This window comes from Tachyglossus aculeatus, chromosome 27 (genome assembly GCF_015852505.1).
Source record: "Tachyglossus aculeatus isolate mTacAcu1 chromosome 27, mTacAcu1.pri, whole genome shotgun sequence".
Classification (NCBI taxonomy): domain Eukaryota; kingdom Metazoa; phylum Chordata; class Mammalia; order Monotremata; family Tachyglossidae; genus Tachyglossus; species Tachyglossus aculeatus.
Window position 1 is genome coordinate 3,649,569 of NC_052092.1, and position 493,552 is coordinate 4,143,120.

The 493,552-nt window shown below is 51.9% G+C and overlaps 11 protein-coding genes across 20 annotated transcripts; 5 read left to right on the forward strand and 6 right to left on the reverse strand.

Annotated features, from left to right (window-relative positions):
- Positions 1 to 7,312: 7,312 nt before the first annotated feature.
- Positions 7,313 to 9,057, reverse strand: FBXL14 (F-box and leucine rich repeat protein 14). The gene has a single exon (XM_038767910.1). The coding sequence runs from the start codon at positions 9,030 to 9,032 to the stop codon at positions 7,827 to 7,829; it is 1,206 nt and encodes a 401-aa protein (XP_038623838.1). The 5' UTR covers positions 9,033 to 9,057; the 3' UTR covers positions 7,313 to 7,826.
- A 6,261-nt stretch (positions 9,058 to 15,318) lies between these two features.
- WNT5B (Wnt family member 5B) lies at positions 15,319 to 43,264 on the forward strand. Its single transcript, XM_038767958.1, has 5 exons — positions 15,319 to 15,424; positions 29,951 to 30,090; positions 30,955 to 31,202; positions 37,191 to 37,483; positions 42,751 to 43,264. Exons 2-5 carry the CDS (start codon positions 30,005 to 30,007, stop codon positions 43,207 to 43,209), a joined length of 1,086 nt encoding a protein of 361 aa, XP_038623886.1. The 5' UTR covers positions 15,319 to 15,424; positions 29,951 to 30,004; the 3' UTR covers positions 43,210 to 43,264.
- Positions 43,265 to 82,068: 38,804 nt separating this feature from the next.
- On the forward strand, positions 82,069 to 93,145 carry ADIPOR2 (adiponectin receptor 2). Its single transcript, XM_038767794.1, has 7 exons — positions 82,069 to 82,242; positions 87,592 to 87,711; positions 88,491 to 88,662; positions 89,033 to 89,219; positions 89,548 to 89,735; positions 90,830 to 91,023; positions 92,588 to 93,145. Exons 1-7 carry the CDS (start codon positions 82,069 to 82,071, stop codon positions 92,714 to 92,716), a joined length of 1,164 nt encoding a protein of 387 aa, XP_038623722.1. The 3' UTR covers positions 92,717 to 93,145.
- A 2,457-nt stretch (positions 93,146 to 95,602) lies between these two features.
- CACNA2D4 (calcium voltage-gated channel auxiliary subunit alpha2delta 4) lies at positions 95,603 to 145,209 on the reverse strand. Its single transcript, XM_038767737.1, has 40 exons — positions 145,199 to 145,209; positions 144,749 to 144,821; positions 142,241 to 142,314; positions 141,691 to 141,772; positions 139,417 to 139,533; positions 137,458 to 137,517; positions 136,935 to 137,097; positions 136,097 to 136,228; positions 135,797 to 135,857; positions 135,212 to 135,362; positions 134,573 to 134,647; positions 133,957 to 134,046; positions 131,158 to 131,271; positions 129,668 to 129,746; positions 128,181 to 128,314; positions 127,285 to 127,362; positions 126,577 to 126,657; positions 126,209 to 126,283; positions 125,495 to 125,581; positions 124,979 to 125,050; positions 124,832 to 124,893; positions 124,267 to 124,334; positions 122,828 to 122,873; positions 122,619 to 122,716; positions 119,981 to 120,074; positions 119,037 to 119,132; positions 117,433 to 117,554; positions 116,677 to 116,763; positions 101,789 to 101,850; positions 100,972 to 101,016; positions 100,473 to 100,535; positions 99,316 to 99,386; positions 99,146 to 99,221; positions 98,524 to 98,576; positions 98,237 to 98,289; positions 97,761 to 97,781; positions 96,911 to 97,028; positions 96,629 to 96,741; positions 96,428 to 96,510; positions 95,603 to 96,071 (listed from the first exon to the last, which is right to left on the reverse strand). Exons 1-40 carry the CDS (start codon positions 145,207 to 145,209, stop codon positions 95,985 to 95,987), a joined length of 3,327 nt encoding a protein of 1,108 aa, XP_038623665.1. The 3' UTR covers positions 95,603 to 95,984.
- LRTM2 (leucine rich repeats and transmembrane domains 2) lies at positions 105,240 to 113,478 on the forward strand. Its single transcript, XM_038767795.1, has 4 exons — positions 105,240 to 105,322; positions 108,142 to 108,220; positions 109,506 to 110,096; positions 112,436 to 113,478. Exons 2-4 carry the CDS (start codon positions 108,178 to 108,180, stop codon positions 112,903 to 112,905), a joined length of 1,104 nt encoding a protein of 367 aa, XP_038623723.1. The 5' UTR covers positions 105,240 to 105,322; positions 108,142 to 108,177; the 3' UTR covers positions 112,906 to 113,478.
- A 1,827-nt stretch (positions 145,210 to 147,036) lies between the features above and the next one.
- DCP1B (decapping mRNA 1B) lies at positions 147,037 to 174,414 on the reverse strand. The gene is given in 11 exon segments (XM_038767988.1): positions 147,037 to 147,274; positions 148,115 to 148,363; positions 150,403 to 151,050; positions 151,052 to 151,130; positions 151,132 to 151,232; positions 152,989 to 153,123; positions 154,161 to 154,299; positions 157,737 to 157,803; positions 166,943 to 167,070; positions 168,267 to 168,307; positions 174,258 to 174,414. Coding segments are annotated over 11 exon segments (1,773 nt in total). The 5' UTR covers positions 174,363 to 174,414; the 3' UTR covers positions 147,037 to 147,193.
- A 15,244-nt stretch (positions 174,415 to 189,658) lies between these two features.
- Positions 189,659 to 392,335, forward strand: CACNA1C (calcium voltage-gated channel subunit alpha1 C). Of its 9 annotated transcripts, XM_038767793.1 has the most exons (49): positions 189,659 to 189,718; positions 214,344 to 214,665; positions 219,730 to 219,835; positions 307,307 to 307,446; positions 308,550 to 308,689; positions 312,335 to 312,496; positions 312,825 to 313,021; positions 319,299 to 319,402; positions 323,266 to 323,438; positions 327,341 to 327,431; positions 329,240 to 329,266; positions 332,078 to 332,238; positions 333,946 to 334,171; positions 336,177 to 336,384; positions 338,805 to 338,925; positions 341,572 to 341,686; positions 341,997 to 342,117; positions 343,869 to 343,938; positions 346,380 to 346,518; positions 346,624 to 346,753; positions 348,412 to 348,471; positions 348,621 to 348,680; positions 352,156 to 352,262; positions 353,229 to 353,316; positions 353,848 to 353,955; positions 354,537 to 354,589; positions 354,790 to 354,936; positions 355,941 to 356,142; positions 358,100 to 358,258; positions 360,018 to 360,128; positions 365,583 to 365,666; positions 366,308 to 366,391; positions 369,653 to 369,688; positions 371,425 to 371,553; positions 372,663 to 372,728; positions 374,102 to 374,193; positions 374,352 to 374,550; positions 376,994 to 377,121; positions 377,435 to 377,531; positions 378,476 to 378,578; positions 379,707 to 379,808; positions 380,018 to 380,145; positions 380,572 to 380,706; positions 381,710 to 382,071; positions 384,268 to 384,369; positions 384,506 to 384,639; positions 385,768 to 385,883; positions 387,955 to 388,287; positions 390,963 to 392,335. In XM_038767793.1, the coding sequence occupies exons 1-49, from the start codon at positions 189,691 to 189,693 to the stop codon at positions 391,350 to 391,352; spliced, it is 6,696 nt and encodes a 2,231-aa protein (XP_038623721.1). In that variant the 5' UTR covers positions 189,659 to 189,690; the 3' UTR covers positions 391,353 to 392,335. The 9 variants fall into 9 exon arrangements, with proteins under 9 accessions (XP_038623721.1, XP_038623712.1, XP_038623715.1 ...); XM_038767784.1 differs by lacking the exons at positions 319,299 to 319,402; positions 348,412 to 348,471 and adding an exon at positions 318,949 to 319,052 and having other exon boundaries at positions 341,988 to 342,117; XM_038767787.1 differs by lacking the exons at positions 319,299 to 319,402; positions 348,621 to 348,680; positions 366,308 to 366,391 and adding an exon at positions 318,949 to 319,052 and having other exon boundaries at positions 341,988 to 342,117.
- An 8,467-nt stretch (positions 392,336 to 400,802) lies between these two features.
- Positions 400,803 to 403,355, reverse strand: LOC119946609. 2 transcript variants are annotated; one of them, XM_038768019.1, is made up of 2 exons: positions 403,298 to 403,355; positions 400,803 to 401,653 (listed from the first exon to the last, which is right to left on the reverse strand). In XM_038768019.1, the coding sequence occupies exon 2, from the start codon at positions 401,637 to 401,639 to the stop codon at positions 400,890 to 400,892; it is 750 nt and encodes a 249-aa protein (XP_038623947.1). In that variant the 5' UTR covers positions 401,640 to 401,653; positions 403,298 to 403,355; the 3' UTR covers positions 400,803 to 400,889. The 2 variants fall into 2 exon arrangements, with proteins under 2 accessions (XP_038623947.1, XP_038623948.1); XM_038768020.1 differs by having other exon boundaries at positions 400,803 to 401,650; positions 403,298 to 403,347.
- A 15,409-nt stretch (positions 403,356 to 418,764) lies between these two features.
- On the forward strand, positions 418,765 to 431,082 carry IL17RA (interleukin 17 receptor A). Its single transcript, XM_038767738.1, has 11 exons — positions 418,765 to 418,942; positions 420,854 to 420,978; positions 423,717 to 423,843; positions 426,186 to 426,233; positions 426,403 to 426,569; positions 427,118 to 427,195; positions 427,950 to 428,058; positions 428,260 to 428,274; positions 428,459 to 428,560; positions 429,179 to 429,220; positions 429,304 to 431,082. The coding sequence occupies exons 1-11, from the start codon at positions 418,765 to 418,767 to the stop codon at positions 430,686 to 430,688; spliced, it is 2,376 nt and encodes a 791-aa protein (XP_038623666.1). The 3' UTR covers positions 430,689 to 431,082.
- Positions 431,083 to 441,563: 10,481 nt separating this feature from the next.
- Positions 441,564 to 453,207, reverse strand: HDHD5 (haloacid dehalogenase like hydrolase domain containing 5). The gene is made up of 8 exons (XM_038767739.1): positions 453,082 to 453,207; positions 445,790 to 445,993; positions 445,563 to 445,675; positions 445,387 to 445,480; positions 443,793 to 443,826; positions 443,053 to 443,227; positions 442,288 to 442,476; positions 441,564 to 442,193 (listed from the first exon to the last, which is right to left on the reverse strand). Exons 1-8 carry the CDS (start codon positions 453,205 to 453,207, stop codon positions 441,917 to 441,919), a joined length of 1,212 nt encoding a protein of 403 aa, XP_038623667.1. The 3' UTR covers positions 441,564 to 441,916.
- Positions 453,208 to 458,606: 5,399 nt separating this feature from the next.
- ADA2 (adenosine deaminase 2) lies at positions 458,607 to 474,570 on the reverse strand. The gene is made up of 9 exons (XM_038767879.1): positions 474,488 to 474,570; positions 469,281 to 469,669; positions 467,017 to 467,239; positions 465,956 to 466,166; positions 462,174 to 462,301; positions 460,052 to 460,142; positions 459,515 to 459,614; positions 459,077 to 459,234; positions 458,607 to 458,813 (listed from the first exon to the last, which is right to left on the reverse strand). The coding sequence occupies exons 2-9, from the start codon at positions 469,606 to 469,608 to the stop codon at positions 458,607 to 458,609; spliced, it is 1,446 nt and encodes a 481-aa protein (XP_038623807.1). The 5' UTR covers positions 469,609 to 469,669; positions 474,488 to 474,570.
- Between the last annotated feature and the right edge of the window lie 18,982 nt (positions 474,571 to 493,552).

The following is a 493,552-nucleotide window of genomic DNA, read 5'->3' on the forward strand; positions in this document are numbered from 1 at the left end:
CTCACTGGGGGTGTTTGCTGTGGGGACTCTTGGGGGTGCTCAATGAGAGGGCTTTCTGGGCCTGCTCACTGGGGGTGGTCTCAGAGTGCTAGCTGGCCGGGGTAAAGAGCAGTGGGTGGCTGCTGTACAGGCTGGAAAGGAGGGGAAGAGGGGAGAGGAGAAGAAGGGAGAGGGGAGAGGGAGAGGGGAGAGGAGAAGAAGGGAGAGGGGAGAGGAGAAGAAGGGAGAGGGGAGAGGGAGAGGGAGAGGGGAGAGGAGAAGAAGGGAGAGGGGAGAGGGAGAGGGGAGAGGAGAAGAAGGGAGAGGGGAGAGGGAGAGGGGAGAGGAGAAGAAGGGAGAGGGGAGAGGGAGAGGGAGAGGGGAGAGGTGAGAGGAGGAGAAGAGGGGAGAGGAGAAGGGAGAGGAGGGGAAGGGGGAGAGGAGAAGGGAGAGGAGGGGAAGAGGGGAGAGGAGAAGAACGGAGAGGAGAGAGGAGGGGAAGAAGGGAGAGGAGAAGAAGGGAGAGGAGGAAAAGAGGGGAAAGGAGAAGATGGGAGAGGAGAGGGAAGGAGAAGAGGGGAGAGGAGAGGAGGGGAAGAGGGGAGAGGAGAAGACGGGAGAGGAGAGGGGAGAGGAGAAGAAGGGAGAGGAGGGGAAGAGGGGAGAGGAGAACAACGGAGAGGAGAGGAGGGGAAGAAGGGAGAGAAGAAGAAGGGAGAGGAGGAAAAGAGGGGGAAGGAGAAGAGGGGAAGGGAGAGGGAAGGAGAAGACGGGAGAGGAGAAGAAGGGAGAGGAGGGGAAGAGGGGAGAGGAGAAGAACGGAGAGGAGAGAGGAGGGGAAGAAGGGAGAGGAGAAGAAGGGAGAGGAGGAAAAGAGGGGAAAGGAGAAGAGGGGAGAGGAGAGGAGGGGAAGAGGGGAGAGGAGAAGACGGGAGAGGAGAGGGGAGGGGAAGAGGGGAGAGGAGAAGGGAGAGGAGAGGGAAGGAGAAGAGGGGAGAGGAGAGTAGTCCCCCTAGTCCAGGGAGGGAGGGAAGGAGCCCAACAGGCTCAACAGCTAGCCAACGCCGCCCCCTGCCGGCAAACCCGAGGGCCTGCACGGCCAGGGGACCAGGCCCAGCGCCTCCTCCCCTGAACCCCCCTTTCCTGCGTCGCCCCTCCACCTCCCCTCCTCTGAGAAGTTACCGAGCCTAGTGGCCTGGGAGCCGGGAGGACCTGCGTTCTAATCCCCACTCCGCCTCTTCTCTGCTGGGTGACCTTAGGCAAGTCATTTCACTTCTCCGGGCCTCAGTTCCCTCCTCTGGAAAATGGGGATTGAGACTGTGATGGGGGACAGGGACTGGGACCATCCGAATTACCTTGTCTAATAATTGCGGTATTTGTTGAGCGCTTACTATGGGCCAGGCACTGTACTAAGCGCTGGGATGGATACAGGCAAATTGGGTTGGACGTAATTTTTTTTGGACATGGGCTGTGCCCAACCGTGATTAGCTTCTATCTACCCCAGCGCTTAATATAGTGCCTGGCCCCTAGTAGGTACTTAAATACCAATTTTTTAAAAATCAACAAAGAAACCAGGGAGGAGCCCTTGGGTTTTATTTTGAAGGGAAAAGAGCTGAGGTTATTCATTTTGAGTGGAAGGAACAGGCAGGTCCACCTGCTGTTTGTTTTTTGGGAGGTGAAATGGACCGAGACCATGGGTTAGGTGTTTTCCGGAGAATATTGTTTCTGAAAAGATAGCTTCTGGCCAAAATATTTGTCGCGGGGTTCGTGGCGCTGGCTAGAGCAGGGCAAACTCACCCCGCCTCTTGGATAGCCCGGGATGCTTCTCTGATGGTGAACCTGTCAGGGTTTCCTGCTCCCCCACCCCGGGCTTGAGGGGGGACGCCCAATACAGCCCCCCACCCAGAGGCTGGTTTAGCAGTGGGGCAAAGGGGGTCACCATAGGGGTCCCTTCTTTCTCTTGGACCAGTGGCCGGTCTATTCATTCCCAAGTGCTTAGTACAGTGCTCTGCACACAGTAAGCTCTCAATAAATGATTGAATGAATGAATGCCCTGCCTGATTGTGATGTACCTCTCGTTGCTATAATTAATAATAATGGTGGTATTTAATAATAATAATGATAATTGTGGTATCAAGTGCTTACTATGTGCCAGGCACTGTGCTATGCGCTGGGATAGATACAGGCTAATCAGGTTGGACGCAGTCCCTGTCTCATACAGGGCTCTCAGTCTTAATCCCCATTTTACAGATGAGGGAACTGAGGCCCAGAGAAGTGAAGTGACTTGCCCAAGGTCCCACAGCAGACATGTGGCGGAGGCTGGATTAGAACCCATGACCCAGGCCTGCACACTATCCACTAGGCCGTGTTGGGCCTAAGTTCTCATGAGTCAAGCGCTTTGGTAGATACAATACAGTCAGATCAGAACACAGACCCTGTTCCACACAAGGCTCGCAGTCTAAGTGTGGGGACAACAGGTATCGAATCCCCATTGTACGGAGGAGGAAACTGAGGCACGGAGAAGTCCCCAGTCCCACAGCAAGCAAGTGGCGTGGATCAATCGATCGTATTTATTGAGCGCTTACGGTACGTGGTATGGTCATATGATGTTTATATTGTCTGGGTCCTCCTCTAAACTGTAAGCTCACGGTGGGTAGGGAATGTGTCTACCAATTGTGTGGAATTGGGGTCTCCCAAGTGCTTAGTACAGTGCTCTGCACACAGTAAGCACTCAATAAACACCACTGCTTGATGGATCGATTGATTGTCGAGCACTCTAAGTGCTTGGGAGAGTCCAGTATAGCAGAGGACTGTAAGCTCCTTACAGAGGAGAAGCTGTGAGAAACTTCTCTGCCCAGGCTGGCAGCTACAAACAAACCTGATTGATTTGTATAATAATAATAATAACTATGGTATTTGTTACTACGTGCCAAGCACTGTTCTAAGCGCTGGGGTAGATACAGGGTAATCAGGTTGACCCACGTGGGGCTCACGCTTTTAATCCCCATTTTCCAGATGAGGTCACTGAGGCACAGAGAAGTGAAGTGACTTGTCCAAGGTCACACAGCTGACAAGTGGCGGCGCCGGGATTAGAACCCACGTCCTCAGACGCCCAAGCCTAGGCTCTTTCCACTAAGCCACGCTGCTTCTTGCATCTTCCCCAGCGCTTAGAACAGGGCTTAATACATAGTAAGCGCTTAACAAATACCTTGAAAAATAGAGCAAAGCTCAATGATCGGGGGGGGGGGTGGGGGGGAGCAGGGGTTGGAATGGGGATTCGGTTTTTGGTGTCCCTGGGGTGGAGCCAAAGGGGGAATCCAGGATAATAATTGTGGGATGGGTTAGGCGCTTACACTGAGCGAAGCATTGGGGTGAGTCCAAGATTAATCAAATGCCGTCTCTCGCCGGGCTCACAGTCTAGGAGGGTGGGAGAATGGGTATTAAATCCCCCGTTTGACAGATAATAATAATAATGGCATTTATTAAGCGCTTACTATGTGCAAAGCACTGTTCTAAGCGCTGGGGGGATACAAGGTGATGAGGTTGTCCCACGTGGGGCTCACAGTCTTCATCCCCATTTTACAGATGAGGTAACTGAGGCACCGAGAAGTTAAGTGACTTGCCCCAAATCAGCCAGCTGACAAGTGGCGGAGCCGGGATTTGAACCCATGACCTCTGACTCCAAAGCCCGGGGTCTTTCCCACTGAGCCACGCTGCTTCTCGTGGACAGATGAGGAACCTGAGGCACGGATAGGTTAAGTAATCCTAGTGGTATTTGTTAAATGCTTCTTAGGTGCCAAGCACTGTGCTGAGCGCTGGGGTAGATACATGCTAATCGGATCGGGTAGAGCCCCACATGGGGCTCACAGTCTAAGGGGGAGGGAGAAAGCAGCATCAGAGAAACAGCCTGGCTCAGTGGAAAGAGCCCGGGCTTTGGAGTCAGAGGTCACGGGTTCAAATCCTGACTCCACCAATTGTCAGCTGTGTGACTTTGGGCGAGTCACTTCACTTCTCTGGGCCTCAGTTACCTCATCTGTCAAATGGGGATGAAGACTTTTGAGCCCCCTGTGGGACAGCCTGTTCACCTTGTTACCCCCCCAGCGCTTAGAACAGTGCTTTGCACATAGTAAGCGCTTAATAAATGCCGTTATTATTGTTAGAAAGAGTACTGAATCCCCATTTTACTGATGAGGAAACAAAGGCCCGGAGAGGGGTAAGTGATCATTGAGAAGCCGCGTGGCTCAGTGGCAAGAGCCTGGGTTTGGGAGTCAGAGGTCGTGGGTTCTAATCCCTGCTCCGCCACTTGTCTGCTGTGTGACCTTGGGCAAGTCACTTAACTTCTCTTTGCCTCAGTTCCCTCATCTGTAAAATGGGGACGAAGACTGTGAGCCCCCCATGGGACAACCATGATGACCTTGTATCCCCCCCAGCGCTTAGAACAGTGCTTGGCACATTGTAAGCGCTTAATAATAATACCAACATTATTATTAATCCCCCTTTTAGACTGTGAGCCCACTGTTGGGTAGGGACTGTCTCTATATGTTGCCAACTTGTACTTCCCAAGCGCTTAGTACATTGCTCTGCACACAGTAAGCGCTCAATAAATACGATTGATTGATTTTATTATTATAAGTAATAATTGCAGTGTTTGCTAAACGCTTCCTATGCGCTGAGTGTAGGTGCAAGATGATCAGATCAGATTGTAAGCTTCTCGTGGGCAGGGAATGTAATGAACTCTCCCAAGCATGTAGTACAGTGCTGCGCACACAGTAAGCGCTCAATAAATACGAGTGATTTATTGAATGATTGGCAGAAGCTTCTCGTGGGCAGGGAATGTAATGAACTCTCCCAAGCATGTAGTACAGTGCTGCGCACACAGTAAGCGCTCAATAAATACCAGTGATTTATTGAATGATTGGCAGAGGCCCCATTCCCTAAGGGGGGAGACAGAATGGGTATTTGACAGATGAGGAGACTGAGACCCAGAGGAGTGAAGTGACCGGGCCAAGGTCACACAACAGGCCAGCAGCGGAGCAGGGATGAGAATCAGAACCCAAGTGTCCTGATTCCCAGTAGTCCAGGCCCCGCCACACTGGCTCTCCGGCTTTGTCGGAGAGGCAGAACCAAACACGGAGGGCTCCGGACTGGGGCTCGCGTGCCCCGTGAGGAAAGGGGACCCCACCTCCCCCAAACCCGGGGAGAAATGGGGGGCCACGCCAGGCTCAATTGGGAAGGCTTCTCGGGAGAGAACGACGCCGTTTTTGTGATCTGCTCCCGAGAAGCCATCGAAGAAGCAAGCGTGGCCTAACGGGTAGAGCCCTGGCCTGGGGGTCAGAGGACCTGGGTCCTAATCCCAGGGTGACCCTGTGCAGGTCACTTCCCTTCTCGGGGCCTCAGTCACCTCATCCGGGAAACGTGAGCCCCATGTGGGATGTGGACTTTAGCCAACCGGTATCTACCCACAGCCGCCGTAGTACGGGACCTGGCCCATAGTAAGCACTTAAATACCGTTAATAGCAAAGATCGTCGCCCCGGATCCCTGGAGGAGAAGCGGCGTGGCCCGAGGCCGGGTGGGAGTCGGGTGATCCGGGCTCTGATGCGTCGCCTCGGGCGAATCACTTCACCGGGCCTCGGTTTCCCTCTTCTGTAAAATGGGGGTCCAGCGGGACGGGGACGGCGTTCCGATCCGGTCGTATCTTCCCCCGGCGACGTCGGGAACGTGGTAAGCGCTTAGAAATGATCATCATGGGTGTGAAAGGGCAGGGAACCTAGCCTGGCCGACCTCGGACACGGGGGCCATCCCTGGAGGGGCAGCGGGCTGGATTCCGGGCCCGCTCCGAACGCCTACGGCTCAGGAGCCCTGGCTACCTCCCCTCCAACGGGGGTGGGCGGCGTAAATCCAGCCGGGGCTGGACAGGAATGTTAAAGCCAGGGTCTTGGCGTCCCCTCGGGTCCCCCCACCCGACCCCCAGCTTGGGACCCCGGCCCTGGCAGATTCCGCACGCATGACTGGGCGGGCGGCTCGGACAGCTCCTCTTTGAACTTTCCAACAATGGCTCGGCTCCTCTCTCCAGTTCACAGACAACCCCCTCCCCTCGGCGACCCCCGAAGAGATGCGCCCCTCACCCTCAATCCCCCCCCCCCGACCCCTTCCTTTGACTTTCTTTCGTGCATCTATGTAGACACACCCCCATACACTCATCCCCCCTCCTCCGCCCTTAATAATTCACAGATACAGCCTGATTTTTTTTCAAAAACATACTTCATATTTCCTCTTTTATTATATAAATATCAGTTTAACCTTTTACTGTAAGAATATAAAATGTTTTAAGAGGATCTTTTTTTTTTTTATACAAATTCACAAACAGTACAATTAATCGGATCTGTGGGTTTGCTTGCACTCCGTGGGCGCGCTGGTGTGAAGGGAAGGGAAGGGGGCTTTAGAAACGGAACGGACCCAACAAACGCATCCTATTCGAAGTGGACAGTAATAATTAAGGAAAAAATAAACAAAAAAGAAAGAAGCCACAACCGTTCCCTCCGCCCCCACCTCCCCCGGCCCCTCCACACGATGCACACACAAAATTAGCCGTTCCTCTTGGGGAACAGACTTTTGCCGCCCCTTCCCACCCGCCCCCACCTCACCAGTTCCATTTTATTGACAGAATAAGAGATAAACACGTGAATTTGTCTCCTCCCACTCCAGCTGCCGAGGCTGAGACCCCCGCCCCCGCCCTCCGCCCCCTATTCCTCTCTCCGGGGCGACGGGGAAAAGCCACCCTGGTTGGAAGAAGGGGACAGGGGGGTGAGGGGGTGGGGGGAAAAGGGAGAGTTTGCATATATAATCAGCATTGTCAAGACACAACCTGCATCTCAAAAAGAAAATTACAAAAAAAAAAAAAACCAAAACCCCAAGCCGGCCCCGATTTTCGGTCCCCCCCCACCCGCCCCCAAATCCAAGCCCCCACCCCAACTCCCACCCCCCAAAGTGTTTGTGCTATAAATTAAGTCGAGATTCAGAAACACCGTCGGTTTCCCCGGATCCCACTGGTCACAAGGAGAGAGCAAGGAGAGGAAAATTAAAAGCCAGAATGAGGAAGCGACACATTTTGGGGAGGGGGGGGAGGGAGGGGCGGGAGGAGGGGGAGGGGTCCCGAGCCAACACAAACACAAGGCTGCCAAAATCCCTCGGGGGCTTCCCTTTCCAGTCTAGGCACAAAAATATTTCAGTTTCAAAATATCTTTCTTGCGATTATTCCAGGGCTTCGGCGGGGCGGGGGGGGGGGGGAGTAAATTAAAACGAGGTAGCCAGACGTATATATTTTATATATATATAATATATAGAATATATTCAGCAGAAAAAAAAAACCGATAAAAACTCCACAAGAACGGCGATCTTTTTCTTTTTTTGAATTGCTTCAAATCGGAATAAGGAAGAGAGCGGGGAGACCAGGCGGCTGTCAGAGAGGAGGAGGGAGGGTGGGCGAGGCTGGGGGGGGGGGGGGGGATGGCGTTGGCAGATCTTTCCGCGTGAGAGGCGGGTCACAGTATTCGCCCGAAAGCATCTCCGGAGGGCGGAAGGGGGAGCGGGTGCCTTCTCTCTCTCCTCTCGCCCTCTCCTCGAGGGTGGCGGGGAGGCCGGGCGGACGGGGTTCACACCTTGGGCCGGCCTTCACACCTTCGGCCCTCGCCACGTGCGCGCGTGCGCCCGCGTGGGCAGGCGTCGCCGGCCCGGAGGAAGGGCGCGACTGGGAGGGGCCGGCGGGTGGGTCGGAAGGCGGTCCCCGGGGGAGGAGGGGGGCGCCGGGGGAGGCGCGGCCCGGGCCCCCGTCCCCGGGGTCCCCCCCTCACCTGACCTTCTCGCTCTCGGTCATCTGCCAGAGTCCCAGGTTGAGCACCTTGAGGCAGGGGAGCTGGGTGATGCGCTCCAGGCCTCGCTTGGTGATGCGGGTGCAGCCGTAGAGGTCGATGCCCGTGAGCTGGGCGAGGTGGTCGGCGATGAGCTCCAGGCCCCGGTCGGTGACGCGGGCGCACTGGCCGATGTTGAGGGTGCGCAGCCGGTGCATCTGCCGCACCATGCGGTTGAGGCCGTCGTCGCTGATGCGGCAGGAGCAGAGCGAGAGGGACTCGAGCCCGTCGAGGCCCTGGGCGACGTAGGCCAGGCTCTGGTCGCCCACCTTGTCGCAGAAGGAGAGGTCCAGGCCGGAGAGGCGCAGGCCGCCGGTGGCCAGGTGCATGACGCCCGCGTCGCTGACGTTGTCGCAGGAGCGCAGGTTGAGGCCGCGCAGGCTGCCCATGCGGGCCAGGTGGAGCAGGCCCGCGTCGGAGATGCCCCCGCAGAAGCTGAGGTTGAGCTGGCGCAGGCCGGCCAGGCCGCGGGCGATGTGCTTGAGGGACAGGTCGGTGAGCTTCTGGCAGTCCTGCAGGGTGAGCCGCTCGAGGCCCAGGCAGCCCTCGGCGGCGCTGCGGGTCATGCCGGCCAGGTGCCCGATGCCCACGTCGGACAGGTGGCGGCAGCTGCGCAGGTTGAGGCTCTTGAGGCCCCGCAGGCCCCAGGCGATGAGCAGCAGGCCCGTGTTGGTGACGTTGCTGCAGCCGCCCAGCTCCAGCACCTGCAGCCCCTTGAGGTACTGGGCGATGCGGCCCAGGCTGCTGTCGGTGATCTGCTTGCACAGGCTCAGGTCCAGGGCCCGCAGCGAGCCCAGCTCCTGCACGAAGGCGTGGCCCAGCCCGTTGTCCGTCAGGTTGTAGCAGCCGCTCAGGTTGAGGCTCTCCAGCTCCGCCGCCATGCCCTGCACCACGTAGCTCAGGCTGCGGCGCAGGCTGAGGATCTGCACCCGCCGGATGCCCCGGGCCTGCAGGCTGGGGAACAGCGACGGGTTGGCCCGCCGCAGGTGCAGCTTGGCCTCCACGCCGCGCCACACCGAGCGGTGGTAGGCCGCGTCCCGCCACGCCGAGCACACCTGCGCCGCCCGGCCCTTGTCCCGCACCTCCAGGTAGCCGAAGATCATGGCCAGCAGCTCGGGGAACAGGCACGAGATGTGCGTCTCCATCTTGTCGTCGTCGTCGTCGCCGTCGCCGCCGCCGCCGCCGCCGCCGCCCCCTCCCCGGGGGGGGAGGGGGGGGGGAGGGAGGACCGGGACCGGCACCGGGGGCGACCGCGGCGGCGGCGGCGGCGGCGGCGGCGGGGAGGGAGGGGGGGCCGCCCCCCCCGCGCATGCGCCGCGCCAGCGCGCCTGCGCGGCGCCGCCTTTGTCCTCCACCCTCCCACCCCCCCCCCCACCCCCCGCGCGCACGCGCCACCGCGGCCGTTAGCCCGCCCCCCCCCGGCCGCCCGCGGTGGTACGAGCCGCGCACGCGCCGCCGCGGCCGTTAGTCAGCCCGCCCCCCCCGCCCGCCCGCGGTGGTACGACCCCGTTGCCGTGGAGACGGAGCCCAGCCCCCTCCGCCGTCCCGTCCGCTCGCCTTCGCTGAGCAGGATCACGACGGCGTTTGTTCATTCATTCATTCATTCACTCATTCATTCACTCAATCGTATTGATTGAGCGCTCACTGCGGGCAGAGCGCCGGACTGAGCGCTTGGGAAGTCCAAGTTGGCCACATAGAGAGACGGTCCCTACCCAACAGTGGGCTCACAGTCTAAAATCAATCAATCATCAATCGTATTTATTGAGCGCTTACTGTGGGCAGTGCACTGGACTGGGCGCTTGGGAAGTCCAAGTTGGCAACATAGATGGTCCCTATCAATCAATCGTATTGATTGAGCGCTTACTATGTGCAGAGCACTGGACTAAGCGCTTGGGAAGGACAAATTGGCAACGTATAGAGACGGTCCCTATCAATCGTATTGATTGAGCGCTTACTATGTGCAGTGCACTGGACTAAGCGCTTGGGAAGTCCAAGTTGGCAACGTATAGAGACGGTCCCCACCCAACAGTGGGCTCAATCAATCAATCAATTGTATTGATTGAGCGCTTACTGCGGGCGGAGCGCCGGACTGAGCGCTTGGGAAGTCCAAGTTGGCCACATAGAGGGACGGTCCCTACCCAACAGTGGGCTCACAGTCTAAAAAAATCATAATAACACACGGCGTTTGTTAATCAATCAATCAATCAAGAGGCAGTCCCTACCCAACAGTGGGCTCAATCAATCAATCAATCGTATTGATTGAGCGCTTACTGTGTGCAGAGCACCGGACTGAGCGCTTGGGAAGCCCAAGTTGGCAACATAGAGAGACGGTCCCTATCAATCAATCAATCAATCGTATTGATTGAGCGCTTACTGTGGGCAGAGCACCGGACTAAGCACTTGGGAAGTACAAGTTGGCAACGTATAGAGACAGTCCCTACCCAACAGTGGGCTCACAGTCTAAAATCAATCAATCAGTCAATCGTATTGATTGAGCGCTTACTGTGTGCAGAGCACTGGACTAAGCGCTTGGGAAGTCCAAGTTGGCAACATATAGAGACGGTCCCTACCCAACAGTGGGCTCAATCAATCAATCAATCATATTGATTGAGCACTTACTATGTGCTGAGCACTTACTATGTGCAGAGCACTGGACTAAGCGCTTGGGAAGTCCAAGTTGGCAACATAGAGAGACGGTCCCTACCCAACAGTGGGCTCACAGTCTAGAAGGGGGAGACGGACAACAAAACAAAACAGATTAACAAAATAAAATAAATAGAATAGATATGTACAAGTTAAATAAATAGAGTGATAAATACACGTACAAACATATGTCCATATATACAGGTGCTGTGGGGAAGGGAAGGAGGTAAGGAGAGGGGGACGAGGGGGAGGAGGAGGCCTTAACTCCTGAGGCGCCGGCCCCGGGGAAAAGCCTCCTCTCACCGCCCCCCCCTCTTCATTCATTCATTCCATCCTATTTATTCATTCACTCCATCCTATTTATTCATTCAGTCGTCTCCATCCCGGCCCTGCCACTTGTCTGCTGGGTGACCTTGGGCAAGTCACTTCATCCTTAACTCCTGAGGCGCCGGCCCCCTTTGCCTCTGACAGGGTAAAAGCCTCCTCCCACCACCCCCCTTTCCTTCATTCATGCATTCCATCCTATTTATTCATTCACTCCATCCTATATTTATTCATTCAGTCGTCTCCATCCCGGCCCCGCCACTTGTCTGCTGGGTGGCCTTGGGCAAGTCACTTCACTTCTCTGGGCCTCAGTTCCCTCATCTAGAAAATGGGGATGAAGACTGGGAGCCCCCAGTGGGACAACCTCATCACCTTGTAATAATAATAATAATGGTATTTGTTAAGCGCTTGCTATGTGCAAAGCACTGTTCTAAGCGCTGGGGAGGATACAAGATGATCAGGTTGTCCCACGTGGGGCTCCCAGTCTTCATCCCCATTCTACAGATGAGGTAACTGAGGCACAGAGAAGTTAAGGGGCTTGCCCAAGGTCACACCGCTGACAAGTGGCGGAGCCGGGATTCGAACCCATGACCTCTGACTCCCAAGCCCGTGCTCTTTCCACTGAGCAATGCTTGTATCCCCCCAAACGCTTAGAACAGTGCTTGGCATGTAGTATGCGATTAGTAAATGCCATCACTATTATTATTAGTGAGCCCTTACTGTGTGCTCAGCGCTGTACTAAGTGTATTATTTATTCAAATCAGTCATATTTATTGAGCCCTTAATGTGTGCACAGCGCTGTACTAAGCGTATTTATTCAATTCAGTCGTATTCATTCATTCAATTGTATTTATTGAGCGCTTACTGTGTGCAGAGCACTGTACTAAGCACTTGGGAAGTACAAGTTAGCAACATATAGAGACGGTCCCTACCCAACAGCGGGCTCACAGTCTAGAAGGGGGAGACAGACAACAAAACAAAACATATTAACAAAGTTAATTAAATAGAATAAATATGTACAAGTAAAATAAATAGAGTAATAAATATGCAAACGTATACATATATACATATATACAGGTGCTGGGGGGGGGAAGGAGGTAAGACACGGGGAGTGGGAGGAGGAGGCTCAGTCTGGGAAGGCCTTACTGTATGCACAGCGCTGTACTAAGCGTATTTATTCAATTCAATTGTATTTATTGAGCACTTACTGTGTGCACTGCGCTGTAGTAATAATAATAATGATGATGGTATTTGTTAAGCGTTAACTATGTACCACGCATTGTTCTAAGCACAGGGGGGATACAAGGTGATCAGGTTGTCCCACGTGGGGCTCACAGTCTTCACCCCCTTTTTCCCGATGAAGTAACTTGGGCACAGAAAAGTTAAGTGACTTACCCAAGGTCACATAGCAGACATGTGGTGGAGCCAAGATTAGAACCCACGACCTCTGACTCCCAAGCCCGGGCTGTTTCCACTGAGCCAGGCTGCTTCCATTGAGCCCTTACTGTGTGCGCAGCGCTGTACTAAGCGTATTTATTCAATTCAATTAAATTGTTATATTTATTGAGCACTTACTGTGTGCACTGCACTGTAATAATAATAATGATGATGGCATTTGCTAGGCACTTACTATGTACTACGCACTGTTCTAAGCGCTGGGGTAGATACAAGGTCATCGGGTTGTCTCACGTCGGGCTCCCAGTCTTCATCCCCATTTGACAGATGAGGTCACTGAGGCCCAGAGAAGTGAAGTGACTGGCCCCAAGTCACACAGCTGACAAGCGGCGGAGCCGGGATTAGAACCCATGACATCTGACTCCCGAGCCCGGACTCTTTCCGCTGAACCACGCTGCTTTTCTAGGTTGTACTGAGCGAATTTATTCAATTCAATTCAATCATATTTATTGAGCGCTTACTGTGTGCAGAGCACTGGACTAAGCGCTTGGGAAGTACAAGTCGGCCACATACAGAGACGGTCCCTACCCAACAGTGGACTCACAGTCTAGAAGGGGGAGACAGACAACAAAACAAAACAAGTAGACAGTTGTCAATACCATCAGAAAAAATAGAATTAGAGCTCTATGCGCATCATTAATAAAATAAATATAGTAAATACAAGTAAAATAAATAAATATGTACAAATATATACAAGTGCTGTGGGGAGGGCTAGGGGGTAAGGCAGAGGGAGGGAGGCGGAGAGGAAAAAGGGGGCTCACTCTGGGAAGGCCTCTTGGAGGAGGTGAGCTCTCAAAAATATGGAACGCTTCACAGTAATGATGGTACTTGTTAAGCGCTTACTGTGTCTCAGGCACTGTACTAAGCGCTGGGGTGGAGACAAGCAAAACGGATTGGACCCAGATGAAAAAACAGAGGCCTAGTAAAGTTTAAGAGAGTAACCTACCCTGATTTTTATTTTTATTTTTTTTTTGTATTTATTAAAGCACTTACTGTACGCCAGGGGCTGTATTAAGCCCTGGGGCTAATACAAGGTAATTGGGTCAGACAGAATCCATATCCCACCTAGGGCTCACAGCCTTAATCCCCAGTTCACAGATGAGGTAACTGAGGCACAGGGAAGTGAAGTGACTCACCCCAGACTACACAACCTATAAGTGTAGAGTCAGGATTAGAACTCAGAGCCGGCTAACTCCCAGGCCTGTGCTCTTTCCACTAGACTGTCACCTTACCTTCTAGACTGGGTGGGGAATGTGTCTATTTATTGTTGTATTGTACCCAGCCAAGCTCTTAGTACAGTGCTCTGCACACAGTAATAATAATAATAATAATGGCATTTATTAAGCGCTTACTATGTGCAAAGCACAGTTCTTACTGCTGGGGAGGTTACAAGGTGATCAGGTTGTCCCACGGGGGGCTCACAGTCTTTATCCCCATTTTACAGATGAGGTAACTGAGGCCCAGAAAATCAATCAATCAATCAGTCGTATTTATTGAGCACTTACTGTGTGCAGAGCACTGTACTAAGCGCTTGGGAAGTACAAGTTGGCAACATATAGAGACAGTCCCTACCCAACAGTGGGCTCACAGTCTAAAAGGGGGAGACAGAGAACAAAACCAAACATACTAACAAAATAAAATAAATAGAATAGATATGTACAGGTAAAATAAATAAATAAGTAAATAGAGTAATAAATATGTAAGTGAAGTGACTTGCCCAAAGTCACACAGCTGACAATTGGCGGAGCCGGGATTAAACCCATGACCTCTGACTCCCAAGCCCGGGCTATTTCCACTGAGCCACGCTGCTTCACATCCCTGATCGATTTTTTTTATGGCATTTATTTATATGTTGCCAACTTGTACTTCCCAAGCGCTTAGTACAGTGCTCTGCACACAGTAAGCGCTCAATAAATACGATTGAAGGAATGAATGACTTTATTAAGCGCAAAGTGTCAAGCCAGGTACTCAGCACTGGGGCAGATGCAAGTTAATCGGGTCGTCCTAATCGTATTTTGAACTTCTTTGCTGATCCGGACGGTCACGGGGCTGCCTAGGTAGCGGAATTCTTGGATGGCATTCCGCTTTCCTTTGGAGGGGACCCCCTTCCCCCTGGGTGTAGGGTCTCCTCAGGCCAGGCTGATGCTTAACCTTGATCTTTTTCTGAGTCTCTGCAAAGAGGTTCATTATCATTCTATCCTTCGCTAGTCTCCCTTTTGTGTCGGCTACCAAGGCCTTGCATCTGCATAAAGCATGCTGATTGAATGACCCCTCAAAGACTTTTGATGATGCTAATAGTGCTTTGAGTTGGAAAAATTTCCCAAGGACTCCTCTCCTCTTCCATAACCTGCACTTACGTCCAGATCTCTCTGCTCCGGTGCTTCCCAACTGTAATTTATTTTAGTGTCAGAGCCGTGACTTATTTATCATATCCAGAATTTATTTATCGAGTCTGCAATGTATGTATCATATCTGTAATTGATTTATTACCACCATAGTTTATTTATATTAATATCCGTCTCCCCCTCTAGACTGGAAATGCATTGTGGCACCCCCATAGTTTATTTATATTAATGTCCGTCTCCCCCTCTAGACTGTAAACGCATTGTGGGCAGGGAACGTGTCCCCCAAGTCTGAATTGATTTATCACCCCCATAGTTTATATTAATGTCCGTCTCCCCGTCTAGACTGTAAACTCATTGTGGGCAGGGAACGTGTCCCCCAAGTCCGTCGTATGGTACTCTTCCAAGTGCTCAGTGCAACGCTCTGCACATGGTAAGCACTCAATAAATGCGATTGATTGATCGATAACCTCTTTCCTCTTTTCCCTCCCTTCCCCGCCCGAATGTCAGCTCCTCGAGGGTTGGGATCGTGTTTCATGATAATAATAATAATGGTATCTAAAGGCTTACTATGTGCCAAGCACTGTTCTAAGCGCTGGGGTAGATAACAGGGTCATCAGGTTGTCCCACGTGGGGCTCACAGTCTTCATCCCCATTTTACAGATGAGGGAACTGAGGCCCAGAGAAGTGAAGTGACTACCCACGGTCACACAGCAGACAAGCGGCGGAGTCTACTCATTCTATCGCATTCTCCCACGTGCCCTCTGCACACGGTAGGTAATCCGTCAATCAATCCATCAGTGGTACTTATTGAGCGCTTACGGCGTGCAGAGTACTGAACTAAGCGCTTGGGGGAGTGCAGAACAGAGTTGGTGGAGAGGTTCAGTAAGGTTGATTGATTGAATAACTGAGGTGACTGCACAAAAGCAGCCAGAGGGAATTTTCAACTCTGACTCACCCCACCCCCAGCCCTGTAGCACTTAAACCCATCCCCTCCCTGTCATTTCATTTAATTCATTCATTCAGTCGTATTTATTGAGTGCTTACTGTGTGCAGAGCACTGGACTAAGCGCTTGGGAAGTACAAGTTGGCAACATATAGAGACGGTCCCTACCCAACAGTGGTCTCACAGTCTAGCGCTTACTGTGTTCCAAGCACTGTTCTAAGCACTGGGGGGATACAAGGTAATCAGGGTTGTCCCACATGGGGCTCACAGTCTTAATCCCCATTTTACAGATGAGGGAACTGAGGCCCAGAGAAGTGAAGTGACTTGCCCAAAGTCACACAGCTGACAAGTGGCGGAGTCGGGATTAGAACCCATGACCTCTGGCTCCCAAGCCCGGGCTCTTTGCAGTGAGCCATGCTGCTAAATCAAAATCACACAGCAGGTGAGCAGCAGAGCCGGGATTCGAACCCAGGTCCTCCGACTCCCAGGCCCGGTCTCTTTGAATCCCGCTGCTCCTCTGAATCCCGGAGAACTTTCTAGGGGAGCCAGGGGGCCAACGACCCGGGGAGGGATGGACGTCAAATCCGGGGCTCTGGCTTCTCTTTGCAGTAGGAGGGAGAAACAGTAAGAGCTGTTGGGAAGTGCCCTTTGGAGAAGCCGGCCTCGGTGGCCGTTTATAATAATAATGATAATAATGATGATGGCATTTATTAAGCACTTACTATGTGCAAAGCACTGTTCTAAGCGCTGGGAAGTTTACAAGGTGATCAGGTTGTCCCACGGTGGGGCTCACAGTCCTAATCCCCATTTTACAGATGAGGGAACCGAGGGATGGAGAAATGACGTGACATGCCCAGGGACTCATAGCAGGCCGGGGGCAGAGCTGGCGTGTTAGAACCCAAGTCTCTAATAATAATAATAATAATAATAATAATAATAATAATAATAATAATAATAATAATAATAATAGCATTTATTAAGCGCTTACTATGTGCAAAGCACTGTTCTAAGTGCTGGGAAGGTTACAAGGTGATCAGTTTGTCCCACGGTGGGGCTCACAGTCCTAATCCCCATTTTACAGATGAGGGAACCGAGGGATGGAGAAATGACATGACATGCCCAGGGACTCATAGCAGGCCAGGGGCAGAGCTTTCGTGTTAGAACCCAGGTCTCTAATAATAATAATAATAATAATAATAATAATAATGGCATTTATTAAGCGCTTACTATGTGCAAAGCACTGTTCTAAGCACTGGGGAGGTTACAAAGTGATCAGGTTGTCCCAAGGGGCTGACAGTCTTAATCCCCATTTTACAGATGAGGTAACTGAGGCCCAGAGAAGTGAAGTGACTTGCCCAAAGTCACACAGCTGACAAGTGGCGAAGCCAGGATTTGAACCCCTGCCCTACGACTCCAAAGCCCGGGCTCTTTCCACTGAGCCACGCTGCTTCTCCAATCCTATCTCCCAGGTCTGGAGCTGGAAGGATCTCTCTCTCTCTCTCTCTCTCTCTCTCTCTCTCTCTCTCTCTCTCTCTCTCTCTCTCTTTCTCTCTCTCTCTCTCTCTCTCTCTCTCTCTCTCTCTCTCTCTCTCTCTCCTGTATCCATCAGCTATGGAAAATCTTGGAGGGCTACGGGGCAGTTCTCTATGGTCCCCTAAAACCCCGATGCATCCAGAATTACTCTAGACCGGAAGGAGCGGCCTCACTCCAGCAAGGAGCCCCCAAACTGGAGGTGCTGCCCTTGGACACGCTGAGAGACCAGGATAGAAAACCAGTCTGAAAGAGTAGGGCAGAAATCAGGCTGAGAGAGCAGAGCAGAAACCATGCTGAAAGACCCAGACAGAAACCAGGCTGAGATCAGGATAGAAATCAGGTTGAGAAACCAAGTCAGAAGCCAGGCCAGAAAGCAGGCTGAGAGACTAGTACAGAAACCAGGCTGAGAGACCAGGACAGAAACCTGGTTGAGTGATAAAGGGCAGAAACCAGGCTGAGAGATCAGAGCAGAAACCAGGCTGAGAGACGAGAGCAGAAACCAGGCTGAGAGACGGAAACAAAAACCAGATTGAGAGACCAGGACAGAAACTAGGCTGAGAGATCAGGACAGAAACCAGGCTGAGGGGCCAGGACAGAAAGCAGGCTGAGGGTCCAGAAAAGAAAGCAGGCTGAGGGACCAGAACAGAAACCAGGCTGAGAGATCAAGACAGAAACCAGGTTGAGAGACCAGGACAGAAACCAGGGTGAGAGACAGGTCAGAAACCGGGCTTAAGAGACCAGGTCAGAAAACAGATTCGATCAAATCCTGAAGAATCTGTGGCTCAGGAACTCGATCCCCGCTGGAAAGTCGCCTGGCTCGGTCTCAGAACCACAGGGATATTTAAGATGCCTGACGTTAGCCAAACTGCATGTGGTCCAAAGGTTTTGAAATACCATGATTCTGAGCAGCTAATATTTTATTCTATGAAAACATAATTACAGGATGGGGAAAGACAGGCTGGGCACCAGGACAGCAGAAAAGGACCTGAGGGTCAGAGTCGACCACAAGCCAAATGCTAGTCAGCAACGCAGGGTTGGTTTTTACACAAAGCGTTCGGGCACTGGGCTGCATGAACCGGAGGCTGACGGACGGAGATCTGGAAACCACCCCCCAATCTCCCACACTCATCGGACTAATCACCCCCGTCAAAATAATAAGGATGATGGTATTTAATAAGCAGTTACTAGGAGCCAAGCACTGTGCTAAGCACTGGAGTAGACACAAGATCATCAGAACGGTTACAGTCGCAAATCCGCCAGACCTCAGCCCTCTCTATTTTCAAATTCCCCCTTCAACAAGGGCTAGTTGCCCTTGATGGCAATATGCATATGCAAACTCTAAGTTATGTAGACAGGAGAAACAGCGTTGGCCTAGTGGAAAGAGCCCGGGCCCGGGAGTCGGCGGGCCTGGGTTCTAATCACGGCTCTGTCAATTGCTTGCTGTGCGACCTGGAACAAGTCACTTAACCTCTCGGTGCCTCAATTACCTCATCTGTAAAATAGGGATTAAGACTGTGAGCCCCACGTGGGGCAAACTGATTACCTTGAATCTACCCCAGCGCTTAGAACAGTGCTTGGCACATAGTAAGTGCTTCACAAATACCATTATTATTATTATCCCTGTTGTCCCTCCTCCTTTGACTGTGACCCCCGTGTAGCACCAGAACTATGTGAATGTTTTAATCAGCCTGTATCTACCCCAGCGCTTAACACCTTTTAAGCATTTAATAAATATCATAATAAATACAACAGAGACAGAAGATACATTTCCTGTCCAGAAGGAGCATACGGTCTAATGTGAGATGATTTGGAGAGGTAGATAGGAGAGAGGGAGGGGCTGGGAGTGAGGAAGACTAGATTCGGTTAATCAATTAACGGTACTTATTGAGCGCTTACTGTGTACAGAGCACTGTACTATGTGCTTGAGAGAGTACAATACAACAGAGTCGGTAAGGATGTTCCCTGCCCAAAAGGAGCTTACAGTCTAGAGGGGGAGATAGACATGAAAATATATAAAGCGTCTGGACGTAAAAACTGTGAGAGTGAGGGTGTGTGTATTTCAAGTGCTTAAAGGGCACTGAACCGGATGCCTAGGCATTGCAGAAAGAAGACGGAGTAGGGGAAATGGGGGCTTACTTGGGGAAGGCCTCCTGGAAGAGATGTGATTTTAATAAGACTTTGAGGGTGGAGAGAGCCGTGGTCCGGTGTACGTGAAGGGCGTGGGCGAGGGGTCGGCAGTGAGACAGAGAAGATCAGGGGACGGTGAGTAGTTTGGCCTTAGAGGAGTGAAGTCTGCAGGCTGGGTTGTAGCAGGATATCAGAGAGGTAAGATAGGTCGGGGAGAACCGACAGAGCTTTAAATCAATCAATCAATCAATCAATCAATCAATCAATCATATTTATTGAGCACTTACTATGTGCAGAGCACTGTACTAAGCGCTTGGGAAGTACAAATTGGCAACATATAGAGACAGTCCCTACCCAACATTGGGCTCACAGTCTAAAAGGGGGATCCGACGGCCTGCCGTGTGACCCAGAATACGTCATCTAACCGCTCTGTGCCTCAATTTCCTCAACCGCAAAGTGGGGACAAGTAACTAGGCCCCTCTCTCGCAGGGCTGTCGGGAGGAGAACCCGAAGGAAACACCTTGGAGATGCCCGTCGTTTCTCTGCGAGAGACTCTTTGCTGCTTCTCCTTCCGGTTGTCCGGCCTACACGGGGGAGGAGGGGAACGTCCCGGCTACCAGGGAAACTGAGGTCACACCCTGCTGGCCCCGGAGGCTCTCCGGGGCCCCAGTTACCCTGGAGATCACCCCCCACCCCCCAGTTGGCCTCCGCCACACCGCCCAGGCTCTGTCCCGGGCTCGGCTCCCGCTAATGTTTCCCAGATTTGAACTCGGGAGGCTAGAAGCTGGGCGGGCTCCGCCGAAGGCTCTGGCGATTGGAATTTCCTGGCCGGCCCCCGTGTTAGGTAGCTGGCCCCTCGCTAACACGGATTCGTCGTGTGGCCGGAGCTCAGGGCGGGGGCGGTCGGAGGGGGCAGGGGGTGCTGAGGGGTACTTTCCCCCCCATTCCCAGAAACTTCAGGCACGGACCAGAGCGGGTCATCCCCGTGCTGGGTCACCTAGGTCCAGGAGGGTGATTTCAGGACAGTGCTGTGGCTTCAAAGCAGGCTTGGTTTGGAAAAGGAGATGGAGTGAGAGATGCCTTCTGATTCAACCCATCCGCTCCCAGGGTGACTTCAGTTCCTCTCCGGTTACGTTTTTTTGGCAAAAACAGGACTTTGAACTCCCATTTGGCCTGGGCACGGGCCCGGCGTGCTGGCCAGATGTGTGTGTGTGTGAGGGCTCTGTGCTGTGAAACCATCCAGACCCACTGCGCCATCAGGCCCAATCTTGGAAGTGGGGGGAGGGAGGGGTGGGATGGAGGTAGGGAGAGAAGGAGGAAGAGGAGAAAAAGGATGAGGAGGAGGGGGAGAGGAGGAGAAAAAGAGGAGAATGAGGAGGATGAGAGGGAGGAGAAAAAGAAGAGGAAAAGAGGAGGGGGAGAAGGAGAGAAAGGAAGAGGAGAAGAAGGAGGAGGAGAAAAAGAGGAGGAAGTGGGACAGGAGAAAAAGGAAAAGGGGGAGGCAGAGAGGAAGATAAAGAAGAGGAAGGGAGGAAGGTGAGGAGGAAGAGTACAAGGAGGAGGAGGAACCAGAGCACTTAGCCGGATTTCCAGGGCCCAGGGCTAGTATAACTCTTCTGACTTCTCAGAGAAGCATGTTTGTTGTGGTTGTCACAGAGACAGAATTCCTTTGGACACCCACAGTGCTGTGCTTTGGAGGACTTTTTATTCTAGTGAATTTAGTGCCAATGTTGGAAAGGAATGAGGTCTTGGACCTGGGGGCTGGACTCCACAGATGGCCTCTCCCCTGGTTGAACTGAGTCCACTTGGCCCTCGGCACCTCAGTTTTCCCATCTAATTGTGATATTTGTTAGGCACCTACTGTGTGCCAAGCACTGTACTGAGTGCTGGGGTAGATACAGTATATGCAGATTGGACACAGTCCCTGTCCCACGTGAGGCTCACAGTCTAAGCAGGAGGAAGAATCCCCATTTTATAGATGAGGAAACTGAGGCCCAGAGAAGTTAGGTGACTTATCCCAGGTCACCCAGAAGTTCCCTCATAATAACGATAATAATAATAATGATGGCATTTGTTAAGCACATACTATGTGCGAAGCCCTGTTCTAAGTGCTGGGGGGATACAAGGTGATCAGGTTGTCCCACGTGGGGCTCACAGTCTTAATCCCCATTTTACAGATGAGGGAACTGAGGCTCAGAGAAGTTAAGTGACTTGCCCAAAGTCACACAGCTGACAAGTGGCGGAGCCGGGATTAGAACCCATGACCTCTGACTCCCAAGCCCATGTTCCTTCCATGGAGCCATGCTGTTTTTCCTTGAGGAAAACCTTTAGTCTGTGAGCCCCATTTGGGGCAGATACTGTGACCAACGTGATTATCATCCGTCAAATGGGGATGAAGACTGTGAACCCCATGCGGGACATGGACTGTGTTCAACTTGATTAACCTGTTTCTACCCCAGCGCTTCGTACAGTGCCTGGCACATAGTAAGTGCTTAACAAATACCATAAAAAAAAAACCAACAAAAAACACTATGACTGCAGCGATTCCCAGTTGCCTCTCCAGAGCTTTGAGATGCACAAGAGGGGAGCTCAGGGAGCTTCCAGCTTTTTGGAGCTGACAAATCACTCCCGAGATCTTCACTGAAGCTCCCTGCCTGGGTGGCTGGGGGAGGGGGAGGAGAGGGGAGAAGGAACCAGCTGAGCGGAAGGAAATTCTTCTCCTGGCATGTTTTGGCTGTCAGAGTTGCCACTGCTTGTCTTCTACTGACCCACATTTCTGGAGCGAGCCTCAGAAGGCTGCTTCCGAGGCTTGGGTAAAGGCAGGTTCTAAACTTCCCTCCCTCCTGTATTCCTTCATTCTGGGTCCATCCGATCCCCCCTCCCTTTTTTTTAATGGCATTTGTTAAACACTTACTATGTGCCAGGCACTATACTAAGCACTGGGGTAGATACAAGCTAATCAGGTTGGACACAGTCCATGTCCCCCTTGGGGCTCCCAGTCTTCATCCCCATTTTCCAGATGAGGGAAATGAGGCCCGAAGAAGTGAAGTGACTTGCCCGGGGTCACACAGCAGACAAGGGGCCGAGCCGAGATTAGAACCCAGGTCCTTCTGACTCCCGGGCCCGTGCTCTATCCAGTAGGCCAGACTTCTTCTCCAGTGTCCTTTCCAGCTTCTGATGGTTCAAGGACCCTGAGAGCTTTGGATTGACAATGCTGTGTAAATAAAGCACAGGATTGTCATGATATTAATATAGCCTTGCGGATAAATACAGACAGCTACCAGCCCAACTCTTCCCTGAGGAAAACCTTTAGGCTCTGAGCCCCCTTTGGGGCAGATACTGTGACCAACCTGATTATCAAATGCTTAATTGAGCGCTTGGCACCGAGTAAGTATTCCCCCCCAGCACTTAGAACAGTGCTTGGCACATAGTAAGCACTTAACAAATGCCATTATTATTATTATTATTAAGCACTGGACAAATACCACAATTATTATTACTGTTATTACTATTGCAGTACTAGTATTATTATTGTTAGGGCAGTACCTAGAGGGTTAACTATGTAAAATAGAAGCATTCTTTACTATTTTCCTGGCACATATCTTAAGTAGCCCCCAGATAAAAAGGCAAGGGATTTCCCAGGCCTTTTCCCAGATCTATTTCATATCAATCAATCAGTAGTATTTTTTGAGCACTTACTGCATGCAGAGCACTCTACACAGCGCTTGGGAGAGTACGGTATAACAATATAACCGAGTTGGTAGACACGTTCCCTTCCCACAAAGAGCGTACAGTTTAGAGGGGGAGAAACATACAAATATAAATAAATAAATTGCAGATGTGGACATAAGTGCTATCCTTCACAGTTGCATAATTCCATTCTTCAACCCACACATGCAGTCTTTTTCAGTTTTATGTTTTTTTAAAAGCTAACTGAAAGCAAGTTCTTGGCACTGTCAAATCTGACTTAGTTTCCTCCTCTTTGAGATATTCTGTGTTGGGAGTTTTGCCAGCTTCCATCATCAGGGGCTCTTTTTGACTGGTTGTTAAGGTAAAGAACGGGATGAGGATTAGTGTGGCAATGAGAAATAGTATAGCCTAGTGGTTAGAGGATGGGCCTGGGAGATAGAAGGACCTGGGTTCTAATCCCTGCTCTGTCACTTGTCTGCTGGGTGACTTTGGGCAACTCACTTTACTTCTCTGGGCCTCAGTTCCCTCAACTGGAAAATGAGGATTAAGATGGTGAGCCCCAAGTGGGACATGGACTGTGTCCAACCGGGTTAGCTTATATTTACCCCAGAGCTTAGTACATTGCCTGGCATACTGTAAGTGCTTAATAAGGTCCATAAAAAAGATACATTTCAATAATAGTAAATGTGTTTGTTAAATGCTGTCCATATGCCAAGCACGGTTCCAAGTCCTGCGGTAGATACAGGTTAATTGGATCGGACACAGTTTAAGTAGGAGGGAGAACAGGTATCGAATCCCCATTTACAGATGAGGAAACTGAGGCCCAGAGAAGTTCAGCGACTTGCCCAAAGTCGCACAGCAAACAAATGGGAAGCAGCGTGATTTAGTGGAATGATGACAGGCCCGAGAGTCAGAGGACCTGGATTTTAATCTTGGCTCTGTCGTTACCTGCTGTAACTGGGCAAGTCACTTTGCTTTTTCAATCAATCAATCAATCAGTCAGTCATATCTATTGAGGGCTTACTCTGTGCGGAGCACCACGCTGAGCACTTGGGAGCCCTTCTCCGGACCTCAGTTTCCTCACCTATGAAGTGGAAATTAAATATCTGTTCTCCCGCTACTTAAATTGTGAGTCCTGTGTGGGACAGGGATGGTGTCTGATCTGATTATACCTACCTCAGCACTTTGCATGTAATAAGCAAATACCTGCTAACCGTAATTTGTTTTAATATCTGACCCCTGCTAAATTTTAAGCTCCTTGAGGGCAGGGATCACTCTACTAACTCTTTCGTATTCTCCCTGACTCCCAGTCAAGACTGGAAGCTCTCTGAAGGCAGGTATCACATCTACTATCTCTATTGGACTCTCCCAGGTGCTCAGTCCAGTGCTCTCGGGAAGTCCACCGTAGGAGAATTCTTGTCCAGAATACATGTTTGCAGGACACAGCGTCCAGAGAGCTGAGATTTCGAGGGCAGAATGTTTATCGGTGGAAATCTCTGAGCAATTTGCAAAGAATTTAAGAGAATTACAGTTCAGTTCCCAGCATAACTAAGCTCCCTCCCAGCCCCTGGGTGCGTGTTGAAAGTTGTTAGGAGACCCTTGCCTTGCCAGGATGTTCCTGACACTGAAATCCAGTTTTAAATTGCAGATTCTGTGACTGCCTGACAGGGTCACTGAGGGAGTTTGGTTGGGGGTGCAGGGATGGGGAGGGGGGTGTCTGGAAGGGCAGTAGTCTAAGATCATTATTATTTCTGGGTTGGTTTCTAGGTGTGACCGTGCCTATTGAGGAGGGGGAGGTGTGGGATCTGACACCATTCCCTGATTTTCAGCAGGTATGGGGTCTCAAGCCCCAGGCTGCTAGGGAACTCAAAGTTTTCCAAAGACTTGTGTTAGAGACTTGAACCGTTTTCCCCCAACCCCCCACCCCTTCCACCCCCTACTTGGTCCCGGGACTCCAGGTTTAGTGAAGGCAGCACTGAGGCCTGAAGGGGGAAGTGCCAATGGGAGAAAATCAGCTTCCTGGTTCCTTCTCTGTTCCTTCTGCTTTCTAAGGGTATCTCAGCCATCATCAAGGAAGTGCCAGGGAGGGAGAGAGCGCCTGGGGACAGTCAGACAGGCAGTCACTCATATTTATTGAGCGCTTGCTGTGTGCAGAACACTGTACTAAACGCTCGGGAGAATATAACCATAGAACAGATACATTCCCTGCCCACAACGAGCTTACAGTCTAGAGGGGGGAGACAGACATTAATATAAATAAATAGGAGGGGAGACACAGACTCCTCAGAGAAGGGAGAGGATTCCAATCGTGTATGTGGGCAAAGTGTTTTCCTTATTAATAGCAAGAATAATAATAAAAAATTGTGGTGTTTATTAAGAGCTTACTATGTGCCAGGCACTGTATTAAGCGCTGGGGTAGATACAAGATAATCGGTTGGACACAATCCCTGTCCCACATGGGGCTCACAGTCTTAATTGTAACTGAGGCACAGAGAAGTGACGTGACTTGCCCAAGGTCTCGCAAGCAGTCATATGGCAGAGGTGGGATTAGAACCCGGGCCCTTCTGAATACCCAGGCCATGCTGTATTCACTAGGCCACACGGCTTCAATTATTAGTCAGTGTTTTTATGGGGGGAGTGCCAACCTCAGAGGGAGTATCCCAGCATGCCAGCTGGGGAAGGTGGTTGTGGGAATCCAGAACTCTCCTCATTCCCGTTAGATGTTTCCAAAGCCCCTGGCTTCTCTCAGTGCCCAGAGAAGACACCAAGCATCAAGGTGCAAAACTCGCTAGAGTGCCAGGCTGTGCTTCCCTGCTGTCGGGCATGTTGGGTAATGCCATCTGGCCGGATGATTTCCAGGAATGAAAAGAACTTCCATCCATCCATCCATGGTATTTATTGAGCACTTACTGTGTGTACAGCACTGACTGAAGCGCTTGGGAGAGTACGGTACAACACAGTTGGTAGAAACTGTCCCTGTCCATAAGGAGCTTGCATTTTATTCAATCGTATTTATTGAGCGCTTACTGTGTGCAGAGCACTGGACTAAGCACTTGGGAAGTACAAGTTGGCAACATATAGAGACGGTCAGGTGGAAGGAGAATGTCAGATGTCTTATCTCCAACTGATGACTTCCTATCCCCCACAGGTTCCTGGATTCTTCCTAGGTAGGGCAACTGCCCTCAATCAATCAGTGGTATTTACTGAGCACTGTACTGAGCGCTTGGGAGAGTACAACAGAGCTGGTAGACACGTTCCCTGCCCACAAGGGGCCTACAGTCTAGAAGGGAAGTCAGGCATTAAAATAAATTATGGATATGGACGCATAAGGGCTATGGGGATGAGGGTGGGGTGAATATCATTTTTTTAAATTTAACCGTGTGCTTAAACGGGACAGATCCAAGTGTGTCATGAAGAAGGGAGAGGGAGTAGGGGAAATGAGGTCTCAACTGGGGACGGCCTCTTGGAAGAGATGTGAGTGTAGGAGTATTTTGATGGTGGGGAGAATAGTGCCCTGTCATTTATGAAGGGGGAGGGAGATTTGTGCCTCAGTTCCCTTATCTGTCAAATGGGGGTGAAATACCTGTTCTGCCTTCCCACTTAGACTGTGTGGAAGAGAGACTGTGTCTGAGCTGATTGTTCCTACCCCGGTGCTTACCACAGTGCTTGGTGCATTGAGAGGCAGCATGGTTTAGTGGAAAGATTGTCAGTCACAGGACCTGGATTCTAATCCCAGCTCTGCCACTCATATGCTGCGTGTCCTTGGGCCTGTCACTTACATTCTCCGTGCTTCAGTTCCTGCGTCTGCAAAATGGGGACTCAGTACCCGGCCTCCCTTATACTTAGACTGTAAGTCCCATGCAGGGCCTGATTACTGTCTGTATCTACCCCCAGTGCTTAGTGCAGTGCTTGACACATAGTAAACCCTTAACAAATACCACAGTCATTATTATAGTAAGCACATGACAAATATGGCAATTATTATTGTCCACACAGGAGAGGCCTGGGGTGGGGAGGGGGGCGTTCAGAGCAGAGAGTGAAGCCAGGAGTTCTGCTGGACAAGACAGTTAATAATCATGGTATTTGTTATGCATTTACTCTGTATTTACAGAGAAGCAGCGTGGCTCAGTGGAAAGAGCACGGGCTTGGGAGTCAGAGGTCATGGGTTCTAATCCCAGCTCCCCCACATGTCTGCTGTGTGACCTTGGGCAAGTCACTTAACTTCTCTGAGCCTCAGTTACTTCATCTGTAAAATGGGGATTAAGACTGTGAGCCCCACGTGGGACAACGTGATAACCTGGGACCTTCCCCAGCGCTTAGAACAGTGCTTCACACATAGGAAGCGCTTAACAAATGCCATTGTTATCATTATTATTATTATTACTAGCGCTTGGGTGGATTACAAGAGAATCAGGTTCAATCAGTCACATTTATTGAGCGCTTACTGTGTGCAGAGCACTAAACCTTAAGTGCTTGAGAGAGGACACTGTAACAATAAACACATTCCCTGCCCACAATGAGCTTACAGTCTAGAGGGGAAGGCAGACATTAATATAAATACATAAATTACAGGTATGGACATAAGTGTGTGGGGCTGGGAGGGGGAATAAATAAAGGCATGTCCCAACCTAGGTTCCTGCCTCAGGTTTTGAGCCTGAGGGTCCTAGGCTGAGCAAAGACCTCTAAAACTCAGACCCTCCTCCCCCAGGCCACCTGTGAGACCCCCTGGGGTTGGGTCTGAGGGTCCTGGATCAGGGATGACATGGGATCCGGGGTGGAGAGAGAGCAGGTTAAGCGCTTAGAACAGCGCTCTGCACACAGTAAGTGCTCAATAAATATGATTGAATGAATGAGGTTAGAGCTATCCGTGGAGGGAGAATATAACGGTAGCCCTGGGGGATCGGGGAGGGGTGGGGGGATTGGGTGGCCCCCAGGGTTGGAGAGGAATGGGAGACGGGGAGGAAGCAGATGGATCCCTGCTCTGTCACTTGTCTGCTGTGTGACCTTGGGCAAGCCACTTAACTTCTCTGTGCCTCAGTTCCCTCATCTGGAAAATGGGGAAGAAGACAGTGAGCCCCCCGTGGGACAACCCGATCACCTTGTAACCTCCCCAGTGCTTAGAACAGTGCTTGGCACATAGTAAGCGCTTAATAAATCTCATCATCATTATTATTACTATCTGGAAAATGGGGATTACGACCGTGAGCCCCGCTTGGGGCAACCTGCTGACTTTGTGTCTACCCCCAGCGCTTAGAACAGTGCTTGGCACATAGGGCTTAACAAATACCTCATTATCGTGTGACTTTGGGCAAGTCACTTCACTTCTCTGGGCCTCAGCGACCTCATCTGTAAAATGGGGATTAAGACCGTGAGCCCCAAGTAGGACAACCTGATGAACTTGTATCTACGCCAGTGCTTAGAACAGTGCATAGTAAGCGTTTAATGAATGCCATTATTATTATTATTATTATTATGGAACAGGAGAGAGGGCCAAGGGGTGGGTTTGGAGAGGCGGCTCAGCTCCTGGACGCCCCCCAACACTTTTCCCTCCCCTCCCCCCCAAGGGGCTCGGTGGGTGGGGTCGAGGATGTTTGGACAAGGAGACCCTTTGAAGCTTTTTGTGCCGTCCCTCTCCCCCCACTGGACCTGGTTCCCCTCCCATCCATAAAGCCATCAGAGTCTGGTGCCAGCGCTATCTCTTCCCCATCTCCAGCGGTTGCAGGGCGGGCCTTCTCGGGCGGGGGGGGGGGGGGGGGATTTATTGGGGCGGGGGAGTTGTTGGTCTGGCCACTTCCGAGGGGGCCCCTCTGCATGACAAAGATGAAGGGGGCTGGGCCCTTTGATCTGTCCCTCCGTCCCTCTTGCCGGCCCGGGGCTCGCAGGACCCCCGACACCTGCCTGGAGGCGCCCCCCACCCCCCAAGCCCAGACCCTCGGGAGGAACCCCCCAGCCCCGGGGGGAAGGGGACAAGGGGGGAAAAAGGGGAAGGGGCTGCCTGGGCCTCCACTCCGGCCACTCCTCCATCCCCAGGGCCCCCTTACCCCCCAAAGCTGGCCGGGCCTACCTCGAAGACCCCCACTAAACCTGCCTGCCCACCCGGGAGGTTAGGCCAAAGGGCATGTAGGAGGGGAGTGGACAGCAGCCGGGGGACCCCAGGGCAGAGCGGTAGTGGGCCGAGAGTGGAGAATGGACGTGGGATGAGAGGGGAGAATGGACGTGGGAGGTGTACAGAGAGGGACACCGGGTTGGGAGTGGAGAATGGACGTGGGAGGTGAATGGAGAGAGACAGTGGGTTGGGAGTGGAGAATGGACATGGGGTGGGAGGTGAATGGAGAGGGACAGTGGGATGGGAGCGGAGAGTGGACGTGGGAGGTGAACAGAGAAGGACAGTGGGATGGAAGGGCAGAATGGATGTTGAAGGTGAATAGAGAGGGACAGTGGGCCGGGAGCAGAGAATGGACATGGGGTGGGAGATGAGTGGGGACAGTGGGATGGGAGCAGAGACTGGACGTGGGAGCTGAATGGAGAAGGACAGTGGGATGGAAGGGGAGAATGGATGTGGAAGGTGAATAGAGAGGGACAGTGGGCCGGGAGTGGAGAGTGGACGAGAGTGGTAAACGGAGAAAGACAGTAGAATGAACGTGGGAGGGAAGGGGAGGATGGACGTGGGAGGTGAACAGAGAGCGACAGTGGTTGGGAGTGAAGAATGGACGTGGGTACCTGAGTGGAGAGCGACAGCGGGGTGGGAGCGGCCCAAGGGAGGGGAGGGGACGGTAAAGGTGGGCCTGATGGCCGGGGTTGGCCTGGAGCCGGGTGGGCTGGGCCTGGGGCTGGTCCTGGGCTTGGGGCTGGGGAGGGGGGACAGAGCCGGGGGGCTGCTTCTCCCCGACCCCCCCCCCCCCCCGCCCCTCCTCCTTGCCCCGGGGCCCTCCGGACTAGCCAAATTGCCGGTCGCCCATTGGACTGACCCTCACCTCCCTCCTCCCCCTGTCCCGCCGCCCAGGGAGCCCCTCCGTGGGGGTCGCCGGCCCCGGGACTCTGCTCTGCCAAGCCCACCATGCCCGGGATGCTGCTGCTGCTGCTGCTGACCACCGCCCTGCTCTCCAGCTGTGTCCAGCTCCTGGCCGGAGCCCACTCCTGGTGGTGAGAGACACCCCCCTGTAGCTGCTTCCCACGGGACCCCCTCGGATGGGTCTGGCTCTGGGGGTCTCTGTGCGTGTGTGCATGTGCATGTGTCTGTGTGAGCCTGTGTGTCTCTCTCTGGGTGTGGGTTTGTGGGACTGTGTGTGTGCCTTTAGTGTGGGCTGTCTGTAGGTTTCTGGGTGTGGGTTTGTGTGTCTGTGTGTAAGGGGGATCCTGGAGCTAAAGGATTCCAGGGAATGAGAGGATGCGACCCTCTCCCTCCCTCCAACCCCCACAAGTTCCCCTTCCCGCCTCCCAACTGGAGTAGGGAGTGATGGGGTCCAGCCCTACTGGGGGGACCCTGGTTTCTGCAGACCTTTCCCCTTTCCTTTCCCCCTCGTCCCCCTCTCCATCCCCCCATCTTACCTCCTTCCCTTCCCCACAGCACCTGTATATATGTATATATGTTTGTACATATTTATTACTCTATTTATTTATTTATTTATTTATTTTACTTGTACATATCTATCCTATTTATTTTATTTTGTTAGTATGTTTGCTTTTGTTCTGTCTCCCCCTTTTAGACTGTGAGCCCACTGTTGGGTAGGGACTGTCTCTATATGTTGCCAATTTGTACTTCCCAAGCGCTTAGTACAGTGCTCTGCACATAGTAAGCGCTCAATAAATACGATTGATGATGATGATGATGACCCCCCTGCCTCCCAAGGCCAGATGCTCTCCGACCCTACGCCAGCCCCAATTCCCACCTCACATGGAGCAAGCGGGGCGGTGGGGAGGCTGGGTGAGCTGAGGCCATGGGAAATCAGGGAAGGAGGCAGGGCACATCCTCCAGTTTCCCTCTCCCCCATGCTGGGCTCCCTCCAGGTCTCTGGCGATGAACCCCGTACAACGCCCCGAGCTGTTCATCATCGGTGCCCAGCCCGTGTGCAGCCAGCTCCCGGGGCTCTCCCCCGGCCAGAGGAAACTGTGCCAACTGTACCAGGAGCACATGGCCTACATCGGCGAGGGGGCCAAGATGGGCATCAAGGAATGCCAGTATCAGTTCCGGCAGCGGCGGTGGAACTGCAGCACTGTAGACAACGCCTCCGTCTTTGGGAGGGTCATGCAGATCGGTAAGTGGTGAGGGGGCCTGACCCTGGGGGCCACCGGACGAGCCAGTGGGGAGAAACTGACAGCTGGGGTTCTACTTTGTATCCTCATCTCTGGGACAAGGATTGTGTCTGCCAGCTTTATTGTTATTACGACTACTACTACTAATAATGATCATTGTATTTGTTAAGCACTTTCTATGTGCCAAGGACTGTTCTAAGCGCTGGGGTAGATACAAGTTTGTCAGGTTGTCCCACTTGGGGCTCACAGTCTTAATCCCCATTTTCCAGATGAGGTAACTGAGGCACAGAGAAGTGAAGTGACTTGCACAAAGTCACACAGCCGACAAGTGGCAGAGATGGCATTAGAACCCACGACCTCCGATTCCCAAGCCTGGGCTCTTTCCATTCTTTCATTCATTCAAACGTATTTATGAGCACTTACTGTGTGCAGAGAACTGTACTAAGCGCTTGGAAAGTACAAGTCGGCAACAAATAGAGACAGTCCCTACCCAACAACGGGCTCACAGTCTAGAAGGGAGAGAAAGACAACAAAACAAAACAAGTAGACAGGTGTCAAAACCATCAGAATAAATAGAATTATAGCTATGTGCACATCATTAATAAAATAGAGTAGTAAATATGTACAAGTAAAATAAAGTAATAAATCATCAATCGTATTTATTGAGCGCTTACTATGTGCAGAGCACTGTACTAAGTGCTTGGGAAGTACAAATTGGCAACATATAGAGACAGGCCCTACCCAACATTGGGCTCACAGTCTAAAAGGGGGAGACAGAGAACAAAACCAAACATACTAGCAAAATAAAATAAATAGAATAGATATGTAAATAAATATGTACAAATATATACAAGCGCTGCTTCCGTGGCTTACCTAAGTGCTCTGTCCAGAGCTCTGCACATACTAGACTGGAAGACAGTCAATCATATTTATTGAGCGCTTACTATGTATAGAGCACTGTACTAAGCACTGGGGAGAGGACAATACACTAATAAACAGACACATTCCCTGTCAGCTTCTTGAGGACAAGGGATCATGTCTACTTACTCAGTTGTCCTCCTCCAAGAGCTCAGTCTCCTGCTCTGCGCACAGTAAAATGAAAACTTATTGAGGAGAGGGATTGTGTCTGCTTAGTTTCAATAGTAAGTGCTCAATAGTAATAATAATAATCATGCTTTCTGTTAAGCGCTTACTATGTGCCAGGCATTGTACTAAGGCGCTGGGGTGGATACGAGCAAATCGGGTTGGACACAATCCCTGTCCCACGTGGGGATCACAGTCTTAATCCCCTTTTTACAGAGGAAGGAACTGAGGCCCAGAGAAGTAACCTGCCCAGGCCACGGAGCAGACAAGTGACACAGCTGGGATTAGAACCCAGGTCTGTAATAATAATAATAATGGCATTTATTAAGTGCTTACTATGTGCAAAGCACTATTCTAAGCACTGGGGAGGTTACAAGGTGATCAGGTTGTCCCATGGGGGCTCACAGTCTTAATCCCCATTTTACAGGTGAGGTAACTGAGGTAACAGCCTAAAGTCACACAGCTGACAATTGGTAGAGCCGGGATTTGAACCCATGACCTCTGACTCCAAAGCCCGGGCTCTTTTCCACTGAGCCATGCAGCTTCTCAGAGACTCAGACCGGGCTCTATTCACTAGGCCATTAATCATATTTATTGAGTGCTTACTGTATACAGAGTACTATAATAATAATAATGGTATTTGTTAAGCACTTACTATGTGTCAAGCACTCTTCTAAATGCAGGGGAAGGAACAAGATAATCAGGTCATCATCATCATCATCATCAATCGTATTTATTGAGCGCTTACTATGTGCAGAGCACTGTACTAAGCGCTTGGGAAGTACAAATTGGCAACATATAGAGACAGTCCCTACCCAACAGTGGGCTCACAGTCTAAATGGGGGAGACAGAGAACAAAACCAAACATACTAACAAAATAAAATAAATAGAATAGATATGTACAAGTAAAATAAATAAATAAATAAATAGAGTAATAAATACGTACAAACATATATACATATATACAGGTGCTGTGGGGTCAGACAGTCCCTGTCCCACATGGGGCTCACAATCTAAGTAGGGGGATGAACTGGCGTGGAATCCCCCATTTTCCAGGAGAGGTAACTGAGGCACAGAGTAGTTAAGTGACTTGCCCAAGGTCACACGCTTCGGAGAGTACAGTGTAAAAGAGATTGACGGAGTGATTGCGGGATGCAGTTTGGCTGGAGCTCACCTGCCCCATTCCCCTCCCCTTCAGCCCCCAACAAAGCACCCACATATACACACACATTTTCTGCTGGCAGGTAGGCCGAAAGGCTTGAGGGGAGAGTCAGGCTGGGAAGACCCTCTTATCCAATCAATCAATCAATCGTATTTATTGAGCGCTTACTATGTGCAGAGCACTGTACTAAGCGCTTGGGAAGTACAAACTGGCAACATATAGAGACAGTCCCTACCCAACAGTGGGCTCACAGTCTAAAAGGGGGAGACCAACCTCCTCCCCCATCCTCTCCAGACGCCAGCGCTGACCCCTCCCGCCCCTGGTTAGGGATGCTTTGACGAGGCCCTTGGCTGGAGGTGTGACTCAGAAACTGATTGTCCCGGGTCCTTTTGAAATGCAGCGGTCTCTCCCTGGCAAGAAACCGAGAAATCCGGCCTCATTCTGATGTGTGCAGCCCTCAGGACCATAAAGGGGAGGGGGAAGTGTTAAAGGGACTGCCCCCATCTTCCCCCCACTCCCCTCCACCCATCCCCCCAGGACTGTTAGCATCAACATAACCAGGGGCCACCCAGACTACAGGGGAATTTGGGGACTGTTAGTCGGGGAGGAGGGGCTAGTGGGGGTTGTTGACGGCTCATCTGTAAAACGGGGACTAAGTCTCTGAACCCCATGTGGGACATGGACGGTGTCCACGAGTTAGCACAAAGTAAGCGCTTAGCAAATACCACGATGATTATTATTATCCCAAAAGAGTGGATTTGGGAGCCGGTGACTTTCCTATTTGTAGAGATTTTGGGGGATCCTTTGTCATTCCTTACTCCCTCTAATCCCTCCCACCCTTCTACATTTATCCTTTGAGGCTTTCCCCTCTGTCCCCCCCGGCCTTGAGGGGCCTTGAGGTGTCTGTCCGTGGGGAGAGGGGAAGGTCAGGGGGAGTCCATTCCTTGAAGAGAAGAATTGGACCCTGGGAAGAACAGAGCAAACTCCTCTATCCCCGTTCTTCAGAGAGGAAGAGATATCACCCCCAAAATCCAAGGCCAGGAAGATTAGAGTGATCCCCTTGACCAACACTGGGAACGGTCTCCCCCTCTAAGCGGTGTGATCTTGGACAAGTCATTTCACTTCCCTGGACCTCGGTTTCCTCATCTGTAAAATGGAGATTAAATTTCTGTTCTCCCTCCTAGTTAGCGAGCCCCCTGTGAGGCAGGGACCGCGTCCAACTTAATTAACCTGTATCCATCCCAGTGCTTAGAACAGTGCTTTCCACATAGTAAGGTTTAACAAATACTGTTATTAAATGACAAGCAGCAGCGTGGCATAGTGGGACTGGGAGTCAGAGGATCTGGGTTCTTCTCCCAGCTCAGCCACCTCCCCGCTGGTTGACCATGGGCAAGTCACTTCACGTCTCTGTACCTCAGTTTCCTCATCTGTAAAACGGAGATTCAAAAACTCGTTCTCCCTCTTGTGTAGACTGGGAGTCCTAGGTGGGGCGGGGACTGCATCTGGCCTGATGATTAAGTAGTAGAAATAATAATAATAATAATAATAATAATAATGTTTGTTAAGTGCTTACTATGTACCAGATATTGTACTAAGTGCTGGGATAGATAGAAGATAATCAGGTTGGTCAGAGTTCCTGTCTCCCGTGGGGCTGACACTCAGTCCCCATTTTAAAGATGAGGAAACTGAGGCCCAGAGGAGTGGAGTTACTTGCCCAAGATCATACAGCAGATAAGGGACAGAGCCGGGATTAGAACCCAGGTTCTTCTGACGTGCTCTAACCACTAGGCTATGCTGCTTCTTTCCAGTAGGCTAGCTTCGCCCTAGGATGCTGTGGCAGGAAGCCACCAGGGAGCTGTGGGACCCCTCCCCATCATCCCTCCCCACATCCCTCTCCATCCCCTCCCCTCCCAGCTGGCTAGGAGACTCTGTCTTTTCCTTGGACTCTCCCATCCTCATCCTGACCAGAGTGTGGCCTCAGCGTGGCTTGGCCGAGTTTGTGGAAAATAACTAGAGGCCCTGATTTTTCATCCCCTCCTTAATCAAGTGGGAGGTCATTCTCTCTCTTTCCCTCTCCACTGAATCTTTGCTGCCCTCAAAGTCTCTTCCAGGGACAGATTTTAGAACCTTGAATGTGTGAGAGAAAACAGCGGGGCCTAGTGGAAAGAGCCCAGGCCAGTCAGAGGACCTGGGTTCTAATCCCGGCTCCGCCACTGGCCTGCTGTTTGACCTCATGTGAATCACTTAACCCCTCTGTGCCTCAGTTTCCTCATCTGTAAAATGAGTATTCAAAACTTTTTGTCCCTCCTACTTAGACTAGGAGCACTATGAGGGAGGGTGATTGTGTCCTACCTGACTTTCTTGATTTGATCTTAGTGCTGGCGAGGGAACCACTGGTAGATGCAGTAAGGAATTGCTTTGAGCATCTGGTGGGGAGAGACCAGGCTGCTGTCGCTCTCACTCATGCTCTCAGTCAGTCAAAGGTATTTATTGAGGACGAACTGTGTGCACAGCACTGTACTAGGCGCTTGGGAGAGGGCAACAGAACAATATAACAGACACATTCCCTGCCCACACAACGAGCTTACAGTCTAGAGGGAGAGACAGACATTAATAGAAATAAATAAATGACAGATATGGACAGAACTGTCCACATCCCTGCTCCGCCAATTGTCAGCTGTGTGACTTTGGGCAAGTCACTTAACTTCTCTGTGCCTCGGTTACCTCATCTGTAAAATGGGGATTAAGAGTGTGAGCCCCCCGTGGGACAACCTGATCACCTTGTAACCTCCCCAGTGCTTAGAACAGTGCTTTGCACATAGTAAGTGCTTAATAAATGCCATCATTAACTGTTGTGGGGCTGGGCGTGGGGGTTGAATAAAGGGAGCACGTCAGGGTGATGCAGAAGGGCGTGGGAGAGGAGGAAAGGGGGGCTTAGTCAGGGAAGGCCTCTTGGAGGAGATGTGACTTTAATAAGACTTTGAAGGCGAGAGTCATTGTCTGTTGGCTGTGAGGAGGGAGAGCATTCCAGGCCAGAGGCAGTGCTCGGGCGAGAGGTCGGCAGCGAGCTAGATGAGATCGAGGTATAGTGAGAAGATTGGCATTAGAGGAGTCGAGTGTATGGGCTGGGTTGCTCAAGCGCTTAGTCCAGTGCTGTGCACACAGCGCTCAATAAATATGATTGAATGAATGAATGAATGAATGAGTAGAAGAGTGGGGAAACGTGGCCAGAATGTTTTAGTAGAAAAAAGATCCGGGCAGCAGAGTGAAGTTAGAGAAGCAGCGTGGCTCAGTGGAAAGAGCCCGGGCTTTGGAGTCAGAGGTCATGGGTCCAAATCTCCGCTCCGCCAATTGTCAGCTGTGTGACTCTGGGCAAGTCACTTGACTTCTCTGGGCCTCTGTTACCTCATCTGTAAACTGGGGATTGACTGTGAGCCCCATGTGGGACAACCGGATCACCTTGTAACCTCCTCAGCACTTAGAACAGTGCTTTGTACATAGTAAGCGCTTAACAAATGCCATTATTATTATTATAAGTATGGACTGGAGCGGAGAGAGACAGGAGGCAGAGAGATCAGACCGCTGCCGTTCTTACTAACGCTCTCCACCACTCAGTCGGTCGTCTTGATCGAGCTTTTACCGTGTGCGGAGCCCTGTGCTAAGCGCTTGGGAGAGTCCAACAGGACAATAGTACAGGCGTATTTCCTGTCCACAACAAACTGACAGCTCTGGTTCTTCCCGCCAGGCAGCCGCGAGACGGCATTCACCTACGCCGTGAGCGCGGCCGGGGTGGTGAACGCCATCAGCCGGGCCTGCCGAGAGGGTGAGCTGTCCACCTGTGGGTGCAGCCGGACGGCCCGCCCCAAGGACCTGCCCCGTGACTGGCTGTGGGGCGGCTGCGGGGACAACGTGGACTACGGCTACCGCTTCGCCAAGGAGTTCGTGGACGCCCGGGAGCGGGAGAAGAATTTCGCCAAGGGGTCGGAGGAGCAGGGCCGGGTTCTCATGAACCTGCAGAACAATGAGGCCGGACGCAGGGTAAGATGGCCACCCCCGTCCTTCCCCCCACTCCTCTGCTCCTACCAGACCCCTGGGACCACCAAGTCCTGCAGATCGGACACGTTTTTTGTGTCTGTTTTTAATGGTATTAGTCATTCATTCAGTCACGAGAAGCAGCGTCGCTCAGTGGAAAGAGCACCGGCTTTGGAGTCAGAGGTCATGGGTTCTAATCCCGGCTCTGCCGCTTGTCAGCTGTGTGACTTTGAGCAAGTCACTTAACTTCTCTGGGCCTCAGTCACCTCATCTGTAAAAATGGGGATTAAGACCGTGAGCCCCACGTGGGACGACCTGATCACCTTGTATCCACCCCAGTGCTTAGAACATTGCTCGCACATAGTAAGCGCTTAACAAATGCCATTATTATCATTATTATTATTATTATTCAGTCGGTTGTATTTATTGAAGGCTTACTGTGTGCTGAACACTGTACTAACCTCTTGGGAGAGTACGATAAAACAATAAATAGACACATTCCCTGCCCACAATGAGCTCCCAGTCTAGAGTCAATCATATTTATTGAGGGCTTATGGTGTGCAGAGCACTGTACTAAGCGCTTGGGAGAGCACGGTAGAACAGTAAACACACATTCCGTGCCCACAGTGAGCTTGCAGTCTAGAGGGGGAGACAGACATTAATAGAAATAAATAAATTACAGATCTGGACATAAGTGCTGTGGGGCTGGGATGGGGGATGAATAAAGGGAACAAGTCAAGGTGACGCAGAACAGAGTGGGAGAAGTATTAGTTAAGCGCTGACTATATGCCGGGCACCGTACTAAGAGATACAAGGTAATCAAGTTGCACACAGTCACTGTCCCACATGGGGCTCACAGTCTTCATCCCCATTTTGCAGATGAGGGCCGGAAAAGTGAAGTAACTTACCCAAGGTATCCCAGCTGGCAAGTGGCACAGCCGGGATTAGAACCCAGGTCCTTCTAACTGCCAGGTCTGTGCTTTAGCCATTAAGCGACGCTACTTCTCATTGCTTGCCCCTCTCCCCAACTTTCCCACCCATCGGACTCACCTCCCTCACCCTGCTCTCCCCCTCTCCTCTGGGATGCTCAGAAAGACAGAGAGTCAGAGAAAGAGCGACTCATCGGAGACAGCCAGGAGGGAGGGTGGTGAATGCCTACCCTCTCTGCGTCTGGATGGGGCAGAAGAATGATGATGATGTAGATGAGGCAGAAGAATGATGATGTTGATGGTATTAAGCGCTTACTATGTGCCAAGCACTGTTCTAAGCGCCGGGGTAGATATAAGATGATCACGTTGTCCCGCATGGGGCTCACAGTCTTCATCCCCATTTTACAGATGAGGTCATTGAGGCACAGAGAAGTGAAGTGACTTTCCCAAGGTCACACGGCGGACAAGTGGCAGAGCCGGGATTAGAATTGGAACTTAATCTGGGACTTTCCTCGGGTGGAGTTTAATCATGGCAGTCCGTACCGCTCGAAGTAGCGTGGCCTAGTGGATAGAGCCCAGGCCTGGGAGTTAGAAGAACCTGGGTTCTAATAATAGTAATAATAATGGCATTTATTAAGCACTTACTATGTGCAAAGCACTGTTCTAAGCGCTGAAGCACTGTTCTAAGCGCTGAAGCACTGTTCTAAGCACTGAAGCACTGTTCCCCAGCTCTGTCACTTGTCTGCCGCGGGAGCTTGGGCAAGTCTCTCACTTCTCTGGGCCTCAATTCCCTCATCTGGAAAATGGAAATTAAGACTGGGAGCCCCATGTGGTATCTTGATTAGCTGGTATCTACCCCATTGCTTAATACAGTGCCTGGCACATAGTAAGTGCTTAACCAATACCATTTTTTTTTTTAAAAAAAGGCAATTTCTCAGCTGGGAGTGATCCCACTACAGTGATCAAGCACTTAGTACAGTGCTCTGCACACAGTAGGTGCTCAATAAATACCATTGAAGATGGTTGGGGAAGTACCTGAGGCAAACCAAATCACCAAATCAAGTCTCAAATGGAGATTCACCCTCCCAAATTCATTTTGGGAAAGCAGCGTGGCCTAATGAGAAGAGTCTGGGCCTGGGCATCCAAGGACCTGGATTCTGATCCCAGCTTTATCCCTTGCCTGCTGGGTGACCTTGGTCAATTCCCTTCCCTTCTCTGGGCCCCAGTTTTATCATCTGTAAAATGGTCTTCCGCTTCCTTGGACTGTGGTGTCCACGGGGAATTGGTGTGAGGCCCCGAGTGGGACAGGGACTGTGTCTGCTCAGATCGGATTGTGACTGCCCCAGTGCTTGGCACATGGTAACGCTCAAAAAATACTATTATTATTAATAATATCATCATCATTATTATTGTAGGGTCTTTGCCCTGGAAAGCCATAGGTGGGTTTTCTTTCTGCCTCCACTCCCTGTTGCAGCCAGACCTAGAAGGCTCTTTCCCAAGGCCCCCAACTCTCTCCTTCCTCTTGTCTGGACATGGCTAAGGCTGGGGAGGGGTGTGGGGAGGAATTGGCGGGGGAAGGGGAAATCTTTCCACCTAGGCTTGTCCTCCGGCCCCCCTTCCCTTTATTGCCCTAATTGTTTATTTGTTTGCAGGGCGTTGTTATCTCAGCAGGCCCTTCCCCTCAGTCCCCTGGCTCCCCTCCCACCCCCTCTCCCCTTATCTCTCCCTCCTTACCCCCCCCCCCCCCCCCAACTACTTCCCCCTCTGCCCCCATAAGAGAGGATGGGGGATTTTCCAGCCTGATTCTGACTTCAGGATCAGGTTATATAGCATGAGACTTCCGAAGTCCCCAAGGGTCAGCAAGATAATAATAATCATAATAATAATGGTATTTAAGTGCTTTCTAAGCACTGAGGTAGTGCTTAGAACAGTGCTTGGCCCCCAGTAAGCGCTTAATAAATACCATTATTATTATTATTACAAGATAATCAGGTTGGACACAGTCCCTGTCCCATTAAGGGGCTCACAGTCTAGGGAGTAGGATTTAATCTTCAGGCCTCTCAGGTCCTTGACTTTTCTTGTAAACCCCATCAACCCTCACCCCAGAGCTTGGAGAGAAAGTCTCAAGGACCCCCTTCCTGCCCCCCTGCCTTCGTTGGGAACATTTGGGAAAGGCGCTTTGCCTTGGAACCACGGTTAGAAGATGGAAATCGGATCCGGGTGTCTCCCTCCCAGAAGTGTCCGGGGGACCTGAAGGCCGGAAGATTTTTCCAATGAGAGGAGTTGGGTTCCCATAACCCACTGGCGCTTAATTGTTTTGGCGGAAACCAGGGAGAGCTGTGGGGGCTCCCAAATGCCCAAGCAATTGACCTTTGCCCCTCTCTCCTCCAGGAGAAGCCCATCCTCTCTGGTCACTCTGGAATCTCCCTTAACTGAATTTTGTCTCCCATCTTGCAACCCCCCTGTCTCCTCGAGGACATCTCCAAACCAAGCCTCCTTTCCTGGTGTTTACTCTCCTAAGGAGATGCTTATCCGCTTCCCTCCCTGGATCACTTTAGAGTCCAGGTCCGCAGCCTTTTGAGCCCTTTAATGCCTTCTTAGGGGCCACTAAGGGAAGACCATTTCAACTCAGAGAGGAATGCAGGGCTAGAGGCCTAGACAAAATGGATTTGTCCAGAACCGCAATTAGCGGGCCAGGGTGGAAAGTGTCAATTCCTTTATGTCTTGTGCCTGGAGCTCATGGGGAGATCTGGGGTTGGGGGTGGGGGGAGTCGAGACATTTTGGCTTCTGAAAGACTTTATATCCTCCCTGAAAAACAGCAGCTGTAGTCGTGACGACATTTATTGAACCCTCCCTGGCTGCAGGGCAGTGTACTCTAGTGTCTGAGGGAGTGCGGTAGAATAAGCAGACCTGATCCTTGTCCTCAAGCAGTTCACAGTCTCCTCAAGGAGTTCACAGTCTAGCTAGGGTGGGTGGGCCAGAGGGTGAGAAAGCCACAAAAACAAATTACAGGTAGAGCATGAAGGAATTTTTCTTTTAAACGGCATTTGTTAAGCACTTACAATGTGTCAGGCACCGACTATATACAAGTTAATCAGGCCGAATACACTCCCCATCCCACGTGGGACGCACAGTCTAAGTACGAGGGAGAACAGGTATTGAATTCCCATTTTGCAGTCAAGGAAACTGACGTGTTGAGGAGTAAAGTCACTTGTCCAAGGTCACATAGCATAAAGGAATGAATGTATATCTCTGTGGGCCTGAGGACTTCAGTGCTCAGGTAGGGGATTAGAAGCGGATCCAAAAAGGCCTTCTCTTAATAACATTAATTGTGGTGTTTATTAAGCCCTTACTCTATGCCAGGCGCTGGGGTATATATAATGCAGTCAGATTGGCCACAGTCCCTGTCCCATATGGGGCTCACAGTCTACAGGGGAAAGGAAAACCGGTATTTCACCCCCATTTTACAGATGAGGAAACCGAGGTCCAGAAAAACAAAGCATCTTGCCCAACGTCACACAGCAGGCAAGTGACGAAGCCGGGATTAGAACCCAGGTCTCTTGACTCCTGGCCTGTGCTCAACGGTGCTTGGCACATAGTAAGCGCTTAACAGATACCATCATTATTATTCCACTAGGCCACGCTGCTTCTCCTGGAGGAGGGGTGAACTCTGAGGGGCTTAGCTTTTGGGGTGACTACCTTTGGGGTCCCCAAAAGAGCCGGACACCCATCCTCCTAAGGGAGAGTTGGACGCTCCTGATAGCCTTCCCAACTGGAGGGAGTGGTCCCTGGAAGAAGAGGAATTCAGACAGGAAACTCTTTGTTGACCAGTCCCCCCCTCTCCTTCATCCAACTGCTTCTCTTTGCCCTCTGGAGCAGATAGGGACTCTCCCCGCCTTCAAAGCCTTATTGAAGTCCCATCTCCTCCAAGAGGCCTTCCCCGACGAAGCCCCCCTTTCCTCTTCTCCCACTCCCTTCTGCGTCGCCCTGACTCGCTCCCATCATTCATCTCCCCCACCCAGCTCCACAGCGCTCGTGTCCCTCTCTGTGATTTATTTATTTCTATTCAAGTTCATCTCCCCCTCTAGCCGGGCAGGGCAGGGAACGCATCTGTTATATTTTAGACTTTTTATTTCCCCCTTTTAGACTGTGAGCCCACTGCGGGGTAGGGACTGTCTCTATATGTTGCCAACTTGTACTTCCCAGTACTAGTACAGTGCTCTGCACACAGTAAGCGCTCAATAAATACGATTGATTGATTGATTGATATTGTTCCCTTGGATTCGCCCGGCGCCCCGCACCCGGTGAGCGCTGACTAAATGCGATTTTGCCCTCTCGCGCAGGCCGTGTACAAGATGGCAGACGTGGCCTGCAAGTGCCACGGCGTCTCGGGCTCCTGCAGCCTGAAGACCTGCTGGTTGCAGCTGGCCGAGTTCCGCAAGGTCGGGGACCAGCTGAAGGAGAAATACGACAGCGCGGCCGCCATGCGCATCTCCCGCCGGGGCCGGCTGGAGCTGGTCAACAGCCGCTTCAACCCGCCCACCCCCGAAGACCTGGTCTACGTGGAGCCCAGCCCCGATTACTGCCGCCGCAACGAAACCACCGGCTCGCTGGGCACCCAGGGCCGGCTGTGCAACAAGACGTCCGACGGCATGGACGGCTGCGAGCTCATGTGCTGCGGCCGGGGATACGACCAGTTCAAGAGCGTCCAGGTGGAACGCTGCCACTGCAAATTCCACTGGTGCTGCTTCGTCAAGTGCAAAAAGTGCACAGAGATCATCGATCAGTACGTCTGTAAATAACCCTCCCTCTTCCCCCCCCCCCCCGCCACCCTGGGTGCCCCCTTTCCCGCCTCCTTCCCCCAAAAGGCTTTATTATATAAATCTATAAATATATTTTATATTTGTATAAATAAATAGATGGATGATAACTAATTAAAAGAAGAAAACCGAAAGGGAAAACTTATTTAAGAGGGACTGGAGGGGGGTCCTGTGGGGGCGTACTGCCCGGGCCCCCGGAGCTGGGGAGACAGAAGACTGGGGGCGTCTCCTGTCAGTCCCCTCCTGCCACACACACACAAACACACAAACACACACTCTCTCTCTCTGACTCCCCAGGGTGAGGGGCAGGACCAGTTCCCAGCAAGCTCTAGGAACTGCATGGTCTCTGCCAAGAGGATGCCAACAGAACACAGGCCCCCAGGGCCTTCCTCTCGCCACCCCCCCGGACTGTCTCCAACTCTTCCCCCTTCACCAACACCTCCCTTCCTCGGGAAGAAGGGCCGGGAACTTTGTGGGCCAGGACACTGGGGAGCCAACCTCCCCACCACCTCCCTCCCCAGGCTGACTGAAGCCCAAGCTGTGGCTTGAGTGGCAGGCGGATGCGACGGAAGGGCCTGATTGGCTAGCCCTGCTTGGCTTCCCTTGCCCCTGTCCCAGATGTACAGTCTCTCTTTCCCATTAAATACCCCTCAGTGAGGTTTCTGTCCCTCCCCCTGGGCACTGTTCTCTTTTTGTCGACTTTAATTTGGGGCCTAGGCTGGGCCTCGGGGGGCAATGGGGGAGCTGGTGGCGCCCTCTACTGGCTCCTAGAGGGAGTGACGATCCCACGTTGGGGGGAGCTGATGGCGCCCTCTTCTGGCTCTAACGGGGAACGACAATCCCACGATAGGGGGAGCTGATGGCTCCCTCTACTGGCTCCAAGGGGGAACGACGATCCCACGATGGGGGGGGAGCTGATGGCGCCCTCTTCTGGCCCCTCGAGGGAACGACGAGCCCACAATGGAGGAGCTGGTGGCGCCCTCTTCTGGCCCCTAGAGGGAACAACAATTCCACAATGGAGGAGCTGGTGGCGCCCTCTACTGGCCCCTAAGGGAGACGGCGATCCCACAGTGGGGGCGCCCTCTAGTGGTCTAGAGTGGGAGCGACAGGATTGGGAGAAGTGAGTCGGCCGTGCATTTCAGTCTGGAATAATAATAACAATGATGGCATTTGTTCATTCATTCATTCATTCAATCGTATTTATTGAGCGCTCACTGTGTACAGAGCACTGTACTAAGCGCTTGGGAAGTACAAGTTGGCAACATAGAGACGGTCCCTACCCAGCAGTGGGCTCACAGTCTAGAAGGGGGAGACAGAGAACAAAAGAAAACATATTAACAAAATAAAATAAGTAGAATAAATATGTACAAGTAAAATAAATAAATAAATAGAGTAATAAATATGTACAGACATATATACATATATACAGGTGCTGTGGGGAAGGGAAGGAGGTAAGGCAGGAGTGATGGAGAGGGGGAGGAGGGGGAGAGGAAGGAGGGGGCTCAGTCTTATTTGTTAAGCGTTTACTATGTGCCACGCACTGTTCTAAGCACTGGGGGAGATACAAGGTAATCAGGTTGTCCCACGTGGGGCTCACAGTCTTCATCCCCATTTTACAGATGAGGGAACTGAGGCCCAGATAATAATAATAATAATGATGGCATTTCTCCCCCTTCTAGACTGTGAGCCCGCTGTTGGGTAGGAACCGTCTCTATATGTTGCCAACTTGTATTTTCCAAGCGCTTAGTACAGTGCTCTGCACACAGTAAGCGCTCAATAAATTCGATTGAATGAATGATTTTGTTAAGCACTTACTATGTGTCACGCACTGTTCTAAGCGCTGGGGGAGATACAAGGTGATCAGGTTGTCCCACGTGGAGCTCACAGTCTTCATCCCCATTTTACAGATGAGGTCACTGAGGCACAGAGACGTTAAGTGATTTGGTCCAAAGTCACACAGCTAAGTGGCGGAGCCGGGATTAGAACCCATGACCTCTGACTCCCAAGCCTGTGCTCTTTCCACTGTGCCACGCTGTTTCCTTATTGGAAGGAAGCCCTTTCATCTCATTGCTTCCGGTCTTCTTTTTTTTTTAAATCTTTGTTAAGCGCTTACTACATTCCAGATGCTGAACTAAGCGCTGGTTTTGTTTTTTTTGTTTTGTTTTGTTTTTTTGTCTGTCTCCCCCATCACCTCCTCCAGGAGGCCTTCCCAGACTGAGCCCCCTCCTTCCTCTCCCCCTCGTCCCCCTCTCCATCCCCCCATCTTACCTCCCTCCCTTCCCCACAGCACCTGTATATATGGATATATGTTTGTACATATTTTTTACTCTATTTATTTATTTAATTTATTTGTACATATCTATTCTATTTATTTTACTTTGTTAGTATGTTTGGTTTTGTTCTCTGTCTCCCCCTTTTAGACTGTGAGCCCACTGTTGGGTAGGGACTGTCTCTATATGTTGCCAATTTGTACTTCCCAAGTGCTTAGTACAGTGCTCTGCACATAGTAAGCACTCAATAAATACGATTGATTGATTGATTGATTGATCTAGACTGTGAGCCCGTTGTTGGGTAAAGACCGTCTCTATATGTTGCCGATTTGTACTTCCCAAGCGCTTAGTACAGTGCTCTGCACACAGTAAGCGCTCAATAAATATGATTGAATGAAAGAATGAATGAATGAATGGGGCAGATGCAAGTTACAGTCTGTGTCCCACGTGGGGTTCACAGACTTAATCCCTATTTTACGATGAGGTATCTGAAGCACAGAGAAGTGAAGTGACTAGCCCAAGGTCACACAGCAGGCAAGTGGTTTAGCCGGGACTAACACCCAATCCTTCTGTCTCCTAGGCCTGTGCTCTAACCACTAGACCACACCACTTGCCAGTAGTGACCACCCCTGCAACCAAAGTCAATCGAACAATCAGTGGTATTTACTGAGCGCTTACTGTGTGCAGACCACCGTACTAAGCACTTGGGAGAGTCCCCCTTCTAGACTGTGAGCCCACTGTTGGGTAGGGACTGTCTCTATATGTTGCCAACTTGTACTTCCCAAGCGCTTAGTACAGTGCTCTGCACACAGTAAGCGCTCAATAAATACGATTGACTGATTACAATATAACACTATAGCGTGGTTTAGTGGAAAGCACACGGGCTTGGGAGTCCGCGGTCATGGTTCTAATCCCAGCTTCGCCACTTATCAACTGTGTGACTTCGGGCAACTCACTTCACTTCTCTGGGCCTCAGTTCCCTCATCTGTAAAATGGGGATTAAGACGGCGAGCCCCTCGTGAGACAACCTAATGACCTTGTATCTACCCCAGGGCTTAGAACAGTGCTGGCGCACAGTAAGCACTTAACAAATGCCATTATTATTATTATTAATTATTCATTCAATCGTATTGAGCGCTCACTGTGTGCAGAGCACTGTACTAAGCGCTTGGGAAGCACAAGTTGGCAACATATACCAAGGGGAAGCAGCGTGGCTCAGTGGAAGGAGCCCGGGCTTTGGAGTCAGAGGTCAGGGGTTCAAATCCCGGCTCCGCCAATTGTCAGCTGTGTGACTTTGGGCAAGTCACTTCTCTGGGCCTCAGTTCCCTCATCTGTAAAATGGGGATGAAGACTGTGAGCCCCAAGTGGGCCAACCTGATCACCTTGTATCCCCCCCAGCGCTTAGAACAGTGTTTTTCACATAGTAAGCGCTTAACAAATGCCATCGTTATTTATTATTATTATATAGAGAGGGTCCCTACAATTCCCTGCCCACAACGAGCTTCACACTTCATCCCAAGGGATTTTGGAAGCATGTGTTTTTCCGGCGCGGGGTCTCCAACCACCGAGTGACCCTTCCCCCCTAAAACCACCCACCCACCCCCTCTCCAGTCAGCCAGCCTCAGTGTCCCCAACCGGTCCTCTTTGATCTGCTCCCTGAATGACCCCTGAGCATTCAAACCCCATTGTCTCCTCCCTGGGCTGATGGTTCTGACTCTTTCTTAGATGGTTTGGAGCCTTTAATAATAAAGGCGTCTCTTAAGCACTCCCTCTGGGTTAAACACTGGGAGAGATGCAAGATAATCAGATCCCAGTTTTTATGGTAGGTGTTAAGCACTTACTGTGGGCTAATAATAATAGTGATGGCATTTGTTAAGCGCTTACTATGTGCAAAGCACTGTTCTAAGTTCTCCCCCTTTTCGACTGTGAGCCCACTGTTGGGTAGGGACCATCTCTATATGTTGCCAACTTGTACTTCCCAAGCGCTTAGTCCAGTGCTCTGCACACAGTAAGCGCTCAATAAATACGATTGATTGATGATTCTAAGCGCTGGAATAATAATTATGGTATTTAAGCGCTTACTACGTGCCAAATACAAGCAAATCAAGTTGAACACAGTCCCCGTCCCACACGGGGCTCACAGTCTCAATCCCCATTTTACAGAATGAGGCAATTAAGGCCCAGAGAAGTGAAGGGACTTGCCCGAGGTCACACAGCAGACAAGTGGCGGAGCCGGGATTAGAACCCGTGACCTTCTGACTCCCAGGACCGGGCCCCACTGTAAAACGTGCTGCTATATAATTATGATAATTGTGGTACTTGTTAAGTGTTTGCTATGTGTGAAGCACTCTAAGGGCTGAGTATATAATTATATATATAATAGATAATGATAATTGTGGTATTTGTCAAGCGTTTACTATGTGTGAGGCATTCTACTAAGGGCTGAGTATATAATGATAATTGTGGTATCTGTTAAACGCTTAATAATAATGATGGCATTTATTTAGCGCTTACTATGTGCAAAGCACTGTTCTAAGCGCTGGGGGATACCTATATTATAATAATAACATTATATATTATATATAATATAATTTTATATATTAATAATATATTATAATACATTATTATAATATTATCATTATTAATAATAATGCTATTTGTTAAGTGCTTACTGTGTGCCATGCACTGTACTAAGCACCTGGAGGGGGTGGGGGGTGGGGAATACAAACAAATCGGGTTCGATATTCATTCATTCAATCGTATTTATTGAGCGCTTACTGTGTCCTGAGCACTGTACTAAGCGCTTGGGAAGTACAAGTTGGAAACATATAGAGACGGTCCCTCCCCAACAGTGGGCTCACAGTCTAGAACAGGCACTGTTATAAACGCCGGGGATAAATACAAGTTAATCAGGTTGGATTCAGTCCCGATACCACATGGGGCTCACAGTCTTAATCTTCATTTTATAGATGAGGTCACTCTGGCCAGAGAAGTGAATAATAATAATAATAATGGCAATTATTAAGCTCTCACTATGTGCAAAGCACTGTTCTAAGCGCTGGGGAGGTTACAAAGTGATCAGGTTGTCCCACGGGGGGCTCACAGCCTTAATCCCCATTTTCCAGATGAGGTAACTGAGGCCCAGAGAAGTGAAGTGACTTGCCCAAAGTCACACAGCTGACAAGGGGGGGGGAGACTGGATTTGAACCCACGACCTCTGACTCCAAAGCCCGGGCTCTTTCCACTGAGCCACGCTGCTTCTTGGGAAGTGAAGTGGTTTGCCCAAGTTCCCCCAGCAGACAAGTGGAGGAACAGGGATTAGAACTAGGGTCCTTCTGGTTTCCAATCAATCAATCAATCAATCAATCGTATTTATTGAACGCTTACTGTGTGCAGAGCACTGTACTAAGCGCTTGGGAAGTAGAAGTTGGCAACATATAGAGACAGTCCCTACCCAACAGTGGGCTCACAGTCTGGCCCGGGCTTTATGGGTTCGAATACCGGCTCCGCCACGTGTCTGCTGTGCGACCATTGGCAAATCACTTCATCATCATCATCATCAATCGTATTTATTGAGCGCTTACTATGTGCAGAGCACTGTACTAAGCGCTTGGGAAGTACAAATTGGCAACATATAGAGACAGTCCCTACCCAACAGTGGGCTCACAGTCTAAAAGGGGGGAGACAGAGAACAAAACCAAACATACTAACAAAATAAAATAAATAGAATAGATATGTACAAGTAAAATAAATAAATAAATAAATAGAGTAATAAATATGTACAAACATATATACATGTGTATATATATATACTTCAGTTCTCTGAGCCTCAGTTCCCTCATCTGGAAAATGGGGATTAAGACTGTGAGCCCCCCGTGGGACAACCTGATCACTTTGTATCCCCCCCAGCGCTTAGAACAGTGCTTGGCACATAGTAAGCGCTTAACAAATGCCATTATTATTATTCATCATCATCATCATCATCATCATCATCAATCGTATTTATTGAGCGCTTACTATGTGCAGAGCACTGTACTAAGCGCTTGGTAAGTACAAGTTGGCAACACATAGAGACAGTCCCTACCCAACAGTGGGCTCACAGTCTAGAAGGGGGAGACAGAAAACAAAACCAAACATACTAACAAAATAAAATAAATAGAATAGATATGTACAAGCAAAATAAATAAATAAATAGAGTAATAAATATGTACAAACATATAAACATGTGTATATATATATACTTCACTTCTCTGAGCCTCAGTTCCCTCATCTGGAAAATGGGGATTAAGACTGTGAGCCCCCCGTGGGACAACCTGATCACTTTGTATCCCCCCCAGTGCTTAGAACAGTGCTTGGCACATAGTAAGCGCTTAACAAATGCCATTATTATTATTCATCATCATCATCATCATCAATCGTATTTATTGAGCGCTTACTATGTGCAGAGCACTGTACTAAGCGCTTGGTAAGTACAAGTTGGCAACACATAGAGACAGTCCCTACCCAACAGTGGGCTCACAGTCTAGAAGGGGGAGACAGAAAACAAAACCAAACATACTAACAAAATAAAATAAATAGAATAGATATGTACAAGTTGGCAACATATGATCTTGTAGAACAGTGTTTGGCACATAATAAGCGCTTAACAAACACCATTATTATTATTATTATTATTATTATTATTATTATTACTGTCTTCTAGCAACTTCTCTGAGGAAATCATGCCACCCCCTCTGAAAAAAAACAACAACCCGAAACAACACATTCACCCTGCTCCTCCCAGCCTCAGGCATTTCTGTTATCCCAAATGCTGACAGTGTCTGGTCTGGGGTCTTTGTGCTGAGTTTCAGGGTCTTTAGCGGGCAGAGGTGAAACCTATTGGCATATTCATGTCTTCATTGTACTCGGAGACAAAGAAGAGTCTGCTTTCCCAACACAGATACACACACACGCACAGTTTACATCTCCCCCCCAACTCTTTTTTCAGGAACCACATTTCAGACCTAATCCAATCCCCAAAACAAGGAATCCGAGATCACAGCACCTTGAAGGAACCGGGTTTTAAAGGGAATCCCAGAGAAGCAGAGGATTTGGCTTTAGCAAGTCAGTCAGTTGTATTTATTGAGCGCTTAATATGTGCAGAGCACTGGACTAAGCGCTTGGGAGACGACAAAACAACAATATAACAGGCACATTCCCTGTCCAAGGAGAATGCAGAAGGCATTGGTCAGAGCAAGACCAAGCCGGAGAGCTAGTCTCCAGTTTGGGGGAATATTTATTTTTATTCATGTCTGTCTCCTCCCTAGAATGTAAGCTTGTTGTGGGCAAGGAACATGCCTGCTAACTCTTTGTACTGTATTCTCTGTACTCTGTAAAATGGGGATAAAGACCGTGAGCCCCATGTAGGACATCACCTATGTCCAACCTGATTCGCTTGTAATAATAATAATTATGGTATTTGTTAAGCACGTACTATGTGCCAAACAGTTCTAAGCACTGGGGCAGATACAAGATCATCATCATCAATCGTATTTATTGAGCGCTTACTATGTGCAGAGCACTGTACTAAGCGCTTGGGAAGTACAAATTGGCAACATATAGAGACAGTCCCTACCCAACAGTGGGCTCACAGTCTAAAAGGGGGAGACAGAGAACAAAACCAAACATACTAACAAAATAAAATAAATAGAATAGATATGTACAAATAAAATAAATAAATAAATAGAGTAATAAATATGTACAAACATACATACATATACATATACAAGATCAGCGTGTTGAACGCTGTCTCTGTCCCGTATAGGGCTCACAGATAATGATGGCATTTATTAAGCGTTTACTATGTGCAAAGCACTGTTCTAAGTGCTGGGGAAGTTACAGAGTGATCAGGTTGGCCCACGGGGGGCTCAGAGTCTTAATCCCCATTTTACAGATGAGGTAACTGAGGCCCGGATAAATTAAATGATTTGCCCAAAGTCACACAGCTGACAATTGGCGGAGCCAAGATTTGAACCCATGATCTCTGACTCCAAAGCCCGGGTCCTTTCCACTGAGCCACGTTGCTTCTCATGTCTCTGCTCCAGTGCTTAGTACAGTGCCTGACACTCTCCCAAGCGCTTAGTACGGTGCTCTGCACACAGTAAGTGCTCAATAAATACGATCGAATGAATAAATGAGTGAATGTTAAGAGTAGGCTCTTAACAAATACCAAAAAGAAAACCAAAAACCCCAATAGAAAAGCCACCAGGTTTTGAAATCTTTTTTAGAGAAGCAGTGTGGCCTAGTGGAAAGAACACAGGCCCGGGAATCAGCGGATTTGGGTTCTAATCTCCGCTCTGCCACATACGTGCTATGGGACTTTGGGCAAACCACTAAATTTCTCTGGGCCTTGGTTCCCTCATCTGCAAAATGGGGATTTGATACTTGTTATCTCTTCTACTTACATTGTGAGCCCCATGTGGGACCTGATTATCTTGCATCTACTCCAGCCCTTAGTACAGTGCTTGGCACCTAGTAAGGCAAACCACTAAATTTCTCTGGGCCTCAGTTCCCTCATCTGCAAAATGGGGATTTGATACTTGTTATGTCTTCTACTTAAGAAGACATAAGTAAGCAGCGTGGCTCGCTGGAAAGAGCCCGGGCTTTGGAGTCGGGGGTCATGGGTTCGAATCCCGGCTCTGCCAATTGTCAGCTGTGTGACTTTGGGCAAGTCACTTCACTTCTCTGGGCCTCAGTTCCCTCATCTGGAAAATGGGGATGAATACTGTGAGCCCCCTGTGGGACAACCTGATCTCCTTGTAACCTCCCCAGCGCTTAGAACAGTGCTTTGCATGTAGTAAGTGCTTAATAAATGCCATTGTTATTATTACTTACTTTGTGAGCCCCATGTGGGACCTGATTATCTTGCATCTACTCCAGCCCTTTGTACAGTGCTTGGCACCTAGTAAGGCAAACCACTAAATTTCTCTGGGCCTCAGTTCCCTCATCTGCAAAATGGGGATTTGATACTTGTTATCTCTTCTACTTACATTGTGAGGCCAATGTGGGACCTGATTATCTTGCATCTACTCCAGCCCTTTGTACAGTGCTTGGCACCTAGTAAGTGCTTAACAAATACCACAAGTATTATTACTCTCCCAAGCCCTTAGCACAGTGCTTGGCACCTACTAAGCACTTAACAAATACTGCAATTATTATTACTGTCCCAAGCGCTTAGTACAGTGCTCTGCACCATAGTAAGCACTCATTAAATTCCACCGATGATGATGATGATAGGTAGAATCGTTGCCGTCTGAATCCCGATTTTACAGGTGAAGGAACCGAGGCACAGAGAAGTTAAGTGACTCGCCCAAGGTCACACAGCAAAGTGGCAGAGCTGGGATGCCTTCTGACTCCCAGAACTCACGGCTTCTGGAAGAAGGGATGAAGAGAAACGGCAAGACTGCAAGATGGGACATCTGAAGATCTTCTTAACCCCTCTGCACATTCTCACTGAACCCAAAGCAGTTCTGTGAGCAAACAAACACCTTTTTTGGATCGCAAACAAGGGTGGGCCCTCCTCCTTCCTTTGAGACTCACCCAAACCACATAACTGGTGGGATGGGGTTCGTTCAACCGTTTCTAGGGAGATTACCAAATCGCCCCAATTGTTGGGACCACACCATGAAGGCTTGTTATTTCCTTCCCTGAACATCTCCAAAGAACAAGATCCACACCCATTTTCCCGGGAGCAGGGGGCTGGATTAGATGACCTGTGTGGTTTACGTGACCTGGACCTCTCTGGGCCTCAGTTTCCTTATCTGTAAAATGGGGATAAGATATTGGGAGGAGCCCTGCAATTTGGAGGGGGAAGACGGATTAGGTCTAATCCAATCAATTAATGGCATTCTTGAGCACTTACTGTGTGCAGAGCACTGAACTAAGCGCTTGGGAGAGTCCAATACAACAGAATCAGCAGAAACATTCCCTGCCACTAACAAGCCTACAGACTAGAGGGGGAGACAGACGTTAATAATAATGATGGCATTTATTAAGCGATTACTATGTGCCAAGCACTGGTCTAAGCACTAAAGCACTGTTCTTTATGAATAAATAATTTATAACACATAATTAGAAGATATGTACATAAGTACTGTGGGGTTGGGGGGGTGAATATCAAATTTCCAAAAGTCACAGATAATAATAATTACGGTATTTGTTGAGCGCTTACTATGTGCCAAGCACTGTTCGAAGCTCTGGGGTAGATACAAGGCGATCAGGTTGTCCCACGTGGGGCTCACAGTCTCAGTCCCCATTTTACAGATGAGGTCACTGAGGCACAGAGAAGTTAAGTGACTTGCCCAAGGTCACACAGCAAACACGAGGCGGAGGTGGACTTAGAACCCACGACCTCTGACTCCCAAGCCCGGGGTCTTTCATTCGTTCATTCAATCGTATTTATTGAGCACTTACTGTGTGCAGAGCACTGTACTAAGCGCTTGGAAAGTACAAGTTGGTAATATATAGAGACGGTCCCTTGCCTCTAGGCCATGCTCCTTCACAGATCCAACTGCATAGGTGATGCAGAAGGGAGAGACAATGATTGTCTCTCATCTGTGAGCCCCACATGGGATAACCTGATGACCTTGTATCTACCTCAGCTCTTAGAACAGTGCTTTGCACATAGTAAGCGCTTAATAAATGTCATTATTATTATAAGCGCTTAGTACAGTGCTCTGCACACAGTAAGCGCTCAATAAATAGATTGAATGAATTGCCCCCTTCAAAGCCTTACTGAAGGCCCATCTCCTCCAAGATGCCTTCCCTGACTGCACCCTCCTTTCCTCTTCTTCCACTCTCTTCTGCATCGCCCTGTCTCACTCCCTGCATTCATCCCCCCTCCCGGCCCCGCAACATTTATGTATCTATCTGTCATTGATTTATTTCTGTTCATGTCTGCCTCCCGCTCTAGACTGTACACGACCTGTGGGCAGGGAATGTGTCTGTTGAATTGTTTTTTGTACTTCCCAAGTGACTTCCCTAAGGTCACACAGCAGACCGGAGCAGGGATTAGAACCCAGGTCCTTCTAACTCAGGGCCTGAGTCTAATATCAATCAATCAATCAATCGTATTTATTGAGCGCTTACTATGTGCAGAGAACTGTACTAAATGCTTGGGAAGTACAAGTTGGCAACATAACAGAGTTGGTAACCCAGCGTGAAGCCAGATTGTCTGGTACAAAAATCAGATAAATGACCACCCAATCTACCCGAGAAGTTGGGGAGGGGCCAGTCTAACTTTTCACACCTGATAATGCTTTGCAGATTCACTTCATTAATCAATCAAACAACCAACAGCATTTATTGAGTCCCTTCTGGGTACCGAACATTGTACTAAGCGCTTGGGAGAGTACAATTGAATTAAGTGACATGAGCTCGGCCTTCAAAGGGCTTTATAACCTAGCAAAGGCGACAGACAATAAATTATATTATGGCTAGGAGGAAGTAATAAAATCAGCTATGTACCTAAGGTCTCCTAAATTCCTCCTGGAAATGTGATCTCAGAAGGATTGTGGAGATGGGGGGAGCTAGTAGAAAGAGCACAGGCCTGGGAGCCGGGACACCTGGGTTCTAATCCCGCCTCTGACACAGGTAATAATAATAATAATGGTATTTATTAAGTGCTTATTATGTGCCACGCACTGTTCTAAGTGCTGGGGTAGATACAAGTTAATCAGGTTGTCCCGCGTGGGGCTCACAGTCTTCTTCCTCATTTTTCAGATGAGGTCACTGAGGCACAGAGAAGGGAAGTGACTTGCCCAAGGTCACACTCCTGACGAGAGTCGGAGCCGGGATTAGAACCCATGCCTTCTGACTCCCAAGCCCGGGCACTACCCACTGAGCCACGCTGCTTCTCTGCGCTGTCCCGGCTGTGTAACCTTGGGTAAGTCACTTCCCTTCCCTGGGCCTCAGCTTCTTCATTGGTAAAAATGTGGATATATCTAGAATTCTATTTATCTATTTTTGATGCTATTGATGCCCGTCTCCTTGTTGTGTTTTGTTGCCTGTCTCCCGCTTCTGGACTGTGAGCCCGTTGTTGGGTAGGGATTGTCTCTGTTGCCGAATTGTACTTTCCAAGTGCTTAGTACAGTGCTCCGCGCACAGTAAGCGTTCAATAAATACGATTGAATCAATGAATGGATGAATAAAAATGGGGATAAGATGACTGTTCTCCCCCCCTTTCATTGGAGAAGCAGTGTGGCTTAATGGAAAGAGCATGGGCTTTGGAGTCAGAGGTCAGGGGTTCAAATCCCGGCTCTGCCACTTGTCAGCTGTGTGACTTTGGGCAAGTCACTTAACTTATCTGGGCCTCAGGGACCTCATCTATAAAATGGGGATTAAGACTGTGAGCCCCTTAGGACAACCTGATCACCTTGTAACCTCCCCAGCGCTTAGAACAGTGCTTTGCACATAGTAAGCGCTTAATAAATGCCATTATTTATTTTTTTATTTTTATTCATTCAATCGTATTTATTGAGCGCTTACTGTGTGCACAGCACTGTACTAAGCGCTTGGGAAGTACAAGCTGGCAACATCTAGAGACGGTCCCTACCCAACAGTGGGCTCACAGTCTAGGAGGGGGAGACAGAGAACAAAACAAAACATATTAACAAAATAAAATCAATAGAATAAACGTGCAAATAAGCTGTGAACCCCGGGTAGGGAAGGGGCTGTGTGCCTGGCGGGAAGGGAATGGGTCTGTCTTGTTTTAGTGCGCCCTTCCGAGCGTTTAGTACAGTGATTTGAATGTAGTAACGCTCAATAAAAACGATTGACTGTGAGCCCGCTGTTGGGTAGGGACTGTCTCTATGTGTTGCCGACTTGTACTTCCCAAGCGCTTAGTACAGTGCTCTGCACACAGTAAGCGCTCAATAAATACGATTGATTGATTGATTGAATGAATGAATGAATACCTACTCTAGCGTCTAGCATAGTCCTTTATTATGAACGGACGGGACAGGAGTGCGTTTCCTCCATTTGGCCACAAGGCGGCGCCCTTAATGATAATAATAATTCATTCAATCAATCAATCGTATTTATTGAGCGCTTACTGTGTGCAGAGCACTGTACTAAGCGCTTAATAATAATAATAATATTTGTTAAGCGCTTACTATGTGCCAAGGACTGTTCCAAGCGCTGGAGGGATACAAGGTGATCAGGTTGTCCCACATGGGGCTCACAGTCTGAATCCCCATTTTCCAGATGAGGGAACTGAGGGCACAGAGAATAATAATAATGATGGCATTTTTTTATGGTATTTATTAAGCGCTTACTATGTGCAAAGTTCTGTTCTAAGCGCTGGAGGGATACAAGGTAATCAGGTTGTCCCACGTGGGGCTCACAGTCTGAGTCCCCATTTTCCAGATGAGGGAACTGAGGGCACAGAGAATAATAATAATATGATGGCATTTTTATGGCATTTATTAAGCGCTTACTATGTGCAAAGCTCTGTTCTAAGCGCTGGGGAGGATACAAGGTGGTCAGGTTGTCTCATGTGGGGCTCACAGTCTGAGTCCCCATTTTCCAGATGAGGGAACTGAGGGCACAGAGAATAATAATAATGATGGACGGCATTTATTAATCAATCAGTCAATCATATCGAGTGCTTACTGTGTGCAGAGCACTGTACTAAGCGCTTGCGCTTACTATGCCCAAAGCTCTGTTCTAAGCACTGGGGAGGATACAAGGTGGTCAGGTTGTCTCATGTGGGGCTCACAGTCTGAGTCCCCATTTTCCAGATGAGGGAACTGAGAACACAGAGAATAATAATAATGATGACATTTTTTATGGCATTTATTAAGCACTTACTATGCGCAAAGCTCTGTTCTAAGCACTGGAGGGATACAAGGTAATCAGGTTGTCCCACGTGGGGCTCACAGTCTGAGTCCCCATTTTCCAGATGAGGGAACTGAGGGCACAGAGAATAATAATAATGATGGCATTTTTTATGGCATTTATTAAGCACTTACTATCTGCAAAGCTCTGTTCTAAGCGCTGGGGAGGATACAAGGTGGTCATTTTCCAGATGAGGTCACTGAGGCCCAGAGAAGTTAAGTGACTTGCCCAAAGTCACACGGCAGACATGTGGCCAAGCTGGATTTGAACCCATGACCTCTGACTCCCAAGCCCGGGCTCTTTCCACTGAGCCACGCTGTGGACTGAACGGTTTTTATCTCCCTAAATTATATATCAGAAATAATTTATTTATGTTAATGTCAGTCTCCCCCTCTAGACTGCAAGCTCGCTGTGGGCAGGGAATGTGTCTCGCACTCCCAAGCACTTAGTCCAGTGCTCTGCCCACAGTAAGTGCTCAATCAATAGCATTGATTGATTGATCGACTGTGGCCCCATCGATCAATCAATCAGATTGATTGATCTGAGAAGTAGCGTGGCTCAATGGAAAGAGCACGGGCTTTGGAGTCTGTGTTCATGGGTTCAAATCCCGGCTCCGCCAATTGTCAGCTGTGTGACGTGACTTTGGGCAAGTCACTTAACTTCTCTGCGCCTCTCCGTGGAAAGAGCCCGGGCTTTGGAGTCAGAGGTCATGGGTTCAAATCCCAGCTCCGCCAATTGTCAGCTGGGTGACTCTGGGCAAGTCACTTCACTTCTCTGGTCCTCAGTTCCCTCATCTGGAAAATGGGGATTAAGACTGTGAGCCCCCCGTGGGACAACCTGATCACCTTATAACCTCCCAGTGCTTAGAACGGTGCTTTGCACATAGTAAGTGCTTAATAAATGCCATCATTATTATTATTATCCGTAAAATGGGGATTGACTTGGAGCCACCGTGGGACAACCTGATCACCTTGTAACCTCCCCAGCGCTTAGGACAGTGCTTTGCACATAGTAAGTGCTTAAGAAATGCCATCATTATTATTATTATCTGTAAAATGGGGATTAAGACTATGAGCCCCCCGTGAGACAACCTGATCACCTTATAACCTCCCCAGTGCTTAGAACAGTGCTTTGCACATAGTAAGTGCTTAATAAATACCATTATTATTATTATTATTATTATCTGTAAAATGGGGATTGACTGGGAGCCACCGTGGGGCAACCTGATCACCTCATAACCTCCCCAGCGCTTAGGACAGTGCTTCGCACATAGTAATTTCTGTAAAATGGGGATTGACTGGGAGCCACCGGGGGACAACCTGATCACCTCGTAACCTCCCCAGCGCTTAGGACAGTGCTTTGCACATAGTAAGCGCATAATAAATGCCATTATTATTATCCACCTTTCCCATTGTCCTCCAGCCATCGAGAGGCCTGTGTTAGGGGGCGGAGGGTGTAACCATGGAAACCAGACAACGCGCTCAACTGCTGCTCTTCCAAGTGCTTGGGAAGTGCAAGTCGGCAACAGAGAGAGACGGTTCCTACCACCTCTTCCTTTTCCTCTCCTCCCCCTTCCCACAGCACCTGTATATATGTATATATGTTTGTATATATTTATTACTCTATTTATTTATTTATTTTACTTGTACATATTTATTCTATTTATTTTATTTTGTTAATATTCATTCAATCGTATTTATTGAGCGCTTACTGTGTGCAGAGCACCGGACTAAGCGCTTGGGAAGTCCAAGTTGGCAACATCTAGAGACGGTCCCTACCCAACAGCGGGCTCACAGTCTAGAAGGGGGAGACGGAAAACAAAACAAAACATATTAACAAAATAAAATAAATATGCACAAATAAAATAGAGTAATAAATTCGTACAAACATGCTCTATTTATTTTATTTGTGCATATTTATTGGGTAGGGACCGTCTCTAGATGTTACCAACTTGTACTTCCCAAGCGCTTAGTCCAGTGCTCTGCACACAGTAAGCGCTCAATAAATACGATTGATTGAATGAATAAATGAATAAATACGATTGAATGAATGAATACATATATACAGGTGCCGTGGGGAGGGGAAGGAGGTAAGGTGGGGGGGGAAGCGGGGGGATGTTTTTTTGTCTGTCTCCCCCTTCTAGACTGTGAGCCCGCTGTTGGGTAGGGACCGTATCTAGATGTTGCCAACTTGGACTTCCCAAGCGCTTAGTACAGTGCTCCGCCCACGGTAAACGCTCAATCAATACGATTGAATGAATGAATGAATGAATGAATGAAAGGTCTTAGGAGGCCTTCCCAGACTGAGCCCCCTCCTCCCTCTCCCCATCCCCCCCGCCTTAGCTCCTTCTCCTCCCCACAGCACCTGGATCTATGGATATACGTTTGTATGTATTTATTACTCTATTTATTCATTTATTTGTACATATTTATTCTATTCACTTTATTTTGTTAACATGTTTTGTTTTGTTGTCTGTCTCCCCCTTCTAGACTGTGAGCCCACTGTTGGGTAGGGACTGTCTCTATGTGTTGCCAACGTGTACTTCCCAAGCGCTTAGTCCAGTGCTCTGCCCACGGTAAGCGCTCAATAAATACGATTGAATGAATGAATGAATGAAAGGTCTTAGGAGGCCTTCCCAGACTGAGCCCCCCCCCCCCGCCTTATCTCCTTCCCCTCCCCACAGCACCTGGATATATGGATATATGTTTGCCTGTATTTATTACTCTATTTATTCATTTATTTTATTTGTACATGTTTACTATTCTATTCATTTTATTTTGTTAATATGTTTTGTTTTGTTCTCTGTCTCCCCCTTCTAGACTGTGAGCCCACTGTTGGGTAGGGACCGTCTCTATGTGTTGCCAATTTGTACTTCCCAAGCGCTTAGTCCAGTGCTCTGCCCACAGTAAGCTTTCAATAAATACGATTGATGATGACTTCCCAAGCGCTTAGTGCTCTGCACAGAGCCCACTGTTGGGTAGGGACTGTCTCTATGTGATGCCAATTTGTACTTCCCAAGCGCTTAGTACAGTGCTCTGCACATAGTAAGCGCTCAATAAATACGATTGATTGATTGATTGATTGAATCAATACGATTGAAGGAATGAATGACCGGGAGGAAGTGCGCGTGCGCCGTGCGGCCCGGTCGTTCGAACTACAGTTCCCAGGATGCACCGGGGGAGGGCCGGGGCGGCCTCGGAGTGCGGCTGCGCGAGGGGCGCGTCCTGATTGGGCGGCGGGGCGTGCGTGGTGACGTAGGCGCGGGGGGGGCGTCGGCGGCCGGGGGCGCCGAGGCGGCGGTGGTGGCGGCGGCCGGAGCGGGTTCGTCCCCTTCCCCTCCCCCCATCCCACGAGGAGGAGGAGGAGGAGGAGGAGGAGGAGCAGCCGGGACCGAAGACAACTTCCGGGTGAGGGAATCCCCTCCATCCCCCTCAACAGCCCCGTGGGGAACCCAGGAGTCCGAGCCGTCTCCCCCCATCCCAGTCGGGATCGGATCCTGTCAGCGCCCCCCCCCCTCGGGAGCACTTCCGGTCCTTCCCGGGACCACTTCCGGTCCCCCCCTCGGGAGCACTTCCGGTCCCCCCCCAAGACCTGGCTGAGGGAAAATAATAACGGCATTTATTAAGCGCTTACTACGTGCAAAGCACTGTTCATCATCATCATCATCATCAGTCGTATTGATTGAGCGCTTACGGTGTGCAGAGCACTGCACTAAGCGCTTGGGAAGTCCAAGTTGGCAACATAGAGAGACGGGCCCTGCCCAGCAGTGGGCTCACAGTCTAAGCGCTGGGCAGGATACAAAGCCCTCTAGACTGTGAGCCCACTGTTGGGACCGGCTCTGGATGTTGCCAACTTGGGCTTCCCAAGCGCTTAGTACAGTGCTCTGCACACAGCGCTCAATAAATACGATTGAATGAATGAATGAATGAATGTGCAAAGCACTGTTCTAAGCGCTGGGGAGGTTACAAGGTCTTCTAGACTATGAGCCCACTGTTGGGACCGTCTCTCGATGTTGCCAACTTGGGCTTCCCAAGCGCTTAGTCCAGTGCTCTGCACACAGTAAGCTCTCAATAAATACGAATGAATGAATGTGCAAAGCACTGTTCTAAGCGCTGGGGAGGTTACAAGGTCTTCTAGACTATGAGCCCACTGTTGGGACCGTCTCTAGATGTTGCCAACTTGGACTTCCCAAGCGCCTAGTCCAGTGCTGTGCACACAGTAAGTGCTCAGTAAATACGATTGAATGAATGAATGAATGTGCAAAGCACTGTTCTAAGCGCTGGGGAGGTTACAAGGTCTTCTAGACTGTGAGCCCACTGTTGGGACCGTCTCTAGATGTTGCCAACTTGGACTTCCCAAGCGCCTAGTCCAGTGCTCTGCACACGGTAAGCGCTCAATGTTGCCAACTTGTACTTCCCAAGCTCTTAGTCCAGTGCTCTGCACGCAGTAAGCGCTCAATAAATACGATTGAATGAATGAATGAATGTGCAAAGCACTGTTCTAAGCGCTGGGGAGGTTACAAGGTCTTCTAAACTGTGAGCCCACTGTTGGGACCGTCTCTCGATGTTGCCAACTTGGGCTTCCCAAGCGCTTAGTACAGTGCTCTGCACACAGTAAGCGCTCAATAAATACGATTGAATGAATGAATGGGCAAAGCACTGTTCCAAGCGCTGGGGAGGTTACAAGGTCTTCTAGACTGTGAGCCCACTTGTTGGGACCGTCTCTGGATGTTGCCAACTTGGACTTCCCAAGCGCTTAGTCCAGTGCTCTGCACACAGTAAGCGCTCAATAAATACGATTGATGATGATGATGATGATGAGTAGGGACCGTCTCTCTATGTTGCCAACTTGGACTTCCCAAGCGCTTAGTCCAGTGCTCTGCACACAGTAAGCGCTCAATAAATACGATTGAATGAATGAATGGGCAAAGCACTGTTCTAAGCGCTGGGGAGGTTACAAGGTCTTCTAGACTGTGAGCCCACGGTTGGGCAAGGACCGTCTCTAGATGTTGCCACCTTGGACTTCCCAAGCGCTTAGTCCAGTGCTCTGCACACAGTAAGCGCTCAATAAATACGATTGAATGAATGTGCAAAGCACTGTTCTAAGCGCTGGGGAGGTTACAAGGTCTTCTAGACTGTGAGCCCACTGTTGGGACCGTCTCTAGATGTTGCCAACTTGGACTTCCCAAGCGTTTAGTCCAGTGCTCTGCACACAGTAAGCGCTCAATAAATAAGACAATGAATGAATGAATGTATCTCGGATCCCCCTTTTAGACTGTGAGCCCACTGTTGGGTAGGGACTGTCTCTATGTGATGCCAATTTGTACTTCCCAAGCGCTTAGTACAGTGCTCTGCACATAGTAAGCGCTCAATAAATACGATTGATTGATTGATTGATTGAATGTGCAAAGCACTGTTCTAAGCGCCAGGGAGGTTACAAGGTCTTCTAGACTGTGAGCCCACTGTTGGGACCGTCTCTAGGTGTTGCCAACTTGTACTTTCCAAGCGCATAGTACAGTGCTGTGCACACAGTAAGCGCTCAATAAATACGATTGAGTGAATGAATAATAATAATAATGAATGAATGAATGAATGAATGAATGAAAGGTCTTAGGAGGCCTTCCCAGACTGAGCCCCCTCCTTCCTCTCCCCACAGCACCTGGATATATGGATATATGTTTGTATGTATTTATTACTCTATTTTATTTGTACATATTTACTTTATTTTGTGAACCCGTTGTTGGGTAGGGACCGTCTCTAGATGTTGCCAACTTGTACTTCCCAAGCGCTTAGTACAGTGCTCTGCACACAGCGCTCAATAAATACGATTGAATGAATGAATGAAATTATTACTCTATTTTATTTGTACGGATTTATTCTATTTTATTTTGTTAATATGTTTTGTTTTGTTGTCTGGCTCCCCCTTCTAGACTGTGAGCCCGCTGTTGGGTAGGGACCGTCTTTCTATGTTGCCAACTTGTACTTCCCAAGCGCGTAGTCCAGTGGTCTGCACACAGTAAGCAATCAATAAGTACGATTGAATGAATGAATACAAGGTGATCAGGTTGTCCCACGGGGGGCTCACAGTCTTCATCCCCATTTTACAGATGAGGTAACCGAGGCCCAGAGAAGTGAAGTATTTGTACATATTTATTTTTATTTGTACATATTTATTCTATTTATTTTATTTTGTTAATATGTTTTGTTGTCTGTCTCCCTCTTCTAGACTGTGAGCCCACTGTTGGGTAGGGGCCGTCTCTATATGTTGCCAGCTTGTACTTCCCAAGCGCTTAGTACATTCATTCATTCAGTTGTATTTATTGAGTGCTTACTGTGTGCAGAGCACTGTACTAAGCGCTCGGGAAGTACAAGTTGGCAACATACAGAGACGGTCCCTACCCAACAGTGGGCTCACAATCTAGAACAGTGCTCTGCACACAGTAAGCGCTCAATAAATACGACTGAATGAATGAAATGAAGTGACTTACCCAAAGTCACCCAGCTGACAATCAGCAGAGCTGGGATTTGAACCCATGACCTCTGACTCCAAAGCCCATGCTCTTTCCACTGAGCCACGCTGCCTCTCTAGGATTGAAGTGTTCTCTCACAATAATAATAATAATGATGGTTTTTGTTAAGCACTTACTAATCATAAGTACTAACTTGGACTTCCTAAGCGCTTAGTACAGTGCTCTACACACAGCGCTCAGTAAATACAATTGAATGAATAATAATGATAATGATGATGCCAAGCGCTTAGTACGGTGCTCTGCACACAGTAAGCACTCAAATACGATTGAATGAATGGGTAATAGTAATAATGATGATGCCAAGCGCTTAGTACAGTGCGCTGCACACAGTAAGCGCTCAGTACATGTCATTGATTGAGGGGCCATGAGTTCATTGTGGGCAGGGAATGTGTCCACCAACTCTGCTCTATTTGCTTAGTACAGCAATCTGCAAGTAGTAAGCGCTCAATAAATACCAGTGTTTGGTTAAGTGCTTATTATGTGCCCAGCCTTATAGTAAACACTGGGGAAGATGCAAGGTAATCAACCTGGATCAAGTCAGAACAGATTCAGTCCCAGAGAGAGAGCAGGTATCAATCAATCAATGGTACTTAAGGAGTTCTGACTGTGCTCAAAGCACTGTACTAAGCGCTCAGGAGAGGACAGTATGTCAGAGTTGGTGGACATGTTCCCTGTCCACGATGAGCTTACAGTCTGGAGGGGGAGAGAGGCATGAATGTAGTCATCATATAGCAACAGTGGTGTTTGTTAGGTGCTTCCTTTGTGCCAAGCATTGGGCTAAGCGCTCGTCTCACCCAGTTCCCCCCTGGGAGCCCCAAACATCGACCCATTTTCTTGCAAGCCTCTGGTTCTCCCAGCTCTGTGTCCCCAAGTAATCACTGTGTTTTTTGCTCAGCATTTACTGAGTGTTGAGGGTAGCCTGAGTAATCAAAGTAATCAAACAAAGTAATCAAACAAGTAAACAAAGTAATCAGCTGGGTCTACCCTTGACCCGCTTGGGGCTGGCAGCTGAGGGGTCAGGCAAGCCACTTTGCCCCCCAGGCGCCCACTTTTTCTTCCTGGGATGATGGTATAATTCCAGCTAGCCATTTGCCAGCTCTGTGACCTGAGTTTCCTCACCTGGAAAACAGGGATTCAATGCCCCTTCTCCCTCCCTCTTAATGATAATAATAATGATGGCATTTATTAAGCACTTACTGTGTGCAAAGCACTGTTTTAAGCGCTGGGGAGGTTACAAGGCGATCAGGTTGTCCCACGGTGGGCTCACAGTCTTATTCCTGTCACAGTCTTGTTGCCAACTTGTACTTCCCAAGCGCTTAGTACAGTGCTCTGCACACAGTAAGCGCTCAATAAATACGATTGATGATGATGATTCCTCATTTTACAGACTACGTCAGTGAGGCACAGAGACGTTAAGTGATTTGTCCAACGTTACACAGCTGACAGTTGGCGGAGCCGAGATTTGAACCCATGAACTCTGACTCCAAAGCCCGTGCTCTTTCCACTAAGCCACGCTGCTTCTCTTAGACCGTTGAGTCCCGTGTGAGACAGGAATCTGATTTTCCTCTGTTCATTCAGTCATATTTATTGAGCGCTTACTGTGTGCAGAGCACTGAACTAAACACTTGTGCTCCTCACGGGCAGAGAACATGTCTACCAACTCTGTTCATTCGTTTAATCATTTATTGAGCGCTTACTGTGTGCCAAGCAGTGCAGTGAGTGCTTGGGAGCGTACAACATAACAATAAACAGACACATTCCCTGCCCTCCGTGAGCTTAGTCTAGAGGGGGACTCTCCCAAGCGCTTAGTAGAGTGTTCTGCACACAGTAAGTGCCAAAACGATTGATTCATTTATCAACCCCGGTCTTGGCCCATCACTCATCAAGTACCACAGTTGTTGTTGTTGTTGTTATCGGGTAGTTGCAATGGTGCTAACTTGTGCTGTGCTTCTGATGCAGTGACCCATTTCCCTGTTGGCATTTGATCCTGTTTATCCATGGCATGCTCCCGGACTGAGGCAGCTAAAACAAACAGTCTAATTAGGAGTCGTTGCCTCCTGACCTATTTTAGTCAGGGTCCACCCCTCCATGGGAGCAGAGCGGACAAAATGGTCTTTTGGGTGCCTGAGAGGCTGTTTCCAGCACCCCCCCAACCTTCCGTTATTGATTGGGTGCTCAGTTCTTTATTTTTTAATGGGGTTTGTTAAGCGCTTACTATGTGCCAGACACTGTCCTAAGCCACTGGGGAAGATAAAGGCTAATCGGGTTGGATACAGTCCCTGTCCCACAAGGGGCTCACAGTCTTAACCCCCGCATTTTACAGAGGAGGGAGTTGAGTCCCAGAGAAGTGCAGGGACTCGCCCAAGGTCACACAGCACAGACAAGTGGTGGAGCCAGGATCAGAACCCGGGTCCTCCGCTTCCCAGGCCCGGGTAGCGCATGGCAGGAGAAACGGTGAAGTCTAGTCTACTGTAGTCTACCATCCACACTCTCACTCAATGAGCGGTATTTATCGAGCGCTTACCATGCGCAGAGCACTGTACTAAGCTCTCGGGAGACTCGGATACAAGGGAACTAGCGGACGTGTTCCCTGCCCATAAGGAGCTTTCAGTCTAGGGTCTTGCCGTAGCGGGCTTTGAGGTGGTTTTTTTCTCATCACTTTTTTCTCATCTCAGGCGTCAGGGCCGGGCAGATAAAAATCGGTCTTGTGCTGACCTTTGGTAGACTCCCGGCCCTGGTTGTGATCACCTTCCTTCAATAGAGTGAGGAGGAGCTGAAGACATCCCAGGGAGGAGGGGGTTATTCTTCCTGGCAGGCAAACCGGACACACAGGAATCCGTCTGGGCAGTACTTGGGTGGGAAAAGCTAGAACTTGGGCGGGATCTAGTTACCCTGCTTCCAGCCCGGCAGACTTAGTACAACCCTTCTCTCTCTCCCCCTTTTTCAAAAAATGGTATTTATTAAGCGCTTACTATCGTGGCTTATAATCCCAGCTCCGCCACTTATCTGCTGGGTGACTTTGGGCACCTCAATTACCTCATCTGGAAAATGGGGATTGAGACCATAACCACGTGGGACAGGGACCGTGCCCAACCTGGTTTGCCCGTAACCACCCCAGCGCTTAGCACAGTGCCTGGCCCCTAGTAAGCACTTAAATACCATCATTATTTTGTGTCAAGCTCCGTTCTAAGGGCTGGGTTAGGTACAAGTGAATTAGATCAGAGACAGTCCTTGTCCTGCATTGAGACTCAAGGTCGAAGTAGGAGGCAGCCCCATTTTACAACTGGGAAAACTGAGGCACAGCAAAGGTAAACGATTTGCCCAAGGTTCCACAGCAAGCAGTTGGCAGAGCTGGATTAGAACCCAGATCTTCTGACTCCTAGGCCCTTGCTTTTCCCTCTGGTCCTCGCGTAAGAGAAGCAGCGTGGCGCAGTGGAAAGAGCTCGGGCTTTGGAGTCAGAGGTCATGGGTTCAAATCTCGGCTCCACCAATTGTCAGCTGTGTGACTTTGGGTGAGTCACTTCATTTCTCTGGGCCTCAGTTACCACATCTGTAAATTGGGTATTAAGACTGTGAGCCCCCCCATGGGACAGCCTGATCACCTTGTAACCTCCCCAGTGCTTAGTACAGTGCTTTGCACATAGTAAGCGTTTAATAAATGCCATCGTTATTCTCCTGGCCTCTAGATTGTCCTCTTCCATTCTCTTAGTACAATGCTCCGCACACAGTAAGTGCTCAGTTAATACCATTGATTGATTAATTCAGAGGTATCTTATGCGTTCTGTTAGCACAGTACTGTACCAAGCACCTTGGGGGACACAGTAGAGTCAACAGGCACCATCCCTGCTCTCTAAAAGCATCCAGTCTAGTGGAACTTATAGTATGGGGTGATTTTAAAGTGGAGAGTAAAATAATAATGGTATACGTTGAGCACTTACTATCTGCCAAACATTGTTCTAAGAGCTGGGATAGAAAACAGGCAATTTAAATCAACTCTGGATGCTTGTTTTAGTAAAAGCCATGCTTTCAGATTATTAAGACCACAACCTGGTTGAAATCCCACCCATAAGGTTGCAGGAAAACGGTGGTGGTGTGGGCAGGACACCGAATTTGGAAACCAGCCCACTGTCGGATAAATACGGTACACGGAGGAGAGCCAGAGAACTCCCAGGATTGATCGGGTTAAGTTCTGGTTAAAAGATGTCGGAGGAAAAATGTAGCAAAGAGTCAAAAACAACACATCTGCCACTCAGTCATCCCAGACCCTGAGAAGTAGTGGGGCCTAGCAGGTAGAGCCTGAGTCTGGGAGCCAGAAGGACCTGGGTTGTCATCCCGGCTCTGCCGCTTGCCTGCTCGGTGACCTAGGGCAAGCCACTTCACTTCTCTTTGCCTCAGTGGCCTCATCTGTAAAATGGGGGTGAAGACTGCGAGCCCCATGTGGGACATGGACTGTCACCCAACCCGATTAGCTTTGTATCGACCCCAGCTCTGAGAACAGAGCCTGGCACATGGTAAGCACTTAACGTATACTTAAAAAAAACAAATCTATCAGTCCCTGCAAAAGAGACTCAGAAACTCACAGTGAAATGTTCCAGAACCTGGCACGGCTTTTTCCCAGAGCCTTCTGGGCCTCTCATATGCCCTTTGCCATGGACTGTTTCATTTCATGCGGTTTCATTCCCAGATAAGACGCCAGCTAGTACAGGAGAAGGTCATGGGAGAAAAGTCCAGGGCAAAAGACTGGGCCGCCTCAAACCTGTTGCGCTCAGCTGACTTGACGTGTGACTCTTGGACCCCTTCAAGGCCTGCACAGAGGGAATCGGTCGTTGGGAAACGGAAACCCTGCTTTCCCCTCGTGGTTTTCACAAAGTGGCTTGCAGTTTCCAGAGCAACTTTTCTACACGGACGGTTCTCCCCTTCCTCCCGCCCCATGCAATTTGACTATTTTCTTAGTGGCTATTAAAGCCTTTAGTAGAGTTAACAGTAATAATAATGGTACTTGTTAAGCACTTACTACGTGTCAGGCACTGTTCTAAGCGCTGGGGAGATATAAAATAATCGAGTTGGACACAGTCCACGTCCTACATGGGGCTCACCGTCTAAATCCCCATTTTAGAAAACAAGTACTTTGGTTTTTTTTAATGGTATCTGTGAAGCACTTACTATGTGCCAGGCACTGGGGTAGATACAAGTTAATCAGGTTGGAAACAGTTCACATCCCACACGGGGCTCACAGTCTGAATCCCCATTTTTACAGATGAGGGAACTGAGGCGTAGAGTTAGTGAAGTGACCTGCCCAAGGTCACGCAGCAGACAAGTGGCAGAGCGGAGGTTAGAAACCAGGTCTTCTGATCCCCAGGCTTCCCTCTAGGCCATGCCTAGTACAGTGTCTGGCACGTAGTAAGCACTTGAATAACATAAAACAAAAACAAACAAAAAAACAGCCCCGATAATCATGAACTGTAAGCTCCTTGCTGAAAGAGCACCTGTCTACCAAATCTGTTGTGTTGGACTTTCCCAAACGCTTATTCCGGATCCTGGCACACAGTAGCACTCAGTAATTGCCGTCGATGGAGCGTAATGTCATCTTGGCAAGGTAATCAGCGTTACCTAAGATAAACTTGTGGATTTGCATTCCTTGGATAGGAAAAAAAATCCCATAAAACAACCCCCAAACCCTCACACACTTAGACTGCTTTTTTAGCCCATTCATGGGTGATTTGAGGGTATGGATGAAACGCTGCCAAAAACGCAGCTGGATCGGGTATGGTCTCCTGTGGAAATGCTTAGTCCCGCATTTCAGTGATGTGGAAGGGGTAGGGAGTGGGTGAAATCTGACAGTGGCCCAATACTGTTAAGCAATTGTGAGAAGCGTTAAACGGAGTGAAACACTCTCGGATTGAGCCATAAGGCAGCCGACGAAATGTAACTAGGAAAAAGGTAACACGGCAGAAAGGGGGTTTCTTGCTACATTAGTCTCTACTGGGCTTCAAGCTTCTTCCAGGAAGACTATACTAAGCCTTTTTTGGGGGATGATATTCGCTAAGCACTTGCTATGTGCCCGGCACTGTACTAAGCACTGAGGTAGATGCAAAGTAATCTGGTTGGACACTGTCCGTGTCCCACAGGGGGTTCGCAGTCTTCACCCCCATTTTAAAGATGAGGGAACGGAGGCCCAGAGAAGGAAAGGGACTTGCCCAAGGTCACCCAGCAGACAAGTGGTGGAGCCCGGTTGAGATCCTAAGTCTTTCCGCCTCTCAGGCCTCTGCTCTAACCATTAGGCCGCGGTGCTTCTCCAGCAGCAGTAAGAGACTGTAAGCTCATCGCGAGCAGGGACCGTGCCGCCAACTCTGTTGTATCAGCCCCTCCCAAGCAGTCAGTACAGTGCTCCGCACACAGTAAGCGCCCAGTAAATATCACGGATGGGTCGACCTAGCTTGGACCATCAGACCAGAGGCGGGTTTCATTCATGCATTCATTCATTCAGTCGTATTTATTGAGCGCTTACCGTGTGCTGTGCCCTATACTAAACACTTGGGAGAGTACAATAAAACAAATAGACACATTCCCTGCCCACAATGAATTTATAGTCTAGGGCCAAGTTTGATCCAAGTGAATGGAAATCTGGACCGTGTCCAGAGGGTTTTGGCACGTTGTGTTAAGCTTGCTGCGGGCAGGGAGTGTGTCTCTTGTTACATATTGTACTCTTCCAAGCGCTTAGTACAGTGCCCCGCACACAGCAAGTGCTCAGGAAATACAATTGACTGACTGACTGCCCGATGAAATTGATGGCAAAGTGGTTTGATTTTTTTTTTTTCCCCATTATCCATTTGCCGTTGGAAATGTAGGGACCATCCCACCTGAGGGAGAAATGAATCAGTCAGCGTTTAGTAACGGGCGGGAAAGCCAAGTTGGATAATTCCAAGTCCTCCAGGGAAACGAATTCATCACGCAAAATACCTCAGTGATCGGGGTCATTACTCTTACAAATAAGCAATTCACTTCTGAACTATGCTTCCCTCGTTCCCCAAATGGTGATGAGGCGTTGCTGGGGTAGAAACCTTCTTTCTCCATCACCCTCCACCCCTTAAATGCCCAAGAGGCAAGGGTCTCCCCTTCCTGGATAATAATAATAATAATGATGGCATTTGTTAAGCGCTTACTATGTTCAAAGCACTGTTCTAAGCGCTGGGGAGGAGACAAGGTGATCAGGTTGTCCCACATGGGGCTTACAGTCTTCATCCCCATTTTACAGATGAGGTAACTGAGGCACGGAGAAGTGAAGTGACTTGCCCAGTGTCGCACAGCTGGCAAGTGGCAGAGCTGGGATTTGAACCCATGACCTCTGACTCCAAACCCTGGGCTCTTTCCATTGAGCCACGCTGCCTCTCCCGGATGTCACCCCCTAAGACCCTCTAGATTTGTAACCTCATGGTAGGCACTAATTCTGTTTCATTGTACTCTCCCAAGCGCTTAGTGTAGTGCTTTGCACATAGCATGGGGAACAGTGTTGCCTAGTGGTTAGAGCATTCGCCTGGGAGTCAGAAGGTCCTGGGTTCTAGTCCCAGCTCTGCCATTTATCTGCCGGATGACCTGGGGAAAGTCACTTCTTTGTGTCTCAGTTACCTCAGATGTAAAGGGGGGGATTAAGGCCGTGTGGGACAGGAACTGTATCCAACTTGATTACCTTGTAGCTACCCCAGCGCTTAGCACAGTGCCTGGCACAGAGTCAGTGCGTAACGAACACCAGTTGAAAGAGAGAGAGAGAGAGAAAGAGGGGTGGCACTGTAGCAGATCTCCAGCAGCGGTGGCCCTGGCACTAGTCCGGCCGAGGGAGAGTCAGCAAATAAGTCAGTTTAAAAATAAACTCCATCCCCATCCCCCCCATCTTACCTCCTTCTCTTCCCCACAGCACCTGTATATATGTATATATGTTTGTACATATTTATTACTCTATTTTATTTGTACATATCTATTCTATTTATTTTATTTTGTTAGTATGTTTGGTTTTGTTCTCTGTCTCCCCCTTTTAGACTGTGAGCCCACCGTTGGGTAGGGACTGTCTCTAGATGTTGCCAATTTGTACTTCCCAAGCGCTTAGTACAGTACTCTGCACATAGTAAGCGCTCAATAAATACGATTGATGATGATGATAATGTGAGTCAACCCCGGGCAGCGGGTGAGGCCTCAGGGTTGGGTCCCCTAGACCCTCCCCAAATGGTTAGCCTCTCAGAGGCGACTTTGTCACTCAAATCCTCTCCTCTGAATGGTCCAAGATGCTGCTCTTTTTTTTTGTTCTTTTGACTCACCTGCAGCTGGTTTGGGTTGGGTCACCCTAACTAATCGGTCCAGTAAGTATGACAGTGGCGGAAGACCTTGGAGACTTTGGCTCGGCAGGTCGCCACCGTAAGGAAGTGGTACCCGGCGGCTTGTTCCAAATCAGTCCCTCCGTCAGTGGTATTTATTGAGCGCCGACCGGGTGCAGAGCACGGGACGAAGCACTCGTGAGAGGGCAGTTCAGCAGGGTCGGCAGAGACATCCCTGACGTAGAGGACGAGCTTACGGTCTAGAGGCCGCTACGGTAAAGTTGGTAGACGTGATCCCTCTCCTCAAGGAGCTGACAGTCTACCGTGGGCAGAGCACTGATTGAGCACTTGGGAGCGTCCAGTACAGTAGGGTTAGACACGATCCCTGCCCTCCGGTTCTCTTGAGTTGGGTGTCAGTTGCCCAACCTGGGTTAACGAATCCGGCGGTTAACGTGGTGTCGTGAATTGGTGGAGATTCTTGGGTACGAGGGTGTGTGTTAACAAATCTGGCGGCTAACGAAGTGTCGTAAATTGACGGAGGTTCTTGAGTAAGAGGCCATATGTAGACACACGCATACCCCGGGTTTGCATTTGGCTAATCCTTTTGGTTCTGATTTGGTAATTCTGAGGTGGGAAATGACCAGGTGGCTTCAGAGAAGCAGCGTGGCTCAGTGGAAAGAGTACGGGCTTTGGAGTCAGAGGTCATGGATTCAAATCCTGGCCCCGCCAATTGTCAGCTGTGTGACTCTGGGCAAGTCACTTAACTTCTCTGTGCCTCAGTTCCCTCATCTGTAAAATGGGGATTAAGACTGTGAGACAACCTGATAACCTTGTATCCCCCAGTGCTTAGAACAGTGCTTTGCACATAGTAAGCGCTTAACAAATACAACCATTATTATTATTATTCAGAACTGCGTGGCCTAGTGGAAAGAGCCCGGGGCTGGGCGACAGGAGGCCTGGGTTCTAATCTCGGCTCGGCCGTTTGCCTGCCGTGTGACCTTGGTCAAGGCACGTCACTTTTGCCTCAGTTTCCTCAACTGTAAAATGGGGGTACAATGCCCATCCTCCCTCCCCCATAGTCTGGGAGCTCCATGTAGGGCTGGGACTCTTTCAGATATGAATATATTTATTCAGTGCCTGGCACTTAAACACGTTACAAACACTACCCTGATAACGATAACAAAAAAGTCCCTCTAGACTATAAGCTCATTGTGGGCAGGGAACGTGTCTTTGTTGCACTGTACTCTCCCCAGCACTTAATACTGTGTTCGACACACAGTAAGCGCTCAATAAAGACGACTGGCTGATTGATCTGTAAGGAATGTGTAAGTTGAGTATATCTGTCCGACTCCGGATGGTTTTTAAGGAACTGAAGTGCCGAGGTGGGGCTCATAGTCTTTCTCATCCTGATTGCCTCTCACACCCTTCTATGTCATCATCGTCAGTGCTATTTACTGAGCGCCTACTCTGTGCAGAGGACAGAGTTGGCAGGCACGTTCCCGCCCACCCGAGCGTACAGTTTAGAGAGTCCAGCTATCAGGGAGTGCGTTGAGCGCTTACTATGTGCAGAGCACTGGACTGAGCGTTTTGGGAGAGTGCAGTTCAACGTGTTGGCAGGCACGTTCCCTGCCCCCAGTGAGCCTAAGGTCATCATCATCATCATCAGTCGTATTTATTGAGCGCTTACTGTGTGCAGAGCACTGTACTAAGCGCTTGGGAAGTACAAATTGGCAACATATAGAGACAGTCCCTACCCAACAGTGGGCTCACAGTCTAAAAGGGGGAGGCAAAACCAAACATACTAACAAAATAAAATAAATAGAATAGATATGTACAAGTAAAATAGAGTAATAAATATGTACAAACATATATCCATATATACAGGTGCTGTGGGGAAGGGAAGGAGGTAAGATGGGGGGATGGAGAGGGGGACGAGGGGGAGAGGAAGGAAGGGGCTCAGTGTGGGAAGGCCTCCTGGAGGAGGTGAGCTCTCAGTAGGGCCTTGAAGGGAGGAAGAGAGCTAGCTTGGTGGATGGGCAGAGGGATTGGGGGCATTCCAGGCCCGGGGGAAGACGTGGGCCGGGGGTCGATGGCGGGACAGGTGAGAGATTCCGTCTGTCAATGGAATGTATTGGGCGCCTACTCGAGAAGTTGCAGAACAGAGGACTCTGGGTGCAGTCCCTGTGGGAAACACAACTGGGTTATCAGTTATTGATCAAATACCAAGGTCCCCTGACTTGCTAATCAATTTTTCCTTAGCACCGCATGCAGCCACTGAGAAGTCTTTTATGGCTCATCATTCATTTAATCATATTTATTGAGCGCTTACTGTGTGCAGAGCACTGTACTGAGCGCTTGGGAAGTACAAGTTGGCAACATATAGAGACGGTCTCTACCCAACAACGGGATGACCAACATACCTTTAGTATTTAACAGACTTAGTATTTAATAATCGTCTAGACTGTGTGCCCACTGTTGGGTAGGGACTGTCTCTATATGTTGCCAGCTTGTACTTCCCAAGCACTTAGTACAGTGCTCTGCACACAGTAAGCGCTCAATAAATACGATTGATTGATTGATTGAATAGGCTTTTCCTCTGGTAGAAAGAGAAGCAGTTCAAAATTAATGAGAACAGTCTATTTCATTGTAAGTTCCTCTGATCTCCTCCCCCAGCCCCCCAGGGCTCGGGCTGTTTAGAAACATAATGAGAAAGCAAATTGAGGCCTGTTTCAGAGACTGACGTGTTCCCATCCCCCTGACAGCCCTACAAAGAAAATCATGGAGGAATGCTAAATTAATTTTGCGCTTAATGAATTTCAGGATGTTTTCTCAGTGGAGTCAGGTAGCTTCTTAGTGCACGCAGTTAAATGCAACTTAATTCCGCCTAGGATCCCATATTTTGCCCCAAGCTGCCTTCAGGAAGTCTCACACCCACATCAGCCAATCGATGGTATTTAATGAGCACTTACTGTGGGCAAAGCATTGTGCTAAGCGCCTGGGAGAGGTTACTACAACAGAGTTAGACCTGTTCCCTGCCCACATTAAGCTTACAGACCAGAGATGTTGATATAGAAAAGCAGCCTGGCTCAGTGGAAAGAGCCCGGGCTTTGGAGTCAGAGATCACGGGTTCAAATCCCGGCTCCGCCAGTTGTCAGCTGTGTGACTTTGGGCAAGTTACTTAACTTCTCTGGGCCTCAGTTCCCTCATCTGTAAAATGGGGATTAAGACTGTGAGCCCCTCGTGGGACAACCTGATCACCTTGTATCCCCCCAGTACTTAGAACAGTGCTTAGCACATAGTAAGCGCTTAACAAATACCATCATCATTATTATTATTATTATAAATAAGTACTTTATGAGATATAAAGATACCCAGGAAGATCTTCATGTCCCTCGATCTGCCGGGAACCTTGTCGCGACTTCCCCACTTTGCTAATAATTGTGATTTTTGTTAAGCGCTTACTGTGTGCCAACACTGTACTGAGCGCCGGGGTAGATAATAATAATAATGATAATGTTAGCATTTATTAAGCGCTTACTATGTGCAAAGCACTGTTCTAAGCGCTGGGGAGGTTAACAAGGTGATCAGGTTGTCCCACGGGGGGCTCACAGTCTTCATCCCCATTTTACAGATGAGGGAACTGAGGCACAGAGAAGTGAAGTGACGTGCCCAAAGTCACACAGCTGACAAGTGGTGGAGTCGGGATTTGAACCCATGACCTCTGACTCCAAAGCCCGGGCTGTTTCCACTGAGCCACGCCGTCTCCCCATCAGGAGATACAAATCAAATACAAATAGATACAAATCATCAGGTCCCAGTTGAGGCTCGCTGTCTGAGGAGGGGGGAGAACAGTTCTTGAATCTCCATTTTGCAGTTGGGATAACTGAGGCACAGAGAAGTGACCCGCCCAAGGTCACACAACAGACAGGTGGGGGAGCAGGGATTAGAACCCAGATCCTCTCACCACTGGGCCCTGCTGCTTTTCAGTTACAGAGCTGTCCCTGTTGAAGGCAGCGGAATTAGCAGACACATTCTTCTGGGCTGGCAGCTCGTTACCAGCAGGGAACGTGTCTGCTAATTTTGCCAGATTGTCCTCTCCCAAGCGTTTATTCCAGGGCTCGGCACATAGTAAGCACTCAATAAATGCATGGCGTAGTGGATAGAGCACAGGTCTGGGTAGCAGAAGGTCACGGGTTCTAATTCCAGCCCCGCTACTTGTCTGCTGCACAAGAAAAGTAACTTCACTTCTCTGGGCCTCAGTTCCCTCATCTGGAAAATGGGGATTGAGACCGTGAGCCCCACATGGGACGGGGACTGTGTCCAACCCGATCTGCTGGTATCCACCCCGGCACTTAGTACAGTGCCTGGCACATAGCAGGCACTTTATGCCCTTTATATCTGAGCGGTAAGAGGATCTGGGTTCTAATCCCTGCTCCCCCACCTGTCTGTTGTGTGACCTTGGGCGGGTCACTTCTCTGTGCCTCGGTTACCCCATCTGCAAAATGGGGATTCAAGAACTGTTCTCCCCCCTCACTCAGACAACGCGCCTCAAGTGGGACCTGATGATTTGTATCTACCCCGGCGCTCAGTACAGTGTTGGCACACAGTAAGCGCTTAAAAATCACAATTATTAGCAAGGTGGGGAAGTCGCGACAAGGTTCCTGGCAGACCGAGGGTCATGAAGATCTTCCCGGGTATCTTTATATCTCATAAAGTGCATATATATCTCTTCCTCCCTTCAAAGCCCTACTGAGAACTCACCTCCTCCAGGAGGCCTTCCCAGACTGAGTCCCCTCCTCCTCCCCCTTTACCTCCTTCCCCTCCCCACAGCACCTGTATATATGGTTGTACATATTTATTACTCTTATTTATTTTACTTGTACATATTTATTCTGTTTATTTTATTTTGTTAATATGTTTTGTTTTGTTGTCTGTCTCCCCCCCTTCTAGACTGTGAGCCCGCTGTTGGGTAGGGACCGTCTCTATGTGTTGCCAACTTGTACTTCCCAAGTGCTTAGTACAGTGCTCTGCACACAGTAAGCGCTCGATAAATACGATTGAATGAATGAATGAATGAATAGCAAGCGCGTAACAAACACCACAACTATTATCCAATACCATGGATAGACTGATTGATTCCCCAACCCAGAACGCCGCGTGCCGAGTTCCAATCCCTGCCCGCTTGCGTGCCGTGGGGTGGTTTTATGAGCGACGGGAGCAAGCTCCCCGGGAGAGTCGGCGGCTCCGGCAGGGCAATAGGCCTCGGGCCCGCGGGCGGCAGACGGGGCCGGTGACGCACGCTTGGGGAATCCGCCCCGGTGGAGGATGATTCGCCCGGAAACATCCGGACGGTCGGACAGCCGCCATCATCATCATCATCATCATCAATCGTATTTATTGAGCGCTTACTGTGTGCAGAGCACTGTACTAAGCGCTTGGGAAGTCCAAGTTGGCAACATCTAGAGACGGTCCCTACCCAACAGTGGGCTCACAGTCTAAAAGGGGGAGACAGAGAACAAAACCAAACATACCAACAAAATAAAATAAATAGAGTAGATATGTACAAGTAAAATAAATAGAGTAACAAATATGTACAAACATATATACAGGTGCTGTGGGGAAGGGAAGGGAGCTGAGACTCAGAACAACAGTTGGGGTATTAGCTAAGCGCCTACCTTACGCCAAGCACTGCACTCTGCGCTGGGGCAGACACCAGATCGTCAGGATGAACTCAGTCCCGGCCCGCTTGGGGCTCACTGGCTGAGAGGGAGTGCGGGCATTGGATCCCCCTTTTGCAGAGGGGGAAACGGAGGCCCAGAAGCGATTCACCAAGCGTTTAGTACAGTGCACATAGTAAGCGCTCAATAAGTACGATTGATGATGATTCACCCAAAGTCGCCCAGCTGGCGGGAGGGATGAGGACCCAGGTCTTCCGACTCCCAGCCCTTTGTCCTTCTACCAGGCCACTGAGTTACTCCAGGAGCAGAGCTTCCCGTCCTCAAAGTGTTCTGGACCTGTGCTTATTGGATGGGGCTTCTTATGGGGGCGATGTCCAGGGAAGCCCAGAAGGACGTGTGAGGGAGAGGGGAGCCCACCCAGCAGAGCCGGGGATACTAGCAATCAGTCATTCAGTCAGTGGTATTTATTGAGCACTTACTGTGGGCAGAGCACCGTACTTAGCCCTCGGGAGGGTCCAGTATAGCAGAGCCGACAGGCACAGTCCTTGCCCACAAGGATCTTCCTGTCTAGAGGAGGACAGCTGGACACCGGGTCAGCCTTCCCTGACTAAACCCACCTTTCCTCTTCTCCCACTCCCTTCTGCGTCGCCTTGACTCGCTCCCTTTATTCATCCCCCCTCCTAACCCCCCCCCCACTTATGTCCATATCTATGATCTGTTTCTGTTATTGTCCGTCTCCCCCTCTAGACAGTAAGCTCCCTGTGGGCAGGGAATGTGTCCATTTATTGTTCTATGGTCCCCTCCCCAGCACTCAGTCCAGTGCTCTGCACATAGTAAGCACTCGATAAATGTGTTGGAATGAATGGGCAGGAGGCCTTCAAAGCCTGGCCTGGAAATCGGAAGGGGCCAGGAGAGCCACGCCGCATATGTGATCCCTCCGCACACTGTAGTGGCACCACCAGTGTGTCCTGGGTCACCGGTTCCCCAGGGACTCGTCTGGCCAGCGGAGCCGGACCGTGCTCTGACTCAGAGGGCCACGCATGGCCTGCTTCTCCCAGGGCAAGACGGCTCTCCCCATCATCCCTCGGCTGACCGGGAGAGAAGGGAGGGCTGGCTTAGTTGAATGAGATTGACCCGTTTCCTTAACTGGGTAAGATGTGGGCCCCTCTTGGTCCCGTTGAACCCGGCCAGAGTATTTATCGCGTGCCTTCCGTACACAGAGCATTGGACTGAGCATTTGGGAGAGAACGGTAGAGGTCAAAGACACCACCCTTCCTCCTGTCACTCAAAGCTTTTCGATCCCCCCACCAGTCACCACCATCTAAATCCTCCAGCGAGGGGTGGCAGACCGATTGGCCAACGAGGTGATCTTCTTCAGACGGCCTGATTTTTAGTGATTATTATATATTTTTTAAAAAGCTTCCACTCCTTGCCCAGTCAACACGGGGGTGGGGAAAAAAAATTGAAAGGAAGCAAGGAGGGCCATTTGCACGTTGGCCCACAACCCTCCGCGACAGACTGGAGGAATCTTTAAGGAACCATTTCCCCAGTGGATGTCACCCTGACCTCCCAAGGTATTTCCCCTTCCCAACCCGGGCTCCAGCTCCCGCCCCTGGACTCCGCCCATAGGCCTCAAAATGAGTCACAGACCGGTGGAACTTAGCATTGCCTCATTTCTGCTGCGCGGGTTTTTTATGTTCATGCCATCTCCAGAGATCTTAAAGCACCGGCTCTCTTTGCCCGAGAGATCCCCTCTCCTCCTCCGCCAGAGCAAATTCTCCGATCTGGGAAACCCGAGAAGCCCTTGCAGCCAACTAAATATACACCTGGACCTTTCTCAGGGCCGGGGGAGCTGCGGGGCTGAGCGTCTGGAGGCACCGTGACTGGCAGGAGTTACGGTATGGTGGGGGGAACCGACCCAGCGCCCCATGGCACGGGCACTGTGCCCGTCCCACGGCGGTGGCCTCAGAGGGAGCTTGGGAAGGGGTGGACGACGATTATGATACTCTGGTCACACCGGGTGTCTGTTGTCAAAGTGCTCACCCCGGGCCAAGCACCGTGCTAAGCGCTGCGGCAGATCTGAGATGGTCGGGGCAGACGCCGTCAGGGCGGTTCACGCGGAGGGGGAGATTGTGGGGCAGAGGTGATTTAGGGGCTTCCTGAGGGACCCGGGATTGCTCCCGTTAGAGTGCTTTCTCTGTGCCGAGCATTGTTTTAAGGACTGGGGTGGATCCAAGATGATCGGGTCGGACGCAGTCAGGGCAGATTGCACCGAGGGGGATGGTGTGGGGCGCAGTGTACTTCTCAATCCACCCACGTCCCCCGAGGGCTCGGGGCTTGTAGTAGAGTTCCCCGGTTTGCTGTGGTGATTCACGGTTCTCTGATGTCTTGGGGGCCGCGGTGGATGGCCCAAGTTTAAACTATTTTGAAAATCAATCGGTGATATTGAGCGCCGATTGTAAGCACTTGGGAGAGTACAATACAACAGAGTTGGTAGGCACACTCCCCGGTAAGCCTCAGACGCACACGTACACCGCAACACGTACACAGACGGGCATCGAAGGTTCGGTTCTCCTGGGGTCATGCGTGTTCTGGGCGCGCTGCATACAGACCACTTCCTCGGCAGGCTCCCTCGGGATTTGGCCCGGACTGGACGGAGAAGCCAACCGTTCTCGAGAGCCACGGGAGCGGGCTCGGGGCGTCTCGACCGAGAAGGGCGCCTTTGGGGAAGTCAGCGAGGACAGGACCCAGGAGAGACACAGACCTCCCGGGTTGGGCACAGAGATGCAGATTAAATCGTGGCCAACGGAGCCCTCACTGGCCCAGCGGGGTTGGGAGGTCTCCAGGGTCAGGCCCCTTAGCACAAGAGGCGGCGGGAACCCCGTTCCTCGGGGTCCTTCTAAGCGGCTGCCAAAGAGGGAGCCCCCCACGATAGAACGAAGGTTGGCGGGATCGTATTGCTTAAACGCTTACGAGGTGCCAAGCGCTGTGCTAAACACCGGTGCAGATCAGACCTGATCATCATCCCAGAGGGACCTCACAGTCTAAGCGGGAGGGAGAACAGGTGTCGAATCCCCGTTTGAAGGATGAGGAAACCGAGGCCCAGAGAAAGTTACCCAGCGGGCTGGTGGCGGGGCTGGGACCGAAACCTTATTGTGCACAATGCACTGGACTGAACGTTTGGAAGTGTCCAGGAGAGTAGGTGGACACGATTCCTGCCCTCAAGGTGCTTACAGTGATCCTAACTGACCAGTGTACTCCAAAGATACAGATTTTTCCTCGGTATTTCCAGAGTGGAGCTCCTTTCCAGGCAGTGGTAGGGATCATGAGGACACCAGGAAAGTCCATGGGCTCTACGTTCTTTGGTTCTCAGTTTGATCACTTCCTCTCATCCAGTCCTCCAACCCCATTTCAAATCCCAGAGAGGCCCCCCCCGCCTCCTGTAGCATCGTCCCTCCGGAAACTCAGAATTGGATAGATTACCGTATCTGACCGACTCTCTTGTATTGTGCTCGCCCAAGTGCTCAGTACAGTGCTCTGCACACAGCAAGCGCTCAATAGATACCATTGATTGATTAGCCTGATATCTTGTTGCCCACCCGGGTCGCCTCTGTTCTGGTCGTGGGTCCCCGGAGAGCATGGAGAAAGCTAAACAACCTGGGAGTGCCACGAAGACCACTTCCCTGAAGCTCGATTTGTCACCGGGATTGTCCCGTGATGGATGCTTCTCTCTGGTTTCGGGTCTGTTCTGGACCCAGAGGGGTCAGGTGCAGTCATCGGCTAGCCATTTCCTCCAGAAGGTGGCCGTTTTCCACCAAGACCCACCGTACACGACTTAGAAGTAACCAGAGAAGGCTTCCTGGAGGAGGAGATTTTTTTGTGGGTTGGTTGGTCGGTTTGGTTTTCGATTCATTCGATTTGGGAACAGACCGGGGGAAGCCGTTCCAGAAGGCCGGGAGACCTCGGCAGCCCCCGGAACCACGTGACTTTCGGCGGCCCCTTTGAGTTTGCCCCCGTCTGGCCTGCTGGCTCGGTTTCCCCATCTCCCTAGTTCCCCCGTTCCCCTCCGAGCTGCCGTCACGGTGGCGTTTCAATTGAGCGGTCGACGTGGTTGTCTCCTCAGGTGGCCGAGAGGCGGGGCGATCGGGGGAGACACGTCCGCGGGAAGAAGGCCCCCGCCTCCCATGAACGAGCCAGTGGATCTCAGATCGGGGTGCACGAGGACTCCGGAGCCCGCGGCCGTGCGGCACCGAAAAGGGCACCGGCCGGATGCCGCCGAGGGCAAGCGGAGAGACGACGACCCAGCCACAGGCCCGGGGTCTCCGCCAGCGGACCCCCTCCCCTCTCCACACAGCACAGTGAGTACCCACCCGGCAGCGGTCAGCCCAGCTCGCGAGAAGACCGTTGGAATCAGTGGCGTATCCTGGTAGTCCCAAGACCCGAGTTCTAATCCCGGCTCTGCCGTCGGCCAGTGGGGTGACCTGGGCCAAGTCATTTCACTCTTCTGCCCCCCAGTTTCCTCACCTGCAAAACGGGGATCCGATACACATTCTCCCTCCCCCATGGCCGTGATCCCCACCTGGGCCAGGGATTTAGTCCGATCCGCTTCTGTTTTTTCAATCCCAGTAGGCAGCACAGTGCTGACTATATAGTAAGTGCTTAACAATTATTATTATTGTTGTTGTGGTGGTGGTTTGTTGATTTTATGAGGCAGGAGGCAGGAATTTGGTGGCAGATACACTGTGTGCCGGTTGTGCTGGTGGCTGTAGACTGTAAGCTTTTGGGCAGGGATATTTTTATTTTTTCATTTTTTATCTAAGTATGGTATTCATTAAGTGTTTACTGTATGCCGGGCCCTGTACTGAGCGGTAGATACAAGCTGATGAGTCAGGTCCAACACAGACTCTGTCCCACATGGAGCTCCCAGTCTTAATCCCCATTTTACAGAGGAGAGAATTGAGGCCCACAGAAGTGAAGTGACTTATTCAGGGTCACACAGTAGACAAGTGGCAGAGCCGGGATTAGAACCCAGATCTTTCCGGCTCCCAGGCCTATGCTCTCTCCACTACACCATGCTGCTTCTCACTCTGCGCCGCACACTGTGCTAAGCACTGAGCTGGATGCAGTAATGCAAATCAGGCACACTCCCTGTTCCCCGTGAGACTCAAAGATTAAAATGGAGGGAGAATTCATTCATTCATTCAATCGTATTTATTGAACGCTTACTGTGTGCAGAGCACTGTACTAAGCGCTTGGGAAGTAGAAGTTGGCAACATATAGAGACGGTCCCTACCCAACAGTGGGCTCACAGTCTAGAGAATGAGGTAAATGCAGCATGGCCTAGGGGGTAAAACCCAGGCCTAGGAGTTAGAAGGCCTGGCATCTAATCCCGGCTCTGCCGCTTATGTGCAGCGTGACCTTGGCCAAGTCACTTCACTTTTCTGCGCCTCAGTTCTCTCATCTGTAAAATGGAGATTAAGACCGTGAGCCCCATGTGGGGCAGGAACTATGTCCAACCTGATTAGTTTATACCTACCTCAGCACTTAGCATAGTGCCCGGCGCATAGTAAGCGCTTAACGAATGCCGGTAAAAACAAAAGGAAAGAAAACAGGACATTTTACACCCAGTTTACGGATGAGGAAATGGAGGCGCAGCGAAGTTGTGACTTGCATTGGGTCCCACAGCAGGCAAGTGTTTTTGTTTTTGTTTTTTATTTTTTTAGTTACTCAGCCATTTGTTTCCGGAAGGGAGTTGAGTCGCAACTACGAATGAGCGGGTCTAAACGGACGAGGCTATAAATATGTGTAACGAACAGCAGGGAATTATAAGGGAGAAGTTTTAACTTTAGCATCTCGGGTCTCTGCGTGCGTTCTCCCCGAGGCTGCTGGGTAATTAAGAGGAAACCATGTGGCCCGCCCAGGATTTTAGTCTGCCATGTCCCAAACTTTCGGTTCCAAAGCGCCTCCCCCCGCCCCCCACCACGACCTGATGTGAAGAATTGGTTTCTTATTGGCCTGCCTGGGCCGACCTGATGATCTTGTAATAATAATAATAATAATGATGGCATTTATTAAGCGCTTACTATGTGCAAAGCACTGTTCTAAGCGCTGGGGAGGTTACAAGGTGATCAGGTTGTCCCACGGGGGGCTCACAGTCTTAATCCCCATTTTCCAGATGAGGTAACTGAGGCCCAGAGAAGTTAAGTGACTTGCCCAAAGTCACACAGCTAAGTGGCGGAGCGGGGATTTGAACCTATGACCTCTGACTCCAGAGCCCGTACTCTTTCCACTGAGCCACGCTACAGTGTTTGGCATATAATAAGCACTTAACAAGCACCATAAAAGAAAAGGCTGGGGGACGGGGCTGGCCCTGGGGGATTTTTTTTGTCTTGCTGTCCTCCCATCCTTTTTTTTAGATAATATTTGTTAAGTGCTTACTATGTGCCAGGCACTGTACTAAGTCCTGGGGTAGACACAAGTTTATCAGGTTGGACACAGTCCCTTTCCTACATCGGGCTCTCAGTCTTCACCCCCATTTTATAGATGAGGTCATTAAGTATATAATACCTGTATATATGTATATATGTTTGTACATATTTATTACTCTATTTATTTATTTATTTTACTTGTACATATCTATTCTATTTATTTTATTTTGTTAGTATGTATAGTTTTGTTCTCTGTCTCCCCCTTGTAGACTGTGAGCCCACTGTCTCTATATGTTGCCAACTTGTACTTCCCAAGCGCTTAGTACAGTGCTTTGCACACAGTAAGTGCTCAATAAATACGATTGATTGATTGATTAAGGCCTCGAGAGGTGAAGTGTCTTTCCCGAGGTCACCCATTCATCCATTCATTCATTCATTCAATTGTATTTATTGAGCGCTTACTGTATGCAGAGCACTGTACTAAGCACTTGGGAAGTACAAGTTGGTACAGACAAGCGGTGGAGCCGGATTAGAACCCAGGTCCTTCGGACGCCCGGGCTCTATGCACTAGGCAACACTGCCCTTCCTCCAGTTGTCCGGGCAGAGGGTGCTCAACCCGAGGGCCCATCCCGCCCATCCCTCTCCCCCCCACCTCCCGAAACATGGGCCCCGGCGATGTCTCCTCCAGGAGCCGCGCCGATTGTACCTTTGTCCCGCTGATACGGGATGCGGGCCTGATGAAGGGGCCCTTTGTTCCCCAGTCAACTGAACCTTGGCCCTCGTCCCTCTCTGCTTAACCCCGTGAGCGACAGGCGGTGAAGGAACAGCAAACAGGGAAAAAAAGAGAAAAAACATCTCTCTTTGCGGTGGTTGCAGCAGTTGCAGCCTCCCGGCCGGGAGGAAAAAAAAAAAAAAACAGAGCGGACCGGACCCCAGGGCCTGGAGCAAATCGTATTTGTGCTCTAAGGCACAGGCGGGGCATTGCTGTGTCCCTCTCAACCCCGGGCCGGCATCCGATCATAAGTGCAGGCAAATCATCAGTTCTTGGCATAGTCATTGGCTGAGTGGCAGGACCAGGAAGAGCAAGGAAGTCCGGGAAGGCTCCCCGGGAGAGATGACTATTTCGGAAGCTTGAGCAGTGGCCTCACCCCCTCAAGGCGAGGTGGTGGTCTGAGGGGGTCAACCTAGCTGCAGAAGAGCCCTCCTGCCCTGCTGTGGACCACGGCACTCATTCAGTCGTATTTATCGAGCACTCACTGTGTTCAAACCACTGTACTAAGCTCTTGGGAGAGCACAATATAATAAACCAACGATCCCAGCATCTCCTGCCCCCAGGAGCCACGCAAGCCCAGCCAACAAGCGCACTGAACTTTGAAATTCAGTCCGAGTCAGCCGGACTCTGGCCCCGGCCTCCTACACGTAAGCGTCGGCCCAGATTAGGCCGCGGACCTTAGAGGGTGTCACAGCGTTCACACAAGAGCTGTGACCTCTTCCCGCCTCATGACGGGAGATGGGCCCGGAAAGCCTTAGTGAGATATGTTCCCCCTGCCTAGGCATCTCTGGCCAGGCATCTGGACCATCGCGGTGGCCCCTGCTATTTCACATTTCATGGGAGCAAAATTTTGTTTTGTTTGGTTTTGGTTTTTTTACCCTCCTTGATGTCGTCAGTGGCCTTGTGTCGCCTGTTCATTGGAAAATAGAGGAGGGAATAGCAGTGATAGTCATTGGGGAATTTGTTAAGCACCTGTGGGCCTAGCACTGTGCTAAGTGCTGGGGAAGATACACTACAATCTGATTCAGTCTTTAGACTATAAGCTCACTGAGGGCAGGGAATGTTTCTTCCGTCTCTTGTATCGGACTCCCCAAGCGGTGCTGAGTACATTGCTCTGCACACAGTAAGTGCTTAGTAAATGCCATTGGTTAATGGGGAGGGAGAGTATTTAATCACTGCATTTCTGATGAGGAAACTGAGGCCCAGAGAAGTGAAGAGACTTCCCCGAAGTCACCCAGCGGGCCGGTGTCAGGAACCCAGGCCTCCTGACACCCCCCAGGTCCATATTCTATGCACTAGGCCACCGTGCTATCCGTTAGGCAAGCCAGCCTGAGGTCAAAAAATATCAAAGCCCCCCTCTCCAAATCTGAGGGCTGACACCAGGAAAAAGAAAAGGCCGGGAGCAGGTCCAGGAAGAATATGCAGAGGGCTTCCCTGACCTCGGGGTCTTTTTCTATTTTAGAGGCGAGCAGTTTGGCTCATGACATAATTACCCATTTTTGTGTAATGAAGGAGGGTGGCCTGCGCTTTCAAAACACTGAGCTTACTCTGCCTGTTGCTTCACTCTAGACTCTAGGGGAAAGGCAGCCTGCTGTAAGAATGTCCCACAACTTTTAGCTCCAGAGGCGTTTATGGTCCTGAATAGGTCAAGGAGTAACCCACTTGGGTTAGGAAAGTGCTTAGTCCAGTGCCTGTCACAGCGCTTAGCAAATACCATCATTGTTATTATCGGCTCCTCCCCGAGCCACAGGTTTGATGGAGCCGTGACTCTGAAGGCGAACGATGGTAGCGGCCTTTGTTAAGCACTTGTCTCGTGCCAAGCACTGTGCTGAATGTCGAGGTGGATACAGCGCAGCCGGATCGTACCCAGTTCCCGTCCGACGCGAGGCTCACAGTCTTCAGGGGAGGGAGGATGAGGTGTTTTAATCCCTGTTTCACAGAGGAGGAATTCGAGCCCCACTGAGGTAGCAAAATCGCCCGGCAGGCAGATGGTGAAGCTGGGATTAGAACCCGGGTCTCTTGCCTCTGAACAATCAGCGGGCTTTTTGTGGCCACGCTTGTCGTCGATGCCCTTGGGAGGCCTCAGATCCCTGGGGATCGATGGATCGATTGATGGATTCGAAGGCGCTCCAGTCTAGTCCCCAAGTGGACCCCACAAGCCTTTGCCAACAGGAATTTGAGCCAGCCGCCCTAACCCACATCACCAGAGTCTAATAAACCTCAAGCAGCTAAATCGCGTACGTCCTCCCGCACTGTCTAGGGTAGCCTGAGGCCTGCTGTGGCCCTTTGGAGAACCGGATGAATTGAGCTTGTTGTGGGCAGGAAATGTGTCTACCAGTTCCATTTTATTGTACCTCCCAAGCGCTTAGTCCAGTGCCCTGCACCCCGAAAGCACTCCATAGGTACGGTCGCTTGACCTCTGCCACAGGGCACCGGGACTCCTCCCCTGCCGGCGGCCCCCGGGTCCGAGCGACAGAGTCTACGGCTCTCTTGTGTTTTCCCTGCAGAACCCAGAGGAGCACGAAAACAAGGATGAGGTGGCTCAGGAGGACGAGGGGTTCATGGGGATGTCCCCCCTCCTGCAGGCTCACCATGCCATGGAGCGGATGGAAGAGTTTGTGTGTAAGGTAAGATGGTGGCGGGAGAAGGGGGCTCCTCATGGAGCGTCAGCCGGAGACCTTGGGTTCTTCTGTTCCTCCTTGTCCCCAGTGAGGCTTCCTCACCGTCGGATGGCGGGGAAGCAGGGAGTCACTGATTTCTCCGTGTTTTATTCGCCCCAGTGGGTCAGGATGTGATCGTGCCCCCGGGATGATTGTTGTTTCTGGGCCTCAGTGTAACATCTGCCTGCTGCCAGTGAGATGAGTACAGGGCCTCTAGACCATAAGCTCATTACAGGCAGGGAATGTATCTGTTCATTGTTCTAGCATACTCTCCCAAACGCTTAGTACAGTTCTCTGCACGCAATAAGCGCTCAGTAAATCCAGTTGATTGAACTGAATGAATGAATGGGCCTGTGGCCACTCTAGGGGGCCTTGCAGGGCACCCAAACCCTCAGCGGGCTCTCCACCTTCTGGGTGACGCAGGCGTGCAGGGTGGCTCTGCCTCGTAGTCCCCAGAACGCCCCCACCCACCACAGTCGAGCGGCGAGTGCAGCTCCGGGACCCCCGAGAAGCTTCCCGTTCCAGAACTGGTCAGCGGGACCGCAGGGGGGCCGGCCTCCTCCGGGAGCCAGCTGGGCTCCGGGAAACATCTCGGGAGTTGACCCGGATTCGGCCCTCACACCAGAAGGGAGCCTCCAGACTTTCGGTTCCGACCGTTGGTTTTGGGGACGGAGCGGCCCCGTCTAGGGGCTTCAGCGGGGCCCGTTCCCCCGCCGGTCAGGTCTAACGGTGCGCATCCCCGGCAGGTGTGGGAAGGCCGGTGGCGAGTCATCCCTCACGACGTGCTGCCCGACTGGCTCAAGGACAACGACTTCCTCCTCCATGGGCACAGGCCCCCCATGCCTTCCTTCCGGGCCTGCTTCCGGAGCATCTTCCGGATACACACAGAGACCGGCAACATCTGGACACACCTCCTAGGTATTAGCGGAGCAGGGGATGTAGCTACCGACTCTGTTATTAATAATAATAATATTACTCTTTGTTAAAGCACTTACTGTGTGCCAGGCACTGTAGTAAGTGCCGGGGTAGATACAAGGTAATCGGGTTGGACACAATCCCTGTCCCACATGGTGCTCACAGTCTTCATCCTCATTTTACAGATGAGGAAACTGAGGCCCAGAGAAGTGAAGTGACCTATGCCAGGTTAAGTGGTAGAGCTGGGATTAGAACTCAGGTCCTTCTGAATCCCAGGCCCAGGCTGTAGCCACTAGGCCAAGCCGCATTGGTGTTAGCTTTCCGTCTGTTGCGTTGCCGGCCCCCCTGACCTCTGACCCTCTCTTCCCCCCAGGCTGCGTGTTCTTCCTATGTTTAGGGATCTTCTATATGTTCCGGCCCAACATCTCTTTCGTGGCCCCCGTGCAGGAGAAGGTGGTCTTTGGCATGTTCTTCCTAGGCGCCATTCTCTGCCTGTCCTTCTCGTGGCTCTTCCACACAGTCTACTGCCACTCGGAGTCCGTGTCCCGGCTCTTCTCCAAGTGAGTGTCCGCAGGCACCCCCCGCGGCGTGGATCGGGCTTGGGCTGGGGGTGCCCGCCCGCACCCCCTTCCCAGCCCAGGGAGGCTTGCAGGCTCAGCAACTCCAGCCTCGTCCGCTCCCTCCAGACGGGAAGCCCCTTGAGGATAGAGATCGGGCCTTCCGCTTTCTTGCATCGGGCTCTCCCAAGCGCTTAGTCCAGTGCTCTGCACACAGTAAGCGCTCAATAAATACCACTGATCGGTTGGTTGATGGGGCCTGGTGGGCGGTGGGGAAGAGAGAAGGGGCTGTTCTCGGTCTGACCCCTGGCATGTCGTCCTCCTGATCCAGGCTGGACTACTCGGGCATCGCCCTTCTGATCATGGGCAGCTTCGTTCCCTGGCTCTACTACTCCTTCTACTGCAACCCGCAGCCCTGCTTCATCTACCTGATCGTCATCTGCGTGCTGGGCATTGCCGCCATTATGGTCTCCCAGTGGGACATGTTCGCCACCCCGCAGTACCGGGGGGTGAGGGCAGGTAAGAGCACCCTTCCCCCCTGCCCTGCCTTCGCCGGGCCGCTCCCGGGTCCCCGGATCTTGTCGGAGGCTGCGGCGGAGGAGGATGAGTGTCTGTTTCGGAGGGATGGGGATCCAAGCGTGGAGGCCGGGAGCCTTTTTGTCGAGGGCAGCTCAAGACCCACTTTTAGATGCACCCGGAATCCCGGGCATGGGGAGAGCGCGGGCAGTGGCGGTTTTGCTGCCGGGAAGGGGAGAGGCCAGGAAACGCTCATCCCCACCCCACCTGGCCTTCATCCACTGCTTTGACCATCCGTACCCCGCCCTACCCCCTTTCCTCCAGCCCCGGAAGGCACGCTGGGTCCGAGGGGCCTCCCCACCGATTCCCCCAAGATGGATTCCCAGTCCCGGGGCGGGTGGGACTGGTGGGCCGGGAACGGAAGGCCCTTGAGCCCTGTGGTCTTGCAGACAGGGCCAAGCCCAAGGCTCTTCACCCGGGCCACAGAAACCAAATCTCCTTCTCCATCATCATCATCATCATCACTCGTATTTATTGAGCGCTTACTATGTGCAGAGCACTGTACTAAGCGCTTGGGAAGTACAAATTGGCAATATATAGATACAGTCCCTTCTCCACCTCTGGTCCCCTCTATAGGGGACCTGTCTGCCTCTGGGACTTGGCTCACTCCTTGGGAGGAGGGTCATCTCCAGTGCCAGACAGATCTCCCCGGCGGGCACTGAGGATGGGCAGTTGTGTTGGATTGGGGGGCTCACTTAGTCTAAAAAAGGGGGGAATTGTGGCCCACCCTTGGCGGCGGGGGGGGGGGGGGGGGCGCCTTTGGGAGTAGTGCCTCTCTCCTCTACCCAGCAAGGGGCTCAATTCTTTGGCAAACATCCGGTCTACTCCGCCCCAGGCCGGCGACCTCCTGGACCTTCCCAGCACCTTTTCCTTCCTCTGGGAGTTCCGTGAGGGCAGGGCCCTGGTGCTCAGTAAATCCCGCTGACAGAGTCTCCCCCTCCAGAACAAAGCTGCCCTAACATCCCCAGATCCCATCCAGCCCGGACCCTCCACTTCCCACCCCGACTCACCCCCACCCATTTCCTGTCATCCCCCAGGAGTGTTCCTCGGCCTGGGTCTGAGCGGGATCATCCCGGCGCTGCACTTTGTCATCTCGGAAGGGCTCCTGAAGGCGGCCACCATGGGCCAGATCGGCTGGCTGGTGCTCATGGCCTCCCTCTACATCACCGGGGCGGCCCTGTACGCCGCCCGGGTCCCCGAGCGCTTCTTCCCCGGAAAGTGCGACATCTGGGTGAGTAGCCCGCGCCCGGGGCGGTCAGCAGTCCAAAGGCCTCTCCGGCTTTTGGCTCGGGGCTGTCGGTGTGTCTGGACCAGTTACCCACGGGCCTTTCTTTATGATATTTAAGCTCTTGCTATGTGCCGAGCACTGTACTAAGTGCTGGGGGAGATACAAGTTAATCAGGTTGCATACAGTCCCTGCCCCACATAGGGCTGGCAGTGTTAATCCCCGTTTTACAGATGAGGGCACTGAGGCTCAGAGAAGCAAAGTGACTTGCTCGAGGCCACACAGCAAAGTGGCAGAGATGGGATTAGAGCCCAGGTCCTCTGATCCCCAGGTGCTGTATCCACTAGGTCACACGGCCTCTCTGAATGGGGTAAGACTCTCTGCCTAGCCTAGGTTGGTTTCCGACCGTAGAGATGCCACCCCTCCCTAATTCCCAGCTGCCCTTGGGTATCGAGGTTCTTATCATCTGCCCAAGCTCGCCCTGAAATTGGCCCCGGCCCGGCGGGGGCGGCCCTGTGGCTGGCCGGGACTTGTCCGCTCCATGCCCGCTGGCCCCTGCCCCCTCACCAGTGGGAACCGTAGGGCCTGGGCCGGCCTGGATCCCAAAGACTCACCCAGACCCTGAAGGCTGTCTGCGGGGATTGCGTGGGCCGAGTCAGAGGTTAGCTCCGGGAAAGGTCGCCGGGCGCCGTCCAGCGTCCCGGAGTGTGCCCCTTCAACCCCCAGGGCCGCTGGTCGTCTGGTCCGCCTAGTGACCGGATGGCAGGGAAAGCACCTTCACACCCCGCTGAGCCCCGGCCCGCGTTTAGGAACGAGCATGGCTGCGGTCCCGGAGACGGGAGCCTCTGCCAGGGTGGCCCGGGGCCAGGATGGCCAGTGGCCAGGCCTCAGTGCCAGCAGGGCAGACGGTTCTGAGTCTGGAGCTCTCAGCTGTTCCCCGCCTAATTCCAAGGGGGAAGGGGTGGGGGGTGCTGAGCAGCTGTTTGCCCTTCTCAGGCTTCACAAAGCTGCCTGCTGGAGGGGCCACCTGAGGCTATTGTTCCCTGTCTTCACCACCCCATAACCTGGGCCTTATTAACCAGGGGGCTTTAGAGGCCTCAGCCCAGGCTCTCAAGGTAAGGGTCCTCCCACCCCCAAATAAAATCATAATTATAGGCATGAAAAAGTATGATTTATGACTTAGGACTATATACGTGTATATATATGGCTATTCTAAGGTACAAATTGAATCAAAATTATATACTAGTCAGTCGTATTGAGCGCATACTGTGTGCAGAACACTATACTAAGTGGTTGAGAGCACAATACAGCAACAAACTACATGTTCTAAGACAGAAATGTAGCCACTGAATGACTTCATGTTAGCTCAGAGGCCAGTTTAGTGTGTAGCATTCAGCCTCGACGTGAGCATGGCGATGATTTGATTTTAAGATAGGAAAAAGGCTCGTGGGCATGGGGAGGCCCAAAACCGGTTAGCTCGGAGCCAAAGGATGGTCCGCCGGGCCCATCGACCCCATATCCCCCGGGTAGTAAGGGGCCCGTCGGCTCTTGTCCTCCGATCTGTCCGCAGTTTCACTCCCACCAGCTGTTCCATATCTTCGTGGTGGCGGGCGCCTTCGTGCACTTCCACGGCGTGTCCAACCTCCAGGAGTTCCGCTTCATGATCGGCGGGGGCTGCAGCGAGGAGGACACCCAGTGACGTGGTCGGCCCCTCCCCCGGGACACTACGCGCAGCCGGCGGCCCCCGCCCCCTCACCCGCCGACCCCCCGGGCTCGGGGCCCGACGGGGCTGAGGAGGGAAGGATCCCCGAGTCAATCATACCTCAGAGGAAGGAGCGCATCCGAAGGACGGAGCGTGATTCCCCAAGCCCGGGCCCCGTCCCGGGAGGCCCAGGGACGTGGCCGGCCCCGGGCAGGACTACAAGCTACCGGTCACTTATCCGTCCGAGGTGGGGTGGCCGCCCGGCCGTCGGTTATCCTTCCTCGCCTCTCTTTCCTTTCTTTGCCACAAGCCCGACGTACAGACCACCTGCCACCCAGTTTGGAGATTTCTAACTGGCGAAGGGGGCGGGGCGGGGGCGGGGGTTTAGATGCTCTTTGAGAGAACCGAGAAATCCGTGTAAATAAGATTTCTAACTTTCTGTCGAAATGAGAATTTATATAAACGTTTAAATCCGCGGGGGTGGGTGGGAAGGGCTAATTTTGTAGAGAACGAAACCTGCAGAAGCCCCACATGGTTTCCATCGTGCACAGAGGAACCCAACCCAGAGCATCCAGATGAATCCCGGAGGGGACGGCCGGGTTCGCCCCGAGGTCCTGGGACGCTTCCGGGGTCCCCGGGGATGGTGGGGCCGGGGGGGGAATGTGTCCTCGTGTGAATGGGGAGGGGGCAAGCTGATGGCCGCCTGCGTCTGGTGGCCGAGAGTGGTCAGGGATTCCACCTTTTTAATGCCCCTTCCCCACTCCCTCACCCAGGCCATGTCGCTGCCCTAGCCTGGCAACCAGCTATGTTCTCAGTTCTGGCCAGGCCTCCGCCCCCACCCTGGCTTTGGGATCCCTCATGTTCCTTTTCGGTAACTTTCTGCCCCCCGACCTGCTCCGAGCCTGGCCCAGCCACTCCCAGGCACAGCTTGCTGGTCTTCAGCCTGGAGCAGAGCCTGTGGGTGCCCCTCATCCCCTCACATCCTTCCCCTGAGGCCCCTCGATTTAGGGGAGGGGATGGGGGGTGGGCTGGAGAATGGGGTCCAGAAGAGGACTTAGAATGAGGCTGAGCTCCATGCCACCCTGAAGCGGTGGGAAAGAACGTCAGGCTTCGGATCCAGAAGCGTCCAACGTCTCACGATGCCGGGCGTTGGGGCCCGGCACGTGTGGACCAAGTTTATAGGCCGGCCCGCCCCACCCTGCCCTCGGGCTCTCGGGTGTTGGACCCTAGCCAGGCCTGATGGATAAGGTGGAGAAGGGGTCCCTGCTCCTGAGCTTTTCCCCGCCAACGATCTTCCCACACCTTTTGGGAAAAGGAGCCATACTCGAAGCCAGTGCCGGAGGCAGGATTCCACTGGGCAGGCCAAGGGAGAGAAGGAGAAGAGAGCACTGGACTGTGAGGTAAGGTTTCAGGGTTGGACAGGCCAAGGAGGAGAAGGAGCAGAGAGCGTTGAACAGTGGGTAAGGTTTCAGGGCAGGCAGAGGGGGAGAAGGAACGGAGAGTACTGGACTGTGGGCTGGACCAGGTTGAGGAGCAGAGAGCACTGGACTGCAGGCCGGGAGGGGATTGAGATAGGTGAGCAATGGCCTATGAGTAGGGTTTCAGGACCAGATAGACCAGCAGGAGCGGAAAACACTAGGTCGTGGGGAAGTTCTCGGGGCATAACAGGCCTGGTGGGGCCCGGAATGGAGAGGTTTGGACTGTGGGTAGTTTCTGGACTGAACAAGCGGGAAGAGCAGTGGACTATGGGTAAGTTTCCAGGACCAGACGGGTGAGCGCTGGACTGGGGGAAGGATTTCCAGACTGGACAGGCATGGGAACAGGAGTGGAGGGACTATGGGTAGGGTTTTCAGGACCGGTCAGGCCAGGGCTGAACTGTGGGGAAGTTTTCAGCACAAGTGGTAAGCTGCCGTTAGCAAAGGGTCAGGCTGTAAGCGGGCACAGGCCTGGCTCGGAGAGCCCAGCCCGGTCCACTTCACCCCGGGCATCACAGGGAGGGAAACGGCTACCTGTTCCACCGGAGCAGCCACACAAATCAGAAACCTGGGCCCGCTCTTCAGGTACGTGCTCAGGGATACCCCCGTTTTGCCCCACAAAAGCTGTCAACCTGGTCTTAGAATAGCACAACCTCTTGGGGGAAAGCCAGCCAGGTGAAAAATAAACATTCCACCTAATCTTAACGCAGTGAAGAGTCCCTCTGGTTGTGTATGTGTGGGTGTGCAGTGGGGGAGTGCGGTCCCTGCTTAGAACCTCACTGCCCCCCCTCCTCTTTTTGTTTCCTAGCACTCGGGGAGAAGTCGAGGCCGGTAGGAACCGGGGAGCCCTACTCTGCGGCCTCCATTCCCTCCCGTCCCCCATTAAACAGTGGTCTTTTGGGAGGATCCCCCTGGTTCCCCTTAGAAGCCACAAAGGTTGAAGGGGGTCGCGGAGGATGGCGGGGGGCCTCTGGGGGCTGGCTGTATTCCTGAATTCCGCTAATTATGAGGCAGAATGTGCACGTGGATTTTCTCCCCTTCTGCTCACAAGCCCTCTCTGGGTGAACTCCACACGAAGCCTTATCCTGGCCCAGCTCCTTGAGCAGAAGCCCCACGTGGGCAGGGACTTGCCTTGCTTCCACTGGACGTCCCGGCTGTTTAGTACAGAGCACATCTCCATCTGGAAACCCGGAAGGCAGCTGGCACAAGGGGTCAGCCACAGGGATGTCTGTTTATTGTTATATTGGACTCTCCTAAGCGCTTAGTTCAGTGCTTTGCACACAGCGCTCAATAAAAATGAATGTATGTACTCCTGGCTGGCCATTCTTCTATTGCCCAGGTGCCCGGCGGGAGCCCCGGATTGCTGAAGGAGTCCCACTCAGTCAATCGAGGGCATTTATTGAGTGCTTACTGTGTGCAGAACACTGGGGAGAGGACAATACAATAGCATGCGTAGACCAGATCCCTGCCTTTGATGATTTAGTGGTCCCAGCTTCCCTTTCCCCCACCCTGCCCCCAAGTCCTCCATGGGCTAGGGAGTGGGTGATGGTGGGGGCAGAGCTGGTGGGTCTCCTTGCCAAGGAGGGCCCGCAATCGTAGGGGTGGGTGTAGGTGGGGGCTAGTCTTGGGCTGAGTTTCTACCGGTGGTCACCCCGACTTTGGGTATGGGGGTCGGCTAGGAGAGGAAGATGGCAGACCACAGCGGGCCGCCTGGGGACAGAAGGGGGGTGCCATGCTGGGGGTCGCCAGTGGGGAGGGAGGGGGCGGCCTGCGGGGCGCACACCCCCCGATCAGGGTGGCAGAAGCAGCAGCGGCAGCAGGAGAAGAGGCAGTGTTAGGGCTGTGTACGCGCCTCCTCCGCAATCCTCTGCGTTCTCCTGATCGCCCCGTGGTCGGTCAGTCGGTGGATGGATCGATTGATGGATGAGTGGGTGGGTGGGTGGATGGAGAGAGAGACATCAGACCTCCAGGGGAGGAAGAAAGGGGCAGGGGTCCCTCGGGGGTCTGAGCACGGAGTGGGGGGACGACTCAGGGAGGAAGTCCCGGGGATGTGGGGAAGGAGTGCAGGAAGGGGAGGGGAAAAGAGGGGTTGTTTTGGGGGTGTGAGATACTATGACAGGGGCCCTGCATCCCGCCAGAACCCCACAGTAAATTTGGCGTTGGGACGAGCGCATCCTCATAGCAGGGTGGCCGCCCCCGGCCCGGGGGTCATGACCCCTCCCCTCCCTGTCACCTCCGGGTGAAAAGCGTGGCACGTGTCCGGCCTGCGGCGCAGCCTCTGGGTCCGCAGCCGCTCGCACTTGACTGACGCATTATGTGGGGTCCGTTAAAGTCCACAACCCCAACTTGGGGGGACCCTTCCACCCTCCTGCTCCTTCCCTTTCCCCCCCTTCCCCTACCCTCCCGCGCGCCCCCGGATCCGGGCGCAGGATATAGCGGACTTGGGTGGGCTCTTGCAGGACTGGTGGGAAGCGGCCGCAGCGGCAGGCGGCCTCGGTCACCAGCAGGAGGAGGTTACTGCCGGGCACCTGGCGGGCTACCAACTCCCTGCCGGACAGGCCGGGGTGGGCTGTGGGCCCGGGGTGGGCTGCAGGCCCAGGGGTCACCAGGGAGTGGGGACGGCCCAGCCCCTCCACGCCCCCCCAACCCCAGAGACGGGCCCGGCGTCGTCCAGGGGAGGGGTCCCAGGGTTAGGGGGCCAGGGGCTGGCTCTCACTTGCGGCAGCTCCCGCAGTCGAGGACGCCGTGGGCCTCGGTCACCGACGTCTCGTGCGCGAACACCGGGTATTCGGTGTCACAGGGCTGCAGCTGCTCCTGCTTCCGGGGCCGGTGGGCTAAGGTGGGGCAGAGGGGGCGAGGATGGGGATGGGGTGAGCTGAGCCCAGGAGATTCCCCCCCAGCCCCCCGCAACCATCAGGGGCTGGACCCCAGAGTTGGGGCTGCCCCCTCCCCACCCCACTCCCCATAGTCAGGGCCACCCCTCCCCTCCCACCACAACAAGCGAGAGCTGTACGCCCAACCTGGGCCTGGGCTTAGGAACAGGGAAGAGGCAGTGCCCGACCCTGATAGCTACCTAATCACCAGCGACTGAATAATAATAATAGTAGTAATAAGATTTGTTAAGCACTTACTGTGTGCCAAGCACAGTTCTAAGCGCTGGGGTAGATAGAAGTTAATCAGGTTGGACACAGACCTTGGCCCGATTGGGCCCACGGTCTTAATCCCCATTTTACAGATGAGGGAACGGAGGCCCAGAGAAGGGAAGTGACTTTCCCAAGGTCACACAGCAGACATGTGGCGGAGCTGGGAGTGGGCCTCAGTTTCTGCACCCCCCTGGAGATGCACTGTGCAGGCAGACCAGCCCACAGCCAGAGTGAGGAAATGGAGGCCGGAGTCTGTCTGTCTGGTAATTCATTCCTGCCCTGGAGACCCAGGCCAGAAGGTCACACCCCCACCTTGGGCCCAGAAATGGCGCCTGGGCTTGGGGTCTCTGAGCCAGACCCCCCCGCCCACTTCAACTCTCTTCTTCCTCCTCCTCCTCCCACCGCTCTCCCTCCCCTACTTACAGTGGTGGAACACGGCCTTGGCTGCCCGGTTCACGCGACCGGGGGACCATGGCCCCAGGATGGAATGATGTCACACGGGTGAGGATGCCGTGGGAGGACATGATGTCACAAACAGAGAGATGGTTTCATGCAGAGACCCACAGGTAATGTCACGGGGTTGTGGGGGAGGGGGGGGTGATGTCACAGAGGGAGGTGGTGTCCCAAAGCAGAGAAATGGGGTTGGACGGAGACGCACAGGTGATGTCACCCAGGGAGGTCACAAAGGGAGGTGATGTCACAAGCGGTGTGATGCCATAGGGGAGTGCGGAGACAGGGCAGGGGGAGCCCCGTGGTGGGCGTGGGGAGTTAACACAAAGCCCTCTGCCTTCCCACCAAGAGGCCTACCCCTAGGTGACCGTCTACACCAGCCGGGCCTTCATTCCCTCCCACCCACCCCCTCCCCGAAGGGATCCCCCGGTCCTTCAGCAGGGCCTCACCCTCGGCTCCTCCGTCCCGGGCCGGGCCCCAGGTGATCCACTCCACGAGGACCCTGTGTGACAGGTCCCCACCCAGACAACCGGAGCGCTCCTTCAACGCCAGCCACTTGACCCAAGACCAGACCGGGGATGGGGGGGGCACGCGTCGACGACACGACGCTCTGCTCCCCGTTCCGGGCCCTCGCCCCCAGAGAGGGGTGACAGCAGAGCCGCGATCTTACCTCCCCTGGGATTTATCCTGGACCCCCGATCCACCCACCCTGGCCCCGCCGAGACAAGGGACTCACAGGAAAAGTTCCGTCACCAGCCATCTCACAGTAGCTGCCGCAGCCAAAAGGGGCTGAGGGAAAACAAGGGGCAATGTGACCGCCAGCCCGCTCTGCCTGCCTTGCCCAGCCCCATCCTGACTCTTCCTGGCTCTTCTTCCAGTCTCTTTCTGCCACCGACTGTCTCTTCATCTCTCCCTTTACAGCTCCCTGACTCTCCCTCTGCCTCTATCTGTCTCTCCATCTCTCCTTCCGTCTTCCTCTGTGTCTATCCATCTCTTTCCCTCCTGTCTCTGCCCTTGTGCCTCTCTCCATCTCTCTTTCCAGCTTCCTGTCTCTCTGCGTCTGTCTCTCCATCTCTTCCTCTGTGCCCACCTCCGTCCATCTTCTGTGTCTATCTCTCCATCTCTTTCCCTCCTCCAGTCTCTGCCTCTGCGCACAGCAAGCTCTCAAATAAATGCGGGGCCTGGGTAGAGAGAGGGCGAGTGGGACCTGGGCAGACTTGAGGTGGGTAGGTCCTGGCGAGGATTGGTGGCCTCTCGGGCAGGGGCGGGGGGCAGATACCCAAGCGCCTAGTCCAGTGCTGTGCACACAGTAAGTGCTCAATAAATATGATTGAATGAATGAATGAATGAATACCCACACTGAGCAGGGCCTGGGCTCCGCTGTAGTGAGGCGATGCCATCTTGCACATGGCTTGGTAGTCGTACATGGTCACCCTGGAAGAAAGTGGGCAGTGGGGCAACAAGTGAGGAGGGTCCCGCTCAGCCCCCCCACCCCCCTATTTGCCCCTCCCTCCCCGGTGTCCCCTACCGGCGGAACATCCCCATGGAGACGAGCTGGCTCATGATGGAGCCGTCCACCTCCCCGAGAAACCTTCCGGTCTGCAAGGGCAAGAAAGGGTCCAAGTTGGGCTGGGGGTGGGGGTGGTGTCTGTGAGGCCGGAAGATTCCCGGGGTCTCTGGCAGAACTGCCAACTGCTCTCTCACTCAGCCCACCCGGTACCGAAAAGCTTCCTGTCTCTCTTTGCCTCTCTCCGTCTTTCCATCTCTTCATCTTCTGTATCACTCCCTCCATCTCGCTTTCCTTCTCTGTTTGTGTCTGTCTCCATTTCTCTCTTCGTCTTCCACGTATATCTCTCCATCTCTCCCTCTTCCCGTCTCTGCCTCTGTGTCTCTCCTCCAGGGTGCCCTCCCTGACTAATCCAGTGACTTTGGGCAAGTCACTTAACTTCTCTGGGCCTCAATTATCTGTAAAATGGGGATGAAGACTGTGAGGCCCCCCCGTGGGACAACCTGATCACTTTGTAACCTCCCCAGTGCTTAAAACAGTGCTTTACACATAGTAAGCACTTAATATATGCCATTATTATTATTAATCATCTCTCCCTAACTCCACTTTTGCTACTTCAGCATTGCTTTAGCACTCACCCCACAAAGGTACATATCTGTAAACCCCGTTTTTTCCCTCTACCTGCAATTTATTTCAGTGTCTGTCCTGCCCATTGGATTGTAAACTACATTCATTCCTTCGATTGTATTTATTGAGTGCTTACTATGTGCAGCGTACTGTACTAAGCAGTTGGGAGAGTATCCCCGTCTCCTTGTGGGTAGAGATCATGTCTATTTTATGGCACTATCCCAAGCGCTTATCCCAATGTTCTGCACGCAAGCACTCGGTAAATTCGATTGCCTGATTAATGGCTCTCTGTCTCTCCAGGTATCCTTCTCTGTCTCTTCCCTGTCTCTGTGGCCCCCCATGCTCCCCTCAAATTCAGGCCTTCCCATTCATGGTTGCTGGGCCTCTCCTCCCTCACCCCGCCGCCTCTCTGACTCCCTGGGCTTCCGGGCGGAAGACCGTTGTGGGGGTGGAGAAGTTGGTGGTCCTTGGAATGGATTGCCCGCCCCCCCCCCCCCCACCACCACCGGGCAGTGTCCGGCACCTCTGCCCACTCCCCCAGCCCATGGTACCTCGTGGGGCTCCTTGGAGATGATGATGAAGCCGTTGTTATCGATGATGTAGCAATTCAGGTCCTGCTGCATGGAGAGGAGAGGTGGGGCCTGTCACCCCTCCTCTGGCCCCAGAGCTCCTGGGTCAGAGGGTAATGGGGGTGGAAGCTGACCCCAGGTGGGAATTGAGCTCTGAGGTTGAAGTGCTTTCCCAAGGGCTCTGCATACAGGAGGTATTTAGTAACTCCTAGTGGTTGATTAATCCAGAAGGCACTCAATAAATACCACTGGTTGACTAATGAATCTAGTGCACTGTCCACAGGAGGAGCTCAGAAAACACCACTGGTTTTGTGGGGGCCTGGGACCCGGGGACGGGGGCAGGGACCTTAGTGCAGAGGTGGGAGTCGGGAGGTGGGAGGGCACAGGTGCCCCGAGTTGGGCAGAGTTTGGCACAGCTCAGATGCCCAGCTGGCACGAGGAGCGATGGTGGGGGCGGGGCACCCTGGGAGGAAGAGCTTACGCTGTCCTGGCAGCTCAAAGGGCAGCGTTCATCCGCACGGCTGCACTGTGGGGTGACAGAGAATCCGCAGGTTGGCGTGGCGCATAGACACCCCCGCCCGCCATGAGGGGGTTGGGGAGAGGCCTGGGCCCCCCAGAGGTGTACGAACACTGGCCGGATTTCAACTTAGACCAGGCTCCCCCCGTAGCGCAGGCCAGGGGGTGAGGGGAGACTCTTAGCGGCCCCCCACCAGCTGAGACTGGCTAGTTGAGGGTCACCAGAGAGAGTAGAGGTCGAGCTGGAGGCTGACAGGAGGTCGGGGGCACGTCCGGCTCTCAGCCTAGTTGAAGAGGCTGAAAGAAGCATGGAGAGGAGGAGGGGAAGGAGAGGGGAGGGGGATGGGGAAGGGGCAGAAGGGGGAGGTGCCCACCCCAGTACTCACATCTGTGTCACTGGGCTGGGGGCAGCCAAGGGCCGGGGACGGCAGGCAACCCAGGGAGGGCGGAGGAAGAGTGAGAGAGGACACGTCCCTTTAGACGCCCACCAAGTAGGCCCAACTTGTCTTCACCACCTTATCCCACCCCTTCCTTCTCCCCCACGTGGACATGGTGGCTGGGATCATCCCCGACCCGTCCACCCTGGCAAAATCCTGACCCAGTGACCACCACAGGCCGGGCAGAACCACGGGCATGGGGCAACTGGGCCTTGCCACTGAGAGAGGGCGGGTCTCTCACAGACTTCAGCGGGGAAATCCCCTTCCTCCCTCCACTGGCCTGGACACACACCCCCGGTCCCAGCCCACCCCTTGGCATGGCCCCCCGAGAAAGGTCAGATTTACCTGCTTCGTAGCAGCCCAGAATCTGCGTCTCAGGGACTCCAGTTTCATCTGCACCCCTAAGGCTAGCGGGAAGACAGGGCAGGAGATGGGGTGTGGAGGGGTGAGAAAGGGACAAAAAGCAGAGCGCGAGCTCTAATAATAATAATAATTAATTAATTATTCAAAGCTGTAGGGGCCGAGGGAGGGGTGAATAAATTAAGTGCTTATTAACTATATGCCAAGTATTAAGGGCTGGAGTAGATACCAGCAGATAGAGAAGCAGCGTGGCTCAGTGGGAAGAGCATGGGCTTTGGAGTCAGGTGACATGGGTTCAAATCCCGGCTCCGCAACTTGTCAGCTGTGTGACTTTGGGCAAGTCACTTAACTTCTCTGTGCCTCAGTTACCTCATCTGGAAAATGGGGATTAAGACTGTGAGCCCCCCGCGGGTCAACCTGATCACCTTGTAACCTCCCCAGCGCTTAGAACAGTGCTTTGCACGTAGTAAGCGCTTAATAAATGCCATTATAATTATTATTATTATTATACCAGATAATCAGTTCCTGCCTGATGTGATGCTCACAGTTTAAGAGGTAGGGAGAACAAATATTGAATCCCCCGGGTTCTAGTCCCAGCTCCAACCCTTGTCTGCTGTCTAACCTTGGGCAAGCCCCTTAACTTCTCTGGGCCTCAGTTCCCTCATCTGTAAAACAGGAATGAAGACTGTGCGCCCCATGTGGGACAGGGACTATGTCCAACCCGATGACCTTTTTTACTTGATTACCCGACACAGTGCCAGGCACACAGTAAACACTTAAAACGGCATGAACAAAAACAAACAAAAAGAACTCAGCTCTTTCAGGGTTAAATTTAGACAAACATGGATCAATCAATCAACCAATCGGTAATATTTATTGAGCACTTACTGCGTGCCCAGCACTGTACTGAGAGCCTGGGAGAGTACAATATAACAGAATCGGTAAGCTCATTCCCTTCCCGCAGGGAACTGGATGATAGGTTGGTGTGTTTGTGGAAACAGCCTAGGGCTGGGAGTCAGCCCCTCAACCCAGCCCCATAATAATAATAATTTGGTATTTGTTAAGCGCTTACTATGTGCCAAGCACTGCTCTAAGCTCTTGGGTAGATGCAGGGTCATCAGGTTGTCCCATGTGGGGCTCACAGACTTCATCCCCATTTTACAGATGAAGGAACTGAGCCCCAGAGAAGTGAAGTGACTTGCCCAAGGTCACACAGCTGACTAGTGGCGGAGCCGGGATTCGAACCCATGACCTCTGGCTCACCAGCCCGTGCTCTTTCCACTGAGGCAGAGCCCCCTTTCCCCCCCCCCCCCCCCCCGCTTACCCTTCAAAGCCTTATTAAGATCACATCTCCTCCAAGAGGTCTTTGCCAACTAAGCCCCCATTTCCCCTACAACCTCACCCTTCTGTGTTAATAATAATAATAATAATAATAATAATAATAATAGTATTTGTTAATCACTTAACTATGTGCCAGGCACCAGGGTGTATACAAGCGGATCGGGTTGGACACAGTCCCCGTCCCACGGGGGGCTCACAGTCTCCATCCCCATTTGACAGATGAGGGAACTGAGGCCCAGAGAAGTGAAGTGACCAGCCCAGGGTCACACAGCAGACAAGTGGCGGAGCCGGGATTAGAACCCACGACCTCCTGACTCCCAGACGCGGGCTGTAGCCACTACTCTGTGCTGCTTCCCCACTTGAGCTTGCACTTTTAGTCACTTGATATTCACGCCACCCTCAGCTCCGCGGCACTTTGGTCCATACCCAGAATTTGTATTCCTGTCTATCTCCCCCTTCTAGACTGTAAGATCTTTACAGGAAAGGAATGGGTCTACCATTTCTGTCGTATGATTCTCTCCCAAGCGCTTCGTACAGTGCTCTGCACACAGTAAGCGCTCTATAAATACCACTGATGGATTGATTATCCCCCATGGCCCCCAGCCCCCTCCCCACTCCCTAGGTGGCTCGCTGGGAGGATGGGGGGATGGGAGAATAGGGTGGTGATGGGGGAGAAGGGGGGAAATGGAGGTAAAGAGGGGGTGATGGGGGGTGGACGGGGATGGAGAGGGGGTGGGGTGGAAAAGGGGGGGTGATGGGAGGAGGATGGGGAATAGGAGGGAGATGGGGAGGATGGAAGGGGGATGGGGAAATAGGAGGGTGGAGGGGATGGGGGTGATGGGGGAATAGGAGGGGGAGATGAGGATGATGATGATGGTATTTGTTAAGCGCTTACTATGTGTGAAGCACGGTTCTAAGCCCTGGGGGGGGATACAAGGTGATCAGGTTGTCCCTCGTGAGGCTCACAGTCTTCATCCCCTTTTTACAGATGGGGTCACTGAGGCCCAGAGAAATGAAGTGACTCGCCCAAAGTCACACCACTGACAAGTGCCGGAGCCGGGATTAGAACCCACGACCTCTGACTCCCAAACTCGGGCTCTTTCCACTGAGCCGCACTGCTTCTCACTGCTTGGAAGGGGGATAGAGGACTAGGAGGATAGGGGGAGATGGAGGATGGGGGACTAGGAGGGGAGGGGGAGATGGAGATGGGGAGATGGGGGACTAGGCGGGGAGGGGGAGATGGAGATGGGGGAGATGGGGGACTAGGAGGGGAGGGGGAGATGGGGGACTAGGAGCGTAGGAGGAGGTGGAGATGGCGGACTACGAGGGTAGGGGGAGATGGAGATGGGGGAGATGGAGGAGATGGGGGACCAGGAGAGGAGGGGGAGATGGAGATGGGGGAGATGGGGGACCAGGAGGGGAGGGGGAGATGGAGATGGGGAGATGGGGGACTAGGCGGGGAGGGGGAGATGGAGATGGAGAGATAGGGGACTAGGCGGGGAGGGGGAGATGGAGATGGGGGAGATGGGGGACTATGTGGGGAGGGGGAGATGGAGATGGGGAGATGGGGGACTAGGAGGGGAGGGGGAGATGGAGATGGGGACATGGGGGACTAGGAGGGGAGAGGGAGTTGGGGGAGATGGGGGACTAGGGGGAGATGGGGGAGATGGAGATGGGGGACTAGGAGGTTGGGGGCCATGGAGATGGGGACTAGGAGTTTGGGAGGCATGGAGATGGGGGACTAAGAGGGGAGGGGGAGATGGAGATGGGGGAGATGGAGGAGATGGGGGACTGGGACGGGAAGGGGAGATGGAGATGGGGGAGATGGAGATGGGGGAGAAGGGGGTTACTGGGGGATGGGAATGGGGTGGGGGTGGGGGGGTGGTCCATGCCCCCCGATCTCCCGGATGGCAGCTCCTGCTCGGTCGGGCGCGCGTCGGGGCATTTGAAGGGCGCGGGCGGGTGGGAGGGCGGGGGCGCGCCTGGGGGGGGGGGCGCGCGCCGAGGAGGAGGAGGAGGCGGCGGCGGCGGCGGCGGCGCGCCCGGGGTCGGGGGCGCGCCCGGCGGCGGCGGCGGAGGAGGAGGAGGAGGAGGAGGCTCCGGCCCGCGTCCATGCGGCCCCCGTGCGCGCGCCCGCCCGGGGCCCAGGGCCAGGGGCTCCCACGGCAGGGGCCAACGGTGAGGAGGCCACCGGGGGGGCAGTACCGGCCGGGGGGTCGTCCTCTGTCTTGTCTCTGCCTGGGTTTCTAGACTGGGACCCCGTTGTTGGGGAGGGACCGGCGCTCTCCCTCTCTTGCCGGTTTGGACTTTCCCAAGCGCTTAGCACAGTGCTCCGCACGCGGGAAGCGCTCAATCCATACGATCGAATGAAGGAATGAATGTTGGGGGCCGGCGGGGGGTGTCATGGGTCTGGAGGAGGTGGGGTCGGGGTCATGGTGGGGCGTTGATGAGGGTGATGATGATGATGGTATCTGTTAAGCGCTTACTATGTGCCAAGCACTGTTCCGAGCGCTGGGTGCGTGTGGGGGGGAAACAAGGTCATCAGGTTGTGGGGCGTGTGTGTATGTGTGATGGCGTTAGGGGGGTGTCATGGGTTTGGAGGAGGTGGGGTCGGTGTGGAGAGTGGGGTCATGGTGGGGGGTCGTCCTCTGTGCGTGCCTCTGTGTGTGTGTGTGATGGCGTTAGGGGGCTGTCATGGGTTTGGAAGAGGTGGTCTCCGTGGGGGGTGATGTCCTGCGTGTGTATGTTTATGTGTGTGATGTGTGTGGCTGTGTTGGCGTTGGGGGGTTATCATAGGTTTGGGGAGGGGGTAAGGACGGTGTGTGTGTGTGTGATGGCGTTGTTGGTTCGCGGTTTGGGGGGAGGTGGGGTCACAGTGGGGAGTGGGAAGGGCTCTGTGTGTGTGTGTGTGTGTGTGTGTGTCTGTGGGGTGGACACACGGCCTCCGGGGGAGAGACCGCAGGCCGGTCCCCATGATTGGGGGGAGGGAAGGAGGGGGCAGCCCCTGGGCCGGGGGACGCCCCTTGTTGCCTGCCCCAAAGGGTACACCCCAAAGGCCAGACCACTTTGGGATGCGGGGTCCGGGGTGGGAGTGGGGGAGGGTCCCCCATCAGCCTGGAGGGGCGGGGGGCAGGATTCGGCCTCCGGCCCATCTCCCCACCCCGGGATTAGCTCAGGCAGAAAATGACAGTGGGCCTGGGGGGCAAGTGGTTTAGGAGCAGGGTCCGCCCCGGGAACCGGGGCCTGGCCTCATCCCCCTCATCCCCCTCCCCGCGCTAGTCCTGTCCGTCCAAAGGCCCCTGAGCCCCCCCGGGCCTCTCCCACCCGCCCCTCGGTCTACTCGGGGCCGGCCCCTCTGACCCCTGCCCAGGCCAGGCCCGGGGGTCGGGTGGCTTCGAGGACCAGGAGGGGGGGTCGGGCCGGCCTTGGCCGGACACGGGCCGGCCCTTCGTTTCTTCCAGCGGCCAGCTGGAGCCCGCTCCAGCCCCCCACCCTCTTATTTAGGTCACCCCTTTCTAAGGAGGCTGGAGGCTCCCTGGGGGCCGGCTCCTGCCCACGTGGGGGGAGCGGGAGGGGAGGGGAGGAGGGGAGGGTCTCCAGGACCCACCCGGGGGGCGGAGGGACCTCCTCCAGGAAACCCCGGGACTGCCCCGGGGCGGGCGGGCACTCGATTTGGGGCCCACCCAGCTCGGGCAGCCCGGGAGGGCATCATCAGACCATCAGGTCTCAGGCCGGGACCCCCCACCCCCGGGCCTCGGGAAGGACCCCCCGCCCCTCCTAACGTTTCTAAGCAAGGCCGGCATACGGAGGAGGGGCAGAAGGGGCTGCAGGAACTGGTCCCTTGGTGATGGTGGGGGGCGGCGGGGGGATGGGGAGGCATCCAGCCGACAGCCGGTGAGGGTTTCCCCGAACCATTCTGAGCGGGCGGGATTCTGCCGGTTTTCTCCGGAGCTGGACCGGAGCCGCCTTGGCCCATCTGCCCGCTGGAAGCAGCCGGTACCTCGGGACCCTCTCTCCCCTCCCTCTTTTTCTTGCCCCTCCTGTTTTCCGAAGGCAGGGCAGGCAGTGGGGATTAGTAAGTAGCCCTGAAGGGCGAAGAGAGGGCAGAGGAGGTGTGTGTATGTAGTGGGGGACCAGGCCCATGGGGACGGCCCGGCTGGGTCTGGGGGCTAGGCCGGCCTGGGCGGGAGGAGGCAGCTCAGACGTGCTGGGGAGGGGGGCAAATCAGGTTGGGGGAGAGGAGACAGGACAGTCCCCGGGAGGAAGATGTTAGGCCAGGCTTGGGAGGGCTGCTCAGATCTGTGGCCCATGGAGGCCGGCCGGACCTGTGGAGACTGGACAGGCCCTGGAGGCCGGCCGGACCTGTGGAGGCCGGTCACACCTGTGAAGGCTGGAAAGGCCCTTGGAGGCCGGTCACACCTGTGGAGGCCGGTCACACCTGTGAAGGCTGGATAGGCCCGTGGAGGCCGGTCACACCTGTGAAGGCTGGATAGGCCCGTGGAGGCCGGTCACACCTGTGAAGGCGGGATAGGCCCTTGGAGGCCGGTCACACCTGTGGAGGCCGTCCAGGCGGGGAACCGGACTCCTGGAGCCCAGTAGAATCAGCTGAACCACCTCCTCCAAGGGCCAGGCCCCCTCCCTGGGCCAGCGGGCCCCAGCTGGGGTCAGTTTGGCCAGCAGCCTCGGAGAGGTCAGAGAAGCCGGACAAGAAAGAGGGGTCACAGAGTCGGGAACCGGGGGACGAGGGAAAGGGGATGGAAGGGGGGAGAGGCAGATGCTTTTTCCCTGCTTTCCGGTTTAAAGCAGACACCCCTCTCCCCGCGTTTAGATCGCCTCTCCCCATCTCTAGCGTCCCTTGTCCACCTGATTGGTGGCCGGGGTCCTGCCCCCCCTCAAATCCCCGCCCTCCCCGGGCGGGGCCTGGGGGTGGTCAGGTAAATGACCCCCGGTGTCCTGCTCCCCCTGCTCTCTCTCCCTCCCGCTCGGCTCCCGCGCAGGACTGACAGAAGGACCGGCCCGAGCTGACCCCCACCATGCTGACCTTGGACAGAGGCCGGGCGGGGCTCCGGGGATCCTGTAAGTATCCCCTCGAGGGGTGCGGGGGTCCTGATCCCCCCCACCACCCTCGACCTCTGCGGTCCTAGAGCTCCTGAAACCTCCCCTTGTGGACTCAGTCTTCCTGCCTGCCCAATGGGGAGAAGCCCACGGCCCAAGAGTGACAACCCTCCACGCAGGCCGTGAGCAGGCAGCCGGGGAGGGGGGCGAGGATCGGGGCTACAGCAGGACGAGGGGCAGGTCCCCCTCCCCTCTTCCCGGCGCCCAGGGTCTTTGGGACTCCATTCTCCCCCCTCCGGGAGGGTCTGAATTATTCACCACCCAAGAGAGGCCGAGTTCGGGCCTCTCGGATCCACTTACAGTAGCCCCCGCCCGACCCCTTCACGCCCCACTGCTTCGCTTCAAGTTCCCCAGGAGGAGGCTGGGGCGGGCGGCGGGGATGGATCGGCAGGTGGGGGTTTCGGGGAGACGGAGGAGGTGGCGGGGTGCGATGGATCAGTCAGGAGGGGCTGGGGGGGTCCCAGCCTAGTGGCAAGATCCAGGCCTTGGGAGTCAGAGCCCGTGGGTTCTAATCCCGGCTCTGACACTTGTCTGCCGTGTGACCTTGGGCAAGTCACTTCACTTCTCCGTGCCTCAGTTACCCCATCTGTAACCTGGGGGTGAAGACTGTGAGCCCCACAAGGGACCACTGTGTATTTACCCCGGGGCTTACAATAGTAAGGGCTTAACAAATACCATTATTATTATTATTATTATTAGGGATGGATAGATCAGCCGGTGGGAGTCCCGGGGACATGGTGGTGGTGGGGTGGATCAGTCAGGAGGGGGGTCCTAGAGAGGGAGCTCTTGGTGGGGGGAAGGATGGATCAGTTAGGGGGAGCCCCGCCGGATCAGCCAGTCGGGGGAGGGAATTCGGGGGTGGTGGTCCGGGAGGAGCCAAGGGAAGTGTGGCTCAATGGAAAGAGCACGGGCTTTGGCGTCGGAGGTCATGGGTTCGAATCCCGACTCTGCCACGTGTCTGCTGTGTGACCTTGGGCAAGTCACTTAACTCTTCTGGGCCTCAGTTACCTCATCTGGAAAATGGGGATGAAGACTGTGAGCCCCACGTGGGACAACTTGATCACCTTGTATCCCCCCCAGCGCTTAGAACAGCGCTTTGCACATAGTAAGCGCTTAACGAATGCCATTATTATTATTATTATTATTATTATTATTATTATTAAGTCCGGGGGAATCCGTGGGGGGCGAGGAGGGGGGGATGGAACGGCTCGGCTAACCGGGTCCCTGCGTGTGTGCCTCGGCCCAGGGCTGGCCTGCTGGCTGTCCCTGTGCGCCGCCGAGAGCCTGTCCGCCTGCCCCGTCCCCTGCCAGTGCGACGGCCCCAGCCAGGCGGTGGACTGCAGCGGGCTGGGCCTGTCCGCCGTGCCCCCGGACCTCCCCGCTGGCACCCGCACCCTCCTGCTCCCCAACAACCGGCTGAGCATCCTGCCCGGCTGGGCCTTCGCCAACCTCTCGGGCCTGCGGCGGCTGGACCTGTCCAACAACTTCCTGGACCCGCTGCCCGCCGCCCTGTTCGCCGACCTGGTCAACCTGACGGAGCTGCAGCTGCGCAACAACAGCGTCAGAACCCTGGAAAGGACCCTGTTGGGGCGCACCCCCCTCCTGCGCCACCTGGACCTGTCCCTCAACGGGCTGGCCCAGCTGCCCGCCGGCCTCTTCGACGGCCTGCCCGCCCTGCGCTCTCTGTCCCTCCGCTCCAACCGCCTGCACAGCCTCGACCGGGCCACCTTTGAGCCCCTGGTCCACCTGCAGCTGCTCCAGGTGGGCGAGAACCCCTGGGAGTGTGACTGCAAACTGAGGGGCTTCAAACACTGGCTGGAGTGGTTCTCCTACCGAGGTGAGCGCCGGGGCCTGCCCCGCTTTGGCCGCGGGAAGGGGGAGCGGGGTCCCGGGGTCCCCGGGGGGTCGCGTCTGTCTCCCCTCGGTGTCCGTCATCCCCGGGTGGGGTGGGGAAGGTGGGCAGGGCTGCGGGTCACCCCAGATTAGGGCCCACCCTCCCGGAATCCAGAGGCTGCTGCCACTTCTGAAGCCAACAGGAGCAGAGGGGAAGCGGCCAGAGTGGGCAGACGGCCGTGTACACACAGACACGCACACGGAGCACGTCTATAGACACACAACTGGGACAGAGCACACCCACAGGCGGCTCACAGACAGATCACACGCACCGTGTGAACACCCCCACGCACATAGACCATACACACACACCCCTACAGACACACACACACCCCCACACACGCAGCATGCACACACAACAGAGACAGAGTGCACCCCCCCCGACACACACACACACCGACAGCGCCCACAGAGATGGCACACACAGCACATGTACACACACACACACTCACTCTGACACCCTCTGAAAGCCAGAAAGCGATTGAGAGAAGCAGAGCGAGAGTGATGAGCCAGCCAGTCTCCCTCTCTTTCCCTCTCTCTCCCTCATACTCTCTCTCTCTCTCTCACACACACACACACAATCAGTCATAGGGTTTCCCCACTCCAAAGATCGGATTTTGAAGGGTCACCTTAAAGCGATGGTTATCTTAATTACTACAGATACAGTCCTGGTCTTTCCTCCAGGAGAGGCTGTCAAGTCCCATTAATCAATCAATCGATCAATCAGGGCTAAGGAGCTGGCTGTCCGGGCCTGGCTAACCAAATGCCAGCTTCCCCTGGGAAACCCCTCTCCGAAGTGAATCTGGGCAGACATGCCCAGCTCTGCAATGTCTTGTCTCCCCATGGGGAATTGCTGGAATCTGTACTATGGAGGACCCCCTCTGCTCCTCCCTGCAATCCCAGCGAGGTCCACCCCGGATCTCTGACCCCGGATCTCTGCCCCCGCCCCTCTCTCCCGCTGCCCCCCGGCTCTTGAAAAAAGGCCTGTTCCACTGAGGGACCGGCACCTGGAGGTCCCCGAGGGGTCCCCCGGCCAGGATGCCCAGGTCCCTGGAGCCGGCAGGGTCTCCCGGCCGGGACACCAGGGGCCGGGGAGCAGGAAGAGTTCCTCTGCCGGGATACCTGGGTCCCCGGAGCTGTACGTCTGCCCCGGCTTGGATGCCCGGCTTCCTGGAACTGGGGCCAAATTTGGAGGGGAAGGGACAAAGTCCAGTGAGGAGGAGTCTCCTCCGTGGCAGGGGAAAGGCTCAGAGGAAGGGGTGTTGAAGGGGTGTCCAAGTAGCCCCCCGATTCCCACCAGGGCCTAATGAAACACAGCGTGGCCTAGCAGATGGAGCCGGCTCCTGGGAGTCAGAGGACCAGGGTTCTAATCCCGGCTCCACCCCTTCCCTCTTATAGGACCTTGGGCAAGTTATGTAGCTTTTCTGGGCCTCAGTTTCCTCCCCTGTAAAATGGGGATTAAATCCTACTCCCTCCTATTTAGGCTGCGAGCCCCATCGGGGGACAGAGACCGTGTCCAACTTGGTCATCTTGAATCTACCCGTACTCAGTACAGTGCTTGGCACTTAGTAAGCACTGAGCAAATATTATCACTACTGGGTTCTAATCCTGGCCCTGACCTTGAGCCAGTCACTTCACTTCTCTGTGCCTCGGTTGCCTCATCTGTAAAATGGAGATTAAGACCATGAACCCCATGTGGGATGTGGACCATGGCCAACCCGATTAGCTTGTCTCTACCCCAGTGCTTAGGACAGTCCCTGGCACATAGTATGCGCTTAACGAATACTATTAAAAAATTACTCTCTACTTCCCAGTGAATGTGGCTGTCCAGTCCTGTGGGCACCTCTTCCCTGGCCCCAGTCATCAGCCCCACTCTCCCTCAGGTGCCCTGGCAGTGTGGCTAGCAGTATCCCACTTGCCCAGTGGGTTCGGGAAGTGGCTTGTTCACTCCCGACCCTTCCAGCCCCATCCCTTGCTCCCCGCATAGACGGTGATCCTGGAGCCAGGTGGGGGCCGTGCCCTGGACCGAGCCTGGCACTTCCCGGCCCGGGCTGGAAGGATTAATGCCAACAAAGTTCACCTCCCGGCAGCTCCCAATGTTCGGAGCTCTCCGTGCCCCGTCATCCCCACAGCCCAAGGGTGAGTTAGGGAGATGTGGATAGCCCGGGCCCCTTAAAGCAGGCACCGATGGGAGCCCCCGCCCCCCAGGTGTGGAAGGGTGCGGAGCCGGAGAGGCTGAAGAGGGCCTGCTTTGTGCCCCCTTCCCATTTCTCTGCCATGCAGGAGGCCGCCTGGATCAACTGGCCTGCACCTTACCCAAGGAGCTGAGGGGAAAGGACATGAGAACGGTGCCCATGGAGATGTTCAACTACTGCTCCCAGCTGGAGGAGGGGGAGGAGGGTGGTGGCGGGGGCGGGCAGGAAGCCCCCACCCCACCCTGCACCAGGGCCGGCCCAGAGCCCGCCAGGCCCAAGCCCGGGGCCGAGCCGGACCCGGAGCCCAGCCCGGCCTGCCCGCAGAAGCAGCGATACCGTCCGGTCAGCGTGAGGAGGGCCGTGGGCACCGTCATCATCGCGGGGGTGGTCTGCGGAGTGGTCTGCGTCATGATGCTCGTGGCGGCCGCCTACGGCTGCATCTACGCCTCCCTCATGGCCAAGTACCACCGCGAGCTCAGGCGACGCCAGCCCCTCATGGGCGAGGCCGGACCCGGCGCTCAGCGCCACGGCCAGAAGCGCATCTCCTCCGTGGCCTGACCCCGGCCGGCTGGCTCTGCCCCCCCATCCGATGCCTGGGAAGACCCCTCCTCGCCCCCCACCCCAGGTCAACTCCCCTAACCACCCCCTCCAGCCACAGTAGCCTCTGGTTGAGGGGAGGTTCCCCCAAACCAGAGATGGATGTTGTGGGGTGGGGATTCGGAGCCCAAATCCCTGCCGGCCCCTTCCTCAAAGACACCTCCCTGCCCCTCCACGGTCCCAGAAGGGACAGAGTGGGGGGTCCTGATTACGGATTCCACCCCCCACTCCTCTCGGCCTCTCATCCAGCCCCCCCGCCCTGCTACCATCTGCCTCTGAACCACCCCTAGATGCCCCTCGGGCGGCTCATCTTCCCTAGACCCCAAAGGGCCCCCTCCCCACACGTCTCAGCCGAGAGTCTCAGAGGGCGGAAGACCCCCGCCCCCCGCCACCCCGACCTGGGCTCACACGGTTCCACCGAGTCCCAGACAGCTCCCCGCGGCCTTCACACCTCACAGGCAGCGGGTGGAAGAACCGTCTCCGGGGTGATGGCCTGTCACCATGGTAATCCAGCCCTCTGGGTACCACCCCCCCCCCCCCGCCCCAGGACAATCTCACAGGGGTGCCTGGTTCGGGGGCTCGCCCCCATGCCTCCCGGGGACACTCCCGAGGCACCGGATCTGGGGCCCAAGGGCTCGGGGGAGGTAGCCTTGGACTGTAGCCCAAAGCCGCCTGGGCCAAATGAGACATCTTTGAGGAAACTGAGGCACAGAGCCGGGCAGACTGAGATGTATTCTACGTGTGCCCTCCCCGCTGCAAATTTCTGCCCACTTCCGGGCTGGGGCACTGCTTCAAGACACGTGGGGAGTCCTTCTCCAACTTATCCCCCCTTCCTCCGCCTCACACTCCTCCTCCTCCTCCTCCTCCTCCTCCTCCACCAGCCCGGGTGAACAAACGTTTGGGCTCAAGGGGAAGTTCTGCAGTCCAACCCAGCTCTTTGTCCTTCCCTTCCCTCCCTGATCCAGAGCTGGAAGCCCCCGGGGACAGGCAGAGGGGCAACGGGGAACCCCGAGGAGGCCCAGGCCTTCTCCTTCCTCCCTCCTACCTCTACCTCCTTCCTCATCCTTCATTACTACCTCCTCCCTTTTCCTTTATCACTACCTTCTTCCTCTCTCCCTCCACCCCAACCCTTTCCCTCTTTGCCTCCACCACTACCTCCTCCGTCTCTCCTAGCTCCTCTCTCCCTCCACCTCCTCCCTTCCTCCCCCTCTACTTCCTCCATCCCAACCTCCTCCATCTCTTCTTTCCCCTTCATCCTTCCCTACCCTCTACCTCTTCCATCCCTCCATCCTTCCCTCTTTCATCCTTTCACCTCTACCTCCTCCATCTCTATGTCCGCCCCCTCTACCTCCTTAATCCCCCCCACCCCTGCCCCCTCCATCTCTTCCCTCTCTGCCGCCCACGTCTCTCCGGGCAGCGGGACCAACAGACAGTCATTTCCAGATGCCCTATACAGTGGCTGGCAGGGTGACCGGATCTGTGGATGGAATGTGTGGGGAATCAGGGTGGCAGCTGTGAAGACGGGGGTCCCCTGGGGAAATGGGGCCAAAGGCCTGGGGACTCCCAGCTGGCCCTGTCTCCCAGTGCGGGGAGGGAACTGCCTCTCTCTCCTGGGTCCAGGCGTCTGGAGATCGGTCGTTTCCTCGGGGTGGCCGCAAGGGCAGGAGTTTTTAAAGGTAAAATTCTATTTCTGGCTTGTCGTTTCAGAAGAACAATAAAGACTGTATTTTCCTACGTCCCTCCAGGCTCCTGTAGGCTTTTTTAGGTGGGGGTGGGGACTGTGAGCCCACTGTTGGGTAGGGATCGTCTCTATATGTTCCCAACTTGTACTTCCCAAGCGCTTAGTACAGTGCTCTGCACACAGTAAGCGCTCAATAAATACGATTGAATGAATGAATGGGCAGGGAGAGAGAGGAGGGGAGGGAACGGACCCCTGAGGCTGCAGATAGATCAACGATGATGAGGATGATGGTGGTATTTGTTAAGCGCTTACTATGTGTCAAGCACTGTTCTAAAAGCAAAGGTAGATACAAGCTCGTCGGGTTGGACACGGTCCCTGTCCCCCCCGGGGCTCACAGTCGTCATCCCCATTTTACAGATGAGGGAACCGAGGCCCAGAGAAGCGAAGTGACCGGCCCAAGGTCACACATCAGTCAAGTGAGAAGCAGCAGCAGAGAAGCAGCGTGGCTCAGTGGAGAGAGCCCGGGCTTTGGAGTCAGAGGTCATGGGTTCAAATCCCGGTTCCACCACTTAACAGCTGGGTGACTTTGGGCCAGTCACTTCACTTCTCTGGGCCTCAGTTCCCTCATCTGGAAAATGGGGATGAAGACTGTGAGCCCCCCGTGGGACAACCTGATCACCTTGTAACCTCTCCAGCGCTGAGAACAGTGCTTTGCACATAGTAAGCGCTTAATAAATGCCATCATTATTATTATTACTATCAAGTGGCGAAGCTGGGATGAGAACCCAGGTCCTTTTAACTCCCAGGCCTGTGGTCTCTCCACTAAGCCATGATGCTCCAGGGAAAGCCTCCACGGCTCCCCTGACCCAGCTACCCCCCCCGCCCCCCAACACGTATTATGTACCTCTTCCCAGCCCCCCACCCTCCACCCTCCTCAGGATCCCCAGCCACCACGCAGGGCCGAGCTCACGTGGACCACCATCCCTGCCCGGAGCCGAGCGACCGTGGAGGGCGACAGCCAGCGCTGCGCTGAATCAGACCAGAGGCCTGGAAACCCTGTCTCCATGGTAACCCCTCCCGGCTCTGCCTGGCTAATCGGGAAAAAGTGAACCCAGGCAGGGGAGAGCAGGGAAAAGAACCGGGCCTGGGAAGGTCAGATCCGGGCTGCGAAGGGGACAGGTATGCTCATTGCGGGTGGGGAATATGTCTGCCAATTCTGCTGTACTGTAGTCTCCCAAGTGTCTAGTACAGAGCTGTGTATCGGGAGAGCGTTCAGTAAATACCATCGATTGATTGAGGGACGGGAGGAGAAAGAGGAGAGGAAGAGGGGAAGGGGAGAAAGAGGAGAGGGGAAGGGAAGAAGTAGGTGGGCCCACTGTTGGGTAGGGAACGTCTCTATACATTGCCAACTTGTACTTCCCAAGCTCTTAGTATAGTGCTCTGCACACAGCTCTCAATAAATACGATTGAATGAATGAATGAATGAAAAGCAGGGAGAGAAGGCCAAGAGGTGAGAGGAAGGGAAGGAGAGGGAAGAAGGAGAGAGAAAGGGAGGAGAATCGATCAATGGATCAGTAGTATTTATTGAGAGCTCCCTGTGGGCAGAGCACTGTACTAAGGGCTGGGGAGAGTCCAATACCACAGGGCCGGAAGACGTGTTCCCTACCCACAAGGAGCTTACAGTCTAGAGGAAAGGGGTACGGGGAAAGGGAGAGGGACAGGGTATAGTGAGCTCACAGCCCACCTGGGACCTTAAACTGGGGGAGAATATGATTCCACATTTCCCTCTCAAGACGCCCTGGCCCTAGACCCGTAACCCGTGTCCTGGCCAGATGCCGTCTGCTGGATTCTGGGCCCTCAGCATTGGGAGAGTGATGACCCAAGGTCAGTTTATCCAGGCCCTTTGGCCCCGGGCCCAAACAGTCCAGGCCTCTTGGGTGGGCTCATGGAGACCAGTCTTATGAGGGATGGGAGCAGAGTGGACACGTCCTGGTGTCCCCTCCCCCGGGGAAGGAGACCGGACGGGGTCCTCTGTTGACCTCAGGTCCTACCTGCTGCTATGGCCGTCTTCCCATCCACTGTCACCGCCACTGCTGTGCTGACCGTCACCACTATAGGCTGGCCATCACCACCGCTCTCTGGGGGTGCAAAGGGGAAGGAGGCTGGTTACTGTCTGGGGGACAGGGGACAGGGCGAGGGTCTGTGGGGAGGACCCCCAGCCCCCTTTCCCAGGTGAATGGTCAGAGTCAGAGGTCACGCCCACCTTTTCTTCTCCAGACTCCTCCACCCTCTTCTCCTTGCCTCTCCCTGCCTCTCCCCCCACCCAGCCCTCTGAGGACTTTAGACATTGCCTTTCCCCTGGGCAGGGACAGGGCACGAGGGCTCTGCTGAACTCTTTAGGGGTCAGGGCAGGGTTGAACTTCAGCTCTGACAGGAAAGGTTGGTCTGCATGGGAGGGGCAGGGGCTCTGCCCAAGGGTTTTGCCAATAAAACAATTACGATCATTATTATTATATTGTCAAGTGCTTACTATGAGCCAGGCACAGGGGTTGGACACCGCTAATCGAGTTGGACAAACGTCCCTGCTCCACATAGGACTCCCAGTCTTAATCCCCATTTTCCAGATATGGTAACTGAAGCCCAGAGAAGTGAGGTGTCTTGCCCAAGGTCACGCGGCAGACAAGTGGCAGAGCTGAGATTAGAACCTAGGTCCTTCTGACTCCCGGATCATGCTCCATCTACTAGGCTACTATGCTTCTCATTATTCTTATTATCCCTTCCCAGGCTGCAGCCCATCTTCTGGTCACCTGGTGCGGTGGGAATGCTGAAGACAAATGTGCCGGCGGGATGTTGGGCAGCGCGGCGGTACCACAGTGGGAAGTGGTCCATGGTGAAGATGCTCGCCTTGTCCTGAAGCGTAAGGAACTTCCTGCAGGGGAAGACACAGGTGCCGGGACGGTCGCCCCCACGGCCCAGGGATTTCATTCAATTCATTCAATTGTTACTGTGTGCAGAGCACTGTACTACTACAACTACTACTACTACTACTAATAATAATGACAATGGCATTTATTAAGCGCTTACTATGTGCAAAGCACTGTTCTAAGCACTTGGGGAAGTTACAAGGTGATCAGGTTGTCCCACGTGGGGCTCCCAGTCTTCACCCCCATTTTGCAGATGAGGTCACTGAGGCCCAGAGAAGTGAAGTGACTTGCCCAAAGTCCCACAGCTGACAAGTGGTGGAGCCGGGATTTGAACCCATGACCTCGGACTCCCAAGCCCGGGCTCTTTCCACTGAGCCACGCTGCTTCTCTACTGCACTAAGTGCTTGGGAAAGTACAGTGCAACAATAAATAGTGACATTCCCTACCCACGACAGATGGAAAACTGTAAACCCGCTGTGGGCAGGGATTGTCTCCATTGCTGTACTGTGCCTTCCCAGCGCTTAGTACAGTGCTCTGCACACAGCGAGCACTCAATAAAAATCGATTGAATGAATGAACCACCAGCCGGGGACCTGCCCCCTCCCACCCTCTGCTGACCAGGGCTTTCCAGAGGACCCAGTGGGGCCGGAGGAGCCAGAAGGAGGAAGAAGGCTTAATAATTTCTATTCAAAGCCTCTCTCCTACCCGCAGCGGGGTTTCTTTCAGGGCCTGTCCGGTTTCTTTGAGGGTTTGGGTGTTGACATTAGACAGGGTGAGCGGTTTTCACAGTGAGTTGGCAGGCCTGCTAACCTCATAAGACTGTGAGCCCCATGTGGAACATGGACAGTATTCAATGCAATTTGCTTGTATTCCCCCCCGGTGCTTAGTACAGCGTCTGCCACATAGCAAGTGCTTAACAAATGTGACTATTAGTATTATTATTATTATTATTATTATCCTGGCTGGATGAGGGGCCCTGAGGAGGCCTGGGGATCCCTTGACTAAGCCCTTCTTTCCTCTTCTCCCACTCCCTTCTGCGTCGCCCTGACTTGCTCCCTTTATTTCATCCCCCCTCCCAGCCCTACAGCATTCATGTCCATATCTCTTTTTAGCCTGTGAGCCCACTGTTGGGTAGGGACTGTCTCTATATGTTGCCGATTTGTACTTCCCAAGCGCTTAGTACAGTGCTCTGCACACAGTAAGCGCTCAATAAATACGATTGATGATGATGATATCTCATTTATTTCTTTCTCTTCGTGTCTGTCCCCCCCTCTAGACTGTAACCTCACTGTAGGCAGGGAATGTGTCTGTTAACCCTACGGGTCCAGGAGAAACGGAGAGGGCACGTGACCGGGCCCAGGTCCCCAAGGATGACCCACGGGCATAGTTTGGAAGGGGGACCACCCCCCGGCCCGGCCCATCCTCCCTGGGAGAGCCTCCTCCTCCTGGCAGTCACCCCGAAAGGGCCCCCACCCCCGGGGACTGACCTGTCGGAGAGTTTCTCCGCCCCGACGAACAGGCTTCTCCTCATGAGGCCGGCCCGAGTGCCCAGGAACGCCATGTCCACCCCGTCCTGGGATGCTCTGCGGGCATTCATTCATTCAGTCCTATTTATTGAACACCTACTATCATCATCATCATCATCAATGGTATTTATTGAGCGCTTACTGTGTGCAGAGCACTGTACTCAGTGCTTGGGAAGTACAAATTGGCAACATATAGAGACAGTCCCTACCCAACAGTGGGCTCACAGTCTAAAAGATAATAATAATCATCATCATCAATCGTATTTATTGAGTGCTTACTATGTGCAGAGCACTGTACTAAGCACTTGGGAAGTACAAATCGGCAACATACAGAGACAGTCCCTACCCAACAGTGGGCTCACAGTCTCAGTCTAGTAATGATAATGAAGGCACTTATTAAGCACTTACTATGTGCAAAGCGCTATTCTAAGCCCTGGGGAGGTTACAAGGTGATCAGGTTGTCCCACGCGTGGGGCTCACAGTCTTAATCCCCATTTCACAGATGAGGTAACTGAGGCACAGAGAAGTTAGGCGACTTGCCCAAAGTCACACAGCTGACTGGGATTTGAACCCATGACCTCTGACTCCAAAGCCCGGGCTCTTTTCACTGAGCCACACTGCTTCTTGTCAATGCAGAGCACTGTACTGAGCCCTTGGGAGAGGACCATAGCGCAATAAACGGACACATTTCCTGCCCACAGAGAGCTCACAGTCTAGACATTAATAGAAATACACGGCTTCCCTCGGCCACCTCGCGTGAGGGCTGGTTTCCCTGGAAGGGGTCTCCTGCCCTGGGTGGGGGGGTCTTACGCTTCCGCCACCCTCCCCCCCCCCCCCCGTCCTTTCTTGCCCCCCAAGGTCACCAGGCGGTGCATCGCCGGAGGCCCCTTCTGGGCCGGACATACTCGGACAGGTTGAGGGCCAGCGCCGTCCAGTAGGCTTCCATGGGGGCGGTGACCACAGCGTCAAACAAGGCCTCCTGCACCAGCTCTTCGTCACCTAGGGCCGGGCCCCCATCCATAAGCCCGCAGTCAGTGGGTGCGGAATTCCCACCCCTCGTCCCCCACTTCCCCGGAATTCTGGGGTGGGGGGCAAAGGGAACACTCCTCCCCTCCCCCAGATCTCTAGCCCTCCGCCACCTGGTTCAGCTGCCCATCTGCCTCAGTCCCGGGTTATACCTGCCAACTTGTAATAATAATAATAATGATGAGGGCATTTATTAAGCGCTTACTATCTGCAAAGCACTGTTCTAAGCACTGGGGAAGTTACAAGGTGATCAGATTGTCCCACAGAGGGCTCACAGTCTTCATCTCCATTTTGCAGACGAGGTCACTGAGGCCCAGAGAAGTGAAGTGACTTGCCCAAAGTCACCCAGCTGACAAATGGCAGAGCCAGAATTTGAACCCATGACCTCTGACTTCAAAGCCCGTGCGCTTTCCACTGAGCCATGCTGCTTCTCTACTTGTACTTCCCAAGAGCTTAGTACAGTGCTCTACACACAGTAAGTGCTCAATAAATACAATTGAATGAATGAATCTACATCCCCCCAGCCTTACCTCCTTCTCCTCCCCACGGCACCTGTATATATGTTTGTATGTATTTATTACTCTATTTATTTATTTATTTTACTTGTACATATTCTATTTTATTCTGTTAATATGTTTGGTTTTGTTGTCTGTCTCCCCCTTCTAGACTGTGAGCCCACTGTTGGGTAGGGACCATCTCTATATGTTGCCAAATTGTACTTCCCAAGCGCTTAGTACAGTGCTCTGCACACAGTAAGTGCTCAATAAATACGATTGAATGAATGAATGAATCCCCCTTCCCAGAGAGGCAGCACAGCCTGGGGTGTGCCAGGGTCTTGTCCCAGCTCTGCCCCTGGCTCCACGGTGTGAAGGACCTGGGTTCTAATCCTAGCTTCTTCACTTGTCTATTTATTTATTGTTTATTATTTATTTATTTATTTATTTATTTAACTCTATTTTATTTGTACATATTTATTCTATTTATTTTGTTAATATGTTTTGTTTTGTTGTCTGTCTCCCCCTTCTAGCCTGTGAGCCCACTGTTGGGTAGGGACCACCTCTATATAATAATAATAATAATAATGACATTTATTAAGCGCTTACTATGTGCAAAGCACTGTTCTAAGCGCTGGGGAGGTTACAAGGTGATCAGGTTATCCCACGGCGGGGCTCACAGTCTTAACCCCCATTTTACAGATGAAGGAACTGAGGCACAGTGAAGTGACTTGCCCAAGGTCACACAGCAGGCAGTTGGCGGAGCCAGGATTTGAACCCGTGACCTCTGACTCCAAAGCCCGGGCTCTTTCCACTGAGCTTCTCTATATGTTCCCAACTTGTACTTCCCAAGCTCTTAGTCCAGTGCTCTGCACACAGTAAGCGCTCAATAAATACGATTGAATGGAAATGAATGAACTTGTCTGCTGTGTGACCTCAGGCAAGTCACTGGACCTCTCTGGGTCTCAGGTTCCTCACCTGTCAGATGGGGAGAAGAGCTATGCTTCCCCTCCCATTTACACTGTGAGATCCAGGTGACACCTGATCTGATCATCTCGTGTTTCCTCCGGTGCTTGGCACTTAGCAAGCACTTTAATTGAGGCCGGAATTTTTTTTATGGTTTTTGTTAAGTGCTTACTATGTGCCAGGCACTCTACTAAGCGCTGGGGTCGATACGAGCTAATCAGGCTGGAGAAGCAGCATGGCTCAGTGGAAAGAGCACGGGCTTTGGAGTCAGAGGTTGTGGGTTCAAATCCTGGCTCCACCAAGTGTCAGCTGGGTGCACACAGTAAGCGCTCAATAAATACGATTGAATAAATACGATTGAATGAATGACTAGGTTGTACTTCCCAAGCGCTTAGTCCAGTGCTCTGCACACAGATTGAATCATCATCATCAATCGTATTTATTGAGAGCTTACTGTGTGCAGAGCACTGTACTAAGCGCTTGGGAAGTACAAGTTGGCAACATATAGAGACCGTCCCTATGCAACAGTGGGCTCACAGTCTAAAAATGAATGAATGATTGAATGAATGAATGAATGAATGCCCCAACTCTGGAGAAGGGGCATGCTGGGGTATATAAAGCAGCGTGGCTCATCATCATCATCATCAATCATATTTATTGAGCGCTTACTATGTGCAGAGCACTGTACTAAGCGCTTGGGAAGTACAAATTGGCAACATATAGAGACGGTCCCTACCCAACAGTGGACTCACAGTCTAAAAGTGCTCAGTGGAAAGAGCACGGGCTTTGGAGTCAGAGGTCATGGGTTCGAATCCTGTCTCCACCACATGTCTGCTGTGTGACCTTGGGCAAGTCACTTAACTTCTCTGAGCCTCAGTTACCTCATCTGTAAAATGGGGATTAAGACTGTGAGCCCCACGTGGGACAACCTGATCACTTTGTACCCCCCCCCCCCAGCGCTTAGAACAGTGCTTGGCACATAGTAAGCGCTTAACAAATGCCAACGTTATTATTATTATTATAAAGGGTCAGTTAATTAGCCCTCACAGCAGCTCACATTGCAGGTCCGGCTCCTGTCCCGTTAGGAAGCGGATGACGGCCTCCAGCTGGCTGAGTTTCCGATGCCCCGGATCGATATCCGTGATGCAGTAGATCCTGGGAAGGTGGCAAGACTTGGCGCTCATCCTGCGGTAATTCCCCCCCCCCCCACCGCTCCGGCCACCCGTCCTCAGTTTCCTCTTCTGTAAAATGGGGATTAAGACTCACCATTCATTGGCCAAAGTTACATCCGGCTGCAGGAGGTCATGCAAACCTGCAACAGAACATGAGGCCTGCTTTCGTGAACTCAGCGCTTAGTGTAGTGTCTAGCAATCAATCACTCGTATTTATTGAGCGCTTACTGTGTGCAGAGCACTGTACTAAGTGCTTGGGAAGTACAAGTTATAAATATTTTATTTGTACATATTTACAATGTGCCCAAGGTCACACAGCAGACGTGTGGCAGAGTCGGGACTCGAACCCATGACCTCTGACTCCAAAGGTCTAGCTAGAGAGGCAGCATGGCTCAGTAGAAAGAGCCCGGGCTTTGGAGTCAGAGGTCGTGGGTTCAAATCCCGGCTCCGCCACTTAACAGCTGGGTGACTTTGGGCCAGTCACTTCACTTCTCTGGGCCTCAGTTCCCTCATCTGGAAAATGGGGATTAAGACTGTGAGCCCCCCGTGGGTCAACCTGATCACCTTGTAACCTTCCCAGCGCTTAGAATGGTGCTTTGCACATAGTAAGCGCTTAATAAATGCCATTATTATTAGCTCCTAGTTGGCACTTTCCTGAAGCAGTGTGGCTTAGTGGATAGAGCCCGGGCCTGGGAATCCGAAGGAGCTGGGTTCTAATCCTGGCTCCGCTGGTTGTCTGCTGTGTGACCTTGGGCAAGGCACTTCACTTCTCTGTGCCTCAGTTCCCTCCTCTGTAAAATGGGGATTAGGACTGTGAGCCCCACATGGAGCAACCTGATGACCTTGTATCTACCCCAGCGCCTAGAACAATGTTTGGCACATAGTAAGTGCTTAACAAATACTATCATTATTTCCTCTCCTCCTCCCCATCCCCCCCACCCTACCTCCTTCCCCTCCCCGCAGCACCTGTATATATGTTTGTACAGATTTATTACTCTATTTATTTTACTTGTACATATTTACTATTTTATTTATTTTGTTAATGATGTGCGCTTAGCTTTAATTCTATTTCTTCTGACGACTTGACACCCATCCACATGTTTTGTTTTGTCGTCCGCCTCCCCCTTCTAGACAGTGAGCCCGTTGTTGGGTAGGGACCGTCTCTATATGTTGCCGACTTGTGCTTCCCAAGTGCTTAGTACAGTGCCCTGCACACAGTAAGCACTCAATAAATACGATTGAATGAATGAATGAATTATTATTATTCTCTGTTCCTCAGTTTCCTCTTCTGTAAAATGGGGATTAAGACTGTGAGCCCCATGTGGGGACAGGTACTGTGTCTGACCTGATTAGCTTGTATTTACCTCACTGTTCTTGACACATAATAAGGGCTTAACAAATGTTATTATTATTATTATTATTATTATTATTATTATTATTATTATTATTCCCAGTCAGTGGGGTGGGAGAGAACAAAATGCTTGGTTCAGTGTTCTGCACAGAATGAGTGTTCAATAAATACCGTAGACCCACCTTCTTCCACTGAGGTGTTCCCCAGAAGAATGTATTCCCCGTGGCCACGGGTCAGGACCACCCCTAGGCTGCCAAAAGAAAGAGCTGTCTGTGTCTTCATTCATTCATCCAATTGTATTTATTGAACGCTTACTGTGTGTAGAGCACTGTACTAAGCGCTTGGGAGAGTACGATATAACAATAAACCCACACGTTCCCTGCCCACAAGGAGATTACGGTCTTGATGGGGAGACAGTGCTGTGTCTGTCCACTACACTTTCACCATTCTGTTCACTTCCCTCAACCCCCACTGACTCCGGGACCCTCAACTTCCCCCTTCTGCAGCCCCCGCCGACTCTGGGACCCCACTTCCCCCTAGCCCCCATTGGCTTCAGGACCACCTCTCCGGGACCCCTTCTGGGTGATCTTGGGCAAGCCCTGTAGGGGCATGTGGGGCCTCAGTTTCCTCATCTGTAAAATGGGGATAAGATCCCCTTCCTCTGAGATTGAGTCGCACTGCGGGGGCAAAAGAGGAGGGGGGACACGGCCTGGGTCCAATCTTATCAGCGGAGGAAAGGCCGCTGACCTGAACGGTGTCTTGCCGATGTCAGTGAAGAAGTAGTCGTTGGTCAGGAACAGAACTCGCTTCTGAAACGGTAGCCGGGGAGAGGGTGGGACCCCTGGGGCTTCTCCCCTCCCACCCCTCGAAGCCTGGCCTCGATGCTCTTCTCACCCCTTTGTCAATGGGGACTTTCACATCCATGGACAGGGAGCCGGTCTCGCCGTTAATCATGGCCGTCCTCAGCTGTGGGGAGAGGAGATGTGTCTGTTTATTGTTACATTGGACTCTCCCAAGTGCTTAGTAAATCGCTCTGCACACGGTCAGCGTTCAATAAATATGATTGAATGAATGGCGGACAGGAGTCGGGGAGGGACCCCAAGGGACCACCCCCAAGAGGAGGCTGGAATCCCAGCCCCCGGGCCCGCTTTCCCTGGACGGAGCAGAGGTGGAAATCCCTCCTTTCACCCCTAACCACTGCCAGCCCCCACAGGTTCTCATCCGCTCCTTCTCCACAACCACAAAAGGGGCTTCTCTCCTTGGTTTGGGGGTCCAGGGCAGTGAACGGATGTCAGAGCCCCCCAGGCCAGCCCAGGCTGGATCTCCCCCCCGGCCACCAATCCCTTTCTTCTAGTGGGGCCTCGGTTTTCCTTCTCTGTTGAATGGGCGCAGGGGGCGGCCCGCACTCACTGTCCCGTCTCTGTCTTCCCACTCCAGCTCGGAGAGGTCCACGCTGTTGTAATTAGGTTTGGGCTTCAACTTCTGGCCTTCCTGGTACTGGAGCGGTCGGGTGTTATAGACAGTGGGAGGGTACAGAGAGAGGCCTGAATCCAGCCCCCCCTCATTCCAGCGCCCCACCCATCTCCAGAAGGACCCCTGAGCCTCAGCTTCAGTGTGGGGAGAAGGTCCAAATCAGAATAATAACTAAAATAATAATATGAGTGGTATTTAAGTGCTTTACTATGTGACAGGGGCTGTACTAGAAGAGGGATAATCAGGGCACACATGGGACTCATAATGAAAGTAGGAGTGAGAACAGGAATTAAATCCTCGCTTTCAGATGAGGGAACCAGAGGCACAAAGAAGTTAAGTGATTTATCCAAAGTCCCAGAGATTTGAACACGGCTCCCCTGGCTCCTAGGCCTGTGCTCTCCCTACTAAGCTGCGCCACTTGATGCTCAGAACGTGGCCAGCGGATCTCTTCCCCCTTCCCAGCCAGGATGTAGAGTCCTGGAGGGCCGTGGGCGGGGGAGACAGAGGGGAAACTGAGTCAGGGATGGGTTTACATGATCCCCTCCTCACGCCCTCCCCAGACCCAGGATGCCACAGCTCTGCCACAGCTCTGCCCTTGGGGTGGGGGAGCAACTCAGCCCCTCTGGACGCTGGCAGGCTGGGGTCCCCTACCAGGGGCTGCAGGTCAGGGTGGGAGAGGATGTAGCCGTTGTTGGTGTTTAGGAAGGCGTAGCCGTGGACGCCCAGCTGCAAGGGGGGAGAGAGAAGGGGGCGTCCGCCCCAGTGCCTCCCCAACGCCCGGCCGACTCCCCTCGGCTCCCCAGCCCCAGGGCAGACAGGGCCTCAGCAGCCCCAGACAGAAGCGGCTGAGTGCCCTTACCTGCCGACCCCTGAGCCCGCTGTTGGGTAGGGACTGTCTGTATATGTTGCCAACCTGTACTTCCCAAGCGCTTAGTACAGTGCTCTGCACACAGTAAGCGCTCAATAAATACAACTGAATGAATGAATGAATGCCCCCCGCCTCCCCAGGCCGGGGGTACCTTGTAGCGGGGCGCCAGCTTCAACAGCTCCCTCAGGGGCACATCTGAGCCCACCACGCCCAAGAGGATGCCGTGAGACCTCTGAAACGGGTAGTGGCGGAGGCATCAGCGAGACCTGAGTTGGCTGAGCTCCCATTGCTCCCAGAGCACCTACGTCCGTATCTGGCATTTATTTATTTCTATTACCGTCTGTCTCCCCCTCTAGACTGTAAGGTGATGTGGGAAACGAGGAAATGAGGAACTGGTCAGGGAAGGCCTCTTGGAGGAGATGGGCCTTCAGTAAGGCCTTGAATGGGGGATAGAGATGCGGGCAGGGAATGTGACTGTTATATTCTGTTGTACTTTCCCAAGCGCTTAGTATAGCACTCTGCACACAGTAAGTGCTCAGTAAATATGACTGACTGGCTGACTACTGTCCAGGGGTCCCGTTTGTGGCAAAGCACTGGATTGAGTGTCTTTTGGTTCGGTGCTTGGGAACGTAATGTGGAAGTTAAAGTCCCTGCCCTGGAGGAGCTTACAATCAAATGGGGCAGCAGCCAAGCACTCGGAAGCATCCAATTCCAAACCACTTCCTGTTTCTGAACCTCCAGGAATGGAGACTTTTCCTGGACTGCCCGCAGTGCTTCCAGGAGCACGCGGGGGTCATCCCTTCAACTCACAGTGCTTTATACCCTAACTCCCTCCCCAGGAAGCGGGAGGGCCACCCACCGTCTCATTCTTCTTGCTGAAGACCGGCATGGCCACGGTGGTCATGAGGAGCAGGCTCTGGGCCTGAGAGGCGAAGAGCTGCCAGGGGGTGCAGAGTGGGGAGGGTCAGGCCACCGAAAGTGGGGCCTGTATCTGCCCCTGCCCCAGTGCCAGTCCCCGCCGGATCCCAGGGGAGCGATCGTCCGGTTCACTGCTCCGAGGCAGTGGCGGTGAGGCCGGAGGATACACCCCAGACACCACGCTCTGACCGCTTACTGAGCGCTTGGGAGTGTACTATACAACCCACTTGGTAGCCAAGTTCCCCTGCCCACCTCCAGCTGAGAGTCTAGGGTAGGGGAATTGTGGGATTGGGGACCACCAATGGGAAGGAGGGGCCGGGCGGGACCAGAAGGATTTGGAAGGGAGATTCGCTGGGAACACTCGGGACAACCGCGAAGAACGCATGGAACACACGCGTGACACACATGGAAACGCACAGGTGGTTACCTCCTCAGACTGTGGCAGCTAATGCGTGGTCAAAATGAGGGGGCAGGGGAGCACCCCGAGAGAAGAGCATGAGACACGGTGGTGATGGTGGTGGTGGTGGGGCGGGGTAGAGAGGATAGAACAGGGACACGAGAGGAGAGAGGAAAACCTGGGTCCCTCAGGAACCTTCCCAAATAGGGGTCCAAATGGGTGAAAAGCTTCATTCTCCCATTCTCCCCTCTTCCATCCCCCCAGTTCCCCTTCCTGGCACCCCCATCTTCCCATCGCCCTTTGCTCTCCCTTCTGACTTTCCAGCTCCCCCTTCCCACCGCCCTCGGCTCCCTCTCCCGAATTCCCACCACCCTCCGCTCCCCTCCCCACCCCCTCCTGCTGTGCCTTTCCAGCTCCCCCCGCCCTGCCGCCAGGCTCACTGTGCTGTCCATGTAGGCCTCGGTCCAGATAATGTCATGGTCATGGTTGATGACCATGGGGCGGCTGAGCACGTGCAGATACTCCATGACGTTCTCCTGGACGTCCGCCAGCGTGGAGATCTGCGTGTAGTAGCCTGGAAGAGGGAAAGGGGGGTAGCAGGGCAGGTGGGGCGGTCACCTCCTTGCCCAAAGAGAGGCCACAGGGCAACGGGATGGGGCGGGGGGCGGTGGCCAAGGCTCCAGGTGGACCAAGGACTTTCCCTCAAAGTCCCCCCCACCCAAAACTCCACCCACTCCGAAGCGGGCAGAGATTGCCAAAGGTGGCAGGGGGGAAGATATTACAGGAACTTGACCCCAAACAGGGACACCCGCATTCCCATCCTGACTCTCTCCTGGAACATCCTCCCTCTTCAGATCTGTCAGACATCTCTATTCCCCATTCAAGGCCTTACTGAAGGCCCATCTTCTCCAAGAGGCCTTCCCTGACCAATCCCTCATTTCCTCGTTTCCCACTCCCTTCTGCATTGCCCAGACTTGCTCCCCTTATTCACCCCCCCTTTCTGGCCCCACATCACTTACGTCCAAATCCGTCATTTATTTATTTCTGTTAATGTCTGTCTCCCCCTCTAGACTGTCAGCTCGCTGTGGGCTGGGAATATGTCTGTTATAGTGTTATTTTGTACTCTCCCAAGCGCTTAGTCCAGTGCTCTGCACACAGTAAGCGTTCAATGAATACGACTGATGGATTGATTGGTGGGTCCGAGAGCCCCCTGGGATCCCCGGAGGGAGAAATTCCCAGTAAGCGAAAGCTTCCCAGTGGGAGAGCCTGTCTTGTATTACCAGCCCGGCTCTTGGAAGGCAGCTGGAGGGAATTGATTAGAGAAGCAGCGTGGCTCATTGGAAAGAACACGGACTTTGGAGTCAGAGGTCATGGGTTCAAATCCCAACTCCGCCACTTGTCAGCTGTGTGACTGGGCAAGTCACTTAACTTCTCTGGGCCTCAGTTACCTCATCTGTAAAATGGGGATGAAGACTGAGCCCCACGTGGGACAACTTGATCACCTTGTATCCCTCCCCAGCACTTAGAACAGCGCTTTGCACATAGTAAGAGCTTAATAAATACTATTTTATTATTATTATTAATTGATGTGGATCTGGCTAGACCCGGGAGGCTGGTGGTTACATGGTCTCATTCATTCACTCATTCAGTCAGTCAGTCAGTCGTATTTATTGAGCGCTTTCTGTGTGCAGAGCACTGTGTTAAGCACTTGGGAAAGTACAACAATAAACAGTGACATTCCCTGCCTATAACAAGCTTAGAGTCTAGAGGGGGAAGACAGACATCAATACGAATAACTAAAATGAGAGATATCACGTCAGGTCCAGGCATGGGCCAGTAAGGTCCCTCTGGAAGTCGGAGGCCGTGGGAAGGGTGGGAAAGTCCGTCGGTCCACCGGGCCGAGCGCAGGGGAGGCGTCCGCCCTCACCTTTGTTGTTGCATGCGATCCACTTCACGTTGGCCGCGAAGCTGACCTCCCTCCCGATGAGATAAGTGAACACCCGGACCTGGTAGGAGAAGACACCGGGGCCGAGCCCCCGGGGGCCCATCAGGAGACCCCTGCTCCTCTCCCCGCACCCTGAGGACCCCCGAAGGGCAGGGACAGGTGAGCTTGAGGGGGGAGGTCCAGTCCCCAGGGCTGTAATCAGCTCCTCCGCAAAGAGACTCAGGTTGAGGCTCCTCCTCATCCTTGGCAATGAGAACTTAAAAAGAGCACTGATCTGCCACAGAGACAGCACTTCGGCCTGTGCCCAAGACAGTCCTCTCCCTGTTTCTCCTCAGGCAAATTCTTCCCCCACAACTGACGAAGCAGCGTGGCTTAGTGGAAAGAGAGAAATCATGGGTTCAAATCCCTCCTCTGCCACTTGTCAGCTGTGTGACTTTGGGCAAGTCACTTAACTTCTCTGTGCCTCAGTTCCCTCATCTGTAAAATGGGGATTCAGACTGTGAGCCCCACGTGGGACAACCTGATCACCTTGTATCCCCCCAGCGCTTAGAACAGTGCTTTGCACATAGTAAGCGCTTAACAAATACCATTATTGTTATTATTATTAATCCCAGCTCTGCCACTTGTCAGCTGTGTGACTTTGGGCAAGTCACTGCACTTCTCTGTGCCTCAGTTACCTCGTCTGTAAAATGGGGATTAGGACTGAGAGCCCCACCTGGGACAACCTGATTGCCTTGTATCTCCCCTAGCACTTGAAACAATGCTTGGCACATAGAAAGCGCTTAACAAATACCATCATCATTATTATTACTAAACGGGGTCCAGAGACGCTAACTGGTGTGCCCAAAGTCACACAACAACAACAATAATAATAATAATAATTGTGATTTTGTTAAGTGCTTACCACATGCCAGGCATTAAACTAAGCACTGCGGTGGACCCAGACAAATAATAATAATAATAATTGTGATTTTGTTAAGTGTTTACCACATGCCAGGCATTAAACTAAGCACTGCGGTGGACCCAGGAAAATAATAATGATAATAATTGTGATTTTGTTAAGTGCTTACCACATGCCAGGCATTAAACTAAGCACTGTGGTGGACCCAGGCAAACAATAATAATAATAATAATAATGGCATTTGTTAAGCGCTTACTATGTGCAAAGCACTGCTCTAAGCGCTGGGGAGGGGAAACAAGGTAATGAGGTTGTCCCACGTGGGGCTCACAGTCTTAATCCCCATTTTACAGATGAGGTAACTGAGGCCCAGAGAAGTGAAGTCACATGCCCACGGTTACACAGCAGACAAGTGGGGAAACCCGGATTAGAACTCAGATCCTTCTAACCGCCAGGCCTGTGCTCAATCCACTAGGCCCCGCTGCTGCTCTTAGAAGCTGAGGGAAGATTGGAACCCAGGTCCCCTCTGAGCCGGTTGGCCATTGAACCCAGAAGCAAGTTGCCGGTGACTGACTTTGCGTCCCGGCCAGTTGTATTTCTCGAAGACGGATTCGTAGCCGTCCACTGCCCCGTCCGTGATGAGCATGATGGCTTGATTGCAAAGGGCCCCCCGGCCCGCGTCCCGGACCTGCGTGGGGGAGGAACAGGGGAGGGGGTCTCAGACCCAGGGCCCCCACCACGTCCTACCAGACAGGTGAGCGGGTGGTGGTGATGGCCCTACTGAGAGCTCACCTCCTCCAGGAGGCCTTCCCAGACTGAGCCCCTTCCTTCCTCTCCCCCTCGTCTCCCTCTCCATCCCCCCCATCTTACCTCCTTCCCTTCCCCACAGCCCCTGTATATATGGATATATGTTTGTACATATTTATTACTCTATTTATTTATTTTACTTGTACATATCTATTCTATTTACTTTATTTTGTTAGTATGTTTGGTTTTGTTCTCTGTCTCCCCCTTTCAGAATGTGAGCCCACTGCTGGGTAGGGACTGTCTCTAGATGTTGCCAATTTGTACTTCCCAAGCGCTTAGTACAGTGCTCTGCACACAGTAAGCGCTTAATAAATACGATTGATGATGATGATGATGATGATGGGCTGGGGGACGGTTGAATGCCCTGCCTCCTACGGGAGCTGGGAAAGTATTCAGAGGCTGGGCTTCCGGGGGCGTGACCCCCCAGGGGGCATGGATTCTGGAAGCAGGGATCCCCGGGATCCCCAGGGATCACCCGAGTTGGCCTTGAGGGGAGGGGGAGACTTCCAGTCAGTCAGTCAGGCAGTCAATCGTATTTCTTGAGCACTTACTGAGTGCAGAGCACTATACTAAGAGCTGGGGACAGTACAATCAAACAATATAACAGACACATTCCCTGCCCACAGCTAGCTTACAGTCTAGAGTGGGAGGCAGACATTAATAGAAAGAAATAAATTACAGGGGCTGGGAAGGGGGACAAATAAAAGGGGCATGGCTTCTGGAAGCAGGGATCCCCCCCGGGGCGGGATCACCCGAGTTGGCTTGGAGGGGAGGGGGAGACTTCCAGTCAGTCAGTCAGGCAGTCAATCGTATTTCTTGAGTGCTTACTGAGTGCAGAGCACTATACTAAGCACTGGGAGAGTACAATCCAACAATGTAACAGATGCATTCCCTGCCCACAACGAGCTTACGGTCTAGAGTGGGAGGCAGACATTAATAGAAAGAAATAAATTACAGGGGCTGGGAAGGGGGGCAAATAAAAGGGGCATGACCCCCCAGGGGGCATGGCTTCTGGAAGCAGGGATCCCCCCCGGGGCGGGATCACCCGAGTTGGCTTGGAGGGGAGGGGGAGACTTCCAGTCGGGCAGTCAGTCAGTCAGGCAATCACATTTCTTGAGTGCTTATTGAGTGCAGAGCACTATACTAAGCACTGGGAGAGTACAATCCAACAATGTAACAGACGCATTCCCTGCCCACAACGAGCTTACGGTCTAGAGTGGGAGGCAGACATTAATAGAAAGAAATAAATTACAGGGGCTGGGAAGGGGGGCAAATAAAAGGGGCGTGACCCCCCCAGGGGGCATGGCTTCTGGAAGCAGGGATCCCCCCCGGGGCGGGATCACCCGAGTTGGCTTGGAGGGGAGGGGGAGACTTCCAGTCAGTCAGTCAGGCAGTCAATCGTATTTCTTGAGAGCTTGCTGAGTGCAGAGCACTATACTAAGCGCTGGGAAGAGTACAATCCAACATATGACAGACGCATTCCCTGCCCACAACGAGCTTACAGTCTAGAGTGGGAGGCAGACATTAATAGAAAGAAATAAATTACAGGGGCTGGGAAGGGGGGCAAATAAAAGGGGCATGACCCCCCAGGGGGCATGGCTTCTGGAAGCAGGGATCCCCCCTGGGGCGGGATCACCTGAGTTGGCTTGGAGGGGAGGGGGAGACTTCCAGTCAGTCAGTCAGGCAGTCAATCGTATTTCTTGAGCGCTTACTGAGTGCAGAGCACTATACTAAGCGCTGGGGAGAGTACAATCCAACAATATAACAGACGCATTCCCTGCCCACAACGAGCTTACAGTCTAGAGTGGGAGGCAGACATTAATAGAAAGAAAGAAATTACAGGGGCTGGGAAGGGGGACAAATGAAAGGAGCAATTCCAGTGGACTCTAGTGATATCAAACCCCTCCTAAAGAAGGAGCTGCCAGTATAGTCCCCTGCACGTAATAATAATATAACAATGATGGCATTTATTAAGTGCTTACTATGTGCAAAGCACTGTTCTAAGCGCTGGGGAGGTTACAAGGTGATCAGGTTGTCCCACGTGAGGCTCACAGTCTTCATCCCCATTTTACAGATGAAGTAACTGAGGCCCAGAGAAGTGAAGTGACTTGCCCAAAGCCACACAGCACTTCATATATGGTAGGCCCTCAGCACAGTAGGTGTCCAGCACACGGCGGACACCCAGCAAAGGGCTTTGCGCAGAGTCGGCACTCAGCACAGCACTGAGCCCAAGGCAGGGGCAGTCAGTCGTCAACTCTGGAAGGTCGGTGCGACAGAGGTCCCCGTCCCACGTGGGGCTCGCCGTCTCAATCCCCATTTTCCAGATGGGGGAACTGAGGCCCAGAGAAGTGGAGTCTCAGTCTCAATCCCCATTTTACAGATGAGGGAACTGAAGCACAGAGGAGTGACGTGGCTTGCCCAAGGTCACACAGCAGACAAGTGGGATTAGAACGCATGACCCTCGGACTCCTGGGCCCGTATGCTCTCACCACTATGGCGTGCTGCAGTGAGCTCACCCCAAATCCTGCTTTCCTGGTGCCCTCCCACCCCTGGGCCCCCGACCCACCTGCTGTAGGACTTTGAAGGCCTCCTGCAGGGCTTGGCTCACGGAGCCCACCCCCTTCGCCTGGAGCTCACCTACCAGCTGCTTGAAATGCTGGACATGGGGGAGCAGAGAGAGACCCCAGGTAGGTGAGATATTAACGATGGTATCCGTCAAGCGCTTACTACGTGCCGAGCACTGGACTGAGCACCGGGGTGGATACAAGCAAAGTGAGTCGGACACGGTCCCTGTCCCACGTGGGGCTCAGTCTCAATCCCCATTTTACAGATGAGGGAACTGAAGCACAGAGGAGTGAAGTGACTTGCCCAAGGTCACACAGCAGACAAGTGGCGGAGGCAGGATTAGAACCCAGGACCTTCCGACTCCCAGGCCCGTGAGATGGGGAGAGGGGCCACAGCGGCTCTGATCCAGCCGGCGGCTAGCCCGTGCCCAGATGGCTGCCCCCAACTGCCCCCCTGGTGACCCAACTATGTTGCCAACTTGTACTTCCCAAGCGCTAGTACAGTGCTCTGCCCACAGTAAGCGCTCAATAAATATGATGGAATGAATGAATGAATGACCCCGCAGCAGCTGGGACGATGGGCGGTCAGTCAGAGAAGGCTTCCCGGAGGAAGATTACCTCTCGGTTGTCTCGATCGGCCTGGACCAGGATCCCCCGAAAGCAGGGCTCGATGTAGTGGACGTAGTCATTGTACTGTAGTGAGGGGGAAGGACTCGGGGTCAAGGGGTTCCACCCTCCTCCCTGCCTGTGTAGCGACCCTGGGATCTCAAAGTACCCTCTGCCTGCCCCATTTCCCCAGCTTGTCCTCGGGACGGGGCTGCCCAGCCAAAGGGGGTCCAGGACTCACCCCCCTCTCGCAGCCTGCAGGAGCAGGGTCAGCTCAGGCATGGGAGGGGGCAGAGGTCAAAGGGCAAAGGAGAAAGGAGGGGAAGAGGGAGGGGAGAGCAGGAAGAGGCCGGGCCGGGAGTGTCAGCCAACGCTACTGTACTGGACTCTTCCAGGAGAAGAGCAAAAGAAGGAAGTGGAGAAGGAGAGGGAGAAAGAAGGGGATGAGAAAAAGGACAGACTGCTCTGGTTTCCTCCTCCTCTCTCTCTCCTGCCTCAGTGACTCCCAGCGGGAAGTCGCTCCCAGCCAAGGCCGTTGTGGAAGCCCGGACTAGGCCCATCAGTGGTGACGTTCCTGGCTGGAGTGGGCGCCTGGTCAGGGCCTATCTGGGCCCGTGGGAACGAGGGAGAGAGGGAGAGCAAGGCTCTCACCGCGATGATATTGACAAAGTCGTTCTCCCCGAGCGTGTCCAAGATAGTGGCGATGGTGTGCTTGGCGATGGTCATCTGTAGCCCTTTCATGCTCCCGCTGATGTCCACCACGATCACGATGTCCTTGGGAGAGGTGGCGGCCTGGATGTACCTGCAGTGGGTGGCGGGGGCCGAGAGACCCGGCCCCCAGAGGCTACCCAGGTGGCTCCCCTCCCCTTCCCCAGTGGACTGCCCACCTGGGCCTGGTTTGAGGGCTGCTCAGAGCTGGATGGGGCAGCGGCCAAAGGCCGGACGGGTTCTAGACTCTGGGTCTGGAACCAAGATGGGTCCCGGCTTGGGGAGATGGGAGCAGGGAGGACCAGTGGCGCTGGGGAACAGGGGCACGATAGGAGGCCTTGAGGTCCGGCCCGCCCTCACTCCTGAGATTTCTGCCACCCTCGGACACGGGCTCCATGCTGTTTCACGTGCTGAGTGGGGCTAGGTTGCTACCTCAGCGCTTAGCACAGTGCCTGGCATGTGGTTGGCAAGCACTGGCAAAATTCCAGATTTATTTACTCAGAAACCCTCTCCCCAGGACCTTCTCACCATCCGCGGTTCCGGCAGTCGAAGGAGATGACTCCCCGTTCGTCCGGCATCCACTTTATCCCTGGAGGGGACACAGCCGGGGACAGGGGAGTCCCGGGCACCAAGCCGGGGACTGCCCACCCACGGGTACTTCGGAAAGCGGCGCTCTGTGACGGGGCGCAACTTGGATCTTGCCCACTCTGCTCGACCTGGGACCTGTGCCCGTGGGGTGGTGAAGGAGTAGAGGGGGAAGGCGGGCCTGAGGAGGGATGGGGCCCGTCTTTGGGGTAGGAGCCACCCTCCACCCCGAAGGTCGCTTACCTGGATAAAGCCTGAAAAAGCCAGTGGAGCTGCCAAAGTACTGCCAGGTCAGCGTGGGGTCTCTCTGGAAGTTCTCCACAAAGACGGGGTTCAGGGCTTCGGACATGTAGACACCATTCAGGATGTTGGGGTCTGAGGAGAAGGCAGAGGGAGACGCAAGGCAGGTTTCAAATGGTAGGTGAGGAAAACCGTTGCCTCAGGGATAATCCAAGGACGGCCGCCACATAGTTGCTCTCGAAGCAACGATGAGAAGCAGCGTGGCTCAGTGAAAAAAGCACGGGCTTTGGAGTCAGAGGTCATGGGTTCAAAACCCGGCTTCGCCACTTGTCAGCTGTGTGACTTTGGGCAAGTCACTCAACTTCTCTGTGCCTCAGTTGCCTCATCTGTAAAATGGGGATTAAGACTGTGAGCCCCCCCGGGATAACCTAATCACCTTGTAACCTCCCCAGAGCTTAGAACGGTGCTTTGCGCATAGTAAGTCCTTAATAGATGTCATTATTATTATTAAAGATGGGCGCTTTGTGGTGCCTCTCATTGATGGCCATGACACGCTTTCTCTCAAAGATGGTTGTCGTCCAGCTGCTCTCAAAGAGGGTGTCCATGTGGTCTCTCTCAAAGAGGGCCACCCCGAGGTGTCTCTCAGAGAGAGTGTACACACCGGGAAATGAGAGGAGGCCTCGACCCTGGTAAACTCGGCCTCCCCGGAGCCCCTCTGCCCCGTTTCCCTGGGGACTTGGCCACCCCCAGACCCCTGCTCCCACTTCCAGCCAGTGGGCAGGGAGGACCCTCGGCCAGGCCAATCTCCAGAGGTGGGGCAGGGCCGGCCGTTCTCGTCCACCTTTGTTGTAGACATTGGTGGGCAGCTGCACGTTGCTGATGGACGTGTTGACCCAAAGGTCGCTGAAGTGCTCGTTGGCCTCCAGCACGAACTCGGCTCCGAGCTCCACGAACTCGTCCTTCTCGTCCTTCTCGTTGACGAGCACCGCGTTGTAGTAGTCGAACTGCGGAGGGCCAGGGAGAGGGGAGCCGAGCGGGGAGAGGGAGAAGCCAGCCGGGAAGAGAGGAGCGGTCCAGGGAGAGACTGGAGGCGGAGGGAAGCAAGGAGAGCCGCCCAGTCTCCCTCAGGGATGGACTCGGGGCGAGTCGGGGGCAGACGGGCCCTGGGGAACAGGGAGCCCTTGGGGTCTGGCCTGCCCTCACCCCTGAGATTCCTGGCACCCTCGGACACGGGCTCCGTGCTGTTTCAAGTGCTGGGAAGGGGCTTGGGAATTTGAGCCGGATGACCACCGCCCGGGCAGGACAGGATTCGGATGGGCAGGTGCCCGGCCGATGCGGGGGACTGGGGGAAGTCTAGCACTCACCACCAGGGAAGCGTTGAATTTGTGATTCAGATCAGCCTCCTCTGCAGCCTCCACCAGCCGCTGACAGACACACACCGGTGAGGGGGAGGGCGGGGAGAGAGATCTGGGAAGCTGGCCAGATCACCATTGGGGATCCCTCCTTCAGGGAGCCTTCCCTGATTCTCTGCCTCCCATTTTCCCTCTTCCACCAACCACCTCAGCACCTCCTACGAACTTCACGTCCATCAGTGACACTTCCGGACACATCATTACTTTTAGACTGTGAGCCCACTGTTGGGTAGGGACTGTCTCTATATGTTGCCAATTTGTACTTCCCAAGCGCTTAGTACAGTGCTCTGCACATAGTAAGCGCTCAATAAATACGATTGATGATGATCATTACACACGCCCTGTTGGGCCAGACTCATCAACACATACCATTTCCTTTCTTCCTCCTATCAGGAATGATTTTGGCATTCATTCATTTCATTCATTCATTCAGTCGTATTGATTGAGCGCTTACTGCGTGCAGAGCACTGTACTAAGCGCTTGGGAAGTACAAGTTGACAGTCCCTACCTGACAGCGGGCTCACAGTCTAGAAGGGGGAGACAGACAACAAAACAAAACATATCAACAAAATAAAATAAATGGAATAGTAAATATATGCTAACCCTATTGTCCTCTCCCAAGCGCTTAGTACAGTGCTCTGCACACAGTAAGCGCTCAATAAATACGATTGAATGAATGAATGAATGATCAAATGCATAGCTCTATTGGACCCTCCCAAGAGCTCAGTCCAGTGCCCTGCACTGAGCGGACTATAAACTCCTTGAAGGCAGGGAGGCACCTTAACGGCTTCAACCTTCCGCCCCAACGTCAATCAATCAATCGTATTGATTGAGCGCTTACTGTGTGCAGAGCACTGTACTAAGCGCTTGGGAAGTACAAGTTGACGGTCCCTACCCAACAGCGGGCTCACAGTCTAGAAGGGGGAAGACAGTCAACAACACAAAACATATTAACAAAAAATAAATGGAATAGTAAATATGTGCTAACCCTATCGTCCTCTCCCAAGCACTTAGTACAGTGCTCTGCACACAGTAAGCGCTCAATAAATACGACTGAATGAATGAATGAATGAATGATCAAATGAATAGCTCTATTGGACTCTCCCAAGAGCTCAGTCCAGTGCCCTGCACTGAGCAGACTATAAACTCCTTGAAGGCAGGGAGGCACCTTAACGGCTTCAACCTTCCACCCCAACATCAATCAATCAATCAATCGTATTGATTGAGCGCTTACTGTGTGCAGAGCGCTGGACTAAGCGCTTGGGAAGTACAAGTTGACGGTCCCTACCCAACAGCGGGCTCACAGTCTAGAAGGGGGAAGACAGTCAACAAGACAAAACATAACAAAATAAAATAAATGGAATAGTAAATATGTGCTAACCCTATCGTCCTCTCCCAATGCTTAGTACAGTGCTCTGCACACAGTAAGCGCTCAATAAATACGATCAAATGAATAGCTCTATTGGATTCTCCCAAGAGCTCAGTCCAGTGTCCTGCACTGAGTGGACTACAAGCTCCTTGAAGGCAGGGAGGCACCTTAACGGCTTCAACCTTCCGCCCCAACGTCAATCAATCAATCAATCAGTCGTATTGATTGAGCGCTTACTGTGTGCAGAGCACTGGACTAAGCGCTTGGGAAGTACACATTGACAGTCCCTACCCAACAGCAGGCTCACAGTCTAGAAGGGGGAGACAGACGACAAAAAAAAATGTATTAACAAAATAAAATAAATGGAATAGTAAATATGTGCTAACCCTATCGTCCTCTCCCAAGCGCTTAGTCCAGTGCTCTGCACACAGTAAGCGCTCAATAAATACGATCAAATGAATAGCTCTATTGGATTCTCCCAAGAGCTCAATCCAGTGTCCTGCACTGAGCGGACTACAAGCTCCTTGAAGGCAGGGAGGCACCTTAACGGCTTCGACCTTCCGCCCCAACATGCTCTCCATGTCCTCGGAGAACTGCCTGACCAGCTCCCGGCCGTCCACCTCCTTGATCTTCAGGGATGATTCCACGTCTCTGTACTTCTGCAGGAGGAAGCGGGCAGAGGCTCAGGCAGCCCGGCCTCCCCCTCCGACCTCCACGAGACCCCCTCGGTCCGGCCTGACGGTGAGCCTCCCCACCCAAGGGCGAAGGTCCAGCCGGGGAGCAGGCTCGGCTTCCGACGTCCGATCGCTTTTTCTGTAGGGGGACGCCTGGACACATACGTTGCCAATTGTATATGCTGCCAATTTGTACTTCCCAAGCGCTTAGTCCAGTGCTCTGCACATAGTAAGCGCTCAATAAATACGACTGATGATGATGATGATGACACGAGTGACCCTGTGGGCCCCATTTCAGACACGCAGGCCAGCGCGGTGACGTCAGACAGGACGTATAGCAGAAGCCTGCTCAAGTCCACCCACGCCGACGTTGAGAGTGGTATAATCAATCAATCAATCAATCAATCGTATTTATTGAGCGCTTACTATGTGCAGAGCACTGGACTAAGCGCTTGGGAAGTACAAATTGGCATCACATAGAGACAGTCCCTACCCAACAGTGGGCTCACAGTCTAAAAGGGGGAGACAGAGAACAGAACCAAACATACCAACAAAATAAAATAAGTAGGATAGAAATGTACAAGTAAAATAAATAAATAAATAGAGTAATAAATATGTACAAACATATATCCATATATACAGGTGCTGTGGGGAAGGGAAGGAGGTAAGACGGGGGGATGGAGAGGGGGACGAGGGGGAGAGGAAAGAAGGGGCTCAGTCTGGGAAGGCCTCCTGGAGGAGGTGAGCTCTCAGCAGGGCCTTGGAGGTATAAACCCAAGGGATATGGAAGGGAGGTGCCCGTCTCTATACGTTGCCAACTTGTACTTCCCAAGCGCTTAGTACAGTGCTCTGCACCCAGTAAGCGCTCAATAAATACGATTGAATGAATGAATGAGTGAATGAAGCAGAAGCATCATGGTTTAGGGGATAAAGCACAGGCCCAGACGGTCGTGGGTTTTAATCCCGGCTCCGCCACTTGCCTCCTGTGTGCCCTTGGGCAAGTCACTTAACTACTCTGGGCTTCAGTCACCTCATCTGTAAAATGGAGATTAAGACTGTGGGCCCCACGAGAAGCAGCGTGGCTCAGTGGGAAAAGCACGGGCTTGGGAGTCAGAGGTCGTGGGTTCAAATCCCGGCTCCGCCACGTGTCTGCTGTGTGACCTTGGGCAAGCCACTTAACTTCTCTGTGCCTCAGTTACCTCATCTGTAAAATGGGGATTACTACTGCGAGCCCCACGTGGGACAACCTGATTACCGTGTATCCTCCCCAGCGCTTAGAACAGTGCTTTGCACATAGTAAGCGCTTAACTAATGCCAATATTATTTATTTATGTGGGACAGGGACTGCGTCCAACTGATTTGCTTGCATCTACCCTACTGCTTAGTATGGTAAATGCTTAATAAATGCCACAATTAATATTTTTATTGGGTGCAGTGGGTGGGAGGGGAGCATGTCCGGGGGGAAGGTGGGGAGCCCGGGGGGCTGAAGCATCATGGAGTCACTGGAGGAGATTAGGGGGCCTGGAGAGGAAGGCTCCAGAGCAGGACCCAAGGGGTGAGGAGACAGAATGGCCATTCTGAAGGACCTGTGGCAGGGAATCAATCAATCAATCAATCGTATTTATTGAGCGCTTACTATGTGCAGAGCACTGTACTAAGCGCTTGGGAAGTACAAATTGGCATCACATAGAGACAGTCCCTACCCAACAGTGGGCTCACAGTCTAAAAGGGGGAGACAGAGAACAGAACCAAACATACCAACAAAATAAAATAAATAGGATAGAAATGTACAAGTAAAATAAATAAATAAATAAATAAATAGAGTAATAAATATGTACAACCATATATACATATATACAGGGAAGGAGAGGAGGGGTCCGGCAGACTCCCAGGGGCACCCCTCAGAGATTCCCAGCCCTGGGCAGGGTGGGGCAGGGGTGGGGGGTTCACATCAACCTGGAGGAAAGGAAGCTCTGGGGGAAACCGTATCCAGGAGCCCCCCATCCCTACGCCCCTGCAGAGGGGGTTCCGGGGCTACCCAGACAGCGAGCCCCACGGGAAGGCACACTTGCCCACCCAGCCAGCCTGCCCTTTTGGGGGAGGGAGGGGCAGGGGTAGTGGCGGGTGGCGGGGGGGACTCACTTTCAGCAGCAGAAGGGATCCAGAGTACTTGGTGAGCAGGGCCTGCAGCTCCCCACCAAAAGAGTCGGCCCACAGCTTCACCCTGGGTGACGACAGACCCCAGACCCTGAGAGCCCTGGGCGGGTGTTCTCCCGCCCTGGATTGTCGTGCCACCAGGCGAGAGGATCATTTTGGCCTGCTCCTGCCCCGGAATGGTCACCTAGCCTGGGACTGGCCTCCTAAGGAGAGCCAGTGGGGCCGGAGCCAGTGGCTGGCAGTGGGGCAGTCCACTCCTAGCTGGCTCCTGAACCCATCTTGAGAATGCTGAAGGCCTAGCTCCGGGGTAGGTGTGGGACAGGGAGGGGACGGAGCAGTGAAGGGGCCCGGGGCTTCGGGGATGAGGCCGGGACTCTGGAGGTCATCTCATCCCTCCCCCTGCCAATGGGAACCGCCTCTATCTCCAGCCCACTGAGAATTATGTTACCAGAGCAGCATTCGGGGAGCGAAGCTGGGCCCGGGGATTGGGGAAGGGGGCTGGGATAAGGTCGAGGGTCCAGGGAGCCATGCTCACGTGTCCAGGGGGATTCTGGGCTGGGCCTGGGCAGGCCGTGAGGAGGTGAGGAGCAGCAGTGGCAGCAGCAATGCCTCCGCCCGGGGCATGGTGCCCGGAGCCCGAAGGGGCACCCCCCTCCGCTCCCCGCTGCCACCCCGGGACCCTTCCCCGCAGCCTGCAGACCCTGGCATGGTCATCAGCTCCGCTCCTCCAGGAGTCCCCTGGGAAATGGCGGATGCAAGGGTGAGGTGACCCCCTAATCTCTCCCAACCCTGACAAATCCAGCCCCTTAATCCCCTGCCTGGCAGCTGGCGGGGAGGGATGACTGACTGACTGACTGAATGACTGACTGACTGAATGAATGAATGAATGAAGCAGAAGCATCATGCAACCTTTGGCCCAGAGCTGGCAGGAGGGGGAAGGTCCAACCCTGCGGGAGGACCCTCCCACCGAAACCCCGATCCCGGATTCCCCTGGGGTCCACCACATCCCGCGATTCCTATTTTTCAATCTCCTCGGCCATCAGTCCTCAAATGGACAAATTGAGAAGCAGCATGGCATAGTGGGAGTCAGGCGGTCATGGGCTCTAATCCTGGCTCTGCCACAGGCCTGCTGTGTGACCTTAGGCAAACACTTCCCTTCTCTGTGCCTCAGTTACCTCATCTGTAAAAGGGGGATTGAGACTGTGAGCCCCAAGTGGGGCAGGGACTGCGTGGAGCCTAATTGGCTTGTATCCACCCCAGTGCTTAGTACAATGCCTGCTAGTAAGTGCTTAACAAATATTATTATTATTATTATTATTAAATTCTGGCCTTCTGGGTCGCCTGCCCTCTCTGGGCTTGGCCTTTGTGGAGCGATGTGGTGAGGGGAAGACAGGTCAAAGCTACAGTTCAAATCCCGGCTCCGCCAATTGTCAGCTGTGTGATCTTGGGCAAGTCACTTCACTTCTCTGGGCCTCAGTTCCCTCATCTGGAAAATGGGGATTAAGACTGTGAGCCCCACGTGGGACAACCTGATCACCTTGTATCCCCCCAGCACTTAGAACAGTGCTTTGCACACAGTAAGCGCTCAATAAATATGATTGATTGATTGATTGATTATTGTTATTATTATCCCATCTGGAGAGCTCGGCTTGTACTATTTTACCATTCCCTCTCCCCGCAGCCTGATTTCTGTTTTTTTTTTTTTTTTTTTTGCCCAGGAGCTCCAACCGGCAAGGTCAGGCTCAGGAGGCAGGGTGGACTTCCCCGAAGAAGCTCTGCTGTAGAGCCCCGGCTTATTGGAAGCGGGGCATTTATTCGTTTGTTCATTCAATTGCATTTACTGAGCACTTACTGTGCGCAGAGCACTGTACTAAGCGCTTGGGAGAGCACAGGATGACAATAAACAGACACAGTCACCGCCCACAATGAGCTTACAGTCTAGAGCGGAGGAGAAAGGCCTCCATGGAAATAAATAAATCACGGGTATGTACATAACCGCGGTGGGGCTGAACAAAGGGAGCAAGTCAGGGCGACGCAGAAGGGAGTGGGAGAGGAGGAAAGGGGGGAGTAGTTAGGGAAGCCCTCTTGGAGGAGGTGTGCCCTCGATAAGGCTTTGAACAGGAGGAGAGTAATCGTCAGTCGGAAAGAACAGTGCTCTGCACGTAGTAAGCGCTTAATAAATGCCATTATATATATATTTGAGGAGGGTGGCATTCCAGGCCAGGGGCAGGACGTGGGCGAGGGGTTGGCGGTGAGATAGACGAGATTGAGACGCAGTGAGAAGGTTGGCATTGGAACAAGTGGCACCATGAAGGGATTCCCCCCACCCCCCACCACTGTGTTGCTTCTGGAGGCAAAACTCGCCCCACAACCAACTCCTAGATGCCATCTTTTCTCCCAGGTGTTGCTAAGGGGGATGAGCAGGCACTGCCCCTTTACGGCCCCAGAGGCAGCTGGGTCTTTCTCTGCCCTATATAAGGCTCCTGAGACCTCCTCACTCCATTTGGCCCCCAGAGAGGAGACAGAGCATGGCCCGTTCAGGGCTCTGGTGAGTAGGGGGCTCTGGCTGCTTCGGCTACTTCCCCCTCTTTTTTAGGGTGGGTCTGGGGGCTGCCGTTGCCCATGGTGATGATGATGATGATGATGAGAGTGGTGGGGGTAATCCGGGTTGGACCAGAGCCGGGGAAGGGGTTGATTATGGTTGTACATATTTATTACCCTATTTATTTATTTATTTTACTTGTACATTTCTATCCTATTTATTTTATTTTGTTGGTACGTTTGGTTCTGTTCTCTGTCTCCCCCTTTTAGACTGTGAGCCCACTGTTGGGTAGGGACTGTCTCTATGTGTTGCCAATTTGTACTTCCCAAGCGCTTAGTACAGTGCTCTGCACATAGTAAGCGCTCAATAAATACGATTGATTGATTGATTGATTTCAGGGTTTGCAGAAATGATTTAGGTGTTGGGGTTGTTGAACTAGGGGTGGGGGGCAAGGGAGGGGTGTTTAATAAGGAGAGGTCAAGACGCTGATGAGTTTAGCACACAGCTGCGCTCAATAAATGCCCCTTGATGTGAAACTGGGTTCACTACATGGCATAGTGGGTAGAGAAGGGGCCTGTGGGCCAGAAGGTTGTGGGTTCTAATTTTGGCTCCGCCACCTGTCTGCTGTGTGACCTCGGGTAAATCACATTTCTTTATGCTTCTGTCCCCCATTTGTAAAAACGGGATTGAGACTGGGAGCCCCACATGGGACAGGGACTGCATCTCATCCGACTTGCTTGTATCCACCCCGGTGCTTAGTACGGGGCCTGGCACACAAAAAGTGCTTAGCAAATACCATTATTATTTTGATTGTGCTCTGCACAGTAAATAGACAGGCGGTCAGTCCACAGCTTTTGCTTAAGAGTTTGGTCCTGTGGCTAGCAGGGAGGCCTCCCGGGATTTTTGCACACAGTGACGGCCCCTAAGGGTGGGGCCACCAGCACCACGGACCTGGCCGACATGGTGAGCCCCCCGAGGGCAGGGCCTCTGGGACTGTTGGATGGTGTGAGCTCCCCTTCATCCACCGAGGGCAGGGTTGATGATGACGATGGCATTTATTAAGCGCTTACTATGTGCAAAGCACTGTTCTAAGCGCTGGGGAGGTTACAAGGTGATCAGGTTGTCCCATGGGAGGGTTGTCACAGCTGCCATGGGGTTGTCTGATGTTGAGGCCCTAGGGGCAGGGTCGCCATATCTGTGTGTCACGGACAAAACCATAAATAATTGTTTATTTATGACAGAGAATTGCTCTCCCCCATTTCAAAGCCTTATTGAAGGCCCATCTCCTCCAAGAAGCCTTCCCTGACTAAGCCCTCCTCTCCTCTTCCCCCACTCCTTCTGCGTTGTCCTGACTTGCTCCCTTTATCATTCATCCTCCCTCTCAGCCCCACAGCATTATGTCCATATCTGTAATTTATTTATTTATGTATATTCACGTCGGCCTTCCCCTCTAGACTGTGGGCAGGGAATGTGTCTGTTATGTTGTTAAGTGGTGCTCTGCACACAGTAAGTGCTCATTTAGGCTTGACTGACTGATTATAGATGTGCAGCCTGTCTCTAATAATAATAATAATGGCATTTATTAAGTGCTTACTAGGTGCAAAGCACTGTTCTAAACGCTGGGGATGTTACAAGGTGATCAGGTTGTCCCACTTGGGGCTCACAGTCTTAATCCCCATTTTACAGGTGAGGTAACTGAGGCCCAGAGAAGTGACTTGCCCAAAGTCACACAGCTGACAATTGGTGGAGCGGGGATTTGAACCCATGACCTCTGACTCCAAAGCCCATGCTCTTTCCACTGAGCCACGCTGAGTGGAATCAGAGGTCATGGGGTCAAATCCTGGCTCCGCCAATTGTCAGCTGTGTGACTTTGGGCAAGTCACTTCACTTCTCTGGGCCTCAGTTACCTCATCTGTAAAATGGGGATTAAGACTGTGAGCCCCCCATGGGACAACATGATCACCTTGTAACCTCCCCAGCGCTTAGAACAGTGCTTTGTTTCTAGACTGTGAGCCCGCTGTTGGGTAGGGACTGTCTCTATGTGTTGCCGACTTGTACTTCCCAAGCGCTTAGTACAGTGCTCTGCACACAGTAAGCGCTCAAGAAATACGATTGATTGAGGACAGGGGCTCACGGGTCTTTTTTTGTTGGATTAGCAGTGTGGCCTCATGATGGACCACAGGCCTGGGAGTCAAAAGGCACTCGGGTCTAATTGTGATTCCACGTGTCTGCTGTGCGACCTTGGCCGGGTCACTTCACTTCTCTGTGCCTCAGTTCCCTCCTCTGTAGAAGGGGGATGAAGATTTTGAGCCCCATGTGGGACAGGGACTCAGTCCAACCTGATTTGCTAGTATACACGCTAGTGCTTAGTGCAGGTGCCAGGCACATAGTAAGCACTTAAATACCATTATTATTATTATTAATAATAATAATTATTATTAATAATAATATTCCCCACCTCCCACCAAAGCATCAGGCCTGCATCACCCTCTGGTGGTTCAGTGTGGCATAGCATGTATCTGGGGGCTCCGCTCGTCTTAATAATAATAATAATAATAATAATAATGACAGCATTTATTAAGCGCTTACTCTGTTTAAATCACTGTTCAACTGTTACATTGTACTCTCCCAAGCAGAGCTCTGCACACAGTAAGCGTTCAATAAATACGACGGACTGACAAATAAAAAGGGAACTCGGCCCCCTCCCCGCTCCCCCGAGTGACCCAAGCCAGAGGCCGCTCCCAATCTCTCCGGCCGGGGTCCTGATGAGGAGATGCAGGGGCGCTGGGTAAAAAGGTGGGGGTGTTTTATTGAATCACACATCCTTTCAGTAAAAAACCAAACAAACAACAACAACACAAAAAACAAAGGCGGAAAAGTTTCAACACTGAGCTGGTGCTGGACCGCTAAGTCGCTCGAAGGTTTCCCGTTCAAAACTTCGGGTCTTTAGAGAGTCTTTTTCCTGGCTGGCCGGGTCGCCCCATAGAGATACGCTTCGTAGATGATGGTGAGGAAGTTGTCGTCGTTCTGAAGGAGAGGGACCACAGGCCTCGGGTCGGACCCCGCCCAGGGCATCTGTCGGATGCCGCTCCCCAACTCTCCCTGCCCATCTTGCCCGGATGGCCCGGTCTGCGGAAGGTGAGCCATCCACGAGCTCCTGGTTGGCTAAATCTCGTGATCCCGTGCCCCTCGGTCTTGGGGGAGGGGGACATCTCAAGTCACTTCCTGCCTGTCTGGTAACCGTTCCCTCTTCACTGCCCGGGAAATGTGCTCTGGGCCCCCTTCCTACCATGCCCTGGGGTGGACTGGGTCTCCCCCTGCCCACTTTCCTGAGGAGGTCTTACAGTGGGCAATGGAGTCGCCCGACTCCACCAGTCCACTTGGCTCTCTGGGACTCCGTAAGAGAAGAAAAAGACGAGGTCCCCGTCCTTTGGGCGCTTATGGTCAGCCCGCGTGTGTGCAAACACACTCATTCACATGCAAACTACACACTAAGGGGAGAAGAGCTGGCTGAGGAAACAGGGAAGAGAGGGTGGAGAGGTAAGGCCACGGGGGAACCGAAGCACCAGTCAAGTGGTGAGGAGGCGGCTTAGTGTGGAGAAGCCAACTTTGGATTCGGGGTGGCCGTTGTGACAGCAGATCACAGGAAGGGAGGAAGGTGTTATCCGATGGGAAGAGAGGAGGAGGAGGAGTGGGAAGGGGGGAGAAAGAGAGGACAGAGGTAGAGGTGTCTATAGTCCCCACGGAGATGGCTGCAGCCCACCTAGCTGAAGGGCTAAAAGGGGCTAGGAGGGGCAAGAGAGGGTAGCGGCTTCAAGGGCCAGGACGGAAGCGTGAGGGGCAGGGGGCGGGGTGGGTCCCCCTTACCTGGAGGAGGTTGAGCAGGGTCTCCTGGAGCTGCAGTTTGGTCAAGGAGCTCCTACTCAGGGTGGCAGGGTCCGGGCGGGTCAGCGGCAGCAGGAGACCCGTGGTCGCGGCCTGGGGCTCCTGGGTGGGCAGGGGGAGCCGGACGCTCTCCGTGCCCTTGGCAGGGGCGGGGGACGGCTGGCTGAACACCATGGGTGACATCAGCAGGGACGGGGCCACGGTGGCGGGGATGCGCTGAGGGGAGATCACCTGTCGGGGAGGAGATACAAACCACTCAGCTGGGCTCGGGGCCTGCAGGAAATGGAGGGAGACCAGAAGGCGGCCCGCCCGGACTACCCCCGTGGCGGAGGGAGAGGGACAGGCTGGCTCACCTGGATTCCATAATAATAATAAGGATGGTATTTGTTAAGCGCTTACTATGTGCTAAGCACTGTTCTAAGTGCTGGGGAGGTTACAAGGTGATCAGGTTGTCCCACGGGGGGCTCACAGTTTTAATCCCCATTTTCCAGCTGAGGTAACTGAGGCCCAGAGAAGTGACTTGCCCAAAGCCAGACACAGCTGACAGTTGGCAGAGCAGGGATTTGAACCCATGACCTCTGACTCCAAAGCCCGAGCCATGTATGGAGCATAGTCCCTGCTCTGGAGGCTTTTATAATAATAACAATAATGGCGGTGATGGTATTTGTTAAGCACTTCCTATGGGCTAAGCCCAGTGCTGGGGTAAGCAGGTTAGCCCACCTGGGGCTCACGGTCTTAGAGAAGCAGCGTGGCTCAGTGGAAAGAGCGTGGGCTTTGGAGTCAGAGGTCACGGGTTCAAATCCCGGCTCAGCCAATTGTCAGCGCTGTGACTTTGGGCAAGTCATTTCACTTCTCTGGGCCTCAGTTACCTCATCTGGAAAATGGGGGTTTAAGACTGTGAGCCCCCCGTGGGACAACCTGATCACCTTGTACGCTCCCCAGCGCTTAGAACAGTGCTTTGCACATAGTAAGCGCTTAATGAACGCCGTCATTATTATCATTATCCCCATTTTCCATCCACCGCCACCAGCCGTGGAGGGAGACAGACGAGACGGACCTGATTTCCCCCAGCTCGCCCGGGCTACCTCCACCGCGGTGGGCCGCGGAGGGAGATGGACGGGCCGGCCTCGAGCCCCGCTGGCTCGCCTCGCTTAGGCCCACAGCTGCTGGCCGTGGGGGGGACACCAAAAAGCCAGCCTGCCTGGGCTACGTCCACTGCCACCGGCTGTGGAAGAAAACGGACAGCCCGGGGCCGAAGAGGAAGCGTTCGGGGAGGATGCGGGCCACGGTGAGCTCCGACTCGCCCCTTCCACGGCCCACAGCGGGTCATCTTCTGGCCGCCCACGGGGACGTGGGCTTGCCCCTCTGGCACCTTGTGGAAGAGCCCCAGGGCCGAGCCCCCCATGGGCTCTGACCGCCTTCCGCCTGCTCATCGCGGGCAGCGGGGAGGAAGGGGGGACAGGGTCTCAGTAGCGTCTCAGAGTCGGGCACTTGGGCAAAGGGGAGGCAGGAAGTCAACAGTCCATTTTACTAAGCTGCTGCAGTTATATAACCTACGAAAATTCATTTCCATCGCAGGAGCAGACAACTTACGTATTACCTTTTTAATATTCCAAGCCCCGAGGCGAGGCTGGCATGTAGCCCTGGGCCCGTGTCCAGCTCCCAGGACCCCACCCCTACGAAGCAGGCACGTCCAAATGAGGAGAGAGGATGGGCCGGGGAGGAGGCTTGTTTTGGCACCAGCAGTTGGCCACTGGGCCTTGAGGGGCTCTGGCCCAAGTGGCCAAAGCATCTCCGGGAGGGGGAGGTCCCATCGGGAAGCGCTGGGGCCTCCTGCTATTTCTGTCCCAGACTGAGGTTGTTCCCCCACAAGAACCCCCCCAAATCAAAGGCCCAGGACAAATTTGGTTTTCCTCAGAAGCAGTTGCTCAATTCCCACCTGAAAGGGGGGGAGAGAGGGGAAGAGGAAGGAGAGGGGGGATTGTGGGGCGATGGGAGACAAGAGTGGAGAATGGGAGGGGGGGAAGGGGGCAGGGAAAGTGGAAGGCATGGGAGAGGGAGCAAGGAGAATGGGGGGAAGAGGAGGTGGGGGTGAAGGACGGAAGAAGATGGGGAGGAGGTGTGACTGAAGGAGGAAAGGGGGAGCACAGAAGAGAGGAAAGGGAGGATGGAGAAGAGAGGAGGTGCTTCCGGGGAGCTCTGCTTCTCCGCCCTGCCTTGGGGCCGGACCCCTCCCTTCTCCCGACCCTGGACAACTCTGGCCCACTCACCTGGAGGAGCGGGGCCTGCCGGTCCGGCCTGGAGCTCTTCTCCGTCCAGGAGTCGAGGGGCTCGAGCGGCCGGGTGCTCTGCGTCACGAGCGGGAACTTGGCGGCCAGGGCGGGCCGGGCGGCGGCGGCGGCGGCGGCCCCGGGCAGCTGCTGGTCGTGCTGGACCATCTGCAGCTTCTTCAGCAGCTCCTGCGGGTAGGCCGCCCCACCGGGGTTGCCCGGGCTGCCCGAGAGGGGGGTGGCGGTGACGACGGGGGGAGGCGGGGGCGCTGCCCTGGGGAGTTTGGTCCGGTCCTTCCCCAGGTTAAAGTAGAGCAGGGGCGCCGGGGCCACGCCCTTGAGCGGGGCGGGGGGCGCGGTCCGGCCGAACAAGGGGGCCGGGGCGGGCTCCGGCTTGCTTCCCGTCACCAGCTGGGGAGCCTGGAGCTGGTCCAGCAGACTGGGCGGGCCGGGGGCGGCCGCGGCGGGGGGCAGCCCCGCGCCCTGGGGCGCCACCGGCTGGAACAGGCCCGGGAAGAGTCCGCCGGCCCGGCCCCCGCCAACCCCCGGGCCCGGCCGGCTCTCGGGCAGCTCGGGCACGGGCAGCAGGTCCGCGCTGCGCACCATGAGCTTCTGAATGGCCGGGCACAGCTGCTTCTCGGTGGGGGGGCGAGGGCCCGGCGGGCTCCTCGTAGGACAGCGAGCGCACCACCCCCTGCCTGCTGGGGAGCCGCTCCGGGGGCGGGGGGGTGGCCGTCCTCGGCGGGCTCCGAGCTGTCGCGGAAGGCCGCCCGCTCCTGCTTCCCGAAGAGGGCCGTCAGGGACAGGTGCTGAGGCTCCGGATCCGGGACCTGCGGAGGCGAGGCCGGGGGCAAGGGCGTGGTGGGGGGCTCTATCCGCTCGGCCCGGGGCGAGGAGGGGACCCAACCGGACCTTGGGACAGTCAGGGCTGAGAAGACCCAAAATGGTGGCTTGTCCGCTCAATCATAATAATGATGGCATTTATTAAGCGCTTACTATGTGCAAAGCACCGTTCTAAGCGCTGGGGAGGTTACAAGGTGATCAGGTTGTCCCACGGGGGGCTCGCAGTCTTCACCCCCATTTTACAGATTGAGGTAACTGAGGCCCAGAGAACTTAAGTGACTTGTCCAAGGTCACACAGCTGATAAGTGGCAGAGCAGGGATTTGAACCCATGACCTCTGACTCCAAAGCCTGGGCTTTTTCCACTGAGCCACGCTGCTTCTCAATGATGCCTGATCCCTCCCAGCCCTCCGCCCCAAACTCAGCCCCTCGCCCGCTTTTGGGCCCTGTGCTCTCAAAGGAAGCTGGGTAACGGGAGCCTCTGGACGGGGGGGTTGGGCTACCGGGGGTCCTCAGAATACCTGGAAGTCAGCGCTCAGTACAGTGCTCTGAACACAGTAAGCGCTCAATAAATACGACTGAATGACTGAATGAATGAATGAAGTCCGTCTCCCCCTACTAGACTGTGAGCCCGTTGTTGGGTAGGGACCGTCTCTATATGTTGCCGACTTGTACTTCCCAAGCGCTTAGTACAGTGCTCTGCACACAGTAAGCGCTCAATAACTACGATTGAATGAATGAATGGAAGCTTTTCTACTTCAAAAAAAAAAAGTCATCATTCCCATACTAAAATTCTCTCCCGCCTTCCCCAATCGATGGCATTTATTGAGCGCTTACTCCGGAGAGAGCGCTGTACTCTGTGCTTCGGAGAGGACAACGGAGTTAGTGAGTATGAAACCTGCCCTCAAAGAGTTTACGAGAGAAGCAGCGTGGCTCAGCGGAAACAGCCCGGGCTTTGGAGTCAGAGGTCTGGAGTTCAAATCCCGGCTCTGCCATTCATTCATTCGTATTTATTGAGTGCTTACTGTGTGCAGAGCACTGTACTAAGCGCTTGGGAAGTACAATCAATCAATCGTATTTATTGAGCGCTTACTGTGTGCAGAGCACTGTACTAAGCGCTTGGGAAGTCCAAGTTGGCAACATATAGAGACGGTCCCTACCCAACAGCGGGCTCACAGTCTAGAAGGGGGAGACAGACAACAAAACAAAACGTATTAACAAAATAAAATAAATAGAATAAATATGTACAAATAAAATAGAGTAATAAATACGTACAAACATATATACATATACAAAGCTGTGTGACTTTGGGCAAGTCACTTAACTTCTCCGGGCCTCAGTTACCCTCATCTGGAAAATGGGGATGAAGACTGTGAGCCCCCCGTGGGACAACCTGATCGCCTTGTGAGCTCCCCAGTGCTCTGCACATAGTAAGCGCTTAATAAATGCCATCATTATTATTACTATTACAATTTAGACTGTAAGCTCGTTGCGGACAGGGAATGTGATTATTGTTGCCTTGTACCCTCCCAAGTGCTCTGCACACAGTAAGCGCTCAATAAATACGCCCGGATGAATGAGGGGAAACCCCCAAATTTCCCCTCCGCACTGTGAGCTTGTTGTGGGAAGGGAGTGTGTTTGATGTCGCATTGTACTCTCCCAAGTGCTTAGCTTAATAAATAGGATTAATAACAATAATTATTGTTGTTATCCCACCACGACCCCCCGTGAATGACACCGCATACCTGGCCTTGCTTAGTAGTGAGCTGCTGTTGCTGCTGGTTTTCGCTGGGCTTGACGGGGATAGGCTTGATCAGGTTGGGGTTGTCGTAGATGGCGGAGGAGTTGGCAATCTGCTTGGGCTCCGAGCACTGCTTACACTGCAACAGAAACGCCGGCTGCTCGGGGCAAACTCGACGGGCGCGCTCGGTCCCCTCGGCCCCTCCGTCCCCCGATTCCACCCCACTCACCCGGGAATGACCATAAAATGACGGGAAGCCAGAGGAGGGTGCAAAGAGAGGTCGGTTTTTTTTTTCTGGACGACCCCTTCTCGTTTCCCCTCCCTCTGGCCTGGCTCTTTTTCCTCCGTCCCGCCTCCTCGTCCCCTTTTTTCATTCATTCATCCAATCGCATTTATTGAGCGCTTGCTGTGTGCAGAGCACTGTACTAGGCACTTGGGAAGTCCAAGGTGGGAACATGTAGAGACGGTCCCTACCCAACAGTGGGTTCACAGTCTAGAAGGGGGAGACAGACAACAAAACATATTAACAAAATAAAATTAATAGAATATTCATTCTATTCGGAATCCCTTCTATTTTCTCCTTCAGAAATGTCCGCTAATTCTAACCAAGGACTGAGAAATGGAGGTGTCGAAGTAGCCCGAGCTACGTGGGGGGTCGAGGGGGATGGTCCACTTGGTAGGCACGGAGCCTTAACTGCGGTCACCGTTTCCAACCCTCGGGCCGCGTCCGGCTCCGTTTTCCTAGGGATCCGGAAGGCCCCTCTGAGTTGCCATACGGGGAGCGGTCTATGGATGCCCGAGGGACGAGAGGGGTGGCCCCGGGAGAGGGGGATGAGTTATGGGGAGGGGGCTACCTGGAAGAGAGCCGGGGAGCAGGGAGATGTAGAAGAAAAGGGAAAGAGAGAAAAGGAGGGAGGAGAACAGCTGGTGGGGAGAGAAAAATAGGAACAAGGGACGGGATTATGGGTGGGGACTGTCAGGCGGAGGCAGAGAGGTTGACGGGCGATGAAAGGCGCAGAAAGCACAACAGAGACTTGGTGAGGAACCAAGGACTGGGGGGCCGTGGGGGATGGGGGAGAGGATAGGAGCACTGTGATTCTCTGCCTGGCAGCGGGCAGCCCCCCCATCGCCCGCCCCGGTGCTCCGGCCTGGGCGGCGGGAGGGGAAGGGGCGTACCTTGGTGTACTCGTCTTTGGCCTTGGTGAGCATCTGCAAGATGTCCACCTCTTTGGCGTCCCTGGCGCTGAGGCTCATGGGCGAGATGCCGGCGGCGCCGGTCCCCTGCCGGGCTCTCAGCTGCTCGTACTGCGTCAGGCTGGAAGGGCACAGCGGAGCGGGGAGGGGGGGAGGACCGGGACCGGGCAGAAACCAGCCCCCCCCCCCACAACCCAACAGATTCACAGGATTAGAAAACCAGCAATTCTCCCTTCACCCGCCACCCACGAATCCATTCTACTCTTTGGTGAGGAGGGATCCAGGGGGAGGGGACCCCCCCCCCGCCGCCCATCCCGCAAGCCTGCGGTCCCCGATCCCTCCGGGGGCCGGGTTGGGGGTCCCGCCGCTGGGAATCGCCGGCGTGGCGTGTTGGGTTTGATCAATCTCTCCTTCTCCAGCCCAGCCCGCACCCTCCGCTCCTCCACTGCTAATCTCCTCACCGTACCTCGTTCTCGCCTGTCCCGCCATCGACCCCCGGCCCACATCATCCCCCGGGCCTGGAATGCCCCCAACCCCTCTGCCCATCCGCCAAGCTAGCTCTCTTCCTCCCTTCAAGGCCCTACTGAGAGCTCACCTCCTCCAGGAGGCCTTCCCAGACTGAGCCCCTTCCTTCCTCTCCCCTTCGACCCCCTCTCCATCCCCCCATCTTACCTCCTTCCCTTCCCCACAGCACCTGTCTATACGTATATATGTTTGTACATATTCATTACTCTATTTATTTATTTATTTTACTTGTACATATCTACTCTATTTATTTTATTTTGTTAGTATGTTTGGTTTTGTCTCTCCCTTTTAGACTGTGAGCCCACTGTTGGGTAGGGACTGTCTCTATATGTTGCCAATTTGTACTTCCCAAGCGCTTAGTACAGTGCTCTGCACACAGTAAGCGCTCAATAAATACGATTGATGATGATGATGATCAATGGTATTAGTAGAGCGTGGGCCATGGGCTGAGCGCTCGGGAGCAGCCCACCAAGGCGGCAACCGTGTCGGCCTCAAGGGGCTTAATTCAAGTCAGTCAATGGTATTTATGGAGCGCTTACGGTGTGCAGAGCATTGTACTAAGCACTTGGGAGCGTATGATATCCCACCTGACCACCACCCAGTTTACAGTCAGGTAATAACAATAATTGTGGTATTTATTAAGCGCTTACTATGTGCAGAGCATTGTACTAAGCACTTGGGAGCGTACGATATCACAGACAGACACATTCCCTGACCACCACCAAGTTTACAGTCAGGTAATAACAATAATTGCGGTATTTATTAAGCGCTTACTATTGCAGAGCATTGTACTAAGCACTGGAGAGCACAGGATATCACAAACAGACACATTCCCTGACCACCACCAAGTTTACAGTCAGGTAATAACAGTAATTGTGGTATTTACTAAGCGCTTACAGTGTGCAGGGCATTGTACTAAGCACTTGGGAGCGTATGATATCCCAAACAGACACATTCCCTGACCACCACCAAGTTTACAGTCAGGTAATAACAATAATTGCGGTATTTATTAAGGGCTTACTGTGTGCAGAGCATTGGATGATATCCCAAACAGACACATTCCCTGACCACCACCAAGTTTACAGTCAGGTAATAATAATTGCGGCATTTATTAAGCGCTTACTGTGTGCAGAGCATTGGCTGATATCCCAAACAGACACATTCCCTGACCACCACCGAGTTTACAGTCAGGTAATAATAACTGCGGTATTAAGCGCTTACTGTGTGCAGAGCATCGTACTAAGCACTTAGGAGCGTACAATATCGCAACAAACAGACACGTTCCCTGACCACCAGTCAAGTAATAACCGTGGTATTTATTAAGCGCTTACTACGTGCCGAGCACTGCTCTACGTATTGGGATAGAAAAAAGGTAATCCGGTTGGACACAGTCCCTGTCCCACGCGGGGCTCCCGGTCTCGATCCCCCTTTTACGGATGAGGTCACTGAGGCCCAGAGCAGTGAAGCGGTTTGCCCACGGTCACACAGCAGACGCGCGAGGGGGCCGGGAATAAGAGCGACATCCTCGGACTCCGCGGTCCTCGCTCTGTTCACCAGGCCACGCGGCTTCTCCGTGGGGTGCCTAGATGTGGGGGGTCCCCCCGAGGCCCATTTTTCGGGGGGGAATTTAGGGTTCAATCTGAGCAGGGGACACGAGTCACCCCGGGGGCAGCTCCCTCCTCCCGCCCGCCCCAGCTGCTGGCAATTACCGCCACCCCCGCACGTGACCCCCGCAGTCTCTTGCTCTCCCGGCGGGCTGCTTGTTCGTCGGTATGAAATGCTGCTATTATAAACCCCGGCCCGCGAGAGCGGGGGTATTCTGAGAATGCGTCTTTATCGCGGCAAATAACCGGTTCCAGGGCGCTTAATCACCGCCAACTGCAACTTGAGCTCGCTGAGCTGAAGTAGCTGTCACGGAGCGCATCTGTGGGGGCCGGGGGGTTGTAAGGAAAAACCCATCCTCGGGGGTGGCGGGAGGGGAACCCATCTCCCTTCGTGTCACGGCGGCTTTTACGGAGCGCTTACTGTACCGCGTCCTGAGCGCCGGGATCGAGGCAAGGTTATCCGATAGGGCGATGAGAACCAGTGTGGCCTAGCGGAAAGATGGGCTTGGGAGTCGGACCTGGACGAGTCACTTCACTCCCTTGGGCCTCACTTACCTCACCTGTAAAATGGGATTCAATTTTCCAATTTAGACTGTGAGCCCCATGTGGGACAGGGACCGTGTCCAACCTGATTAAACTGTATCTGCCCCAGTGCTTAAAACAAAGCCTGGGGCATAGCGAGTGCTTAGCGAATACCATCTGAGAAGGAAAAAAGGACAAGGGAGATCGGACTGGATCCCTGACGAGTCCTTCCATGGAGAAGTGACTTGCCCCAGGTCACGGGGAGAAGCAGCGTGGCTCAGTGGGAAGAGCCCCGGCTTTGGAGTCAGAGGTCATGGGTTCAAATCCCACCTCTGCCAACTGTCAGCTGTGTGACTCTGGGCAAGTCACTTAACTTCTCTCGGCCTCCGTTCCCTCATCTGTCAAATGGGGATTAAAACTGTGATTTCCCCCCCCCGTGGGACAACCTGATTACCCTGTCACCTCCCCAGCGCTTAGAACGGTGCTTTGCACATAGTAAGCGCTTCAGAAATACCATCATTATTTTCAGTTTGTTTTGTTTCGTTCTCTGTCTCCCCCATCTAGACTGTGCGCCCGTTGTTGGGTAGGGACCGTCTCTATATGTTGCCAACTTGACTTCTCAAGCGCTTAGTACAGTGTCCTGCACACAGTAAGCACTCAATAAATACGATCGAATGAATGAATATTATTACGGCGGGCTCAGGGATGGGTCCTCTGATTTCCAGCCCCCTCCTCGCTAAGCCACGCTGCCTTCACCTACTGAAATCCTCCTCCAAGGGAGGAGAGGTGGGGGCAGCCTACGACCCCGGAAGGGGGAGGCAAAGATGGGGCGCACTGAGACTCGGGGGCCCCCCACCGCCCCCCCCCCCCAACCTCGGCCACATCGGGTCAACTCTTCCCCGCTTACTTTTTCATGAGCTCGGCGATTCTTTGGCACTCTTCCTTGTCGTAAAACCAAATTCCATAAATGGACACTGTAAAGGCACAAGCACAGTTGAGCGTTTCTCCCACAGCCCAGCCCGCCGGGTGGAAATGTTCCCCGAGCTGGGGCCCCCCCGCAACCGGTGGGCTAGCGGCGAGAGGCGACCCCTGGCAAGGCTGGCGGCTACTGGACCGGGGAGGGGGCCCCATGTCTTCAGCAGCAGGATGCCAACTCTTCCCATCACCCGGAGGCCCGTTTACCATGAGAACGTACGCTTATTTTTTTTAATGGTATCTGTAAAGCGTTTACTATGCGCCAGGCACTGTACTAAGTGCTGAGGTAGACACAAGCTGATCGAGTCGGATGTGGCCTAAGTCCCACGTGGGGCCTACGGTGTGAATCCCCATGTTTACAGATGAGGAGACTGAGGCACAGAGGAGGACGTGCCCAAGGTCAGAAGCTCCTAAACCATTCCCCCCCCACCTCCTTGGCTCCGTTGAAACCTAGAGACACCAGCCCCTAAAAGCCAAACCCAGACTCCGAATCCCCCCCGCGACCCCAGGCAGCCCGGTTTGCTGCCATTTTAAGGCAGGCTGCTCCCAACGCTCACCTGCCTGAAGGGGTGATGGGGGTTCCCTGTCATGAGCCGTAGAGAACGGAATATAATAATAATAATAATAATGGCATTTATTAAGCGCTTACTATGTGCAAAGCACTGTTCTAAGCGCTGGGGAGGTTACAAGGTGATCAGGTTGTCCCACGGGGGGCTCACAGTCTTAATCCCCATTTTACAGATGAGGTAACTGAGGCACAGAGAAGTTAAGTGACTTGCCCAAGGTCACACAGCTGACAATTGGCGGAGCTGGGATATGAACCCATGACCTCTGACTCCAAAGCCCAGGCTCTTTCCCCTGAGCCACGCTGCTTCTCCAAGAACATCCCCGCCTGGGACCACCATAACCCACCGGGAAGCGGTCCCCGCCCCCCGAAACTGGCCAAGGCGCCCCCCGCAATCTGGAGTCTGGGCTTGCCAGAAGATGGCACTACATGGGAGACATTTTGCCTTTGTGGAACCGTTTTTTTTCTTTAACTGGGAATTTTCAACCGACGCATGCGTGGGGGACACGTCTCTTCCCGGTCCAGATTCCCTCATGCCCGCCCCCGGGCTTGGAAATCCAGACACGCATTCCTCCCCGGCGAACTCATAATCCCTACTTCGGCTCACGCGCCCACCCTCCCGTGAGCCTCTGCTCGGGTAGTCCCCTTTCATCTCAAGGTCACGAAAGCGGTTAACTCGGGACTTGACATCCGTCGGGGCCGTGGGGACCGCTGCTGGCAGGTCCCCGGCTTGGGGGCGGGTAGGGGTGCCCACCTCGGCCCACACCCGACCTCGGAGGAGAACAACTCTGCCCCGGCCGGAGACCCGATTCCCGGACCGCGGGGGCTTTAATCTCCCGGAGGGGAGGGCCGGCCGGCCTTCTGGCTACAGGGAAAGTTCTCTTTCCCTGGAGAAGGAGTGGATTGGGACTCTCAAGGGAGAGAGAGGAGCTATAAAAGGAAGAGGCAGCCCCGGCCGGGGCACTGGGATCAAGGAACCCCTGAGGAACACGGGGAGGGGTGGGAGTGGCCCCCTTGTCTCATTCTGAAAATACACTCGTATTTGGGGCGGGCTTTTTGTTCTTTCCCCCCGATTCTAAGTTTGACGCGCCGTTCCGGGACGTCAACGGTGCCAAAAGCCTTCTGCAGATGCAATGCAGAGGGGAGATTTGCCGCTGTCCGGACCACCAGGGGAATGCAGGTGTGAGACAGTGACTGTTGGAAAAAAGGAAAAAAAAAACCCTCCCGGACGTTGGGAGACGAGGATTCAGGGACGGGGAGAGATCAGTTTCTGGATGGCTGTTGCCTGGGGCCTGCGTTGGGCCGATTCAAAACCCATCTTTTAATCTGGCTAACGGGGCCGTGGAAGATGAAGATCGAATGGCAGAGGGACTGAAAGGAGGGGGGTGACAGAACCTGTCTCTCCATCGCCAGGCACTGAGAATGCAGTTTCTCATGACACTAATGATGACCCTCGACTTCCTGGTTTATTTTTTTACCAAGCACTCGTATTTTTCCAAAGCCCTGAGCCCTTCTAGACTGTGAGCCCCCCTTCTAGATTGTGAGCCCACTGTTGGGTAGGGACCGTCTCTATATGTTGCCAACTTGTACTTCCCAAGTGCTTAGTACAGTGCTCTGCACACAGTAAGCGCTCAATAAATATGATTGATCGTGAAGAGGTTGGTCCACTCCTTTCCATTCCACAGAGGAGGAAACTGAGGCCCAGAATTGGCTCGCTCGAGGTCCCACGGCAGGCCGAGGGGCTTGGCTGGGACTAGAACTCAGTTCTCCCAACTCTCTCCCCTAGGTCCTGCGGGGACAGTGAGGGCTGAAACAGGAGTCGGAGTCACCCAGCTCTTTCCCAGAGCTCTGGCCTGCGAGTCAGCAGGCCCTGGGTGCTAATCCCGGCTCCACTACTTGTCTGCCGTGTGACCTTGGAAAAGCCACTGCACTTCTCTGGGCCTCAGTTACCTCATCTGTAAAATGGGGATTAAGACTGTGAGCCCTATGTGGCACAGACTATGCTGTCCCCCCTTCTAGACTGTGAGCGCACTGTTGGGTAGGGACCGTCCCTATATGTTGCCAACTTGTACTTCCCAAGCGCTTAGTACAGTGCTGTGCACACAGTAAGCGCTCAATAAATACGATTGATTACCTTGTATCTGAATCCCCCCGCCTTACCTCCTTCCCCTCTTCACAGCACCTGTATGTACGTATATGTTTGTACGTATTTATTACTCTATTTATTTTACTTGTACATATTTATTTTATTTTGTTAATATGTTTTGTTCTCTGTCTCCCCCTTCTAGACTGTGAGCCCGCTGTTGGGTAGGGACCGTCTCTATATGTTGCCAACTTGGACTTCCCAAGCGCTTAGTACAGTGCTCTGCACACAGTAAGCGCTCAATACGATTGAATGAATACCCCAGTACTTAACAGTGTCGGGCATATAATAAATGCTTAAGTACCATGAAAAAAAAACCCACTGTGGACACTTGAGCCAGAAAGCATGAATTGGTCTCGTGGAGAGCACTGGCCTTGGACTCAAAGGACCTGGGTTCTAATCCTGGCTCCACCACTGGCTTGCGGTAGAACTTTGGGCAAATGACTTCTCTGGGCCTCAGTTCCCTCACCTGTAAAACGGGAACTACGACTGTGAGCCCCGTGTGGGGCAGGGACTGTGTCTGACTTGATAGTCTGGTATTTCCTCCGGCGCTTAGTACAATGCTTGGCACCAAGTAAGCACTTAATACAGCTACTATTACTGTTACTATCGTCTAAAAGAGCCCATTCCAGGCAGACTTTTCTTGTCCCCACCCACCCAACGGGCTGTATCGGAGTAGCTGGCGATTCACGGAAGCCAGAGATGGCTGTGGCTCTCTCTCTCTCTTTCCCTCTCTCTCGGAGGTGATGAGCTGACAGGCAGGGTCGGGGGGCCCCCTCTCCCACCACCTCGATCCAAGTTTTCCCACAAGACTGCGGGGGAGGGGCCGGCCGGGGGAAAGCCGAAGTCCCGGAGGACTAGGCGGAGAGAGGCCGCGGCGGAAAGGGCAGACGCAGAGGGGACCCGGGAGAGGGGTATCCCTCCCTGCTCCGGAGCACGGGAAAAAGGGAAATTCCCAGGCAGAAGCCTGGAGCTTCCCGTGCCCGGAGAGGCCTACTACGCCGGCTCAGCTGAAGGGCCGCTCTGACCGGAGACTAGAACCGCCGAAAGGAAGGGCTCCGTTTGACGATGACCGGCTTTTTCAATCCCCCTCAAACGCCCCAAGGGCCGCCGCCGGCCCCATCGGCGGACTGAGCGCGATCCGCCTGGAAATTGAAGATGATTCCCGCCTTCTCTTCGCGGGCCGGTCCCCCCTACCGATCGCTCCCCAGTGTCCGGCCCGCCGACCCGGAGCCGCCCGGAGCCCGGCCCGCCCGCCTCTCCGTCCCGCCCAGAGGTAAGGCCCTCCGTCAGCGGGAAGGGACGCGTGGTCCGCCGTCGGCTACGAACGTCCGGTTCACGGTCCCGCCTCTCGGCCGGTGCCCTTCCGCCCTCGACTCCCTGCGCCTCGGCCTCAAAGACTTATGGCCGCTCTCGGGCGCCGGGAATTCTCGGCTCTCCGGTGCCAGGCGGGCCGGGGCCGACGGAATTCCGAATCCGGGGCTCCGCTCGTTTGGGGCCCCCTCTGTCCGGGGGGGGAAGAGGAGATGATGAGAATTCGACCGGTTGACTTGCAGTCCAATTCCGCAAGGCCGGGCACAGGCCGATTTATGCCTGGGTGGGGGAAGGATTTGGGGTTCGGGGGTGTTCCTTTTTGAGAGGCGGGATCGGAGGGAGGAGGGGAAAGAATTATGGGAGACCCTGCCGTCGTCTGCCCGGTGGGAGTTAGGATTTCAAGAGAGGAAAGGCCTCTAGGGAAGGGAGCTCTAGGTTGAAAGGTCAACAGGTCCGTGGGCCTGAATTCTCGACCAGTGACGCGTCCCCTCATGAGGAGGGGCCTCTGGGGCTTGGTAAAGGGAAGGGTGCCAGGCCGCAAACGGGGGGCGAATGCTGCCCCTCCCCATGATCTTGCCACCGAAACCCCGGAACCCATGGGGCAGTTTCTCCATACATCCGGGGCACAATTAAAACCACCTCGCGGTGCAGGGGTCGAGTGAAAGCGGGCCGGAGCCTGCGTTTTGTTTTTTTAAAATGATATTTGTTAAGTGCTTACTCTGTGCCAGGCACTGTGCCAAGCACTGGGGTAGATCGAGTGAATTAGGTTGGACACAGTACACCTCCCACACGGCTCACAGGCTTAACCCCCATTTTACAGATGAGGAAGCTGAGGCGCAGAAAAGCGAGGCGGCTTGTTCAAGGTCACGCAGCAGACAAGTGTCTCCCCCTTCTAGACCGTGAGTCTGTAGCTGGGTAGGGACCGTCTCTATATGTTGCCGATTTGTACTTTCCAAGCTCTTAGTACAGTGCTCTGCACACCCTAAGCGCTCATTAAACACGATCGAATTGAATCAATTGAAAAGTAGGAGAGCGGCGATTAGAGCCCAGGTCCTTCTGATTTCCGGGCCCGGGCTCTAGCCACTAATCCGCGCTGCTTCTCTGATTTTCACCGATCGATCACCTTGCTGATGTGACCTACTTCTGTCTCGAAGCTGGGGTGCATATGCACGTCCCCTCGAAACACCAGGGGAGGAGGGGTTAGGATGATGGTGGCCCCTTGTTTGGGGCGCCTATCTTATCTGGAAAGAGATGGGCTGGTCCCCCCAACACAAGCCCCCAAGCCCATAAATGGGAAACGGCGCGGGGCAGGATAACGCAAGATACGCTGTCCCCTCCTCGCATTCTCCCCTCCCCGCATTTCCACCCACTTCTAGCCCGTTAAAACAAGGGGGAATCTTCCGCGTAGGACTCTCTCCTTCCCCTTCAGCCGCGGGCCGGCTGACCACAGCCGGGCTCGGCCCGACGGGAGGGGTCCGGGAAGCGTTCCCGGCTGGGAAGGGCCCACATAGCACTGTTATCTCTGGCCTCTCCGCTCTGTTTCTTCTCACATGCCGTCCGGCCCCGGCAGCGGTCCCGTGATCCCCGGACGTCGGGTCACTCGGAGCGGCTGGGAGGCACCGCTCTCCTCGGGGTCGAGGCCGGGCCCGCCTCGCGCCGGGAATGAGGGAGGGAAGTTGGGATTCGCGCTGCGGGGTGAGCGAAGAGCCTCTCTCTGGAGGCACAAGCTCCAGATTGGGAAGCAGTGGGGCTTAGTGGGAAACTGCTTGGCTCAGTGGAGAGGGCCCGGGCTTACGAGTCACAGGTCATGGGTTCTAATCCCGGCTCCGCCACTTGTCAGCCGGGTGACTACGGGCAAGTCGCTTAACTTCTCTGTGCCTCAGTTACCTCATCTGTCAAATGGGGATTAAGACTGTGAGCCCCACGTGGGACAAATTTATGACCCTGTACCTACCTCCAGTGCTTTGAATGGGCTTGGCACATAGTAAGCACTTAACAAATCAATCAATCAATTGTATTTATTGAGCGCTTACTGTGTGCAGAGCACTGTACTAAGTGTTAAGTGAACAAATACCATTATTCTATTATTATAAAGGCCCCAGGCAACCCCAACAGGGACATTTTACGGACCTTCTCTAAACACCGCAGCTGCTAGTCTCCTGGGTGATCTTGGGCGAGTCACTGAATGCCCCTGTGCCTCAGTTTCCTCATCTGCAAAATGGTGATTCAATGCCTGTCATCCCGTCTACTTAGACTGTGAGCCCCTTGAGGGACAGATTTTATATCTTAATTAACTTATACCGACGCCAGCACTTTATACAATGCTTGGCAAACAGTAACTGCTTAATACCAGAATTTTAAAAAATGGTATTACCATTATTATTATCATCTACTCTAAGAGATAATAATACTGGGATTCATTAAGTATGGCCGCTGCGCTGAGCACTGGGACACAGAAGGGGAATCAGATCGAACCCACGCAGGACTGAGTCTAAGAGGGAAGGTTGGAACAGGTGCTTTCTCCCATTTCACAGGTGAGGAAACTGTGGCTCAGAGAGGTTAAATGTCTCCTCCGAGGGTCACACAGCAGGTCAGGAATCTGGGTCTCCTGTCTCCCAACATCCCGTGTGCTTTCCACTGGGCCGCGCTGCCCATTCTCAGCAGCAGAATAAAGAGAATGACTGGAATCTGGGTTTATCCTCAGAGTTGCAGTTTTGTTCTTAATAAATCAGAGCACTAACTGGGCCTTCTCCGGAACTGCAAACTCCAAGACCTCCTTGTGGGTAGGATCGGGGGAAAAGGAGTCAATCCTCTTATTCCCAGATTTGCCATTCCGTTCCCCATCCATATTCCGAACTGCTCTAAGCTCCACCTCCCACCTGTCAGCTCTTCCTCTCGACTGTAAGCTCGTCGTGGGCAGGGAATGTGTTATACTGTACTCACCCAAGCGTTTAGTACAGCGCCCTGCAGACAGGAAGCATTCAGTAAATACCACTGATTGGTTGACTGAGGGGTGGCGCCGGGACCCATCCAAATCTTGTCATTTTGATTCTTTTTTTGAGGTGGCAAATAATAATAATGGCATTTATTAAGCGCTTACTATGTGCAAAGCACCGTTCTAAGCGCTGGCAAATGGCGGTGCCGGTTCAGTCTCTGCCTCTTTCCCGCTAAAATTGGCAATTCTCCCCAGGTTTATGACTCGATCTGGTGATTAGCTACGTCTCTCCCTGATGCATCTCCTGAGCGGACGGAATTATTTTGGGGCGGGGGCTGGGGGGAGGACCCTGTCTAAATGTAAAGTCAGTGCCAAACGTAGCCTGAAAACTGAATGATCCCTTTGTCCTTTTCCCTGAATATTCCTTTGTCATCGGGAGGCGCCGCCCGGGGGGGATGGGGATGGGTTGTTGGGTGTCTTAGCCAATCAATGATTTCATAGTCTATTACCTCCAAGATGGAGCTTTTACCAAAGTAGTCTAGCCTCTTTCTCGTTACGAGCGGGAGAGCTCTGCCACATGTCTGCTGTGTGACCTTGGGCAAGTCACTTCACTTCTCTGAGCCTCAGTTCCCTCATCTGTCAAATGGGGATGAAGACTGTGAGCCCCACGTGGGACAACCTGATCACCTTGTAACCCCCACAGCACTTAGAACAGTGCTTTGCACATAGTCAGCGCTTAACAAATGCCATCGTTATCATTATTACTATCTTAAAGCTTCCTATTTTCTTGGTTGCGACAGAAACAACCCAGTGCCCATTTTCACCCAGGTGAGGTGCAGAGGTGGCTGCTCGCACCCAACGGGCACCCAACTGGCACGCCGCCTCGGGGTCAGTCAGTTGAATCTATTGAGGGCTTACTCGGTGCAGAGCACTGTACTAAGCGCTTGGAAGAGTACGCTGGGATAATCAACACATTCCCTGCCCACAACGAGCTTACAGTCTGGAGGGGCAGAAGTAAAGCGAGGCACCCCGAAGAGATTCACTCAGGAGTTAAAAGATCGTGGCTCCGGGGCACCTCCGCCACTGCCCCGTGGGTCCAGAATAAATAAGAATTGTGGTATTGGTGAAGTGCTTACTCTGTGCCAAGCACGGTGCCAAGAGCTGGGGGAGGAGGCAAGGATAGACTGAAGAAGGGGGTAAAGGGAGGGAAGATGGGGAGCACACTAGAGTGGTAAGGCCCAAAGGTGGAGGCTGAGAGTGGAAAGCGACAAAGAAGAGTTGGAGGACGGGGGCGGGGGGGGTCTCTGGGAGAAGTCTCGCTCCCAGAAAACAGAAAGCAACACCAGCAGAAAGCCCAGAATCTGGGGAAGTCTCCCACATGCCCGGTGACATCATAATAACAATAATTGCGATATTCGTTAAGTGCTGACTATGTGTCGGGCATTGTACTAAGCGCTGGGGTTTTACACAAGCAAATCAGGGTGGACACAGTCCCTGTCCCACGTGGGGCTCACAGCGTCGATCCCCATTTTACAGATGAGGTAACTGAGGCCCAGAAGTGAAGTGACTTGCTCCGGGGCACCCAGTAGACAAGCGGCAGAGCCGGGATTAGAATTAGGATACGCCAGTCCCAAGCCGTGGGGGATGAACTGTGTCCCTCGTAACCTGGCCTGGTGTGTCCTTGAGCTGGAAACCAAGGGCCCGGCCCGGGCCTGCCAGATCTGATAGTATCCCAGCCCAGAAGGACGTGGGATTTAAATACCTCTGCAAAAATAGTTGCATGCCCTCCTTGTGAGCTTTCTCAGGGACATAAGCTAGTTACTCCCGTGGCCTAGCGTCTAGAACCCGGGTCTGAGAGTCAGAAGGACCTGGGTTCTAATCCCGGCTCCGCCACTTGGCTGCTGGGTGACCTCGGGCACGTCGCTTCACTTCTTTGGGCCTCAGTTACCTCATCTGTGAATTGGGGGTGAAGACTGTGAGCCCCATGTGGGAGAGGGACAGTGCTTGGATCTACTTCAACGCTTAGGACAGTGCCTGGCAAACAGTAAGCGCATAAAAAGTACCATAAAAACACAAAACCCTCGCCTGTCGCCCATGCCCAACTCCGGCAAGAAGGGGCCTGGGGCAGTCAGTTTCTGAATCGAGGGCTCCCCGCGACCAAAGGGAAAGAAAGATTCTCACGTCGGGCGTTCCGGTAGAGCAGGAAAGGGTCCTGGAGCTGGAAGTCCAGGTCTTTAGTGATGGGCTCCGTGCGGTTTTCCATGCTCAGCCTGTTCATGATGGTGAATCCGTGCTTGGGGGACGCCGACCTGGAAAATCGGGGGGCAGGGGAGGAAGGGGGGGCCGCATGAGCTGGGGGAGGATGGAACCAGTCTCCCCCACAATGCGCCCCTCCGGTCCCAACTCGGGTGGCTCGAAAGTGCCATGGGGTGGGCCGGGTTGGGGGGATGTGGGTTGGAGAGTGACTGTGCCACGTTTGGCGTGAGGGGAGGGGGGGGTGGGATGTGCTGGATGGGTTCCTTTTAGTGACGAGATGAAATGGAGATGAGCAAACTAAACCCCGGGCACTGTTCCACTGAAACGCTATGTGTTGTCGGGCCAGGCCTCAACGAGAGCTTGAGATGAGACGCCGACGGTGGGGTGTGGGGGTGTTTTTCCCACCCCTCGTGGTCGTCTGGATTTAGTGTGGGCCTGGGGAAAAAAGACGGGAAGCGGCGTGGCTGAGTGGAAGGAGCCCGGCCCTGGGGGGACGGGGGGGTCAGAGGACCCGCATTTTAATCCCAGCTCTGCCGCTTGTCTGCTGCGGGACTTTGGGTAGGTCACTTCACTTGTCTGGGCTTCGGTTCCCTCACGTGTACAATGGGGATGAAATCCCCATTCTCCCTCCTCCTTAAACTGTGACCCCTGTGTGGGCCAGGGACCGTGTCCGACCCGATTAACTTGTATCTACCCCGGCGTTCAAAACGGTGCTTGACCCGAAGTAAGCGCTTAACAAACTTCACACACACACACACAAAAAAACCGGGGCTCTGGTGGTTTGATGTACACAGTAAGTGCTTAATAAATACGACTGATTGATTGATTGATTGATGCAAAGGGCATGATGCCCGGCTACCCATCCTCCTGACCCGCTCCGCTGCCCTACTTCCGGCTTCAGGGATGGAAAGGGGATGAGTCCAGGTGGCCGAGAGCAGATATTTAATATCCCGTGCTTGGGAGGGGGCGGGACTCTCTGATGTGGGGGTCGGGGGCATCCCTTCCAAAACCCGTGGCCTCCCGCTTCGTGAAACAGGGGCCGGTCCTGCTCGGTCCAGGGCTCTATGTACAGGAAGCACTCAATAAATAGCGGGGATCCATTTCACGCCAACCGAGCGCCGCAACAGGACCGTTTCCCACGTAGCCGGGGGTTCTTCCTTCTTGTCTGGAACTAATCGGGATGTGGCGGTGCCAGGGGCCCGAGTGAAGCCAGCCCTCAGAGCGGAGGCTGGAGGGGAAACATCCTCACCTCGTGTAGACGAACAGCGTCCCTTCCACATCCGTCTTCTCCTGCAACGCAACACGACACAACCGTGAACTGCACGTATGCACCGCCCTGCTGCCATGGCACAGACAGGTCAGCTCCTTGAGGGCAGGAAGCAGGTCGCTATTATGCTCTCCTAAACGCTCAGTCCAGGGGTCTGCATACAGTAGACTGGCAGCTTCTTGAGGGCAGACATCATGTGTACTAACTACTGAGAAGCAGCGTGGCTCAGTGGAATGAGCCCGGGCTTTGGAGTCGGAGGTCGTGGGTTCAAATCCCGGCTCCACAAACTGTCAGCTGTGTGACTCTGGGCAAGTCACTTCTCTGTGCCTCAGTTACCTCATCTGTAAAATGGGGATTAAGATTGTGAGCCCCCCGTGGGACAACTTGATCACCTTGAAACCTCCCCAGTGCTTAAAACAGTGCTTTGCACATAGTAAGCGCTTAACGAATACCATCATTATTATTATTGAACTCTCCCCACGGAGTGTGGTCTAGCAGATAGAGCCTGGGCCTGGGAATCAGAGGACCTGGGTTCTAATCCCGGCTCTGCCACTTGTCTGCTGGGTGACCCTGGGCAAGTGGCTTCACTTCTCAGTGCTTCTTACTTCATCTGTAAAATGGGGATGAAGATGGTGAGCCCCAACCTGACAACCTTGTATCTACCCCAGCGCTTAGTACAGTGCCTGGAAAATAATAAGCGCTAAATACCATTTAAAAAAAAAAACAACCACCAGTGAAGAGCAGTAGACTGAGCGCTCGAGTGAGTCCAATAAAGCTAGCAAACATGACCCCTGCCCTCGAGGAGCTGACGGTCTACTGAGTGTTGACTGAGAGCTTGGAAGAGGGCTTAGAAACAGCGTGGCTTAAGTGGTACAGCAAGGGCCCGGCAGTCAGAAGGTCATGGGTTCTAATCTCGGCTCCGCCACTTGTCAGCTGTGGGACCTTGAGCAAGTCACTTCACTTCTCTGGGCCTCAGTTCTCTCATCTATAAAATGGGGATTGAGACTGTGAGCCCCATGGGGGACAGGGACTGCGTCCAACCTGCTTTGTTTTTATCTCCCCAGCACTCAGTATAGTGCCTGGTCATAGTAAGTGCTGAACAAATACCATTATTATTATTAATAATAATAATAAGAGGTGAGCAGAGTTCGCAGAAACGATCCCTCCGAGGAGCTTCTAGAAGGCAGCCGCTGCCCTGTCGGTGCCCTCCTCTAGCCCCGAAGCCATCGTGGCTTGAGAAGCAGCGTGGCTCGGTGGAAAGAGCCCGGGCTTTGGAGTCAGAGGTCGTGGGTTCAAACCCCAGCTCCCCCAATTGTCAGCTGGGTGACTCTGGGCAAGTCACTTCACTTCTCTGGGCCTCAGTTCCCTCATCTGTAAAATGGGGAAACTGAGGCACAGAGAAGTGAAGTGACTTGCCCAAAGTCACCCAGCTGACAATTGGAAAGAGCCCGGGCTTTGGAGTCAGAGGTCGTGGGTTCAAGCCCCAGCTCCTCCAAATGTCAGCTGGGTGACTCTGGGCAAGTCACTTCACTTCTCTGGGCCTCAGTTCCCTCATCTGCAAAATGGGGATTAAGACTGTGAGCCCCATGTGGAACAACCTGATCACCTTGTATCCTCCCCAGCGCTTAGAACAGTGCTTTGCACATAGTAAGCGCTTAACAAATACCAACATTATTATTATCTCTGTTGGGCAGAGGTTCCTCGTCCCCGGGAGCCCTTCTTTCCAACTCGCTTGCTGAGGATACAGACCTCAGTGTTGCTCAGCCCAGTCTGGGTTCTTTGTGTTCCAAGAAAGCATCTGTTCTTTCCTTCCATCACCCGAGGAGACGGTCTCGCCCTCCCCCCTCCTGCTTTCTTTCTTTTTTTTTTTTTAAATGGTATTTGTTAAGCGCTTACTACCGATTCCATTTCAGGGCGAAATTTGGGAGCAAAGGCACGTCGCGTTGGCGGGTCCTTAGAAGCAGGAGATGCAGTAAAGTCTAGAGGGAAGGGCACGAGCTTGGCTTCTAATCCCTCCCCGCCCATTTTTTTTTTCTTTTTAATGGTACCGGTTAAAGCGCTTACTATGTGCCAGGCACTGGACTGAGCCCTGGGGTAGACACGAATTAATCGTATTTATTGAGCGCTTACTGTGTGCAGAGCACTGTACTAATAGGTTGGACACAGTCCCTGTCCCCCACAGGGCTCCCGGTCTTAATCCCCATTTGACAGATGAGGGAACCGAGGCCCCGAGAGGTAAAGTGACTGCCCAAGGTCACACAGCAGAGGCCGGATTAGAACCCAGGTCCTTCCGACTCCCGCCCGAAGCCAACGGCGGTTGGCGTAGGGGTCATGAGAAGCAGCCCGGCTCGGTGGAAAGAGCCCGGGCTTTGGAGTCGGAGGTCATGGGTTCAAATCTCAGCTCTGCCAATTGTCAGCTGTGTGACTTTGGGCAAGTCACTTCACTTCTCTGGGCCTCAGTCCCCTCATCGAGCCCAGTTGGGTAGGGACCGTCTCTATATGGTGCCAACTTGGACTTCCCAAGTGCTTAGTACAGTGCTCTGCATAAAGTACGCATTCAATAAATATGAATGAATGAATGAAAATGGGGATTAAGACTGTGAGCCCCCCCCCGTGGGACAATCTTGTAACCTCCCCAGCGCTTAGAACAGTGCTCTGCACATAGTAGGTGCTTAATAAATGCCATCATTATTATCTAATGCCCCCCTGACAGATAGGTATCCCCATTTTCCCTCTGCCACCCAGATTTCACCTAGGTGGCAAATGACACGTTCGCTTAACTGGAAGCCACAACATTACAACGCTGTGTCCGACCTGTTAACCGGTACTTACAACCCCCGGCGCTTAGCACAGCGTTTGATCCGTAGTGAGCGCTTAACAGATACCATTAAAAAGCAAAAAAAAGGAAGTTAGGCTGAGTTACTCTGATTGTCTCTGCCGAGTTGGCTGCAGGCCGTGTGGTTGTGCTGACGATTCCCTCCAGGCCGGGAGCACTGAGGTTTCTGCCCAGGGAGCATTTGGTACCGTGAACAGGCGCTTTTGCTAGCTGAGAGACTGTTGAGGGATGAAACCTTGGCAGGACACAACTCACCCTACTTTTTGGCTGGGGGCTGAAACTTGGGAGGACACAACTCATCCCATTTTTCGGTTGGGGGCTGAAACTTGGGAGGACACAACTCATCCCACTTTTCGGTTGGGGGCTGAAACTTGGGAGGACACAACTCATCCCATTTTTCGGTTGGGAGCTGAAACTTGTGAGGACACAACTCATTAAATTTTTCAGTTGGGGGCTGAAACTTGGGAGGACACAACTCATCCCATTTTTCGGTTGGGGGCTGAAACCTTGGGAGGACACAACTCACCCCACTTTTTGGTTGGGGGATGAAACTTTGGGAAGACACAACTTGCCCTATTTTTCAGTTAGGGGCTGAAACCTTGGGAGGACACAACTTGCCCTATTTTTCAGTTGGGGGCTGAAACCCTGGGAGGACACAACTTGCCCACTTTTTGGTTGGGGGCTGAAACTTGGGAGGACACAACTTGCCCACTTTTTGGTTGGGGGCTGAAACTTGGGAGGACACAACTTGCCCTATTTTTCCGTTGGGGGCTGAAACCTTGGGAGGACACAACTCATCCCATTTTTCGGTTGGGGGCTGAAACCTTGGGAGGATACAACTCGCCCTATTTTTGAGTTGGAGGCTGAAACCTCGGGAGGACACACACATCTTGCCCCATTTTGGGGGGTTGGGGCCTGATGTGAAGCCCCACTGGTCCCTGGTTGTCCCGTCTACACCCACTGCAGGCCCCGCTGGTCCTGCCTACACACTCCGCCGGCCCCGGTCGTGCCGTCTAAACCTCCTGCAGGCCCCGGTCATGCCGTCTACACTCACTGCAGGCCCCGGTTGTCCCGTCTACACCCCCTGCAGGCCCCAGTCATGCCGTCTACACCCCCTGTAGGCCCCGGTCGTGCCGTCTACACCCCCTGTAGGCCCCGGTCGTCCCGCCTACACCCCCTGCAGGCCCCAGTCATGCCGTCTACACCCCCTGCAGGCCCCAGTGGTCCCATCTACACCCCCTGCAGGCCCCAGTCGTGCCGTCTACACCCGTTGTAGGCCCCAATCGTGCCGTCTACACCCCCTGCAGGCTCCAATGGTCCCGTCTACACCCCCTGCAGGCCCCAGTGGTCCCGTCTACACCCCCTGCAGGCCCCAGTGGTCCCGTCTACACCCCCTGCAGGCCCTAGTCGTGCCATCTACACCATCATCATCATCAATCGTATTTATTAAGCGCTTACTATGTGCAGAGCACTGTACTAAGCGCTTGGGAAGAACAAATTGGCAACATCTAGAGACAGTCCCTACCCAACAGTGGGCTCACAGTCTAAAAGGAGGAGACAGAGAACAAAACCAAACATACTAACAAAATAAAATAAATAGGATAGGGACAAATAAATTAAATAGAGTAAAAAAATATGTGCAAACATACATACATATATACAGGTGCTGTGGGGAAGGGAGGGAGGTAAGATGGGGGGATGGAGGAGGGGGAGAGGAAGGAAGGGGCTGAGTGTGGGAAGGCCTCCTGGAGGAGGTGAGCTCTCAGCAGGGCCTTGAAGGGAGGAAGAGAGCCAGCTTGGCGGAGGGGCAGAGGGATTGGGGGCATTCCAGGCCCGGGGGTCTACACCCCCGTTTACAGCCCCTAGTGGTCCCGTCTACACCCCCTGCAGGCCCCGGTGGTCCCGTCTACACCCCCTGCAGGCCCCAGTCGTGCCGCCTACACCCCCTGCAGGCCCCAGTGGTCCCGTCTACAGCCCCTGCGGGCCCCAGTCGTGTCGTCTACACCCCCAGCATGCCCCGGTGGTCTCGTCTACACCCCCTGCAGGCCCCAGTCGTGCCGCCTACACCCCCTGCAGGCCCCAGTGGTCCCGTCTACACCCCTGTAGGCCCCAATCGTGCCGTCTACACCCCTGTAGGCCCCAGCAGTCCCGTCTACACCCCCTGCAGGCCCCAGCAGTCCCGTCTACACCCCCTGTAGGCCCCGGTGGTCTCGTCTACACCCGTTGTAGGCCCCAATCGTGCCGTCTACACCCCCTGCAGACCCCAGTCGTGCCGTCTACACCCCCTGTAGGCCCCAGTGGTCCCGCCTACACCCCCTGTAGGCCCCGGTCGTGCCGTCTACACCCCCTGCAGGCCCCAGCGGTCACATCTACACCCCCTGCAGGCCCCAGTGGTCCCGTCTACACCCCCTGCAGGCCCCAATGGTCCCGTCTACACCCCCTGCAGGCCCCAGTCGTCCCGTCTACACCCCCTGCAGGTCCCAGTCGTGCCGTCTACACCCCCTGTAGGCCCCAGTGGTCCCGTCTACACCCCCTGTAGGCCCCGGTGGTCTCGTCTACACCCGTTGTAGGCCCCAATCGTGCCGTCTACACCCCCTGCAGGCCCCAATCGTGCCGTCCACACCCCCTGTAGGCCCCAGTGGTCCCGTCTACACCCCCTGCAGGCCCCGGTCGTGCCGTCTACACCCCCTGCAGGCCCCAGCGGTCACATCTACACCCCCTGCAGGCCCCAGTGGTCCCGTCTACACCCCCTGCAGGCCCCAATGGTCCCGTCTACACCCCCTGCAGGCCCCAGTCGTCCCGTCTACACCCCCTGCAGGCCCCAGTCGTGCCGTCTACACCCCCTGTAGGCCCCAGTCGTGCCGTCTACACCCCCTGCAGGCCCCAGTGGTCCCGTCTACACCCCTGTGGGCCCCAATCGTGCCGCCTACACCCCCTGTAGGCCCCAGTGGTCCCGTCTACACCCCCTGCAGGCCCCGGTCGTCCCGTCTACACCCCCCGCAGGCCCCAGTGGTCCCGTCCACACCCCCCGCAGGCCCCGGCGGTCCCGTCCACACCCCCCGCAGGCCCCGGCGGTCCCGTCCACACCCCCCGCAGGCCCCGGCGGTCCCGTCTCCACCCCCCCGGCGGGGACGCACCCACTCGCTGGCCCGGTGCCCGAAGGTGTAGAGGGCCACCTGGCTGGCCACGTCCACGATGCGGTTGATGTAGGGGTCGTGTCGCTGCAGGGCGGCCAGGCTCATGTCCCGGACCTTGCCCGCGGAGTCGCCCTCGGCCGGGGCCGGTCCCGGGGCCGGGGCCGGGGCCGACGGCGGCCCGGCCTCCTCCTCCGCCTCAGCCACCGCCGCCATCTTCCCCCTCCTCCCTCCTCCTCCTTCCTCCCTCCCGGCAACGCGACGCACTGCGCAGGCGCCGCCAATCCACCGCCGAGCGCGCCACCCCCCTGTCTGCGCGCCTGCGCGGCCCCGACTTCAAAGGCGCCGCCGCAGACAGCGTCAGTCGATCGCCGAGCCGGCGTCCTCTCGTCCGCCCCCGCGCCGTTGCTAGGGGCAACGAGGAGGGCGGAGCAGCCCCGCCTCTATAAAATGGCGCCGTTTGGGCCTTCCCCTCAGTTAGTAATAATGATGATGCTGACATTTATTAAGCGCTTACTACGTGCAAATCACTGTTCTAAGCGCTGGGGAGGTTACAGGGTGATCAGGTTGTCCCACGGGGGGCTCACAGTCTTCATCCCTATCTTACAGATAATAATAATAATAATAATAGTGGCATTTATTAAGCGCTTACTATGTGCAAAGCACTGTTCTAAGCGCCCGGGGGGAATACAACATGATCAGGTTGCCCCACCTGGGGCTCACAGTCAATCCTCATTTTACAGATGAGGGAACTGAGGCTCAGAGAAGTGAAGTGACTTGCCCAAGGTCACACAGCAGACATGTGGTGGAGCTGGGATTCGAACCCATGACCTCTGACTCCAAAGCCCGGGCTCTTTCCACTGAGCCATGCTGCTTCTCTATGATGAGGGAACTGAGGCCCAGAGAATGATAATGAATAATAATAATAATGGCATTTTTTAAGCGCTTACTATGTGCAGAGCACTGTTCTAAGTGCTGGGGGGGTTACAAGGTGATCAAGTCGTCCCACGTGGGGCTCACAGTCTTCACCCCCATTTTACAGATGAGGGAACTGAGGCTCAGAGAAGTTGTGACTTGTCCAAGGTCACACAGCAGACACGCGGTGGAGTTGGGATTCGAACCCAGGACCTCTGACTCCAAAGCCCGTGCTCTTCCCACTAAGCCACGCTGCTCCTCCCATGATGATGATGATGGTATTTGTTAAGCGCTTACTATGTGCGAAGCACTGTTCTAAGCGCTGGGGAGGATAGGCGATCGCGTTGTCCCACGTAGGGCTCACAGTCAATCCCCATTTCACAGATGAGGTAACTGAGACACAGAGAAGTGAAGTGACTTGCCCAAAGTCACACAGCGGACAGTTGGCAGAGAAGGGATTTGAACCCATGACCTCAGACTCCAAAGCCCGGGCTCTTTCCACTGAGCCACGCTGCTCCTCCCATGATGATGATGATGGAATTTGTTAAGCGCTTACAATGTGCGAAGCACTGTTCTAAGCGCTGGGGAGGATACAAGGCGATCGCGTTGTCCCACGTAGGGCTCACAGTCTTAATCCCCATTTTACAGATGAGGTAACTGAGGCCCAGAGAAGTGAAGTGACTTGCCCAAAGTCACAAAGCCGACAGTTGGTGGAGATGGGATTTGAACCCATGACCTCAGACTCCAAAGCCCGGGCTCTTTCCACTGAGCCACGCTGCTTCTCTGAAGTGAAGTGACTTGCCCAAAGTCACACAGCTGACAATTGGCGGAGCTGGGATTCGAACCCATGACCCCTGACTCCAAAGCCCGGGCTGTTTCCACTGAGCCACACTGCTTCTCTTCTCCCCAGTTGTCTCTGGGGAGCGGAGAATAGTATTAATAATAGTATTATTATTGTTATGGTATTTGTTAAGCGCTTACTATGTGCCAAACACTGTTCTGAGCACTGGGATAGATACAAGGGTATCAGATTGTCCCAAGTGGGGCTCACACTTTTAAACCCCATATTATAGATGAGGTAACTAATAATAATGGTATTTGTTAAGCGCTTACTATGTGCCAGGCACTGTACTAAGCGCTGGGGTGGGGTCAAGCAAATCAAGTTGGACCCAGTCTCCCATGTGGGCCTCGCAGTCTCCATCCCCATTTTCCAGATGAGGTCACTGAGGCCTAGTGAAGTAATAATAATAATGGTATTTGTGAAGCGCTTACTATGTGCCAGGCGCTGTACTCAGCGCTGGGGTGGAGACAAGCAAATCAAGTTGGACCCAATCTCTCTCCCATGTGGGCCTCACAGTGTCCATCCCCATTTTCCAGATGAGGTCACTGAGGCCCAGTGAAGTAATAATAATGGTATTTGTGAAGCGCTTACTATGTGCCAGGCACTGTACTAAACGCTGGGGTGGGGACAAGCAAATCAAGTTGGACCCAGTCTCCTATGTGGGCCTCACAGTGTCCATCCCCATTTTCCAGATGAGGTCACTGAGGCCCAGTGAAGTAATAATAATAATGGTATTTGTGAAGCGCTTACTATGTGCCAGGCACTGTACTAAGCGCTGGGGTGGGGACAAGCAAATCAAGTTGGACCCAGTCTCCCATGTGGGCCTCACAGTGTCCATCCCCATTTTCCAGATGAGGTAATTGAGGCCCAGTGAAGGAATAGTAATAATGGTATTTGTGAAGCGCTTACTATGTGCCAGGCACTGTACTAAGCGCTGGGGTGGAGACAAGCAAATCAAGTTAGAGCCAATCTCTCTCCCATGTGGACCTCACAGTGTCCATCCCCATTTTCCAGATGAGGTAATTGAGGCCCAGTGAAGTAATAATAATAATGGCATTTGTTAAGCGCTTCCTGTATGCCAAGCACAGTTCTAAGCACGGGGGGATACAAGGTAATCAGGTTTTCCCCCGTGGGGCTCACAGTCTTCATCCCCATTTTACAGATGAGGGAATTGAGGTACAGAGAAGTGAAATGACTCACCCAAAGTCACACAGCTGACAGGTGGTGGAGCAGGGATTAGAACCCACGACCTCTGACTCCTAAACCCGGGCTCTTTCCATTGAGCCACACTGCTTCTCTTAAGCAGCTTTTCTTATGGGGGCCAGTGTGAGCAGGGATTGTCTCTGTTTATTTCTGAATTATACTTTCCAAGCTCTTAGTACAGTGCTTGGCACATAGTAAGTGCTCGATGATAAATAGGATTGAATGAATGAATATCAAAGGCTTGACAAACCCATAAATCAAGGGGTCCAGCCCCCTCCCTCCAAACAGGCCAATAAGTCGTTCAAACATTGGCAACATCGAGAAGCGGCGTCGCTCGGTGGAAAGAGCCCGGGCTTTGGAGTCAGAGGTCGAGGGTTCAAATCCTGGCTCCGCCACTTGTCAGCTGTGTGACTTTGGGCAAGTCGCTTCACTTCGCTGGGCCTCAGTTCCCTCATCTGGAAAATGGGGGTTGAGACCGTGAGCCCCACGTGGGACAACCTGATCACCATGAACAGGGATTATCTCTATATGTTTTCAACTTGTACTTCCCAAGCGCTTAGTACAGTGCTCTGCACACAGTAAGCGCTCAATAAATACAATTGAATGAATGAATGTAACCTTCCCAGCGCTTAGAACAGTGCTTTGCACATAGCAAGCACTTAATAAATGCCATTAAAAAAGCCCAGCAAATCGCCTGAGGCTGACACTTGCGTGGCCAAATTTATGCATGAGTGAGCTTGTTAAATTTGGGAGCCCCATGTGGGACAGAGACGGTGTCCAACCTGATTAGCTCGTGGCTACCCCAGCGCTTAGAACAGTGCCTGGCACGTAGTAAGTGCCTAATAAATATCATTAAAACAAAATATTCTACTCTTTACTCTGAGGGAGAGCCAGGTGGAGAAGGAGGGTGTGAATGAGAGGTCAGTGGTGAGAGAAATGAGAATAGGTGAGTAAGTCAGGTGGAAACTGTTAAGCTCCTCTCTCTCTAGACTGTGAGCTCGTTGTGAGCAGGGAATGCGTCTGTTTATTGTTATATTGTCCTGTCCCAAGCGCTTAGTACAATGCTCGGCACACAATAAGCTCTCCATAAGTATGATTGAATGAATGAATGAGAGGTAGCATGGTTTAGTGGAAAGAGCACGGGTTTGGGAGTCAGAGGTCATGAGTTCAAATCCCCACTCCACCACTTGTCAGCTGTGTGACTTTGGACAAGCCACTTAATGTCTCTGGGCCTCAGTTACCTCATCTGTAAAATGGGGATTAAGACTGTGAGCCCCCCGGGGGACAACCTCATCACCCTGTATCCTCCCCGGCGCTTAGAACAGTGCTTTGCACATAGTAAGCGCTTAACAAAGACCAAATTTATTTTTATTTATTTAAGAGTGCCAACTGGGGTGTAGAGGAAGAAGAGAGTGGGTGAAAGTCCTAGAATGTAACCCCGCCTTTCTGATGTTAAACTGCATTCGTTTTGCCCTGATCCACTTTGCACTGTCTTTTCTCAGAAGACTAGCTGGTGTAAACACTAGAATGCTTGTGTTGCCCTTCCCTGAGAATCAGAGGAGTCACTGCGGGTTTTATAAAATGAATAACTTTGACTTCAAGGATTAAACTATTTAAATGCAAAATCCACTCCTCAAAGTCTTTTCTGCCCCCCCCCCCGCCGATCAGAAGGCTTCTGGGCCAGGTGGGTTCAGAAATCGGCAGAAAGCCCCCAAATCCCTTAAGGGTCCTTTTTCATCTAAATCAATCAATCGATTGTATGTATTGAGGTTTTACTGTGTGCAGAACACTGTACTAAGCCCTTGGGAGATTACGATATAACAAAGTTAGTAGACACCTTCTCTGCCCACAGCAAATTTAAGCAACGTGGCCTAGTGGATTAGAGCAGGGGCCTGGGAATCAGAAGGACGCGGCTCTGTTTCTCGTCCGCTGTGTGACTTTGGGCAAGTCACTTTGCTTCTCTGGGCCTCAGTTCCCTCATCTGTAAAACGGGGATTGAGACTGTGAGCCCCATGTGGGACATGAACTGTGTCCAACCTGATTAGCTTGTGCCATCCCAGCTAGTATAATGCCTGGCACATAGTAAACACTTAACAAATACCATTAAAAAAAAAAAAAAAGAGTCTTTGGCTTTAAGATGAGACACAGAAAAGTCACCACTAGGTGAAAAAAGGCCCAATTTGCTCAACAAATCTGTTTCTCTGAGTGTTTCTGAGTTCTGTCTGGTGCTTCTCCAGATAAAAACATGTTTCTCCTGCTGTTTGCTCTGCCCACAGTTGGCAGAATGGCCAGGATTTTAGTCTTCCTTGGGCTTCGGTGACACTGTTTCAGAGAAGATCCAGCAGCTCCTCATTGCCGCTAATGAAGTATTAGAAGGCAAAAATAGAACAGCTGGATTTTCCCAGCTCAAGCTGGGATTCACGGGCCGGGAGAATGAGAAAGATCCTGGTGGGTCTTGGAATCTGACCAAAGCCCATTTTGTCCCAGTGAGTAAGTAACTCTGGACTGTAAGCTCGTTCTGGGCAGGGAATGTGTCTGCTAATTCTGTTGTATTGCATGCTTTCCAAGTGTTTAGTATAGTGCTCGGTACGTAGTAAGTGCTCAATATATATGATTTCATTCATTCAATCGTATTTATTGAGCGCTTACTGTGTGCAGAGCACTGGACTAAGCGCTTGGGAAGTACAAGTTGGCAACACATAGAGACGGTCCCTACCCAACAGCGGGCTCATGGTCTAGAAGGGGGACACAGACAACAAAACAAAACATATTAACAAAATAAAATATCATTGCTTGACATGCCCTAGGGCTTTGCCTTCGGGATTGAGCATAGACCTTGGTATTTATTTGAGTGCTTACTGTGTGCAGGGTGCTGTGCTAAGCGCTTGGGAGAGGATAATATCAGGATCGGTAGATATGTTCCCTGCCCGCAGCGAGCGGGGAGGATTGAGATGAGGAAAATCAGTTATCCATAGGACTGGGGAGGGGGGTAACCTCTGTGACCCCCATGTGGGACAGGGATTGGGTCCATCCTGATAAACTTATATCAATCAATCGTATTTATTGAGCGCTTACTGTGTGCAGAGCACTGTACTAAGCGCTTGGGAAGTACAAGTTGGCAACATGTGGAGACAGTCCCTACCCAACAGTGTCTGGCACATAGTAAGAGCTTAGTCTTCCCTGCCCCCTTAGACTGTGGGCAGGGAAGGTGTCTGCTAATTCTGTGTCGAACAGTGTTCTGCACACAGTAAGTGCTCAGTACAATAAGATGGATTGATTTTTACAGTTGAGGAAACAGAAGCACAGAGAAGTGAAGTGAGTTGCCCAAGGTCATACAGCAAGCAATTGGCAGAGTCAAAATTAGAACCCAGGTCCCCCAGTGCCCAGGCTCTTTCCACTAGGCTACGCTTCTTAATATAAAGGTATTAGCTTAGCGTATACTATGTGCCAAGCACCTAGAAGCAGCATGGCTCAGTGGAAAGAGCCCGGGCTTTGGAGTCAGAGGTCGTGGGTTCAAATTCCTGCTCTGCCACTTGTCAGCTGTGTGACTTTGGGCAAGTCACTTAACTTCTCTGGGCCTCAGTTACCTCAACTGTAAAATGGGGATTAAGACTGTGAGCACCCCCCCCCCCCCATGGGACAACCTGATCACCTTGCAATCCCCAGTGCTTAGAATAGTGCTTGGCACATAGTAAGCGTTTAATAAATGCCATTATTATTATTATTAGGTACAAGATAATCAGGACAGACACAGTCCCTGAACTATCTGGCCCCCAAAATCTAAGGGGGAGAGAGAACAGATATTGAATCCCCATTTTACAGATGAGGGAGCTGAGGTCCAGAGAAGCTATGTGACTTACCCTAGGTCACACAGCTGATGACTCGGTCTCACACCTGCCAATCCTCAGCATTGCTCTTCTTTTCGCTCTAGCAGGCCTCGGATCTTGACCATTTTTTACGGTATTTGTTAGGCGCTTACTGTGTACAATCAGGTTGGACACAGTCCATGTCCCACATGGGGCTCACAGTTTTAATTCCTAATTTCACACTGAGGTCCGAAGACTTACCCGAGGCTGTACAGCAGACAAGGTGTTTGTGAACTGATGATGACTTTGATGGCATCACTCAGTGATTTACGGATTAAGGCGGGGAACATGTCCCCTACCTCTGTTGTACTATACTGTCCCAAGGGTTTAGCACAATTCTCTGCCCAAAGTTAGCACCGAATAAATGCCACTGATTGAGAGGAGAGATTCTCATTTTGGGGTCCGTATTAATTTTAGCCACATAATTGTTTCCAAGTGAATTGTTCGTAGGGAGCTCAGCTTCCCTTTAGTTCTAGCTCTCTCTCATTCTCTCTCTAATTTTGTCTCATTCTCTCTCGTTCTATCTCAATCTCTTGTTCTCTCTCATTCTTTCTTCTTTTCTCTCTTCTCCTGTCTCTCTCCCTCGTTCTCCTCTTTCTTTCTCTCCATCTCTCTCATCCTCTCTCCCTCATTCTCTCTCCCCCTTATCCTGTCTCCCCACTTTCTCTCCCCTCTTCATTCTCTTTCACTCTTCATTCTCTCTCCCTCCTTCATTTTCTCTCTTCCTCTTCATTTTCTCTCTCCCTTATTCACCCCCCTCTCTTCATTCTCCCTCTCTCCCTTCATTCTTTCTCCCTTTCATTCTCTCTCTTCCTCTTCATTTTCTCTCCCCTTTATTCCCCCCTTCATTCTCCCTCTCCCCCTTCATTCTCTCTCTTCCTCTTTATTTTCTCTCCCCTTTATTCCCCCCCTTTATTCTCCCTCTCCCCCTTCATTCTTTCTCCCTTTCATTCTCTCTCTTCCTCTTCATTTTCTCTCCCCTTTATTCCCCCCCCTCTTCATTCTCCCTCTCCCCCTTCATTCTCTCTCTTCCTCTTCATTTTCTCTCCCCTTTATTCCCCCCTCTTTATTCTCCCTCTCCCCCTTCATTCTCTCTCCCCCTTCATTCCCCCCTCTTTATTCTCCCTCTCCCCCTTCATTCTCTCTCCCCCTTCATTCTCTCTCTCCATTCTCTCTCTCCCCCTTCATTCTCTCTCCCCATTCTCTCTCTCCCCTTCATTCTCTCTCTCCCCCCTTCATTCTCTCCCTCTCGTTCTCACTCATAGACTGTTCTTCTCCCCTGCTTCTTCTTTTTAAGGCTCCTATTAATGGAGTGCTTAGCCTTTCAATGGTCTACTTAGCCCCTTGGCTTGCTGATCCTGGGAATAAATTATCTTTATGTTATAGCTGCTTTTAATGTATTCAAGAGATATTGTCCCAGCCTCTGAGTTATGGGAAGCCTTCAGCCTTAGATGCTGGCTACAACTCTTTGCAACTCTGGTCAGCACTGCAGAAATCTGGAACTTGGAACCGGAGTTGAGGTGGGTATGGAGGGAGAGCGGGAATTGGGCGTTTTGAGGGAAAGTCAGGTGTTTTCCCGGGTTCTGCCTGTCAAACTTCCCTCCTAGTGGAAAGAGCGTGGGCCTGAGAGCTGGGTTCTAATCCTGGCTCTGCCACTTGCCTGCTGGGTGACCTTGGGCAAGCCCCTGAAGTTCTCAGTGTTTGTTTCCTCATCTGTAAAATGGGGATTCAGTACCGGGCCACCCCCTCCCAGGCTCCACGTAGGTTGGAAGCAATGAACTGTGGAATTGCGGGAGGGGCTTCCCCATAGCCCACTCCTTTTTTTGATGGCATTTATTAAGTGCTTACTATGTGCAAAGCACTGTTCTAAGTGCCGGGGAGGTTACAAGGTGATCAGGTTGTCCCACAGAGGGCTCACAGTCTTAATCCTCATTTTGCAGATGAGGGAACTGAGGCCCAGAGAAGTTAAGTGACTTGCCCAAGGTCACACAGCTGCCAATTGGTGGAGCTGGGATTTGAACCCATGACCTCTGACTCCAAAGCCCACGCTCATTCCACTGAGCCATGCTGCTTCAATTAGACCCCTTTAATCAATGAATCAATTAACGGTGTTTATTAAGCAGCATGTGCAGTGGCCAGGGCACAACCTGGGCGTCAGAAGGTCATGGGTTTTAATTGTGGCTCTACCACTAGTCTGCTGTGTGACTTTGGGCAAATCACTTCACTTCTCTGGGCCTCAGTTCCCTCATCTGAAAAACGGGTTGAGACTGTGGGCCCCACGAAGTATAGGGACTGCGTCCAACCCAATCTGCTTGTATCCACCCCAGCGCTTAGAACAATGCCTGGCACATAGTAAGCGCTTAACAAATTCCACAGTTATTATTATTAAGTGCTTACTATGTGCCAGGCACTGTACTAAGCACTTGGGAGAGTGCACTACAACAGAATTAAGGACAAGTTCCCAGCCCATAATGAGCTAGAGGGGGAGTCCCAGCCAATTATAACAGCACTTTGAGTTTATAGAGGGTGTCCACATCACTTAGCTCATTCTATCCTCCTGCCCCCATTTTAAAGATGAGGAAACCGAGGCCCAGAGAAGCCAAGTGACTTGTCCGAGGTCACACCTGCCTGAAGTCAGAGGGGACTAGGCCCCAGGCATCCTGTCTCCCAGGCCTGCTCGCTGTCCCCTAGGGTGAGTGGCTTTCTGACACCAGATGCCTGAATTTGTCTATGCAGCAGGAGGGAAGGGGGAGAGAGAGAGAGCTGGGGAGACTCATGATCTCCTTCTGGGGCTTCCTAATAACTGTGATATTTGTTAAGCGCTTACTATGTGCCAGGCACTGTACTAAGAGCTGGGGTTGTAGGTGGGGGGAGGGGGGGAGAAAGATACACGCAAATCAGATAAGCACAGTCCCTGTCCCACGTGAGGCTCAGAGTCTTAATTCCCATTTTCCAGATCAGGAAGCTGGGGCCCAGAGAAGTGAAGTGAGTTGCCCAAAGTCACACAGCAGACAAGTGACGGAGCCGGGATTACAACCCGGGTTCTTCTGGCCTGTGCTTTGTCCACTAAGCCACACTGCTTCCCTGGGGAGGGTGGTCCCTGCAGGGAAAGGGATTCTCGGGGTGCCAAGCGAAGGCCCAACTCTCCAAATAGACTCCCTGACTTGGGGGACTCTGGTCAGCCCACGATGAAGCGTCCTGGATCACGGGATTCTTGGAAGGATGGAGGGTCTTCATCTCAGACCAGGCCCCAATCCATCTTCCTCAGGCCTTGGATCCTGGCCCCGGGAGCCTCAGGCTCCCTTTCTCAGAATCAATTACAGACACTTTCCTCCCAGTTTACATCTGTTCCAGGAGTATTGTCCAGGGTCTGGTCTCACCCACGGAGGTTTCCAGGGTGGAAACGAAGGGGAAGTAGAGAGAGAGGAGGAGAAGGAAAATGGAGGAGGAGGAAAGTGAGGAGAGGAAGAAAACGAGAAAGAGGAGGAGGGGGATATAGTGAGGAAGAGGAGTAAACTGACTGGTCTCATTACTCCTTTCCTCCTCCCATTCTGGGCCTCCCTTAGTCCCACCTTGGTCTCAAGTGTCAGGACAAACTTTTGAAATCCAGACCACCCGCCTGCAGCAGGACACCTGGCTCCCTTTTCATTCATTCATTCAATTCATTCAATCGTATTTATTGAGCGCTTACTGTGTGCAGAGCACCGTACTAAACACTTGGGAAGTCCAAGTTGGCAACATCTAGAGACGGTCCCTACCCAACCGTGGGCTCGCAGTCTAGAAGGGGGAGACAGAGAACAAAACAAAACGTATTAACAAAATAAGATAAATAGAATATGTACAAGTAAAATAGAGTAATAAATACGTAAAAACATATATCCATATATACAGGTGCTGTGGGGAAGGGAAGGAGGCAAGGCGGGGGGGATGGAGAGGGGGAGGAGGGGGAGAGGAAGGAGGGGGCTCAGTCTCTTGTGCCAAAGGGAACAGGAAAAGGATCTGCCCCGGTTGTAGCCTGTCAGCATCCCCTCCCTGTGAGTTGGCAGCCCCAAAGAAGCTTACTAGGCACTGTACTGTTGGCACTATATGTTGCCAACTTGTACTTCCCAAGCGCTTAGTACAGTGCTCTGCACACAGTAAGCGCTCAATAAATATGATTGATGATGATGTACTACACGCTGGGGTAGATGCGAGGTAATCAGGTTGGACGCAGTCCCTGTCCCACATGGGGCTCACGGTCTTAATCCCCATTTTCCAGATTAGGGAACCGAGGCCCAGAGAAGTGAAGCAACTTGCCCGAGACGCCACAGCAGACGAGTGGCGGAGCCGGGATCAGCCCTTCTAACCCCCAGCTCTGCTCTCTAACCGTTAGGCCACACCGCTTCTCTGGGAGCAGGGGGAAAATCCGGCCTCGGCACCCTTGCCGGAAGGTGTTCCAAGATGGATTCACCGCCATCCATTCATCTTGTCTTCCTTTTCAACCCCTATCCGGGGCGGGGAGAGGAGGAGAGAATTGGCGGCTCGGGAAGCATGTGGAGAATTTTAATCTTCTGCACATGTGCATGTAGGATTGTCAAATTCCTCCCGGACTTAATTGGTGTGATTGTGTCCTTGGTGTTGGGCTCCGTTATCAAGCTATAACTAATCCTGGCCACATTCTGCCTGAGCAGAAGCTGGGTGGAGTGGGGTGGGATTGAGGGCTTTTAACACAGCTTCAATCAATCCATCAATCGCTGCTATCTATTGAGCGCTCACTATGTGCAGGGCACTGTACCAAGCCCTCGGGAGAGGACAGTACCACAGAATTAGTGGACAAATTCCTGCCCAAAATGAGTTTTTACAGCCTAGAGACACAAGCTAATCAGGTTGGACGCAGCCCAGGTCCCACATGGGGCTCACAGCTTTAATCCCCATTATGCAGATGAGGGAACTGAGGCAGAGAGAAGTGAAGTGACTTGCCCAAGGTTACTCGGTGGGAAAGTGGCAGAACTGGGATTAGAACTCAGGTCCTCTGATTCCCAGGCCCCGGGATCTAGCCACTAGGCCATGCTGCTATGGCTGGGGCATTCATTCAATTCATTGTCGCATTTATTGAGCACTTACTGTGTGCAAAGCGCTGTACTAAGCGCTTGGCAGGGTGATGATGATAGTAATAATGATGGCATTTTGTTAAGTGCTTACCATATGCCACGCACCGTTCTAACACACCTGTCTACGCGTTTTGTTTTGTTGTCCATCTCCCCCTTCTAGGCTGTGAGCCCGTTGTTGCGTAGGGACCGTCTCTCTATGTTGCCGACTTGGACTTTCCACGCTTAGTCCAGTGCTCTGCACACAGTAAGCGCTCAATAAATACGACTGACTTAATGAATGAAAGTTCTGGGGTAAATACGAGATAATCGGGTTGGACACCGTTCCTGTCCCATACGGGGCTCGCGGTATTAATCCCCATTTGACAGGTGAGGGAATTGAGGCTCAGAGAAGTGACTTGCCCAAGGTCACCCAGCCAGTATCAGAACGTCTCTATATGTTGCCAACTTGTACTTCCCAAGCGCTTAGTACAGTGCTCTGCACACAGTAGGCGCTCAATAAATACAATTGAATGGATGAATTAGAACCCAGGTCCTTGTGACTCCCGGGCCTGGGATCCATCCACTAGGTCACGTTGCTTCTCTATATCTGACTTGTGTTTGTGTGTGCGTGTCTTTCTGTGTCCACAGTCGCTTCACCTCTTTGGGCCTCAATTTCCTCATCTTTAATGATAATAATAATAATAATGGCATTTGTTAAGTGCTTACTATGTGTAAAGCACTGTTCTAAACACTGGGGGAGATATAAAGTATAGAGAAGCAGCGTGGCTCAGTGGAAAGAGCACGGGCTTTGGAGTCAGAGGTCATGGGTTAGAATCCCGACTCCACCACATGTCTGCTGTGTGATCTTGGGCAAATCACTTCACTTCTCTGGGCCTCGGTTCCCTCATCTGTAAAATGGGGATTAAGACTGTGAGCCCCACGGGGGACAACCTGATCACCCTGTATCCTCCCCAGCGCTTAGAACAGTGCTTTGCACATAGTAAGCGCTTAACAAATGCCAATTATTATTATTATTATTATTATTATAAGGTGATCAGGTTGTCCCACGAAGGGCTCACAGTCTTAATCCCCGTTTTCCAGATGAGGTAACTGAGGCCCAGAGAACTTAAGTGACTTGCCCAAAGTCACACAGCTGACAAACGGCGGAGGCAGGATTAGAACCCATGACCTCTGGCTCCCAAGCCGGTGCTTTTTCCATGAGCCACGCTGGGAGAGTAATGCTTGCCTCTTCCCACTCACAAGGGATGGCGTGAGGAGAGAGTGAGGTTGTCGGTAAGAGGGCCTTATAATAATGATGGCATTTATTAAGCGCTTACTATGTGCAAGGCACTGTTCTAAGCGCTGATGCATTTAAGGTATTATTCTTACCTTATCATCACTCCCTTCCCCAACTTCTTCAGTCCAAATTTCCACTTCTCGGGTGCTTCTAAGGGGACTAGTTCCTGTTCCATAAGAACGGCGATATTTTTCAGGAGCTTACTGCAATCCAAGCGCTGTGCTGAACCCCTGGGGAAGCTGCAAGAGAATCAGGGCGGACCCGATCCCCGTCCCACATGAGGCTCCCCGTCTAAATGAGATTGGATCTCCAAGCCTTGCTCTGTTGCCTCAGTCACCTCATCTGTAAAATGGGGATGAAGACTGTGAGCCCCACAACCTGACGACCTTCTGTCTACCCCAGAGCTTAGAACAGTGCTTGGCACATAGCAAGGGCTTAACAAATACCATTATTATTAGTAGTAACAGCAGTATTAGTACTAGCAATAGTAGCAGAAGCGGTTTTAGTAGCATTCTGCTATATATCCAAAGAAAATCTCAGAGATGGGATTTTTCAGGGGTGTAGGCCGGTGGTTTTAAGTGTGGAAGGAGCTGTTAGGCATGTCGGGTTTCAAATGTGTATATAGCTATAATTCTATTTATCTATTTTTGATGCTACTGATGCCCGTCTAATTGTTTTGTTCATTCATTCATTCAAGCGTATTTATTGAGCACTTACTGTGTGTAGAGCACTGTATTGAGCACTTGGAAAGTACAATTAGGCACCAGATACAGACAGTCCCGGGGGGGTGGGGGGGTGGGATTGGGGAATTGGTGGGGGCGTTTGGGGACGGGATTGGAGGACTTCAGGGGAAGTGATTGGGGGGCTTTGGGGCAAGGAATGGGGGGCTTTGGGGAATGAATTGGGGGGCTTTGGGGAATGGATTGGGGCTTTGGAGAATGGATTGGGGACTTTGGGGGAAGGGATTGGAACTTTGGGACAAGGGATGGGGTTTTTTTGGGGGAAGGGATTAGAACTTTGGGGCAAGGGATAGGGGTTTTTTGGGGGAAGGGATTGCAGGACTTTGGGGGAGGGGATTGGGGGGCTCTTGGGGGAAGGGATTGGGGTGCTCTGGGGAGAAGGGATTGGGGGACTCTGGGGGGAAGGGATTGGGGGCTTTGGGGGAAGTGATTGGGGGCTTTGGGGGAAGGGATTGGGGGCTTTGGAGGAAGGGATGGGGGGTTTGGGAGGTAAGGGATTGCACGACTTTGGGGGAAGGGATTGGGGGGCTCTTGGGGGAAGGGATTGGGGTGCTCTGGGGAGAAGGGATTGGGGGACTCTGGGGGGAAGGGATTCGGGGCTTTGGGGGAAGGGATTGGGGGAAGTGATTGGGGGCTTTGGGAAAAGAGATTGGGGGGCTTTGGGGGAAGGGATGGGGGTTTTGGGGGTAAGGGATTGCAGGACTTTGGGGGAAGGGATTGGGGACTCTCGGGGGAAGGGATGGGGGGCTTTGGGGGAAGGGATTGGGGGCTTTGGGGGAAGAGATTGGGGGGCTTTGGGAGAAGGGACTGGGGGCTTTGGGGGAAGAGATTGGGGGATATTGGGGGAAGGGATTGGGGCTCTTGGGGGAAGGGACTGGGGGGCTTTGGGGGAAGGGATTGAGGGGCTTTGGGGGGTTAGGGGAAGGGACCTGGGTGGGGGGTGAATGTCTCTGTCGCATTTGGCACATCTGGAAGCGCTCAGCGCGCCTCTGCCTCCGGAGGGACGGGAGGGGGATAGGGGAGGGGAGCGGAGGGGCAGGGGGATCCTCTGTCTCTCCGGGTCTCTCCGGGTCTCTCCGGGTCTCTGTGTGTCTCTCTCGTGTGTGTGTCCGTCCGTGGCTTTGCAGGGGCGGGCTGGGGCCCCCCGACGGGTCCCCGCCCCCCTCCCCCCCACCAGCCAGGACCGGCCCCGGAGGAGGAGGAGGAGGAGGGGAGAAGGCGGGTCCGGGGGTCGGTCGGGGGTCGGTCGGGGGTCGGCCAGGCCCGGGTGGGCCGAGGATGCGGTGCGGAGCCCCGGAGCCCGCCCCCGCCCCCGGAGGAGGAGGAGGAGGAGGACGAGGACGGGGAGGAGGAGGAGGAGGAGGAGGAGGAGGCCGGGGACGGGAGGGGCGGGGAGGCCGGGGCTTGGCTCGGGGCTGAAGGCGGCGGGGGTCTCCGCCCCGCTCCCGCTCCCGCTCCCGCTCCTGCTCCTCCCGCCGCTCCTCCCGCCGGGACTGGAAGCCAGGATGCCCACTCCCCAGGAGAATCACCAAGGTAAGGCGGGACCCCCCCCCCCGCCATCCCCCCCCGGCCATCCGGCTGGGGCTGGGGGCCTCCGGGCTTCCCAGGATGGGGCTGGGCTTTAGGGGGGTCGCCGCGCTCCGGGGTCCGGATGAAGGGGAGGGGGATTCCCCGACCCTTTCCCGATCCGGGCTGGGGTCCCAAAGGAGGGAGAAGGGGACAGAGGGGCGCCGCGCCGGACCCCCGCCCTGGACGTGGCCCCCTCGGATCTCCTCCGGTCTCCCCAAGACCCCCCCCCGGCCCCCCCAGGATCCTCCTCGGATCATTCCCGGCCCCCCCCCCAGGACCCACCCTGGCCCCATCAGGACCCTCCTCGGGTCATCCCCGGTCCCCCCAAGACCCTCCTCGGATGGCCCCCCGCCCCCCGGGCCCCTCCCTGGCTCCCCCCGGACCCCCTGGCCCAGGGGCCGGCGGGCATCTCGGTCTGGGTGGCCCCCGGCCAGCGGGCGATGGCTCCGGAGAACGGGGTGGCGAGGGACGGGATGCGGCTGTGTGGCCCCACAAACACACACGCATTCACACAAGCGCCCCCAGACACGCACACACTCGCCACACTCGCTCGTACACACACACTCGCCCAGACGCACTCACTCGCCCAGACACACTCACTGGTCCAGACATACTCACTCACCCAGGCACACACACTCACCCAGACACACACACTCGCCCAGACGATCACCGTCAGATGCTTTTTTACACACACACACACACACACACACACACACACACACACACCCTTCATCCCTTAGAACAGTGCTTGGCACATAGTAAACGCTTAACAAACCCCATCATCATCACTGAACCCTCGCACACGTATCCCCATCCACAGACACCCGCGCGCACACACGCATCTACGCGTACACACTCCCTTCATGCCACCCTAAGGGGGTGTCCTGGGGTGGGGGGGCTCCAGGGCCAAGCGGTAGGGCCCAGCCACCTCCCTCTCGCAGTGTTTGTTTGTAGTGTGAGCGGTCGGTGGAATGGTCTCTCCCATGTCCAGGCCGCTGTGGCCACCCTGGTCGCCCCCCACCCTCAACCTGGGAACTAGAGGGGTCAGCGGAGAACTCCTCTCTAGAGAAACTTTCTGCCCCATTCCCCCCCTCTCCAGCCCCCTGTATCCCCACCCAGCTCCAAAGCCCTGCCCCAGCCTCCCTGGATCGCGGTGGTTTTACTGGGAAGGTTTGGAAGTCTGGGGGGATTGGGCGGAGTACTTGTTACCCTTCACCATGCCTCCCCCCCTGAGGGTGCCTACATGTGTGTGGAGAGTGGGTGGGTGTTTGGGTCTGTGACTCCATCTTCTTGCTGGGGACAGATGGGGTCACTTGTGGTCAGTTCCTAGCCCTCCTCCTCCGGGCCGATTGAGGCCTCTCCCTTCTCCCCCTTAAATCCACCCTCCGCACTCACCCTTCCGCCTGCTTTCCTGTCCACCCACTCTCCGGGGGCGGCCGAAGCCGGTCGGTCAGCGGGAGCGACCAGACGGCCGCCTTGGTCCCCCGTCCCTCCTCACCCTCTCCTGTACCTCAGTGGAAAGAGGCCGGGCTCTGGAGTCAGAGGTCATAGGTTCAAACCCCGGCTCTGCCAATTGTCAGCTGTGTGACGCTGGGCAAGTCCCTTCACTTCTCTGGGCCTCAGTTCCCTCATCTGGAAAATGGGGATTAAGATGGTGAGCCCACTGTGGGACCACCTGATCACCTTGTAACCTCCCCAGCGACTTTGCACATAGTAAGTGCTTCTAGACTGTGAGCCCACTGTTGGGTAGGGACCATCTCTATGTGTTGCCACATAGTACAGTGCTCTGCACACAGTAAGCACTCAATAAATACGATTGATTGATTGATTAAATGCCATCATCATCCTCTTCCTCCCGCTCCCTGCTGAGCAGCAGGTGTCTGGGTGTGGGGGGAGGATGGGAAGGGGGTGACGACATGGCCCGGAGCCTGAATCTTCCTGTCTCACCCCGGTCCAGCGGGAAGGGAACGGAGGGACGCTCCAGAGGGAGACCACAGCAGCAACAGCTGGTGGTAGTAGTTGTAGTTGTAGTAGTAATGGTGGTGATGGTGGTAGTGATGGGGAGAGTTAATCACCACCAGAGGTTGCCCCTTGGGGTTCTCTCTCCTCTGGGATAACCACCCTCCCTCCCTCCCTCCACCTCAGATTGACCACCACCTGCCCCCCACCACCCCCCAACCCCATTCCCCACCATGGCCCACCTCCTCTCCCCGGAAGCGGAAACCCAGGCCGTGTGTGCGATTGAAGGTGTGCATGGGGGCTGTGCGTATGTGAGCCTATGTGTAGGATTGCCCAGGCGTGTGTGTGTGTGTGTGTGTGTGTCAGGGGGTACGTGTGCCCCCGTGCATGTATGCCATGCGTAGGTTTGTGGAGATGGGGGTTTGCGGGTGATAGAGAGATGGGGACCGGGCGACGGGTTGGGGGAAGAGACGGAGGGAGAGAGCGGGGGGCGGGAGAGTGACAGTGAACTGGGTTCCTTTTCAGCAATATGCCAACGCTATGGCAACCCTGAACCCAGCTCTTTTTCCGAGCAGCTGCAGTGATTATATAATTCCAGGGAGCTGTTTGCCATCCATCCCTGGGTGCAGATTCTGTGGGGGGAAAAAGGGCAACCCCCACTCCCGGGCCTGCCAGTCCTGCCCTTCCCCCAGCCCGGGCCCCAGGCCCTCCCCAGAGGCCTGGAAGGACGCAGGAGGCGGCACAGGAAAAGACGAGCTGTCGCTTAAGGACCCGGGTGGAACACGCAGGGAAGAGCGTCTGGGCATTGGAGGTCTCAGCCGGGGCGGGAGGCGTCCACTGAGTCCCGTCCGTTCAGGCCCCTGGGGTTGGGGGCCGGAGCCTTGCTTCGTCCAGAAGTCGCCTTGGAAGGGCCGGGCGGGGGGGAACAGACTGTGCCCCCTTTTAGACTGTGAGCCCACTGTTGGGTAGGGACTGTCTCTATATGTTGCCAACTTGCACTTCCCAAGCGCTTAGTACAGTGCTCTGCACACAGTAAGTGCTCAATAAATACAATTGATTGATTGCCATCTTTCTCAGGATGAGGAGAAGGGCCAGGTTGGTTCTGGGGGCTCAGATTTAGCCAAGGCCACGCCGACCCCTCTTGGCTTCCCTGTTCCAGTCAATCAATCAGTGGTATTTAATCAATCAATCGTGTTTCTTGAGCACTTACTGTGTGCAGAGCACTGTACTTAAGGGGGAGACAGAGAACAAAATCAAACATATTAACAAAATAAAATAAATAGAATAGATATGTACAAGTAAAATAAATAAATAAATGGAGTAATAAATCCGTACAAACATATATACAGGTGCTGTGGGGAAGGGAATGGAGAAGGGGAGAGGAAGGAGGGGGCTCAGCCTGGGAAGGCCTCCTGGAGGAGGTGAGCTCTCAGTAGGGCCTTGAATTTACTGAGCTGCGGGCAGGGAATGTGTCTGCTTCTTGTTGTACTCTCCCAAACGCTCAGTACAGTGCTCTGCACACAGTAAGCGCTCAATAAATAGGATCGAATGAATGCATAAATAGTGCTTATTGGGTGTAGAGCACCAGTCTAAGCGCTTGGGAGAATACGGTCAGTAGCATTTATTATGTGTTGACCACGTTCTAATTCTGGCTTCACCACTAGCCTGTCGCGGAGCCTTGGACAAAGTCATTCAGTTTCTCTGGGCCTCAGTCTCTTCACTTCCCTGTTCCAGTCAATCAATCAGTCGTATTTACTGAGTTGCGGGCAGGGAATGTGTCTGTTTCTTGTTGTACTCTCCCAAGCGCTCAGTACAGTGCTCTGCACACAGTAAGCGCTCAATAAATAGGGTCGAATGAATGAATAAATAGTGCTCATTTATTATATGTTGACCACGTTCTAATTCCGGCTTCACCACTAGCCTGTCGCGGAGCCTTGGACAAAGCCATTCAGTTTCTCTGGGCCTCAGTTTCCTCGTCTGTAAAATGGGAGTTCAGTACCTGTTCTTTCCTCCCTTTAGACTGTAAAACCCATGCGTGAATCTCAGGTGGGACAGGGGCTTTCTCTGCCCCGATTACCTTGTATCTATCCCAGTGCGGTAGCCCTGTAGGAGGTGCTTAAACAAATACTATTATCAAGCCATTGTATTTACTGAGCACTTACTGCCCGCAGAGCACCCTGCTGAGCACTTGGGTGAATACAAGATAATAGTAAGCAGAATTTGTCTGTTTCTTGTTGTACTCTCCCAAGCGCTCAGTACAGTGCTCTGCACACAGTAAGTGCTCAGTAAATAGGATCTAATAAATGAATAAATAGTGCTTATTGGGTGTAGAGCACCATACTAAGCGCTTGGGAGAATACGGTCAGTAGCATTTATTATGTGTTGACCACGTTCTAATTCTGGCTTCACCACTAGCCTGTCGCGGAGCCTTGGACAAAGCCATTCAGTTTCTCTGGGCCTCAGTTTCCTCATCTGTAAAATGGGAGTTCAGTACCTGTTCTTTCTCCCTTTAGACTGTGAAACCCGTGCGTGAATCTCAGGTGGGACAGGGGCTTTATCTGCCCCGATTACCTTGTGTCTATCCCAGTGCGTAGCCCTGTAGGAGGTGCTTAACAAATACTGTCATCAAGCCATTGTATTTACTGAGCACTTCCTGCCCGCAGAGCACCCTGCTGAGCACTTGGGTGAATACAAGATAACAGTAAGCAGAATGTGTCTGTTTCTTGTTGTACTCTCCCAAGCGCTCAGTACAGTGCTCTGCACACAGTAAGCGCTCAGTAAGTAGGATCGAATGAATGAATAAATAGTGCTGATTGGGTGCAGAGCACCGTACTAAGCGCTTGGGAGAATACGGTCAGTAGTATTTATTGTGTGTAGACCACGTTCTAATTCTGGCTTCATCACTAGCCTGTCGCGGAGCCTTGGACAAAGCCATTCAGTTTCTCTGGGCCTCAGTTTCCTCGTCTGTAAAATGGGAGTTCAGTACCTGTTTTCTCCCTTTAGACTGTGAAACCCGTGTGTGAATCTCAGGTGGGACGGGGGCTCTATCTGCCCCGATTACCTTGTGTCTATCCCAGTGTGTAGCCCTGTAGGAGGTGCTTAAACAAATACGATTATCAAGCCATTGTATTTACTGAGCACTTACTGCCCGCTGAGCACTTGGGTGAATACAAGATAACAGTAAGCAGAATGTGTCTGTTTCTTGTTGTACTCTCCCAAGCGCTCAGTACGGTGCTCTGCACACAGTAAGCGCTCAGTAAATAGGATCGAATGAATGAATAAATAGTGCTGATTGGGTGCAGAGCACCGTACTAAGGGCTTGGGAGAATACGGTCAGTAGTATTTATTGTGTGTAGACCACGTTCTAATTCTGGCTTCATCACTAGCCTGTCGCGGAGCCTTGGACAAAGCCATTCAGTTTCCCTGGGCCTCAGTTTCCTCGTCTGTAAAATGGGAGTTCAGTACCTGTTCTTTCCTCCCTTTAGACTGTAAAACCCGTGCGTGAATCTCAGGTGGGACAGGGGCTTTATCTGCCCCGATTACCTTGTATCTATCCCAGTTTGTAGCCCTGTAAGAGGTGCTTAAACAAATACGATTATCAAGCCATTGTATTTACTGAACACTTACTGCCCGCTGAGCACTTGGGTGAATACAAGATAATAGTAAGCAGAATTTGTCTGTTTCTTGTTGTACTCTCCCAAGCGCTCAGTACAGTGCTCTGCACACAGTAAGCGCTCAGTAAATAGGATCGAATAAATGAATAAATAGTGCTTATTGGGTGTAGAGCACCGTACTAAGAGCTTGGGAGAATACGGTCAGTAGTATTTATTGTGTGTAGACCACGTTCTAATTCTGGCTTCATCACTAGCCTGTCGCGGAGCCTTGGACAAAGCCATTCAGTTTCTCCGGGCCTCAGTTTCCTCGTCTGTAAAATGGGAGTTCAGTACCTGTTCTTTCCTCCCTTTAGACTGTAAAACCCGTGCGTGAATCTCAGGTGGGACAGGGGCTTTATCTGCCCCGATTACCTTGTATCTATCCCAGTGTGTAGCCCTGTAGGAGGTGCTTAAACAAATACGATTATCAAGCCATTGTATTTACTGAGCACTTACTGCCCGCAGAGCACCCTGCTGAGCACTTGGGTGAATACAAGATAACAGTAGTCAGAATGAGTAGTCAATAAATGAATTTCGGATGTGTACATAAGTGCTTGCGTGGCCGAGGAAGGCTGAATAAAAGGAGCAAATTATTATTATTATTCATTCAATTCATTCAATTGTATTTATTGAGCGCTTACTGTGTGCAGAGCCCTGTGCTAAGCACTTTATTATTATTACTATTATTATTACTACTAATATTAATAATTATGGTACTTGTGAAGCACTTGTACATATTTATTCTATTTATTTTATTCTGTTAACATGTTTTGTTTTGTTCTCTGTCTCCCCCTTCTAGACTGTGAGCCCGCTGTTGGGTAGGGACCGTCTCTATATGTTGCCAACTTGGACTTCCCAAGCGCTTAGTACAGTGCTCTGCACACAGCGCTCAATAAATACGATTGAATGAATGAACTTACTATGTGGCAAGCACCGTTCTAAGCGCTGGGGTCGATAGAAGGTAATCAGGGTTGTTCCACGTGGGGCTCACAGTCTTAATCCCCATTTTACAGATGAGGGAACTGAGGCCCAGAGAAGTTACACGGTCCCGCAGCAGCCAAGCGGCAAAGCCGGGACTGGAACCCACGTCCTCTGACTCCCAAGCCCGGGCTCTTTCCACTGAGCCACTCTGCTTCTCTAATTAATATTAATAATAATAATGATGATGATGATGGCATTTGTTAAGCGCTTACTATGTGCCAAGCACTGTTCTAAGCGCTGGGGAGGTTACAAGGTAATCAGGTTGTCCCACGGGGGGCTCACAGTCTTCATCCCCATTTTACAGATGAGGTAACTGAGGCACAGAGAAGTTAAGTGACTTGCCCAAAGTCACACAGCTGACAATTGGCGGAGCCGGGATTTGAACTCACGACCTCTGACTCCCAAGCCCGGGCTCTTTCCACTGAGCCACTCTGCTTCTCTAATTAATATTAGTCACTTAACCTCTCTGGGTCTCAGTTTTCTCCATGTTAAATGGGGAAGAAATGTCAGTTTGCCTCATGGGGATGTGGTGTGGGGGAAGAAGAGATAAGTGGTGTGAAAGTAGTTTGGAAAATCAAAATATCAGAGAAAAATAAAAGCAAAGATAAAAGATGACATGGGTGGCTATAAGATAGGATGATGAGGAAGGGGAGAGAATGGGGGAATGTTGGGAATGCCCGTTGGTGGATAGGGACCGTCTCTGTATGTTGCCAACTTGTACTTCCCAAGCGCTTAGTACAGTGCTCTGCACACAGTAAGTGCTCAATAAACACGATTGAATGAATGAATGAATGGTTGGGGATGAAGGTGATGAAGTTATTGGTGATGATCATGATCTCAATAATTAATGTCTTCCCTTCTCTGGGCCTCAGTTTCCTCATCTGTAAAATGGGGATTAAGTCTGTGAGCCCCAGGTGGGACAGGGGCTGTGTCCAACCTGATTACTTTGTATCCACCCCAGTGCTTAGAACAGTGTCTGGCACATAGTAAGCACTTAACAAATGCCATAAAAAAATAATTGGGAAGGAGTGTGGCCTAGTGGATAAAGTCCGGCTCTGGAAACCAGAGGACCCGAGTTTTAATCCCGACTCTGCCACTTGCCTGCTGTGTGACCTTAGGCAAGTCACTTCACTTCTGTGTGCCTCAGTTTCCTCAGCTGCAAAATGGGGATTCAATCCCTGTTCTCCCTCCTACTTAGACTGTGAGCGCCCCAACCTGATAAGCTTGTATTTATCCCAGCACTTAGAACGGTGCTTGACACATAGTAAGTGCTTAACAAATACCCCCAAAGAAAAAAATAATCAATCCGTAGTATTTATTGAGTGCTTAATGTGTGCAGAGCAGTGGACTGAGCGCTTGGGAGAGTTCAATAAAAGTTGGTAGTCATTTTTCCCTGCCCACAAGGGGATGTTATCTATTACTCTACCTCAGCGTTTAGAACAGTGACTGGCACATAGTAAGCACTTAACAAATACTATTATTATTATTATCATTATTATTATTATTATTATTAGATTGGAAGGTCTTTGATATCAGGTGGAGGGAAGGCTAGCTGTTTCCTTCTCCAGAACTTGCCTGAGTGGTTTGGAAGCAGCAGCAGATGAGGGAAATGGAAATGGGGGAAAAAGGGGGATTTCAACTGTGTGTGGTAACTTCAATCTGGAGAGTGGGGAAAGAGAGACAGAGATGGGGAGAAGAGGAGGGAATGGGAGCGTTTACTACAGAGCTCTGCACACGGTAAATACCATTGATGGAGAGAGGGAGACACAGGGAGATGGGGAGTTGGGGAGAGGAAGAGGGAGTTGAGTAGAGTGCTCTTCACATAGTTAAGCACTCAGTGCCACTGAGAGGGAGACAGAGAGAGATGGGGAGAGGAGAGAGCAGAGTACAGTGCTCTGTACACAGTAAATGCTCAAATCCTTTGAGAAAGGGAGACTGAGGGGGAGATGGGGAGAGGAGGAGAGAGCGTAGCATAGTGCTCTGCACACAGTAAATGCTCAATAAATGTCACTGATTGAGAGAGGGAGACAGAGAGAGAGGGAGGGATGAGAGAGTTTAGTACCATGCTCTGCACTCAGTTTAGCACTCAATATCATTGAGAGAAGGAGGAAGAGAGAGGGAGATGGGGAGAGAGCTTAGTACAGTGCTCTGCACACAGTAAGTGCTCAATACATTCTACTGATTGAGAGAAAGAGAGACAGAGGTGGGGAATGGGGAGAGGAGAGAGCTTAGTACAGTGTTCTGCACACATTAGGTGCTCAGTACCATTGAGATAGAGGAGGAGAGAACTTAGTACAGTGCTCTGCATACAGTAAGAACTCAAATACAGAGAAGCAGCGTGGCTCAGTGGAAAGAGCATGGGCTTTGGAGTCAGAGGTCATGGGTTCAAATCCCTGCTCCGCCAAATCATTCATTCATTCAGTCGTATTTATTGAGCACTTACTGTGTGCAGAGCACTGCACTAAGCGCTTGGGAAGTACAAGTCGGCAACATATAGAATTGTCAGCTGTGTGACTTTGGGCAAGTCACAACTTCTCTGTGCCTCAGTTACCTCATCTGTAAAATGGGGATTAAGACTGTGAGCCCCACGTGGGACAACCTGATCACCTTGTAACCTCTCCAGCGCTTAGAACAGTGCTTTGCACACAGTAAGCGCTTAAATAAATGCTATCATTATTATTATTATTAAATACGAGAGAGGAAGAAAGAAAGAGAACCTTAATTGAGCAGGTGTGGCCCGAAGGCTGAGCTGAGAGAGCTAACGGCAGGTGGAAGCTGTGATAGAAATCCTCAGAGCCAGAGAGAAAAGCAGAGAAGCAGCATGGTTTAGTGGAAAAGGGCCTGGGCTTTGGAGTCAGAGGTCATGGGTTCAAATCCCGGCTCCGCCACTTGTCAGCTGTGTGACATTGGGCAAGTCACTTAACTTCTCTGGGCCTCAGTGACCTCATCTGTAAAATGGGGATTAAGATTGTGAGGCCCCCCGTGGGACAACCTGATCACCTTGTAACCTCCCCAGCGCTTAGAACAGTTCTTTGCACATAGTAAGCGCTTAATAAATGCCATAAAAAAAAAAAAGACTGCAAGGAGCCGAAAACTCCACCAACTAGCCAGGGAAAAATACCCATCAGCGGCAGAAATACGAGGGATCCAGATGCATGGAAAAAGAGGGATAAAGAGGAAAGAAAGTCCAAAAGTTTCATCTTCCTGCATTTTCTCTGCAGGCTCCCCTGGTTTCTCTGAACCTTTTGCGTGCCCGCAGCCTGATTTTTAACAATGATAACCATAATAATAATCATAATCGTTAAGCGCTTACTATGTGTTAAGCACTGTTCTCGGCTCTGGGGCAGATTCGAGTTAACTGGGTTAGACCCAATCCCTGTCCCACGTGGAGCTCACAGTCTAAGTTAGGAGGGAGAACAGGAGAACTGAGGCACAGAGAAGTGAAGTGATTCGCCCAGGGTCACCCAGCAGACACGTGGCAGAGCCGGGATTTAGGACCCACTAGGCCGTGCCCCTTCTCTGATTTTGTTTAACTCTGGCCAGATTTCCTTTGAGCTATCTTAAGTACAGTGCTAAGCGCTTAGTATAGTGCTCTGCCCGCAGTAAGCGCTCAATAAATAACATCGATTGATGGAATTAAAGAAGGGGCCACAGCTAAGAGATCTTTTTCTGACCAGTGGCTGAGGACTGTGCTGGTCAGTGGAGGGTCTAAACACAGACCACTAGATCATCTAATGGGATTAAGACTTTGAGCCGCATTCATTCAATAGTATTTATTGAGCGCTTACCGTGTGCAGAGCACTGTACTAAGCTCTTGGAAAGTACAATTCAGCAATAAAGCCAAACAATCCCTGCTCACACCAGGCTTATAGCTACCCCAGTACTTAATACAGTCCCTGGCACAAAGTAAGTGCTTAACAAATGCCACAGTTATTATTATTATTATCAGCCTCCTTCTAGGTAGAAACTTCTCATACTGAGTGTCTGTCGGGTCATGGGCGGAAAGACAAGACTATTATTTATAATAGTATATATTAATAATAATAATAATAGTATCTGTTAAGCACTTACTATGTGCTAAGTGTTGTGGGAGGAACAAGAGAATCGGGTTAGATTCTCTTGAGAAGCAGAGAAGCAGCGTGGCTCAGTGGAAAGAGCACGGGCTTTGGAGTCGGAGGTAATGGGTTCGAATCCCGGCTCCACCACGTCTGTTGTGTGACCTTGGGCAAGTCACTTAACTTCTCTGAGCCTCAGTTACCTCATCTGTAAAATGGGGATTAAGACTGTGAGCCCCACGTGGGACGACTTAATCACCTTGTATCCCCCCAGTGCTTAGAACAGTGCTTTGCATATAGTAAGCACTTAACAAATGCCATTATCATTATTATTACTAGACCCCAACAGAGCTTTCCACTGTAAGGGGGAGGGAGAACAGATATTTAATCCCTATTTTACCGACAAGGAAATCAATCAGTGCTATTTACTGAGCGCTTACTGCGTATAGAGCACTATATGAAGCACTTGGGAGATGACGATATAACAGAGTTGGTAGACAGGTTCGCTTTAGTCCAGTGCTCTGCACACAGTAAGCGCTCAATAAATACGATTGAATGAATGAGCTTACTGTCTAGAGGAGGAGGGAGACATTAAGATAGAGAAATAAATTACAGATAAGGACATAAGTGCCGCGGTGCTGAGGAAACTGAGGCCAGACACGTCAAGTGAGGAGAAGGGTGAGCGAGATGGGGTCTGAGGGGTGAACAGATGGGAGAGTCCCAGTTTGGGGGTCTTGAAGCCCCTCAGAACCTCGGTTGGTGAGACGGGGTGGTTGAGCTGACGGAGGCAGCTCTCTTAGAGGAAATCTGGACTTTATCCGCCGGCTGGAACCAACAGGGGCCCCGTCATTCCCACCTGGGATTTGGGGGCGTTTAGTGAGTTATGCAATCCCAAGCACAATGGGGGCATTCCCCTGAGGTAGGGAAAACTCAGGAGACCGGCTGTTTATTTATTTTTTTTTGTATCTATGTGTTTAGTAAGGGTCAGGCTCTGTAGTAAGTGCTGCAGTAGATGAAAGCTAATCGGGTTGGACACAGTCCCTGTCCCATATGCGGCTCCCAGACTTAATCCCCATTTTCAGGTGAGGTAACTGAGGCATAGAAAAAGGCGACGTGCCTAAGGTGACAAAGCAGACAAATGGCAGAGCCGGGATTAGAACCCAGGTCCTCTGACTCCCAGACTTGTGCTCAATGCGCTATAATAATGATGATAGCATTTATTAAGTGCTTACTATGTGCAAAGCACTGTTCTAAGTGCTGGGGAGGTTACAAGGTGATCAGGTTGTCCCACGGGGGGGCTCGCAGTCCTCACAGATGAGGGAAGCGAGGCCCAGAGAAGTGAAATGACTCGCCCGAGGTCACTCGGCTGAAAAGCGGTGGAGTCGGGATAAGAACCCGGGTCCTTCTGATTCCCAGGCAAGTGGTCTATCCGCTAAGCTTCCCTGCAGTCTGTGGGTGTGTGTTTTGTGTGACTGGAGACTTTGGGGGAGCATGTATGTTTTATGTTTTATTTTATTTTGTTAATATGTTTTGTTCTCTGTCTCCCCCTTCTAGACTGTGAGCCCACTGTTGGGTAGGGACCGTCTCTATATGTTGCCAACTTGTACTTCCCAAGCGCCTAGTACAGTGCTCGGCACACAGTAAGCGCTCAATAAATACGATGGAATGAATGAATGAATGTGAGTCCACAGGGGAGTGTGTATGTTTGGTGTGAGTCCATTGGGGAGTAATTGTGTTTTCTGGGAGTCCATGTGTGAGTGTGTGTGTGTGTGTTTTCTGTGAGGATGTGCACATTTTGTGTGGATCCACGGGGAAGTGTGTGTGTGTGTCTGTGTGAAAATGTGTGTATTTGTGTGCATTTGAGGATGCATACATGGGCAGACGCATATGTGCGCCCTTGTATCTGTGTCGGGTTGAGGGAGCGCATGTGTGCGTATGTGTAAATGTGAACATGTGTATTGGCAGTGCGTGCATCTGTGCGTGCGTGCGCGGGGAAGGGCACGTTGGGTGAGCGAGCGTGGAGCCGGTAACAACGAGGGGGCTTAAACGGGCTTCGGGATAAACGGGCTTTTGGATTTTTAGCCAGGATCTGCAGGGAGAGTCTTAGGGCTAACCAGGGCCGGGCCGGGCTGGGCAACGGTAGCCGCTGCCACGGTGGCCCAGGTCTTCTATCAATCAGTCGATCAATCAGTGGTATTTATTAATTTTTTAAAATGGTATTTGTTAAGTGCTTACTATGTGCCAGGCACCGTTTGAAACCCTCGGGGGAGCTTTAATTCTATTTGTTCCGACAACTTGACACCTGTCCACATATTTTTTGTTGTCTGTCTCCCCCTCCTATTCGTTCATTCGGTCATATTTATTGAGCGCTTACTGTGTGCAGTAAGCACACAGTGCAGTGCTTTGCACATAGTAAGCGCTTAACAAATGCCATCACTATTATTATTATTTATTACATCATCATCATCATCATCAATCGTATTTATTGAGCACTTACTATGTGCAGAGCACTGTACTAAGCGCTTGGGAAGTACAAATTGGCAACATATAGAGACAGTCCCTACCCAACAGTGGGCTCACAGTCTAAAAGATAATAATGATATTTGTTAAGCACTTACTATGTGCAAAGCACTGTTCTAAGCACTGGGGGGATACAAGGTGATCAGGTTGTCCCACGGGGGGCTCACAGTCTTCATCCCCATTTTACAGATGAGGGAACTATGGCCCAGAGAAGTGAAGTGACTGGCCCAAAGTCACACAGCTGACAATTGGCAGAGCTGGGATTTGAACCTATGACCTCTGACTCCAAAGCCCGGGCTCTTTCCCCTGAGCCACGCTGCTTCTCGTGTATATATATATATATATATATATATATATACACACATATACAAGATACATATATCTTGTAGATATAATATACATATATATATGTATATATATATGTGTATATATATATATATATATATATATATATATATACAGGTTTATATATACCTGAATATGTTTGTACTGGACTAAGCTCTTGGGAAGTACAAGTTGCCAACATATAGAGACAGCCCCTACCCAACAACGGGCTCACCATCTAGAAGGGGGAGGCAGACAACGAAACAAAACATGTGGACAGGTGTCAAGTCGGCAGAACAAATAGAATTAAAGCTAGACGCACATCATTAACAAAATAAATAAATAAACTGTGAGCCCGTTGTTGGGTAGGGACCGTCTCTATATGTTGCCGACTTGGACTTCCCAAGCGCTTAGTACAGTGCTCTGCACACAGTAAGCACTCAATAAATACGATTGAATGAATGCATACGAGGTAATCAGGCTGAACCCAGTCCCTGTCCTCCGTGGGACTCACGGCCTCCATCCCCATTTTACAGATGAGGTAAATGAGGCCCAGTGAAGTGACTTACCCAAGGCCACACCTAGCAGACAAGTGGTGGAGGCAGGATTAGAACCGGATCTATGTTTGTATCTGTAATTTATTTATTTATGTATATTAATGTCCAACTCCCCCTCTAGACCGTGGCCTCGTTGAAGGCAGGGAATGTGTCTGTTTCATGCTGTATTGTACTCTCCCAAGCACTTAGTACAGCACTTGGCACATGGTAGGCGCTCAATAAATACGATTGAATGAATGAACCCGAGTCCTCTGACTCCCAGGCTCGTGCTCTAAGCGGCGTGGCTCAGTGGAAAGAGCCCGGGCTCCGGAGTCCGAGGTCATGGGTTCAAATCCTGGCTCCGCCACTTGTCAGCCGTGTGACTTTGGGCAAGTCACTTCACTTCTCTGGGCCTCAGTTCCCTCATCTGTAAAATGGGGATGAAGACTGTGAGCCCCACGTGGGACAACCTGATCACCTTGTAAACTCCCCGGTGCTTAGAACAGCGCTTTGCACATAATAAGCGCTTAATAAATGCCATCATTAGAGAGCTCACCTCCTCCAGGAGGCCTTCCCAGACTGAGCCCCCTCCTTCCTCTCCCCCACATCCCCCCTGCCTTACCTCCTTCCCCTCCCCACAGCACCTGTATATATGTATATACGTTTGTACGTACTTATTACTCTATTTTATTTGTACATATTTATTCTATTTATTTTATTTTGTTAATATGTTTTGTTCTCCGTCTCCCCCTTCTAGACTGTGAGCCCACTGTTGGGTAGGGACCGTCTCTATATGTTGCCAACTTGGACTTCCCAAGCGCTTAGTCCAGTGCTCTGCACACAGTAAGCGCTCAATAAATACGATTGAATGAATTTATTATTATTATTATCTATTATTCACTACTGTCCATTATTTATTTATGTTTCGGCACTTAGGTGCAGAGCACTGCTCTGAGCCCCTGGGAGAGTACAATCCAAGAGAATTAGCAGCCACGTTCCCTAACCATTCCGAGCTTCCCGAGCCGGGATCTCGGAGGGGAGGGCGGCGGGGGGTCTCCCACCCCTGCACCCCCAGCCCCGGGGCCGGAACGGCCACGTCTGTTTCCACTTTTCGTCTCCAGCCTCCCCAGTGCTTGTGTGCTTTGAACGCGTGCCAGTGGGAACCGATCAATCGGGCCCGGTGCACACGTGGCCTCTAGGCCCAGCTCCCGGGATGCAGGGAAGTCGTTCCCGGAGCCGGGAGAAACCGCCCTTTCCCGACTGGGCCTTCCGGGCCTGGGAGAGGGATCACCATATGGAGCGGCTCAGTCACAGAGGAAGAACCCACCCCTGGGCTGGGGAAAGGCGGGCAGTCGGGCCCAGCGGGGTAGTCTCTTGCCCTGCCCCTGATGCCAAGCTGTCAATCAATCAATCAATCGTATTTATTGAGCATTTACTGTGTGCAGAGCACTGTACTAAGCACCTGGGAAGTCCAAGTTGGCAACCTATAGAGACGGTCCCTACCCAACAGTGGGCTTATGGTCTAGAAGGGGGAGACAGAGAACAAAACCAAACATATTAACAAAATAAAATAAGTAGGATATGTACAAGTAAAATAGAGTAATAAATCTGTACAAACATATATACATATATACAGGTGCTGTGGGGAAGGGAAGGAGGTAAGGTGGGGGGGATGGAGAGGGGAACAAGGGGGAGAGGAAGGAGGGGGCTCAGTGTGGGAAGGCCTCCTGGAGGAGGTGGGCTCTCAGTAGGGCCTTGAAGGGAGGAAGAGAGCTAGCTTGGCGGATATTGGGAAGCAGCGTGGCTCAGTGGAAAGAGCCCGGGCTTTGGAGTCAGAGGCCATGGGTTCAAATCCCGACCCCGCCACTTGTCAGCTGTGTGACTTTGGGCAAGTCACTTCACTTCTCTAGACCTCAGTTCCCTCATCCGTAAAATGGGGATGAAGACTGTGAGCCCCTCGTGGGACAACCTGATTACCTTGTCTCTACCCCAGCGCTTAGAACAGTGCTTTGCACATAGTAAGCGCTTAACAAATACCAACATTATTATTATTATTGAGGAGGGTTGACTCTCCCTTTCTCCCCAGACCAAGCCCACCACAACCTCCACCCTGGTACCTGCAACCCGCGACAGTCTGAACCTGCATCGGCATTGGCAGGGTTGGATGACGTGGTTTTGTTTGTTTGGTTTTACGGTAATAATAGTGATAATAATGATGGTATTTGTTAAGCGCTTACTATGTGCAAAGCACTGTTCTAAGCGCTTAGGAGGTTATAAGGTGATCACGTTGTCCCACGGGGGGCTCACAGTTTTCATCCCCATTTGACAGATGAGGTAACCGAGGCCCAGAGAAGTGAAATGGCTTGCCCAAAGTCACCCAGCTGACAGTTGGTGGAGCCGGGATTTGAACCCATGACCTCTGACTCCAAATAATAATAATAATAATGGCATTTATTAAGCACTTACTATGTGCAAAGCTCTGTTCTAAGCACTGGGGAGGTTACAAGGTGATCAGGTTGTCCCACGTGAGGCTCAGTCTTCATTCTCATTTTACAGATGAGGTAACTGAGGCACAGAGAGGTTAAGTGACTTGCACAAAGTCACACAGCTGACAATTGGCAGATGTACATAATTATAACTCCCATTTATTTTTATTAGTGAGGTGCCTATATAATGATAATAATCATGGTATTTGTTAAGCACTTAACTACGTGCCAGGCGCTGTACTAAGCGCTGGGGTGGATACAAGCCGATCGGGTTGGGCAGCCTGTGCTCTTTCCACTGAACCACGCTGCTTCTCTACTTCGTTAAGCACTTATAATAATAATGGCATTTATTAAGCGCTTACTATGTGCAAAGCACTGTTTTAAGCGTTGGCACTGGTTTAAGCGCTTATGATGTGTCGAGCACTGTTCTAAGTGCCGAGAAGCATGGTGGAGTGGATAGAGCCCGGGCTTGGGAGTCGAAGGTCGCGGGTTCTTATCCTGCCTCCGCCTCTTGTCTGCTGTTTGACCTTGGGCGAGTCACTCCATTTCTCTAGGCCTCAGTTTCCTCACCTCTAAGATGGGGATTGAGACTGTGAGCCCCACGTGGGACAGGGACTGTGTCCAACCTGATTATCTTGCATTAGCTTGCTTGCATTAGCTTGTACAGTGCTCTGCACACGGTAAGCGCTCAATAAATACGATTGATGATGATTTCCTCCACTGCTTAGTGAAGTACTGGTATGTAGTGAGCGCTTAACAGATACTGTTAAAAATACAATCGGGTAGAGGAGGAGAAGGAATCACTCTTTGGAGACGTGTGTGCGTGTTTGTGCAAGTAAACATGCAGTCAGTGTACAAAGACTGTTTAGAGCAACAGGGAGTATTCATTCATTCATTCATTCAATCACTCGTATTTATTGAGCGCTTACTGTGTGCAGAGCACTGTACCAAGCGCTTGGGAAGTCCAAGTTGGCAACATATAGAGACGGTCCCTACCCAACAGCGGGCTCGCAGTCTAGAATGGGGAGACAGACAACAAAACAAAACATATTAACAAAATAAAATAAATAGGATAAATATGTACAAATAAAATAAATATTTGATATATATAGTACCCTGTACCCTTCCCACCAGGCCGCAAAGCCCCTCCCACTCCCAAACGCCCCCAGGCTGCATGGGTTAACACAGAGGAGGAGGAACACCACCCTGGCTCTTAGCAAATTTTCTTCAAAAACCTCTGGGGTTTAGTAATGCAAGACAGTTGTCTGGATTGTCCCTGTGTCCCTGTGATTTTTTTTTCCTCCCTTTCCTGCTCTGTCTCTTTTTTGACATGACTCTTTCTCTCTAGGTCTCTAGATCTCTGCCACCTCTGTTTCTATCCCTGTCTCTCTATCTCAATTTTTCTCTCTTTTTCGCTGTCTCATTCTGTCTCTGTTCCTCTCTAGCTGCCTCTTTCCCTCTCCCTCTATCTCAATTTTTCTCTCTTTTGTCTCTCTCTTTTTCGCTATGTCTCTGTTCCTCTCTCTGTTTATCTCTATCTCCCTCTTTCTGTCTCCCTTTCTCTCTATTCTTCTCCACTTCACTCTTTTCTCTCTTTCTGTCTCAATGACTCTGTCCCTGTCTCTCTCTTTTTCCCTTTTCTCTTTCCATGTCTCTCTGATTCAATCCCTTTCTCTTTGCCTTTCCCTCTCCCTTTATCTCACTCTGTTTTTCTCTTTCTCTTCCTCTCTATTTTTCTCTTTTTCCATGTCTCTCTGACTTTGTTCCTCTCTCCCTATCCCCCTCTTTTCTCTCTATTTCTCTTTCTATTTTTCTCTTTATGTCTCTCTCTTTTTCTCTTTGGCTCTATGACTCAGTCCTTGTCTCTGACCCTCTTCCTTCCTCTCTTTGTTTATTTGGGTTTCTCTGTCTCTTTCTGTCTCTGACTCTATCCCTGTCTCTCTCCCTTTTCCCCTTCCTTTCTCTCTCTCTTTTTTCCCTTTTTCTCTATGACTCTCTCACATACAATCTGTCTCTATGACTCTGACCCTGTCTCTATCTCTTCCTCTCCTTCCTCCATCTTTCTATGACTCTCATACACTCTCATACTCTCTCATATGGCTCTTGTACTCTGTCTCCCCCTTCTAGACTGTGAGCCCACTGTTGGGTAGGGACCATCTCTATGTGTTGCCAACTTGTACTTCCCAAGCGCTCTGCACACAGTAAGAGCTCAATAAATACGATTAAATGAATGAATACACACACTCAATCTGTCTCTGATTTTGTCCCTGTTTATCTGTCTTTCCCTCTCCTTTTTTCTCTCTTTCTCTAACTCTGGGCAGGGATTGTCTCTCTTTATTCATGAACTGTACTTTCCAAGTGCTTAGTACAGTGCTCTGCACACAGTAAATGCTCAATAAATATGATTGAATGAATAAAGTCTCACACACACATGCACACAATCCGTCTCTATGACTCTGTCCCTGCTTCTCTATCTCTCTTTCCCTCTCCCTTTCTCTGTGACTCTTTCTGACACACACATACACCCAATCTGTCTCTATGACTCTTTCCTTGTCTCTCTTTCTCACCCTTTTCTTCTCTTTATTTCCTCCTTTCTCTCTTTTTCTCTCTATGATTCTCTCACACACATATACACAATCATAAATATTTGCACAGGAGGCCCAGCAATCTTGGGTGTTTTACAGCTTCAGTGAGAGGTTACATTTTGATTGGGGAACTGAGCACAGGGACGTTTGAGTTTTTGTTTCTCTGAAGTTAGGATGGGTCTTTCAGTCAGACCCCGGACAAGTCGCTACAGTTCTCTTTGCCTCAGTTCCCTCGTCTGTAAAATGGGGATAAAGACCGGGAGCCCCATGTGGGACAGGGACCGTGTCCATCCCAATTAGTTTGTATATCTACCCCCAATGGTTAGTACAGTGCCTAACGCATAATAAGCACTTAATACCATCAAAAAAACATAGGCACGTGGCCCGCCCACAGTGAGCTTATAATGAGAATCGGTGTGGCCTAATGTATAGAGCGTGGGTCTGGGATTCAGGAGGATCTGGGTTCTGATCCTGGCACTGTCACATACCTGCTGTGTGACCTTGGGCAAGTCACTTCACTGCTCTGGGCCTCAGTTCCCTCATCTGTAAAAAATGGGGATTAAGACCGTGAGCCCCAAGTGGGACCAGGACGAGTCGACCTGATTAGCTTGTATGTACCCCGGCACTTAGTACAGTGCCTGGCACAGAGTAAGCGCTTAACAAATACCACACAGCTGGAGGGGGCCTCAATCTGGCAATTAGATGACGGCAGCCCCTCCCGCCAGTCCCCTTCAAGCCTCACTCTGGGGGAAATGATGCGTCTCCATCTGGGTGGGGAAGGGTGGAGAGGGCTCCCACACCCCGCCACCCAGCTCCCTCAGTCAGGCAGTCAGTCGTATTTATTGAGCGCTTACCGTGTGCAGACTACCGTGCCAAGTGTTTCGGAGCATTCGACAATAGAACAGACACATTCCCTGCCCACAACAAGCTTACAGTCTAGAGGGGAAGACAGACATTAATATTAATAAATAAATCACAGACATGTACGTCAGTGCTGTGGAGCTGAGACGGGGATGAATAAAGGGAGCAAGTCAGGGTGATATCGACGGGAGTGGGAGAAGAGGAAAGGAGGACTTAGGGAAGGCCTCTTGGAAGAGATAATAATAACTGTGGTATTTGTTAAGCGCTTCCTATGTGCCAGGCGCTGTACTTAACGTTGGGATGGGTACGAGCAAATTGAGTTGGACGCTCATTCATTCATTCAATCGTATTTGAGTGCTTACTGCGTGCAGAGCACTGTACTAAGCGCTTGGGAAATACAAGGCGGCAACATATAGAGACGGTCCCTACCCAACAACGGGCGCTCAGTCTAGAAGGGGGAAATTTTAAAAAACTTTTTCATAGCCACAAGCCAGAGGTGGGATTAGAACCCCCGACCTCTGGCTCTTGAGCCCAGCCTCTTCCCTCCTGCACCAGTCTGCCTTCTGGTCCCAGTCAATCAATCAATCAATCAATCGTATTTATTGAGCGCTTACTGTGTGCATAGCACTGTACTAAGCGCTTGGGAAGTACAAGTTGGCAACATATAGAGACAGTCCCTACCCAACAGTGGGCTCACAGTCTAGAAGGGGGAGACAGAGAACAAAACCAAACGTATTAACAAAATAAAATAAATAGAATAAATATGTACAAGTAAAATACATAAATAGAGTAATAAATACGTACAAGCATATATACAGGTGCTGTGGGGAAGGGAAGGAGGTAAGACGGGGGGATGGAGAGGGGAACGAGAAGGAGAGGAAGGAGTGGGCTCAGTCTGGGAAGGCCTCCTGGAGAAGGTGAGCTCTCACATGGGGCTCACAGTCTTAATCCCCGTTTTACGGATGAGGTAATGAGGCCCAGAGAAGTGGAGTGACTTGTCCAAGGCCACCCAGCAGACAAGTGGTGGAGCCGGAATCAGAACCCATGACCTTCAGATTCCCAGGCCCGGGCTCCATCCGCTAGGCCGTGCTGCTGTGTACCTTCAATGAGGCTTTAATGGTGGCGGGGAGAGTGATTGGGGGAAGCCCCCCGGCATCCCCGACTTCCAGTGGCTCCGGAGGACAGGATCGGGACGGACGGGACCGGGACCGGGCTGGGAATCGAGCAGCGGGGAGGCTGGGAGATGGGGCCGAACTCCATTTCTGTGGCAGCTTTTCAGCCAGCAGCTGGTTGTGGGCTTGGAATTGGCGTTTTAATTTGAAAATTGGGTTCCAAGCCCAGAGTGGTTATTTGCTGCTAAGAAAAGCCCATCAGCGACACCAAGCCTTGCTTTCCTGGGAGGTGGTCCTCGATTGTCTCCCCCTTTTAGACTGTGAGCCCATTGTTGGGTAGGGACCGTCTCTATATGTTATCAACTTGTACTTCCCAAGCGCTTAGTACAGTGCTCTGCACACAGTAAGTGCTCAATAAAAACGATTGAATGAATGAATGAATGAATGATTTGAGGGGTGGGCAGATGGGACTTAGCGGGCCTCTTCTCTGGCCAGGAGACCCTCCCACCTCACCCTGGAAGTGGTCACTCCTGGAGAGTCGTGTCAGATCCATTTGTCTGCTGTGGGACCTTGGGCAAATCACTTTACTTCTCTGTGTCTCAGTTCGCTCATCTGGAAAATGGGGATTAATCAATCAATCTTATTTGATTCGTATTTGAATCGTATTAAGAGTGTGAGCCCCATGTGGGACAGGGACTCTGTCCAACTTGATTAGATTGTATCCATCCCAGCGCTTAGAACAGTGCCCGTCACATAGTAAGCGCTGAACAAATGCTATTATTTGTAATAAATCCGGGGGACGCGACATGACAGGCTGGAAAGATCTATGACCTTTCAGCATTTGATAGCTGCCCCACCCCATCCCCTTTTTTAAATGGCATTTCTTAAGTGCTTACTATGTGCCGGGCACTCTGCTAAGCACTGTAGTAGATGCAGGTTATCTGGTTGGATGTATCTGTCATTTATTTCTTTATATTAATCTCTCTCTCCCCTTCTAGAGTATCAGCTCGTTGTGGGCAGGAAATGTGTCTATTTATTGTTCTGTTGTACTCTCCCAAGCACTTAGTACAGTACTTTCCACACCGTAAGTGTTCAATAAATATGATTGAATGAATGACACATTCAGTCCCACATGGGGCTCACAATCTTCATTCATTCGTTCAATTGTATTTATTGAGCGCTTACAGTAAGCGCTCAGTAAATGTGATTGAATGAATGAATGTGTGCAGAGCACTGCGCGAAGCACTTGGGAGAGTACAATATAACAATAAACAGGCACGTTCCCTGCCCACAGTGGCCTTACAGTCTAGAGAAGCGGCGTGGCTCAGAGAGAAGCAGCGTGGCTCAGTGGAAAGAGCCCGGGCTTGGGAGTCAGAGGTCATGGGTTTGAATCCCGGCTCTGCTGCATGTCTGCTGTGTGGCCTTGGGCAAGTCACTTAACTTCTCTGAGCTCCAGTTACCTCATCTGTAAAATGGGGATTAAGACTGTGAGCCCCACGGGGGACAACCTTGTAGCCCCCTCAGCACTCAGAACAGTGCTTTGCACCTAGTAAGCACTTAACAAATGCCATCATTATTATCATCATTAGGGGGGAGACAGATATTAATATAAATAAATAACTTGAGAGATATGTACATAAGTCTTCATCCCCATTTTACAGATCAGGTAACTGAGGCACAGAAAAGTGAAGTGATTTATCCAAGGTCACACAGCAGGCAATTCATTCATTCGGTCGTATTTATTGAGCGCTTATGTGTACAGAGCACTGTACTAAGCTCTTGGGAAGTACAAGTCGGCAACATATAGAGATGGTTCCTACCCAACAACAGGCTCACAGTCTAGAAGGGGGAGACAGACAACAAAACAAAACATGTAGCCAGGTGTCAAAATCAACAGAACAAATAGAATTAAAAGCTAGATGCACATCATTCACAAAATAAAAAGAATAGTAAATATGTACTAAACGTTTTCCAATGGCTGTTGACAGAGCTGGGATTATGTACCTATCTTTAAATTACATATCATAAATTACTTATTTATATTAATGTCTGTCTCCCCCTCTAGACCGTAAGCTCGTTATGGACAGGGAAAGTGTCCGCTAATTCTGTTGCGACTCACTCTTCAAGTGCTTAGTGCCGTGCTCCGCACATAGTAGACTGTGAGCCCACTGTTGGGTAGGGACCGTCTCTATATGTTGGCAACTTGTACTTCCCAAGCGCTTAGTACAGTGCTCTACACACAGCAAGAGCTCAATAAATATGATTGATTGATTGATTGATAGTAAGTGCTCAATAAATACCATTGATGGATTGAAGGTGCACCAAGGAGATGTGGGTGTGTGTGCTGTATGACCTTGAGCTAGTTACTTACTCTCTCTGGGACTCACTTTTCCCAATAGCTTTCCCTCCCTCTAGAATGTAAGGTCCCTGTGGGCCAGGAATTTTTCTACCGATTCTGTTGTATTGGACAGCAGTGTTCTGCGCACAATGCTCAATAAATAGGATTGACTGATTGCCAGGAAGCACATCTAATAATAATAATTTATGTACTTCCTATGCGCCAAGCACTGTCTAAATGCTGGGGTAGATGCAAGGCACTTAAGTCAGACCAGCCTCCGTCTGCCTTGTCTGTTTGTATGTCTTCCTCACTGACTTGTGTGTCTGACTGGCTATTTTGTGTGTTTGTGTGTCTGTCTTTTTTGTCTGTCAGTCTGTTTGCGTGTCTGACTGGCTGTCTGTCCGCTTTTGTGTCTGATTTTGTGTCCGACTGTTTCTGTCTTGTATCCGGCCGCCTGTCTTCCTGTCCGTTTGTCTGTCTGTCTCCCGGGCTGTTTAATCTGTCTACGTGCCCGCCTGGCTGGCCATCTGATTTGTGTGTCTGACTGTCAGGCTATTGGTGTGTGTGTCTGATTGGTTGTTTGTGCGCCTGGGTGGCTGTTTATCCATCTATGCGCCTACCCGGCTGGCTATCGGATTTGCGTGTCCGCGTGTCAGGCCATTTGTGTGTGTGTGTGTCCGACTGGTTGTTTGTCTCCCTGCCTGGTTGCCCGTTCATCTGTCTCCGTGTCTGCCCGGTTGGGTTTGTGTGTCCGACTGGTTTTGTGTCTGTTGGTGTGCCTGAGGATCGGACTGTTTAGGTGTCTGTGGGCTGCTGTTTGTCAGTGTGTCTGCCTGGCCCAGTGTGTGTGCGTGTCTAGCTGGCTTTTGGCCTGTGTGTCTTTCTGTCCGTGCGTCTGTGTCTGTCGCTAGAGTCTCCCTCCAGTCCGGGCCGCTGCTCATCCCCTAATGTCTCTGCCCACAAAGCTCTCAAGAAGCAGTGCGGCCTAGCAGGAAGAGCGGAGGCCGACCTTCGCCGCTCGCCTGCCGCGTGACCTTGGACGAGTCAGTTACCCCCTCCTCTGTAAAATGGGGATCCTCCCGTCGGTCACCCGGGCGGCTTTGCGTGTATCCCGGCCCGTTTCGGTCCCGGGGTCGCGGGGTGGTCTCTGACGGCTGCACCCTCTCTTGTCTCCCCCAGGGTCCGTCCACGGGAGCCCCCGCCCGGCTCACGCCAACATGAACGCCAACGCGGCCGCGGGCCTGGCGCCCGAGCATATCCCGACGCCCGGGGCGGCCCTGTCCTGGCAGGCGGCCATCGACGCGGCCCGGCAGGCCAAGCTGATGGGCAGCGCCGGGCACGCCACCATCTCCACCGTCAGCTCCACCCAACGGAAGCGCCAACAGTACGGGAAGCAGAAGAAGCAGGGGAGCGCCGCCACCACCCGCCACCCCCGGGCCCTGCTCTGCCTCACCCTCAAGAACCCCGTCCGCAGGGCCTGCATCAGCGTCGTCGAGTGGAAGTATCCTTCCTGCCTGCTGAGGGAGGGACGGGGGCCACCAGTGGGCCCTGCCTCCCCAGGGTCTCTCACGGGCCCCCTGCCCATCGCGGCGGGGGGACCGAGTGCCATCCCCGCCACTTTCGGTTAAGGGAAACACCGGTGGGCTTCTTATGAGATGAGATGATAGAGAGGTTCTCCGCTTCCCAAACCTCTGTTGACCTCCGAGGGTTAAATCCCTAGACTGTAAGCTCGTTAAATATGAAAGCATCCTTGTACTGTTTTGAAATTGGTCTTCCCTCAGGATCAAGGCATACGTGCATTGCTCCCTCTAGATTGTAAGCTTGTGTGGGCAGGGAATATGCCTTCTAACTCTTTTGTCTATTGGACTCTCCCAAGTGCTTAGTACAATGCTCCGCAGATAATAAGCACTCAATAAATACCATCGGTTGAATGAATGAATGATTGGTCAGCTCTCTGGAAGATACTTTGATAAGTAGTATTCTATTTATTTATTTATTTATTTTACTTGTACATATCTATTCTATTTATTTTATTTTGTTAGTATATTTGGTTTTGTTCTCTGTCTCCCCCTTTTAGACTGTGAGCCCATTGTTGGGTAGGGACTGTCTCTATATGTTGCCAACTTGTACTTCCCAAGCGCTTAGTACAGTGCTGTGCACACAGTAAGCGCTCAATAAATATGATTGATTGATAGAGTAGCAGCACGACTCAGTGGAAAAGAGCCCGGGCTTTGGAGTTCAAACCCCGGCTCCACCAACAGTCAGCTGTGTGACTTTGGGCAAGCCGCTTCACTTCTCTGGGCCTCAGTTCCCTCATCCGTCAAATGGGGATGGACTGTGAGCCCCCCGTGGGACAACCTCATCACCTTGTAACCTCCCCGGTGCTTAGAACGGTGCTTTGCACATAGTAAGCGCTTAATCAATGCCGTCGTTATTATTATATCCATCCATTCCATCGTATTTATTGAGCACTTACTGTGGGCAGAGCACTGGACTAAGCGCATGGGAGAGTGGCGTAGTGAATAGAGCATAAGCCTTGGAGTCAGAAGGTCGTGGGTTCTAATCCCGGCTCCGCCACTTGCCTCCTTTGTGATGTTGGGCAAGTCACTTCACTTCTCTGTGCCTCAGTTACCTCAGCTGTAAAATGGGGGTTGAGACTTGTGAACGCCTTGAGGGACAAGGACTCAAGCGCTTGTATCCACCTCAGCGCTTGGCACATAATAAGCGCTTAACAAATACCATAATTATGATTATTATCAGCACGCTGGAACTATAAGCAGACAAGTTCCCTGCCCACAACGACCTTCCAGTCTCGCTTACTCTGTGCCAGGCACTGTACTAAGCGCCGGGGTAGAGGCAAGCTAAATCGGGTTGGACACTTTCCCTGTCCCCCCGGGGGCTCAGGGTTTTAAGCAGCACGGCGTTGTGGATAGAGCATAGGCCTGGAAATCAGAAGGACCTGGGTTCTAATCCCAGCTCTGCCACTTGTCTGCTGGCCGGCCTCTGGCAAGTCACTTCGCTTCTTCGGGCCTCAGTTACCTCAATCTGGAAAATGGGTATTAAGCCCGGGAGCTTCAAGTGGAATAGGGACAGTGCCCAAACTTGATTATCTTATCCCCACCCCAGCACTTAGAACAGTGCCTGGCACATAGTAAGCGCTTAACAAATGCCGTAAAAAAATCTTATTAGTTATCAGTAATAATAATTATGGTATTAAGTGCTTACTATATGTCAAGCACTGTTCTAAGTGCTGGGTTGAGACAAGATAATCGGGGTGGACACGGTTCCTGTCCCATTTGGGGCTCACTCTCTAAGTGAGAAGGAGAAGAGGAATTGAGTCCCTATTTTACAGAGGAAGAAGCAGAGGCCCAAATGACATGTGCAGGCAAGTGACACAGACGTGTGAATGAACAGACACATTTCCTGCCCACAAGGAGCTTACAGTCTCGCTTACTATGTGCCAGGGACTGTACTGAGCATTGGAAGGGATACAAGCAAATCGGGTTGGACCCAATCCCTGTTCCGCCTGGGGCTCACAGTCTATTTTATTTTGTTAATATGTTTTGTTTTGTTCTCTGTCTCCCCCTTCTAGACTGTGAGCCCACTGTTGGGTAGGGACCGTCTCTATTTGTTGCCAGCTTGGACTTCCCAAGCGCTTAGTACAGTGCTCTGCACACAGTAAGCACTCAATAAATACAATTGAATGAATGAATGAATCCTCATTTTACAGATGGGGGAACTGAGGCCTGAGAAGTCCTCAGTTAGAGAAGCAGCATGGCTCCGTGGAGAGAGCCCGGGCTTGGGCGTCGGAGGTCATGGGTTCGAATCCCGGCTCTGCCACTTGTCAGCTGTGTGACCTTGGGCAAGCCACTTCTCTGTGCCTCAGTTCCCTCGTCTATAAAATGGGGATTTAAACTGTGAGCCCCACGTGGGACAATCTCATCACCCAGCGCTTAGAACAGTGCTTTGCACATAGTAAGCGCTTAACAAATACCATCATCATTATTATTATTATTAAGTCGAGTGACTTGCCTAAAGCCACACAGCAGACAAGTGGCAGAGCCGGGATTAGAACCCAGTTCCTTCTGACACCCAGGACCGGGCTCTTTCCCGGAACGTCACGCCGCTTCTCAGCCGAGCCCTGCCCCGTGAGTGAGGCACTTAGGAGAGAAGGGGGGCAGAGAGGAGGTTGGTTTGTCTCAGAGTCGCCCAGATCATCCCCAGAACCCCTGCAGTTGCTCAGTACAGGCTTCAGAGGAGCACAGGGGAGGAGGAGAGGGGTGTAGCTTGCGGGGAGGGTTGGGGGCAGAGAAGTGCTTTCCCCTTTGATTTCCAATCCCCTACTTTTTGAATCTACAAGGCCTTGAATGTTTGCTGGGGAGATGGGTAGTGGGGTTCGGGAGGTTGGAGAAGTGATTAGGGATGGCAAAGCTGCGAGGCTGGAGAGTTGGGAATGGTTGGTGAAGCTGGGCTGGGCCATTGTGGAGGTGGAAAGGCGGGCAGGCCTGGTGGACCCGAATCGGAGAAGACCCAGACCCGAAAGGTTTTCGCCCTGCAAGAGCCAGGCTGACCGAGGGCTCTCCGTTTTGGAAACGGGGGACGGAGCCCGCCCATTCATTCATTCAATCGTATTTATTGAGCGCTTACTGTGTGCAGAGCACTGGACTAAGCGCTTGGGAAGTCCAAGTTGGGAACATCTAGAGACGTCCCTACCCAACAGTGGGCTCACATTCTAGAAGGGGGAGACAGAGAACAAAACTTATTAACGAAATAAAATAAATAGAGAGGCGGGCAGGCCTGGTGGACCCGAATCGGAGAAGGCCCGGAGGGAGGAGACCCAGACCTGAAAGGTTTTCGCCCTGCAAGAGCCAGGCTGACCGAGGGCTCTCTGTTTTGGAAATGGGGGATGGAGTCTGCCCATTCATTCATTCAATCGTATTTATTGAGCACTTTCTGTGTGCAGAGCACTGTACTAAGCGCTTGGGAAGTACAAATTGGGAACTGTGAGCCCCTTCTAGACTGTGAGCCCACTGTTGGGTAGGGACCGCCTCTATATGTTGCCAACTTGGACTTCCCAAGCGCTTAGTACAGTGCTCTGCACACAGTAAGCACTCAATAAATATGATCGATTGTTATAGAGAACGGTCCCTACCCAACAACGGGCTCACAGTCTAGAAGGGGGAGACAGAGAACAAAACAAAACATTAACAAAATAAAATAAATAGTGTAGTAAATCTGTACAAGTAAAATAGAACAATAAATCTGTACAAACATATATACAGGTATATACAGGTCCCTACCCAACAGTGGGCTCACAGTCTAGAAGGGGGAGACAGAGAACAAAACAAAAGTTATTAACAAAATAAAATAAATAGAATAGTAAATCTGTACAAGTAAAATAGAGTAATAAATCTGTACAAACATATATCCCGGTGCTGTGGGGAGGGGAAGGAGGTAGGACGGGGGGGTTGGAGAGGGGGAGAGGAAGGAGGGGGCTTGCAACCAATACGACTGTTTAGAATTACATATATGACTCAGACGCACACGTATCACTTTGAAACCACGTTGCCTCTTAGAAACCAAAAGCAACCCTGTTACAAGCCAAAGGAGCAATCAATCAATCAATCAATTGTATTTATTGAGCGCTTACTGTGTGCAGAGCACTGTACTAAGCGCTTGGGAAGTACAAGCTGGCAACATATAGAGACAGTCCCTACCCAACAGTGAGCTCACAGTCTAGAAGACAACAAAACAAAACATGTACACCGGTGTCAAGTCATCAGAATAAATAGAAGTAAAGCTATAAATCATTCATTCATTCATTCAATCGTATTTATTGAGCGCTTACTGTGTGCAGAGCACTGTACTAAGCGCTTGGGAAGCAAGTTGGAAACATAGAGAGACGGTCCCTACCCAACAGTGGGCTCACAGTCAAAATATAAAGCGACCATTCTCGGTGCGGGGAGGGGAAATCCAAGGAGGGCGACTGACCCCCGGACACCTCCATGGGGAGGCCGAGGGAGCGGAGGAGAAAGAAAAAGACCGTCAGCTCTCTTCTCTGCCCTCTGAGCAAGTGGCGTGTACTAAATCCTTTATCCTCTCCCCACCGCACAGTGAGCGGCACTCAGTAAATACCACCAAGGGGTCAGCGGAGACAGAGGGATCAGGCCAGCGGTTAAGCAGAGAGGACGTTCGGCCTACGGGAAGGTTGACCCAGCCACCGAGGTTCCTAAAAGAGCCCCCCCTCAACTCCACAGGAGGGAAAGCAAAGTTGAAACAGAGCTAAATAAATAAAAGGAGCAAAAAACTTTTTAGCAATCTGTGTTTACTCTGGCACGCGACCGCCCTCCTCTACTTCTGACATATTAGGGAGGATTTTGGCTGGGACCTGTGAAAAACACTTAAAAAGGCATATGTTTCTTTTCAGGCTACAAGGGGCCCGGAATTCCTTCTCCAAACAGAATTCTTCTCCGTCTCTGATTCTCTTTAATATCCAGGTTTGAGCAGGCCGGGCGGGGGGAATCCCGCAGGCCCGGTCCACTTCCTTAACTCCGCCCCACCTCAGACCCTTCGAAATCATCATTTTACTGACCATCTTTGCCAACTGCGTGGCCTTAGCCATCTACATTCCCTTTCCAGAAGACGACTCCAACGTCACCAACTCCAACCTGGTAAGTGGCCCCGGCGGGAGAGGAGGTCCGACACGCGTGTTGGATTTGAACCCCAAGTGGGCCGTCGATGGACTCCTTCCATTCATCCGGTCGTATTTACTGAACGCTCGCAGCGTGGTATGTGTCCGTCTCTGGTCCCGGCTAGAGGCCGGTTGGGGGTGATTGTGTGGCGAAGGCGTCTGTTATTAATAATAATAATGATGATGATATTTGTTAAGCGCTTGCTATGTGCCACGCACTGTTCTAAGCGCCGGGGAGGTTACGAGGTGATCGGGTTGTCCCACAGGGGGCTCACAGTTTTCATCCCCATTTACAGAGGAGGTAACTGAGGCACAGAGAATAATAATAATAATGGTGGTATTTATTAAGCGCCTACTATGTGCAAAGCACTGTTCTAAGTGCTGGGGAGGTAACAAGGTGATCAGGTTGTCCCATGGGGGGCTCACAGTCTTAATCCCCATTTTACAGATGAGGTAACTGAGGCACAGAGAATAATAATAATAATAATGGTGGTATTTATTAAGTGCTTACTATGTGCAAAGCACTGTTCTGAAAGCTGGGGAGGCAACAAGGTGATCAGGTTGTCCCATGGGGGGCTCACACTCTTAATCCCCATTTTACAGATGAGGGAACTGAGGCACAGAGAAGTTAAGTGACTTGCCCAAAGTCACACAGCTAAGTGGCGGAGCCGGGATTTGAACCCATGACCTCCAACTCCAAAGCCCGGGCTCCGTCCACTGAGCCACGCTTGCCCAAAGTCACCCAGCTGACAGTTGGCAGAGCCGGGATTTGAACCCATGACCTCTGACTCCAAAGCCCGGGCTCTTTCCACTGAGCCGTGCTGCTTCTTGTATTATATTGTGTGCTCCCGAGCACTTAGTACAGTGCTCTGCGCACAGACTGAGAGCTCGTCGTGGGTAGGGGTTGTCACTGTTTATCGTTGTGTCGTTCTTTCCCAAGGGCTTAGTACAGTGCTGTGCGCCCAGTAAGCGCTTAATAAATATGATCGAATGAGTGCTCAGTAAACACGGTTGAATGAGTGAATGAGTTTGGGTAGGGACCGTCTCTATATGTTGCCAACTTGGACTTCCCAAGCGCTTAGTACAGTGCTCTGCACACAGTAAGCGCTCAATAAATACGATTGATTGATTGAGTGAGGCTGCAAGAGAGGGTGTGTGGTTGGGTGCGAATGTGTGTGTGAGTGTGAGTGTGCGAATTGGGAGAGAGGGAATTTGGGTGGGAACGTGTGCAAGTGACTGTGTGAATGAGCGAATGTGCATTTGTGGATTGGGTGAATGTGTGTGTGAATAAGAATAATAATAATAATAATAATAATAATAATAATGACATTTGTTAAGCGCTTACTATGTGCAAAGCACTCTTCTAAGCGCTGGGGGGGATACAAGGTGATCAGGTTGTCCCACGTGGGGCTCACAGTCTTCATCCCCATTTGACAGATGAGGGAACTGAGGCCCAGAGAAGTTAAGTGACTTCCCAAGGTCACAAAGCAGACATTCAATCGAATTTATCAAGTGCTTACTGTGTGTAGAGCACTGTACTAAGCGCTTGGGAAGTCCAAGTTGGCAACATATAGAGACGGTCCCTACCCAACAGTGGGCTCACAGACATGTGGCGGAGCCGGGATTCGAACCCATGACCTCTGACTCCAAAGCCCGGGCTCTTTCCACTGAGCCACGCTGCTTCTCAGTGAGTGAATGTGTGAGGTTGTGAATGTGAGTGTATACGTGTGTGTGTGGGGGTAGTTGGTGTGAACGTGAGTGAATGTGTCTGTGTGAGTCATGAGTTCAAACCTCGGCTCTGCCGACTGTCAGCTGTGTGACTTTGGGCAAGTCACTTCACTTCTCTGGGCCTCAGTTCCCTCATCTGGAAAATGGGGATAATACTACTACTACTAGTAGTAATAATAATGGTATTTGTTAAGCGCTTACTATGTGCAAAGCACTGTTCTAAGCACTGGGGGGATACAAGGTGATCAGGTTGTCCCACGGGGGGCTCACAGTCTTAATCCCCATTTTACAGATGAGGGAACTGAGGCACAGAGAAGTGAAGTGACTTGCCCAAAGTCACACAGCTGACAATTGGCGGAGCCGGGATTTGAACCCATGACCTCTGACTCCAAAGCCCGGGCTCTTTCCACTGAGCCACGCTGCTTCTCTATGAAGACTGCGAGCCCCCCGTGGGACAACCTGATCACCTTGTAACCTCCCCGGTGCTTAGAACAGTGCTTTGCACATAGTAAGCGCTTAATAAATGCTAAAAAAAATGTTAGTGGGTGCGTGTGAATTTGAGTGTGTTGTGTGAATGTGTGAATATGAGTGTGTGTGGATTTGAACGAGTATGTGTGAATGTGAGTGAGTGCAGGTGTGTGAATGTGCGTGTGGGTGTGAAGGTGAGTGTCTGTATGTTGCCGACTTGTACTTCGCAAGCGCTTAGCACAGCGCTCTTCACACAGTAAGTGCTCAATAAATACGATCCATAATAATAATAATAATACAGAGAAGCAGCGTGGCTCAGTGGAAAGAGCCCGGGCTTTGGAGTCAGAGGTCATGGGTTCGAATTCCAGCTCCACCACATGTCTGCTGTGTGACCTTGGACAAGTCACTTAACTTCTCTGTAACTCTATTTATTTTACTTGTACATATCTATTCCATTTATTTTATTTCGTTAGTATGTTTGGTTTTGTTCTCTGTCTCCCACTTTTAGACTGTGAGCCCACTGTTGGGTAGGGACTGGCTCTATATGTTGCCAACTTGTACTTCCCAAGTGCTCAGTACAGTGCTCTGCACACAGTAAGCGCTCAATAAATACGATTGATTGATTCTCTGAGCCTCAGTTCCCTCATCTGTCAAATGGGGATGAAGGCTGTGAGCCCCACATGGGACAACCTGGTCACCCTGTATCCCCCCAGTGCTTACAGCAGTGCTTTGCACATAGTAAGTGCTTAGTAAATGCCATTATTGTTATTGATCCAGTGAATGATCAATTTTGTTTTATTTTGTTAGTATGTTTGGTTTTGTTCTCTGTCTCCCCCTTTTAGACTGTGAGCCCACTGTTGGGTAGGGACTGTCTCTATATGTTGCCAACTTGTACTTCCCAAGCGCTCAGTACAGTGCTCTGCACACAGTAAGCGCTCAATAAATACGATTGATTGATTCTCTGAGCCTCAGTTCCCTCATCTGTCAAATGGGGATGAAGGCTGTGAGCCCCACGTGGGACAACCTGGTCACCCTGTATCCTCCCAGCGCTTAGAGCAGTGCTTTGCACATAGTAAGCACCTAATAAATGCCTTTATTGTTATTGATCCAGTGAATGATCAATTTTATTTTATTTTGTTAGTATGTTTGGTTTTGTTCTCTGTCTCCCCCTTTTAGACTGTGAGCCCACTGTTGAGTAGGGACCGTCTCTATATGTTGCCAATTTGTACTTCCCAAGCGCTTAGTCCAGTGCTCTGCACATAGTAAGCGCTCAATAAATACGATTGATGATGATGATGATGATGAATGAGTGAATGTGTTGAGTGTGTGGACCAGCCCCCCAGGGGAGCCCACTGCCACAGTGGGTCTGGACAGAGTTCATCCTTGGCATCACAATTGTTTGTTTGTGTGAGTGTTGGTGTGTGCGGCAGGGTTGGCAGGGGATGGGGGCATCTCCTCTCCCCCCGAGGAGCCAAGCTGCCCACTGAGGCGGTGGGCCCAGGAGGGGTCAATTTTAATAGCGATTGTTGTGAGGTTTGTTCACCACTACTATATAATAATGGTACTTGTTAAGCACTTACTATGCGCCAAGCACTGTTCTAAGCGCTGGGGAGGTTACAAGGTGATGAGGTTGTCCCACGGGGGGCTCGCAGTCTTCATCCCCATTTTCCAGATGAGGCCCAGAGAAGTGAAGTGATTTGCCCAAAGTCACCCAGCTGACATTGGCAGAGCTGGGATTTGAACCCATGACCTCTGACTCCAAAGCCCGGGCTCTTCCCACTGAGCCACGCTGCTATATGCCAAGCACCGTGCCAATCGGGCCGCGTACTTTCCCTGTCCCATGTGGGGCCCTAGGTCTATAGGGGAGGTAGAATAGGGATGGAATCCCCATTTTACAGAGGAGAAAACTGAGGTTCAGAGAAGTTTGGGACCTTGGGGAAGTCGCTTCATTCATTCATTCAATCGCATTCATTGAGCACTTACTGTGTACTGAGCGCTTGGGAAGTACAAGTTGGTAACGTAGAGAGACGGTCCCTACCCAACAGCGGGCTCACAGTCTAGAAGACTTCACTTCTCCTCCCCTCAGTTACCTCATCCGGAAAATGGGGATTGAGACTGTGAGCCTCATTCATTCAATCATTCATTCAATCGTATTTATTGAGTGCTTACTGTGTGCAGAGCACTGTAGTAAGCGCTTGGGAAATACAAGTTGGCAACATCTAGAGACAGTCCTTGCCCAACAGTGGGCTCACAGTCTAGAAGACTTCACTTCTCCGCCCCTCAGTTACCTCATCTGGAAAATGGGGATTGAGACTGTGAGCCTCATTCATTCCATCATTCATTCAATTGCATTTATTGAGCGCTTACTGTGTGCAGAGCACTGTACTAAGCGCTTGGGAAGTCCAAGTTGGCAACATCTAGAGACGGTCCCTACCCAACAGCGGGCTCACAGTCTAGAAGACTTCACTTCTCCACCCCTCTGTTACCTCACCCGGAAAATGGGGATTGAGACTGTGAGCCTCATTCATTCAATCGTATTTATTGAGCGCTTACTGTGTGCAGAGCACTGTACTAAGCGCTTGGGAAGTACAAATTGGCAACATAGAGAGACGGTCCCTACCCAAAAGTGGGCTCACAGTCTAGCCTCATGTGGGACAGGGACCGTGTACAACCTGATTACTTGTACATATTTATTCTATTTATTTTATTCTGTTAATATGTTTTGTTCTCTGTCTCCCCCTTCTAGACTGTGAGCCCACAGTTGGGTAGGGACCGTCTCTATATGTTTCCAACTTGTACTTCCCAAGCGCTTAGTACAGTGCTCTGCGCACAGTAAGTGCTCAATAAATACGATTGAATGAATGATTAGCTTGTATCTACCCCAGTGCTCAATAAATACGATTGAATGAATGAATGATTAGCTTGTATCTACCCCAGCGCTTAAGCTCGCTGTTGGATAGGGACTGTCTCTATATATGTTGCCACCTTGTACTTCCCAAGCGCTTAGTCCAGTGCTCTGCACACAGTAAGCGCTCAATAAATACGATTGATTGATTGATTGATTAGTACAGTGACTGGCATAGTGTAAGCGCTTAGTGGAGGGGCCGGGATTAGAACCCGGGTCCTCCGCTGCTTCTCACTGCTTCTGCTGTTTTCTGAGAGATTTCACTCCTCAAAGGCTTCTTCCATCTGGGATGGGATGGGGAGGGTTGATGGCTCGGTTTCCAAGAGGATCGATCGACTGATCGATCGGTGGTATTCTACGAGGACTTCCTGTGTCCCGAATTGCCTGTTTCTCCTCCGCCCGGTTTCCTGTAGCCAAGGTCAGTGTGGCTCCTTGCCCGTTCTGATGACCACAGGCGAGAGCCCCCTCAGACAACCCCAAGTTATGTTGCCAACTTGTACTTCTCAAGCGCTTAGTACAGTGCTCTGCGCACAGTAAGCGCTCAATAAATACGATTGATTGATTGAGTGACCCCTTCCGCCATCTTTCTCTTCCCTTCCTCCTCCCCCACCCCAAGTCCCGCCATTTCCCTGGAATCTCGGTTGGCGGCTGGAGTTACAGCCAGATTGATTTTTCTCTTGGAAACTCGGAAGTCTCGGATCGGGGACCCTGGCGTCAGCCGATGTGGCCGGGCGGGAATCGATGGGCGATTCCTAGACTGTGAGCCCACTGTTGGGTAGGGACCGTCTATATGTGTTGCCAACTTGGACTTCCCAAGCGCTTAGTCCAGTGCTCTGCACATAGTAAGCGCTCAATAAATACGATTGATTGATTGATGGGAGGTGGTTGGAGGCCGAGAGGCGGGGGGAACTCCGAAGCGAGTCCGGGGCCTCGGCAGTGACTGGCTGGGGGTGCGAGCGGGGTTCAGATCCTCTCCGATAAACACCGCCTCGCTTTGCGTAGGATGTGACTAGACTGTGAGCCCGCTCCATGTTGCCAACTTGTACCTCCCAAGCGCTCTGCACACAGTAAGCGCTCAGTAAATACGATTGAACGAACGTGAGAGGGGTAGGTCCTGAAAGGCGACTGAGCTGGGGTTGGAAAGGAATCGGGGGAAACTCGCCCACGCGGGCAGGAGACTAGAGGACCATGTTGCCAACTTGTACTTCCCAAGCGCTTAGTCCAGTGCTCTGCACACAGTAAGCGCTCAATAAATACGATTGATTGATTGATGGATTGACCATGGGATGGATGGGTTATACTCTGGGGCCAACCGGGACACAGCCCAGGAGCCTCAGGTGTCGCAGGACTCGGTCTTCCCCCAAGAAATGGGGCCACATCTTGACCCTACCAACCGCGCACAGTAAGCGCTCAATAAATACGATTGAATGAATGAATAATAATAATAATAACGATTGAATGAATGAATGAAAGGTCTTAGGAGGCCTTCCCAGACTGAGTCTCCTCCTTCCTCTCCCATCCCTCCGCCTTTCCTCCTTCCCCTCCCCACAGCACCTGGATCTATGGATATATGTTTGTATGTCTTTATCACTCTATTTTATTTGTACATATGTATTTTATTTTGTTAATATGTTTTGTTTGGTTGTCTGTCTCCCCCTTCTAGACTGTGAGCCCGCTGTTGGGTAGGGACCGTCTCTAGATGTTGCCAACTTGGACTTCCCAAGCACTTAGTACAGTGCTCTGCACAAAGTAAGCGCTCAATAAATATGATTGATTGATTGATGGCACCTGAAATAATAGACCGCCCCAAAATGTCCACCACAGTGTCACAGAAGCCCCGGTATCGGCCTGCAGGCCCGCCGTCCACCCTGCCCTCTCCGCTTCCTGTGACATTGTGCCTGAGCGGCGGCCTTTTCTCATTTCCGCGCTCTGTCGAGGAGTTGGCAAGGAAGAGAGCAAGAAGTGGGATTGGATTCCCATTTCATCCCTCCAGCTTCCAAGCTGAGCCTAGCCACGAGGCTGTAAGCTCGCTGTGGGCAGGGAGTGTGCCTACCAACTCTTTATGGCATCGTTTTGGCCTCTCCTAAGCACTTAGTCCAGTGCTCTGCACACAGTAAGCGCTCAATAAATACGAATGAATGAATGAATGAAAGAAGGCGCTCAATAAATACACTTGGTTGATTGATCGCTAAGCCGCTCGCTGCCTGACCTCCACTGGGCAGCGAATGAAGATTTGTGCCAAGCTTTCCGTAAAGAACAATCGCGATTCTCCGTCCCCGTCCAACCCGGCACATTGAAGCAGCGTGGCTCAGTGGAAAGAGCCCGGGCTTTGGAGTCAGAGGTCACGGGTTCAAATCCCGGCTCTGCCACTTGTCGGCTGGGTGGCTTTGGGCAAGTCACTTCGCTTCTCTGGGCCTCAGTGACCTCATCTGTCAAATGGGGATGGAGACTGTGAGCCCACCGTGGGACAACCTGATCACCTTGTAACCTCCCTAGCGCTTAGAACAGTGCATTGCGCATAGTAAGCGCTTAATAAGTGCCGTCATTATCTTCTAGCACCCACAGCACATGTATATATGTTTGTACATATTTATTACTCTATTTTTTCATTTATTTTACTTGTACATATCTATTCTATTTATTTTATTTTGTTAGTGTGTTCGGTTTTGTTGTCTGTCTCCCCCTTTTAGACTGTGAGCCCACAGTTGGGTAGGGACTGTCTCTATATGTTGTCAACTTGTACTTCCCAAGCGCTTAGTCCAGTGCTCCGCACACAGTAAGCGCTCAATAAATACAATTGATTGATTGATTGATTCTAGACTGTGAGCCCACTGTTGGGTCTCTATATGTCGCCAACTTCCCAAGCGCTTAGTCCAGTGCTCTGCACACAGTAAGCGCTCAATAAATACGATTGAATGAATGAATGCGTGGAGAATGAACCCCAGCAGGATACCCAAAAAGCGTGTTTATACCCTGAGCCGAAGTGGGGGAAAGCGGAAGCCTCAAAGAAGCAGGAGAACAAAGCCTCCGCTTTTCAGCTGGGAGACAGGTGTAGTGGACGGACCAGCGTGGTGCCTTCGAAGCCGAAGTTCCAAGAGGACTGTGGGATGAGAAAGAGAAGCAGTGCGGCCTAGTGGAAAGAACACGGGCCTGGGTTCTAATCCTGGCTCCGCTCCTTGCCCTCCGTGTGACCCTGTGTGAATCACTTAACAATAATAATAATAATGATGGCATTTATTAAGCGCTTACTATGTGCCAAGCACTGGGGAGGATACAAGGTGATCAGGTTGTCCCACGGGGGGCTCACAGTCTTCACCCCCGTTTTACAGATGAGGTAACTGAGGCTCAGAGAAGTCAAGTGACTTGCCCAAAGTCACACAGCTGACAAGTGGCGGAGCCGGGATTTGAACCCACGACCTCTGACTCCAAAGCTCGTGCTCTTTCCACTGAGCCACGCTGCTTCTCACTTCCCTCCTCTGGGCCTCAGTTTCCTCATCTGTAAAAGGGGGATTCAGCCCCCGTCTTCCCTTCTACTGAGAGTGGGAGCCCCTTGTGGGTGAGGGATCCTAGTGTCTTGTACATAGGCCAGTGCTCAGCATAAAGTAAGTGTTTAATAAATACCATAGCTGGTTTCTGTGCTATTTGTTAAGCGCTTACTACATGCCCAGCCCTGTTCCAAGTGCTGGGAGAGATACAAATCAATGAGGTTGGACACAGTCCGTGTCCCACGTGGAGTTTGCAGTCTTCACCCCCATTTTACAGATGAGGTAACTGAGGCACCAAGAAGTAAGCGACTTGAGCAAGACCACACAGCAGATGTGGTGGAGTCAGGATTAGAACCCAGGTCCTTCTGATTCTCAGGCCCGTGTTCGAACCACCAAGCCATGCTGCTTCTCAAGACAATATTCCCTTAGCGTTTAGTACAGTGCCTGACACGTAGCAAGCACTTAAAAATCATAAAAAATTAAATGTTATCTTCATTATTATTGTTCATTCATTCATTCAATCATATTTATTGAGCGCTTACTGTGTGCAGAGCACTGGACTAAGCGCTTGTTATGTTGCCAATTTGTACTTCCCAAGCGCTTAGTCCAGTGCTCTGCACACAGTAAGCGCTCAATAAATACGATTGATGATGATGATGATGATGATTGGGAAGTCCAAGTTGGCAACATGTAGAGACGGTCCCTACCCAACAGCGGGCTCACAGTCTAGAAGGGGGAGATGGACAACAAAACAAAACATATTAACAAAAGAAAATAGAATAAATATGAATAAATAGAATAAATATGTACAAGTAAAATACATAAATAAATAGATCATTATTATTATTCAGTTTCACTGACACTGCATCCTCTGCACAAACTCTGCATAGTACAAGTGATGCAAGAGGGGCATAACATAAATACTTCGGTTAGGGACTTTTGTTAGTAAAGCAATAATGAACACCGGGAGAAGCTAGTGTGAGATTGTGTATGTGAAGGTGTGAATACTGTAATGTGAGTGTGTGATTGTGAGTCTGTGAGCCCACTCTTGGGAAGGGACTGTATGTGTTGCCAACTTGTACTTTCCAAGCGCTTAGTACAGTGCTCTGCGCACAGTAAGCGCTCAATAAATGCAATTGATTGATTGATTGATTGTGAGTCTGTGAATGTGCATGCTTGTAGGTGTGAATACTGTTTATGAGTGGAGGATTGCGAGGCCATGAATGTGTGTGCGAATGCTGTACATGAGTGTGTTATTGTGAGACTGGGAGCGTGTGAAGGCGGGGATACTATGAGTGAGTGTGACTGTGAGACTGAATGTGTAGATGTGTAGGTGCGAATACTGCACGTGTGTGTGAGTCTGCGTTTGTGTAAATACTTTATGTGAGAGTGTGATGGTGAGAACGTGAGTGGGAGCGAAGGGGAAAGGGAAAAAAGGATCAATTGATGAAAGTGGAATTGAATTGCAAACTATGCGCAAAAAGCAGATTATTCTGTTAGAGTGTGTGTGTGTATATGCGTGTGTGTGTGTCTTGCTAACTGGAAGATTATCTGGTACCTAATTGAGTGGGTGATGTCTGAACAGCAAAAAATGACGTGTCCCATCTTTCTGTTTCTCTACAAGACGGATAAAACGCGGGCAGGGAGGGGTAGCGAGGGGGAAGAACAGGGTTGGGTGGTGGTGGGGGGACTGGATTTTTTTTCTTGGCATTTATTAATAATAATAATAATGGCATTTATTAAGCGCTTACTATGTGCAAAGCACTGTTCTAAGCGCTGAGGGGATACAAGGTCATGAGGTTGTCCCACGTGGGGCTCACAGTCTTCATCCCCATTTTACAGATGAGGGAACTGAGGCCCAGAGAAGTGAAGTGACTTGCCCGAAGTCACACAGCTGACAAGTGGCGGAGCCGGGATTTGAACCCATGACCTCTGACTCCAAAGCCCGGGCTCTTTTCCACTGAGCCACGCTGCTTCTCCATTTATTAAACGCTTACTATGTGCCAAGCACTGTTCTAAGCGCTGGGGAGGTTACAAGGTGATCAGGTTGTCCCACGGGGGGCTCACAGAATTCAGGCCCACACAGTAAGCGCTCAATAAATACGATTGAATGAATGTTAATATGTTTTGTTTTGTTGTCTAGACTGTGAGCCCGCTGTTGGGTAGGGACCGTCCCTAGATGTTGCCAACTTGTACTTCCCAAGCGCTTAGTCTGCAAACAGTAAGCGCTCAATAAATACGATTGAATGAATGAAGGAAGTGACTTGCCCAAGGCCACACAGCTGGCGGAGCCGGGATTTGAACCCATGGCCGCTGACTCCAAAGCCCGGGCTCTTCCCCCTGAGCCACGCTGCTTCTCTAAAATAAAATAAATGGAATAAATACGTACAAGTGAAATAAATAAGTAAATAAATGGAGTAATAAATATGTACAAACATACAGACATATTCATTCATTCAGTCGTATTGAGCGCTTACAGGTGAGATAAATAAGTAAATGAATAGAGTAATAAATATGTACAAACATATAGACATAGTCATTCATTCAGTCGTATTTATTGAGTGCTTACAGGTGAGATAAATAAGTAAATGAATAGAGTCATAAATATGTACAAACATATAGACATAGTCATTCATTCAGTAGTATTTATTGAGTGCTTTCTGTGTGCAGAGCACTGGACTAAGAGCTTGGGAAGTACAAGTTGGCAACATATATACATATATAAATATTTACATATATACATATGTAAATATGATATGATATATAAATATATATAATATAATATAAATATATAGACAACATGTATACATATATAAATATAATGTGATGTATAAATATATAATATAATATATTAATGTATATAGACAACATATATACATATATAAATATAATATGATGTATGAATATATAATATAATATATAAATATATAGACAACATATATACACGTATAAATATAATGTGATGTATAAATATATAATATAATATATAAATATACAGACAAAATATATAAATATAATATGATATATAAATATATATAATATACACATATATATAAATATGATATATATATATATATATATATATATATATATATATATATATATATATATATATATATATAGTAGCGGAGGGGAGGGGGCAGCTTGGGGAGGCTCCGGTTGTTTCCCGGGCATCAGCTGGCTTACACAACCTTGCCGTGCGGGGAGTTGTGTGCCAGGGAATCAGAAACAGGAGCCGCCTCGTGTGACTGTTTGAACGCCCACGGCCCCTCTGCCCTGACAGCATGCTTGCTCACACACGCACTCACACACAGTCACACACACTGAGGAATGCACACGTACACATGTGCACACACACAATAATAATAACTCATAATCATAATTGTGGTATTTAAGTGCTTACTGTGTGCCAGGCACTGAACTAAGCGCCGGGATGGATTCAAGCGAATTGGGTTGGACGCAGTCCCTGGCCCAGTCTCAATCCCCACTTTCCAGAGAAGGTCGCTGAGGCCCAGAGAATAATAATGATGGTAATAATAATAATAATAATAATAATAATAATAATAATAATAATGGCATTTATTAAGCGCTTACTATGTGCAGGGCACTGTTCTAAGCGCTGGGAGGATGCAGGGTGATCAAGTTGTGAAGCGCTTACTACTACTACTACTACTACTAATGGTATTTGTTAAGCGCTTACTACGTGTGAAGCACTGTTCTAAGCGCCGGGGGGATACAGGGGGATCAGGTTGGCCCACGGTGGGGCTCACGGTCTCTATCCCCGTTTGACAGATGAGGAAACTGAGGCTCAGAGAATAATAATAATGATAATGGTATTTGTTAAGCGCTTATTATGTGCGAAGCAGTGTTCTAAGCGCCCTGGGGGGGATACAGGGGGATGAGGTTGGCCCACGGTGGGGCTCACAGTCTCCATCCCCGTTTGACAGATGAGGGAACTGAGGCTCAGAGAATAATAATAATGATGATAATAATAATAATGATGGCATTTGTTAAGCGCTTACTATGTGCAAAGCATTCATTCATTCGTATTTATTGAGCGTGTACGGTGTGCAGAGCACTGTACTAAGCGCTTGGGAAGTACAAGTTGGCAACATATAGAAACGGTACCTACCCAACAATGGGCAAAGCACTGTTCTAAGCCCTGGGGAGGATACAAGGTGATCAAGTTGTCCCACTTGGGGCTCACAGTCTTAATCCCCATTTTGCAGATGAGGGAACTGAGGCCCAGAGAAGTGAAGTGACTTGCCCAGAGTCACACAGCTGACAATTGGCGGAGCCGGGATTTGAACCCATGACCTCGGACTCCAAAGCCCGGGCTCTTTTCCAGTGAGCCACGCTGCTTCTCTAATGGTATCTAATGATAATGGTGTTTGTTAAGCGCTTATTATGTGCGAAGCACTGTTCTAAGCGCCCGGGGGCGGGGGATTCAGGGGGATCAGGTTGTCATTATCATCAATCGTATTGATTGAGCGCTTACTGTGTGCAGAGCACTGTACTAAGCGCTTGGGAAGTACAAGTTGGCAACATATAACAGGTTGTCCCACGGTGGGGCTCACAGTCGCAATCCCCGTTTGACAAATAAGGGAACTGAGGCTCAGAGGATAATAATAATGATAATGGTATTTGTTAATCAATCAATCAATCGTATTTATTGAGCGCTTACTGTGTGCAGAGCACTGTACTAAACGCCTGGGAAGTACAAGTTGGCAACATATAGAGACAGTCCCTACCCAACAGTGGGCATTTGTTAAGCGCTTATTATGTGCGAAGCACTGTTATAAGCGCCCGGGGAAGATACAGGAGGATCAGGTTGGCCCACGGGGGGCTCACAGTCTTTATCCCCGTTTGACAGATGAGGAAACTGAGGCTCAGAGAATAATAATAATGATAATGGTATTTGTTAAGCGCTTATTATGTGCGAATGTGTTAGTATGTTTGGGTTTTTTTTTTTCTCTGTCTCCCCCTTTTAGACTGTGAGCCCAATGTTGGGTAGGGACTGTCTCTATATGTTGCCAATTTGTACTTCCCAAGTGCTTAGTACAGTGTTCTGCACATAGTAAGCGCTCAATAAATATGATTGATCGATTGATTGATTGCGAAGCACTGTTCTAAGCGCCCGGGGCAGATACAGGGGGATCAGGTTGGCCCACGGGGGGCTCACAGTCTCCATCCCCGTTTGAGAAATGAGGGAACTGAGGCTCAGAGAATAATAATAATGATAATGGTATTTGTTAAGCGCTTATTATGTGCGAAGCACTGTTCTAAGCGCCCTGGGGGGGATACAGGGGGATCAGGTTGTCCCACGGTGGGGCTCACGGTCTCAATCCCCGTTTGACAGATGAGGGAACTGAGGCTCAGAGAATAATAATAATGATAATGGTATTTGTTAAGCGCTTATTATGTGCGAAGCACTGTTCTAAGCGCCTGGGGGATACGGGGGGGATCAGACTGTCCCACGGGGGGTTCACAGTCTCAATCCCCATTGCAAAGCACTGGTCTAAGCACTGAAGCACTGTTCTAAGCACTAAGAGAAGGGAAGTGACTCGCCTAAGGTCACACAGCAGACCGGTGGTGGAGCCGGAACTGGAACCCACGATCTTCTGACTCTCAGACTCTATTTTATTTGGACATATTTATTCTATTTATTTTATTTTGTTAATATGTTTTGTTTTGTTGTCTGTCTCCCCCTTCTAGACTGTGAGCCCACTGTTGGGTAGGGACCGTCTCTAGATGTTGCCAACTTGTACTTCCCAAGCGCTTAGTATAGTGCTCTGCACATAGTAAGCGCTCAATAAATGTGATTGAATGAATGAATGAATGTTAATATGTTTTATTTTGTTCTCTGTCTCCCCCTTCTAGACTGTGAGCCCACTGTTGGGTAGGGACTGTCTCTAGATGTTGCCAACTTGGACTTCCCAAGCGCTTAGTACAGTGCTCTGCACACAGTAAGCGCTCAATAAATACGATTGAATGAATGAATGATGAATGAATGAATGAATGTTAATATGTTTTATTTTGTTCTCTGTCTCCCCCTTCTAGACTGTGAGCCCACTGTTGGGCAGGGGCCGTCTCTAGATGTTGCCAACTTGGACTTCCCAAGCGCTTAGTACAGTGCCCTGCACACAGTAAGCGCTCAATAAATACGATTGATTGAATGAATGAATGATGAATGAATGAATGAATGTTAATATGTTTTATTTTGTTCTCTGTCTCCCCCTTCTAGACTGTGAGCCCACTGTTGGGCAGGGGCCGTGTCTAGATGTTGCCAACTTGGACTTCCCAAGCGCTTAGTACAGTGCCCTGCACACAGTAAGCGCTCAGTAAATACGATTGAATGAATGAATGACTGCCCTGCACACAGTATGATCGCACGGAGGAATGATTGACTATGTGTCAGGTTATCTCCGGGGAAGGAAACGGAGAGCTGCACAGCTGTGTGTGTGTGTGTGTGTGTGTGTGTGTGTGTGTGTGTGTGATTTCATAAGCGGGGGTGGCGGGAGGGCCTGTGCGTGTATTCGTGACTGTGGGTCTGCGTGTAGGGGTGCGTACTTGCGTGTGGGTGGGATTTGTGTGCACACAAGAGCAAGTGTGCCGGCGGGTGGGAGGGTGTGTATGTTGGAGCTTGGGTTGTGCAGGTGGTTATGTGAGCGTCGGTGTGTTTCTGAGGATGTGTGTGCATGTATACGTTGCCAACTTGTACTTCCCGAGCGCTTAGTACAGTGCTCTGCACACGGTAAGCGCAGCGTGGCTCAGTGGAAAGAGCCCGGGCTTTGGAGTCAGGGGTCATGGGTTCGAATCCCGCCCCCGCCAACTGTCAGCTGGGTGACTTTGGGCAAGTCACTTCACTTCTCTGGGCCTCAGTTCCCTCATCTGGAAAATGGGGATTAAGACTGCGAGCCCCCACCTGATCTCCTTGTAATCTCCCCAGCGCTTGGTACAGTGCTTTGCACATGGTAAACGCTTAATAAATAATAATAATAATGGCATTTGTTAAGCGCTTACTATGTGCCATCATCATCAATAAATACGAATGAATGAATGTAGGTGAGCCTGTTGGGGGGCGGGGGGGGCGGTGCTGTGTGCAAGTGTGTATATGCAGAAGCTTGTGTGTGTGTGAGAGAGAGAGAAAGAAAGAGAGAGAAAGTCAGAAGGATCTGGGTTCTATTCCCGGCTCTGCCACATGACTGCTGTGGGACCTTGGGCAAGTCACTTCACTTCTCTGTGCCTCAGTTCCCTCATCTGTCAAATGGGGATTAAGATTGTGAGCCCACTTTGTCCAACCTAACTAGCTTGTGTCTACCTCAGCGCTTAGGACCATGCCTGGCTGTGGTTTAGACTGTGAACCCACTGTTGGGTAGGTACTGTCCCTATATGTTGCCAACTTATACTTCCCAAGCGCTTCGTACAGTGCTCTGCACACAGTAAGCGCTCAATAAATACGATTGATGATGACGATGGCACATAGTCAGCGCCTATCAAATACCCTAACATAAAAGAAGAAGAGCATCATGTCTTTCAAGTGGCCGTGAGGAGCTTGGCTGCCCTTCCTGAGGTTGCCAACCGGCCCTTCCCAAGCACGGAACCCCACTCTGGATCGCTTGGCCGAGGCTAAAGAATCCCTGAATTTATTTCAGAAACACAGTCCAGGGAGCCGAAATCCGAAGTCACCGTCTTGAGCTTGAGAAAACACATCTCTGGAAACGGTCCACGGAAGGATATTTGTGGCCCTTCCCCGACACACACACACACACATCCCCGGGGAGAGGCCGGGGGCAGAAAGCGAATCCGATTTGCCGACGTCGGTGGCTCCTCTAAAGGTTATCCTCGGATTCCCAAGGGCCGTAATGGCTGTTTTTCTCCGGAGCCCAGAGCCAGCCCCCGAATCAGATCCTCGGCCCTCAAAATCCAGTTACGCTTGCTGGTTTCCAACGCGGGGTGCTGGGGGAGACGGCCGTGCAGACACAGGAGCGGGAGACGGAGCGGTCCGGCGATGGAGGAGGACCAAAGCCGGACCCTCCGGCCGGGGCCTAGACAGTCCTTTTCTAAAAATGGCAGATGGGAAGCCGGAGACCGTGTTTATCTGCTGAGGGAAGAGGGCGACGGGGGGTGAGACTTATTTTTATCCGGTGCTTTTCTCAGAACCTTAGTGGGTACCCTTCCAGAAGCATCTCTGCGGCGGTCGCTTTCATTCATTCGTTCCCTACTGAGAGCTCACCTCCTCCAAGAGGCCTTCCCGGACTGAGCCCCCATTATCCTCTCCTCCTCCCCATCGTGGCTCAGTGGAAAAGAGCACAGGCTTTCAAATCCCGGCTCTGCCAATTGTCAGCTGTGTGATTTTGGGCAAGTCACTTCTCTGGGCCTCAGTTCCCTCATCTGTAAAATGGGGATTAAGATTGTGAGCCCCCCGTGGGACAACCTGATCTCCTAGTAACCTCCCCAGCGCTTCAAACGGTGCTTTGCACATAGTAAGCGCTTAATAAATGCCTTTATATTATTACTTCACTTTCTAGACTGTGAGCCCACTGTTGGGTAGGGACTGTCTCTACATGTTGCCAACTTGTACTTCCCAAGCGCTTAGTACAGTGCTCTGCACACAGTAAGTGCTCAATAAATACGATTGATTGATTGATTCTCTGAGCCTCAGTGACCTCATCTGTCAAATGGGGATGAAGACTGTGAGCCCCCCGTGGGACAACCTGATCACCTTGTAACCTCCCCAGCGCTTAGAACAGTGCTTTGCACATAGTAAGTGCTTAATATTATTATTATTATTATTATTATTACCTCCTTCCCCTCCCCACAGCACCCGTATATATGTTTGGACAGATTTATCACTCTATTTATTTTACTTGTACATATTTACCATTCTATTTATTTTGTCAATGATGTGCGTTTAGCTTTAATTCTATTTGTTCTGACGACCTGAAACCTGTCCACATGTTTGGTTTTGTTGGCTGTCTCCCCCTTCTAGACCGTGAGCCCATTTGTTGGGTAGGGGCCGTCTCTATATGTTGCCAACTTGTACTTCCCAAGCGCTTAGTACAGTGCTCTGCACACAGTAATACTAATAATAATGATGGTATTTGTTAAGCGCTTACTATGTGCAAAGCACTGTTCTGAGCGCTGAGGGTTTACAAGGTGATTGGGTTGTCCCACAGAGGGCTCACAGTCTTAATCCCCATTTTACAGATGAGGGAACTGAGGCCCAGAGAAGTGAAGTGACTTGCCCAAAGTCACCCATCTGACAGTTGGCGGAGCTGGGATTTGAACCCATGACCTCTGACTCCAATGCCCGGGCTCTTTCCACTGAGCCACACTGCTTCTCCATAAGTAAGCGCTCAATAAATATGATCGAATGAATGATTACTTAAGCGCTTACTTAAGCGCTTGGGAGAGTACAATGTAGCAATAAACAGACACATTCCTTGCCCGCAGCGAGCTTACAGTCTAGAGCGGGAGACAGACATTAATAGAAATAAATAAATGACAGATATGGATGTAAATGCTGGGGGGCTGGGAAGGGGGATGGATAAAGGGAGCAAGTCAGGGCGATGCAGAAGGGAGTGGGAAAAGAGGAAAGTGGAGTTTTGGGGGTTTTGATGGCATTTATTAAGCGCTTACTATGTGCAAAGCACTGTTCTAAGCACTGGGGAAGGCCTCTTGGAGGAGATGGGCCCTCAAGAAGGCCTTGAAATCGGGGGAGACTTATGGACGTAAGTACCGTGGGGCTGAGGGTGGAGTGAATATCCAATTTGCAGCACATAGTACAGTGTCTGGCACGTAGTGAGTGCTTAACAAATAACACGATTATTTGTCGTCATTGTTTTTACCGAGTGCTTAAAGGTGGCAGATCCAGTAGCTTCGAGTGTAAGGTAGACAGACACATGCTGCTAAAATTCATTCACTCAATCGTATTTCTTGAGCACTTACTGTGTGCAGAGCACTGTACTGAGCGCTTGGGAAGTACAAGTTAAAATCATAGCTAGTGGACGTCAGTGTTAAAGGCAAGTGGAAAAAGAATGAATGTGATGTCAAAACTGGGCCCCATCGGCCACTCGCGATCTCTTCCCGGGCTCTTGTCCCACACAGGGATCCCAGGCTTAACCCTCATGTTACAGATGAGGTAACTGAGGCCCAGAGAAGTGAAGTGACTTGCCTGAGGTCACACAGCAGACACACAGCAGAGCCGGGATTAGAACCCAGGTCCTCCCGATCCCTAGGCCCGGCGCTCGGCAGCCGAAAGCGCAGCGGTGCGACTCTCCCCTCTCCATCCTCGATTCTCCTCCGGTGACTCAACACGGACCGTCCAACACCCCCGACTCTCCCCGCTTCATCCCTCATTCTCCCTCCATGACCTTACATGGACACTTCTCCCGATTTCTTTCCAACCCCCGGCCGGGACGTGCCGTGTTTCCGGCTTCCCAGCCACCTGTGGGAGCGATTCCATGTGCTGGCCTTTTATGGGCGGGAACTGTGGAGAAGGAGAGCGATCCGAACCCCAAGAGTTGTAGGGTCCCCGGGGGAAGGGCAGGATGAAGAGGAGAGGGAAGATTTCCTATCACACGTGGACATCGATACGGGGGAAGGAGAACCATCGCTGCGACTTTTATTTTTAGGCTTTGCTAATTCTCACTCCTCTCCTAGTTCCCCGCTACCTGGCAACAGCCCGTTGTCACGGCAACATCCATGTTAATGAGTGAAGCGCTCAGTATGTCTGGTTCATCTGGCTCTTGGTGACAGACGCACGGCTCGGCCTGGTCTTCACTGCCCTCAGAGCCTGCCTGGGCCCTTCCCGAAAGAAACGGATCAGAAAGGAGTCGGGAAGAGTGGGAATGACGGTTTGACCGAGGGTCGCCCAAGTTTTCCTCTCTGGGAAGAGGGGGCTGTTTAAGGGTGAGGGGGCTTCCCAACCTCCCGACACGTTTATCCGTCCTAGCGTCGTGGAGCCAAAGTCAGCTCTTCCGCAGAGCGAGGGCCTCAAAATTCAGAGAGCGGAGCGCTCCCCCATTGGAGTGGAAGCTTCTTGAGGTCAGGGGAACGTGAGGTTTTTGTGGTATTTGTTCGGCGCGAAGCGCTGGGACGGACGCACGAGAATGGATCGGACGCGGTCCCTGCCCTTAGAGGGAGGGGAGGACAGGTATATCATCCCTGTTCTACAGATGGGGAAACTGAGGCCCAGCAGTGAGGGGACTGGGATGTAAATCCAGGTCTATTGACATTCAGGCCCGTGCTCTTTTTTTTTAATGATAATAATAATAATTGTGGTATTTGTTACTATGTGCCAGGCACTGTGCTAAGCTCTGGGTTAGATACAAGGTGATTGGGTCGGACACGGTCCCTGTCCCACGTGGGGCTCGCAGTCTTAATCCCCATTTTACAGATGAAGTAACTGAGGCACAGAAGTGAAGCGACTTCACACAGCGTACGAGCGGCGATTTGTTAAATACTTACTATGTGTCCAACACAGTTCTAAGCCCTGGGGTAGGCAAAAATTAATTAGGTTGGACATAGTCCCTGTCCCACGTGGGGCTCACAATTTAAGTAGGAAGGAGAATAGGCATCCCCGTTTTACAGTTGAGGAAACTGAGGCATAGGGAAACCAAGGTCACACAGCAAGCAATTGGCAGGTCTGGGATTAGAATCCAAGTCCTTAATAATAATAGTAACAATAATAATGAAAGGCGTATGATTTGTTTAGCATTTGCTATGTGCCAAGCACTGATCTCCTTCTAGACTGTGAGCCCGTTGTGGGGTAGGGACCGTCTCTGTATGTTGCCGATTTGTACTTCCCAAGCGCTTAGTACAGTGCTTTCCACACAGTAAGCGCTTGACAACTTGACACCCATCCACGTGTTTTGTTTTGTTGTCTGTCTCCCCCCTCTAGACTGTGAGCCTGTTCTTGGGTCGGGTCCGTCTCCATATGTCGCCGACTTGTACTTCCCAAGCGCTTAGTACAGTGCTCTGCACACAGTAAGCGCTCAATAAGTACGATTGATTGATTGATTGATTGAATAAATACGATTGAATGAATGATCTAAACACTGGAGTAGATCCAAGGTAATCAGGTTGGACACAGTCCCTGTCCCCCGTGGGGCTCACGGTCTTAATCCCCATTTTACAGGTAAGAGAACTGAGGCCCTGAGGAGGGAAATGACTTGCTCAAGGTCACACAGACATGGGATAGAGGGAGAAGTAGAACTCAGGTCCCTTTGACTCCGAGGCCCGTAGTCTATCCAGTAGGCCAGGCTCAACGCTGTGAAGGTTCCCCCCTTCTAGACTGTGAGCCCACTGTTGGGTAGGGACTGTCTCTATATTCATTCATTCATTCATTCAATCGTATTTATTGAGCGCTTACTGTGTGCAGAGCACTGTACTAAGCGTTTGGGAAGTACAAGTTGCCAACTTGTACTTCCCAAGCGTTTAGTACAGTGCTCTGCACACGGTAAGCGCTCAGCATGGCTCAGTGGAAAGAGCCCGGACTTTGGAGTCAGAGGTCATGAGTTCAAATCCCGGCTCTGCCAATTGTCAGCTGTGTGACTTTGGGCAAGTCACTTCACTTCTCTGTGCCTCAGTTACCTCATCTGTAAAATGGGGATTAAGACTGTGAGCCTCCTGAGGGACAACCTGGTCGCCTTGTAACTTCCCCAGAGCTTAGAACAGTGCTTTGCACGTAGTAAGCGCTTGATAAATGCCATCAAAAAAAATATGATTGATTGATTGAAGGTTGCAGGATGGAAGAGTTGGGGTACCAGTGGCTCCTCAGGGGACCCCCCCGCCCCCCGAAATCTCCCGAATCCCTCAGAATCTCTCAGCTCCCAAATAGACGGGGTCTGCGTTCTGGTGCTGGGAAGGGAAATTGAGTTAGGCGGGCTTATTCCAAATAAAGCGAGGTATTTAATTTGACTCGGGGAAGCATTTGACGGCCAGTCCCAGGCAATAAGGGGAGCGTGTTGAAGAAGATCTATTCTGCTGGAACCACATGAAGGGCGATGAAATGACAGCCAGAAATCCCGTCGTTAACCGTTTTCGCCGTCTGCCCGGACCTCCTGGGGAATCTGGCCCCCTCCCACGGCTGCTGCTGCAGTGAGAGAGACAAAGAGAACAGCGTGGCCCAGTGGGAAGGGCCTGGGGCCGGGAGTCAGGAGACCTGGGTTCTAATCCCGCCACTGACCTGCTGAGAGACTGTGGGCAAGTCGCTTCACTTCTCTGGGCCTCGGTTTCCACATCTTAAAAATGGAGAAAAGATACCGGTTCCCTCTCCGCCTTATTCTGTGGCTCGCGGGGCCGGTGGGGGGCATCCCCTCCGCCGGGGCGGCTGCCCCTCTCTATTTATTTTACTTGTACATATCTATTCTATTTATTTTATTTTGTTAATATGTTTTGTTTTGTTGTCTGTCTCGCCCTTCTAGACTGTGAGCCCGCTGTTGGGTAGGGACCGTCTCTATATGTTGCCAACTTGGACTTCCCAAGTGCTCTGCACACAGTAAGCGCTCAATAAATACGATTGAATGAATGAATGAACGAATGAACAGGGACTGTGTCCAATCTGATGATCCGCTAGGAGCTGGAGTAATAATAATAATAATAATAATAATGACGATGGTATTAAGCGCTTACTATGTGCAAAGCACTGCTCTAAGCGCTGGAGTAGAGACAAGGTAATTGGGTCATCCCACGTGGGACTCACAGTCTTAATCCCTATTTTACAGATGAGGGAACTGAGGCACAGAGAAATTAAGTGACTTGTCCAAAGTCACACAGCTGATAAGTGGTGGAGCTGGGATTAGAACCCATGACCTCTGACTCCCAAGCCCGGGCTCTTTCATTCATTCATTCATTCAATCATATTTATTGAGCGCTTACTGTGTGCAGAGCACTGTACTAAGCTCTTGGACTTGAGAAGTCCAAGTTAGCAACATGTAGAGACAGTCCCTACCCAACAGCGGGCTCACAGTCTAGAAGTGGGAGACAGAGAAGAAAACAAAGCATATTAACAAAATAAAATAAATAGAATATGTACAAATAAAATATTAAGCCACTTCTCAGTGAAGAATGAATGATCTAAACACTGGAATAGACACAAGGTAATCAGGTTGGACACAGTCCCTGTCCCACGTGGGGCTCACAGTCTTAATCCCCATTTTACAGGTAAGAGAACTGAGGCCCTGAGAAGGGAAGTGACTTGCCCAAGAAAGCTGCTTCTCTGTATCAGGCTGGATACCAGCCTAGTCTCACACGGGGCTCTATTATGTCAATTTGTTAAGCGCTTACTATGTGCCGGACACTGTACTAAGCACTGGGTTCGATTCAAGCAACTCGGGTTAGACACGGTCCCTATCCCTTGTGGGGCTCACACCCTCAGTCCCCAGTTTACAGATGAGCTAACTGAGGCACAGGGAAGTGAAGTAACTGTGATGGTGATGATATTTATTAAGTGCTTTCCATGTGCCAAGCAAAGTGCTAAATTCTGGAGTGGATAGAAGATAATTTGATTAGCTGTAGCTATTAGCTCTACTGCTGGGTAGGGACTGTCTCTATATGTTGCCAGCTTGTACTTCCCAAGCGCTTAGTACAGTGCTCTGCACACAGTAAGCGCTCAATAAATACGATTGATTGATTAATAATTGTGGTACTTGTTAAGCGCTTATCACGTGCCAGGCAGTGTATGAAGCGCTGGGGTCATTACAAGAAAATCGGGTTAGCCACAGTCTCTGTCCCACGCGGGGCTCACAGTCTCAATCCCCGTGTTATAGATGAGGTAACCGAGGCCCAGAGAAGTGAAGTGACTTACCCAAGGTCACACAGCAGACAGGCGGCAAAGACAGAATTAGAACCCATGACTTTCTGATTCCCAAGCTCTATCCATCGTAACATGCTGCTTCTCACTACTATTCCTAATAATAATAATAATAATAATAATAATAATAATGGCATTTGTTAAGGGCTTACTATGTGCAAAGCACTGTTCTAAGCACTGGGGGGATACAAGGTGATCAGGTTGTACCACGTGGGGCTTCCAGTCTTACTCCCCATTTTACAGATGAGGTAACTGAGGCTCAGAGAAGTGAAGTGACTTGCCCAAGGTCACACAGCAGACATGTGGCAGAGCGAGGACTCGAACCCATGACCTCGGACTCCAAAGCCCGGGCTCTTTCCACTGAGCCACGCTGCTTCTCCCAATCCCATTCTGTTACAATTACGACCATTACTACCACAATTATTATTATTATCATGTTCTTATTAATACAATTTGAAAATAGAGGACTTATATAAGTGCACTAGTCCTACTTAGACTGTGAGCCACATGTGGGACAGGGACCGTGTCCATCCTCATAAATTTGTATCTACCCAAACGTTAAGCAGCGTGGCTCAGTGGAAAGAGCCCGGGCTTTGGAGTCAGTGGTCATGGGTTCGAATGCCGGCTCCATCAGTTGTCCGCTGTGTGACTTTGGGCATGTCACTTAACTTCTCTGGGCCTCAGTTGCCTCATCTGTAAAATGGGGATGAAGACTGTGAGCCCCCCCGTGGGACAACCTGATCACCTTGTAACCTCCCCAGAGCTTAGAACAGTGCTTTGTTCATAGTAAGCACTTAATAAATGCCATTATTATTATTATTAAAACGGCACTGGACACACAGTAAGCTCTTCATAAATACCGTGAAAAAAAGCATTTAAAAAAATGACGTATTTAAAGTATCTTACCACCGGTCCATATTTGTGTTTCTACGTAGGTTTTTATGTTTTATATTGTGTTTCTGTCACTGAGTGTATCTATGTTGCTCCGGCTAGTCAAATTTTTGGATCTGGTGACCCATTAATGGCCTTTACGTGATTTCCTATGGGAAACTGGCCTTCGTTTAGCACTGCCTCCCTTAAATTCCATCTTCACGGAAGCAAGCAGGAGCACAAACTTGGGTCGAACTGTTGCGTGGCTACAAGTCACTAACTGGCAACTGGGAGTTCGGTGTCAACTCTCAGCCGCGTAACCGAGGCTGTCGATGCGGGCCAAAGCAGCCAACGTAGGAAAACCCTCCAATTACAAGGGTTGTGGTCTCGTTGGCAACCCCGCGCAGCCCACGTATATTTTCAAGTACGTTTTCCTTCGGAAAAAGCTCGCGCTCGTTTTTAAGCCTGAATCACCGCAGCAAACACTCGAGCCGTTCCAGAAAGCCAGGCTCGCCTGAAACGGGGAGAAAACCAGTGTTGTGTGTGTGTTTGTGTGTCTCTTTTGTACCGAGTTGTGGCTAGTAAGGTAAGCCCCGTCCAGCTCCTCTAGATTCCTAGGCTGGTGTGCGGTAAATATTGTTATGTCTGTCTCCGCCATCTGAGTGTAAGCCCCTTGTGGGTGGGAAAGTGCCGCTTTGTTTCATACTTCCCAAGCGCTTAGTACAGTGACTTGCCCCAGGTGAGCTCTCCCTGCCCGTAATGAGCTCATAACCTGGAGAGTTTGGAGGATTTGGAGGAGGAATGGGTTTAGGGAGAAAGGTGAGGTTATGGGTTCAAATCCCACCTCTGCCAACTGTCAGCTGTGTGACTTTGGGCAAGTCACTTCTCTGAGCCTCAGTGACCTCACCTGTAAAATGGGGATTAAGACTGTGAGCCCCCGCCGCCGTGGGACAACCTGATCACCTTGTAACCTCCCCAGCGCTTAGAACAGTGCATTGCACATAGTAAGCGCTTAATAAACGCCATCGTTATTATTATTATTATTATTACTGTTTTAAATATATCGAACTTGAGGTGCCAAAGGTGAGTCTCTCCCCCCTCCCTGGGGTGAGGGGACGGACCGAGCCCGGAGGGGGCACTGAGGCTAATTAGAGACCCCCCCTGCCCCCGCAGGGGTCAGGTCGAGAGGCTTGACATCTCTGATGGGTAAAAATTCAGCGAACACTTAGTACAGTGCTCTACACACAGTAAGCGCTCAATAAATACGATTGAATGAATCGCAACGAAGAGATCACTTCTCTTCCCAAGCGCTTAATCTAGTGTTCTTCATGCAGTAAGTGGTTCCTTGATAGATTCTCCCTTCCCAAAACATCACGGGGGTAGACCCAACTGTATTGGACTCTCCCAAGCGTTTAGTACAGTGCTCTGCACAGAGTAGACTGTAAGATCCACGAGGATAGGGATCGCGCCCATCAACCGTATTGTACTCTCCTAAGAATTTAGTACAGTGCTCTGACCGTAAGATCTATCAGTGGTACTTATTGAGCGCTAACCGAGTGCAGAGCACTGTACTAAGCACTTGGGAGAGTATTCATTCAATCGTATTTATTGAGCCCTTACTGTGTGCAGAGCACTGTACTAAGCGCTTGGGAAGTACAAGTTGGCAACATATAGAGACGGTCCCTACCCAACAGAGAGTACTATATAAAAGAGTCGGTAGACACAATTCCTGCCCACAACAAGCTCACAGTCTAGACATCTATATAAACGAATATATTCGTTCAGTCGTATTTATTGAGTGCTTACTGTGTGCAGGGCACTGTGCTTCAACAGAGACAGTCTCTGCCCACAGTGGGCTCACAGTCTAGAAATGATGGGTATGGGCATAAATTCTGTGGAGCTGAGGGAGTGGTGAATAAAGGGAGCAAGTCGGGGTGACTCGGAAGGGAGTGGGAGAAGAGGAAAGGAGGATTTAGTTGGGGAAGTCCTGTTGGAGGAAACGGGCCTTCAATAAGGCTTTGAAGTTGGGGAGAGTCTGTTGGATATGAAGGGAGAGGGCATAAACACGATGGTTTGAAAGGAGCGAGAGCTGTTTTGAGGGCTCTGGTCGGGGAATCCCTGTCTCGGGATCTGGGGAATCTGAAAATAAGAGCAATCTGTCGGTTCAGGAGAAAGCATGGGGCGAAGTGGGGGTGTTTCCTCGGTGAGCGGAGAAAACTCTTCAACAACCCGCGTTGCCGTTTTCCTCTATGGATCCCATCTGGCGGTGATTAATGGCACCCAACTCCTACGTCACGGATCCGCTCCAGATCTCCGGGTAGATCCCGGGAGGGCCCCACCCCGCCCGCTTCCGTGTCCGGAATTTGGGCCCAGAGGTCTCTCATCTCGGAGGAATCGGGCAGGACGGTCTCGGAGGCAGGGGGCTGGAGCAGATGACCTTCCCCCTTGGGGTCATCGTGTCCTTCCCCAGAAGGCCCCTTCTGCTTGTAAGGGAGGATTTAAAATTAGTCGACGGAGATAAAGGGACCATTCCAATCGGATGTGAAAGCAGGGAGCGGTAGGCCTGTGTCTAGGCCTGCCGGACCCCTTCTCGGGGAGGGGGTCCCGCTGGACCACCCAGGCCGGCCTGAAATCCGGGAGCAGGCCGGTTGTCGGCACCCCAGGGCGATCGCCCGGTCCCCGCTGTCTGTGTCCATCCCGAGCCGCTGACCCACTTCCCGAGATTGAAATCCACTGGCCCAAACTCAGCCCCTTCCCTAGGCTCAGACCGCTCTCCCCGCCCACCCCGGCCTGTCCCAAAAGTCACCCGGCCCCCCCCCAGGCCCCAGCTGGCCCTCCATCCCCCCCTTGGCTAGTGGACAGAGCACGGGCCAGGGCAGGCCCTGGCTTAGAGAAGCAGCGTGAACTCAGGAGGCAGAGGAGGTGGGTTCTAATCCCGGCTCAGCCACTTGTCTGCTGTGTGTGACCTTGGGCATGTCACTTCTCTGTGCTCAGTTTCCTCATCTGTAAAATGGGGATTAAGACTGTGAGCCCATATGGGACTGGGCCCAACCTGATGACCTTGTATCTATCATTCCTTCATTCAATCGTATTTATTGAGCGCTTACTGTGTGCAGAGCACTGTACTAAGCACTTGGGAAGTCCAAGTTGGCAACATGTAGAGATGGTCCCTACCCAACAGCGGGCTCACAGTCTAGAAGGGGGAGACAGACAACAAAACAAAACATATTAACAAAATAAAATAGAGTAAATTTGTACAAATGAGAGTAGTAAATATGTACAAACATATATACAGAGAAGTGAAGTGACTTGCCCAAAGTCACACAGCTGACAATTGGGGGTGCCGGGATTTGAACCCATGACCTCTGACTCCAAAGCCCGAGCTCTTTCCACTGAGCCACACTGCTTAGTACTGTGTAGTAGTACTGTGTAGTACTCTCCTATCCCAGTGCTTAGAACAGTGCTTGACATATAGTAAGCACTTAACAGATACCATGATTATTATTATTATTACATGGGACATGGACAATATCCAACTCAATTATCTTGTATCTACCCCAGCACTTAGTATGGTAGCTGGCACATAGTAAGCGCTTAACGAATACCACAAAAACAAAGAAAGCTTATCAAGTATCCAAATCGAAGCATGGCTTATTGGATAGAGCACAGGCCTGGGAATCAGAGTGACCGGGGTTCTAATCCTGACTCCATCACTTGCCTGCTGTGTGACTTTGGGCAAATCACTTCACCTCTCTGGTCCTCAATTCCCTCATCTGTGAAATGGGGATTAAGACTGTCAGCCCCGCATGGGACTGGGACTGGGCCCAACCTGATTATCTCGTATCCATCCCAGTGCTTAGAACAGTGCTTGGCACGTAGTAAGTGCTTAACAAATACTGTAATTATTAGTAGGAGTCCGGTCAATACTGCTGGACCACAGAGCTTCCCGCCCAGCTTTCTGGTTCACCCCAAACCTGATTAAGTCTCCGGGACAAGACCACCCCAGCCGGGCCGGAGGGTCTTCGACCTGCAAAACCCAGCGCTTAGAACAGTGCTTTGCACATCGGCGCTTAAACAAATACCATCGTTATTATTGCAACCCTGTCATTCATTCATTCAGTCATATTCATCGAACGCTTACTGTGTGCAGAGCACCGTGGAAAAGAGCATGGGCTTTGGAGTCAGAGGTCATGGGTTCAACTCCCGGCTCTGCCAGTTGTCAGCTGTGTGACTTTGGGCGAGTCACTTCACTTCTCTGGGCCTCAGTCTGTAAAATGGGAATGAAGACTGTGAGCCCCCCACCTTGGGATAACCTGATCACCTTGTAACCTCCCCAGCGCTTAGAACAGTGCTTTGCATACAGTAAGCGCTTAATAGATGCCATTATTATTATTATTATTACTAAGCGCTTGGGAGGGCACAATGCAACGATAAACAGGAGGGTCAGGCTCCCAAGGTCTCCCTGGCCACTTATAGGGTGATCCCTGACGTCACTCAGGATGTTCCCAGCGTGTTTCTCTCCAGCAGCTATTCTTAAATACCTCTAAGGCTGGGGCTCCTGTGTCTTCCCTAGGGGCCCGACCCCCTTGGCTGTGGGGGGAGCGATTTGGTTTCCCAAATGTCCAGTCCTTCCCATCTCAACTTCCAGACTCAGCCTCTCTGCCAGCGTGAGGATTCAGCCAATCTTGATCCAGAGTTTCTCATCGTATTTCTTCCAGAGGGGCCGGGCTCTCACCCTGCTGTTCCCAAATCACCCCATCTGCTCTGCTGGCTGACAGCCTAGGGCAGCTGTGGGGAGTAACGAAAGCTCAAACCACCAGGAAGGGAAGGGAGCCGAGGGGAAAGAGCCCGGGCCTGGTCCTAACCACCGGCCTCCTGTGTGACCTTGGGCAAATCACTTAACTCCTTTAAAAAAACCAAAAAACTGACACACTTAGTATGTGTCAGGCACTATACTAAGCAGTGAGGTAGGAACAACCTAGTCAGGCCTGTGGGCAGAGAGTGTGTCTGTTTATTGCTGTACTCTCCCAAGTGCTTATTACAGTGTTCTGCACACAGTAGGCACTCAGTAAATGCGATCGACTGACTGACACAGTCCATGTCCCACGAGGGGCTCAGTCTTAACACCTGTTTTTACAGATGAAGCCGCTGAGGCCCAGGGAGGTGAAGTGATTTGCCCAAGGTCACACAGCAGACAGTTGGTAGAGCCGGGATTAGAGACTGGACGCTCGTTATGGGCAGGGAATGTGTCTGTTTATTGTTGTAGTGTCCTCTCCCAAGCGCGGAGTGTAGCGTTCTGCAGACACTAAGTGCTCAATAAATATGACTGAGTGAACGAATGAATGAACCCAGGTCCTCGGACGCCGTGGCTCGTGTACTTTCTGGTAGACTACGCCCCTTTCCAGTAGCAGCCTCTCTCAATCCATCAATCAATCAATCAATCGTATTTATTGAGCGCTTACTGTGTGCAGAGCACACAGTATTCTCAGTGTTCTCTTCTGTAAAATGGGCCTGAGAGAACTGCCTTCCCTCCCTCTTAGAAGGCCTTTGAAGGACGTTGACTGTTTCCATCTGATTTCCTTGGATTCATTCATTCAGTCGTATTTATTGAGCACTTACTGTGTGCAAAGCACTGTACTAAGCGCTTGGGAAGTACAAGTTGGCAACATATAGAGACGGTCCCTACCCAGCAGCGGGCTCACAGTCTAGAAGGGGGATCTAACCCGGTCCTTGATGCCGAGCAAGCGCTTAGTAAATAGCGATAATTGCTATTACGCTGAATCGAGGGGAGAGTTGCGGGGGGTTCAGGATGGGGATAGAAGGAGCTGACCACCATCTTGGGGCAGCAATTTAGTCAGTCAGTCATATTTATTGAGCGCTTGCTGTGTGGAGAGCTCCGTATTAAGCTCTTGGGAGAGTACAAGGCGACAGACATGTTCCCTGCCCACGTTGAGCTTGCAGTTTAGAGGGGGAGACAGACATTAATATAAATAAATGATGGATGGGGGCATAAGTGGTTTGGGGCTGGGAAGGGGGATGCAGAAGGGAGTGGGAGAAGAGGAAAGGGGGGGATTAGTCAGGGAAGACCTCTTGGAAGAACTGGGCCTTCAATAGGGGACAGGTCCTCCCATTCCCCCACCGCCCCCAGGCCGAAGGGACCCCTCCTAGGAGGAGTGGAATCGGGAGGAAAAAGCAGGAAGAAAGAAAATAGCGATATCCGTAAGAGCGATCGGTGAATTATTAAACAAATTTCTTTCAAGCTGCTCCATTACTCACAGGAATTGTATCAATCAACAGTGAGAGCTAAATTACTGGATCAGTCAGAAAATATTGTTGCAGATGAAGAATCAATGCTAATTGAATCATTAGGGCATTATAACGTGAAGCACAAATAGCTTGGAACAATAAGTCAAATGTATCCAGCTGATGGGTCTGCTTCCCGACAGGATCTGGCCTCGGTTATTTGTGTTGTCTTCGGTCAAGGTGGGCGGTGGTTGTAGGTTTTTTTTTTTTTTGCTTCTCCGCTTTAATTTTTTAAAAACCCATTTTCTCCAAGCCAGTGGATTTAAACCACCTCCCCGATTAAGGCAGGACAGGTCCATCTGTTCCCACTTTGGAAATCCTCCTGGAGGTGGCGGGTGGGCGTGGGGGAAGCTGAGCCCCATGGCTAAGTATGAGCCGGTTGTTTGGATAATGATAATAATCGTGGTGTTTGTCGAGGACTGACTCTGTGCCAAACGCTCTGCTAAAGACCGGTGTAAGATACGAGTCGATCAGGGAGGTCCCCATGCTCATGGCCTTAGTAGGACGGAGCCTGAAGGCCCTGTCAAAGGTCCTGGGTTCTGAGTGCTTGCTGTGTGATGATGATGATGATGATGATGATGGCATTTGTTAAGTGCATACTATGTGCAAAGCACTGTTCTAAGCCCTGGGGAGGATACAAGGTGATCAGATTGTCCCACGTGGGGCTCACATCCCCATTTTACAGATGAAGACACGGAGAAGTTAAGTGACTGGCCCAAAGTCACACAGCGGACAATTGGCGGAGCAGGGATTTGAACCCGTGACCTCTGACTCCAAAGCCCGGGCTCTTTCCATTGAGCCATGCGGTGTGCAGAGCACTGTACTAACTGCTTGGGAAGTCCAAGTCGGCAACATATAGAGACGGTCCCTCCCCAACAGCGGGCTCGCAGTCTAGAAGGGGGAGACAGACAACAAAACATGTGGACAGTTGTCAAGTCATCAGAATAAATAGAAATAAAGCCAGACACACATCATTAACAAAATAAATAGAAGCCACTTGTCCGCTGTGTGGCCTTGGGCAGGTTGCTTTACATCTCTGGGCCTCAGTGACCTCATCTGTAAAAATGAAGATTAAGACTGTGAATCCCACGGGGGACATGGACTGTGCCTAACCTGACCCAGCTTGTATCTAGCTTGTATTTACCCCAGTGCTTAGTACAGTGTCTGGCACTTTAAGCACTTAACAAATACCATTTAAAAAAAAGGGAGGTAGCCATAGGCTCAGGAAAAGGCAGTGAACGCCAGAAGGGGAGCGGTCTTCTCGTGGTCTGCCCCTCTCTGCCTCCGGAACCCCCCACCACTCCCTGGTCCAGAGAAGTCTTCCTGCACTAATTCCCTCAGCACGGATTTAACTCCAAAGTTGGGCTCTCCTGATGCTGTTTACAGTGAGCATTCCCTCCGTGGCCTTCAGCCAGCAGCCGGGCTATCCGTGAGTGGGCCTCTCCGGCCTCCCTTCCCCCCTCGCCCTCCGTCCGTCCGTCTGTCCCTTCCCAGGCCCACCGAGGCCCGGGTGTCGGGTCTGGAATGAGGAAAATCTTTCTCATCTGCTTCCAGGGAACAGTTCCTTGCCACTGGGTCAAGGATCTGGAAACGTTCCGGGCTCTGAGGTTAGATGTGGAACCCACCGCTTCCCCCCCCACAAAACACACACAACGCACACTTGCCCTCGCCTGTGCCTCCAGGGATGCGGGCCCCCGTTGCCGTGGTAACTGGCAGGTGATGCGCGTTGCTAGGTGACGTCCCGGACCAGGAAGAGAAGGGAGAGGCGGTGGTTCGCGGAGACAAGGCAGTATGCTTTCCCGTCCCACCCGCCTCCCAACCTCACTCTGCCCCAGTCCGGCCACCCCTGAACCCGGCCGGTCATTGCAGGAGGTCTGAGAATGGGCAAGTGTGCCATCAGCTCTGAGTTTTTGGGCCCCTGGAGTTTTCTGAGGACGACCCACCCACCGAACAGAGTCCACTTGCTCTCATTTCTGGACACAAACTTGCCCTGGGGAGCTCGGGTGGGCCGTCCACATGCCGGGGCCAGGGGTCATTTCATCCATCCCCCTGTCTCCGGCCTGGGCCACAGCCCAGAGTCACCTCAGAGCCACTCCTGGCAGGCGAGGGCTTCTTCGGTGTTTAAAATCCTCTGTAGAAGAAATTACCACCCTTGGCCTCTCACTCTAGTAACCACATTAACAACCCAGGCAGAAGGTCTGAGGAAACCAGTGCTCTATGTGCCAAACCTCCCTTTATTCATTCACTCGTATTTATTGAGCGCTTACTCTGTGCGGAGCACTGTGCTAAGAGCTTGAGAAGTACAAGTTGGGAACATATAGAGACGGTCTCTACCCAACAATGGGCTCACGGTCTAGAAGGGGGAGACAGACAACAAAACAAAACGTGGTCATGTGTCAAGTTATCAGAATAAATAGAAGTAAAGCTAGATGCACATCATTGACAAAATAAATAGAATGGTAAATATGTGCAAGTAAAATAAATAGAGTAATAAATCTGTACGAACATATATACAGGTGCTTTGGGGAGGGGAAGGGTTATTCACGCCCCTCTCCCAGTCCCACAGCCCTTACGTCCATATCTGTAATTTATTTATCTCTACTGATGTCCGTCTCCCCCACTGGACCCTAAGCTCGGCGTGGGCAGGGACTGTATCTATTATATCGTACTCTTCCAAGCGCTTAGTACGGTGCTCTGCACACAGTAAGTGCTCAATAAGTACGACTGAATGACCGACTGACCTCTCCCCACGGCCAAATCCGGCCCTAGAATGCCGCTCGTTTGGTGCACTGTCTGATCGGAAGCCAAGCGCGCCAGCGTGTAAATATTCAAACCGGGGGAAGGAGAAAGCCCTAAAAAGGACTGCTCTGGGCAGAAGTCTATCAACGATGCCCGTTCGTGTCAGTCGTGGACATCAACCCCGCGGAAAGATAGGGGACCCACGTGGGCAGATCCAGGGGGCTGGGGGCCAGACCATTGAGCCTGGCAGGTGGGAGGGGAGGACGAGTCGGTCAATTGGTTGTATTTATTGAGTGCTTACTATGTGCAGAGCACTGGACCAGAAGCTCCCTCTAGGCCGTAAACTCATTGTGGTGGGCAGGGATGTGGCAACCGACTCTGCAATATTGTCTCCTCCTGAGCGCTTAGTCCGATGCTCCACACACAGTAAGCGCTCAGTAAATGCCACTGACTGATGGATTGGAGACTGTATCTCCTTCTAGACTTCAAGCTTGGTGTGGGCAGGGAACCTCCCCCCTCTAGACAGTAAGCCCACTGTTGGGTAGGGACTGCTTCTATATGTGCCAACTTGGACTTCCCAAGCGCTTAGTACAGTGCTCTGCACACAGTAAGCGCTCAATAAATATGATTGAATATGCCTAGCATCTCCGTATTATTGTTCTCTCCCAAGCGCTTAGTACAATGCTCTTCGTGCAGTAGGTGCTCAATAAATACCACTGATGGACTGATTGGGCCTGGCTGCACTGGACGCATCCGCCTTCCAGGAAAGCCCTCTGGCTGCTTCCCAGAGTTGGTCTAGCCGGGAGCATGGGATGAGCGGGATTGGGAATTCGATTCTTCCAGAGCCTTGCTGTGAGTGTTTCTGTAATAATAATAATGATATTTGTTGCGTGGCTCAGTGGAAAAGAGCACGGGCTTTGGAGTCAGAGGTCATGGGTTCAAATCCTGGCTCCTCCACTTGTCAGCTGTGTGACTTTGGGCAAGTCACTTAACTTCTCTGGGCCTCAGTTCCCTCATCTGGAAAATGGGGATTAAGACTGTGAGCCTCCCGTGGGGCAACCTCATCACCTTGTAACCTCCCCAGTGCTTAGAACAGTGCTTGGCACATAGTAAGCGCTTAATAAATGCTATTATTATTATTATATAGAGTAGTGAAGTGACTTTCCCCTGCTCACAATCAACTTGCAGTCTAGAGGACCTGGGTTCTAATTTCGGCTGTGCCACCTTTCTTCATTGTGAACTTGGGCAAGTCACTTCCCTTCTCTGGGCCTCAGTTCCCTCCTCTGGAAAATGGGGATTAAGACTGCGTGGGTAGGGGACTGTGTCCAGCCCAATGATCTTGTCTCTACTCCAGCGCTTAGAACAGTGCCTGGCACATAATGAGGGCTTAACGAGTAGCATTAAAAACAAATAAATCTTGTCTCTCGGAGCCAGGTCAGGCACGAAGGACGTTCTGTGCTGCCAACGGGGGCAGACAGACCTTTCGGGGAAAAGGGATGAGGAGGAAACAGCAGCCAGAAACGTGGGGAAGTTCTCAGAGCAGGCCGGTAGATGTGAGGAGATGTGAGAACAGTGCTTTGCACATAGTAAGCGCTCAGTAAATGCCATTATTATTATTATGTGAGGGTTTGCAGGAGCTTCGGGGCTGGGGAATGGAGAGTGGGCATCGGTCAGTTAGCCGACCGGGGTGCGGAGGGGCAGAGGGGTCACTGGCTGGACAAACCAAGCTCAGAGAGGTCCCAGACTCCCCCTGCCAGAAAATCAATCAGTCAGTGGTATTTATTGAGCGCTTACCGTGTGCGGAGCACTGTACCTGAGAGAGCACCGTGAGCTCGTTGTTGGGTAGGGACCGTCTCTGGATGTTACCAACTTTTACTTCCCAAGCGCTTCGTCCAGTGCTCCGCACACAGTAAGCACTTAATAAATACAATTGAGTGAATGAACAGAGTTGGTAATCAATCAGTCAAGCAGTCATATTTATTGAGCACAGTACTGTGTGCAGAGTACTACACACAACACTTGGGAAGTCCAAGTTGGCAACATCTAGAGACGGTCCCTACCCAACAGTGGGCTCCCAGTCTAGAAGGGGGAGACAGAGAACAAAACCAAACATATTAACGAAATAAAATAAATAGAATAGATATGTACAAGTAAAATCAATCAATAAATAGAGTAGTAAATCTGTACAAACATGTATACATATATACAGGTGCTGTGGGGAAGGGAAGGAGGTAGGGCGGGGGGGATGGAGAGGGGAAGGAGGGGGAGAGGAAAGAGGGGGCTCAGTGTGGGAAGGCCTCCTGGAGGAGGTGATTTCTCAGTAGGGCCTTGAAGGGAGGAAGAGAGCGAGCTTGGCGCATGTGGGGAGGGAGGGCATTCCAGGCCAGGGGGATAAATCAATCAGAAAATCAATCAGTAAGTGGTATTTATTGTGCGCTTACTGTGTGCGGAGCACCGTATCTGAGAGAGCACCGTGAGCTCATTGTTGGGCAGGGATTGTCTCTGGATGTTGCCAACTTGTACTTCCTAAGCGCTTAGTCCAGTGCTCCACACACAGTAAGCACTCAATAAATACGATTGAATGAATGAATGAATGAATGAACAGAGTTGGTAATCAATCAATCAATCAAGCAGTCGTATTTATTGAGCGCTTACTGTGTGCAGAGCACTGGACTAAGTACTTGAGACTTCTAGACTGTGAGCCCACTGATGGGTAGGGACCGTCTCTATATGTTGCCAACTTGGACTTCCCAAGCGCTTAGTACAGTGCTGTGCACACGGTAAGTGCTCAATAAATACGATTGATTGATTGAGAGAATACAATATAACAAAATTGGTCTACCTTTTTCCTGCCACAAGAGGCCTACAGTCTAGGGGGATACTTATGGTCTTTTTTTAAGCGTTTACTACGTGCCAAGCATTCATCTAAGTAGACTCATCTTCCACGTCTGGCATGTTGCCCCGTCCCAGGAAGACTTTTTTTCGTTGTTAACCGCTTACTGTGTGTCAAACACAGTTCTAAGTGCTGAGGAAGGTGCGCGTTAATTAGGTCGGACTTAGTCTCTGTCCCACGTGGAGCTCCCAGTCTAAGAGGAAGGAGAACCGGTATTTAATCCCCATTTTACAGTTGAGGGGTGTGAGGCCCAGAGAAGTGACTTGCCCAAGGTCACGCACCAAGCAGGTGGCAGAGCTGGGATAAGAACCCAGGTTTTCCAACTCCCAGGCCTGGGATCTTTCCACTAGGCCGCACTGGACTCGACTGTGAGCCCGCTGTTGGGCAGGGACCGTCTCTATATGTTGCCAACTCGGACTTCCCAAGGGCTTAGTCCAGTGCTCTGCACACAGTAAGCGCTCAATAAATACGATTGAATGGCTGAATGAATTGCTCCTCGGCACTATTTCCACTGCAGCCGAGCTCCCGGCCTTCCGAATCGGAGCGGCCATGTCTGTTTTCCAAGGCCCCTTCCCCCCATCCTCTCCCTCCCCGCCCGCCCTCCATCCAGGACCACGGGGCAATATCCGCACTTGGCCGACTATCTAATCTCCGTGGTGTCGGCGATTAGATAAGTGACTTGGGTCCCCGGTTAGGTCTCTCCGGGGACATGGAGGATGGGAAATTCTGGAGAGAAGGAACAGTTACTCCAAGCGGACGTTTTCGGGCTCACGACGGCGGGGCCGGGCCGGAGAGCAAGGAGACATCGTCGGTTCCCCCCCTCCGCCCCCCGATCCGTTTGGCACGATGTCATTCCGTCAGGAGGAGCGGCGTAGCCCAGTGGCTAGAGCCCAGGCCCGGGTGTCCGAAGCACCTGGGTTCTAATTCCGGCTCCGCCACCTGTCCACTGAGTTACCTTGGGCTAGTCACTTCACCTCGGTGCCTCGGTGATCTCAGGAGAAGCAGCGTGGCTCAGGGGAAAGAGCCCGGGCTTTGGAGTCAGAGGTCGTGGATTCAAATCCCGACTCTGCCACTTGTCCGCTGTGTGACTTTGGGCGAGTCACTTCACTTCTCTGGGCCTCAGTTCCCTCATCTGTAAAATGGGGATGAAGACTGTGAGCCCCCCGTGGGGCAACCTGATAGCCTTGTAACCTCCCCCACCCAGGGCTTAGAACAGTGCTTTGCACATAGTAAGCAGGGTAGCAGCATGGCTCAGTGGAAAGAGCATGGGCTTGGGAGTCAGAGGTCATGGGTTCTAATCCCGGCTATGCCACATGTCTGCTGTGTGACCTTGGGCAACTTCTCTGGGCCTCAGTTACCTCATCTGTAAAATGGGGATTAAGACTGAGCCCCACGTGGGACATGATCACCTTGTATCCCCCCCAAGCGCTTAGAACAGTGCTTTTTACATAGTAAGCGCTTAACAAATGCCATTATTATTATTATAGTAAGCGCTTAATAAGTGCCATCATCATTATTATTATTATCTGTCAAATGGGGATGAAGACTGTGAGCCCCACATGAGACAGGGACAGCGTCCAACCTGATTACCTTGTATCCACCGTGGGTCTTAATACAGAGTACAATACCTCAGCATTAGCAGACACATACCCTGCCTATACTATTGATCAAGCGCTTAGTACAGTGCTTTGCACGCTGCAAGCGCTCAGTTAATACGAATGAATGATGACGATAATCTACCGCAATTCTTGACACATAGTGCTTAACAAAGTAGCATTATCATTATCATTATTATCAGGGAGCAGGTTTACCAACTCCGTTGTTACTGGGCTCTCCCAAGCGCTTAGTCCAGTGCTCTGCACACTGTAAGTGCTCAAGAAATACCACTGATTAGGAACGTGGAGCAGAGGGTGGGTAACCAAAGCGCCACACAAATAACGCCAGACACACCGGCGAATCATTATGCCATCACGCGAAAGAGTTAGAGGCCATCTGTCCGGGTCTGCTGGCCCAAGGGGGTTAAAGGGGAAGGAGGCATCCGGGGGGAGCCTGGCGGCCCCCCTCCCACCCCGCTCCCGTCATCTCTCCAGAGACGCTTGGCTCCCAGCCGACCGGCGGGCTCATGGAGGAGCTGGGATGAATCATATCATCCCATTGCGGGATTTGAATCATTTTACATTTTTCTTCAAAATCAAGCTCTTTGTTAATTGGTCTCAGGGCATAAATGCAAAATAAATGAAAATACAAGGAATGTGCAATAAACATTAAAACCCTGGCAGCAGCGGGAAAACAACAAATGAAACCATTAAATAACCACTACCAGCCACATTGCCTTTCTCCTTTTCAGTGGTCCCCGCTTCCCCCTTCTTTTCCTTCCTCCTCTTTCTACCCCTCCTCCTCTTCTTCCTCCCCTTTCTCCTTCTCCACTCCTCTTCCTCCTCCTTCTCCTCCTCTCCTCTTTCTCTTTCTCCTCTTCCTCCTCCTCCTCTTCTTTCTCCTCTTCCTCCTCTTTCTGGAGCTGACTGAAGGGTTCTGGGAGATAAAAGGGGGAAGGGTTATTGGAGGGGATGGATTTTAGGAAGGATGGGAAAGTGGGGGCGAGCTGGGGTCTGAAAGGGAGGGTGTTCCCCTTCTCCTCCTCCTCTTTCTCCTTCCTCCTCCTCCTTCTGCTCTCCTCCTCAGCCTCCTCTTCCTTTTTCTGTTTTCCCCTCCTACTCCTCCTTTTCCTCTCCTTCTCCTCTGCCTCCTCCTTTTCTTCTTCTTTCTCTTCCTCTGCCTCCTCCCCCTCTTCCTCCCCTTCCTCCCCAAGAATGAATCAAGTAGCCCAGTCCCCGGGGATTAAAATCACTGTAGTGGATGATACAGATTCGGTCTAATAACACTTAATGACACCGTGTGTTTGCAGGGCGTATTCGTTTTTCCAAAGCTGTGGTCTCACGTGACCCATCTCATCCTGTCCTCCCAACGTCTCCGTGAAATGTTGGAGTCTCCCCTGGGAGCCTCGGTCCTGAGACTGAGACTCCAGGACGGAGAGGGCCTGAGGAGCTGATTATAGTACCGGTGGCTGGCACGGTACCACCCGTGCCCTCTCTGATCCTTGCCCACCCCATTCCCGCAATGGCCTGGAACATTCGCCGATAGCGAACGGTTCCGTGGACCGCACGCTCGCTATGGACGGGGAACGCGTCCACTAATTCTGCTGTGGCGTCCTCTCCCAAGTGCTCCGCACACAGTAAGCGCTCAATAAGTACCTCCGATTGATTGTCCCCGGTGAGAAGCATAATCGACCGAAGATTGAGGAAAGGAAAAGGGTGCGCATTACAGCAGGGGAGATTTCAGTCAGACTCAAGGAAGAACTTCCCGAACGTTAGGAGGACCGGGGGACCTCGTGGTGTTGTCTCCACCTCGGTGATTCTGGGTTCCTCCCGATTTCTCCAGCTCATGTTTTAGCCCGTGGAGGCCAGTGCTCCCTGGAGCTGCCCGGTGGACTCCGCTTTGGCTAGCAAGCAGCCAACCCCGTTGCCTCACCCATCCTGGCGGGGGAGGAGGAGCGGAGGGGGAACCCTAGGAGAGGCCTGTAATTACCTCTTTACACATTTCCACATTTCCCCTCCTGTCAGAACGGTCTTGTTTTGGGATTTATTTTGATCTTCTGGAAGATGAGTTACCCCGCCGCGCTTGGAAAGGGATATTTGTCCCGTTGCCTAGTAGTGGTTGGCTACGCATCAGTGCTGGCTGGGAAAATGGACGGGATAGCAGAGGGAGGGTGAGCCGGGAGAGCGAGCTGAGAGAGAGGGTCAGGAGGGTGGACTGGGAAAGCCAGCCGGGAGCGCGAGCCGGGAGAACTGGTTGAGAGACCGGGCCGGGAAAGCGGACGGGAGAGAAGGCCAGTTGGTTGGTAGGAGGGGGCAAGGTGATTGAGTGCTTTAAAGATGATGGTAACGAGTTTCCGGTTGATGCAGGGGTGGAAGGGCAACCATCGGAGGTTCTTTAGGATGGGGGAAAGATGGACACTTTTATAGAAAACTGATCCGGGCGGCAGAGTGAAGTATGGACTGGAGTGGGGAGAGACAGGAGGCAAGGAGGCTGAAACAGTAATCAAGGAGGGAGAGGATAATTGCTTGGATTAACGTGGTAGCAGTTTGGATGGAGAGGAAAGGGAAGATTTGAGCGATGTCATGAAGGTGGGATTTAGTGACAGATTAAGTATGTGGGTTGAATGAGAGAGATGAGTCAAGGATAATGCCAAGGTTACGGGCTTGTGAGACAAGAGAGATGCTGGCTCTGTCTACGGCGGCAGGAAAATCAGGCGGGAATGGGGTTTGGGTGGGAAGATAAGGAGTTCTGTTTTGGACCTGTTAAATTTGAGGCGTCGGTGGGACATCCAAGTAGAGATGCCTTGAAGGCAGAAGGAAATGAGAGACTGCAGAGAAGGAGAGAGATCAGGGCTGGAGATGGAGATTTGGGAGTCATCTGCAGAGGGGTGGGATTTGAAGCCATGGGAGCGAATGAGTTCTCCAAGGGAGTGGGTGTGGATGGTGAGTAGACGGGGACCCAGAGCCGAGCCTTGAGGGACTCCGCCAGAGAGAGGGAGGGAGATAGCAGAGGAGCCCGCGAAAGAGACTGAGAACGAGCAGGGAGAGTGACAGGAGGGAACCGGGCGAGGAGGGTGTCAGTGAAGCCGAGGTTGGATAAGGTTTCCAGGAAGAGGGGGTGTCGACGCAGTGTTGAAGGCAGCCGCCAGGTCGAGGAGGAGTGGGATGGAGTAGAGGTCGTTGGATTTGGCAAGAAGGAGATCACTGGTGACCTTTGAGAGGGCCCTTTCTGGGGAGTGAAGGGGACGGAAGCCAGATCGGAGGGGAGGCGGGGACAGGATTGGAGGAGAGGAACTCGAGGGTAGATAGCCTGTCTCCTAACTCTGTTGGACTCTCCTTTTTATTACTATGATGGCATTTATTAAGCGCTTACTGTGTGCACAGCACTGTTCTAAGCGCTGGGGAGGTTACAAGGAGATCAGGTTGTCCCACGGGGGGCTCACAGTCTTCATCCCCATTTTCCAGATGAGGGAACTGAGGCACAGAGAAGTGAAGCGACTTGCCCAAAGTCACACAGCTGACAAGTGGCAGGGCTGGGATTCGAACCCATGACCCCCGACTCCAAAGCCCGGGCTCTTTCCACTGAGCCACGCTGCTTCTCTAAGTGCTCAATCCAGTGACCTGCATCTTTCCACGCTGCTTCTCTAAGTGCTCAATCCAGTGACCTGCATCTAGAAAGCACTCAGTAAACTCCACTGACTCTGACTGAGCCCCCCACTTTTTAATGGTACTTCATTAAGCGCTTACTACGTGCCCAAGTGCTAAGGTAAATACAAGGTAATCAGGTTGGACGTAGTCCGTGGCCCACATAGGGTTCACAGTCTTAATCCCCCACAGTAAGCACTTAATAAATACCATAAAAAATAGAGATATGGAGAGACAGAGCAGAAACACATAGTGAAAGGCCCAGAGGCAGGGAGATGGCATTAGAGAAGCAGCGTGGCTCAATGGAAAGAGCCCGGACTTTGGAGTCAGAGGTCATGGGTTCAGTGGATAGAGCCCGGGCTTTGGAGTCAGAGATCATGGGTTCGAATCCCGGCCCCACCACATGTCTGCTGTGTGACCTTGGGCAAGTCACTTCACTTCTCTGAGCCTCAGTTCCCTCATCTGGAAAATGGGGATGAAGACTGTGAGCCCCACGTGGGACAACCTGATCACTTTGTATCCCCCCCAGTGCTTAGAACAGTGCTTTGCACATTGTAAGCGCTTAACAAATGCCAACATTATTATTATTATTAAATCCCGGCTCCGCCGCTTGCCAGCTGTGTGACTCTGGGCAAGTCACTTCACTTCTCTGGGCCTCAGTTCCCTCATCCGGAAAATGGGGATGAAGTCTGTGAGCCCCCCGTGGGACAACCTGATCACCTTGTAACCTCTCCAGAGCTTAGAACGGTGCTTTGCACAGAATAAGCACTTAATAAAAATGCCAGTAGATACAGAGTTAAAGGCACAGAGGCAGAGGCAGTGAGATACAGAGAGATAGAGCAGAAACACAGAGTGAAAGAGAGGCAGAGAGAGAAACAGAGAGAAACACAGAGCGAAAGGCCCAGACTCTGAGAGATAGACAGAGATACAGAGCGAAAGGCCCAAAGTTGGAGAGATAGACAGAGATACAGAGAGACTGAGCAGAAACACAGAGCGAAAGAGAGGCAGAGAGAGAAACAGAGAGAAACACAGAGCGAAAGTCCCAGACTCTGAGAGATAGACAGAGATACAGAGTGAAAAAGACCCAGAGGTGGAGAGATAGACAGAGATACAGAGAGACAGAGCAGAAACGCAGAGTGAAAGAGAGGCAGAGAGAGAAACAGAGAGAAACACAGAGCTAAAGGCCCAGGCTCTGAGAGATAGACAGAGATACAGAGCGAAAAGCCCAGAGGTGGAGAGATAGACAGAGATACAGAGAGACAGAGCAGAAACACTGAGTGAAAGGCAGAGAGAGAAACACAGAGCGAAAGGCCCAGACTCTGAGAGATAGACAGAGATACAGAGCGAAAGGCCCAGAGGCAGAGAGAGAGACAGAGTTACAGAGAGACAGAGCAGAAACACAGAGTGAAAGAGAGGCAGAGAGAGAAACAGAGAGAAACACAGAGCGAAAGGCCCAGACTCTGAGAGATAGACAGAGATACAGAGCGAAAGGCCCAGAGGTGGAGAGATAGACAGAGATACAGAGAGACAGAGCAGAAACACAGAGTGAAAGAGAGGCAGAGATGGCGAGATGGACAGAGGAGACTCTGAGAGATAGACAGAGATACAGAGCGAAAGGCCCAGAGGCGGAGAGATAGACAGAGATACAGAGAGACAGAGCAGAAACGTAGAGTGAAGGAGCCAGAGACGGCGAGCTAGACAGAGGTAGAGACGGGCCACTTGCCGACATCCTCAACCGTCCAGCCACAGGCCCTTCCGGCCCTGCCCTCCCAGTCTAGTGACCGTCCAGGAAACGCCAGGCCCCGAATGCCGGGCTGTGTGAGGACACGACCCGCCTAGGATGTTTGTGGTTTCACTGGCACCACCGGATCCCATCAGCCGGTGGGCCTCAGGCCGCAGCAGAGGCTGAAGTTTCTCTGTGAGCGATGAGCAAGTGCTCGGGGCGGGGAGAGGCCGCGGTCCCCCAGAGTCCAGGCTCTGGAGTCACTTCCAAGTAGCCGGAACAGAGTGACTGGAATTTCTGGGGAATTAAAAGGCAAACAAAGAGTTTCTTGCGGTTTCGGTTACACAAGAGGACCCGCTGCCGGGGCAGGGTGGATGGGGAGCCGGCGGAGGGGAAGGGGGGCCTGGCCAGCCCGTGCCTGGGGCGAGGCGGGGGGGGCCGCTCCTCGGCTCGGGGAGACCATTCATTCAGTCGTATTTATTGAGCGCTTACTGTGTGCAGAGCACTGTACTAAGCTCTTGGGAAGTCCAAATTCTAGACTTAGTGGCAGCCATAACTCCCCTCCTCCCCCTCCCCATCCCCCCCCGCCTTGCCTCCTTCCCCTCCCCACAGCACCTGTATATGTTTACACGTATTTATTACTCTATTTTATTTGTACATATTTCTTCTATTTATTTTCTTGTGTTAACATGTTTTGTTTTGTTCTCTGTCTCCCCCTTCTAAACTGTGAGCCCCCTGTTGGTTGGGGACCGTCTCTAGATGTTGCCAACTTGTACTTCCCAAGCGCTTAGTACAGTGCTCTGCACACCGTAAGCGCTCAATAAATACGATTGAATGAATGAATGAATGAATGTTGCCAACTTGTACTTCCCAAGTGCTCTGCACACAGTAAGCGCTCAATAAATACCATTGAATGAATGAATGAATGAACATATAGAGACGGTCCCTACCCAACAGTGGGCTCACAGTCTAGAAGACCAGATCCTACCCAGGCCCCTCGTGGGGATCAGTGGGCCGGGGCGAGGATGGTTGGGAACAGGATACCGCCCTCTCCACTAGTGTTTTTCCCATGTCCGGCCTCAGCCCCTTCTGGCTTCCCGTCAGGCCTCTACGCTGACTGAAATCCTGAGGGCCGGGTCCTATCCCCACCTCCCCGGTGGTAATAATAATAATAATGGCATTTATTAAGCGCTTACTATGTGCAAAGCTCTATTCTAAGCGCTGGGGAGATTACAAGGTGATCAGGTTGTCCCACGGGGGGCTCATAGTCTTAATCCCCATTTTACAGATGAGGTAACTGAGGCCCAGAGAAGTGAAGTGACTTGCCCAAAGTCACACACCTGACAAGTGGCGGAGCCGGGATTTGAACCCATGACCTCTGACTCCAAAGCCCGGGCTCTTTCCACTGAGCCACACTGTGGTAGTGAATCAGGGCCAATCTTGGGCCTTTCTCACCCAACCGAGATTTGGGGGCTCGGTCAGATATGGCGGGGAACGGGGTGGGGAGTCGGGGGGGTGCGGGAGAAGGGCTCAGTAAATACCACTGACGGGCAATCACCCATTCCTTAACAGTGGTTGTCTCTGGAGGGCCCATCTGGAGTCGTCTTCTCTCTTTTCATTCATAAATTCACTCATTCAGTCGTATTTACTAAGCGCTTACTGTGAGAAGCTGCGTGGCTTCGATTTATCTTTATTAGTGATGTGTATATATCTATAATTCTATATATTTATAATGATGCTACTGACGCCTGTTTGCTTGTTTGGATGTCTGTCGCCCCCCCTCTAGACTGTGAGCCCATTGTGGGCAGGGATTGTCTCTCTTTGTTGCTGAGTTGTACTTCCCAAGCGCTTAGTACGGTGCTCTGCACACAGTAAGCGCTCAGTAAATACGATTAAATAAATAAATACATTTTTCATTCATAAATTCATTCATTCAGTCGTATTTACTAAGCGCTTACTGTGAGAAGCTGCATGGCTTCGATTTATCTTTATTAGTGATGTGTATATATCTATAATTCTATATATTTATAATGATGCTACTGACGCCTGTTTACTTGTTTGGATGTCTGCCCCCCACTTCTAGACTGTGAGCCCATTGTGGGCAGGGATTGTCTGTCTTTGTTGCCGAGTTGTACTTCCCAACGTCTTAGTACGGTGCTCTGCACGCAGTAAGCGCTCAGTAAATACGATTAAATAAATAAATAAATTTTTCATTCATAAATTCATTCATTCAGTCGTATTTATTAAGCGCTTACTGTGAGAAGCTGAGTGGCTTCGATTTATCTTTATTAGTGATGTGCATATATCTATAATTCTATATATTTATAATGATGCTACTGACGCCTGTTTACTTGTTTGGATGTCTGCCCTCCACTTCTAGACTGTGAGCCCATTGTGGGCAGGGATTGTCTCTCTTTGTTGCTGACTTGTACTTCCCAAGCGCTTAGTACGGTGCTCTGCACGCAGTAAGCGCTCAGTAAATACGATTAAATAAATAAATAAATATTTCTTTCATAAATTCATTCATCTGGAAAATGGGACTGCGAGCCCTCTGTGGGACCACCTGATCACCTTGTAACCTCCCCAGTGCTTAGAGCAGAGCTTTGCACATAGTAGGTGCTTAATAAATGTCATTATTATTATTATTATTATCATCCACCCACCCCCTCCTCCCCTCCGTGGCCACCACTCTTCCCAGCAAGGCCATTAAGGGGCTTTCAGGCGGTTCCCGTGGGGAGAGGGGAGGAGGAGGAGGAGGCGGCGTGGGGTGGGAGAGGCGAGACCAAAGGAAACCCCAGCGGGCTGTGGTCCGGAGAGAGGCCGGAGCTTGTCTACACTCCCAAATCCATTGATTTGGACATCCCAAGTTTTTGTACAGCGCTCAGCACATGGTAAGCACTTGATAAACACCACTGGTGGATCGTCAGGGGCGTCAGGCTCGGCTCACGGGACTCGTGGGGAGCCCAGAGGGCAGTGGGAAGTCACCCCTTCATCATCATCATCAATCGTATTTATTGAGCGCTTACTGTGTGCAGAGCACGGTACTAAGCGCTTGGGAAGTACAAATTGGCAACATATAGAGACAGTGGGCTCACAGTCTAAAAACGGCCTGGGGGGCAACTCCCTTGTCCTCGGCTCCCAGTTGCCCAGTTTGGTCCCGGACAGGTGGTATTCGCCGTGGAGACTGTGAGATGCTTCTTGTGTGCCAGACACTGTGCTAAGCGCAGAGGGAGATGCAGAGTGATTCATTCGTTCAGTAGTATGGATTGAGCTCCAACTGTGTGCAGAGCAATGCACGAAGCCCTTGGGAAGCGTTCCTTCTAGACTGTGAGCCCGCTGTTGGGTAGGGACCATCTCTATATGTTGCCAACTTGGACTTCCCAAGCGCTTAGTACAGCGCTCTGCACACAGTAAGCGCTCAATAAATACGATTGAATGAATGGAAGCAGCATGGCCCGGTGGAAAGATCATGGGCTTTGGAGTCAGAGGTCATGGGTTCAAATCCCGACTCCGCCACTTGTCAGCTGCGTGACTTTGGGCAAGTCACTTCACTTCTCGGTGCCTCAGTTCCCTCATCTGTCAAATGGGGATTAAGACTGTGAACCCCCCGTGGGCCAACCCGATCACCTTGTAACCTCCTCAACGCTTAGAAAAGTGCTTTGTATATAGCAAACGCTTAATAATTGCCATCATTATTATTATCATTATTGATGGGAGAGTACAATACAATAAAAAGACACATTCCCTGCCCGCAAGGGGCTTACAGTTTAGGGTGGGGGACAGGATCAGGTCAGACGCAGCCCCTGTTTCTCAGAGAGATGCCCCCGTAGAGTCCCCCCATAATCCTAACCAAAAATCCTCCCCATTCCCACCTGCCACCCCCCGACCTCTCCGGTTTAACTGAAGCAGCGTGGCTCAGAGGAAAGAACACGGGTTTGGGAGTCAGAGGTCGGTGGTTTCTAATCCTAGCTCCATCACTTGCCTGCTGTGTGACTTTGGGCAAGTCACTTCACTTCTCTGGGCCTCAGTTCCCTCATCTGGAAAATGGGGGTGAAGAACTGTGAGCCCCACGTGGGACAACCTGATCACCTTGTCTCTCCCCCAGCGCTTAGAACAGTGCTTGGCACATTCATTCATTCATTCTCTGGGCCTCAGTTCCCTCATCTGGAAAATGGGGATGAAGAACCGTGAGCCCCACGTGGGACAACCTGATCACCTTGTCTCTCCCCCAGCGCTTAGAACAGTGCTTGGCACATTCGTTCATTCATTCTCTGGGCCTCAGTTCCCTCATCTGGAAAATGGGGATGAAGAACTGTGAGCCCCACGTGGGATAACCTGATCACCTTGTCTCTCCCCCAGCGCTTAGAACAGTGCTTGGCACATTCGTTCATTCATTCTCTGGGCCTCAGTTCCCTCATCTGGAAAATGGGGATGAAGAACTGTGAGCCCCACGTGGGACAACCTGATCACCTTGTCTCTCCCCCAGCGCTTAGAACAGTGTTGGCACATTCATTCATTCATTCTCTGGGCCTCAGTTCCCTCATCTGGAAAATGGGGGTGAAGACTGTAAGCCCCACGTGGGACAACCTGATTACCTTGTCTCTCCCCCAGCGCTTAGAACAGTGCTTGGCACGTAGTAAGCGCTGAACAAATACCATCACTAATATTATGGGAAGCAGCATGGCTCAGTGGCAAAAGCACGGGCTTGGGAGGCAGAGGACGTGGGTTCGAATCCCGGATCCACCATTTGGCTGCTGTGTGACCTTGGGCAAGCCGCTTCACTTCTCTGTGCCTCGGTTACCTCATCTGTAAAATGGGGATTAAAGCTGTGAGGCCCGCGTGGGACAACCTGATTGCCTTGAAGCTACCCCAGAGCTTAGAACAGTGCTAAGCACATAGTAAGCGCTTAACAAATACTATTATTATTATTATTATTATTATTTGCCCTGGACCAGAGGAGGCGGGTACTTCCGCCACCTACTGGCCGTCTCGGGGGCTGCGAGCATCTCTGGACCATTCTGCCTCTTGAGAGATGGAGAGAAAAGGTAACTAGAGATTTCTTTGTTAAGCACATAGTAAGAGCTTAACAAATACTATTATTATTATTATTAATAATAATAATAATAATAATAATTTGCCCTGGACCAGAGGAGGCGGGTACTTCCGCCACCTACTGGCCGACTCGGGGGCTGGGAGCATCTCTGGACCATTCTGCCTCTTGAGAGATGGAGAGAAAAGGTAACTAGAGCTTTCTCTGCCAACTGTTTTGATCGTTTCCCGTCGAGGTGTTTGTAAATACGACGCTGGAGGATGGGGGCCGGCGAGGGGTTTGTTTTGTCTGTGCACGGGATGAATAAGGTGATGCTAAAATTGTCCACGGGAGGATCCGCAGGTTTCCGGGCGATGGAGGATTGGAGAAAGCAGATGGGCCCAACCTATTTCTCGCGGCTTCCGAATGTTTCAGAAGCCCCGGCATCACTTAGTCCATCGAGGGTTTCTTCTGAGTGCGTACCGGATGCAGAGCACTGTACTGTCTTAGTGCCTGGCACATAGTAAGCGCCTAACAAATACCCTTATTATTATTATTACTATTAAACACTGAGGGAAAGGGAGAACAGGTATCAAATCCCCATTTTAATAATAATGGTCTTTATTAAGCATTGACTATGTGCAAAGCACTGTTCTAAGCGCTGGGGAGGTTACAAGGCGATCAGGTTGTCCCATGGGGGGCTCACAGTCTTAATCCCCATTTTACAAATGAGGTAACTAAGGCACAGAGAAGTGAAGTGACTTGCCCGAAGTCACACAGCTGACAGTTGGCAGAGCCGGGATTTGAACCCCTGACCTCTGACTCCAAAGCCCGTGCTCTTTCCACTGAGCCACGCTGCTTCCATATTAGGATTATTATTATTATTAGTAGTAACAGTACTACTAGTAGTATTACTAATACTAGTAATAGTAGTAGTATTAATACTAAAAAAGCAGCGTGGCTCAGTCGAAAGAGCCTGGGCTTTGGAGTCAGAGGTCATGGGTTCAAATCCCAGCTCCGCCACTTGTCAACTGTGTGACTCTGGTTAAGTCACTTCACTTCTCTGGGCCTCAGTTCCCTCATCTGGCAAATGGGGATTAAAACTGTGAGCCCCCCGTGGGACAACCTGATCACCTTGTAGCCTCCCCAGCGCTTAGAACAGTGCTTTGCACATAGTAAGTGCTTAACAAATACCATCATTATTATTATTACTACTACTACTACTACTACTACTACTACATAGTAGTAGTAGTAGTAGTAGTAGTAGTATTGTTATTATTATTATTGTAAATGAAAGGTGGTTAACCTACCCCCACTCCCCCCGCACTCCCATAGAACATTTGTTGGTTCTCACTTCTCCAAGACAACATCTAGGCAAACCTGTCCAATAAACACTTTAAATCTCTCCAAGGATTTTCTGTAGACAGGCCTCAAGGGTAAAATAGATAATAGCTAGGTTCCTTCCAAATCCCCACCCCACCCCGCAAAAAAGTCCCAGAACTATTAACTTCTAAGCCTGAGTTTTGCGTTGTCTGAGAGTCCAAGAAGTACGGTGGGCTGTAAAATGGGAATTCAATCCCCTTTTTGCTCCTTCTAGACCGTGAGCCCCATGTGGGACCTGGCGATCCCACCCCAGCGCTTAGTACGTTTCTTGGCACATAGTAATCGCTTAACAAATACCATCATTATTATTATTATTATTACTACTTAGTAGGTAGTAGTATCGTTACTATTATTATTGTAAATGAAAGGCGGTTAACCTCCTCCCCCACACACTCCCTTAGAACATTTCTTGGTTCTCACTTCTCCAAGACAACATCTAGGCAAACCTGTCCAATAAACACTTTAAATCTCTCCAAGGATTTTCTGTAAACAGGCCTCAAGGGTAAAATAGATAATAGCTAGGTTCCTTCCAAATCAATCCATCAATCAATCAATCGTATTTATTGAGCGCTTACTGTGTGCAGAGCACTGTACTAAGCGCTTGGGAAGTACAAGTTGGCAACATATAGAGACTGTCCCTACCCAACAGTGGGCTCACGGACTAAAAATCCCCACCCCACCCCGCAAAAAAGTCCCAGAACTTCTAAGCTTCCCAAGCGCTTAGTACAGTGCTCTGCACGCAGTAAGCGCTCAATAAATACGATTGAATGAATGAATAAGCCAGAGATTTACATTGTTTGAGAGTCCATGAAGTACGGTAGACTGTAAAATGGGGATTCAATACGCTTTTTCCCTCCTTTTAGATCGTGAGCCCCTGGCGATCCCACCCCAGCGCTTAGTACGTTGCTTGGCACATAGTAATCGCTTAACACAATCATTATTAGTAGTAGTAGTATTGTTATTGTTATTATTGTAAGTGAAAGGGGGTTAACATCCCCACTCCTGTGGTACAGCACTTGGTTCTCGCTTCTCCAAGCAAGCATCTTGGCAAACGTGTCTAATAAACACTTTAAGATTTCTCCAAGGGCTATTTGTAAACAGGCCTCGTGGGTAAGATGGATAAGAGCTGGGTTCCTTCCAAACTCCCCAGAAATGAATCCCAGAACCGTTAACTTCTAGGCCTGAGCCCAACTCTATTTATTTATTTATTTTATTTGCGCATATTTATTCTATTTATTTTATTTTGTTAACATGTTTTGTTTTGTTCTCTGTCTCCCCTTTCTAGACTGTGAGCCCACTGTTGGGTAGGGACCGTCTCTAGATGTTGCCAACTTGGACTTCCCAAGCGCTTAGTAACAGTGCTCTGCACGCAGTAAGCGCTCAATAAATACGATTGATTGATTGATTAGTACAGTGCTCTGCATGCAGTAAGCGCTCAATAAATATGATCGAAGGAATGAATGAATGAACTGAGGTCCCCAGAGAGCCGGCAGGAGCAATAGTGTATGCTAAGAATTTAAACACTGAGCTAAGCACTGGGTAGATGTTGCCAACTTGTACTTCCCAAGCGCTTAGTACAGTGCTCTGCACACAGTAAGTGCTTAATAAATACGATTGATTGATTGATTGATTGATTGAGATAATCACGGCGGGAGCAGTCCCCACAAGGCTCATGGTCTAACAGGAGGGAGCACGGGCATCGAATCCCCATTTTACGGATGAGGAAACTGAAGCCCGGAGAAGCTGAGTGAGTTATCCGACATCACCCAGCGGGCAAGTGGGATTTGAACCCACCTCTAGCGCTTAGTCCAGTGCTCTGCACACAGGAAGCGCTCGGTAAATACGATCGAATGAACGAACCCAGTAAAAAAAATCTTATTAGTTATCAGTAATAATAATTGTGGTATATATATATATATATGCACACATATATATATAATATATATATATATTAAGGTATATATATGTATATATGTTTGTACATATTTATTACTCTATTTATCTTGTACATATCTATTCTATTTATTTTATTTTGTTAGTATGTTTGGTTTTGTTCTCTGTCTCCCCCTTCTAGACTGTGAGCCCGCTGTTGGGTAGGGACTGTCTCTATGTGTTGCCGACTTGTACTTCCCAAGCGCTTAGTACAGTGCTCTGCACACAGTAAGTGCTCAATAAATATGATTGATTGATTGATTAAGGGCCTACTATGTGTCAAGCACTGTTCTAAGCGCTGGGTAGAGACAAGATAATCAGGGTGGACAAGCTCCCTTGGGGCTCACTCTCTAAGTGAGAAGGAGAAGAGGAATTGAGTCCCTGTTTTACAGAGGAAGAAGCAGAGGCCCAAGTGACACGTGAACGCAAGTGACACGGACATGTGAATGAACAGACACATTCCCTGTCCACAAGGAGCTTACAGTCTCACTTAATAATAATAATAATAATAATAGTATTTGTTAAGTGCTTACTATGTGCAAAGCACTGTTCAAAGTGCTGGGGGGATACAAGGTGATCAGGTTGTCCCATGTGAGGCTCACAGTCTTAATCCCCATTTTACAGATGAGGTAACAATGTGCCAGGGACTGTACTAAGCGTTGGAAGGGATACAAGCAAATCGGGTTGGACCCAATCCCTGTCCCGCGTGGAGCTCACAGTCTTAATCCTCATTTTGCAGATGGGGGAACTGAGGCCTGAGAAGGCCTCAGTTAGAGAAGCAGCTTGGCTCGGTGGAGAGAGCCCGGGCTTGGGCGTCGGAGGTCATGGGTTCGAATCCCGGCTCCGCCACTTGTCAGCTGTGTGACCTTGGGCAAGCCACTTCTCTGTGCCTCAGTTACCTCGTCTGTAAAATGAGGATTTAAACTGTGAGCCCTCCGTGGGACAATCTCATCACCTTGTATCCCCCAGTGCTTAGTAAGCGCTTAATAAATACCATCATCATCATTATTATTATTATTATTATTATTATTATCATTATTCTGACTCTCAGGCTGCGGCTCATTCATTCGTTCATTCATTCAACCATATTTATCGAGCACTTCCTGTGTGAAGATCACTGTACTAAGCGCTTGGGAAGTACAAGTCGGCAACAGATAGAGACAGTCCCTACCCAACAGCAGGCTCACAGGCTAGAAGTCTGTGGCAAGTCTGAGGCAAACCTCTTCAGAACTGCAGGGAGAAGATGTGTGCTTAGAACAGTGCTTGGCACATAGTAAGCGCTTAACAAATGCTATCATTATTATTATTATTAGTATGTGGAAACAGAGGGTTAGCTGATAACAGCCCCCTGACAAGAACTAAGGAGAAAAGTATCTTCATCCCAAGCAATAAAATTGATCAATCAATGCTATCGATTGAGTACTCGGTGTCCAATATAGTTTGTAGGCATAATCCCTGCCCTCAGAGAGTTTACCATCTATAATCTACAAGCGCTTAGTCCAGTGCTCTACACACAGTAAGCGCTCAATAAATACGATTGAATAAATGAATAATCAGAGGCCTTCCCAGAGTGAGCCCCCTTTTCTTCTCCTCCTCCCCACCCACCGACACCCTACCTCCTTCCCCTCCCCACAGCACTTGTATATATTTGTACAGATTTATTACTCTATTTATTTTACTTGTACATATTTACTATTCTATTTATTTTGTTAATGATGTGCATCTAGCTATAATTCTACTTGTTCTGACGATTTTGATACCTGTCTACACGTTTTGTTTTGTTGTCTGTCTCCCCCTTCTAGACTGTGAGCCCACTGTTGGGTAGGGACCGTCTCTATATGTTGCCGACTTGGACTTCCCAAGTGCTTAGTACAGTGCTCTGCACACAGTAAGCGCTCAATAAATACGATTGAAGGAATGAAAAGGTTGTGGGTTCTAATCCCGACCCCGCCACCTGTCTACTGAGTGACTCTGGGAGAGTCACTTTTATTCTGTTTATTTTATTTTGTTAATATGTTTTGTTTTGTTGTCTGTCTCCCCCTTCTAGACTGTGAGCCCACAGTTGGGTAGGCACCGTCTCTAGATGTTGCCGACTTGGACTTCCCAAGCGCTTAGTACAGTGCTCTGCACAGAGTAAGCGCTCAATAAATACGATTGAATGAATGAATGAATGAACTTCTCTGTGCCTCAGTTATCTGGGAAACAGGGAAATGCAGGGACTGCGTCCAACTCGATTTGCTTGTATCTCTGGGCAAGTCACTTCACTTCTCTCTCTCTCTCTATTCTCTATATATGTTGCCAACTTGTACTTCCTAAGCGCTTAGTACAGTGCTCTGCACACAGTAAGTGCTCAATAAATACGATTGATTGATTGATTGATTGATTTTCTGTGCCTCAGTTACATCATCTGGGAAACAGGGGTCGAAACTCTGAGCCCCACGGGGGCAGGGACTGTGTCCAACTCGATTTGCTTGTATCTACCCCAGCGCTTAGTACAGCGCCTGGCACGTAGTAAGCGCTGAACAAATACCATCATTATTATCACTGAATTGAGCACTTGGGAGAGTCCTATGGAGTCCAGTTGTTGGGTAGGGATTGTCTCTATTTGTTGCTGAATTGTGCTTAGGACAGTGCTCTGCACACAGTAAGCACTCAATAAATACGATTGAATGAATCATCATCAATCGTATTTATTGAGTGCTTACTATGCACAGAGCACTGTACTAAGCGCTTGGGAAGTACAAATTGGCAACACATGAATGAATGAATGAATGAATGAACGAATGAATGGATCCCTGCCCTCAAGGAGCTTACGGTAAGACGGCGGAGACGAGACACTGCAGGTAGGAGAAACAACTACCTATAAGGATATGAACATAAACTTGGTTCCTATTTAAATCTCCGGCTTTCAGGAGGGCTAAATACCCCTAGCATTTATTCATCTTAATGTATCCAGACCTATTTCTGGTACCGTGAACAAGTTGACTCTTACATAAGATTCGTTTAGTATATATAAATGCTTTGGTAAATATTCCCACACCAGCCGCCTGGTATTTTGGTCTGTTTTGTTTCCTTGCCCTTCGATGTCTAATCTGGGGAGCCTGTCTAAGGCCTCTCCGCTCGGCGCTGGTTGCTTGAAACTTGAAAGATAACTTGGGAAAAAAAAAAGGTATTTGTTAAGTGCTTTTTCTATGTGCCAGGCACTGTACTAAGTGCTGGGTAGGTTGATAAAAGCTATTCAGGTTGGATACCATCCATGTTCATTCATTCAATCAATCGTATTTATTGAGTGCTTAATAATAATAATAATAATGATGATGATCGTATTTATTAAGCGCTTACTATGTGCAAAGCACCGTTCTAAGCTCTGGGGAAGTTACAAGGTGATCAGGTTGTCCCTCTGGGGGCTCACAGTCTTCATCCCCATTTTACAGATGAGGCAACTGAGGCCCAGAGAAGTTAAGTGACTTGCCCAAGGTCACACAGCTGACAATTGGCGGAGCCAGGATTTGAACCCATGACCTCTGACTCCAAAGCCCGGGCTCTTTTCCACCGAGGCACGCGCTTACTGTGTGCAGAGAGTTGTACTAAGCGCCACATGGGGCTCACAGTCTGAATCCCCCTTTTTCAGACGAGGTAACTGAAGCACAGAGAAGCGAAGGGAATTTTTTTATAATGCTATTTGTTAGACATCTACTATGTGCCAGGTACGTAGTAAGCGCATAGTACAGTGGTTTGCACACATAGTAAGTGCTTAGTAAATGCCATTATTATTATTATTATTATTACAAGACAATCAGATTGGACACAGTCCCTTTCCCACACTGGGCTCAGTGTCTGAATCCCCATTTTACAGATGAGGTCACGGAGGCACAGAGAAGGGAAGGAACTTTTTTATGGGATTTGTTGAGCACCTACTATGTGCCAGGCACTATACTAAGCTCCAGGGTAGCTACAGGATCATCAGGTTGAATCACAGGCTGAATCCCCATTTTCCAGATGAGGTAACTGAAGCCCAGAGAAGTGAAGTGCCTTGCCCAAGGTGACCCGGCAGACAAGTTGCAGAGCCAGAATTAGAACCCAGGTCCTTCTGGCTCCCAAACATGCGCTCTAGCCACTAAGGGCATGCTGCTTCTGAACCTTCTCAGGATCAGCCCGGGGCCTGAGGGCCGGCCTCAACGGGCATTGGGGCGGATTTGTAAATGGGACACATGGAGCAAGCGGGCAATCGGGGAGGAGGCCAAGAAGCACATCCCTACGCTGAGGAAATGGCAACCTGCTTCCTTTTCCCTGCTTCCTGGGAACAAATGTCTGTTAACTCTGTGGGCCTTCCTCTCTTCCTCCCTCCTCCCCTCTCTCTCTCCCTCCCTTCCCCCGCCCCTGACTATGCCTCTCCCCCCTTCTTTCACCCCACTGTAACAATGATGGCATGTATTAAGCGCTTACTATGTGCAAAGCACTTTTCTAAGTGCTGGGGAGGTTACGCGGTGATCAGGTTGTCCCACGGGGGGCTCACACTCTTAATCCCCATTTTCCAGATGAGGGAACTGAGGCCCAGAGAAGTGAAGTGACTTGCCCGAGGTCACACAGCTGACAATTGTTGGAGCCGGGATTTGAACCCAGGACCTCTGACTCTAAAGCCCGGGCTCTTTCCACTGAGCCACGCTGCTTCTATCACCCTCAGCTTCTTACTCTCACTCTTTCTCTGCCCCCTTTTTCTCTCCCTCTCCTTATTTCTCTCCTCTTTTCTCCCCTCACTACCTCTCTTCTCTCTCCCTCCCCTTTCTCTCCCCTTTTTCTCCACCTCGCTCCATCTCTATCCTGCTCCCTCTTTCTCTGCTCCCTCTTTTCTCCCCCTCACTTCTTCTCTTTCCCTCTCCCTCTCTTTCCCCCCTCACTCCCTCTCCTCCCTTTTTCTCTCCCCTCCTCTTTTTCTCCCCCTCACTCCCTCTCTCTTCTCTCTCCTTCTTTCCCCCTTTTTTTCTTCCACTCATTCCGTTTCTTCTCTCTCCCTCTTTCCCTCCCTCTTTTCTCCTCTCACTCCATCTCTCTTTGGAGTCAGAGGTCATGGGTTCGAGTCCCGGCTCTGCCGTACGTCTGCCGTGTGACCTTGGGCAAGTCACTTAACTTCTCGGAGCCTCAGTTCCCTCATCTGTAAAATGGGGATTAAGACTGTGAGCCCCACGTGGGACAACGTGATCACCTTGTATCCCCCCAGCGCTTAGAACAGTGCTTTGCACATAGTGAGCACTTAACAAATGCCATCATTATCATTATCATTATTATCCATTTCCCCCTCTTTTCTCCCTCTCCCTCTCTCTCTTCTCTTTCCTTCTCTCCCTCCATTTTCCTTTTTCCTCTATCCCTTTTCTCTTCCCCCCCCCTCTCTTTTTCTCCTTCTCTCTCACTCTTCTGTCTCTCTCCTCTTCACCCCACTCCTACACCCTCCCCAGAGGGGAAAATCATCTCAAGGACCCCCATTTCCCCTCTCTCTTTTTCTCCTTCTCTCTCTCTTCTGTCTCTCTCCTCTTCACCCCCCTCCTACCCCCTCCCCAGAGGGGAAAATCATCTCAAGGACCCCCCCAGGGAGCATCTGGTTTCTGGCCCTAACAGATGGCAGTTTTTGACACAGGGGCTGGGCGGAAGGAAGTGAAAGGTCAGTGCCGTCTCCACAGGGAGGGTGGTGGGCCTTGCCTCTGAAGTTCTCCTGGCCTTGGGAAGGTCTTCCAGTTGGGAAAGTAAATAAACAATTCTTGGGTGACCTTGGTCGCTTATGTAACAGGTGATTCGTCAATGGATTGTTTGAAGCGACAAACGGACTGTTCCCAGATTGTCTCCTGAAAATGTTTTATGGGGGTCCCGGGGAGTTACAGCAAGAGAGCGTTCTCCTTCCGAACCCCCAGACGCCTCACCCTCTCCCATCCCAGATCAATGAGAGCAGGGCTTCCTTGGAGCCCCGGCGAGGAAACTGGAATGGGAAAGACCGTGCTTTGTGTGAGGTGTGGCGGGAAGAAACGGGACTTGCTCCTTGAGAAGAAGTGAAGCTCAGTGGCTAGAGCCCGGGCCTGGGAATCAGAAGGACCGGGGTTCTGATCTCAGCTCTGCTACCTGTGAGCCCCCTTCTAGACTGTGAGCCCACTGTTGGGTAGGGACCGTCTCTATATGTTGCCAACTTGGACTTCCCAAGCGCTTAGTACGTGCTTTGCACACAGTAAGCGCTCAATAAATACGATTGAATGAATGAATGAATGCTGTGTGACTTTGGGTAGGTCACTTCACTTCCCGGTGCCTCAGTTACCTCTTCTGGATGGGGATTAAGACTGCGAGCCCCAGGTGGGACAGGGACTGTGTATAACCCAATCATCTTGTATTAGAGAAGCAGCGTGGCTCAGTGGAAAGAGCCCGGGCTTTGGAGTCAGAGGTCATGGGTTCAAATCCCGGCTCTGCCAATTGTCAGCTGTGTGACTTTGGGCAAGTCACTTCAATCAATCAATCAATCAATCGTATTTATTGAGCGCTTACTGTGTGCAGAGCACTGTACTAAGCGCTTGGGAAGTACAAGTTGGCAACATAGAGAGACGGTCCCTACCCAACAGTGGGCTCACAGTCTAGTGCTGTACACACAGTGAGTGCTCGGTGCAGTGCTGTGCACACAGCAGGTACTCAGTACAGTGCTGTGCACACAGTGAGCGCTCAGCATAGTGCTGTTTTTAGACTGTGAGCCCACTGTTGGGTAGGGACTGTCTCTATATGTTGCCAACTTGTACTTCCCAAGCGCTTAGTACAGTGCTCTGCACACAGTAAGCGCTCAATAAATACGATTGATTGCTGTTCAACAGTGGGCACTCAGAACAGGGCTTTGCACAAAGTGGGAGCTCAGCACAGTGCCTTCCACAGTATGGGCACTCAGCACAGTGTCATACACGGAGCAGGAAGCTGCCACCACCACAGTGCTGTTCCCGCGTCCACACTCAGTGCGGTCTGCCCTTCTGCCAGGAAATGCCCTTAATAATGATGGCATTTGTTAAGCGCTTACTACGTGCAAAGCACTGTTCTAAGCCCTTCTCCGTGAGGGAGGAATGGACCGACGTAGAGGCGGTCTCCATGTTTTATTTTGTTTTCCGTCTCCCCCCTCTAGCCCGTGAGCCCGTAGTTGGGTTGGGACCGTCTCCATATGATGCCAACTTGGACTTCCCAAGCGCTTCGTCCAGTGCTCTGCACACAGTAAGCGCTCAGTAAATACGATTGAATGAATGAACCGGGCCCAGCCGGCGGGCCAGGACGGGGCAGAGGAAAGGCCTCTCAGGCCGGGAGGCGTTCCAGGGCGCGGGATGCGGGCCCGATTCCAGAGCTCCAACCCGGGGCCTGCCAGGGAGCTGTCATCGACCCCCTCCTTGGCCGGTGCCCGGCAGCTGAGCGGGCAGTGACTGCAGTCCAGTGCTCTGCACACAGTAAGCGCTCAATAAATACGATTGAATGAATGAATGAATGACTAAATATGATTGAGTGAACGAATGAATAAATCCCCCCACCTTACCTCCTTCACCTCCTCACAGCACCTGTAAATATGTATTTAAGTTTGTACAGATTTATTAATCAATCATATTTATCGAGCGCTTACTGTGTGCAGAGCACTGTACTAAGCGCTTGGGAAGTACAAGTTGGCAACATATAGAGACGGTCCCTACCCAACAGTGGGCTCACAGTCTAAAAGAGCTCTATTTATTTTACTCTATTTATTTTGCTTGTACATATCTATTCTATTTATTTTATTTTGTTAATATGTTTTGTTTTGTTGTCCGTCTCCCCCTTCTAGACTGTGAGCCCGCTGTTGGGTAGGGACCATCTCTATATGTTGCCAACTTGGATTTCCCAAGCGCTTAGTACAGTGCTGTGCACACAGTAAGCACTCAATAAATACAATTGAATGAATGAATGAATGAATCCCCCCTGCCTTACCTTCTTCCCCTCCTCACAGCACCTGTATATATGTATATATGTTTGTACATATTTATTACCCTATTTTACTTGTACATATTTATTCTATTTATTTTATTTTGTTAATATGTTTTGCTTTGTTGTCCGTCTCCCCCTTCTAGACTGTGAGCCCGCTGTTGGTTAGGGACCGTCTCTATACGTTTTCAACTTGTACTTCCCAAGCGCTTAGTACAGTGCTCTGCACACAGTAAGCGCTCAATAAATACAATTGAATGAATGAATGAATGAATTCCCCCTGCCTTACCTCCTTCCCCTCCTCACAGCACCTGTATATATGTATATATGTTTGTACATATTTATTACCCTATTTTACTTGTACATATTTATTCTATTTATTTTATTTTGTTAATATGTTTTGCTTTGTTGTCCATCTCCCGCTTCTAGACTGTGAGCCCGCTGCTGGGTAGGGACTGTCTCTAGATGTTGCCGACTTGTACTTCCCAAGCGCTTAGTACAGTGCTCTGCACACAGTAAGCGCTCAATAAATATGACTGAATGAATGACTGCGGTCGCCTCGGTTGGAACCTTCGGCCTAGTGGACAGAGCCCGGGTCTGTGACTCAGAAAGACCTGGGTTCTAATCCCGACTCCACCACGTGTCTGCTGTGTGACCTTGGGCAAGTCACTTAACTTCCCTGGGCCTGTTACCTCATCTGAAAAATGGGGATTAAGACTGTCGGGGGGACAGGGACTCTGTCCGACCTGATTCACTTTTATCTACCCCAGTACTTAGCCCGTCGTTGGGTAGGGACCGTCTCTATATGTTGCCAACCTGTACTTCCCAAGCGCTTCGTACAGTGCTCTGCACGCAGTAAGCGCTCAATAAATACCATTGAATGAATGCTCTGCACACAGTAAGCGCTTAATAAATACGATTGAATGAATGAATGCTTGGCACATAGTAAGTGTGTAGCAGCGTGGCTCAGTGGAAAGAGCCCAGGCTTTGGAGTCGGAGGTCATGGGTTCAAATCCCGGCTCCACAAACTGTCAGCTGTGTGACTCTGGGCAAGTCACTTAACTTCTCTGTGCCTCAGCTCCCTCATCTGGAAAATGGGGATGAAGACTGTGAGCCCCAAGTGGGACAACCCGATCACCTTGTAACCTCCCCAGTGCTTAGAACAATGCTTTGCACCTAGTAAGCGCTTAATAAATGCCATTATTATATTATTATTATTATAAGTGCTTGGCGCACAGTAAGTGCTCAATAAATACGATTGAATGAATGAATGCTTGGCACATAGTAGGCGTGTAGCAGCGTGGCACAGTGGAAAGAGCCCGGGCTTTGGTTCGTAGGTCATGGGTTCAAATCCCGGCTCCGCCACTTGTCCACTGTGTGACTTTGGGCATGTCACTTAACTTCTCTGTGCCTCAGCTCCCTCATCTGGAAAATGGGGATGAAGACTGTGAGCCCCAAGTGGGACAACCTGATCACCTTGTAACCTCCACAGCGCTTAGAACAGTGCTTTGCACATAGTAAGCGCTTAATAAATGCCAGTATTATATTATTATTATTATTTAAAGTACTTGGCGCACAGTAAGTGCTCAATAAATGCGATTGAATGAGTGAATGCTTGGCGCATAGTAAGCGCGTAACAAGTGCTTGGCACACAGTAAGCGCTCAGTAAATGCGATGGAATGAATGAGTGAAGTACTGTAATTATTATTATTACAAACCAAAACAGCTGTGGGTGGCAACTCTCTCTGGCAGCGGGAGGAAATCTGGTATAATCAATCAATCAGTCAACCACTCATTTATTTATGGAGCACCTCCTGAGGGGAAAGAACAAGTGAAGCGGACCACCCGTCCTTTCTCCGGGTCCCGTGGTGGAAAATAAATAGGCGGGGCAAAGGATTTTCGCTTAGGAGTCTACCAAGCTCGTCTGGGTTGTATAGTCTTTGCGGTTGTTAGTGTCTCTGGGGAATCAGAGAAGCAGCGTGGCTCAGTGGAAGGAACCCGGGCTTTGAAGTCAGAGGTCATGGGTTCAAATCCCACCTCCTCCAATTATTAGCTGGGTGACTTTGGGTAAGTCACTTCACTTCTCTGGGCCTCAGTTCCCTCATCTGGAAAATGGGGATGAAGACTGTGGGACAACCTGATCACCTTGTAACCTCCCCAGCGCTCAGAACAGTGCTTTGCATGTAGTAAGTGCTTAATAAATGTCATCTTTATTATTATCAATCAATCGTATTGAGCGCTTACTGTGTGCAGAGAACTGTACTAAGCGCTTGGGAAGTACAAGTTGGCAACATCTAGAGACGGTCCCTACCCAACAGTGGGCTCACAGTCTATTATTGTGGTTGTTAGTGTCTCTGGGGAATCAGAGAAGCAGCGTGGCTCAGTGGAAAGAGCCCGGGCTTTGGAGTCAGAGGTCATGGGTTCGAATCCCCGCTCTGCCACTTGTCAGCTGTGGGGACTTGGGTAAGCCACTTAACTTCTCTGTGCCTCAATTACCTCATCTGTAAAATGGGATTAAGACTGAGCCCCACGTGGGACAACCTGATCACCTTGTATCCCCCAGCGCTTAGAACAGTGCTTTGCACATAGTAAGCGCTTAATAAATGCTATTATTATTATTATTAATCCAGAAGTTTTGCACTAAACGATACTTTGTTAAGCGCTTACTCTGTGTCAAGCATTGGGATCGATACGAGATAATCAGGGTGAACCTGGTTCCTGTCCCACATGCGGCTGTTGATCCAATTGGGATGGAATACAGGATACTTTTGGATGAGAAAAGCCGAAGCACAGAGAATAGTGATGGCATTTATTAAGCGCTTACTATGTGAGCCCACTGTTGGGTAGGGACCGTCTCTATATGTTGCCAACTTGTACTCCCCAAGCGCTTAGTACAGTGCTCTGCACACAGTAAGCGCTCAATAAATGCGATTGAAGGAAGGTGATCAGGTTGTTCCACGGGGGGGCGTTCAAAGTCTTAATCCCCATTTTACAGATGAGGGAACTGAGGCCCAGAGGAGTCAAGTGACTTGCCCAAAGTCACACAGAAGGAAAGTGAGGCTTGTGATGGAGCTGGATTTGGTTCTCTGGCTCCCAGCCTGTGGTTTTCCCACGGGTTATCCTGCTTCTGATAATGCAGACATCATTAGAGAAGCAGCGTGGCTCAGTGGAAAGAGCCCGGGCTCGGGAGTCAGAGGTGGTGGGTTCAAATCCTTGCTCCGCCCCTTGTCAGCTGTGGGACTTCAGGCAAGCCACTTAAATTCTCTGTGCCTCAGTTCCCTCATCTGTAAAGTGGGGATTAAGACTGCGAGCCCCCCGTGGGACAACTTGATCCCCTTGTATCCCCCCAGCGCTTAGAACAGTGCTTTGCACATAGTAAGTGCTTAACAAATGCCACCATCATTATTATTATTATTATTATTATTATTATTATTATTATTATTATTATTATTATTGGGTATCAGCTGCTACCAATGAGATGGCAATCTTCTGGTTAGAGAGCCTTTCTTCTGAACCAAACCTAGGTGTGATGAAGACCCCCGTCCTTAAGCAGAGTGCCTTGTGGAGAAGAGCCAGAGGGTGGTAACTTATTAACCCCCTTCTAGACTGTGAGCCTACTGTTGGGTAGGGACCGTCTCTAGATGTTGCCAACTTGGACTTCCCAAGCGCTTAGTACATGCTCTGCACACAGTAAGCGCTCAATAAATACGATTGAATGAATTGCCCACTCCCCATTTACGGCACAGCCAAGGCAGATGAGGTAACTGAGACCCAGAGAAATAAAGCGACTTGCCCAAGGTCACACAGCGGACAGGTGGCAGAGCTGGGATTAGAACCCAGGACCTACGGACGCCTGGGCTCTATCCATTAGGCAACACTGTTTCTCCCGTGTGTCCCTGCAAATTTCAGCTCATTTACCCGGCCCGATTCTTCCTTCTCTTCTCTGAGTAAGTAATAATAATCAGACTTGTGGTGTTTAAGCATTTACTTTGTGCCAAATGCCGTTCTTAGTTCTGGGGGAGATAAAAGATAACGCAGATCAGAAATATTCCCCTTAAGACTGTAAACTCCTTATGGGCAGGGAGGAGTGCTGATCCTGTTGTACTCTCCCAAGCGCTTAGTACAGTGCTCTGCATGTAGTAAGTGCTCAATAAATCCCATCGATTGATTCTCTGTCCACAAGGGGGTCGTAATATTTCTTCTCTAGAGAAGCAGCGTGGCTCAGTGGGAAAGAGCCCGGACTTTGGAGTCAGAGGTCACGGGTTCAAATCCCGGTTCTGCCAATTCATTTATTCAGTCGTATTTACTGAGCGCTTACTTTGTGCAGAGCACTGTACTAAGCGCTTGGGAAGTACAAGTTGGCAACAATTGTCAGCTGTGTGGCTTTGGGCAAGTCACTTCACTTCTCTGGGCCTCAGTGGCCTCATCTGTAAAATGGGGATGAAGACTGGGAGCCCCCCCTCCCCGTGGGACAACCTGATCACCTTGTAACCTCCCCAGCACTTAGAACAGTGCTTTGCACATAGTAAGCACTTAACAAATACCATCATCATTATTATTATTATCATCTGTAAAATGGGGATGAAGACTGTGAGCCCCCCCGTGGGACAACCTGATCACCTTGTAACCTCCCCAGCGCTTAGAACAGTGCTTTGCACATAGTAAGCGCTTAACAAATACCATTATTATTATAATCTGTAAAATAGGGTTGAAGACTGTGAGCCCCCCCCCCGGCTCTTAGAACAGTGCTTAATAATGTAATAATTAATAATAATGTAATGCATATTATTATTATTATTACTCTGGAGAATCAATAGGCGTAAGACTCCCTTATTTGATGGTTCCCAAGTGGTAAAATTGGGTTGTCTCTTAGTCTCAGTGCAACTGACAGCAGCTGTTTCCCGCCATATTCTTGGGGTTCCTATTTGCATTGGGAAGATCCGCTCCCTAATTTACGGCTGAAGGTGGCCCCTCTGGGGACAGGGAGTGGAGGAAGTGTGTGTCCATGCCCCTTCTGTCTTCCAAGGAAATCCAGCTCCCAGGGAGGGAATCCGTTGAGTTGAGTGGGCCTTGTCATCAATGACATTTTCCTTCCACTTCTCCTTGTATTTCTTCCTAAAGAAAAGATTGTAACCTGAGTTGACCTAGGAAAAGTTTCCATTCTTGCCCCCCTGAGGGGAATGTTGGCCTCCCTGGTTGGTGGAGGGTCTGAGGGAGGGGGTGCTGAAGAAGGTTGGATGAGATGGGGGGTACTGAGAGGAGGAGGGGGGCTAAAATATAGGGGGTTGAAGAGCCGCAGCCCTGACCTCCCACTGCCACTGACCGCCCTCCCCCCCATTTCTTTGGCCACTTGGGCTGCTGGGCATGGCCTTGGAAAGGATCCTGGCTCTGCCACTTATAGTAATAATAATTTAATAATTTTGGTATTTGTTAAGCGCTTACTATGTGCAAAGAACTGTTCTAAGCCCTGGGGAGGATACAGGGTGATCAGCTTGTCCCATGTGGGACTCAAAATCTTAACCCCCACTTTACAGATGAGGTCACTGAAGTACAGAGAAGTCAAGTGACTTGCCCAAAGTCACACAGCTGACAAGCGGCGGAGCGGGGATTTGAACCCGTGACCTCTGACTCCCAAGCCCGTGCTCTTTCCACTGAGCCACGCTGCTTCTCTGTCTGCTTTGTAACCTTGGGCAAGCCACATCACTTGGTCGTGGGTTCAAATCCCGGCCCCGCCACTTGTCAGCTGTGTGACTGTGGGCAAGTCACTTCTCTGTGCCTCAGTTACCTCATCTGGAAAATGGGGATGAAGACTGTGAGCCCCACGTGGGACAACCTGATTACCTTGTATCTACCCCAGAGCTTAGTACAGGGCTTGGCACATTCATTCATTCATTCAATCGTATTTATTGAGCACTTACTGTGTGCAGAGCACCGTACTAAGCGCTTGGGAAGTCCAAGTTGGCAACATCTAGAGACGGTCCCTACCCAACAGTGGGCTCACAGTCTAGAAGGGGGAGACAGAGAACAAAACAAAACATATTAACAAAATAAAATAAATAGAATGAATATGTGCAAATAAAATAGAGTAATACATCCGTGCAAACATATATACATGTGCTGTGGGGAGGGGAAGGAGGTAAGGCGGGGAGGAGAGGAAGGAGGAGGCTCAGTCATAGTAAGTGCTTAATAAATGCCATTATTATTATCATTAGTAGTAGTAGTAAGTGCTTAACAAATACCATCATCATCATCATCACTCCTCTGTGCCTCAGTTACCTCATCTGTAAAAAAAAAAAATATGGGATTAGGACCATGAGCCCTATTTGGGACAGGGGCTGGGTCCCAACTGATTAGCTTGCATGTTCTGCAATGTTTAGTACCGTGCCTGGCATATAGTGAGCATTTAACAAATACCATTGCAAAAAACCCCACAAAAACATTGTGCCAGTGAGCAGAGGTGAGTGAAAGATGGACAGCCTGTACTCAAGGTCTGTCCCATATCCCATTATTATTATTATTATTATTATTATTCCCATTCGGTTTGTGAAGGTTTTCAGGAGCTCCGACGAGAATGTGTGTGTATTTATGTGTTTGCATGCCTCTCCCCCCTCTTTTGCTTTGATGAGGCACATTTTCTGGACTCCCACGGCCTCCCATTTGGTGGGCGAGCCCAGCGGCAGGCTGGCACTATTCACCCCTGGCTTTGGCCCTGGCCTTCTTCATTCCTGCAGGCCCAGACCTAAGCTTTTGTTCCAGAGAGAGATTCCAAGTCGGGCAGGGCTCCCTCAGACGACTTTCGGGACACCGTCCGTCTCTCAAAATCTGGGAGACCAAGCATCATTCCCAGCCCCTGGATCGATCGGCCACTGTGGCCGGCCCAGGGCGGTGAGGCGGGCACAGCCCCTTATGGGCATTCAATTGAGAACTTGTCATCACAGGGGAAATTCTCAGCCGGTTTAATCATAGACCGGGAGCCCCTGAGGGGACTCTGTGTCTAATTCCCACCTGTGACCTCTGTACAAATACAAAAAACAGTCTGATTTGTTGCAGAGCCCAGCGTTGAACACTTGGGAGAGTTCAGTGGCAGTCAGAGACACAATCCCTGCCCTCATGGAGCTTATTAGAGAAGCAGTGTGAGAAGCAGATGAGATCCCAGCCCCACCAACTGTCAGCTGTGTGACTTTGGGCAAGCCACTTCACTTCTCTGGGCCTCAGTTCCCTCATCTGTAAAATGGGGGTTAAAACTGTGAGCCCCCCGTGGGACAACCTGATCACCTTGTAACCTCCCCAGCGCTTAGAACAGCGCTTAACAAATATTAAAAAAAAAAAAGCAGCTTGGCTCAGTGGAAAGTGGCTTTGGAGGCTTCTAGACTGTGAGCCCACTCTTGGGTAGGGACTGTCTCTATATGTTGCCAACTTGTACTTCCCAAGCGCTTAGTACAGTGCTCTGCACACAGTAAACGCTCAATAAATACGATTGATTGATTGAATGGTCATGGGTTCAAATCCCGGCTCTGCCAATTGTCAGCTGTGTGACCTTGGCAAGTCACTTAACTTCTCTGGGCCTCAGTTACCTCATCTGGAAAATGGGGGTTGACTGTGAGCCCCCCGTGGGACAACCTGATCACCTTGTCTCCCCCCAGCGCTTAGAACAGTGCTTTGCACATAGCGCTTAATAAATGCCATCATTTATCTAGACTGTGAGCCCACTGTTGGGTAGGGACCGTCTCTATATGTTGCCAACTTGCACTTCCCAAGCGCTTAGTACAGTGCTCTGCACACAGTAAGTGCTCAATAAATACGATTGATTGATTGATCATTATTATTATTATTATATTAAAGAGCTCGGGTTTGGGAGTCAGAAGTCGTGGGTTCTAATCCCACCTCTGCCACTTGTCAGCTGTGTGACTGTGGGTCAGTCAGTTAACTTCTCTGTGCCTCAGTTACCTCATCTGTAAAATGGGGATTAAGACTGTGAGCCCCACGTGGGACAACCTGATTACCTTGTGTCTACCCCAGCACTTGGAACGGTGCTTTACACATAGTAAGCACTTAACAAATGCCATTATTATTATTATTCAGCGCTTCGAACAGTGCTTGGCACATTGTAAGGGCTTAACAAATGCCATCATTATTATTATTCAGCGCTTAGAACAGTGCTTGGCACATTGTAAGCGCTTAACAAATACTATCATTATTATTATCCGGGGAAGGCAGACACGAAGTAAAGTTCCGTTAAATGGGAAGGGAGAATGGAAAGATAGAAATTGAATCCATGGGGGAGTGTGTATACAACTGAAATTTCTGGCCAAACTCATCCCACTGTTCAGTAGGGGTGGCGGGGGTGGGGGGGGGGGGCTGGATCCCCATCCTGATTTCCAGGCCTGTGCTCTTTCCATTAGGCTATCGTGCTTCTCAAAGATGGGCATGTATTTCCTCCCTGGTGACTTTTCTTGCCCCCATCTCTCCTGCTCTGTTCCTCCCCAACCCACTTTTTCAGTCTTTCTTTAGTAGTATTTGTTGAGTGCTTACTATGTGCCAGGCCCTGTAATAATAATAATAATAATAGTAATAATAATAATGGCATTTATTAAGCGCTTACTACGTGCCAACCACTGTTCTAAGCACTGAGGTTACAAGGTGATCAGGCTGCCCCCCGGGGGGGGGGGGGGGATCACAGTCTTAATCCACATTTTCCAGATGAGGGAACTGAGGCCCAGAGAAGTGAAGTGACTTGCCCAAAGTCACACAGCTGACAACTGGCGGAGCCGGGGTTTGAACCCATGACCTCTGACTCCAGAGCCCGGGCTCTTTCCACTGAGCCACGCTGCTTCTGCTCTCCAGGGTGGTTTGGGCATTGTCCAAAAAACTCTGAGAGGGGTTCCTCCTGCTGATGCTGCTATCTCCAGGCTTACTAGAGAAACCTCCGCCCTCCCTCCCTTCTCCCTGTCTGCTGGTCATTGCACCCTGGTCCACCCCCTTCTCCTCCCTCCTCTCCTCCTGGTCCACCCCCTTGTCCTCTCTCCCCATCCCCTGGTCCAACCCCCTTCCCCGTCTTCCCTATTCTCTAGGCCACTTCCCTCCCTTCTCCTCCTCAGCTCCTGCTCTTCCCGCTCCCCCTTCTCCCCAGCCCCGGACACCCGACTTCCCCTTGCCTGCCGGGGCCCCCACATTTCTCCTCCGCTCTCCGATGGGAAATTAATGAACTCTGGGCCCGCTGGTATGAACTTTCCGCTTAAACAAACATCCAGAAAAGTTGGGGAGGGGGCGTTTCCAGGGAGACGGCGGGATGTTGACCGGCTTTGAGCTGGTGCAGCGTCCCGTCCCCTGGATGGATGGGTCTCTGCCACAGAAGCTCCCCCGTTCGTCCCAACAGCCAGCGAACGCTTTGGGAACACGGTTGTTTTTTCTTTTTCTTTTTTTTTCCTAAGTCCTCCCAGGGACAAACAGTTCAAGATGAGCCCTGCGATCAAAGAGAGCTTTGGGGAGTTGGAGACTGTTGAAAGGCAAGCAGGACACTGATTGAAGGGCTGGGAAGTACAAGCTATGAGCCAAAGGGGAAGGAATCTGGATTGTTTAGCTGGGGGAAGAGGACACTGAAAGGTTCTGGTCTCTCCCTGCTTCTCCCCTCTTCGATCCGTCCCACGAACTCCTACTTTAGCTGCTTAGAATAATAATAATTAGTATTATTACACTGAGGCCCAGAGAAGTTAAGTGACATGCCCAAGGTCACACAGCACACAAGGGGAGGAGCTAGGACTAGAATCCAGGTTCTTCCGACTCCCAGGCTCGTGCTCTATCCATTATGCCAGACAACTTCAGATCTGCTCGTGTAGATGGGTTTTTTTTTTTTTTTTGGTTATCTATGTGTTTAATTGCTCACTTTTGTCACCGTGCTTGGTATATAAATTTAGTCTTTTCCTCACTGTACATTCACAGTTGGTTTCTCAGAATAAATCGGAATGAGGCAAAATATCCCGCTAGATTGTAAACTTCTCGAGGGTAGGGATCGTGTCTGCTAACTCAACTGCACTCTCCCAAGTGTTTTTCACAGTGCCCTGTACACGTAAGATGGTGACCTCTTTGAAGGCGTGGATCGTATACGCTAACCATCCTACTCTCCCAAGTGTTCAGCCCCGTGGCCTGTGCGCAGTAAGCACTCAATCAATACGGTTGATCGATTGTCTGGTATACAATTATCCGCCTCGCTCATTATACAGTGAGAAGCAGCGTGGCTCAGTGGAAAGAGCCCGGGCTTTGGATCAGAGGTCATGGGTTCAAATCCCGGCTCCGCCAATTGTCAGCTGGGTGACTTTGGGCAAGTCACTTAAGTTCTCTGGGCCTCAGTTCCCTCCTCTGTAAAATGGGGATGAAGACTGTGAGCCCCACGTGGGATAACCTGATCACCTTGTATCCTCCCCAGCGCTTAGAACAGTGCTTTGCACGTAGTAAGTGCTTAACAAATGCCATTATTATTATTATTATTATCTGTAAAATGGGGATGAAGACTGTGAGCCCCCCATGGGACAACCTGATCACCTTGTAAACGCTCCAGCGCTTAGGACAGTGCTCTGCAGATAGTAAGCGCTTAATAAATGCCATTATTATTATGATTAACTTCCCTATGCCTCAGTTCTCTCCTCTGTAAATGGGGGTTAAGGATATCATCATCAATCGTATTTATTGAGCACTTACTGTGTGCAGAGCACTGTACTAAGCGCTTGGGAAGTACAAATTGGCAACATAAGACTGTGAGCCCCCCGTGGGACAACCTGATCACCTTGTAACCTCTCCAGCTCTTAGAACAGTGCTCTGCACATAGTAAGCGCTTAATAAATGCCATCATCATTATTATTACTATCCGCCAACAGCGTGCTGTGCCCTAATATTAAAACTTGGGGACCACACCAAAGAAGGAAGAGGCCCTGTCGTCGAGGAGGTAACCCCTAAGGGGGTTTTTGAGAGCCATCCCTACCCTCTCTCTCTCTCTGTGCCTCTCGGAAAGCTCCCAACCCAGGGCACCCAGCGATCCCCCGGCCCCAGGCCTGGGCATCTGGGGGTCCAAGGGGCCAACCTACCCCGCAGGGACTGAGAAGGACCCAATTTCGGGGCCTGGCAGAAGGGGGACCTGCCTTTTATTTCTCCATGGGGTAACGGAGCAGCAACGTCAGCAACCAGTGGGCTTTCCTTCCTGAGCAGAGCCACACGCTGTCCCGTAAATCTTCATTCTGGCACTGCCTCGATTTCATCAGGGAACATGTGGCCCAAGCTCTCCGAACATTTGTTCGCAGTACATGGATTTGGACTCGACCTTGTCCTCTTCCTCCTGGCCTTCTTTTTCCTCCTCCTCCCCCTCTCTGCTTCCTCCTCTCCCACCTCTTCTCTCATTCGTTCATTCAATCGTATTTATTGAGCGCTTACTGTGTGCAGAGCACTGTACTGAGCGCTTGGGAAGTACAAGTTGGTAATATATAGAGACGGTCCCTCTTGCCCTCATCTGGAAAATGGGGATTAAGACTGTGAGCCCCATGTGGGACAACCTGATTAATTTGTAACTACCCCAGAGCTTAGAACCGTGCTTGGCACATAGTAAGTGCTTAACAAATACCTTTATTATTATTATTGTTGTTGTTACTATTATAAGCACTGTGGCCTAATGGAAAACACACAGGTCTTGGAATCAGAGGACCTGGATTCTAATTGTGGTCCTGCCACTTCTCTGCCTTGTGACCTTGGGCAAGTCACTTAACCGTTCTGCGCCTCACTTACCTCATCTGTAAGATGGAAATTACATCCTCCCTCTGACTTTGACTCTCCCCCCTCCTCTTCTTCTTCTCTTCTCCCCTCCTCCTCTCCCCCTCCCTCCCCCTCCTCCTCTTGGCCTTCTGCTATCTCCTCCATTCTCCTCTTATTCTTCCTCTTCCTCCTCCTCCTCCTCCACCTCCACCTGCTCCTGTTCCTCCACCTGCTCGCCCCCCTCTTCGTCCCCCTCCTCCCCGCTCCTTATCTCTCACCCCTTATCAAGCAGCAGGTGGTGCCCAGAACACACTGGAGTCGGTTGCCATGGTAACGCGGAAGATTCGGGTCCCTATGGCAACGGGCGGCCGACCCGCGGCCCCTCGCATCGCCCGCAGACGGGCGTGGCGACTCGTTTGCACCGGCCGCTGGCCCCCCGGGCCGCAGACCCGGGGTGGGGGGCTTCCGGGCCCTGCCCCCCACCCCGCCCCCTCCTCTCTGGTCCTCTGCTTTCTTGGGCGGATTATCTCGTTGCCATGGAGACCTCGCTGCCTCCTTCTGCCCGGCTGGGCATGCTCAGAGCAGGCCTTTCATTCATTCATTCATTCAATGGTATTTATTGGGCGCTTACTGTGTGCAGAGCACTGTACTAAGCGCTTGGCAAGTCCAAGTTGGCAACATATAGAGACGGTCCCTACGCAACAGTGGGCTCACAGTCTAGAAGGGGGAGACAGAGAACCAAACCAAACATAGTAACAAAATAAAATAAATAGAATAAATATATACAAATAAAATAAATGAATAAATAGAGTAATACATACAAACTGTTTGTGGGTGCCGCTCGGCTTGGGGGTGGGGTCCCGCCTCGGGCCCGGAAAGTTTGGATGGGTGGGTTTCCCTGGCTGCAGTAACCCCCCCAACCCCCCCATTGGGCCTCTTGTACCCTCCCAAGAGCTTATTACAGTGCCCTGCCGACACTAAGAGCTCGATAAACGTCCCCCCTTTTAGACCGTGAGCTCGTTGTGGGCAGGGAATGTGTCTGATGTGCCAGTGTGTACTCTCCCAAGCGCTTAGTACAATGCTTTGCACACAGTAAGTGGCCAGTAAATATAATTGAATCAGTGAATAAACACGATCGAAGGAAGGATTGACAGGTTGTCCCTGGTTCAGGGCCCTGTCCAGTTCGGGCAAGAATAATACTAATAATAGTAATTACAATAATAATAATTGTGATATTTATTAAGCGCTTGCTATGTACCATGCACTGTACTAAGCGCTGGGGCAGATGCAAGCAAATCGGGCTGGACACAGTCCCTGTCCCACGTGGGGCTCACAGTCTCAATCCCCATTTTACAGATGAGGGAACTGAAGCGCGGAGAAGTGAAGTGACTTGTCCAGGGTCACACAGGAAGGAGGTGAATAGGGCCCGTGTGGCTCCAGCAGGACCGCTGGATGGGTAATTTCAGAAGTGAAGGACGTAGGAGACGCAGTACTGTGTAGGGCACTGTGCTGGGCACCTGCTGTGTGTGCAGAATTACTAGGCGCATATGGTGTGAAGAGAAGCAGCGTGGCTCAGTGGGAAAGAGCACAGGCTTTGGAGGCAGAGATCATGGGTTCAAATCCCGGCTCTGCCAATTGTCAGCTCTGTGACTTTGGGCAAGTCACTTAACTTCTCTGTGCCTCAGTGACCTCATCTGGAAAATGGGGATGAAGATTGTGAGCCCCCCACCGTGGGACAACCTGATCACCTTGTAACCTCCCCAGCACTTAGAACAGTGCTTTGCATATAGTAAGCGCTTAATAAATGTCATTATTATTATTATTATTATCTGTAAAATGGGGATGAAGACTGTGAGCCCCCCCCTCCCCCCCGTGGGACAACCTGATCACCTTGTAACCTCCCCAGCGCTTAGAACAGTGCTTTGCACATAGTAAGCGCTTAATAAATGCCATCAAAAAAAGAGAGCATGACGGGGGGCGTCTACTGTGTACAGGATGCCATCCAGCGCTTAGAACAGTGCTTTGCGCATAGTAAGCGCTTAACAAAAACCATCATTATTATACTATGCACCTGCTGTGTGTGGAACACTGTACTGAGCGCCTTTGACTCTCGGTGAGCGTGGCATTCTCCCTGAGGTTTCTGGAAGTGGTAGAAGTTGTCTCTGGGAGTGGTACCCCTTGGCTCGAGGGGCCTGGCCTTCGTCCTGAATCAATCAATCAATCAATCGTATTTATTGAGCGCTTACTATGTGCAGAGCACTGTACTAAGCGCTTGGGAAGTACAAATTGGCAACATATAGAGATAGTCCCTACCCAACAGTGGGCTCACAGTCTAAAAGGGGGAGACAGAGAATAAAAACCAAACATACTAACAAAATAAAATAAATAGGATAGATATGTACAAGTTAAATAAATAAATAAATAAATAGAGTAATAAATATGTACAAGCATATATACATATATACAGGTGCTGTGGGGAAGGGAAGGAGGTAAGATGGGGGATGGAGAGGGGGATGAGGGGGAGAGGAAGGAAGGGGCTCAGTCTGGGAAGGCCTCCTGGAGGAGGGGAGCTCTCAGCAGGGCCTTGAAGGGAGGAAGAGAAGCTCCTGAAGCTTCTGGGAGTGGTTTAAATTGGCGAGGTTGGGGTCTTGGCCCTTCTTAGGCAGAGATCTACTTAATAATGATGGTATTTGTTAAGCGCTTACTATGTGCCAGGCACTGAGAAGCAGCGTGGGCTCAGTGGAAAAGAGCCCGGGCTTTGGAGTCAGAGGTCATGGGTTCAAATCCCTTTATTAAGCACTTACTATGGGCAAAGCACTGTTCTAAGCGCTGAGGAGGTTACAATCAATCAATCGTACTTATTGAGCGCTTACTGTGTGCAAAGCACTGGACTAAGCGCTAGGGAAGTACAAGTTGGCAACATATAGAGACAGTCCCTACCCAACAGTGGGCTCACAGTCAGGTTGTCCCATCGGGGGGCTCACAGTCTTAATCCCCATTTTACAGATGCGGTAACTGAGGCCCAGAGAAGTGAAGTGACTTGCCCAAAGTCACCCAGCTGACAATTGGCGGAGCCGGGATTTGAACCCATGACCTCTGACTCCAAAGCCCGGGCTCTTTCCACTGAGCCACGCTACTTCTCTTAAACGATATTAAACGTCCCCGTAGATCCCTCGAGCGATAGGGGAAATGGACACTTGTGTATTAGTTTTTTAAATTTTCATCATTTTTCTTGTTCTTTATCGTGTTAGTCATTCTCCTCCCATTACGGAATTTTTTTAATTTTGATATTTTCCATGGCTTCATAAAACGACCCTTTAAACAGCTCACATGTTAGCTGAACGGGACACTGAAATGTTAGAGTTTATTTTATTTTTGCATCATTTTATTCATTCTCCTCTTGCCATAGAGTTTAACCTTCTCATGTTGATGTTTTGCGTCGAGTTTATAAATGTCCCAGTTTGGAAAATAAACTATACTATAAGTATCCCAGTCATATTAAAATTGGAAACTGTCTGGCAGGCTTAAAACTGCTGTAGTTACTATTTCCAGAGTTTTTTCCACGCTTTACTGTTGGCACAGTTAATAATCAATCAGTGGTATTTATTGAGCGAGAGTCAGAAGGTCATGGGTTCTAATCCCGGTTCCACCACTTGTCTGCTGCGTGACCCGGGGTAAGTCGCTTCACTTAGAAGCAGCGTGGCTCAGTGGAAAGAGCCCGGGCTTTGGAGTCAGAGGTCGTGGGTTCAAATCCCGGCTCCGCCAATTGTCAGCTGGGGGACTTTGGGCAAGTCACTTCACTTCTCTGGGCCTCAGTGACCTCATCTGTCAAATGGGGATGAAGACTGTGAGCCCCCCCGTGGGACAACCTGATCACCTTGTTAACTCCCCAGCGCTTAGAACAGTGCTTGGCACGTAGTAAGCGCTTAATAAATACCATTATTATTATTATTATTAGAATTAAACAGTTTGGTAGACCCGTTTCCTGCTCAAATCGAGCTCCCAGTCTAGAGCGGAGGAGGCAGATAATATAAATAAATTACGGCTATGGCCATAAGTGCTGTGGGGTGTATATCAAGTACCCAAGAGGGACATTTGTGAGTGCTTGGAGGACACAGAAGGGAAAGTTGATTACTTCAAACGGGACCAGAGAAGGCCCTTGTTAAGGCGATAATTGCTTTGATAACGCGATTGTGACTAAGCGAATTAACACCTGTCTCTTGGGTCTTTTAAGGAAAATTTAGTCCTTAATGACTGTGACACCTGTTAAGCGCAAACGAAGGGCTAAGTGCTAAAGATACGAGGTAATAATAATAACAATTATGATATTCCTTTAAGTGTTTGTTAGGGCAGCCTCCGTCCCACGTGGGGTTCACAGTCTCAATCCCCCTATTCATAATAATAATAATAATGATTCATTCAATCGTATTTATTGAGCGCTCACTGTGTGCAGAGCACTGTACTAAGCGCTTGGGAAGTCCAACGATGACATTTATTAAGCGCTTATTATGTGCAAAACGCTGTTCGAAGCACTGGGGAGGTTACAAGGTGACGAGGTTGTCCCACGGGGGGCTCACAGTCTTAGTCCCCATTTTACAGATGAGGGAACTGAGGCTCAGAGAAGTGAAGTGACTTGCCCAAAGTCACACAGCTGACAATTGGCGGAGTTGGGATTTGAACCCATGACCTCTGACTCCAAAGCCCGGGCTCTTTCCACTGAGCCACGCTGCTTGATACCTGAGGCACAGAGAATAATAACAATAATGATAATAGTATTTGGTAAGCGCTTACTATGTGCAAAGCACTGTTCTAAGCGCTGGAGGGATACAAGGTGATCAGGTTGTCCCACGTGGGGCTCCCAGGCTTAATCTCCATTTTCCAGATGAGGGAACTGAGGCCCAGAGAAGTGAAGTGACTCGCCCAAAGTCACACAGCCGATCGCCACTGAGCCACGCCAAGTGACTTGCCCGGGGCCACACAGCTGACAAGTGGAGGAGGTAGGATTGGAACCCATGACCTTCTGAGTTCCAGGCCCCTGGTCTATCCATTCATTCATTCAATCGTATTTATTGAGCGTTTACTGTGTGCAGACCACTGTCCTAAGCGCTTGGGAAGTCCAAGTTGGAGACATATAGAGACGGTCCCTACCCAACAGAGGGCTCACAGTCTAGAAGGGGGAGACGGACAACAAAACAAAACATATTAACAAAATAAAATAAATAGAATAAATATGTACAAATAAAATAGAACAATAAATAGAGTAATAAATCCGTACAAACATATATACATATATACAGGTGCTGTGGAGAGGGGAAGGAGGTAAAGCGAGGGGGAGGGGGAGGAATAACCACTAGATTATGTGTCAAGGACTAGGGTAGTTTACAATTTTGTTTTGTTGTCTGTCTCCCCCTTCTAGACTGTGAGCCCGCTGTTGGGTAGGGACCGTCTCTAGATGTTGCCAACTTGGACTTCCCGAGCGCTTAGTACAGTGCTCTGCACACAGTAAGCGCTCAATAAATACGATTGAATGAATGAATGAATTAAAGTGGGAATTAAGATTGTGAGCCCCACGTGGGACAACCTGATCACCTTGTATCCTCCCCAGCGCTTAGGAAAGTGCTTTGCACAAAGTAAGCGCTTAACAAATACCAAAATTATTATTATTATTATTATTATTATGGGAATTAAGATTGTGAGGCCCACGTGGGACAACCTGATCACCTTGTATCTTCTCCAGCGCTTAGGAAAGTGCTTCGCACATAGTAAGTGCTTAACACATACCCAAATTATTATTATCATTATTATTAAAATGGGAATTAAGATTGTGAGGCCCCCGTGGGACAACCTGATCACCTTGTATCCTCCCCAGCGCTTAGGAAAGTGCTTTGCACATAGTAAGTGTTTAACACATACCCAAATTATTATTATTATTATTATTAAAATGGGAATTAAGATTGTGAGGCCCACGTGGGACAACCTGATTAGCTTGTATTCCCCCCTCAGCGCTTGGCACATAGTAAGCGCTTAACAAATACCATTATTATTATTATTATTAAAAATAATAAATCCCCGTTTTGACCCCGAGAAAACTGAGGCCCAGTGAAGTGACTTTCCCAGGATCACCCAGCAGGCCAGTGGCGGGGCTGGGATGAGAACCCAAGTGTCCTGATTCCCAGTCCCCCGTTCTTTCCCTCCGCTGCTTCTCTCCCCGGACTTGGGTGAAACCCTTTTTTGAAAAAGGAAGCCAAGGCCCGAAACCTGGTAGCCACACGACAGAGAGGCCGGGACGCTCCCCATTCGTTGGTTCCTGTTCTGATGGGTAAATTATGGGGCGTCTTTGGGGTGCTCTGACGTGCAGTCCAATTTTCCCGGGGAGCAGTGATAAAAACCCTCGCCCTCCTGGGCTGAGTTCATCATCTAACCCTTTATTTAGATTTCTTCAACCTTTAAGTCGTAAGTAACCGTTCTTCTCCCCCCTCCGCCACCTCCTCTCCCACCTTCATCAGTTTTCCCGTCCATATTTTCCCCTAAGTAGAGCAAGTTTTTAACCTTGAGCTTGCTGCCTGCCCTTCGACGGGGGATGGGAAGGGCAGGGAGAGCAACCACCCGTGAGAAATAATAATAATAATAATAATAATAATGGTATTCGTTAAGCGCTTACTATGTGCCAGGCACTGTAATTCATTCATTCATTCAAGGTGATCAGGTTGTCCCACTTGGGGCTCACAATCTTAATTCCCATTTTCATAATAATAATAATTTTGGTCTTTGTTAAGCGCTTACTATGTGCAAAGCACTTTTCTAAGCGCTGGGGAGGATCGTGGCTCAATGGAAAGAGCCCGGGCTTTGGAGTCAGAGATCATGGGTTCAAATCCCGACTCTGCCAACTGTCAGCTGTGTGACTTTGGGCAAGTCACTTCACTTCTCTGGGCCTCAGTTACCTCATCTGCAAAATAGGGATTAAGACTGTGAGCCCCCTGTGGGACAACCTGATCACCTTGTAACGTCTCCAGCGCTTAGAACAGTGCTTGGCACATAGTAAGCGCTTAACAAATGCCATCATTATTATTATTATTTTACAAGGTGATCAGGTTGTCCCATGTGGGGCTCACAGTCTTAATCCCCATTTTACAGATGAGGTAACTGAGGCACAGGGAAATTAAGAGACTTGCCCATAATAATGATAATAGTAATGATGTCATTTGTTAAGTGCTTACTATGTGCCAAGCACTTTCCTAAGCACTGGGGAGGATAGAGGGTGATGAGGTTGTCCCATGCGGGGCTCACAGTCTTAATCCCCATTTTACAGATGAAGGAACTGAGGCACAGGGAAATTAAGAGACTTGCCCAATCATATTTATTGAGCGCTTACTGTGTGCAGAGCACTGTACTAAGAGCTTGGGAAGTACAAGTTGGCAACATATAGAGAGGGTCCCTACCCATCAGGGGGCTCACAGTCTAGAAGTCTGCATCCTAAATGTGTACGTTGAGAGGGAAATAATAATAATAATAATAATGATCAATCACTCAATCGTATTTATTGAGCACTTACTGTGAGCAGAGCACTGTACTAAGCCCTTGGAAAGTACAAGTTGGCAACATACAGAGACGGTCTCTACCCAACAGTGGGCTCACAGTCTAGAAGGGGGAGACAGAGAACAAAACAAAACATATTAACAAAATAAAATAAATAGAATAGATATGTACAAGAAAAATAAATAGAGTAATAAATACGAACGAACATATATGCATATATACAATAAATGCATATTATGCATTGTATTGTGTATATATATATGCATATTATACAGTCCTTGCTATATAATGATAGCATTTATTGAGTGCTTTTTAAGTGCTATTTATTAATCACTGTAATAATAATATAATAATGGCATTTATTGAGCGTTTACTATGTGCAAAGCACTGTTCTAAGCACTGGGGGGGGGGTTCCAAAGTGATCAGGTTGTCCCCCGGGGGGCTCACAGTCTTCATCCCCATTTTCCAGATGAGGGAACTGAGGCCTAGCGAAGTGAAGTGACTTGCCCAAAGTCACACAGCCGGCAATTGGCGGAGTTGGGATTTGAACCCATGACCTCTGACTCCAAAGCCCGGGCTCTTTCCACTGAGCCACGCTGCTCTCCAGAGTAGTTTGACTCCCCACCAGGCGCAGTACCAGCCAAGTTGTCCCACCCGGAGTCACTCCTTCATTCAATCGTATTTATTGAGCGCTCACTGTGTGCTGAGCACTGGACTAAGCGCTTGGGAAGGACAAGTTGGCAACATCTAGAGACGGTCCCGACCCAACAGCGGGCTCACGGTCTAGAAGGGGGAGACGGACAACACAACAAAGCATGCCAACACCCACCGGGTGGAGGGGGAGATTGGCAGAGAGGGCACTGCCCTGCCAGCCTCACAAAATGCCTCAATTGCTCTAACCTCCCTCCGTGGTTCAGTACAGTCCACAACCCGCTCCGGAGCCAGAGAGCGGCTTTCTATTTTTATCCAGAATGCTGAAGATTTCCTCTCATCCCAAGATCGCATCAACGCCCCCCCACTCAACCCAGAGACCATTAGACTATAATAGACCGTGTCTTTTTCGCATTAAAAAAACCCCCCACATATGTAAAAAAAGAAAGAAAGAAAGAAGAGGATCATTTCTGCCAGATAATTGCCTATTTACTGTTCGCTCCCAGTTGCCATGGTGACTATTTCCATCTTATAATTAGCCCCTGAGCTCCTGCAGGAACTTAATTTTTCCCAATTTTTCTCCCCCGTGTTATTATGTGCAAATTGTGGCAGTTGGGCCCGGTGGTCTGCCCCATCCTCGAGCTCTGGGATCTTCTAGACGGTGAACCCGTTGTTGGGTAGGGATCGTCGCCCTTTGTTGCTGATTGTGCTTTCCAAGCGCTTAGTACAGTGCTCAGCACACAGTCTTCCCCGGCCATTAATAATAATATTATTAATAATAATATTAATATTAATAATAATAATAATGGTGGTATTATTACCACCTATGTCCCTTGGGACACAGGGATCTTGTCCCAAATAATAATAATAATAATAATAATATTTGTTAAGCACATACTATGTGCCAAGCATTGCTCTAAACACTGGGGTATATGCAGGATAATCCGGTTGGACACAGGGACCCTATCCCAAATAATAATAATAATAATAATAATGGCATTTGTTAAGCACTTACTATGTGCCAAGCACTGTTCCAAACGCTGGGGTAGATAAAAGGAAGCACTTACTATGTGCCAAGCATTGCTCTAAGCACTGGGGTATATACAGGATAATCCGGTTGGACACAGGGACCCTATCCCAAATAATAATAATAATAATAACGGCATTTGTTAAGCGCTTACTATGTGCCAAATACTGTTCTAAGCGCTGGGGTAGATACAATGTAATCAGGTTGTCCCACATGGGGCTCATAGTCTTAATCTCCATTTTACAGATGAGGGAACTGAGGCCCAGAGAAGTTAAGCGACTGGCCCAAGGTCACACAGCAGACAAGTGGCGGAGTCGGGATTTGAACCCACGACCTCTGACTCCAAAGCCTGTGCTGTTTCCACTGAGCCACGCTGCTTCTCTTAAACCAGTTTCACCAGCCCTGAAACCAGTGCCACCCACGCGAGGGGCCCGGGCTGAAACTCTCAGGCCTTGCCAGAGGCTTGAGATGAGTGAATGTGTCCGTTTAGCGTCGTATCGTGCTCTCCCAAGCGCTTAGTACAGTGCTCTGCGCACCGTAAGCGCTCAGGAAATACGGTTGAATAAATGATTATTATTATGGTATTTGTTAAGCGCTTACTATGTGTCATGCACTGTTCTAAGCGCTGGGATAGATGGAAGCAGCGTGGGAAGAGCACGGGAGTCGGAAGGACCTGGGTTCTAATCCGGCTCCCTCACTTGTCTGCTGTGTGACCTTGGGCAAGCCGCTTAACTTCTCTGTGCCTCAGTTCCCTCATCTGGAAAACGGGGATTGAGACTGTGAGCCCCACTGGGACAACCAGATTACCTTTTATCTACCCCAGCGCTTAGAACAGTGCTTGGCACGTAGTAAGTGCTTCCTTTTATCTACCCCAGCGCTTAGAACAGTGCTTGGCACATAGTAAGTGCTTAACAAATGCCGTTATTATTATTATTATTATAATTATTATTATTTGGGATAGGGTCCCTGTGTCCAACCAGATTATCCTGTATATATCCCAGTGCTTAGAGCAATGCTTGGCACGTAGTATGTGCTTAACAAATATTATTATTATTATTATTACTTGGGACAAGATCCCTGTGTTCAACCTGATTAGCTTATATCTACCCCAGCGCTTCTCTGCCTTCTTGGGACTATTGTTATTCAGCTAGAGTGGCTCAGCAGGAATGATTAGGAACCCTCTCCCCTCCAGCAATCCCTCAATCAATCAGTGGTATTTACTGAGCACTGTACTAAGCGCTTGAGGGTGTACAATACAATCGAGTGGAAAGAAACAGTCCCTATCCTCAAGGATTTGGGGAGATGGGATACTAAGATAATCCTGTGTTGCTGAATTTATATTCCTGTGGTCTGTCTTCACCCTGGAGTAAGTCCTCAACCCCAGATGACCCGTCAGGCAGTCAATCTATTGTATTTATTGAGCACTTACTGCGTGCAGAGCACTGTAATAATAATAATAGTAATAATAATGGCATTTATTAATTCATTCATTTCATTCAATCGTATTTATTAAGTGCTTACTATGTGCAGAGCACTGTTCTGGGAGAGTACAGCAGAACAATAAGCAGACACATTCCCTGCCCACAACGAGTTTACAGTCTAGAGAGCGAGGTAGACATTCATTTAAATATAGAATTAACATCCTTGCTCCTGTGCTCAGTGTTGATTCATTCAATCGTATTTATTGAGCGCTTACTGTGTGCAGAGCAGTGCGCTTGGGAAGTACAAATTGGCAACATATAGAGACAGTCCCTACCCCACAGCGGGCTCACAGGCTAGAAGGGGGTGACAGACAACAAAACGAAACAAGTAAATAGGTGTCAATACCATCAGAATAAATAGAAGTATAGTGATAGACACATCATTAATAAAATAGAGTAATATGTACAAATATACACAAGTGTTGTGGGGACGAGAAGGGGGTAGGGCAGGAGGAGGGGGGTGATGAGGAGCCCACTGTTCATTCATTCATTCATTCATTCATTCAATCGTATTTATTGAGTGCTTACTGTGTGCAGAGCACTGTACTAAGCGTTTGGGAAATCCAAGTTGGCAACATATAGAGACGGTTCCTACCCAATCAATCAATCAATCAATCGTATTTATCGAGCACTTACCGTGTGCAGAGCACTGTACTAAGCGCTTGGGAAGTCCAAGTTGGCAACATATAAAGACGGTCCCTACCCAACAGTGGGCTCACAGTCTAGAAGGGGGAGACGGACAACAAAACAAAACATATTAACAAAATAAATAAATAGAATAAATAGGTACAAGTAAAATAAATAAATAAATAGAGTGATAAATATGTACAAACATATATACATATATACAGGTGCTGTGGGGAAGGGGAGGAGGGGGAGAGGAAGGAGGGGGCTCCGTCTGGGAAGGCACTGTTGGGTAGGGACCGTCTCTATATGTTGCCAACTTGTACTTCCCAAGCGCTTAGTACAGCGCTCTGCACACAGTAAGCGCTCAATAAATACGATTGAATGAATGAATGAGGAGGGGAGGAGGAGAGGAAAAAGGGGGGCTCAGTCTGGGAAGGCTTCCTGGAGGAGGTGAGCTCTCAGTAGGGCTTTAAAGGGGGGAAGAGAGCTAGTTTGGCGGATGTGCGGAGGGAGGCCATTCCGGGCCAGGGGGATGATGTGGACTGGGGGTTGACGGTGGGATGGGCGAGAACGAGGCCCAGTGAGGAGGTGAGTGGTGGCCGAGGAGCGGAGGCTGCAGGCTGGGCTGCAGAAGGACAGAAGGGACAGGAGGTAGGAGGGGGCGAGGTGATGGACAGCCTTGAAGCCGAGAGTGAGGAGTTTTTGCTCGATTCGGAGGTTGACAGGCAGCCACTGGAGATTTTTGAGGAGCAGAGTGACATGCCCAGAGCGTTTCTGTACAAAGATAATCCGTGCAGCAGAGTGAAGTATAGACTGAAGCGGGGAGAGGCAGAAGGAGGGGAGATCAGAGAGGAGGCCGATGCAGTCATCCAGTCGGGAGAGGAGGAGAGATTGAACCAGCAGGGTAGCAGTTTGGATGGAGAGGAAAGGCCGGATCTTGGCGATGTTGTGGAAGAGAGACCCGCAGGTTGTGGAGACGGATTGGATGTGTGGGGCGAACGAGAGAGCGGAGTCAAAGATGACACCAAGGTTGCGGGCTTGTGAGATGGGAAGGATGGTAGGGCCGTCTACAGTGACGGGAAAGAGTGATAGTGCACAAAGAAAGTGTTTAACAAATGTTGCCGTAGAGTAATAACAACTGTGGTGTTTGTTAAGCGGTTACTACGTGCCAGGCACTGTTCTAAGTGCTGGAGTGGATATAAGGAAATTGGATTGGACACAGAGCCTGTCCCACATGGGGCTCACAGTCTCAATCCCCATTTTCCAGACGAGGGAACTGAGGCCCAGAGAAGCGAAGTGACTTACCCAAGATCACACAGCAGGCAAGTGGCAGAGCCGGGGTTAGAACCCATGACCTCTGACCCCCAGGACCGGGCTCTAGCCACCATACCATGCTGCTTCTCAAATAATGGCATTTGTTAAGCACTTACTATGTGCCAAGCACTGTTCTAAGCACTGGGGTAGATACGAGGTTGTCCCACGTGAGGCTCACAGTCTTAATCCCCACTTTACAGATGAGATAACTGAGGAGTAGAGAAGTTAAGTGACCTGCCCAAGGTCACACAGCAGACAAGTGGCAGAGCCAGGATTAGAACCCACATCCTCTGACTCCCAAGCCACGTTGCTTCGGTAATGACACGGATGATAACAGCGGTGGTAAATGATGGCTAAGTCTTCCATCACTGACAGCATCCAAGCCTACGTCCAGTCCCGATGATTTAAGGATGGAGGGCCTGCGTGGAGGAGTTTATTCATTTATTCATTCAATTGTTCTTATTGAGCGCTTACTGTGTGCAGAGCACTGTACTAAGCGCTTGGGAAGTACAAGTTGGCAACATATAGAGATGGTCCCTACCCAACAGTGGGCTCACAGTCTAGAAGAGTTGATGATAGTGGCTGGCGAGGTGTCACTCATGCCCTCTGTCTTGTCCATGCCATGGCCCAGAGCGCAACCGATCGATGGGCAAGGGAAGATGCAACTCATTTCAAAACTCTTCTTTTTATTTTAAATGGTATTTATTAAGGGCTTACTATGTCCCAGGCACTGTACTAAGCGCTGGGGTAGCTATAGGACAATCAGGTTAGACGCAGTCCATGTCCTACATAGGCCTCCCAGTCCTAATCCCCATTTTACAGAGGAAGCAACTAAGGCCTAGGAAAGTGACTGGCCCAAGGTCACTCTGCCCATCCCCAGGCAGGCCCCCGCAATTGGCGACTTCCAGGAGTCGGAGCTGGGGGGGCCCGGCCTAGGACCCCCAGCCTGTCTCCCCCCTTCTAGACTATAAGGCCGTGGTGGGCAGGGATCCTCTCTCTTTATTGCTGAATAGTACTTTCCAAGCGCTTAGTACAGTGCTCTGCACACAGTAAGCGCTCAATAAATACGATCGAATAACTGAATGAATCTGTAGACGCCCCCCTCGCTAACGCCAGCAGTCGTCCAGCTCTGGCCTCTGGATGGAAAGAAACCCCAGCCCCAGCTCTGGCCTGCTTCTTCCTGTCTCTTTCCCTCCTTTAATTAATTTCGACTTTCCGATTAAGTGACAGCTTTCATCGCTCCTGGGTGACAAGGTAATTATAGCTGGCACTTTGTGATGGGGATGGGGACAGCCAACAGCCGGGGGAGACAGCCATCACGGGAGGCTCCGGTCCACCTCCCTTCTGCCAACTGTTGGGTTGTTACGATGTCCTCTCCCCAGAGCTCAGTTCAGCGCTCTCCGCACAGGAAGCGCTCAGTAAATATGAATCGAGTGACCGATTCCTCCCCGGAGTCCCTCTAAATGGACGTGGGAATGGAGGAGAGGGTATTTCCGGGATATGCCAGGACTCTGAGCACCCGCTACTCTCCCGATCCCCGAGGGAGCCGATCACAGGCTTCCTACTTCCCGTCGGAGTCGGGGTCTCCCCTCTGGGAAGGTGGTCCTCACTCATTCTAATCTGATACTGATTCCCGTGGGAATGACAGCACGTAGCTCCAGGGGCCCTGGGGTTGGCAGTTCAGAATCCTGGCACCTGTGGGATGGGCAGATCATAGCACTGAAACCGTTAGGATGAGCACTTCCTAGCCCTGGCAACCGAGAGATTGGCAGTTCATAATCTGGGCATCTGTGGGATTGGCAGTTCCTAGCCCTGGCACTGGAAGGATTGGCAGTTCCTAATCTGGGCATCTGTGGGATTGGCAGTTCCTAGCCCTGGCCCTGGAGGGATTGGCAGGTCATAACCCCGGGCATCTGTGAGATAGGCATCTCCGCATCAAACTCCTTACTTTGTCTTTAGATCACTCAAGCGACTCTGACGTAAAATGGCAAACTGAAGTGGGTAAAACCCTCAGTTGGGAGTCAGAATAATAATAAGGACGGCATTTATTAAGTGCTTACTATGTGCAAAGCACTGGGGAGGTTACAGGGTGATCAGGTTGTCCCATGGGGGGCTCACAATCTTAATCCCCATTTTACAGATGAGGTAACTGAGGCCCAGAGAAGTTAAGTGACTTGACCGAAGTCACAGAGCTGACAGTCGGCGAGAGCTGGTTTTTATTCCCCAGGTCGACCCCACAATCCCTCTAGACTGTAAGCCTGTTGTGGGCAGGGATTGTCTCTCTTTATCCCTGTATTGTACTTTCCAAGCGCTTAGTACAGTGCTCTGCACACAGTAAACGCTCAATAGATACGATTGAATGAATGAATGATCCCTGTATCTGTGGGATTGGCAGTTGACAGCCCCTGGTACCGGAGGGGTGGGAAGTTCGTAAACTTGGCATCTGTGAGATTAGAAATTCATAGCCCTGGCACCTGAGGGATGGCAGTTTATAATCCCTGTACCTCGCCAACTCAGTTATGAAACTAACAGCCCAACCTGCCACTTCGACTTGGAGCCCACCGATCGCCCGGACTCCGTCCAGCCCAGGACCCGCGGACTGCTCTCTCGATCCAACGGGCCGGTTCCTTCTGGACCGCGATGCCCTTGACTGGGAACACTGGCGAACCTGCCACCACACATCCCAGCCGGCTGCTTGTTGGAAATGTCAAATGGAGCCCCCGCTCCGGTCCCATCCTGGGGACAGGAGGTCCCAGCTCAGTGTGGGAGCCCAGGACCCCCGCGGTTCTGCGGTTGCCCACTGCCCATCTCTCTATGTGTCCAGTACTTTCTGAACCCTGGGTTAACCAAGCTGTTTCTCTCTCTCCATCTCCTTCCCTTTCTTTCTCTTTCTCTCTCCTTCTCTTGCTCTTTCCTTTGCTGTCACTGCCTCTGTTTCTTTTTTCTCTCTCTCCCTCTGTCTCTTTCTTTCTGCTTTGTCTCTCCCCTTGTCTGCTTCTCTCTCTTGCTCCCTTTCCTTCTCTGTCTCTCTCCGCCTCCCTTTCTTTTCTCTCTCTCCCTCTCTTTCTTTCTGTCTCTACCTCACTTTCTGTCTGTTTCTCTTTCTGTGTCTCTCCACCTGTTTCTTTCTTTCTCTGCCTTTCTTTCTCATTTTTATCTCTGTCTTGCTCCCTCTGTCGTCTTTCTCCCTCTCTTTTTATCTCTGTTTCTCGCTCACTCCATCTCTCTGTCTCTCTTCCTCTGTCTTTGTCTCTTCTTTCTCCCTCTTTTTTATCTCTGTCTCGCTCCCTTTCTCTGACTCTCTCCCTCTGTCTTTGTCTCTTCTTTCTCCCTCTTTTTTATCTCTGTCTCGCTCCCTTTCTCTGACTCTCTTCCTCTGTCTTTGTCTCCTCTTTCTCCCTCTTTTTTATCTCTGTCTTGCTCCCTTTCTCTGTCTCTCTTCCTCTGTCTTTGTCTCTTCTTTCTCCCTTTTTTATCTCTGTCTCTCGCTCCCTTTATCTCCATCGCTCCCTTTATCTCTGTCTCTCTTCCTCTGTCTCTATCTCTTTTTTCTTTCTCTCCCCCCTCTCTCTCTGTCTCTCTTTCTCTCTCTGTGTTCCCTTCTCCCCAGGAACGAGTGGAATACCTCTTCCTCATCATTTTCACAGTGGAAGCGTTTTTAAAAGTCATAGCCTATGGACTCCTCTTCCACCCTAATGCTTACCTCCGGAATGGCTGGAATTTACTTGATTTTATCATCGTGGTGGTCGGGTGAGTACCTCCCTCATTTTTCTCTGTCATCCTCCCACCGCCGGTTTCTCCAACCCCACCTCTGGGGCTGAGTAGAGGCCACTGGAAACGCTGCTAGGTTTTGGGTTCAGGGTTCAGGAAGCTGCTGGATTGGGGAAAGGACAGAGGAGGAGGCTGCTTCAGTCTTTTTTTTTTCATCGTATTTGTTAAGCACTTACTATGTGCCAGGCACTGTACTAAGCACTGGGGTAGATAAAAGCCAATCAGGCTGGACTCAGTTCATGTCCCAAATGGGGCTCACAATCTTAATCCCCATTTTATACATGAGGTCACTGAGGCCCAGAGAAATGAAGTGACTTGCCCGAGGTCACACAGCAGACAAGTGGCAGAATGAGGATTAGAACTCAGGTCCTTCTGAGTCCCAGGCCCGTGCTCTCTCTACTAGGCCACACTGGATCAAGATCTAGGGGGACTTAATAGTAATAATAATAATGATGGCATTTTTTAAGCACTTACTATGTGCAGAGCACTGTTCTAAGTGCTGGGGGGATACAAGGTGATCAAGTTGTCCCACGTGGGGCTCACAGTCTTAATCCCCATTTTACAGATGAGGTAACTGAGGCTCAGAGGAGTTAAGTAACTTGCCCAAGGTCACACGGCAGACATGTGGCGGAGTCGGGATTCGAACCCATGACCTCTGACTCCAAAGCCCGGGCTCTTTCCACTGAGCCACACAGAAAGGAGCAGCAAAGAAGCTGGCCCTTCCTCTGTCAGTTGACCACTTATATTTATTGAGCGCTTAGTATGTGCAGAGCACTGGACTAAGTGCTTGGGAGAGTACAGTATAACAGTATAACAGACTCATTACCTGCCCACAGTGAGTTTACAGTCTAGAGCAGGAGGCAGACACCAGTGTGAAGAGATTACGGATATGGACGTAAGTGATGTGGGGCTGAGTGAGGGTGAATAGAGGGAGCAAGTCAGGGCGATGCAGAAGGGAGGAGGAGAAGAGGAAAGGAGGGTTTAGTCAGGAAGGCCTCTTGGAGGAGATGGGCCTTCAGTCGGTGGATTCCCCAGCCCCCGCTCCTCGCTTCCTCCAGCTCCTTTTCTCTTCCTTTTCCCAGCCTCTTCAGCGCCATCCTAGAACAAGGGACCAAGACAGATGGGTCCAACGCTCTGGGCGGGAAAGGCGCCGGCTTCGATGTCAAGGCTCTGAGGGCCTTCCGGGTCCTGCGGCCCCTGCGGCTGGTGTCCGGTGTCCCCAGTAAGTGACCATCGGCCCTGGGTGACCCCTGCCCCTGCCCTGTCCCCGAGAGAGAAATCCGAATCACTTCCAGCCGGGACAACGGATTCCCCTTGCCGTCGGGGCCTTGAGGTCCTGGAGACCCCAGGAAAAGGGCCCCCGGCCCAGCACCCTCATGGCTGAGTCTTGGCTGCCTGGTTGTGTTGGGGAGGTCTGTGGGGCGGAGAGGAATGCTGAACACCAGGGCTCCTCAAGGGAGGACAGGTCCGACAAGATTGTAGGCTCCTCCGCACCCTTTCAGGTTCCACTTCCCACCCCACCCCTTGTCTGGAAGTCCGTTGGGTCCCACTGCCGTGGTATGGGCCCGGATCCTGGTTCTGGCCCCAGGGCGGCCTAGATTTAGAGTCTGTTCCAGAGATGGGAAAGGTCTGATCTGAATCCTCACTCTGGCTCCAAGTGGGGGCTGGATTGGGGGTTCTGTCCCAGAGACGGGGGTCTGAATCTTGGTTCTGGTCCAAGGCAGAGTCAGGATTTGGGATCTAATCCAGAGAGGGTGGGGGAGGGGGCACTGAATCCTAGTTCCAGGAGGCCTTCCCAGACTAAGCCCCCTCCTTCCTCTCCCCCTCCGCCCCGCCTTACCTCTTTCCCCTCCCCACAATGCCTGTATATATGTATATATGTTTGTATGTATTTATTACTCTGTGTACTTATTTTATTTGTACATATCTATTCTATTTATTTTATTTTGTTAATATGTTTAGTTTTGTTGTCTGTCTCCCCCTTCTAGACTGTGAGCCCACTGTTGGGTAGGGACCATCTCTATATGTTGCCAACTTGTACTTCCCAAGCGCTTAGTACAGTGCTCTGCACACAGTAAGTGCTAAATAAATACGATTGAATGAATGAATGAATGAAACAAATGAGAGATTAGGGTCTGAATCTTCACTCTGAGTCCAGATGGGATCTGGATTTAAGCTCCATTCCAGAGACGTGGGTCTGGATCGCGGTTCTGATCCCAAACGAGTTCTAGGATGTGGCTCTCCGCCGACACCTGAGACTCAGTGTGTCCCAAGGCAAGCTCCGTGTCATCCCTCTCCCTAATTCCTCTCCCAGTATAATGTGGACCACCTGATCCACAATTTCACAGCCTTGATTCCTCCTCCTCCTCCTCCTCTGATTGCTCCTTTAGCTATTCTCGGGTTTTCGTCCACGATCTTATATTGGCACTCCTCGTCATCCTCACCGGATCGCTAGCTCCTTGAGGGCAGTGGTGCTCGGGTCTCTAATGCAACGCTGTACCTAGAAGCAGCATGGCTTAGTGGAAAAGAGCATGGGCTTTGGAGTCAGAGGTCATGGGTTCAAATCCCAGCTCTGCCAATTGTTAGCTGTGTGACTTTGGGCAAGTCACTTAACTTCTCTGCGCCTCAGTTACCTCATCTGTAAAATGGGGGTTAAGACTGTGAGCCCCCCGTGGGACAACCTGATCACCTTGTAACCCCCTCAGCACTTAGAACAGTGCTTTGCACATAGTAAGCGCTTAATAAGTGCCATTATTATTATTATTACCTACGGGCATGCCCAATAAATAGAGAAGCAGCATGGCTTAGCGGATACAGCATGGGCCTGGGCGTTAGAAGGACCTGGGTTCCAATCCCGCCCTCCCCAACCCATCAGCGGCAAGCCACTTCGCTTCTCAGTGAGCTGACACATGGCAGAGCCGGGATTGGAACCCAAGTCTTTGGACTCCCAAATCCATGATTTTTCTTCAAGGCCATGATGCTCCTCCAAATCTTCTTCAGTGGTAATAGAAGTAGCTGCCAAGCAGTACTGATAGTAATAGTGTTATTAAGATTTTTCAGATTATTACCATTGCCATTATCAATAATAGTAATATTGCCACTTCAGTGGGCGATGACAGTATTATTGTTATATGGGGGTTATAAAATAAGTGATTATCATTAATATATTATGGTAGTATAATTGTTATCATCACTATCTTTTGAAGTGGCAAAGCACTTTTATTTCCCCAATGTTCTTTCGCATCATTCTGGCCTTCCAACAGCCCCCTGGGTTGATGGATGCAAATATGATTAACCCCATTTTATAGGAGAGAAAACCAAGGCCCAGAGAGGTTAAGTGACCTGCCCAAGGTCACGGAGCGGTGGAGCAAGGACTCGAACTTGGGTCTCCTGATTTCCAGCCCGTGCTCTTTCCATTAGGCGGTGCTGCCATCCACTGCCTCATCAATCAGTCAACCAGTGGTATTTACTGAGCGCTTACTATTTACAGAATACCCTACTGAGGACTCGGGAGAGGACACTATAACGGAGTTGGTTGACACGTTCCCTGGAGGAGGTGGGAATTTCGGGAATTTCAGATAACGGGAGGCGGAGAAGAACCGTGACTTGGAGAATGATTAGAGGGCTGAATAATAATAATAATGATGGCGTTTATTAAGCGCTTACTGTGTGCAAAGCACTGTAGGAACATGAGGTTTGATTATACAGTACCAAATTAATTGGGGATGGATGGACCCACTGGCAGACAGGTGGACGGATGGATAACTGGGGGGATGAGGAGGTGGACGGATAAATGAATGAGGGGAGGTGAATGAATGGGTGGGTGAGTGGATGAATGTTCTAATCCCAGCTACGCCACATGTCTGCCGTGTCACCTTGGACGAGTCACTTCTCTGTCCCTCGCCATCTGTCAAATGGGGATTGAGACTGTGAGCCCCACGTGGGACGGGGACTGTGTCCAACCCCATTTGTTCATTTCCACCCCAGTGCTTAATACAGCACTTGGCACGTAATAAGCACTTAACAAAGCACTTAAATATTACTCTATTTAGTTATTTTATTTGTACACATTTATTCTATTTATTTTATTTTGTTAATATGTTTTGTTTTGTTGTCTGTCTCCCCCTTCTAGACTGTGAGCCCGCTGTTGGGTAGGGACCGTCTCTATATGTTGCCAACTTGTACTTCCTAAGCGCTTAGTACAGTGCTCTGCACACAGTAAGTGCTCAATAAATACGATTGAATGAGTTAAAGAATGAATGAACAAAGCCATAATTATTATTATTGTTACAGTGCTTGGCACTTAGTAAGCGCTTAAAAAATACAATTATTATTATTATGAATGGATGGAGGGGTGGAAGGAAGAACTCTTGGACAGACTGGTAATGTTGGAGGGGTGCTGGGGAGATGACAGTGTATGGATGTGGAAGGAACGGAAGGTGAATGAGGATTAGGTGGAAGCACGCTCCGGACTGTAAACTCATTGTGGACAGGGAATGTGTCTGTTTATTGTTACATTGGATTCTCCCAAGCACTCAGTACGGTGCTGTGCACATGGTAAGTGCTCAATAAATACGACTGAATGAGTGAATGAATGAATGTCAGGAGACTTTTTCAGTCCCTCTTTCTGAAACAAATGATGAGAATCCTGCAGCATCCGTAATTCAGTTTGCTCAATCCACCTGGGCCCCGAGAGGTCCAGGGAGAGAACAGGTGCAGTCTTCGCTGCCGGTCCCCGGGGAGCCTGGAAGAAGGTATGCGAGGGCTCAGGGGAAGGAGGCCTCTGTGTCCCCTCCTGCACGACACTGATCCCCGCCTGGCCTGGGCCTCCCCCTGAGCGTGCCGCTCCCTCTCTGTGCCCTCGTAGGCCTCCAGGTGGTCTTGAATTCCATCATCAAGGCCATGGTCCCCCTGCTGCACATCGCCCTGCTGGTGCTGTTCGTCATCATCATCTACGCCATCATCGGTCTGGAGCTCTTCATGGGGAAGATGCACAAGACGTGCTACAACATCCAGGAGGGCCTGGCAGGTGAGTGTGGGCTCTGGCCCCGGGGCCCCTGGGGTGGGAGTTTCCCAGGATCCCCTGGGGCAGCTGAAGGCAGGGGCTGGGCTGGGAGATGGGGGTTTCCCGGTGCCCCCCATATCCGAGCAGGCCGTGGGCTCCTGGTCCAGCATCCACCATCCTGCACCTTGGAAGCTGGGTCGGACACTCCCAGCTTCAGGGCCACAGAGGGGGTCCCCTGCTCCCTGGGGCCGGTGGTCTTTGGGTGCCCCCCGAGCTTCGCGGCCTGCTTCCCTCTAACATTTCTGCCCTCGTCTCGGGGTCCCCGCCCGCCTGGCTCCTCGGCCCGTGGAAGACGCCCCCGTGGAAGACGACCCGTCGCCCTGCGCCCTGAGCAGCGGGCACGGCCGCCAGTGCGCCAACGGCACCGTGTGCCGGGCCGGCTGGGACGGGCCCAAGCACGGCATCACCAACTTCGACAACTTCGCCTTCGCCATGCTGACCGTCTTCCAGTGCATCACCATGGAGGGCTGGACTGACGTCCTCTACTGGGTACGTGCCCTCGGCACCCACCGTGCCCACCGCCCGGCCCGACGGGAGTCACCCCCAGACGAACTGGGGGACGGGAGGTGATGGCGGGTGGAGAGGATCCCTGGGTCCCAGGGGTGGGTGGGGGCACCTGGGGCCATCGCGGGACCCCTGGATTTCCTGCTCGGAGGGAAGGCCGGCACGGTGCCCTCAGTGCCCCTCTGTGCCTGCCTGGGGCTGACTCTCTGGGGTCAGGGTGCCCAGTAAGAGCAATGCCATTTCCTGGTGGAGAGCGCCCAAGCCTTGGGAGGGGGACCAGCTGACCGACGGGGGTTGTGGTGACCCCAGGGTGGGAGGGAGTGGTGGCTCAACTGGCCTCAGGGCCCAGGAGCAGGGCAAGGTCAGGCTGTGGTACATCTTGACCAGCTTTGAAGGGACGGGGAGCTTTCTGGCCCGATCCCAGGGACCCAGCCGAAGGGTAGAGTCTGAGAGGCTGGAGTGAGGGGGTTCGTGGACTGAGATTCGAGGCCCCCTGTGTTTGTGTGTACGAGTGCACACGTGTGTGGGTGTTGGCGGGTGCGGGATGATGTATGCATCGAAGAATGGGGGACACATGCATGGGTGTGGAGGGGCGTAGAGAGGTGTACGTGTGTGTTTGTGTGTGCATGGGGAGTACTGGCTCAGTGTAAAGAGCCCGGGCTCTGGAGTCAGACATCAGGGATTCAAATCCCGGCTCCGCCAACTGTCCGCTGTGTGACTTTGGGCAAGTCACTTCACTTCTCTGGGCCTCAGTTCCCTCATCTGTCAAATGGGGATGAAGACTGTGAGCCCCACGTGGGACAACCTGATCACCTGGTTTCTCCCTCAGCCCTTAGAACAGTGCTGGGCCCATAGTAAGCGCTTAACAAAGACCATCATCATTATTATTATTCTCTGGGCCTCAGTTCCCTCATCTGTCAAAGGGGGATGAAGACTGTGGGGACAACCTGATCAGCTTGTTACCTCCCCAGCACTTAGAACGGTGCTTTGCACATAGTAAGCGCTTAATAAATGCCTTCATTATTATTATTATTGTGTGTGCGTATGTGGGGGGGCTGCAGGGGGAGGGGTGTGAGTATTTGGGTGTGTGGGTGTGCATGTAGAGTGTGCTTGCGTGCTTGTGAGTGGGGACGAGTTTGAATGTGTAGGCATGTGTACGTGCACGGGGGTGTGAGCATGGGTGTGTTGGGGGACGTGGGGGTGTTTGAGGATGTCTGGAGCTGGCCGGGTGAGCTGTGGATGGATGCTGAAAAATGCTAATGACGGAAGGAAAGGGAAAGATGTGAAAGGGAGAGGAGGAGAGATTGAGAGATACAGTCTGTCCGCCCCCCCGTCCCTTGAAGGAGGCTTGCCCACATAGCCCCGGTCCGGGCGGGGACTCCCCGGGGTCCTCCAGAACGGAGCACTCTGCCCTGGAGCCAGTCCTGCCCCCTGGCCTTCTTGCTGCCCTGCTTCTCCCACCCTCTGCCAGGCTCTCCTCCCTCCTTCCTTGCCCTCCTGCCTCTCCCTTCTCCTCTCCCTCTCTCTGACTCTGCCCCAATCCCAGATTCCTGCCCACCCAACCTCCCCGTCTTTGCACGCCGTCCTGCTTCCCGTTTTCTTTCTGCCGGTCGGAGGCCCGAGTCGGCCGGTCACTCTCCCCTCAGCGATCTCCCGCCAGGCAAGCGTTGGCAGAAAGCGGAGGAGTCCTGATAATGGTGTTTATTGAGCCCTGACAGATGCCAAGGACTGACTAGTCACGGGGGCACCTGCCACCGTGCGGGGACGGGATCCAAAAGGGAGGGGAGAACCTATTTTACAGAGGAGGGAATCGAGGCTCAGAGAGGTTAAGCGACCGGCCACAGGGTCTCCCGGCAGGCCGGCGGCCTGGTTCTTGCTGGGAAAGGGCCCTCTGCTTGGTTGAAGGCAGGCTAAGAGCCGGTCTCGGTTAGTGGGCCTGGACGTAGAGAGGGCAGGGCTTGGTTGGGGGTCAAGTGGAGTCTGGGTGCCGGTCTCGGTCAGGGCCATGGTTGGAGGGGTGTCCTCGGGGCCCCCACGCCGTGTCTGTCCTGGCACTTGGCAGGAGGCTGGCGGGGCGAGGAGGGCAGCCCCAGATAATAATAATAATAATAGCATTTATTAAGCGCGTACTATGTGCAAAGCACTGTTCTAAGCGCTGGGGAGGTTACAAGGTGATCAGGTTGTCCCACTGGGGGCTCACAGTCTTAATCCCCATTTTACAGATGAGGGAACTGAGGCGCAGAGAAGTAAAGTGACTTGCCCAAAGTCACACAGCTGACAGTTGGCGGAGCTGGGATTTGAACCCATGACCTCTGACTCCAAAGCCCGGGCTTTTTCCAGTGAGCCACGCTGCTTCCAGATGAGGCACTAGGAGAGGGAGACCGGCCCCCCGGGGATCCCCGAGAGGACAGAGGCCCGGCCAGCCATGTCCCGATGGACCAAAGCGTCCTGACTGTGCCCCATGGGGGACCACGGCCCCCAGACACGATCAATCTGGGCGATGGCTATGTCCCCCGTAAGAATCGGGGCCGCCCCTTGGGGTCTGAGCCCGCCCTGACCCCTCCACCATCGTAAGAGAGGAGGAGAAGGCCGGGGGTCGGTGTGTCACCAGGCCTGAGGCTCACACCCTGGCCACCATAAGCTGTTCCCTCCTAGCCAGCGTGCCCGGAGGCGGGCCCTAAGGGCACCACCACCCCCGGCACCGACTCTGCCAGCCAGGACCTCCTGGCCTAGGTGGGCACCGAGTTTGGTCCAAAACCACCTTCCCAACTCCCCTGAGGCTGGTTCCGGGCCCTTCAGCCCCCTGCGGCCGCCCCTCTGGGAAGGCCGGAACCCCTGCCAGGTGGGGTTAGAGAAGCAGCGTGGCTCAGTGGAAAGAGCCCGGGCTTTGGAGTCAGAGGTCATGGGTTCGAATTCCGGCTCCGCCACATGTCTGCTGTGTGACCTTCTCTGAGCCTCAGTTACCTCATCTGTAAAACGGGGATTAAGACCGTGAGCCCCACGTTGGACAAACTGATCACCTTGTAAGCACTTAACAAATGCCATCATCATTATTATTATCATCCTGGACGGACGGGCTTCTCTTCGCTCTCCCCCTTTCTCTGTAAAAGAGCCGAGTGCGGATTTGGTGGTCGGGCTGAGGTCCCTTCCCAGAAGGCCGCGGCGGTTTCGTGTTTTCAAGCTCGGTTCGCAGTGTTCCCTTCTCGGTGTTCTTGGAAGCATTTGTGTGGTGTGGCAGAGCGACCCACCCCCCCCACCCCCCGGCTCCATTTCAGCAACAGATGGCACCGTCCTCACGTGGCTCTCCGTCCCGAGGGGCTTAGTCTACTGTGAGCAGAGCACTGGGCTGAGCGATCGAGAGTCCAATAGACACCATCCCTGCCCTCGAGGAGCTTCTAGTCTATTGGATGCAGAGCACCATACTGAAGAGAGCCTAATAGAGTTAGCAGGCAGGAGTTTACAAGTGGGCTTAAAATAGAGTCCAATAATAATAATGGTATTTGCTAAGTGCTTACTATGTGCAAAGCACTGTTCTAAGCGCTAGGGGAATACAAGGTGATCAGGTTGTCCCACGTGGGGCTCACAGTCTTAATCCCCATTTTACAGACGAGGGAACTGAGGCCCAGAGAAGTTAAGTGACTTGCCCAAAGTCACACAGTTGACAACTGGCGGAGCCGGGATTTGAACCCATGACCTCTGACTCCAAAGCCCGGGCTCTTTCCACTGAGTCACACTGCTTCTCAGTAGAGAAGCAATAACTCTCAATAGAGTTAGCAGGCAGGAGTTTACAAGTGGGCTTAAAATAGAGTCCAATTGGGAGAGTCCAATAGAGTTAGCAGGCAGAAGTTTACAAGTGGGCTTAAAATAGACTCCAGTTGGGAGAGTCCAATAGAGTTAGCAGGCAGGAGTTTACAAGTGGGCTTAAAATAGAGTCCAATTGGGAGAGTCCAATAGAGTTAGCAGGCAGGAGTTTACAAGTGGGCTTAAAATGTGAGCCCGCTGTTGGGTAGGGACCGTCTCTATATGTTGCCAACTTGTACTTCCCAAGCACTTAGTACAGTGCTCTGCACACAGTAAGCACTCAAGAAATACGATTGAATGAATGAATGAAAATGGAGGACTCAGTTAAGTGGATTGGAACTAGATTAGCTCAAAAGCCCCTTGAGGGCAGAGAATGTGTGATTTGCGGTTGCCGCCCTCCCCCAGACGCTTAGCACAGCACCCACCCCCCAACTCAGTAGGGGCTCTGCAAATAGCACCGACTGATTGATTGCTCTGAAGAAGGGAATCAAACCCTTCATGGGTAGGCGTTTCTTGGGAGATTCCGTCTGTTGTGAGGGAGCCCAGGGTGGAGGTGGGAGGTGGCGTCTGGAGATGGATGAAGTGGCGAGAGGGGAAGGAAAGAACAGTTAGAAGTTGACCCAAAGGACGGGTACGGGAACCAAGGCCGGATAGCGTTTCGAGGGACAAAGGGAGACCTGTGGCCTGAAGGGTAGCGGCAGTGAGGATGGGACTGATTGACCCCATGACCCCCGGGCCTTTCTAATAATAATAATAATAGTTATGGTATATATTAAGCACTTACTGTGTGCCAAGCACTGTTCTAAGCGCTGGGGTAGATACACGGTCATCAGGTTGTCCCGCGTGGGGCTCACGGTCTTAATCCCCATTTTATAGATGAGGTAACTGAGGCACAGAGAAGTGAAGTGACTTGCCCAACGTCACACAGCAGAGGGGTGTGGAGCCGGGATTAGAACCCACGACCTCTGACTCCTAAGCCCGTGCTGTTGCCACTAGGCCATCCTGCCTTCTGTGACCTGCAGGAGTGTGGCCGCCATGGGCCTAGTCTCTGTCCCACCTGGCTTGGGTCGCTCATCCTGGGAGGGGCAGAACAGAGTAATAATAATAATAATAATAATAATAATAATAATAATAATAATAATAGCATTTATTAAGCACTTACTATGTGCAAAGCACCGTTCTAAGCACTGGAGAGGTTACAAGGTGATGAGGTTGTCCCATGGGGGGCTCACGGTCTTCATCCCCTTTTTACAGATGAGGGAACTGAGGCGCAGAGAAGTGAAGTGACTTAATAATAATAATAATAATAATAATAATAATAATAATAATAATAATAATAATAGCGGCATTTATTAAGTGCTTACTATGTGCAAAGCACTGTTCTAAGCACTGGGGTGGTTACAGGATGATCAGGTTGTCCCTCAGTGGGCTCACAGTCTTAATCCCCATTTACAGATGAGGTAACTGAGGCACAGAGAAGTTAACTGACTTGCCCAAAGTCACACGGCTGACAGAGATTTGAGCCGAGATTTGAACCCGTGACCTCTGACTCCAAAGCCCGGGCTCTTTCCACTGAGTCACGCTGCAGTCCTGGCTAGATCCAATCCCACTGGCCCCTAGTGCCGGACACGATTGAGGGAACAGGAAACACGAGGTGTAACTGACTGGAAGCCAGTCAGCTCCATTAGCGTTCTCCCGGGCACTTAGGGCAGCGTGGCGCACACGGTAATTGCTCAATAGATCCCATTCCTGCTATCCTAGAGCAGGAGAAGGGTGTGGGGAATCTGGAGTGCCAGGGGAGGGGGAGACACAGGGAACAGGACGTGGACAAATCTGGTTTGGGCAAGACCACCCTCCATCCGTGCCGAGAGGCCACGGTGGACGAGGATTCCAGGTTAGGATCCAGCAGGAAGAGTGGGGGCCCTCACACCACGGGAATAGGAAGAGGGTGAAGGGAGAGAAGGGAGGAAATGGGAATCTGGGCAGCCCAGTTTTCCTTGCTTCTGTTTGCACACTCCCCACCCACCTTTGTGCTTGGATCCGTCTCCACTCTCTCCCTCTCCCTGTCACTCTCTCTCGCTCTCTCTCCTAACTTTCCTTCATCTTTCCAGGTGCAAGATGCAATGGGCTATGAGTTACCCTGGGTATATTTTGTCAGTCTGGTCATCTTTGGATCCTTTTTCGTTCTAAATCTGGTTCTCGGTGTGTTGAGCGGGTAAGCTGCTTCTTTATGCGTCCCACCCCGCGCCCCCTCGCAGCCAGGCAGGGCTCCAGGCCCGGGGACCACTGTGCCCCCCTCCCAGGGAGCTCCCCCCCAAAACCCTCTCCAGTGACTCTCGGGCTCCGCTATCGATCAATCCATCAGTCGTATTTACCGAGCACTTACACAGTGTGCGGAGCACTGGGCTGAGCACTTGGGAGATGACGGTACGATCACGTTAATTCTGGTTCGCTCTTCCAGGTGAATGATGCAGTGGGACGGGACTGGCCGTGGATATATTTTGTTACGCTAATCATCATAGGGTCATTTTTTGTTCTTAATTTGGTTCTCGGTGTCCTTAGCGGGTAAGCAGCAATGAGGAAAGTGGCTTCGTGTACCTCGTTTGTCTTTCTTTCTTCACCTCTGGCCTCCTCTCTTTCTCTTGGGACACACTGGAGCTGATGTAGGGGCCTGCCTGGCTGAGAAAAGGGCACCAATAATGAGAGTAATTGTGGTACTTGTCAGGTACTCACTGTGTGCCGAGCACTGTACTAAGCGCTGGAGGAGATCCAAAATAATCAGGTTGGACACGGTCTTCGTCCCTCAAGGAGTCCCCAGTCTAAGGGGGAGGGAGAACGCCCCATTTTACAGAGGAGGAAGACTGAGGCCCAGAAAAATGAAGCAACTTGCCCAAGCTCACCCAGTAGGCGGGTGGCAGGGCCGGGATTAGAACCCAGGTCTCCAGACTCCCCATCTCGTGCCCCTTCCGCTAGGCCGTGCTGCTTCTCAGGAATAATTGCGATAGCTGTTAAGCACTTACTACGGACCGAGCGTTAAGATAGATCCAAAATAATCAGTTCCATCCCAGTCCTCATCCCACCGGGGGCTCACAGTCTAAGTAACAGGGAGATGAAGTATAGAGCCCCATTTTACGAGGAGGAAACGGAGGCCCGGAGAAGTGAAGTGACTTGGCAGAGCTGGATTTAGAATCCAGGTCTCCTGACTCCCGGTCCCGTGCCCCTTCCCCTAGGCCGTGCTGCTTCTCAGTAATAATTGCGATAGCTGTTAAGCACTTACTACGGACCGAGCATTAAGATAGATCCAAAATAATCAGTTCCATCCCAGTCCTCATCCCACCGGGGGCTCACAGTCTAAGTAAGAGGGAGACAAAGTATAGAATCCCCATTTTACGAGGAGGAAACGAAGGCCCAGAGAAGTGAAGTGACTTGGCAGAGCTGGATTTAGAATCCAGCTCTCCTGACTCTCAGGACCGTGTTCTTTCCACTAGGCCCCACTGCCTGAAGAGTCACCGGCCTGCTACTGGAGGCCGGTAGCCCTAGGGAGAGCCGGACATGAAGCAAGTAGTTAGTCTTATTGGGCACCTCAAAGGGCAGGCTCAGAAGCCTGGGGACAGGAGGCCTGCCCAGAAGTCGGCCGTTTTGGTCACTAGGAGCCCACAAAAGGTGGCCCGGCCTTCTAAAACTGCCCCTGCCCTCTCAGGAGAAGGCTTTCTCTGACCAGCCATTTGAGGAGGTGGCAGGGAGAGTTCTCCTTCAGTCGGGGATAGAGATGGGCAAGAATTAGCCGTGGGCACAGAAGGAGGCCTACCCTCCGTACCCTCAGTAACCTCACCAGCCCCAGAGCCCCCTGTGTGCTACACGGCTCTGCTCTCTGCCAAAAATCTCACTCAAGGGAGTCTCCGGTCCTGCCAACTCCCTGCCTCTGTCTCTGCTGACCTTCTCCTGGATGGGGGGTGGAGGGGGGCACAGATGGTCATGGGGCTCTGGGGGGATGGAGGAGGGTGGCCGTGAGGCGTGTTTTGTGGAGGTGTCAGGCCTGGGGCGGGGAGTGCATTTTCTCCATCCAGAAGCCCCTCTGGCCTCCTAGGGTCAGACCTCCCACTGCCTGGTCAAGTGGTCAGGCGCCCTGGCCTGGTCATTCCCCCAGCAGCCCTTTTTGTCCAAAGGACAGCTTGGCCCTTTCCTTATCTCATGTTGCAGCACAAGAAAATGCCCCCCGCTCCTCCCCGGGACCCCAAGAGTCCTGCTCAGTCAGGCGGGGCCTCCCAGAACCAAGGCTGTGGTGGGTGGGTTCCTGGGGGCTCTGCTATTGCATCCCCCCCTTTCTCCCACCTCCAGGGGCTACAGGGTGAGCTGGCAGGTCACAGAAGGAACAGGAAAGCAATTCTTCAGTAGCCCATGCCGCCTCCCAGCCTGTATCCCCCTCCCCATCCCTCACCAAGACCCTCCATTTCCCAACACCCAATGCCCACCGTAGAGGTGTCCATCTCCAGAGTCCCCCAGACCAGCTGAGGTCGGACCCCGATGTCTGGCCCAGCCGTCCGTCCGACCCCAATCCCAAAACAGTCCGGGCCAGCTGAGGTCAGACCTCAGCTGCAAAAGCCAGAGTCCCCCAGCCAGCTGAGGTTGGACCTCAAGGCCTGACCCCGCTGTCCATCCAGCCCCATCCCTAGAGTCCTCCGGGGCAGCTGAGGTCAAACGTCGTTCCCCGGTCCGGCCGTCCATCTGGCCCCAGCCCGAGTCCCCTGGGGCAGCTGAGATTGGACCTCTTATCTGGCCCCAACACCAGAGTCCCTCAGGGCAGCTGAGGTTGGACTTTGGCTCCTGGTCCAGCTGTCCCTCCACCTCCAACCCCAGAGTCCCTTGGGTCAGCCGAGGTCAACCATCCGGCCTCGGCTCCAGAGTCCCTCCCAGACCAGCTGAAGTCGGAGCTCAAGTCCTGGTCATCATCATCATCATCATCAGTCGTATTTATTGAGCGCTTACTATGTGCAGAGCAGTGTACTAAGCGCTTGGGAAGTACAAATTGGCAACATATAGAGACAGTCCCTACCCAACAGTGGGCCTCACAGTCTAAAAGGGGGAGACAGAGAAACAAAACCAAACATACTAACAAAATAAAATAAATAGAATAGATATGTACAAGTAAAATAAATAAATAAATAAATAGGGTAATAAATATGTACAAACATATATACATATATACAAGTGCTGTGGGGAAGGGAAGGAGGTAAGATGGGGGGATGGAGAGGGGGATGAGGGGGAGAGGCAGGAAGGGGCTCAGTCTGGGTCAAACCAGTTGTCTGTCCAGCCCCAACCCCAGAGTCCCCTGGGGCAGCCGAGTCAGGCCCTCAGTGCCTGGCCAAGCCTTCCGTCCAGCACCGTACTAAGCACTGGGCAGAGTAGAATACAATAGAGTTGCTGGACGTGATTCCTTCCCTCAAGGAGCTGACTGTCTGCTATGTGTAGAGCATCATACTAAGCGCTCCAGGGGCCTTGAAAAGGGCAAGCGGATTTATTCACTTATTTCTGGTATTTATTAAACGCTTTCTCTGCACTAAGCACTGGGTCGATGCAAGACGATCAGAGCACTCACAGACCCTGTTCCCACACGGGGCTCACTCTCTAAGAAGGAGGAAGAGCAGGGATCTTCCCATTTTACAGAGGAGGGACCCCAGGCTCAGAGAGGTTAAGCGACTTGACCAAAGACACGCAGCTGGTGGAGCCGGAATTAGAACCCCGGGCCCCCAGCTCCCAACCCTGGGCTTTCTGTTCTAGGCAGCACCTTTTTTGGGAGTCCAGCCGGGAGGCCAAGACCCCCAGCAGACCCCCCCGCCACCACCCTGGATCCCCATAGAGACCCCCAACCTTCTCCTTTCAAAGACAGGGACATTTTCTTGTGCTGCTGTGGGGGCTCGCAGAACTCAAAACCGATTCAATCAATCAATCAATCAATCGTATTTATTGAATGCTTACTGTGTTCAGAGCACTGTACTAAGCGCTTGGGAAGTACAAGTTGTCAACATATAGAGACCAGACCAGAGACAAAAAACTTCCGGACCACAGCAGAGGGGGGACTCCTGGGTCCAGATGACTTTCCCCCACTTCCCTGTCCCTCCTCCTGCTTGGGACTCCAAACCGTCAGAGGGGGAAAGAGGCGGGAGGGAAATGGGGGGTGAGGGTGAAGGCATGGTCCCTCCCGGGGTGCCGCTGCCCGTCAGAAGGAGTTTTGGGGGGCTGCTATTTGAGGGACGGGGGAGAGCAGCGACGGACAGATGTTCAGTGTTCACGGTGGAAATCATCTAATCCTAATGTGTTTTATTTACTCTCTCATCTCGACTCTTTGACACACCACCGTCCTCCTCCTCTGTCCCTTTCGGTCCCCCTCGCCGCCCCCGTCCCGTCCCGCCCTCGCCGCCTCTTGCCAGAGAGTTTTCCAAAGAGAGGGAGAAAGCAAAGGCGAGGGGAGACTTCCAGAAGTTGCGAGAGAAGCAGCAGCTGGAGGAGGACCTGAAGGGGTACCTGGACTGGATCACCCAAGCGGAGGACATCGATCCGGACAACGAGGATGAAGGCATGGAGGAGGAGAAACCCAGAAATAGTGAGCCAATGCCCACCGCCTCACGGCCCCGGTGGGAGGGGGAGGACCGGGGGTCAGGTCAGTCGTATTTATCGAGTACTTCCTGAGTGCAGAGCACCGTACTAAGCGCTTGGGAGAGTACACTGTAGCAACAGAACGGACACATTCCCTGCCCACAACGAGCTTACAGTCTAGCCGGGGAGACGGACATTAATATAAAGAAATAAATGACAGATATGGACATAAGTGCTTAGTACAGTGCTCTGCACACAGTAAGCGCTCAATAAATATGATTGCCAACTTGTACTTCCCAAGCGCTTAAAGCGCTCGATAAATACGATTGAATGAATAAATAAGTACTGTGGGGCTGGATGAATCCATTCATTCATTCATTCAGTCAGTCGTATTTATTGAGCGCTTACTTGGGAAGTACAAGTTAGCAACAGATAGAGACGGTCCCTACCTGACAATGGGCTCACAGTCTAGAAGGGGGAGACAGACGACAAAACAAAACATGCGGATGGGTGTCAAGTCGTCAGAATAAATAGAAGTAAAGCTAGATGCACATCGTGAACAAAATAAATAGAACAGGAAATATGTATAAGTAAAATAAATAGAGTAATAAATCTATACAAACATATATACGGGTGCTGTGGGGAGGGGAAGGCGGGAGGGCAGGTGGGATGGGGAGGAGGAGAGGAAAAAGGGGGCTCAAGCTGGGAAGGCCTCCTGGAGAAGGTGAGCTCTCAGTAGGATCCAGGGAGCAAGTCAGGGTGACCCAGAAGGGAAAAGAGGACAAAAAAAGAGGAAAAAAAAGTCGAGGAAAAGAGGGCTTAGTCAGGGAAGGCCTCTGGGAGGAGATGGGCCTCCTCTTGGAGGAGGTGACCCATGGAAAAGCCTTTCTGATCCCACAGATGCTTTTTTTGTTCTTTTAATGGTATTCGTTAAGCACTTACCATAAGCGCTGAGATAGGTACAAGCTGATCAGATTGGCTGCTTTAGGGAAGCAGCGTGGCTCAGTGGAAAGAGCCCGGGCTTGAGAGTCAGAGGTTACGCGTTCAAATCCCGGCTCCGCCGCTTGTCAGCTGTGTGACCTTGGGCAAGTCACTTCACTTCTCTGTGCCTCAGTTCCCTCATCTGTGAAATGGCTATTAAGACTGTGAGCCCCACGGGGGACAGCCTGATCGCCTTGTATCCCCCCCAGCGCTTAGAACAGTGCTTTGCAATCATTCATTCATTCAATCGTACTTGCACATAGTAAGCGCTTAACAAATGCCGTCATTATTATTATATGAGGCTCGCAGGCCGAATCACCGCAGCATCGCCACCAACCCCATTGGCCGCCCCGAGGAAGCTCAGTTGTGAGACTCGTGACGTATGCCCTGCTAGGACTGCTTCTGTCTTGCTGCCACCTTGGAGGAGGACCTGGTGGTCTCCATCTTTGGAAGGGTCGACGTGGCTGCCGCCTTTGGAAGGGCCAACGTGGCCACTGCCATCGGAAGGGCCACCGTGGCCACCCCCCGCTGCAGGATCCACTGAGAAAGCTGAAGGAGCTGGGCCCTGGCAGCTTTAACCTTTGATCGAGTGACTGGTCTCTTGGAATTGCGAGTAGATTTCCACAGCATTAACATTCCTGCCTCTGGCAGACCAGCGCCCCAGGCCTTCTGTCTGCCTGGAGCCTCCGCCCCAGTTCTCAGAGGCTCAGAAACCCTTTCTCTTCTGAAAGGAGGACGAGCCAAGCCCTCGTGAGAAATGACAGGAGAATGCTAATGGAAGAGAAAAAGGGAGCTTAAATAGAGCATTTGATTCAGGTCCGGTCATGAAAGGAAGACTCTAGAGAGGGAAGGTGTTCAGGGGATATCAAGAGTCCCAGACGCAAGGATCAAAACGCCTCCATCCGCGAGACTTTCTCCAGAGTTGGTCTCGGCGGGAAGTCAGCGGGGCTCCAAACCGCTGCTGATGCGAGGCCGGTCCCAGCGGGGGGGCTGGCAACAGGGCACCTTCCCCATCACGAAAGATGCTGGCCCTGGAATTTCCTAAGATGCTTTGGAGTGGACACTGGAAGGAGGCTCCAAGGTGAATCAGGGCCGGGGTCCATCCCCAGCCTCTGAGGGGGCCTGCCTCTTCTTCTGGGAGCCCGGCAGAGAGGTGGCAGGTGGCAGGATGACGTCCTAGATTTTCCCCAAGGTGCTTTAGGGGATACTCTGGAGGGATGCTTCAAGCAGGGCTGGGGGCCTTCCCTGGACTTTCAGAAAGGGGATCAGGGGTGACCCACTTAAAAGCATTTTCACTCACGATCCTGAATCATTTGGGGACCAAAGGTTCAGAGTGGTGGGGCAGCAGTGGTATCCTCGGGGCTTTCCAAAGGAGAACAGTTAAGCCTCTTAACAAAAATAATAACAACAGTAACTACAATATTTATTAAGGGCTTATTATTATTATTATTATTACGGCATTTGTTAAATGCTTACTATGTGCAAAGCGCTGTTCTAGGCGCTGGGGTAGATGCAAGGTAATCAGGTTGTCCCCAGTGGGGCTCACAGTCATAATCCCCATTTTACAGAAGAGAAACCTGAGGCACAGAGAATTAAGTGACTTGCCCAAAGTCACCCAGCTGACAAGTACAGTGTCAGCAAGTAAGCGCTTAGTAAAGTGCTCTGCACACAGTAAGTGCTCAATAAATACGATTGATTGAAGTGGCAGAGCAGGGATTAGAACGCACGACTTCCGACACCCAGGCCCCCGCTCTTTCCACTAAGTCACGCTGCTAATCGAGGTTCTCTGAGAATTCATTTTCATCACCACTACGGCATGAAAGTAGGGTTTTTTATGTAAATTAATATTTACCGGCTGTTCTTTTTTTTAGGCCAAACACTGTGCTGAGCACTGGGGTAGGTAAATACGATCGTATCAGACACAGTGCCTTGTCTCGCACAGGGCTAACAGTCTTAGGGGGAGCGAGAACATATATTAATTCCCCATTTTACAGATGAGGGAACCGAGGCCCAGAGTAGTGAAGTGGTTTGCCCAAGATCACACAGCAGACCAGTGATGGAGTGGGCAGGAATTGTCCCTCTTTTTTTTTCATTCATTCACTCATTCATTCATTCAATCATATTTATTGAGCACTTACTGTGTGCAGAGCACTGTACTAAGCACTTGGGAAGTACAAGTTGGCAACAGAGAGAGACGTCCCTACCCAACAGTGGGCTCACAGTCTAGAAGGGGGAGACAGACAACAAAACATATTAACACAATAAAATAAATAGAATAAATATGTACAAATAAAATCGAGTAATAAATATGTACAAACATATATACACATAAACAGGTGCGGTGGGGAGGGGAAGGAGGTAATAATAATAGTGGCATTTATTAAATGTTAACTATGTGCAAAGCAGCGTTCTAAGCGCTTTTGTATTGAACTTGCCCAAGTGTTTAGTACGGTGCTCTTCTCACAGTAAGCGCTTAATAAATATGATAGAATGAATGAATGAATCAATCAATCAATCGTATTTATTGAGCGCTTACTGTGTGCAGAGCACTGTATGTACTAAGCGCTTGGGAAGCACAAGTCGGCAACACATAGAGACAGTCCCTACCCAACAGCGGGCTCACAGTCTAGAAGGGGGAGACAGAGAACAAAACCAAACATACTAACAAAATAAAATAAATGAATGAATGAATGGGATTAGAACCCAGGTCTCCTCATCAGTCCCAGGACAGGGCTCTTCCTACAGGGCGACATTTCTTCTCCACACACGTACGCTCACACACTCCTTCGGCGTTGCCGACTTTTCCCGCGTAGGAGCATTTTGGAAGCCTCTCTCCACCCCCTGCCCGCGGTCAGCAGGGTCTCCCGTGGATCCTTCCATCTCTCTGCCCCCCGTGCTGACCACCAGTATCCCCTGCCCCTCTTGCAGTGAGCATGCCCACCAGCGAGACGGAGTCCGTCAACACCGAGAACGTGCCCGGCGGCGACATCGAGGGCCAGAGCTGTGGGGCGAGGCTGGCGTGAGTATGACCGGCCCGTGGCCGCAGGCAAGGAGGACCGGAGAACCCGGCCTGAGGGGGCTGGAGTTGGAGTGCGGCCTTGGGCTGTCCCCAGGTAGTTCTCCCTCCTAGGGGCCCTCAGTCGCGGCTCTGTGGAAAAACACCTGCCGAGATACTGCCAGAAGCAAGTGGGACAGCCTCCATATTCCCATATCCCAAGCGCTTAGTACAGTGCTCTGCACACAGTAGGCGCACAGTAAATATGATTCGTTCGTTCAGTCGTATTTCTATTTATTTTATTTTGTTAGTATGTTTGGTTTCGTTCTCTGTCTCCCCCTTTCAGACTGTGAGCCCACTGTTGGGTAGGGACTGTCTCTATATGTTGCCAACTTGGACTTCCCAAGCGCTTAGTACAGTGCTCTGCACACAGTAAGCGCTCAATAAATACGATTGATTGATTGATTGGGAAGTCCAAGTCGGCAACGTATAGATACGGTCCCTACCCAACAGCGGGCTCACAGTCTAGAAGGGGGAGACAGACAATGAAGCAAAATATACTACCAAAATAAAATAAATAGAATAGTAAATATGTACAAGTAAAATAAATAGAGTAATAAAGCTGTCCAAACATATATCCGGGTGCTGTGGGGAGGGGAAGGAGGTAGGGCGGGGGGGATGGGGAGGGGGAGAGGAAGGAGGGGGCTCAGTTTGAGAAGGCTTCCTGGAGGAGGTGAGCTCTCAGGAGGGCTTTGAAGGGAGGAAGAGAGCTAGCTTGGCGGATATGCGGAGGGAGGGCGTTCCAGGCCAGGGGGATGACGTGGGCCTGGGGTCGATGGCGGGATGGGTGAGAACGAGGTCCGGTGAGGAGGTGAGCAGCAGAGGAGCGGAGGGTGCGGGCTGGGCTGGGGAAGGAAAGAAGAGAGGGAAGGTAGGAGAGGGCGAGGGGATGGATGGACAGCCTTGAAGCCAAGAGTGAGAAGTTTTCGCCTGATGCGTAGGTTGACTGGCAGCCACTGGAGATTTTTGAGGAGGGGAGTAACATGCCCAGAGCGTTTCTGCACAAAGATGATCTGGGCAGCAGCGTGAAGTATAGACTGAAGTGGGAATGTATGCGAGGGTGTGGTATGCAGGGGGGCACATGTGCGTATGTGTGTGTGTGCACCCAGGCAGATGTTTGGGCTTGTGTGTCCCGCCTTCGCCTTTCCAGGGAGAGCCCCTCCCCAGAACTCCCATTGTGCTGGCCCGGCCTCCTCAGACCTCCAGTCCGCAGGCCTCCCCTCCTCAAATCTCTCCTCCTCAGGCCTCCCCATCTCCGACCTTCCCTCCTCCTGCCTCTCCTCCTCAGATCTCTCCTCCTCGGGCCTGCCCTCTTCAGATCTTTCCTCCTCAGGCCTCATTCATTCCTTCAGTCATATTTTTTGAGCGCTTATTGTATGCAGAGCCTCCCCTCTTCAGACATCCCCACCTCAGATCTTCCCTCCTCAGGACTCATTCATTCATTCATTCAGTCATATTTATTGAGCGCTTACTGTATGCAGAGCCTCCCCTCTTCAGACATCCCACCTTAGATCTTCCCTCCTCAAGCCTCATTCATTCATTCAGTCGTATTTATTGAGCGCTTACTGTACGCAGAGCCTCCCCTCCTCAGACATCCCCACCTCATGTTTTCCCAGCTCCACAGGCCTGGAGGGGCTGGAGCTGGAAAGCTCAGGGGGAGGGGGCCATCTCAGCTCAGGTTCCCCAGCCCCCAAACCCCCAAGGGGCTGCTGGATCTGGGGTGGGGCCGGAGCCTACTGCTTCCCACAGTGACATTTCTATCTCCTCCGCAGGCATCGGATCTCCAAGTCCAAGTTCAGGTGAGTGAGACGCAGCAATTTCTTCCTCGTTAATGTCCCATCCACTGTGGACCCCCTTCCCCACATTCCCTGGGGGGCTCCCTCTCTCAGCTGTTCACACCTGGGGTTCCTAGCCTTGCCCACACCCCAAAGCTAAGCAGTTTAGCTCTCTGCTAATAATAATAACAATAATAATGGCAATTATTAAGCGCTTACTGTGTGCAAAGCACTGTTCTAAGCGCTATGGAGGTTACAAGGTGATCAGGTTGTCCCAAGGGAGGCTCACAGTCTTCATCCCCATTTTACAGATGAGGTAACTGAGGCACAGAGAAGTTAAGTGACTTGCCCAAAGTCACACAATTGGCGGAGCTGGGATTTGAACCCATAACCTCTGACTCCAAAGCCCGTGCTCTTTCCACTGAGCCACGCTGCTTCTCAGTAATAAGTAATGATGATAGTAATAATGAGTGGGATATTCCTTAAGCGCTTAAGCCAACCGGCCTGGGCTGGGATACCCTGGGCTTGGGTCCGGGAGGGATCCTGACCTATCCCAGGAAAGCCCACCCCCCGCCCAGTGGACGAGTCGCCTGGAGTGAGGCAGGGGCCGGACCAAGTGGAGAAGGAAAGGAAACCTCCCCCTTCCCAGTTTTTCCTTCCAATTCCATTTCCTCCGAACAGCCATCCGTACATACACGCGTGCATACATGCACACGTGCAGCTGCACACATGCACAGCAGAGATGCACACATACCACACACATACAGTCACACGCAAATAAACACCATCCCATCTGTTAGACAGTAAAGGGAGTTGTGGGGACTCGGTTTTCCTAAGTGTATTCTCATTTGCAGAGCGGGAGGGTATAATTAGCTTTAAATACCTTCTCTGGTGAATAATTACCCTCCCCCACGTGCCCCGCCCCACCCCTCCAGCCCCCACCGGTGTGACAGGCCACGGAGCCATGTCTGTGGCAGGCCGGCACAGAGGGGGATGTAAGCAGTCGATCCCGGGCTCCCAGCGGGAGGGGTTATTATTATTATTATATTGTTGATAATGATAATAATAATGGCATTTATTAAGCGCTTACGATGTACAAAGCACTGTTCTAAGTGCTGGGGAGGTTATAAGGTGATCAGTTTGTCCCACGGGGGGCTCACAGTCTTAATCCCCATTTTACAGATGAGGGAACTGAGGCCCAGAGAAGTGAAGTGACTTGCCCAACACACAGCTGACAGTTGACAGAGGCCGGATTTGAACCCATGACCTCTGACTCCAAAACCCGGGCTCTTTCCACTGAGCCATGCTGCTTCTCCTATTAGGGGAGTGGGCTGGAGAGAAGGGCTGCTAGGGAGTGACAAGGGTCTGGCCAGGCCTGCCTCCGAACAGAAAGTGCCAAGAGGGAATAATAATAATATCTGTTACGCCCTTACTAGGGTGCCAAGCATCGTACTAAGCGCTGAGGTAGATACAAACCGAAGCAGCGTGGCTCAGTGGAAACAGCCCGGGCTTTGGAATCAGAGGTCATGGGTTCAATTCCCGGCTCCGCCGATTGTCAGCTGTGTGACTTTGGACAAGTCACTTCACTTCTCTGGGCCTCAGTTCCCTCATCTGTAAAATGGGGATGAAGGCTGTGAGCGCCCCCCGGGACAACCTGATCACCTTGTAACCTCCCCAGCGCTTAGAACAGTGCTTTGTACATAGTAAGCACTTAGTAAATGCCATCATCATTATTATTATTATACAAACAGAAGCAGCGTGGCTCAGTGGAAAGATCCCGGGCTTTGGAGTCAGAGGTCATGGGTTCAAATTCCGGCTCCGCCAATTGGCAGCTGTATGACTTTGGGCAAGTCACTTAACTACTCTTTGCCTCAATTACCTCATCTCTAAAATGGGGATTAAGACTGGGAGCCCCCCGTGGGACAACCTGAGCACCTTGTCCACAGTGCTTAGAACAGTGCTTTGCACATAGTAAGCGCTTAATAAATACCATTATTATTATTATTATACAAACGAATCAGGTCAGATATAATCTCTGTCCCACATGGCACTCACAGTCAAAGGGGGAAAGAGAACAAGTATCGAATCCCCATTTTACAGATGGGGAAACTGAAGCCCAGAACAGTTAAGTGACTTGTCCAGGGTCACACCGTGGGCATGTGGAATAAAGCAGGAAGAGCAGAACGGAGATCCTCCCTCCCCCCGCTGACAATCTCTGAGGAGAGTGAGGGGCCCCAGTCCGTTGAGGGCCGGGAGCATGGAAGGGGACTTAGCCGAGGGCTCCCAGAGGACTCCCTGACATGTCTCTGGAGCCGAAGTGGAAGCCCGGGCTGCTGACACCGCAGATTGTGCCTTGATTTCCCTCGGCAGGGCATCCACAGGAGCTGGGGCAGGTGGACGGACATTGTCCAGCCCCTCCAGTGCCACCCAGATTATGGAGGGGCCGATGCTGACCCCAGGCCACCTGCCCACCCTGAATCTTTCCCGGGACCACCCTCGTGTCTGCCCTGTCGAATCTAGAGCATCTGTCCCCTTATTCTGGGGGAGCGAGTGGGGCAGGGACCTGGGCATTGGTGGCTTGGTGCAGGAGACAGGGGGAGAGGAAAACCCACCCCTCCTGGTATGGAGAGGGGGTGGTATGTATGTGGCTAACCGGGGGGTAGCCACAGCCATGTTTTCCAAAGCCCACCCATCCTCACCTTGACCCCTGAACCTCCCCGGCCACATTGGGAATGACAGGGCAGACTTCCCCACCCCAAGCCCTGGGGTTGGAGCCGGGCCTGGGAGGGGGGACCATCTTTTCACTCCCTCATTTCCCCCAACCCCCTTTTGCAGCCGCTACTGGCGCCGGTGGAATCGCTTCTGCCGGCGCAAATGCCGGGCGGCCGTCAAGTCCAACGTGTTCTACTGGCTGGTCATCTTCCTGGTCTTCCTGAACACGCTGACCATCGCCTCCGAGCACTACAACCAGCCCGACTGGCTCACTGAGGTCCAAGGTGAGGGGCCGACCCCCTCCTCCCCACGCGGACCTTCCTCTCTGTCCCCCTCCTCCACATTGCCCCCTGCTCATCTCCCCCCTCTCCGTCCTCCCTGTCCCCATCCCAGCCCCTTAAGGACCAAGGGTTGGGCCAACTTAGAGACCGAATTCATTCATTCATTCGTTCAGTCATATTTATCGAGCGGTTACTTTGTGCAGAGCACTGTACTAAGTGCTTGGGAAAGTACAATGCAGCAATAAAGAGCGACAGTCCCTGACCACAATGAGCTCAGGGTCTAGAGACCAAATGATACAGTCAGATTTAAGGACTGGGTTGATATGGACAGATTTGGGGACCGGTCTAACAGAATAGTAACGATAGTATTTGTGATTTGCTTACTATGTTCCTGGCAATAATAACAATAATAACGATGGTATTTGTTACTATGTGTCAAGCACCATTTAAGCGCTGGGATAGATCATCATCAATCGTATTTATTGAGCGCTTACTATGTGCAGAGCACTGTACTAAGCGCTTGGGAAGTACAAATTGGCAACATATAGAGACAGTCCCTACCCAACAGTGGGCTCACAGTCTAAAAGATACAAGCCAGTCAGGTTGGACACACTCCCTGTCCCGCATGGGGCTCATGGTCTTAATCCCCCCTTTACAGATGAGGGAACTGAGGTCCAGAGAAGTGAAGTGACTTGCCCAAGGTCACCCAGCAGACAAGTGGTCGAGCCGGGAGTTGAACCCAGGTCCTTTGAACTCCCAGACTTGTGCTCTGAAATCAGGCACGGTTCCTGTCCCATGAGAGGCACGCTCACAGCCTAAATAGGAGGGAGAACGAGTATTGAAGCCCCCTTTACAATTGAGGAAACTGAGGCCCAGAGATGAGAAGCGATATGCCCTAGGTCACATGGCAGGCCAGTGGTAGAATTGGAATTAGAGCGCAGGTCTCCTGACTCCCAAGCCTGTGCTGTTTCCATAAGCCAGGCAAGCAGCAATCAATCAATTCTTCTAGACTGTGAGCCCGCTGTTGTGTAGGGACCGTCCCTATATGTTGCTGACTTGTACTTACCAAGTGCTTAGTACAGTGCTCTGCACACAGTTAAGCTCTCAATAAAGATGATTGAATGAATGAATTATATTTATTGAGTGCTTACTGTGTGCAGAGCACTGTACTACGTGCTTGGGAGAGTACAGAGTTGGAAGACGCATTCCCTGCCCACAACCAACTGAGAGCGTAGAGGGGGAGACAGATAGTAATATAAATTAATTACTGTTATGGACAAAAGTGCTGTGTGGCGGGGCTGAAGGAGGGGTGAATAAAGAGCCCACTGTTGGGTAGGGACTGTCTCTATATGTTGCCAACTTGTACTTCCCAAGCGCTTAGTACAGTGCTCTGCACACAGTAAGCGCTCAATAAATGCGATTGATGATGATGATGATGAATAAAGGGAGAAATCAATGGAATTGATCGATGGTATTGATTAGGCGCTGTCTGCATGCAGAGTAGTGTGCTAAGCGCTTGAGAGATGACTGTGCGACTGTTGGTGAATCAGTCGGTCTCATGCCCCCGGTAAATACCCGCCTGACCTCTGACCTCTGACCAGCCTCCCGCCCCCGCCCCTCCACTTCTGCTACCCCGGGGCATGAGGGGAGGGGTCATGGGAGACCCCCACTCACAGACATTGGTCTCACGTCCCCCCCGGCCGCGGCCAGACACGGCGAACAAGGTTCTGCTGTCGCTCTTCACGGCCGAGATGCTGCTGAAGACGTACAGCCTGGGGCTGCAGGCCTACTTCGTTTCCCTCTTCAACCGCTTCGACTGCTTCATCGTGTGCGGTGGCATCCTGGAGACCATCCTGGTGGAGACCCAGATCATGTCCCCCCTGGGCATCTCCGTGCTCAGATGCGTCCGCCTCCTGCGCATATTTAAGATCACCAGGTGAGTGGGGAAGACCCTTCCCCCCGACCCCTATGCCGCCGTCTCGGGGAGGAGCAGGGGTTTTGGCTCCCATTTCCTACAAGAGCCGTCAACCACTCAATTTGCCGGTTGTGCTTATGGAGCACCTGGGGGAGTCCAGTACAGTTAGTAGACAAGATCCTTGCCCTCAAGGAGTTTCCAGCCTACTGTGTGCAGAGACTGAACACTTGGAGGCTCAGTGGCAAGAGCCCGGGCTTTGGAGTCAGAGGTCATGGATTCGAATCCCAGCTCAATCAATCAATCATATTGAGCCCGGGCTTTGGAGTTAGAGGCTCAATCAATCAATCAATCAATCAATCGTATTTATTGAGCGCTTACTGTGTGCAGAGCACTGTACTAAGCGCTTGGGAAGTACAAGTTGGCAACATATAGAGACGGTCCCTACCCAACAGTGGGCTCACAGTCTAGCTCCGCCAACCATCAGCTGTGTGACTTTGGGCAAGTCACTTCACTTCTCTGGGTCTCCGTTCCCTCATCTGGAAAATGGGGATTAAAACTGTGAGCCCCCCGTGGGACAACCTGATCACCTTGTAACCTCCCCAGCGCTTAGAACAGTGCTTTGCACATAGCACTTAACAAATACCACCAAAAAAAAAGGTTCAGCAGAGTTGGTAGCCACGATCCCTGCCTTTGCAGAGCTTCTGGTCTACTGTGTGCAGAGCACTGAGCCGAGTGCTGGGGTGAGCACAATAGAGTCATTAGACTTGACGCCTGCCCTCAAGGAGCTGACAGTTTAGTGGGGGAAATGGGCACTAAAATAATGTACAGGTAGAAGAAGAGGAAGGAAAGATGGGCATGTAGATGAATTGGTGCGAAAAGATTGGGCGACGTCAGTAGTGCAGAGTTGCGTGGTTTGTAACAAGCGCTGAGGTGGGTGTAGGAGAAGTGGCCTGGGAGAAGGTGAATGCTTCAGCCGGAATAATAATAATAATGATGGTATTTGTTAAGCGCTCACTCTGTGCCAAGCACCGTTCTAAGCACTGGGGTAGATACAGGGTAATCAGGTTGTCCCATGTGGGGCTCACACTTTTAATCCCCATTTGACAGATGAGGTCACTGAGGCCCAGAGAAGTGAAGTGACTTGCCCAAGGTCACACAGCAGACAAGTGGCGGAGCCGGGACTAGAACCCAGGTCCTCTGACTCCCAAGCCCGGGCTGTGGCCACGAAGCCACTCTGCGGGAAATGAAAAAGCTTCAGTGGCTGGAGGGTAGGAATACACACCAGGAGGTGGCAGGAAAGGCAAAACACAGCCTCCACCCATCCCCACCGGCCTCCCCACCACTCTCCAGCAGTCCCAACTGGTTTCCGCCGGTCCCCACCAACCTCTATTGACCTCCGCCGGTCCCCATAAGCCTCTGCCGGTCACTTCCAGTCCCCACTCGTCCCCGCCAGATTCCACCAGCCCCCTTCAGCCTCCACTACTCTCCGCCAATGTCCTCCAGTCCTCACCAGCCTCCACTGGTCCCCATTGACCTCCACTGGTCCCCACCATTCATTCATTCATATTTATTGAGCACTTACTGTGTACAAAGCACTATAGTAAGTGCTTGGGAGAGTAGACTATAACAATAAACAGACATATTCATTGCCCACAGGGAGCTAATGGTCCTCGGCACCCTCCACAAACCTCCGCCAATATCCTCCAGTCCCCACCAGCCTCCTGTGGTCCCCTCTGACCTCCATTGACCTCCACTAGCCCCCAGCAGCCTCCACTAGCCTCCTCCAACATCCTCCAGTCCCCACCAGCCTCCTGTGGTCCCCTCTGACATCCATTGACCTCTACCAGCCCCCGGCAGCCTCCACTAGCCTCTTCCAACATCCTCCAGTCCCCACCAGCCTCCTGTGGTCCCCTCTGACCTCCATTGACCTCCACCAGCCCCCAGCAGCCTCCCCCAACATCCCCCAGTCCCCACGAGGCCCCGGGACCCCCGCTCTCTTGGCTCCATGGCACCTCTGGGCCCGCAGGTACTGGAACTCCTTGAGCAACCTGGTGGCATCACTGCTGAACTCGGTGCGCTCCATCGCCTCGCTGCTGCTCCTGCTCTTCCTCTTCATCATCATCTTCTCCCTCCTGGGCATGCAGCTCTTCGGCGGCAAGTTCAACTTCGATGAGATGCAGACGCGGCGAAGCACCTTCGACAACTTTCCCCAGAGCCTCCTCACCGTCTTTCAGGTGCCCACCGGGGGCCCGGAGCGACCGGCGGGGAGGGCAAGGGGGCGCGGAGGGCACAGGGTGCCCGTCCTGGGCTGGGATCCCGAGCCGGCCTGGTGAGAGGTGGCGGGGCGTGCTCTGGCCGACTTCAGGGCCCAGACCCAGGGCTCTGAGGGGCAGGGATCAATCAATCAATCAATCAATCGTATTTATTGAGCGCTTACTGTGTGCAGAACACTGTACTAAGCACTTGGGAAGTACAAGGATCCCCACAGGGGGTGAGAGAAGGCCCCCCCAACCACATCCCACCACCCTGGCGTGTACCAGGCCCCCCAACCCCAACGCCAGTGGGCCAAAACCACGCATTAGACTCCTCCGTTCCCCTCCAGCTTGAAGGGAAGACCCTTTAGGGGTCTGGGCCAGGCCAGACCACACCGCGGCCAAGCCCGGTGACCTCCGCCTCTCCTCAAGTGATTATGGGAACGGGGGAGCAGGGCCAGGCGAGAACCGCCAGCATCCCAACATTCAATCCCGACATTGCATTCATTCAATGCAATCGTATTTATTGAGCACTCACTGCATGCAGTGCACTGTACTAAGTGCTTGGGAGAGGACAATATAACAATAAACAATATTTATTCCCACCTCACATGGTCTGGGCCTCATCTGGGAAACAGGGAGGCTTGTATCTTTTGTTCTCTGTCCCCCCCTTCTAGACTGTGAGCCCACTGTTGGGTAGGGACCGTCTTTATATGTTGCCAACTTGGACTTCCCAAGCGCTTAGTACAGTGCTCTGCACACCGTAAGCGCTCAATAAATACGATTGAATGAATGAACGAATATCTGCCCCTCACCTCCCTCTGCCTGCTTTCTAGCCAGGCTGGGAGCTGGGGGTTTTGGGGTGGGGGCTTCCTGGGATTGTGAGAGATCAGTGGGAAGTGGAGCAGGGGCTGGGGAACTGACAGCTGGAGATCCAAGGAAGAAGGAAATCAGGAGAGGAAGACTGGGGCTGGTTCAGCAATGTCCCGCACATGAGAAAGGAACATTCATTGACCATGGACTGGTTGGAAGTACAATTAATTAATTCATTCATTCCTTCAATCATATTTATTGAGCGCTTACTGTGTGCAGAGCACAGTACTAAGCGCTTGGGAAGTCCAAGTTGGCAACATATCGAGACAGTCCCTACCCAACAACGGGCTCACAGTCTAGAAGAGGGAGACAGACAATGAAACAAAACATGTGGATGGGTGTCAAGTCGTCAGAACAAATAGAATTAAAGCTACAATGTGATCACGTCACCCATTTTGAATTCCCTGTACTATTATGGGGAATTTCCCATTCATTCATTCATTCAATCGTATTTATTGTGCGCTTACTGTGTGTGGAGCACTGTACAAAGCACTTGGGAAGTACAAGTTGGAAACATATAGAGACGGTCTCTACCCAACAATGAGCTCATGGTCTAGAGGGGGAGACAGACATTAATATACATAAATAAATCAATAAATTACATATATCTAATAATAATAATAATAATAATAATGCATTTGTTAAGTGCTTACTATGTGCAAAGCACTGTTCTAAGCACTGGGGGGATACAAGGTGATCAGGTTGTCCCACGTGGGGCTCACAGTTTTAATCCCCATTTGCCAGATGAGGTAACTGAGGCTCAGAGAAGTTAAGTGACTTATCCTAGATCACACAGCAGACATGTGGCGGAGCCGGGATTAGAACCCATGACCTCTGACTCCAAAGCCCGGGCTCTTTCCACTGAGCCACGCTGCTTCTCAGATAGATACATATGTGCTGTGGGGAGTCATTCATTCAATCATATTTATTGAGTGCTTACTGTGTGCAGAGCATGCCTCTGGACTGTAAGCTCTATTTTTTTAATGGTATTTGTCGCTCAATCAATAGTATTTATCAATGCTATGTATCAGAGCATAGGACCGAGGGCATGGGAGAGTCCAATAGAGTTAGCAGACACGCCCTCAAGTAGCCGACGTCTTCCTTGAGCAGAGCACTGGAGAGCGCTTAGGAGAGTTAAGTGGGCTCCTAGACTGTGAGCCTACTGTTGGGTAGGGATCGTCTCTATATGTTGCCCACTTGGACTTCCCAAGCGCTTAGGACAGTGCTCTGCACACAGTAAGTGCTCAATAAATACGATTGGATGAATGAATGAGTTAAGCACCTTCCCCGCTTCGGGGATGCTGCGGCCGATCCTCCCCAACCTTCCCGTAATCTGGGATGGACAATTTCAGGCCCCGGGCGGTCAGCCGCCCACCGGTTCTGGCCTCCTCTCGGGGCGTCTCGGAGGGAGTAGGAGGGGAGAGGCCGGGAGGTGGTCGGGGGGAGGTCTCGGGGTTGGGGGGTGAAGGCTTTCCGGGTGTGCTGTGTGGTCTAACGCTGTGTCCCATTGGCGGGAATGTGTCATTCAGATCCTGACGGGGGAGGACTGGAATTCGGTGATGTATGATGGAATCATGGCTTATGGCGGCCCCTCTTTTCCAGGGATGTTGGTCTGTATCTACTTCATCATCCTCTTCATCTGTGGAAACTGTATCCTTTGCCACTTCCACCCGGCCCCCGCCCTCCTGCCCACCCCCGTCCCGCTCCCCCTGGCAACCCTCACCGGCCGACCCTCCCTCCCTTCCCAGGTCGGACCCCGGTTTGGTCTCTCCTGGTCAAGGGGCAAAGCAAGGCAGGAGCTGTAGAGGCCGGGTGAAACGGGAGGAAGCGTGGAGGTGGTCCGGGCCCGCTCTGTCCCAACTTTGCCTCTCAATCAATCGATCAATCAATCAATCGTATTTATTGAGCGCTTACTGTGTGCAGAGCACTGGACTAAGCGCTTGGGAAGTACAAGCTGGCAACATATAGAGACGGTCCCTACCCAACAGTGGGCTCACAGTCTAGAAGGGGGAGACAGAGAACAAAACCAAGCATACTAAAAAAAAAAATAAATAGAATATATAGGTACAAGTAGAATAAATAAATAAATAAATAGAGTAATAAATATGTACAAACGTATATACATATATACAGGTGCTGTGGGGAAGGGAAGGAGGTAAGATGGGGGAGGATGGAGAGTCCCTGCTGGACTCTCCCCTTTGGGTGTCTCCCTCCCCGCGTTCCCCCCGCAACCAGCCATCCCATGGACCCCTTGCCGGGCAACTTGGAGAAAGCCCCCACTTTAGTCTTCCAGCCCTGGTGTCCTTTGGGAAGTAATAATAATAATAGCATTCATTCATTAAATTGTATTTATTGAGCGCTTACTGTGTGCAGAGCACTGTACTAAGCGCTTGGGAAGTACAAGTTGGCAACATATAGTAGACGGTCCCTACCCAACAGTGGGCTCACATTCTAGAAGGGGGAAGCACTTACTATGTGCAAAGCACTGTTCTAAGTGCTGGGGGGGTTAACAAGATGATCGGGTGGTCCCACGGGGGGGCTTACAGTCTTCACCCCCATTTTCCAGATGAGGTAACTGAGGCCCAGAGAAGTGAAGTGACTTATCCAAAGTCACCTGTATATATGTATATATGTTTGTGCATATTTATTACTCTATTTATTTTATTTGTACATATTTATTCTATTGATTTTATTTTGTTAATATGTTTTGTTTTGTTCTCTGTCTCCCCTTTCTAGACTGTGAGCCCACTGTTGGGTAGGGACCGTCTCTATATGTTGCCAACTTGTACTTCCCAAGCGCTTAGTACAGTGCTCTGCACACAGTAAGCACTCAATAAATTCAATTGAATGAATGAATGAATGAATGATAAATGGTGGAGCCGGGATTTGAACCCATAACCTCCAACTCCAAAGCCCAGGCTCTTTCCACTGAGCCACGCTGCTTCTCCAGTAGCCTTCACTTAGTGAAAAGAGCCCTGGGGCGAGGAGTCAGGTCACCTGGGTTTTCATCCCATCTCCAGCCTTGTCCCGCTGTGTGGAAGTGGGCGAGTCACTTGACTTCTGCGGGCCTCAGTGTCCTCATCTGTGAAATGGGGATTCAGTACCTGTTCACCCTCCCTCTTGGACTGTGAGCCCCACGTGGGACAGGGACCGTGTCCCACCCGATTAACTCGTGCCTAACCCCAACGCTTGGCTCATCGTATGTGTATAACAAATACCATAGTTGTTATTAGTGATTAATGATGATAATTATGATTAATGATTATCCACCCACTGACCTAACTTTTCTAACTAAGGGGCTTCCCGTCTTTTCCTTCTGCTGCTACACTTGACCTGGCCGGAATCCCAGCCAGCTCTATCAGCTTAGAACACTGCTTTGCACATAGTAAGCGCTTAACAAATGCCATCATTATTATTATTACTACTATTATCGCTATTTCTACTATTACTACTTCCACTAATGCTACTGATATTGCTTCTACAATTGCTTTTGTTAGTCAGTCGTATTTGTTGAGTGTTTATTGAGTGGCCTTGGGCAAGTCATTTCACTTTTCTGGACCTCAGCCCCCTCATCTTGTAAAATGGGGATTGAGACTGTGACCCTATGTGGAGCAGTTGTCCTACCCGATTTGCTTGTATCCTCCTCAGCGCTTAGTACAGCGCCTGGCCGATAGTAAGCGCTTAACAAATACCACAATAATTATTATTAGTATTAAAAACTTGCTCACCCTTCTTGACCTCTCTCTGGGACAGAGGGGAACCCCTAATTGCTGCAGGATCAGGGCTGGGGGACCACATGGAAGTCTGGGACTTCAGTTCCACTTCTTCTGTGTGACCTTGGAAGAGTCACTTGACCTCTCTGGGCCTCAGTTTCCTCATCTCGAAAATAAGGATACCCGCCTCTCCCAAGAAATGCAGCAAGGATACATGGGTTCTAATCCTGGCTCTGCTAATTGGGTGACCTTGAGCAAGTCACTTAACTTCTCTGTGCCTCAGTTACCTCAACTGTAAAATGGAGATTAAATCCTCCTCCCTCCATGTGGGACAGGGACTGTGTCTGACCTGACAAACTCGTATCTACCCCCAATTCTTACAACAGTGCTTGACACGTAGTAAATGCTTAATAAAATGCCATTTTTTAAAAAGAGACATGACCGGGGTGAAAGTGAATAGGGAAAATGAAAGTTGAGGAGCAGTTATCTTTGGTGTTGTCTGGACCCCCCCGCCCCGGCACCCTCCCCCACCCCGAAAAACCTCTGCCCCAGATCTGTTTTCTTTAAATGTTGCCACACACAGATATCCTGCTGAATGTGTTCTTGGCCATAGCAGTGGACAATCTGGCTGACGCCGAGAGCCTCACGTCTGCTCAGAAGGAGGAAGAGGAGGAGAAGGAGAGGAAAAAGCTAGCTAGGTAACCCCCTAAGCTAAACTACCTCAGGAGGAAAGGGGAGGCCGGGGGTCAAAGGAGCAGTAAGTGCTTGTTAGATACTATTTTTAAAAAATCTGAGATCCAAGCCCTTAATCTGTGGCAGACCAGAGGAAGGGGCAGCTGGGGAGGACTGGACAAGGTCACCTGGGATAGAGCTGTGGTCAGAGGGGCCGGGGAGGAGCAGAGAGCTCCAGAAAGGAACGATATTTTCCAGGGGTCTGAGGGGGCGTCCAGTCTATACCCCTTCACCCCAGTAAATGTGTGTTTGTTCTTCCTCCTGCTGACCGGCCAGGACCGCCAGCCCCGAGAAGAAGCAGGAGGCGGAGAAGCCGCCCGTGGAGGAGGAAACCAAGGAGGAGAAGATCGAGCTGAAGTCCATCACCGCGGATGGAGACTCGGTGCCCGCCACCAAGGTCGGTAGCTGCAGGGCCCTTTTCTCACCCTCGACCAGAGCAGGTCGGGGCGGTGGTTACGGATGAGCTCCCTCGGGGGCCCCGAAAGCCGCTCTGGCCTACTTCCTTCCATTCTCCCCCTCTGCCCAGTCAGGGACTGCCTACGTAGCACAATTTGGTGATGGCTCTGAACAGTTTGGGTCGTGAGAAGAGCCTCTCGGGAGTGGCCCGATTTGTAACTTTGTTTCTCTTCTGGTTTATCGTCAGTCCGTGGAACTGGGCTGAATCTGCAGAACAAGTCAGAGTGGCTTGCATGTTTTCTTATGCATGTGCACAGCCTTCTTCAGAGAAGAGTTGCGGCATTGCCGTGCCTAGCAGGTTGAGGCCTCCCATGGCACTAGAATCAATCAATCAGTAGTATTTATTGGTGCTTGCAGAACACTGTGCTAAATGCTTAGGAGGAGTAAGCTCATTATGGGCAGGGAACGTATCTGCTAATTCTGCTGTATTGTACTCTCCCAACTGCTTAGTACAGTGCTCTGCACATAGAAAATGCTCAATAAATACCATTGATTTTTAGACTGTGATCCCACTGTTGGGTAGGGACTGTCTCTATATGTTGCCAACTTGTACTTCCCAAGCGCTTAGTACAGTGCTCTGCACACAGTAAGCGCTCAATAAATCTGATTGATTGATTGATCGATCGATTGACAATGCAAAGGAGTTGGTAGGCGCGATCCCTGTCCACAGGGAACTTACAGTCTAGAGGGGAAGAGTTTCCTGGTGCTTCGGGAAGGAGAAGGAGGACACAGCAGGTCTTCGAGCTTCCTATCGGGGAAAAGGGGAGGTGTCCAGCACTCTGGATGACCTGAATCCACAACAGAAGACCCATCCAGTTCCCGGTGCATCCTTTCCTACAAACCCCCTCTCAGCGGTGGGACCGGGTCACCAACAGTAAAGTCCCGGTCCAGCTCACCAGGATCAAAGCGGAGCTCAGACAACCAGCTCCTCCAGACAGGACACGAGCAAAGAGCGGACACCACAAAGAGACCCGGTCACCTGCCATATGGCCTGCCGAAACGGGGCTTATGCAAGCCGAGAGGGTGGAGGAAAATATTTGAAGACTCGGTGCTTCATCATTGTCAAACAACGCATCGTAAGAGGAAACAGCTGGGAGATCCCTGTAGCGGACAGATCAGCCCGGCGGGTAGCAGAAGGGAGATGGGTCGTTCTCTTCAGACAAAGATCTCGAAGAGATCTGGATCTCAAGAGGCCGGCATCCTGGAGCGGCTTAATTCTGTTAGCCCTGCGAGGATCTAGAGGGCAAGCAAAGCAGGATGCCGTGATGGGCACGCCTCAGCTCTTCAACTCTGGTCGGTGCACGGATGGGATCTCTCCACAGTGGCATTTAAGTTCTGCGTGCCACACCAATATGAGGTCCTGACTGGGAGCACTGGGGGAGAGGAAACGTCCCCTGGGAGCTGTCAGAGACAGGGCTGGCTCCGTGGGCGGAGATTGGGAGGGTGAAGTGGGAAGGGCCAGGGTTTGGGAGAAGTTGGGAGAGAATCGGGAGGAAAAGAGCAGGATCAATGAGGATGTCTCTGCATCTTGACAGTAAATGACTAGCACATGCAAGGTAAAAATGCAACTCCAGGTCAGTTAGACTTTGTGGTGATCTGGTTATCAGGAACTTCCTGAATGTGGACTGTAGCTGTGGCCTCAGAGCCTATGGAATGGAGATGAGCCGAATTCTCTTTCCTCTCCCCTCCCAGATCAACATGGAGAACCTTCAGCCCAACGAGAATGAGGAGAACACCCCCTACACAAACCCGGAGGCTACAGGTACCATCTGCTGAGGGAGAGAGAGTGGTGTTGAACCCGGGGAAAGGGAAGCAGCTAGTACTATCTCTGCCGCCGCCTTGCTGAGCAGGCACTGCTAAATCCTGCCTAGCCGCTCTCTTCTCCCACTTCCTTCCAGCTCGCGCTCTTGAAGCGGCCCGCTCCTCCAGACTGTTCCATCCCCATCCCATCAGAAGCTCCTCGGGCCCTCTCCAAGGGCCACAGATTCATTCATTCAATCGTATTTCTTGAGCGCTTACTGTGTGCAGAACACTGTACTAAATGCTTGGGAAGCACAAGTCAGCAACATATAGAGACAGTCCCTACCCAACAACGGGCTTACAGTCTAGAAGGGGACTCTGCAGGCTTTGGGCTGACCCAGAGGGAAGGGACAAGCAGTCCGCATTCGCAAGAGTGCTTAGTATAGCACTTGGCCTTCAGGAAGCACTCAATAAACCCAATAGATGGATGGACTTGGGAGGACCAGGGGACCCCATTAACCCAGAGCCCACCCCTCCCCTGCCTGTCTCTCCACCACCAATTGGGGAAGGGGGTGCCAGGGAGACAAGGGGACCAGAGACCTGATTTTTCTCTCCTGGCTGAGCTCTCCTGGCCCTTGATATCCTCAGAGGTTGAATCGGCTTCGATTCCACGTCTTCCCACACTCCCCTTTCCCTGTCGTGACTCTGACACTCCCCCAGGCCCCTGCTGTTTTTCCAGATCCAGCCCCCTGACTCCCTCAGAGTCCCAGTGGTTGGGGGGGCGGGGCTTGGGGATGAGGCCATCTGCCACCCATCCCTTTCCCCTCTCCCTCCCTGTCTCTGGAGCCCAACAGGGCAAAGCGATGCCCACCTTTAGTCCACTCTCTCCCACCCCCAGCCTGCCCTCCTTCCCTCCCTAGGGCTGTTTCTTACTCCTCGAGGCAGAGACTATCGTGTGGCTGCCTGGCTCCTCCCAGATGAGCCCTGAGCCAACTGGCAGGTTCGGGGCAACTTCCTGGGTCAGAAGACCCTCCTTGGGGGTGTCCTCCAAGGTGGTCGGAGGAGGTGTCCGGGCCCCAGGAAGGGCTCATCAGACCGGGTTGACAGCTCCCTTCTTGAGGGCAGGCAGGGACAGAGGGCTAAGCTGGGTGAGGAGGGAAGCTGGGAGTCCAGGAAGAGGGAGGCTGATGTCAATCAATCAATCAATCAATCAATCATATTTATTGAGTGCTTACTATGTGCAGAGCACTGTACTAAGCGCTTGGGAAGTACAAATTGGCATCACATAGAGACAGTCCCTACCCAACAGTGGGCTCACAGTCTAAAAGGGGGAGACAGAGAACAGAACCAAACACACCAACAAAATAAAATAAGTAGGATAGAAATGTACAAGTAAAATAAATAAATAAATAAATAAATAGAGTAATAAATATGTACAACCATATATACATATATACAGGTGCTGTGGGGAAGGGAAGGAGGTAAGACGGGGGGATGGAGAGGGGGACGAGGGGGAGAGGAAAGAAGGGGCTCAGTCTGGGAAGGCCTCCTGGAGGAGGTGAGCTCTCAGCAGGGCCTTGAAGGGAGGAAGAGAGCTAGCTTGGCGGATGGGCAGAGGGAGGGCATTCCAGGCCCAGGGGATGACGTGGGCCGGGGGTCGATGGCGGGACAGGCGAGAGCGAGGTACAGTGAGGAGATTAGCGGTGGAGGAGCGGAGGGTGCGGGCTGGGCAGTAGAAGGAGAGAAGGGAGGTGAGGTAGGAGGGGGCGAGGTGATGGACAGCCTTGAAGCCCAGGGTGAGGAGTTTCTGCCTGATGCGCAGAGGTCAATCCTTGAGCAGACCAGGATGAGGGCTGTGATGAGTTGCAGGGAGAGGGACACAGATTCTGACCACCTCTGGTCGTCAGAGGCTCACACTCTGCTGGGAATGGAAAGACTAGACAGACACACACACACACACACACAAACACACACACACAAACATATCCATCCCCAATCTGTGGCCCATGGGAGGCTGATACCATAGGGGCTGACAAGGGGCTTTAAGATCCCTGGAAGAAGGAGCTGCTGTAATTTCCCCTCACTTCCCGGTGCGTGTTTTCTGAAAGTGAACGTGGGGTGCCCGGGAGCCCCCCAGCTCGGTTCAGGCAGGGAGGGACCTTAAATTCAGGAGTCCCCACCACCCTGCCATGGGTCCCGGCTGCATATATGTACGTAGACTGGGAGCCCGCTGTTGCGTAGGGACCGTCTCTATATGTTGCCAACTCGTACTTCCCAAGCGCTTAGTACAGTGCTCTGCACACAGTAAGCGCTCAATAAATATGATTGAATGAATCTCAGGGCCCTGAGGGTCTGAGCTCGGCCGGACCCAGGTGTCCGCGGCCTCCGCGTGCCCTCCGAATGTCCGTCTGTGTGGACGGAGGCGAGGATGAGAGGTGCTCAGCTCCACCCCATCCTTTGCAGGAGAGGAGGAAGAGGAGGAGGAGGAGCCCGAGATGCCAGTTGGCCCCCGCCCTCGCCCGCTGTCGGAACTGCACCTCAAAGAGAAGGCCGTGCCCATGCCGGATGCCAGCGCCTTCTTCATCTTTGGCCCCAGCAACAGGTACCGGGGGGCGACTCCCACATGGCCCCGGCTGCCCTCTCCATGTTGACCCCGGTGCCCGCCGGTGCTCAGAGCCGACCACTGTTCCCCCTCCATCCGCGGTAGGTTCCGACGCCAGTGTCACCGCATCGTCAACGACACCATCTTCACCAACCTGATCCTCTTCTTCATCCTGCTGAGCAGCGTCTCCCTGGCCGCGGAGGATCCCGTCCGCAACTCCTCTTTCCGGAATCAGGTCCGCCTCCCCGCCGCCCGCCCCCCCGAGGCCCCGGGCCTAGACCAGCCGTAGATCCAAGAGGGCTGGTGGCTGGGAGCCGGTGCTGGGGGGTGTGGGGGCATTTGGGGAATGTTTCCAAGAGGCCTGGCAGGGAACACTTCCATTGCTAAGCCCAGCTACCTCCAGGTGAATGTCCTGCACCTCGGATTGAGTCTGTCCCACGCTCAGTCAGCTCTAGAGGTTGGCCCAGGAGACCCCTGCCTCCAGCACTCTCACCCCCAGCTAGGCAGCTGGTGGGCAAATCTAACTTACCCTCTGCCTCTCGACTGTGCTCCCCTTGCTCCCCACCACACCTCCCTGGGCTGGGCGGTGGTCCTAGCTTGTTTCTCCTTTGAGTTCTTCCCTCTGGGATTCTCCAGCAAGCTGAGAGGTCTGGGACCCTCGGGATTCTCCATTTTTCCCACAGTGGAAGGCCAGCCCCTGGGGATGGCTCCATTGCACCTTGCAGGTCGGGGGTTGCCAAGGTTGTCATCGGGGAGACCTGTGGCCATAGATGGTCCTCGCCCTCCTGCAGGGAGGGGGAAGGGGTCGGGGACTTGGCCCGGCTCTGGCTCGCTGTGGTCTCCTGTGACCTGTACCCACAGAGACCCGCTGAGTGGGGTGGATTCTGGGACCCCACATTCCCAGCTCCCGGGTGTCTGAGCCCTGAGCTCCACCAGTCCCTCGGTGGGTTTTGACCGTTCCCTTGGGACTTTCCAATAGCCCAGACGTTCGTTCCCACGAAGGCTGCTGGGAAAACGGACAGGGCCACCGGCTGCCCCAGGACCCTGGCTAGGCCCGGGCAAGGTACTAAGGGTACCCAGTACCAGCAAGGGTACTAAGCTGGATGCCAAGGGGCATGGTGGAGGTGATGGTGGGTGCCTCCAGGGTGGTATCCAGCTCAGGAAGGGGGATCCGCTTCATCCCTCTCCCGTAGACTCCGTGGAACGGACCCACTGGGCAGTTGGAAGGGCAAGGGATACGTCGTGTCCTCCCAGGGCTTACTGACACCGGTCCGGGCTGGAGGGGGAGAGAAGCCTGCTCCCCCTCTAAGCCCACCGCTCAACACACACCTCTCCTACTCCTCCTGCTCCACCATGCCAGGAGGGGATGCTCTGTGGCACCTTCAAACCGGTCCAGCCCCAGGAACTTATCCCTTTCCCTCTCCACCCCCTCTATATCCCCCCAAATGATGTCACAGGTGTGCATACCCCTCCCCATTCCCTGCCTTCCCTGCCCTCTGTGGCTGGAAAGACTTACCTGTGAACCGAGTGTAGCGTGTAAGTCGCATGCAGCGGGTGTAGTGTGTGACCTGAGTTTAGTATGTACAGCGTGTGAATCTTGTGTAACAGGTGCGGCGGGTGGTCCGTGTAGAGTGTGTTAATCATGGGAGGGGTGTGAACTTAGTATGCTGTGCGAACTGTGTGTAGCATGTGTGGCAGGTGATCTATGTAGATTGTGTGAACAACCAGGGGCGGGGTGTGAACTATGTATGGTGCGTGAACTGTGTCTAGCCTGGGAAGTGTGGGCAGTGTGCCGGATGTGCGTGGTGTGTGCCGGTTGTGGCTTTTCATCCCAGTGAGCCCTCAAATTGACAACCTCCCCCTCTCCCCATCCCCGTTCCTTTTGTTTTGCAGATTTTATTTTATTTTGATATAGTTTTTACTACCATTTTCACCATTGAAATTGCTCTGAAGGTAAAGTGGCCGTGGGCCTCCGTCCCCTCTCTCTGTCCAGCCCCGCCCCGCCCCTCTTCTCCACACTCTCCGCCGCTAACACACTGGCCTTGGTGGTCACTGTCCTCTTCCCCTTCCGAGCCACTAACTCACCTGTGCTTGTCTTGCAGATCCTAGGCAATGCAGACTATGTCTTCACTAGTATCTTTACATTAGAAATTATTCTTAAGGTAATGCCCTTTGAATAACACCCTGTCTCTCTCCTCTCTCTCCCGCTCTTTCCTCCACTCTCTGCCTCCGCCTTTCTCTCTCCTGTGGTTGGGAAGTGGCCCGGAGATGGACCAGTGGTCAGCCCCCTTGTCTGCCCATTATGGGGGGCCACAGAGTGGCCCCGAGACTGCCCACTGCCTTAGATAATCGATTCAGCGGTGGTATTTTTTGAGCGCTTCCTTTGTGCTGAGCTCGTGGGAGAATCCGACAGCAGCCCAGATCCCTGCCCTCGAGGAGTTTTCGGTCTATGGTGTGCAGAGTGTTTGGGAGAGTCCTCTAGGGAAGCAGCATGGCCTAGGTGGAAAAGCACAGCCTTGGGAGTCGGAGGACCCGAGTTCTAATCATCATCATCAATCGTATTTATTGAGCACTTACTGTGTGCAGAGCACTGTACTAAGCGCTTGGGAAGTACAAGTTGGCAACATAATCCCAGCTCCACCACTTATCTGCTGTGAGACCTTGAGCAAGTCACTTAACTTCACTGTGCCTCGATTCCCTCATCCCTCACCCGAGCCCCGTGTAGGACACTGACTGTGTCCGGCCTGATTGACTAGTATCTGCCCCAGCGTTTAGAACAGTGTCTGGCACAAAGTCAGCACTTCACAAATACTACTGCTACCCCAGAGTATAGCACAGTGTCCTGCACATAGTAAGCACTTAACAAAGATCCTAAAAAATAAAGACTTCATTCAGTCAGTTGTGTTAATGAGCGCTTACTGTGTGCAGAGCACTGTACTAAGCGCTTGGGAAGTACAATTCAGCAAGAAATAGAGACAATCCCTGCCCACAACGGGCTCACGGTCTTACGAGATACGGTCCCTGCCTTCAAGGAGCTGCCGGTATACTGTGTGCAGAGCACTGAGCTGAGCAACTGGGAGAGTCCCATAGAGTTAAAATGCATTCATTCATTCAGTCGTATTTATTGAGCGCTTCCTATGTGCAAAGCACTGTACTAAGCACTTGGGAGAGTACATTATAACAATAAATAGACACATTTTCTGCCCACAGGTGGCTCACAGCCTAGAGGATGAGCTGACTCTGGTCCTCAAGGAGTTTACATTCTAACCAATTCAGGTCTGTCCAGGGCCCAGCTGGATTCTGAGCTGAGTCAGGCTAAGGGGCTACCCCCAACCCGGCCTGGATTTTGGGGGAACCCATAGACTTTCAGGCTCTGGGCCGTGGGCAAGTGACCCCACGGGTGGATTTCGAGGATAGCTTTCCTCCACTTCCAAGTCAGACTGAAGCCCTCACCCAATCTGCCCCTGCCCAGGTGTGGCTAGTGAAGTCACCGGTTAAGCACTTACTCTGTGCCAGGCTCTGAGGTCCCTACAGATATAACGGAGCAGACCGGGCCGTCTGAAGGAAGGAGCGGGGCCTCCTTCCCTGACTCCAGTCCTCGCACGCCCTTCCATCGCTAGAGAACAAGAGCCCCCGGAGCCTCAGAATCCAGGGGGACGGCTCCAGAATGCAGCTCGGTGGTTGCCCAGCCCTCTCGGCATCCTCAGGGCTAGCAAAGTCCACGTCCTAACTGGAAGAACCCAGCCTGGGAGTCTGGCACCCTGGGGCCCATTCCTGACTCCATTTCTCTGGAGTTGGGGGCGGGGGGGGACGGACAGGAAGAGACATCCCCCTCCAAGCTTCTCTTTGCCACCCCCCGCCCCTTGAGAGATAGCGTTATTCACACGTTTGGTGGAATCTTAAAACCTCTTTTGGGTCTTTCATCTCTCTCTCTTTCTTTCTTTCCCCCACCCCTGATTTCAATGGTGCTGACCTTTGACGATGACAGCCATACACAACCTCGTGTGTCATGGCAGGTCCTCTCTCCCCCACCCCTCCACCACACATCCCTCCCATCTCCCTGAGTATAAATTCTCAACTCCCACCAGAGTTTATACTCCCTCCTCACCCCCCAGTTCTGTTCGGCCGGTTTGGCGGGGGCGGGGTGGAGGGCGGCAAGGCTGGGCACGGCCAGGGAACCCAGACTTTAGCAAGCAGTGGGACCCAGGAGCTGAGAATGATGTTGCCCCTTCGTAACGGGTCTTTAATGCCCGGACTGTGGGGTCATAAAGCAGTTTTTCCCCGCTATTCTCAATTCCCTCTCTTCCAAGGGGTGAGGGGCCCTGAGCTGGCCCAGCCTCACTCTGGGGACATTGTCAGAGGGGTGGCATGAACCCCACGTTCCTTGGGGATACATCCAAAGGGCCCCGTTGGCTGGGAACCCATCAGGAGGAGGAGGGATGCTCACTAATCAGAAGGAGGAAGGTGAGGAAGCAGGGAAGGATGCTCACTGGGTCCAGGTGGTCCAGGGACCGATCAGGAGAAGGGATGGTGCTCGCTGAGGCCAGTTAAGAGAAGGATGATGAGGAAGCAGGGGAAGATGCTCGCTGAGTCGCGGAGCAGCAGGAGGAGACTTAACACCTCCAGTGGGAACCAGAGAAGAGTTGGCTCAGCTGAGAGAGTGGCGGAGAGAAGAGAAAGAGCTTTCACGTTTGCCTGAAGGGCAGACCCCTGGCCCACCCGTTCAAAAATGGGTTGAGTTAGAGAGGGGATAGCCGCCTACCTCAAGTGGTCTTGCGTACCCCCTCTCCAGGCCCCATCTCCTCGGCTCCCCCATATAGCCCACCCGCATCCCCAAATCTTTACAGCCTGTCTGCCTGCCGAAAATGACGCATGGACAGAATTATTATTAGTAGTAGTAGTAATAGTGGTACTCACTGAGCATAAGGCACTGTACTTAGTGTTCTGGCAAGTACAACTGCAGCGACCCATGTTTCCTCCCCACAGGGAGCTTCCAGTCTAGTGAAGGAGCTCACAGTCTAAGATGGTGGGGCTACTGGCTGGGCCTGGGTTTCCATAATAATTATAATAATAATAATTCATTATTGTAGTGATATGAAAATACTTGTAATTTGTCACTGGGGAATTTGTTAAGCACTCACTATGTGCCAAACACTATACCAAGCACTGGGGGAGTTACAAGATAATAGAGTCGGACACAGTCCGACATGAGGCTCATGGTCTAAGTAGGAGGGTGAACAGGGATTGAATCCCCACTTTTTGATTGAGGAAACTGAGGCCCAGGGTCACCCAGCAGACAAGTGGCGGAGCAGGGATTAGAACCCAGGTCCTCCGACTCCCGGGCCCCGGCATCTTTCCGCTAGGCCACGCTGCTTCCTGGAATTGTCTCCCAGCGGGGCTGCTTCAGGCCCACTCTGGTTTCATCGAGCCCCTCATGACGTCCAGGACTCTCCCCGTTCAGCCAGCCCTCCCACCCACCCCCGGTCCCCAGCCCAAAGGAGATTCCACCCCTGGGGTCTGGGGAGACGAGCCCCCCCCCAGGCACCCCATCCGCTTTCGGATGCTTGGGGCGGGAGGGTGTTGGAACAGCGGCTGACGGCAGAGCTGGCTTGTGTCTCCCTGTGCTCTTCTTGCCAGATGACGGCCTACGGGGCCTTCCTGCACAAGGGCTCCTTCTGCCGGAATTATTTCAACATCCTGGACCTGCTCGTCGTCAGCGTGTCCCTCATCTCTTTCGGGATCCAGTGAGTCCCCCTCTCGCCGGGCCGGAGGGCGGGGTTCTTCTCAGGATGCTTTGCTCCCCGCAAGGGTGGATTCAGCGGCGGGGAGGTGTCGTAGGAAGGTTGACTTGCAGCCGGACAGCGGACTTTGCCCCTTGAAAGGATGAGACCCTGGGGGCCGTAGAGGAGTTCCAGCAACAGACATGCTCTGCTGCTTGTCAGGACAGGTCCAAGGAGCATAAAGAGGCTCTGGCAGCAGTGGAGGATTCTTCTTTTTCTATTTTTTTAATGGTATTTGTTAAGTGCTTTCTACTTGCCAGGTGCTGTACCAATCCCAAGTCACTTAGCTTCTCTGTGCCTCAGTTACCTCCTCTGTAAAATGGGGATGTGAGCCCCCCGTGGGACAGTCTGATCACCTTGTATCCTCTCCAGCGCTTAGAACACTGCTTTGCACATAGTAAGCGTTTAACAAATGCCATTACTATTACTACCAACTCTGGGGTAGATCCAAGATAATCAGGCTGGACACTGTCCCTGTCCCACATAGGGCTCATCACCTTAGTCCCCTTTTTGCGGATGAGGGAACCGAGGCACGGGAAGGTGAAGTGACCTGCCCACGGTCACGCAGCAGACAAATGGCAGAGTTGGGATTAGCACCCTGTGGTCCTCTGGCTCCCGGGCCCGTGCTCTTCCCACTGGACCGCACTGCTTCTCTTTGGATTAAAATGAAAGATCTGTTAGGGAGGTGAGGTGACTCAAACACAAGCTCCTGTAGGCTAATATATACACCATTTTATAGTTTGGTAATTAAACTGTCTTTTGGACTGCAGAACGTACCATCATGTAGCCTAAAAATACACCATTTTACAGCCCGATAAATATACCTCCTAGCAGTCCAATATGTACATCATCTTATAGCTCGATAAATACGTCACCTTGTAGTCTGATACTGCCATTTCCATAAATACACCTCGCCCCCCACCACTCCAGGTCCAGCGCCATTAACGTGGTAAAGATCCTGAGGGTTTTGCGTGTGCTCCGCCCCCTGAGGGCCATCAACAGAGCCAAAGGCCTCAAGGTGAGAGAGACGACGGGGTGGGCGGCCCCCGGGGGCCCGGAGGCAGGGGGCTGGCCCAGGTGACCTTTCCGACTCTGGGGGACCGAGGCGTTCGTCCAGACCGAGCCGGGCCGGGGCGAGGGTTAGGGGCAGTTGGGAGGTCTGGACAACGCGATGCCTTCCAGATTGTCAGCTCCTCGAGGGCGGGAATCATGTCTATCAACTGTATTAGACTCTCCCAAGCGTTCAGCGCACAGGACGGGTCAGGGGTCACGTCTTCTAACTCCGAGTGCTCAGTCCGGTGTCCTGAGTGACACAGCAGGCAGGCGGCGGAGCTGGGGACAGAACTCAGGCTTCCAGACTACCAGTCCACTAGACCTCGGCGCTTCTTTGCGTCTCTTTTGGGGGGCTTCTCCCCACTCCCCACCTCGGGGGCTAGAAGGCCGTGATCCAAGGTGGGGCCGAGGGGGCTAGGCGGGGGGTGTTCTGGAGTGTGGGGTCCAGTCTCCGACCCCCGGCTCCTGGCCCGTCCGCCCCCCGCCCTCCCCACAGCACGTGGTGCAGTGTGTATTCGTGGCCATCCGCACCATCGGGAACATCGTCATCGTCACCACCCTGCTGCAGTTCATGTTCGCCTGCATCGGCGTCCAGCTGTTCAAGGTTAGTGAATGGGCCACCCCCGGGCCCGGGGAGGGGCTCAGCGGGAGCAGAGGCCCACCCCACCGACTGGGCCCAGCCGGCTCCCCCGGCTCCGATGGCGATGACGGTGTTCGTTAAGCGCTCGCTGTGTCCCAAGCACTGGGGTGGATCCAAGCTGATCAGGTCCTTGTCCCCCGTGGGGCTCACAGTCTTCGTCCCCATTTGATAGCTGAGGGAACTGAGGCCCAGAGAAGCCAAGTGACTTGCCCGAGGTCACACGGCAGTGGAGGAGCCGGGAATAGAACCCAGTTTCTTCCGACTCCCACATCCGGGCTCTATTCTCTAGGCCACTCTGCCTCTCAGAGTGGACCGCTGGCCCGCCGGACTCCGTGGTGACCCCCAAATTGGGAGGGGGTTGGAGACCCGGGGAGCGGTCAGGGGTGACACTTCCCCGTTGGAGGTTGGGGAAGCCTGTGGCGGGGCCCTCGTCCTGCCGGCTTTTCCGCCATGAGGCCCCATCGGGTCTTCTGGGGGTGTAGACCATGGGGGGCCCCCCTAACTCTCCCCTCTTTCCCTCTCCTCCTCCCGCCCGTCCCCACCAGGGCAAGCTGTACAGCTGCACGGACAGCTCCAAACAAACAGAGGCAGAATGCAAGTGAGTGTTGTGGGGCTGGAGGGGCCCGTCTTCTTTCCAGCATGCTTTGCTCCATGTCAGGTTGGGTCTGGGATGAGTAGGAGGGCTCTGGCGGCTGGTAGGGGGGATTCTTCCTGGCATGCTTTGCTCCTCACCCAGGAGGGTCAGTGATTTGTTGGGGGGTAAATCATCGGGGGGAAACATCCACCCTGTTCTCTCAGGGGAAACTACATCACGTACAAGGACGGCGAGGTCGCCCACCCTATCATCCAGCCCCGCAGCTGGGAGAACAGCAAGTTCGACTTCGACAACGTCCTGGCTGCCATGATGGCCCTCTTCACCGTGTCCACCTTCGAGGGCTGGCCCGAGTGAGTGCCCCGGGCCCAGGCAGGGGGTGGCACGCTGATGGGGCGGGACACAGTCGGAGAATGGGGAGGGGGCCCACGCTCCCGCGGTTCCGAAGCGTCCGGGCCAGGTGACACACCGAGATCAGAATAATAACAATAATGATGGTATCTGTTAAGTGCTTACTAGGTGCCAGGCCGGGGTGGTTACAAGCAAATGGGGATGGACACAGTCCCTGTCCCACATGGGGCTCACAGTCTCAATCCCCATTTTCCAGATGAGGGAACTGAGGCCCAGAGAAGTGAAGTGACTTGCCCAAAGTCACACAGCAGACAAGTGGCGGGGCCGGGATTAGAATCCATAACCTTTCAACGCCCAGGGCCAGGCTGTTATCCACTATGCCATTCTGCTTTTGCTAAATCAACTAGTCAGACGTATGTACTGAGAGAGGGCATAAATAAATGAGTATGTAAGTACAAGAGAGAAGGTGCTGGTGGGTTTGGGGACTTAATTGAGGAAGACTTCTTGGAGGAGGTGGGACCTTGGAGGGCTCTGAAAGTGGGAAAACCTATCGTCCATCTGACTAGCAGAGGGAGGGAATTCCGGGGAAGCAGCGGAAAGACCACAGGCCTGGAAGTCGGGACACATGATTTCTAATCCCAGTTGCGCCTCTTGTCTGCCGGGTAACATCGAGCAAGTCTCTTCACTTCTCTGGGCCTCAGTCACCTCATCCGTAAAATGGGGAGCGACACTGTGAGCCCCACGTGGGACAGGGACTGTGTCCAACCTGACTTGCTTGTAACCACCACAATGCTTGGCCCGTAGAAAGCGCTTAACGAATACCACGATTATTATTATGTGGAGCGGGATCGAGTTCAGACCGGGGGGAGGTTGTATTATTATTATATTTGGACCGGATCTCCAGTAGCCCCAACAGCAAGGCGGACCCCCAAGGCCTCTGTGCCTCCAGTGGGGTCTCCTTGGGACCCTGACCCTCCTCCTCCTCCTCCTCCTTCCCGACTCCCAGACTCCTGTACCGCTCCATCGACTCCCACACCGAGGACGTGGGCCCCACCTACAACCACCGGGTGGAAATCTCCGTCTTCTTCATCATCTACATCATCATCATCGCCTTCTTCATGATGAACATCTTCGTCGGCTTCGTCATCGTCACCTTCCAGGAGCAGGGCGAGCAGGAGTACAAGAACTGCGAACTAGACAAAAACCAGGTTATTCACCGGGACGGGGATCCGGGGTGTTCGGGTTTAGGCAGAGAGGAGAAGGCTGGGGAGGTGTGGGGCCCGGGAATCAGAGGACCTGGGTTCTAATCCCGGCTCCGCCACCTGCTTCCTGTATGGCGTCGGGCGAGCCGCTTGACTTCTGTGGGCCTCTGTTTCCCCATCTGTAAAGTGGGGATGTGATTCCTGCTCTCCCTCTTACTGTGGGAGGCGGGGGCTGGTCCTGTCTTGGTTTCCGGGGTTGAGCGCCGTGTTCGGTTTTGTGTGCGTGCGTGTGTCGTGGTTGTAACCGTGGGTGTAGATGTGGGTATATCTGTGGGTGTATCTGTGTGAACACAAATGCGCGTGTGGATGGATGCCCATGGATGGGAGCATAGGTGTATCCATGTGAGAAGCATTCATTCCTTTCATTCATTCAATCATATTTATTGAGCGCTTACTATGTGCAGAGCACTGGACTAAGCGCTTGGGAAGTACAAGTTCATTCATTCAATTCATTCATTCAACGATATTTATTGAGCGCTTACTGTTTGCAGAGCACTGGACTAAGCGCTTGGGAAGTCCAAGTTGGCAACATCTAGAGACGGTCCCTACCCAACAGTGGGCTCACAGTCTAAAAGGGGGAGACAGACAACAAAACAAGACATATTAACAAAATGAAGTAAATAGAATAAATAAGTACAAATAAAATAAATAGAGTAATAAATCCGTACAAACATATATACATATATACAGGTGCTGCGGGGAGGGGAAGAAGGTAAGGCAGGGGGGATGGGGAGGGGGAGGAAGGACCTGTGTTCTTATCCCAGCTCTGCCACGTGTCTAATGTATGACCTTGGGCAAGTCACTTCATTCGTTCAATCGTATTTATTGAGCGCTTACTGTGTGCAGAGCACTATACTAAGCACTTGGGAAGTGCAAGTTGGCAACATAGAGATACGGTCCCTACCCAACAACGGGCTCACAGTCTAGAAGTGGGGAGGCAGACAACAAAACAAAACACGGAGACAGGTGTTCACTTCTCTGGGCCTCAGTTCCCTCATCTGTAAAATGGGGATTGAGACTGTGAACCCCATGTGGGACAATCTGATGACTTCGTAACCCCCCAGAGCTTAGAACAGTGCTTGGCAAATAGTAAGCGCTTAACAAATGCCATTATTATTATATGGGGGTGTGCGTGGACACGGAAGGGAGCACGTATGTATCTGCGTGGGCATCTGGAGAGTATGAATACATTCATTCACTCAATCATATTTATTGAGCGCTTACTGTGTGCAGAACACTGTACTAAGCGCTTGGGAAGTCCAAGCCGGCAACACATAGAGATGGCCCCTACCCAACAACGGGCTCACAGTCTAGAAGGGGGAGACAGACAACAAAACAAAACCTATAGACAGTAAGCGCTCAATAAATACGATTGATTGATTGATTGATTGGGAAGTACAGGTTGGCAACATATAGAGACGGTCCCTACCCAACAGTGGGCTCACAGTCTAGAAGGGGGAGACAGAGAACAAAACAAAACATATTAACAAAATAAAATAAATAGAATAGATATGTACAAGTAAAATAAATAAGTAGAGTAATAAATCCATACAAACATATATACATATATTCAGGTGCGGTGGGGAAGGGAAGGAGGTAAGGCGGGGGGATGGAGAGGGGGAGGAGGGAGAGAGGAAGGAGGGGGCTCAGTCTGGGAAGGCCTCCTGGAGGAGGTGAGCTCTCAGTAGGGCCTTGAAGGGAATAAATACAATTGAATGAACAAATGGATGACTATCAGCGTGAATACGTGTGTACGGGGGGTTGCGCACAGGTGGGAACGTAGACGCACAGCGGGCGCTCATCTCCGCGTGTGCATGGGGAGCCTGGGAACGCCCGCGTGCCTCCAGGTGACCGCGCGTCTCTGTGGTTGATTGATTGATTGATTGATATTGATTGGTGGCAGCGCCAGTGTGTGGAGTACGCCCTGAAGGCCCGCCCTCTGCGCCGTTACATCCCCAAGAACCGACACCAATACAAAGTGTGGTACGTCGTTAACTCCACGTACTTCGAGTACCTCATGTTTGTACTCATCCTGCTCAACACCATCTGCTTGGCCATGCAGGTGAGCGGGGCGGCCGGGAGACAGAGACCCGACTCTCCTTTCTTCCATTCATTCGTTCGGGCAGTCGTGTTTTATCGAGAATTTACTGTAGTAATCATAATGATGGTATTTGTTAAGCGCTGACTGTGTGCCAAGCACTGTTCGTTCATTCGTTCAATCGTATTTATTGAGCGCTTGCTGTGTGCAGAGCACTGGACTGAGCCCTTGGGAAGTAAAAGTTGGGAACATAGAGAGACGGTCCCTACCCGACAGTGGGCTCACAGTCTAGAAGGGGGAGACAGAGAACAAAATAAAACATATTAACAAAATAAAATAAATATTTATTCATTCATGCAATCGTATTTATTGAGCGCTTACTGTGTGCAGAGCACTGGACTAAGTGCTTGGGAAGTACAAGTTGGGAACATATAGAGATGGTTCCTACCCGACAGTGGGCTCACGGTCTAGAAGGGGAAGACAGAGAACAAAACAAAACATATTAGCAAAATAAAATAAATAGAATAAATATGTACAAATAAAATAAATAAATGCAGTAATAAATATGTACAAAGATATATACATATATACAGGTGCTGTGGGGAGGGGAAGGAGGTAAGGCCGGGGTGATGGGGAGGGAGAGAGGAAGGAGGAGGTTCAGTGTGGGAAGGCCTCCTGGAGGAGGTGAGCTCTCAGTAGGGCTTTGTAGGGAGGAAGAGACTGTTGTGAGTGCTGGGGAGGTTACAAGGTGATCAGGTTGGCCACAGGGGGCTCACAGTCTTCATCCCCATTTTCCAGGTGAGGGAACTGAGGCCCAGAGAAGTCAAGTGACTTGCCCAAAGTCACCCAGCTGACAAGTGGCGGAGCTGGGATTTGAACCTGTGACCTCTGACTCCAAAGCCCGGGCTCTTTCCATTGAGCCACGCTGCTTCTGCTATTCATTCATTCAATCGTATTTATTGAGCACTTAATGTGTGCAGAGCACTGGACTAAGCGCTTGGGAGAGTGCAATAGAACAATAAACGGACACGTTCCCCGCCCACAACGAGCTGACAGTCTAGAGTCTAGGGAAGCAGGGCGGCCTAGTGGCTAGAGCCCGGGCCCCGGAGTCAGAAGGATCTGGGTTCTCATCCCAGCTCCGCCGCTTGTCTGCTGGGTGACCTTGGGCAAGTCACTTCACTTCTCTGGGCCTCGAGTCCCTCGTCTGTAAAATGGGGATGAAGACTGTGTGGGACAGGGACTGTGTCCAACCCAATTACCTTGTATCTACCCTGGCTCTCAGCAGAGCGCCTGGCACAGAGTAAGCGCTTAACAAATACCACAATTATTATTATTATTATTAGAGGGGGAGACAGACATTAATGGGAATGTCCCGGCACCGTAGGAGGAGGGAACTCCTGGGGATTGGGTTGGTGGTCCTGGGTGGCACCGGGGAGGAGACGTGACCTCTACCCACCCAGCGGGGAATCCCTGGGCTGCGACCGACCCCCGGAGGTCATCCGATCCATGCCCCTGCCTCCAAGGCAGCACGGAGGCCAGCCCGAACGGGGGAAGAAGAGCTCCATCTGTCCTCCGGCTGACTGTAACCAGGCCTGAGGAAGACTCCTTTTCTGGCCCGAACACGTGCGGGGTTCGGTGGGGGTTCCCAGGGGGTCGTGCCCCCTGACAGGGCCGCCGGATCCCCTGGGTAGAGGCGGATGCTGGGAGGAGGACGGGGCCGGCGGGGTCGGGGGAGATCTTCTTGCTCAGGGGGTCCGTCTGGGGCCGTGTCTCTCCCCGGTAGCACTACGGTCAGAGCTGCCTCTTCAAGCAAGCCATGAACATCCTCAATATGGTCTTCACCGGACTCTTCACCGTCGAGATGATCCTGAAGCTGATCGCCTTCAAACCCAAGGTGGGGCCCGGAGGTGGGCTTGGGGGCGAGAGGGGGAGGTCAGGGCACGGGGGTTGGCCTGACTCCGTCCCAGTGCCCATGGAGGGGGACGCCATGGAGCTCGAGGATGCTCAATTGTGGTAGCACCTCGTCCCTTGTCCCGACTGGCCCTGAGTGACCAGGGACTGTGTCCAACCCACTGTCTGTCACACAGTGACCTGAATGAGAAGCAGCCCCCTTCCCACCGTAGAACCACACAGAGTCTAGTTTCTGTTCAGGGACAGAAGAGTCGAGAGGATAGGACTCGGTATCCTTGTGATCCTCTCTTCCCCCTACGTCACACAGTCCACTCATAGGGAGCAGCCTGGCATAGGAGTCCGAAGGACCTGGGTTCTAATCCCAGCTGTGGCACTTGTCTGCTTTGTGAACTCTCTCCCCCTTTGAGACTGTGAGCCCACTGTTGGGTAGGGACTGTCTCTATATGTTGCCAATTTGTACTTCCCAAGCGCTTAGTACAGTGCTCTGCACATAGTAAGCGCTCAATAAATACGATTGATGATGATGATGATGATGAACTTGGACAAGTCACTTCAGTTCTCTGGGCCTCAGTTCCCTCATCTGGAAAATGGGGAAAAGAGCGTGAGCCTTGATTGGGACAGGGATGGTGTCCGACCCGATTTGCTTGTATCCATCCCAGTGCTTAGAACGGTGTCTGGAACATAGTAGGTGCTTAACAAATGCCCCTATTACTATTTTATATATATATATATATATATATATATATATATATATTTAATATTGTGTAATAATAATAATGATAATAATTACCTCCTGGCATCTCCTTCCCAGTTTCCCGGATTTTGGGAAGACTTGACTGTACATCCCAGCTTGTCAGGGATGGCCCCGGATTTTCAGTGGTCACCCCTGCCGTGTGAGAAAAACGTCACCTCCCTGGGGCTGGGTCAGATCATCACCTCAGTTTCCTTTGAATGATGGTATTTGTTAAGCACTTACTATGTGCCGAGCACTGTTCTAAGCACCGGGGTAGATACAAGGTTATCAGGTTGTCCCACGTGGGGCTCACAGTCTTCATCCCCATTTCACAGATGAGGTAACTGAGGCACAGAGAAATGAAGTGACTTGCCCCAAGTCACACAGGTGACGAGTGGCAGAGCTGGGATTAGAACCCATGACCCTTGACTCCCAAGCCCGGGCTCTTTCCACTAAGCCACACTTGGCTCCCAACTCCCCAGCTCCTGTCACTCACTTTCAGTGCTTGGACTTTGGCTACAATAATAATAATTGCGGCATTTTTTATGGCATTTATTAAGCTATTACTGCACGCCAGGCGCTGGTTTAAGCGCTGGGATAGATATATGTTAATCATGTGTCCCACAGAGGGCTCACGGTCTTAATCGTTGCCAACTTGTATTTCCCAAGCGCTTAGTACAGTGCTCTGCACACAGTAAGGGCTCAATAAATACAATTGATTGATTGATTGATTAATCCCCGTTTTACAGACGAGGAAAGTGAGGCACTGAGAAGTGAAGCATCTTGTCCAAGGTCAGGAAGCGGACAAGAGGCGCAGCCGGGATTAGAGACCAATTCCTTTTGACTCCCAAGCTCGTCTTCTATCCACTAGGCCATGCTGCTTCTGTGAGAGACAGCGTGCTTTATCTGCTTCATGACATTCTGGGACTTCAGGTCCAGCTGCCTCTTCAGCTCCCTGAGGGAAAATGTTTCTTTTTTTTTAATGGTACTTGTTAAACACTTACTTTGTGCCAAGCACTATACTAAGCACCGGGGTAGATGCAAGATAATCAATTCGGTTACTGTCCCTGTCCCACATGGGGCACCCAGTCTAAGGAGGAGGGAGTAGGATTTAATCCGCATTTTGCAGACGAGTTAAATGAAGCACAGAGAAGTGAATGGCCCAACATCACCCAACGGACAAGTGACGTAACCAGGATTAGAACCCAGTTCCTGTGACTCCTAGTCCCGTGCGCTTTCTACTAGGCCACACTGCTTCCCCGCTTGCCCCAGTGTTCGCCAAAAATAGCACGTCTGGCCTGGTTTTAACCGGGGCTTCGTGCCAGCGAGAAGGGTCGGTCGCGAAGGCCAGATCTATCGGCATTCTTCCAGCTCCATTCCGACTCTGCTCTTAATTCTTCCTGTCCCCGGGTTTCGTCCAAGTGCTGACTTGACAGTCCGCTCAGATCCAGGTCCGGAGCTGGGTCGGATGAGACACAACTGTGTCCGGATCGGCGGATAAACTGGGTCGCCAAGTTTAAAAACTTTTGATTAGGTTGGGAACGATTTTCTTCAGCTGCCAGGGCACCTGTGAACTACTTTGTATTAACTTTTTAATTTTTTTTATTATATTTGCTAAGCATTTACTATGTTTCAAGCACTGTTCTAAGTGCTTACTGATGAGGTAACCGAGGCCCAGAGAAATTAAGCGACCTGCCCAGTTTCCCAGATTCTGGGAAGACTTGACTGTACATCCTGACTTATCAGGGCGGCCCTCGGGAGTTGGGAGATGGAGGGGCGACTGAGGCAGCAGGACCTGCGTTCCCACTGACTGCGGTTTAGGTGGCGGCTGCCGGTCAGTCCCTCCGGCCACTCCCTCCAGGGAGATGTCCAGTCGGAAAATCTGGGGTGTCCCTTTCCCATGTATCCCCCGGAGAGTACAGTTGGGCTCTGCTCCTCCCAGCTCAACCTGTTTGGGGGCTGCAACTGGAAACTGTCACTTGATCCCTCGCTGCCCTCTACCCTGCCCTTCCCTGCCCTCCCTGTGAGTAAGGGGAGGAAGGACAGGGTCGACGCCAGTCAACCTTGCAAGGGGACCTGGATTTTGTAGGAAAATGTCAATCTCCCACAGGCCAGCCCTACCAAGGTCGCTCCTTGTCCTTCACAAAGCAGCACCTCTTCCCCCGCTCCCAGTATCCACTGGGGTGGGAGGAAGGATGCTGGGCGGCCAGAGAGGTCTAGGGGGCCAGTTGTTATGTCAGGCCCCTGCGGGGAAGTCAGGAAGGCGCTTGTCGGAGGGGAACGGGGGCACGGGCCAGGCTGGAGAGAAGGAGCCGGCAAGGGCCTGGCGAACCGAACCAAGAGGAAGGGGCGGAAAGGGTTGGGGGACAGAGGCGGGAGGGCAGAGAAGAGGGGGACCAGCTGCTCCTTAAAGGGACACCATCCTGTTCTGTACTCGAAGCCGGCCTCACTACCCCGGGAGCCAGCAATGACTTTGGGCAACACTTGCTTTCCTCCCAGAAGGCCGTGCATGGCTTTCCCGAGGCAACGGGCTCCCCAGCAGGACGCTCGCCAGCCCGTCCATCCACCCACCGCTCCGTGGTGCAATAGTGGGCATTGTGCCCTGCTCGCCTGCTGAGGGACCGATCATCCAGCCCCTTGTTGAGGCCCAGACTCCCAACGTGCTCTGGTGCCGGGGAAAAATGGGGAGGGCCTGGTGTCTCTTTGATTGCCAGCTGGTCCCCAAGCAGGCCGAGCTGATGCCAGCCGCCGGACTGGGTTCTCTGTCGGTCGTCACCACGTGCCTTGGCAGTGCCCACCTCCTCTGTTCCCCAGACCGCGGCCGGGCACCTCACTTTTGTCTATTCCAGGACCCTCCCAACTGCTGACCGGTCCTGGCTCCTTCCCCTGTTAACCCCGGGGGACCACCCCCCTCCCTCCCACCTCCCCCCCCCCCACCCAGTAACATTTTACTACACCCCTTTCTAGGCTGGACGTCGACCATCCTGCTCCCAGATTCCGCTCTTGCTCCTTCTCTGCCTCCCCGCAGCGCTGCCCTTCCTCCATCCCCTCTCACTCTGGATCGGGCTTCGGAGCCACTTTCCGTCACAGGGATTCAGGGAGGGAGGGGAAGTCCCGCACTTTATCCAGGAACACTTGCTGGTGTTTGTTAAAATCCCACCCCTCCCTCTCTCGCTGCCCAATCCCATTTAGAGACCAAGGGTCTTCAAGGCAGGAAATCAGAGAGTTGGGCAGGGGCCATTAGCGATTTCCACTCGGGACCCCTTCAACTTTGAATGGGCGAGTCCCTGGGCATCTGGGTCAGAGAGAAGGAGGAACCAAGAAACAGAGCTTGAGAGGAACGCTAAGGGAGATGCAGAGAAAGAGACAGAGAGAGGAACAAAGGGAGATGCATAGAAAGGGGAGAAATGCAGAGAGAAAAAAGGAGACTGAGAGAAACAGATGACTGAGAAAGAAACAGAGACAGAGAGAGAAACATAAAGGGAGATGCAGAGAAAGGGGAGACAGGGAGGCAGAGACCAAGAGAAACAGAGATGGAGAAAAAAAAACATAAAGGGGGATGTAGAGAAAGGAAGAAAGAAGGAGAGAGAGAAACAGAAAGAAACAGAGATAAAGAGAAGCATAAAGGTAGTTGTAGAGAAAGTGAAGAAATAGGGAGGGACAGAGAGAGAGAGAAACAGAGCTCTCCCAAGTGCTTAGTACTGTGCTCTGCATAGAGTAAGAGCTCAATATCACTGATGGGCTGAGAAAGGAATAAAAAATATAGACAGAGAGAGGAGATGGAGAAGGAAAGAGAGGACTAGAGAAACAGAGGGAGAAAGAGAGGACCAGACAGACAAGAAGGGAGGCAGAGAAAGAGAAGCAGGAAGAGATAGGGAAACAGAGGAAGAAACAGAGGAAGAGAGAGAGAAAGAAATAGAGGAATAGAGAGGCAAGAAGGGAGGCAGAGAAACAGAAGCAGGATGAGAAAGGGAAACAGAGGAAGAGAGAGAGAGAGAGACAGAAAGAGGAATAGAGAGGCAAGAAGGGAGGCAGAGAAACAGAGGAAGAGACAGAAAGAGGAATAGAGAGACAAGAAGGGAGCCAAACAGAGATAGAAGTGGGAAGAGGAAGGGAAACAGAGGAAGAGAGACGGAAAGAGAAGAATAGAGAAACAAGAAGGGAGTCTGAGAAACAGAGATAGAAACAAAGGAAGAGAGACGGAAAGAGAAGAATAGAGAGACAAGAAGAAAACAGAGAAACAGAGATAGAAGCGGGAAGAGAAAGGGAAACAGAGCTAGAAACAGAAGAGAGAGGAAGGGAGTCAGAGAGGGCAGAGCAAACCAGAGGTCCTGTGGCCCCCGCGATCCAAGCAGCACAGGAAGCGTCCTCACCACTGCCACGGCCCATCTCACCTCTCACTCTCGTCCGGACCCTGAAGTTGGGGGAGCAGAGATGGGGTGGGGTCCTATCACCCCCTCGGGGAACAGCCCCCCAGCCCGTCCGGCGAGGCCTGTGAGATAGGCAGGTCGAGGAGCCGGAAGGAAGAGGGCGGCCAGGGCCTTCCACCTCCCCCACTCCAGACTGGGCCCAGGCGGCTCCCCATCCCGAGAACCAAGTCGCACCCCATCCAGACGATGCGAATAGTGATGTGAGAATGTTCTGTCTGTCTAACATTCCTTTTCAATCCCCCTCCCCACCCCCGCCTGCCCCTTCCTCATGTAGGATTACTTTAGTGATCCTTGGAATGTTTTTGACTTCCTGATCGTAATTGGCAGCATAATTGACGTCATTCTCAGTGAAACTAATGTGAGTATCACCTCTGCCTTCTCAGGAGTCCTTCTCTTCCTCCCCTTCCTCTTCCTCGTCTGCTTCCTCTCTCTCTCTCCCTCTCTCTCTCTCCGTTTCCCTCTCTTCCCCTTCCTCCCCGGCTCCCATCCCACCAATCAACGCTTCTTCTCTCCAACCGGCCGCCGTCCCACTCCTTGAGGGAAAAAAAGCGGGACGACACCCTCCTCCTTTTTTTTTTTTCCTAAGGCCCCGGCAGGGCCCAGATTTGGGGCAAGCTGGGGCCCGCTGACCCCCACACCCGGCCGGGGCCGAGCTGGCCTGTGACTAACCTGGCTTTATCAGTCCTCTCCGTGTACGCCAGGTACCCAGGGCCGGGCCTCCAGGACTGTACAGTGGTAAGAGATGATTTAATGTACCCATGTAACCTCTTTCTTTTCTTATTTTTTTCTCTTCTCTCCCCTTTCATGCTTTTTTTTTTCCTCTTTTCATTTTCCCTCTTTGCTTTCATTCTCCTTTGGTTTTGCTCTCTCTGTCGCTCTGTCTCTCTCACTCTCTGTTGCTCTCGCTCTCCGTCCCTCTCGCTCTCTCTCTGTCGCTCTCTCGCTCGCTCTATCGCTCTTTTTCTCTTTCTCTCTCTGTCCCCCCCCCCCCCCATGCAGCACTATTTCTGTGATGCATGGAACACATTTGACGCCTTGATTGTTCTGGGTAGCATTGTTGATATAGCTATCAGCGAGGTGAACGTAAGTAGCTGTCAGCAGCGTCTTTCTCTCTTTCTCTTTCTAACATCCATGCCTGCTCTCTGACTTTGGTTTTCTTCCCCCATTTCTTTTCCTCTATTTCACATTCCCCCCCACCCCCGGCTCCCCTCCGCCCTCTCTCCTCCCCTTGGGGGTTTGGAGTTCCATTGGGTTTGCATTTTTTTTTCTGTTCTCCAAACCTTTTATTTTTTTCCCCTTTCCATTTGGAACGAGTCAGGGGTGATATTTTTTTCTTTTCCTTTTGACTGTTGCACCCCCCCCTTTTTTTTTAACTCCTCGCCCTCCCACCCTCCCCCCTCCTTCCCCTGGTCATACCCTGCCTGGCATGAGGCAGATTGAATTGGCTGGAAGCAGCCGCATTTGAAATGGAGTTACGAAGGGATGGGATGCCCTTCCCCACCCCGCTGCCAGCCCGTCCCCCTCTTCGAGGAGGGCTTGGTCTGCCCCCTGCCCCTAATCTCCTCCGCATCCTCCGTTCCGCTCCTCTGCACACCGAAGGGGGATTCTTTCGAGGTGGGCCCGGCTGGAGGAGACTCCAGAACCTTCCACGTAACACGACCCCCGCCAATTTCACCCCTTTCCAGCCGAGACCGTGTGTCCGACGGGCCCTTGGCGTGACCGGGCGCTCCAGACACGGGGGGCAAGGATTGGCAGGCCTTTCCTTCCCAGGGGCCTGCGGATTTGGGCCTTCCACCCAGTGGGCTAGGCGGGGGGGCTCTGGAGAAGCACTGGGCCCCGAGCCCCCCACCCCAAATCCGGCCCTGAGCCCCCTCCAGCCTTCACGGCCTCCCCTCTAAAGAATCCCCGGCTACCGTGTAGTTCTTCCTGACTTCCTCCCCATCTTCCTGTTCCCTGGCATGTGGAAACCTTCTGTCTTTATGGGAAGGGCCCGCCTTCTCGCCACTATTCCTTAACGTGTGGTCTTCCCCCCTCCCCGTCCCCAATTAAGAAGCTTGGTTCCGTCTGCCTGACCCTTGCGTGCGCTGAGCAGTCAAATAACCCAGCAAGTGGCAGCATGGGTTTAGATTCCGGGTGTCCGAGTGTCCCCCGCCCCCATCCTTCCCACCCCGCCTTCCGTCTCCGTGGTGCCCGGCCACCGGGATGCCCGCGTCCTCCTTCCCCCGACTGTTGCCTTTCCGGCCCCTCCCTCCCTGCTGGTCCTCTGGTCTGGGGTGGCGAGGGGGGGCCCTCCAGACGCCCCTCCCCTGCGGATGGGATCGCCCAGGACTCCGCCAGGTCAGTTGGGAGTCAGCCTGGAACCAGCCCGAGGAGCCCGGGTCCCATTGGCGTGAGCTCTCAGCCTGTGCGGCTTCTCTCTCATCCATCAAAGCGACCGGTCCCTGGGGGGCTTCGGCTGTGGGGGACCCCCCCAGCCCCAGGCAGGGTGGATCAGGTGGCCGCCTCCCGGCCGAGACCCCGCGGGGAGGCGAGAAAGGCAGCTCAGGCACCCGGTGTGTGTGCGTATGTACGTGTGAGCGCGAGTGTACACGTGTCAGTGTGAATAAGTGTCACTGGGGGAAGATGAGTCTACGTGTAGGTGTCTGTGTGTGGGTGTTTCTGTGTGTATGTGAAGTATACGTGGGCATGTGGGTATAATTATATCAATCCATCAGTCGTATTTATTGTCGACCCTGTTCAGAGCACCGTACTAAAAAGCCTTGAAGGGTACGATAGCACAGTATAACAAAGTCGGTAGACACTTTCCCTGCCCACAACAGGCTTATGGTCTAGAGGGGATGACAGACATCCATATAAAGAAATAAATGTCAGATACATACATAAGTGAAGCAGCGTGGCTCAGCGGAGTCAGAGGTCGCGGGCTCAAGTTCCGGCTCCGCCACTGGTCAGCTGTGTGACTTTGGGCAGGTCACTTCACTTCTCTGGGCCTCAGTTCCCTCATCTGGAAAATGGGGATTAAGACCAGGAGCCCCCCGTGGGACAACCTGATCTTACAACCTTGTAACCTTCTCAGCGCTTGGAACAGTGCTTTGCACAACGAAAGCACTTAATAAATACCATTATTATTATTATAAGTCCTGTGGGGCTGAGAGAAGGGTTTAAAGGGAGTAAATTAGGGCCAATCTGAAGGGAGCCGGCAGTTCATTCATTCATTCAATCGTATTTATTGAGTGCTTACTGTGTGCAGAGCACTGCACTAAGCGGTTGGGAAGTCCAAGTTGACAACATCTAGAGACGGTCCCTACCCAACAGCGGGCTCACAGTCTAGAAGGGGGAGACAGACAACAAAACAAAACATATTAACAAAATAAAATAAATAGAATAAATATGTACAAATAAAATAGAGTAATAAATCTGTACAAACATATATACATATATACAGGTGGTGTGGGGAGGGGAAGGAGGTAAGGTGGGGGGGATGGGGGCAGTGCGTGAGTTTGTGTGTATAGGAGTGCACGTGTGTATTTAGGTGTGTACTTGTATATTCATATGTGTGTGTACCTCTTGGTGGGGGCTAGGGTGAGCCTGCGTCCCTATTCCTGATCTGGGGTAAGGGGGCAAGGGACTAGGGTGGTGGGGAGCCCCCAGGGCCAGGAGAAGTGGGGGGGGGGGGGTATGCATGTGTGTTTATGTGTGTGTGTGTTTATGCCTCTTTCTGGCCAGCCACCAACAATCCCCACTCCCCAAGAAGACAGTGCCTGCCACCCTACTGGGGACATAAGGCTGCTGGGCCATTCTCCCGTCTCCGGCCTCCCGTCTCCGCTCTCCCATCTCCAGCCTCCTGTCTCCATCCTCCTTTCCCGGCCTCCGATCTCCAACCCTCCCTTCCCAACTTCCCTGCCCGGCCTCAGCCGAACGATCAGTGGTGTTTACTGAGTGCTCACTACGTGCGGAGCACTGGACTGAGCACTTGACGCGCTTCGGCCATTGTCCCAAAAAGAGAGGAGAAACCCGGCCCCCGATCCAGGAGGCGGCCTGACCCCGTGTCCGCCACTCCACCACCCCAGCGGTTGGGTGGCCGTGAGGGACCCCACCCCGGGGACGAGCCGAGAACGAGGAAAGGGCCACCGGCCAATCCTCCTGGAGCCGGGGCTCCCCGAGTGTCCTCCGCCCCGGCTGTTCCCTGGGAGAGACCCCCTCCAACCTTCTCTGTTCCACATCTCTGTCTGTCTCTCCGCCCCCGCTCCCCCATTGTGTCACCCCAGTGTTAGCCGAGCTCTAGAATCCCGGGGCTTCTCTGTTCGAGACTTATCACATCTTATCTCTGTCTGCCTTTCTTTAAAGCCAGCTGAACATAGCCAGTGCTCCTCTTCCTCTGTGGTAAGACCGAGCTTCCGACCCTTCCTCCTCCCAGCTTCCGGGACGCACCTCCTAACACACTGCTCTGTCGCGCCCCTGCCCCGGACACAGGACTCTCCGACCCGCAGCCTAATTTCTTTTGCATGGAGCCGTGGTGTCATGTGGGGGGGGTGGGATGGGATGGAGGGGAGGGGAGGGGCGAGGGAGGGGGAGAGGCCGGGGTCACGTCGCCCACGGATTGCTGTGTGCCCCCGGCTCCCCTCTCGGCGACGTTAAGCTCAGGCCTTCCTTCCTGCTGAACAACCGGGAGAGAACGGGTCGGGCCCCAGTAGTAGAATCGTTACGGGACTCATCCGGAGTGCTGTGCTAAGCGCTGAGCTAGGCCCAAGGGAATCTGAGCGGACCCGGGCTCACAGTGAGGAGCCCGGAGAGGGGCCTTACCCCCACATCATAGGCGAGGAAACAGAGAGCCGAAGCGGCGCGTCCCACAGCCGGGCCGTCGAGGACCCGGGCTGTAGCTACTAGGCCGCACTGGAGCCTGGGCATTGGGGAGAGAGGGCAGTGGAAACTGGGTGGAGGGGGACCAGGGACCCTGGCGAAGACCCACAGGGAAATGGAAAGGGAATATCAGGATTTTTCAGGAGAGAGAAGGGTGAAGAGACGTGAGGGAGATCGGGTGGGAAAGGGCTGCCCCTGCCCGGAGGCAGGGGAAGGGACTCAGTGGCTTTTGATAGACAGATGAAGCAGGGACCAAGAGGGGCCTTGGCTCATCCCACGTGTCACCCTGTAGACCTCACCGACGCCCTCCCCAATTCCTAGAAACGAGGCGGAAGGGTGCGGGGCTCCAGAGAGCGGCTGAGGCTTTGTTGGAGCAGGAACAGGAAATGTGAAGGGCCCGTTCTCTCCTGGCAGGGGCAGAGAGGGGGGCCGGCCGTACTGGCTTTGTGTCAGGGGGACCCCAGCAGAAAGGGGGTAGGGAGGGGGAGAAGCCCCTCAGTTCGTGCTACCCTTGGTTCCCCAATCGGAGCTTCCAAGTCCCTCGGCCTCAACCCCGGACCCCTCAGCCTACCAGGGACCCTCCTTAGGGAGAGGGGGCATCTCCTTAGGTGGGCACCCCCTCTGGGCACATGGCCAGGGTCCCCCAACCCTCCCAGAGCTGCTGCATCGTGCGTTGCCCAGAGGGGCGGAGGCAGAGCCACCGGTGACTGATTCCCCCTAATTCTGAGAGGTCTGGCTCCTTGTCCCAGGCCCTTACCAGCCTGCGGGGATGGAGGTGGGGATGGGCCCGGGCTGGGCCGGGATGGAGGGGAACAGCCTAGGAGAGCCACCCCAGAATCCAGGCTGGGGAGGCGGACGTGTCTCCCGGCTCCCAGCCCCACGTGCTTTCCACCAGGCCGCACTGCCTCCCAAGCCAGAGCCGGAATTCAGAGTGCCGGGGGCATGGTCAGGGAGTGGTGGGGGTCCCCCTCTCCGGAAGTGGGGAAGGGCCACAGGGGAGTGGTCAAGGCAACCTAGGCCAGTCCAGGCCTGCAGAAAGAGGAAGGGCATGAGCTAGAGAAGCGTTCCCCAATCCACGCCCCTGCCCCCCGGGCCGGGTGTCCTGTGGGGCGGAGCCCCCCCTCCCCCTAGCCCTACCCCCACCCCCACTGTCTCTTTCTGTCTCTCTCTATTTTTCTCTCTCTCTCTCTGTCTCTCTCTGTCTCTCTCTGTCTCTCGTCCTCTCTTACCTGCTGCTTCCTGTGCCCGCCGGCTTGCAGAACGCAGAGGAAAATTCCCGCATCTCCATCACTTTCTTCCGCCTGTTCCGGGTTATGCGCCTGGTCAAGCTCCTGAGCCGTGGGGAGGGGATCCGGACGCTGCTGTGGACCTTCATCAAGTCTTTCCAGGTGACCCTCCAGCCTCCCACCCCGCCCCCTCACAGCCTCTCTGGGGCCAGTCCACCCTCAATCAATCAATCAATCAATCACTTGTATTTATTGAACACCTACCATGTGCACACCAAAGGACTGAACGGTCAGGAGAGTCCAAAAGAGCAGAGTTCCCTGCCCACAGCAAGCTTCCAGGTGACAGGGGGAGGCAGACATTAAATCAGTAAATTTCAGGGATGGACACAAGTGCTGTGGGGCTGAGAGGGGCTTTTGGGGCCAACTCATCCAAGAGGGAGCAGGAGGCCCAAACGGAGCTTTTGCCTCCCAGCACTCTGTGGAGGGGCTGTGTGACTCCAACCCGGGGGCTTTCCCTCTCTGGATCTTGGCCTGGAGAGGGGAGGACCCAGTTTCCCGCCGTCTGCCTGCCCCCATCGGGGTGGGGGTCCGCCTGGTGAACGAGGGAGTCGTGATACAAACCCAAGGAAGCAGGGAGAGAAACCCTCTCGGGGTTTCTCTGAGGATGGTTCAGGGGTGGTTTCCCAGCATGTCTTATTCCTCCCTGCTGGGCCGCCCTGGCCATCCAGGAGCACCTGGGGGTCCCGACTTGGGGCCTCAGGGGCTTGCCTGCCGGGTCCTGGGGGCAGACGGTGGGAGCAAGGGGAAGCCCTGCGGCAGGGAGCAGAGGTACCCACTGACCTCTGACCCCCGGGGGCCGGCAGACTCTAGTGGGGCAGCTCAAAGCCCAAACCAGCTCTGTGGCTAGTCCACGAGCCCAAACCTGGTGGCTTTGGGGAGCGAAGGGAAAGAGGCAGCCAGATAGGCGGGAAGGCTGCCTGCCTTGGGGCCCAACAGAGCAGAACTGCAGCGTGGCAACTGAGGCCAGCCTGGGGAGGTGCCAGAAGGAGGCTTGGAGTCCTGACTGGGACGTGATCAGAATGTCGTTCTGCAGGTCTGCCCAGAGGCCACAAAAAAGACAACCAAGCCCCCCTTCCTCCCTGCCCAGCCGGAGTCCTGGACCTCTACCCGACTCGCCCCCCCGCACCCGCCACCCTTTCCAGGGTCCCAGTGCCGTGGTCGGGGGTTGGACCCGTCTCAGAGATGTCCCTTGTCCCTACCTTCTTTGACAGGCCCTCCCTTACGTGGCTCTTCTGATCGTGATGCTGTTTTTCATCTATGCCGTGATCGGCATGCAGGTAACCTATCTCTTCGCCCCCTCCGCTCTGGTCATTAAAAACATTAAGAGGGGCGTTGGTAGTTATTTAGCACAAACAATATGCCCAGCACTGTGCTAAACCCTGGTGCCGACCCACCATAATCAGGCCGGACACAGGGAGACCAGCTCTCATCCTGACCTTACAGATGAAGAAACTGAGGCCCCAAGAGGTGCTGTCAGAAGAACTAATTATGGGAGTTTGTAGCCAAGCAGTGGGCTGAGCACTGGGGTTCGAATGAAACCATCTGATCAGACACAGTACCTGAACTGTGGAGCTCCCAGGGGAAGGGAGCAGGGGAGAAGCAGCATGGCTCAATGGAAAGAGCCTGGGTTCATGGGTTCGAATCCAGGCTCTGCCAATTGTCAGCTGTGTGACTTTGGGCAAAGTCACTTAACTTCTCTGGGCCTCAGTTCCCTCATCTGTAAAATGGGGATTAAGACTGTGAGCCCCCCGTGGAACAACCTGATCACCTTGTAACCTCCCCCAGCACTTAGAATGGTGCTTTGCATGTAGTAAGCGCTTAATAAATGCCATCATTATTATTATTAAGAGGGAACAGATGTTGAGTTCCCATTTTACAGATGAGGAGACTCAGGCCCAGAGAAGTTAAGGTCACACAGCAGGACCGGGGCCAAGCAGGAACTAGAACCTAGACCTCCCAAGTGCAGGGCCCACGCTCTTTCTCTGGCTGGGACCCCTGCCTCCATTCCTGAAAGCTTTTTTTTTCTTTTTTAGTGGTAGTTGTTCCACACTCACTATGTGCCAGGCACTGTACTGAGCACTAGGGTGTGTACAAGCTAATCGGGCTGGACCCAATCCATGCCCTACATGGGGCTCAAAGTCTCAATAGAGACAAGCGGCCGAGCCGGGATTAGAACCCAGCCCCTCCTGAGTCCCAGACTCGTGTTCAGCCCACTAGTCATCATCATCATCATCAATCGTATTAATTGAGCGCTTACTATGTGCAGAGCACTGTACTAAGCGCTTGGGAAGTACAAATTGGCAACATATAGAGACAGTCCCTACCCAACAGTGGGCTCACAGTCTAAAAGAGGGAGACAGAGAACAAAACCAAACATACTAACAAAATAAAATAAATAGAATAGATATGTACAAGTAAAATAAATAAATAAATAGAGTAATAAATATGTACAAACATATATACATATATACAGGTGCTGTATATAGTCCTCGCTGCTTTTCGTGTGTGCTGCAACAGGAAGGACTTGGGTTAGACTTGAGGAGGGTCTTTGCGGGAAAGACCCACCTGGATGGGCTCGAGGGTGGAGATGCCGGCTGCCTGGGCTCCCACCCACGCCTAGAGGGGTCCACGTCTCTCCTCTGTCCCCCAGGTGTTTGGAAAAATCGCCCTGAACGACACCACCGAGATCAACAGAAACAACAACTTCCAGACCTTCCCTCAAGCAGTGCTGCTGCTCTTCAGGTGGGGTCTCTTGGGACACGGAGCTCACTGTGGGCAGGGAATGTATCCGCTCAGTGGTATGTCGTCCTCTCCCGAGTGCTTAGCACAGTGCTCTTCACACCATCAGCGCTCGATAAATATGACCGGCTGACCCTCCGTCCCCCGACTCTTCTGTCCAGGTGCGCCACGGGCGAGGCCTGGCAGGAGATCATGCTGGCCTGTATGCCGGGCAAGAAGTGCGCCCCGGACTCGGACATGCAGAACGCCACCGTGGCCCCCGCCACGGACCCCACCGCCCTCACCGAGGCCGAGCCCCCCTGCGGGAGCAGCTTCGCCGTGTTTTATTTCATCAGTTTCTACATGCTCTGTGCCTTCCTGGTGAGTGGGGAACACAGGGGTGCCGATCTCCCAGCACGGGCGACGGGGTTGGTTCCGAGCCCCTGGGGTGCCGAGCGGTCGACCCTGAACCCGAGGCGGTGCCCACCCGCCCCGGCTTCTGTGCGCTGGACTGAGCACCCGGCAAAGGTGGAAATAGTCACAGTCATTCACAGTTCTATAGCTGTACACAGCTGTACACAGTTGTATAGGATGGAAATATTCCCAAGTAGGCATAATAGTAATAATAATAATAATAATAATGGCATTTGTTAAGCGCTTACTATGTGCAGAGCACTGTTCTAAGCACTGGGGGGATACAAGGTGATCAAGTTGCCCCACGTGGGGCTCACAATCTTAATCCCCATTTTACAGACGAGGTAACTGAGGCTCAAAGAAGTTAAGTGACTTGCCCAAGGTCACACAGCAGTCCTGTGGTGGAGTTGGGATTCGAACCCATGACCTCTGACTCCAAAGCCCATGCTCTTTCCACTGAGCCACGCTGCTTCTCTTAGGTACAAGCTAATCGGATTAGACACAGCCCCTCTCCCACATGGGGCTCATGGGAACATAGGATGGAAATATTCACAAGAATTCATGATCTTCTAGACTGTGAGCCCACTGTTGGGTAGGGACCGTCTCTATATGTTGCCAACTTGTACTTCCCAAGCGCTTAGTACAGTGTTCTGCACACAGTAAGCGCTCAATAAATACGATTGAAGGAATGAAATGAATAGGATGAAAATATTCTCAAGTATTCACGACTGTACTGCTGAATATATGATGGAAATATTCACAAGTATTACAGCCGTGTGGTTGAGTATACGATGGAAATACTCCCGAGTATTCACGGCTGAAAGGCTGAATATAATGATAAGAATGATGGCATTTATTAAGCGCTTACCATGTGCCAAGTACTGTTCTAAGCGCTGGGGTAGATACATGGTAATCAGGTTGTCCCACATGGGGCTCACAGTTTTAATTCCCATTTTACAGATGAGGTAACTGAGATACAGAGAAGTGAAGAGACTTGCCCAAAGTCACACAGCTGACTAGTGGCAGAGCCAGGATTAGAACCCACGACCTCTGACTCTCAAGCTTGTGCTCTTTCCACTGAGCCACGCTGCTTATGATGGAAATATTCACAAGTATTCACGGTCGTATGGCTGAATATATAAGGGAAATATTCACAAGTGGTCACAGCCTTATGGCTGAATGTGTGAGGGAAATGTTCAGAAGTGTTCACGCCTGTATAGTTGAATATATGACAGAAATATTCAAAATTATTCACAGCCGTGTAGCTGAATCTACAGCGGAAATATCCACAACAGTTCACAGCCATTCAGTCGAATATACCGCAGAAATAGTCACAGTTATTCACAGTCGTGGAATCAACCATATGACAGAGATAGTCACAAGTATTCGTGGCTGTGCAGTTGAGCATATGACAGGAATGGTCATGGTTATTTGCAGTTATGTAGCTGAGTATACCACGGAAACATTCACAGTTATTCACAGCTGTTCAGTTGAGTATGTGACAGAAACAGTCACAATCATTCACAGCTGTTCAGTTGAGTCTACCACACAAATAGTCAAAAGTATTAACAGTTGTGTAGTTGAATATATGAAAGAGATAGTCACAGGTATTCGCGGCTGTAGAGGGAAATAGTCACAATTATTCCTAGCCTTACAGTTGAACGTACGACGGAAATGTTCACGAATATTCACGGCAACATTCACAGTTATTCACAGCTGTTCAGTTGAGTATGTGACGGAAATAGTCACAATCATTCACAGCTGTTCAGTTGAGTCTACCACACAATAGTCACAGTCTTTTAGACTGTGAGCCCACTGTTGGGTAGGGACTGTCTCTATATGTTGCCAACTTGTACTTCCCAAGTGCTTAGTACAGGGCTCCGCACACAGTAAGCGCTCAATAAATATGATTGATTGATTGATTAACAGTTGAGTAGTTGAATATATGAAAGAGATAGTCACAGGTATTCGCGGCTGTAGAGGGAAATAGTCACAATTATTCCTAGCCTTACAGTTGAACGTACGACGGAAACGTTCACGAATATTCATGGCCGTGCGGCTGAATAGGAGACAGAAATAGGCCCGGCGATTCCCAGTTGTACGGTAGACTATAGGACGGAAATGTTCACGATTATTGTTGTCCGTAGAGTTGAATGGCCCCGTATTTCCGCAGCGCCCGCGGCTCAACCCCTGCCCGCCCCGGGTCTGGCGGCCAAGACCATTCAGAGGGACACTGGCCTGCCGGGTGGGTGGCCTCCAGGGACCACTGTCCCAGAATGAGGGGCACGTGGACCCCCGAGCCCGCTTCGCCACCAGCTCGGAGCAGCCCCAGAGGTGGAGCGAGCGGCTTGAGGGCCCCCGCCCCTCCCCCTGGAGCGCCCCTCGCTGACCTTTGACCCCCGACCCCCAGATCATCAACCTGTTCGTGGCCGTCATCATGGACAACTTCGACTACCTGACTAGGGACTGGTCTATCCTGGGCCCACATCACCTGGACGAGTTCAAGCGGATCTGGGCCGAGTACGATCCGGAGGCTAAGTAAGTGGCCTGGACCCCCGGGTGGCTCCGGAGGGGGGAACCTAAGGACGACGTGGCCGGAGTAGTGCACAGATGGGGAGGGGAGGAGGACTCAGTGGGGAGCGGGCTGGGAGCTGGAGAACTTGCGGTGGGAGGGGATCTGGGCAGAGAGGGGGCTGGGGGCTTGAGGACTGGAAGACCCACGGAGGGGAAAGAGAGAGAGATGGAGTGGGGGCATCCCCTAATCGCCCAGCACCTTGCCGTCACCTAACCCTAAATCTAGCCCAACCTCCGCCCTCCGCCCCTCCCTAAGTCCTAGCATCCTCTTCCTCAGGGGCCGGATCAAACATCTGGACGTGGTGACGCTGCTCCGAAGGATCCAGCCTCCTCTGGGCTTTGGGAAGCTCTGCCCTCACCGGGTAGCTTGCAAAGTAAGAGGCTGGGGAGACGTGAACGGGGTCGTGGGGGGATGGACGGAGAAGGTAGGAAGCAGGAATGAGGGAGATGGGGCAGGAAAAAGACAGAGGGCAAGGATATGAGGCGATAGAGCTAGGGGGTGGGCGTGATGGAGAGGCGGTACTAGAGGCACAAGAGAGAGAGGATGGAGAGCCATCAATCAATGGTATTTAGTGAGCGCTTTCTGTGTGCCGAGTGCTGTACTAAGTGCTTGGAGAGGATAATATGTCCAAATATGTTCAAAGGATAATATGTCCAAAGAGACACAAGGGAGAGAGGATGGAGAGCCATCAATCACTCAATGGTATTTAGTGAGCGCTTTCTGTGTGCGGAGTACTGTATTAAGTGCTTGGAGAGGATAATATGTCCACAAGGAGCTGACAGTCTACGGGGGAGATGGGCTGAGAGAGAAAGGGGACAGGGATGACGGGGGCAGGGGGAGAGGGACCGGGAGTGGAGAAGACGGAGAGAGGGTGATAGAGACAGAGGGCCGGGGTGATGGAGGTGGAGAGATGGAGCCAGGGTTGCAGGGAGGATGGACCGAGGGTGCGAAGCAGCATCGCCTAATGGATAGAGCTTGGGCCTGGGAGCCAGAAGGACCTGGGTTCTAATCCCAGCTCCCCCACTTATCTGCTGGGTGACTTGGGAAGTCACTTCATTTCTCTGGGCCTCACTGACCTCAACTGTGAAATGGAGATTAAGACCGTGAGCCCCTTTTGGGACACGGACTGAAACCAGCTCGACTCCCAGGTCGCATAGCAGGCGAGGGGCGGAGGGGTGCTCTTTCCACTGGGCCGCTCTGCCTCCCCGTGAGCCGCTGAGGGGTCTGGGCCTTCCCACCCCCGGTGCCCCTCCCTGGGGTGGGAGTGGGGGCGTCCCTGGGTCGGGCAAAGCCTCTCACTCCCACCCCTCCCTCCAGCGTCTGGTGTCCATGAACATGCCCCTGAACAGCGACGGGACGGTCATGTTTAATGCCACCCTTTTCGCCCTGGTCCGCACCGCGCTCAGGATCAAGACCGAAGGTAAGAAGTGTCCCCCAGCTGCAGAAAATTCCCCTTGACCGCCGCCCAGTCAGCGCCTGCCATGCGCTAAACACTGCGCTAAGCCCTGGCGTAAACACAGGAGCCTCTGTTCGGGGCTGAGGCCGTGGCTGGCCAGATCAGCGATGCCCGCTGGAGTACCGGGATTGGGAGCCAGTAGCAGGATAGGCCTGAGATCAATCCATCAATTGGGAGAAGCAGCGGGGCCAATTGGAAAGCGCTCGGGACTGGGAATCGGAGGACCTGGGTTCTAGCCCCGACTTTGCCACTTGTCTGCTGCGTGACTTTGGGCAAGTCACCGAACTCATCTGGGCCTCAGTTTCCTCAGTTGTAAAATAAGAAGTCAATGCCTGCTCTTCCTCCTAATTCAGACTGTGAGCCCCACGTGGGGCAGGGACCTAATTGATTTGCACCTACCCCAGTGCTTAGAACAGTGTTTGGCACATAGTGAGCGCCTAACAAGTACCATAAAACAAAACAAATTAATCAGTGGCATTTACTGAGCGTTTTCTGTGTACAGAGCACCACACAAAGCCCTTGGGAAAGTCAAATACAATGGAGTTGGTAAACGCCATCCCTGCTTCGAGGAGTTTAGAGTTTAGTGGGAGATACAGACACTAAATCGATCAATTAATCGATGGTATTTATCGAGCCCTCTAGACTCCTTATGGGCTGGAAACATCTCCGCTAATTCTGTTGTACTCTTCCAAGCACTTAGTTCAGTGCTCTGCACGTAGGAAGTGCTCGGTAATCAGGGCAGGGACCATGTCCACCATTTCTGATATACTGTCCTCACCCAAGAGTGCAGTGCTCTGCACACAGTAAGCACTCAGTAAATACCTCTGATTGATCGATTGAGTGCAGAACACTGAACTAAGTGCTTGGCAGAGTCCAGTACGACAGAGTTGGTAGCCACGATTCCTGCCCACCAGGAGCTGACAGTCCAATAAGGGAGACAGACATTCAAGTAAATTGCAGATAGGGGAGATGGCAGAGTTTGGATGAAAAGAAATCAAAGCCCCCCCACTTTACACTCACCGGGGAGAAATTCGGACTCACCGCGGGCAGTGGCCAGCGACTGGGCCCCCCCAGTTGGATTTCTCACGGCAGGAAACCTCGAACAAGCCAACGAGGAGCTCCGGGCGATCATCAAGAAAATCTGGAAGCGCACGAGCATGAAACTGCTCGACCAAGTCGTGCCCCCCGCGGGTGGTGAGTGCCCGTTGACCCTTGTCCTCCCCTCAGCCAGGCCCGGGGCCGCACCGGGCCGGACGGGCGAGCTGGGGATGCCCCCGGCCACCTCACGGTTCGCGGCGGGAGCTGAGGGGTGGGCAGGGGGATGCCTGGGGAGGGGATGGGGTCACAGCTTCTCGGTGATGATGCCTCTTTTGCCTTGCCCCCACTCCTCCCCCTCACACCAGACGACGAGGTGACGGTCGGGAAGTTCTACGCCACGTTCCTGATCCAGGAGTATTTCCGGAAGTTCAAGAAGCGCAAGGAGCAGGGATTGGTGGGAAAACCCTCCCAGAGGAACACTCTCTCCTTGCAGGTAATGGGGAGGCGGGGGCTGGAAATCAGGAAGGAATAGATGCCAGTGAATCACCTCATTCCCTTAAGCCCTTGGGTTCCAGTGGGTAAATCACGTACCCTAAACGTCTGGGTTGTGGCAGGGCAATTGTGTAATTCCCATAGTCCCCTGGAGTTAGGAGGTAAAGCACATACCATAATCCTTTGGGAATAATGCCATTATATCATCATCAATCTATACATATATATGTGCTATGTGCAGGGCATTGTACTAAGCGCTTGGGAGAATACAGTGCAACAATAGAACAGACACCTTGTAATAATAATACCACCAAGGGGCCGTTTTGCCTCCCAAGAGAGATCCCTCTGGGGTTGGGGGTCACCCAGCCGGCCCTTCCCGGGGATGGGCGAGCTTGACCGGTCCGTCTGTGGCGTTGCCGCGTTCCAGGCCGGCCTGCGCACCCTCCACGACATTGGGCCGGAGATCCGCCGGGCCATCTCCGGGGACCTCACGGCCGAGGAGGAGCTGGACAAGGCCATGAAGGAAGCCGTCTCCGCCGCCTCCGAGGATGACATCTTCAGGGTGAGATCCCGGGCCTGGGAATCAGGAGGACCTGAGTTCTGATTCTGGCTCTGCCGCTTGTCTGCTGGGTGACCCCCGGCGAGTCACTGCACTTCTCCGGGCCTCAGTTCCCTCGTCTGCAAAATGGGGATTAAGATCAGAAGCCACATGTGGGACCATGGAGTTTGTCCAACCTCATTAGCCCATATCTACCCCAGCAGTTAGAATAGTGCCCGGGACGTATTAAGCGCTTAAAAATACCCTAAAAAAGAGCCCCCTCCATGCCTGTCATGCCCTTTCCTGGCTTCCTGGGCTCCTCAGTGAAATGGGAAGAGCCTGCACCTGGGGGTCGGACCAGTGGCCCTGAAGGATGGATGCTCCCTATCTCTCTCTCCCTCTCTCTCTCTCTCTCTCTCTCTCTGTGTGTGTGTGTGTGTGTGTGTGTCTCTCCTTTTCTCTCTTTCTATCTCTGTCTCTCCTCTCTCTCTTCCTCTTTCTCCCTCTCTCTCTCATTCCTTCTGTCTCAATCTCCTCTCTTTGTCTCTCCTTGCTTTCTGTCTCTCCTCTCCTCTCTTTCTCTCTGTCTTTGTCTCTCCTCTCTTTCTCTCCTGTCTCTTTCTCTCTCTCCTGTCTTTCACTGTCTCTCCCCTCTTTCTGTCTATCTCTCCTCTCTCTCTCTGTCTTTCCTCTCTGTCTCTCTCTCCTATCTCTTTCTCTCTCTGTCTCTCTCCCCTCTTTGTCTCTCCTCTCTCTGTCTCTCCTCTCTCTCTGTCTATCTCTCCTCTCTCTCTGTCTTTGTCTTTCCTCTCTGTCTCTCTCTCCTCTCTCTTTCTCTCTCTGTCTCTCTCCCCTCTTTGTCTCTCCTCTCTCTGTCTCTCCTCTCTCTTTCTCTGTCTCATTCGCTCTGTCTCTCTCCTGTGTCTCTCATTCTTTCTCTCCCTCTCTCTTTTTCTCTCTCCTCCCTCTCTGTGTCTCTCCGTCTCTATCTCTGCCTGTCTCTCCATCTCCCGGATGCCCCCTGCAGAGAGCCGGTGGCCTCTTTGGAAACCACGTCAGCTACTACCAAAGCGACGGCAGGGCCTGCTTCCCCCAGCACCTGGCCACCCAGCGGCCCCTACACATCAACAAGGCGGCGAGCGGCCAAGGCCAACCGGGGTCGCCCTCCCACGAGAAGCTGGTGGACCCCACCTTCACCCCCAGCAGCTATTCCTCGTCGGGCTCCAACGCCAACATCAACAACGCCAACAACACGGCCCTGGGCCGCTTCTCCGGTCCCACCGGTTTCCCCGGCTACACCAGCACCGTCTGCGTGATGGAGGACCCCGACCTGCCGTCGTCGCCCGCCCCCCGAGGGCTCGAGGCTCCGTGGAAGCGCAGTGCCAAGAGGTACGATGGTGGGAGGTGGAGGAGTGGGAAGAGGAGAAGAAAGAGGAGTGGGAGAAGATCGGGGCCATTCTCTGAACCAATCGGGCCCTCGGTCCCTGGGCTGGGTTTGGGTTTTTTTGCTGTCTTTTATGGTATTTGTTAAGTGCTTACTATGTGCCAGGCTCTGTTCTGAACGCTGGGGTAGATACAAGCTCATCAGGCTGGACACAGTGCCTGTCCCAGGTGGGACTCACAGTCTTCATCCCCGTTTTACAGATGAGGGAACTGAGGCACAGTGGACCGAAGCAACTCCTCCAGGGTCACACAAAAGACAAGTGGCAGAGTCTGGAGGCCCTGGGCTCTATCCACAAGGCTACACTTGCCTCCAGTGGTTTGCATCCCCATTCAGTCAACGGCATTTATTGAGTGCTCACTGTGTGCAGAGCACTGTCCTAAGCACTCAGTCATTCATTCATTCAATTGTATTTATTGAACGCCTACTGTGTGCAGAGCACTGGACTAAGCTATTGGGAAGTACAAGTCGGCAACATATAGAGACGGTCCCTACCCAGCAACGGGCGCACAGTCTAGAAGGGGGAGACAGACAACAAAACAAAACATGTAGACAGGTGTCAAAGTCGTCAGAACAAATAGAATTAAAGCTAGATGCACAGAGAACAATATAACAGAGTTGGTAGACACTTTCCCTGCCCAAAATGAGCTTACAGACTAGTGAGGGGGACAGACATTAATATAAATAATTTACAGTTATGGATGCAAGTGCTGTGGGGACATAAATGTCCACTGGGCCCTCGGCCTGGCTTTGGCCCACCTGCCCACCGCCCCACCCAACTCACACTCCATCTCCCCCGATGGCTTGCGGTGTGCAGAGCACTGGACTGAGTGCTTGGGAGAGTCCAATAGAGAGTTAGCAGACGTGATCCCTGCCCTCAAGGGGATTGCAGTCTAGAAGAGGAGACGGACACTAAAACATAGGACCAAGCCTGGCTGGGCGGGGCGGGGGACAGCACCCGGGAAACCAGCATCAGCTCCTCCTCTCTCCCACCTGTCAGTGCTCTCCCATCCCACTCCCTGCCCTCCTCTCTCTCCCCCACACTACCCCCCAGACCCTCCCCTCTCTTCCCTAAACCTTCTCCCTCTCCTCAGATCTTCCTTCCTCTCCCCAAGATCCTTCCCTCTCTCCCCCAAACCCCCCTGGCCTCCCCAAGATCCTCCCCTCTCTCCTCAAACCCTCTTCCCCGAGACCCTCCCCTCTCTTCCCCAAACCCTCCCCCTCCCCTCATATCTTCCCCTTTTTCCCCAGACCTTCCCTCTCTCCCCTGACCCTCCCTTCTCTCCCCAAGATCTTTCCCTCTCTCCCCCAAATCCCCCTGCCCTCCCCAAGATCCTTCCCTCTCTCCCCAAACCCTCTTCCCCAGACCCCTCCCCTCTTCCCAAAACCCTACCACTCCCCTCAAATCTTTCCCTTTTCCCCAGACCGTCCCCTCTCTCCCCAAACCTTCTTCCCCCAGACCCCTCCCCTCTTCCCAAAACCCTCCCACTGCCCTCAAATCTTTCCCTTTTCCCCAGACCGTCCCCTCTCTCCCCAAACCCTCTTCCCCCAGACCCCTCCCCTCTCTTCCCAAACCCCCCCTTCAAATCTTTCCCTTTTCCCCAGACCGTCCCCTCTCTCCCTAAACCCTGTTCCCCCAGACCCACCCCCTCTCTTCCCCAAACCCTCCCCCTCCGCTCATATCTTCCCTTTTCCCCAGACCATCCCCTCTCGCCCCGGATCCTTCTCTCCCCAAGATCCTTCCCCCTCGCCCCAAAACCTTCCTTCCCCTCGACCCCCCTCTTCCCCCAACCTGACCCATCCTTCTCTCCCCAAGATCCTTCCCCCTCTCCCCCAAACCTTCCCTTCCCCAGACGCCCCTCTTCCCCCAACCCTCCCCCTCCACTGACCCTCCGCTCTCTCCCCAGATCCTTCTCTCCCCAACATCCTTCCCCCGACCCCCCTCGTCCCCCCCCCACCCCCTCCACTGACCCTCCCCCGAACCGTCCCCCTCCCCCCCCAGCCCCCCAGGCCGTCCCCCGTCTCCCCAGATCCTCCCGCCTCTCCGCCGCCCCTTCCCCAGTGCCCCGAGGCCCTTCCCCACTGCCCCGAGCTGGGCGGGGCGGGGGTCCCCCCCCCGACTGACGGCCCCTGCGGCCCGGCAGGGTCAGCTGTCGGCGGCCGGGGGGCGCGGCCCAGCCCGAGGAGCGGGGGCCCGGCCGGGCCGGCCAGGACCACCTGGACCCAGACCTGGCCTACTGCAACACGTGAGCCGAGGGGCGCGGGGGGGGGGGGGGCCCGGACGGGAGATCGGAGGAGCGGGGCGGTGGGCTTCCCGGGGGGCGGGGGGTCCCCGTCTCCCAGCTGCCCCATCTGAGCGGGCCTTGTCCGTCCCGTGTCCAGGCTGTCCTCCCGGGATGATGAAGAAGGCGGCGGCCAGCGGACCCCGCCGCCCCCGCCCCCGCCGCCGCCGCCGCCGGACCCGCGCCCCGCACGCCCCTCCCCAAAGCGGGGCTTCCTCCGCTCCGCCTCCCTCGGTGCGTGGAGGCCGGGAGACCCCCCAAAGGCCGGCGACCCCCCGACCCCAGACCCCAAGGCCCGGGGGACCAGGGGGATTCTAGCCAGGGGAGGCCGGGGGGCTACTGGGGAACTGTCCAGTCCGGGGGGCTACTGGGGGACTGTCCAGTCCGGGGGCTGTCCTGGCCGGGGGGTTTTGGGGGGACTGCCCAGTCCGGGGGCCGTCCAGGCCGGGAGGCTTTGGGGGAACCGTCCAGTCTGGGGGCTGTCCTGGCCGGGGGGCTATTGGGGGACTGTCCAGTCTGGGGGTCTTCCGGGCCTGGGGGCTGCTAGGAGACTGTCCTGCCCGGGGGCCATCCTGGCCGGGGGGCTTTGGGGGAACTGTGCAGTTCGGGGGCCGTCTGGGCCTGGGGACTGTCCAGGCCGGGGGGGCTTTGGGGGGACTGTCCAGCCCGGGGGCCGTCCTGATCTGGGGGCTTTGGGGGGACCGTCCAGTCTGGGGGCCGTCCTGGCCTGGGGGCTTTTGGGGATCCGTCCAGTCTGGGGGCTGTCCTGGCCTGGGGGCTATTGGGGAACTGTCCAGTCTGGGGACCTTCCGGGCCTGGGGGCTGTTAGGGGACTGTCCAGTCTGGGGACTGTCCGGGCTGGGGGGCTTTGGGGGGACTGTGCAGTCTGGGGGCCGTCCTGGTCTGAGGGCTTTTGGGGGACCGTCCAGTCTGGGGACTGTCCTGGCCGGGGGGCTTTGGGGGAACTGTGCAGTTTCTGGGCCTGGGGACTGTCCAGTCTGGGGGCTTTCCGGGCCTGGGGGCTGTTAGGAGACTGTCCAGTCCGGGGGCCATCCTGGCCGGGGGGCTTTGGGGGAACTGTGCAGTTCGGGGGCCGTCCTGGTCTGGGGGCTTTGGGGGGCCCGTCCAGCCTGGGGGCTGTCCTGGCCTGGGGGCTTTGGGGGGACTGCCCAGTCTGCGGGCCGTCCGGGCCGGGGGGCTATCAGGGGACTGACTGTCCAGTCTGGGGGCCGTCCGGGCCGGAGTGGGGGGCTATGGGGGGCGTGGGGAAGGGGCGGTCGAGGCCCGGTTGGGGGGATGTGTCTCGGGCGAGGGTCCGTTTGGCGCGGGCGGCCCAGCGACCCTGTGGTTGGGGGATTTCAGGCCGGAGAGCCTCCTTCCACATGGACTGCCTGAGGAGGCCCAGGGAGCAAGGAGCCGGAGCCGTAGTGGACGCCCCCCACAAATCAGCGCTGCCCCTGCACCTGCTGCGACACCAGGTGAGGCACCCCCCACCCCCAGGGCCCACCCTCCCCCCGCCGTCGGCCGACCACCTGCCCTGGCCCAGAGCGCTGGGCGTCTACCCTGTTCGGGGCACTGTGCTGAGCCCTTGTCATATTTTGGGCACTCTATGGGACAGCTACCCTATGCGGGGTACTGTACTGAATGTCTAATAATAATAATAATGGTGATGATGGTCTTTTTGTTAAGCGCTTACTACGTGCAAGGCACTGTTCTAAGCGCTGGGGGGATACAAGGTGATCAGGTTGGGGGCTCACAGTCTTCATCCCCATTTTACAGATGAGGGAACTGAGGCCCAGAGAAGTTAAGTGACTTTGCCCAAAGTCACACAGCTGACAATCGGCAGAGTCGGGATTTGAACCCATGACCTCTGACTCCAAAGCCCGAGCTCTTTCCACCGAGCCACGCTGCCTAATGTGTTGAGTGCCTTCCATGTGAATAATAGTAATTATTATTATGGTGCTGTTGTCTGTCTCCCCCTTCTAGACTGTGAGCCCATCGTTGGGTGGGGACCGTCTCTATATGTTGCCAACTTGGACTTCCCAAGCGCTTAGTACAGTGCTCTGCACACAGTAAGCGCTCAATAAATACGATTGAATGAATGAAAGTGACTTACCCAAGGTCACACAGCAGACATGTGGCGGACATCTATCACTCATTCATTCAATCGTATTTATTGAGTGCTTCATAGGCAGGATGCTCTACTGGGCACTTACCATGAGTAGAGGACTGTACTGGCTCCCTACTGTTTCCAGAGCTCTCTACTGGGGGCTTGGAAATCCAGTAGAAATAATATTCCTGGTCCCTGCCTTTGGGAATACTTACGGGGATTGTCTATCCCAGGATTTAATCCCTCAGGAAGTTAGCAGTCAGCCGGTAGTCAATAAGCCACAAGAAGCAGCGTGACTTAGTGGAAAGACCACAGGCTTGGGAGTCGGGAGGAGCTGGGTGAAATCCCGGCTCGGCCACTTGTGTGACCTTGAGCGAGTCACTTCACCTCTCCATGCCTCAGTTTCCTCACCTGTAAAATGAGGAATAAGGCTATGAGCCCCATGGGGGACTTGGACTGTGTCCAACCTGATTGGCGTGTGTCCACCCCAGCGCTTAGAACAGTGTCTGGCGCATAGTGAGGGCTTAACAAATACCATTAAAAAATACGTCTTCGATCTAGAAAAAATTAGATTTTGTCTAATTAGATTAAATTAGAATTAGTAAATTAGATTTTAGGGGTTCTGGAATTAACAGATATCATGAAAAGAGGAGTTCCAGAGAAGAGGAAGGGTACATGCTTAGAGAAGCAGCGTGGCTCAGTGGAAAGAGCCCGGGCTTTGGAGTCAGAGGTCATGGGTTCAAATCCCGGCTCCGCCAATTGGCAGCTGTGTGACTTTGGGCAAGTCACTAGACTTGTCTGGGCCTCAGTTCCCTCATCTGGAAAATGGGGATTAAGATTGTGAGCCCCCCGTGGGACAACCTGATCACCTTGTAACCTCCCCAGCTCTTAGAGCGGTGCTTTGCATGTAGTAAGCGCTTAATAAATGCCATCATCATCATTATTATTATTACGTCAGGGTTCGGAGGTGGGAGAGTCAGGAAGGAGACAGTGAGAGAAATGCAGAAATGGAGATTCTGAGCTGGGGTGCAGTGGGAGAAGGGAGTAGATGGAGAAGAAGGAGAGGCCAGAGAGAGAGGACTACCTTACGGAGAATCGATAGGGAAGAGGGAGACGACGGAGAGGGATGGAAGGAATTTTTGTCTGTGGAGAGGAAATTGAAACCACTGGTGGTTCTGAATGAGGAGGCACTCAGACTATAACACTCTATTAATAGTGTTATACTGTCCTCTCCCAAGTGTTTAGTCCAGCGCTCAGCACGCGGTAAGAGCTCAATAAATAGAAATGATGGGATCGATTGAGTGTGCGAAAAAAAGTTGGGGGATTGGAAAGGTTAGAGGCTGGGCGTGGGTCGACCCGTTCAGTCCGGCGCTCTGCTCAATAAATAGCCCTGATCGACGGCCGGACCGAAGGGTGACCCCGGCCTCTTGTGCCCACAGGCTTTGGCGGTGGCCGGCTTGAGCCCCCTCCCGCAGAGAAGCCATCCCCCGGCCGCGTTCCCTCGGCCCTGCGCTACGCCCCCCGCGACGCCCTGCGGTCGCCCCTGGCCCCCGCAGCCCGTGCCCACCCTGCAGCTGGACGGGGTGGCGGCCAGCGAGAAGCTCAACAGCAGCTGCCCCTCAGTGCACCGCAGCTCCCGGCACTCGGAGGGAGGCCGTGGCCGAGGGGGCAGCCCGAGGAGGGCCAGGCCTGTGTCCCTGACGGTGCCCGGGCCGGGGGCCGGGCCGGGAGCCGGGCCTTTCCACGGCAGTGCCAGCAGCCTGGTGGAAGCGGTAGGTGCCCGCACCGGGACGGAGGGCAGGGGGTGGGAGGTGGGCACAGGCCCACCCGTTCCCCTCTCTTCTCACTGCCCCGCGAAACAAAAAGTTCCTGGGGCCTGGTTTGCCCCTTCCTACCAGCTAGCCTCCCTTGCCAGGCAGCTGTGGCTTAGCAGAAAGGGCCCGGGCTTGGGAGCCACAGGATGTGAGTTCTAATCCCGGCACTAGAGAAGCAGCGTGGCTCATTGGAAAGAGCCCGGGCTTTGGAGTCAAAGGTCAATCAATCAATCAATCGTATTTATTGAGCGCTTACTGTGTGCAGAGCACTGGACTAAGCACTTGGGAAGTACAAGTTGGCTACATATAGAGACGGTCCCTACCCAACAGTGGGCTCACAGTCTGGTCATGGGTTCAAATCCCGGCTCCGCCAATTGTCAGCTGTGGGACTTTGGGCAAGTCACTTCACTTCTCTGGGCCCCAGTTCCCTCATCTGGAAAATGGGGATTAAGACTGTGAGCCCCAAGTGAGACAACCTGGTCGCCTTGTATCCTCCCCAGTGCTTAGAACAGCGCTTTGCACATAGTAAGCGCTTAACAAATGCCATCATTATTTATTATTGTCAGCTGTGTGACCTTGGGCGAGCCACTTCACTTCTCTGGGCCTCAGTTCCCTCATCTGTAAAATGGGGATTAAGACTGTGAGCCCCAAGTGGGACAACCTGGTCACCTTGTATCCTCCCCAGCGCTTAGAACAGTGCTTTGCACGTAGTAAGTGCTTAACAAATGTCATCATCATTATTATTATTATTATTGTCAGCTGTATGACCTTGGGCAAGCCACTTCACTTCTCTGGGCCTCAGTTCCCTCATCTGTAAAATGGGGATTAAGACTGTGAGCCCCAAGTGGGACAACCTGATCATCTTGTATCCTCCCCAGCGCTTAGAACAGTGCTTTGCACATAGTAAGTGCTTAACAAATGTCATCATCATTATTATTATTATTATTATTATTGTCAGCTGTATGACCTTGGGCAAGCCACTTCACTTCTCTGGGCCTCGGTTCCCTCATCTGTAAAATGGGGATGAAGACTGTGAGTCCCACGTGGGATAACCTGATGACCTTGTATCTACCCCAGCACTTAGAACAGTGCTTGGCACGTAGTCAGCGCTTAACAAATACCAACATAATTATCATTATTACAGATTCAATCGTATTTGTGGAGCGCTTACTGTGTGCAGAGCAGTGTACTAAGCGCTTGGGAAGTACAAGTTGCTAACATATAGAGACGGTCCCTACCCAACAGTGGGCTCACAGTCCTGTACATATCGTTAGCAAAATAAATACAGTAATAACTATGTACAAATAGACGCAAGTGTTATGGGAAGGGACAAGGGGTAGAGCAGAGGGAGGGAGTAGGGGCGATGGCGCTCAGTCTAGTACTGTGCATTCGTTTCATTCATTTAATCGTATTTTTTGAGCACTTACTGTGTGCAGAGCGCTGTACTAAGCGCTTGGGAAGTACAAATCGGCAACGTGCACACAATAAGAGCTCCGTAAATACGACTGAATAAGAATAATAATGATGGCAGTTGTTAAGCGCTTACTATGTGTGAAGCACTGTTCTAAACACTAGGGGGGATACAGAGAAGCAGTGTGGCCTAGTGGAAAGAGCCCGGGCTTGGGAGTCAGAGGTCGTGGGTTCTAATCCCGGCTCTGCCACTTGTCTGCTGGGTGACTTTGGGCAAGTCACTTCACTTCCCTGTGCCTCAGTTCCCTCATGGGGATGAAGACTGTGAGCCCCACGTGGGACAACCTGATGACCTTGTGTCTACCCCAGCGCTTAGAACAGTGCTTGGCACATAGTAAGCGCTTAACAAATACCACCATTATTATTATTATTAATTCAAGGTTGTCCCCCGTGGGGCTCCCAGTGTTCATCCCCATTTTCCAGCTGAGGTCACTGAGGCTCAGAGGAGTGGAGTGCCCTGCCCGAGGTCACCCAGCAGACACGTGGCGGAGCCGGGATCAGAACCCATGACCGGGCTCTTTCCTCCGAGCCACCCTGCTTCTCTGTGAATGAGTGAGTGACTTGACAGTCTTTTAGACTGTGAGCCCACTTTTAGACTGTTGGAAAGTACAAATGGGCAACATGTGCACACAATAAGCGCTCCCTAAATAGGACTGAATAAGAATAATAATGATGGTAGTTGTTAAGCGCTTGCTATGTGTGAAGCACTGCTCTAAGCACTGTTGGCCTTCCCAGACTGAGCCCCTTCCTTCCTCTCCCCCTCGTCCCCCTCTCCATCCCCCCCATCTTCCCTCCTTCCCTTCCCCACAGCACCTGTATATACGTTTGTACATATTTATTACTCTATTTATTTTACTTGCACATATCTATCCTATTTATTTTATTTTGTGAGTATGTTTGGTTTTGTTCTCTGTCTCCCCCTTTTAGACCGTGAGCCCACTGTTGGGTAGGGACTGTCTCTAGATGTTGCCGATTTGTACTTCCCAAGCGCTTAGTCCGGTGCTCTGCACACAGTAAGCGCTCAATAAATACGATTGATGATGGGTAGGGACTGTCTCTAGATGTTGCCAACTTGTTCCCAAGCACTCAGTCCAGTGCTCTGCACGCAGTAAGCGCTCAATAAATACGATTGATTGATTGATTGATTGATTGCTCCTCCTTAGGTGTTGATTTCGGAAGGACTGGCGCAGTTCGCCCACGACCCCAAGTTCCTGGAGGTGACGACCCAGGAGCTGGCCGACGCCTGCGACCTGACGATAGAGGAGATGGAGAGCGCGGCCGACCACATCCTCAGCGGCGGGGACGCGGGAGGGGGCGGCCAGAGCCCCCAGGACAGCCTCCTGCTGCTGCTGGACTGCAGGGCCCCGGGCCCGGACAGTGCGGGGGAGTCCGACCAGGAGGACGAGGACAAGGAGGAGGAGGAGGAGGAGGAGGCCGACGAGGAGGCCGAGTCCTCCCCCAGCAGGGCCCGGGGTCCGCAGGGCTCCCAGGAGCGGGAGGAAGAAGACGGGGAGGGTCTTCAGCACAGCAGGGTCTGCGTCAGCGGCCTGTAGTGGACGGCGCTGGAGCCATGCGGTTTTTATTTGTTTCGATGTTCCTAAGGGGTTTGTTTCTGAAGTGCCTCACTGTTCTCGTGACCTGGAGTTAACCTGAACAGAGTTCTTCATTCATTTCGCAGAGTTGGGGTGGGGGAGAAGATAAAAGGGGGGGGGGGGGTGTGGAGAGAGAATTTAAGAGGAAGAGGACCCCCCATCCCCACCCTCCCCCAGGGAGAGGAAGAAGGGGCGACGGGGTGGGCCTGGGGGCCCTCGCATAGAGGAAGAGGAGGCTGATTTCTGGCTCCCCCCCCCTCCACAGGAGGATCTCCCCTCCCTCCCCCTGCCCCGAACGGGGGTCTTTCGACTTTGCTGGTCAACGTTTTGCACATGTTGGGTTGGAGACGGAGCGGCAAGGCCGGACGCCGGGAAGGGGGGAGACCTGACGGAGCATCCTTCGCCGAGGATCCCGCCCCGGGGGGAGGAGGAGGAGGAGGAAGGAGGAGCGAGAGGCCTGGGGGGCCTCCGCACCCCCAGCCCACCCAACGGGGAGACCCCAGGGGGGAACCACCGTCGACCCCGCATCAACCACCCCAGGCCGGGCCTGCCGGAGAATCAGGGCCTGGGCGAGGGGAGATGGAAGAGGGGCGGAGAGGCCGCCAGCTGTACATCTTTCTTCGTTTGCTACTTCTTAAACGCATGTTCCAATCTTTCGTTCCGATTTTGGGGGTCTGGGGGCGCCGGGGGCCGGTGACGCGACCCCCGGGATTCCCGGGAGCACCTTTTTTTGGGTCTTTTGTTTCGTTTTCATTTCTTGGGCCGATGGAAAATGGGTTTGGCTCCATCCTTATCGTTTCGACTTTTCTTTCCCGTGGGAGAAGTGGCCGTGGGGGCGTCCCCCCCTCCGCCCGCATGCTCGCCCTTGATAATAAGGTTGGTATTTGTTAAGCGCTCACCGTGTGCCAAGCACTGTTCTAAGCGCTGGGGGGGGATACGAGGTGGTCAGGTTGTCCCACGCGGGGCTCACAGTCTTCATCCCCATTTGACAGAGGAGGGAACTGAGGCACAGAGAAGTGACTTCTCCAAGTCACCCAGCTGACAAGTGGCGGAGGCGGGATTAGAACCCACGACCTCCGACCCCCAAGCCCGGCTCTTGCCACTAAACCACGCTGCTTCTCAAGGGGAATGCCTTCTTCGCTAGTACCTGAAAACCTGTTGGGGTTTCTTTTGGGGTTTCTTTCCCCCCCTCCCCTAATTTAAAGGTAATAATGAGGTGCGTTCTTTGGGGGGGATCTGGGACGCGTGTTTGCGTGTGCGTGGACGTGTGTATGCGAGCGTGTGCGGGCCGGGTGACACTTTGTGAGCGTGTGTTCGTGTACAATTCTCCGCTTCCTGGTTTAACCGCGGGAGTTTCGAGTCCGGGGGCCATCTGAATGCAAAAACCACTGTCTCTGCTTCTGGAAGGGGGGCGGGGGGGGGGCGGGAGGGAATCAGTAAAATCTTTGCATTTTCTGTTCCACGAGATATGCAAAAACAATGCAATAATCTTCATTTGAAAACTACAGTTGTGAGTTGTGTAGGCATTAAAACTGTATAGAAAACAAAAAGAGAAATCCAAGACAAAAACCAACCGACAAACGAAACCCACCCGTGGAGGAGTTCTGCTTCAATCTATTTCTGTGTGATGTTTTATTGCATTGATAATGTTTCTGTTGAAGAAACCGTAATACTTGAATCCAGGTCAGTTTCAGTATTTTTCAAATATTTTTTTAAAACGGAATTGCAGTTGTGCCAAGCGAATATAACGAATCGAATGGAGTTTGTTTCCGAATTCACTTGTATATTTTGCTGCATGGAAAGTAAATCATTTTGTATTGGAGTTGTGCCGAAACTCTAAGTGCTTTTTCTGTGTGCGGTCGGGAGGAGGGGGACTGAGCAGCTTGTGCAGGGAGAGGAAGCCCCGGGATGCTAAACTGGCGTATAAAAATGATGGTATTTGTTAAGCGCTTACTATGTGCCAAGCACTGTTCTGAGCACTGGAGGTGGGGAGATGGAGGGGGGATACAAGGTGATCAGGTTGTCCCACGTGGGACTCCCACTCTTCATCCCCATCCCGTCCCATCGACCAGCGGCGTGGCTCCGTAGTGCCAAGCTCCGAGCTTGGGAGTCAGAGGTCGTGGGTTCTAATCCCGACTCCGCCGCTGATCAGCTGCGTGACTTTGGGCGAGCCACTTCACTTCTCTGGGCCTCAGTTACATCATCTGTCAAATGGGCATTAAGCCTGCGACCCCACGTGGGGCCACCTGATGACCTTGTGTCTACCCCAGCGTTTAGAACAGTGCTTGGCGCATAGGAAGCGCTTAACAGATACCACCGTTATTATTATTGTTATCCCCAGTTTACAGGTGAGGGAACCGAGGCCCAGAGAAGTGAAGTGGTTTGCCCAAAGTCACACAGCTGGCGAGTGGCGGAGGTGGGATTCGAACCCACGACTTTGGACTCCCAAGCCTTACCTCATCTGTAAAATGGGGATTAAGACTGTGAACCCCACATGGGACAACCGGATCACTTTGTATCCCCCCCAGCGCTTAGAACAGTGCTTTGCACATAGTAAGCGCTTAACAAATGCCAACATTATTATTATTATTTCCACTGAGCCACACTGGCATATCTTGTGGCCCACCCGCCTCTCCCATTTACTACTCTCCGCCTGCTTTCTTTCGAGCCCCGCCTAACTTCTCCCCCCTTGCCAGGCAATGTGTGGCCTCCCCGCCCCGGGCAGCCCTCCTCCGCACTGCCCCCGAAATTCATTCCTTCAATCGTATTTATTGAGCGCTTACTGTGCGCAGAGCACTGTACTAAGCGCTTGGGAAGTCCAAGTCGGCAACATAGAGAGACGGTCCCTACCCAACAACGGGCTCACAGTCTAGAAATAATAGTAATAATGATGGTATCTGGTTAGAGAAACAGCGGGGCTCAGTGGGAAGAGCCCGGGCTTGGGAGTCGGAGGTCGTGGGTTCTAATCCCGGCTCCGCCACCTGTCTAATGTGTGACCTCGGGCAAGTCACTTCACTTCTCTGAGCCTCAGTGACCTCATCTGTCAAATGGGGATGAAGACTGTGAGCCCCCCGTGGGACAACCTGATCACCTTGTAACCTCCAGCGCTTAGAACAGTGCTTGGCACGGAGTAAGCGCTTAATAAATGCCATTATTATTACTATTATTAATATGAGGAAGAAGACTGTGAGCCCCACGTGGGACAACCTTGATGACCTTGTCTCCCCCGCAGCGCTTAGAACGGTGCTTCGCACATAGTAAGCGCTTAACAAATACCATTATTAGTATTATTATTATTATCATTATTATGCAATTGCTACATGTCAAGCACTGTTCTAAGCGCTGGGGGGGGGATACAGCGTCATCAGGCTCCTCCCCAGCGCTTAGAACAATCAATCAATCAATCGTATTGAGCGCTTACTATGTGCAGAGAACTGTACTAAGCGCTTGGGAAGTACAAGTTGGGAACATAGAGAGACAGTCCCTACCCAACAGTGGGCTCACAGTCTAGAAGGGGGAGACAGAGAACAGTGCTTCGCACATAGTAAGCGCTTAACAAATACCACCATTATTATTATTATTATTATGCAATTGCTATGTGTCAAGCACTGTTCTAAGCGCTGGGGGGGGATACAGGGTCATCAGGTTGTCCCCTGTGGGGCTCACAGTCCTCATCCCCATCTTCCAGATGAGGGAACTGAGGCCCAGAGAAGGGAAATGACTTGCCCGAGGTCACACAGCAGACACGTGGCAGAGGTGGGATTAGAACCCACGACCTCTGGCTCCCAAGCCCGGGCTCTACCCATTGAACCACGCTGCTTCTCTGCAGGGCGTGCAGTGACGTCATGAGGAAGAGCCTTATGGGGGCGGGGCTTATCAGTGGGCGAGGCTGCTCGGTGACGTCAGTGAGGTGTGCGTGCAGTGACGTCAGTGGGCGAGGCCTTGTCAGGGGCGAGGGTGTGGGGTGACGTCAGTGGGCGGAGCCTTAGCCGTGAAACGTACACTGACGTCAGGGGCGTGGCCTTTGTCGGGGGCGTGTTGTGACGTCAGTGGGCGGGGTCTCGTTAGGGGGCGGGGCCTTGTCAGGGGTGGGTGGTGTGGTGACGTCAGGGAGCGGGGCCTTTGTTGGGGCGGGGCCTTGTCAGGGGCAATGGAGTGCGGTGACGTCAGGGGGCGGGGCCTTGTCCGCCGTGAAAGCGTGACGACGTCAGGGAGCGTGTGGTGACGTCAGGGGCGGGGCCTCATTAGGGGGCGGGGCTTTGTCGGGGTGGGTGTGTGGTGAAGTCACGGGTGCCTCTGTTAGGGGCGGGCCTTGTCAGCGGTGACGTCAGGGGGCGGGGCCTTGTCAGCCGTGAAAACGTGCCCTGACGTCAGGGGGCGAGGCCTTTGCCGGGAGCATGCAGTGACGTCAGGGGGCGGGGCCTCGTCAGGGGCGAGGGCATGTGATGACGTCAGGGGGCGAGGCCTTTGTTAGGGACGGGGCCTTGTCAGGGCAGTGGAGTGCGGTGACGTCAGGGGGCGGGGCCTTGTCGGCCGTGAAAGCGTAAAGTGACGTCAGGGGCGGGGCATCTTGTCGGGGGCTTGTGTGACGTCAGGGGGCGGGGCCCTGCCAGTCGTGAAAGCGCAAAGCGACGTCGGGGCGGGGCCTGGGGAGATTGCGTAAATGTGACGTCAGGGGCGGGGCCTGGCGGGGCGTGAGTGACGTCAGGGGGGCTTAGACTGCGCTCCTGCTGGGCCGGGAGTGTCCCTGTCTGTGGTTGTAGGGTGCTCTCCCAACCGCTCGCTCACTACGGGGCCCTGCACACGGTAAGCGCGACTGGGTGTCGGTTCCTCGGGGACGAAGTAGAAGGGATTCAGGGCAGACTGAGTCATCATCATCATCAATCGTATTTATTGAGCGCTTACTATGTGCGGAGCACTGTATTAAGCGCTTGGGAAGTACAAATTGGCAACGCATAGAGACAGTCCCTACCCAACAGTGGGCTCACAGTCTAAACGGGGGAGACAGAGAACAAAACCAAACATACCAACAAAATAAAATAAATAGGATAGATATGTACAAGTAAAATAAATAAATAGAGTAATAAATATGCACAACCATATATACATATATACAGGAGTCTTCAAAGACAGCCGGCTGTGGTAGTGGAAACGGTGTCACTGTAATAATAATAATAATAATAATAATGGTATTTGTAAAGCACTTACTATGTGCGAAGCACTGTTCTAAGCGTTGGCCGGGGGGGAATGGTCATCAAGGTTGTCCCACGTGGGGCTCACAGTCTTCATTCTCATTTTAATAAAATAATAATAATAATGGGATTTAGTAAGCACTTACTATATGCCAAGCACTGTTCTAAGCGCTGAGGGGAATAGAAGGTGATCAGGTTGTCCCACGTGGGGCTCACAGTCTTCATCCTCATTTTAATAATAATAATAATGAGATTTAGTAAGCACTTACTATATGCAAAGCACTGTTCTAAGCGCTGAGGGGACTAGAAGGTGATCAGGTTGTCCCACGGGGGGCTCACAGTCTTCAGCCCCATTTTACAGATGAGGGCACTGAGGCTCAGAGAAGTGAAGTGACTTGCCCAAGGTCACACAGCAGACATATGGCGGAGCCGGGATTAGAACCCACGACCTCCGACTCCCAGGCCCGGGCTCTAGCCATGAGGCCGTGCTGCAGCCCACACGTGACTTTTTAAAAATTTCATTTTATTTTTACTGTTTGGGCCCTGTTTCAAGCCGACACATGGCCCCTGCTTCTCTAGGCCATTCAGTCATTCATTCGTTCAGTCGTATTTATTGAGCGCTTACTGTGTGCAATCAATCAATCAATCAATCAATCGTATTTATTGAGCGCTTACTGTGTGCAGAGCACTGTACTAAGTGCTTGGGAAGTACAAGTTGGCAACATCTAGAGACAGCCCCTACCCAACAGTGGGCTCACAGTCTACAAGGGGAGACGGAGAACAAAACCAAACATACTAACAAAATAAAATAAATAGAATAGATGTGTACAAGTAAAATAAATAAATAAATAGAGTAATAAATATGTACAAACATATATACATATATACAGTGTGCAGAGCACTGTACTAAGCACTTGGGAACCCCACAGCTTGGGGTTCAGCGGGAGGGTTTGGGGGGCTACCCCCACGTTTCCCCCCTCACAGTTTTCCAGGGGAGGGGGTGTCGGTGTCAGGGGGGAACCCCCCCACTGGATCTTTGGTGCGGATGATGCGGGGGCGGGGGGTCCTGCAGGCTGGGCAGGGTCCTGGATGGGCATGTGGTTTTATCCCCGTAGAAGCAGCATGGCTCAGTGGAAAGAGCCCGGGCTTTGGAGTCCGAAGTCGTGGGTTCAAATCCCTCCTCCGCCACTTGTCAGCCGTGTGACTTTGGGCAAGTCGCTTCACTTCCCTGGGACTCAGTTCCCGCATCTGGAAAGTGGGGATGAAGACCGTGAGCCCCACGTGGGACAACCTGATGACCTTGTATCGACCCAAGTGCTTAACAAATACCGTGGTTATTATTATTATTATTATCCACTCGCCCCAACCCCATCCCTTCCCTTCCTCACCCTCCTCCCGGAATTAGGGGGGCCCTGCCTGAGAGGAGGGGTCAGCTCCGGCCCGGAGAGCGGAGCGGCCCCTGCCCCGGCTTTCTCCCTAGGCCGGGGTCACCGTCCCGCCCGCCGGCCCGTCCGATTCCTCTCCGTTGACCGGTGGCTAAAGCTGGTCCCAAGGCGGTGGCCCTGAGCCGTCAATCAAACCGCAAAATCCTTCTCCCTCCCGGCCCAGGGAGAAACCCACCCATCCCGCTCCTTGGTCCCCTCGGTGTAAATCCCGCCGGATAGTTCATAATCGGCACAGAAGCCGGGAGTCCTCAGAAGGTCCTCTCCCTTTTTCCTCCTCCTTCTTCCCTCCCTCTCTCCAACTTTCTCCTCTTCCTCCCTTCCTTCCTCCCTTTTAGACTGTGAACCCACTGTTGGGTAGGGACCGTCTCTATATGTTGCCAACTTGTACTTCCCAAGCGCTTAGTACAGTGCTCTGCACACAGTAAGCGCTCAATAAATACGATTGATTGATTGATTGATTCCATCCCTCCCTGCTTCCCCCTCTCTCCTCCTCCCCCCGTCTTTCCCCTCTGTCTTCGAGGCAGGGGAACTTGAGAAAGGAACAGATTATGAGAAAGGGGCGCAGGGGGTCATCTCTGGGGGTGGGAGGGGCGACCATATGTATATTCCTGTAAGATTGCATTTTTATCCAAGGAATGATGTTATTTAAAAAAACAAAATTACAAATAAATTTCTTAACGATGCCTAGATTGGTTTTGATTTTACCCAGATCCTTCCAGCCTTCCTTTGCGCAGAGAAAACGGAAGACCCCACGGCAGCCCTGGATCATCTGTGCTAGCGAGAGCAGGGAGAGATCAGTTTAAAAGACTGTAAACTAGTCGTGGGCAGGGAATGTGTCTACTAGTTCTGTAGGCGCTCAGTACAGCGCTGTGCACACAGGAAGCGCGCAATAAATACCACAGATGGATAAAGGAAACCCACGGGTAATCCAAAATTCTTGTTTGGTTGAGGTGGTTGGATTCCAGCGATCGGCGCTATCCCCGGAACCCCCTACCAAACTGTCGATTAAAGGGAATCAACCCATCGATGGTATTTATTGAGCGCTTGCTGTGTGTGGAGCACTGTACTAGGCGCTTGGAAGAGTATAATACAAGACACGTTCCTGGCCCGCGGTGAGCTTACGGTTCAGGGTGACTGGTTCCTCACTCGAGCTCTGCCCCGGCCTGCTGCCAAGCGCTCAGTACAGTGCCCTGCACACGGTAAGCGCTCAATAAATACGACTGAATGAATGCCGTGTGACCGCGGGCCAACCATTTGACCCCTCTGGGCCTCTGTTTCCTCATCCGAAAAATGGGGAGAATCCAAACCCTCGCCAAGATGTGGTACGGATGTGGGAACTGAGGCCCAGAGAAATGACTGGCCTAAGGTCACACAGCAAAGTGGCAGAGCCTGGATTAGAACCCGGGTCCTTCCCAGGCCCGGGCTCTTTATACTAGGACACGCTGCTTCTGTATTGGGTAGGGACTGTCTCTCTATGTTGCCAACTTGTACTTCCCAAGCGCTTAGTACAGTGCTCTGCACACAGTAAGCGCTCAATAAATACGATTGATGATGATGTAATAATAACGGTGGGATTCGTTAAACAATGGGAACCGACGGTGGGAAGGGAGGGAACCACGTGGTGACCAGATCTGTCACCGAGACGCAGGGTGGCTTAGCGGAAAGAGCCCGGGCTTGGGACTCAGAGATCGTGGGTTCTAATCCCGGCTCCGCCACTTGTCAGCTGTGTGGCTTTGGGCGAGTCGCTTTACTTCTCCGGGCCTCAGTGACCTCATCTGTCAAATTGGGATAATAATAATAATGATGGTATTTGTTAAGCGCTCACTCTGTGCGAAGCACCGTTCTAAGCGCTGGGGAGGTTACAAGGCGATCAGGTTGTCCCACGGGGGGCTCGCAGTCTTCGTCCCCATTTGACAGATGAGGTAGCCGAGGCACAGAGAAGTGAAGCTTCAAGGCCCTACTGAGGACCTTCCCAGACTGAGCCCCTTCCTTCCTCTCCCCCTCTCCCCCCTCTCCATCCCCCCCGTCTTACCTCCTTCCCTTCCCCACAGCACCTGTATATATGGATATATGTTTGTACAGATTTATGACTCCATTTATTTATTTTACTTGTACATATCTATTCTATTTATTTCATTTTGTTAATACGTTTGGTTTTGTTCTAGACTGTGAGCCCACTGTTGGGTAGGGACTGTCTCTATATGTTGCCAACTTGGACTTCCCAAGTACTGTGGCTCTGCACACAGTAAGCACTCAATAAATACGATTGATTGACTGATTGACTGATTGAAGCGACTTGCCCAAAGTCCCCCAGCTGACAACTGGCGGAGCCGGGATTCGAACCCACGGCCTCCGACTCCAAAGCCCGGGCCCTTTCCGCCGAGCCACGCTGCTTCTCGAAGGTAAAGACTGTGAGCCCCAGGTGGGACGGCCAGCGCTTGGCACATGGTCGGCGCCGAACAGGAACCATCCTTCTTCTTATTACCCCGCGACGCTCTTCTGGACTGGGAGCCCGCTGTTGGGTAGGGACCGTCTCTCTCCGTTGCCAACTTGGACTTCCCAGGCGCTCAGTACAGCGCTGTGCACACGGGAAGCGCTCAATCAATCAATCAATCAATCAATCAATCGTATTTATTGAGCGCTTACTATGTGCAGAGCACTGTACTAAGCGCTTGGGAAGTACAAATTGGCATCACATAGAGACAGTCCCTACCCAACAGTGGGCTCACAGTCTAAAAATGCTCAATGAATACGATTGAATGAATGAATGAATGGGAAGTCACCCCCGACGGCCGGTGTGGGGCTGTTTATTGGGGAGCGGGGCAAAGAAAGAGGCCGGGTCTCGGCGGGCCCGCCGGGGCTCAGTCGGCCCAGGGGCTCTTCCTCGGGCCGTAGGCCACCCCGCGCAGAAAGTAGTGGTGGACGCTGTAGGCGAAGAAGGAGGAGCAGAAGAGGAGGATCACGGCGGCCAGCGTGAAGAGCGTGTAGATGGACATGCGCTTCTCCTTGGAGCCCCTGACCAGGCAGCTGAAGGGGCCGGGGCAGAGCGGGGTGCTGCAGCGGATGGGCGAGCTGTCTACCAGGGGCAGGTGGGCGAAGAGCAGCAGGGTGGCGAACAGGCCCTGGCTGAGGAGCTGCAGCAGGAAGTAGAGCAGGTAGAGGTCCAGCATCATCTTCTCGCGGTGGAAGTCCAGGATGGTCCGCTTCTGGCCCTGGGCCTCTTCCCGGACGCCCGTCAGGGAGCTCGCCTCGCACTGGTCCCCCTGGGCCGCCAGCGCCCTGAGCTTGGCCTGCTTGTGCCGCAGCTGGGCCACGAAGAACTCCAGCAGGAAGAAGAGGGCCAGGAAGGTGAAGCAGAAGAAGTACCAGACGCCCACCACGGGCCGGTCGAAGTGGGCTTCGAAGCACTGCACCAGGCACGGGGTGGAGATGTTCCCGTGGCACCAGAAGTCCTGGTGGAGGAGGGCCCAGGGCAGGCGCGCCACGTACACCACCAGCCCGTACAGCCCCGTGAAGCCGAACCACATCTGCCGCCCGAGGTAGTAGCTGGTCTTGTCGCCCGCCACCGAGTGAACCACGGGGATCAGGCCGGCCACGGCCGCCGCCGCCATGGCTCCCCCGCCTCCTTGGAGAAGGGAGAGAATGGAGTCACCTCCTATTCGCAACCGACGTGACTCCATTTCTCCGTATTTATTCAATTTATTTTGTCGACCCGTTTGGTTTTGTTCCCTGGCTCCCCCTTCTAAACTGTGAGCCCGCTGTTGGGGAGGGACCGCCTCCAGATGTTGCCAACTTGGGCTCTGCTCACTGTAAGCGCTCAATAAATACGATTGAGTGAATGAATGAGTGAATGAAAGTGACTTTCATTCATTTCCCTTCCCCACAGCACCTGTATATATGTATATATGGTTGTACATATTTATTACTCTATTTATTTATTTTACTTGTACATTTCTATCCTATTTATTTTATTTTGTTGGTGTGTTTGGTTCCGTTCTCTGTCTCCCCCTTTTAGACTGTGAGCCCCCTGTTGGGTAGGGACTGTCTCTATGTGTTGCCAATTTGTACTTCCCAAGCGCTTAGTACAGTGCTCCGCACATAGTAAGCGCTCAATAAATACGATTGATTGATTGATTGATTGATTGATTGACTGACCGAGGGGTTTGTTAGGCCCCTCCTAGGGGCCGGACACTGTGCTGAACGCCGCGGGGAGGTACGGCTCAGCCCAGGGGAAAGGGCACGGCCTTGGACGTCAGAGGACGTGCGTTCCGATCCCGGCTCCGCCGCTTGTCGGCTGGGCGACCTTGGGCAAGCCGCTTAATAATTACAATAGTCGTTGAGCGCTTACTCCAGTGCTTTGCACATAGCGCTTAATAAATACCATCATCATTATTGTTATTACTAGGTGCCAAGCATAAGGTAGTCGGGTTGACCCACGAGGGGCTCACAGTCTTCATCCCGACTCCGCCGCATGACTGCTGTGTGACCTTGGGCAAGTCACTTAACTTCCCTGAGCCTCAGTTACCTCATCTGTAAAATGGGGATTAAGACTGTGAGCCCCACATGCGGGAACTTGATCACCTTGTATCCCCCCCACAGCGCTAAGAACAGTGCTCTGCACGTAGTAAGCGCTTAACAAATGCCATCATCATCAATCAATCAATCAATTGTATTTATTGAGCGCTTACTGTGTGCAGAGCACTGTACTAAGCGTTTGGGAAGTACAAGTTGGCAACATATAGAGACCGTCCCTACCCAACAGTGGGCTCACAGTCTAGAAGTCTAGAATGGGGCTCACATCCCCGTTTTACAGATGAGGTACCCGAGGCCCAGAGAAGCGAAGTGACTTGCCCAAAGCCACACAGCTGACAAGCGGCAGAGCCGGGATTAGAACCCACGGCCTCCTACTCCCAAGCCTGGCCACGCGCTTCGCTTCTCTGGGCCTCCCCGCTCTAGACCGCAAGCCCGTTGTTGGGTAGGGACCGTCTCTATATAGGCCAACTTGGACTTCCCAAGCGCTTAGTACAGTGCCCTGCACACAGCAAGCGCTCAATAAATACGATTGAATGGATGAATGAATGAATGAGTGAATGGGCCTCAGTTCCCTCATCTGTCAAATGGGGATGAAGACTGTGAGCCCCACGGGGAACAACCTGATGACCCTGTATCTACCTCAGCGCTTAGAACAGTGCTTGGCGTCTGGTAAGCGCTTATCAAATACCATCATCATCATCATCATCATCATCCCCACCCCCCCAGGGGTCCTGACCTTCGGTCACCTGTGCGGAAGGCCTGTCCGTGCGGGATCTTGCCCCTTCCTTCCAACTGCCTCTCCTTGGAATCCTGCCCGAAGCCCTACTCAACGCTCCATTGGCTGGGAAGAGCATCATTCCTCCCCTTCTCTCCCTTTCCCATCGGTCACTTCCGCAGCGTGGCCCAGTGGAAAGAGCCCGGGCTTTGGAGTCAGAGGTCGTGGGTTCAAATCCCGGCTCCGCCAGTTGCCAGCTGCGTGGCTCAGTGGAAAGAGCCCGGGCTTTGGAGTCAGAGGTCGTGGGTTAAAATCCCGGCTCCGCCAATTGCCAGCTGCGTGGCTCAGTGGAAAGAGCCCGGGCTTTGGAGTCAGAGGTCTTGGGTTCAAATCCCGGCTCCGCCAGCCGCGTGACTTTGGGTAGGTCACTTCACTTCTCTGGGCCTCAGTTCCCTCATCTGGAAAATGGGGATGAAGACTGCGAGCCCGCCGTTGGACAACCTGATTGCCTTGTAACCTCCCCAGCGCTTAGAACGGTGCTTTGCACATAGTAAGCGCTTAATAAATGTCATTATTATTATTATTATTATTATTATTATTATTATTATTATTATTATTATTATTATTATTATTCCGGGAGGGCTGGGGTGGGGGGCGGGTCAGCCGTGGCCTGGCAGGGCAGTGGGCAAGGTCAGGGGGTGGGTGAGCTCCTGTCCGTTCAAGCTTCATCACTTCATCAACATCATCATCATCATCATGTTTGTATGTATTTATTACTGTATTTTATTTGTACATATTTATTCTACTTATTTTATTTTGTTAATATGTTTTGTTGTCTGTCTCCCCCTTCTAGACTGTGAGCCCGCTGTTGGGTAGGGACCGTCTCTAGATGCTGCCAACTTGGACTTCCCAAGCGCTTAGTACAGTGCTCTGCACACAGTAAGCGCTCAATAAATACGATTGAATGAATGAATAAATCATCAACATCATCATGGTATTTGTTAAGCGCTCACTACGTGCCAAGCACTGTTCTAATAAGCGCTTGATAAATACCACTGATTGGTTGGTAGAGTGGGGCTTAGTGGGTAGAGCCCGGGCTTGGGAGTCAGAGGTCGTGGGTTCTAATCCTGCCTCCGCCACTTGTCTGCTGGGTGACCTTGGGCAAGCCGCTTCACTTCTCTGGGCCTCAGTGACCTCATCTGGAAAATGGGGATGAGGACTGGGAGCTCCAAGGGGGACAACCTGCTTCCCTTGTCTACCCCAGTGGCACATAGTAAGCACTTAAATACCGTCGTTATTATTGTTGTAAAATGGAGATTACTCACTTGTTTTCCCTCCCCCGCTAGCCGGACCAAGTCTGCCCTGATTTGTACTGCATGATAACAATATTTGTTAGGCGCTTACTATGTGCTAAGCACATGTGCCAAGCGCTGGGGTAGATACAAGGTCATCAGGTGGTCCCCCGTGGGGCTCACAGTCTTTCATTCCCATTTTCCAGGTGAGGTCACTGAGGCCCAGAGAAGTGAAGCGACTAGCTCAGGGTCACCCAGCTGCCAAACGGCGGTGTCAGGATTAGAACCCGCAACCTCCCAGGCCCCGGGCTCTTTCTGCTAAACCCCGCTACTTAAAATCCTCCCTTTCTTCTCCGTCCAAACTGCTAGGATTGTTACTAATTGTATTTATTGAGCGCTTACCGTGTGCAAAGCACTGACCTAAGTGCTTGGGAGAGTCCAATGCTTTGCACCCGGCAACTGCTCAATAAATACGATTATAATAATAGTGATATAATTGATTAATTATATAAGCATATTAATTATAATATATTAATTGAGTATAAGTATACTTATTTTATAATCAAAATATACGATACAAAATATAATCGATAATATAATTATAGTCATGTCAATTATATATTATAATTATGATATTGGTGATGTGATTAATTATATTATAAATTGTATATGATTACATTAATTATAATATTTGACACAATGATGAGTAATTATACTTATTTTAAAAAACATAATATAATAATACAGAATATGATTGATTAAATGATTATGATTATTATAAATTATATATTATAGCTATAACATTGATTATATGATTTGTTATATTATAAAGGATATATCATTATTTTAATTATAATATATGATATAATTATAAGTGATTATACTTATTTTTAAAGTCATGATATAGAACGGATAACATAATTGATAATGTAATTATAATTATTATAAATTATATATTATAATTATAATATTGATTGTGATTTATTAAATTATAAATCATGCATAATGATTTTAATTCTATTATATGATATAAATATAAGTGATCGCACTTATTTTTAAAATCATAACATATAATACATAATATAATTGATAGTATAATTATAATTATAATAAATTATATGTTGTAATTATGATATTGATTCTATTGTTTATTATATTATAAATTATATTTAATTATTTTAATTATAATGTATGATATAATTATAAGCAAATCTACTCATTTTTAAAATCGTGATATATAATACATAATATAATTGATAATATAATTGAGATTATTATGAATCATATATTATAATTGTAACATTGATTATATGATTTATTATATTATAAATTATATGTGAATTTAATTATAATATATGATACAATTATAAGTGATGATACTTATCTTTAAAATCATAATATATAAAACAGAATATAATTGATATAATCATAATCATTATGATCATATAAATTATGTGATGATTATAATATCGATTAGATGATTTATTGTATTATAAATCATATATGATTATTTCAGTGATGATATATGGAATAATTATAAGTAATTATACTTATTTTTAAAATAATAATGCATAAAACAGTATATAATTGATATAATTATTATTATCATATTATAGATTATATGTTATAATTACAATATTGATGCTATTAGGATTAATACTATCATACATCATGTACGATTATATTAATTATATGATTATGAGTAATTATACTTATTTTATCATCAGACTACGGAATACAAAATATAATTGATGATATAATTATGATTATTATAAGCATATTACCATATATGGTGATATTGATTGATCACCATATTGATCACCATATTGATATTGATCACCATATATGGTGATATTGACTATATTACGATTAATCATATTATGAACGGTATATTCCAGTTATAATATTGTTGATATTGTAATCGATTAGGCGGTTGTATCCATTATAATTACATTATCGATTCTATTTTGTGTTCTACGTTGTGATTATAAGAGTGATTCATTATGATTATAGAATATATGATGACTAAAAATAAGAATTGTTGTTGTTATTTATCGTCCCGCCCCCCGGAGATGATTGCAGGAGGGTCCCCCGGCTCCGGGCCCGCCCCGCCTCGGTTTCCCGGATTAGTCATTCATTCATTCGTTCGTTCATTCATTCAGTGGTATTTACTGAGCGCTTACCGCGTGCAGAGCACTGGACTAAGCGCTTGGGAAGTTAACAAAATAAAATAAATAGAATAAATATCTAGAAATGTCTCATCCCCGGCCCCGCCCACCAAACCTCCGGCCCCGCCCACTTCCCCTCCGGCCCCGCCCCTGCTCCCCCGGCGCCGCCCCCTGCTGGTCACCGTCGCGCTTTCCCCTCTTCCCGGCCCCCGCCCACTTCCCCCGACTCCGCCCCTGCCACCCGGCCCCGCCCCCTGCTGGTCCCCGTCGCGCTGTCCCTCTTCCCCGGCCCCGCCCACTCACCCCCGGCCCCGCCCCTGCTCCCCCGGCCCCGCCCCCTGCTTGTCCCCGTCCCGCTGTCCCTCTTCCCCGGCCCCGCCCACTCACCCCGGGCCCCGCCCCCTGCCGGTCCCCGTCGCGCTTTCCCTCTTCCCCGGCCCCGCCCACTTCTCCTCTAACTCCGCCCCTGCTCCCCCGGGCCCCGCCCCCTGCCGGTCACCGCCGCGCCTTCCCTCTTCCCCGGCCCCGCCCACTCACCCCGGCCCCGCCCACTCCCCCTCAGGCCCCGCCCCTGCTCCCCGGCCCCGCCCCCTGCTGGTCACCGCCGCCCTTTCCCTCTTCCCCGGCCCCGCCCACTCACCCCCGGCCCTGCCCTCTTCCCCTCCGGCCCCGCCTCTACACCCCGGCCCCGCCCCCTGCCGGTCCCCGTCGCGCTTTCCCTCTTCCCCGGCCCCGCCCACTCCCCCTCCGGCCCCGCCCCTGCTCCCCGGTCCCGCCCCCTGCCGGTCCCCGTCGCGCTTTCCCTCTTCCCCTCTGGCCCCGCCCCCTTCCCCTCTGGCCCCGCCCCTGCTTCCCAGGCCCCGCCCCCTGCCGGTCACCGCGGCGCTTCCCCGGCCCCGCCCCGCCCACCGATCATCTTCTGTCCCCGCCCGCTCCCCCCGCTGCCTCCGGCCCCGCCCCCTTCCGGTCACTGACCACGCCCCCTGATCGTCCGGCCCCGGGCCCCGGCCCCGCCCCCTGCTCCGCCCGGCCGCCCCTCCTCCTCCTCCTCCTCCCCTCCGGCGCCCCCTGCCGGTCCTCCGCGGCCCTCCCCCCCGGTTCCCCGCCCCGCCCTCCCGCCCTCCCGGTTCCCCGCAGGCCGCGCCCCCTGGCGGTCCGGGCTGGAAGCCGGAAGCGACGGAGCGGGGTCTGGTCGCCGCCGCCGCCGCCGGGAATCCCCCCCCCCCCCGCCGCCGCCGCCGCCGCCGCCCTCAGCAGCATCTCCCCCGGCCCATGGGGGTCCCGGGGGTCCCGGGGGTCCCGGCGGCCCAGCTGCTGCCGGTCCTGCTGGGGCTGGGCGCGCTGTGCCCGCCCTCCGCCGCCCTCCGCCTCCTCCACTCCCCGACGGCCACTTGCTCGCAGCCGGTGAGACCCGCACCCCGCCCCCCCCCCCCCCCCACACACCCCTACCGTGCGGGACCGTGGGGGCCCAGCCGCGCGGGGGCGGGGGCTTCATTCGTTCACTCATTCACTCGTATTGATTGAGCGCTTACTGCGTGCGGGGCACCGGACTAAGCGCTTGGGAAGCCAATCAATCAATCAACCAATCAATCGTATTTATTGAGCGCTTACTGTGTGCGGGGCACCGGACTAGGCGCTTGGGAAGCCAATCAATCAACCAATCAATCGTATTTATTGAGCGCTTACTGTGTGCGGGGCACCGGACTGAGCGCTTGGGAAGCCAATCAATCAACCAATCAATCATATTTATTGAGCGCTTACTGTGTGCGGGGCACCGGACTAAGCGCTTGGGAAGCCAATCAATCAACCAATATCAATCGTATTTATTGAGCGCTTACTAAGTGCGGGGCACCGGACTAAGCGCTTGGGAAGCCAATCAATCAACCAATCAATCATATTTATTGAGCGCTTACTGCGTGCGGGGCACCGGACTAAGCGCTTGGGAAGCCAATCAATCAATCAACCAATCAGTCATATTTATTGAGCGCTTACTAAGTGCGGGGCACCGGACTAAGCGCTTGGGAAGCCAATCAATCAATCAACCAATCGGTCGTATTTATTGAGCGCTTACTGCGTGCGGAGCACCGGACTAAGCGCTTGGGAAGCCAATCAATCGTATTTGTACATATTCATTACTCTATTTATTTATTTTACTTGTACATATCTATTCTATTTATTTTATTTTGTTAGTATGTTTGGTTTTGTTCTCTGTCTCCCCCTTTTAGACTGTGAGCCCACTGTTGAGTAGGGACTGGCTCTAGATGGTACCAACTTGTACTTCCCAAGCGCTTAGTCCAGTGCTCTGCACACAGTAAGCGCTCAATAAATACGATTGATTGATTGATTGATTGATCGTATTTATTGAGGGTTTACTGTGGGCAGGGCACCGGACTAAGCGCTTGGGAAGTCAATCAATCAATCGTATTTATTGAGCACTTACTAAGTGCAGGGCACCGGACTAAGTGCTTGGGAAGCCAATCAATCAATCAATCGTATTTATTGAGCGCTTACTGCGTGTAGGGCACCGGACTAAGTGCTTGAGAAGCCAATCAATCAATCAATCGTATTTATTGAGCGCTTACTGTGTGCAGGGCACCCGACTAAGCGCTTGGGATGGCCAAGTCGGCAATGTCTAGAGACGGTCCCTACCCAACAGCGGGCTCACGGTCTAGAAGGGAGAGACAGACAACAAAACGTATTAACAAAATAAAATAAATAGAGTAGTAAATATGTACAAGTAAAATAGAGTGATAAATCTGTCCAAACAGATATCATCATCATCGTCAATCGTATTTATTGAGCGCTTACTGTGTGCAGAGCACTGTACTAAGCGCTTGGGAAGTCCAAGTTGGCAACACATAGAGACAGTCCCTACCCAACAGTGGGCTCACAGTCTAGAAGGGAGAGACAGACAACAAAACGTATTAACAAAATAAAATAAATAGAGTAGTAAATATGTACAAGTAAAATAGAGTGATAAATCTGTCCAAACAGATATCATCATCATCGTCAATTGTATTTATTGAGCGCTTACTGTCTGCAGAGCACTGTACTAAGCGCTTGGGAAGTCCAAGTTGGCAACACATAGAGACAGTCCCTACCCAACAGTGGGCTCACAGTCTAAAAGGGGGAGACAGGGAACAAAACCAAACATACCAACAAAACAAAATAGATAGAAAGATAGGTACAAGTACAAGTACAGATATCCAGGTGCTGTGGGGAGGGGGAGGAGGAGAGGAAGGAGGGGGCTCAATGTGGGAAGGCCTCCTGGAGGAGGTGAGCTCTCAGTAGGGCTTTGGAGGGGGGAAGAAAGCTGGTTTGGGGGATGTGCGGAGGGAGGGCATTCCGGGCCAGGGGGAGGACGGGGGTCGACGGTGGGACAGGCGACAACGAGGCCCAGTGAGGGGGGAAGGGGGCTTTGGGGGGTCCCAATCCCCCCCCCCCCCGCCCCCCAAGGAGCAGGGGCAGCAGACCAGATAGAGAGAGGCCCCGACAGGAGGAGGAGCCGGAGCTCGAGGGTCTGCCGGCCCCAGGTAGGCCTGGAGGGGCGAGTGGGGGGCTCCATCGGGCCCCTTTTAAATTATAATAATGATGACGATGGTATCTGTTAAGCGCTTACCCCGTGCCAAGCACTGTTCCAACCGCTGGGGTTGAAAGGAGGTTAATAATGATGGTAATTAAGCGCTTACCCTGTGCCAAGCACTGTTCCAACCGCTGAGGTTGAAACGAGGTTAATAATGATGGTAATTAAGTGCTTACTATGTACCGAGCACTGTCCTAAGCGCTGGGGGGGGATACAAGGTGATCAGGTGGTCCCACGCGGGGCCCACGGTCTTCATCCCCATTTTCCAGACGAGGGAACGGAGGCCCAGAGAAGTGAGGTGACTTGCCCAAGGTCACACAGCCAAGTGGCGGAGCTGGGATTAGAACCCACGACCTCTGACTCCCAAGCCCGGGCTCTTCCCACTGAGCCACGCTGCTTCTTACCGGGTTGCCCCCCATGGGGCTCCCAGTCTTAATTCCCATTTTCCAAATGAGGGAACTGAGGCCCAGAGAAGTGAGGTGACTTGCCCAAAGTCGCCCAGCTGACAGGGGGCGGAGTCAGAATTCGAACCCACGACCTCTGACTCCCAAACCCTAAGTCACGCCGCTCCTTTTCCATCGGCTCCTTTCCCTCACTCCCTCACCTTCACCCACTACTTAGAACAATGCTTTGCACATAGTAAGCGCTTGGAGAAGCAGCGTGGTTCAGTGGAAAGAGCCTGGGCTTTGGAGTCAGAGGTCACGGGTTCAAATCCCGGCTTCGCCTCTTGTCAGCTGTGTGACTTTGGTTAAGTCGCTCAACTTCTCTAGACTGTGAGCCCACCGTTGGGTAGGGACCGTCTCTATATGTTGCCAGCTTGTACTTCCCAAGCGCTTAGTACAGTGCTCTGCACATCATCATCATCATCATCAATCGTATTTATTGAGTGCTTACTATGTGCAGAGCACTGTACTAAGCGCTTGGGAAGTACAAACTGGCAACATCTAGAGACAGTCCCTACCCAACGGTGGGCTCAGTAAGCGCTCAATAAATACGATTGATTCTCTGGGCCTCATCATCATCAATCGTATTTACTGAGCGCTTACTATGTGCAGAGCACTGTACTAAGCGCTTGGGAAGTGCAAATTGGCAACATCTAGAGACAGTCCCTACCCAACAGTGGGCTTACAGTCTAAAAGGGGGAGACAGAGAACAAAACCAAACGTACTCAGTTACCTCATCTGGAAAATGGGGATTAAAACCGTGAGGCCCCCCCATGGGGCAACCTGATCACCTTGTAACCTCCCCAGCGCTTAGAACAGTGCTTCCCACATAGTAAGCGCCTAACAAATGCCATCGTCATTATTCACAAATGCCATTATTATTATCTCCGGGGCCTTAGTTTATCGAGTGAAGGAAGTGGGTTGATGGCGGTGCGCGGTGGATGTGTTGACAGAAGTTAGGAAGTGGCTTGCACAAGGGGGTTCGGAGAGGGCGGGGACCCCAAAGAGGCAACTTTCTGAGTGCTCCTTTAAAGCCCCACCCCAATCCTGGGCCTGGGGGGGCTTCTCCAGGAGGTCCCCGGCTTCCTCCCCCCCAGCTCCCTCCCCGTCCCCCCACCAAGATAACCTTAATCCACCCACAGCTGCTCAGGCTCAATTCGTATCCGGAGCCTGAGAGGTTTCATCTGGAAAAAAACTGAGAGTTTCAGGGGGTGGGGGCTGCAAGACCCTCAAAAAGTGTCTTTCTGACCCCCTGGTTGGTGGCAGTAGTAGTAATAGTAGTACTGATATTTATTAAGCGCCTACTCTTTACTAAGCACTGAGGAATAATAATAATAATGGTGGTATCTGTTAAGCGCTTACTATGTGCCAAGCACTGTTCTGAGCGCTGGCGGGGGGATACAAGGTGATCAGGTTGTCCCCCGTGGGGCTCCCAGTCTTCATCCCCATTTTACAGATCATCATCATCATCATCAATCGTATTTATTGAGCGCTTACTGTGTGCAGAGCACTGGACTAAGCGCTTGGGAAGTACAGATAAGGGAACTGAGGCTCCGAGAATAATAATAATAATGATGATGGCATTTATTAAGCGCTTACTATGTGCAAAGCACTGTTCTAAGCGCTGGCGGGGGGATACAAGGTGATCAGGTTGTCCCCCGTGGGGCTCCCAGTCTTCATCCCCATTTTCAGATGAGGGAACTGAGGCGCCAAGAATAATAATAATAATTATGATGATGGCATTTATTAAGCGCTTACTATGTGCAAAGCACTGTTCTAAGCGCTGGGGGGATGCAAGGTGATCAGGCTGTCCCGCATGGGGCTCACAGTCCTCATCCCCATTTTACAGATGAGGGAACTGAGACTCCGAGAATAATAATTATAATAATAATAATGATAATGGCATTTATTAAGCGCTTACTATGTGCAAAGCACTGTTCTAAGCGCCGGGGGGATGCAAGGTGATCAGGTTGTCCCGCGTGGGGCTCACAGTCCTCATCCCCATTTGACAGATGAGGGAACTGAGGCTCCGAGAAGTGAAGTGACTTGCCCAAGGTCACACAGCAGACATGTGGCAGAGCCGGGATTCAAACCCATGACCCCTGACTCCAAAGCCCGGGCTCTTTCCACTGAGCCACGCTGCTCCTCTAAGAGAAGTGAAGTGGCTTGCCCTAGGTCACACAGTGGACATGTTGTGGAGTCGGTATTCGAACCCAAGACCTATGACTCCTAAGCCCGGGCTCTTTCCACTGAGCCACGCTGCTTCCCACGCTGAGGAAGGAAGTTTATGGATGAGCGTGGCTCGGTGGGAAGAGCCCGGGCTTAGGAGTCAGAGGTCACGGGTTCTAATCTTGACTCCGTCACTCGTCGGCTGTGTGACTTTGGGCAAGTCACTTCTCTGTGCCTCAGTTATCTCATCTGTAAAATGGGGATCAAGACTGTGAGCCCCCCGTGGGACAACCTGATCATCTTGTATCCTCTCCAGCGCTTAGAACAGTGCTCTGCACATAGTAAGCGCTTAACAGATGCCGTCATTATTATTACTATTATTATTAGCAGGAGTTTTGGTGACATTGGGAGTGTGGCGGGGCCTGGCGGAAGTCCCGGAGTCAGCTCTGCCACCAGGACTGCTGGGTGACCTTGGGCAGATTCCTTAACCTCTCTGGGCCTCTGTGTCCTCAACGCTTCAGCGCTTAGAACAGTGCTTTGCACATAGTAAGCGCTTTACAAATACCATCATTATTAATCAATCAATCAATCGTATTTATTGAGCGCTTACTGGGTGCAGAGCACTGTACTAAGCGCTTGGGAAGTGCAAGTTGGCAACATCTAGAGACAGTCCCTACCCAACAGTGGGCTCACAGTCTAGAAGGGGGAGACAGAGAACAAAACCAAGCATACTAACAAAATAAAATAAATAGAATAGATATGTACAAGTAAAATAAATCGAGTAATAAATACGTACAAACATATATACATATATACAGGTGCTGTGGGGAAGGGAAGGAGGTAAGATGGGGGGATGGAGAGGGGGATGAGGGGAAGAGGAAGGAATCAATCAATCGTATTGATTGAGCGCTTACTGTGTGCAGAGCACTGTACTAAGCGCTTGGGAAGTCCAAGTCGGCAACATCTAGAGACGGTCCCTACCCAACAGTGGGCTCACAGTCTAGAAGGGGGAGACAGAGAACAAAACCAAACAAACTAACAAAATAAAATAAATAGAATAGATATGTACAAGTAAAATAAATCAAGTAATAAATATGTGCAAACATATATACATATATACAGGTGCTGTGGGGAAGGGAAGGAGGTAAGATGGGGGGGATGGAGAGGGGGATGAGGGGAAGAGGAAGGAATCAATCAATCAATCATTTATTGAGCGCTTACTGTGTGCAGAGCACTGTACTAAGCGCTTGGGAAGTCCAAGTTGGGAACATCTAGAGACGGTCCCTACCCAACAGTGGGCTCACAGTCTAGGAGGGGGAGACAGGGAACGAAACCAAACATACTAACAAAATAAAAGGGGCAGAGATGGGGGGATGGATTTGGGGGGGGTCTCAGGGGAGGGGAGCATCTCACTATGATAATTATCTGGAAAACGGGGATAAAAGCGCTTAGAACGGTGCTTTGCACATAGTAAGCGCTTAACAAATGCCACCATTATTATCATGGAGTGGGAGCCCCTCGGGGGACAAGGACCGTGTCCGATCCCATAAACTCATCCACCGCTACTACTTACTGAGCGGACTCGGCGCTCAGCGTAGCAAGCTTTTTATAAATGCGATTATCACTATGAATTTTAGGCTTTTAGTCTAAAATTTTACAATTTTAGACTTTTTAGTCTTTTAGACTGTGAGCCCACTGTTGGGTAGGGACTGTCTCTATATGTTGCCGATTTGGACTTCCCAAGCGCTTAGTCCAGTGCTCTGCACACAGTAAGCGCTCAATAAATACGATTGATGATGATGAATTGAGCGTCCATGGGGCCAGACGGGTTTTTCTCTAAGCAGTTATTATCCTCTTCTTCCTTCCATCACAGGGCTTGGACTGCATCATCAAGAATAGTAAGTTTCTCTCTGTCTCTCTCTCTCTCTCTTTCCGTCTCTGACCCTCTTGCTCTGTCTCTGTCACTCTCCCAAAGACCCCGGGCTTTGGAGTCGGAGGTCACGGGTTCAAATCCCGGCTCCGCCAACTGTCAGCTGGGTGACTTTGGGCCGGTCACTTCAATCAATCAATCATCAATCAATCGTATTTATTGAGTGCTTACTATGTGCAGAGCACTGGACTAAGCGCTTGGGAAGTACAAATTGGCAACATATAGAGACAGTCCCTACCCAGCAGTGGGCTCACAGTCTAAAAGATCATCAATCACTTAAAAGATAAAAGATAATCAATCACTTCTCTGGGCCTCAGTTCCCTCATCCGTAAAATGGGGATGAAGACCGTGAGCCACCCGGGGGACAACCCGATCACCTTGCAACCTTCCCCAGCGCTTAGAACGGTGCTTTTTGCACATAGTAAGCGCTTACTAAATGCCGTCGTTATTATCATTATTATTATTATTATTTGATTCCAAACAATCCCAGTCTTCCTGCTTCTTCTACACCCAGACTAATCCGGCTGCCTGCCGGGAACTGCCTGTTCACCTCTGGTGTCACCTGACTGCGCGGGTCATATGATGTCACATGTCAGACGGCTGACTGCACGGGTCATATGATGTCACGTGTCAGACGGCCGCACATATCTCAGCCGTCATCCGTGCACCTCTGTGGTCAGGGATCGGCCTCACCCTGGAGAAGATGGGATGCGGGGACCTCAAAATCCCAGTTGTTCTCATAAAGCTCCCGCTTCCAGGCAGGGGAATGGCTCCCACGACTTCTGCAGGACCCTGCGCCCAGCGGATGACCGAGAGCCGCGGATAATCAATCAATCAATCAATCAATCGTATTTATTGAGCGCTTACTGTGTGCAGAGCACTGGACTAAGCACTTGGGAAGCACAAGTTGGCAACATATAATCCTTTTCGGATGCCCCCAGTCCCCCTTAGATCGATCAATCAATCAATCTTATTCATTGAGGGCTTACTGTGTGCGGAGCACTGTACTAAGCGCTTGGGAAGTGCAAGTCGGAAACATATAGAGACGGTCCCTACCCAACAGCGGGCTCCCAGATGTGCTCAGTCAACCTCAGGCCGACCTGATTTGCTTGGATCTATCCCAGCGCTTAGGACAATCAAAGTGGAAAAGAGCCCGGGCTTTGGAGTCCGAGGTCGTGGGTTCAAATTCTGGCTCCGCCAATTGCCAGCTGGGTGACTTCGGGCAAGTCGCTTAACTTCTCTGGGCCTCAGTGACCTCATCTGGAAAATGGGGATTAAGACTGTGAGCCCCCCCGTGGGACAACCCGATCACCTTGTAACCTCCCCGGCGCTTAGAACGGTGCTTTGCACATAGTAAGCGCTTAATAAATGCCATTAAAAAAAATCGGTCGTATTTATTGAGCCCTTACTGTGTGCACAGCACTGTAATGAATCAATCAATCGTATTTATTGAGCGCTTACTGTGTGCAGAGCACTGTACTAAGCGCTTGGGAAGTACAAGTTGGCAACATATACTGTACTAATTCATTCATTCATTCAATCGTATTTATTGAGCGCTTACTGTGTGCAGAGCACTGTACTAAGCGCTTGGGAAGTACAAGTTGGCAACATATAGAGACGGTCCCTACCCAACAGCGGGCTCACAGTCTAGAAGGGGGAGACAGAGAACAAAACAAAATATATTAACAAAATAAAATAAATAGAATAAATATGTACAAATAAAATAAATAAATAGGTTAATAAATACGTACAAACATACGTATACATACATAATCATAATAACGATAGCATTTATTAAGCGCTTACTATGTGCAAAGCACCGTTCTAAGCACTGGGGAAGTTGCAAGGTGATCAGGTCGTCCCACGAGGGGTTCATAGTCTTAATCCCCATTTGACAGATGAGGGAACTGAGGCACAGAGAAGTGACGTGACTTGACCAAAGTCACACAGCTGGCAATTGGCGGAGCCGGGATTTGAACCCACGACCTCCGACTCCAAAGCCCGGGCCCTTTCCACTGAGCCACGCTGCTTCTCTAAGTGCTCAGGAGAGTATAGTTCAATAGGGTTAGCAGACGTGTTCCCTGTCTAGAGGGCAGAGCACTGTTAATTAGCGCCTGGCACATAGTAATAATAATAATAATGATGGCATTTATTAAGCGCTTACTATGTGCAGGGCACCGTTCTAAGCGCTGGGGAGGTTACAAGATGATCAGGTTGTCCCACGGGGGGCTCACAGTCTTAATCCCCATTTTACAGAGAAGTTAAGTGACTTGCCCAGAGTCACACAGCTGACAATCGGCGGAGCCGGGATTTGAACCCACGACCTCTGACTCCAAAGCCCGGGCTCTTTCCTACTGAGCCACACTGCTTCTCTTAAGCGCTTAACCAATATTATTATTAACAGTGCACCTTGCTTTGCCCGGCGCAGGTACCTGTCTGCCCAGGAGCTGGTATAACCCTCTGAAATGGACCCCCACGGCCCCCAGATGCCTCAACGTCACCCTGGGCTTGGCCCGGGTCGGGCCTGGGGACCTCTACCCCGTGCTGGAAATCACGTGGACCGCCGCCACGGACGGTATTACTTTATTTATTTATTATTACTCTATTTATTTTATTTGTACGTGTTTATTCTAATTATTTCATTTTGTTCATATGCTTTGTTTTGTTGTCCGTCTCCCCCTTCTAGCCTGTGAGCCCGCCGTTGGGTAGGGCCCGTCTCTAGATGTTGCCAACTTGGACTTCCCAAGCGCTTAGTCCAGTGCTCTGCACATCGTCATCATCATCGATCGTATTTATTGAGCGCTTACTATGTGCGGAGCACTGTACTAAGCACTTGGGAAGTACAAATTGGCAACATATAGAGACGGTCCCTACCCAACAGCGGGCTCACAGTCTAAAAGCGCACACTGTAAGTGCTCAGTAAATAGGATTGAATGAATGAATAATAATAATAATAATAGCATTTATTAAGCGCTTACTATGTGCAAAGCACTGTTCTAAGCGCTGGGGAGGTTACAAGGTGATCAGGATGTCCCACGGGGGGCTCACAGTCTTCATCCCCATTTTACAGGTGAGAGAACTGAGGCACAGAGGAGTTAAGTGACTCGCCCAAAGTCGCCCAGCTGACAAGTGGCGGAGCCGGGATTTGAACCCCTGACCTCTGACTCCAAAGCCCGGGCTCTTTCCACTGAGCCACGCTGCTTCTATTGAATGAATGAATAATAATAATAATAATAGCATTTATTAAGCGCTTACTATGTGCAAAGCACTGTTCTAAGCACTGGGGAGGTTACAAGGTGATCAGGATGTCCCACGGGGGGCTCACAGTCTTCATCCCCATTTTACAGGGGAGGGAACTGAGGCACAGTGGAGTTAAGTGACTCGCCCAAAGTTGCCCAGCTGACAAGTGGCGGAGCCGGGATTTGAACCCATGACCTCTGACTCCAAAGCCCGGGCTCTTTCCACTGAGCCACGCTGCTTCTATTGAATGAATGAATAATAATAATAATAATAGCATTTATTAAGCGCTTACTATGTGCAAAGCACTGTTCTAAGCGCTGGGGAGGTTACAAGGTGATCAGGCTGTCCCACGGGGGGCTCACAGTCTTCATCCCCATTTTACAGGGGAGAGAACTGAGGCACAGAGGAGTTAAGTGACTCGCCCAAAGTCGCCCAGCTGACAAGTGGCGGAGCCGGGATTTGAACCCATGACCTCTGACTCCAAAGCCCGGGCTCTTTTCACTGAGCCACGCTGCTTCTCCTACAAGTACCACGTTATTATCATTATTATTAGTATTATCATTAATTGGGCCGCCCCTTGAATTAATTCAGTCCCGGCAGGAGGAAGGAAAGGATCATCACGCCAAGCCCATTTCACAGATGGGGAAACTGAGGCTTGAATGAATGAATGGGGCGTTGAGGAGGGGGCCAGTCCAGGAGACCCTCGTCACGGAGGCCTGCTGTCCGGCGGCGGGCGAACGAAGCCGCCCGGTTCGAGACCCTCCTCGCCGCAATCTGACGGGCAGAGGATCCCGGACCCCCCGACTTAGAGCATCAAGGAGTCAAATGCCCAACGCAGGAGGTGGGGTCTAACTTGGAGCCCGCGCGCTGCATCCGGCGCTTAGAACAGTGCTTGGCACATAGTAAGCGCGTAACAGAAGCCGTCATTATTAGTATCATTATTATTATTACGTTGCCTGGGCGACGGCCAACGCACATGCTCCGAATCGAGACTCTCGGACTTGGGGGGAAGCAGTGGAAAGAGCCCGGGCTTTGGAGTCAGAGGTCACGGGTTCGAATCCCGGCTCCGCCAATTTAGACTTTTAGACTTTTAGACTGTGAGCCCACCTTTTAGACTGTGAGCCCACTGTTGGGTAGGGACTGTCTCTATGTGTTGCCAATTTGTACTTCCCAAGCGCTTAGTACAGTGCTCTGCACATAGTAAGCGCTCAATAAATACGATTGATTGATTGATTGTCAGCTGGGTGACTCTGGGCAAGTCACTTCACTTCTCTGGGCCTCAGTTACCTCGTCTGTCAAATGGGGACTGTGAGCCCCCCGTGGGACAACCTGATCACCTTGTAGCCTCCCCAGCGCTTAGAACGGTGCTTCGCACATAGTAAGCGCTTAATAAATGCCATTATAGTAACAATAGTTCCGGCCACGTGCTCCACGGGAGCCTTGGGAATCGAAGTTTCCCCGTCACTCCAAAGTAATTGATTCCCTAGGAATCAAAGGAATCCCTGCCCGCCCCGGATGGACTGTAACCCCCAAAAGTGAACGTCTGTAAGTCCTGGGCCGCCCCCTCCCCAAACCCGGACAGCTGCATTCCGGGGGCTGACGGGAAGCGCCAAGGAGGGAACGCTGCAATTGAAAAGCTGCACAACATTTTTTTTTTTAATGGCATTTTTATTAAGCGCTTACTATGTGCAGAGCACTGTTCTAAGCGCTGGGGGGTTACAAGGTGATCAGGTTGTCCCACGGGGGGCTCACAGTCAATCCCCCTTTTACAGATGAGGTCACTGAGGCTCAGAGAAGTGAAGCGACTTGCCCAAGGTCACACAGCAGACATGTGGCGGAGCCGGGATTCGAACCCACGACCTCTGACTCCAAAGCCCGGGCTCTTTTCCACTGAGCCACGCTGGCACCCGGGACCGGGCACACAAACGGGAGAGCCCTCCGGCCCTGAGGTCATTCATTCACTCAATCGCCTTTACTGAGCGCTTACTGTGTGCAGAGCACTGGACTAAGCGCTTGGGAGCCATCTTACCTCCTTCCCTTCTCCACAGCACGTGTATATATGTATATATGGTTGTACATATTTATTACTCTATTTATTTATTTTGCTTGTACATTTCTATCCTATTTATTTTATTTTGTTGGTATGTTTGGTTTTGTTCTCTGTCTCCCCCTTTTAGACTGTGAGCCCACTGTTGGGTAGGGACTGTCTCTATGTGTTGCCAATTTGTACTTCCCAAGCGCTTAGTACAGTGCTCTGCACATAGTAAGCGCTCAATAAATACGATTGATTGATTGATTGGGAAGTACAAGTTGGTAACATATAGGGACGGTCCCTACCCAACAGCGGGCTCAGGTTGTCCCACGTGGGGCTCAACGTCTTCATCCCCACTTTACAGGTGAGGCAACTGAGGCCCAGAGAAGTGAAGTGACTTGTCCAAAGTCACACAGCTGACAGTTGGTGGAGCCGGGGTTCGAACCCATGACCTCCGACTCCAAAGCCCGGGCTCTTTCCACTGAGCCACGCTGCCTTTCGCGAGCCCGTATTTGGCTATATTCATTCAGTCATTCAGTCGTATTTATTGAGCGCTTACCGTGTGCAGAGCACTGTACTAAGCTCGGGTCGGCCTTGGCTAACTGCATTCTGCCCTCTCATCCTCTTCCCTCTTCCTCCTCCCCCTGTTTTCTCCTCCCTTCTCCCCGCTCTTCCCTTTTCTCTCCGTCCTCGCTGCCTCCTCCCGTCCGTCCCTCCCAGGAAGCATCGTGTTTCTTCAGGGGGCAGAGCTGGCCGTGCTCCAGGTGAGCACCAATGAGGTCCTGTGTGCCGAGTTCGAGTTCCCGGTCGGCCCGCAGGACCAAGTGGGGCCCGATCGAAATCCGGTGAGGCCCCGGCTGGGATGGGCGGGAGGGAATGGGGGGATCCAGGCCGGGACCCCCTTTCCGGGGGAGAGGCCGGCCAGGTGGCCGTGGGGGGGTCAGAGCCGATTTGGACCCCAGAGTGTCCAAACGGTGATCCAGGTAGCAGCCGGGATCCTGGGCTGGAGAAAACAGAATGAAGGCATCATCCCTGCCCGCGAGAACCTTGTCCTCTAGTAATTAATAATCATCATCATCATCATCAATCGTATTTATTGAGCACTTACTAGGTGCAGAGCACTGTACTAAGCGCTTGGGAAGTACAAGTTGGCAACATATAGAGACAGTCCCTACCCAACAGTGGGCTCACAGTCTAAAACGGGGAGACAGAGATTAATATTATTATTATATTTTATATTATATATTAATTATATTATATTATATATTATAGTATATTATATTATATGTAATATTTATTATATATGATATAATGTATAATATGATATATTATATTATATATAATATTTATTATATGTGATGTAATGTATGTGATATGATATATTATATATTGTATAATATTTATTATATAATGCAATGTATATAATATATTATATATTATATATAATATATTACAGTATGATATAATATTATTATTAATAATAATAACGATGGCATCCATTAAGCGCTTACTATGTGCAAAGCACTGTTCTGAGCGCTGGGGAGGTTACGAGGTGATCGGGTTGTCCCGCCGGGGGGGGCTCACAGTCTAAATCCCCATTTTACAGATGAGGTCACTGAGGCCCGGAGAAGCGAAGTGACTCGCCCAAAGTCACACAGCTGACAGTTGGCAGAGCCGGGATTCGAACCCATGACCTCTGACTCCAAAGCCCGGGCTCTGGAGTCAGCGACTTGCCCAAAGTCACCCGGCAGGCAAGGGGCGGGACTGGGATTAGAACCCAGGCCTTCTGATTTCCAGGCTCATGCCCTTTCCACTAGGCCATGCTGCCTCTGAAAGAGTCTGGGAATTATTATTATTAATAATAATAATAATAATAATAATAATAGTACTACTTTGCAAGTACTTTTACTATGTTCCAAACAAGGCTGTAAGCGCTGGGGTCGACACAGGTTAATCAGGTTGGACATTCATTCATTCAGTCGTATTTATTGAGCGCTTACTATGTGCAGAGCACTGTACTGAGCACTTGGGAAGTACAAGTCATCATCATCATCATCATCAATCGTATTTATTGAGCGCTTACTATGTGCAGAGCACTGTACTAAGCGCTTGGGAAGTACAAGTCGGTAACATAGATAGACAGTCCCTCCCCAGTGACGGGCTCACAGTCTAGAAGGGGGAGACAGACAACAAAACAAAACATGTAGACACGTGTAGACATAGTCCCTGTCCCGCGTGGGGCTCACGGTCTAAATAGGAGGGAGTAGGACTTATTCCCCATTTTACAGATGAGGTAGCTGAGGCACAATCGATCAATCGTATTTATTGAGCGCTTACTGTGTGCAGAGCACTGGACTAAGCGCTTGGGAAGTACAAGTTGGCAACAGAGAAGTTCAGTGACTTTCCCAAGGTCACACAGCAGAGCCGTGGCAAGAACCCGGGTCCTCCGACTCCCAGGCCGCGGCTCTTTCCACGAGGCCACGCTGCATGTGGGGGAACAGAGTGGGAATGTCATCGTCAATCGTATTTATTGAGCGCTTACTATGTGCAGTCTTTTAGACTGTGAGCCCACTGTTGGGTAGGGACCGTCTCTATATGTTGCCAATTTGGACTTCCCAAGCGCTTAGTCCAGTGCTCTGCACATAGTAAGCGCTCAATAAATACGATTGATGATGATGCAGAGCACTGTACCAAGCGCTTGAATGTCCCCATCTATTCCCGGGACACTGGGGGGGACTGAGACCCCGCCTCCGGTGCCCCCCGTGATTCTAGAGCCATTTGGGGAGCGGCCGTGGCCGGAGGGAGCCGGATCTCGGGGGGGAACTGGGGGGGCCCGCAGGAGGAGGAAGGCAGACCAGGCCGAGGACTAAGCTGGAGTCATCATCATCAATCGTATTTATTGAGCGCTTACTGTGTGCAGAGCACTGTACTAAGCGCTTGGGAAGTCCAAGTTGGCAACATCTAGAGACAGTCCCTACCCAACAGTGGGCTCACAGTCTAGAAGGGGGAGACAGACAACTAAACCAAACATATTAACCTAAACATATTAAACATATTAAAACCAAACCTCTTCCCCCTCGTCCCCCTCTCCATCCCCCCACATCTTACCTCCTTCCCTTCCCCACAGCACCTGTATATATGGATATATGTTTGTACAGATTTGTTACTCTATTTTACTTGTACATATCTATTCTATTTATTTTATTTTGTTAGTATGTTTGGTCTTGTTCTCCGTCTCCCCCTTTTAGACTGTGAGCCCACTGTTGGGTAGGGACTGTCTCTAGATGTTGCCAATTTGTACTTCCCGAGGGCTTAGTCCAGTGCTCTGCACATAGTAAGCGCTCAGTAAATACGATTGATGATGATGATATTAACAAAATAAAATAAATAGAATAGATATGTACAGGTGAAATAGAGTAACAAATATGTACAAACATATATCCAGGTGCTGTGGGGAAGGGAAGGAGGGAAGATGGGGGGCGGATGGAGAGGGGGACGAGGGGGAGAGGAAGGAAGGGGCTCAGTCTGAGTCCTCACTCCACCCCGTGCTGTCTCTCTCACTCTCTCTCTGCGTCCCCCGCAGTGGCGTTTTTCCTTCAACCGTTTTGTGGTGGAGCCGGGGCAGCTGTACGATGTGACTGTCCACCACCTGCCCAAACTGGGGACGGACGGAGACCCCAATCATCATTCAAAGTGCCTGCTTGTGCCAGGTGAGAGACCCCCCCAAACCCACCCCGCCACCCCACCTCCCCTGGGGGCATGAGCCCCGATGGCTCGATCGATGGCATTGATTGAGCACCGCGCGTGCAGAGCAGTGCACTTGGTACGGGAAAATTGACTTAGTCGACGTGATCCCTGCCCTCAATCGATCAATCAATCAATCGTATTTATCGAGCGCTTGCTGTGTGCTGAGCACTGGACTAAGCGCTTGGGAAGCACAAGTTGGCAACGTATCATCATCATCATCAATCGTATTTATTGAGCGCTTACTATGTGCAGGGCACTGGACTAAGCGCTTGGGAAGTACAAGTTGGCAAAATATAGAGACAGTCCCTACCCAACAGTGGGCTCACAGTCTAAAAGGGGGAGACAGAGGACAAAACCAAACATACTAACAAAATAAAATAAATAGAATAGATAGGTACAAGTAAAATAAATAAACGTATGGAGACAGTCCCTACCCAACAGCGGGCTCACAGTCTGAAAGGGCTCAAGCTCAGTGGAAAGAGCTCGGGCTTTGGAGTCAGAGGTCACGGGTTCAGATCCCGGCCCCGCCGGTTGTCAGCCGTGTGACTTCGGGCGAGTCGCTTCACTTCTCTGGGCCTCAGCTACCTCATCTGGAAAAGGGGGAGTCATTCATTCAATCGTATTTATTGAGCGCTTCCTGTGTGCAGAGCACTGGATTAAGCGCTTGGGAAGTTGGGAAGTCTCACCTTCTAGACTGTGAGCCCACTGTTGGGTAGGGACTGTCTCTTTATGTTGCCAATTTGTACTTCCCAAGCGCTTAGTACAGTGCTCTGCACACAGTAAGCGCTCGATAAATACGATTGATGATGATGATGAAGTCCAAGTTGGCAACATCTAGAGACGGTCCCTACCCAACAGCGGGCTCACAGTCTAGAAGCGGGGGGACAGAGAACAAAACCAAACATATTAACAAAATAAAATCAATAGAATAAATATGTACAAATAAAATAGAGTAATAAATACATACAAACATATACATATATATACAGGTGCTGTGGGGAGGGGAAGGAGGTAAGGCGGAGGGGATGGAGAAGGGGAGGAGGGGGAGAGGAAGGAGGGGGCTCAGTCTGGGAAGGCCTCCTGGAGGAGGTGAGCTCTCAGTAGGGCCTTGAGCCTTAATCCCTGAGGGGATGAAGACTGTGAGCCCCCCGTGGGGCAACCTGATCACCTTGTAACCTCCCCAGCGCTTAGAACAGTGCTTTGCACATAGTAAGCGCTTTATAAATGCCATCATTATTATTAAGGAGGTGACAGTCTAGCAGGAGAGATGGCAGACACAAAATCGTTTACAGTTAGGGGGAGGACTTGAGTTTCCAAAGAGAAGGGAAAGATGGAAAAGTGAATAATTCACTTGTCTATTTATTTATAATAATGATGGCATTTACTAAGCGCTTACTAGGTGCAAAGCACTGTTGTAAGCACCGGGGAGGTTACAAGGTGATCAGGTTGTCCCACGGGGGGCTCACAGTCTGAATCCCCATTTTACAGATGAGGGAACCGAGGCACAGAGAAGTGAAGTGACTTACCCAAAGTCACACAGCTGACAATTGGTGGAGCCTGGATTTGAACCCATGACCTCTGACTCCAAAGCCCGGGCTCTTTTCCACTGAGCCACGCTGCTTCTCTGTATGAATGTCCGTCTCCCCCTCTAGTCTGTGGGCTCGTTGTGGGCAGGAATGTGACTGTTGTTATATCGTATCTCCCAAGCGCTCAGTACGGTGATTTTCAGACAGTAAGTGTTCAATAAATAAGACTGAATGAATGAATGATAATCAAGTGAAGAAATCACTGCAGATGTTAGAGCTCAAGTGGTTCTAGACTATGAGCCCACTGTGGGCAGGGATTGTCTCTCTGCTGCCGAATTGTACTTGCCAAGCGCTTAGTGCAGTGCTCTGCACACAGTAAGTGCTCGATAAATACGATTGAATGAATGAAGATGTGATCGACTGTGAGCCCGCTGTTGGGTAAGGACCGTCTCTAGACGTTGCCAACTTGGACTTCCCAAGCGCTTAGTCCAGTGCTCCGCACACAGTAAGCGCTCGATAAATACAATTGAATGAATGAATGAATGATTGGGGAGAAGATGATGAATCTAGGAAGGCTTCCTGGAAGATGGGGGCGGGTATTTCGTGGAGATTTGAAACGGGAAGAGCTGGGGTGGGAGGGAATTAAAAGGAAGGTGAGTTGCAGGCTTGGGAAGAAGGAGCGAGTGAAGGACCAAGGTGGGAGGGGTCCCGTGGGAGAGGCCGGGGACCCCGCTTTCCTAAGTCTGGGACCCTTCCTGACCTTGGGAATCCCCTGGCAGACTGCAGGGATTCCCGGATGAGGACCACCACTCCCTGCGTCATCTCAGGTAAAGGCCTTCGGCTGGGGGACGGACTCGGGACGGGGTGGGAAGCGGGCATGGAAGTGTGAGGGGGCGGAGGGAGGGGCATCCAGGGAAGGGGAGCGGTGGGGGCCGGGAGCCGGGGCAGGGAGGTGGCCCCAGGAGGCCTCTCACTGGCCCGGATTCCCCCCGGCAGGAAGCCTGTGGGAGCCAGACCTGAGCGCCGAGCGCCTGGAGAACCATTCCCTGCGGGTGACCTTCACCCCTTGGACCGAGGCGTCGGCCCGCTACCGGCTCCTCGTCAGCGGCTTCCCGGAAACCACCAACAAGAGCTGTCACCTGAAGCTTCACCACGTAGCCCCGGTAGCCCCCACTCCGGCCCAGCCCACACCCCAGGGGGGCGGACGGGCGGGGGGAAGGTCATGGGTTCTAATCCCGGCTCCGCCACTTGTCCGCCCTGCGGTTCCCGGGGCCCCGGTGACCTCATCTGGAAAATGGGGATCGAGACCGGGAGCCCCACGTGGGACAACCTGACCACCTTGTAGCCCCCAAGCGCTGTGAACAGGGCTTTGCGCGTAGTAAGCGCTTAACAAATATCGTTATTATTAAAATGGGGATTGAGACTGTGAGGCCCGCCCAGGGCGGGGACTGGGTCCAACCTAATTTGCTTGTATCCACCCCAGCGCTTAGGACGGTGCCAGGCACGTAGTAAGCGCTTAATAAATACCAGAATTATTAATATTAAAACCACACCCACCCACCCATCCCGAAGCCCCTCAGCTTAAACACCCCGCGGAGGAAATGTCCACGGGGATGTGGGCTTCCTGGCTGGTCTGGGGTTAGGGTCCGACCCCCCAGGCCAGGCCGGGGCTCTGACCTCCCGCTCCCCACATTCCTCCCTCGCTTTCCAGGTGGGGCAGCCCCCTCGGCGCCTGTCTATCACAGTCCCCCTGGGGAACGTGCGAGCCTGCTGCCGCTACACGGTTCAGGTGAGACCCCCCACCCTGTCCCCAACGCCCTCCCACCAGCCCCTTTTGGGGCGGGGGGGATGCGAGCTTGCTGGGGGTGTGAGACAACCCCCCCCACCCAGTCCTCCTCTCCCAGCCCCTCACCTACCAACCCCCGAGGAGCGTGCAAACATCCTGCAGGAGAATCAATCAACCGTATTTATTGAGCGCTTAATGTGTGCAGAGCGCTGTACTAAGCGCTTGGGAAGTCCAAGTTGGCAACATCTAGAGACGGTCCCTATCCAACAGTGGGCTCACAGCGTGGCTTAGTGGAAAGAGCCCGGGCTCGGGACTCAAAGGACGTGGGTTCCAGTTCCGGCCCCGCCACTTGTCTGCTGGGTGACCTCGGGCAAGTCACTTAACTTCTCTGTGCCTCGGTTAACCCATCTGTAAAATGGGGATTCAAAATGTGAGCCCCATGTGGGACAACCTGATTACCCTGTTAGAACAGTGCTTGGCACATGGTTAAGCACTTAACAAATATCATAATTATTATTATTATTATAGGGGAGACCCCCCCCCCCCCCAACACATCTCCAACACCGGCCTCCTGGGGAGTGGGCTGCTGTTATATGGTCCTCCTCCAGCCCCCCCAAACTGACTGTGGTCTGGCAGTGTGGGCAGCCTCCCCCCACCCCACCCCAACTGTCCCTCAGCCCCTCCGTCCTCTCCATCTCTCTCTTCTCCCCCCCCACCCATTTCCTCCCCCATCACCCGCTCTCTGTCCGCCCCTCAGATCCAGCCGTTCTTCCAAAGCTGCGGCAACGACTGCATCCGGCACACCATGACGGTCCCCTCCCGGGGGCCGCCCCCGACCCTCCTCCCTCCTCCTCTTACCCCACCCAGTAAGAAAACCATAGCGGGGCTCCCCTCCTCTCCGCCTCGACCGCCGTGGCGGTCGATAGTTGGGTGGAGGGACGGGGCGGGGAGAGGGGGGTGAGGACTCGGGGGTGGCTACGGGCACGGATATGGGGTGGGCACAGAGGGAGGCGGGGAGAAGTGCCGCCACCTCCGCGTTAAGCCTCGTCTCTGTTCCTTTATTGCAGTGGAAGACCATTCAGGTGAACCCCAAATCCCAGGAGGAGCCCCCATGGGCAGAGTGGGGGAGAGTGAGCACCCCAAACTACCCCCTCGTTTGCCCCGAGCCTCAGGGGGCTGTGGAACCGGGGAGAACGAGGGATGGGGGCGGGCGGGACTGGGTGGTCCCGGACCCCGGGGTCTGCCACGGCCTCTCCTCTGCCCTAGGTGACGTGTCGCTCTGGGTCTACTGGGTCATCACGTGCGTCTGCGTCCTCCTGGTGGGTTCGGTCATCCTTACGGCCATGTGCATGGCCCACCAGAAACGCGGTAAGTCATTCAGTCAGCCGATGGTATTTATTGAGCGCTTACTGTGCGCAGAGCACTGTACTAAGCGCTTTTAGACTGTGAGCCCACTGTTGGGTAGGGACTGTCTCTATATGTTGCCAATTTGTACTTCCCAAGCGCTTAGTACAGTGCTCTGCACGTAGTAAGCGCTCAATAAATACGATTGATGATGGGAGGGTACAGTGTAAAACAGACACGTCCCCCGCCCACAAGGAGCTTACAGTCTAGAGGGTGAGGATGGGGGTGGCCGGGGCTGGGGGTCCCGACTAGCCCCCGCATGGGGCCGGACCGCGCCTACGGGCTCCCCGAGCCCAGGGGGCTTCAGGCCGACTGAGCCCGCCCCTCCCAGGGGGGCCGAAGCGGGGCCTGGCTTGGGGGCATCTCTCCCGGAAAGGCCGAGCGCCAGAGAGGGTGGCACGGGGCTGGCGTCCGAGCCTGCCGCCGTCTGATGCCAAGGAGAGAGCGGAGCCCGCACTGCCCAGGGAAGGAAACTGAGGCCCAGAGGAACGGGTCACACAACAGGCCGGGGCCTCGACAGGCCGCGCAACAGGCCAGCGCCCCACCCACTTGACGCGTCTGGCTTGTTGTGTCTCCCTGCAGGCTCCGGCGCCAGCAAATCCAGAAATGACAGCGTCTACTCAGGTAGGCCCGGCCGGTCGTGGTTTGGGCGGGTGTCCCGGCCCCGTCGGAGGTCGGTGCTCACACCCGGGGCCGTTTCCTCGCAGAGACCCCGGCCCTGCCGCCGCTGCCCCCCCTGAAGCCCCGGAAGGTGTGGGTGGTGTACTCGGCCGACCACCCGCTCTACGTGGACGTGGTGGTGAGGTTCGCCCAGTTCCTGCTGACGGCGTGCGGCACGGAGGTGGCCCTGGACCTCCTGGAGGAGCGGGAGATCTCGGAGGCGGGGGCCCTGGCCTGGATCACGCGGCAGAAGCGGGCGGCCGACGCGGGCGCCTCCAAGATCGTGGTCCTGTGCTCCCGGGGCACGCGGGCCAAGTGGCAGGCCATGCTGGGCCGCGGGGGGCCGGCCGCCGTCCGGCTGCGGGGGGATCGGCGCCGGCCCGCCGGGGACCTCTTCACCCCGGCCCTCAACGTCATCCTGCCCGACTTCAAGAGGCCGGCCCGCTTCGGCGGCTACGTGGTCTGCTACTTCTCCGACATCTGCGCCGAGGAGGACGTGCCCGAGCCGTTCCTCATCACCTCCTGCTACCCGCTGATGGGCGCCTTCGAGGAGGTCTACTTCCGCATCCAGGACCTGGAGATGTTCCAGCCGGGCCGCGGGCACCGGGTCCGGGGGCTCTCGGCCGCCGGCTCCCCGGGCGGCCCCGCCGGCCGCGGGCTCGAGGAGGCCGTGCGCCGCTTCCGGGACTGGCAGGCCGCCCACCCGGACTGGTTCGAGCGGGAGAACGGCGGCGGCTCCGACGACGACGAGGAGGAGGAGGAGATGGAGGAGGAGACGATACCACCGGGAGGGAAGGAGGCCATCGTCAGGCAGAAGCTGCTCCTCCGGGAGCCGGGCCTGGCGGAGGGCTTCCGGGCGGACCCCCTCTTGGCCCGGACGGACGCAGGCGCCTTCAGGGTGGACCCTCGACCGCCCCCGGGGCTCGGCCCGGCCCCGTCGGCTCTCCGGACGCTGGTGGCGGCCGACGAGCGGCTGCCGCCCTCCCTCGCGGTGACCCCCGTCCCTCGGGCGGCCGCCCCGACGGGGCGGTTGGTGCCGGTGGAGGAGGAGGAGGAGGAGGGGCGGCTCCTGTCCGACCCGCTCCCCGGAGCCCCGGCCGCCGGGCCGCCGGACCCCCTCGCCCCGGGCCGGCTCGAGGAGTGGGTGCAGTCCCTCCTCGGCCCGGGCGACGGGGAGACGCGGACCCCGGCCGGAGAGGAGCAGAGGCGGTCCGTGCAGTCGGACCAGGGTTACATCTCCAGGAGCTCCCTGCAGCCCCCGGACGGACCCGAGGAGGACGAGGAGGAGGACGACGGGGAGGAGGAGGACGGGGAAGGGGAGGAGAGGGAGGAGCCCCTGTCCCCCGCCGTCTTGGCCAGCCTAAAGAATCTCCAACACCATCTACTGTTCCACCACCTCCGGCAGGAGTCGGGGCAGCCGGCCCCCTCCTAGCGTCTCCGCCGGGCCGGGGGCGGGCCCTTCGGGGAGTGGGGGACAGTGGTACCCCTCCCCAATCTGCACCGGCACCGCCGCTGGGTCCCTCTCCAGCCGAGGAGGCGGACGGTCGGCAGCTGGGCGGGCAGGACGAGGAGCGGTGCGGCCCGGCGGGAAGAGCGCGGGCCTAGGAGAAGGAGGACCTGAGTTCCGATCCCGCCTCCGCCCGCGTGTGACTTGGGCGGGGCGCTGCTCTGTGCCTCGGTTTCCTCGCCTGTAACGTTCTCCCTCCTGCTCGGATCGTGAGTCCCATGTGCCTGACCTGATTATCTTGTATTTACCCTGGTGCTTAGGAAAGGGCTTTTTTTGCGGTATCTGTTAGACTTACTATGCACATTTTGGAGGATGCCCCCCCCCCCCCCCCCCCCGCCCCTTCAGCGGGCCCCCAGACATCAGTCCGTTAGTCGTATTTATCGAGCGCTTACTGGGTGCAGAGCGCTGTATTAAGCGCTCGGCAGAGTACAGTATAACGATAGCCAGTGAATCGTATTTATTGAGCGCTGACTGTGTGCACAGCACTGTACTGAGAGCTTGGGAGAGTACGATATAACGATAGCCAGTCAGTGAGTCCTATTTATTGAGCGCCTACTGTATGCAGAGAGCACTGGGAAGCGCTTGGGAGAGTACAACATAACAATCATCAGTCAGTGAATCATTTATTGAGCGCTTACTACACGCAGAGCACTCTACTGAGAACTTGGTGGAGTACAACATAACAATAGACGATATAACAGACACATTCTGTGCCCACAACGAGCTTGCAGTAAGCGCTTAACACATACCAGATTAAAAATAATTCCGGAGTCCAGATCGTTAGAGGCGTAGACCGTCTCATCTCTTAATCGGGGCTCGCTCTCTCCCGCGGTAGTAAATGTTCCCCGAGTATCGACGCACCGTAGGGGGGCTTTCTATTTTTGTATCGTTTTCAGCATCGTCAATAAACTCCTAAAACCCCAGTCAAGTGCCCGTTTACCCGTTTTCCTGTCCGTCTCCCCGCTTCTAGCCCGTGAGCCCGTCGTGGGCAGGGATTGTCTCTATTTGTTGCCACTTCCCGAGCGCTTGGTACAGTGCCCTGCACACGGCTCTCGATAAATACGATCGAATGGATGACTCTTTTTGCCTGGGAAGAATTTCCGATTCCGCTCGGGGCAGGTGGACAGAGCCGGGCTCCCGATGGGGTGAGAAAGGGCAGGCGGGACGCCCCCGAGTTGGATGCCGATGGCCAAATTCAGAAGACGTGCCGACGGGGAAGCAGCCAAGAGCCCGGGCCTGGGGCTCAGAAAGACCCGGGTTCTAATCCCTGCCCCATCGCTCGTCCGCTGGGCGACCGAGGGCAAGTCACTTAAAACTTCTTTGGGTCTCAGTTCCCTCACCTGTAAAATGGGGATTGAGACTGGGAGCCCCATGTGGGACAACCCGATCACCTTGTAAACTCCCCAGCGCTTAGAACAGTGATTATTATTATTATCATTATTATTATCATCTGGCACATAGTAAGCGTTTAACAAATACCATTTAAGAAAAAAAGATCATTTCGCAGGGGAGAAAAAGGCCCTGTCTGCAAGATCTCAACGAAATGCTTTTCTGCCCTTGCACCAATGTTCCCAAGGCAGGGATGGTTTCCAGCCGGATTGGTTTTGCCGCTATTGAGTGGAAAAGGGTGGTGTGAAGCGGTGGGGTCTAGTGAGCAGAGCACCGGCTTGGGAGTCAGAAGGACCTGGGTTCTAATCCTGCCCCCACCACTTGTCTGCTGTATGAACTTGGGCACCTCTCTGTGCCTCAGTTCCCTCATCTGTAAAAAATGGGGGTTAAGACTGTGAGCCCACGTGGGACAGGGACTGTGTCCAACCTGATTAGCTGGCATCCACCCCAGTGCTTAGTCCAGTGCCTGGCACACAGTAAGAGCCTAACAAATACCATTTAAAAACATCATTTTACAGGGCAAATAAAAAGTCCTGTCCGCAAGCACGTGGCCAAACACATTTCTGCCCTTCCAGGCAGGAAAGGCTTCCCACCTGCTGATGGGCCGTGCCACTATGCCAGTTTGAGGCGGGAAAGGGCAAGGGGGCTCGTGGCCCTTTGGTAAGGACTTTCATTCATTCATTCCATCGTATTTATGGAGCGCTTACTGTGTGCAGAGCATTGTGCTAAGCGCTTGGGACTTGAGTGCCAAGTCCCAAGATAGAGCCCGGAGCGCTTACTGTGTGCAGAGCATTGTACTAAGCGCTTGGGACTAGAGTGCAAAGTCCCAAGATAGAGCCCGGGCCTGGGAAGCAGAAGGACCTGGGTTCTAATCCCGACTCTGCCACTTGTCTGCTGAGTGACCTTGGGCAAGTCGCTTCCCCTCTCTGTGCCTCAGTTCCCTCAGCTGTAAAAAGTGGGGATTAAGAGGGCGAGCCCCATGTGGGGCTGTGTCCAACCTGATTAATATCTACCCCAACGCTTAGAACAGTGCTTGGGCACATAGTAGGCGCTTAACAAGTACTGTAATTACTGTTAATTATCTTCCGGTGGGAATCTGCAATTAGCCGCCCCTTCCCCTCTCGTTTCCGGGGGGCGAATCGGAGAGCGACCCCTCGGAGGGGGTGGAGGTCTAAGCCAATCAGAGCGCGACTCCTCGAAGGGGGTGGGGGTCTAAGCCAATCAGAGCGCGACCCCTCGAAGGGGGGGTGGAGGTCTAAGCCAATCAGAGCGCGCCCCCTGAAGGGGGCGGAGCCAGAGCTTTATGGGAGAATCCTGACTTCTCCAGCTGAGCAGCATCCTCTGTGGGCAGAAGCCTACTCCTCAGGTCAAGGGTTGGGGGGTCGATCCCCCCCTTTCCGGCCGCGGTGGGCTTGGGGGAGGGGTTCAGACAGCACCAGCTTCACGGGGAGACGCCACAAGTCCCAAGAGTTTTATTTTCAGGGCAATTGATCTTAAAATAAGAGTTAAAAAGAAAAACCCGTCGGCGACGGACGCCTCCTCCTTGGCTGGGATTTGGGGAACGGTGGGGGGGTCTAGACGGACTTTTGGGGGAGATGGAGGGGGTGTAGAGCTTGTCGAGGCCCCCCCGTTATCCTCTTCTCGCCCCCCCGGGGCTTGGGCGGGGGGCTAGGCCCGGGACCGGCCCGAGGCGGAACTGGCCTGGTGAGCCAGAGGAAGAGGTTGTTGGATTGGGGATGGCGGGTGGGAGGGCCACCGAGGGGGTCTTCCCAAAGGACGGGGCGAGGGGGTGGGCCGTGGGGTCTCCCCTGGGGGTGAGGACCCCGGGAAGAGAAAGCAGGCGGTGAGGAGGAGCCTGTCCTCGCCTTTAGGAAATGGAGGGAAAAGGGCAGGGAGCAAAGGAAAGAAACGATCCGTCCAGTCCCCCTGGGGAAACAGAGCACCCACTGGAGACCCCAATGTCCGTGGAGAGTGTCAGGACTCCACCCCCCGGCAGGCCACCCGGACAGACCCCTGGTTGGGGGGAGAAGGGCAGCGCCTCGTCTCGGGGCTCTGGGCCCGTGACCTAGTGGTCCGTTGCTTTGGCACTTGATGATAATTATAGTTTTTGTTCAGCGCTTAACTATGTACTCTACAAGTACTTAGCTCTCCCTCCTGGGCAAGGGAATCTTGCTAGGGTGGGAGGACCCCAGCCCGGCTGGAGCGAAAGATGCTCCCGCCGCCCTTTCCTCCGACGCCCCCAACCCAGGATGATGCTAATTATTATTACGGTATGGATGAAGCGCTTACTATGTGCCAGGCACGGTACTGAGCGCCGGGGTGGATACAAGCCAATCGGGTTCCCTTTGCCACGCGGGGCTCAGTCTCCAACCCCACTTTACAGATAACTGAGGCCCAGAGAAGTGACTTGCCCAAGGTCACACAGCAGGCAAGTGGCGGAGCCGGGATTCGAACCCGTGACCTTATGACTCGCGGGCCCGGGCTCTAGCCACCACTCCATGATGGAGAGCTGGAGGGAGGCAGGCGGGGAGGAGAGGGGGACCCAGGAGGAGCTCCAGGGAGGCGAGAGAAGGGCCGCGGAGTCCCACGGGCCCAATCTGGGCCCCGACCAGCCTTCCAGCCGCCCCCAGCCCACCTTACCCCCTCGACGCCCCCCTGGAAGTGGCACCGATCCGGGCTCCGCTCTGGGTGGGGGCGCAGATCAGCAGCCCCCGACGGCGCGGGCAGGACCGGGGGTGGGGGTCTTCTCTCCCCCCTGACCGAGTCGGCCCCGGGGTGGGACTGATGGGATGCTGGGGAGACGGTCCAGGGCTGGAAGGCTGGGGGCGGGAGGACTTGGGGGTCCTCTGGAGACGCGCAGAGGGCAAAGGATGGGGGGGAGGCATTGCTGGGCTGGGGGGGGGGGCGTCGTCCACCCCCCCCCCCTTGCTCCTCGACCCCGGGCGAAGCTAGGCCCGGGGCGAGGTCAGTCCTGAGAGGCCCCGGCCAGGGCGTTGGCGTACCCGTGGGGGCCGGGGTCTCCCTCGGGGAGGCAGTGCCCGAACTGGGCGGCCCCCTGCGGCGGGGCGGGCGGGGGGTCGGGGTCGGGGCCGGCCGGGGCCCAGCACCCCTCCAGCGCCTCCAGCCCCCGGCCGCCCAGGAAGAAGACGTTCTTGAGCACGAAGACGGACAGCGGCTGGCGGTGGGCGACGGCCAGCAGGCAGCGCAGGGCCAGCAGGGGCACGTCCACCAAGCAGCCGGCCAGTAGCCTCAGCAGCGGGCTGCAGGCCCCGGGGGCCGGGGGGTCGTGGAGCTCGTACAGCCAGAGCACGGGCGAGGCCAGGGCCAGGAAGTAGACGGCCAGGACCAGGGCCCGCAGCGGGGAGGACAGCGGCGCCCGGCCGTCCAGCAGGAGGTCCAGCAGGGAGAAGCTGTCCAGCAGGTCCAGGCAGGTGGCCAGGAAGCCCCCGGCGGCGCGGTGGCCCTGGGGCTGCAGGAGGAGGGGGCCGCGGGGCTCGCCCACGGCCCGCACCAGGCTGTAGAGCAGGGGCGCCGACAGGGCCAGGGTCAGGCGGAAGCCCGCCGACCCGAGCGGGGCGCGGCCCTGGAACAGCAGCAGCAGGTCGGGCCTGGACGGGCCCAGGACCAGGCCGACCTTGGGCGCGAAGGCGATGGAGTACATCAGCCAGGCGAGGTAGGCGAAGGCGAAGCCCCCTCCTCCTCCGGTCCCCGCTCCGGTGCCCGCTCCGGTCCCCGCTCCCATTCCCGCTCCGGGTCCCCTGGCCCGGCCCCCTCGCCCGCGGGCCTTGCAGGCCCCGGCGGAGCACGTGCGCGCGGGCCCTCGACGACCCCAGCGGTGCTTGGCGAAGAAGGCGGCCCAGCCGGCGACCACGGCCAGGTCGGTGGCCACCCAGGAGCACCAGTAAGGGTCGGTGACGGCGATGAGGTAGAGGTCCAGCAGCCCCCCCTGGGCCAGCAGCAGGGCCACGGCCAGCGCCTGGAAGCCCCCCGCCCCGCGACCCCCGCCCCGGCCCCGGCCCCGGCCCCGGGGGCGGCAGCAGGACCAGCCCCCGCCGGCCCCCGGCCCCCCCGGACCCCCGGGACCCCCGGGACCCCCCGGACCCGCCTTGGGCAGGGGGCTGGGGGCGGGGGGCGGCGGGGGCGGCAGCAGGGCCCGGCTCGGGGCGGCCCTCCCCTCCTCCTCGGGCCCCCCGCGCTGGGAGCCCGAGCCGCTGCTGCTCCGGCTGACGGGGGAGGGGGACCCGCCGGGCCCCCGCCCCCGCCCCAGGCCCCCGCCCCGCTCGGGCAAGCCCGGCGGCAGCCTGGAGGAGGAGGAGGAGGAGGGGGCGGGGGAGGGGGAGGGGGCCGGGCGGGGGCGGACCATGGCCGGGCTCCCCCTTTGCCCCCTCCCCTCCCCTCCGCGCCGGGCCGGGCCCCCCACTGACCCGGACTGGAGCCGAAGGACCGGGCGGCGGCAGCCGAGCCCCGGCCGGGCCCGAGCGACAGCCGGGAGCCGAGCCCGAGCCCGAATGAGAGCCGACCACGCCCGAGGCTCAGAAACGCTCAGGGCCTGTTCCTCCCCTCCTCCCAAATCTCCAGTGGCTGCCAATCAATCCGCGCGTCAGGCAGAAACTCCTCACCCTGGGCTTCCAGGCTGTCCAGCCAGCCATCCATCCCCTGGCCCCCTCCTCCCTCCCCTCCCTTCTGTCCTTGTCCAGCCCAGCCCGCACCCTCCGCTCCTCCGCCGCTCACCGTTAGGCCTCGTTCTCGCCTGTCCCGCCGTCGACCCCCGGGCCTGGAATGCCCCCAATCCCTCTGCCCATCCGCCAAGCTAGCTCTCTTCCTCCCTTCAAGGCCCTGCTGAGAGCTCACCTCCTCCAGGAGGCCTTCCCAGACTGAGCCCCTTCCCTCCTCTCCCCCCTCGTCCCCCTCTCCATCCCCCCCATCTTCCTCCTTCCCTTCCCCACAGCACCTGTATATATGGATATATGTTTGTACAGATTTATTACTCTATTTATTTTACTTGTACATATCTATTCTATTTATTTTATTTTGTTAATATGCTTGGTTTTGTTCTCTGTCTCCCCCTTCTAGACTGTGAGCCCACTGTTGGGTAGGGACTGTATATGTTGCCAACTTGGACTTCCCAAGCTCTTAGTCCAGTGCTGTGCATGCAGTAAGCACTCAATAAGTACAAATGATTGATTGATTGTATATATGTATATATTTTTGTACATAGCTATTACTCTATTTATTTTACTTGTACATATCTATTCTATTTATTTTATTTTGTTAATATGCTTGGTTTTTGTTCTCTGTCTCCCCCTTCTAGACTGTGAGCCCACTGTTGGGTAGGGACTGTCTCTATATGTTGCCAACTTGGACTTCCCAAACACTTAGTCCAGTGCTCTGCACGCAGTAAGCGCTCAATAAATACGATTGATTGATTTATTGAGTCGAACCTCCTCCAGGAGGCCTTCCCAGACTGAGCCCCTTCCTTCCTCTCCCCCTCGTCATTCCCCCATCTTACCTCCTTCCCTTCCCCACAGCACCTGTATATATGTTTGTACATATTTATTACTCTATTTATTTATTTTACTTGTGCATATCTATTCTATTTATTTTATTTTGTTAATATGCTTGGTTTTGTTCTCTGTCTCCCCCTTCTAGACTGTGAGCCCACTATTGGGTGGGGACTGTCTCTAGATGTTGCCAACTTGGACTTCCCAAGCGCTTAGTCCAGTGCTGTGCACGCAGTAAGCGCTCAATAAATACGATTGATTGATTGATTTGTTCTCTGTCTCCCCCTCTTAGACTGTGAGCCCACTATTGGGTAGGGACTGTCTCTAGATGTTGCCAACTTGGACTTCCCAAGCGTCCAGTGCTCTGCACGCAGTAAACGCTCAATAAATACGATTGATTGTGTGTATATATATGTATATATATATTTGTACATATTTATTACTCTATTTATTTATTTTACTTGTACATATCTATTCTATTTATTTTATTTTGTTAATATGCTTGGTTTTGTTCTCTGTCTCCCCCTTCTAGACTGTGAGTCCACTGTTGGGTAGGGACTGTCTCCAGATGTTGCCAACTTGTATTTCTCAAGCGCTTAGTACAGTGCTCTGCACGCAGTAAGCGCTCAATAAATACGATTGATGATTGATTGATTGATTGATTGAGTCGAACCCAGCCCGAGCGACGGCCGAGCCCGAGTGGCGCGCGAGTGAGAGCCGAGCCCGAACCCGAATGCGAGCCGAGCCCGAGTGGCGCCCGAGTGAGAGCCGAGCCCGAACCCGAACGAGAGCCGAGCCCGAGTGACAGCCGAGCACGCCCGAGTCGAGCCGAGACCGAACCCGAACGAGAGCCGAGCCCGAATGACAGCGGAGCACGCCCGAGTCGAGCCGAGCCCGAGCGACAGCCGAGCCCGAGCCCGAGCGACAGCCGAGCCCGAACCCGAATGAGAGCGGAGCCCGAGTGACGCCCGAGTGGCAGCCGAGCACGACCGAGTCGAGCCGAGCCCGAACCCGAATGAGAGCCGAGCCCGAGTGACAGCCGAGCCCGAGCGACAGCCGAGCCCGAACCCGAATGAGAGCCGAGCCCGAGTGACGCCCGAGTGACAGCCGAGCACGCCCGAGTCGAGCCGAGCCCGAATGCCAGCCGAGCACGCCCGAGCCGAGCCGAGCGCAGCCCGAAAGACAGCCGAGCCCGAGCCGAGCCCGAATGCCAGCCGAGCACGCCCGAGCCGAGCCGAGCCGAACGCAGCCCGAATGACGGCCGAGCCCGCGTGACGTCCGAGCCCGAGCCGAGCCCAGCCCGAATGGGAGCCGAGTCCGAGACCAAGCCGAGCCCAGCCCGCGGGCGGCTCCTGAAAAACCAGGACTGGATCAGGCGGGGCGAGGAGGAGGAGGAGGAGGAGGAGGAGGGAAACCCCGGAGCGCCGGATTCCGCAGAGAGTGGCGTGATGATGCTTTTTGTTAGGCCCTTACTCTGTGCCAAGCACTGTTCTAAGCGCTGGGGGAGCTACAAGGTCATCAGGTGGTCCCCCGTGGGGCTCACAATCTTAACCCCCATTTTGCAGATGAGGGAACTGAGGTCCAGAGAAGTGAAGCGACTTGCTCAAGGTCACACAGCTGACGAGTGGCAAAGGGGGAATTAGAACCCACGACCTCTGACTCCTAAGCCCGGGCTCTTTCCACTCTTTTTTAGTGGGCTCTTTTTTAGACTGTGAGCCCACTGGTGGGTAGGGACTGTCTCTATATGTTGCCAACTTGGACTTCCCAAGCGCTTAGTACAGTGCTCTGCACACAGTAAGCGCTCAATAAATACGATTGATTGATTTCCACTAAGCCACAATGGCGTGAAGAGAGATGGGAACAGCACACACACACACACACACACACACACACACACACACACACACACACACACACACACACACATATATATGTATATATATATGTATATATATATATCTCTTAGGGCAAAGTGGGTACCGGGGCCTGGCACTGCCCATCTCTGTCCCCCCTCCCAGCTTTCTTAGCACAACCTAGTGACCAGAGACCTGGGCAGTGGGTGGAGGTCAGAAACCCTGGACTCTAATCCCAGCTCCACCACCACCCCCGCCTGCTGTGTGACCTTGGCCAAGTCACTTAACCTCTCTGGGCCTCCACTTCCCCATCTGCAAAGTGGGCTGGCCCTACTTGCTCTCCCTTGTTAGCTTGCGAGCCCTTTAGCTTGTGAATCTGATTTTTTAGTTGTGGTCTATCTTCCCCAGGCACTTAGCACAGAGTAAGCGCTGAATAAATACTATTATTATTACCATTATTATTATTATTCCCCAGGAAAGCGTCTCGCTGCCCTGGCAGGACCCAAGTAGGAGCCAGGAGCAGCAGAGTCCCGAGGGGAGGAGGGGAATGAGATTTTTTGATCAAAGGGAGTCGGGAGATGGTAGCATCTGGTTGCCATGGTTACCCAGGCTAATCTCAGGAGCCGGGGGCGCCGGTTGTTTGCAGTTCTGGAGGCCTGCCAGTAATAATGATGATGGTATTTGTTAAGCACTTACTATGTGCCAAGCACTGCTCTAAGCGCTGGAGTAGACACAGGGTCATCAGGTTGTCCCACGTGGGGCTCAGTCTTAATCCCCATTTTACAGATGGGGTAACTGAGGCACAGAGAAGTGACTTGCTCAAAGTCACACGACTTATAAGTGGTGGAGCGGGGATTAGAACCCACGACCTCTGACTCCCCGGGCCCGTGCTCTTTCCACTGAGCCACGCTGCTTCTAGTAGGGGGGCCCCAGGGGTTGGGTGGGGGGCGAGGGGCGGCTGAGGGAGCCTTCTTGCATTGGGCGGACCCCAACCCACGCGGTCACGTGAGTTTTTCTCCTTGTATCCAGACAGACACACCTTGGGAAGAAAACTCCCCCAATTTTGCTGTCGTGTTCTAGCCAGAATATGTAGTGAAACCACTTTATGGAAGCAGTGGGTGCATTTATTGAGCATTGTCTATAGGTAAAACTCTGTACGGTGTGCAATGAATTGAGCGCCTTCTGCGTGGAGAGCACTGAACTGAGGGCATTGTCTATAGGTAAAACTCTGTGCGGTGTGCAATGAATTGAGCGCCTTCTGCGTGGACAGCACTGAACTGAGGGCATTGTCTATAGGTAAAACTCTGTGCGGTGTGCAATGAATTGAGCGCCTTCTGCGTGGAGCGCACTGTACTGAGGGCATACTGTGTGCAGAACACTGTATTGGGCCCCTACTGTGAGTAGAGCTCTGTACTGATCGCCTTACTGGGTGTGGGACACTGTACTGAGTGTCTGCTATGTTCAGGGCACCCTAGTGGGTACCGACTGTGTGCAGAGCTCCACAGCAAATGCCTTTTGTGTTCCAGGAACCATACTGAGCGCTCACTGTGGGCCGAAAGTGGCCCTGTGTGTGACTGTGGGCGGGGAGGGACTGTACTGAACGCTTGAGAAAATAAAAAAGGGCGGAGGTGACAGCAGGCTGGGAGGCAGCCATGCAGGGGACCACTGAAGGTGGTGACTTTGGGGTTCTGGCCCCCCCATCTCCTGCCTAGGTTGTGTAGTAGGATGAAGGTTTGCTGGTGTGTTTTTCCCAGCAACACCCCGATTCCAGGATGGCGCAGGAGTGGGCAGGCCGGCAATGCTCCACATCCAGCGAGCCTTGATAAATACCACTGATTGATTGATTGATTGATTGATTGACACCCCCGGGGCCGAGCGGCAAACCGAGGCTCAACTGAGCAACAGCTCCTTGAAGCCAGGTGACGCCGTCTTGCTCGCTGTTGCTTGCCCCCAAGCGCTTGGGGCTCCACGCTCTGTAGGCGCTCAGCACATAGCCCCCGCCTCCCAGACCGCTTCCGTAACACCCCGGTACCGCCTCCGAGCCGAGAGACTGGCGCTTCGGTCCTATTTCTGCCTCCTCGTTTAATTTTTCGCTTTTCCACCGTGCCCTGGGTTCCCCTGGGCTCAATTAGAAACCGATTAAAACGCGCTCTCAGTCCTAATTACACACTGCACAACTGTAGGGAGCGGCGTCTTCCATCTCCCTAGTAAGAGGCGGCTCTGCCCCCCGCCCCCTGGCACCAGAAGGCGGGGAAACTGAGGCCCGGGCGCGGAGGCCTCGTCGTCGGCCGAGCGGGGACCGGGATCTGGGGCCCTTGGGTGGTCCCGCCCTCCAGGCCGGGAGGGAGGCCGGACAGAGAGGCAGGGCCTCGGCCTCCGTCCCCTCCCGCCGACCGAGGACGCCGGGCACTCACGCCGCCTCCCAGCCCTCCTTCCGGAACACCAGGCGCACGGCCTCGTCCACGTCCTGGACCACGTGCGCCGCCCGGGTCAGGCCGGGGTCATCCGGGAAGTCCCGGGGCCCGTGGAACGGCGGGTCCGCCTGGTCCGGCGATGCCCCGTGGCCGAACACCCCGGTGCGGACCAGGATGGCCTGGCAGCTGTCGGCGTCCCCGGGGGCCGGGGCCCCTGGCCGCAGGGACCGGTGGAAGAGGTTGGCGCCGTAGACGTCCGACATCGGGTTGTCCCTGGGTGAGGAAGGGCCCGGGGTGAGGAGGGAGGATGGCGGGGGCGGGCGGGCGGGGAGGGCGGGGGGCTCGCGTCCCGGGCCGGGGGGCTCACCCGACGGCGTAGAGGGAGCGGATGGGGGTGGGCCAGCCCCGGGCCCGGGCCTGCTGCTGGATCATGCGCTGGGCGTAGCGGTAGGTGAGCAGGCTGGGTTTGCCGGCCAGGGCCTCGTACAGCAGCTCCCGGCCCGTCACTTTGCGATAGACGCTCTCCAGGCACAGGAGGAAGGTGCCGTGGCCAAACCTGACCGGATCGGGGGGGCCGCGTTCGCTCCGCTCAGGGGCCACCCCAGGCTGCCGCCCCCCCCACCCCCAAACACACGATGAACCTCCGACCCCTTCACAGACCCCCTCCCCGCCTCCGGCCCCCGTTCCAGGGGTCTGCTGGGCAGGATGGGGGGTCCCGAGGAGCAGCGTGGCCTAGTGGGTAGAGCCCGAGCCCGGGAGTCAGAAGGGCCTGGGTGCTAATCCCATCTCTGCCTCTGGTCTGCCGCGTGACCCTGGGCAAGTCCCTTCACTTCTCTGGGCCTCAGTTCCCTCATCTGGAAAATGGGGATGAAGACCGTGAACCCCACGTGGGACAGGGACCGCGTCCAACCCGATTACCTTGGATCTACCCCAACGCTTGGCACACGGTAAGTGCTTAATAATTACCATTAAAAAACAAAACAAAAAAGAGACGGCCTCCCGTCCCTTCTGGTTCCCCTCCGGCCCCGCCCCAGACCAGCCCGTTCCCCCCCGCCGGGCCGGGGCACCATCCTGGGTGGGTGGTCGGCTGGGGGGGCCGGGTGTGGGAAGCCCCCCGGCGGAGGGCCCTCACCTGGGGGTCCCGGCTTCGGCCATCCACAGGAGGTCCGTATTGCAGGCCAGGACGGGCAGGTGCGGGTAGGGGGTGGCGTCCAGCACAGTGCCGGGGCTACCGTGACTCAGAAGGACGTCCAGGATCAGCTGCAGGCTGGTCTCCCATCGGACCGGCTCCCCGAACAGGACGACCGCTGTGGCCGGGGAGGGGAGGGGGCCGCCGCCGGGTCAGGCCCCATCCCCGCCTCCGGCCAGGATGGTGACGATGACGGTACCTGTTAAGCGCTTACTATATGCCACGCACTGTTCTAAGCACGGGGGTAGATACTAGGTCATCAGGTTGTCCCACGTGGGACTCACAGTCTTCATCCCCATTTTCCAGATGAGGCCACTGAGGCCCGGAGAAGTTGAGTGGCCCAAAGTCACACCGCTGCTAAGTGGCGGAGGCGGGATTCGAACCCACGACCTGTGACTCTCAAGCCACTACGCCACGCTGCTTCTCTGGAACCACCAGCCCACCCGCCTGCCTGGAGAGGTGGACGAGAGGCTGAATCTTGCCGCCCCGACTGGGGCGCTGGGCTCAGGGGTCTGACCGGGAACGGGAGCAGGGCCTGAGCGCTTGCTGGGAGCGGCGGGGAGCTGTACTGAGTGCCCGGGGAGTATACCACGGATGTAACAGGTATCCTCCCTGCCGTCGGGGCATTCCAGGGGCACGGCGGCCCCCGGACAGGCTCAAAGGGAGGGGCTGAGCGCGCTTACCTTCAATGGGGCGGAAGCCTTGGGTCAGAGGAGGCTGCGGGACGAGGAGAAGGGGCCGGGTCACTGGGATGTGCCGCCACGTCTGCCCCCGTGGGCACCGCGAGGCCTCGCCCACCCCCACTCTGCCCCGCCCAGAGAAGGGCTACCAATCAATCTGCGCATCAGGCAGAAACTCCTCACCCTGGGCTTCAAGGCTGTCCATCCATCTCCTCGCCTCCTCTTACCTCACCTCCCTTCTCTCCTTCTCCAGCCCAGCCCGCACCCTCCGCTCCTCCGCCGCTAATCTCCTCACCGTGCCTCGCTCTCGCCTGTCCCACCATCGACCCCCGGCCCCCGTCCTCCCCCAGGCCTGGAATGCCCCCAATCCCTCTGCCCCTCCGCCAAGTTAGCTCTCGTCCTCCCTTCAAGGCCCTGCTGACAGCTCCCCTCCTCCAGGAGGCCTTCCCAGACTGAGCCCCTTCCTTCCTCTCCCCCTCGTCCCCCTCTCCATCCCCCCCATCTTACCTCCTTCCCTTCCCCACAGCACCTGTATATATGGATATATGTTTGTACATATTTATTACTCTATTTATTTATTTATTTATTTTACTTGTACATATCTATTCTATTTATTTTGTTAGTATGTTTGGTTTTGTTCTCTGTCTCCCCCTTTTAGACTGTGAGCCCACTGTTGGGTAGGGACTGTCTCTATATGTTGCCAATTTGTACTTCCCAAGCGCTTAGTCCAGTGCTCTGCACATAGTAAGCGCTCAATAAATACGATTGATGATGATGATGATGATGTATATATGTTTGTACATATTTATTACTCTATTTATTTATTTATTTATTTTGCTTGTACATATCTATCCTATTCATTTTGTTAGTATGTTTGGTTTTGTTCTCCGTCTCCCCCTTCTAGACTGTGAGCCCACTGTTGGGTAGGGACTGTCTCTAGATGTTGCCAGTTTGTACTTCCCAAGCGCTTAGTACAGTGCTCTGCACACAGTAAGCGCTCAATAAATACGATTGATGATGATGATGATGATGTATATATGTTTGTACATATTTATTACTCTGTTTATTTTGCTTGTACATATCTATCCTATTTATTTTGTTAGTATGTTTGGTTTTGTTCTCTGTCTCCCCCTTTTAGACTGTGAGCCCACTGGTGGGTAGGGACTGTCTCTAGATGTCGCCAATTTGTACTTCCCAAGCGCTTAGTCCAGTGCTCTGCACATAGTAAGCGCTCAATAAATACGATTGATGATGATGATGTATATATGTTTGTACATATTTATTACTCTATTTATTTATTTATTTATTTATTTTGCTTGTACATATCTATCCTATTCATTTTGTTAGTATGTTTGGTTTTGTTCTCTGTCTCCCCCTTTTAGACTGTGAGCCCACTGTTGGGTAGGGACTGTCTCTAGATGTCGCCAGTTTGTACTTCCCAAGCGCTTAGTACAGTGCTCTGCACACGGTAAGCGCTCAATAAATACGATTGATGACGATGAAGGGGCCGCAGACGTTGGCGGGGGGGGGGGCCAGGGGGTCCCCCGGCCTGCAGCGAGAGGGCCGCGGGGGCGGACGGGATCCCCGGGGTACTGACCGTGACCTTGGGCCTCCGCTCCAGGTCGACCATGTCCAGCAGGGGAAAGGCCAGGCGCAGCTCGTCCACGGTCACCACGTGCCGGAAGCCCAGGCTGCGGCGGGGGGGGGACCCTGAGCCGTGGCCCGGCCCCGGGCCCACCCCCCGCCCGCCCCCGCCGAGCACCGCCCGCGTACCTGCGGGCATTCTCCACCACCGGGCCTTGGCCGGACACGAGCACGCGCCGCTCGTGGAAGTGTGAGAGCAGGCGGAGGGGACTGTGGGATAGGACCACCTGCTCCGGGCTCACCTGCCGGACCACCCGACTCAACACCCCTCCGACAGAGGCCTGGCCCGGCCCCCGGGCCCCACCGCGCCGCCCTGCCCTGCCCCGGCCCCCGCCGGCCGCCCCGCCCCGGCCCACCTCCAATCCCAGCAGGCCGGACAGCTCCCGGGCCTTGTCCCGCTGCCGGCAGTTGCCGGCGTTGGTGATGAAGACGACGGGCACGCGGAGCCGGCCGCGGTCGTCCGCCAGCCTGCGGAAGGCGGCCGAGGCCGCGGGGATGACCCTGTGGCCCCGGATTAGCACCCCGTCCACGTCCAGCAGGAACCCGAACGTCGGCGCGGCCTGTGGTTGCGGAAGGGGCGATGCCAGTCACAATAATAATAGTAATAATGGCATATATTAAGCTCTTACTATGCACGAAGCACCGTTCTAAGCGCTGGGGAGGTTACAAGGTGATCAGGTTGTCCCACGGGGGGCTCACAGTCTTCATCCCCATTTCACAGATGAGGTAACCGAGGCCCAGTGAAGTGACTTGCCCACAGTCACACAGCTGACAATTGGCGGAGCTGGGATTTGAACCCATGACCTCGGACTCCAAAGCCCGGGCTCTTTCCACTGAGCCACGCTGCTCCCGGCGACGGAGACCGCGTTACAGCCCCGCGGCGGGGCCCAGGGATTCGAGTCCCGGCCCAGCCCTTCCCTCCTGTGTGACCTTGGGCGAGTCCCTTCTCCTCCCTGGGCCTCGGCTTCCTCAGCCGTAAAATGGAGAGAACGCTAGCTCCTTTTCATTCATTCATTCATTCAATTGTATTTATTGAGCGCTTACTGTGTGCAGTGCACTGTACTAAGCGCTCGGGAAGTACAAGTTGGCAACATATAGAGATGGTTCCCTACCCAACAGCAGGCTCACAGTCTAGAAACGGGCTCCTTCTACGTGCCCACCCGCCCCCAAGAGATGGGCATCACACAATCTCACCCCGCGGCAGCTGCCCCTCAACCTGTCCTCCCTCCTATTCCAATCTGTTAATAATAATAATAATAATAATAATAATAATGGCATTTGTTAAGCGCTTACTATGTGCAAGGCACTGTTCTAAGCGCTGGGGGGGGGGATACAAGGTGATTAGGCTGTCCCACGTCTTAATCCCCATTTGACAGATGGGGTAACTGAGGCACAGAAAAGTGACCTGCCCAAAGTCACACAGTTGACAAGTGGCGGAGCCGGAATTAGAGCCCCATCTGGGTGAGGACTGTGGGGGATGTGACTATTTTGTAGCCTCCCCAGTGCTTAACAAATAATAATAACAAGAATAGTTAGGGGAATAGTTATTATTCCCCTTCCCCCCTGCCCTACCTCCTTCCCCTCCCCACAGCACCTGTATATATGTTTGTACAGATTTGTTGCTCTATTTATTTTACTTGTACATATTTACTATTCTATTTATTTTATTTTCTTACTATGTATTGTTTTGTTGTCTGTCTCCCCCTTCTAGACTGTGAGCCCGCTGTTGGGTAGGGACCGTCTCTAGATGTTGCCAACTTGGACTTCCCAAGCGCTTAGTACAGTGCTTTGCACACAGTAAACGCTCAATAAATACAATTGAATGAATGAATAGTAATATTAATAGTATTTAAGTGCTTACTGGGTGCCAAGCATTGTACTAAGCGCTGGGGTAGCCACAAGATTTATCGGGTCCCACATGGGGCTCGCAGCCAAAGTAGGAGGGAGAATGAGGGAGAATGAGAACCTCAGTTCCCTCATCTGTAAAATGGGGATGAAGGCTGTGAGCCCCCCGTGGGACAACCTGATCACCTTGTAACCCCAGCGCTTAGAACAGTGCTATGCACATAGTAAGTGCTTAATAAATGCCATTATTATTATTAGAATAGGGATTGATTCCCCATTGTGTGGATGAGGGAACTGAGGCACAGAGAAGTCAAGTGATTTGGCCAAAGTTACACGGCAGATAGGTGGTGGAGTGGGAATTAGAACCCAGGGCCCGTGCTCTTTCCACTAGGCCATACTGCTTCTCTACGACTACACAAATACAAATTATACAGAGATCTATTATACTAATGTTGTATGTTTATATTATACAACTTCTCTATATATTATATGTGTGTGCATATATATACACATGTATATTATGCAAATATATATATACATATATATATATGTGTATATTATACAAATACCACTATTATTAGTGGAGCTCTGATGGAGGGAAATGAGTTTTCATTCATTCAATCATTCAATCATATTTATTGAGCGCTTCCAGTGTGCAGAGCTCTGTACTAAGCGCTTGGAAAGTACAATACAGCAATAGTTTTCCTCCCTGCTTCATCAATTATGCACTTGAATCCTTACTCCCTAATTACTTAGGTCCTCATCCGCTCACGTCCATAGCCGTATTTCATGTATTTTATTGTCTATTTCCCCTGCTAGACTAGAAACCCCTTGAAGGCTGGGATGCGTCCCCTAACTGTACTGCCTTCTACACTGTAAATTCATTCATTCATTCATTCATTCATTCATTCTAGACTCTAAGTTCCTTGTGCACGGGGACCGAATCTCCCAACTCTGTTATATTATACTCCCCAGTGGAAAGAGCCTGGGCTTGGGAGTCAGAGGTCATGGGTTCTAATCCCGGCTCCACCGCTTGTCAGCTGTGTGACTTGGGGCCAGTCAGTTAATCAATCAATCAATCAGTTGTATTTATTGAGTGCTTACTGTGTGCAGAGCACTGTACTAAGCGCTGGGGAAGTCCAAGTTGGCAACATATAGAGACAGTCCCTACCCAACAGTGGGCTAACTTCTCTGTGCCTCAGTGACCTCATCTGTAAAATGGGGATCATCATCATCAATCGTATTTATTGAGCGCTTACTGTGTGCAGAGCACTGGACTAAGCGCTTGGGAAGTCCAAGTTGGCAACATCTAGAGACAGCCCCTACCCAACAGTGGGCTCACAGTCTAAAAGGAGGAGACAGAGAACAAAGCCAAACATACTAACAAAATAAAATAAACAGAACAGATATGTGCAAGTAGAATAAATAGAGTAATAAATATGTACAAACATATATCCATATATACAGGTGCTGTGGGGAAGGGAAGGAGGTAAGATGGGGGGGATGGAGATGAAGACTGTGAGCCCCACATGGGACAACCTGCTCACCTTGTATCCCCCCCAGCACCAAGCGCTTAGTACAGTGCTCTGCACATAGTAAGCGCTCAATAAATACGATTGATGATGCTTAGAACAATGCTTCACACAAAGTGCTTAACAAATGCCATTATTATTATTCTCATTACAGTGCTCTGCACACAGTAAGCGCTCAATAAATACCACCGACTGATTGAAATGAATGAAAGAGAGAGGGCAGAGACAAAAGGGAGAAGAGATGTCAGTGGGAACAGCAGGATTGGAGGGGAGAGTCACGGTGGGGAGAGGAGGAGGGCGGCCAGCTGGGGAAGGTTAATTGCACAATCAATCAGGGGTATTTATTGAGTGCTAAAGGCGGGGCCCAGTAAGGTAAGTAGTCTTTGCAGGTTGGTGGGTAAAGGGAGCAGCGACCAACAAGCCAAACATCAAAAGCAGGTAAGTTTTCTCAGGTCCTGCAAGGCCCTGCACCATCACGAGGCCTGAGGAGGGAGAGGACCTGGGTTCTAATTCACTCATTCAATCATTTATTGAGCGCTTACTATGTGCGGGGCACTGTATTAAGCGCTTGGGAAGTCCAAGTTGGCAACATCTAGAGACGGTCCCTACCCAACAGCGGGCTCACGGTCTAGAAGGGGGAGACGGACAACAAAGCAAAACATATTAACAAAATAAAATAAATAGAATAAATATGTACAAGTAAAATAGAGTAATAAATAGGTACAAACATATATACAGATATACAAGGGCTGTGGGGAGGGGAAGGAGGTAAGGCGGAGAGGAAGGAGGGGGCTCAGTCTGGGAATAATAATAATAATGATGATGGCATTTATTAAGCGCTTACTATGTGCAAAGCACTGTTCTAAGCGCTGGGGAGGAAGGCCTCCTGGAGGAGGTGAGAGCTCAGGAGGGCTCTGAAGGGAGCCAGATCTGTACATAAGTTCTGCGGGGCTGCGAGGGTGGATGAATTTTGGGTAGGGACTGTCTCTATGTGTTGCCAGTTTGTACTTCCCAAGCGCTTAGTACAGTGCTCTGCACATAGTAAGCGCTCAATAAATACGATTGATGATGATGATGATGAATTAAGGGAGCAAGTCGGGGGATGCAGAAGGCAGTAGAAGAGGAAACATATTTTGTGATGAGGTGGGACCCGAGAAATCAGGCTTGTTCCAGGGAGCAGGGCCTGGTTTGGTAAGTCAGAAAGCCTGAAGCTGGATCTGTGAGACCCAGAATTGAAAATTAATTCTCATGGCTCCTTTTCCTTCCCCTGACAGGAAAGCTCCCTTCCGAGATGCACCCGGGGAACTCGGAAGCTCCCTTCTGAGAAGCAGCATGGCTCGGTGGAAAGAGCGTGGGCTTGGGCGTCCGAAGACCTGGGTTCTAATCCTGACTCCCCCACTTGCCTGCTGTGTGATCTTGGGCAAGCTGCTTCACTTCTCTAATCCTACCACTTGTCAGCTGTGTGACCCTGGACAAGTCACTTCACTGGGCCTCAGCGACTTCATCTGTAACAGGGGGATTAAGATTGTGAACGCAATCATCAATCGTATTTATTGAGCGCTTACTGTGTGCAGAGCACTGTACTAAGCGCTTGGGAAGTACAAATTGGCAACATATGGAGACAGTCCCTACCCAACTGTGGGCTCACAGTCTAAAAGCAATGTGGGACAGGGTCTTGTCCCTGGGCCTCGGTGACTTCATCTGTAAAAGGGGGATTAAGATTGTGACCCCAATGTGGGACAGGGTCTTGTCCCAATAATAATAATAATAGCATTTATTAAGCTCTTACTGTGTGCAAAGCACTGTTCTAAGCGCTGGGGAGGTTACAAGGTGATCAGGTTGTCCCACGGGGGGGCTCACAATCTTAATCCCCATTTTACAGATGAGGTAACTGAGGCGCAGAGAAGTGAAGTGACTTGCCCAAAGTCCCAAGTGCTTAGTACAGTGCTCTGATAACCTTGTATCTGCCCCAGTGCTTAGAACAGTGCTTGGCACCTAGTAAGCGCTTAATACCATTCATTCAATCGTATTTAGCGCTTACTGTGTGCAGAGCACTGGACTAAGCGCTTGGAAAGTAAAATTCAGCAATGAACAATAATAATAATGATGCCATTTATGAAGCGCTTACTATGTGTGAAGCACTGCTCTAAGTGCTGGGGGGGGATACAGGGTGATCAGGTTGTCCCACGTGGGGCTCAGAGTCTTCACCCCCATTTTAGGCTCACAGTCTTCATCCCCATTTTACAGATGAGGAAATGGAGGTTTAGAGAAGTGAAGTGACTTGCCCAAAGTCACACAGCTGCCAAGTGGCAGGGCAGGGATTAGAACCCACGACCTCTGACTCCCAAACCCAGGCTCTTGACACTGAGCCCCGCTGCTTCCCATAAGGGAACCAACGACTGCCCACAATGAGCTTCATCATTATTATTATTTGCAGCTGAGGTCATCAGGTTCACAGTCTTCATCCCCACTTTGCAGATGAGGTCACTGAGGCCTGGAGAATAATAATAATAGTAATGATGGCATTTATTAAGCACTTACTATGTGCAAAGCACTGTTCTAAGCGCTGGGGAGGTTACAAGGTGATCAGGTTGTCCCACGGGGGGCTCACAGTCTTAATCCCCATTTTACAGATGAGGTTACTGAGGCACGGAGAAGTGAAGTGACTTGCCCAAAGTCACACAGCTAACAGTTGTCGGGGCAGGGATTTGAACCCATGACCTCTGACTCCAAAGCCCGGGCTCTTTCCACTGAGCCACGCTGCTTCTGAAGTGAAGTGAGGCCTCATCCCCACTTCACAGGTGAGGTCACTGAGGCCCAGGGAATAATAGTAATAATAATAATGGCATTTATTAAGTGCTTACTCTGTGCAAAGCACTGTTATAAGCACTGGGGAGGTTACAAGGTGATCAAGTTGTCCCACGGGGGGGGGCTCACAGTCTTAATCCTCATTTTACAGATGAGGTAGCTGAGGCACGGAGAAGTGAAGTGACTTGACCAAAGTCACACAGCTAACAATTGTCGGGGCAGGGATTTGAACCCATGACCTCTGACTCCAAAGCCCGGGCTCTTTCTTTTAGACTGTGAGCCCACTGTTGGGTAGGGACTGTCTCTAAATGTTGCCAATTTGTACTTCAGGTGCTTAGTACAGTGCTCTGCACACAGTAAGCGCTCAATAAATACAATTGATTGATTGAATGAGGTCACCAAGGGAGTGAGTGTAGATTGAGAACAGAAGGGGACCAAGAACTGAACTTTGGGGAACCCCCACAGTAAGGGGATGGGAGGGGGAGGAGGAGCCTGCACATAGTAAGTGCTTAATAAATGCCATTATTATTATTATTATTCTCTGTGCCTCAGTTACCTCATCTGTAAAATGGGGATGAAGACTGTGAGCCCCCAGTGGGACAACCTGATCACCTTGTAACCTCCCCAGCGCTTAGAACAGTGCTTTGCACATAGTACTCCCTTAATAAATGCCATCATTATTATTATGGCTTCAGCTACCACCTCTGTTGCCCAAATCGATCTCTGCAGCCCCTCCCCATCTTACCTCCTTCCCTTCCCCACAGCACCTGTATATATGTATATATGTTTGTACATATTTATTACTCTATTTTATTTCTACATATTTATTCTATTTTATTTTGTTAGGTACATATCTATTCTATTTATTTTATTTTGTTAGTATGTTTGGTTTTGTTCTTTTAGACTGTGAGCCCACTGTTGGGTAGGGACTGTCCCTAGATGTTGCCAATTTGTACTTCCCAAGTGCTTAGCACAGTGCTCTGCACACAGTAAGCGCTCAAATACGATTGATTGATTGTTCTGTCTCCCCCTTTTAGACTGTGAGCCCACTGTTGGGTAGGGACTGTCCCTAGATGTTGCCAATTTGTACTTCCCAAGCGCTTAGTACAGTGCTCTGCACACAGTAAGTGCTCAAATACGATTGATTGATTGTTCTCTGTCTCCCCCTTTTAGACTGTGAGCCCACTGTTGGGTAGGGACTGTCTCTATATGTTGCCAATTTGGACTTCCCAAGCGCTTAGTACAGTGCTCAGCACACAGTAAGCGCTCGATAAATACGACTGATTGATTGATTTCCACTGAGCCACGATGCTTGTGAGGTGAGTCTTCATGCCCACTTCACAGGTGAGGTCACTGAGGCGCAGAGAAGTGAAGTGACCGGCCCGAGGTCCTACAGCAGACACGGGGCAGGGGCGGGATTGGAACCCATGACCCTGGGGTTGCCGTGGGAGAGGGTTCCTCACCTGGCCGGGACCCCCCGAGAAGCCCCTTCGGGAGCCATCGCCGCCGCCTCGGGACCAGGCCCGAAACCAGGCCCGGGGGGCGGCTCGCGCCGCCGCCGCCGCCGCCATCCACACGGGGGCGGCCATGCGGGCCCGCGCGCCCCCGCCACGTGACTCCCGCCAGCCAATCATCGGCCGACTTTGCAGCCCCGTGCGCAGGCGCCTCCGCGGGGCATGGTGGGAGTTGTAGTTCGCTGGAGCTGAGGCGACCCGCCGGCCTCCTCCTCAGCAGGCGGAAGTGGGCGACGACGGGCAACATGGCCTAGGAGAAGTGCTTGGCCTAAGCCACTTCGGGGCAGGGAGGCGAGGACCTGGGTTCTAATGCCTGCCACGACACAGCGTGCTGTAGTGTCAAGAGCCTGGGCTTGGGAGGCGGAGGTCGTGGGTTCTAATTCCCCCTCCGCCACTTGGCAGCTGTGTGACTTTGGACAAGTCTTCAAGGCCCTGCTGAGAGTTCACCTCCTCCAGGAGGCCTTCCCAGACTGAGCCCCTTCCTTCCTCTCGTCCCCCTCTCCATCCCCCCATCTTCCCTCCTTCCCTTCCCCACAGCACCTGTATATATGTTTGTACATATTTATTACTCTATTTTACTTGTACATATCTATTCTATTTATTTTATTTTGTTAGTATGTTTGGTTTTGTTCTCTGTCTCCCCCTTTTAGACTGTGAGCCCACTGTTGGGTAGGGACTGTCTCTAGATGTTGCTAATTTGTACTTCCCAAGCGCTTAGTACAGTGCTCTGCACATAGTAAGCGCTTAATAAATACGATTGATGATGTTTGTACATATTTATTACTCTTTATTTATTTTACTTGTACATATCTATTCCATTTATTTTATTTTGTTAGTATGTTTGGTTTTGTTCCCTGTCTCCCCGTTTTAGACTGTGAGCCCACTGGTGGGTAGGGACTGTCTCTAGATGTTGCCAATTTGTACTTCCCAAGCGCTTAGTACAGTGCTCTGCACATGGTAAGCGCTCAATAAATACGATTGATGATGATGATGTTGTTTGTACATATTTATTACTCTTTATTTATTTTACTTGGACATATCTATTCCATTTATTTTATTTTGTTAGTATGTTTGGTTTTGTTCTCCGTCTCCCCCTTTTAGACTGTGAGTCCACTGTTGGGTAGGGACTGTCTCTATATGTTGCCAATTTGTACTTCCCAAGCGCTTAGTCCAGTGCTCTGCACATAGTAAGCGCTCAATAAATATGATTGATGATGAAGTCACTTTGCTGGGCCTCAGTTGCCTGCTCCAGCACTTGTCAGCTTTGTGACCTTGGACAAGTCATTTCGCTGGGCCTCAGTTACCTGCTCCAGCACTTGTCAGCTTTGTGACTTTGGGCAAGTCACTTCACTTCTCTGGGCCTCAGTCACCTCATCTGTAAAATGGGGATTAAGACTGTAGGACAACCCGATAACCTTGTATTTCCCCCAGTGCTTGACGCATAGTAAGTGCTTAACAAGTACCATCATTATTATTCTTATTGTCTGCTTTGGGACCTTGGACGAGTCACTTCTTCCAGCCTCAGTTTCCTCAACTGTGAAATAGGGATTCAGTCCCTACTATCCCTCCTACTTATCCAAGCTGATTATCTCGTCTACTGTCAGCTTGTTGTGTCTGCCAACGACAGCTTAGTGGAAAGAGCCCGGGCTTGGGAGTCGGAGGACGTGGGTTCTAATCCCAGCTCCGCCACTTGTCCGCTGTGTGACCTTGGGCAGGTCACTTAACTTCTCCGTGCTTCGGTTACCTCATCTGTAAAATAAAAATTAAGACTGTGAGCCCCACATGGGACAACCCGTTGACCTTGTATCTACCTCCAGCGCTTAAAAAAGCACTAAAAAAGCACTGAGAGCTCACCTCCTCCAGGAGGCCTTCCCAGACTGAGCCCCTTCCTTCCTCTCCCCCTCATCCCCCTCTCCATCCCCCATCTTACCTCCTTCCCTTCCCCACAGCACCTGTATATATGTATACATGGTTGTACATATTTATTACTCTATTTATTTATTTATTTATTTTACTTGTACATTTCTATCCTATTTATTTTATTTTGTTGGTATGTTTGGTTCTGTTTCTCTGTCTCCCCCTTTTAGACTGTGAGCCCACTGTTGGGTAGGGACTGTCTCTATGTGTTGCCAATTTGTACTTCCCAAGCGCTTAGTACAGTGCTCTGCACATAGCACTCAATAAATACGATTGATTGATTAATTCAGTTCTGTGCACACAGTAAGCACTCAGTAAATAAGGTTGTTTGTTCTACCATAACACTTAGGTCCAGCCCCTGTCACATAGTAAACACTTCACCAATAACGTAAAAAATGAGGTGCACTAATCAGCTAAGGTCTTTGTCCTTGAGAAGAGCGCACAGTAAGCGTTTAATAAATACTATGGATTGATTTCTGCTCCTTCTCAGTTTCCTCTTTCCTCTGTGTTCCCTTTCTCTAACCCCTCCTGGTTCTCTCCAGCATTAAACAGCAACTCCTGGGTTGTTTGGTTTGAAGAACAGGGTTCTTCACCACCTTCACCTTTCTGCTACAGCCTCTGGATCCGCACTTTTTTAGAACAGTGCTTAACAAATACCATCATCGTCATATGTTTCGGCTGACACGCAAACACCCACCCACCCCCATTCCCTACCTCCTCCTTGCATTCTCAGTTCCTCCTTAACTCGGTTTCTAATGTCCTCTCCCTCACAACTTCCCCTTCTCCGACCCATCGCTCACCCCTCTCTGCATCCAATTCCCTTCTCCATCAAGCCCATGTGGTTCCACCCCCCTCAAATCCTTCCCCTCCGCCTCCTCCAAAAGGCCCTCTCTGATTCCCCGCCTTCCTAGCCCAGTCACCCCTCAGGGATATTTCAAATTCTTGCTTGCTTTCGTGCATATCATTTGGGAAAGTGGCATGGCCCAGGAAATAGCCGGTAGTCTGACTGTCAAGAGGACTGGGTTTTGACCTTGGATCTGCCATTTACCTGCTGTGTGGCTTAGGAAAGGCGCTCAACTACTCTGTATCTTAGTTCTCTCCTCTGCAAAATGGGGTCTCCATTCCTGTTTTCCTCCCTGCTTACTCTGTGAAAGCCCTGCGGGACCTGATAATCCTCTATCTACATTTTTAGACTGTAAGCCCACTGTTGGGTAGGGACTGTCTCTATATGTTGCCAATTTGTACTTTCCAAGCGCTTAGTACAGTGCTCTGCACATAGCACTCAATAAATACGATTGATGATGATGATCAACGTTTACTACAGAACTTGGCATATAAGTGTTTAACCGATACCACAATTATCAGTCAATTAACTGTGCTTGTGGTGTGCAGAGAACTGTACTAAGTCCTTGGGAGAGTACAATATAATTAAATGTTGTTGTTATCGATTGCCAGATGACCTTTCGCCTAAGATGAATTTCGAATCATCGACTTGCCGGGAACGGGGAGATATGACGGTTGACTGCGGACAGGTATCGATTGATCAATCAGTGGTAGGGACCGTCTCTATATGTTGCCAACTTGTACTTCCCAAGTGCTTAGTACAGTGCTCTGCACACAGTAAGCGCTCAGTAAATACGATTGAATGAATGAATGAATGAATGGTATTCTGTGAACCCCAAGTGGGTTACCCTGATAACCTTGTATCTACCCCGGTGCTTAGAACAGTGCTTGGCACATAGTAAGCGCTTAACAGATACCACCATTATTATTATTTATTGAGCGCTTACTGGCCAAAGCACTGTATTAAGCGCTTGACACAGTCCAATTGTTGACTTGAAGTTTCCCAAGCACTTAGCCCAAAGTGTTCTTAGCAGCAAAGTGGTTTGGTGTGGTTATGGGGGCATCAGAGGCAGTGTGGCCCAAAAGATAGTCAGGAGACCTGAGTTCTGATCGCGGCTCCCCTATTTGTTTGTTTGGACCAGTCCCTTAACTTCTCTGTGCCTCAGTTTCCTTGCCTGTAAATTGGGGATTCATTATCTGTTCTCCATTTCCATTAGACTGTGAGCCTCCAAGTGGGACCATGGTGATGTCCCGCCTGATTAACTTGTATCTAACCCTAGCGCTTGGCACCTAGTAGCCATTTCAATACCATGACCTAAATCCCAGTTGTCATGTGACCTTGGGCAAGTCACTTCACTTCTCTGGACCTCTGTTATGTATATATGTTTGTGCATATTTATTACTCTATTTTACTTGTACATATCTATTCTATTTATTTTATTTTGTTAGTATATTTGGTTTTGTCTCCCCCTTTTAGACTGTGAGCCCACTGTTGGGTAGGGACTGTCTCTATATGTTGCCAATTTGTACTTCCCAAGCGCTTAGTACAGTGCTCTGCACACAGTAAGCGCTCAATAAATACGAGTGATGATGATGATGTTGCCTCATCTGTAAAATGGGGGTCAAGACCGTAAGCCCCAGTTGGGAACAAGGACCGTGTCCAACGTGATCAGCATGTATCTACCCCAGCGCTTAGTACAGCTTATCAAATACCATAAAATAAAAAACCACCACCAAATAAAGCATGATGATTGTTTCAGCTGTCCCCTGCCCTCCTGAGGGCATCGAGCAGAAGCCCGTGGGGACCCCTGTCTCGGCTGGGCCGAGGGGCTTCGCGAGGAAGGCTGGAGGTCTCGCCGTCCCAGGGTTCGGGCCAGGCCGGGGGGAAGAGACCTCGGTCCACAAACGGTCAAGCCTGGCAGTCAGGGATCGTCTCGTTGTCATTCGCCAAGACCTCGATGAAATGATCCCATTTCTTCTGCCACAGCTGCTGGGCTCTGGCTCTTTCCTTGGGCAGCAGGGCGCTGTACCTGAAAGAAAGGAGGGGCCGGGATGGGGGTTTGGTAAATCAATCGCGTCTGTTGAGCACTAAGTGGTTACAGGGCACTGTACTAGGCGCTTGGGAGAGGACGGTATGACAGAATGGGCAGATATGTTCCCTGCCCACAGCGAGCTTATGTCCTCAAGGGATGGGAGGACCGAAGGGGAGGGCCAAGGGGGTGCCGGGGGAAGAGGAGCAGCTGACTAAAATCATATAAGTTTATATAAATGTCTGTCTTCATCATCATCATCATCAATTGTATTTATTGAGCGCTTACTGTGTGCAGAGCACTGTACTAAGCGCTTGGGAACTACAAGTTGGCAACATCTAGAGACAGTCCCTACCCAACAGTGGGCTCACAGTCTAAAAGGGGGAGACAGAGAACAAAACCAAACGTACTAACAAAATAAAATAAATAGATAAAATAAAATAGATAAAATAGATAAAATAAATAAATGTCTTCCTCCGCAGGCTCCTTGTGGGCAGAGAACGTGTCTTCCAACTATGCTGGACTCTCCCAAGCGCCTAGAACAGTAAGTGCTCAATAAATATCATCGATCGATGAGAGGGGGATCAAGGGAGCTAGGGTGTGGCTGGGGACGTCTCTGTGTTGGAGGGCGGCATGGAGGAGGAGAGGGTTTCGGGGGGCCGGTGAGAGTTGTCGGGGGGCGTCTCACTTGAGGGAGTTGAGCGCCAGCTGTTTGAGGGTCCTGAGGTCGGCTCTCCGCCCGCCGATGCCCATGAAGGCCTCGTAAAAATCGTAGGATAGGCCCCGGGCCCCGAACAGGGCCGGGTCGTCGGAGCTGATGACCATGGGCTGGCCGATGGCCATCAGAGAGGCCGCGGGGTGGTTCCTCATGTCGGACACGAGCTTCAGGACCTGCGGGAGTCGGGAATCCCGGGGTCAGGCAGGGCCCTGCCTCCCCCTTCCCCGCGGGGTTCCCGTCGCCGGGAAGGAGAGCAGGCTTGGGGCGCCCTGCCCTGAGCTGACCCCCTCCACGATGGGAGTGACCAGCACAGAGCCCCCCCGCAGGGGTCCAGGCCCTGTTTCCCAGAACCCCCCACCCCGGGGCGGGCCCGGCTCAGGTTGACCGGGACGGGGGTGCCCGGTTGTCTGCCCGCCCCCCCGCCCAGCAGCCGCACCTGGTTGGAGATGGGGCAGACTTCGATGGGGACGTCCCGGCTCAGGGCCATCTTCTGGGCCACGGGGTGACGGGCCATTGCGAACCCGTGCCCGATCCGGCTGGTGTTCAGATGCAGCGCGTCCAAGATGTTCTCGTCCACGTCCGTGCCGTGCCAGTCTGGAGGGGCGGGCCCGGGGGCTCAGGGGGGGTCGGGGAGGGCGTTGCCAGTGGTCCGCGGGCACGGTGCCACCCCGGGGGGACGATTTGGGGAGCCTCGGGCGGAGCTCAGCCAGACCCTCGTTGTGGGCAGGGAACGTGTCTGTTATATGCTACTCTCCCAAGCACTTAGTCCAGTGCTCGGCACACAGTAAGCGCCCAGTAAATACCATTGATTGACTCCCTGCTCCTTTCCGGTCTACTTAGCGGCCAACCCTCCTCTGCCCGAGGCCCGGCTTACTGGTCTCGCCAGCGTGGAAGAAATACGGCAGCGGGAAGTCTCCAGAGGTCAGCATGTCCTTCAGCTCCCACAGGGCTTGACCTTTGTCCTCGTGGCCCACCTGGGGAGAGCGAGGGCCTGGAAGGTCAGAGGGCATCACGGTCGAGGGACCCCAACCCGGGCCCCGGGAAGGTCACGAGGGGACGGGAGGGCAAGGGTCAGGGTGAGGAGCATCAGCCCGATGGAAAGCCCACAGGGTCGGGAGATGGAGGACTTGGGTTCTAATCCCTCCTGCGGTATGACCGGGGGCCAGTCGCTTCACTCCGCCGGGCCTCCGTTTCCTCATCTGTCGAATGGGGGTTAGACCTGGGGCGGGGATAGTAGTCGACCCGATTGTCTAGCACCTCTCCCAGAGTTTATCGCGGCGCTCTGCGCGCAGGCGGCCCCGAACGGATACCACCGTTGGTACGACCACCCGTGGCCGCAGGACCCTCGGGATGGGGCTTCTGGTCGCTCGTGGCTTGGGGGGCCGAGTACCCGGGGGGACCCCAGGGTTACCAGGTCAAAGCCCGCGATGATGTCTGGAAACTTGGCTTTGAGCTTCATGGATCTCTGAAGCGATGCGTTGAGATTCTGTATGCTGTTAGCCCTGGCAGAGAGACACGGACCCAGGGTCCCTTCCTCTCTCCCTCTGCCACTGACACCCTCACTCCACCTTCCCCGGGGTTTCATCTCCCATCACGACGCGGGGGCTGGGCCCAGAGGACCCCGTGAGACCTGTTGGCTGCTTGCCAGGGACCCCCCCAGTCTCCCCCGCCCCCATTTCTCCTCTCCCACTACAACCCAGCCTTCACGCTTCGCTCCTCTGCTAACCTTCTCACTCTGCCTGTTTCATCTTTCATTCATTCATTCATTCAATCGTGTTTATTGAGCGCTTACTGTGTGCAGAGCACTGGACTAAGCGCTTGGGAAGTACAAGTCGGTAACATATAGAGACGGTCCCTACCGTCACTGCCGACCCCTCGCCCCACATCCTGCCTCTGGCCTGGAATGCCCTCCCTCCTCTTAGGAGACAGATAATAGACTGTGAATGTCACTTTTAGACTGTGAGCCCGCTGTTGGGTAGGGACTGTCTCTATATGTTGCCAACTTGTACTTAGTACAGTGCTCTGCACACAGTAAGTGCTCAATAAATACGATTGATTGATTGATAATGACTCTCCCCCCATTTCCAAGCCTTATTGAAGGCCCCTCTCCTCCAAGAGGCCTTCCCAGAGCCCTCCTTTCCTCTTCTCTCACAACCTTCTGCGTCACCCCGACTTGCTCCCTTTCATTCATTCATTCAATCGTATTTATTGAGCGCTTACTGTGTGCGGAGCACTGTACTAAGCGCTTGGGAAGTACAGGTTGGTAACATCTAGAGACGGTCCTAACCCAACAACGAGCTCACAGTCTAGAGGGGGAGACAGACATTCATATAAATAGATAAGTCAATAAATTACAGACATACACAGATAGATACATATGTGCTGTGGGGATTCATTCATTCAATCGTATTTACTGAGTGCTTACTGTGTGCGGAGCACTGTACTAAGCGCTTGGGAAGTACAAGTTGGTAACATCTAGAGATGGTCCCTACCCAACAACGAGCTCACGTCTAGAGGGGGAGACAGACATTAATATAAATAGATAAATCAATAAATTACAGACATACACAGATAGATACATATATGCTGTGGGGATTCATTCATTCAATCGTATTTATTGAGCACTTACTGTGTGCAGAGCACTGTAGTAAGCGCTTGGGAAGTACAAGTTGGTAACATCTACAGGCAGTCCCTACCCAACAATGAGCTCACGGTCTAGAGGGGAAGACAGACATTAATATAAATAGATAAATCAATAAATTACAGACATACACAGATAGATACATATATGCTGTGGGGATTCATTCATTCAATCATCATCAATCGTATTTATTGAGCGCTTACTGTGTGCAGAGCACTGTACTAAGCGCTTGGGAAGTACAAGTTGGTAACATCTAGAGATGGTCCCTACCCAACAACGAGCTCAAGGTCTAGAGGGGGAGACAGACATTCATATAAATAGATAAATCAATAAATCACAGACATACACAGATCGATACATATGTGCTGTGGGGATTCATTCATTCAATCGTATTTACTGAGCGCTTACTGTGTGTGGAGCACTGTACTAAGCGCTTGGGAAGTACAAGTTGGTAACATGTAGAGACGGTCCCTACCCAACAACGAGCTCACGGTCTAGAGGGGGAGACAGACGTTCATAGAAATAGATAAATCAATAAATTACAGACATACACAGATCGATACATATGTGCTGTGGGGATTCATTCATTCAATCGTATTTATTGAGCGCTTACTGTGTGCGGAGCACTGTACTAAGCGCTTGGGAAGTACAAGTTGGCAACATAGACGGTCCCTTTCTTCATCCCCCGCTCCCAGCCGCACAGCTGTCATGTCCACGTCCGTCACTTATAGTAATGTCCGTCTCCCCTTCTAGACTGTAAGCTCGTTGTGGGCAGGGAATGCATCTGTTATATCGTACTCTCCCAAGCACTTGATACAGTGCTCCGCACACTTTAAGCGCTCAATAAATACGAGGGGCTGACTCCCCGCGGTCCAGCCGGCCCGCGCCCTACCTGTGGTCCGTTACAATGATCTTGAATCCGATGAAGTCGGGGTGATCCTTGATGAACTCCCGGGTGACATTGTGGTACGTCTGCAACAACCATTCTTCGTCGTGGAACTGACCGTCCAGCTCATAGATCTGGAGGGGACGGAGCCGGTGTCAGAGAAGGAAGCGGATCTGGACCCTCCCTTAACTGTGGTCTTTGCTAAGCGCTTACTACGTGCCAGGCACCGTACTGAGCGCTGGGGTAGATACACGGCATTTGGGTTGGACGCAGTCCCTGTCTCTCACAGCTCATGGTCTTAATCATTCATTCAGTCGTATTTATCAATCAATCAATCAATCAATCGTATTTATTGAGCGCTTACTATGTGCAGAGCACTGTACTAAGCGCTTGGGAAGTACAAATTGGCAACACGTAGAGACAGTCCCTACCCAACAGTGGGCTCACAGTCTAAAAGATTTATTGAGCGCTTACTGTGTGCAGAGCGCTGTACTAAGCGCTTGGGAAGTGCAAGTTGGCAACATGGCTCAGTGGAAAGAGCCCGGGCTTTGGAGTCAGAGGTTCAAATCCCAGCTCCGCCACATTATTATTATTATGGCATTTATTAAGCGCTTACTATGTGCAAAGCACTGTTCTAAGCGCTGGGGGGATACAAGGTGATGAGGTTGGCCCACGTGGGGCTCACAGTCTTCATCCCCATTTTGCAGATGAGGGAACTGAGGCCCAGAGAAGTGAAGTGACTTGCCCAAAGTCACACGGCTGACAAGTGGCAGAGCCGGGATTTGAACCCATGACCTCTGACTCCATAGCCCGGGCTCTTTCCCACTGAGCCACGCTGCTACTGTCTTGTCACACTTGTCAGCTGTGTGACTTTGGGCAAATCACTTCACTTCTCTGTGCCTCAGTTACCTCATCTGTAAAATGGGGATGAAGACTGTGAGCCCCCCGTGGGACAACCTGATCACACTGTAAACTCCCCAGCGCTTAGAACAGTGCTTTGCACATAGTAAGCGCTTAACAAATGCTATTATTATTATTATTACTATTATTATTATTAGAGGTTGGGCTGTGCATAGTTGAGGTTTTTTGGCCACCGGGAGGGAGCAAAGCCCCATTCCCTAAAGTCCAGTTCCCTGAGCTGGAAGTCACCGTTGCCCCTCCTGGGCTCTGTACTAAGCGCTCAGTACAGTGCTCTGCACACAGTAAGCGCTCAATAAATGTGAATGAATGAATGGAGGACAGAGCTAGGGAGGGGACCCTAGCTGTATATATCATCATCATCATCATCAATCGTATTTATTGAGCGCTTACTATGTGCACAGCACTGTACTAAGCGCTTGGGAAGTACAAATTGGCAACAGGTAGAGACAGTCCCTACCCAACAGTGGGCTCGCAGTCTAAAAGGGGGAGATGGAGAACAAAACCAAACATACTACCAAAATAAAATAAATAGAATAGATATGTACAAGTAAAATAAATAAATACAGTATGCATGTGTATATGTATATATGTGTGTATACATATGTATATATGTGTGTTTATGTATATGCATATATATATGCATATACATATATACACCTGTATATATGTATATATGTTTGTACATATTTATTACTCTATTTTACTTGTACATATCTATTCTATTTACTCTATTTTGTTAGTATGTTTGGTTATGTTTGGTTTTGTATCCACCCCAGCGCTTAGTACAGTGGCTGGCACATAGTAAGCGCTTAACAAATACCACAATTCTCATTATTATTCGGATGATGGAGCCTGGGCTGTCGGATTATAGGGATGCTGGGCTGGAAGGGCTCCAGCGTGGTCACGTGATGGGACACGTTGGGGGGCATCGGGACCGCGCCACATGCACGTGGGCCTCGTTAACTTCTCTGTGGGCCTCTGTTCCCTCATCTATAAAATGGGGATGAAGCCCCACGTGGGACAACCTGATCACCTTGTATTCCCCCCACCCCCTGCGCTTAGAACAGAGCTCGGCACATAGTAAGCGCTTAACAAGTACCATCATTATTATTAGTCTCTGCTGCGTGACCTTGGGCAAGTCACCTCACTTCTCTGTGCCTCAGTTCCCTCATCTGTGAAATGGGGACTAAGAGTGTGAACCCCACCTGGGACAACCTGATGACCTTGTATCCACCCCGGCACTTAGAACAATCCTTGGCCCATAGTAAGTGTTTAACAATAATAATAATAATAATAATAATAATGATGATGGCAATTGTTAAGTGCTTACTATGTGCAAAGCACTGTTCTAAGCGCTGGGGGGATATGACATGATCAGGTTGTCCCACGCAGGGCTCACAGTCAATCCCCATTTACAGATGAGGTAACTGAGGTTCAGAGAAGTTAAGTGACTTGCCCACGGTCACACAGCAGACATGTGGCGGAGCCGGGATTTGAACCCATGACCTCTTACTCCAAAGCCCGGGCTCTTTCTAACTATTAATTATTATTATTAGAAATAAATAAATGAGAGATATGGACAGAAGTGCTGGGGCATGGGACAACCTGATGACCTTGTATCCACCCCGGCACTTAGAACAATCCTTGGCACATAGTAAGCGTTTAACAAATACCATAACTATTAATTATTATTATTAGAAATAAATAAATGAGAGATATGGACATAAAAGTGCTGGGGTGTGGGACAACCTGATAACCTTGTATCTATCCCAGCACTTAGAACAATCCTTGGCACATAGTAAGCATTTAACAAATACCATAACTATTAATTATTATTATTAGAAATAAATAGATGAGAGATATGGACATAAGTGCTGGGGCATGGGACAACCTGATGACCTTGTATCCACCCCAGCACTTAGAACAATCCTTGGCACATAGTAAGCGCTTAACAAATACCATAACTATTAATTATTATTATCAGAAATAAATAAATGAGAGATATGGACAGAAGTGCTGGGGCGAGAGACAACCCGATGACCTTGTATCTACCCCAGAGCTTAGAACAGTGCTTGGCACATAGTAAGCGTTTAACAAATACCATAACTATTAATTATTATTATTAGAAAAAAATAAATGAGAGGTATGGACTTAAAAGTGCTGGGGCATGGGACAACCTAATGACCTTGTATCTACCCCAGAGCTTAGAACAGTGCTTGGCACATAGTAAGCATTTAACAAATACCATAACTATTAATTATTATTATTAGAAAAAAATAAATGAGAGATATGGACTTAAAAGTGCTGGGGCATGGGACAACCTAATGACCTTGTATCTACCCTGGCACTTAGAACAATCCTTGGCACATAGTAAGCGTTTAACAAATACCATAACTATTCATCATTATTATTAGAAAAAAATAAATGAGAGATATGGACAGAAGTGCTGGGGCATGGGACAACCTGATGACCTTGTATCTACATAGTAAGTGTTTAACAAATACCATAACTATTAATTATTATTATTAGAAATAAATAAATGAGAGATATGGACAGAAGCGCTGGGGCGTGGGACAACCTGACGACCTTGTATCTACATAGTAAGCGTTTAACAAATACGATAACTATTAATTATTATTATTAGAAATAAATAAATGAGAGATATGGACAGAAGTGCTGGGGCATGGGACAACCTGATGACCTTGACTTAGAACAGTGCTTGGCACATAGTAAGTACTTAACAAATACCTTCATTATTATTATTATTATCATAAAGGGAATTTAGGGTGATGCAGAAAGGGATGGTTCCCCCATTCCCCGGCCCTCCCTAGGAAGATATGGAAGGTGGGGCGGCCTGGGGGGCTTACGGGGGTCAGCATCGTCCTGAGCTCCATGTACTGAACGTTGTCTTCGTAGAATTCCTTCAGGGCCCCGGCCAAATAATCTTGGAACACGGGGGCGTACCGCACCAGCCCCGACAGCGTGCCAAAGTTGCCCTCAAACCTCTTCCAGACCGTGGCCTGATCGGGGTACGCCTTCTCCGGCTCTTCCGTCTCCAGAGTCATATTGCGCAGTATGCTGTGATGGGGAAGTCGAGGGGGGCATGATCAGATTGGGGAGACCGAAGGTGTGGGGGTAGCACGGCGTCTAATAATCCTCTCTAATAATAATAATAATAACGACGATGATGGCATTTGTTAAGCCCTTACTCTGTGTGATGCACTGTTCTAAGCTCTGGTGGGGATACAAGTGATCATGTTGTCCCACATGGGGCTCCCAGTCCTCACCCCCATTTTACAGATGAGGGAACTGAGGTTCGGAGAAGTGTAGTGACTTGCCCGAGGTCACACAGCAGACATGCGGCGGAGCCGGGATTAGAACCCATGACCTCTGGCTCCCAAGCCCGGGCTCTTCCCACTGAGCCGCGCTGCTTCTCTAGACTGTAAGCTCATTGTGGGCAGGGAATGTGTTTATTGTAATGTACTCTCCCAAGGGCTTAGTACAGTGCTCTGCGCACGGTAAGCGCTCAGTGAATGCGATTGAATGAAGAGCCCGGTTTGGGAGTCAGAGGTCATGGGTTCTAATCCCAGCTCTGCCACTTATAATAATAATAATAATGGCGTTTAAGTGTGTACTATGTGCAAAGCACTGTTCTAAGCCCTGGGGAGAATACCACGTGGGGCTCACAATCTTAATCCCCATTTTCCAGATGAGGTAAATGAGGCCCAGAGAAGTGAAGTGACTGGCCCAAGGTCAGCCAGCTGACAATTGGCAGAGCCAGGATTAGAACCCATGACCTCTGACTCCCAACCCGGGCTCTTCCCGTTGAGCCCCGCTGCTTCTCAGCTGGACTGCCCCCAGATGCATCCTCCCACTGCCCACCCCCAAACTAAGCCACAGCTGGGGCGATTCCCCTGCCTCCGCGCACCTGTTGTCAAACTCGGTGACGTTCAGTAGCCGCTCCCGGAACTTGTCCAGTAGCACCCAGTCGGAACAGGCTTTGGTCAGCGGGGCCGGGGGCCCCGGGTGAGCAAACCTGAACCGTATGTCGCCTTCCGGGGTGAAGCAGGCGTAGCAGTGGGGCCTGTACGTGGCTTCGATCAGCCACCGGACGGTGAGGAGGGCCGGGTTGTGGACGTGCAGCGCACCTCCTGTGGGAGGGAGAGGGTGCAGAGAGATGGGGGTGCTCAGCGGCGGGTTGGGGGGGCCTCTCAATCAATCAATCAATCAATCGTATTGAGCGCTTACTGGGTGCAGAGCACTGGACAAAGCGCTTGGGAAGTCCGAGTTGGCAACATATAGAGACGGTCCCTACCCAACAGTGGGCTCACAGTCTAGAAGGGGGAGACAATCAATCAATCAATCAATCGTATTTATTGAGCGCTTACTGGGTGCAGAGCACTGGACTAAGCGCTTGGGAAGTCCGAGTTGGCAACATATAGAGACGGTCCCTACCCAACAGTGGGCTCACAGTCTAGAAGGGGGAGACAATCAATCAATCAATCAATCGTATTTATTGAGCGCTTACTGGGTGCAGAGCACTGGACTAAGCGCTTGGGAAGTCCGAGTTGGCAACATATAGAGACGGTCCCTACCCAACAGTGGGCTCACAGTCTAGAAGGGGGAGACAATCAATCAATCAACGTATTTATTGAGCGCTTACTGGGTGCAGAGCACTGGACTAAGCGCTTGGGAAGTCCGAGTTGGCAACATCTAGAGGCGGTCCCTACCCAACAGTGGGCTCACAGTCTAGAAGGGGGAGACAATCAATCAATCAATCGTATTTATTGAGCGCTTACTGGGTGCAGAGCACTGGACAAAGCGCTTGGGAAGTCCGAGTTGGCAACATATAGAGACGGTCCCTACCCAACAGTGGGCTCACAGTCTAGAAGGGGGAGACAATCAATCAATCAATCGTATTTATTGAGCGCTTACTGGGTGCAGAGCACTGGACTAAGCGCTTGGGAAGTCCAAGTTGGCAACATATAGAGACGGTCCCTACCCAACAGTGGGCTCACAGTCTAGAAGGGGGAGACAATCAATCAATCAATCGTATTTATTGAGCGCTTACTGGGTGCAGAGCACTGGACTAAGCGCTTGGGAAGCCCGAGTTGGCAACATATAGAGACGGTCCCTACCCAACAGCGGGTTCACAGTCTAGAAGGGGGAGACAGAGAACAAAACAAAACATATTAACAAAATAAAATAAATAGAATAGATATGTATAAGTAAAATAAAATAAAAAATACCATTATTATTAATATTAATAATATTATTATCCCTGACTCTCCTCCAGTGACCCAGCATGGACTATCCATCCCCCCCGCGACTCTCCCCAGTCCATCCCTGACTGTCCCCCAGTGACCCAGCACGGACCATCCAACCCCCGTGACTCTCCCCTGTCCATCCCAGTGAAGCACTGTGGCTCAGTGGAAAGAGCCTGGGCTTGGAAGTCAGAGGTCGTGGGTTCTAATCCCGCCTCTGCAACTCATCAGCCGTGTGACTTCGGGCAAGCCACTTGATTTCTCTGGGCCCTCAGTTACCTCATCTGGAAAATGGGGATTACGACTGTGAGCCCCACGTGGGGCAACCTGATTACCTCGTATCTCCCCCAGCGCTTAGAACAGTGCTTGGCACATAGTAAACGTTTAACAAATACCATCATTATTATTATGAGCACTGACTCCCCTCCAGTGACCCAGCACGGACCATCCACCCCCCCCCCCCGACTCTCCCCTCTCCATCCCTGACTCGTCCCCCGGTGACCCAGCGTGGACAGTCACCCGTGGATCTAATTAACCCCCTCTAAATCTGATTTTGAGCCGCCCATTTTCCCGAGGTAACGAATTCCACGCTTCTCCCTAACCGGGGGAGTCTTCCTTTTGGCCTCCTTTCAACCACGATGGATGCCCCCGCCTTGATCCGTGGGGATTTTCCGAACGGTGACTCCGTATCCATCCAATCCACCCCTGTCCCACCTGGCAACCTTCCCGGTTCGGTAAGCCCCGACTGCTCAAGTCCGCTGGTCAACCCAGAGGCCCGCCGCCGCCTCGCTGTCCGTCGTCTTGGCACCAAGCGCTTAGTCTGCACACGGTAAGCGCTCAATGAATGTGATTGATTGGTTGATCTCCCTGACCCCTGGGAGGCCGGGGGTGGGGAACGGAATCGCTTGACCGCCTCCGCCTCTCTCACCTTTGGGCATGTCCTTCAACACCCGGAAGACGCGGCTGTCGTCGATGAACCGCTTGGCCTGGAAGAAGTGCATGCTAGGAGGGAACCTGGCGGTCTTCGTGGAACAGGCCCACTCGGCCTCCTTGATGGCCACCAGCCTCTCGTTGGCCTTGGCCTCGCGGGGCGTGAGCGGCAGCTGCCCTCCGACCCGCATCCTGTCCTCCTCTTCCCTCATCCAGATGTCCAGGCTCGCCTCCCGGGGCGCGGCCGGGTGGGGGGCCGCAGCCACGGCCGTGGTCAGCAGCAGGAGGAGGAGGGCCGACCGCCGTCCGCGCCGGAGCGGGCTCATGGTCGCTCGCCGTGGGCCCGCGCAATGATTTGGGGAGACACGGGTCACCGGACGTGGTTGCCTGGAGTCGGGGGGAAACGGACAGTTGGTGAGTCCGAGTCCCCGGGCTAGGCCGGACCAGGTGTGATGCGTGTGCGGGGAAAGTATTTTTTTATGGTATTTAAATCTGCCAGGCGCTGTGCTAAGCACTGAGGTACTAATAATAATTGTGGTATTGAAGTGCTTACTATGTGCTAGGCACCATATCAAGCGCTTTCCACTGAGCCCCGCCGCTTGGCGTTTTCTCTTCTACCCGACGCCTTCTCCCCTCAGTTCTTCGAAAAACGCGGTGATCGTTCTATTTTTTGTGACGATTTTGACACCTATCCATGTATTTTTTGGCGCGGACTCGTCGGGCTGAGGAGAAGCAGCGTGGTGGCCCTGCCTGGCCCCGGCGGTGAGCGGCCCCAAAACCCCGCCCTACCACGCTGCTTTGGTTTTTATTTTATTTTATTTTATTTCATTTTATTTTATGGTCTTCCTCAGGCGCCTACTAGGTGGCAGGCACTGTACTCTCCCTCTCCCCCTCCTCCCCATCGCCCCCACCTTACCTCCTTCCCCTCCCCACATCACTTGTATATACGTCTATTTGTTTATTCATATTGATTTATTTCTTACTTATTTATTTTATTTATTTATTACTTATGTATAAATATATTTATATATTTATTACTCTATTTTACTTGTACATATTTATTCTATTTTATTTGGTTTATATGTTTATTTTGGTTTATTTGGCCCTACTGAGAGCTCACCTACTCCAGGAGGCCTTCCCAGACTGAGCCCCTTCCTTCCTCTCCCCTTGTACATATCTATTCTATTTATTTTGTTCTGTTAATGTTTGGTTTTGTTGCCTGTTTCCCCCTTCTAGACTGTGAGCCCGCTGTTGGGTAGGGACCGTCTCTAGATGTTGCCAACTTGGACTTCCCAAGCGCTTAGTCCAGTGCTCTGCACACAGTAAGCGCTCAATAAATACGATTGATGATGATGATATGTTTTGTTTCGTTGTCTGTCTCCCCCTTTTAGACTGTGAGCCCACTGTTGGGTAAGGACTGTCTCTATATGTGGCCAACTTGTACTTCCCAAGCGCTTAGTACAGTGCTCTGCACAAAGAAAGCGCTCAATAAATACGATTGAATGAATGAATGACTAACTAAGCACTTGGGAAGTCCAAGTTGGCAACATCTAGAGACGGTCCCTACCCAACAGCGGGTTCACAGTCTAGAAGGGGGAGACAGACAACAAAACAAAGCATATTAACAAAATAAAATAAAAAGAATAAATATGTGCAAGTAAAATAGAGTAATAAGTCTGTTCCCTTCTAGACTGTGAGCCCATGTTGGGTAGGGACCGTCTCTATGTGTTGCCAACTTGGACTTCCCAAGTGCTTAGTACAGTGCTCCGCACACAGTGAGCGCTCAATAAATACGATTGATTGATTGATTGTTCAAATACATATGCAGGTAGTCCTAGGCCTAGTCTTTAGGGCCTCATTCATCCATTCAGTCAATCAATCAATCAATCGTATTTATTTAGCGCTCACTGTGTGCAGAGCACTGTACTAAATGCTAAGTGTACTAAGTGTACTAAGCGACTAAGTGTAATTCAGTCGTATGTATTGAGCGCTCACTGTGTGCAGAGCACTGTACTAAACGCTAAGTGTACTAAGCGTACTAAGCGACTAAGTGTAATTCAGTCGTGTTCATTGAGCGCTCACTGTGTGCAGAGCACCGGACTCCGTGACCGTGGGCAAATCGCCTCACATCTCGGGGCCTCGGGGACCTCATCTGGGAGATGGGGACTAAGAATGTGAGCCCCGTGCGGGACGCGGACTGTGTCCGATTTTGTGTTTACCCCAGCGCGTAGTACAGGGCCGGGCACATAGTGAGCACTTACGGAATACCATTAAAGAAAAAAAAACCCAAAAGCCCACAGCCTGGAGGATTTACCGCTAATCTCCTCACTGTACCTCGTTCTCGCCTGTCCCGCCGTCGACCCCCGGCCCACGTCATCCCCCGGGCCTGGAATGCCCCCAATCCCTCTGCCCCTCCGCCAAGCTAGCTCTCTTCCTCCCTTCAAGGCCCTACTGAGAGCTCACCTCCTCCAAGAGGCCTTCCCACACTGAGCCCCTTCCCTCCTCTCCCCCTCGTCCCCCTCTCCATCCCCCCATCTTACCTCCTTCCCTTCCCCACAGCACCTGTATATATGTATATATGGTTGTACATATTTATTACTCTATTTATTTATTTATTTATTTTACTTGTACATTTCTATCCTACTTATTTTATTTTGTTGGTATGTTTGGTTCTGTTCTCTGTCTCCCCCTTTTAGACTGTGAGCCCACTGTTGGGTAGGGACTGTCTCTACGTGATGCCAATTTGTACTTCCCAAGCGCTTAGTACAGTGCTCTGCACATAGTAAGCGCTCAATAAATACGATTGATTGATTGATTGATTGATTCCCAGACTGAGCCCCTTCCCTCCTCTCCCCCTCGTCCCCCTCTCCATCCCCCCGTCTTACCTCCTTCCCTTCCCCACAGCACCTGTATATATGGATATATGGTTGTACATATTTATTACTCTATTTATTTATTTATTTATTTATTTTACTTGTACATTTCTATCCTACTTATTTTATTTTGTTGGTATGTTTGGTTCTGTTCTCTGTCTCCCCCTTTTAGACTGTGAGCCCACTGTTGGGTAGGGACTGTCTCTACGTGATGCCAATTTGTACTTCCCAAGCGCTTAGTACAGTGCTCTGCACATAGTAAGCGCTCAATAAATACGATTGATTGATTGATTGATTGATTCCCAGACTGAGCCCCTTCCCTCCTCTCCCCCTCGTCCCCCTCTCCATCCCCCCATCTTACCTCCTTCCCTTCCCCACAGCACCTGCATATATGTATATATGGCTGTACATATTTATTTCTCTATTTATTTATTTATTTTACTTGTACATTTCTATCCTATTTATTTTATTTTGTTGGTATGTTTGGTTCTGTTCTCTGTCTCCCCCTTTTAGACTGTGAGCCCACTGTTGGGTAGGGACTGCCTCTATGTGTTGCCAATTTGTACTTCCCAAGTGCTTAGTACAGTGCTCCGCACATAGTAAGCGCTCAATAAATACGATTGATTGATTGATTTATTGATTGATTTACAGGCGTGGAGCAAAGCAGCAAGACCCCAGCGGCCCTTGGGAGGCCCTTTCTCTCTCTTTATCTCTTTTTCTTTCTCTTTCTCTCTCTCCAGCTGCTTCTGTCTCTCTTGGGCTCCTGGACAGAAGAAAACAGCCCAGCAGATAAACAACTTGCCATCTGTTCCCTCTCCCCATTCCCAAATCCCTCCCCTTCCAGGCTCCAGTTGGCTCCGGCCTCCAGCAGCAGCAGCTGCAGCCAGCTCCTCCTCCCCCCCCACCCTGCTCCCGGATTTGGGGGGGGGGTCCATCTGGGGGTCCGCCCTGCTCCTCCCATCATCATCAATCGTATTTATTGAGCGCTTACTGTGTGCAGAGCACTGGACTAAGCGCTTGGGAAGTACAAATTGGCAACATCTAGAGACAGTCCCTACCCAACAGTGGGCTCACAGTCTAAAAGGGGGAGACAGACAACGAAACAAAACATATCATCATCATCAATCGTATTTATTGAGTGCTTACTGTGTGCAGAGCACTGGACTAAGCGCTTGGGAAGCTTAGAAGTTCTGGGACTTTTTTGCGGGGTGGGGTGGGGATTTTTAGACTGTGAGCCCACTGGTGGGTAGGGACTGTCTCTAGATGTTGCCAATTTGTACTTCCCAAGCGCTTAGTACAGTGCTCTGCACATAGTAAGCGCTCAATAAATACGATTGATGATGTTTGTACATGTTTGTTACTGTATTTATTTGTTTTACTTGTACCTATCTATTCTATTTATTTTATTTTGTTAGTATGTTTGGTTTTGTTCTCTGTCTCCCCCTTTTAGACTGCGAGCCTGCTGTTGGGTAGGGACTGTCTCTATATGTTGCCAATTTGTACTTCCCAAGCACTTAGTCCAGTGCTCTGCACATAGTAAGCGCTCAATAAATACGATTGATGATGTTTGTACATATTTGTTACTGTACTTATTTATTTTACTTGCACCTATCTATTCTATTTATTTTATTTTGGTAGTATGTTTGGTTTTGTTCTCCATCTCCCCCTTTTAGACTGCGAGCCCACTGTTGGGTAGGGACTGTCTCCATATATTGCCAATTTGTACTTCCCAAGCGCTTAGTCCAGTGCTCTGCACATAGTAAGCGCTCAATAAATACGATTGATGGTGTTTGTACATGTTTGTTACTGTATTTATTTATTTTACTGGTACCTATCTATTCTATTTATTTTATTTTGTTAGTATGTTTGGTTTCGTTCTCCGTCTCCCCCCTTTTAGACTGTGAGCCCACTGTTGGGTAGGGACTGTCTCTAGATGTTGCCAACTTGGACTTCCCAAGCACTTAGTCCAGTGCTGTGCACATAGTAAGCGCTCAATAAATACGATTGATGATGATGATAAAATAAGGAGGCCAGAGGCTCCAATCCCGGTTCCATTGCTTGCCCGCCGCGTCAGTGCTCTGCACACAGTAAGCGCTCAATAAAGACGATTGATTGATTGACCTTGGGCAAGTCTCTTCTCTGGGCCTCGGTGACCCCACCTGTAAAATGGGGATTTTACGGACGGTTCCGACGTCCAGGCCCGCGCCCTAGCCACTGAGCCTCCCCGCCACGCTCTGGCCCTGCTGGCCCTGGGGCTGGCCGGACAGTGGGACGGAGGAGAAGGGTCCATCCCGTATCCCGTCCCCGCTCTGCCGGCCAACCGCACACTCACGGAGATGGACGGAGAGACTCGGGTGGTCCCGTCGGGATGGTCCGGCGGCCGGGATTAGGGCCGAGGCGCTCAGCAAGTCCGGCTGCCCTGCTGGACCGCAGAGGACTTTGGCCAAGGGCAGGACTCAGTCGGGTTATTTACTTTCGATCCAACTGACCCTTTGCTCCGGCCAGGGGAGCAAGGCTCTGCCCACCCTCTCTCCCCACTCATCATCATCATCAATCGTATTTATTGAGCGCTTACTATGTGCAGAGCACTGGACTAAGCGCTTGGGAAGTACAAATTGGCAACATATAGAGACAATCCCCACCCAACAATGGGCTCACAGTCTAAAAGTGGGGGGTGCCCAGAGGATCAGGTGGAGAAAGGGAGGGGGTTTGGGGTTTTTTTTTAACGTCATTGGGTGTGTTTTTTAATTTCAGGAGGTGACAGGGAGTGTTTTTCGGTTTTGTTTATGGTGTCGGTTAATAATAATAATAATAATGATGGCATTTATTAAGCGCTTACTATGTGCAGAGCACTGTTCTAAGCGCTGGGGAGGTTACAAGGTGCTGAGGTTGTCCCCCGGGGGGCTCCCAGTCTTCATCCCCATTTTCCAGCTCATCAATCGTATTTATTGAGCGCTTACTATGTGCAGAGCACTGGACTAAGCGCTTGAATAATGACATTTCTTAAGCACTTACTATGTGCAAAGCACTGTTCTAAGCACTGGGGGGGGGTACAAGGTAATCAGGTTGTCCCTCTGGGGGCTCACAGGGTTCATCCCCATTTTGCAGATGAGGGAACTGAGGCCCGGAGAAGTGAAGTGACTTGCCCAAAGTCACACAGCTGACAATTGGCGGAGCCGGGATTTGAACCCATGACCTCTGGCTCCAAAGCCCAGGCTCTTTCCATTGAGCCACACTTTTTAAGCGCTTACTATGTGCAAAGCACTGTTCTAAGCGCTGGGGGGGGGGTACAAGGTAATCAGGTTGTCCCTCTGGGGGCTCGCAGGGTTCATCCCCATTTTCCAGATGAGGGAACTGAGGCCCAGAGAAGTGAAGTGACTTGCCCAGAGTCACGCAGCTGACAATTGGCGGAGCCGGGATATTGGCGGAGCCGGGATAATAATGATGGCACTTGTTAAGCGCTTACTATGTGCAAAGCGCTGGGGTCGAGCCAAGGTAATCAAGCCGTCCCACGCGGGGCTCACAGACTTAATCCCCATTTTACGGATGAGGTCACTGAGGCCCAGAGAAGTGAAGTGACTTGCCCAAAGTCACACAGCTGACAATTGGCGCTTGGTACAAGCGCTTAGTACAGTGCTATGCACACAGTAAGCGCTCAAGAAATACGATTGATTGAAGTGGCAGAGCTGGGATTTGAACCCATGACCTCTGACTCCAAAGCCCAGGCTCTTTCCACTGAGTGTATTTATTGAGCGCTTAGTGGGTGCAAAGCACTGTTCTAAGGGCTAGGGAGAGTACAATACCACAACAGACACATTCCCTGCCCACGATGATGATGATGATGATGATGGTATTCATTCATTCATTCAGTCGTATTTATTGAGCGCTTACTGTGTGCAGAGCACTGTACTAAGCGCTCGGGAAGTCCAAGTTGGCAACATCTAGAGACGGTCCCTACCCAACAGCGGGCTCACAGTCTAGAAGGGGACTTCTAGACTTGTTAAGCGCTTACTATGTGCAAAGCACTGTTCTAAGCGCTTGGGGGGTACAAAGTAATCAGGTTGTCCCCCGTGGGGCTCACAGTCTTAATCCCCATTTTCCAGATGAGGGAACTGAGGCCCGGAGAAGTTAAGTGGCTTGCCCAAGGTCACACAGCTGACAAGTGGCGGAGCTGGAATTCGAATCCGTGACCTGTATAAATGTATATATGTTTGTACGTATTTATTACTCTATTTATTTATTTTACTTGTACATATCTATTTTATTTATTTTATTTTGTTAATATGTTTTGTTTTGTTGTCTGTCTCCCCCTTCTAGACTGTGAGCCCACTGTTGGGTAGGGACTGTCTCTATATGTTGCCAATTTGTACTTTCCAAGCGCTTAGTACAGTGCTCTGCACACAGTAAGTGCTCAATAAATACGATTGATTGATTGATTATTGCCGACTTGTACTTCCCGAGCGCTTAGTACAGTGCTCTGCACACAGTAACCGGTCAATACATACGACTGTGAGCCCACTGTTGGGTAGGGACTGTCTCTATATGTTGCCAATTTGTACTTCCCAAGCGCTTAGTACAGTGCTCTGCACATAGTAAGCGCTCAATAAATACGATTGATGATGATGATGATGATGATGATTGAATGAATGATTTCCCTGGAATGGGGAATGCGCACTTTCCTCCAGCAGAGGGCGACAGCGACCGGACCCAATTCCCAGGCCAATCCCGGGCTCCCTTCGGTTTTCCAGAAATTCCCGAAGGGCCCTGGGATCTCCCTGCTCCACGTGCCTACCAACTCTTATATTGTCATCTCCTGAGCGCTTAGTACAGGGCTCTGCACCCAGTAAGTGCTCAGTAATAAGTGCTCCCTACCCAACAACGGGCTCACAGTCTAGAAGGGGGAGACAGACAGCCAAACAAAATATATGCTTGATGCAAGTAGGCGCTTAACAAATAGAATTTAAAAAAATCAATCAATCAATCGTATTTACTGAGCGCTTACTGTGTGCAGAGCACTGGACTAAGCGCCTGGGAAGTACAAGTCGGCAACTTATAGAGACGGTCCCTACCCAACAGCGGGCTCACAGTCTAGAAGGGGGAGACAGACAACCAAACAAATATATGCTTGATGCAAGTAGGCGCTTAACAAATAGAATAAAAAAAAACCAATCAATCGTATTTACTGAGCGCTTACTGTGTGCAGAGCACTGTACTAAGTGCTTGGGAAGTCCAAGTCGGCAACTTATAGAGACGGTCCCTACCCAACAAGGGGCTCACAGTCTAGAAGGGGGAGACAGACATCCAAACAAAATATATGCTTGATGCAAGTAGGCGCTTAACAAATAGAATAAAAAAAAATCAATCAATCAATCAATCGTATTTACTGAGCGCTTACTGTGTGCAGAGCACTGGACTAAGTGCTTGGGAAGTCCAAGTCGGCAACTTATAGAGACGGTCCCTACCCAACAAGGGGCTCACAGTCTAGAAGGGGGAGACAGACATCCAAACAAAATATATGCTTGATGCAAGTAGGCGCTTAACAAATAGAATAAAAAAAAAATCAATCAATCAATCAATCGTATTTACTGAGCGCTTACTGTGTGCAGAGCACTGGACTAAGTGCTTGGGAAGTCCAAGTCGGCAACTTATAGAGACGGTCCCCTACCCAACAAGGGGCTCACAGTCTAGAAGGGGGAGACAGACATCCAAACAAAATATATGCTTGATGCAAGTAGGCGCTTAACAAATAGAATAAAAAAAAATCAATCGTATTTATTGAGCGCTTACTGTGTGCTTTCCCCTTCCTTCCTCTCCCCCTTGCCCCCCCTCCATCCCCCCCATCTTACCTCCTTCCCTTCCCCACAGCACCTGTATATATGGATATATGTTTGTACAGATTTGTTACTCTATTTTACTTGTACATATCTATTCTATTTATTTTATTTTGTTAGTATGTTTGGCTTTGTTCTCTGTCTCCCCCTTTTAGACTGTGAGCCCACTGTTGGGTAGGGACCGTCTCTAGATGTTGCCAACTTGGACTTCCCAAGCGCTTAGTCCAGTGCTCTGCGCACAGTAAGCGCTCAATAAATACGATTGATGATGATGATGGCTGTCTCTATATGTTGCCAACTTGGACTTCCCAAGCGCTTAGTCCAGTGCTCTGCGCACAGTAAGCGCTCAATAAATACGATTGATGATGATGATGATGATGATGACCCCCATTTTACAGATGAGGTCACTGAGGCACAGAGAAGTTAGCCCACTGTTGGGTAGGGACTGTCTCTAGATGTTGCCAACTTGGACTTCCCAAGCGCTTAGTCCAGTGCTCTGCACACAGTAAGTGCTCAATAAATGCGATTGATGATGATGTGCAGAGCACTGGACTAAGCGCTTGGGAAGTCCAAGTTGGCAACATCTAGAGACGGTCCCTACCCCGGGGGGGTGGGAGGGGGTGACAGTTTTGAAAAAAATCAAATCTCAAAAGGATCAGGGTTCGAGAGTTCGGCACAGATCTGCGTCCCGTCACTGCCCGCCTCCGCAGCTGACCTCGTGTCCCACAGTGACTTGCTCCCTGTCCGTCCGTCCGCTCCCTAGGCCAAGCTGGGATTGAGTCTTCCCAACCAGATTGCCGGAGGGCGGGATAGGACAAGCTCTCAGACCGGGGTCAGGGGTCGAGACTCCTAATCACTCCCACATGGCGGACCGGACCGTTTGGAAAATCGTTCGAGGACGCGGCTTTGGTATCCAGGAAGAAGGTTGTCCCTCTCCCGGAATCCTCCCCTTCCGAATCCCTGGAAATGGCCCTGTCCTCTCCGGTTTTCACCCCTCTTTCGACTGTGAAATGGTGGGGATTTGATTCCTGGTTTTTTTTTAATAGAATATCATCAATCGTATTTATTGAGCGCTTACTATGTGCAGAGCACTGTACTAAGCGCTTGGGAAGTACAAATTGGCAACATATAGAGACGGTCCCTACCCAACAGTGGGCTCACAGTCTAAAAGGGGGAGACAGAGAACAAAAGCAAACATACTAACAAAATAAAATAAATAGAATAGGTATGTACAAGTAAAATAAATAAATAGAGTAATAAATATGTGCAAACATATATACAGGTGCTGTGGGGAAGGGAAGGAGGTAAGAAGCGGGGGCTGGGATTCATTCATTCATTCATATGTTGCCAACTTGTACTTCCCAAGCGCTTAGTACAGAGCTCTGCACACAGTAAGCGCTCAATAAATACGATTGATTGATTCATTCATTCAATCGTATTTATTGAGCGCTCACTGTGTGCAGAGCACTGTACTAAGTGCCAGTCGGCAACATGTACAGACGGCCTCTACCCAAAAAACGGGCCCACAGTCTACAAGGGGGAGACAGACAACAAAACAAAACATGTAGACAGGTGTCAAAATCGCTTACCATGTGCCAGGCACTGTGCTAAGCGCTGGGTTGGACACAGTCCCTGCCCCACGTGGGGCTCATGGTCTCAGTCCCCATTTTACAGATGAGGGAACTGAGGCCCAGAGAAGTGAGCTGACTTGCCCACGGTCGCACAGCAGCCGGGATTAGAACTCAGGTCCTTCTGACTCTCAGTCTCCCGCTCTACGCTGCTTCTCACCCCAGCATTTAGAACAGTGCTTGACAGCGCTTAACAAATACCAACATGTATATATGTTTGTACATATTTATTACTCTATTTATTTATTTTACTTGTACCTATCTATTCTATTTATTTTATTTTGTTAGTATGTTTGGTTTTGTTTCTCTGTCTCCCCACTTTTAGACTGTGAGCCCACTGTTGGGTAGGGACTGTCTCTATATATTGCCAATTTGTACTTCCCAAGCGCTTAGTACAGTGCTCTGCACATAGTAAGCACTCAATAAATACGATTGATGATGATGATGATATGTTTGTACATATTTATTACTCTATTTATTTATTTATTTATTTTACTTGTACGTATCTATTCTATTTATTTTGTTAGTATGTTTGGTTTTGTTCTCTGTCTCCCCCCTTTTAGACTGTGAGCCCACTGTTGGGTAGGGACTGTCTCTAGATGTTGCCAATTTGTACTTCCCAAGCGCTTAGTCCAGTGCTCTGCACATAGCAAGCGCTCAATAAATACGATTGATGATGATGGTGACCAGCATTATTATTATTATCCTCCAAGCCCCGACCCGATCAACCAATCCATCGATGCTATTTATTGAGTGCTCACTGCGTGCAGAGCACTGTATTAAACAGGGAGAAACAATTGAGCCCGTTGTCGGGTAGGGGCCGTCTCTGCTGCCGAACTGTACTTTCCAAGCGCTTAGTCCAGTGCTCTGCCCACGGGAAGCGCTTGATAAATACCCTCGATTGATTGATTGACTGATTGAATTACCCCCTTTGATAATCCTCCTTCTTCCCCTCTAAATAATTTCCATCTGCCCATCTTCCCCACCCCAACCCCGTTAGGCTGACGGAGGACGGGCGTTTTGACTCTGTGGTTCTCACCGGAGGGCTTAGTTGAGTGCCCTGCGCCCAGAAGGCGTTTGACACAAAGCAAACTTGCTATTTATTTATTTATTTTACTTGTACATATCCATTCTATTTATTTTATTTTGTTAGTATGTTTGGTTTTTTGTTTGTTTTTTTTTCCTCCGTCTCCCCCTTTTAGACTGTGAGCCCGCTGTTGGGTAGGGACTGTCTCTAGATGTTGCCAATTTGTACTTCCCAAGCGCTTAGTACAGTGCTCTGCACATAGTAAGCGCTCAATAAATATGATTGATTGATTGATTGATTGCCTGCTGGATGTCTGCAACGGTGCTTGGCACATAGTAAGCGCCTAACAAATACCATAATTATTATTCTTCTTCTGCCCTTGTTCACTCGCCTATTTCCCCTATTCCCCTCTAGAAAGTCAGCTGATTGTGGGCAGTGAATGTGTCTCCCAACTCAGTCCTCTCCCCGGCGCTTAGTAGAGTGCTCTGCGCATAGTAAGCGCTCAATAAATCCAACCGCCTGATAGGTTTTACAGTCTGTCTCGCCCTGTGGACTGGAAACTCTTCTCACTCATTCAATCGTATTTATTGAACTTGTGGGCAACTTCCAACTCTGTTACATTGTACTTTCCTAAGCGCTTAGCCCGACGTTCTGCACACGGTAAGCGCTCAATAAATACGACAACGAATGAATGAATGGGAGAGTACAGTATAACGCTACATCCAGAGGTCGGATTAGAACCCAGCTCCTCTGACCCCCAGGACCCGGCTCTTTCCACTAGGTCTCCTAATAATAATGATAATCCTAATAATTGCGGTATTTGTGAAGCACTTACCTTGTGCCAAGCACTGTGGACACATCCCACGTGGGACTCCCCGTCTTAATCCCCATTTTACCGATGAGGTAACTGAGGCCCGGGGGCGCGAAGCGACCGGTCTGCGGTCACGCAGCAGACCAGTGGGATTAGAACCCAGCTCCTCTGACTCTCAGGTCTCTCCACCAGGTCTCTTCTGATGTTCATTCATTCATTCAATCGTATTTATTGAGCGCTTCCTGTGTGCAGAGCCCTGTGCTAAGCGCTTGGGTAGTCCAGTGCTCGGCACACAGTAAGCGCTCAATAAATACGATTGAATTGAAGGAATGAATGAGGCCCGGAGACGTGAAGCGACCGGTCCGCGGTCACGCAGCCGACGAGTGGGATTAGAACCCTGTATATATGTATATACCTGTATATATGTTTGTACATATTTATTACTCTATTTATTTTACTTGTACATAGCTATTCTATTTATTTTATTTTGTTACTATGTTTGGTTTTGTTCTCTGTCTCCCCCTTTTAGACTGTGAGCCCACTGCTGGGTAGGGACCGTCTCTATATGTTGCCAATTTGTACTTCCCAAGCGCTTAGTCCAGTGCTCTGCACATAGTAAGCGCTCAATAAATACGATTGATGATGATGATGATGATTTATTTTACTTGTACATAGCTATTCTATTTATTTTATTTTGTTAGTATGTTTGGTTTTGTTCTCTGTCTCCCCCTTTTAGACTGTGAGCCCACTGTTGGGTAGGGACCGTCTCTAGATGTTGCCAATTTGTACTTCCCAAGCGCTTAGTACAGTGCTCTGCACACAGTAAGTGCTCAATAAATACAATTTACGATGATGATGATGATTTATTTTACTTGTACATAGCTATTCTATTTATTTTATTTTGTTAGTATGTTTGCTTTTGTTCTCTGTCTCCCCCTTTTAGACTGTGAGCCCACTGTTGGGTAGGGACCGTCTCTATACGTTGCCAATTTGTACTTCCCAAGCGCTTAGTCCAGTGCTCTGCACATAGTAAGCGCTCAGTAAATACGATTGATGATGATGATTAGAACCCAGGCTGACTCTCAGGTCTCTCCACCAGGTCTCTTCTGATGTTCATTCCTTCAGTCGCATTTATCGAGCGCTTCCTGTGTGCAGAGCACTGTGCTAAGCGCTCGGGAAGTCCAAGTTGGCAACATATCGGGACGGTCCCTACCCAGCAGCGGGCTCGCAGTCTAGAAGGGGGAGACAGAGAACAGAACAAAACATATTAGCTCACCTCCTCCAGGAGGCCTTCCCAGACTGAGCCCCTTCCTTCCTCTCCCCCTCATCCCCCTCTCCATCCCCCCCATCTTACCTCCTTCCCTTCCCCACAGCACCTGTATATATGGATATATGTTTGTACAGATTTATTACTCTATTTATTTATTTTATTTGTACATATCTATTCTATTTATTTTATTTTGTTAGTATGTTTGGTTTTGTTCTCTGTCTCCCCCTTTTAGACTGTGAGCCCACTGTTGGGTAGGGACTGTCTCCATATGTTGCCAACTTGGACTTCCCAAGCGCTTAGTACAGTGCTCTGCACAGAGTAAGCGCTCAATAAATACGATTGATGATGACGATTAGAACCCGGGTCCTCTGACTCTCAGGTCTCTCCACCAGGTCTCATCATCATCAATCGCATTTATTGAGCGCTTACTATGTGCAGAGCACTGTACTAAGCGCTTGGGAAGTCCAAATTGGCAACGCATCGAGACAGTCCCTACCCAACAGTGGGCTCACAGTCTAGAAGGGGGAGACAGAGAACAAAACCAAACATACCAACAAAACATCTCTTCTGATGTTCATTCATTCAATCGCATTTATCGAGCGCTTCCTGTGTGCAGAGCACTGTGCTAAGCGCTCGGGAAGCCCCAGTTGGCAACATATCGGGACGGTCCCTACCCAACAGCGGGCTCGCAGGCTAGAAGGGGGAGACAGAGAACAGAACAAAACATATTAACAAAGTAAAATAAATAGAATAAATATGTTCCCCCCCCGTAATGGGGGCTGGGGTGGGAGGGGGTCGACCCCCATATCCCCGACTGGCCCTTCAGGTCTCTTCACACCACACTCACTGATTGAATTGAAACCACCTGGTTTCGATTAGGAGCTGTGAGCAGACGACAACCAGAATGGCCTCCCGAGCACTGGACCTCTCACCCGCTGGGCAAACCCTCCGCGTCTTCCTGTCGCACTGCGCTTAGAACAGCGCACAGAGAAATGAAGCGACTTGTCCGGGGTCACACAGCAGACAAGCGGCAGAGCTAGGACACGGTGACCCGGGGCAAGTCACTTCTCTGAGCCTCCGTTCCCTCATCTGTAAAATGGGGATTGACTGTGAGCCCCACGTGGGACGACCTGATCATCTTGTCTCCCCTCCGGCGCTTAGAACAGTGCCTTGCACATAGTAAGCGCTTAACAAATGCCATCATCATCATCTTGTACCTATCTAGTCTATTTATTTTATTTTGTTGGTATGTTTGGTTTTGTTCTCTGTCTCCCCCTTTTAGACTGTGAGCCCGCTGTTGGGTAGGGACTGTCTCTAGATGTTGCCAATTTGTACTTCCCAAGCGCTTAGTACAGTGCTCTGCACATAGTAAGCGCTCAATAAATACGATTGATGATGATAGTAAGCGCTTACCACACTTGGCTCTCTCCGCTGCCCTAAACGTACCTGCTCTGAACTCGTCGTCATCTCAGCCCCACCGCACTTAGGCCCATAGCCATAAATTGGTTTATTTTTTATATTAATCATCAATTGTATTTATTGAGCGCTTACTGTGTGCAGAGCACTGTACTGAGCGCTTAATTAATATTAATTAAGACATTTATTAATTAATTATATATATATATATATTATATATATCATATCATCCTATATCCTATCATCCACTGTTGGGTAGGGACTGTCTCTCTATGTTGCCAATTTGTACTTCCCAAGCGCTTAGTACAGTGCTCTGCACATAGTAAGCGCTCAATAAATACGATTTATTGATTGATTGATATATATATTTATATATTTATATTAATGAATCAGACATTAATATTAATGTCTGATTCTTTAATAATAACAATAATGGTGGTATTTGTTAAGCGCTTACTATGTGCCAAGCACTGTTCTAAGTGCTGGGGAGGTTACAAGGTGATCAGACTGGGGGCTCACAGTCTTCATCCCCATTTTCCAGATGAGGGAACTGAGGCCCAGAGAAGTGAAGTGACTTGCCCAAAGTCACACAGCTGACAATTGGCGGAGCCGGGATTTGAACCCATGACCTCCGACTCCAAAGCCTGGGCTCTTTCCACTGAGCCATGCGGTTTCTAAGTAAGAAAGAAGCAAGCGATTACCAAATCACCGACACTTGGCTCTCTCCGCTGCCCGAAACGTACCTGCTCTGAACTCATCGTCATCTCAGCCCCACCACACATATCCATGGCCGTAAATTGGTTTATTATTTATATTAATGTCTGATTCATTAATAATAACAATAATGGTGGTATTTGTTAAGCGCTTACTATGTGCAAAGCATTGTTCTAAGTGCTGAGGAGGTACAAGGTGATCAGACTGGGGGGCTCACAGTCTTCATCCCCATTATACAGATGAGGCCCAGAGAAGTGAAGTGACTTGCCCAAAGTCACACAGCTGACAATTGGCGGAGCCGAGATTTGAACCCATAGGTAGGGCGGCGTCGATCCCGGGCCTGAGAGTCAGAAGGACCTGGGTTCTAATCCCGGCTCCGTCCCTCCTCTGCTGTGTGATCCGGGGCAGGGCACTTCACTTCTCTGAGCCTCAGTTCCCTCATCTGTAGAATGGGGATGAAGACTGCGAGCCCCATGAGGGACAGGGACTGGGTCCAACCTGATTAGCTTGAATCTACCCCAGCGCTTAGTACAGTGTCAGGCCCAAAGGAAGCACTTTGCAAATGCCCTGAATGAAAAACAGAGCCCCAACAAAGATAGCTGCCACACAGTCGCTAAGGGGGTCAGGGAAAGTAAGACTCTAAGTTTGTTGTGGGCAGGGTACACGTCTACCAATTTTGTCGTATTGTAGTTAGAGGTCATGGGTTCTAATCCTGGGTCAGTTGTGTGACTTTGGGCGAGTCACTTCACTTCCCTGGGCCTCAGTTCCCTCATCTGGAAAATGGGGATTAAGACTGTGAGCTCCACATGGGACAACCCGATCACCTTGTATCCTCCCCAGCGCTTGGAACAGTGCTTTGCACATAGTAAGCACTTAACAAATGCCATCATTATTATTATTATTATGGGTTCTAATCCTGGGTCTACCAATTTTGTTGTATTGTAGTTAGAGGTCATGGGTTCGAATCCTGGGTCAGTTGTGTGACTTTGGGTGAGTCACTTCACTTCTCTGTGCCTCAGTTCCCTCATCTGGAAAATGGGGATGAAGACTGTGAGGCCCATGTGGGACAACCTGATTTCCCTGTATCTCCCCCAGCGCTTAGAACAGTGCTTGGCACATAGTAAGCGCTTAACAAATACCAAAATTATTATTATTACTCACCCAAGCGATTCACAGTAAACACTCAATTAGAGAAGCAGCGGGGCTCAGTGGAAAGAGCCTGGGCTTGGGAGTCAGAGGTTGTGGGTTCTAATCCCACGTCCGCCACTTGTCAGCTGGGTGACTTTGGTCAAGTCACTTCATCATCATCATCATCATCATCAATCGTATTTGTTGAGCGCTTACTATGTGCAGAGCACTGTTCTAAGCGCTTGGGAAGTACAAATTGGCAACAAATAGAGACAGTCCCTACCCGACAGCGGGCTCACAGTCTAAAAGGGGGAGACGGAGAACAAAACCAAACATACTAACAAAATAAAATAAATAAATAAAATAAAAAATAAAATAAATAAATAAAATAAATAAAAAATAAAATAAATAAATAAATAAATAAATAAATAAATAAATAAATGAAATAGAATAAAATAAATAGAATAGATATGTACAAATAAAATAAATAAATTAATTAATAGAGTAAAAAATATGTACAAACGTATATACATGTATACATATATACACTTCACTTCTCCAGGCCTCAGTGACCTCATCTGGAAAATGGGGGTGAAGACCGTGAGCCCCACGTGGGACAACCTGATTACCCTGTATCTCCCCCAGCGCTTAGAACAGCGCATGGCCCATAGTAAGCGCTTACCAAATACTATTATTATTATTATTATTTTTACGCCCCCAAGGAGGGGGAGAGTAAAATAGCCGGCCAGCTGCGATTCTGATAGGAAAACCAGGGCGAATGTTTGTCTTCGGGAGGAGGAAGAGGGAGAGATTAGATTCAAGGAGGCTTTTCCTGATTTCCTCCCCCCCTATTAACTGGTAATCAAGACCAGTTGAAGGGTTCTTTGTTTTCGGAAGGAAGGTGGTGAATCCCTGTTCTCCTGCAAGGAGCTGAATTTATCTGCAGGCCTTCGCTTCAAGGCTGCTTTTTGGGATTCTCTGAATTGCCAGGGGATGAAGTCGGCCTCTGGCTGCTAAATGACTTTAAGAACCGCTTGTTGCTATATCTATAATCCTATTTCTTTGTAGTGATGCTATTAAATAATAATAATAATAATGATGGCATTTATTAAGCGCTTACTATGTGCAAAGCACTGTTCTAAGCGCTGATAAATAACTAATAACGATGGTATTTGTGAAGCGCTTACTATGTGCCAAGCACTGTTCTATCAATCAATCAATCAATCGTATTTATTGAACGCTTACTGTGTGCAGAGCACTGGACTAAGCGCTTGGGAAGTCCAAGTTGGCAACATATAGAGACAGCCATCATCATCATCAATCGTATTTATTGAGCGCTTACTATGTGCAGAGCACTGGACTAAGCCCTTGGGAAGTACAAATTGGCAACATATAGAGACAGTCCCTACCCAACAGTGGGCTCACAGTCTAAAAGGGGGAGACGGAGAACAAAACCAAACATACTAACAAAATAAAATAAATAGAATAGATATGTACAAGTAGAATCAATCAATCAATCAATAAATAGAGTAATAAATATGTACAAACATATATCAATCAATCAATCAATCAATCAATCGTATTTATTGAGCGCTTACTGTGTGCAGAGCACTGGACTAAGCGCTTGGGAAGTCCAAGTTGGCAACATATAGAGACAGCCATCATCATCATCAATCGTATTTATTGAGCGCTTACTATGTGCAGAGCACTGTACTAAGCGCTTGGGAAGTACAAATGGGCAACATATAGAGACAGTCCCTACCCAACAGTGGGCTCACAGTCTAAAAGGGGGAGACAGAACAAAACCAAACATACTAACAAAATAAAATAGAATAGATATGTACAAGTAGAATAAATAGAGTAATAAATCTGTACAAACATATATACATATATACAGGTGCTGTGGGGATCTAAGCACTGAGGGAGATACAAGGTGATCAGGTTGTCCCACGTGGCGCTCACAGCCTTCATCCCCGTTTTCCGGATGAGGGAACTGAGGCACAGAGAAGTTAAGTACTTGTCCAAGCAGATGAGTGGTGGAGTCGGGATTAGAACCCAGGTCCTCTGGCTCCCGAGCCCGGGCTCTTGTCACTAAGCCTTGCTGCTTCTCATATTAATGCTTCTACTGATGCCAGTCCACTTGTTTTGTTTTGTTTTGTTGTCTGTCTCCCCCCCTTCTAGACTGCGAGCCCAGAGAAGCAGCGTGGCTCAGTGGAAAGAGCCTGGGCTTTGGAGTCAAAGGTCATGGGTTCAAATCCCGGCTCTGCCAATTGTCAGCTGAGTGACTTTGGGCAATCAATCAATCTTCTCTGTCTCCCCCTTTTTCTCTGTCTCCCCCTTTTAGACTGTGAGCCCACTGTTGGGTAGGGACTGTCTCTATATGTTGCCAATTTGTACTTCCCAAGCGCTTAGTACAGTGCTCTGCACATAGTAAGCGCTCAATAAATATGATTGATTGATAGTACAGTGCTCTGCATATAGTAAGCGCTCAATAAATGCGATTGATGATGATGATGATGATCAATCAATCGTATTTACTGAGCGCTTACTGCGTGCAGAGCACTGTACTAAGCGCTTGGGAAGTCCAAGTTGGCAACATATAGAGACGGTCCCTACCCAACAGTGGGCTCACAGTCTAGCAAGTCCCTTCACTTCTCTGCGCCTCAGTGACCTCATCTGTAAAATGGGGATAAAGACTGTGAGCCCCTCGTGGGACAACCTGATCACCTTGTAACCTCCCCAGCACTCAGAACAGTGCTTTGCACATAGTAAGCGCTTAATAAATGCCATTATTATTATTATTATTGTGGGCGGGGATTGTCTCTGTTGCCAAATTGTACTTTTCAAGCGCTTACTACAGTGCTCTGCACACAGTAAGCGCTCAATCAATCAATCAGTTGTATTTACTGAGCACTTTATTGTGTGCAGAGCACTGTACTAAGCGCTTGGGAAGTACAAGTTGGCAACATATAGCTCAATAAATACGGTTGTACGAATGAATGAGTTGGCAGAGAAACGGTAAATCAATCCAGGGTCTTTTATTGAGCACCAGAGCGCAGGCCTGGGAAGCAGAGGGCCTGGGTTCTAAATCCGGCTTGGATAAGTCACTTCACTTCTCCGTGCCTCAGTTCTCCCGCTCTTCCCCCTACTTAAGACGGTGATCCTCATGCGGGGCAAGGATTGGGTCGAACCGAATTCACTGGCATCTACCCCGTGTTTAGAATGGCGTTTAATGCATAGTAAGCACTTAAAGACCTTGGAAAACATACTATTGATCGATTTATTACTCTATTTATTTAACTTGTACATATCTATTCTATTTATTTTATTTTGTTAGTATGTTTGGTTTTGTTCTCTGTCTCCCCCTTTTAGACTGTGAGCCCACTGTTGGGTAGGGACCGTCTCTATATGTTTCCAACTTGTACGTCCTAAGCGCTTAGTCCAGTGCTCTGCACACAGTAAGCACTCAATAAATACGATTGATTGATTGATTGATGGATTGAATTAGAAGTGATCATTGACTGGACTAAATAAATCCCTTAGGGTCCTCGCCCGGGAAACAGAGCTAGCAAACTGCAGAAGTTCCTTCCCGCGGGATGGAAATATCTGGGCCGAAAGTCGCCAAAAAAGTGGAAACTTTTATTTATTGATTTATTTATTTATTTATTTTACTTGTACCTATCTATTCTATTTATTTTATTTTGGTAGTATGTTTGGGTTTGTTCTCTGTCTCCCCCTTCTAAACTGTGAGCCACTGTTGGGTAGGGACTGTCTCTATATGTTGCCAACTTGTACGTCCTAAGCGCTTAGTCCAGTGCTCTGCACACAGTAAGTGCTCAATAAATACGATTGATTGATTGATTGAAACCAATTCAGCCCAATGTAAGGGGGAGGCCTTGAAGCCAACGGATGCAGTTCTGAGCACCTTCTGAAAAGAAGCTTGAAAGGAATGAAACCGGGCCCAAGCAACAAGGATGAACGAGGAGCTAAATTAATTAAAAAAAAGGGAGAGAGAGGAGAGAGAGAAATTAAGGATTGTGGCTCTTTTGAAAAAGAGATTAGGGGAGACCTCATTAAGATTCACCAGATTTTGAATGGCCCAGTTTGGATGCTACAAAGCTGTTTGACCTTAGTGTCAAGAACAAGGAGAGATGTGACAATTAGATAAGCCACAGCTGGACACTACAGGAATCCAGGGAGGAATTCGGGACAGAGAAACAAAAATGTGGGCTAAAGGACTCGCTGAGATGCCGGAGGCCAGCGCTTAGGGGGTTTAGGCGAGGAAGGGAGCAAGTGTTCGTCTTCAAACTGAGAAAACAGTCGCAAAACTGACCCCTTAAAGTTGGGGGTTGTTGGCAGGAGGGGCAGCCTGGTCTCTTTCAGCTTCAACGACAATTAGAAATCTTCCCTTTCAATAATAATAATAATAATTACGGTATTTGTTAAGCGCTTTGGGGGCTGCATGGCTATCTCCCCCCACCAGTAATAATAATAATAATAGTATTAAGCGCTTACTATGTGCCGGGCACTGTACTAAGTTCTGGAGTGGGTAGAAGCAAAGACTAGACGTGGCTCAGTGGAAAGAGCACGGGCTTTGGAGTCAGAGGTCATGGGTTCCACATGTATGCCGGGTGACTTTGGGCAAGCCACTTCACTTCTCTGAGCCTCAGTTACCTCATCTGTAAAATGCCCCCCCGTGGGACAACTTGATCACCTTGTATTCCCCGCCCTGCGCTTAGAACAGTGCTCTGCACTGCACGGGCTTTGGAGTCAGAGTGCATGGGTTCAAATCCCAGCTCTACCAATTGTCAGCTGTGTGACTTTGGGCAAGCCACTTCACTTCTCTGAGCCTCAGTTACCTCATCTGTAAAATGCCCCCCGTGGGACAACTTGATCACCTTGTATTCCCCCCCCCCGCCCGGCGCTTAGAACAGTGCTCTGCACTGCACGGCCTTTGGAGTCAGAGGTCATGGGTTCAAATCCCAGCTCTACCAATTGTCAGCTGTGTGACTTTGGGCAAGCCACTTCACTTCTCTGAGCCTCAGTTACCTCATCTGTAAAATGCCCCTCGTGGGACAACTTGATCACCTTGTATTCCCCGCCCCGCGCTTAGAACCGTGCTCTGCACTGCCCAGGCTTTGGAGTCAGAGTGCATGGGTTCAAATCCCAGCTCTATCAATTGTTAGCTGTGTGACTTTGGGCAAGTCACTTCACTTCGCTGAGCCTCAGTTACCTCATCTGTAAAATGCCCCCCGTGGGACAACTTGATCACCTTGTATTCCCCCCCCCCCGCCCGGCGCTTAGAACAGTGCTCTGCACTGCCCGGGCTTTGGAGTCAGAGTGCATGGGTTCAAATCCCAGCTCCACCGATTGTCAGCTGTGTGACTTTGGGCAAGCCACTTCACTTCTCTGGGCCTCAGTTTCCTCATCTGTAAAATGGGGATGAAGACTGTGAGCCCCCCCGTGGGACAACCTGATCACCTTGTATCCTCCCCAGCGCATAGAACAGTGTTTTGCGCAGAGTAAGCGCTTAACAAATGCTATTATTATTATTATTATTATTATTATTTTATTATTATTATTAGGATTAATCCCAGGGCCCCTCGAGGGGTCCGCCCGGGGCCGAGCCAGCGCCTCCTGGCGGCGGGGCGGGGCAGCGCGGCCTACCGGGGATGGGCGCGCCCACTTTTTGGCGCGGGGGGGGGGGTGGAGGGAGGTGGACGTCCCCCCCCCACCCCCGACGAATGCGGCCGCCCGGGGGAGGGCGACGCCACGCCCAAGCCACGCCCCTCGCAGAACAGGCCACGCCCCCTCCTCATAGAGCCGGCCCTCACGGCGCGGGCCACGCCCCCTCTGCATGGAGCCAACCACTCACGGCGCAGGCCACGCCCCTCGCAGAGCAGGCCACGCCCCCTCCTCATAGAGCCGGCCCTCACGGCGCGGGCCACGCCCCCTCCGCATGGAGCCAACCACTCACGGCGCAGGCCACGCCCCTCGCAGACCAGGCCACGCCCCCTCTGCATAGAGCCGACCTATCAATCAATCAATCGTATTTATGGAGCGCTTAATGTGTGCAGAGCACTGTACTAAGCGCTTGGGAAGTACAAATGGGCAACATATAGAGACAGTCCCTACCCAACAGTGGGCTCACAGTCTAAAAGGGGGAGACAGAGAACTGAACCAAACATACTAACAAAATAAAATAGACTAGATATGTACAAGTAAAATAAATAAATAGAGTAATAAATACGTACAAACGTATAATCCATATATACAGGTGCTGTGGGGAAGGGAAGGAGGTAAGATGGGGGGATGGAGAAGGGGACGAGGGGGAGAGGAAGGAGGGGGCTCAGTCTGGGAAGGCCTCCTGGAGGAGGGGAGCTCTCAGTAGGGCAGCCACGCCCCCTCTGCATAGAGCCGACCACTCACGGCACAGGCCACGCCCCTCACAGAGCAGATCCCGCCCCTGACGCCCAGACCACGCCCCTCGCAGAGCAGGCCACACCCCCTCTCCATAGAGCCACCCACTCACGGCGCAGGCCACGCCCCTCACAGAGCAAGCCACGCCCCCTCTCTGCACATCCCCCGGGCCTGGAATGCCCCCAATCCCTCTGCCCATGCGCCAAGCTCGCTCTCTTCCTCCCTTCAAGGCCCTGCTGAGAGCTCACCTCCTCCAGGAGGCCTTCCCACACTCAGCCTTCCTTCCTCTCCCCCTCGTCCCCCTCTCCATCCCCCCCATCTTACCTCCTTCCCTTCCCCACAGCACCTGTATATATGGATATATGTTTGTACAGATTTATTACTCTATTTATTTATTTATTTATTTATTTAGCTTGTACATATCTATCCTATTTATTTTATTTTGTTAGTATGTTTGGTTTTGTTCTCTGTCTCCCCCTTTTAGACTGTGAGCCCACTGTTGGGTAGGGACTGTCTCTAGATGTTGCCAATTTGTACTTCCCAAGCGCTTAGTACAGTGCTCTGCACATAGTAAGGGCTCAATAAATACGATTGATGATGATGATAGTAAGAGCTCAATAGATACGATTGATGATGATGATGATGATGCACAGAGCCGTCCCCTCACGGCGCAGGCCACGCCCCATCATCGCGCAGGCCACGCCTCCCTCTGCTTAGAGCCGTCCCCTCATCTTCTAGCCTGTGAGCCCGCTGTTGGGTAGGGACCGCCTCTACATGTCGCCAACTTGGACTTCTCAAGCGCTTAGTCCAGTGCTCTGCACACAGTAAGCGCTCAATAAACGCGAATGACTCTCTCAGGCCCCGCCCCTCGGGGCTCCGGCCCCGCCCCCTGCGTGTTCAGGCTCCGCCCGCTCTCTGCGTAGGGACGACCCCTCGTCGCGCGGGCCCCCGCCCCCTCGGGGCTCGGACCCCGCCCCTCTCTGGGCTCCGGGCCGCCCCCATTGGCCGGGCTCCGCCCAGGCCCCGCCCCCCGGGCTTCAGACCACGCCCCTCTGAGCTCCGGTCGGCCCTCATTGGCCGGGTCCCGCCCCTCAGCGCTCTGACCCCGCCCCCTCCGGACTCCGGCCCGCCCTCATGGGTCAGACCCCGCCC

What these genes read in the sequence shown, in the direction of transcription:
- FBXL14 (XM_038767910.1), bottom strand. Translation starts at nt 9,032, where the DNA reads ATGGAGACGCACATCTCGTGCCTGTTCCCCGAGCTGCTGGCCATGATC.
- WNT5B (XM_038767958.1), top strand. Translation starts at nt 30,005, where the DNA reads ATGCCCGGGATGCTGCTGCTGCTGCTGCTGACCACCGCCCTGCTCTCC. An exon ending in TGGGAGGGTCATGCAGATCG is followed by an intron (nt 31,203 to 37,190) that starts GTAAGTGGTGAG and finishes TCTTCCCGCCAG; the next exon opens with GCAGCCGCGAGACGGCATTC. An exon ending in ACAATGAGGCCGGACGCAGG is followed by an intron (nt 37,484 to 42,750) that starts GTAAGATGGCCA and finishes CCTCTCGCGCAG; the next exon opens with GCCGTGTACAAGATGGCAGA.
- ADIPOR2 (XM_038767794.1), top strand. Translation starts at nt 82,069, where the DNA reads ATGAACGAGCCAGTGGATCTCAGATCGGGGTGCACGAGGACTCCGGAG. An exon ending in TCCCCTCTCCACACAGCACA is followed by an intron (nt 82,243 to 87,591) that starts GTGAGTACCCAC and finishes TTTTCCCTGCAG; the next exon opens with AACCCAGAGGAGCACGAAAA. An exon ending in CCGGAAAGTGCGACATCTGG is followed by an intron (nt 91,024 to 92,587) that starts GTGAGTAGCCCG and finishes ATCTGTCCGCAG; the next exon opens with TTTCACTCCCACCAGCTGTT.
- LRTM2 (XM_038767795.1), top strand. Translation starts at nt 108,178, where the DNA reads ATGCTGACCTTGGACAGAGGCCGGGCGGGGCTCCGGGGATCCT. An exon ending in GGCGGGGCTCCGGGGATCCT is followed by an intron (nt 108,221 to 109,505) that starts GTAAGTATCCCC and finishes GCCTCGGCCCAG; the next exon opens with GGCTGGCCTGCTGGCTGTCC. An exon ending in GGAGTGGTTCTCCTACCGAG is followed by an intron (nt 110,097 to 112,435) that starts GTGAGCGCCGGG and finishes TCTGCCATGCAG; the next exon opens with GAGGCCGCCTGGATCAACTG.
- CACNA2D4 (XM_038767737.1), bottom strand. An exon ending in GATCCCTTCTGCTGCTGAAA is followed by an intron (nt 139,534 to 141,690) that starts GTGAGTCCCCCC and finishes TTCCTCCTGCAG; the next exon opens with AAGTACAGAGACGTGGAATC. An exon ending in CCTTCAAAGTCCTACAGCAG is followed by an intron (nt 131,272 to 133,956) that starts GTGGGTCGGGGG and finishes TCCCCCACGCAG; the next exon opens with GTCCGGGACGCGGGCCGGGG.
- CACNA1C (XM_038767793.1), top strand. Translation starts at nt 189,691, where the DNA reads ATGCCCACTCCCCAGGAGAATCACCAAG. An exon ending in AGCTGTGGGGCGAGGCTGGC is followed by an intron (nt 327,432 to 329,239) that starts GTGAGTATGACC and finishes TCTCCTCCGCAG; the next exon opens with GCATCGGATCTCCAAGTCCA. An exon ending in CAAACAGAGGCAGAATGCAA is followed by an intron (nt 354,590 to 354,789) that starts GTGAGTGTTGTG and finishes CTGTTCTCTCAG; the next exon opens with GGGAAACTACATCACGTACA.
- LOC119946609 (XM_038768019.1), bottom strand. Translation starts at nt 401,639, where the DNA reads ATGGCGGCGGCGGCCGTGGCCGGCCTGATCCCCGTGGTTCACTCGGTG.
- IL17RA (XM_038767738.1), top strand. Translation starts at nt 418,765, where the DNA reads ATGAATGGGGCGTTGAGGAGGGGGCCAGTCCAGGAGACCCTCGTCACG. An exon ending in AAAGTGCCTGCTTGTGCCAG is followed by an intron (nt 423,844 to 426,185) that starts GTGAGAGACCCC and finishes ATCCCCTGGCAG; the next exon opens with ACTGCAGGGATTCCCGGATG. An exon ending in AAATGACAGCGTCTACTCAG is followed by an intron (nt 429,221 to 429,303) that starts GTAGGCCCGGCC and finishes GTTTCCTCGCAG; the next exon opens with AGACCCCGGCCCTGCCGCCG.
- HDHD5 (XM_038767739.1), bottom strand. Translation starts at nt 453,207, where the DNA reads ATGGCCGCCCCCGTGTGGATGGCGGCGGCGGCGGCGGCGCGAGCCGCC. An exon ending in GCCGAAGCCGGGACCCCCAG is followed by an intron (nt 442,477 to 443,052) that starts GTGAGGGCCCTC and finishes CGATCCGGTCAG; the next exon opens with GTTTGGCCACGGCACCTTCC. An exon ending in CGCTCCCTCTACGCCGTCGG is followed by an intron (nt 442,194 to 442,287) that starts GTGAGCCCCCCG and finishes TTCCTCACCCAG; the next exon opens with GGACAACCCGATGTCGGACG.
- ADA2 (XM_038767879.1), bottom strand. Translation starts at nt 469,608, where the DNA reads ATGAGCCCGCTCCGGCGCGGACGGCGGTCGGCCCTCCTCCTCCTGCTG. An exon ending in ATCATTGTAACGGACCACAG is followed by an intron (nt 460,143 to 462,173) that starts GTAGGGCGCGGG and finishes TCTCTCTGCCAG; the next exon opens with GGCTAACAGCATACAGAATC. An exon ending in TCTGCCCCATCTCCAACCAG is followed by an intron (nt 458,814 to 459,076) that starts GTGCGGCTGCTG and finishes CGACTCCCGCAG; the next exon opens with GTCCTGAAGCTCGTGTCCGA.